We start from the raw sequence: 476,904 nt of genomic DNA on the forward strand, positions 1-476,904 counted from the left end.
GAGCTGAGAATGGCCAGTTTGAACAGTCCAGTGGAAGATCTTGCTCGAGCGAGGATTGATGCCAGAAGACTTGCCGCAGCTCTTACCCCAAGCCCAACCTGCATGCAGTACACCAGGACTGAAGTTGCTGGGGACCCTACCTACGGTGTTACAACTCCAGTGGATACAGAGCAAACTCTTGTTGCGGACACTTGGACTAACTCTCCAATTGTTGCTGATGATGTTTCAAAGCCTGTCCCTGAGACACCTGTCCCTGAGACACTATATGTTCCAGACAGAGTCTCCAGAGTGATTATTGAAAGCTTTCCAGGATATTTCCCAGAAGGGACCAGAATCAATCCTGACACCAGTGAAATAGAGCCACCGATTGAGGACGTTATCCGAGAGAATGCTGCATACATTGCTCCTCCACCCTACATTCCTAGACCTGCCTACACTACAACTCCATTCATAACTTCGGAAGAGTCTGTTGCTGAAGTACCAAGTCATGATATCAAACCAGTCCCAACTATTGGTAGTGGAATGACCATTCAAGAACGCTACAGCCAGGCGTCTACTTCAGTTCCAAGTTCAACCTACTCCCAGCTTCGAAGTGTTGATATCGCCAGGACTCCTGAAAAGGACCACCAAGCTTATCCTTCAGTTGCAAGTCCAGCCTACTCTTCAGTTCCGAGTGTTGGGAATGCATGGACCACTGGAAAAGACTACAGTGAAGCTTCCACTTCAAGTCCAGCCTACTCTTCAGTTCCAAGTGTTGGGAATGCATGGACCACTGGAAAAGACTACAGTGAAGCTTCCACTTCAAGTCCAGCCTACTCTTCAGTTCCGAGTGTTGGGAATGCATGGACCACTGGAAAAGACTACAGTGAAGCTTCCACTTCAAGTCCAGCCTACTCTTCAGTTCCAAGTGTTGGGAATGCATGGACCACTGGAAAAGACTACAGTGAAGCTTCCACTTCAAGTCCAGCCTACTCTTCAGTTCCGAGTGTTGGGAATGCATGGACCACTGGAAAAGACTACAGTGAAGCTTCCACTTCAAGTCCAGCCTACTCTTCAGTTCCGAGTCCAAGTACAGCCTGCTTCTCAGATCCAAGTGCAGACAATAGAAGCACCGCTGGAAAGGACCATGGCCATGAGTACCCATCAGTTCCATGTCCAGCATACTCTACTCTTCCAAGTCGTGATATTGTAGGGACAATTGGGAGAGACTATAGTCAAGCGTACTCTTCACTTCATAGTAAAGCCTTCTCTTTAGTCTCAAGCCCTGTTGACACTTCAGTTCCAACTGTCGATGGTGCATGGACCATTGAAAAAGACGTTGATCGAAAGTATGCTTCAAGTGAAGATGCATGTTTTTCCCCTCCAGTAAACATTAATACCTCTTCTGAAACCATGACTGAAGTGGCAACCGATGTGGCAGATACCCTCAGAGATACTTTCACTTTGTCAGCTTCCATCAAGATGCAAAGAAACCCTGAAGAAGTTCATCCAGTTTCCTGTTCAGTAGGAATCCAAGCAGATGCAGATGAAATTCTGAGGGAGACTGGTTCAAATTCTGTACATGCTGCGTCGCAGGTGGAGTCAAGTACGATTCTGGAGGAAACCAAGGCTTACCCTCGATCAGAAACTGTGGGGCCAAAGGTAACCTACAACTCTGTTGCTGTCCAGGTAGATTCAAAGTCTTTATTGGAAGAGACAATCGAATTGAGGTTCGGATCAAATGCTGAAAGGTTCCACAGCATGGATGAGAAAATCCAGAAAATGCAAGACTTGCTTGACATGAATAGCTTTGTTTTTGTTGACGTTATTCCATGCTCATGCAAGCTCCCAGTTAGTCATGATGAAGAGAGGATGACACGCAGCTCTGCAATCCCCTCACCATTTGATGTTGAACATGCATCAATTGAAGGTCTGGCTGATGAGGATTATCCAGATCCAGTCATGACTTCAGCAGATTCGGACAAGTCTGGAGGCATTTGGGAGGATTTGGAGGTGAAAAGTCCAAAAGAGGATGCAAAGCCGTCGGGCAAGTTCATTCCTGCAGACTCCAAAGCTGCTGCAGTTAAAGTTGCCCCTGCTGTTGAAGAGATGAGTACAGCCAAGTCTGAAAAGGATGATGACATTTGGGATGATTTTGGAGTTGAAAGTCCACCAGAGGATACAAGGCTTCTGGGTGAAGTTGGACTTGTTGACTCATCATTGCAGGTCAATGAGGATGCTCCAGCTATCTATATAATCAAGGATGATGAGTATTGTGATGATGTATCTCGAAGTTCTTTTCAAATCTCATGCTCTGAGACACACAGTTCCAGCTACTCACATAGTACTTCCAATGTTATCACGAACCAGACACCAGATGATGAAGAAGATAAGAGCGCCGAATCAATCATTGAGACTGAAAGCGACTTGAATGGTGAAAGTGAGCTCGAGGATGAGATGGATGTCTTGGACCTTGATGCTGGTCCAAAGGAAGATACAAGATCACTTGTTGAAATAGCACCATCAGAGACTCCAGTTACAGCCGATGAGGATGGTTCAATTGCTGAAATGCTCAGTACTGCAGATTCTGACAAGGACGATAACTGTTGGGATGATTCAGAACTTGATTGTCCCCAAGAACAAGATTTAACGCCTAAAGATATGGTTGACATTCCAGATGCAGCCAATAAGGATGATAGATCTGTTGAAGTCTTGAGTTCAACAAAATTGGACGAGGAAGATGATTTTTGGCATGACAGTAGTCTTACAAAAAAACCACGAGACAAGATTAGACCTGTATACTGTTCAGGAGCATCCATTGCTAATTGGCAACCTGTTGCAAGTACCAGTGCAGTTGTATGTGCCGAGTGTTTCAAGCCAAAGGATGAAAGTGAGAATACTTCATCTCCAGTGATGGAGTCAACGTCAACCAAGGATGAGGATGAGGACATGATGTCTGAATCAATCATTGAGACTGAAAATGACTTTTATAGTGATAGTGAGATTGAGGATGAACTGAATGTCTTGGATCTGGATGCTGATCAAAAGGATGATACAAAGGCCTTGGATGAAGTTTCTCACGTCGACTCTACAGTGACATTCGGCGAGGATACTCTACCGATTGAAATTGTGAGTACTGTCGAATCGAACAATAAAGGTGACCTTTGTGATGATAGACCTGATAGTCCCAAGGAAGATGCAAAGCTGTTGGACGATAGTGTGCCTGCAAAGTCTCTAGTTCCAGCCCACAAGGATACTGCAGCTGTTGAAGATGTGAGGGCGGTAGATTCTGACTTTTGGAATGACAGTAGTCACACAGATGAAGTAAAGTCTGTTGACGATGCTGTGAGTGTAGAACTTCCGCTCGCAGCAAATGAGAGTGCTGAACCTGATAACGGTTTGAGTGCAGCAGAAGCGGTTGAGTATGATTCCGTGTCCAGTGATTTCGGAGACAGAGGTTCCACGGAGAATGTAAATCTGATGGATGAGATCGAGTTAGAAAAGATGGATACAAAGCCTACTGAGGATGATGAAGAGAGTATTTCTGAGTCAATCATTGAGTCTGAAAATGAGTTTGATTGTGATAGTGAAATTGGAGGTGAGCTAAAGGTCCTGGTCCTTGATGCTAATCAAGATAATGTTACGAAGCCACTCAATGAGGTAACACCACTAGAATCTCCAGTTCCTGGTATGAAGAATGCAGCAGCTGCTGAAATCCGTTCAGGAAAGGTTTTTGAAACTGAAAATGAGGTTGTTAATGAGTCGAATATGTGCGACCTTAATGCTGGCTTAAAAGATGTGTTGGCACCAGGCAGAGGTAGTGATGAGGATGAGTTCCAGTGCAGCACACTTGAACCAACCAGGGTTTCCTCAGATGATCAAAGCTTCCTGCGGCCTCCCACTGAGGTAGTAGACGAGACTGACAAAGCTGGTACACAAAATCTCAATAACACAATTCGGTCACTGAAGGGAAAAGGTGTCCAATGGCGTTCAAGGAAAATACCAACCAAGGTAGAACTTGAAAGTGGAGAGGAGGAGAGCCAGATTTACATCTTTGCACCAAAAAGGGTAGCACCTCCACCGCCTTCCTCCAGTGAGTCAGAAGAATCTGGTACAGATGAAGACCAAGACAAAGTTGGCAATGAAGAGAAGGTTGACACCAAGGAGGTTGTCTGGTCAGATGATGAGGAAGAGGAACGGAAGAAAGTCTCAGATGATAGAGAAGTTAAAGACAAGTGGGCATGGTTAGATGAATTTAGCGATAAAGCTATTGAATATGTGGATTCCGATGCTGATATCACCCCGACTCCCCCCACTGAGGAGTACTCCATCCCTGAAGTCGAAAATGCTGGTGTTATCCTGAATGGAGGCATTCTTAGTAATACAAAGACTAAAAAGATTTTAAGTGGTCTAAATGGGGAGAAGAAGGCTACAAAGAAGAGTGTCAAGATTGGCAAACACAAGCTACGCGTTCAGTTCTTTGAAGAAAACGCATACGGTGAACAAAAGGATTTGCAGTGGGAGGAGCACGACTGGGACGAGATACCTGTCCGAAAGATGTTTATGGATCCAATGACAATACCAGAGGAAGATCGTTTCCCACACTACAAAATGGACTACAACATTATATCTGCTGAAGAGCAGGTCTTGAGAGACACTAAGTATGATCAGCTGAATGCAGATGAAGCTGATGATCATTACGAGGAGGACTTTGAAGAAGAAGTGTCTGCTGATATCATTGGGTCTTCTCTACCGCTTGAAGAAGAAACTAATGAAAACACAGAGGATGACATTGATTCTATTGCTTCAGATGTCCCAGAGTTAGAGTTAGATGAGTTTGAGGACTTTGACTGGGAACAAAATGGAACTAATCTGGTAAAAAACAAGGATCAGATGACGAAGGGTTCCAAGACTCAGTCTGAAACAGTAGCTACAAAACCTGCTGATTCTGAAGTCTACTCAAATCCTGATGAAGAGGCCAGTCTGGCTGAGTCAGACATAGAAACTGAGGATATCAGCATTGAAGAGGATGTGAACTACAGAAATACAGAAAATGTTGTTTGGTTTGACATTGAAAGGACTGAGACGACTCAGGCCAAGGACCCACCCAGGAGGTCTGCTGATTCTGAAGACAAGTCAGACCTTGATGAAGAGGCCAGTCTAGCAGAATCAGATGTCCAAACTGAGGATATCAGCATTGATCAGGATGTGGACTACAGAAATACAGAAAATGATGTTTGGTTTGACATTGAAAGGACTGAGACGACTCAGGCCAAGGACCCACCCAGGAGGTCTGCTGATTCTGAAGACAAGTCAGACCTTGATGAAGAGGCCAGTCTGGCAGAATCAGATGTCCAAACTGAGGATATCAGCATTGAAGAGGATGTGGACTACAGAAATACAGAAAATGATGTTTGGTTTGACATTGAAAGGACTGAGACGACTCAGGCCAAGGACCCACCCAGGAGGTCTGCTGATTCTGAAGACAAGTCAGACCTTGATGAACAGGCCAGTCTGGCAGAACCAGGTGTTCAAACTGAAACAGAGGCCAAGGCCAAAGCTGTGAATAAGCAGAGTGAAACAACTGAGGCCGAGGTCAAATGTGTCAATAAGCTGAGTGAGTCAGTGGCACAGGTAGAGGATGTGAATGAGTTGAGTGAAACAGAGGCCAAAGCAAAAGGGGCTGTAGCTGCAGCAGGCATTGAGCCTCTAGAATTGAAGCCAGCAGCTCTGCCATTTTTCCTGAAACCAGCCTTAGGAAAGAGTATTGGAGGTCTGGAATCAAGAGGAGTTCTACCTTCCTTAGCAGGAATAGGCAGCAACCAACAGTTACCTGGACTTCTTGGCATTGAGCCCATTGCTCAAGGAAAGAAAAAGAAAAAATCAAAAAAAGCGGGGAAAAAGAAGAAAAAGGCGCAGACTGAGTCGACCGAGTGTGATATTGAAAGGAAAGAAGTCAATGATATTGTCAGTGTGAAAAGGGGTGATTCCTTGTTGACTAGTGAAAGTGAACAAGGTTATGTTGATAGTGTGACTGGAGAGACAGTTGTCAACGAGGTCAGAGTGGAAGGTGTGAATGAGCTGAGTGAAGTTGAGGTTGAAGTTGATGTTGTGAAAGAGCCAAGTCAAGCACAGACACATATAGAAGTTGTGAGTGGTCTGAGTGAAACAAATAGCAGTTCAGACATTGTGAGTGAGCCGCATGAATCAGAGGTCAAAGCAGAAGCTTTCCATGACTTGAGAGAGACTGTCATTGGCGAGAATGTAAAAGAGGCTGAAGATGAGATAGACAGTGAGGTCAAAGTAGAAATGGAGGACATTGACAAATATTCCAAGGCCAATGTCAAAGTCAAAGAGGGAGAGATCAGACAAACTTTAGCTAATGTAAAAGAAACAGTAGCTGTGACATCGCCTGAGGTCAGAGTAAAGAGTAAGATGATAGAGGTCCGTAAATCACACAACGCATCAACATATAGTTGTGAGTGGCAGGTGGATGCTGATTCATCAGATGATGAAATTGAAGCGATGTTGGCAATGATCTCTCAGCAGTACGCATCGAACACAGTGACCCCTGTGTTGCCAAGCCAGGCAGTTGAAATAGCCGAACTGAAAGAGGAGATTGCAGAAGAAACGGTCCTACCTGATATCATGCAAGCAGAAAAAGATGATGTGAATGGCCAAAGTGAAATAGAGGTCAAAGCAGAGGTTGTGAATGGGCTGAGTGATACCAAGGCTGCTGTCAACATTAGAAATGCAACGAACGAAACAAAGACCAAAGTAGAAGATGCAAATGAGCTGATTGAAAAAGATGGCATTGAGGCCAATGTAGAGGTTGAACAGAATGATACAGGTGCAGAATTAGCAGATCCCAGTATCTTCCCATTGAGCAAGGAGATTGAAGACATCCAATCAGAGGTTGATGACATCCAATCAGAGGTTGATGACATCCAATCAGAGGTTGATGACATCCAATCAGAGGCTGAGGCAGAGGAGAAAGGTCTGGATGAACTGTATGATATATCTGATGCCACTAGCCTAGAGGATGTACCATCCTCCTACTCCCATAATTCCAGAAACAAGTCATATGATTCAGGTGATTCTTATAGCTTTGTTGGAAATGAGTTGAATGAAACTCTCGTGTCTCTTCCGACTGCTGAATATTCCATGGCAGAAGGTTCTCAACAGGCCCCAGCTTATGGACCAGCCAACCCGATATCAGATAAACCTGTTAGTGATGGTCAAGTCTCCAGAGGTGATAGACCACAAGAAAGTGATATCATGGAACAAAACTCAACATTGACAGTGTCCGCACCGCACGAGGTTCAGCTTTCAAGTGATGCTTTTGTTGAGGACTTCTTGAACTATACAGTGCAATATGTAGAGAAGATTGAGGCTGCTGAAGTTCAAGATGAAGAAAAAATTCAGACTCAGACATTTAACTTCAAGTGGCAGGCGTTGGAGGACAAAGACAAAACTGGAAATGCAGAAATAATAAATTGCGAGGAAGAGAAATGTAGTGAAATAGGCAATGAGAGTGGCACAGAGTCAGAGGACAGTGACGAAGAGTGGTCCAAGGCACTACAAGAGACAAAGCCTACAGAGGGCTTAGCAGATATAAGAGGTGGAAGTGTGAGTGAGAGTTGTCCTTCTATTGAAGAGGACATTGGTATTATCTCTTTGGAACTTGCTCAAAAAAGGGTAGTGGCATTTTGTGAAAAGCTTAGAGAGGACTTGCCAGAGCAGCTCCTAAACAAAGATATGAAATTACCTTCGATGTCACCAGAGCTGGTGGAGCAATTTGATGACATTGAACTTGTTGACAATTGGTCATTGGATTCATCGGATTCTTGGGCTGATGACTCACAGGATGAAATAATGGAGATCATGAAGCCACTCCAGGGTAGCTTCTTAGACTTGACAAATGAATTCAATCCCAATCAGAATGACGAGAAAATGAAAATTGAGGCCCAGTCTGAGCCAGCGGAGAGTTGTCCAGACAAGAAGGAGGATACCTTCATTAACTTTATGTGGCAAGCTCTGGAAGCGGGAAAGAAGAGGTCAGCTGTTGCTCCAGATAAAGCCGTAGATAACGCGGATAAAGAAATTGAATTCAGTAGAGGCAGAATTGTGCGCACAAGCTCACTCAGAAAGGCTATTGAAAGTGTTGCCAGTGGTCAACTGAGAGGATCAGCATCAAACGAGTTGTTGACACAAGAGTTGTCATTGGCCTACACTGAGCAGCTGTCAAGTGGTGCATTTATTGATGAATTTCTCAAGTATACAGTGAAATTCGAAGAAGAACAAAGGGCCACTGAGGCACACCACAGACAGAAGGCAACTGAGGAGCAAGACACACAACAAGAGACAACTGAGGACGAAGACAAATGCAAACAAAAAACTACTGAGGATGAAGATGGAAAACTCAGTCAGACGACAACATTCCGTTTCAAGTGGAAGGCACTAGAAAAGAAGGAAAAGGAAAAACCTAAAACTGAAAAATTAGGCGTACCAAGTGATACTGTATCTGATGAAGACAAAGTGTTGTCTGCTACTCCTGAAAATTTGAGTCCATGTGGCTTGAAAACAAAGGAAGCATTGACTGCAGAGGTCCAATTGCCATTAGAAAAGCTAAAGGCAGCCTTTGGAAGTACTGTCAGAAGAGTGCTTTCTGATGGAGAAGTTGTGGAGGGAAAATCCAGTACTGACAGCTCCATTCATGCTGCCTCAAAAGAACCAAAGCACTCATTGTCATCAACGTCTGTTAAAGGACAGGCTTTCATACCACATGACAAGTATGAGGAGGACCAATTGGGCCATTCTTTCAACATTGCGATGAAGCTACCAACAGTGTCCCCGGGAGTGATGAATATTGCAAAGCAGGTGAGAATGGCCGATGAAGGCGATCTTCTTCAGTATCAAATGCATGCGTCTGTTTCGTTGGATGATGAATCAGATGATGAGATCATTGCCATTGTCAACCCACTGCATGAAAACAGCCCTGAATTAAAGGACCATCAGTTGACTGAGGTCAGTGGGGAAAATGACATGCATGCTTTCAGTGTAGTAGAGCAAGAAATGCCAGAGAAGAGGCTGCCTACAAGAGAGGAGGCTGTTGGACCAGAAGACCTGGTAACGCAAGGGAAGGAAGTTCCCTTGTCAAGTGATGCATTTGTGGAAGAATTCCTCCATTACACAATTGATTATGAAGAGAAGAAACGGACTGCTGAAGATCAAAATGAGGAGAAAGTTCAGACAGAAACATTCAATTTCAAATGGCAGGCTTTGGAAGATATGCAAGCAACCAAGAGTGTTGACAGAGGCAAATGTGTGAAACCTGAAGAATATGATGATTCAGAGCAATGCCTGGAAAGAGATTTCAAGTTACCATCACGTGCTCCACGAGTGCAGAACATCGCAGAGCAGATCAGGAAAATGGATGAAGACATGCTGCCTGATTCCGAGCAGTTGGGTTCATCTGATTCTTGGGAAGATGTGTCAGAGTCAGATATTGATGAGGCGATCATTGAAATTGTCAATCTCAATGCAGTGAATGAAATCATCCCTGACTTGGTGAGTGAACCTGACCACGGGCAAAGTTGCAAGGAAAAAGATAATTACAACAACAACCTGAACACGACAAAGAGACCGACCAATATGGACAAGATCACAACAGTTCTCGAAGATGAAAAAGACCAAGTTGAGGATTCTGTCGAAAGAGTATTCAAGTTACCATCGAGGTCCAAAAGAGTGTGGAACATCGCAGAGCAGATCAGGAAAAAGGATGAAGACAAGCTGTCTGATTCCGAGCAGTTGGATTCATCTGATTCTTGGGAAGATGTGTCAGAGTCAGAGTCAGACCCTGCTGATGAGATCATTGAAATTGTGAATCCAGATTATGAAGACGGTCCTGAGCTGATGGCTGAAGCTGACCCCATGCAGCATGGTGAGGAAGAAGAGGATGCTGACATGGCAAACAACACGAAGGAAACACAAGACACACCTGCAGTTTCCATCGACGAGATGGAGAGAGCTACTACTCCTCTTATTGATGACGACTTTAGCTGCAGCTTAGTTTGTGTTAGTACTAGTACACTATCTGGTGAATCTTTTCCTGACCTTCCTGATGACGTCATGGAATATATCAATGAGGTTTACCCAGGCCCAGTCCCTAGTTGGGATGGTACAGGAGTTGTACAAGATATTCCCTCATTTCGAGAGTCATTTTACATGGAGGCAGAAGAGAATACCAAGACACGACGTGGGAATGCAGAGGAGAGCAGTAAAGCAGTGATCTGCAGGAGTGAGGAAAATGCTGATGTGGCAAACGTTGACAGATACAAAGGCAAACCAGTTGAAGTAAAAACTGCCAGAGACAGTTTAGAACCTAATAAAATTACCAAAGAGTATACCCAATATCCAGCTGCCAAAGACAGGTGTGAAGGCAATACTGCCAAAGACAAAACAATAGAAGTGAAAGCTGCCAAAGACAGTTCAGAATTTAATCCTATCAAACTAAGTACCCATGATCCAACTGCCAAAGACAGTTGTGAAGACAAAACTGCCAGAGACAGTCCTATTGGTCTCGCTGCCAAAGACAGTGATGACAAGAAGCCTGTATTTGTATCTGAAGGAAGGATGAATGTTTCACAGCAAGGAACTAATTCCTGTAGAATTGAGGTTGCAGTCACCAATGATACTAAGAAGGATGTATCCATTAGGATCATAGATGAAGTGGACTCTGTTAATGAATCAGCAGAGGCTCCTTGTGTTCAGAGGGAAAGCCATACTCCAGCTCCCAGTGAGCCAGCTGTTGAAAACGAGATTGACGATGATGAGAATAGCTGGGATGAGGACTCTGTGAGTGAATCAGCAGAGGCTCCTTGTGTTGGTAAGGAAAGCCATGCTCCAGCTCCCATGGAGTCAGATGTTGAAAACGAGATTGTCGATGATGAGAATAGCTGGGATGAGGACTCTCAGAATGAATCAGCAGAGGCTCCTTGTGTTGGTAAGGAAAGCCATGCTCCAGCTCCCAGTGAGCCAGCTGTTGAAAACGAGATTGTCGATGATGAGAATAGCTGGGATGAGGACTCTGAGAATGAATCAGCAGAGGCTCCTTGTGTTGGTAAGGAAAGCCATGCTCCAGCTCCCAGTGAGCCAGCCATTGAAAACGAGATTGACGATGATGAGAATAGCTGGGATGAGGACTCTGAGAATGAATCAGCAGAGGCTCCTTGTGTTGGTAAGGAAAGCCATACGAGAGCTACTACTCCTCTTATTGAAGACGATGTTAGCTGCAGCTTAGTTTGTGTTAGTACTAGTACACTATCTGGTGAATCTTTTCCTGACCTTCCTGATGACGTCATGGAATATATCAATGAGGTTTACCCAGGCCCAGTCCCTAGTTGGGATGGTACAGGAGTTGTACAAGATATTCCCTCATTTCGAGAGTCATTTTACATGGAGGCAGAAGAGAATACCAAGACACGACGTGGGAATGCAGAGGAGAGCAGTAAAGCAGTGATCTGCAGGAGTGAGGAAAATGCTGATGTGGCAAACGTTGACAGATACAAAGGCAAACCAGTTGAAGTAAAAACTGCCAGAGACAGTTTAGAACCTAATAAAATTACCAAAGATTATACCCAATATCCAGCTGCCAAAGACAGGTGTGAAGGCAATACTGCCAAAGACAAAACAATAGAAGTGAAAGCTGCCAAAGACAGTTCAGAATTTAATCCTATCAAACTAAGTACCCATGATCCAACTGCCAAAGACAGTTGTGAAGACAAAACTGCCAGAGACAGTCCTATTGGTCTCGCTGCCAAAGACAGTGATGACAAGAAGCCTGTATTTGTATCTGAAGGAAGGATGAATGTTTCACAGCAAGGAACTAATTCCTGTAGAATTGAGGTTGCAGTCACCAATGATACTAAGAAGGATGTATCCATTAGGATCATAGATGAAGTGGACTCTGTTAATGAATCAGCAGAGGCTCCTTGTGTTCAGAGGGAAAGCCATACTCCAGCTCCCAGTGAGCCAGCTGTTGAAAACGAGATTGACGATGATGAGAATAGCTGGGATGAGGACTCTGAGAATGAATCAGCAGAGGCTCCTTGTGTTGGTAAGGAAAGCCATGCTCCAGCTCCCATGGAGTCAGATGTTGAAAACGAAATTGTCGATGATGAGAATAGCTGGGATGAGGACTCTCAGAATGAATCAGCAGAGGCTCCTTGTGTTGGTAAGGAAAGCCATGCTCCAGCTCCCAGTGAGCCAGCTGTTGAAAACGAGATTGTCGATGATGAGAATAGCTGGGATGAGGACTCTGAGAATGAATCAGCAGAGGCTCCTTGTGTTGGTAAGGAAAGCCATGCTCCAGCTCCCAGTGAGCCAGCCATTGAAAACGAGATTGTCGATGATGAGAATAGCTGGGATGAGGACTCTGTGAGTGAATCAGCAGAGGCTCCTTGTGTTGGTAAGGAAAGCCATGCTCCAGCTCCCAGTGAGCCAGCCATTGAAAACGAGATTGACGATGATGAGAATAGCTGGGATGAGGACTCTGAGAATGAATCAGCAGAGGCTCCTTGTGTTGGTAAGGAAAGCCATACGAGAGCTACTACTCCTCTTATTGAAGACGATGTTAGCTGCAGCTTAGTTTGTGTTAGTACTAGTACACTATCTGGTGAATCTTTTCCTGACCTTCCTGATGACGTCATGGAATATATCAATGAGGTTTACCCAGGCCCAGTCCCTAGTTGGGATGGTACAGGAGTTGTACAAGATATTCCCTCATTTCGAGAGTCATTTTACATGGAGGCAGAAGAGAATACCAAGACACGACGTGGGAATGCAGAGGAGAGCAGTAAAGCAGTGATCTGCAGGAGTGAGGAAAATGCTGATGTGGCAAACGTTGACAGATACAAAGGCAAACCAGTTGAAGTAAAAACTGCCAGAGACAGTTTAGAACCTAATAAAATTACCAAAGATTATACCCAATATCCAGCTGCCAAAGACGGGTGTGAAGGCAATACTGCCAAAGACAAAACAATAGAAGTGAAAGCTGCCAAAGACAGTTCAGAATTTAATCCTATCAAACTAAGTACCCATGATCCAACTGCCAAAGACAGTTGTGAAGACAAAACTGCCAGAGACAGTCCTATTGGTCTCGCTGCCAAAGACAGTGATGACAAGAAGCCTGTATTTGTATCTGAAGGAAGGATGAATGTTTCACAGCAAGGAACTAATTCCTGTAGAATTGAGGTTGCAGTCACCAATGATACTAAGAAGGATGTATCCATTAGGATCATAGATGAAGTGGACTCTGTGAATGAATCAGCAGAGGCTCCTTGTGTTCAGAGGGAAAGCCATACTCCAGCTCCCAGTGAGCCAGCTGTTGAAAACGAGATTGACGATGATGAGAATAGCTGGGATGAGGACTCTGTGAATGAATCAGCAGAGGCTCCTTGTGTTCAGAGGGAAAGCCATACTCCAGCTCCCAGTGAGCCAGCTGTTGAAAACAAGATTGACGATGATGAGAATAGCTGGGATGAGGACTCTGTGAGTGAATCAGCAGAGGCTCCTTGTGTTGGTAAGGAAAGCCATACTCCAGCTCCCAGTGAGCCAGCCATTGAAAACGAGATTGTCGATGATGAGAATAGCTGGGATGAGAACTCTGTGAGTGAATCAGCAGAGGCTCCTTGTGTTGGTAAGGAAAGCCATACTCCAGCTCCCAGTGAGCCAGCTGTTGAAAACGAGATTGTCGATGATGAGAATAGCTGGGATGAGGACTCTGTGAGTGAATCAGCAGAGGCTCCTTGTGTTGGTAAGGAAAGCCATGCTCCAGCTCCCAGTGAGCCAGCTGTTGAAAATGAGATTGTTGATGATGAGAATAGCTGGGATGAGAACTCTGTGAGTGAATCAGCAGAGGCTCCTTGTGTTGGTAAGGAAAGCCATACTCCAGCTCCCAGTGAGCCAGCTGTTGAAAACGAGATTGTTGATGATGAGAATAGCTGGGATGAGGACTCTGTGAGTGAATCAGCAGAGGCTCCTTGTGTCGGTAAGGAAAGCCATACTCCAGCTCCCAGTGAACCAGCTGTTGAAAACGAGATTGTCGATGATGAGAATAGCTGGGATGAGGACTCTGTGAGTGAATCAGCAGAGGCTCCTTGTGTTGGTAAGGAAAGCCATACTCCAGCTCCCAGTGAGCCAGCTGTTGAAAACGAGATTGTCGATGATGAGAATAGCTGGGATGAGGACTCTGTGAGTGAATCAGCAGAGGCTCCTTGTGTTGGTAAGGAAAGCCATACTCCAGCTCCCAGTGAGCCAGCCATTGAAAACGAGATTGTCGATGATGAGAACAGCTGGGATGAGGACTCTGTGAATGAATCAGCAGAGGCTCCTTGTGTTGGTAAGGAAAGCCATACTCCAGCTCCCAGTGAGCCAGCCATTGAAAACGAGATTGTCGATGATGAGAATAGCTGGGATGAGGACTCTGTGAGTGAATCAGCAGAGGCTCCTTGTGTTGGTAAGGAAAGCCATACTCCAGCTCCCAGTGAGCCAGCCATTGAAAACGAGATTGTTGAAGATGAGAATAGCTGGGATGAGGACTCTGTGAGTGAATCAGCAGAGGCTCCTTGTGTTGGTAAGGAAAGCCATACTCCAGCTCCCAGTGAGCCAGCTGTTGAAAACGAGATTGTCGATGATGAGAATAGCTGGGATGAGGACTCTGTGAGTGAATCAGCAGAGGCTCCTTGTGTTGGTAAGGAAAGCCATACTCCAGCTCCCAGTGAGCCAGCTCTTGAAAATGAGATTGTTGATGATGAGAATAGCTGGGATGAGGACTCTGTGAGTGAATCAGCAGAGGCTCCTTGTGTTGGTAAGGAAAGCCATACTCCAGCTCCCAGTGAGCCAGCCATTGAAAACGAGATTGTCGATGATGAGAATAGCTGGGATGAGGACTCTGTGAATGAATCAGCAGAGGCTCCTTGTGTTGGTAAGGAAAGCCATGCTCCAGCTCCCAGTGAGCCAGCCATTGAAAACGAGATTGTCGATGATGAGAATAGCTGGGATGAGGACTCTGTGAATGAATCCGCAGAGGCTCCTTGTGTTGGTAAGGAAAGCCATGCTCCAGCTCCCAGTGAGCCAGCCATTGAAAATGAGATTGTCGATGATGAGAATAGCTGGGATGAGGACTCTATGAGTGAATCAGCAGAGGCTCCTTGTGTTGGTAAGGAAAGCCATACTCCAGCTCCCAGTGAGCCAGCCATTGAAAACGAGATTGTCGATGATGAGAATAGCTGGGATGAGGACTCTGTGAGTGAATCAGCAGAGGCTCCTTGTGTTGGTAAGGAAAGCCATACTCCAGCTCCCAGTGAGCCAGCCATTGAAAACGAGATTGTCGATGATGAGAATAGCTGGGATGAGGACTCTGTGAATGAATCAGCAGAGGCTCCTTGTGTTGGTAAGGAAAGCCATGCTCCAGCTCCCAGTGAGCCAGCCATTGAAAACGAGATTGTCGATGATGAGAATAGCTGGGATGAGGACTCTGTGAGTGAATCAGCAGAGGCTCCTTGTGTTGGTAAGGAAAGCCATACTCCAGCTCCCAGTGAGCCAGCCATTGAAAACGAGATTGTCGATGATGAGAATAGCTGGGATGAGGACTCTGTGAATGAATCAGCAGAGGCTCCTTGTGTTGGTAAGGAAAGCCATACTCCAGCTCCCAGTGAGCCAGCTGTTGAAAACGAGATTGTTGATGATGAGACAAGCTGGGATGAAGACTCAAACAATAGTGCAGCAGAGATAGATGAAGGAAATAGCTTGGATGAGGTGAATGACATTTCGACAGATAGCAGAGAAAATCATTCTTCTGTCTCTGTGATTGATAACGAGGAGAAGAGCTGGGATGAGGGCTCGATAAATGATGTGGCAGCAATTACCCTAGTCACCAAGGAAAATCAGGTCCCTTGTCCTTCAGACCCAGCGTTTGAAAACAGTTGCAAAATAGAGTTTGCAGTTGCACATTGCACTGATTTAAGAATGAAGGACGCACAAGAGACTACTTCATCTGTCACTGAAGATATCAGGTGTGATGAAGACCTAGAGATGTCTGTTGAAGTGATAAGTACAAGAGATGAGACTGGGAAGAAGATAACGGATTTAAGCCCATTGCTTGGAAAGAACAAAGCAGCATTGCCAGCTTTGGGAATCGGCAGAAGAGCAGATCCTTTTGGAAAGAAACCTCTTCCTGATCCCTTCCTTATGAGGACTGAAGAAAATATTCCTGAACTTGGACAGAAGGATGCAATCGAGGGTGCTGCCCTTGAACCTTCACAAGACGTGCTGAAACAGTTTGTACGGCAGATTGATCGCACTGAAGAAGAGAAATCAACAAACTGCAATTTAAGTTCAGATATTGAAGAGAGGGACCTCTCTCCAAAAACTATGACGGCTATTGATCGAATTTGCAGCATATTTCAGGAATTGAAAGAAGATAGAGCCAACCGGATTGATGACATGGACCAAGATCATACAGGTGAACATGATCAGGTGCATGTTCCCTCCTCACCTTCTGAGATGGCTGTTGAGCGCAGTTGCAAAAAAGAGTCAGAATCTGTAGAAGAACCAGAATTTCTACCTGGTCACCAGGAAATTTGCACTTCTGACGACAGTCAGTGCAGTATTCTTTGGGATAAGAAACGACGTTGTTATGTTCTTAACCCTGCTAAATGTGATGTTCTTGATGGTTTGGACAAAGGAACTGGTCTGAAATCTGCCTCGAATAAAGATTCAGAGAAGTTGAAGCCTGCGGTGCCTGAAATAGCTAATAGAGTAGATTCTTCTGGTAAGAAGTGGGATGAAGGATCAAACATTGGATCTGTCTCATATGAAACTTCTGATGAATTGAAGCCCCAGGCACCGGAAATTGCCCAGGAAGCAGATGATTTTGATGAGAAGAAGTGGGATGAATGTTCGTCATCAGATATGGATTCTGTCTCCTATGAAGCTTCGGAGGAGATGAAGTCCCCTCCACGAGAAATTGCCAGGGAAGAGGATGATTTTGTCAAATGCGAGTGGGATGAATGTTCGTCATCAGATATGGAGTCAGTCTCCTATGAGGCTTCAGAGGAGATGAAGCCCCCTGCACCAGAAATTCCAAAGGAAGCGAAGGATTTAGTGGAAAAGCAGTGGGATGAACGTTCATTATCAGATATGGATTCTCTCTCCTATGAAGATTCGGAGGAGATGAAGTCCCCTGCACCAGAAATTCCCAAGGAAGCGAAGGATTTAGTGGAAAAGCAGTGGGATGAACGTTCATTATCAGATATGGATTCTCTCTCCTATGAGGCTTCGGAGGAGATGAAGCCCCCTACACCAGAAATTGGCACAATGGCCGAATCCTCTGAGAGGAAGTTAGATGAAGGATCAAATATTCGATTCGTCTCATATGAAGATTCAGAGGGGATCAAACCACAGGCAACAAGTATTTTCAAGAAAGCAGATCTGTTTGCAGAAAAGCCCGCACCTGATCCCTTCTTTATGAAGCCTAAAGACACTGATGCTCAGCAGAGACTTACTGATCCAATCAGTGGTAATTCACCCAAGTTGAAACAAGGCATGCAGCAAAAGAAAAGACCAGATCCTTTTGGAGAGAAGCCAAAGCCTGATCCCTTCTTCTTGAAGCCTAAAGAAGTTGATGCCCAACAGACAAAAAAGGATCCAATCCGTCCAACTGGGCTGGCACAGGTCGGTGAAAAAGTGATATTATCAAAATATTCTGCTGCGCTGCCTAGCATACAAGTAGCTGAGCCTTCAAATAAGGCAACAAATGGGCTGGGCCTGTTACCAATTAGTAGACCTATTCTGAATTCATTGAATAACTCAGAAATTATCAATGATAGTGTTCATCAGAGAGGTTCAGGTGGCACGCCTGTGTTTTCAACTTACAAAGTCCTTGGAGCTAAAAGAACACAACCACCTCAAGTTGAACAAGATCCTGCTAAATTCTTGGAGCAGATTGGAATACAGAGAAGTTTTGATCAAAGAGAAAGCGATGGAATGCATTTGGACTCTCTGGATGAGCAACCGAGGAAAAGTTCAAAACATGGAAAGGCTAAGCGTATGGAGGATAAAAGCAAAGTCATTAAGCACGATCCATTAAACTTGAAGAATGGTGGAGAGCCAAAAGCTCACCATGATCCAACCGCACCTAGTCAGGTAGAAGATCAGAGATATTTAGTTGAAGATGCTACTGTCTTAGTTGAGCAGAGTCTTATCAAGCCACAATGGAATTTGGGTCTGGTTCATGATGAACAGCCAGCACCCTCTCCACCCAGGCAACCAAAAAAGAAATCGTATTTGCAGAAGTACTTGGAGAAGCAAAGAGCAGCAAAGCACTCTGACCCTGGTAATAAACCGATAGGGACGCCCCCAAGGGTGTATTCCCCACAAAGATATGGGCAAGGCAGTTGCAGTCCTAGACAGGTAAGAAGTCCAGCTGCTTCAGTAAAAGCCACAAGTTCCCTGGCAAGAGGTCCAGCTGCATTGGCAAAAGCTGAATATTGCCTCAAGAACAGTGCATATTCTAAAACGTCCAAGACAGGAATAGTTGCATCACCTTCTTCCAGAGAGAAGAAATTACATCATGATCAAGCAGATGCCAATGCAGAATTGGCAAAAGTCGATGCAGCGAAAGAAATAATGATGGCAGAGGATGATCCCAGAACAGAGGAGGAATCCAATGAAAATTTGCTGAAAGCAGCGGCTGAACGAGTCAAGGCTGATACTCGGCGCTTTTTGAAAAAGAGTGAGAAGACAGATGCTGTAGAAAAGTTTTCCTATGTTGATCAACTGAAGTTGTTCCAAGCTGAGGCAGAACAGGAATTGATTGATCTTGTGGAGGCTTCCGAACGTGAAGCTGCCTTACAAGAACTTAACAATCCAAGACGCTTCCTGAAAAAGAGTGAAAAACCAAAAGCTTCTACTCCAGAACCAATTGCAGAACAACAAGTAGGGTGGGAGGTTGATGGAAAGTTTGCCTCTATTGAAGAACTAGTGATTCAGATGATACCAGACCAAGCTAAAACATGGGAGGAATTGGGTCATTTTGTAGAGCCTGACAAAAGTGAAGTTCCCCTACAAGAACAACCTCCAGTCGTGAAAAATGATCCCAAACGCTTCCTGAAGAAGAGTGGAAAGGCTAAAACAGAAAGCATACCGAAGCCTTTTACTCCTGAACCAATTCAAGAACCACAAGAAGAGTGGGAAGACCATGGAAAGTTTGCCTCTGCAGAAGACTTGATGAAGTCAGACCATGCTAGTGCACAGCAGAAATTGGCTGATCTTGTAGAGTCTGCCCAAAGTAAAGTTCCACTGCAAGCACAACCTTCAGTCGGGAAAAATGATCCAAAACGCTTCCTGAAGAAGAGTGGAAAGGCTAAAACAGAAAGCATACCAAAGCCTTTTACTCCTGAACCAATTCAAGAACCACAAGAAGAGTGGGAAGACCATGGAAAGTTTGCCTCTGCAGAAGACTTGATGACGCCAGACCATGCTAGCGCACAGCAGAAATTGGCTGATCTTGTAGAGTCTGCCCAAAGTAAAGTTCCCCTGCAAGAACCTTCAGTAGCGAAGAATGATCCAAAACGCTTCCTGAAGAAGAGTGGAAAGGATAGGACAGAAAGCATACCGAAACCTTTTACTCCTGAACCAATTCAAGAACCACAAGAAGAGTGGGAAGACAATGGAAAGTTTGCCTCTGCAGAAGACTTGATGACGCCAGACCATGCTAGCGCACAGCAGGAATTGGCTGATCTTGTAGAGTCTGCCCAAAGCAAAGTTCCACTGCAAGCACAACCTTCAGTCGGGAAAAATGATCCAAAACGCTTCCTGAAGAAGAGTGGAAAGGCTATAAGAGGAAGCATGTCAAAGCCTTGTACTCCTGAGGCAAGGACACAAGACCGAGATCAACCATTTGAGTTGGAAGATGACGGGAGGTTTGCCTTTTCAGAAGAACTGATGATGTCAGGAAATGCTATAGCAGAGCGGGAATTGTCTGCTGAGTGGGAAGAGGATGAACGACTAGCTGTAGCAGATGACCTGGTGATGGTGCAGCATCCTTGTGCACAGCAGGGATTGGCTGCTCCGTGGCAAGATGATGAAAGGCTAGCAGAAGAGCTTATGAGGTACGAACATTTTAGAAATTGCGAAAATTCTGAAGATGATAAAAGACTGACCCTAGAAGAAGAAGTGGAGATGTTGCAACAAGTTTGTGAACAGCAGGGATTGAGTTTTGATTTGGAGGATGATGAAAGGCTAGCCTATGCAAAAGAACTGATGATGTTGCAATATGCTTGTGCACAGCAGGGATTGGCTGTTGAGTGGAGTGATGATGAAAGGCTAATTGTAGCAGAAGGAATGATGATGTTGGAACATAATAGAGCACAGCAGGAATTGGCTGACCAAAGGCAGAGTGCAGCATCTCAAAAGCATCTTCCATCACAAGAGTCCTCAATTGTGAAGAAAGATCCAAAGCAATTCCATAAGAAAAAGTCTAAAACTGATGACATGGCAAAGCCTTCTGCTCCTGAGACAGCACAAAATCCAGAACAACAAGTTTCCAGTGAAAATGATGGAAAGTTCTCCTTTGCGAATGACCTGATGTCTGTGGAACGTCCTACACCTCAGCAAGTTCTAGCCGACAGTGCCCAGTTAGTAATACCTCAAAGGAATGATTACCCAGAGGATCTATCATTACTGGGAAGAAATGATCCGCAGCGTTTCCTGAATAAGAGTAAAAAGCCTAAAACAGAAAGCATGATGAAGTCTTTTGCTTCAGAGGCAAGAAAACCAGATCAAGTACAGGAGAATTCATGTGAGGTTGCGAAAAAGTTCTCCTTGGCGAATGACCTGATGGCTGTAGAACGTCCTTCACCTCAGCAAGTTCTAGCTGACTGTGCCCAGTTAGTAATACCTCAGAGGAACGATTACCCACATGATCCATTTGCTCCTGAAGCAAGGATACAGAATCCCGACCAACCAGTGGAGTGGGAAGACGATGGGAGGTCGGCCTTTGCAGAGGAACTGATGATGTTGGATCATGCTAGGGCTGAGCAGGAATTGGCTGATCATAGGCGGAGAGCAGCTGCTCAAGGAAATGTACCACAGCAAGGAAAGGATCCAAATCGCTTCCTGAAGAAGAGTGGAAAGTCTAAGAAGCCTAGCACAGAAGATGTGGTAGTGCCAGATGCTCAATTTCCTGCTGAAGTTGAACCAATCTACGATGCAGAGGAAGCAATGTTGTTGGAGAATGCTCAGGCACAGCAGATGGGCAATATTCCACAACCACTTGACAGCAATATCGAGGAAATGCAACAAGACACAACTGATGATTCAGAAGTTGATGAATATATGAAAAAGGCGGGGTGGTCAGGACATTATTGCAGACCGGACAGAGCTATGGCCCCTCCATCACTGAGGAATATTGCTACTGATCCGCAGTGGGAGGAATTAGATGATCCAGACTTAGCAGATAAGCTTCCATCGGTTCCAAATCAATTTGAACATCTGCCTTCAACGGGTCCGTTTCTACCCATGCCTCCATCAGGCCAATTTGTGCCTATGCCTCCATTAGGAGCCACTCAATTCACACCTGTACCTCCATCAAGTCAGGCTCAGTTTACACCTATGCCTCCAACAGGTGCAGCTCAGTTCACACCTGTACCTCCATCAGGTGCAGCTCAGTTCACACCTATGCCTCCATCAGACGCAGCTCAGTTCACACCTATGCCTCCAACAGGTGCAGCTCAGTTCACACCTATGCCTCCATCAGGTGCAGCTCAGTTCACACCTATGCCTCCATCAGGCGCAGCTCAATTTGCACCTAAGCCTCCATCACTGCCTTCACCAGGTGAACATGTACCAAGAGAAAGGCTTAGGCCATCTCCCAGAAACATTGACCATGATTTCTATGGAGGTGAGATCAGTTTGGGTGCACTTCCTGATGATGTGGTACAATATCTGCAGGAAGATTTTCCTCATCAAATGATGCCGCATCACATTGAAATGAGAGGACACCAAGGATTAGAACAATTTGAGGATGAATATTATGAAGAAGTTCCAATGGGTGCCACCTCTATGCTTGCACCACCTATAAACATGATGCGAAACATTCACCCTCCACCCCAGCGCATAGAAATGATTCCGGATCGACCAGTTGTGAAGATGCAGAATCGTGAGAATGACCTCCCACCTCTTGGCAACAAAGGACAACGACCACATACAGCAGCATTAAATCGTAGAGAGATGCTGCAGCCGATCGGTGGGCCAAGCATACCAACAAATAAGAAGACCATGGCTTCACAGCAGAGCCCACTGGGGCCAATTTCTCCAAGAGGTCAAAGCCAAAATGCAATTTTGGCACCTGTACCTCCAAAGGGGGCACCACAAGGACACCGGAGAGGTAACCAGGGTGCGGTTAAGCGTTGGCCTGCTCAAGATTTTGCAGAAGATCGCACAATTTTTATGCAGCAAAATGGACCAGGTGGAATGTCCAGGCCAATACCACCTCCAAGGAACGTTGACAAATTCTCGGGAGGTAGGCAAGATACGGGTGGATTTCTTGATCCCATGGTCCAGAGGCGGCACCCTCATGCAGTGCCACCTATTGTTGAACTTGGTGGACACAAAAGAAAAGAACGCTTCCACGAGGAAAGTAACCGCCTTCCACCGTTTTCGGGAGCCTCCGTTCTGGCACCACCTACATGGCAAGACTCCTTGCCTTCTTTCAAGAACAATGAACAACGACCGCCTCCAATGGCAATGAGGAGACAAGAGATGTCATTGCAGCCGGTAAATAGTCCACAAAAACCATTGCAGTCAATCAAGCCAAGGACGGAGTCAAAGGCAATGAGGAGACAAGAGATGTCATTGCAGCCAGTGAATAGTCCACAAACACTATTGAAGCCAATCAAGCCTAGGAAGGAGACTGAGGCAATGAGGAGACAACAGATGTCATTGCAGCCAGTGAATAGTCCACAAACACTATTGAAGCCAATCAAGCCTAGGAAGGAGACTGAGGCAATGAGGAGACAACAGATGTCATTGCAGCCAGTGAATAGTCCACAAACACTATTGAAGCCAATCAAGCCTAGGAAGGAGACTGAGGCAATGAGGAGACAAGAGATGTCATTGCAGCCAGTGAATAGTCCACAAACACTATTGAAGCCAATCAAGCCTAGGAAGGAGACTGAGGCAATGAGGAGACAACAGATGTCATTGCAGCCAGTGAATAGTCCACAAACACTATTGAAGCCAATCAAGCCTAGGAAGGAGACCGAGGCAATGAGGAGACAAGAGATGTCATTGCAGCCGGTGAATAGTCCACAAACACTATTGAAGCCAATCAAGCCAAGGAAGGAGACTGAGGCAATGATGAGACAACAGATGTCATTGCAGCCAGTGAAAGGTCCATATAAACCGTTGCAGCCAATCAAGCCGAAGAAAGAGACAAAGCAGAAGATGAAAAAATGACAAGCCAAGCTGATACCAATCTAAAGACTTCTTGAGACAAATGTCTCAAATTGTATATAAGTTAAATGTTCGATTTGCAAAAACAAAATATGGTGCAAAACTACCAAAAAAATAAATATTTAAAAACCCATATAATCTTTTTGTTTGTTTATAAAAGTTTGATATACTAACCTAACAGGAAATTTCATGTGTTTAGATGTAGTACAATTAATGATGTTGTACAATGTCATGGTTGTATAACAATATTTGGCATCATTTTGGAACAATAGCAGAGTTATGATGTCAACTTCGGTGACTGGCATGTGATGTGACCGGATATTTTGGCCACTTTTGGTGAACAAAAAGGACACGCCGTCATAATGGAATAGGAAAAGTGCATTTTCGTCTCCTCCAAGAGAAACCCTGTCGTTTGTTCTCACTGAATGTGTGTCTGTTTCTATTCAGAGCAGCACTGATTGAGTTGGAACCGAGGACTTGGGTGCTTTCAGCAAGTCTAGCCTTCATGTACCATTTAGTAGTTATTACATTATTAATGGCATTATTTGCATCAGCCACTAGATTTTCTGGTGAATTTCCAATGGCAAAAATCAATGGTTGCATGCCAGATAATGTGCCTGTTCATTTGTTAGGCCTATATGAGCCAAAGGCCTCCGATCACTATGCTTTTACCACCGGTGCTCGGGAGAACCATCTTAGAGGAGGGTCTCTGGGGGTGTTTGTACAGCACAGAGTGGAAGTTAGGGATCACTATGCTGGCAGAGGAAGTGTTAAGGGTTGACCATGGGTACATTGACACGGAATAGTCTTGCCGAGGTCCACAGCCGAGGCTCTTTGTAGCTGAACTTAAATCAGCTTGAAGAGATGACACAAGGAAAATGTAAGTTCTTTTCACCTTTCCTGATCTGAATTGCCGACTTCAGACCATGTTCCTTGCATGCGCGGACATCCACATCCAACAATCACTTCTATAATTTCCGAATGGCTGGTTTCGGTCAAAGAGATTTTTCAATTTTGTATGTTGAAGTGTTAATAAAAGTGGCACACAAAGTCACTTTGTGAAACTTGCTCAGCATTCCGATATGATAATTGACGAGTCCAAGAACTTTCTGGTGCAGCTCCTTTCTCATTATCTCGACGACAAAATACACTTAACACCAACATTTTAGTTAACTGAATTTAATAAGTCCATGAACAATTAGATAAAAATTAGCTCAACAAAACAATTCTACAGATAACAAAAGACAACAAGGAGGATCAAGTCCTCTGAGAAAGTTACATAGACTGAAAGACTTAACTTTGACACAACAATACTTTTCTGCTGTATTGCAAGGCCAAAGAGTCGAGCAGTTTGTCACTCAGACCCGTCCCCCCTAAAGGCCTTATCGAGTCGGCAAATATTAAGATAAGCACGAATCTGATGTCACTCAACAGATCCTGTCATGGCTTATAACGTTCCCAAAGACAAATTGTTTTTCGTTTTCTGGCGTCACCCAAATTCTCAGATGGCCATAACTGTATATTTTTTATTGCCGATGGTTAATCGAGATCCATGCAAGGTCAACCCTTCCTACAAGTTCACTAAATAAAACAATATCACAGATGAAAATACAACATGACTGAGACAGTATCACAGAGACATTCATAAACCTGTAACAAAGTTGAAGGAAACATCTAGAACCGTTTTGGTACTTGTACATGTAAGTTCAAGCCTAATTTTGGCAGAAGAATTTTTGCCGATTTCAAAAACAAACTAAAAATCCTATTAGTGTTACGACAAACACAATGAAAACCACTCATATCACAGATCAAGACAGCTACAGTACAGAGCTGATCAAGTCAACACAAAACAACTTAACAAGTATACAACAAGTTTTTTTAAAGAGAGTCCAATAGTATCTAGTGTAAATAAGAATTAGAAGAGTATAAAAACATACAAGTTTTCAATGACAGGCCCCCTGGCTTGTCATTGCAGACTTCTAAACTACTCTGACAATAAAGGATATGTCATCAAATATGCAATTACAAACCTAAGTGTCAAGCAATAATAACAATGTGAAGAACAAAACATAGCAGCACTGGAGTATTACTATACACAATTATTAGAAAAACATAGAACACTGTAAACTGTGATATGTTCCCAAGCTAAAAGTTGGTCAATTACATCATTTCCAATAAGTAGACTAGATATACCAAAATTTGATATGTTAATGCATTAGAGTGCAAAAAACCCTTTCTCTCACAGAGAACAGGGGGTTAAAGCTGTTATTCAACAGGGTTCTTCTTTTTCTTTTAGTTGGACCCCTTCTGTTTTAAAGTCAACCTTGCACTGAGAGTTAATAATAATATGCCTCAAACTGATTCTGGCTTGGAGTTAAAAGGGTTAACATACCAAAACAAAGACAGACACAAACAAGCATTCTACACAGTTTGATTCAGAGATTCCTCCCCCTCTTTCTTTAATCCCTTCTTCCCGAACACATCAATGTAGAAACTACCGCCATTCCACGCAACCAACGTCGAGACGAGCACCAGGAATACACAATGCGCGATGAAATAGTCGTACCAGAGTCGTACAAAGAGAAAGCCCACGAGACAGTAGATCATCGTGAACAACGCGAACATCCAAAACTGAGCCCTGGAAAAGAGAAGAAGAACAAACTCTTCATTCTTCATTGAGGCGAGATATCATACCCGATCATCTTTCACGCATTTTGGTAGGCATTTGGTAATTTTACTCCATCTTTGCAGCCAACCAGCCATTTCACGCATTCCAATCGCTAAATCAGCATCACGACTCAAACTTGACAGGATATGAACACGAATGGCATCCTGCATGTGCCAATTTCAATGATCTCAATCTTTATAATACAGAGAGAATAAAGACAGCTATTAGCAATGAAACCTGCTTACTTCACTCCACAGCAACGTGTTAATCTTGCAATAAAACCATCGTCCTTGCCCACAAGATATGAGTAGGTGTCTATAAAGCCTTCCTTTGGTCGTATACACACCCTCACAAGCACGTGATAGAATATCTGCAAAATTAGAAGAGAAACCATTGAATTAAGAGTTGCTAGAAAAATGTTTAAAAAAATGACGAGCAACACAGTACGTTTCGCCATACTTACAAAATGAGCTAGGAAACCCCCAAGAGGTACAGCAACTAGCCAAATAAAAGAAGGGGTAGCTTGTACAATAAATGGACTATACCAGTGTGTGGAGGTTGCTACTGGATACCATCGTATGCTGAAATGGAATCAAAGAAAAGTACATTTTCAAATTTCATATTTCTACATTCTTGAAGCATCAACAATATCGTAAACATCTCCTCTTGCAGCTTTGGGTGGTACATTAAGAATAAAATGTTACTAGTACTTAAGTTCAAATACCTTTTGGCACACAAATAGCCAGTTTGGCCAGGTCAAAGTGTATATTGTGTGTTCCATCACTGATGCCTTGCAAGGCGAAATCTGGATCTTATGCGAATAACTTCAATAAGGCCAATGAAGCCAGTTATCCCAAGTGCCAACTTTTGCCAGAGGGGGTCAAATTGATTACAAGAAGATATCCAATCATGAAATAGCTTCGATAAGATGACACTAGTGGCAATCAAGCTTTAGTTAGCTGACAACAGGGGGCCATATTCTTGGCAAACTGGACTTGTGGCCTTGAACGAGTCATTTTACTTCTAATGTTACTCACCAGAATGATACAAATGCTGGTATGACATGAATATAGGCCGAGGTGAGTCGGTCGTAATCATGGAATACTAGGGAGTTTCTGTAGGGAAGTATTGCAGACATCAACGGACCATTGGCTATAGCAAACATCACCATGAAGACTTCATCATTACCAGGACACGCCCTGCAACAAAACACACCCACATGACACACACACTGACCCTTTTTTGCAGTTCAAAATGAATACAGAGACTTGTAGGCTTTTTCAGAAGTAAATGTCCATGTTTTTTTTGGCTGTAGACCCCCTTCCTTCAGTTTTCAAAACAAAATGATATTTTTTGATTTAATTCATTTCCACGAATCCTTGGCATTCCTTAGGACTCCTTGTTTCTTAGATTCCTTAAAATCTATATGGCCAGCCCTGATTGATAATTAAATTCAAAAAGATGATTTGTTTTCTTTACTTACCATATTGATATGTAGCAAAACAAATTACCAAAGTAGCAGAAATCCAGGAGGAAATATTGATACTCGAGTTTACTGAAAAAATAGAAGTTTATTTACACAGCATCTAATAGTTAGATAACAACTGATACAACTGATACAACCACAATTTGAATCCCTGAATGTCACCTCCATTTCTGCTGACAGATCAAAACAATTTCAGGAAGACATAAAAATGGCCAATCCTCCAAAAATCAGAATCCCTGAAATACAATTGTGCACCCATTTTGACAAAAGATACCCATTTACTTACAAAAAGAGAAAATATCTGAATACAATAAGTATTGGGAGTGAGACTGTGTAGTAGTAAGGGAGGAACCACTGGACCTCGAGGAGGCTGTAGACCAATGTGATGACTGTCACCAGGGCTATCACGTAAATCAACTTCTCCATGATGTGCTGATCCCTCAATGACTGAAATCAAAAATATATCATCACCAAAAACCTAGGCAGTTGGTATCACTTCATCTTTGCATGTGAGAATGATGAGATGAAATTTTAAACAGCAATATTTAATCTACGGCCAATTGAATATGAGCAAATTGGCCAAGTTCGAGCTTCATTTGTGAACATTTCATGGTTTACAGTGCTTGATAAGGTAAGGTAAAGTGGCACAATTATAGGCCCCTACCCAGCAGAGAATAGCTGGCAGTTAACAGTAATGCACGCAGAGGCTATAATTGTACAACTTAAAGAAATCATGATTGAGGACCCTCACAACTTATTGGAGTTGGTAGGGATCAAGCAGATGAAGGAGGACTTCCACAAAGATGTCTATACTTACTGCGATGCATTTTTCGCTGGAACCACAGGTACAATGAAATGCTGAATTGTTATCATCTCCTGTCTGCTTGCTACTCACAGTCACATGTTTAAGGGACACATCCCCATTTCTGTAAGTGAAATAAATGTTTTAATGTTTTCCATTACATTTCATATGATAACACAAGAACACAAACTGAGCAAAAGAAGGGAAAATGGGGATTAAATATAACCTGGTTCACAAATCTACAGCAAGGTAAGTTGAATGGGAAATGTCCCCAACATGTTTAATGGGAATAAGTTTTGGTACGAATGACAGAAGAAAGAGAAAATTCATACCTTACAATATCACCATTTATATCAATATTATCATTATGAGTAGCTCCATTTTTGGCGCTGGCAACCTGTGTGGATGATGCTTCATCAGCCATCTCTGTCTCTGTTTCAAGCCCTTCCACAACATGACTGTTTGTTATTTCCTCCCTGGTTTTAACGGATTTGACCTGCAAAATGGCAGCACCATTTTCATGGTTCGTCTGCGGATTGACTTTAGTCTGCTTTTTCAGCGGGGATTTTTGAGATCGGTGCCCTCTGCCAGTGTCCTCTTCAGTCATTTTTTTGATTGATATATAATCTCAATCTGAAAAGGCATAAAAAGCACAAACTTTACAATATATCGAGAGGGATACCCCCCCCCCTTTAGTTCATGTGCATTTAGAACCCCCTGCTGATTGGTCTTGGAATCCTCGCATCGAATATGGACATGAACCGGTGGCCTGAAGTCAAAGAGGGCCACAGTACTATAGATAGCATTCCAGTAAGGGGGGGGGGGGGATTTATTCAATTATTGGACGTGGTTCACAACATTCTTTTTCAATGACACTGACACTTGTAGTTGTACATAGTTGATCTAAAATCTAAGCCAATTTCGCAAGAACTGCTAGAAAAACAAGCATTTTCAACCCGAAACAATCGCCCAGTTAAGGCCATACCCTTCTAGCCTTCTTGATAAACAAATTCGTCTCTCAAGGTAAACATTCAAACTGATGCCTGATATGGACACAAGGTCCCACATGACCTGGATACTATAAATTCCACAAGGGTAGGCCTACTATTGCCTAAACTGGGGGATTTCTTGCATTTCTTGGCCTTGTGACAGTTGTGACAAGTTGGGTGGTTTTGACAGCAGTTACCAATGTCAGAATGTGTTGGTGACGTCCAAATTTAGAGGCAAGTTCTCGTTCATTTTTCACATACAAAACACACGAAATCGGAGTTAAAGTGAGGTTTACGTTATTCTATAACAGTATAAGATAAAATTTATCTACACATTTTCCTCCCAAACATTATCATAGGCCCGACAGCTATCAAACTCGCCCCAGTGCCGAAATCAAAAAATTTCAGAACGAAATCAGCGCCTCCAGTGTCAAGATTGAGAGGCTTGGCCAATCTTGACACTAATCTTACAACGCCTCTAGAACTAGTAGGTTGCCACCATCTTGAAAAGCAGTACCGTGGATTTAGATCAGGAAAGAATCTTTCTTATTGCTGCGATATAGGTCTCATTAGAATTTGATTAGGCCTCGTGTCGGTTGCCCGGGGCCTATTTGACGCTGCCCTTGACATTGTCCTCCGCACTGTGTAGTGCCACCAGTATCTGAATTTTGTTATTTCGGCACTGGGGCGAGTTTGGGGAGATTGTAGAAAGTGCTTGCGTCATCAAACCACGTGGTTCGTTCTTTCCTCCGCCATTTTTATGAGACGGCGCATTTTGCGTCTTGGAGCCCCAGTTATCTGTGGGTTTTCTGACCAGTAGAAAAAACTAAAAGACTCCCTTGTTGGGTCCAGTAATAAATAAATATGCCCACTTACTTCCAGCGCCCGGAAAATGCTCTGAAGCGAGCTAATGGTGAGAAATTCGGGTTATCTTCTGGCCATATGGTTTCCCGGTGTTTGCCCAATGAATGCGAGTACATCGCGCGTGTGTGCACGTGCACGACCATGCGGAAAATATTTTCCGATTTGACGATGTTTGGCAGTTGTGTTAGCTCATCTGACGTATCTTTGTTTAAGAATGAATACTTATGACACAGTGATAACTGATATATATCTATGATGTCTTAGACTTGGAGAGAACGATTAATAAAGTGCTGAAACTTCGTTGGCTCGACCACGGCACAGGCCCCTAGCTGAAGGCTAGTTAGCGGGATTATCGGGCTAAACAATAGGATAAGCCAGGAAAGTACTATGAGAAGAGTAAAAAAGAAAGGTAGGCAAGTGCTGGACCAGATTTGAAGCGAGAGACAGCTCCACTTCGGACCCCTCGTACGCGCGGTGAGCAACAAATTGTTTGTTTCTCGGCGTTATCTGGTCATACGAGGGGTCTGAAGTGGAGCTGTCTCTCGCTTCAAATCTGGTCCAGCGCTTGCCTACCTTTCTTTTTTACCCCTGTCATAGTACTTTCTTGGCTTATCCCATTGTTTAGCCCGATAATCCCGCTAACTAGGCTTCAGGGGCCTGTGGCTCGACTCTGGAAGGGTGAAATTTGAGCGACTTCAACATGCAGACCGTGCTTTGAAAAATTCCAAAAACTATTCTTTAGCGAGCTACTTACTCTCAAGTTACTCCTCATGTATCCATTGTTCTCCAAATCGGATCACAAATGGTCATTAAAAGTGCAAAAAAAACCCAACGAGCACAAGTGGTGTGACAAAATGGCGAAAAAGACAACACGGCCTGCTATGACGTCACAATCAACCTAATATAGATATTGCACATTCTCTTTCGGTATTTGTAGTAAACTCCACCCCGGTGGGATATATTGCTTATTCTTCTATTTTTTCCAGAATTTATTGATGTTGGAAAAAAGCAACGGGCTCTTGATGCTCTCTATGATGTCATCAAAAGCAAAAAGCATCGGACATGGCAGAAAATCCATGAGCCGATTATGCTCAAATACCTTGAGCTCTGCGTGGACCTGAAAAAGAGTCATGTTGCCAAAGAAGGTCTTTATCAGTACAAGAACATCTGTCAGCAGGTATGGTCTTTGTTTTCTGTAGACATTTCACAAATTGATTACAATCCATGTTTTGAATTGATGATAAAAAGGTTGGCTGAATTACTTAACTTGGAAAAACTGTTGTAAATTTTCTGGGATATATTGGATTTGAAAAAGAAAGATTGAAAAATCTTGATTGCTGCAGTATCTTTCCAACACAGTTTTGTTTCGTGAACAGGCTTTGTGATCACCTACCTACCTACCATTTTCGAGCCATTACGACTGGCATCGAAATTAATCCAGCGTCTGTGTCTGTGAAATCCAAACAGTTCCCTTCTGACTTTCACCGTTGGAAGTGGAAACTAAGTTAAACAATCAGCTTAAACAGGAATCCAGCATTAATCTTGACTTTGTTTCGATTGTTTTGGATTGTTTTTCAGGTGAACATCAAATCCCTGGAAGATGTTGTTCGGAAGTACCTGGCATTGGCAGAAGAAAAGACAGAGGAAGCCCGGCAGGAGTCCCACCAGGCAGTTGCTGACATTGCAAATATTGATGATCTGGATGTTATCACAACCCCTGAGAGGTGAGAGCTATCTTCCATCCTGCGGGGCTGATCATTCTAACAACTACAGGCTTCACTCCCATAGTTGGAAAAATATCTGGGCCAGCCTCTTTCATGGGCTGTGGTACTGGTATCATCTCGCCAAAGAATGATTTGAAGAGGGGAATAATTGGGCTCGATTGTGATCACTCTCCTTTTAAAATGGAAGTCCATGCAATTAAGTGAATGGTCCAAAGTCCAAATGGTGTGCAGTAAGTCCTTAAAAAACAGAAACAACAATTTTTCAAAATTGAGTGATGAATGAAAGTTTTCTACTGTTTTATCTTCAGCCTACTGCTGAGCGCTGTCAGTGGTGAAGATACACAAGACAGGACAGACCGTGCCATTCTTACACCTTGGGTCAAGTTCCTCTGGGAGTCCTATCGCCAGTGTCTTGAGTTGTTGAGGAATAACAACAGAGTGGAGAAACTCTACCAGGACATCGCGCAGCAAGCCTTCAAGTTCTGCTTGAAGTACTCTCGGAAGACCGAGTTTAGGAAATTGTGCGATAACGTGAGTGAATATCAATAGATTTTCTTCAATTTAAACATTTATGAAATAACTCCAGATTGCAACTTCTACTCTCAGTTATTTACAGCCACTCTTGTTCAATAACAAAAGTATGAACTTCTGGAGCTTGGATGCATGATATGTACCAATTCTAGTAAAGACAAGTCTAGACATTAAAAAACTGGCTCGTAGAAAAAAATCCTTCATCTTTTTTCATGATTATTTCAGTTGAGAACGCACTTGGGTCACATCCACAAGCATCAAGCTCAGCAGACGGCCATCAACCTCAACAACCCAGAGAGTCAGGCACTGCACCTGGAGACCAGGCTGGTACAGCTAGAGAGTGCTATTCAGATGGAGCTTTGGCAGGTTGGTATTGCAGACACGTGCACCCTCCTTTGGTTCTAGAAGATATAATGGAGATGGCTTTTAGTTCGGCCAAAACCACATGAAACTATATTTTGGCAATTTCGTTGTTAATATTAGCCTTGTTAAGATCCTAACACTCCATCATCAGAATGTAAAGTACACTTGATGAAGTGTTTGACTTGACACTACTTGGTTGGTGCATGTTTGCTACAGCTGTGCATGATGAACCTTGTCACGATGGTCTTCTGATTAAAACATGAAGACGCTAGTTGATATCTGACACAGATCGCCTTGAAGTAACAATACTAGGAAAAGTAGCCAGGTTTGAAATTTCTATTCTTGTAAACTGAAGCTAAGCCTGACTGATCTTGACAGTGGCCACTTTGTGAAAAACTTTATTGTGCACTTCAGTTTCTCTATCACAAAGCTTATATAATTTTAGGAAGCATTCAAAGCTGTTGAAGACATCTACGGCCTTGTCTCCATGTCGAAGAAGCCTCCCAAGCCCTCCCTGATGGCCAATTACTATCAGAAGTTGGGCATGGTATTCTGGAAGTCTGGCAACCACCTGTTCCATGCCTGTGCCTGGCACCGCCTCTTCCAACTCTGCCGTGAACAGAAGAAGAGTTTGTCTGCAGAGGAACTACAGAGGTGAGGCGAATATGAAATTATAAGTCCTGAAAACTAAAGTTTGGTGACTAATATTGAAATTTTTTTGACCAGTCGTAAACCGCCAAAAATGGGAACTGTTTGATGAATATTTGTGCATAACCCAGCTCCATAGTGTATCAACAGTGACACATGTGGCGTTTAGTTTGTGCTAGAGAAACGTTGAACTGCTATCTGGCAACTTTGACTTGTGGGTTGTTAGCCACCGTTCACCTACAATCCCAAACTCATTAAAATAACAATGATTCATCTTCTGCATAACCCAGCTCCAAAGTGTATCAACAGTGACACGTGTGGCGTTTAGTTTATGCTAGAGAAACGTTGAACTGCTATCTGGCAACTTTGACTTGTGGGTTGTTAGCCACCGTTCACCTACAATCCCAAACTCATTAAAATAACAATGATTCATCTTCTGCATAACCCAGCTCCATAGTGTATCAACAGTGACACGTGTGGCGTTTAGTTTATGCTAGAGAAACGTTGAACTGCTATCTGGCAACTTTGACTTGTGGGTTGTTAGCCACCGTTCACCTACAATCCCTAGACTAATGTGTTCGTGCAGCTCCATTTTGTTTGAAAAGTCACAATTGTGGTATTTAGTTTGTGCAAAAACAGCGTTAGACTGTTATATGGCAACTGTCTACCATTGACACTTTCATAATTATGACATTTCTTTTCCTCAAGGATGGCCTCGCGTGTTCTGTGTGCGACATTGGCCATCCCGATTCCGCCAAATCGTGACAAGCTCGATGCCCTTATTGACCAAGAGATCAGCACGCTCGACAAACAGAGGCGGTTGGCTACGTTGCTTGGGTTGCAGAATCCACCAACCAGGATCAGTCTCATCAAGGACTTGGTACGTAGCAGCGGGAAATCTTGGGGCTTAATCTGAGATGAGATTGGATGAACTTGAGTCATTTTATAGATTTAGATCAGGTGTGTCGTATGATTCCTTCAGTTCCTGCCAGCTTTTTGCCAACTCGGTCATTGTGCATAACCCAGCTCCATCGTGTACTGACATGGACACGTGTGGCGTTTAGTTTGTGCTAGAGAAACGTTGAACTGCTATCTGGCAACTTTGACTTGTGGGTTGTTAGCCACCGTTCACCTACAATCCCAAACTCATTAAATAACAATGATTCATCTTCTGCATAACCCAGCTCCATAGTGTATCAACAGTGACACATGTGGCGTTTAGTTTGTGCTAGAAAAACGTTGAACTGCTATCTGGCAACTTTGACTTGTGGGTTGTTAGCCACCGTTCACCTACAATCCCAAACTCATTAAACTAACAATGATTCATCTTCTGCATAACCCAGCTCCATCGTGTATCAACAGTGACACGTGTGGCGTTTAGTTTGTGCTAGAAAAACGTTGAACTGCTATCTGGCAACTTTGACTTGTGGGTTGTTAGCCACCGTTCACCTACAATCCCAAACTCATTAAAATAACAATGATTCATCTTCTGCATAACCCAGCTCCATAGTGTATCAACAGTGACACGTGTGGCGTTTAGTTTATGCTAGAGAAACGTTGAACTGCTATCTGGCAACTTTGAATAGTGATTTGTCAGCCACTGGTCACCTACAATCCTATTACAATAACATTATGTTCAACTGCTATCTGGCTACTTTGATAACATCCACCATAACTCTTGCCTTAGTTCTGCTGGTTAAGTTTTCTAACTTTCCTGGTGTCAAAATGGGCATACATAAATCAAGACATGCTTCATGCCAATACTTCCAATGGGTCTTCCAATGGGAGTAACCCTGTGGTGTTGTATGCCAATAGGGTGAAGTTGTGGCTTGACATCCCTTGACTATATTCATTGGCCAACAGCATATTGCGTTTTAATTGAACCACTTGAGTGGTGCAGGTCTTCTATTTCAATTTCTTTGCCTTAGTTCTGCTGGTTAAGTTTTCTAACTTTCCTGGTGTCAAAATGGGCATACATAAATCAAGACATGCTTCATGCCAATACTCCCAGTGGGTCTTCCAATGGGAGTAACCCTGTGGTGTTGTATGCCAATAGGGTGAAGTTGTGGCTTGACATCCTATTGCTAAAATATCATATAATCTTTATCAAGTCTTTTGATTACCCGGTATTCTTAGTCTTCAGCAAGACAGAGACAATTCAGACGAAGACCTATCTGTTACATGTAGATTTGAAAGTTTGTTTTCTTCTTCTAGGTGAAGTACAATGTTATCCAATTCGTCAATCCCGAGCTACATAACCTGTACAAGTGGCTTGAGGTCGAGTTTCACCCCCTGAAGCTCGCACAGAGGATATCATCGTCCCTGGAATACATTGAGAAGAATGAAGAATTGGTCCAGTTCATCCCACCTCTGCAGGACATTACCATCATGAGGATACTCAAGCAGGTAAGAAGCCTTGAAAAGGGCCATTGATTTGCCATATACAAAATTGCTCAGAACTCAAAGAGGATCAGAACTCCGTGTAGAATCTTGAAAATGACTTGGTGGTGGAATTCTAAATAATAGTTTCAATCAAACACTGTGCAGAATCATCTTGTCCTTCAGATTTTGGGTTTTAAGTCGAACTCAAACAGTGGCTAAAATAACCGCACGGATCAGAATGTGAAACACTGTGCAGAATCATCTTGCCCTTCAGATTTTGGGTTTTAAGTCGAACTCAAACAGTGGCTAAAATAACCGCACGGATCAGCTTCAGAAGTAAATAAAACAGTTTTACTTTTGGCGTTCCCTACTGTGCCATATCAAAATCTGTACTCGCTATGTTGCATTCTTGAATGGTGGAATGTGAAACACTGTGCAGAAACAAAATTACATCCACAAAGTTTTGTCCCGCCGAGTTGAAGTAATATTCTGGAATTGGCACGGACTAGCTCCAAGACTTGATTACTTGTTTAAGTTTTGGCGTTCCCTACTGTGCCATATCAAACTCTGTACTCGCTATGTTGCATTCTTGACTAGTGGAATGTGAAACACTGTGCAGAAACAGACTGATTTGTTAAGTCTGTTGTGACTGAGCTCCACCTGTCACTAATGGCAAACACAGGAAAATCTAGATGGAGAACATTCACCTCGTTGTGGAGTATCACTTCTTATCTCTTGAATCTAGGTCTCCCAAGTCTACCAAACCATCGAGTTCTCTCGTCTTGAAGAGCTGATTCCATTCAGCAGTAGTTTCCATTTGGAGAGGGTGGTCGTCGAAGCTGCCAGAACATTAGATTTACAGGTAAGCAATCATTGCAGGAAGATAAGAAACGAGGCAATTGTCTTAGATGCCTCTGATGATTTCCAGGCACGAGATGTCTAAGTCTTGCCCTTGTGTTACTGGTCAAGCCCATATATGGCTTTCTCAGCGTCAAGCAGGGCATAAAGTAACTGGAATGAGTCATCACTGGAGAAAGTCCGCGTGGATTTTCTCCGCTTTGATGATTCGTCCAAACACTTTCTGAAATTTTGCAATAAGGAATGTCGTTGAACTTTTTCATTATGTGAAGGAAGGATTGTCTAAGCCAATTATTGCTTTCTCGGCTTCAGGCAGGGCATAGATTAACTGGAAAGCGTCATCATTACTCAAAGCTGTCCTTATATGTAATCCTTTGACTCGGAAGGTTCTTCCTTGCATTCCTCACCTGAGGAGTCCAAAAAATTAGAATTTGCATGCCGATCTGTTTTGAACAAAACTTGTAAACAATATTCTATGTTGCAGGTTCGAATTGACCATCGTACTCGCTGTCTGACCTTTGGGACCGATCTTGCTGGCTCCCAGAAAGAGGATGTTCCTGAGGGTCCGTACCTGCAGGGCATGCCGAGTGAGCAGATAAGAAATCAGTTGATATTGATGGCAGAGGCACTACAGAAGGTCCAGAAGATGATGCAACCCAAGTCTTCATCGGTGAGTTGTGTTTCTGGAACAATGTTGAACTGTTATCTGGCAGCTTCGAAAAGTGACTTGCTGGACACCTTGCGTTATTGTAAAATATATTCAGTTATTATAAGAGTTATTACATGCATAACCCAGCTCCATCGTGTACTGACAGTGACACGTGTGGCGTTTAGTTTGTGCTAGAGTAATGTTGAACTGCTATCTGGCAACTTTGACTTGTGGGTTGTTAGCCACCGTTCACCTACAATCCCAAACTCATTAAATAACAATGATTCATCTTCTGCATAACCCAGCTCCATAGTGTATCAACAGTGACACATGTGGCGTTTAGTTTGTGCTAGAGAAACGTTGAACTGCTATCTGGCAACTTTGACTTGTGGGTTGTTAGCCACCGTTCACCTACAATCCCAAACTCATTAAACTAACAATGATTCATCTTCTGCATAACCCAGCTCCATAGTGTATCAACAGTGACACATGTGGCGTTTAGTTTGTGCTAGAGAAACGTTGAACTGCTATCTGGCAACTTTGACTTGTGGGTTGTTAGCCACCGTTCACCTACAATCCCAAACTCATTAAATAACAATGATTCATCTTCTGCATAACCCAGCTCCATAGTGTATCAACAGTGACACATGTGGCGTTTAGTTTGTGCTAGAGTAATGTTGAACTGCTATCTGGCAACTTTGACTTGTGGGTTGTTAGCCACCGTTCAGCAACACGCAATAAGTATTTCTTGGCCTTTTATCAATTATGATGAGCCACTAACTATTCAGTGTTGCCCTTGTGTTACTGATCAGGCTGGTTGTATGGCTTTCTCAGTGTCAAAGGGCAAAAAGCTGGTCTTGCCTCTGGCGTTGCTGGATTACCCATATGGTTCTTTCAGTGTCAACGGGGGCAGAAAAAAAATGCAGGGGATCCAATGATTGACACTGCTTGATAGTGTCATGATTGTATTCCCTAGGACATGCTTGTCTTGAATGTTGTATTCTTGTAACATCTGCACGATTAAAACAACTACTTAAATATGACATATTACAGCTGGTCTTGCCTCTGGCGTTGCTGGATTACCCATATGGTTCTTTCAGTGTCAACGGGGGCAGAAAAAAAATGCAGGGGATCCAATGATTGACACTTCTAATAGTGTCATGATTGTATTCCCTAGGACATGCATGTTTTGCATTGATTTGATGGTCACTTCAAAGTTTACTCAAGGCTCAGCAACTCTTGAGTATTAGCTTCTTGCAACAAAGTTTGGCTGAAAATGTCTTGATATCTACTTGCAGACTGTGCGTGAGGAATTGCGTGCCCACATCATTGAAACCTACCGCCACGTCTCCAAACGTGAACACCAGAGAATTCTCCTTCGTCGCCAAATCATTGAGGATAGGAAGGAACAGTTAGAGAACATCAATGTTCAAAGGGTATGTTTTTTTCGATGCCTGAAAAGGGATGGCTTAGGCATAGGCCTAAGTCGGCTGGTCCAGATTCATTGAAATTATCCAAAGAATATAGTGTGTGCCTACTTCTTTGTTAGCTGAATGTGTGTGTTGGGACCAATCAACTGAGGATTCCTTGAGCATGACCCAAGGTGTCTAATCTCAATCAGACCTTACAGCAATATATCAACTTTCACTTTACCGCTGCCAACGCACACTCAGTTTGGCAAGTTAGCAATATTCTGTGAAGCATGGATGAGAATCCTCTCGATCTTTTAATCCGGATCAAAAAAATAGGAAGGGGGGCTATTTTCCAACCTGAAAACAATTTCTCAACTCTTCTGTAGGAACATGAGGAAAACCAAAAGCTTGAGGATGAAAGGAAGAAGCAAATGGATGCTGAGAAAGAGCGCCTCGAGCGTGAAATGGAACAGCGAGCACGCCAGCGTCTCCTGGAGGAGAGGAAGGAGATCGCTAAACGTCACGCCAAGGAGAAACTTGAGCAACTCAAGAAGTCCGAGATCGGTGCCAAGGCGTTCAGGGATATTGATGAGGAGGTAAGAATCAGTGGTATTTCTGTTTGTCTGGAACTGTTCCTCATATATTTGATAAACGCATGTTTTTCTTGCGTCTTGATGCTCCTTTATCTCATGGAATTGTTTTCCTTTTAAGGATCTGGCCGGGTTGGATGCAGAAGAGATCATGGCAAAACAGGTCCAACAGATTGAGAAGGAGAAGAAGGAATTGCAGGACAGGCTCAAGTCCCAAGAGAAAAAGGTAAACAAGATTAAAACATGGAAATACTGGACTAGTGGGATAGTGGAAATGAAAGTAAAAATAGATAAAATGACAAATGAGCCCTGGTGGTTCTGTGCTGGTTCAGCACGGACTCCTTTGCAAGTCGTTGTTGGTTCAAACCCTGGTGTCGGCTTTCCTGAGTTTGTCATCTGACTTTGTTTGCCAATCAACGAATTCATTGGGTCTCACAAGTATGATGGAGCCTATTTTACGCCTTACAGTTAATGACAATGCACACTGTCTAGAACCCTGACCTCTCAAGTTCCATCATTCTTGCGGCACAGTGGAGAGGACCATGGTGGGTTTGACTTGCAAAAAGTGTGCTAAACTTCCTCTTACATAACTTTCCCTCGTGTTTGTAGCACGACTACATGATGAGGGCTCGTAGAGAAGAAGAGATCCCACTCCTCCTGAAGGATCGCGAGGAGGAAAAGGCCCAGGCAGAAGAATTCTGGAAGAAAGAGGAAGAGGAACGGGTAAGGATTGCTTTGTCGCATGACGCATTGAACCATCAAAATTATATTCTGGAATTGGCACGGACTAGCTCCAAGACTTGATTACTTGTTTAAGTTTTGGCGTTCCCTACTGTGCCATATCAAAATCTGTACTCGCTATGTTGCATTCTTGAATGGTGGAATGTGAAACACTGTCCAGAAACATGTTGTCAATTCGCCAATCAGTTGGAAACCTCTGTTGATTGTCATTAAATGCTGCTGCAGTGTCTTGTCAGGATTGATTACCCATGTTCCTGGCCTGCTGTCGTTTGTTCCTGAAATACACTGAACCTTCCCAAGAAGACACTGATGAAGGACACTTGTGTTGGCCCATACTGGTTGTTTCAACGGACTGCACTTATCAGTGCCAAGGGTCTCCTAAATAGAGGGGTCCTACAGTACTGTTGTATAGCTCATTATCTTCTGCATATCGATGTCTGAATCATTGTTGTCTACAAATACTTACGCTGGAGTCTTACATCTCCTAGATTGCCAAACTTATTGAGGAGCACGACATTGCGATTGAGCACCGTGATCGTCTGCTGCGGATGAGAGGAGACCGAGATATTTTCTTGAATGACCTCAAGGACAAGAGGAAGACTGTTCACAAGGTAAGACGCTTGCTAGTGGTCTTGTCTGTTAGAGGTCATTTGATATCGTCATCAGGGCTGTATTGTCTGAGAAGTCAAGAAAACCTGGGCACAGATTTGCTTCAAAACTGAATTACTTGTTTCTCTTTGGAGTAACCAACTGTGCCATATCAAAATCTGTACTCGCTATGTTGCATTCTTGAAAAAGTGGCATGTGAAACACTTTGCAGAAACAAAATTACATCCACAAGATTTTGTCCTGCCGAGTTGAAGTAATATTCTGGAATTGGCACGGACTAGCTCCAAGACTTGATTACTTGTTTAAGTTTTGGCGTTCCCTACTGTGCCATATCAAAATCTGTACTCGCTATGTTGCATTCTTGACAAGTGGAATGTAAAACACTGTGCAGAAACATTTGTGATGCGAATAGATGGAAAGTAAGTTCAGCAGCAGTACCAATTATAATATCTCTAATAACATAATGAAAACATTTAATCACGGTTCGGCCTATTTGACCTGTATACTTGTAGTCATCTCAGAAGTTGTTTATGTTTACAGGACAACTTGAAGAACTTCGAGATAAAACTAGCTGAGGAGCGTAAGCTACGTGTCGCTGAGCGCAAACAGCAGCGAAAGGATGAGCGTCAAATGAAACGCCAAAAGGAAAGGGAAGAGGCTGAACAGCGTGCCAAGGATGAGGCTCTCAAGAAAGGTAACTGTCTTTCCTCTTGAGAAAACATTTTCCTGCTGAGCATAGCCAAAGGCTGATATCTTTTCTTAACTGATTCCTTGAACAGCCACTATGATTGGCCTGTGTTCAGCTGGCTGCTTCAGCCTCAGTTCATCTAATATAATTCCCACATAGGCGAGTACCGTAAGCAAAGAATATCTTAATGTTGGCCTTGTGACTCCTTTCAGAACGTGAAGAGAAGGAACGTCTTGAGATTGAGCAGCGAGAGAAGGAAGAGGCTGAATACAGGGAGGTGAAAGAACGACTGGAAAGAGCTGCTGCCAAGCAGCGAGAGAAAGAGAGGGAGATCGAAGAGAGGCTGGCCAAGGAGAAGGCAGAAAGGGATCGGGAGCCCAAGGGGTAAGGTTGTGGCTACGCTTGGGGTCAAGAGGTAGACCATCATGGTTACTAGGGTCCTTCACATGCTCATGTTGGTTTGATAGGCTAAAAACCTGTACTGGTCCTCTGAGACATCAGAAAATGGTCTAGAAAGTCATATAGATGTCTGTAGCAGTGTGGTGGGCTGTTTTCGAAAGTGCTTTACTGTCGACGATGGGAAAGCATCAAGATGTCTGCCCCTTGAACAGCCAATTTAAGTTTTATGTTTGTTTTCTCAGATTCTGTCGTGTTGTTGGCACATTTCAACTGATCGATATTGTTTTTCAGTCGGGAGGATGATAAGTGGCGTCGTGACCGAGACATTGATAGTCGACGAAGTGATGACCGAAATCGAGGCCGGGACGAGGCTGATGACGCCCATGGCCCGAACGCATGGCGTCCAAAACCTAAAGAAGGTAGCGGATGGAGGGATAGGCTGAAAGAGAAAGAAGAAAGATGGTAAGTGGAAATGATCTTCATGCAGGGTTCTGATCCCATCTAAGGGATTCTGTCACAGATCATCCACAAAAGTAGGGCTCAAAATTCACCCAGGCAAAGCATCCATAGCATTTTATCTGATGCTGTGGAATATCGACTGCCAGTACTTGCTGAAATTTAAAAGAATGTGCTTGTTCTTCAGGGAAAAAGGACCAGTTGCGGATAGAGGTCGTGATACCTCACCTGGGAGAGATCGTAACCGTTCACCTCCCAGGCGATCACCACCAAGGGCAAGGTCACCACCACCAAGGGCAAGGTCACCTCCACCAAGGGCAAGGTCACCTCCCCCTAGGGCAAGGTCACCACCACCAGCCAGAGATGCATGGCGCCGTGATGACAGGGGTGGCGATCGTTGGCGTGATGAGCCACGGGGTGGTGATAAACGCGACGAGCGTGGAGGGGATAGAGATGGAGACCGGGGTGGTGATTCCTGGAGGAGGGGCGGCAGTGGTGGTGGTGGTTTTGACCGTGGAGGAAGACGGGATGAGCCACGTCGTGATGACCGGGATGAGTGGCGACGTGGTGGTGGTGGTGGCAGTGAAAGAGGTGGAACTGGTGGTGGGAGCTCTTGGCGTGATTCTAGAGATTCTAGGGGACCACCGCCAAGGGATCGTGATGGTGATTCAAGAGATTTTAGAGGTGATAGAGATCGTGATAGGGGCGGTGATCGTGATTTACGTGGAGATCGAGACCGGGGTGATCGGGACATACGGAGTGATCGCGATGGAGGTCGCGGGGGTGGCGCTTGGAGGCGTGGAGGAGATGACACGTCCAGCAGAGGAGATGATGCGCCCAGCAGAGGAGGTGGTGGAGGGGCTTGGAGACGTGGAGGTGGTAAGTGTCCCTACTGTTAAGAGCGAGATATCTGAGAGGGCAGGGCAGAAAGGGCTAGTTGCAGCACCCCGGTTTGAATAGAAATGCATTGGATTGTCCAGTAAGATGCTAACTCAAGTTGGTCCTTTTGACTTGTTAGGGTTGATTAAGCAATTGGTCTTGGTGATTCATACAGAAGGAATTTCAGCATATTTCACAATGCTATTGCAGCAAATTGTTGAAACCAATAAGTCGTTTGCTTAACGACTTCGACCTTTTCCATGTTGTCCCAAATTATGCCTTACCATTCATTCACAACCTGCTTTTTAGATGATGGTCGTCGTGGTGGTGAGCGTGATGTTGAACCAAGGGGGTCGCCCACAAAAGATGATCGGTGGAGGAAATCGGAGGATAGACCAAAAGGTGAGCCTTGGCTCTTTGCATTCGACATGAATAGGATAACTGGTTGTACCTCTGATTGGAAGGTTTCCATGCTGTATGGCTGTCTACGCTGTGCGCGTTTCTGGTATCCTCCATGGCAGTGCTAGAACACAACTTGTACACCGTAATCACCATGATTAGAATGAAGTTTCAGCAAAAACGTTGCTCTTAAATCTCGAGATATAAAATGATATCGTGATTATCTTTCAGATCGACCAGCAGGATCTGATGCCCCAGATGACGGTTGGGTGCAAGTCCGGCGTTGATGGGGAATACAGGATGTGACGTCTGCCCATTTGTGACATCACTAAGCACAACCTATTATAGACTATATAACCCATTTATCGTACTCTTCAAACCAATGTCTGCAGTCTACTGTTTTACAGATAAAGTGTCGGACACATTGCCTCATTGCCTATCTGAAACTTATCACTACCATGTACCATTCAAAACCTATATCTGCTGTGTATGCAATAGGCTCCATGCAAGTCGCCCAAAATCTTTATCAATTTCTGTTGATACTTTTTGTCAGCCATGTCAAAAGATAACTGAAACCAGGGACAGTGATGTGGAGTCCAGTCAGAACTCGGCAGATTTGGTTCAGCAAGTTTTGTCGGTTGAATATTTCTGTGGGACTTCATGTTTTGAGCTGAAATTATGCCTTTGTTGTATCCAAAGAAAATAGCATCAATCTGTGTGCAGTAGTCAAGCATTTGTCATTGTTGTCATGTTATATACTCCAGTCTTCTGACACACTTCTAACTACTGTACTTCACTTCCTTAGACATCCATATGATATGTGTAAGAACTTTGCTTTGCCTGAATGACAAATAGTGTCATAGTCTTGAAAATTATTTTGGAGGGTGAACATATCCTTTTGGTGGATTTGAATCAATTGCTACATGTGTTTGGGAGGGAAATGGGTTCAAGTTTCCAACAAGTAGCTGACTTAATTTATTTTGTATTTGCCTGTGCAGTGGGCTGATGAGCCGGTCGATCCTGTTTGTACAGTAATAAGCCTCGAGTTGCTGTAGACATGATTTTTGTCTAAATGGCGTGAATTGTATTCTCATTGAAATGTAATTATTGCATGTCGTCATCCTCATAAAAAAGTGCCCAAGTCATTTTTCCTTCTTTTGAGAAAAATAGAAAAAACTCATTAATTTCCTAACTATTTCAAATTAATTTTGCCGCTAACTAAGAAATTTGAAATAGTTAGGAAAATATGACTTGGGTAATTATTTCATGAGGATGACGACATGTTGTCTTGTTCTATCGTAAAAAATACATTATATCAAGTAAACATTTCTTCTGTTGAATTATTGTCTTCATCGGCGATGATGCATGCAGTGACAAATCAAGAGCATCAGAGGACATGGCCGTCACTTGATGGCGCTGACTGTCACTGGGTAGTGCATTGTGGTGACGGAGATGTGACATCAATTTTGAGTTGTGACGTCTTGATGCATATCCAAGTCAGTGCTGCATATTGGTCTGTCAATCACCTTGTTTGCAAACTAAAGATTGACTCGTCAACAGCCTTACCAGATGGGATGAATGGAGCTGATATAACTAAACAAAAGCTTTGGAGAGCTTTGGATCTGGAAAAATGACCTCTTTGTTGACTCAGAGCAGATTTGCCATGTAATCTGGTCTCGGCCGACCAATACTCTCTGTTCCTCTGGTGGCCAGTTTGTGTCATATTGTCACAGACTGAATGAGCACTATATCTACCCAGCAACACATGAGAATGTCAGCTGTTCCCGGGAAAACAAACTGTTGAGTATTGGAATAGTGAATTTTTGTCTGGTCCTGATTTCCTCTGCTTTATAGACCCCCATAGTAGTCCCTTGGTTGGTCCTTCAGGGGGGTCGAGACCAATACCACTGCATCTGGAATGTATTCCATTGTGTCTGATATTCAACTTATTGCTGTCCTGATGGGGACAATGTTGATAGCTGTTCCCAAAACCCTCATGTACAACTCGCACAAATCGGACACAGTTGTCCTTGATGACCATTTTGATATGGACACTGCTGTCTCTGATAACCTGCACAACCAGTTGTCCTTGATAACCATTTTGATATGGACACTGCTGTGTCCCTGATAACCATTTCGATTGGGACAACCAGCACATGAAACCCAATTGTTCTTGATTGCTATTTTGATATGTATACAGATTAAACTCGGAAAAGGACGAATTATGTGTATAATATAAGTCACATGGTCATAATTCTGGCATAACACCACTCAGGACGTTTAGTTCTATAGTACTCCTCAATACGCGGCGTTGTCGTCGAACTGGTAATCACTCGTTACTAGTACCTTACACGATACGAAAACGCTTGAGGATGGATTAACAAAAGTCGAATTTTTCTAGGGTACAAAGAAACGCCAAAATGACGCTGATAGTGAATGTGATCAGTGCTTCCAATCTCCCCAATATTGAGAAGTTTGGAAAGAGTGACCCGTTCTGTGTTGTGGAGTTTTTGAGTAAGTTTTTGTGAGTTTTCGTGTGATGTGGACAACACCCTTTCTCCGACCGGCAGTGCATTTACATAGGGCACTATGTATTGAGTAGAACCTCTCTACTAAGGTCACCCGTGGGACTCGCAAGTACTTTCCTTATTTGAGAAGTGGCCTGATTAGAGAGGTCAAATTGAATGGAAACAACCAATTTGGGACCACAACTAGTGTCCTTAATAGAGAGGTGTCTGCTAAGGGAGGTTCCACTGTAGGTATTTTCTCTGAAAATAACAAAACTTTCTGGACTAACCCGTCCCCCAAAACCAGAAAACCCACTGTTGTACAGTGGAGCCTCCCTTAATGGACACCTCTCTAATAAGGACAACCTCTCTATTAAGGACATTAGTTTTGGTCCCAAATTGGTTGTTTCCTTTCAGTTTGACCTCTCTAATCAGGACACCTCCCTACTAAGGACAGCATTTGTCAGTCCCGAGGGTGTCCTTAATAGAAAGGTTGTCCTTATTAGAGAGGTGTCCACTGAGGGAGGCTCCACTGTACTACAGTGGGTTTTCTGGTTTTGGGGGATGGGTTAGTCCAGAAAGTTTTGTTATTTTCAGAGAAAATGCGTGCCGTGGAACCTCCCTAAGCAGACACCTCTCTATTAAGGACACTAGTTGTGGTCCCAAATTGGCTGTTTCCATTCAATTTAACCTCTCTAATCAGGACACTTCCCTACTAAGGACAGCATTTGTCAGTCCTGAGGGTGTCCTTAATAGAGAGGTTTCACTGTGTATGCTTATAGACATGTTGCATTACATGCTGTCACATACTGGTTGGGCAGTTTACACTAAAGTAATGTGGCAGGTGACCCCCAATAGGAGGTGACCCCTAATAGGAGGTGACCCCTTATAGGAGGTGACCTCTAATAGCAGGGATATGGTACAATAGACGGTAGCCAATAGACGTCCCAGGTTTAATACAGTTAGGAGGAATTGTTGTCAGTATTTTCTGTGGCAAAAAATAAAGATTTGGGAATGACTTTTTGACGGGACTGTGGGTGAACGATATCGACCTTTAGAAAGAGGTTGTTTGGACGCTGACCAGTCGTGCGTTTCACCTGAACGGTCACAGTGGCTAATGACATTCACATCGGCCTTCTGATGTCACGATGGTGTTGCAGTGACTAAATCATGAAATGACCAGTTCTTGTTTCAAAATATATTTAACTCGGGATAAGTAATGGTGTACATACAACATATCAAATTTGCCGACCTTGCTTATTCAATCTGAAAAAATGAGTGTTAAAGTTTTTTTCTTTTAATCCTTGTAATGTTCGGGAAGCTCTCCACACATGCACGGAGCGTGGATGGTCGAACATGTTGTTAATTGTCACTTTCAACATTAAATGTGATAATTTATGTTTATGGGCAAATAATATGACATACCTTCTGTTACTGCAGCATTCCTATATAGGTGCAGTCACAGCTAGCAAAATAATTGTTCACATTCAGTTAGCGCCCAACTTCTGAAAAGGCTGGATGGATAAAGAATCGCGTTATACTTTGGTAAAAAAACACCAAGATGGCGTTGATAGTGAATGTGATAAGTGCGTCCAATCTCCCCAATGTGGGAGTTGGTTTATGCAAGAGTCACCCTTTTATGATTATAGACTTTATGGGTAAGTAAATTTTTTTGTGCCACACGACAGGCAACACCCTGAACTCTGACCACTGGCAAGTGTGTGTTTATATTGAAATATTGTATTCTCACTTTTGAAAATGTCTCCTAGGTCTGACGGGTCAGTCTGGGGTGTTATTTTCTTCACTGTTAATATATCAATGGGTTTTCTGGATTTGGGGGATGGGTTAGTCCAGAAAGTTTTGTTATTTTCAGAGAAAAAATGCATAGGACAAAGGCGGGGATCGATAGTGCAGTAAAGGGTCTGACAGGATTTACCTCTCTGCAGTGGAGACAGTAAATTTTTGTCTGTATTTAAGCCTGGATTTTTACACCAGAGTTAACTACATGTATAATAGGATGAGAAGTTTCATATTTTTGTTCATGATGGTGGAGTAGTGGCCAGATAAATTGATGCCTTTTGCACGACTGACTTTAGGTCCTGATCGGTACTAGCATTTCAAACTTGATCGAATAGAATTGTGGTGAGAAAAAATGCTAGCAGCAAATAGCTGTCATGTAATTTGTCACTTTCAATAATTCATAGACAATTACCAAAAAAACAGACGTGGCTGTTGCCAGAAAATGGTCCCACTCCGCTGCAGTTACATTAGCTGTATTTCAGTAAAAAGATCAGCAAAATAATACAGTTTCTCCCTGGCGTCTGCCACGGATGGATGGATTAACAAACTTTGCAACATTCCTGGTGATACAAGCAATTAAAACTCTATCAAAATGACGTTGATAGTCAATGTAATCAGTGGCTCCAATTTGCCAAATTTGGAGACGTTTGGGTTTAGCGACCCTTTCTGCATTGTGGATTTTATGAGTAAGTTCTTGATATGTTTAAGATTTTGAGGCATTAATCCCCTCAAGTAGAGGGGCCCAGGAGGTGTGACAAGGTTCATACGTTTTCTTGAATTCTGGACGAAAGCATTATTATCCATCTCAAGAACAATGTTTTGTTTCTTATTTTAGATGAGAAGAAAGAAACAAAAGTTATCGATGATGAGCTCAACCCAGTTTGGAATGAGGTAAGGATGAGTATTGTTTTATGGGACTTGATTCTCGTAAATTCCCTAGATATTTATAGCCCCGGACCTTTTGGTACCCCAGTGATAATGGTTTAGTGATATATTCAACTTTAGGCTGATGTCAAAAAGTTCTCCTCTTCTTTGCAAAAAAGTGTAAAATATTACCAAGTACGAATTAATCTATACTTGATATTACGTATATTACAGGGAAACACAATTTTGTCATTGTCCGTTGAACCTAGAAGTATTCGTATTAGTATGCCTGGATATATTCAAGTGCTTTTGTATAATCTTTCTTTTTGATCAATGGATATTTGTCCAATGTGTGTGTCATTGTAACGAAGCCCCACACAGTGTTGCGCTCTACGACGCCCCAAGAATTTAAACTAGCGTCAAGGAAGCTAGGGGAACTTCCCTGTGCCAGAGATTTCGGCTTTTGGGAAGGACGGAAGTCTAAACAGATAGTAGTCAATCCCTAAACTATTCGTCATCTTGTGCTATTATTCCAATCATCTGTTCTCTAGTTCCAGAAGTTTGTATAGTCCTCTTAAATTTAGAGTCCAGAGTAGAGTTTTGATATGCTGAATGAACGCCAAATAAAATGTTGATGCCATGCAGAAGACTGCCCTAATGTTTGTCTTTCTAGAGGGGGAGGGGGTCCATCAGAGAGATAAGCATGCAGTGTTCATTTGTTAGTCTGGAATCAATTTCGACATGCTCCCTCAACCATGCTTTGGAATGACAGTTACTTTTACCACGAAAAGTTTGCAGTTCATTGGATGAGTGCACTGTCCTATAATCCTGATACAATCTCATTCATTTTTAATTGCCCCTTTGTTTGCAGAATAACAATAAAAAAGTTACAAATTGAAATTAAAATTGCATTGTTTTGTCTCTATACTCTGCTTCCTGTGGCCAAACTGTGCATAGTGTTAGTTTCTTACCTATTTTATGTTCCTGATGTTGTTTTGTGTGCAAATAATGACTGCTAGCCACACCTGCATGAAAAAAGCTAATGAACTCATAAATTTCCAGTGGGTAATTTTCGACATGTATTTTTGATGAGTTTCCAATTATTTTCTCTCTGAATATCGCATAATTAATTTGTTGACATTTATTCCTGCTATATGCCAGTTGATGTTGTTGATGGTACCATTACTCTGAAAGAATTGACAGAACTTCATGGTTAATTTGTTAAGGAGGCTTTTGCCTATAAAATTGGTTCAAATATGCAAAAATGCTAATACACTGCTGCTTTGTTCCATCTCCATGGCCTTGTGTAAGGCACTTAACCACTCTCTTGAGGGTGAAAAGCTGCTTCTCATGGCGATGTTGAGTTTCCTCGACAAAACAAAATTTGTTGTCAGTTTTTCGAAATTCCCCAGAACTCGATAAGTCTTGCTGGGCTGTGTCTACACACATCGCCCATTGCCTTCTCACATGCCAGCTGTCACCATTTTAATTTCCTAAAGAATGAATAGCCTGTGTATCGAGAACAACATGCAGTCTTCTATAGCCGAGGCCTTATTTATAAAATATCGCAATATCAAATTAATTGTGTTTTATCGATTTTGAAGTTTTTCTACTGGGTATTGAAATTAACAAAGAATTCATAATTCTTATGGTATCAAATCTTGATAAGTTAGAAAAATGTAAGTTGGCGCGATAGAGGGGTCAAAAATCTTCCCTGAAAGTGGTGACTATCGATGACATTTAGTTCTCTTGTGCGACAGCTGAACTTGTTTCGATTGGCCACAGCTTTACAGTTAATAGTATACATTTGGCTCCTGCCTGTGGACTCCCTTTAAGAGCCCAGCATGATTATAGTCAGTCCCATTTCAGAGAACACTTGTAACAACAAATATCATGAATGATTTGATTGTATCGATTTATGACATTACACCATTTACCACAATCGGGTGGTGTCTGACATAGCAATATATTTTTACTCAATACAATGCAACTGGGTTTTAGTGTCGTTTGTTGGCTTTCAATAATACGGTTCATAAATGCAAGCTCAAGTAGTTGCATGCAACAAGTGCAGTTGTAGTAGCTCTGGAGATGTTTCCAAGTGTTAGCAATTTTAACCCGCGTTCATGTCATCTCCTAAGTTCTTGGAAGTTGGTTGTGAGATCAGTTGGTGCATACCGAGTTCTTCCACAGCTATGACAGCATAGGAGGAGACATACCCACCCCATACCCCACTATCAACACCAACTCATACCCACTATCAACACCAACTCATACCCCATACCCCACTATCAACACCAACTCATACCCCATACCCCACTATCAACACCAACTCATACCCCACTATCAACACCAACTCATACCCCATACCCCACTATCAACACCAACTCATACCCCATACCCCACTATCAACACCAACTCATACCCCACTATCAACACCAACTCATACCCCATACCCCACTATCAACACCAACTCATACCCCGCTATCAACACCAACTCATACCCCACTATCAACACCAACTCAGTGAAAATATAATTTGAAACACTACTCTTTCAGGTGTCGTCATTTTTAAGAGGGTGTTAGTCTCAAGCAGGTCGCTTTAATGGCGGCTAGTGTATGATTTCTAACATGTGCATTGTTTGTCCCCTGATGCAGATATGACATGGTCTCACTGCTGTTCGTAGTCGTATAAAGTGCAAAACAAGACTTTCTCATAGTCATACAGGCGTACATGTTACAGTCATACATACTATGATTATATAACATATGTGTCAGACCCTTATTGGACTCTTATGTATGTATAGACACCCAAATGTGTTGGAATGCACTGAGGTAATGACAGCTAAATGCCATTCAACTTTGCCTATAATTATATGTAACTATTTCTAGGCCTAAGTCATATAAGTAAGGATGAAGTAATAAGCACTTGATTGAGTGATCATACTGGCATTGATCATATGCTTGAGTATTTTTGTGGACAAATGGGAATTGTTGTAAACATGCCGGGTCTTATCATGAATGAATGAAAAGACATGTCTTTATCATTTGTCTTATTAACAAAGGTTCTTTGTGTAAGCTTGTATAGTCGCTTGGCGCTTGAAATGATATTGTATGACATATAAGTCCACATACTTCCCATTTTTAAGACCGGATACCTGGGTATTGAAACTATGAATCTTTCTCAAAATATCATTGAATTTTAAATGATAAGTAGAGATTATTTGCTAAGCTGTTACCTCGAGATATGTACATGATCTTCTATGCATACAGGAATGCGGAGATGGGTAAACACTTGAGTCTCAGTACAACCCACTCGGTGTCTCTCATCTCTGTGGGCACAGTCCTCCAAGTTCAATGGCGATGTCATATGCAAACTGCTGCATTGCTTTCAATCTGGTTCAATTATGCTGCATAAAATTAATCAAGAATCAAAGAAATATCTCATATTTGCAGAATGTATGAAATGTACATGCACTTACCACATAGTATCCTGATGATGTTGATTTTATGGATTTTCAGAAATGGAATTAGGAATTTTTCTGATTGAAATGTCAAAAAATAAAGCTTAACTTTTTTTGTGGGTTTTTTTCAAATTTGGTTAGTATTTTGGTGTGTTTTGTTATACATATGTACATGTACATGTGTGTCATTTTGAGGAGAAGGATTGAGCATTACAACTTGAGTAAGTTTTAAAGGTAAGGTGGTCCAGAAAATTGATCGACCTGCGGTCATCAAACCCATCGATTAGTTGTTTACCTATAGACGAGAGATGTTTTCTGTCACACACAATTGATATCATAGGTTGCATATATTTAAGCTTGTGGGTCCTTATTTTCCTTCAACTGCATTTTGAGCGTGCTTTCATACGATTAGAGATGTGGTGAAAATGCCACATTTCTCCCTCCTCCCTGCGTGATATTGTATTGAGATGGTTTACTCTGTCTTTCAGAAACTGGAATTCGATTTGAAGACTAAACCATTATCGCCGAGAGATAAATTAGTTGTCCATGTTAAAGACAAGGAGACTCTCGGACCAAACAAGTAAGTTGGAATTTCGACGGCTGATTGTAATTTTTCACTATCTTTTGTTCCAGAAACTTGAGTTTGATTTAAAGGGTAAAGCCCTCTCTGGTCGGGATAAGTTGGCCCTTTCGGTCAAGGATAAGGAGACTATCGGGAAGAATAGGTATGAGGTTCAGAGTGTTTGCAGTGCCTAACAAAATAACCGCTGAGTGCTTGAATGATTGTGGCCTACAGCATATGACAACTTACTTGAAAACTATAGTTAGGGGCCTGCCATTGTTGAGTAGTATCTCTGCACCTTGGCATGAAAGAAGATGGACAATCAGTGAAAATATGGCTGATTTGTTGTTTTTAGTCTCAACTTGTATTGGAATTAGCAACAACAGACATGCCTGGGCTCACAGAATGAAAAGTTTTTGAGCTTTTGAAAAACCGTTTAGGGTGTTTTAGCCAACACAATGTGCACCACGTGGAGGTTTTTCAGAGAAGTGAACAACACCTAAGGTAAAAAGGTTTTTCATTTACTGAAAAATGTACATTGTTGGTCGAAAAATCTTTTTCAAAACTCAAAAACCTATTACTTACCCAGAGTGCATCTTTTGGCTGAATTTTGGTGTTACAACTTGCATTGAAAAGGAAGAGTGTTCTATGGAAAACAATATTGTTTTCTAAGAGAAAATTTTCACTTGGAGAAGTTGTCATCTGCATAATATCCTAACTGTAAAAATTCCCATTGGCTACAACTCTCACACCCTACTATACTTAGCATAGCGTTGAGCTTGCCTAACACGCCTCACCCTCTGTAACATTTGCACTGCTACTAAAGATACTTGCCTTCATTGCAGCTGCCTTCATGAAAGCATCTTTTTTGCTCAGTTTTGACTAAATTGCCTTGCGGGATATGCAACTTCCTTTAATCAAGCTCAGTGTACAGATGGGAAATCTTGAGATCATCAAGAAACATATCTTGAAGATTTAATGGGATTAAAGTGCAATAAAAACATTAGTATTTATATCGCCGTGCAGCCTAAAGAGAATATGTCTTCAGGTCGGGAAGATCTCTTTAATTTCTTTTAAAATTCTTACTTCTCTCAACTGTCATCTTCTGGGGAAAATTTGTAAAGTTTTCAAATTCTTCTTTTTATTATTGTCCACTGATATTCTTATTCAAGTTCTTTAATTCAAGTTGATTTTCTTGCTAAGAAATAAGACCCAGGGCAATTTATCATAGTGGCAATTTCTAAATTCTCAAACAACATGGGGAATGAAGGCTTATGTATATACTGTAGAAAGCATCTGAATGAAGTCTGGCTTGTAAACCTCAGTGTAAATAGTCAACACAGTCTAATTGAACCCTAACAATGCACAGCCTGTGTAGATAGCATGAATGAACTAACAATTTCTTTTGCAGGGTATTATAACCTCTTTAAACTCGTCACGTCTGTGGATGTACTTTGGACTGCTACTACCCCATCAACCCTCCCCAACCCCATACCTATACATAACCCTTGTGTCCCTTAACCTAGTAACAATTTCAGATGAGCCATCGTCAAGTGTTTTGGGTGACTAAATCTCCAGTAGACTGAAAATGAGTCTCAGTTTAGGTGCCTGTCAGTTAAAGTACAAAATGTAGTTGTTATGATCCCTGCATGACTGTGAAGTGTTCATGGCCCCCTCCAAAACATCTTGACATCGTTTCAGCCACTCTGCTTTAAATTTTGCCCCAAATTCTGCATCAATTCATGTATAGAAAGGTCAAAGGTTGCTGATCAGTATTAATAAATAAAAGAGTTTTTGATCAATTTCATACACTATGCAATTAGTGTGCAATTGCTTCCTGCTCAGTTTATAGACTTGAAAGGTCACATTGTATTTGAAATGCTTTGTATTTACAGCGAATTTCATAATCATCTCTGACATAGAATAAAATGACATTTTGATGACAAATACATGGCCATAATGAATAGCTCTATAGTGTGTTACCTTTCCCACTTAGTCTTCCAATATCTGATGACTAGCTGTCTCATGCACCTGTTACAGCCTTTCAATAAATCCAATAGGCCTAAGGTGAATTTCAGGTGAGTTGGAAAACAACTCGAAATCGTGTGGATGGAGTTTGCCCGACGTCCTGAAATTGCATTTTCATCAGCTTCATGATAAACTGTGTGTGATACTGCTATATGAAGATATATCGTCTCGTCAGTTTGCATTCAGAATGCTTTTGGCGTGTTTGCTGGGTTTTTCAAGTGAGGCTGTCAAAGCTCTATTCAATAGTTTCGTGCAGTTTACCAACTTGTTGTGAGAGAGCTGAGTGGTACAGGTTGTCGAAGAAAGCAAATAGAATGTCTGGTGGAGTAGCAATATGGGCAGAATGTGTGAAGTGGAAGTGGTGTTGGGGGTCAATGTCTGTTTAACAGTAGAAAAAGATAAGGATATGAAAATACTGGAAGGAAAATACTTGTTGGAGCTGATGTTTTACCCATAAACAAGTAATCTTTTTATTGCTCATCGCATCAATAAGCGTTGTAGATTGCAGCGACAAAAAGCACTGGTTTGCGTGGTGCTTAGGGAACTGGTCCATCCTAACCACACAGCCCTTGTCTTCGTCCTCACAGTCACCATCATGCCGCGCTTACATTACTTGCATCTGCTGCTCTCAACCAATCAACAAGCTTTATGATATCCGATCGTGCCCATAATTTCAGTCCAATAACACGCCGGTCATTAAACATTTAATGCTCAATATATTATGATGGCGGTCGTCAAATGTGGTGCTTTTATAATTGGCATCAATGTGGCTCATTTTAACGAAGTTAGGATCTGGTTACACCAGCATATCGATTCAGAATATGCAAACATTTGTAATGATGGCACTAGCAGGATAGTTTGATCTATTGTTGGCATAGCATGTAACCCTATAGTCGGTATTGCATGAAAAGGTAATGCTGTACAGCAGTGCATTCATTCAGTTGAATCTGATATCATGTTGGCAAAAAAGGCTGGTAATCCTATAGTATAATGAGATAGTACATGCCACCAGCTTGTCCTACACCCAATATGGCAAACCAACCGTCAACCGAACTCTTGCTAGATATTAGTTGATAGATACTTGTATGGCTTTGAGTATAGCTCTTGACTCACTTTCCGCCGATGTTGACCCATTTTGTGCACATTCTCCCAGGGTTTTTGGTCCCATGGTGTGTTAATGGTTTCCCTTCAAGTTCCACTGTGGAGTGATATGGCTTCCTGTCAGATTTTGGGCAGTGATCCTACTTTGGCAGTTACCAGTTTAACTTAAAAGTCTTCATGATTAACCCCGTTCTCTCCAACTACTAACTTCAAATTCAACAAACATGTGATACTTTCAAGTCTCCTTGAATCGTTGAGCCTTTCTGTCTTATTCTAATTGGGGCGGACAATTCTGATGAAAAATAGTAAAATATATCTTGTATATTCCAGCCTCAGATCTAAATATTAGGTCAGGTAAGTTTGAATTGTGCCGCAAACATGGAAAACTGCGGTAACAGTCCAGCCTCAATGTCTGATAGTTTTGCAAGTTGGTAATATCGGTCAGAGGGATCCCTCTCTGTGTTCAGTTGTAGCGCAACAGAGAGCCATTATCATTAAAAAAAACACGTCATGAATATTCCAGTCTCTGATGTATATGATTGGCATTAATCATCAACAATAATGTCAATTATGTTTGGGTTTGTCAAGTAATTGGCATGGTTTGATCATATCATCTATTTTCAGCTTATTTTCCCAGTGCCTAGGAAAGACTTGACATGTATTTGGCATATTGTGAATGTTATTCCAGAGGAGTTCATATTGGCTCGTGCAGCTCCATGAATTAAACTGTTTTGCCCCATATTGCGATATTGTGTCTATAAGTATTGATGGTGGCCTTATTAAGTGTTTTGTGGTTGGTCCGTCTCGATGCAACAACAATCGGTTTCTGCATCATCCCTCAAGGTGACAAAACTGCTTACACAGATTGACTAACTGGAGCTTGACCTCGGTAAGGCACAACCAGGCTAGTGTTTGAACCAATGATCTTTTGGTTACTAAAGTGCCTTGAATCTTAGTTGTCTGATTGACTTTCGGAGCAAGGACTCTCTTGTAGTCGACCAGGGTGGACATGGTCTCAGTTGGGCTGTGTAGTTTGAACCTTAGGACGATTGGATTGCGCACATCCGAACCAATTAATACAACTGCTGTACACACTTCATACTGCACCATGTACAAATACATGTGCATAACATGTTATGGTATTGCTGAGACTGAGTTCACCATGGTAATAAACATGCTTGCTGTGGTTATGGTTATGGCTATGGCAATTGTTCGACTCCCTGTGGGAAAACCATGTCATTTTCAAACTAATTGAAATATTGTCATAAGTTCCTGCATGCATATTATTGTGTACTACTACTCTGTTCTACTTAGTGACTGGAAAGAGGTCTATGTTTATTCGAAAAGGGTTGTACAGATGTCTATCCCCGATTGGCCGGGGTACTGTACTTTCAGAACAGCCTCCAGTCCTCTTGGAAGCTTATGCCGAAGTTACATAGACCTCATTCGTTCATTTCCCACGAGTCACTTTCCAGGTTTTTCTTTCATTCCTCGGTGAATGCACGCCACAAGCCCGTGCATTCACCGAGGAATGAAAGCAAAAGGGGGAAAATGAATCATGGGAAATGAACGAATGAGGTCTATGTAACTTCGGCCTTATGGGTAACCTTGGGACATAAACTCGGTTAGTGGCGAGTGATGGCCCTGAAGTCCTACTATGATTGAATCAACCAACCTTTCATTTGAAAAACTCTGATCATAAATTGATGAATTTTGTCCAAGTTCGACATTTTTGATTGATGATGGTGTCCATGAGTGAATATTTGATTGTTTGGTCCACTTCGTCCGCTCTTCCTTTGAGACTTCATAACGTTTCAACTGTCTGTATAAATAATGTTCATCGGTGCTTCAAATTGATATCAAATTGCTATAAGTACATAATATCTTTGGAAAGATATTTCACATTTCAGGATTTTTTTCCCCCTTACGAGGTTTGTTATAGAAGGTAATGTCCCAAATGAACGTTTTGTCTTTATTAAAAAATGGCCAGGGCCATTGTGCTCACCTCATGTGGAGGAAAGATTGATAAAGAGCATGGTCTTGTGTCATGTAGTGTTAGGTTTGATGTAGGTCCAAGCAATTACAATTTCCCCAAAATGGCCAATTTACAGTACATTCGACCTCTGTGACCTTGAAAAGTAGGTCAAATCAAAGAAGACCCGGGTGACACATTGAATGGTTGTTAGAATTAGATGTACCTATGATATAAAATTGGTGCCAATCGGGCAAGTCATTACTAGGAATAATGGCATTTTGAAGAATTTAGGATTTGGCCCCCTCCCTGGAGGCCAAACGGCAAATCAGATCGCACCAAACTTCGGTACCTGAGATCACCTGACCAAGGGGTACATGTGTACTTAATTTGTGATCAATAGTCATTGCAGTTAAGAAACGTGCCATAGTTACGGCCTGACGGCCAATTTACGCCATTTGACCTCTGTGACCTTGACAAGAAGGTCAAATTAAAAACCTGTGTGACATATACTGTATGGTGGTTAGATGTACCCATGATATCAAATTGGTGGCAATCGGGCAAGAAGTTAAGGAATAATCACATTTTTAAGGTTTTTGGATTTTGCCCCCTGGTGGTCAAGTGGTGAATCATATTGGACCAAACTTTGGTCCCTGAGATCACCTGACTAAGGGGTAAATGTGTAACAAATTTGGTATCAATAGTCATTGCAGTTTAGAAACGTGCCATCGTTACATCCTAACGGCTAATTTACACCATTTGACCTCTGTGACCTTGAAAAGGAGGTCAAATCAAAAACCCGGAGGATATATGATGCACCTTTGCTAGAAGTACCTACCATATTTTTTTCAAAATTTCCCGACTACTATTAAGGGAGATATTGCATATTTTCACTTTTAACGTTTGGCCCCCTGGTGGCCAAACCATGAAATGAATCGGACCGAAACTTGGTCTCCCAGGTGTCATTACATAAGGGTACATGTGTACCAAGTTTCAACTCAATAGCTCTAACAGTTACGAAACGTGCCCTGCTAACGGACGACGGACGACGACGACGACGACGACGACGACGACGGACGACGGACGCCACGGTATGGGATAAGCTCACCTCTGCTAAGAGGTGAGCTAAAAAGTAACAATTATTTACACTGCCAGGTTGGAAACTCTTACATGCTGTAGTTGCACAGCACAGCAACTCGAGGCGGATTCTTTGCCTAAAGCTGCAAGACACCCTCAAGCACGCACCCAAAATCAAGTTGCCATGCCATCATGATTAAATTTAGTTTTTATTTTGTGATTAATTTTAGGTCGTCTTGCATGTTTGATTTGATGGAACTGAGCGGACTGTTTATAATGTGCTTGTTGTTGGAAAAATGTCATCCGGAAATAAATCCAATATCAATGCATTGTCCATAATTCATTAAATGGATCCGGAAGATCCACCTAACACAGGTTGGTGACATTACGAAATTTATGAGATTCAGTAAATTCAGATTTAACAGATGTCTGTTATCATGAATAGTTGTCAAATTGAATCATACAACTTGTAATAAGGTTTTAGTATTGCATGTTTGCTCTTGTTGTTCATGTGAAATACTCAATACGCTATAGTCATAAGGCTATTAGTCTATGTTGAATGTCATGTTGATCAGTGATACTTAAAGGATTATTCTCTATGAAATATACAACTTTTGCTAAATAAACTGGAACCAAATTCAAATATGGTTTCACTGAGTATTGATTAGAGACATGGTGTGTTTTATTCTTAACAGAATGATTAATGTAATGGCCATGTTTGGTTGCGAATATTTGTTCTATGGTGACTTAACAGATGTTGGGGGGGGGGGGGTGGGGAGGTCTCTGATGACCATTAGGATTCTGGTAATTGTGCAGTCTTAGTTTGTCTTTGTTTTTGGAGGCACAACATCGGAATTTATACACTAGCTGGGATGTTGACTGTGTCAAGTGGCTGTTTGTTCAGTTGACCTTTCCTAACCCATTTGTGTGAGACCTTTGGGAAGGTACTTCACTACAATTGCCAAACATAGTTCTCTGAATGACTTGACAGGACGAGACAAGTTGGTAATTATTGTAACCTTGAATGATCTGCGAGGTCCATGAACAGCATGACACTGATGAACGTTGGATATGGTAGAGTGATCGCCATCTGAAAGCCAGTGAATGATTGTTGGCTTCTACTCAATGGTGATCATGTTGGCCTGGTCAATTTGTATAATTGACTTGTTTTGACCGACACTAAGATTCACTCAGTCGGCCCTACCCACCCCTGTACCACCTTATTCATGCATTGAGACAATCCTGCTTGTTCAAAGCCATTCTGGAGTGTCTTTGGCATGATATGTCATGACCTAGACCTTTGGCTGGTCAGCTATTTGGATGACTTCACACATTGTTTAAACCGGTCGGCCCATTCTTACATGACCTCGTCTCTGAAGACCTGTGTTGTGGTTCGCCTAATTTCTATGGGTGCCCTTGCAAGCCATAAAATGTCTTGGTTTAAGCTGATCAGACATTATTATGTTATTCGAAATTGAATGACAAATTGCTAGAACAAAGATCAGTTCTGACTTTAGATGAGATCTGGATTCTCTTGTGGGGCTGATAGTTCATCTGAATTGTAGGTAAAAGCAAGCATGAATATTCGTGCAGATCAAGTGCCGATATAGGTACTCAAGGAGAATGCATCACCCCAGTCATGGTGTAGGTAGACTGAAATATCTGATCAATGCTTGGAGTAATGGATCTTAACACTTTCTTGTCTGTGACACGTACTGGCAGGAGCGTATGACTGGTCATACACTGCTGGTACCAGCAACAATCCAGTGGCAAATGCAGGTACACTTGCTGATGCTGATCAGCCACAGAGCGGTGTTCTAGTAGAAGGGTAAGAAGTGTATGAGCCAGTGCATAGCTGCCAACATTAGTCGGGCAGCATGCATCAAAGAACTCTCTCCTTACCAAACGTGTGGAGTAACTGGGTTCTGGTCGCACATCACAAACAACAGAGGATATCCGTGCGAATTTGTGGAGGTCAATTTGTGAGACCGGCTGTTCAGACCTCGCCTCTCAGTTGAGGGAGTTTTAGCAGAATAACCCACAACAAGACATGCCAGTTCCTCCTTGTTCTTGGGACACAATAGAAGTCACCTCATTTTTAGCCAGACACATCTAATGTTAGGACACTCCCTTAGCAGGAAACATTTCAATTCACAGTAACACTCCCTGCATTCAAATTGCCTGATTTCCCAGTTTTCTGTCATGAACTTTTGCTCTGCTCCATTTCTCATTCTGCCAACACAAACTTGCTTTACACCACGAGGTCCTGAATGTGTTATAGGAGCGTGACGATATCGAACCTTCATAAAACACCCATAATTCTCATTATAAAAGAGTAATGAGTTTTTTTACCAATATGTTGTCATGGTGTCAAGAAACTGTCTAGAGCCATTTTAGCCCAGTGACCAGTAAAGACGGGAAGACTTCTGTCGTCTTTTTGTACCCTTGACAACACCATCTTGGCTGGTTCTAACCCACACAGATCGCTCTCTTTCAAAAGAAAATACTTGCATGATGAGACTTTGTGTTTGTCTTCACTGAATTACAAATGATTCTATTAAACATTTAACCGACTCCTTCTAAGAAGCGATTTGCCACACTATGTTGAGTTGTCAGACTACCTACTAGACCAGAGATAATGGTAGATTTAGTTACATGAAGAAGATAAGTTTTGCATAATATTACTTAGGGGAATATCAGTGGTGTATGGCAAAGACAAAGTGAGTTATTTTGAAGTTTTCTTGTCTATTAGACTGTTAGTCCAGTCAATGAGGAAATAAATTCCCGGAGTGAATGTCTTCGTGTTTTACTGTTGTCAGCGTAAACCCGTCCCTTTGGTTACCGTTGGATTATTCCATTGGTTTACTCTGGTCGATGAAGCCTTGTTTTAACCCTTTCACTGCCGGTAGCTTCTAATTTTTAGCTACCTCACCTGCCGGTAGGTTTCTTTGTTTTAACATGATTTTGAGTATGGATATTTCTCCACCCTGTAGAGAGAAAGCCTCTGGAGATAGAGCAAAACAATGTATATAAAAGTTGTTCAGTATTGCCTACTCTTCAAAATGGGACCATAATTTGCCCTAATTTGCATACCGCCATCTTGAATTTATAATGAGGACGACAATTTTTTTGAAAAAACTATGTAATTTGGAAAACACAATATACACACTCTCATTATCGCTAATTTGTTCATCATTTACATCAAAGTCAGGATCTAAATCATCATCATCGACGAACTCCTCACCAGAGTCCGAATCGTTCACTATATCCAGCTCATCAAGGACCTCAGACACAGTCAGTTTCTTGGTCATTTTGGCTTCAAATTACTCGATAAACTTCCAAACATCGAAATATAAAACCATCCGCCATGTTTTGCTGAACCATCTATACTACCGCGCCATCTATCAAACTTTACGCTAACCATGCTCAATAACGAAATTTCAATGGTATTATAGTGTATGGATAATTGTCGCAGAAGTGCGCCTCCGGCAGTAAAGGGAATAATATTGATTGTCGCAGAAGTGCGCCTCCGGCAGTGAAAGGGTTAAGGACCTGAATTCCTGAGATTCAAGTCTATTTTTAGAGTGACGTGGAACACTTAGGCATTTACGTCAATAAGAGCCTATAAATATAAAAATTGGAAAATTGCAATAAAAATTGCAATAAAAATTGCAAAGCATGCTAAATTTCCAATTTTGTTAATTTATTGGAAAATTGTTCTCATTTAGATTTTAAAGAATTGTAAGTGGAACATCATTATATTCAGGCTATTTCATCAAGTATGGGACGATGTATTGGTGCTAAATGAATGAAAATCTAATGAGATCGAGATAATGACAAGAGCGCTGGAATTCAGACACCACTTTGAATAAGTGGGTCTATTGACTAGAACCTGAAGTATCATTGAACAGTTGATTCGGGACTGGTGATATTAGGTCATCATGTTATCAACCCAGGACAGCCATTTTAAGTGGAATCAATGGGCGATTAACGTGTCTGTCGTATGTGGTTATTGATGAGATGTCAAACTATCTAGGTTGATATCTGTTTATATTGAACCTGAAATCAAAAACATTCCTAACCAATTCCTTTATAATTATCTTTCAGGGGAAAGTCTTAAAAGACGGTTACCTGGAATGTTTTTGAACAACGCTTTATTTTGTGTATGTCATTCATGAAATTGTTGTCAACCTCATGATATTCACCATATCTATAGTTCAGCAACTACAGTATATTTTCGTAACATTACAGCTCTGGTGCAGTGCTAAAGCCAAGGTTAGTTTGGAAAGAAAATAAGGAATGCTCAAAAAATCACATGTCATGTATTAGGTGACACACACTGCTCCTTTTCAGATGCATGTATTTGACAATGTTTGTGGTTGTTAAGGCTCCTTGACAACTCCAGTTATTGTCAAGGCAACCCCGCTTGTTGTCAAGGCAACCCCGCTTGTTGTCAAGGCAACTAATTTTGTTGTCAAGGCAACTCTCTGGTTGTCAATGGAGACGGAGGAGAAAACTGGTTAGAGGATGATTCCCGGGGAATAGGCGGAGCATGATTGGGTTGATCACTGAAATAAATTCCTCTTCAGATGCATGACGTATGAGATGGTTGTCAAAGTGACTGGTCTGGACTGCGGCCATAAGAGAAACTATTTTGTTTGGAAAATGTATGTTAAAATCTAAAAAGTCTTAACAGGGAAGGAGAAGAGATTGCGAAATGATTCCACTTTGATATCAGAAATGTATTTGCAATACTGAAACCACCCTTGCTAATTCTGTGATACATTTCTGCCAAAAATGTTTCTCTTCATGGTACAAGGTGTCTGTCAGTCGTGTTGAACTTGTATGCAACAACAGGGTTATTTTCCACATTCCTTTTCAGTTGCATGATGTTGAATTGGGTCATCAAATGTTTGCGTTTGGCCATTAATGACAGTCTGGTCTGTCATCAATGGATTCTAAATGCTGGTTTGTTGCATGTATTTGGTGGATTTGCCATTAAGTCAGCGGCTCCACCTTAATCAGGTTTATCATATCAGAAGTAGGTTACTTTGCTTATCCGACTTATCAGTCAAATTGTCATTCAGCTCAAGAGTCCTGCTCAAGTGCGCCCTCCTATTGATACTTAGTAACTTTTAAAACTTTTTTTGAAAAGTTCTCTTTTATCTGTCTCCTGATGGATAATTATTAAAGTAATGCGCGTAAAGACCACGGAGGAGACAGTTATCAACGGAAACTGCTCTACGTCAATTGTGATATGAATAAACAGTTCAAATGCATGGCCACTGATTGTTTAATGAACAGATATAATCTCCTCTGATATTAAAATTTGAATCTTTGTTCAAGGAAAGGCAAGTTTCCATGACAGATACATTGTGCGATATTGGAGAAAGTGCGTCATAACCGTCGACAGCTGTGGGATCGATATATTTTCATTGGTCCAGCTGTCACTTCGGTCAACATTGATCACTGTCCTGTATTCAGTCGTGCGTTACAGTACATAACATACTGGCGCTATAGGCCTACTTCAAGCAGTCAATTCTGCCCCAAGCATGAGGTTACTTCCATCCTAAGTTTCAGGAGGTTACTTTCATCCTGCATGTATGTGTGCAGTTACTATATCATAAAGATATTACCACTTCTTGTGCATAAGCTGTAGTGTTAAAACCTTGTTGGTCAAGATGTTGTTACTTTTGTATAGGTTGGCAACAGAGTATCAGGTCTAATTATGTTGACATCAATCAAAAAAATTGTGATCGAAAAATGTTGGTAAGAACCTTTCGGTGGTTCAGCTGGCTAGCTATTCACATCACTACTTCAAAGAATCCCTTGGTAGTTTAAGAGGTAGTCATAGACAGCCATATAAAGTGGCATTCTACTGGACAACTGGGAGTCTGGAAGGGAAAATGGGAATAAGATGCGATATAGATGACTAATGTTTCATACGGTTGGCTTTGATGAAGAGGTATTGTCTGACCATCATGATACACTATCAGACTGACTAATGATTCTAGGTTTGGTGGCTGGAGACGGAAAGATGGGGATGTAGGGCTATAAACTATAAAGAGCTTGTTGGGGCACTATGGTAAACCAGGGGATACCAGGCAGCTGACCCCAGCAGCTAGCCGCCCAAAACATCACAAACACTTGGTAATGAGGGGAGACTCTTGAACTGTCTCCCCGAATGCTTGGACCAGTTAGTTGGGCAAGGGCTTTGCAAAAAACACTCTGAAGGCCCTGTCTTTGATTCATGCATGTACCAGGTGCAGAGATCCATATGAGATATAGTTTAACCATGCCATCAATAAAGACATAACCTTTTAACGACTTGAACTTTTTTAAATTTTAAACTGATAAACTTTTTGAACCATGCATCGATTTTCTGTTTGAAGTGAAGGAGTTTGTCCTAAAATGCTGAGCTCGAGTGTTATATCGAGATAGTGGGTGTCTCTAAAATAATTAAGGCAGGGAGAAGTTAATTTTCTTTAACTTCTCCCTGCCTTTAAAAAAAATTGGGGTAAGAAGAAAAAAAAATTAAAAAAGTCTCCTGCACCCACTGGCCATTCCTGGGTTTGAACCCTGGGGCTCCTGGCTCTGACTCCCTGTCTCTACCACTAGACCACAGGGACCTCACACTGGCATAGTGACTTTCTTTCACTATGAATGAACTATTGTTTTGATCTAAACTTGGATCAGCTGTTCAGAACAATAGTCATCACGAGAAAGCAATGAATGGCTTGCTAACCTGAACTAACCTAAGCATTTGGTATGGCAATCTGGGTTGCTTCCTGAAATCAGTTTCGGAGATTGCAATAATCTCTGCTCTTTCGTGTATAATTCTATCTCACCCATCAATCATGGTCAATTTGGCTATCAGATTGTAAGAAGTAGTGTCTATATTGCAAGCCAGATGATGCTGACAGTTTGTTGGGTGTGTCTGTAGTTGGTGCTGATGAGATGTTGGGTCCTCGTCATGCTCATAAAATAATTAAGACAGGGAGAAGTTAATTAACTTTAACTTCTCCGTGCCTAAATAAAAATTGGGGGTAAAAAGAAAAAAATGAAAAAAAGTTTCCTGCACACACTTCCTGGGTTTGAACCCTGGGTCTCCCAGCTCTAAATCCCTGACTCTACCACTAGACCACAGGGACCTCACACTTAGCTGAGGGCTTTCTTTGAGTATTAATGAAAAGCTATTGTTCTGGTCTGGACTTGGATTAGCTGTTGAGAACAAGAGTGATTACGAGAAAGTAATGAATGGCTTGCCAACCAAGCATTTTGTTATGTATGCCAATCTTAGTTGCTTTATGGCAATCTTAGTTGCTTTATGACAATCTTAGTTGCTTTATGGAAATCTCAGTTGCTTTATGGCAATCGTAGTTGCCTCCCAAAATTTGTTTTGAGGATTGGAGTAATCTTTGCTGCTTCATATGTTATATTGCTATCAGATCGTTAGAAGTACTTCTACATAGAGAACCAGACGACTAAACTCAGGAAATTTGGTGATGTGCGTTTGGATCTTCAACTGAATATACCCATAACCCCCAGTGGACAACTGCAAGCGAGCATTTCTCTGAAGACAGTGGACAACTGCAAGCAGGCATTTCTCTGAAGACACTTTATGGTACACTTGGAGGAAAAGCATCCAGGGACTGTGCAATCTGAAATCAGTATAGAGTAGCACCTCTCTATGAAGGATGCCCTTGGGACATAAATTCTGTCCTTAAGGTGCCCTGATAATGGAGGTGGATCATATACCCTATTCATCATATCTGTTGGATGCCATCTAAACTTGATAAAACATCCCCAGTTCGTGTCGTGCACAAAATCTGTGCCACATCCACAATCTGGATCGATATCACGCTCATGGATGTTTTATGCAACGATGTGATGAGCCTTGTATTCCTGCTAAATGAGGAACTTGTGTATCACAGAAACCCATAAATGTGCAGTATATTAGGAGCGTCAGGTTGCAGTGTGAAGAGGCGAAGTTTGATGGAAAAGTTAACACTTTTTTGACAAAAACAATTTTGGGGAACTCGTCAGAGGTAAATTTCTTCCATTGCCAGAAGCCTGGTCCCTAAATAAGATTGAGAGAACCCAATGCCATCTAAATCTCTAAGGACTGACAAATTTTTGGGGGGCTGATGATATTTCTTCATTTTGACCAGAAAAAGAAACAAGTGAAAAAAATATTTGGACTCAGAAATTTTTTCACCCTCCAGAGTTGAATTTTTTCAGAAGTTCAGAAATCTGAAACATTTTCGAAGCCAAACATTTTTTGGGAATGATAATGTTTTTTCATCGGTAGCATGACAAATTTGCAAGATCGTAGACTTCATCGCGGAGGGTTTTGTTTTTGTCGAGATTTATCTTGTTGCAACTCAGTGGCTTTTTGGACCCAATGGCTCCAGATACGAAATGGAGATTGCAACCAATTTGTCGGTTTTTGTAACTCAATTTGTCTGTTTTTGTAACTCATCTCAAGACTCTTGCCACTTGTTGCCACTTGTCTTTATCATTAAGACCGCAGCGTTTTTTCATCCCATTTATCTTCTTTTGGCTTGGTGGGTTTAGACCTTGATGGACAAATGCAGTTAATAGATGACATCCGTCTCCTTAGATTAAGGAAATTTATTGATGGAACTTCCAATAATTGCCTCTTCCCATGATGACGGCCGTAGTGATCTTCTGTGCTTAGGCAGTTCTAGAAGAACTTGTTAAAATGCTAGGCTATTGCCCAAGTCATGAACAGCTTATCAGGCCGAAACTTATGATGGATTCTGTTGCAAATGGTAATGGAAGTTATTTTTCACCACAACTGTATACAATTCAACATCACTTTTCCTTTATAACATTATGAGAATAGATTGCACTTGCACCACTATATCAAATTAATATAACTCTTGGAGCATATTTGCACAAGATCTCAAATAATACACTATGCTAACAAGAAAATTGATCATGTTTATTGTACATGTTGAATCAGCAGATCCTTTGAGACTTTCCTTTGAGCGGTTGTTGTACTTTAGAGGCCAAGTCTAACTAACTCTACTTTCTAGCTTGACGCAAAGGTCTTCCGAGTCCATCCTTTTGCACCATGAGACTTTCAGAAAATGTGTTAAGTGGCCTGCTGTCATATGTCTTTTGTAAATGCCCAGTATTAGTTTGATGACTAACCTTACTGGATGCTAGTGGACACTGTTAAAGATGACTCGAATGAATAAACTTGGATTAAGATGAGCAATGGACTTGTGATATTGTCATGTTCACAGAGTGGAATCAGCTTCAACCTCTCTGAGCATTCCTGCCTCTCTGTGTGATGGCCAACCACCTCTCTGAGCATTCCTGCCTCTCTGTGTAATGGCCAACCACCTCTCTGAGCATTCCTGCCTCTCTGTGTAACGGCCAACCACCTCTCTGAGCATTCCTGCCTCTCCGTGTAACGGCCAACCACCTCTCTGAGCATTCCTGCCTCTCTGTGTAACGGCCAACCACCTCTCTGAGCATTCCTGCCTCTCTGTGTGATGGCCAACCACCTCTCTGAGCAAAGTAAACATACCAAGGACTTGTTTAGAGGTGGTCTTCAGTTTGTGGCTGGATAGTGGCCAGAGAGGTGGTTGGCCATGACTTGGAGGGCTTGTGGCTGATTCTACAGGGTGATGTTGATGCTTGGCAATGATACAGCACCCACCAATAACACAATTGATATTTACCTTTGTACATGTGTCAAAATAATACACTGATTTAATAATAGAAACATTGATTCTCTTTATGAAATCCTAAGTATCATGATTTAATGAAAAGTGTAATTTATTCAACCACCTGTCTGCGATGTAGAGTGTAGTTACATTCTGTGCATTATGCATGGGCTTATTTGCACTATAACATATGTCTAGGCCTATAACAATATTGTGATTTTCCAATGTGGTGTTACTTTTCTCAGAGTCACAAGTATGGCACACACTAGCGCCTTAATTGTGAGAGACAGAACATTGTCTTTGCTGAAATGCTGCATCGGTCCAAACTTGCCAAAAGGCCGACGAAAAAACTAATACGTGCTTGTGACAAGTGACTCATTAACAACAACAAGTGAATTCTCTATAATCCCAGCCTTACGTTGTTCACTGCTTGAATATTTCAAGCAGGCCTGTGGGGCCTGTTGTGATGCAATTTAGATACATGTTTTCCTTGTTGTCTTCTAACACGTGTTATCCACCATGCAGCTGTTTTCAAACTTGTTGGTTTTACCAGATGGTAGGCCTATTATTATCCTGCTGGGCATCATAACCATGTTACCCAACAAACGTATGTCATATGAGAGTAGAATTGATTTGAGGTTATGTTCAGAGTCCGTAATATCATTGTGTTAGGGAGGGGGATGCATTGTAGATTTCAATCCCCTTGCCAATGTTCTGATACGCTTTTGATTCATTGGGTCTACGTGACTTGTCAACTATTTTCTCATCTCGCTGAAGATGCTTGCAATTCCACTCTAGTAATTATTTGAAACCATTTGTTTCTCCAATATCATTCTTGATTAATCGATCCCTTATTCAAATGGCCTCCACTGAAACAATCCAATTTATAGCTTGCAAGGATATCCCAGTCTCTGGGGATGCAGCTTGTCTGCAGTGAGTACATGTAGCACATCAAAGAGATGATATGCATGTTACTGTGGATGTTTGGGGAATATTCTGAGGATGTTTTCAGCAGAGATGCAATGCTAGCCTTCTTTTATACCTTGTCGCTGACTGAACAGTCTGTGTCTGTTGCTGGGGATCGTTCTTGATAAAGAGTCTCCTTACTGTGATGCTTGCAACTGGCACAGTCAAATTATAGCAGCTTTAAATGATTTGCTGAGCTGGAGCGTAATACAGAACAGTTACAAACACCACAATTAGTCATATCTTCAATGAAAACAAGACAATTATAATCAAATCACCAAACACCCGCTGAACAATCGAGACTCAATCATTCAAGTCAACATAAGGCCTAACGAGCAAGACATTGTTTGTCCCATTCATCGGTAACCATGGTTACGGTGCACATCTGCACACGCAATAAGTGTGGATCAAAGCAGCTGAATGAATACATTGTGCGGCAGCGTGATAAGCCACATAGGCCTTGGACAGTTATGGTTGGATTGCGGGGTCTCAACTGGGTTGTCAATTACATTAGTCATTGATTGATTGTGGTTTGTGGAGCCATATGGACCATGGCGACACTGGCGTGCTCAATTGATATTTCCATCACAAAATGTGTCAATTAATAATGAGCCTGAAAGGTACCTTTAAAAACCTTTTGATGGTACTTGACCTCATTTCAAAGTGTCAAATATGTGTTGACAATCTGTCCCCAATGTATCAAAAATCAATATGACATTGTTGTTCACCATGATTCAAGCTTTATAGTGGAACATTTCACCCCAGTTTGGGTAGAGGACATGAAATCGCTTAGCAACCAATGTCGCTTCTAGCAATTTCTGGTAGATGTTACAGTGATCATCCATCAAACCCGACTTGACATCAGCAACTATCTCGATTTCATCGCAAACATGCCGGCTGCCTGGGTGTATCATCTGCAAAATGACATTGTCTGATTTCGCCAGCAGCAAAGTGGTGAATTTAAATCCATTTAGAATGTCCGCACAGAATATTCCATGTTAAGTCGGCCTTGTTTATTTATTCTCTCAGACGTAATCTTTCAATGGTCGTTTTATTCATGAAGTGGCCAGGTCAACCAGCCGTTGCCCTGTAACATTGATTTTCCATAACGAGAATGTCACATTTTATTGAAACTTTCATTCTGAGTTCTACAGTGTGTTCAACAACAAAAAAGTCAAGTATGGTGTTTTTTGCTCACCTTATGAAGTATTTTAAGTTTAATTATCATTGTCACTATCATTTTCTATAATAAACGTAATTTTGCACTTTTCTCACAGTTTTTCTCATATCATTCCAGATTACTCGGTACAGCCAATGTCCCTCTCAAAGATCTACTCAAGGGCAGTAATACCATGCAGGTTAATGTCAACCTCATGGATGCCAGCGACAAGCCTAACACGGTACGTATTTCATCAACAAGTCTAGAATGACAACACTTGGTCAAAAGACCGAGACTCGCACAGACTTTGACCAAAGCAAAAACATACAAGGCAAGCTGGCGTAAATATTTTTGCTGAAAATTTGTGTGTGACAGTTTGACGCATTTTGGACACTGATGAAATCTTCACCAAAATATGTGAAAACTTTGCACATTACCATGGCAATGTGGAGCAGACAATGGTGGCAATATGATGTAATCAGCATGATCATAGCTCAGTGGACACACAGAAGGTGACTAACAGAACAGCCATGAAAAGGCACATTTGAGTTGGAAGCTGGAGTCATATTATTGATGGGGATACTCGATGCAGGAATGATGATGCTGAGTTGATCCATGGTCACATAACCACTCTGATCAATTAGTAACTAAGTGGCCATGACAGTCTCACTAAATGCAGGAATGATGCCCAGTGCGTTGACCTCTGATATCAAAACTGGTCACTATCCCCTCCACTGAATCAGTAACAGTGGCCGTGTTCCCCAGGCAAGGATTCAGGCAAACTGAAAACTCCTTTGAAAACTCCCTTTGCAGTCCTGTCTGTTGAGACATCCACCTGAATATCAGGCAAACTGAAAACTCTGCAGCCATCTCACTTTAGATGTATGATCTATGTAAGTGGTGATGACAGCTTATAGGGATTACTTGCCATGAAGTATCTTTGGCTCATCTCTTTCTCTCTGACCTGATCCAACCTGCAGCCACTCCTAATGCTGTTTGGCAGCATGGAAATAGTCACCAAGGGACTCAAGATTTATGAATCCTAATCAAATTGTGGATTTATAGGTGCATTCACAATTGTGATGGGAGTCGCAGTGGTGAAAGTATCATTGCATTGTTACATCATGATAGATTGTGCTGTAGCTATTCTTACGAGGATGATATTCCCGGTGGCCATGAAGTCAATTTTGATAGCGCATGCAAATCGTGGAAATTTCAGATTTCTGAAGAAACTTTTTTTTTTTTTTTAATTATCATTTTGACTTAGTGTGATTTCTTTCAGTTTTTCAATCAAAAAGTTTTGTTTGGAAATTTTCATTTGATTCGAACATTTGGTGATTACAGTATAAAAAACTTGAGCCTATTTTGTCTGTCATGGCGCTACGTACAGTCTTGCTCGGCAGCCCAACCGATGATCAGTAACATATTCTCAAACCAAGGCAGGCTGAAGCTTAGTTGTGTAAAGATCTCATCAATTATGTGGCTGATTATTCCCTTTTGGTTTGCTCAGTTGTTTTCAGAGATGCTGAAGAAATGTACTGTAAACTTTATGGATTGCGCCGTCCAATACTGCGATTCAGTCAGTCCTGATGGGAATATGAAGTAACAGGGATTGGAAGCTGCTGAAGAGAAAGATATTCTATGGATCGATGGGCTGGCGGATGAGTTCCTTTGGACTCACTGTCTACCTCCAGAACAAATTACTTGCACAGTAGTTCTTTCAAGTAGACAGTTGCAAAAACGACTGGTATTTTGTCCGTTTTTGTTTGAGATACTGAAAAACTTTAGACTTTAGGGATTGAGCTGCCCAACTAATCAATTGTCAGTTCCATTGGGAGATCAGGACATCACTTACACAGTGGTTCTTTGACTTTGATTGTTGAAACAGAACCAGTGTTTTCTACATTTTTGGCTGCCTGATGATACAAAAAACATGATGGTACTTAAAACCAGACTGCCGATTGTCTTAGGAACGACTTGGTCACTTTTCTGTTGAATGGCAACTGCCTTACAGACATGATGAGACTGCTTGAATTTGTATAACCAAGTCTTCACTCTGGGAACTTCTTGAACTGTTTAGTTTTTCATCAAAACATATAGTGATTACATTAGCAATTGTCGAGGGAGGATGTGGAGGAATATCGCAGCCGTACTGTTTGTTGGCAGACGATATTGTCTGTCTGGGTTGTTCGAAACCGTATTCAGTTTAACAGAGTCGTTAGGATGAGCAGTTCCTACAGATTCAGATCCTACAAAATGGATCCTCTAAAACGGTATTGCAACCCCGAAGGTCTCAGGGTATAAAAAAGTCTCTCCTTGTGTCAGATATAAGCAACATGTCCTCATCTCACCTTGGCTGTATCCATAAACATTCCGAGAGGATGGGTGAAATAAATTTCCCGTTTCCCCCAACACTGTGAACTTGTGATGACCTGATATAATACCAATGGTCTATGGTTATTAGGGCAACTAGGGAAGTCATCAGAATGTGTCCAATTTCGATGTTGATAACATAATAAATGGTGGGGATCGTACAAAATTGGCTGCGTACAGAATTGTATCCATTCAGTCAGCGCCAGCCAGCCCTTCGAAGTGTGCTCCATCTTGACTCATGGCAGGTCTTGCTTCGTGCCTGAATTTTCAGGTTCCCATTCCTTCTCCTGTTTCCCTTCCATCTGCTCTTAACTCAATGTCAAAATGGTTTGCCAAATATTGTTTATAAAGCCAATATCAGCAGACAATTCCACTTCAGAAACACCTAGGCAAGATACAGAAATAAAGTGGTCCTCCTGGACTAATACTGCTCTAGTTGCATGCCATCAGTAATCCTAAATTCTAAATGAGTGTCCACAAGTACAGGAATGAGTTTATTAGCAATAGCCACTCACTGAAAAAGTGCAAGCGACTTTCATTTGGAGTTGTAGCATTTCAGTTGATTGAGAATAGGATTGGTGTGGCATTTATCATCTGTTAACATATTCATCGAGTTAAGTTATTGTTGATTGTTAATTAGGGTCTAACACTGTCCTCAGGAGGTCGAAAACAATACACATACTCAAGTTACGAGTTTGTTCCCTCTGATATTTTTCCAGTAGCTACTATTTTACTAGTAGGTGAAAATGTGTTATGCTTGACACATTTGGTGTTTTCAGAAAGGCGTCATCACTGATATCAGGAGCTCATGACATGGCATGAAAACACCATTTTGATAGTTATTCATTGCGACACATCGAAGATTTTGCCATGGCATTCAGTGGATTCAGTGGAGGCACTGAATAACTGTGCTTATCTTTGGAAGTGACTCTAAATATTTGGAAATCAATCCTCCTCAGACTTTAAACTGCTGCTTTATTCTTGCAAAACTAATGGCCCTCTTCTTGCAAACTAATGGGCCAGAATAACAGCCTGGTGCACATCAGAGCACCACATTCTTGGCATGGAGTGCCAATGAGAGCTCATCGGGAATTGGGAATGATAATTGGGCTCACAGCGGTTTACCAGTGCTACCACCTGGTGTTAAATCAGTCTAATAAATAAATCATGGTTTCAGCTTGTCGAGAGAGAAATTTGCTACCACGACTTATACCTCCAGTCGGTATCAATTACAATCCTAAAACGCTTAAAACTAAATAAGACGTGATGACCCATGATTAGTATTGCCAATCATAACGACCAAAATCAGATGTTTGTTGGGGGCTTTAGAGAATATGAGGCCAACTTCACTCTGTCATACGATGTCTACCAATCAAGTGAACTAATATTAGACTTCCCATTTACAGATGGATGAAGCAGGGGAACCTGTATCCCTTATTAAGGTGTGCCAAATAATTCTGATAAATTGTCTGAATGACTTATTGGGGAAGGTGGTGTTTAAGGGGAATATAGGCAATCTCCATTACTGTCACAGAAAACCTAAATGGTGCAGATAGCGACTAACTCCGGGGTGTCAGTTTGAGCGACATATATTTTTCTTTGCAAGAGTTGTCGAATTGACCCTTCTTGACCAGTCAGAAGTGCTGATATATCTTTGTCAACCCATATCTGACTGTCATCCCAAATTTGTTGTTTGTGTGTGACAGGCCTAGGTGAAACAGCACCAGTGAGAAGGACTCCCAACCTGGTTTAGTATTCTTGAGATGAAATCGAATGCCTATATTCCCCCTGTATGTGTTCAGACATGGTGCCTGGCTATGGCCGGGGTAGCATGGGGCCCAAAGAATGTTTGTTTGTTGACTGATAGGGAACACCACTGCGCACCACATGATATCATATATGTTCTTGTTGAGAGTCGTTTATTTGGAGGTAGAGGAAATTTTAAGTAGAGTGATGGTTCCTGGCCGAGGTTGCTGACCAACTGCATGCTAAACATGTTTAGTCCAAAAGTATTCGGTGATTTGCAGCTTGTTGAGATCGCGGGAATCCACTCAATTTGGTTGGTAGCACAGTTGAGATTGCTTGCTCAACATGACTGGAATATATCAGTGGTTGAACCATGCACCGCACAATCGTTCCGTTATTGGTTGACTGCGTGCGAATGACTGCATTGGCCCCAACCTCTCCACCAAACCATCGCACACCATCGCAGTCAGGAATGACAGTGGTGGAATCCGTGGTAGGCTACTGGGTTCCACAGGGCACCATTCCTTGCCAGCTCTGACAAAATGTACTGATGCACTCCTGTCTTCACCCCTGTTCATGCTGCACTTGGCTCTGGTGTTTATTAGTGTTACTTTTGATTGTATTTGTTTTATTTCTTTTGTTAGGATTCCAAGGTACTGTACAATTTCAAATTATCGAACCTTAAACATAACAAACTAACCTCGTGTGTGATCATCTTGTACAGAGTTAACCCCTTGCTATCATCGACCGAAAGCTGATGAGTCAAATAGACTTGCAGCTCAACAACTTACATTTTCAGATGCATTCTAAGTTGAAATATTTGCTGCAATCTATCAATAACATGTCCCATAACAGACACTATCCTTTCTCCCCTTCTGCCACCTGCTGGTTGTGCTCAGCTTCCAGCTAATGCTAGTTGCACTTAATTGCAGCCAGTTGCAATGATAGCCACCAGTCACATGGTGGATGTGCTCACAACTGTCATCAGTCACGCCTCCCGAGATCCATTTTACAGATCATAACACTGTTTACCCACCACTCCACCCCCCCCCCCCCCCCCGCATAACCCTGTGAACACACCAGCTAACAATTCAACCCAAATATGGTCTCTTCTTCAAAAAAGATGTGTCAATTAAACATTGTATCATCATAAAGCAGTGAGATTGTACAAAGAGCTTCGATTGGTTGGCGTGCAATGTTGCTATATGGCCTGTCAGAGTGCTTATTGCGGTGTGGGCGTGCTTCCATGTAACCTTCCCTTTAACAGTGTCCCATTGCTAATACTTATGTCAACATAACCATCGTCATCCACAACAATTGTGAATGCTCTGGGCACAACAGTTGCACACTCAGTGCTCTATACAAATGACAGCTTCAGCTTTATCATGTCCTTCAGTAAGTTTCATTTACACTAGTAGCATTAGGACTTGTGCTTACACTAGTGAAGCAAACCACGCCCTAAAGGGTTAACTACAAAAGGATTTAAAACATGATGATATCCCATTCTACTACATGTTAACTTTTGATATCAATGAATGGGTCAGACAGTACAAATATGGACTGACACCATTTTATATCAGAATCTTTTCTTTGATTGATATATTATCAAAACAAACCTAAGGGTTAATTATGACCTGGTGTGGAATTCTAAATATTTGAACAATAGATTCGACAGTAAGATACAATAATACAGGCCTAAAGGTCGTTGCAAGCCACGGACAGTGACAATATCGTACGTTGTTGGAAATGCTAGTGTCCGCCCCAACACACAGATGGCATCAATTGTCAATTCATTCCACATTGAAATAAGTGTCTTTGAATGTTTGATAGAAGTTGTCCGCCACCAGAAGGAATTTCTGATTAGCTTCGCTAAATAAAACAAGCTGGACTTCCAAAGTCCTCATGTAAAGCGCCATTATCATTGCTGCAACCTACGATCATGATTGCTTGCAACAAGAATCACTTGTCTGCGGTGGTCACCACAGGTGGCTGCAACAGGAGTCACTCATCGCTACAACTTGTGATCAGGATCAAATCCAGCAATTATTGATGTTGCCTGTAAACGGGTTATCTGCAGCGACAAGAATCGTCACTTGTTTGCTGGGTGATCTAGTGGAGGGCACTGCTAAGCCATAAAACTGATCAGACAAGTCCAATTTGGTGATTGATAATTGTTTCACAATTCTCATCCGATGCTTCATTTCAGGGTACTGTCAACTTGCAAATTACGTACAATGCACCTTCCAACAGCAGCAGCGCGGCCGGAGGTGAGGGGCAGACAGTTTCAGCATCAGGTAAGAAGGACATGAGCTCCAATATTTGCTGGAACTTTTGCTATAAAGAACATTCTCTTCTTTAATTCAATTAAACTAACAGTTTAGGAGATGCTTCTTCATCTTTCACTCTGTCAGCTTAAATAACAAGTCTCTTGTGGAGAAAAAGTCTTTCTTTCATAACCACACCTTCCATAATTTGGCGAGTGGAGAATTTTAATAAACTATTTTATTCCCAACTTCTTTTTGGAGAAGGTAACTTTACCTGTCTCTTAAGTTGCCCGTCCACCGTTTCAAGCCCCAGGTTTTTTTGTCCGTTTACCAATTAACTGCAGTAACATTGAAATCGCTGGCTCCTGTTTCTTAAGGAGCTTGATGGGACTATATAGTCTAAACATGAAAAAAACTCTCAGCAATGATGTATTTCAAGCGCGATGATGTGTCAAGTAAAAGAGACCGTGAAAAAGGGCGATGTTTCCTTCAGTTTAGTACTCTCTTATTCCATGAGTGGTTGTAAATAATGACGTGATGTCAGGCGGCAACATCAGTTTAAGGGGTCAGATGTCCTCCTTAGGGGATCAGATCATGCCTTCTTGCAGCGTGATTGGTGTGTGATGGAATTGGTGTGAGTGTGTGACTTGTGTGATGCATCAGCAGATGTTGGAGAGAGTGGCATCTGGTTTGGATTGACAAAGTTCTGGGGAAAAAAGACACAACGAAGAATTGCTGAGAAATATAGAAATTTATTGAAAGGGCATATCTTGTTACAATGAATATTTATAGTATACATTAATATAAATAAGCGCATCAGTGTTCAAATAAGAATGCTGCCTGACTAACGGATCGGAGTCATCAGATTGCACATGATGATGTTCTCCGGCCTCCGAATGGTTTAGAGCTTTCTACCTTGAGGCTAAGTAAGTGACGTTGCCTCACAAATCCAACAATGCAGATATCCAATCAGTCTATGGAGATCGCATGGCTGGTTATCCTCCTGGCTTGTGCAAGAATTCCGAAAACATCTATTTTGGTAAGATTTTATTTGAGAGAAACTTCATCTCAATGCAAGCATTCCTTCAGGACACTTTCAACGATTTTGGAGGAGAGTGCACATTAAGTTAATAAATTAGCTATTAAGTTTTTTAAAATAAATTATATTGGTTCTGAGGTAAGAATTTGAATAGGATTACTGGTATGGCGAATCCCCTACAGGACAGGTTAAAATGCCAAAATTGTGACCTGACCTGCCGAAGATTTCTCTGTGACTGCGGTGAGTGCTACGATGGCTGTAGAATCTGCTACTCTGGGACCACAATGGCCATCATTCTTTCCCTGTTCTTCCTAAAATATTCAAGTCTTGATATACCCATTCTGAAATAAACCAAAGGGTACATTGAAACCACTGGTTGATGCATTTGATTGACATGTTGTCTGTTTCTTAATCATTACTCTCTAGTGTGTATCACTTTTTAGCTCAGCTGGTAAAATAACTATTCAGAATGGCGTCTGTCCCTCAATCCGTCAACATGGGTGCACATTTTATAACCGTAAGACCTGGGCACTTCAAATCTGACCATGAGGAAGAACTGCCAACGAATTGGCCCTGACAGAAAATTTAGCAAGTTTTCAACTTAAATTCTTCTCACCAGGGGGCTAAAGGCGAAAATTACAAAGAAAATTTTTTGTTGTCGCTTTATTCAAACAGATAGAGTCCTTTTTCTTCCCATGTGCCAATCGTAGTCAATTGATTCAGATGGGTTTTTTTTGGTATGCAAGCAAAAGGTAATTGACTTCTGAGCAGTATACTTACTTGAGAAAGAACTTGTTGTCATTTCCATGTCTGGCTGGAGCTATCGCCAACATCGGTGCAGATAAGTGCCAGAAGTAGTGCCAACTCTGGAAGGTGTAAAAACAAATTCAGTTAAATTTGGCCCGTTTCATTCCAAATACAAAAAACCAAAAAGGGAACTCATAGATGTGTGATTATAGGGTTTTGCTGTTGTAGATGAATTAATAATGCAGTTGATTCATATTGGAATATTTGAGGAAATGCCATGGCATTAACATTGGTTACATGTTAGTGAAAACAAATCCTGTGGGTTGCAAAACTGAAAAATAGACATATGAAAGTAACTTACAAGTTCCATTATATCCATTTGTGTCAAGTATTTTGTCAACAACATTTCATCGACTTCTTCAGGCTCTCCGTCAAGAATGTTCCTCTCCCGTAGATATTCATGTAGAAACTCACGCTTAAACTCGGGGCTGAATTCTGTGCCCTCTGGGTCGGGCATCATACCTGAAAATTGATCAGAACCACATCAAATAACCCTCAAATAGCTCATACCAGGTGTACTGACACTTCACATCTGATCTTGGTCAAGGTACTTTACTTCCATTACCTTATCCTCTGAATGAGATGTGAAACTGAGATCGTACATTGAGCCTTTGCCATGGCAACCAAATAACCAGTAAGAGTGAGGAACATCCTCCTTGTTGCTAGACTATTCCCGATTCACTTCATCCTCAACAGATATTGCTGGGCTATAGGTCACGGATGCCAGGTTTAGCAATGCGAGTCACTGTAATCAATGAGAGGGCATAATATGGTTTAACGTAAATCTCACCTGAGGCAGCTCCTCCTAGGAAGGAAACCAGATCACTTATTGGCTGATTAATGCCTGCACATTCAAAGTCACAGAGGAAGACTTTGTCTGAAAAAAGTGATTGGTTAAGTTTAAAGACAGGGACTAGAGACTTTTTAGGAGTGCGGACCGCCATATTGAACAGGTGAATTTATCCAAGTGTGTCTCCTGCACATGTGAAAGTCTGCAATCAAGGTAACCTCATCCAGAACCACGTTATAAACACTAAGAAATTTCATCAGTTGTCTTGAAAACTATGAATTCCCTTATACCTACCATTTTCTTCATCATATATCAGGTTGGTTGGGTTAGCATCTCCCTGACAATATGTTTTTGGAGTGATTGCAAGATTGAAGCGCTCCAGCAACATTTTAGCCTCTTTTTGGCGTTCTTCTAGAGTTGGGACCTGACTAGTGTACCTGGAAGATAAACTAAACTTAGAATCTATTTTTTTCACCATAGAACTTTTTGCAACACTTGAGTTTGTTCTATCCTTGTGTTGGAAACACAATTCATACTTAGCTCCACACTGGAATTTGGAATGCGGGATCCTTGACAACACATCTGCGTTGCCTATGCCAATTGATACGGTTTGCCAACTTTCAGCCAAGTAATCAGGCTTGATAACTCTCAGTCAGTGGAGAAGGCCTCCCAACTTTCACTCAAAGGATAAAGTTTGCCAACTTTCATCCAAGGGATAGGGCTTGCTGACTTTCAACCAAAGGATATGATCTGCCAACATCAAAGAATAACGTTTCCAAAGTTTCACCCAAGAGATAAAATGTCCTTGCTTCCAAATCAAAGGCAGCGGCTAATTCCTACCTGCCTGACTTCAGACAAAGGCAAAGGCTCATCTATTTTCAAACAAAGCTTGCGAACTTTCTCACCATTTTGTGGTCTCCTCATCAATGATGACCTCTGGAAAAGGCTTGCTAAACCACTCCTTTATCATGTCTTCCATATTTTTTGCTTTGTGGATGTCATATTTTTCTACGGCCAGCTTATGAGTCTCTTTGCAATGAACTTTGGCAAATGCCCGAGCTACTGCCCTGAAAGGAAAAGAATCCAAACAACTACAGCAGTGCATACTTGAGTCCTATGACCATGAATCTCAGCTCAGTACATTCAAATTGACTTGAATTATTCAAAGTCTTAATCATTCTTCTTGCTACTATAACTTATCACCAGAGTTTCTCCTGCGTTTTACTTTTGTGGATCTTGAAAACATGCATAAAAATCAAAAGAAAGTTTCATAATGTGCCGTAATAAAATACGTGCATTAAAGGATTACCAGTAATCAAAGGGAACTCACTTGCAAACTTTGATATCTCGAAACGCAGACAGATCAGTCCAGAAGAACGTCTTTCCCTTTATGAACTTGAATAAAAGCCCATTTTTGAAGGCTCCGTAGACAGGCGCACCAATCCCTATCTCAGCGAAAAGCTTTGAGTTTTTGATCTCAACATCCCTCTGCTGCCCAAAGTCTAAGTCTGTACCAAAGATTCTGGCAACGATCCAGTCATCTTTGTTGTCTTCATCGATGTAGCAAGCCAGCATGTGGTTCACGTATCCTTGGGTTAGGTACTGTGGTGAGAAAGTGATCAGTCATGATAATGTTGGTTAATGGAAAAAAGGGACATTATACAGTAAGCCCATTCTGAAGTTCCTTTCTTAGGGTCAACATGGTCAAAATGCAGTAAACCGTGACATTTTCGAGGTGCTATAATTGTTGGCAAATTCGTTCCTTTTCAGCACTTGCTACATGAATTTCATGGTTAATAAATTAGCATTGGAACTTTCGAGCATTTAAAGTTCCCATTTGACATTGCATTCTCAAAAATCGAAAGATTTGGGAATAGAGTCCTTTTGCATATACCAACCTTGAATTTGATGTCATCCCTTTTCCAAGCCGGGCGGAGAGTCTGCAAGACATCTCGAAGTCCTTCCTCATAATTCTTTGGGTCAACTGTTATGTCCAACACAGGAATGGCAGCCATTGCAGTAGTTGTTTAAAACACTTCTTCGACCGAAGTTCTTTTGGTTAGTGGGTGTCTTGAAATGTTTATCTTATCGACTAAGCCAAATGATATGTAGGCCTTGGCCAATAGGTCTAGGTAACGATAGCTTATATCACAGTGTGTAAATATTACACCGACAATCAATGACTTTGACCTAATAGACCATTGCTGCATGCTAACCTGGCAAATGAAGAATTTCATTGCAAAACCCGATAAGTGCCAAATCCAACATTTGATTGCCTATAAGATATCGGATCTGTTCTTCAAATTGACGAGCCTTTAGGCCAACAGGATAAAAATGTTATTGCTCTTAAGCGTGTGAGGCCTTGCACATGTTAATATTGTGACTGGAAGTGATCTGCTGCAGAATCTGCTACCCTGGGACCACAATGGCCATCATTCTGTTCTTCATTCTGTTCTTCCTATAATTTGCGAGTCTTGATATAGCCGTTCTGAAATAAGCCAAAGGGTATATTTAAACCAGCAGACATTAGATAGAAAACAATTACCAATGGTTATTGCACTCAAAACTTCTATCTTATCAAACAAACACAGGGTGGAGTCGATCTTCTGTTGCTGAAGCATGCATTTACACTTGTGTGTATCATTTCTTTTCTCTATGTGATCAGGCATCTGTAATCTTTTTTCAAAACACAAAGTTGGCCTAGGCAAATAGACCATTGTTGACTGTTCAAATAGTTTGTGGAAAATTACATAGCCCAAGCAAGAAGACTAGGGCATTTTTACTGGAATTTGAAAACTTTTGAATATTTTCCTTCAGCGCCAGCCCCGGCCAAGACAACTGGTAATCTGTTTGATATGTTAATATTAGCTTCAGTCACCTTGGCCTTGAAAATCTGGACGTCTGGTCATATTGGACTATAAGACTTTTTACCAGTACAAGATTTGCCATTTTCATGCAGGGTCATATTGCAGCATCACCCTGATAAACTATTGCTGAGGAATGATTAGAATTCTGACTCAGGAACACTTTCAGAACTCTTCTAAAGTTATGTTACATCTCGTCTTGAGGGATTGACATCTTGTCTTGATCCTTGGTTGTGCTTAGTGTGATGCTGTGGTGGAGCCTTGTATGAGAATGACAAGTCCTGTTTTGGATGAAATATTAGCTTATGTGGATATAGTACATGTTCTCCAACATGACCACAGAATCACCAGAGCATGCAGTAACGATGAGGATATCCACACGTACTTTTGCAGAGACAAGCATGCAGTAAATACTATGAAGATATCCACACATACATGATCAAACGAAACCCTTCTTAGTTATGTGGGCGGAGTGGGGCTCACTCTTGGAAGCACTTGCCTTGAAAAATGTGCATGTATGATGATTGTGACTCTTCCCCGAAAAAAGAAACAGTGTCATTTCTTCCTCTAAACCAAAAAAAGACTCTCCCTTCTTCCTCTAAACTAAAGAAACACCATCATTTCTTCCTGAATGCCAGAGAATGGGTGACCCTTCTGAGTGCGGTGTGATTGAGGTTGGGGCAGTGTGGATGAGGTTGATAAGTTTGTGTACATAAGTGTTGGTGTACCTTGAAATACAGCCAAAACACCTTGTCAGTATCAGTAATATTGGCCTAGCATATCGTCAACGCCATAAAATTGCGTTCCACGCACAAATTTTAAATAAATTGCCCTTCGTGACAGAAAAGTTGTCCTTCTAAAAATGCTGATATAGTTGATGATGTTGGCTAGACTTGTTGCAGGGTGTGGGATGACCTGAATGAAATAAGCAAAATTTTACCACAAATTTTTCATCCAGGTCGTTCAGCTTGTGAGTATTATGGCAGTGGCGAGTGGTGTAGTGGTATAGTCAGTTGGCAGTAGATTGGGTATCCATCGCAGGGTAGCACAGTCGAGATGAGCATCCTTAGCTATTTTTACACCGGTGCTACCAGAAAATGAAATAGCAATAATTTCTGGTGCCACTGGTGTTTCTTTCTGACAGTTTTAGATATTGTAGACGTTTCATACTGAAATGATTAGTTCCCTTGTGAGTGAAAGCTGAGATGGAAGTCAAGATCCTGGTGTGATGCTTGGCTGTGGTTGTTTTCGGTAGGAAGGGGGTTTCCTGGTGTGTTCTATTTGGCATAAGGAAGTAAAAAGTCACTGTTGTGAGCTCATTCCTAAATCCATCAAAATTCACATTTCAACTTTAATATCAGACTGACACATAGAGGACATCAGTCAACCCTTTCACCCGGTTTTTCCTTCAGTTGCCGAAAGCACCGAAGGCGGTAAGGATAATATCCCCAGTGTACATAAGAGTGTACAAAGCTTCCAAACAGCCATATTAACAAACGTCTGCCTCGCTGCTTGTCATATCATAACAATGATACTAGCAACTTTCAGCACCGTTTCCAAAGCCTAGTGATGCATTTTACTACGCGTATTTAGTAACTTGTTCACTAATAATGATATATTTTTTGCTTGCAAGCCTGCTGATATCATACTGGGTGTTTAAAATAGCCTTTCATGCAGTTTGTTCTTGACTAAATGTTTCATTTTCACACAAACTGTGCACAGCATCACCGCATCTGTAAATAGTCCATTCAAACAGACTTTACTGAAACTTGAGTTGAAATGCACCAATTGTAGACTTCAAATATGCTGGCACTGAAAATGTTAATTATGGTGTCAACTGTAGGTGGAATTAGATGAAGGCATTGATATCCTATCATTATAGAACCTGACTCAAATCTTCCTTCATATTTTCACCATCAAAAGAGAAGTATATCCTGTACGATAATGTACGCTGCCCTATTTGAAATGTGTACAAACAAACTTGTTAGGGTATCGATTTTGAATTGATTTATGAGGCAACAGCTGGGTCTATGAGATTTCATGAGCTTATATGCCAGCACTTCATTACATGGCTTCATAGGCTTTTTGTACCTTTGCAATATCAATTAATGGCCTGAAAACTTGACGTCACGATAGGTGAGAATCGATGAAGTCATTGTCATGGAGGCCAAGCCCCCCTATGATATCCATGACAACAAAATCTGGTTCCAGCGATGTAAACTGGTCGATTAATTACTGAGAAATTGAAACAAAGGCCAGACCAGGACAATCAGACAGCTTGATGTTGCCAACCCACGTCTATCCAAATTGACCATGTTGAATGGCGTCAAACGACCATATGTGTGTGGTATCATGCTTGAAATGATTATATATTTAGAACCGGTGTCAGATCGATGAAACAAGGTTATATGCTGATTTCAAGCATATGAGAATAGAGATTGAATTTAACAGAAATTAAGGTCAAAGCAATCAAATGTATTCCTAAACAACTCATAAGTACAATAAAACACATCAAAAATCAATTTAGATACATATTGTACTGGTATGCCAAGAAATTAGTTTTGGCCCATCGCACAAAATAAATCCAAATTCGGATGAGCGGGTCCCATATTTTAGAATTGTAAGCCCTGACAGATAGTAAGTCCTATCGTTTTGATGGACATAAAGACACGATGAATTTGCCTACATTTGCTTGGTGATGGCTTGAAGGCTGTATACAGCAGAACTGTTGTGGGAGCTAGTTGAATGTCCAATCTTGGAATTAAGGAGTTGAGATCTGGGGTTAGACAACCAATACCAAAAGTTCAGTAACAAATTCTCTTCAAAAACACCAAACATGGGAATGTGTCCATATTTCGTCTCAACCCAACTGGTTGAGATTGGGACCAGTCTGAGAGATCTAATCTGAGAGGTCTACCTGGGATGAGCTTGTGGGATGTTTAGTCCGTCTGATGCCATTTCTCATCTCCATTTTGAATCCTCCGCCAGTGTTCGGTTCCCATTCGATATCTGTCCATATTCAGGACATTTTACGAGCTTCCACGACAGAATTGGTCAAACCCCGCATGTGCCTCCCACACCCAGTGTTAACCCTCTCCGTACCATTAACCCTCTACCTTCCATTGACTTCTGATCCCATCTTTTCTTATCATTTGTAATTGTCTTCAGGAGAGATGGTTAGGCACAGTAAGTATGATTTGTAACAATGGCCATTGTTGTTGTTGTATGCGTCAGATCTGACTATTTCTGTATTACATTTCTGTATTGATTTTGTCCATGAATCTTTTCGTCTATAATTCAGTTTGTGAGTTTCAAAGTCTTAAATTCGGAATGTTAAAAGATATAAATTTATTTGAGAATGACAGAATTTGGTCTGTTGTCATTAATGATGCATGACTTTCTTTCTTCAAATGTGTTTATTTTTGATGATCTATAAATTGCATGTTACCTCGCCCAATATAGTAATTTGTTAATTTCCAGTTTTATGATAACTGAGACATTTTTTCTTTTTCAAACTTTGTTATTGTAAAGCTTGGTAGACTGTATACTTTTGTGGTGTTATACATTATCGTCCTTTTATTTTTCGTCAAATTCAGTTTGTGTGATCTTTGCTATAGCCTATGTAAGAACTGCAGTGATGTTATAGTATAGAGTTCATATTCATATATAGTATGAATTGTAACATCAATTTGACAATATTCGTTATGGTTCAATGTTGATGAACAAATTAAGTGATTATCTTTTTCTTTTAAAGTTTCTCAAAATAATTTCCTTTCAATGTTTTTCTTTGTGAACTCAGGTGTGGAAGAAGATGAAGAATATGAAGATGTTGGCGGTGAAGCTGAGGCTGGCGATGGTGGCATCGGCCCGTCGGGCAAAAAGCTGAGGAAAGCCAGGCGCAAGTCAAGGAAATCACTCTCGACAAAACCACAAGATTTCCAGGTAAATTTTCTCAGTGTCTGATATTTTCTGGTAAAATTTGTTGTTGTGCTTTTTTGTTCCATGCTGTATACAGAATCTAACCTCTGACCTTGTTGCATTGTATCTAAGGTTGAGTGGTGTCAGTATATCCTACAGTACTGAAAATGGCTGACAGTACACAGTGATATAAACAGAGGTTATAATTGTACCATCCTACCTTATACTGCATTGTATAAGTCTGTCTCAATTGGGAAGATTCAATTTTTTGGTAAAACACTGTATAAACAGACATCACACCACTTGGGCATATGTCATGCTGTATCGATTGGAAAGATTCCTGTTGGTTTCTTTTGTCTCACAGGACACCTCTGGTCTTGTTATATCAAGCTGAAGTTGTCTCACAGGACACCTCTGGTCTTGTTATATCAAGCTGAAGTTGTCTCACAGGACACCTCTGGTCTTGTTATATCAAGCTGAAGTTGTCTCACAGGACACCTCTGGTTTTGTTATATCAAGCTGAAGTTGTCTCACAGGACACCTCTGGTCTTGTTATATCAAGCTGAAGTTGTCTCACAGGACACCTCTGGTCTTGTTATATCAAGCTGAAGTTGTCTCACAGGACACCTCTGGTCTTGTTATATCAAGCTGAAGTTGTCTCACAGGACACCTCTGGCTTTGTTATATCAAGCTGAAGTTGACTCACAGGACACCTCTGGTCTTGTTATATCAAGCTGAAGTCGGGACATTTGGTGATATGAATAAACACTAGCAAATGCTTTTATCTAAATCTCCATGTACATTTACACTAGGCTGTTCTGTACAAAACTGAAGTAAAAGCATTTGCTAGTCTTTATTCATATCACCCAATGTCTTGTCAGTCCGACCATCCAATATGGTGGTGACATACTTTGATTGGTCCTTGGTCTTCTGGTCCTGCCATCCATAGTCTTGCTTTCATCACCGGAATAAGGTCAATCCAGTCTTGTGTATTTTGAGAGTTAGTCTGTCGACTATTCTGTCCATTACCGTGTTAACCGCAGTATATATTTTAAAGTTCCTTTGATAGGATAAATGCATCATGATTAAATTTCATCATATGTCACATTTTGTAAAGTTCTCGAGATACCATGTTCCTCCATGACCCAAATTGATAATGTAAGCTAAATATTTTGTCTAACAGTAAGTACTGTTTGTGCCACATAGACAAATTGCTAGAAAATTACAAAATACTGTGATGTTTATGTAGGTCTACATAAAGCCAGTGGGCCGACAGCTGTACCAGTGGACTTAATTTGCATAGCTAAGATTGTCCGATTGGCCATTGGTAATCACCGTGGTTGCCATTGATCCTCTCAGTTCATCAATCGGCCTGTGGGATGGACATGATCTATTGCAGTAATCTGGGATACATCTAGTGGGGACAGTTATTTCTTAAGAGGGTGATTTATGATGATAAGAGTTTAGAATCTTTAGGATGGAAGTTTGAGGATCAAATACGTTATTCTTTTATTTTGGATTTATTTGTTGGATGAAAGATTTCTCTATAATCACGGATACCAGTATCCGATCAATTTCTCTAGGATTTAAGGTTTTTACCATCAAATTTGTCAGTCTGTTCGTTGGTGGATTAGAGTGCTTTTTCAGAAGTTGTGGGTACAAAAGGAAAAGGGAATAAACCTCTAAATTTGGGAATATTCATCTAAGTATGGAATAAATGGAATAGACACTTTTATTATCCTTACTCGTCTCTGAATTTTCATGTGGATCACGAAATTGGATTTAAGTATTTTGACATTTTGAAAATGATGTGAAATAATTTGAAAAAATACAAGAGAATCTTTGGTGCACAAGTGTTGAAAAGCAATCATGTCTGATCCGGAGGAGCCAACCCCAAAGCAGGCACCGGTTGAGGAGAAAAGGGCGGAGCCAAAAAAAGTGGAGGAAAAGAAGGCCCAATCTTCTCCTCCACCCACGAGGGCCCCACCTCCCGAGGCTAAGCCTCAAAGGGCAAGAAGAGAGGAGCCGCCCCAAGACAATGGGCCTGATCCCAAGTCTGATTTTAAACCAAATAAGAAAACGCGCCGGGTTGGCTCAAAGAGGAACCGAGACCATATTGACATGGATAAACAAATAGATTGGCAGGTATGTCATTGACAGACTTGTTTCGGACGTCATTGATGTTGATGAACACCATTGGTGATCATCTGGTCCAAGTCTCAGTCCAAAAAAGGATGTGGCCAACGCCCATCTTTCATATGACCAAAAAAACTTCAGTGGTGCCAAACAGGTGATGGCTAATGGCTATCAACTGTTGCTCGATCAAAATTAGAATAAATAAAGTCTGCTGAATACAGTGTAGTACAAAAGGCTTGCTGGTGTGGAAATGGTTAATTGACTTGTCCTGCAACATATGGAATTATTGACCGGCCTGATCGATCGTTGTCTCATGTTAACACCTGTTGCTTAACTCATCAGACAGAAATCTACCCGTGTTAAATCAGCTGAAAATATGATAACTTGTTAACGGAAGGGTGCAGCTTTATTTGTGGTCTAACTCATGAATCATGAGTGTTGTTTGAAGCCTGATATGCTGAGATGGGAGATGAGTTTTGTTTTAGTCCAGCTTTCGACAACAGAAGCCATGATAGAGATCATCCATTCATGAGCTGACGAAATCCACCCTATTCATTGTATTTATCAGATTCTTGTCTAAATAGTTACTCATGTTATGTCATGAGATGCGTTAAAACGTATGGAGGAATATTCTCGTGACAGCGGCAAACTATAAAAAAATTGAATATGAAACCTTTTGAATTAAGAAAAGGTTTCTGAAATTACAGCAAAACAAGAATTATGAGACCAATGATTTGACATCCAATCCACATAGGTTTTTCCCAGGCATGTGGATCTATGAGGTTTCGCGTACTTCAGTTTTCATGCAATTCAATTCATGAATTGTCCAGAACTGCATTTGTCTAAAAGTACATGTGTGATTGATTTTAGTCTCAAAGGGAACACGAAATCCAGAATTAGATTGTGATATTTGGAGACATCTGTTGTGTATTGCTATTGAATTTAATGTAGAACGTTATAGAATATACTCAGGGATAAGTGCTGGTGTTAGGCCTGGCATGGGTATGTGATCTAGCTGCCGGGTTTCAGTCCCAATGGAAATTCTAGTGGTATTGATTGCTGGAGCTGATGTCAAGTTGAAGCACAGTGGTCTTCTAGTTTGTTACACTCCTGACAGCCCGGCATATGTCATAGCCCTATATTGAGAGTTATACTTATAGCAGAGTCTTTCTATACAAGTTGGTTTGGGTGTACCACGTGATCCGAGAGAGCGCTGTCCCACCGCACGTCGTTCGAGACGGGCGGTGTCTTTGATGTTGAAACCAGTGACCAGACCCTTGTATAGAAAGACTCTGCTTATAGTTTGGCTTTGCTTTTAACAAAAATCATCATCTCTGAAACTCCAATACAATGTACCATGAGAAAGTACAGACAAAGAGGTTTACTAAAAATTGCCTTGTCAATCTGACGATTCTGATGGAAGAGCTCTAAGTAAATGTGGTTCTTGGTCTGGTTTGAGTACTTGATGAAATAGTGTACAAGTTTGAACAGTTGGATGTTGATATTCTGCGCAGTAGTAGAGAAATCTTTTGGCGGCTTCATTTCACCAAATCTGGCCCACCTGCCTCCTGCCTATTGTCTCCATTTAAACCCTATGGCCACGATCCATTTCTAGGACTTGGCAAAAAGTGTCGCCAACTGTCAATTTCAACTTCAATATCTAATTCCAGATCCGTGTGAAGGTCGTCGAGGCTCGTCAACTTCAAGGAGGGAATATCTGCCCGGTTTCCCGCGTGACATGCTACAATCAGACAAAACAGACCAGAGTGAAGAAATCAACAAACTCCCCCTTCTGGAATGAAGTTTTCTTTTTCAATTTCTTTGCGTCACCGGCCGAACTTTTTGATGAGCTCATCAGCTTCCAGGTGAGACATAATAAAAGAATATGAAGAGTTGGGTTCCAAAACAAAGATGAAGTGCATGGCATCTTGTTTGCCATTTTGGACTACAGTCGGCTTCCGGCATTTTTTGTGCATACGAACACAAATCTAGCTGTAGTCGTTGTTGGCATATGTTTTAGATCATTATCCTTTACAAATAGGCGGACAGATCAATGAGCAATTGATCATGCCACAGGTTGGATTTTTGACAGACTCTGAAAAAAATCTTAATTGCTGGGTGTTATCTGTTATTTGTGGTTTAATTGGGTCAAACGTATCGAAAATATTGCAAATTTCGAAAAAGTGTCAAGTTTGTGTTCTGTATTCCAGGTGTACAACTCAAGGAAACTACGCTCGGACGCCCTTATTGGTTCCTTCAAGGTAAGTTTGATGTGATTGTTATTTTTTAAGTGAGACAAAATGCTGCTCTGCATGATTATTGTTGCTGCAATTACCCATAAAATGATTTTGGGTGCGGCGGGGCAGGTTTGCTTAATGGTTTTTGGCGATTTTTGGTGCGGCAGGCTTGCTCAATGACAAAAAAAGATTAAAAATTTTTTAATGTTTTTTCGTTTTTCGTCGATTTTTGGTGCGGCAGGCTTGCTCAATGACAAAAAAAGATTAAAAATTTTTTAATGTTTTTTCGTTTTTCGTTGATTTTTGGTGCGGCAGGCTTGCTAAATGACAAAAAAAGATCTAAAATTTTTTAATGTTTTTTCGTTTTTCGTCAATTTTTGGTGCGGCAGGCTTGCTCAATGACAAAAACAATTCTTTCCGACTTGAATCTTTTCAGTGCGATATCGGCCTGGTTTATGATGAAGCGAACCACACATTACTCAACAAATGGCTGCTGCTCAGCGATCCCGATGACACAATGGCCGGAGCCAAGGGCTACCTCAAGATATCCGTCACTGTCATGGGACCCGGCGATGAGGCACCAGTAAGTTTTTTTAGGAAACCAATTTAAGATGATAAAATGTGGCACCATTGTAGATAAGCAGTGTTTGTTTCATGCAAGTGATCAGGTTTCAGTAAATAGCGTTGGTATTTGTTTATTCCAGGGTAACGTTGATATCTATTTCATTCCAGAGTTTCAAGGCTGTTGAGGGGGGTGAAGATGAAGACATTGAAGCGTAAGATTTTTCTCTATCAGTGATCACCAATAGACAGTATATTCAAGTTCTCGAAGTTTGCTGAATCCAGGCCTCAACACACACAGCCTTCATCAGTTTTAAAACTTCAAACAGGCCGTCATTTGCAACCTTCAATAGTTAGACTTATGATGATTGATGTCAATTTCCTAGCATTGGTAGCCGGTAGTCAAGATGAATTAAACCACCACTGTGTCATTTTGGAAATGTTTTGTGGAATAACTTCAAAATATTGGAAAAATCTTCACTGCTCTTTAATGTGATGGATGAATTTTCTGATTTTGTGTTACAGAAATCTGCTGCGCCCAGCAGGAGTCCAGCTGCGTCCAGCATCATTCATACTACGAGTGTACAAGGCAGAGGATTTGCCCAGGAGTACGTGAATTTAAAAAAATATTCTCTAAAAACTTTTCATCGACCGAGCTGGTTAGCTGTCTGACCATTGACATCAGTTGGTGAATATGTACAATTCTACGAAATATAAGTCAATTGCAGATGGTTCAGTTTCAGTTTGTGAAATCACATTAAACTTAGTGTCTATGATTTGAGGGTAATATTAAAGGTTTTAGAATTAGCTGACATTTTATTTGTGATTTCAGTGGACTCTGACCTGCTGCAAGGCATGAAGAAAATGGTCGGCCTAGGAGATGAAAACAAAGAACTTGTGGATCCGTATTTGATATTCTCTTTTGCTGGGAAAGAGGTGAGTGTGTGACTTGATGCGAGTTTTGGTTCACTTTCCATTGCTTCAGTGGGCGTTTATGAATGAAGACCAGGAAATTCTATAACTGTAAGCTTGAAATGTGCATTTAATCCAGCCGAAAACAGAGTTGCAAGGCCAATTAGATACTCCCAATGAACCGTAGTGGCACGTAAAAGTTCTCATCCCACTTTGAAGGATGCCAGGATGATGGACATGTATCATTGATTGTACTGACATTGTATGTTTTCATTGCAGGTGCGAACAAAGATCATGTACTCATGTGATCACCCAGAATTTAACCAGGAGCTGAGATTAGGATTGAGGGTAAGTTAAAGATTGTGAAGTGCATCTTGGCAGGTTTTTTTAAGTTAATAAACGTTACTGAGCAATGATCTGTTATTTGAAGAAAATGACCTTGGAATGGACCAATGCACTCATCCTTTGACAGATGTGATGGGAGAGAATCGGGTCCACTGTTTACAACGGTTCATGCTGAAGGTAGAAGGGTGTATGTCACAAATCGGGGGTTGCTTGATTTCATTCTGTTGGTTTTCCAGTTTCCCTCGATGTGTGAACGCATAAAGCTTCAAATCAAGGATTGGTAAGTTGTGTGACGTCTGCCAGAACAATTTTTGGCGAAAATTTGAAGTATATTTAAATAATCTATACTTTGCTATTTGAAAAAGTAGATGCTCAAAACTGATGATGGCTTTTGTTGATAAGTCCCGCATGCCCTCTACTAGCTTAAGTTTGTGGAGGCAATGGGCTTTGAATATCACTCTATCAGTCAGAGAAGTTAAACGCTTTGATATTTGTTCTATATTTCTTATAAGTGTTTTGTAGACTTCTCTTAAGATTTGTATGTATTTTTGTAAAAGTAGTTTTTCAAAATCTTCAATACATTTTACTCAATGTCTTGTGAATTCTTACATGTAATGCTTATTTGTGGCCATTTTCTCAAATGAAAAATAAGGGTCGTCTGCATGAATTTCATCTATCTAGGTGGTTGCACATCTCTATCATTGAATGAGCCGGTGCATTTTGGAAGAATTGAATGAATCATAGATATTTCATTACCTTCAAATGTGATGAGTTTTTCTGAAAACCCTTCAAATGATATATGTACCAATTGAACCTTGTCAGACTTCATGTAGAAGTGATATTGCAGTAGTTTGGGTGTGGGCTATCTTGGAGCCTGTCCCAGGTGCTTGGTAGGTGGTGATGGCCCCAGTCTGTTGATCACTTCCACATGAAGTCATGATTGTTGAAAAGTGGTGTATTGGATACACAAGATGGTAAGGTATTTGCAAAATATCGAAAATTGTAGAGCTGTTGAAAGTGGATTATCTTTTAGAAAAGACTGCACAGTCCTCAGTCCTATTTCTTATCAAATTTAAATGTGTTCTCTTCCAGTGATAAGGTGTATAGAGAATGACAGTTTGTCAGTTCAATTCAAATTTGCCTGTTACCTCATTTCAAAGTGGACTTACGTAGTTTGACTGAATCCGAGGGCCATTTCCCTGAACTGCTCTAAAGCAAGTTAGAATAAAACTTCCTTGCTCTAAGTTAGTCTTTTCCTGAGTGTGGGGCTGCATGAGGATAACTGTATAGTACCCCCAGGTATATGGCACGGCTTAACCCGCCGGCCATGAGGGAATTCCTTTATGGCCCAGTGGTTGGCGCGTTGGCCCCAGAGTGGAAGTTAAGCAACGTTGAGCGTGGTCAACCTTTGGATCGGTGACCGGCGCGTACAATACAATAACCCCATGGAATGTCTGGCGTTGTTTCAAGAAGTTCGCCCTGTACAGAAATTGTTATGAGACTCGTCGTAAACATTGCATTGGTCAAAATCTGCATTGATCTTTTTGATGGATCAGTTATTCTCAGTACACCTGGTTCTCATCTTCTCTCTGCATGTTTTCATCCTCTTTTCCTCTCAGGGACAGAATCACCGGTGATGATGCCTTGGGGACCTATGTCTTGAAAGTGTCCGAAATCTCCTCATTCGCTGAAGATATCGGTTGGTGATGGCTCCAAATTTGTGCCGGGATTTGCTATGTTTTGTTAATGGATTGGGATGATGTATCGTATCTCTTAAGATGGTGTGCAGCACAGAGTTAAGAATTGTCAGTCACTTTATTGAGTGCTGTATATGAAAGATAATTCAGCTATCGAGCTTATCATCAGCAAAAAAAACGAGTTCCAATTCATCAATGAGACATAGCAAGTTGTGTGCACCCTACCCAAACCCAAGATCTTGTGGTTTTCAGTGCTGTGTTTGATGATGTCTGTGTTGTTGTATGTTTCCTCGAGACAAATGAGTGTGTAGCTGTGGTTTCGAGTTGGTGCCAATGATGGCCAGCTATCCTGTGATGTTGTGTCTGTGATGTCCTAGTGTGTGAATGGGTAACTCAGAGTATATCATCCTGTTGTTTGATTTGACCTTCTCCTCTTGAGTGTTAGCCTGTAGCTAAATGTGTGTTGATACTACAATAGGTTTGTCCAATATTCCTGTATGTTGGCATTTTCCATCCACAAACCCGTTCGTTGCCAACTGAACTGAATGTTGATGGTCTTAATTCTGGGTTTAAGAATCACCGCCAGCATGTCCAGGTGAAGTGCATTATGGGTATTGGTACTGTGATAGACTTTTGCATGGCTTGTTGGAAGGGTGTCGGATCCGTTGAATGTAACAAAGTAAGAGTTTTAACAAAATAGTGAGGTCATTGTTGGTAGTCAGGGTGTCTACAAAATGCACATCTTGAAAGTGTTGTTGATGAGGCTTGTTTTATAAGTTTATGGGAAGTTTTGAAGTTCACCAACCCTTGTGCTGTGAGCATTACCCTGACCACTACGATGACCTTACTAATTAACCTCCAATCAAACCTTACTAACGATAATCTGTTTGTGTTAATTAGGGATCGACTAACAGAAGATGACCCGATCGGAACAACGACCATTGCGCTGTCCCAGGTCTCGGCACAAGGAGATGGCGGTGAATGTCTAATTTTCTAACAAACTCTGCATGTTGTCAGTGTTGCTTTAGGAGTAGCCATTTTGATCAACATCTTCTCAAAGTACATCAGTGAAAGTGTTGATGAAGAGGACTTTCCCTTTGTGGTCAAGCTGCTAAGCGTGAAAGTGTGTGATTAATTTTCAGTAAACTTTCCAACAACTATGGAACGATATTGCTAATATTTACTGAAAATGTAATCCACAACTTTCATGCAGTGATCAGTTAGTTTTTAGGCCTATCACCAGGAAGATGTGCTCAGATGAGGTGACATTGTTATACTGGCTACATTTCAAATATCTTCAAACCTTATAACATGAATGTTGTTTAATTTTTAAATATGTCCTTTTTCATATCAAATTTTTACACGGTGAGAATTAATTACTCGAATCTATTTTTAGTGCACGTTTGTTTCTTATCAGGGCTGGTACACTTGAGGTACCTTTGTGATCCTCGTTGAAACATTGGGTCATCTTGGATTTATTATTTTAGTCGGTGTAACGACTTCATTATTTTAAATATCGGTGTACACCTTTGTGTATTCTCCATCCTACCTCTACACCAATTTTCTTTGAAATCCTCATACTTTAAATTTGCCATTGACTCCAGCATATAGACCTACCATAAACTTACTCAAGGGTGTTTAAAATCCTTTTAGACCTCGACACCTGTCTTTTGGGACAGAGCTGAACCTTTGTGCAAAGTCAAAACATTACTTGTATCACATACTTATATCAATCTGATTTGAAATTATTTAGGATTTTGTTGGGATTCTTGCACGACCCAGACTTTTTACATTTCACAGCCAAGCACACATATAACAGAACACAGATCTTTCTTTTCAATCATTTTATTCAAACTTAGGTGAAACTTTTTTTTTTCTGCTCAAAATGAACCAACATCATCAGTCCCAAAACTTTTTTGACTTAGAAAATTTTTCAAAATTTTGAACTGACTGAAAGTTGAAAAAAAAAGTTGAAAAGTCCAAATTAAAATTTTTTTTTTTCATTTAGCAAGCCCACCACACACAAAATCGCCAAAAACCGGAAAAAAAATTAAATTTGTTTTTTTCATTTAGCAAGCCCACCACACCCAAAATCGCCGAAAACTGGAAAAAAATCACAACTTTTTTTGTTTTCATTTACCAAGCCCACTGCACTCAAAAACGCCAAAAACAATCATCTACTTAAGAAAAGAAGTATCATATGCTTAGTGTGTACTTGGTTTATTTCTAGGAAAAGGGTTACTGATTCAGATATTTCAAATGCATGTTTACATCTGTTTCCTTCGATAGGGTATATCAACAGTACTGGTCACAATTAACATCCCCTATCTCATGGAACACAGTCTGGTAACAAGCTACGTAATTACAGATGATGCTTAGCTTGTGCGGAAGCCACTCTAATTCAAGTCTCTGGTAGGAGCCCGAATTAAGACAATCTGTGCAAAGCTTAAGGTGGTGTTAGTTGTGACCAGGACTGTATGACCATGATGCATGCCTGTAAGACATGCAGTTAATGTTATTCATCTAGGTTTCTACGTTACACATTAAAACTATGAAGCTATTTTACTTCCTGTGTTTTTAAGCTAAGGAATCAGATTGGCATTGCAGTAGCGGTATTCTACTCTGTTACTAATTCTGTTAATCAACTGATCGAGTAGATGGCCTTTATGACTACAGGTCTTGCCGCTTGCATTGCTCACAGTGGAGAAAACTGGCTTTGGGGCCAAAAAACTTCCAAGCACATGAGAAATCTCGTGTTGCATGACGTCACAAGCTACGTCAGACGTAACCCAAGACGTCATGCAACACTCGATTCATCACATGATCGAAAGTTTATTGGTCCTGAAAACATGATTTTTTTTGGCACTGGGAGTACTGTTGTTGGGCCTTGAACATAGTAACATTTCCTGTAAGTCCTGAAGATATTCGCTTTCTCAAACACAGGTGTGGCTAACAAAATAAACTGGTTTGTGCAAATTGTTGATTGATGGTAGATCGCTAACCATTGCTTGTTTACTAATTGATGCTAATCTTTTGTTCATGCTAATCTCGTATGGATTAACAACAGATAAAGGAGATGAGGGTAAAGTTTATTAACATAATATATGCATGTTGTGCCTGGTTTATGTGGTAATTCAAATGCCTTGTTCGAATTATGCCACCTCAAGCAGTCGATTGCCGAAGATATGATAAACCTGGTGATGGGTGGAGTAGGTGTTGGTGGTTCATGGGGCCATCGGACTGCTGGCCAAGTCACTCGGACCTATCTGGAGGCCTCTGGATTCTTCGTAGTGTAGTTGCTTTCAAACATGTATGAGTTGGGGGCGATCATTTGAAGAAAGTGGTGTGAGGTTCTGGTGAAGTATCGTCAGCCAAATTATCTTCCTGTCGGGGAGGAAAGTGACATTGGATCTTCTTGTTGATGGATGTGGTGGCCAGAGGTTTAGGGTACGACCTTTTGATCTTGGCCCTGATAGGTGCCTTGTCATACAGAGTGAGATAGAAGAGGTGGTGGATTGCATGTGTGCTTGACTGGCCCGGGATGTTCAGGCTCACGTCCTAATGTGGGTTGTCCAACGTGTCCCAGAATATCCAAATAGAGTGAGACTTGCTTGACATCATCTGACTTTGTGCAGGTGGTGAAGTGATGGAAGCTATCTGCTATAGAGGTCATGCAGTGACATCATTTGGAGGGGCATTTTGGAGATCAGTCCGTGTCCTTGATACCCTGCTGTCATAAGTGGCCAGGGTGTAAATGACATCATTGTTGAGGTTGCCACGCTTCACTCCTGCCATCGTTGTTTCGTCGCTAAAGTGTGCCACGTGGGTCGATAGGTAAATTTGATGTCCATGCTGGTGTTTTTAGTAATGATGACATCATGTGCATGGCCTCTAGATGCGAGCTGCTGATTGTGGAGATGGTTGTGAATGCTACCCATGCATGTGTGCTTATGTTTACCCTTTGATGAAGAAATATTCCAAAATATCCTATATTGTTTGGTTGTAAACTTTAAAATCTGTTGGAAACTGATCACAATTATCCTTGGAAGTAATAAGCGTACTTTCTCTCGTAGCTGAGCCGAGTATGAAATGTCTTCTTGACAGTAAACATGGGAAACTGTTTCATAACATGTGAGAGGAAGAAATTAATTGGTAAACTGTTTACTATTGTACCTAAAGTGAAGTCACCAATCCAATTTGTAAAGAGCAAGTACCTCATCTACTACATTGAAGCTCAAGAAGTCTTCAGTCATCCATTCGGGTTTCAGATCCATTCTTTGTACTGAGTGACTTTATTTTCCTTATTAAGGTTTCTTGCCATGCTTTGGACCCTGCTATGTGAACTTCTACGGTTCGCCAAGAGAGTATTCTGACCTCCCTGATGAGTATGAAGATCTTAATCTGGGAAAGGTAAGGTTAAAAATCATCATGGACAAATCATTTTATAGAGTTGTACGGATGCCATTAGATTCAGCTTACATTTAAGAGCAAGAAGCCAATACTAATGTGGTTAAAAAGCCTATTCCTTTAATTCAAAAAGTTGAAAATTGAATTCGACTTTCTGTAAATATGTACTTAATATAAATTGAGACAATCCCGTTGTGTACAAATACTGACAACATTTCTCAGCCATTTTAGGCTTGATTTGCGTCTAGTGGCGTTTTTTCATGAATTTGAGTAGAATCTCATGATGGCTCTTCCAGGGTGAGGGATGTGCGTATAGAGGGCGTGCGATTGTGGAACTCCAGACCAAACTTGGTGAGATGCCCGAGGTCGACGTCGAGGACTTGAACAATGACTTTGTCCTTCGAGCCGGCAAGTTCTTGCGTCGGAGGAAGTACCGCTTACATTGTGCCTTCCTGAATGCCACTATGATCCAAGCTATTGATGCGCCAGTCGAATTTGAAGTTAGCATAGGTAAGCTTTTGGTTGATGATAAACTCAGGTGAAATCTTTTTTTAATTGGTGGTTAATGGGTAAATGTTCTTGTAACTTGTCCCTGGCAAATGACTGAAAGTATCAAGTGTGAAAATGTCTTTTTGCCAATTTGCCAGAAGCAAGTTGTACTGAACAGTGTTTAGTTGGTGATGGGTTGTTCTTTGTAAATACTTGTGTAATGTGGAGAGGATTTTTCCTATATGATAATGTTTTGTTTTGGAGGAATATCCGTCTACTTAGCACTCTTGTCTTGCACTGCACTACTGAAGCTTTACTTGTGATAACTTTTGTACGACTTATCTTACACCTATTGAGAATTGAATAAAAAGAGGGCCGCCTAAGTGGAAAAGAGGGGCACCTAAGTGGACAAGAGGGCCACCTAAGTGGAAAAGAGGTCCACCTAAGTGGACAAGAGGGCCACCTAAGTGGAAAAGAGGGGCACCTAAGTGGACAAGAGGGCCACCTAAGTGGAAAAGAGGGCCACCTAAGTGGAAAAGAGGTCCACCTAAGTGGAAAAGAGGGGCACCTAAGTGGACAAGAGGGCCACCTAAGTGGAAAAGAGGGGCACCTAAGTGGACAAGAGGGCCGCCTAAGTGGAAAAGAGGGGCACCTAAGTGGACAAGAGGGCCGCCTAAGTGGAAAAGAGGGGCACCTAAGTGGACAAGAGGGCCACCTAAGTGGAAAAGAGGGGCACCTAAGTGGACAAGAGGGCCGCCTAAGTGGAAAAGAGGGGCACCTAAGTGGACAAGAGGGCCGCCTAAGTGGAAAAGAGGGGCACCTAAGTGGACAAGAGGGCCACCTAAGTGGAAAAGAGGGGCACCTAAGTGGAAAAGAGGGGAGACCTAATAGGATTACATGTCAAATGGCTGTTAGTAAAAGGAGGGACATCTGTATGGTTAAAAGGGGGAGACATGCTAGGATACCATATGAAACAGCTGTTACTGAAAAAGGACCTGTATGGAAAAAGGGACATCTGTTGAGATACCATGTGAAACGTCTGTTAGTAACTGGAGGAGAACCTGTGTGGAAAAAAGATAGAACTATTGGATTACCGTGGGTAAAATGACCTGTCTTTATACAGCACATTGATACAGAACCTGGTCAGGTAAAGTGCTATATAAAGCTGGCATACTTGTCAGCGTAAAATACCTTTGAAAGATCTTCTGATCATCTGTCTTTCACCTCTCCTCTCCTATTTGTGTTGACTGTCATGTTGTGTTACAGGATGTTATGGGAGTAAAACTGAGGCAGGTTTGTACGGAGCATTAAGCGTGCTGAGCTTCATGTGTTCTCAAAGTGTAGTTAAAAGTAGGCACAATATCTGTCGTGTGGTGAATTGATGTGAGAAAATGTGAGAGAAGTTTGGCAAATGTGTTCTAGAGGGACCAGTGTTGCAGTGAAATGAGACCAGGGCACTTTTTAATTTGGGTTTACATTGTTGAAGCTGCTTCCATACCGTGTTACAACTTGTCACAAATACCGAGCTGTAGGTCCGCTCCACCTTGCCTAAAGACAGCTGGGGTTTGATCCTTCAGATATTGTGTATACTTTCATGTTGTGATCTTTATTCTCTGTATTTCTTTTAACGGACGAGATCTGAATATTGGATGAAACTTCCAATGCACTTCCCCCTTACACACCAAACATGACTTTGTGTATCCTTAACATTTTGAGTGATATGAAAAAGTGACACTATTGTCTTGCTGGTGACTTTCGGGCTACATGTACAAACATGTACTCTATTTTACATGGTAGAATTCTCCTACTAGTAGAGTTAATTGCAGGTACTTGCAATATTTTGAGAGTTGCTTCTCACATGTGTAGAGTTAGGTGCTAAGCTTCTCAGGCTGTCTAACACATAAAGAACTAACCTAGAAAAGACCCATATCTGCACCCAGATTTCAAAGAAAACTTGCCAAAATTCTTGCATTATTTAAAGTATTTTAGTATAATCAATTATTTTGCTGTAAAATTTGTTGTAAATTTTCTAAAGATTCTGTGCATGCTAATAGAAATTTATATATATTTTCTCTTTGGCTTCCCGCAGTCTTTCATTTGTCGTCATACATGTGTAGTGTTATTGAGGAATCTCGGCTACTTCTTTTGATGATTGACCCTTGAGAAGCCCTCAGTGGCCTCAGCGACCCAGGCCAAGGTTCCCACTCTGGTCAGACGAAACTAGAACATCATGTCAACAAAACAACTTCATGATCTCGTCTCTTACAGGAAACTATGGTAACAAACTCGACGTCGGGGTTCCGCCAAGTTCGTCAACAACGCAGCCAACCAACGCTGTATTTGACGGGACGTTCTACTACTTCTTGCCGTGGGGCAACAGCAAGCCCTGCACGGTGGTCGAGTCCCATTGGGAGGACATCTCCTTCAGGCTGGAGGCACTGAATATGATCCAGAAAATCATTGATAGATTGGTGAGTCTGAGTCCTTCCTGAGAAGATGTGGAAGTCTGGAGCAAGAAATGCATAAAAATGGGAAATTGTCAAAAAAAATTGTTTTTAAATTTTATTGCCTCTCAGAAATTTTACCAGGATGGGTTCGTGAAATCAAAAAATCTCCGAAAAAAAAAAAAAATTTTTTAATTTTATTGCCTCTCAGAAATTTTACCAGGATGGGTTCGTGAAATCAAAAAATCTCCAAAAAAAAAAAAAAAATTTTTTTCCGACAGCCGCTCAAAAAGTTTAGAATAAAAGGTTTGCTGAACAAGGTATTTAAAAACTCTCCCCTGATGTCTTAAGTGCTGTCAATGAGGAACATTGATACTGCACCTTTAGTGTCCTGTCGCTCCGCTCGGAAAGGGGGACATGAAAATGCCCTTCCTCCGTCAGTCCGTCCGACCACTTGTTACCTTTATTACTTTATATAAGTCACTCATTTGCAGGTTACTTCACCATTTGATATCAAATGGCTCAAATGAGAGATGAAATTGCTGGCTAAAATCGTTCTCAATTTAACACTAACGCACAAATATATTCGGTTTTCAGCAAGACAACATTGACAAAGTCAAACTCGGCTTGAAGGCCAACTTGCCAACCCCTGAGCAAGCACAGCTGTTGATATCTGCTTTGGACCAACTGGTTATTGACTGCAAGTAAGTGAGCTTCAAAAGTTTGTTTACTTTCCAAATATATCTGTTCAAATGTTTTCTTCTCATTGAGTTTTGCACTTAGTAGACTTTTCACTCAGTTTTGTTGGAGTGCTGTAGATGAGGGCATAGAATTAGTCTTTTGATTTTATCAGCAATGATGTCAGTGGTGTATGAAATGAAAAACTGCTTCTAGAGGAGAGACCTAATGCTTTTAATGCTGTAGACAAAGTGCTTCTATAACAACCTACATGTATTTGATGTCCTAGTTAGTCTGTGTTGGCAGTATCAGCCAGTCCTTTCACACATTTTCTAAAATGAACCTGATCATTTCCCAGAGAACACTCACGCAAAGCAATTTGATCTTGATTTTTCATTTGTTTGTTTTGTGTATTTCTTCCAGTGCAATAAGGTAATTGGATACTGTCAGTTCAGGCAGATCAGTCTATCACCTGACCGTGCAAAGTTACGCTCGAATCTGTAGATTTAGCTTATCAGCTTCATTGTTCATGTACCTGATCCAAATTCTGTCCTTCCACTGACGTTATGTGGTCACACCATACAGTCATTGGTAAAGTCAAAAAGTTTTAAAGAATAGTCTTGTAAAATGAACCTTCCCCTTTTAGCCGGGTGATTTTAGCATCAAAATAATTGCCATGGAGTGTCATGATTGATCCATGAATTTGACATAAGATCTTGACTATCAGAGAATACCTGGTTGATGGGTGTTATAGAATGAATGAATTTGACTCTTAGGTGGGACAGTAATTACCAAAATGACTGTTTGGCAGTGTCACCATGACTCAATTGTCCTGGTCATAATTAAGTTTTTTCTTACAATGAAGTTATGTGCATCATTTTGACCTACTGCAATCATACATTTTCATAGCTAGGAGAGTTGGAGGTAACACTACTGCTAGTTTTTCACGAAAATTACATGAAATATTGTCCATGGTATGACGTTAATTATGACCAGGGCTGTATCAGTGTACATAATCATCTGTCCATTCCTGTCCATTTGACCCTTTTGCTGCTGATGACTTGCATAGCACGTACCAATGACGCGATTTACGGGATGTCAGTTGTGCTTTGGACTGTAAAGACAGCTGTATAAACTTGCTTCATAATCAGAATCTACTCTCTGCAAGTTATCACCTGAGGATGTGTAACCCTGAGCAGAAAGTTTGCCCGTAACATTCAGTTTGCAGGATCTCTCCCTATGCTTATGAGCCCCACAAGTGATATCCTCCTGAGCTTTTGAGCCATCGATTGAAGTCTGCCTCGTTCTGTCAGCAGAGATTTTGAGCACATTTATGGGGAGAAAATAGATCTTTGCTTTTCTTTGCCAAACTGCTTTCATAGTCGTTGTTTCGACTCTTATAGAGCAACTGTATTTGGAGTCACTGTTGACTTGATGGATATGTTTTCTTGATATCAATTCTGTAATATTTGAATTTTTTGACAATGGTGAGAGGTTTCCAATTTTTGTTTGAAATATGAGTATCTGACTTTGTTTTGTAGTGTATGGGAAGATACTTACCCACCCAGGTTTGTCCAAATAAACTGCTCTGGTGCTTAATTTCATAGAAGACACAGGCAAAATGCATGGGATTTGATTATTATTTAGTTAATTTTCCTTTTGCCCATTTTGCCAGAATTACGGTCTGCTCTTGTAAAGCCTGCTGAGGGTTATCCTGAGTAACTCATGCTGACAGCGGAAGCCGTTTAAAGGGAGACTATAGACATTATAGTCTCCCTTTAAAGGCAATGGACTTTGGCAAATTTAGGTGAAAAGAACAGTAGAATATGAGGGAGAAGATTTTTTTCACATTTAGCCAGACATTTGAGTTTTGGGCGAAGATTTTTGCTGCTGCAATTTTGTCTCGATTAATTTCAGGAAAAAATTTACATATTATTTTGAAAATTATTTGGCGTTGCATTGCAAGTGGTGAATTCCATTGATGATGTAACTGTTTTCATACATTCATCTCGGTGGGGAGAAAAAATGTTGGTCCGAGAATAACGCTTTGAGTTTAAACCAGTTGACAAATAATGAAAAATTTGAAGAGGAAAAATCTGCGGTAACCAAAAGTTCGTACGAAAGTCGAGTGTTTTGGCTGAAAAGGTCTGCACATTTTGTATAGACATGATAGATGAAATGTATGTGAACATTTTTATGCTTGTGTATAATTCTGGGTTGGTTCCTTATCCAAATTGATTTTTTCCCACTTCCCATGTGTGTACCCCATCTTTGACCCTGAATGCAGCCTCTCTTAGGTTGCATATCCCTAGACTGTTCATTTGTGGACCATGACCTTGTGAGCACCACTTGTTGTCAAGTGGTCAAACTTGGCAGAGTCTGTAGGTTGAAGGCTTTGTCGATTTGGATAACACGTCCAACATTGTATCGGAAACATGAAAGGCTGACTTCCTAAGTTGGCCATTTTGTTGTCCAACAGTTGTCCACCACTGGAGGGATTGATCAAGAAAGAGTTGAATCCTTTATCACGTAAATTATTTTGGAGTGAGAGCAGAATGGATATTGCATTTCTTATTCATCAGTGTCTAATCTCTTGACCCACCATCTACATTGGTTTTAAACATTGGGCAGGTTTGGGCGAGAACTTTAGTTTAGTAGTGTTGTAGGAAACAATTTGTTGGGCTAAAGAACAGAAGCTGAGGTTCCAGTGTCAACATTGCCATAGGTCCCGCTTGAATTAACGTCTCATGAATACCGTTCCTCACTGTTTCAACTCCTGATCTTTCAGCAAAAAGCTCCCGGATATCACACCAGGGCAGAGTGTCAAGAATGACCTTGACCGCATGGTGCAGACACTCCGTGAGAACGAGTTGCGGTTCATCAAGAAAGAGGCGTCGAAGCTGCGTGAGAATGCCACGGACGTGCAGGAGGCCATGCATGAGATGGAGGGCTACATGGAACAGTTGAAGAATGTTGCAACAGAGGTTTGTGAATCGTATTGGAATCGAAGGGCTGTTTCAGTGGCAAGACCAATGTTCAAAATTAACATCAGCAGATGTGATCTTAGGGGTCGTGTGTTTGACCTGAAGTCTGCCATGTCTTGAATTGATATGTCAGAGAGATTGACCCCGTTCCTGGACAGGAGGTTTACTCCCACTGCCCTGCTTCCCTCCTTCATCACGTTTCAGCCAAATATTGTCTAGGAGTCGGTTATGAGCGATGTCGAAGTAATTTTCCTCATTTCATCCAGCCCCAGAACAGCATGCCTGACGTTGTGATCTGGATGATCAGTGGCGACAAGAGAATTGCGTACTTCCGTATCCCGGCTTACGATGTCATCTACTCGGCCAACCCTGATAACTGCGGGAAAAACTGTGGCAAAGAACAGACGATTTACCTGAAGGTAGGTGTGATAAGTCTCGAGCAAGATTGTGAATCATGTGTTTTTAGACTTAGTAGTTTGCCGAATTATGTAGTGTCCTGGTAGTGTCTGGTTTGTAGCATCTTGACAATCAAGAGTTAACATTTACAGGATTCTGATCTGCTCAGGGTTCATCAGAATTGTGTGAATTTAACCCTTCAGATGCAAGATTGTAGTTGTTTATTCTTCAGTGGTATAGTCTCTCTGTTGTAACACAAGATTTTGCATTGTGATTGCGATTAAAATTGCGTAACATGATTTGATTTTTCTTCAACCAAGTGCATTGAACAAGCAGTTTTTGAGGGGCCTACCGGAAAAAAGAAAAAAAAACATCGTTCTCCGGTACCTGACTTTTCTTTGTCCCATTTTACAAGATTTGCTTTCTCCTTTGTACAGAGCCTTGGTTAAGCTTAGGTTTTTGGCCAGGAGAGTGAGATTTCCCTTGTTACATATGACCAGAGTCTGATATTGTAACTAATTCACTTTTGTGTAAGCTTACGTGTGTTGCTTCATTCTTTACCCTCAGCAGCTCCACTAGAGAAGCGAAAGAAGCTGTCACTCAGGTTTCAACTCATCTGTGAATAACAGCTTCTTTTCCTCAAATAGTGTGCAACTGCTGAATCCTTTTGCTACCAGACATTTTGTGCCAATCCTAATCCCCTCCACAGATTATACATAGCGCTCTGCACTCAGGCAAAAAAATGGCTCAGAAAGAGAGCGTTAAAGAGATGTTTAGACTCGAACAAACTTGTGTTTTTTTCGCACAATGAAGAATTTTGTCTGAGATACAGTCACCAGTGATTGTTTTGTCATGAGTGTGGAGCGCTGCTTAACCCATCCCTTTCATGTTACTTTATCACTGATTTTATATATGGATGTTCCTTTTCAGTGGCCTAGCACAGCGGTAAGGCCATGACAATAGGGTCGGCTTGCAATGCTTGTGTTTAACATTTCTATCAGAACTTGCCTTCTATTGACATGGGTGAAGTTTTATCAATGAGTACACTCATACTGTAAAACCCTTTATCTTTATGACCAGAATGTAGAGATCGATATTCAGTCATTTCATGTCATTTCTGTTATTTCTTCTGAGACAATTCACAAAAAACTCATGAAAAAGTATTTCTGGCAAATTTTTGGTTTCACAGTATTGAGTCACTGCTGATATAAAGTTTCAATGAAACACTTTTTTCGATGGTTTAAGTTTTTATCTTTAACTGAAAAGGTCGTACATATTTGCCATTTACATATTATAAAACAAATTTGTTGATTGCATGAAAGAAATGTATGGCCTTTTCCAAATAAGTTTATTTTCAATTGTCAATTTAAGTTTAATGGGAAGTAATTTTGTTCTATCTTTTTTAATTTTGAAATCTCAACTTTCTTGAAAAATGCATTTGATTTGCGATTAAGTGAGATGTAATTCATCATATTTTTTCAGGGAAAATGAGCATGCTCCCCGATGTTCAAAAATCAATCAAATGCATGAAACTTGTGAATGATAATGTTGGGGGTTTTCGATGTTGCACTCGACATGGTCGTGGTCAGTTGGTTGTGTCAGTGTTCTACCCGGTGGTTAGCAAGTCAGTTAAAAATTGAATTTAAAGTTTTTCAAAACATTTCAACATTTTCTTCAGAATGTCCATCACCGGTATGTCTATGTCAGGATAGCATGTTTTTGTTATTTTCAAGATTGGTGACAAGAAAAGTACTTTATTTCTACTTGATTTTTCTTGTTCAGTTATCAAACAATTACGATTAAAACTGATCTGTCAGCTGTGAAGCAAAAGGTGTTGACCCTTTCAGTTTCAGACACCCTCCGGATTGACAAATGTCCTTAATAGAGAGGCGTCCTCACAACAGAGATCAAATAGAACAGAAATTGACAATTTCAGAACAAAATAAGTGTCTATAGTAGAGAGGGGGTCCTCCTTACAAATCACAAAGTTTGGCATCCTATTCCAATCCAAAGAATCTGGCATATAGCTGGAATGTTACTTATTTATGACCAGAATTGTATATAGCAAACTACTCAGCAAAAAATAACTTTACTCTCTTAGTTACTGTCATCAAAAATCAATTCTGCCGACACTTACAAGTCAATTTATATTTGCTGTGTGCTCATTTTCAGACTCCTGGCAGTAAAGCAGAAAAAGAAGGCAAGGATGAGATCCCAGCGATGATTCGCTGCAAGATCTGGCTCGGACAGGAGAAGGAAGAACACGCCTGGACTGCCATGCAGTCAGAAGGAGAACTCGCTGTCTTTGCTGAAACGGTAAGTGGCTTATGACACCCACTTGGTACCTTACAGAATCAGGCAACCGGGTTGCTCTCTGTGTGCTGAAGCTTTTCCACCATGGACGTAAATGTACGTCATGGAAAGTCATCAGTTGACTGCCAGGGACGTGCATCTATGTAAGACTGACTTTGACTCAAAAGTATCAGATGTCTTCCCAAACTTGAGATGGGCAGAGCCAGGCCTATCAGCTTCTTAATTGTGAGCTTTACTTCTTTCACAGTATGAGAATCAAGTCAATGTACTTGGTCGCTGGACTGACATGGGGCCAACAATGACCCGACCAAAATGGTCCGACGCTGCTGGCAAGATTAAGCTGAAGAAGGAAGATTTTGAACCTCCACCAAGCTGGAGATGGGACACTGACTGGTTTGTCAGTCCAGAGCTGAGTATGTTGTTCGACAAGGACGCGGGACATCGCACGTATATGGAAGATGCCTTTGAATGTCAAGGTCGTATCCCCGGAGGAGAATGGGGAGCGTCTTCTGTCGCTTGGACTGATGTGGTGAGTTGAGCTTGATTCATACATCCATGCTGAGAAGTGTCATTAACATGCTCCTCCATTTTGCATAGTCACCAAATATGAATGACCCAAACTCTGAATGAATTCATACTAACTATTCATGGTCCCGACTCCTGCTATGGAGCTGGCCAAGCCAAGGAGTCAATTCCCACCAAAACATAGAAAGGTTGAAAACAGCTGTAATGCAGCGTTAGAAAGTGGTTTAACCTCAAAAGATAATATATTTTCCTGCAGTGCACATGAAATGAATGCTCACAGCACGATTTTTACACTCACAACAATGCACATAACCACTTTTGTAACTTCATATAGAAAGGGCATCAAGTAACGGACATTGATCTGACCGACACCGGTGAAAGACTTGATTATGATCCGTTCACTCGTGGACGACGGCTACGACGTAGCGTGTCTACCCGCAATAGTCGAAGACGTCAGTTTCGACGGTCATTGCGGACTAAAGGCAAAGCCATTGCCTTGACCAAGTCTTTAGCTCATCGTGATGATTCAGCTCCTGATATCAAAACTTCTGACGCCAATGACGAAGCTGTCACATCGACTACCCAGGGTGCATCTTTGCTTAAATCTAATTTGGCGACGCCCATGCGACGCCTGACTCCACAAGGCTCCCCTGCGCGCTCTCCTTCATCAACTCCTCCTCGTAACAAATCTCCTAAACTGCGCGGTTGGTTGGATCAGTTGATCAAATCAGATGATGACCTGCTTGATGATGGTAGTTCTAGTTCATCTGAAGATTTGTCCAAATTCACCGGCGTGTTGAATAAAAGTTCCTCCAAGATTGTTCAATCCAAGGTATTTTGCCACATTGTTCTTCTACAATGGATGCACCAGTCTAAAGGGATGGAGAAACCAGTCTAAATTGGTTGACGCACCAGTCTAAAGATATAGGTGCACCAGTCTAAAGGGATGGAGAAACCAGTCTAAATTGGTTGACGCACCAGTCTAAAGATATAGGTGCACCAGTCTATAGTTATGGAGAAATCAGTCTAAATAGGTGGATGCACTAGTCTAAGGTTATGGATGCACCAGTCTAAGGTTATGGATGCACCAGTCTAAGGTTATGGATGCACCAGTCTAAGGTTATGGATGCACCAGTCTGACATGTCTGAGGTGATATACAAACCTGTCTAAATAGGTTTGAGTGATGGAGGGTTTTATCTGTCTATTGGTGGATGTATCAGCCTCGAGAGGTGAAATGTACATGTCTAAAATGGTGGATGTTCTGTCTTCAATGTTGGATGTGCCAGTCTAAAAAGTTAGATGTGCCAGTCCTGAAAGGTGGAGGTGCCAGTCTAAAAAAGCAAATGTGCAAGTTCAAAAGGGTGAATTCACAGGTCTTGAACATCCAAGTCATATTGTATTGTAGAAGGAAGTGGTGCAGATCATCAGTACCATGTTGAGACATCTCTCAATTGTTAACATTTCTCTACTCTAATATGGTGAATTTCATCTTTCAGAAAGGAGATTCTGCCGTCAATCGTGACGAAATCCGCTGTCCGTCTGGCTGGGCATGGGACGATGACTGGCAAGTGGACTTCAACCGACCATGTGATGAGGAAGGTTGGGAGTTCACCGTTGAGGCCACCCTTGGTGGTTACATGCCCGTGGAGAAGACGTACCACATGTGTCGACGTCGCCGATGGGTGCGATCCCGTACGCTCGTCAAGGATGCTGTCCAGGAAGAGCAGCAGGTAAGTCGAGTGCCACAGCTCTCAGAATGCCAACATTTCAATATCATGTTTGTTCTTGATTTCTATTGTCGACCACTGATACCACGAGTGCCCCTCAACAATGTTTGCAATTACAAATGGAACCATTACTTTCTAGGAGGAGGCATCGAAGGAGGCTGCCGAGGGATGGGAGTACGCGCCACTCTTCAACATGAAGTTCCACGCTAAGGAGCGTAAGATGGATCTGGTGAGACGTCGGCGCTGGCATCGCAAGATGGTCGCAGAAGGCAGCGGTGCTGGTTGTTTCTTCAATGTGTCGATTGTAAGTTGGGAAATGTTCGTTTCTCGTGGGCATTTTGGAGCTTGTATCATGTCTACAGAAATGGTGTTTGGTCAACCATTTACTATCTGTTTAGAAGTTAGCTCAGACCTGTTAAATTGGTTGAACATTTAGTTTACTAGAGCTTCGATGAAATCTCCTGATGAAAAGCACCTTTTTTTCCCTTGGATATGATTATAATGCCTGCTACCTAGTTTCTATATATGATTTGCATAGTTGAGGTTTATGGTGGTTGAATTATTGATGGTGTCGTCAAAAAGTGTCTTTGGGTCATCGCCCTTAGGTTAGACTGTTAGACCCCCAATATGTTGTCCAACCCTTTTAACCCACATTAAACGTTGTAGCCACATGATAGAAAAAAACATCCTGGGGTAAATATTTCACAGTTACGAGTTTGCATGGTCGTGGACCTATTGAGTGGGTGGTTGGTTGGAGAGAGAAACATGAGTATGCGGCAGATGGGGGATCAGTGGCATGATGGTAAGAGCACCGAGCTCATGATCAGGAGGTTGTGGGTTCAACTTTTGGAAGGATCACTGCTGTTGAAACTTTGTGTCCTAGAAAAGTAGAAGTTTGGAATATTTTTGTTAATTTGATAAAAGGCTACGGCGTTCGACTCATTTGTTCAAAATCCACATTTCACCTAACATAGCCAGCTGAAAATCGAAGGCATGGGGTAATTATTTCAAGATTATGAGTTGACATGGTGGAGCCCCCTCCCCCCTCCGATGTTTGGTGGTCGGTCCGTCCTTTTAGGGAGGTTTGTGCCAATAGATGGCAATCAAAACTCCCTGTCACCAAAAGAAATCCAAAACACAAAGCCGAATTTGATGTGTCCGAGTCTTGTCCTTACGGAAAAAATCACAATGAAAGAAGTGTGAAATTGACTGCTAGGTACTTTTCCTTGGGACAGGATCATTCTCGACAATCAGTTCTCCAACTTGGTGAGAATCAGGTAGGTCTTTCAACAAACCAAGCTGCCTTGTTCTTGTTCTGTATCACCAGTTCGTTCTGCGGATGACAAACAATTTCAAAATGGGCATGAAGTGATTTTGTGCTGGTAACCCAGTGGTTAATTCACCTTGAATTTCAATGCATTTAAGCATTTTTAGTAAATTTACCATTGCATGTCCTTTTTGGATGCTTTCTTTGTGATGCACACATTCCCCAAGGGCAGGCCACTCGGTAAGTTGGAAGGCCCTTATTCAATGAACAAGGTTCCCTGCAAGTTGGAACACTGATTCTCCAGAATGAAGATGAGCTGAGACGTTGACAACTCATGTGACATTGGCATGCCGGTTTTGGTGGCTAGTTTTCATGAGTGTTTAGGGGTGTTTACGGTACATTTAGTGTCAAAAGTGATTAACCTCAAGAAGGGAATTTATTGATCAGGTTTCTTCGTTATAATTGTTTTGTTTGGAAGAGCAATGACCTTATTTGCATTTTCGAACTTTTTCTTAGCGATTGGTGCTTCGGTACTCCGATTGTTTGTCCCGCCATATTGAATAAGGTCTAAATTCTGTCTTATTGCATGTTTCATTTTATAATTGCCCCTCTTCTGCAATCAAAGGAAGACCCTCTCAATATTCCACTCAGACATGCTAAACGTCCCCTCAATAAGAAGGTACTGTCAGTGTCAGTTTCTCAATGGTTATCTGTGCATGCTGATGTTTTATACTGTAAGCTATGATGGGGAAAGATAGCCCTTCATTGTGTTCTATTCACAGTTCTTGTGTGTGTGAATAGTGAGCAATATCAGGGGCTAGCTATGCCCCATTTTACCTTATCGGTCTTTGCTCATGGTGACTTGACACGTTACTACTGGCAGTTGAGTTTCAACCATGGCAAGGGCCGATAGGAGTGAAGGAGTAAGAAGTAGAAGTGAAGAAAAACTTAGAATAGGGTATGGCCGTCCCAATTTTCATTTGGGTATGCCTCATAACGCAAATACCCTAGACAGTCAGTGCCACGTAGAAGCAGTTGTAGTTTTGCTGGTACCCTATAAGATTTCCAGATTTTCCCATTCTTGCAATGCATGTCATGGGAAATCGAATGCAAAAAATTCAAAATTTCCAAAAATTCAAAAATTTCAAAAATTTCAAAAAATTTCAAAAAATTTCAAAAAATTTCAAAAATTTCAAAAATTTCAAAAAACCTCAAAACATTTCAAAACATTTCAAAACATTTCAAAACATTTCAAAAAAATAAAAAAACTCAAAAAATTTCAAAAATTTCAAAATTTTCAAAAAAAGTTTAAAAACTCAAAAAACTCAAAAAACTCAAAACCTGTTGAACTTTATTTCTGACTCCCTTCCTCCAGTGTTTTATGTTGTCACTTTCTCATCCAGTCTTCTGTTTATTTTCTTGACTATTTTGTTCCAATTCTTGTACTCTATTTGTAAGGTTAAACGCAAACCTAGCAAGAAGAAGAAGGTAGGTACTTAGGTTGGGCAGGACGTCTGCTGCAGCCGAGTGTGAATATCTGTTTTGCCAACCCAGTGGCGCCATCAGTTATCAAGTTTTCAAAACGACTAAAGGAAATATTGAATCTTGGGCTAAATCCCCAGTCCATCCAGCTTGCCTGACTTGAAAAAGATGGATTTTTTCTAAATTTACGCCATCACCTCGGAGGTCACTGTTTTCATCTTAGGGGCAATCTCTCTGACTGTTAACATGCCTAGCGGTTAACATAGTCATGAATTAGAAAGATAAGAATATTCCCAAGTCTGAATGTGGAAGTCAGTCCTGGGCTCATTTGAGCCGCAAACTTGAAAACTTGATGATTTGAAGTTGTTCAAAAACGTGAGGATTGGATTGATAATTTCCTTACTGCGCTGCGATTTTGATCCAACCAGATTTGAACATGGGATCCTTGTAAACTCGTTTACAGGGAACCATCACGTGTTCATATTCCAATGTCTCAATCCCGTTTCCCATTTTGCCTTTTCCTCTTTGAAGATTCCAATTTTCTACATAGTCTATTTCCCATTTTACTATTTTACTATTTCCTTCTTGATGTTTACAGTTTCATACATAATCTGTTTCCCAATCAGATCTTAGCTTAACTTTCACAATCTCCTTCTTTATTTACCTCTTAACCCAAGAGCCATGATACTGAATGATTGTTATAAATACAATGTTTGTGCTAATCTCAACTTTTGAAGTAATTAAGCACTTTCACTGCTTGACATTTTGCTCTGTAGAGCTGGCACTTTATGTACTAGTCAAGGGAAGGGATAGGGTTGACAAGAGAGTGTTGCATCACTAAAGCCATCCACTTGTTGATAAAATATGAAAGAAACATGTCATTGGGAAAACAAACCATAAAACATCCAAAGTTATCTTTGAATGGCTGATGCCAATGCTCTTTTTGATAATTATAGTCTTCCACTAAAAAAAAAAATTGAGAAAGATAAAGTCAGCTTGATTGTACTCCATTTTTGGGGCCTTTGGCATTGATTTTGGTGAAGCCAGAGCTTGCTTTTGTGGCAATGAGCCAGGTACACTATGAGAAGGTTCATTCCCTTGGTTTGGCTGCTTCCATTGCAGGTACACCTTCACATTAAAAAGGTATTTGTTTGTAATCGTGATATACCTGGCTTGGGCACATTGCTCATAGGTTCCCTGGGAAAAGCTATGGCCTGCCCTTCCTCGAGGGGACCAGATGGCCCCTGGCGTGACATTATTGCTCTCCCTGTTTCCTCAGACCCTCCTGTCTTACATATGATAACTGTACTATATTGATGCTGATATCGAACTCCCTTTCCCCCATACCAATCCCTCTTCGATTCTGTAACTCTGATATCACACTTGACAACCTTTAGCGTCTAATTAACGTACAGTTATGCTCAGAAGTAACTTTCCGTAGCATGAATGACAGCGAAGAGCATTGTTCATGTGTGTGGAAATGTAATGTACAGTTGTGGTCAAAAAGTAACTTTCCTTATCATTCTCCACAATGAAACGCTATTGTACATATGCTGTGGAAATGTTCCAAGGAAATGTTGCACAGAAAGGATTGTTACTTCTGAACAGTTAAGTACTTTCAAACGGTCAAAAAGCAGTGGAAAGATCCAATCCTGATGTTTTAAAATCTTATCACTCGTAAAAAGAAACTAACCCAACCCCTCGCCGATCTGCACCGTGGCTTTTGCTGAGTAAAATATTAACTTGTCAAATTTACATGTGATGGTAGCACAGAATAGCGTTGGGAAATTACAAACCTTAAGCAGGGTTGTCCGATTTCTTACTAACATGATACCTGGTACTATAGCCATAAATCTTGTGCACTGACTCACTAACCTGATACTGATGCAAAATACCCGCTCAATCCCTCACTAACACGACTAACCTGTTAGCAAGACAATGAAACTTGCCCAATTCCTAACTATCTTGTTACCGTGGCAATGAAACTTGCTGAAATCCTCTATATCCTTTTACCGTGGCAATTGAACTTGCCCAATTTTTCAAAAACATGTAAAAACAGCAATGAAATACATTTTGAAACATGAAAAAACACTGTTCCTACCAAACCTGCCTTTTTGCACTCCAAACTCACCTCGTGTGTGGCTTTGCCTTAATAATGAAAGCATTTTGAAGTTGCAGGAGAGCATTGCTTGAATCAAGAACTTTCTGCTTTTCTCGGATCAGGACTGGCTGTGTTACATAGTCATAGTTACCATCTTGCAGAATCACTTACCATTTTAAAACTTGAAACAGAGAAGAGATAGACAAGTCCTCGCCCTATTGAAGCTTATAGTGTCTTCTCTTACTTGGCTGGTCTTCCATGCAATGCGGACCCTTTATACAATCTTTTTGTCGTTGTGAACTTTACTGAGGCCAATAATAAATTTGATCCCTATTGCTCCATTCCATGCAGTAATCAATCAAGTAATATTGACAGATTTCATTGGGTAGGTTTTCAATTAAATTAAAGTATCAGACCTTTCAGTTTGACCCTTGACCTTTTCTACCTAACCCTTGCCTCTACTTTACATTTGCCTTTATTCATCTTCCAGGATTCTGACAAGCAAACGATGGCTGCTCCAAGGATGTTCCTGACATTCGATAGTAAGTGTTTCACCCAGCAAGCAAGTCTTGTGAAAATCCCTTGGAAAGACTTCATTGAGACTATTTTCTGGGTTCTAGTTTTACAAAGCGTTATAAATTCAGATGCCAGTTCATTTGGCTCATCTGATGCATTAATCAAATTGGTGTCCTACTGACTTCACAGCCATACAAATCTCACAATGTCTACATCGCTGCACATTTCAGAGTCCCAGAAGTACCAGCTACGTTCGTACATCTACCAAGCGCGTGACATCCTGGCCGGGGACAGCACCGGTCTCTCTGACCCCTTCGCCAGGATCTCCTTCCTCAACCAGTCACAAGTCACGGAGAAAGTGGAGAAGACCCTCTGTCCTACTTGGGACCAGACGCTGATGTTTGAGCAGGTTGAAATCCACGGAGACCCGCGTGGCATCGCTGATAATCCGCCACAGATCGTGATTGAGATATTCGATCATGATACCTTTGTGAGTTATTGTTGATTGAAGAATACTTTAAAACTGATTTGTGAAAAATCTTCAATATATACTGTATCAAGTTTACTCTAAACCTTATCAGTATGTAGTTATTCGGTTTCTTGATAATGAAACTTTAATGCTTTAGGGCATTGCCCAATAACCCCCCCCCCCTCTTCCACCCAGTTATCTCGCTGTAATGCCTTCCTCAGACTCCATCTTTAGGGAGGTAGGAACATCAAAATAGGCCGTACCTGTCCAAGAATAGGTTGTACCAGTGCAAGACATGGAGACAATGTCACAACCATTCAGGCCCCACCGGCTTTGCCCATCTAAATGAAGGAAGATTACAAGACCTATGTAGACCTTGAAAGGGTTCCGATCCCCTGCCCCCACCTTGCTCGAGTTGGATGATAAACAAGCATATCCCTTTCCTTATTTTACAGAGAATGCAGGCTAGTAACGTTAAAATGCTGAACTGTGATATGCCAATGCTTAAGAATTTCAGTCCGCCTACATTCTCTCTCTATAGCTTTATCTCTTTGTAAATACATCACTGTGGACACACGTACAGGCTCCTGCGTCGTCTGGGAGAACATCACCTGTACGAGTGTTCGCAGTGTACCACTACTTTTGAAACGTTTGGTGGATTTGTTTAAAAACTCTTCAATCTTATCAAAGAATCATTATTACTCCTCTGAGGACTGTTGTAGCAAACTTTCCCAGATTTTTGTCCAGCTATGCTTGTGCAAGAATGAGGACCATAGCAGAATCCTGTTTGTCCATTTGTTACCAGGTGTGTCCCAATCATTGCACATACGTGTATAGCCATAAAATGAACTTGTAGAATGTTGTACAGCTTTTTTCTGAAGCAAAATGAATTCTTGTGCACCAAAGGAGCTTCACTGACAAATGAAATAGCTATTGGAACCATAGCCAGCATCTGTAAGGCCTGAAAACTTGGCCTGTAAACCAGATCACTCTGCTTGTTGTCCCTCAAGGCAAAAAAAGTTTACAGTGGTGTAGGTTTTTGACATTTTGCAAAATGCATCATTTTATTTCGAAATGCCATATTTCTCTTTCTTCATTTGACTGAATTCTCTACAGACTTTGTTTCATTTCTGTCATTTACCAAGTTTTCTTTCCCTTACAAATAAGCAGTTCAGACAGACAAGTCGATGATTTTCATTTAGTGTGCACATCACCAACATCATACCAGGTGTCTCTTTCTCTAGTGTGATTCTAACATGGTTTGGACTTTTGAATTGGCAAGTAACTTCTGTATGTAAACATCACTGTGTGTTCAGTTCAAAAGAGCTCAGATTTTACTTGAGGCATTGTTTCTTCTTTGAAACCTATAGAATCCTTCTTCAACTCTTCAGGGTGAAGATGAATTCCTTGGAAGGACCATTTGCACACCGCTTGTCAAGCTCGACCCCTCTGATGGCCGCACACCTGTCCTGCAGTGGCATGAGTTCAAGAAGAGCGGCAAATACGCAGGAGAGCTACTCGCTGCTTTTGAACTCTTCCTTGTAAGTAATGTTTTCTTGACCTGTAATGGATCTTAACCTTCATTGAATGAGTCTGACCTTTATTGAGTGTCTGTATATATGACTTCGCATTGGTCTTTGACCACTTTCCATGTACATTGCCTTTCCTTCCAGTCATTGTATTGTTGACAATAGGCTTACCATTATCACCCATTCTTCAAGCTCCACATCAAATTGTCAGTTGGTGTAATTCAGACAGCACTACTGTTTAACTGAATCTTGTTGTGGTGGATTGGCTTTTTTGCACTTCATTCATCATTTAATCAGGCCATTACTCCATAATCATTTGGTGTAGAGGTTATGGGGTTCTTTACTGAAGTTATTTGGGCTGCTCTGTGTGATTAAACCCTTTTGATTGGATTTTAATTTGGTAGGGTGGCATCATGTAGAATTGGGGTAGGGGAGGATTTTTTGAAAGTCTGCTTACCATGATTATCAAAAACAGTATCAGTTGATCAGGGCTGGATACAGCTTATTCCGCTTTGGCATCCCTCCACTAATAAACACCATGTAACTCGCCGAATCTTTCAGAACTTTGTTCTTATGCATGGTGTTCAGAACTATCATTTTCATCATCACCAATGAGAATCAGTTCCCTAACTTATCGAGCGTGCAGCCTACCCTTGATGGTGCCTGGTAGAAGCTTGGTAAAATGTGAATACAACATTATTTAGTAGGAAGACATTCTCCATTCCAAGGGCATGCCAGCTCTGCAAATTGGAAGGCCTGCCTGGTCTTGGGAAAGTTGAGGGAATTGATTCTCCAGGTTGATCATATGGTCACCCTGATGTGTTCATGTCATTCACATCTGCATGCCACCCTTATGTTCAATCTAAAAAATATTTTATAAAAGGTAAAACACTGCATTATGCTCCTCACTGCTGCAGAACTGAGACAAACACAAGTTTTGTGAAAGTGGTATGGAAAGGGATGTAGAAAAAGAAACAGTGACAGATGTTTCTGATAAAAGAATGTCACTGTTGTGGTACCAGAGCATGTGTTTTTGAAGAAATCTTAACTATTGTGGAGGATGGGGGAACCATGAGCTGTAATGTTAATGTTTTGCTTTAATCTAGGTTACGGACAAGATGTTACAAACTGGTCAGAATATTCAACAGCTGGTTGGTATTATGCATTGCATGGTTTCCTAACAATAACTGCCAATCAGCCATTTTGTGATAGAGATGACCTTGTGATAATCTTGCTTATGACCTAGAGTTCCTGTTATGACCTTGAACTTGTATGACCTTGAACTAAGTTGGCTGGGAATGACCCAGTGTTAACTGCAGTTTTAGTAGGATGAAAGATACGGCACTGAAAGATAAGAATACTGTAGGGACCTTATCATGTTGTTGGTGCCTCATACCTTGCTTGCCAGTTTCCACCGCATTCACTGTGTGGCTTTTGGTGTGACTATTTGGCTTTTCAAGACACAGTTGTTTTGGCCATTCTGTTTTTTTAATCAAGAATGTGCCTCAAGCCTAACACTGCGCTTGCTATAACACTATGTATGCATGATTTTTTTCTCCCAATTTCGGTGGAATTTTGAAAATTGTTTGGTCTGTAAGCAATTTTTTGCAATATAGTCAATTAGGGGACAGAGTTATTCACTTCATCAAAGTCCCCATAAGGCTCTGCTTGTAAGGCCACGTAGCAAAGAGGATGAGCTCTCTATGTTAATCAGTATACACTTTGCCTGCCAACATACAGCCTCTCCCAGACAAGCTCCTTCCTCTTGCTGTGGGGATGTTTCCACTATTTGTGGTGGTGTGACCACGAAGCTCTGAGAACATGGAGCTCATCAGCTGTAGTAGGCAGTTCATCTTGGAGATGGGAAAATCAAAACACCAGCGGGCATCAAATCGATTGCCACACACTGACATGACATATGACATGTGGCAGGACATCATCAAAGCCTATGGTGTAAGGCAAGGTGAACAGTTAAGTCCAGTCTTGTGTGCTATCTTTTGCTGGTGACAAAGTAAAACTATGTGCAAGAATTATTCTTACGTCAAGTAGGACTTGACGTAAATATGTTTTCCTACTTACTGAAGACGGATTCCTTACATCCATACATGTTAGTTATGATAAGATGAGTGTTTTGATAAGATGAGTGTTATCACTATGTCCTTTTCATCCCAAACTGGCTGAGTGGCTGTTTTCTTGTACAATTTGAACCTGTCGCTAATAATCATGAGGACATTTTCTCCGACTTATCTTCAGCAGAGAAGGTTGCCTCATATATACCCACAGCCATTTTCATTGTTATTTGAATGTCTTCACGCATGTATATAACAATCTGTGACTAACAACCATGAGGTCAGGCAACCAAGCAACAAGGATCCCGTGCTTGATCTGTTGTGAGAGAAAAAAACTTCAAGCACACAGCTACTAGTTTGCAACAACTTTCTCTAAGTAGGGAAATCTCACAGGCTGGCTGCATTATGAGAGTGTTTTGGCCCTCAACACTTTCTTCTGACGCCCAGAGAATAAATTATTAGTGTAATAGCATCTGCTGCAGATGATTCAGCAAACTGTTTGTTCTTGTAATGATCTTATGGTTGGGAATTTGTCAGTCTTTGTATCTCAAAACACTTTGTAAAATTGTAACTATTGTTTATGTCCACGGATAGAAGTTGAAGTGTTACCATTGGTCATGTTGGTGTTGAAAGCAGCCAAACCTGGCTGACTTGATAGTCACTCATATTTACGGAGATTCAGGAATTGGGTACTCGCACAGTATAGACAGTTCTTTTTCACTCAGATCTCAGTTGCTGGTGATAACATGTCAACAGGCCAACCAGTACTTTGAATATCGAAATGCTTCAATCTTTATCTTGTTCTCATCCTGTGTAAATGCAGTGTCATTAACTGAACCTTTTCAGCTTTCTCCTCTGCTGCCTTGCCATGACAAAAAACTTGCCTCTGAAAAATATGTTTGCATTGATTCAACCTGTGCCATAACTGACTTGCCAAATTGGGAGAAAAGTTAGGCTTCTGATGTGTTTGACATCCTGACTGAAGGATTTGTACCACCTCATACTTAATCGCCATCACGTGGTACACCCTCTGGAATCAGCATCCACCTCTTCGAGGGTCTAGCTCCCACCTCTCAGAGTTGAAGCCAGCCACCACTCCGAGCGAATCCATGCAACCTCGGACTGAAGGTAACCTGTGGAGAAGGCCCTCGCATGTTGTTCTTCAAGTTGATTCAGCTGACAACTTCCTCATTTTAGGGAGGCTATGCCAGGACACCCTAAGAGCCGTGTTCAGGTTTTCAAACTGATGTTGCAACTCTGAGAGGTGAGAGACACTCGGAGAGGTTGTTGCTGATGCCATGAGGTGTGGTACTGAGGGTGAAGCAGTATCAAATCATTGGTGACCAGGATGTACATGTTGTGCTGTTCTTATGACTGCATGTGTGTGAAGGGTCCAAATATGCTTTGCAGGCAGTACCACTCAAAAAACGCTTTTCTGCTCAATTTTATATATGATTGCAGTTCTTTTGTCATGCCATGGTTACGCGAATTAATAAAGTTCTATGTGTTGAATGTTTGATAACAGTCTTTTTAGCAGGTACTCATTGTGTATATTCCCCGTTCAAACTCACCTTACACTTCCACCTCCTGTTCTATCAGCAGATTCACAGTTTGATGTGCTGATTTGCTTCCACATCTTAGTTTTTTTTCCAGCACAAAGTTTGTTATCTTCTGTATCTTCTTGACCACTACCCACACATGTCGCCAACTTAGTTGGTTTATTAGCTCACCTCTTAGCAGAGGTGAGCTTATCCCATACCGTGGCGTCCGTCGTCCGTCGTCGTCGTCGTCGTCGTCGTCGTCGTCGTCGTCGTCGTCGTCGTCGTCCGTCGTCCGTTAGCAGGGCACGTTTCGTAACTGTTAGAGCTATTGAGTTGAAACTTGGTACACATGTACCCTTATGTAATGACACCTTGGAGACCAAGTTTTGGTCCGATTCGTTTCATGGTTTGGCCACCAGGGGGCCAAATGTTAAAAGTGAAAATATGCAATATCTCCCTTAATAGTAGTCGAGAAATTTTGAAAAAAATATGGTAGGTACTTCTAGCAAAGGTGCATCATATATCCTCCGGGTTTTTGATTTGACCTCCTTTTCAAGGTCACAGAGGTCAAATGGTGTAAATTGGCCGTTAGGATGAAACGATGGCACGTTTCTAAACTGCAATGACTATTGATACCAAATTTGGTACACATTTACCCCTTAGTCAGGTGATCTCAGGGACCGAAGTTTGGTCCAATATGATTCACCACTTGACCACCAGGGGGCAAAATCCAAAAACCTTAAAAATGTGATTATTCCTTAACTTCTTGCCAGATTGCCACCAATTTGATATCATGGGTACATCTAACCACCATACAGTATATGTCACACAGGTTTTTAATTTGACCTTCTTGTCAAGGTCACAGAGGTCAAATGGCGTAAATTGGCCGTCAGGCCGTAACTATGGCACGTTTCTTAACTGCAATGACTATTGATCACAAATTAAGTACACATGTACCCCTTGGTCAGGTGATCTCAGGTACTGAAGTTTGGTGCGATCTGATTTGCCGTTTGGCCTCCAGGGAGGGGGCCAAATCCTAAATTCTTCAAAATGCCATTATTCCTAGTAATGACTTGCCCGATTGGCACCAATTTTATATCATAGGTATATCTAATTCTAACAACCATTCAATGTGTCAACCGGGTCTTCTTTGATTTGACCTACTTTTCAAGGTCACAGAGGTCGAATGTACTGTAAATTGGCCATTTTGGGGAAATTGTAATTGCTTGGACCCACATCAAACCTAACACTACATGACACAATACCATGCTCTTTATCCATCTTTCCTCCACATGAGGTGAGCACAATGGCCCTGGCCATTTTTCATAGTCTTTATTAATACTAAACATGCTTTTCCTAGTATTATTTACAAAATGTTCTCCAAAATCTTTATGTATATATATAATCATCTTTATGTTAGGATTACCAAATTGTAACTCAAAATTTTCACCCCCCAAAATTTATTCTTCTTTCTCCGATCTAAGACTGGTCAATTGATTACTAATCAATCAAGTACCATTCCAAGTCTGAAAGACCCCCTCTCCTGACTTGGGATACAACTTCATTATTTGCACTTTTCATGTGCACTTCCAATTAAAGTCCAAGTAAAGGTGCTTCATCACTGCTGATGATTTTGATTGAAGATGTCTTGTAATTCAGTCAAAATGCGAAGTCAGAGTCTGAAATTCATCTTAACTTTTCTGTTATTCGACATCACTCACAAAGGAAGTGAGAAAAATAGATCAGAGACTTAGACATGATTAGAGAGTGGAGCTAACTCAGTGACCAGGCCTCTCGTTCATGTTAATCATAACGCCGTCTCTTTCAGATGAATGGAAAGGACCTGCCCTTCCACCCTCCGAAGAGAGGAAACTTGTACCTTGTCCCCAATGGCATCAGACCCGTCATGCAGCGTACCGGTATCGAAGTTTTATGCTGGGGCGTGAGAAACATGAGAAAATTCCAGTTGGCCAGTGTGACATCGCCAAGCGTGGAGCTCGAGGTCGGAGGTCATATGGTGACGTCACCAGTTATCAAGAGTACTAAGAGGAACCCCAACTTTGACAACCCCCTTCTATTCTTTGATGTGGTAGGTCTATAGTTGATCTTTAGTCAGGTCTATAGTTGAGCTGTAGTCTGGCCTATAGTTGAGCTGTAGTCAGGCCTATAGTTGAGCTGTAGTCAGGCCTATAGTTGATCTGTAGTCAGGCCTATAGTTGATCTGTAGTCAGGCCTATAGTTGATCTGTAGTCAGGTCTGTAGTTGATCTGTAGTCAGGCCTATAGTTGATCTGTAGTCAGGCCTATAGTTGATCTCTAGTCAGGTCTATAGTTGACCTGTAGTTAGATCTATAGTTTATGTGTTTTGGTGTGCCATCAGCGTACTAAACGAGCTGTGCAACGAATAACCCCTCTCTCCACATGATGGTCAGTGTTAGGCCATGGACACTGACACCCCTGCTTGGAGGGCAGTAGATCTTGCTGTCATTGGCTCAGGCCCTGACAAAACAGCTCTATGCTAACCTACTTGGCACAATATGCTATTGGAAAGCCCAGGTGGCCAAGGAATAACATGAAGGACTGATTGCTGCTGCGGGTGTCACTTTAACTACCACAGCTGAAGCATATTAATTGTTCACTTTTATCATCATTCTTGTCTGTTTCCTCAGATGTTGCCCAAGGAAGAACTGTACATGCCCCCCATGAACATCAGGGTGAGAGATCATCGCCAGTTCGGAAGGAAACCATTGGTGGGCAACCATTGTTTGAAATCAATGGAGAAATACCGCGTGGAGCCAAGGATCCAGGAGATAGTTGAGGAGCCGGGAGAAGGAGGTAAATTTTTCACTGTACCACCTTACATGACTTCATAGCATTTTGTTAGCCAGTGTTGTGCTCACTACGTGTGATAGAATGCTGTATGGTGTAAACTTGTGAAATTCCTACTTGGTCACCTTATTTTTGACCTGATTCATTTCAGATCCCAATGGCCCGATGACCCCTGCGGGCGAACATGTCATTGACATGCCTGATGATGGCGCTGCCGTTGACACTCCTGCTGGCTCACAGAAGAAGAAGGTAGGTTTGAAATTTGGCTTTGGTGTTTTTGAAACAACGTCCGTTTGTATAGATTTATAGATTGGACTTGTGTTTTTCTTGGCTCTTCCTGAGTGAAGTACTGACCTCTTCACAAGTGGCGCTGATCATCAATTTGGTTGTACTATCCAAGCTCCAGTGTTGAGTGGGTCCATCTTGAGAATGGTTTCAAAATGTCAGCATTCAAGATAGAGTGAGGTCACTGTGACTGTTCTGCCATTGCCTTGTTATCAACTGTCTCTAAGCACACTGTACACTGTATTTGATGTACTTTCGGCTTGAAGTATGAAAACCTTTCATTTTGACGTCACTCTCTGTCCCTACTGCAGATGGGGACAGGCCTGGCTGGTCTAGTTCTGTCCGATTTGATGATCAGTCTCACGCTGTGGTTGGCTCTGTGTTATCCTAGCCTAACCATGCCTAGCATTACCTAAACTAGCTTGGCTTTGATGTTCAAACAAAGAGAGGTACTTAGTAAAATAGTGAAGTAATGATGATAATCATATGATTATATCTGCCATGTTAGTCCGTACATCCAAGTAAAGTGTTGCTGTCCTGTAGTGTCATTGTCATGGATAAGAGTCCTCTGGATTTATCCGTATTACTGAGTGTTAAAATCCGGATCAAAATACTTTTTTCCCTAAAAATCTTTTGGGTTGAAAATGGCTCCGAAAGCGACTTCAAATATCCAACAGTCATCCAAGTTTATGACCCTTGGGTTGATCAAGGGAGATTTCTAAGTGATACTTTGCTTGGATGTCCTCGATGCTTGTGACAACCATTAATATCTTCTATTTCTTAACAGTATTCATATAATTCAGTTGATCAACATGTAATTTGTTTGTTTTCTCAGTAACTTATAATTATCACCTTTGTTAGCCGTCATTGGAGAGTCCATGTGCAGAGTGACTTGGCTGATTTTTGTTGACGAGTCCATCTGCACAATGACTTTTCACTGTGATGTTCACCTGCACATTGCTAATATTTATTGACTTCTGCACAGGATGATGAGGTATTGGCGTTGTCCTCAGCCCTCACGTCAGCAGTGGGTAAAATGCAGGTATGGAAACCAGACATTCGAGTGCTACTCACTAATAACTTAACTTGAATTTACTATGTGTAGATTTTTGGAAAAACATGTTATGTGGATCTGTTGCCATTCTTCTTGTGTGTGCTGTCTGTGGTGTGTTAACAAGAAGGGGCGCGCCGATGAGCTGATAACATGAATATGCATAAATGAGACACACAGACACGACAGACTTGCGGTTTCCTCCTTCTACACATACCATACTTACCTCGATGTGTCCAACCTCCGCACATTATAACATACAAGAAGTATTGTCACAAATTTGAAAAGCAACATTTTGAAAGCAGATGTGCATGTTCAGAGTTGTTGACTCAATCCCAAAGGCTTAATTTTGACTACAGTGTGTCAACTTGATATGATTAATGATGTGACAAATCTTATCTTTCTCATCCTGAAAGTGTTTGATTTGACAGCAGAAATGCAAACATCTATATCTCAGCTCTGTGTGGAACTTTGAATGTTGGAAGTCTGGCTAAAAACAAGCTTTTTAGAGACATTTTTTACTCTAAGCACCGGTCCATCTCTGTGTGATTCGGTTGCCAACTACCAACCCTCCAGGAGAGAAACTGTTCCTGTAATCTGTTGCACCCAGCTCTTCTGCTTGAGAATCTGACATTTCTTGCTGTCTGCGACCTCCTTACCCTATTACACCAACTACTGGACTGTAAGCAGTGAGGTACTAAAGCCGTCTTTGAAGAATTTTTGTCAGTCATAACACTCTGAATAGTAGCTTGGCATTTCAAAGTCACTCCTGGTACAGTGTCTGGTGCCTGAACTACTGAATGGCTGGGCCATAATTGGTTGCAACTAACCGATGCAGCATTATGCACAATCATCCAGAACATACACAATGAGCAAATGAACATAAATGACTGATATTTCCACATGGTTTGCTCAATTGGTGTCTCAATTTTATCAGACTTGGTTGCTATTGATGTTTGGGGGTTGATTATATCTATTCACATTTAACATATGCACTCTGGTTTCCAAACTGCAATTTCCAAACTGCATGATATTGTTTTTAAAGGATTTTGATGAACATCCTAATTTTTGAAAATTTCAGATAAAACTTTCCACCATACGTAATCATGGTATATTCTTCTGCCAAAAGTGACATGTGATGAACCTTGTCACAGTGAGGGGCCTACCCTGTGCCAGCAAAATTAAGAAAACACCATTCCAAACACAGTCATCTTTAATCCTGTCAAAATCCTTTAATTACTGGTACCTTTTAATCCTTTACAATTGTTAAAACAGCACCAATTTCTCCCAATAACAGCACAAAAAGCTCATTTCACCCGACATTGCTATGCTAATCTGCAATATTTCTCAAGCAAGTGTATAGAATCATTGTCCAACTTGAAGTGACACTTGCCTTGTCCCACAAGAAGTCCTGCCAGAATATTATATGTTTTGTACAAAATGAAGTCTTGATTCTGGTTACTTGGGTGAAATGAGCTGAAGTTTTCTTTGACTTTCAGATAAGACGACTTCTTCATCCGCTTAACAAGCATTTAACCCCTTTTGTGCCGATACAGTTAACACTGTAGTTCTGACTGATTTTTTTTCCGTTGAATGTTGTGCTAATAAATCTGTCCTTCTCACAGCTGGAGTCACATTCTGACTGTCGATATGCCATCTGATGAACTTTCATTTCACGCATATTATTGAGTTTCCTTTCTTTTGAGAAAAACAGGTCTCTCATCTTGAAATTCTACTATTCCTCTCTCTCTCTTGTCTCTAACATTTGTCTCTATTGACATCCCAGCACCTCTAACCTTGTTGTGATTTTTCTTGTTTTCCAAAGTCTTGTGAATTTTAGTGATCAGTGGTGACCTTGTGTGAATATGCTACCCCTTTGTTGTGACAAACTGATTCATTCAACAAACAAACAAACAGAAAACGTTTCCTTGTTGTTCTGGCATTGTGATGGAGGATTAGAGGTCTTTGTTATCACAATGATAAGTTGTGGAAACTCAGTTGACCACTGATCACAATAGTCGTTGTTGCTTGGCAAGTATTGTTATCAAGGATTCACTGGAATGTTTATACATTATAGTCTGAGCAACTAATAACAGTGGCTAAATAAATGGTTAAACTACAAGTAGTTGCTAGGTAACCAAACATTGTTGCTTGGCAACCTAACTAAGTAGCTAAACTACCCTTTTGCCATAGAGATAACAAATGTTGCTAGGCAACCTAATCTAGTTGCTTAGCAATAACCGTCACTACAGAACTCACTGTAGTTGCTAAGCAACTAGGTGTAAAACATGCTTTTTAGCTGCTGCTTCTTGTCTTTTATAGGATGGCAAGAAAAAATCGGACATTGAGGGACAGCCTCTCCTGGTAATAATGATTCAATAAACTTTTGAATGTGTACAGAATATATGTGCAGTATCAGCTAACTCCTGGCTTGAAATTTCTTCTCTTTTCCATTGTTGACAATGTAGAACTTGCGTTTTCGCTCAATAATTCACAAATTTGAAGAAGAGATGGAATGAAAGACAGTTTCTAGATTCGATCCCTGTTAATCTCCCTAAAGCTAATCTGTGATTTCTCTCAGTATTTCTCCTCATCGCATTCCTGATTATACATCTGCCAGTTTTCAAAACTATATTGTCTAAATGTTACGGTCCTTTGCCAATCTAGAATTGGAATATATTGATGTTGCCCCTCTGTCCTTTTCAATCTTATTGATGAAAACAGAATGTCTGCCTTACTATGAAGGCACTTTGCTTTAGCAAACTTCGCCATCATGAATTTGATATTGCAGTTCAATATTGAATTAATTTGCACCTGTCTACCTTCTGCAATCAAAATTGTGAATGTGTGATTCACATTACATGCATGCCGTGGCTTTGACAACCTTCGGACCCGTCCTTTCCCAAAAGCTGTAGGTTATGCTTCTCTTCCCTTCTGCTCAAGGAAAAATCTCAGAAATTTCAAACTCAAATTTTGATCTTGTATGGCTGTGAAAATTGATGAAACCCTTTTCATTGAAAACTTTATCCCTTTTGCTGCGGGCGACATGCACAACATGTCATGTGACATGTCCCTGTCACGCTGAATATGCGATTTCACAAAAGCTCAAATAATAAAAGCCAATTATATTTCTCGGTTTTCAGTTCAATGTTTGCACAGCAGTTGATTGCAGACCACAATTGACACTCTAACTCTGCCTGCCAAGCTTTGCTCACTAACTCCATAACAGATAATTTTAAACCATTAGAAGTCCTCTGTCAGCTGATGGCCGGTGAAACAGAAGAATTGTCAGGGCCACGATGAAAAAGGAATTGACTGACCATGCTTGGGAATTCTGTGTTTTGGACAAGCCTGTAGAATGTATGCACAAATGTAGTTGGCTCCGAGGTATGTCACTGACTACCATAACTGTAAGAATTTGTCTCACCAATCGTTCAACATTGTCAAATCCTAATTATTAATCAATTGAATTGTTATTGATTTGTTAAAGTTATCATTCCCTTCAAATAATTTATTTTATCCTTGGACAGGACGAGAGCATGTCAGCAGATGGACATTCTATCCGGGGTTCCAAGAGGAAAAAACCTCGCACCAAAAAATCGGATCCACCGATGACGGTACATGATTGCTTTGTTTTGTTTTGCTTGATGCCTAACATAGTTTGAGTGATTTTGTTTGAAAAGATGCAAGAGAGGCTTTCATTTGGTTCATAGTGTTGGTTACTAAAATTGTGAAATTTTTCTTTATTGGCCGTGTATATGTTCCAAAGAACCTCAGCTTCAGAATGTGGCTTCTAAAATTGGTCTGACATCATGGATTGACCAGAAAATGGTGACTTTTGGTGTCATTCTGATTCCGGTTCTGTCCATAAAACAACTTTTTATCAACTTTTTAGAGTCTTGTTAAAACCATTCTGACCAAATGTTTCTTCTCTTGCATTTCTACAACCTGTGTGACACATCACTTCTCAAAACGCTCCTTTCCTATGGTTACCTTTGATCAACAGTTGGAAAGTTGCCTAATGAGTAGTGACAGTTTGCCATAACCCTTGCATACTCACCTATCATGTATATAATGTTCTTCTATTCACAGGAATGTATGAAATAAAACTCTAGCTGTAGACATTAAACAAGGTCCAATTTGACTATCCCTGATAGTTAAGAGCATTACAAAAACATTCATTCATGAGTGTTGGCAGATGTGTTGCATTTCAATCATTTTGTAGTGGTGGATTATGTTACCTAAAAACATGAGGCAGAAACCGGCATCTGCCAAAGGGGGTTACCTTCAGGAGCAGACAGACAGGGATAACAAATTGGATCTTCTTTCTGCATGGAGATACAAAAACAATGTGCTTAAAGATATAAAAAGCCGATATAAATCGTATGGTTTATATGGCTTTTGGTGAATAAAGGTTTGCTATGTGGATGTCCTTCTAGGTACTATACCTTAGTTTGGGGTGCCTCGATGGTGAAGGTTGGACTCACAATTGCTTCATAGTTCAAAAGGAACTCATCATTTCAGAGTCTTTGATGAAAATGTTCATAAAATGTAAAAGTTTAGATTGAAAGCTATAATAAGAATGATTCTTTCAGCACATTGTTTTTTTGCTGCTGCACCATGCATCCTAGGTTTGCAGCTAGTTGCCTCTCCTCTGTCCCAATGTCCCTAACGCCCCCAAACTCTGGTTTCACTAATTTAACATAACAAATCTCCTGTATATATTCCAAAGAAATCGGATGGATTGTTTGCCAAAAAGATGCAGTTTCCGCAGTTTGACACGTCAAACCTTTTGCCGCTGCGAAAGAAATCGTTGCCCGAGGTTTGTGATAATAGTTAGTCCTGTGCATGCTAGGTGTCGTCAGGGTGGTTGTGCTAGTAGATTGCTTTCATCGACTGCCTTGACTGGGTGTTATCAGTGGTCTGACCAACCACCTCCGAAATTTTAGTCAATGTTGTGATGTCTTGATTTATTCAAAAGATAGTGTTGTGGGGTTTCCAATTCAATTCAATTCATTTTCTTGTCACTTAAATGAGTGCATGTTTATATTACATTTCTTGGTGTGTTTTTTTTTTAACTGTCTAGAGGGTCAACTGACCTGTACTCCTTTAACGAATGGGCAAGAAGACCGTTGCCATCTTGAATTTCTTCTTGCTCAGTTTTGGCATGTTGGATGTGGTTCTACAGGCATGTTAATGACATGTTATGTCTTCGGTTTGAAGAAAACTTACTGAGTTAAATCATGAAGTGTAATAGCCCAAATTGTGTTTTGATTTGTTAAAAAGACTGATTCCGGGCCATGCAGATTTTCACATAGGTCCTTGGCCAAAAAGCGAAAAAAGGAATCTTAGATTTGAACACTTCATAGAATTTGGCAGGTTTATATATTTATTATTTCACTATGAGCTCTTGGCAATAAATAAAGATTAGTCTTCATCTATTCTTGGTATCGGGTTTGTAGAAAGTAGTCGTTTGGTGGTGGTGGTAGTGGTGTATTATACTGCCATGTTGATACTTGCCTTTCAGGAATTGCTGAAATCGCTATAGATTGTGATCTTACGTGCCCCTTTATCCTTGAGTAATCAGCCTTGTCTGTGTGATAGAAATGGCTCATTTGTGGGGCACTTCACTTGTTACAATCTCCTGACTATCTCAAGATATTAGTTGAATTTGGAAAGAGATTAATATGCTATGACCTTTGTCGTCCTAAGCTTAAATGGAAGATATTGCAAGTGAAGGCAAAACCTATTGGTAAATTGTTAGTTGAGCAAAGGAAAGCTAAGCAGAGGTTGCTTGTAAGTTACCCGCTCTTCAAAATCTTGGAAATGGCTGCTCGTTTGAAATTGTGGTGATTGTAATATAATGAAATTTTGGTAGTCTGTTTAATCAAAACATGATTTGGAATGGATTAGGTTAAGAATGATTACATTTTCAGTTGGTTATAATGCGTTTTGTAATGGATGTTGTTTAGATCTTTAAAGCATTGGTGATTGATAAAGTTTATTGTTTAATTGGTGGAGTTTCTGACTGAACATGGTTTGCTGATTATGGTCAATTTGTGGGATCTACAAGACTTTGTTTGTGTTTGCGTATATTTTACACCATAATTTCTTTTTCTTCCAATGTGTATATATACAGGCAGAAGTAAGAATTTAGTTTAATTTTTTGGCTTGGGAATGATCATAACCCATCACTTTCTCATAACGCAACATGTTTGTTAAAAACAGAAGTACAGTACCTTGCACCATTCATGGTTGATTGACTCCAACAGAAAAATAAGGGAAGACTACAAATACCTACATGATGTTTGTTGAAGTTCTGACAGATATGGGCCTCTCCAATCCAGTGAAATACCGCTTGCATATTAAACAGGGTTCATGCACTTCCTCCTCCCCCCCATTTTGTCGGAGAGCAACAACATTTCGTGGGTGCCTCTCAAGACGCAAAAGAGTGTTTAAAATGTTGGTCAGTTGTCATGTTTTGTGCAAGGTTGAGAAATGTCAAGTCTATATCACCATCATACCATGCACTCTTATTCATCGGAAGCTTACATGTGGAGAGTTCTTGCCTCTTCCATGTAGAGAGTGTTGCTTATAGCGCTTGTCCTGTTACTGTAAACTTGGACCAGCAATACTGTTTGTATAACATGCAGAGACCAATTTTACAGGAACTTTCTAAATCCATCAAGAAATTTTGTTGTCTTCAAGTTTGGCTTTGTTTATAGCACTATGCAGGAGATCTTTGAACCAACATTTCGACATCCGAGAGTACAAGGGTTTTCATGCTGCATCTGCTTAATCTCTCACTTGTCTTCACCATATCTTGAAGAAATAAAGTGGCTTAGATTTAAGGGCAACCTATGACTTTTCCAGTCAGGTGTCAATTACTGATCATTTCAGCACCAAGTTCCCCCTAACACAAAACCACTGAACCTATCACGGCCTGGTGAAAGGGAACCATTTACAATGGCCAACAATTATCATTCTTAATCAATTACACACCATTTGGAAAGGCCATTGTTCACACACCAAATGCACAGTCTGATGTAATGGGTTAAAGGGAAGCATTAATCAGTCCTTTATTCTCATTCTTAATCAATTCTCATTCATCAAATGAGCAACAATTATCTTTATTTCAATTGTCCTATTTCATATTGGGGAGATTTGGAATATCCGTTTAGCTGCTCTTGAATATGCTTTGAAAAACTTTTGGCTGTAAATATTATTACTTCTGTAAATATGGAATATTGAAATTATAGAAGAGTATCTTCCAGCATGACTTTTCTTATCTCTACTGGTAGGTCATCAATTCATTTGTTTGAGTTGTCTTAGAACCTGTTGATGAGATCGGCATCAGTAACAAAAAATTTGGAGAAGGATTTTTGTGTAAAAAGTCAATAATTTTAACATAATTTTGGACAAATATTGAAATTGAATTTTGTAGATTTGGCCCAAAATTTTGCAGATGCACCAGTGTGCCAATAATCATCCTTTGTTTTGCCATTTTTAACGTATCACAGGAGTTGATTCCATTTGTAGTAATTCTTTTCCATGATTCCATTACAGGAATACAGTTTGTTGGACGAGGACATCGACTGGTGGTCCAAATTCTATGCCTCCATCGGTCAAGAGAAGAAGTGCAAGAAGTACCTCGATGTCGGCTATGACAAACTGGAGGTACAGTACTGGTCACAGTTATATACCTGTAACCATCACGATCTGGCTTAGTTAATCTTGGTTCTGGGCTATGCAGAGTGATGTCTGTCGACATTGGGCCTGATGCCACGGTGCTATGTGTGCTGAATTCCTAGAGCATTCAAGGGCAAATTATGATTTCAATGGGCTTGACTGAAAATGGACTGTTCTAAACTACCAATTTGGGGAAGGGTCATTCTTACTTCTGATGGTTCATGTTTTCGTCCCTTTCCAGGTCTACAAGTCTGAGCTGGAGAAAGTTGGCAACTTTGAAGACTTCGATGATTTCTGTTCAACCTTTGACCTCAACCGTGGCAAGAACTTGGATGAGGAAGAAAGCAACGTTGTGGGAGAATTCAAGGTAAAGAAGAAAATATTCAAAAAATTTTGAAAAAGATTGCAGTTGATTGCAAGGGAACTATAAACCTAGGAGATCGCTTGATTGGCAAAGGCTTGGGTTTGATTTCTTGTCAGACTTGGGGGGCCTGATCCCCTCCTCCCTAAAGAATCCATTGTAGGCCTACTCTTCAGTAAATCATGAAAATGTTGAATGGTCACCTAAGCCTCCCAAGTATTGATCTTATCATTCCAGTAATTGTCATGAATGATAATAAAGCTATTGTCCCGTTTCCACATACAGTAGAACCTCTCTTAGTGGACACCTCTCTATTAAGGACAACCTCTCTATTAAGGACATTAGTTGTGGTCCCAAATTGGTTGTTTCCATTCAATTTGACCTCTCTAATCAGGACACCTCTCTATTAAGGACAGCACTTGTCAGACCAGAGGGGGGTCCTTAATAGAGAGGTTCTACTGTATTACATTTGTATTACCAATGAACCTGGCTGCTTACTCTATTTTGCATTCATTTCCAGGGTTCCTTCCGTGTGTATCCACTCCCAGGTGACCCCAATTCACCGATGCCCGGCAAGCACTTCTCCAACCTGCCAGATTCTGCTCCAGTCGAGTGCCTGGTCAGAGTCTACATCATTGACGCCCTAGAGCTTCAGCCGAATGATCCGAGCGGTTTGGTAAGCAAGCTATCAGTGATTTGTACATTAATACCTTCGTGAAATTCTGATGCTTATCAATGTCAAACTCATTAGAAATAAATGGAGTTGAAAATTTGGCGGTTGACATGTTGCATTGTGTTGCTATTTCAGGCGGATCCCTACATTTCCTTGACTCTCGGCAAAAAGAAAGAAAACAACCGAGACGACTACATCCCAAACTCCCTCGACCCGTGCTTTGGCCGGTAAGTGGTTTTGACAGTTGTGGACCAATAATGGTGAACCATTTCCAAATGTTGACTTTCCTGAACTGACAGCTCCAGTCATACCCTGATGCCTCAGATGTGACAGACCCCAATGTTCTCTCTAGAAATTAGTCTGATCAGCTGCTTCAAGGTACATGAGTGACATCCTGAACTTAGAGAAAGTCTCAAAGAATGTGAGAGGAACACTCCTTGCATCAGTTGGGGAAAAGAAGGAATCCAGAAACGTTTCAGAACTATAACTTTTCCTGTACTGACGCCAATATTTACTTTCAGACTTTTTGAGATGAAGACGACGCTTCCCCTTGAGAAGGATCTGCACATCATGATCAAGGATTATGATTTGCTGAGCACGGATGATGTCATTGGCGAGACGACCATCGATCTAGAGAACCGCTACCTGTCCAAATACCGAGCAACTGTCGGATTGCAGAAGTCTTACCAGATGTAAGTGGATGCTTGGCGACACGAACTAGACCTATTTTGCCTCTTCCTATGACTCTTGAAGTGAGCCTTCAGTGATGTAAAGCATATTCATTTGTTTGGATCTTAATATTTGTGTTTCTTTTGTCATCTTCAGCGATGGGCCTAACAGATGGCGAGACGCACAGAAACCAAAGGAAATACTTGACAATTACTGTGAAATGAACCACCTGGCAGCGCCACAGTGGTTTGGTAACAACGGCGTCAAAGTTGGAGGCCGCGTCTACAATCTTGGAGACTTTGGTAAGTTATTTCATGTTTCTATGTAGCAGAGTTGACGAGGGATTTACATCTATAATCTTGTAACTACAGCTCTGTGCTTGAAAATATCTAGAGAACCGATATAGCTCAAAATAATCTAACCACATTTAGGATTAAAACGAGTACCATTACTTTCCAGAAACGAACAAACCGATGCACGACCACTTGGGTCCACCAGACGAGCGCCTGGCTCTCTTCGTCCTCCATACGTTCCCATTGGTGAAGGAGCACGTCGAGACGAGACCACTCTACAGTCCCATCCAGCCCGGTATCGAGCAGGGAAAACTGCACATGTGGATCGATCTGTTTGACTTAAACCTCAGCATGGGGGCGCCACCAGACCCTATTGATGTCTCACCAAGGACACCCAAGAAGTATGTATCTTAGGCATTGTTGGCAAATATATTTATATTGATTTGGACTAGTGAAATAAATTGGGAGAGGCAGAAGAGAGAACGTTGACCCCATTATCAGGCCACACCACCAAATACGATGTCAGATAACCAGGGATGGTAGAATGGTAGTTATCAGAACCATAGATCTGAAACTCAGCTAACATCACATTCATTTGCGGTACTATTTCTCTTAGGTATGTGTTGAGGATGGTCATCTGGAATACGGTAGATGTGATACTGGAAGAGGAGTCGATAACCGGTGAGAAGATGAGTGATATCTATGTCAAGGGATGGATGAGCGGCATTGAAGACAAGCAGGAGACAGATGTTCATTACAGGTAAGCTTGCTTCTGGCCGGAGGGGGGGAGGAATGGGTTTTTACCTTCCATTGTGAAGCTCTTTGACCTGCACTTAACCAGGAATATTCCATCCTCAAGGTCTAAACTGCATCACAGAAGGAAAGTTAATACTTGATAGTTCCCTGTTAAAAAAACTCCTGGATATACCCTTGAAAATGGTTAAAATAACATTCAATTTGCTGCTATTCCAGGTCAATGGACGGTGAGGGTAACTTCAACTGGCGTTTTGTCTTCCCCTTTGATTACCTGCCAGCAGAACAAGTGATGGTGATTAAGAAGAAGGAACACTTCTGGAATCTGGATGAAACCGAACTGAAACTACCTCCAACACTGATGCTACAGATTTGGGACAATGATCTATTTTCTGCTGATGACTATCTGGGTAAGTAGGTGGTGGTTTTGATAAAAAAGGTCTCTCACCTTGTGGAACACTTTTCAAAACTTTTCCTGCTTCATTGCACCCTTAACCTTGACTTCCTAAAAAACCTGTTTATTTCTATATCTTTATCTTTTAGGTAACCTTGAGATAGACTTGAATTCCATGCCTTCCCCTGCCAAGAAGGCAAGCCAATGTGACCTTCACATGCTCCCTGGCATGGGCAAGAGCAACCACAAGACAGTGTCCCTGTTTGACTCACGCAGGGTCCGAGGATTCTGGCCCTGCTTCAACGATGAGACCGGCACCAAGGAACTCACAGTATGTTGATGATAATTGCTTGAAATATTACTGTTGGTGAGCTAACCCCTCTGTCATCGTCGTAGTCCATCGTCTGTTTGGAGGGGCTGTTGTCTAACCAATATACTTTTCAAGTTATCGACTTGAAATTTTAGTGTACACAATACAGCTAAAACCTGACCTTGTGTACTATCTCTGTGTTTCTCTTCCAGGGCAAGATTGAGATGGAGTTGGAACTTGTGACTGAAGAGGAAGCTAATGAGAAACCAGCTGCTACTGGTCGCGAGGAACCAAATGATAACCCACATCTGGAGAAACCTAAGTAAGGCATTAATCAGTATTCGAAGTCTTGCACAGAATAATGGCCGACATGATGTACTCTGTCAATGCTAGCTGGTTTTGGGACGCTTGTACAAACTGGTTTGAACTAGGCTCTACTCTGGTCTTCTTTCAATGTCATATCCTGAAAGCAATGCCAAACAATGACAAGCTCAATTTTGATGCAATGATGGTTCTTTTAAACTTTGTCGCTTTCTCCCCACAGCCGACCCTCGACATCATTCATGTGGTTCACCTCCCCCTGGAAGACACTCAAACACATCATCTGGAAGCAATACAAGTGGTACTTCATCACAGCTCTCATCATCATCATCGTGGGTGCACTCGTGGTCCTCTTCGTCTACTCGATACCCGTAAGTAGAAGACATTGGGGAATGCTAACCTTCATGAGGCAGAATGCAGAATGTTGTGTACAGGGGCAATGGCATCGAGGGGGAGAGTCTGAGAGATTAATATTCTGCATTGCTGATTGGTTTGGGAGAGTAAATGCGGTTGTTAGTTCAGTCAGACAATGACTGTTTTCTGTTGATCTCAATATCATCACTATTATCGTTATATTTGTCAATCGCTTGTATTTTGTTCTTTTCCTCTCCTGCTATCTGTCTTTGGGTTTTTGAATTTCGATTAAGACCACTGAAACATTTCAGGGGGCTGCTACTAATGCCATGTTTGGTTTAAAGTAAATAGTTGGATGAAGTAAGTTCTTGAAAATGAAAGCATGATATTGAAAATTCTGCCATTTTGCTAAATTTTAAAACCAATTTTCAGGGTGCCTCTGCCAGTGCTTTGTTCAGCATAGGCTCATAACTTGTGAGTTTGCATGAGCTTCCTGTTAAAATACCTGTTATGAAAACTTTGGAAAATTACAACAAAAATTGTGACTGTTTCAAATCTGATCTTAAAAGGGCACTTTAGAAAGGTTCGAATATTGATGCCTATTTGGAAATCTTCTTGTACATGAAGTATTCATTGGACTGCTATATGTCTGCCTTTTTGACTTTTGAATGAATTCGTTTTAATTCTGTTCTGCTTGAAAGTCAAAGCCATTTCAAGTTTTGTTTATGAAAGTTTTAATTTTTTTTTATGTTCAACTAAACGCGCTGCCTGTATTTGATTTAAGTTTGTGACTGGTTTGAGGTGAAAATATCTCTTTTTCCTTTACTATACACAGCGCACACGTCATTTCTTGCAACGACCCGTAATAAAATCAATGTTTTGGATTTTTCCCCCCCAAAAGTGCTTGATTGAATGAGTGTTGCATTCTTGACCCCTCCATTGCCTATTACAGGGGGCACTCACTAGGAAAATGGTCGGGTCGTAACCAAGGTAACATCGATGTTCTGTGTTGTTTCTTCCAATGGTGTCGTCTGCTTTGTCTAATCTCTTTGTGTTCAAGATGTTAGGTGTAAACATCCCCAATGTGAAACAATAGCTTTAAAACAAAATGGTTGCTTCATTGGAGACATCACTGTTGGAAGATGTACACATCACTGTTGGAACTGTCAATACTTGTAGTTCTCACAACTCTTTTGAGAATTGACAATCTGCCGGTCTCTGAAGCATGGGTGTTATCTGTCCTGGTTCAATGGGAAGAAATCGATTCATGTTGGAAGGGAACTTTCCCAATAAATGTTTGGGGTGTTGGATGAAAATGCAAGGAGTGAGTTATTCATGCACACATGGTGTCCCCTATACAATGCACAGCCACATTCTTCATTGTTTAATCGATTTCGGGAGGGAAAATATTTCTACTTCAGGAAAAAGTTGCTTAAAATGTTATAAAAACTTGGAATCCAGTTCAGAATTATGTTGTGAGGCCAATCAAGTGCTTTTTTGTTGGGACACTCTGTCCACTGGTAAGTGATTTGAGATAGGAACCAAATGTGTTGCAATCATACTTCATCATGTGCCAAATATTTCAGGGGGCTGCTGTTGATAAGATGTTTGGTGCATTTTAAGGTAAACTATAAGACAACCGTAGATTTCTTGAGAATAAGCTATGTTCATGGCCGTGCTCACGCATTCTACATCATTTGACAAAAAACGCCATCCTCCCATGGCAGGTATAGACTTCTTAAAAATACATCATTTTAGAAGTGATTCAGAGACTTGTTGCTTGAGTGGCATTTTCGGAGGGGTTTTACAACTGGTTAAAGTTTCTGTTGATTGTGGAGAGAAGTGACCCTAGTCCACAAGTACATATGAATGTCCCACAAAAGAAGGGATTAGCAAATGACACCATACTAACAGATCAAGAGACATAAACCCATGTAAAACAGGGACAATGGCCTCTTTACTCCAACAGCCTATGACCAGTCTTGATAAACTATTAGCATGGTGTTGTTTGCTAACCTTCTTTGTGGGATATTCATGTGTACTTGTGGACTATGGTGACTTCTTACTTGAAACAGACAGGGGCATTGATGTCGTGAAAAGACACTATACAGAAGGAAAACCAAATGAAACTTTAACCAATTCAGAGACAGCTGCTATAGGAGGATGAAAAACCAAACTCATCTGCTATGTGCAACTTAATGTTTTGATTGGCAGTATAATAAAGCTTCCCACCTATGATGCTTCTCATAGCTTGGAGCGCACAGCGCAAGCTGTAACAATTTGCATAAGTGCATCCCCTACTGTTTCTGTTTTCTCCATTATGTGAGGTTGGGTTTTATAACATTTTAGATGGTACTGCCCAGAGTGTGTTTTCATGGTCAGTCATGTTGGAGGGCAGAACAATGATTTGTCATGCCTGACTTAACTGAATCAAATGCTTTCATGGTCATTTGTTGCTTTCTTTTGTCTGGCCCTCCAGTATGGCAGGTGATGACCTCATGTATAACCACTCTATAGCAAAAGTAGTAAAATTGTGACTCAGTGCTTCTAACATGATCAACTGAAATATTCCAGGGTGCCACAGTTAATGTAATGATGGGCATTAAATAAGTAAGGTAAAAGCTCTGATATTTCAATGGTGGAGTGTAAATTGTAACCCTGGCTATTTTTGCTATTGACACACTCTTCAATGTGATTACAAGTCAGACTAAATTGTGCTGGAAACTGAACTATACAAAGAGCAAGTACCTAGTCAAGAAAGAAATTTCTTCTGAAGAAAATTATTTTGTGAAAATATACAGGGTTACATAACATGGATAGACTATGTATAGGATATGGAGTAGAAAATCCCCTTCCCACAGTTTTTTTACCATGAAATTCCCATTTTTGGCTTGATCAATTCCGGTGTTGTGTCTGCTCTTGGAAGTTATAGTTTAGTGTTGACATTATACATGAGGACCAAAGAGTAAATTGTTTTGGAAAGGAGATTTAGTTTGCAGATATTGAATGTGAGATTTGGTTTCAACTCACAGTGTTCAGTGTCAGTGTAGTTTAGTGGTTGACTTTATCTGTTTATAGTTAGCATGTAGAAATCTTGTGAGCATGTTGTTGTTGTAGGGTCCTGGGGAAAATGTGTTTGGTGCATGTAAACATTTGAATGGTTGAAGACGAGATGATGTTTTTAACGAAAATTGCTTTTTAGGTTGAAATGAAGACATGATGAATCCACAACACAATTTTCAAGGGAAGTGTGCTGTAAACCTAAAGTCATTTCTTGCCAGAATATATCTATGATTGATCTGTAAGACAGGTCTTCACCTGAGTTAGATTGAGGTCTCAGAACTCTCACCAACAGGTTTACAGCATAACCTCCCTTGAATTGACAGATAAAAAGGAGCTGATATCCTTTTCCCTGCTGACAATTACCTTTTCCATTTTCTTTCCTTTTTTTTCACCCGGGCTTTTTGTGTGTGCTTTCAGGGTGCAGCTGTTGATAAGATGTTTGGGAATTGATAGTCAGAAGGTACTTTGTTTGTGTACAAAGTGTGATCTTTACTAACGTGGAGTTTATTAGTTAGGTTCTAACACAATAGGCATAGCCATACAGGTTCTGTGGGCGTGCAGTAGGTTCTCTCAATAATGGTGCTGTCACACTATGACGTATAGCAGTAATTTTTTCACCAACACTCTGGTTTACGTTGACATTAGTTAGGGGTAGGCTATGTTTTAGTTCTATACGTTAAAAGCACGTTGGTATAAGCTGGCATACATTGTTAAACACTTTTATACACGAGATAAAAGATTCTCTAAAATGTCATAGTGTGACACTACCATTAAAGACTGACTAAATTAGACATTAAAAATCTTCCATTACAGGTCTTAGATCATTAGTTTACTTCATTATAGATCACTAATCAAGTGTTCTCCTGCTAAACATCATAACGTTTCAGAGTCTTTTTTGTCACTTTTTGCAACGAGTGGAAACTGATAATTCTTTTCAGGGTGTTGCTGCCAAAAAAGTTTTTGACCTTGTTTTTAATTCTTTATGAGTAGTAAGTCTGTGGTGAAATAAAGACGAATGGAACTTATTCATTGTCAGATCTACATTTTCAGAAATATTGAATAAACAGTATAGTTGTACAATAGTAAAACACTGTCAAATTTATATATAGTCTGTATTTACAAATTTAAAATCATAAATTAAGTTTCAATTTTCGAACTGATGATGAATAAGTCCAGCTGCATGACACTAGAATAAGAAGCACAGATGTCCTGTCAATCCCCGAGTAGAATGCCACCTCATGTTGCATGGTACAATGCCTGATTACAGCATATTCCCAAATCTATGCACGTGATGCTACAAACCGTCAAATCCTTGCAAAAAAATTATGAATTCATTTATTAAATGTGTGAAAAAATGCCGGCTGAAATGTTGCGGTTTGCACTACCATCGACCCATTCACCAAATCTTCACAGCAAGGTATCAAAGCTGCATTCAGCTGTTTGAAATACAATCACAACATCCAGAGCCTCACATACCTTAACTTCCCTTGCCTTGTATCATGAATGAACGTTAATTGAATGTAGATTTCATAGATGACTTGGCAGATTTGAGTGCTTTTCTTGAGGGTATATATGTGAGCACGTCACATATTATTAAGTGTACATTGACACACTTATTGCCTGTGCATCGGTAGTGAAACAAGAACTATAGCAGGATGGTTCCATGTTCAAAAACACCATCTCATGCTCGAAGACTATGCTGCTATTCAAAAAAATTGGTGTCAAAAAGGTTGAACAGGTAGAGCTTAGATTGTAATGGTCTGCAGTGACGTCAACTGAGATGTTAACTTCATGTCTTCTCTTTCCAGGGAGCACTTTCTAACAAAATGGTCGGAAATTAACGCCAGATTCCATCGTCTTCAGGATTTCTACTCAACCGCTTATACAAGACTTCTGTTGCTTACTTTTTCTTATTTGGTGGATGGACATTATTGGTGGGAGCAGATGGGCATCCTCATGACGAATGTCAGATATGCACTTCTCTCTTTTCCAGGGTGCCATTGCTAACAAAATGGTCGGACGCTAACACAAGATTCCGTAGTTTTCAAAATTTTGACACTAACACAAGATTTCGTGGTCCTCGCAATTTGGACACTAACATGAGACTTCGTATCACTCAAATTTGGATGTCGACACTAAACTCTGTATTCTTCTGAATTTGGATGCTGTCTCAAGACTCCGTAGTCCTAAGAATTTGGACGCCAGCACACAACTCTGTTGTCGTCAGAATTAAGACCCGGAGAAGTATTCTGTAGTCACTTTCAATAGACTGATGTTGTTGCCTGGAAAAGATGGCCATTACAGCAAGTGTCGGACATTTGTACTTTAAGATAGTCTTTGTAATTAGCATGTCCAAACAATCCAAGTGAATTAGGCTGTGTTTTTATCCAAAAAGCAGTGAATGGTGTGTTCGCAGCATTGGGGCGACAGCAATGATACTGTATAGAAAATCATCAGCCTCGGGCAATCTTTCACCACTTTCTGGACCAATCTCAACTTAAGGATTAGGCAATGAACAAAATTATGTATAAATGCTTGGAAAACTAGTCACTATATAGGCTATCAATATTTGATGTGGAACATATTGGTGTTAAGTTATCAAGTTTTGGCCGGCCCATTTTGGTATTGATATTTCAACGGTTGGCCTTGAGATTTAAATAGTTGTAGCTATTGGAAAAACTGTACTATGGTTACCAACTGGGTTGCAATGGAAAACTGGCTGAAATTAGAAGCTCAGCTCAAGCTTGGGTTACATGCTAGGGTTGCCTTGTGGGCAGAACATGTCCAAATTCAAAATATGATTTCACTGTGTTTTTGAGTAGAGTGTAGTAGCAACCAGGTGGTCAGGAAAAGTGCATGGAATGGAAAACTAACGTAAAAATGTGTTTGTCAAATTTAGCCTATATTTGTGACTTGTTCATTTTGGAGAACATTATTCAATGTGATTTCAATAGGCTTGGTCAGTCAAAATGTTCTCTGGACAGATGTACTTAGTTTAACTGTGTAAGATAGGATAAAAGTGGGATAGTTTATAGAACACATTGAGACAAGAAATTTGTATTTAAAAAAATTGGTTGTAAAGGTAAACTTATATCTGTCGATAGCCAAGTGATTTGGTCAGAAGTTCCATTTCACTGTAAGTTTGGAGTATGTTGTGTCAGTGGACATACAACACAGGTGATTCTGTCAAGTTTATGGTGGCCTGGAGCAGACATCTGATGAAGTCAAATTATACAGGGTGTTATTTAGCTACTTTTCAGTTTGGGTATTTAATCAAAAAATATCAAAAGCAAAGAAGAATTTACCTTGTTGGACATACATGTACTTTCACGGGAAGTTGTTCACAAGATGTCCTTAAAATCTAGTCTTTTGATGAAAATTACCCAAACGATAAAAGCGACTTAAATATTTTAACACCCTGCTGTTTGCTGAAAATTTGATTTGAAATACAATAAACATGCATAAATACATTGAAATGTATGCAAATGTATGCAAATGTATGCAAATGTATGCAAATGTATGCAAATGTATGCAAATGTATGCAAATGTATTCAAGTCATTCATGTCATCAAGTTCGTTAGCACCACTTAGTATTTCATTGCGTTGACTATTATTCTCATTGTGCTTCATCATTACGTTGATCAAATACTATTAATTATTATTTCAGTATTTCAGTTTTTCACCAGACTTCACTATAGTTATGTTAACTATGATTGTTCAGGCTGAAAATATCACTAAACAATTGTATGCCAAGATGCTTATCCTATTTTTTCGTTAGCTGAAGTGAGATTTGAGGGTGATAATCTGGTAAGAACAAAATCTGTTAGATACTTTTTTTCTTTTGTTGTTAAACATCCAATTTCTTTGTCTTAATTTTCAGCCACAAATTAGTTTTGTTTCTTAGAGCGTGGCATGTTTTGCCTCTGTTAAGATCGTTAAGGCATGTATATTTCATTTACAAACATAATGTATAAATTTGCTTTGTAAATTGCTGAACTTCAATTCATCTCAAAATGGGAAGAGGAACCTGTACATTGACATGAAATTGTGTGCAAATGCACAGGTATTCTACTGAACAAGGATGAATTGATATGTAAGATATTTAGAGACAGTTTCATTTAGTGTATTCCCATTTATTGCACTTCACCCTGGTTTAGTGTTGCCAAAGATATATGACAATCTTGTAGGTTGTGATCAGTGAAGTACAGGGTGTCTGGGAAAAAATTCAGAATAGACTGAATTTTGGTTGGTTATGAAAATATACATTGACAATACATGTACTTATTTTGAAATTAGAATCTAACATTGCGCATGGTGAATACCACAGTATTTTACATCAAGATATTTTTTGAGTTTTTCTTGAGACATCCTGTACTATTGTTTTCTTTCTCGAGCTGAGAAGCCAATACAGTGAATTAACTAATTCTGTTTTAATTTTCTAGTCGAAATGAAACAAACTAACTTTGTATTTAATTTCCTTGTTCTTTATTGTATTCTGTTTCCATTCGAATGTATAATTCCTATCCAAAAAATATTTCCTTTGCAAATTGAAATTTGAGACTCTGTGATCTGGTGATGTCCGTTGTTGAGAAATACTGATATTTCTGCATTTTTTCAGATCTTTGATTAAAAGTCTTATAGTTTATACCTTAGCAGTATTTTCTTATTGTTTTTGGTTGAAATCACCACTTTACGTGTTTCTAGTGATCACGTGTAAAAAAATTGTTTCAAAAATATTTTGGAATTTTTTAGGTAAATTTACTAAAAACCTGAATATCCAAAAAACCAGTAATGTATTTTCTCTTCAATCTGGTTCACCTTATGTCGGACAATCTTTTTATGCATTTGGAGTACAAGTCTGGTTTGTCCATCCATACGGAATTTATCCCAAGTTAACCTAGTCCGAAATGTTGAGTTTGAATAGTGAGCTTTGTATATTTGGCTTAATTTGCCATCACTGGACTGAAATCTTGAAAAAATAGTCTGGAAATGCTTTTAAAAAGATTCTTGATAGATATGTGGCTTGTCATCTCTCAAAGATTGTGTTTTGGTCCATAATCTTCATTTCTAGCTTCTCCAATCATTGCAGTTTTGGTAGGATTTTCCCTGGAGAAGTGTGTCACATGACATCACAGCCATTTCTAATTGGGCCCAATCATATGACATACATTCTTCTGTGGAATTAGATTGGGTTTTCATATGCCCTGTTAAAGTGAGTTTTGCACAAGCATTACAATACCCTTCCACTTGCCATGCCCCAATCCGTACCAAAGCAATAATTGATGCATCGAGTCATTACTATGGAAGTCCAATGTGCAAATTTCTGAATCGATCCCTAATCTAGCTGTTCAAGCAAACTGACTATCTTGCGGTGATATGCTAAAATGCTGATCGTGCAGACTTCACTTTGAGCAATACCAAAATACCAAGTAACTTGGTAGATCATGGGAAGGGGAGGAAACTGCTTCCAAAACTGGTTTGATAAGAAAGTTTTTCTCTTGACCAGGCTTAAAAAATTGCATACCAATTTGAAAAGATTGTCAAAATTTGTTGTCCAATATCTCCCTGGAAATCAGTCCAATATCTGCCTCATATTTAATGCCTTCAGTTGATTTGCAGTTTTTGATTGGATTCCACATGAAGATTTTTTGCGACAGGAGTCATCTAGGTTAAACTTCCCCATGATCTATCTCACTTGAGTATGGGAGCATATTGTTAACCCTTTTAGAACTAGTTAGAGAAACGAATGTGAAATGCTGGGGCCCATGTGTTACATGTGATAAGATCATAATACTGCATTTATCCTGTAGAGGTGACGGCTTAGCGTTGTAGATGTCAGGGACTAAAATATGTCGTGTCCCAAGAGAATTGCATTTGAAGATTTTTGAAATGGCTTATGATAAGTTCTAAGAGTGAAGATCCCTTGTCAAGTTTTCAGGTTCTTAATGTTAGTTCTATTCATCAGTTAGATTAGACGGGAAAAGATTTGGTGTGGATCGAGTCTGAGAGTACCCCAGCTGCATGGTCGTACCCAAGGGTGAAATTGCTTCCCAAGTCTGTTACATCAGACTCGACTGACAATTCACATCACAACATTTGTTCATCCCTTTCTATATTTTAGTACAGAATCACCTATCCTCGATATAAATACCATGTTTATCTCACTTGACCAACTTTACTTTCCTGTTTAAGTACCAGCCTGTGATGCTTATTATCAAATTGTGAATGTAAAACGATGACCTTCTGTTAATGATAACAGTAGACTGTATTTGAATGCGGAGACGAAATGAACAGACTCTTGAAGCTTTAGTTTCTAGTAAAAAAACTTTTCCTCCATTATCCGGTATCTTTTCATCTAAAAAATATCAGCAATGGGAATTTTTGTACTATTTTTTCAAAATCATGTAATGGATAAATCTTATCTTTGCAACCAGTGTGGTGTAAATGTTGCTTTTGATCAATTTTTACGTAAATTGTTGTATTTTTCTTCTCAAGTATATGTCATTTTCCCTGGAGAACCTTGTATTTAATATGCATGTGATATTCATATATAAATCTTTGAAAACGAATACATTTTTGTACTCATTCAAATGATTTCATGGACTGATACTAAGTAAAATTTTCAAAACATGAACTTTTTGAAACTTTATGGATTACTACTATTCGAATAACAAACGAATGTAGTCTAATGCTAATTTCACGACCTGATTGAAAATCTGTGTCAATTTGAACTGGTCAATTTATGCATGAAAATCCTGGTAATTTTTCTAATTCGTGAATGTATCCATTTCCTATCATGATTGTATTTTCCCAACTTGAGGCTGAGGCTGTTTTTGTCACAAAAGTGCCTTTAAGCACACTGCATTCATGTTTTGCCTTTGAACACACTGCATGCATGTTTTGCCTTTGAACACACTGCATGTAGTTTTGCTACTTGAAAGTCGGAGATCCAGTTTGTGTTATTTTCAATTTAACACAGTGAACAAGCGTACAATGCTATACATGCTGGGAGAAGAGTCCGTTGAGCCCATTCTTTTGCTATGCTGGGTTTCTCAGTACCATTCGCGCATATTTTTGTCATAGCTATACACAGACAACATTAAATATGTCCATGCTAGATAACAAAGAGTGTGGTAGTGGACTGTTCTTTCTTTCTTTATAGCATTGTATGTTTGTGACATGCTTGTCCCCAGTGTTTATTGTAAGCAAAAGTTCATTGTTACTGAGCTTGTGACAGAAGCCTCACTTCTTAAAGTCTTACACTGTATGTCCTAAAAAATGTGACTTGAATTTCTTTTGGAAGAAAATATTCCGCTCTGTTGTGGATTTGTGTCTGAGCAACAGCTTGAAGATCAAGGTTCAGATAAACGACACACCCTAATCGATGGAGAGGGGCTCCTACCTTCACATTCATACAAAATCTTTTTCAAAAACGTTTTTGGGACATCCTTGTGCTGTTTATCAAGTTGTTAGGTTGTAACCTCCTATTTCATGTCATATTATCATGGATATATACTGGTATAAAGCAAAGAATATATTTTAATAAATAGTGCTAACGAGATATCCTAGTTAGTGTTGGTCTTCTTATATGTCTTCAGTCCAGAAATAAGATGAAGAGGAGCATATCAAGATTATGGATGGCATGAAGGCTGTGAACTGTCTTCTCTGTGGTCACGTCGAGGTGTCTCACCCTCAGGTAGCCAGGTTGTAACCTAATGTCACAATGATAGTCAGGCTACAACACAATATCGGGAAGGTGGGAGACAGTTGCCATTAAACACAAGAATCTTTCATCAAACACACAAGACTCAATCTGAATATCAAAGACATACATTGATTATAACTGTCTTCTCTGTAGCAGGGTCGAGCTGTTGTCTCAGATCTACATTGCACGATTCTAGGATGAGACGGAGAATTCAACGACCATGTTCTTATATTGAGTGTTGACTGGTTCAAGATATCAGATCCTACTTGCTGACTTTGAGCTGGTAATCTGTGGGTCAGTCTCCGGTGATGTAATGATGAAGCAAAATACAATTTGTAGTGTCTCCTCCAGGGTTGTGACTGTCTTCGGAGAGTGTGTGACTTACAGACATAAGTTGGTCAATTAGACACATAAAACTCTCCGATGTTCATGATCAAGACCCCAGCAGCGTTGCCCCCCCCCCCCCCCCGCTTGATGAGATGCAAACGTACTTAATTTATGACGCAATTCAGTATTAGTGTCTCATTGACAGAAGTCATTTCTGAAGGACACGCCGGTACGTCCTCCAAGCTGATAATATATCCGTACGACACTCATCTTCTCTGGTGCTGCCATCTGAGCTAAGAAAATGGAACTAGGCAATGACGAAAAATTAAAAATATCGCCCGTTTTTAGGGCGGGGGACGATTTACAGCTGGAACCCCTGAACCAGCTCCCTCAGATCCGTCATTCATTGAGTCAAAGCAAATATGAACCTGGTTTAATCTGTGGTTTATCTTATTAGTACACTACCCAGTGAGACTATTATATACTGTTCAAATTCTCAAGGCATTACATCCATGGTTTAACCCACTTACGTAGCAGGTGCGTTGCAGGTCAACTGTCTATGCTGCCACCTCTAATAGTGAGGACAAAGGACAATAATAGTAGTCCCGGCAGCGAGGTTTTTTTTACAGGTAGGTTCGTACCATTGTGTACATTTAATTTATTATTAAAATAATTAAGTTGATGAAAAAAAAGCAATAAAAACAAAAAAAAGCAATAAAAACAAAAAGTGCATAATTTTTTGGGTCCTTTCGAGATTCGAACTCGCACCAATTGTCAATGTGCAACGCTGATCTTGTTTACTGACTAACAACACGTGCGTTTCTTACTTGATGACGTCAGGCGAAGTTACTGAGCTCTGATTGGCGTTCAATGTACACAATCACAGGGAAACAAATTCACATACGAGATGGAGACTGGTCTTTAGGGCACAACAATTAAGCTTCTGAGACGCTCCCTATAATATCGATGTATCTTATTTCATTTTCAGGGTCATGGAACAACTCTTCCCTCCGTGAAAAGACTTACACGGAGACAGAAATAACTCTGGGCCAAGTCTCAGTAGAACCATACCTTAACCCGACGTCACCAACCAGGGAAGGACACTTTTTCCAGTGGTCATTCCATTCTGCTACAGACTCGTCCATACGGCTCCTACCAAACTAATTCTTACAGTGACCATTCTCCCATGTTGCTTACGCTACACAAAAATAAAAAAAAATCGAGGGTCAACCATTGAACTTTTGAGATATGTTGAATTTTGCACAACTCAGCGAAAAACGCACCAACTAACTGGCACTGGACGGCATTTCAACACGGGCCCGACGCACATCCCAAGTTCAGTGTACAAATACGTCGGCAACAACAGTAAAATGCGTAGTTTTCTTGTTAGCCGCCTATTGAGTAGCGCTCGAGGTTTCAGAAACTCCATAAAAGATGTCTTTGCCAAAACGACTGCTAAAAATCAACACTGGCATACCGTGAGGACCAAGATATCAATGATTTTTTAGGAACTACGGTTACGGGTTGGCCGCGCATGAATACAAAAAAACTCCCTAATGAGACCGAAGTGCGAAACGACTTCGATTTGGAGCGAAACGACTGGGGGCGAAAACCTCAGGGAGCGAAACAACTGAAGTCTTGTCAAAACGAGGCTGGTGACATCACCGGTTGAATTTTATAGTTTTGTTATTTTTACAGCGACAAAAACTCCACGTTGGAAGTTTTCTGAAGAGATAAACAACCTTTAGTCGTGTTGAATCGATAAGTATAGGTGTGTAGGGTATCTAGGATTATTCAATATGTGCATCAGTTTGATCTCTTTGGCGACAGATGGCGAAATATCTTGTCCGTCTGGTGCACTGCTGCATGACATGGTGCCTGTCACTGTGGCCGGTCACAGTGAGTGAGTTGATAGGCCTAGATATCAACTCGCTGTGCTGCTGTGGTTTCATCTCCCCTGGCCTGGCCAAGCATAAACTTGCGGAGCGAAAAAAAAGGGAAACGCAGGGAGGCCATGCATGAACTAGTCTAGAACTAGATAGAATGATTGCAATAACAATGCCACCCAATGGGTTGTGCGTTTTTTGATGATTTTCACTTACACTGTATATTTGCTTGAAATAATTGTATATTACCATTGACCCCTAGAGGGTATTTTAGTGTAATAAATCAATTTGAATTTGAATTTGAATCTACCCGAGATTTGACTTTTGACCTTTGTCTTTTGACTTGAGACAACAGATTTCTAATCCACAGTGATCATGAGCATTGGCGATTGCCATTAGGATGAGATGAGTACGACATGAGTCAATGATAATGACTGTGACCTGTCACATTCACAGTGTTTGACTGTGAGTGACAGTGACCACCACGAGCCAGGGCCAGGCCCTGGTCGGGTCAAATACTTCAAGACTTGACAGTGAAAGTCGGTGCTCGACCTACAAATCTGTCTGTGCCCAATGAATTCATTCAATTTACATGTGTCGATGTTTTCTGTAATTAGTCTGAAAGCATCAGTCAATATTCTAAGAATCCAAGAAAATCCAGACAGGAAGTTGTATGATTATGAATATGAATCACCTGAATGAAGTATTGACTTATATGTACAGTCATAGTCATTGGCCTAACATCTTATGTCTTCGACTTCTCTTGACTAATGACTCAACCCCACAGAAGTGGTAGTTATTCAAACGATGTTGAAACCTGACAGGCTGGCAGTTCTTCAGGACAATGATGTCATGCCAGCCTTAAATACTATAAAACTTTGGGCATTTCTGGCATAATGTGACTGACATAACACTGGCTAGGTTGATCTGATTATAGTACTAGTAGCACCTATTCTGGTTGGCTGGAGTGGAAGTGGAACTTGCTGCCAGGGTTTTTAGTTTGAGAATTATTCTGTTGTCCTCAATCCGTTGAATTTGATAATGGTGCTTCCAAATGTCAGGTTTGTATCGTTTTAGAGTGTTGTGCTGAATATTTTGTTTATTCGGGAATGGGTCTACTCGCCAAAACCTGCTGGATGGGTGAATGGGACACTGTCCTCTCACTCTCTGATGTTTTTTCTGACTACTCTATTCAGGATGTTGCCAGCTAGCTCTGTGGTCATTGCCTCAAGCCAGCAGTTTAGCAGTCAGTAGGAAATTGCCTAGCTCATAAAGGTCAAATACTGTTGTGCCAACCTGTTATCCAAATTATATAATTTGATTTTGATATCAATATGAGGTATCTTTCTCCTTCCAGACGTTCCACCAGAATGGTCAAGCTCTTCTGCTTAACCATACTTTACAAGAGGTATGATGGTAAGGTACAGAAATTTGCCTCCGGTTCCGAACTGGCTTCGTTTGGATATTTCCAAAGAAACAGGTAAGAGCTACTGGGGAAAGAACTGATGTAAATTCACTACTTTCCTTTTGTGTTTTGTTAGATCCTTGTTTCCTTCTGCTGTGAATTTGTTTGGTTTAGTTTTTTTTTCTTTTTCTCTAAAAAGAGAGATCTCTCTCTCTCTCAAGCAAGAGTGTTTGGAATTCCACTCAGTGTTGGCCTATGAAAAGCCCTGTAATGTGAGCTCCAGGCTGTCGGAGCTTGACAAGCATGACGGGGGTCTCTTGATTGGTCAATACCTCATCAGAAGTTTAGGAATTAAGCTGTGGATTATGCGTCTTAACAAACATTATGATATTAAAAAAGTACTTGTTAATTTCATGATAAACAATTTGATCATTGTTTTTCAGTGTACAAGAGTTCATGGACTTCACCAGTAAAATAATTGCAGAGAGAACTCAAACATGCTCAAGGGAAACAGTCAAAGAACAAGGTATTAAAGTCACTTTCAAACTTCGGATTCAAAACTCAATTCACAATACTTGATGACTTCATTCATTTATACTTGGGTTCAGAACTCAGTTTAGATTATGTAGCATATTTACTTGTTTTTATGCTGAAGATGGTTGACAGAACGGTTAATTTAGAATCAGTTCGAACATAGTCACCTGGCAACAAGAGACTAGAGTAAGAATTAGGTTAAATCATGATTATTTGTATACCTTGTTAATCGTAAATTACTTAAAATACCATCTGTTTCTCTTGCAGAATATCTGTGCCACGTGTATGTAAGAAGTGATAATCTGTGTGGTGTGCTCATATCGGACCACGATTACCCGACTCGTGTGGGGTTCACTCTCATCAACAAGGTCAGATTAAGTACTATTCATGACCAATCTGTGACTAATATCAGTGTGCTTAAAGATAGGGTGACCTGGTTACAGTAATACATTAGTGTCCCATGAAGATTCCACTGTTTATAGGTTTGCCAGACCTATTGTAACATTTCTAAATATCAGCCTTCATCACAACACTAAGCACTTGTTCATTCTTACAGGCGTTAGATGAATTTGCCAATAAATTCCCCTCAGAAACATGGACCAGTTTAACCGACAGGTAAGTGTGATTCTAGATAGAAATTACACCGATTGGCAATTTTGATAAGGCTGGTCTGTACTTGTATTGTATTGTATTGGTCTTGCTGTTCGTCTCTGAAAGGACAAACAAATGTCCTGCAAAAGGTTCATCCGTCTCAACCATTTAGAGGTGTGTATGAAGCATGTGTTGAGGCTTTTGCCTTATTACGTAAAGGGAATTGCTCCCTCCTGGTTAGGCGTGAGTTTTATAGTCATAAGACATCGAAAATAGCAACACTGACAGTTCTTAAGGAACACTGAATCCAATATCAGATATTCATACTTGTTGTTATTTCAGGAGTTCACAATTTCCTTACTGTTTAGAAGTGCTTCAGAAATACCAGGACCCCAAAAAAGCTGACCCAATGATGCGGCTTCAGGAAGACTTGGATGAAACAAAAATAATTCTTGTAAGTCAACCCTTGGAACGAAGCGTTATCAAAGTGATCTTGATCATATCAGTTGTCGTCATCTCCATGTGATCCAGAACTAAACAGTTCTTCACCTAACACAAGATGACATAGGAGTACATCTATTGATAATAACGCAATAGTTGTGGGTATTCGGCTTTGAAACAGATTACTTTCATCTTACTCATACTGGTTGAAATTTTGAATGGATATTTATGCCTAACAAGAAATTCTCTCTTGAAGAGAGCACAACTGACAAAAAAGTCAATGCTCTGGCACTGGATGAGTTAATTTTCCATTCTGCATGATTGATATGAGCGTTATTTGTTTACTCTTCCAGCACAACACTATAGAAGCTGTGTTAGAACGTGGAGAAAAGTTAGATGACTTGGTGGAAAAATCAGAAGGACTAAGTTTGCAGTCGAAAACGTTTTATAAAACTGTAAGTATTGAGTTGTTCATTATTTTCTCTTTTCAGTTCCGGCAAACCCCTTTATTTTTGTGAGCCCCATATTTTTGCGAGAGGAGGTGCAGTTGCAAACGTCAGGGGTGCTAAAATGTTTAACTTTGAATGGAAACTTTTGCATGGCGGTAGTATTTTAGTGAATTATGTGTCCAAAATGACTTACCTGTCAATGTCTTTTTTTCAGGCCAAGAAAACAAATTCCTGTTGTGTGATCCTGTAGTATATTGTCGTCACGCCCACCGGAGTATAGAAGACACACCTAGGTCTTCCCCATGATAATCTGACACTGCTTCTTGTGAGTTTTGTACCAAGATATTGTGATTGAACAATGTTATAGCAATGTTGCTGCCAGATGCCTCACGGCTTGCTGCTTCTCTGACCCAAGTGAGAGCCAGCGCTGCTGCCCTTTATTCAAAAGAAAAAGAGAATGGTGAAGTTTGATCTTGTGTCATGTTCAATTTGGCATCAGTACCCTCAGTTGGAGATATCAGAAGTATCATTGTAATGATTTTAGAGATATAGGCATATCCCAAATTATGAACTAAGAAGTTTCCAGCCCCTATCTTTTTGACATTCTTGGCCGCGGTTTGGACTGTGATGATGCACTGCACATCATTGCACTCTAGAGAGAGGTAACGAAATTGGCGATAATAATTTCGAAGTTGTGGTGAGGATGAGAGACATCTGGTGGTAAGATTGGATGTTATTGTAGATTGTCTGCATCCAGTGGTGCTATTTATAAAATAGATGATGGTCCTCACCAGCTTGAAGACTTAGCTAATGTCATGTCTACATTCAAAGGAAGTAACCATCTTAATATCACCACATGTCCTAATACTTGTGTAAATTACAGTCAAAAGTGTGATTGCATATTGTTTTAGGGACCGCTTTCCAAAACTTTGACGAAATCCAGATTGAAATAATATGTTGAAAAAAAAGAGAGCAATTATAAGTTGAAGGAAGATGGAGATATGGAGAACTGTATGTGCTTGGACGTATGTTCTAATTGAGCATGTTGACTGGTGGCAGAACATCAAATAAATTATTGTAAAAATATTTTTGGCTGTGGTCTAAGTTGGTGCATGTGGATGAGAAAAATAGGTTATTTTTACCAGCCCTTACATGTATGTTTTAAGTTGTGATGGTACCGGTACATGCCATAAATTGTATGGAACAATACTTTAGTAGTGATAAATTTATATTGATATAAAATATCTTGCCTGTTAATGTTATTTTCAATTCAAGGTGTTGTACTGGTCATAGATATTTCAGTTGAATATGTTGTCAATGTTATTTTTTGGTTGTCTGCGCTCTTCGAGGACCATGTACAGGGGAACCGAAATGTATAAAATTGTACTGGGTGTCAAAAAATGCATGTGGATGTGTGGAAAGAAAGGCTTGTCAATTTTGTTTAAAATCACTGAAGCCCCACCCACCTGTACCATTGCTGAGGGCAGTCTCTTTAGGTTGATGATAATGATTGATGCTGAAAACACGGATCGAAAAGTCGTATTTATATTTTGTGAATTCGTTATAGTATTGTCTTATTTTGAAAACATATGTTTGGTAAATATCATACTGGCATGGTGATCGGGTCTACTTACATACTCTTTTACATTGATATTAGTAATCAGTATAAAGGCCACACTTATACATGCAGCACATTAATGAGACCAGGGTGCCTTCTTTAAAACAGCTGTTAAATGTCTGCCTTTATGCATCTGGACTCACAAGGCTCAGAGATCGCAGAGTCCCTTTAACACGCTCCAATGAGCTCATTAACGAGACTTTGCAACCTCTGCCTGTTTAGAAAGATGGGAATAGGACTTGTTAGGGTAAGATGCCCAAGGTTTGCCATTTGGTTAAATGGAATTGCATGCGCAAATTAGGAGTAAAATTGTACGTTTTATTATTTTATGTTGGTGTATACTGTGTTTGTGTGTTCAAGTGAGCTGAGGAGCTTTGAAGTGCAGGGTTTCTGAGCCAGGCTTTTCCCCTACACACAGTATGTTTTGAATGCATAAGCAGATGAGTTTGAGAGATGGAGCTGAGGTCATTTTACAGTCCTCTTTTGAGTTGATGAATACATTTGACTGTTGCAGTCTTACACTCATCCGAATAATGATATGGACAGTCAGTATACATTGATTGGGGAGTTGTTGGATTTCAGCCTTGGCAATGAAGTCTGTTGTTCATGCTGTAAAACTTAACCATGTATTTCAATCATAAATATAATGGTCTATTAAAAGTCTGAGCAAAATATGTTGTTAATTTTTTCCATTAGTTTGGAGCTCTGATGAGCTTCATTGTTATAGAAACGAGTTACTCAGACATGGACATAGTTGCAGTATATATGCAAAAAGTGTCTCTGCTTTTTGGTCAATGTTGCATCTCTTGTATATATGTTGTGTTGTTAATAGTCAGGATAGAGATGCACCTTGGATATTCAGAATGAACATTTCAATGTCAGAATCAGAGAGTAGTTTTCCACCAATGGCAATATGTACAAATATGTGTTATATATTCATGCTTTTGTCTGCGATATAATAGTTTGCTAGTCAAACAAAATGGATTGGCAGTGACTGTAATATCTCACGGCCCAGAAGTCAGGCGAGGGCCTTTGACCGGTTTGTTCAAACAGCATTTGTGGAAACGGAGTCTACTTTGGGCAAATCAGATCACATGGTATTTGTGAAAAATAGTCGTTATCAACTTCTCAATGTTTGTCCATTACAAAGACCATATAACTGAACTGAGTCTTTAAGATTGGTACTAGGTGTGAAATAGTCTTGCTACTTCTCAAGTTCAAACATGTTATAAAAAAACATTTTGTTCGCAAGAGAAGTGAGATCATTATTTAACTTAAAAGTAGGAAGATTGTTTTTTCACACTCTGTATAAATAGTTTTCTTGTTTTATCACAAGTCTGGCCTTATTTTGTGTACCTGGTGAACACTAGAATTTCTTTATCTCTCAGAAACCTGACTGCTGATTCTGCATCCTCTTCTCAATGGAAAGGAGTATATTTTTCTTAGAATTCCTTCAGCTTCTGAACAAAGCTGTATGTTGTTGACCATGTTAGTTTGTTAATTTAGGAAATACCAAATATCTTTTCAAAGGAAGGGTTCCCACAAGAAAATACAAGGAGCATGAAATGACTGGTGTAGCCCTTTAAGTCCAAAAATGACTCATGTAGTCCTTTAAGAATTCTTGAGGCTTCAGTTTTCACAATAAGAGTAAGAGGTCATTATTGCTGTAAGGTAGCTGTAGAGAAAAGCAAAAGGTAGTAGCATGGTTTTGATACAATGACAATAGAGCTAGTTTCAATGTAATACTGGGTGTTACAAAATTACTTGACACTTTTCAAGTCTAATAGTTTTGAATGTTTAAGTGATGAAAATATATTGTTATGTATTACAGTACTAGATGTATTACCATTATTGTCAGTTACGTCTTAGGATAATATGTTGGTCCCTTAGTTATCATAAGGGTGATATTTGAAGTTAAAAGAATATATCACAAGTGTACAAAGTGTCAAGTGTTTTGTAACACCCAGTACTTTTCTTGTGTCCACCATATGTTGTGTAGACATTGGCAAAATTTGTGGATGGCAGCATCACAAGAAAATATATTGTGTCTGTATTATAGATCTCTATGTTGTCGTTTGTATTGGACATGGGTGTCAACTGGCCTAAATGAGACTTGAGATGATCGTGTGCCAGTCATTGTTGTACAGAACTACAGCCTTGTGTATGTATGTGTAAATAAACTGTGGTTAGATCAAACATGGCGTTCGTTATTTTTTGCCCCTCCCCTGACCCCCTCTGTATGTAAGGACCCAAGGAAAAGCAGGATCCTTTGTCATTGCCATCTGTTGATGCCAGATGGTAGTACTTAGCCGGGAAACTTCAAATTTGGTGTGCATGTGTATGTTCTGGTCCAGAGTTTAGTGCACATTGACCTCATTCTGGCTAATACTCTTTCTGAAAGCCTTCCTCTGATCAAACTGTGATTCGAAGCCAGGGTCACATTGATGGTAGGTGTACTATCTAATCAGTTCACTCAAATACAGGATTTCAGTAGGGCAAACTTAGCCAAGGTAATTAGTGAAGGGTGATGGGTGGGGATGCAGGTAAGAGATGGAGAGAACAAAACAACACTGAAACACATATTGTGAATAGATTTAATTCAAACACCAAAAGGGAAGACAATTCTCATGTTGATATGACTACATTCAGCAGAATTATAATATTCCATAAAGTAATTGACATGTTTTTTATCCTGTTTCCTTTCTCAAGCATTGACTGGAGTACACAGCAAATGTATCAAGCCATCCTGAGGAAATCAGGGGTTAATGTTCAGTGCAGGACCGGGGAAGCGAACATTAGCCCCCGATGTCCTCAGGAGGTATCAAGTGTGATCTCGAATCAATAATGTGGTGGCATAGTTGACATAGTAATATCAAGTAGCAGGAGAGTGAGTCAGTGATACCCTGATGAAATTACACACATGTTGCACAGAGCAATGCTTGTTTTAAAATTAGATGAGGCAAATGACTTGATCTAAGATTTAAACTGGTCACAAGAAAGGAATGTTATGCCAGAAGTAATGATACCAATCTGACCGGCCTACCAGTACATTTCTCGATAGAAACTTATTATAAGTATAGTAATAGTAGGACGGATATTACACTTTAAAAAAAACCTCCAGTTTTACAGTATATTCACAGTTTTACAGTATACCAACAGTATGTGGTGTTTAGAGTTACTGAAAGGCCTGTTCATCTACATGTATGTATAAATATGGCAGTCACAATCAAAACCCTTTTGGCCAATCATGGAAACACATTATTGGAATCAAAAAATACCTTCAGCGCTTAAGTTTGAGCAGTTGAAATAACAAAATAAAGTGACTAGTTTACCAACCAGCACAAGGCAAAGATATTATGAATACATTTACTATCTATGATATCCAATAACCACCATTATGTAAATGTTTTTCAAACAATAATAAAAAATATAGAAATAATATAAAATTCCCAACACCATCACAGCCCATATATATGGTACATACAATTATTGCAATCCAAAAAATTGAATATAGCCCCCAAAAAATATTTATAACCAAATACAATCATCAATAGATACATGTAGTCCAAGTACAGCAACAAAATATATATCTGATAGGGGGCTCTAGACAGAAGCTAGGGGGTCAAACTGGCTAAATTACTTCATTGATATTACATTGACTGTACCATTGTACAAGTGACAATGGATGTAACTACTATAACATCATGTAGGACAAGTAAAGTCAAACACCAAGATCAATAAATGCGTATCTTACAATCATTTACACAGTATAATCATGAATATCTGGCAACAAAGGTGAAACAACCTTCGCAGCCTGATCCTATATCAAACAGTTTAAGGACAGGATTTAACTTTAAAGAAGGTCTTTTGATGCAAAGACCGTTCTCAAAGTTAAAGCTTGTGCAATGACGTCCCTGTTGACTGTCATTCTGGCATGCTGACATCAACAAAAGAAGTAAGCAGACGTCAATCTGACCATCAAGATGGCAGATTTTTCTGCGATGACATCATTTAGACAGGCTCCGCAGAGCTGTCCATTTGACACATTATCAAAGGCGAACTTCAATAATCATTGAGCATACACAACAGGAAGACTAGAAGTATGAATCCTAATTTCAGCACCATCTTATCGATATTAGCCATAATCTGTCTGGACAGTCAGGACTCCATTGAAAGCTGGTTGGTCTCGCAGAGCCTGAAAAGAGGAATATGAGGAATGAACAGATTTGGGACTTCTTCAATTTTTTCAATGCAAACCCTATTTTTACCAAAGATGAATATGAAAGGAAGAATTTCAAAGGCACCATGAAGAGAGATAATGAATAGGTTGTCCCCCATGAAGAGAGATAATGAATAGGTTGTCCTCAATTCTCAAACATCCTTCGACTCCACTCGCATAACTCGCTAAACTTTGGCCACTCAACTCCAAATGATGCTCATCTGAAAAGAGGTGAATTGATTTGGAGTTGTCACCAATAGCATCATCCTAGTTCACCACATCAGGGTCACGGACACAAGAACACAGCATTTCATTGAATATATCGGCAGAAGTACAGACTCTACCTTGAATTTCTTGACGATCTGTTCGTACTGCTGAATATTCTCCGCTTTCCCTTTCTCATGAAAATAATCCGAGATACCGATATGGACAGAAATTGAGCGTAGACGTGAACAAGAACCTGAAAATATAGGAGTGAAGATTTCGTTAAAGGTTCCATCAAAAGCAATGGTATGATCATACGATAATTCTGTTTCAGATATCACTTCTAGTCTTGTTTCAAAAGAGCATTTTATGTCACAAAAATGACTCTCTTGTTTTAGAAGGATTATCATGTAAGTAAGGTCAACTCTCCATCATGACGTCATTAAGTCTTTGCTAACAGCGCCATCTCATGTCAGTTCCCATAACAAGTACAAGTGTGACTCATGGGAAATAACAATCACTTACTGTTGAATTGTGTTAAAGCCTCAGGGGTGACTCTGGTGAATGTAAAATCGAGGACCTCGAGCCCACGGAGTCCAGCCTTGCACATGGCTTGAGCAATGTGTTCAGTCATCTCTCCCATGTGGTCCAGCTCTAAGATCTGGAGACGGGCACACTGGCTCGCTGATTGGTACAAAGGGAAGAGACAGAAACAGAAAATAGAGATGTTATTATGCGTAATAATGGTTTTTTACACTTCAAAACTTCTTATTTATCAAATACTATTTCTTCTTCTGCGATTGAACTTTAGACAAGCAACACTCGACAGATTCTAGTTGGCACCCAGGATTGGCTAACGATTTTCCATCCAAAGAAAAACATGCTTACCAATTGCCACCAGGCCGTGGCCAGTGATAGCAGTGCCACCTATACACAGGATATGAAGCAGTGGCCACATCCGTCCAATGGTTTCACAGCAAGCATCGTTGAAAACAAGAGCTTTCTCACTGCAAAGTAAGATGTTACATGTAAGTCAGGAACAGTAACAAAGTATGTGACCAAGAGAAATGAAATTTAGTACAGAAGATAGTTTCTCTCCAGCAATTGTCAGGGGAACTCAATTAAGGAGCTTCTCAACATCGCTACACTTGACACTCTCTGACTGGTACCCCTTTAAAAAGATTAAGAGAAATAACTGCAGAGTTAAGTGTCTTGCTCAGACATGACAAGCTGATATAATCATTTAAAGCTCTGCACCCCTGGTACTTACTTCGGGTAGATAGGCGGCACAATTAGATCTTTGATTTCCTTACAACCACTGCCTAAACTCCACAGCACCTCGGCACAAGCAGGATCGGTCTCACTGATGTAAACAACCTGCTTGAGCTTGCGACAGTGACAGCTTGCCATCCATAGGGTTCTGGAACAACGTGGCAAGATGGTAAATATGTGATTGAAATCAATGCTGGGCATCTGAGATCATTGAAATACATCGGCAACTCTTTAGAACAGCTGGCTTTGTTACTGAAAACGGAAATCCCGTCTGGCGAGCATCTCGTCAATTCTGAACGCAGAAAAACCTCTCTTATCAATTTTTATCCCGATGGGGCCACCTACCTGTCAGTGAGGAGGTTCCTACAGTCGACCAACTTCAATGTGACTAAAGACGCAGCATTCGCTCGTAGTAATTGCTCAATACCACTTTCAAGGCTCCCTCTGGAAAGAATGGACAGTGTAAAGGTGAATTGGTGTCAATGTTTGGAATTTTTGGTACAAAACTGAAGATTTATTCCACGTGGAAAGGTCTCTTACGAAGACATACCTTATCTGTCTGATATAGTCCTCCATAGTTTCTTGTGGTTTCTTTGATCGTGGTTTAAGGCCTGAAATTTGATAATAGATTAAGAAGACTTGTGATAACCTGTATCTACATGCATATCTATCTTACTTAACAAGAGGCAAGATTTTCCTGTCTGTGATTGTGGAACACAACCTTGCTCGAACTAGCGCATGTCTATGACATCATCGTATCAACTGATCACGATTGGCTACAACATAAATGATGTCACCATGTTGCTGCCTCCTTTTCGTCAAGTAAGCTTGGTCGGTCCTGCTTTGGGTTAAATCCAATAATAATCAGGCACCTATACCAGTAACCACCTCGCCTATATTTCCCCCTTAGGTTTTAAATGATGAAAATAACCTCTCGACTTACCCATTAAAGTCAAGCACCGAACCTGGGTTGCCCATTTTGACAGGGTAACCAAATACTGAAACAGACAAACAATGAGTTAATACAAGCCTTGAGGCGACAGGTTCACAGAGCCTGACTGTTATTTTATTCAGTAAACTTTCGTCACGCCAATGTAATTTGCCGATTGGTGATGTTTCAGTTGGCTGTCTTATATGGTCAACATTGTCATGACACTTTTGTTGCAACTAGAGCAAGACTTACAATCCAACACTTTATGAAAATGCTGTAGTTCAGCACAGATTCCTTAATTAAGCCTTACATTACCTTAGCAGATATCTTTGATTTTCCAAGCCGGACATTTCGCCAGAGAGCAGGATGTCGACTGATGTTTCGCCATTCTTTGCAGACCAGTGCCACCTTGGAGAGATTGATTGTATCGAGAAACATGAAGACTCCAAACAGGACATCCCGTCGACGTTTATCAACCTCGGCCTGGGTGTAGACGGGCGTCGGCTGCTGTGGCCATTCTGAAGGGAAAAACAGATGATAATATGAGATAGGGTTATATCAAGTGTGCCAGTCTTGACAGAAGTATCAAACATAGATCACATGCTTGATAGAATCCATCCCATGACAATACAGATCAGTCAGTTTAAAGCACTAACAGATTTGTGTCGTCCGTAGCTAAACATTTTCAAGGGTTACAATCGTATACTTCAACAGTGACTCAGGATTGTCACATATTGTTGAATACTGAACAAACATGATGTCAGTCATTTTACTGGCTATCTCTTTGATAATCTCTTGTTAGCGCACACTAAGATAGTGATGTTAGTTGTGCCACCTAACCACACTGAAGCATAGCTATAGTAAGAGGAGCTAAATCATGCTAAGAGGGAAAAGATGTTAATGTTAAAATAAGCAACCCAGATTTACCAAGATGTCAACATCAAGAGCAGTACTTAACAGAATTGGTTATCATGAACGTTGGCTCAGTGGTGGGTTTCAATCAATACCACTTTAACGTTTATTTCCATTCAGCATTTCGAGCCTATCAGCCTCAAAAGCTTGGCCGCAGAGAAGTCCTGCTCTTCATGGACATTTGATAGTTTATGTTAAGATAAGTGCAACAAAGAGGCTGAGACATATTGTTGAAAATAAATCAGTCACCTGTACCTTCAAGTGTATTAGGATACCTTTGGGAAGGAGAGAAATGAAAATATAACAATCATGCAGGTTGACAGACCAACACCTTATAACAAAACATTTTCAAAAATGACATTGCATGATCTCACGATAGAAACAGCTGTCATGAAGACAGACATGAGACGACCGCCCTGACGACATATTGGAACACTTATACCCCGACAAGCCAACATATCCCACAGCCTATCATCGGCAAGGTAATTTATCACCATTGAGGGGTGTTCCATGTAAGAAGGTGGGCCCATGTTCTTGAAAGTCACATGCTAGTCCCGTAACGAGTAAGATGAAGACTCTCTCTTCATGTGACCCGTGTCCAGCTATCAGTCAGGTTACCCATTTCTACTCACTTGGTGACTTGCCTAAGGACCTAAACCCCTCTTCACGACTCTTCTGGCTCTTCTTTCTCGTTCCAGTCCTCGGCCGATCTGTCTCCATTTGCCGCTGCAGCGAACCCAGACTCTCCTCCAAGCTGTAATCAGGGTCTGTATCGTCTGTCACATTCGTCATGCTGTCAGAACTATAGTCAATAGAGGGCTCTGTCATCGTAGATGTGGCACTTCTCATCCGTTTTCGCCGACAGTTCCGCTGCATTTCACGCACTTTATTCAACTCCTCCTTTAACTGTTTTTCCTTCTCTTGTAGGGTGGCAAAATCAGTGGAAGAGATCTTTGGGCCTTTTTTTGGACTTTCAGCTGCAGAAAGATGGTCTGTCATAATATTTGGTCAAATAAAGATTGGTTTGAATACAAGGGATCTGTGGGCTACCCTGCTCTGTGTGTTGGTCTGGGGGTACCAGGCAAATCAACCATATGACCATGAATCCAGGTTTGTTCAAACAGAGAAGTAGGCCTACTAGCTCCCATCGCTTTCTGGAATGAGAATATTCGGAAATTCAACTATCTTTCTCAACCAGACCAACAACTGCAATTCCTTTCATGATTAGTTATCTTATCAAATGTTTCTTCAACAGGGGCCTGGTGAACTTGGTTGACACAAATTTAGATTGCCATCAACAAAGTCAGGGTTAATTCCAATGTGTGTACCTGGGTGCACCCACACATTGCAAAGTAAAGGGCGGAGTGTACCATACTCAATCTGCTTAAACCAGTTCTACCCAACATCTGGGCGTGCTATTTGATCCACTCATGAAATCACGATCAATAATGCCGAACGCATCATCGTCAATTATCAATATTCAAATCACGGGAATAATCAACAAGGGGCACTTTATTGTCGAGGTTCGGATGCAATTTATTAACACCTGTTCCGCATTTTTATAAAACCTCTCTAAAAGAGGCATCCCTGCAGTAAAGAACCCATTTATTAGAAGTATCCAGTGGTCATGTTGATGTAACATGAAATATTGAGTCAGGACTTAGAGCTGGCATAGGCTGTAGGAGGGGTAGGCCTACAGTGGAAACATAAGCATAAACATAAGGCCCCAAGTTCGACTCCGTGGGTATTACTTAAGTGATAGATACAATGACTCTCTTCAAACGCATGTTTTCTCTCAGCTGCTCCTGATTATTGGTCCCACGCACTGACCCAGTAAAATGCCAACGATAATCTTGGATGATGTTAAATGACTTGATGGAATTAAACCATCCCCCCATGTGGCTCTAGAACATCACATCCTAGACTAGCACACAGTCTCAGAGATCAATATCTCATATTATTGCAGAACTCTTCGTAGGTACTTGCATGACACAGCAGATGTTTGCGAGCATTCAATCTATACTTGTACATTTCGCCAATATTGACCAAAACTTTGGTCATTGTTGACAGTTCTCATATGAGTTGGGCCATTGAATGAGTAACACAGCTGCATATTGCACCACGTAATTAACAGCATTAATAAACCATAATCTAATTAATCAATCAATACATCATGGTATTGAGGTTGGCTCTATTTCTAATCTCTGGACATGAAGTGATTAGGAAAATCAACTTCTTTCAAGACATGAGGTGACAACCCTAACAATCAGAGTTTTAATACAATATTGACAAACACAATACATGAATGAATTCAGTGTGGGTTTTACTAATTTAGGACGAAAGCATTTCTTATGCATTGGGTATTGTAACAGACACAAAGAACATTTCCAAGAGACATCTGCCAACCAGATGACTCAAGTCATCTTCTTCTCCTTGTTAATCATCGAGTGGCCCCAGCATCGGTGATTACGACACAGGAACGTGAAAATAAGGGATCAATAGCCCATGCCCCCCCCCTCCCAATCGCAATGAAGGGTCATGTCATGGAAATTTGAGAAGTTTAGCACAGCATTTTCATGAAATTAAAAGCAGCAGAAATGGAATTACAATCAGTCCTGGTATTTACTACTTTCAAGAAAGGACAAGTGCAAGAGTGGAGAAGGATGCCTACTTGATAATTTTGATCAAGCTTTGAAATAAAAATCAAAGGAAATATGAACAATAAATAAAGGAGGCAGACTAAAATTATTCAGAAAGGAAGCACTAAAATAACACCGCTTTACTACCCGTTGATGTCAAGAGTAATACCAGGAGATATTAAAAGCAATTTTCTCAGCCACCTGAGTGATACAAGAAAATGTGTAACTTTTCAACTTCAAGGTAAAATCACCTCTGGACGTTTCACCCACCAAATTCCCATGACAATGACAATCGTTCTGAAGAATCAGATCTTGTGAAATGCATTTAGGACTCATTGGGATAGTCTGGTGAACTTTGATGAAGGGAATATAATGGTGACAAGTGAAAACCAATCATTCAGATAAAACTCACAACATTAAATAATTTCATTTTGAGTCAACGTCTGACAATGAGATCAGTTCTGTAAATTTCATAGTTAATTCAACGATTGTGTTTGACAAATTGTTCAGAACAATGTTTAGTTAGCTTAAATCATTTCTCAACCGAGTTGCTGCAACTTTTCTAGCCATTTTCTGGTATCAAACAGATGCCAATGAAAGCCTACTTGAAAGTTTCACTCACCATGAGTCTTGTAGCTTGGGATACTTGATCCGACACCGGAGTCACTGCAGCTGAATGGCTTCTCAAAATGAAAAGATAGACACGACATAATCATCCGAGGGGTAAAGATATATCTGACTGATATGATGTTCAAAAGGGGAAATTTCTTTGGGGGGGGGGGGGGGGGAGTACCTATAAAAGGGGTATCTGGACAAAGGATCAAGTTCTCATGAAAAACCTGATTAATCAAGACTTTATTGCACATTTTATAGAAAGAATGCAATATCGGTAGATTATATTGCCAAGATTTAACACCTTGCAGTTCAAGCGTGTGTGAGTGTAAAGTGGACAAAAGAAACTAATTGTTCAGTATTCATCAAATGACTTTGATTGATCCAATTGTAAACAGCATTAGAACCCGGATCAGGGTTGCCAAGCTAATTTGGCGTTTAATGTTACTTACATTTTTTCCTGGATATACAGGCTGTTGACTATCATCTCTGAAACTGGAGAGCAGAAATATTTGGTAATTTTATGGCATCACCTCAATTACCTTGCACAAGTCGTATTTGTAATCAAAACAGGGCATGTGAAGCAGAAATTCATTTGGGCTGTGGCTATATGGAGTTTCATCTGTTTGGAGTTGATCACAGCAGGTTGACCAGACCTGTATCAGTAGACCCCTTCCAAAACAGAACCCTCCCTTCCCGGAGTGGATTGAGAAATTTTGAAATGGGGTGCCGAGCCAGCTAGGCATCCATTGCCTGAAAATCCAAGGGCTCTCAAAATATTTTCTGCAAGTTTTCACCATTGGTCTGCGCACTGCTGAGTAAAGCATATACAACAATATTTTCCATCCAGCAAATACCCAACTTTCACAAAATTATAATTCATAACTTCACATTCGGAACAGCTGATTCCACCACTTCTCAGGAATTTTCATCAAATACCAATTACAAATGCAGCTGCCTGACACACAAACAAACATACCGCCCATATAAAAAACAATAGAGAAATACAAAAATGCATGTTGGATGATGCATTCATATTACAAACTAGTTGTGTTCAAAATACAATAGGAAATTCAATGGGTATAAAAGTTTAAAGTGCTCAACAAGGGCGCAGTTTTTGTTGCTGCGACAAAACTCTATCATAAAGAGAAAAAGATTACTTGTCTGCATGTAAAACTGGTACCGGTAACCTATTTCTTCAATGACCTCAAACTGTTCACCCCCCCCCCCCCCCCCCGTTTCATTCCAAACATGTCCATCACCAATTACTTGAAAAACATGCATTTATACGTCACTGAAACATGATTTCAAACAACATTCATGGAAAGATCAACCAGATTTCCTCGCCAACTGATTCTAACAACGTCAATAGGTAGTCACAGCTGTTGTTTTGTATGAAACTAACAAAACTCCTTTGATACTGCAGAGGTGATACAATGTGCTATCACATTTCACTATAGCTATTATTGGTTTCACAGTCATGAAATGTGATCAGCCAACTCTCCAAAGTTGATGGGAAACTGATAATTTTCATGGGCGTTTCACCACCACCAATGATGAATATTCATCACCGCTTACCTAGGTTCTAAGAAATCTGAACTTAGGTCATCCATAGAAGATCGAAGATGTTGAGGAGATGGAGACTGGAAGAAAAATAAAACAAATCATATTACTTTCCATCACATCTTCCTACGATGATTCTCTGCACATTATTTTTGAACCTGCAGAACTGAATTCAGCAGGTAACAAGATACTCGAAAGAATATCACTGGATTCACTCAGTCAGCTGCGGGTAACAACTCACTGACCTTTGGGCCTGTTGGTTAGTTAACCAAGGGGAGAGTCTGATGTCTTAAAGGGTGCAATCACCCACCTTAAAATTTCTCTGGAGGTTAACTGGAACAATCTGATCTTCTATCTGATGATTTCCATCAACTCGTCTGCCCGTCACGAGGCCGCGCTCAACGGGATGGAGGTTATTGCCCATCGTTTGAGAGGCATGTGAGGCACCCGGCGAAGTGTAATCCATTCCCATGGGACTGCCCGCCGACGGTTGGGGCTGTAATGAGCTGTAGTGTCCCTGTGGCCGCCGTAACGTGCTCAGTTCATTTTCTGCCCGCTCTGCCCGATTTATCAGGCCGTTGATGAATTCTTCAAGCTGTGCCCGAGCAGTGGCTTCCTTCTCTGCAGTGTTTCTTAAGAACTGCGTTAGATTTATGACCTCCCTGAAAATATAAACAAACAATAGTTAACCCCCTCGCTATCAAACGACCTGCTGAGGCGTGTTCCCGTTAAACCTCTTGAAAACTTTAATTTCACGATATCTCCCAAACTGGTCTGTGCCATCTTCAAAAGGCTTCGCAGTGTTCCCTTCAAATGTTCATGTTAGCGATGGTCACACTGGTTACCATGGACACTGATCTATTAGGGGCCTAGGCCAATATTCATAGCAGATTCATTGATTATACTCCGTAGCAACTGAGTCAACACAATACATGACCAGGCCTTGTGTGACACAGGTTTATGAGCACAGATGGTTAAATCACAATTGGATATGATTATGAAACCTGCTATTCGTTGTTAATATTAAACACAACAACATTTCTCCTGACCAGAAAATCCAAAGTCACACACCTGAAATACTTACTTCTCTTTCTCCCTAATAATGCTATCCTTCTCGTCCAAATCCTTCCTCATCTGATCCAGGGTTCCCTGATTCGTATCCTTCTCCTTCGACATGGCAATAATCTCATGCTGCGTCTTCCTACGCTCCATTGCAAGATCCTCCAACTCATTATTAGCCCGATGCAACCGTAATTCCTTCACATGCAAATCACCTTTTAATCTTTCCACCAATTCTAAGACCTCGTCATAATTTGGGCTACCCTGGGCTGTCGACAAGTTATTGTAAGATCCAGAGAGGTTTACGCGTTGATATTGAGGATTAGGTGAACCTGGAGGCGTGAAGACGTCATCATTGAACATTTCAGCATACACGTTGATATTGTCAGTCGAGTCGTGATGGTCTAATAAATCGTCGCTGCTACGCGTACGTGAATGTTGCGAGATATTGTTGCGTGAAACTGGGACATCTTTTAAAGAGTGCGTATCAAAGTTGTTTGCCCGAGGGCTGAATACTGACTTTGTGGGTGAACGGTAATCTAAACTACTGTACTTGTGATTTCGTTCCTTTTCCTTGGCTTCCACTAACTGACGATCTAATTCACGACCTTCACGACTTAATCGATTTAACCTTTTATCCGCCATTGGGTGACGGTGCATAAATTGAGCGGTTGGGCTACTTTGTTGCGTAGGTGTCCGCCCATTTTGTTCGCCAGATTTACACGCTTTTTGCGTGTCCAAGGTATCCAAATTATGTCCATGTTTCGGATGCTTGTTCTCCAAATGAGACCATAGTCCCACTAAAGTTAGGAATCGTTTGTTCTGCCCACATGTTGGACACTGGTATGGGAAATCCCGCGGATCCGCCATTCTGGTGGAAATCCTTTCCTTGGTCAGGGACACTGCTCACATAGAATCTTCATGACTTTTTATACTCCTGAAATTAAAAAAGAAACAATGTTAAAAATACACACTCAAATAGACCATCTAACCTATTTTGAATGTTGCGCCCAAAACAATTATGGAAATGAGTAGTGGACTGAGCGTAGGATGAAATGTGCAAACCACACTGAATCACCTGTTATAATAATCACCCCATGTACAATATATGGCGCTCATATGGATTGGTTGAGAAGAGAATGGTCGATGCCACCAACTATCCCAAGCTTGATTATTCATGTAAGCCTACAAACATGATTCATCTCTTTTGAAATCAGAAAACAACACCTACCTACATCACATGGAATCAATAAGTTGAAATCATATCCAAAACTGTAATCCAGAAAAGGAAATTTAAGTGAGAGCATGAATTCTTCCAATCCACCCTGTCCCTGAGCAACCTGACTCAAATTCTTGACTCCATCAAGTACATGAAACAGGTCTGGCAAATTCCACATCAGAGTTCGATTAATCATATGTAGAGTAAATGATCCCATACGTAGGGCCTACGCCACTGGTGATACAGCAAGAATGTACTCAACCAGCAGCTGTGACATAGGCCCGCAATACAGCATATGCACATCACTGACTTCTACCAGAACATGACCAGTAGGTTTATTGATTTTAGAGGCCTGCAACACTGAGTTTATACATTTTTTCTGTGATACCCAGTATCACCACCCCAACACAGGAAGCTACAGCTTCATATGATGATGATTTCATCTTGTGGTGAGAGAGGAACAACAAACAAGCACCCAATATCAGTAGGTTATCCAAAGTTGCCAAGAGAAGCCGAGATACTCATTCTCAGCCAGCCCAAGGGCGACAATGTGGAAATGATAAAGACAGCCTCCACCAACACTACTAGTAATACATGTACTAAACAATGTACAAAGATTGTGTTTTGGCCAATAAACCTCATTTCATTTCCTCCACAAACCATCACTCCATCAGTGGTATCATCATACCCCACCAGCCAGCACCATGCAGCATTCGTTGTTATGCCAGTAGCCTTTCCTATCATTTTCCCAACCTCATTAATGTGTGCGAGGGGAGGAGCATGCAACTGACTCTAAGGATGTTCTTTTGAGAGGCTCCCTTTTTTCTGGCACAAGTTGTCTTCTCAATATCAGAGGTCTGATCAATCTAAGAAGTTTTCTCTTTAACAATGTTTTTAATTGTTCACAATCCCTAAATAAGGCTAAAGCCTACACCAAAGCAATGAGATAGAAATTAGAAATTGATTTTTTAATAGTATTACCATATGAAATGGCATCCTTCCATATGTAAGAGATGAGCTGGCTCCATGGTGGCTGCTGGATATGGCGTCACATTACATAACGAGCAGGGCTATGGCAGTATGGGGTTTTGGAGCCCACAACCTTGACCCTTACGGCCTTCATGTCGCTATCCTCTGTCACATACGAGGCAAGCGTCTGCCGTGCACCTAGGATACTGATGCGATGGTTGTTTGTTCGTAGCTTGAAAGTGAGTTCATTGGGCCAAATGCAATTTCGCAAAGTTTTTCTAAATCTGACAATCCCTGTAAATCTAATGTATCAATGGATTTTAGGTAATCCGTGCGAGTTCTTGCATATTTTGTACATTGCATACAGAAATGGGTTTCATTTTCCACAACGCCACCCTCCAAGGCTAGGTATTGATTGGTTCGTTTGAATTGATTTGATTGGTTATTCTAAAATGTGAGTCCGAAAACATCCGGAATAGCGAACGTGTAGTTCCATTTTAGCCGCTTCACTGCCGCAAATCATGCAGCCTTGCGCAAATAGTGCAATCAAACTTGCTCAAAAAGGCATAATATTGCTCAAATTTGAAAATTTGTGAAGTTGAAATATTAGTAAAAATATTTTCAAATTTATCATGGAGGAAAAAAATGAAAAATATTTTGACTGAATAGGGTATTCCAAGTTTCTTGGTGCCAGCGCAAACCATTCTCCAAGCGTCGTCAATAGTGACTTTTGCCGCCAACTCTTACTCAAACTACTGACGATGTCAGACGGGTGTATGTAATTTTCGAAATTACGGACCGACGACCGGGAGATTGTATGGCGAGAGATAATATTCAAATTTGGTTATACACATATAGATTTATGACGAAAGCCTTTTAATTGTGTAATTTTTATTTTGTCGTTTATGAATAGTAAATTTAATTGCAAATTTAGAGAATATATTAGTTTTACTTTTAACCGATAGAGAGCAGCACGTAAAAATAATGGCCTGGTACAAAAATGCCAGCAAAGTCAAGGGCTTTCTTTGCGATATTTCAGGGGTCCTTTTCGATGCTGGCCCTGGTGGAGGAAGTGCAATAAAGGGATCAGTTGAGGCGATCAAAAGGTACATTGCATTTGGGATGTTAGGCATCTCGATCGCTACAAAATGCGATTGCGATTGAAAAGCACTCCACTTCGTGGGGCCATCTCAAGAGTCTCAGACTCAGAGAGACAGACAGCCAATGTCATTTTAATAAAAGCGGGCAGGGTATCCTGATTAAAAATAATACGCTTTGAAAACTGATTGCAGTTGGGGTGTTTAATCAAACTACTAGGGCTCCTGGACCTGGCGTCATGTGAGGACGCCTTCAGTTCCAATGGCTGCCTGATGCTTGTGAGTTTGATATTTTGAATAGTTTAGCAGGTCTGGTCTATCTTTCACAGATTAAAGGATGCAGGTGTACCAATTCGATTTCTCACCAATGAGACCACCTGTACTAGAGAGGCTCTAGTCACACAGCTTCGGGCACTCGGCTTTGAGATGGAAACTAGTCAAGTCATCACACCAATACCTGCTGCTGTCAAGGTTCTGAAGGAACGGAATTTACGACCATTTTATGTTGTCCATAAAGGTGTGTTTCATGGATAAGTTTTGCTGCATTTTAGAATTGATGCAGCAACAATCTTTTCAATTTGGTAGCTCTTGAGAAAAATTACTGATATAATTCACAAAAGAAAGCAAAAAGGATGTGTCCACAAATGTTCCCCAAAGAGGTCTGTACATCAGTACCCCAATTTATTTTTCAGATGCACTACCAGACTTCGCAGGAGTTGATACCTCAAATCCCAATTGTGTTGTGATGGGAGATGCACAGGAATATTTCACATATGAGAGGTTGAATGAAGCACTTGGAATCCTCATGAACTTAGAAAATCCAGTTCTGTTAGCTTTAGGAAAAGGGTGAGTGAATTTGAAACAGTATGTTGTACAGTTTTATTATTTTCCAAATGTCTTACGGTGCATGTCATGTTACACCTAACTTGGCTAAATCATGACCAACACACTAGATGTCACCAGACTTTCTTTCCCCCTTCAGACGATACTACAAAAGTCACGGGACATTGTTTCTGGATGTTGGTGCTTTTATGAAGGCGATGGAGGTAAGGTTATTACCCAGGCAGGTCTTGGCAAAAGAGGCCTCTTATTAGAGCACAAAGGAAAAAACGGTGCCAGTAACGGAATCCCAGAGGTCAAATGGCATAGATGACCTAAATCAATGTCCCAAATAGAGAGGGATTCTCTCTCCCTTTGTTGTTAACACCTTCAGCGCCGAACCACGTAGATCTACGTGACCCAAATCCCCCCTTGAGCTCGTGGACTTCATGAAAGAACTACGCCATCGCCATCTTCAGGGCAAAGTAGGAACTGAAGCGACCGTTTGGTCTTTTCAGTTCCTACTGTGCCCTGAAGATGGCGATGGCGTTGTTCAGAACTTCAAATGACTTCATGAAAGAACTACGCCATCGCCATCTTCAGGGCAAGGGAGGAACTGAGAGCGCTGAAAAGACCGTTTGGTCTTTTCAGTTCCTACCTTGCCCTGAAGATGGCGATGGCGTAGTTCTTCCGTGAAGGCCGTGAGTTTCCGATAACCAGCTCAAAGGGGAGGGGGAATTTGCGCCACTTAGATCTACGTGGTTCGGCGCTGAAGGTGTTAATTGGATATTATTGAAAAAATACTTCTTTTCCAGTATGCGACAGGAATAGAGGCTGAAGTTGTTGGCAAACCATCCAAGACGATGTTCTTGACAGCAGTGAAAGATCTTGGACTGGACCCTGACGATGCATTGATGATTGGTGACGATATCGTAAATGATGTAGGTGGTGCTCAGGCAGCAGGCCTTCGGGGACTACAAGTTAGGACAGGAAAGTTTAGGTAAGGAACACTGTGGTAGTGACTTGGTTGGAGTTGGCAAATTAGACAGCAGGATTCAGCATCAAGCATGGTTAGTCTTGGTGGACGTCATTGGGAAAAACATATCGAATCTTATTCAGATTGGCAGCTATGGATTTGGCAGCCACAGCCACTCATTGCTGTACTATGCTAAGAATCTAAAAAAATCTAAATCTTTTATTTCTACTTTTTGAGTTGCCAGTCCAAGGAATCGCATCACAATAACCGAGTTTTATTTAAAATCGCAGTGATTAACACTTTCATCAGAACTCTTTTTGACTTATATTTTATTAATTTCTTCAGGCCATCTGATGAGACCCATCCGCCAGTGAAACCTGATGGCTACGTGGACAACTTAGCAGAGGCTGTGGACCTTTACCTCAAACATCGCTAATATTGCCTGCTATATAATCTATGCTATATAATCGATTATTTCTTACTTAATAATAATAAATGGTAAATCATGAAATGGTACTACAGAAGTGTTTCATCAATTTCTTGTTTGAACAGAATTTCACCAATGGATACTAATGCCTGACTCTGTTACTATAAAACCTGCCAAGAGCTGTCACAACTTTCAGCACGCTTACTTTTGGGATGAATTCCATTACAAGATGTACTGTTGTGTGCAGTTGTGATGGCTTCTGTGAGTGGTTTGTCCATTGATTTGGGGATGGGATGGCCTAGCAACATGTATGAATCACCACCTCTCATGTAGGAAGTCCAGGACCAGGAGAGCTGGAGCTGCAGAGGCCCCCCCCCCCCCCGCTCCCATTTGCTTTTTGTTTTTCCAAATCCCTGGTGAAGACATTTCATGATCGTGAGACATTTCAAAAGGAGACTGCCTTCTTATGCACCAACCAGCCTGACGTTTAGTGTGCTCAAATGTTTGCAGATGGCAGCACTGTGTTTCTTCTATTGTCAATGAGTTGGGACAATTTTTAGTGTCATCAATAGTAGCCGAAGACACCTGGTGGTGTGACAGCAAACTATGAAGAGACCATAACTGTGGTGACCAATCATGGCTACAGAGTTATCTGTATCAAACTCTCATCGCATGCCTATGTCCAGCCCAATGAATCAATATACTTAGGGCTGATGAGACTAAGTCGGTAGTGAGACTATACCAGAGAAACATGGTGATCATCTCATATCTCTCAGGGAATAAACTGCATTCCTTAGTTACACTGCAGCAGTTAACAGAGTCAAAAGACATTACGTCCCATACCAGCATTTCAGCGCTCTTACATCCAATCACAAACACAAAGAATGAAGAAAACACAGATATTTTGAAGATTATATAATTTACTGGATGATGCCATGAAAATGTACAGGATGACATGTTTTTATGACAATTATGAGGAGACACGAAAACAGTTACAATACAACAGTCAGTAGCTTAGAAATGTACTGTTGGGTGGATCACGTCAACTCATCATGGACTGCCATCTCTCTCAAGGGGCGATGTATTTTGTGGTCTGAATATCTAAGAGAAGCTACACACCAGAATATCAACCAGGCACCAATTATCTTTTAGATGTGACGCACCAAAGAACTCATCATCATCATCATCATCCAGACATCTGCTAATGTCAACAGTGGCACCGAACATCAGATTTGGTGTGCCCAGACCACAACATTAAAACACTGAGAAGGCTGGCTCCATAGCCTTGAAGTGGGGTACCCTTGAGTCAGTCTGGCCAAGGTTATATTAGTTCATACAAGTTGGTTTGTGGTTATCACATCACTTTCACAGGCAACACCAAGGACTAGCACAGTGGCTAGCAAATGTCTGTGAAATTCTGTGCGGTCACCACCAACATGTTCAGTGAGACAGACCTTCAGAATCCAACAATCTTCAAGGGGCGAATACTCTTAAGAGAATTTTTATTGACACAGCCATTCTTGATACAATTTGTAGAACTGGTTTACAAATAGTGCAAGTTATTACGACTAGATGATGACTTAGGTGACACATACTAAAATGCATTTTGTGGAAGAAACCAGCCCAATCTGGTTGCAGTTGACGACGTACACTACAACTTCGTGCTGCAGCCATAATCTGTAACCATGACGACCACAAACAGCAGGTTGTGATGGAAGATGTTCATTCTGAGACCTGCAGAATTTCATACAAAATTCACGCCAAAGAAAAAGTAATAAAGTTAACAACAACTTCATGTAAATGTCAGTTAGCGATTGTGAGATGGCAGAAGAATTCTGCGTATCATAATCGTGAAATTTTCAAGTGCGTTTTATTTCCCAAACTTTGAACAAGACTTGGATAATAAATGAGATTTTAGTAAACTTGTCTTTGCTTTCATTAAGCACTGAAATAAGTTATTTTCTACCCTACTTTATTGTACACAGACAGAAAATACAGGCTAAACTGGTACCACTTTAAATATTATGATTACTTCAAACAAGACATACTGGGTACATGGCCACAGGAACCCCCAGGAAAAAATCTCTCAAACCATAAACCCACCATGGGGAAGTATGTGGCCATCCTGACCCTCACCCCATTATGCTGAAAGCCTAAGTACTCCACATGAAGTAGTTACACGTACAATGTAATTGACTCTGCGTGGCACCAATATTTGTACATAAAAATGTCCTACACATAAAATAACTCTTATTACAATTTGAGTTCTGACTGCCAGCGGACATGATTTAGACCGTGAAAACCACTAAGTACAAAGGTCAAGTTTTGTTTGTATCAGATGGCCACAAAAATGAGATGAAGTACATGATAAGTCTGCAGTCATATCTTATGTAACACAATGCCGAATATTTTCAAAACTTTATAGACACAAATCATTTACATTATCTTACAGTTTAAGTTACAAATGTTCCATCAAGATGACAAATTTTACACAAACCTGTCATGATTAGAATGGAAGCTGGACCCTCTAGATAATTTTGGTACCATTATATATTTCAACATTAAGTACAACTCGGGGTAACACCGAAATTCAACAACTGAATCCTAGGTAGTGAGTAGTAATATAACATCACATATAAATTTTGCTACACAGGGCGTTTCGAAAATAGACCATCAGCTCCACAAAAACCAGCACTTGGGCGAGAAAACAGACAATTTACACTTTGGCACTTTTTTGGTGTGAGGTTTGAACCCTTTTAGGCCTTTTTTGCTAGAAGTGACAACCCCCCATCAAATGGACTGTAGTGTAAAAATTTAGATCTGCAACTGATGAGCCAAGTTGACCCCCAGGACAATATCATTTTTTGATACACCCCCTATAGCAAATCCTCAAAAAAAAATGTAATCCCATTAAAGCAGTCTGTATATAAACTGACTCACAATGCTTCAATTCTTCCCCAGTTTTCACCGGGGAACAAACTACAGCATGATAAAAATACATCTTCTAAATTCTACCGACATGTACCCTTTAACAATATAGAGCTACACTTCTGTAAAAGTGCAAAATTGAATGAGGCAGTGGTAAGTCTGAATAAGTAAATCAACCCTCAGCACACAGACTTCTAATGGCAGAAAAGTCGCATAAAAAGATACGGCAACGGGACCAGTGAAGCATTGTGGTCTGGACATTAGGAAACAACTCACTGCAATTAAAAAGTCTAAAAGGTCTATCACTTCCTCACAAGGTCTCCTTTATAAACTCTAGAGGATTTCACCCAGGGAGGAAAATGACATAACTGATCCCAACTAGGCAATATTGGTGAGCAGATAGCCCGAGCAGATACCGGCTCTATGACATATCTGATCCCAACTAGGCAATATTGGTGAGCAGATAGCCCGGGCAGATACCGACCCTATGACATATCTGATCCCAACTAGGCAATATTGGTGAGCAGATAGCCCGAGCAGATACCGGCTCTATGACATATCTGATCCCAACTAGGCAATATTGGTGAGCAGACAGCCCGGGCAGATACCGGCTCTATGACATATCTGATCCCAACTAGGCAATATTGGTGAGCAGATAGCCCGAGCAGTACCGGCTCTATGACATATCTGATCCCAACCAGGCAATATTGGTGAGCAGATAGCCCGGGCAGATACCGGCTCTATGACATATCTGATCCCAACTAGGCAATATTGGTGAGCAGATAGCCCGGGCAGATACCGGCTCTATGACATATCTGATCCCAACAAGGCAATATTGGTGAGCAGATAGCCCGGGCAGATACCGGCTCTATGACATATCTGATCCCAACAAGGCAATATTGGTGAGCAGATAGCCCGGGCAGATACCGGCTCTATGACATATCTGATCCCAACAAGGCAATATTGGTGAGCAGATAGCCCGAGCAGATACCGGCTCTATGACATATCTGATCCCAACAAGGCAATATTGGTGAGCAGATAGCCCGGGCAGATACCGGCTCTATGACATATCTGATCCCAACAAGGCAATATTGGTGAGCAGATAGCCCGGGCAGATACCGGCTCTATGACATATCTGATCCCAACAAGGCAATATTGGTGAGCAGATAGCCCGGGCAGATACCGGCTCTATGACATATCTGATCCCAACAAGGCAATATTTGTGAGCAGATAGCCTGGGCAGATACCGGCTCTGCTGCATGCTTTAACGACCAAGCAATCTGTTGTTATCAATTGGTGGACATCAACATCAACACTACTTCCTTGTCAGTGTCTCATACCCATTTGCTGTCATAAAACCAGAGAACCACGGCACTGTTTCCACCACACAGCCGTGGTGCATGTTTGGCAAACATTTCATTTCCTTGTTTTTAAAAAAAATAGCAGGAGTAACTTTGATACATACATCGCACCACAAAGGCTAAAAAAATATCTCCTAAAAAGTAATAAAATACAACAATGCTACAACAATGGATCACAATAATTGACATCAACAATTCATTGATGATGCCTGGCAAAGCAAATAAACAACAGAAATGGAAGGAAAACAACTTTCTTTCTTGAAACTATCTTTTCTGGAGATATATGGAAACCAGTGCGGCGATTAAATTCACATCCTGGTTAGGAACTGCCAGAAATAAACAATAAACTCACTGAACTGCAAAGGATTCTAGTCTAATTTTTTCATTTCCGGCAGCCCATAACTGGTACCGGTACATGAATCACCACAACTGGAACCAAAGAAATACTGACGCCAAATCTTAGAAGTATAAACTTTAAAACATGTGAGGTATAGTTTAAGCCAATTTTTGTATTATATTCTATCGAGATTTAAAATGCTGAAGCATACTTTAGAAATATTCACACAAGCTAGTTTGATTTTTTTGCCAATTTCCTTATCAACTTTATAATATTCGTGTCTAAGGATTTCTAGAGAAAATGAATAGTCAGTCAGATATATCTTGAGAATTGAGAGTATTTTCAAAGAAGTGCAAAGAAAGGAAAATCACAAATTTGTCAATTAATTAATTCTGTTTCAACGCTCAGTCGACTTGAAACTTGGCAACGACAGTCATGTGAAGCACTTAAAGCCTTTTTCAATCAAAGTTGTAATGTCATTATTTTTCATGATGATGCAGATATAACAAGCCATTTATCATGAGTTAAGGGTTAAACTTATGCCACAGCCTTCGCCATCATGATACACAATAAAGCAGATTATTTTTCAATCGACAGTTCAAGATTTTCCTGAGCACTTGAGCAAGCATTTTGGATGGAAAGTGATATCATCAGGCCAAGGAAAGAGATGGAGAAATTGATATGACCAAATTTTATGCATTTACTATATGTCAGAGGAAAGTGTAAGGTTATAACCCAGTTCATCAGTAAGCCCTGTCATGATTTTATTCGCAATAGCTTCCGTTATGTTCTATCTTTATTCCAACTCAAGTCTCCTTTTGAGTTTTTCAAAATCAATTCAACACTGCAGCGACATGGGGACACACAAGACCAGCCAGAAGTGATTATGCATTGCTGTAACTCAAATCAAAGAATGCACAACTAAGATAAGAATAGACAGACTTTTCGTGATTTATATTTAAGTGTCTTTTGAAGAGGTAAGGGGGTGTTGAGTTACAGCACATGAGAAACACCAAGGTCAGCCTGACTAAGGAACACCCAATCATCAACCACCTTCCAGCTTATTCTGTAGCAAAATACACAAAGTGTACAAAATTCACACGAGTAGAAAAATGACATTTTTGATTTTTAAGATAACCAGCTTGAAATAGCAGAGACAACATCAGCACCTAACATTCAATAACAATGTTTCAAGGTTATCTCACAAGGTATTTTAACAGCAATGTCACACCCTACCAGGCGCCCAATAGATAAGTACCTAATTATAAGAGAATTTACAGTTACCTAAAATTCGTTTTTCCATTAAAACTGAAGTGGTCAGCCATACTGTGTTGACAGGTTTAGGCCAGTCAAGCGGTGCCTCAAACACAGGCCTATTACTTGTAAAAGTGGCCTGTTGTTCAGGCACCCACTGGCCCGTAAAAACTGGTCGACACAGTAGGGGAGAAGCAATCACAGGACTCCTATAGAATCTGATACGGTTGAATGTGGCACTGTCAAATTCTCCACACGTCAGACACAACATATAAGAGTGATTGCCAGTGATCTGTTTCAACTTGTTCGCAACTCAAAAAAGCTTTAAATATCAGGACAGCGTCATCTACAGCAAAAGGCCAAGCTTCCCAGAAGATGGCTTCGAGTATTTTTCATCGCACCTTCAATATGAAACAACTGTATACCGCACAGCTCTCAATCAAGCTGCCAAGATGATATGACATCCATACTGGGATTACACAAGTGGCCAACGCTGCCTCAGTCAGTTCTATAAAGGTGTCAACAAGTGCAGAGAACAGGGAGCCTTAAAAGCTCAACAGTAGACCATTGGACTGGCAATCCAAAGGACTGTTTGAATAATTGTCAGACAACGGAATTTTCTGTACTTATAACATCCTCACCAACATTCAACCACTTGATAGCTATGGTGAGATCATCATTGAACATACAACAGAGCGCACCTCCATCGACACAGCCCCCTCAGGTGCAACAGCCACAGCTAGAAACTTAAGTGTGAATATAATCCTGATAACTTGATGAATAACCTAAGTTAGTGCTTCACCAATATTTCCTGCGACTTTCGATGTACAGTTGCCAAAAAGTAGCCAAACTAACTGGAACACCAAACTGCATCCATCTTAGTTCCAGCACGATCGAGGGAGCCTATCAGTAAGTACATACACACTATGGTTGATGAAACGGCACAAACCACCTCTCACCTTATTCTTACAATGAACATTTTATACAAAGGGACTGGCGAGTTTGGGAAAAATAGACTTCCACAACAAATATGAATCAATTTAAACAGAGCCACCGACCAACCATATAGAAATTACTAACACACCATTTGGCTTTGATTTTCATTATAAACAGGGGCGTTTGACTAGATCTCATGGCAGCTTTGAGTGAATCAGACCAGTTTCTTGTCTTTTTAAAAACAAAACTGCTAGCGAGGTAAAATACGCTTTCCTCATTCTGCAAGTTACACCAAACTGATGTTAAAAATGCTGTCCAGACTTCATTGACCACATGCAAGGACCCTATGTGCAGTGACTCAACCTCTAAGAGTATCCATCAGCTATTGAATCAACACCTTGCAGGTAAAGATGCACAGGCCATGGCAGAACATGCAGACACTCTGCACAATGATAACTTTGACCAGGACGTTGTCTAAAAGTGTCGGCCAAATTGTACAAGTGTAAGAATCAGCTAACTAGGCACTTTCCACCAGTACCTACATACGTTTGGCCTGTCCCGCTGAAAGTCTTTTTGAAGTTGTATATTAGTGACAGCCTTGATGTATTATGGTACTCATAACAGCACTTAAGTATTATTACAGCAGTAATAGCACTTAAGTATTATTACAGAAGTAAGAGCACCTATTTATCATTCCAGTATGAGTGTAACTTGCAGCGAATGCATTTCCACTGGTCAAACACATCCATCAGAAAAAAGGTACCAGCCACAAAAAGGAACATTTAGAAATCTTTCTGTGCTCAGAATAACTGGATCTGAATAACTATCCATAGCACTGTACATACCATGTCAACAATTATAAACACTGACCAGCAGGGCTGGAGGCGAGTATGTTACAGGACACAGCCGTGTCAGTAAGTCTAGATTCAATACAACCGTTCTCTCATATTCCATGTTGATCCAACGTCTTGTCGCACCAAGAGGTGCATGTGATCCTCTGCATGTGTTCAACACCACAGCAATCTCGATATAAGTCTAGTTTCAATGGAACCGATTCCATGTTGATCGTCTGTCACACCACGAGGCAAATGTAATCCTCTGCTTTTCGTCCATTTGCAGCAAAATATATCGCCAGTCTTTGTTAGATACAGACTAGTAGCCACACACTCATTTACACAAGTTTTCTCAAACAGTGGACTGAGGCACATCCATAGCGTATCAACTTGCCAACTGATAATCCAAATCCGTTTTTCCTGTAGCTAATCCATACACATTTGTAACCACAATTCTTTATTCATCCATAGTACCACTTTGGGTAGTTCTATACCACACTGGGAACACCCCATAAAAACATTTATCCAAGTAAATCCCAGACAACTTCCAGAATGAGCGGGCGTCTGTCATGACTGTATTGCACATTATGTCGTAAAACGCATTGTCGGAACTAGTTTCAATCATGAACCAGTCAAGCGACCATTGAATGTTGGCCTCAGAACTGTCCGACTCCAATGATGAGACGTCCTGTCATGTCATCAACAGATGAAACCTCCATCATCGTTTAAAAGTAGCTCCATGTCCAGCTTCGGCCGACGTCAGGCATTTGCTATCAGTGACTATGGTCCTGGTTCTGCAACACATGAACACTAAAAATTATTTCATAATTATTGAGTTCACTCACAACATCAATGTTACAGGGAGTTCCCAAATCATCCTTTTAATGGACATTTCAAATGTGACACTCGACAAGATGGGGAACCAAGAGGTGACGGGAGCCCAGCAACCTCTTGATCATCAGTCTGATTCTCTTCAACTGAACTACTGGGAGCCCAGCAACCTCTTGATCATCAGTCTAATTCTCTTCAACTGAACTACTGGGGGCCCAGCAACCACTTGATCATCAGTCTGATTCTCTTCAACTGAACTACTGGGAGCCCAGCAACCTCTTGATCATCAGTCTGATTCTCTTCAACTGAACTACTGGGGGCCCAGCAACCACTTGATCATCGGTCTGATTCTCTTCAACTGAACTACTGGGAGCCCAGCAACCTCTTGATCATCAGTCTAATTCTCTTCAACTGAACTACTGGGAGCCCAGCAACCTCTTGATCATCAGTCTGATTCTCTTCAACTCAGCTACTGGGAGCCCAGCAACCTCTTGATCATCAGTCTGATTCTCTTCAACTCAACTACTGGGAGCCCAGCAACCTCTTGATCATCAGTCTGATTCTCTTCAACTGAACTACTGGGAGCCCAGCAACCTCTTGATCATCAGTCTGATTCTCTTCAACTGAACTACTGGGAGCCCAGCAACCTCTTGATCATCAGTCTGATTCTCTTCAACTGAACTACTGGGAGCCCAGCAACCTCTTGATCATCAGTCTGATTCTCTTCAACTGAACTACTGGGAGCCCAGCAACCTCTTGATCATCAGTCTGATTCTCTTCAACTCAGCTACTGGGAGCCCAGCAACCTCTTGATCATCAGTCTGATTCTCTTCAACTCAGCTACTGGGAGCCCAGCAACCTCTTGATCATCAGTCTGATTCTCTTCAACTCAGCTACTGGGAGCCCAGCAACCTCTTGATCATCAGTCTGATTCTCTTCAACTCAACTACTGCAGCCCAATGATTTAGAGATGGAGAAGAAGGCCCCACATGGTGATCATACGAACAACTTGACAATTGATCAATTTGTTCATCACATATATATGCTATATCAGGGCCTAGGACAGCAGGAAAGTTCAGGCAAGTTGAGAAGGCTTCAAGACAGAAGGCAAATTACAAAGCAGGTATATTATGGCTGTATATTATAGACTCGCATGATGCTTGCCCAGTACTAAAAGTTTAGGTTGTTGTACACTAAGTTCTGCCCTGCAGCAATGTTAGCAGATCAGGAAAAGCTGACGGATGTTCTCTGAATTGTCAACATGTGTTGAAAACCGATGCCCCAGTGACAGGAGGTGGAGTGAGTGATTTGGAGTTAGAAGTGAGGTTAGGTGGTGATGGTGGACTGGACGATAAATATGCTGCAAATCAGGTGAGGGTACTAGTTATATCATAAGAAATGAGTCCACTGACTGTCTCAATAATGTTATATCTCGGGTGCATAAGTCTGTGCACTTTACTCCCCCCACTAAAAACAAACTAACATAGTCAATGGACTCTTTCATCCTGCAATACAAGTAGTAGTAGTAGTACCCCATTGGCAACATTGGAAATGCACCAAAGTTTTCTTGAAGTAACTAATGTATTAAGTTCAAGGAGGCATTCTCCAGTGCAGAAAAAGTTCTCTGAGATATTCCTACCTATATTTTAAAAAGACATCCTAATTTTATCCCTTTTTCACTGAAAACACACAAAATCACCCTTAGAATGAGGCTTGTGATTCAAACGTGACCAAGATTTTCACTGTATTCGTCATAGCCAGTGGCTGTTCATTATCTTACTCACCACAAGTCACTTAACAGCAGTTCACTTTCAGACTCGATTGCTTATCAATAATGTTTTTTTTATCTCAGCCTCCAAAAGGAGAGGCTCTTCCAAACACAGAATGACTGGCTGCCATTATGGTTGCTTACACCGGTTCAAACCGATTCAAGGCTAAAAATAATGTTCTTATCAAGTTCAGAGCAGTTTCTTCAATAAACTTGATTGGAACCCAATCGTTTATCACTGATGTTCTGAAGGACCACAATGCCTTTTTTTCCAAATATCCAGTACTGGAAGCAACTCATTCTTTAGAAGTTAAATAACAGTGTTTTTCAATCTAATCTTTAAATTCATCGTTATTCCTCAGATATTTGATATTCTTGTCATCAATATGTGAAAGATTTGATAGTTACCCTTCGTCTCTTAAATAGTTTGGCAAAGAAGCCCCGGCGTGGGGGTGGGGGTGGCATGTCTTCAAGGTCAATAAGGTCATGACTCGGTTCACCGTTCAGTCCGAACACGTTGAGTTCTTTGTAGCATTCCGTCTCGAGCATCTAAAATGAGACGATTCGTTTAGTTTTACCAATAAACACCAATAGGAATCCACTCTTTGCCCCAAGGCATCTTACCTCCAAGTAAAAAAGTCCAGCGCGATAGGCAAATAATGCATATTTCTTCTGGATGTACTCGGTTCTACCCGGATTCAAACTCTATTAGTGCCAACTTTGTGATTTGGTTACAACACAAGACTCTATGCCTCGGGTTCAAGTCATTTAACAAATTCTGATCATGCTCACAACCAGACTGTACAGGTCGGTTGGTCCACAACATCAAAGCACTGCCCTTACCTCAGTCTGCCAAGGAATAGAAACACTGCCCGTACTGAATTTACTATAGAATGTATCGTCACTTGGGTCTAGATTGACGCCTTTCACTGTTGAAAACTGTTCAATGTCCAGGACATCCTTGCAGTAAACTGCTCGGGGCTGAAACGTCAAAAAGATATGAACAACCTGTCATGGCAGAGATATTTCATAACTTCTCGTCGAATTCATATTTAAAGAGATGCTGATAAAGTTGGGTCTGGTTGCTCACAACCAGTCACGTCACTACGGCGAGACTCCGCTACACTCAAAATCACTTGAGCCCATTAGACTTATCCCACTTTATATTTTTTTGATGTACGTAACTAGAGCAGTCATTGGAGCATGAGAAAACTTACATCTGGACAAAATGGAGGGTCCATCACGCCTGCTTCCAAACGTTTGAAGTTGATTGACTTGAAAAATATGTGAGCTTTGACATCCTTGGCCCCTTCTGTACCTAATCTTTGCTTGGGATCCTTTTGTAAAAGCTGGAAATAGAAAAAGTTCAGATGAAATTTTGAAGTTTGAGATGTGACATTTGGATATTCCAACTCAGAGCATTTTATTTTATTCTTTGTTGAAGAAACATCTTTTTTGTCGCCCCATTTCATCGTTATCCCCCGATGGTGAACGGGAAGCAGGGTGTTTTCTTGGAATATTGAGAACGTCTTGTAAACTTACCGCCATGCATATTGACTTGCAGTCCTCGCTGAATTTGTCAGAGTATGACTCAAGGTCCTCTTTTACCCGTCTGTCCACTTCCTCTCGCTTGACTTTCTCTTTACGAGCCCTGAACGGCGCCTAAAAGTAACCAAGATTATAAATGCTCGATTAAAATTCAAGAGTCTTCCATCAGAATTTGAAACCTGAAAATTTCCCCACCTATCTAATCAAATATCGCATGATGTAGGAGGATGATCTGCCTATCTTTTGCACGAAAAAACAAGTTTGTGTAACCTCATGCGATCCAGACATCTGATTGTTGACAGACCTTTACCCTTTTGGGTCATTTTCATTGTTACCCTTTGTTAAATGATACACAATACACTGTGCTCCTAGGTCATTGCCTTTGCTGTAGCACGGCATATGCTTCAAACATCAATAAACTTACCCGTCCTTCTATCATTTCATAAATGATACACCCGAGTCCCCACCAGTCAGGACTGAACGTGTATTTTTCATTCTTTACTACTTCAGGAGCTGAAAGAAGAAGTAAAGATGTGATTTGCCAAAAAGTTGATGAATAAAGTTAAAGTTTGCATTCATAAAGCGTTTTTCCAATCCTCCTTTATGCCTCAACATCTCTTGAAGATGTTCTTTCCAAAACTTTCACACATCGGAACAAAAAATGACATGAAAACTTTGCAATTCACAGTATTCTACGCCAAACTTACCCATGTAGCCCACTGTTCCCACTCGGCCCCTTATCGATTCTCCTTCAGCGATCTCGACCGCCAACCCAAGGTCTGATATCCTGACATGGCCAAAGTCATCTAACAGAATATTCTCTGGTTTCAAGTCCCTGCAAAACAATGATTAACAGAACAATAAAGAGAAAGGCAGTGGCATAGTTGGAGAGCGTCCGACGAGTGATCAGAAGGTCGTGGGTTCAGACTCCGGAACCATAAACTGACCTATAATGGTCAAGTAGTTACTTAGACAATCAAATCATTCGCCACCCTCCGGTCAGCAGTCATGTTTGTGTAATGAACAAGTTTCCTGAAATATATTGAAAAGAGCTCTTGATACGAGCTTGAGTCACCCACCTGTAGACGATCCTCTCTGCATGGAGATGTGCTAAGCCTAATGCAATTTCAGCTGCATAAAACGCTGCTCTCGTCTCTTCGAATCCTGGGTTGCCCATGTTGTGAATGTGAAACTTGAGGTCACCGCCATTCATGATTGTCAGCACCAGGCACAGGGCTTCTTTCGTCTCAAATGCATAGGCCAAACTCACCTACGAGTACAACAGACCGTCGATTGAGACATACTTATATTCACAGAAGAATACAGTTTGGAGGGTTAAACATAGCACCAGACTTGGACAGTTTCCATAATGAATATAGAAAGTGGCATGTGGGCTCTGATCCAACATGACAACGCTCATTCATCCAGTACACATCGACATGATGTCACTGTTTCTACATACAGGTAGACAGAGAGGCCACCTGACAGCTTCCCATCAACCACAAGAAGCCACTCCCGGCAAAAAACGCTAATCCGCCATACAGTGATGTATTCAAGCAGAAAGAGAATGACACGTGCCAATAGTAAATGATTTAGCAAGAAAAGGAACATCAGTTTAGATAAGAAGTGTCTAGTATGTTGTCTGATAGTATGGTGGCGGTGTCTTACTCATCTTGACCACCAAGGTTTTGGCATCTCGTCAAGATTGACGATATAACCCGGCTTTGTTAAAGGAAGTCAATATTCAACCACAAGAGGCAACAATAACCATCCTCAAGATACATAATCAGGACGTCGTCGGTTCAACTCTCAGAAGGATCACTGCAGTTTTGTTCAGTGTCCTTGGACAAGACACTTGACCACAGATGAACAGATCACACTTACCACGAATCTTGAGTTCACCTTTTGTAGTATTTGTTTCTCATTCAGTGCCATGGCCTCACCCTTGCGTTTCTTTATCCGCTTCTTTTCTAACTTTTTACATGCATACATTTTGCCCGTCGCCCTGACTTGGCAGGCGCACACCTCGCCAAATCCTCCTTTCCCAAGCACCCTGTACATTCTGAATGTGTTCTTTGTGACTGGTTGACTGCAGAGGAAAGGAAATTGTGCCATTAACCTTTATGGTAGAGTTAGGGAAAGGAGATTGTACCATTAACCTTTATGGTAGAATTAGGGAAAGGAGATTGTGCCATTAACCTTTATGGTAGAGTAAGGGAAAGGAGATTGTGCCATTAACCTTTATGGTAGAGTTAATTTCAATGTTCTTTTAACCGAAAACTGATTCCATACTTGTTTGCGATTAGACCCAAGGAAATTGCTTCAGAAGAACATCAACTGTGAGCTTGAATCAGCCTCCAAATAACACAGAATAATTTGGTGACTTTGTGATTCAGTTTTAAGTATTACTTTCTATTCAGACTCAGCGATCCCATTATCAAGGGTGTTACACACATAAAGCCTCTACCACATCAATATCGTGAAAATTATACCAAAAATTTCCAACCAGAAGATAATGACACACTCCATGGAACATTTTAAATTAACACCATCGAAAGCCATCAGTCATACCACCAGACCTCAGCTACTATAAATTCACGAGTGATTCTTAAGATTAACTCGATAATTTGATATTGCCATAGCAACGCAATATTCAGATGCTGCTTATGGTCATATGGGAAGAATTTCAAAGGGCGTTCCGTAGGGTTGTGCTTAGATGTTTTAAATTGCGTGTTTAAACATTGAAGATATTTGTCGGAGTTGAATTGGCTTTTGGTAAGATATATTTAAACCTCCGCAAAAAAACTTTTCATGTATAATCTGCAATCCACAGGCCCTAGTAATGGCGGTATATCATTATAATGTTGTATCATTTTGTAAACAAAGTTAGATATTGACCTTTTTTGCCCTATAAAACCCAAAGTAATGCAGTATTAAAACTGGGTGTAGAAGCCACACAACCTATCATAAATCAGCCAACCGTAACCCGGATGACCCAATCCCAAGATGCATTGTAATACGACCGTTGCAAGGGTAATCTGGCGTAGGATTAGAGCTGCGCCGGAGAAATGTCTGTTCAATTTTCTGGATGATTTTGTGATCCGATAATGGTTCAATCTGTGAGTAATAACGGTACGACAAGGTGACAGGTGGAGAGAGAGTCTTTTTCTAAGAGCGGTGCGAGCTACTACCTGATGTCAATTATAAGAAGTTCTTGTGCGGAGGGCATACAAATTGCACCTAAAGTGGCCAATTAAATGAGTTTATGCACTACACTGCACTTTTATGAACAATTCCCCCAAAAAACTGCCATCTGGATGGTAAAATCTTAACAACGTACCAACACCTGGTAGCTACCCACACTTCCCCTCACTAAATCAATCCAACTCACCTTTCTAACCATTTCCACTGTAAATACCTTTTGAAATACATACTTTCTAAAAATTCGTTAAATGGGTCCTTACATAAATAATCTTTTACTAACCTGGAAAGACAATGAAAGAGAACACAGCGTCAGTAGATTGTCAAGAACCTCTGAACTCCTATAATACCAAGCAGCAGCCAAGAAGGTGGGTTGTACCCTATATTCAACTGACTAGCAGCTAACAAACCAACTACTTTGGCTAGAGCTACCAACGGGGCTTCAACCTTCAACCTTTCATTCGTTCACAGATGAGATCTGAGATGTAGACAACTCCCCCAAGCCCTTTACAATAACAACCAGGTACAATAAAAAATTCAAGGGCACACGAAAGTGTACAGATACATCCGAACTGCTTTTATATAAGATTAGACAACAGGTTTCCATGGCAATCATCTGATGCTTACAGTGACTGAAGCTGGAAGAGGGTGGCGCATTTGTCATTAACGAAGGTTTTTGGACCGCGCTTACTTTTTACAAGTGAGGAAGGTTGTATACCGTTCAAAAGCCCTCAGCTGCTGGGAACAGGTCAGGTGTAAGGGCTGTTGTACACTGATGATGTTACTTATACTTACTCTCCACATTCATTAAATAATTCTTTATTGGCGTGATCCCCTGCTATTGCATCTTTACATGTGGCTGCATGATTGCTATTAATTTGTTCCACTAACTCTGGGGCCTGAAAACAAACACACAAATAAGCACTTTAAAACAAAGCGCCGATAAGCTACAAAACTGCAGACAGGCCTCTCTATTCAAGGACAATGATGTCAGTCAAAGTTTTGTCCAATTCCAATTTGAGCTTCGCAATCAAGTCATTCAAGACACTTCTCTCTCAAAGACAGCATTTGTCCTAAGGACATCCTAACTAAAGAGGTGACAGAACATGTCCTTTGACAGACATCATTAAGAAGCATAAAAAAGATGACACTTGACATCGATGATGTACCTTGATACTGAAAATATCACAGTCATTGTTAAGTCAATATGACATTGTTCAGCTAGTACCACGTATGATATGAGTTACAGAACTGACGGGCCACACCCTAGCAGAAAGCATCAATAAAATCACAAATTGCTGTGCCGTTGATTGCTCAATCGATATGGAGAGTGTCTCTTGGTGGTGCTGGAGGGAACATCAACAACTACCCAGCAGCGAAAAGATTCTCCTGCCTCGGCGGAGGCAGCCACGAACCAATGGACGAACACTTATCATGATTATTTCTTTTCTGATCGCTTCTTGATGAAGCTCGTAATGAGATATCTGCTTTCTGACAAACAGCAATACAAGCCAATACTTTATTACTTTGGCAAGTCTTATCGTTTGGTCTCATTTAGTGAGGAATGCAAGAAAACACTGCATCGCATCATGTCCTTGTACTTTGCACCTCCCTGCGTGAAGCTCAAGAGACTATATCATGATATCGTTGTGTCGTTCTCGATTACCCTGATACCACGATTGCACTGGCAATGACGTTGACGCCATGCTATGCTATTGGGGGTGACGTCGAGTCCAACCAGGATGCACTCCAGCGGCTCAAAGACGTTTTCCGCATCATGATCATAGCACAGGCCAAAATAACAAGTAATACTTCTTACTACTATCTAAGACTAAGAGCTGAATAAACAAAATTGGAAAGACGTCAAACAGTATTAGAGAATAGTTTTGGATTGATCCAGTTGGCCATTTACGCATCACTTATAACTCGGCTAGGAGACATCCAGATACTCCCACACGGATGATAAAAACAACCACCTGTTCAAATCAATCAATCCTTATTCAACCTAACAGGAATTGATTTGTCGAAGGCAGGTGCTGTGAAGAAGTACGAACTCTTATGCGCAGACGGTATTGACAAGTTAGCTGCATCGACCAACTTAGACGGCTTTTCTTAACCGGTTTTCGGGAATGAAATCGACTGCCCTAGCGAGTTCTGTCACAGAGCCTCAAAGGTTTCTGGTCAGGGTGGTGTTCTAAGGCCAGAATCTCTCTCTTTTCTTCTTTAGTGAGCAGGTCTAAAGAGGGTTAGTAAAGGAGTTCTGTCTTGATCTCAGCTGAAAGGGTGAGCACGGAAGATGAGACAATCTGTATTCACCACACCTCATCAATAATTAGCAGTTACCCACCACCGAGGCAGAATCGTCAACAGCGCCAGTCATGGCAATTGAGTTATCATGGTAGGAGGGGTGATGTCAAATCAGACATCTCGTAGAGAACGTATGTGCAAGTAAAAGCCTCAAGTTTCATTTACAAGGGCGCAATTAGCGATAAGAGTCACGTCTAACAGAGCTGCAGTTGAAGTTGTTTGCTCAACATGTTCAAGTACAAAACCCATTTCTAGACGATGGACAACTGTCAAGGAGGAAATAGCGATTTCAGCCCAGACCAATTATAGTCTTGCTTCAAAGGACCAATGACAGGGAGCCACATGACTTATACAATCATGATTGAATCTCTTTAGTCCTTCAAAATCCTTGACAGACAAAACTGCAATCTTTCAGTGAACAACCCTTGACAAGGCTCACCACTTACTGGTTTTGCAATAATCTTACTGATGCCCCTGTGAAAGGGCTGAGATGGTCAACATCGTTCTCCATCAATCACAGTCGGCCAGTATTTTCCATGTCGCTTGCTTCTAATCATGAACTTGTGGATGTTTGACACATCAGCTGCAGCTGTGAGTTGATACTGCTTGCCGCGTGAATAACCCTCGGGACAGACCACTATTCTTGTGTCAATGTATCCTGGAGGGATTAGTCGAGTTATTTGGCGCACGGCTCTACGACTATAAGGCAAGCAGATCCATAATCTTTGTAATCTTTGTTCTCATCAAAAGCATAATATTCAAGCCAATTCCTTGGTGAGTCACAAGCAGTTTTTGTCATTTCAAACTCAACCTTCATAACTGCTGGTTTGACCTTTAGATTTAGAAGCAATATTTGGAACCCTCACTAGGCAAATCGCAGCGGCGAGAATGTTTTTGAAACATGGCAACATCTTGGATTTGACTTGAGGTAACACCTTACTAAGCCTTACTTCTAACTTGAAGTCTGTCCTTCAAATCTAACCAGTTCGAGGCAACCTTTGAACATCAACATCAACATAAGTGCCTGAACATCAAACAAATTCTAAATCGATGAGAGTCCTCATTATCAGCAGAATATAGACTCAAAGTGAAGAGACGAGCATCAAAGCAACAAAGAAAACTGCTGGGAGCAGATCTATTTGGAGGATAGAGCCAGATAATCACTGGCCCTCTTACAGTGAAGGGATTATTCTGATCAAGAATTAACCGCTGATGGACCACTGGGAGTCAATTCAGTGTCTACCAACTATTGCAATAAAAGCTGAACATAAGACAGGGTTTGATCCAGTATCATGACTCCACATATCTGAAACGGTTAAAGCAAGCTTCATTCATAACAAGACATGTGACAGCTCCCCAAGACATGTAAGCCACTGGAACACGAGCAATATTCATGAAAGAACACCCGTTGAAATCGGGTATATCTTGCCGACTGCCACAGCATACATCGTGGCAAGATGCCGTTGCCATGGGCAGCCGAGCCACCACATGCTTTACAACGATTAGAGTGGCCATAGAGATGGGCTACGGAGCTATCATTACCACTGACATCCAATAAAGGCTGGTTGGCGCAGTAGTGTTCTCCCTTGAGGGTAAGAGGCAGACACTTTCTCATGAAGGGGAAATCACTACTAGGTCCATTCGTACAAATTGGTCGCACCAACCTACATAACAGATAATGAGATACATGATCTGTTCTTAATGAAAACACCATCATTCGACTCCGAGAGCTTTAATCAAGAGACACCTGTAATTATCATACACACTGACCAGGACTAATGAGAGCTTCGACTCTCCTCTATCGGAGAGATTTGAACACCAAGACAGAGACACGTCCATTTCAAGGGGAGATCACTCCTGGGTGATACAGCACATTTTGATAGTTATGTCAATTTGCAAAATGGTAATATCATCCTAGAGCTAGACTTTCGGAGACTTGTAATCATAGTTTACATTGACAACTGATGACAGTTTCTCCTCTACTTGAGAGATGGAGACACGCCAATTTGAAGGAGAAATCAACACGGCGATGTAGTATATTTTGACATTTATGTCAAATAATCGAAAGACAACCCTAGTACATTTTACTACCAGCAGACACTTTAGTACTATCATTCACATTGGAAACAACTCAATAACGCCTTATTAGTTCGCCTCCTCTTTCTATCTGACATTAACACTCAGACAGAGATGCAGCGGAGGGGAAATCAATCTTGGGTGATCCAGTGCATTCAAATTCAAACAAGATGGTATCGTGCAGCTTCTATCTCAGGAGACTTGTATTGAAATCATCATTCACATTGGAAACAACTGAGGACAGGTTCTACCCTCCTTAATCTGAGAGATTTTAACACGACGACACCACACATCCATTTGGAGGGGTAATGCCATCCTCCTGGTGCGTTCATCTCCGACACCTGTAATTATCATTCACATTGGTAACAGTCAACTAACATGACTAATGACAGCTCATTTTATCTCCTCGGATATCAAGACATCTTCACACTTAGTAATCAGGCACGAGTTACCAAATCCAATATGAGTGAAGAGGATTGGGAGCATTCTCCAAAGCAGACGGAATTCTGTACCAGTTGTATTGTATTAGTCACTGTACATTTCAGACTGCAATTGACTGAAAATGGTCATGGTCACAGTTCGTGCTGACTGATGTTAAAGGGACTATACTCACTTCTGAATGCAAATACTTGTCATATATCTCAGTGGCTATTGCCGCCCGGTCTTCATCGGCAGCAACTTCATAGCTATCCTGAAAAGAGAATCACGCAAATGAAGATTTTTTGCTAATAAGATGATATGTGCTTGTGTCTCGCTAAAAGAACAGCTAAACAAACCAAAGGCAGATGTACACAAGCCTTGTACATTTACTGGCCTGAAAACTAAACCACGTTTGCCAGATCGCAGATACACGATGTGGCCAAATATATTTGAAAACCAAAATGGACGATGACTGCATTCCTGAAGGAAAAGCTATCAATTCTGTAGCGGGCAGCGACCACTTTGATGATATCACCCGCGTGGCTGCACTCCAGGAGTACCAAACGACGTCTCTGTTCTTCGGCAGTTGCGAGGGAATATCACCGTCAGAAAGATTCATGTTGACACATGTATGCGGGCAAAGTCTTTGATGACGCCAATATCCAGAAGCAGACAATCAGCCAGGATTTTACGGCTCGAGTTTGACCAACGAAAAAAATGGACGTAACCAATTTAGGCCGAGGCAAAATACGGCTCACCATAGTAACGAGATAGCCTGTAGATTTTTTCTGGGCTTTCGCTCGAGGCAATTTGCCTGCTCATACTGCAGTTAATAATCTGCAGGGCGAAATCACTGAGCTGCGCATATTACTCTGGCTAATCATTCCAAGGGCATTGAAAAGAACTTTTCAAATCATAGAGACATTTTTCTTGTCATTTAAATCAATTATGACTTCACGTTAAGCGAGAAGACGTCATGACATGGTATGTGTTTAGAACCCTATAAGCCTTTCACGACTGTGAAATTTTACTTTATAATCATTCATAAATTTTGACAAAATCACCTTACAATCCCTTTTTGATGTTAGTTAATCACTGCTATCAGTGTATTATGAAAATAGGTATGCATGAGGACTTACTGAGTCTGTTTCTTCAAAAAAACGCCTGAAAATGTTGCTCCCATGACGAAGTTTTATGAGCAAATAATTCGACGCGAGAATTAGATTCATGTACGCGAGCAACCACTTTGATCTTTTTCGTGTCAAGCAGCAGATAATCAGGAAATATTTCTCCAAGGGGATTTTGACGAGAAAAAAATGACGGCTTACACTTGTGCAGATGGAGAAATTGCAATAGGAAAGAGTCAGCTCAGACAAGATAAAGAGCTTTGGGAGTGTAGAAGGTTCGTGCGAAAAGTTAAGTACGGAACTTATCATTTTTCGAGTACATATCAAACTCAAAACCTCAGATTGAAAAGCATATTATCAGTGACATCCCTGTATCTGGCCAATATTAACCCCATTCACCAAGCTCTAGTTCTAGTTCCCTATACTTACCACTGCATCTAAAAAATGTGTGGCTCTTTCTAATTCAGGCTTTGTTCTACAAAACTCTCGAAAAAGCTGCCGTCCTATGGGCTGTTGCTCCAATATAAACTTATATGATAAATCTGAAAAGACACCAAGGAAAGGAACATCAGTATACAGTGGGATATACATGTGTACATCTACTGTAAGGTGACTTAAGTCATTAATCACAATGAAAATGCCTTTTCTGAAAACATCTATACCATTTACATAAGAAACACAACGATTATTTTTCCGCAAAGGTGCCCCAAATCTCGTCCCCAGTAGCTTCTCCAATGGGTTTTGCAGCAGAAAGGTTTAAAAAGACAACTTCTATTAACGCTCAACGGTAAGTGACAATCAATTGCTCGAACACAAGCAGATGTCTCTGCCACTAACAATATATCCTCAGTCTCGGTAGGTGCACCGGGAGTAATACCACCAGAGAAAACGACCGATACTCGAAGCTATTTCTTTACCTGGATTTTTTTTAAAGCTACAACAAACACTGCTCTGCTCACATAGAGCCAATAAGAACAAAACCTAACTTCTAAATTTCTGTTTTTTCTGCTCAAACACCTGAAGACAAGCTGATAAATCAACAGCTTACAAGCACACCAATAGAAAAGTTATGAAGTCGAACAAGCTGATGAGTTACAGAAGGTAAGACCCAAACTCCTTTAACAAGCACAGGCCAAGGTCAGCTTCTCTCAGCGTAGGATAGAAATTACACACCACAAAGGTTCAAGGTAACTGAGTTTGTGTCCAATCTGATCATTCAATACTAATGCCTCGGTGCCTCTAAATGTGGCTTTTATCTGGTTTCTGTCACTTGCCAGTCCTACTATAGGTAGTGCACTTGATTATATGAGAAGCAACAATTGATGCCAACTGATCATCTGAAAAAAACAACTAATATCAGGCCTACTGGCTTTCACTCCTTGCCTTTTGTCAGAGCTGCATTACTGCCTAATGTTTTCAAGTACCCTGTTGTATAGGCAGCCACACTCTCACTTCAGGGGAATATCCTGCAGTGATCACAGCCAATTTGAAAGGTACCAACACCCTGTAGCACGTTCACTGCGGAGTAGTAGTAAAAAACGCCCATTGCCCGAGATATCGATCCTGATAAAATAACCACCTCCTGATTATAACGTAGATGCTTCCCACATCTTGAAATAGTAAGAAAGCTACACAGTATAGGGTGAATCAACCATACCGACTTCAAGGGAAGGCAAACTAAGACATTTTATTCAGACATATTACGCATAGAGCAGGAAAAGTTGTAGATCTTTTCAATACCACCTCGGACAATGCATCATTCAGATCCCACACACCATCTCAACTCTTTGCCATAAGTTCCTTTGATCTGAAATGTACAGTTACGTTCGTTCAACAGATCTTTCTTTGGCTCAACAACACTAGAAGGCGTCTTGATCATTTCCCATGCATTCATATGCACTTCTCCCAGAGCGCACAGCAGACTGACCAAAGCTTTTCTCAATTTCGCATGAAGCTACCCTTTCACCCTAATCTTTTTCTTTCAAATCCTTTAAAAGATCTGGATTAAAGAATGAAAGACTCCAAAAATCATGGCAAACACCAACAGACAGACATTTTTAAAGCCCATACTATGCAGATGCTCCATGCATACAATTACTCTCTTGAGCAAGAATATTTGACAGATAATCGTTAGCAGTCCTTCACGCAACTGTCCAGACTGTCATGAGGGAACTGCCACACAAATCTTGGTGGACTTGTGGATATAAATCTTGGTGGACTTGTGGATATAAATCTTGCATATTCATACTGCATTCAGTGATAATGCAGTGCAACCTCCAAGACCCAACAAGGAGTGGTGGAACTAAGAGAGTCTGACGACTGGAATGGGTTGTTGGTTTGAGGCCATTCAGTTCATTCAACTGGCCTGAAATGGATTGCAGTATGTGTGCACTCCTTGATTAGGGAGGGAGTGGAAAGCACTTTGAGACAAGCGCCATTATAACAATTACACATTTTTATTTCTGAGACATGAAAGGGGGAGTTAATCTAGATTAGATTGGTCTGTTCTCCTGCCCACTCAGTACTTCTTGCAGCGATGAGACGTCCTCTCCCCTGAAGAGCGCACGCATCTACTATACAGTACTGTGCCTCAACTCAACAGGGTGTGCAGAGGGTCTCCTAGTTGACTGATAGGGTATGTCTATCAAAGCAAAGCACCCTTCCACTAATGGATCCTGATGTACAGCATACAAAGCTTGTCAATACCAGCTCAGGCAGTCCCCAGACAAGACCTGCGTTTCCATGGATACTGAAGTCATTTATTCACCATGCTGAAATTCCCGTACAAGATCTACGTCCATGTGGGTTGAAGAGCCATTTTCCTTGGTGAATGCTGTATGGGTGTGGGTACAATTAGGGTTTTATTTTCAACAATATTAACGGAACTGAACAGCAGGGTTTCTTGAACAGATGGGGAAAGGGGGAGGGAGTGACATGGAGACTTTATTCATATTGGTAAAGATATCGTTCTTCGTCAAAAGTGTTCATTTCAGAATGCTCGCCCATTATCCCCATCACCAGCTTTGAATTGAAAGAGGATACACTAGCGTTGTCAATGATAATTACTACTGGGTATAAAACAACTGCGTAGGATGCTGTAAAACGGTGCCAGGTGACAAAATCCACCACACAATGACAGCCTTACTGCAAATAAAAGCAACAGCTCTAAGCCAACTTATAAAAGCAAATGAAATAACCATCGAACTGATTATCAGATTAACACCCATCACTGTTATTAGGTTCTACAATGGTAACAAGTGGCCGAAACACATGAGTTGATAGTCCATTATCATTAGGGCTGAGAGTGTACCAATGGAAGAGCATCCAACTCATGGAATGTAATTAGAAGGTTGTGGGGTCAGGCACAGCCAGTGCCACCCTCCACTAACCAGAAACCACCAAGTGTAGTCAGGCACAGCCAGTGCCACCCTGTACTATCCACTAACCAGAAACCACCAAGTGTAGTCAGGTGCAGCCAGTGCCACCCTGTACTATCCACTAACCAGAAACCACCAAGTGTAGTCAGGCACAGCCAGTGCCACCCTGTACTATCCACTAACCAGAAACCACCAAGTGTAGTCAGGCACAGCCAGTGCCACCCTGTACTATCCACTAACCAGAAACCACCAAGTGTAGTCAGGCACAGCCAGTGCCACCCTGTACTATCCACTAACCAGAAACCACCAAGTGTAGTCAGGCACAGCCAGTGCCACCCTGTACTATCCACTAACCAGAAACCACCAAGTGTAGTCAGGCACAGCCAGTGCCACCCTGTACTATCCACTAACCAGAAACCACCAAGTGTAGTCAGGCACAGCCAGTGCCACCCTGTACTATCCACTAACCAGAAACCACCAAGTGTAGTCAGGCACAGCCAGTGCCACCCTGTACTATCCACTAACCAGAAACCACCAAGTGTAGTCAGGCACAGCCAGTGCCACCCTGTACTATCCACTAACCAGAAACCACCAAGTGTAGTCAGGCACAGCCAGTGCCACCCTGTACTATCCACTAACCAGAAACCACCAAGTGTAGTCAGGCACAGCCAGTGCCACCCTGTACTATCCACTAACCAGAAACCACCAAGTGTAGTCAGGCACAGCCAGTGCCACCCTGTACTATCCACTAACCAGAAACCACCAAGTGTAGTCAGGCACAGCCAGTGCCACCCTGTACTATCCACTAACCAGAAACCACCAAGTGTAGTCAGGCGCAGCCTGTGCCACCCTGTACTATCCACTAACCAGAAACCACCAAGTGTAGTCAGGCACAGCCAGTGCCACCCTGTACTATCCACTAACCAGAAACCACCAAGTGTAGTCAGGCGCAGCCTGTGCCACCCTGTACTATCCACTAACCAGAAACCAGCAAGTGTAGTCAGGCACAGCCAGTGCCACCCTGTACTATCCACTAACCAGAAACCACCAAGTGTAGTCAGACACAGCCAGTGCCACCCTGTACTATCCACTAACCTAGAAACCACCAAGTGTAGTCAGACACAGCCAGTGCCACCCTGTACTATCCACTAACCAGAAACCACCAAGTGTAGTCAGGCACAGCCAGTGCCACCCTGTACTATCCACTAACCAGAAACCACCAAGTGTAGTCAGACACAGCCAGTGCCACCCTGTACTATCCACTAACCAGAAACCACCAAGTGTAGTCAGGCACAGCCAGTAACACCCTGTACTATCCACTAACCAGAAACCACCAAGTGTAGTCAGACACAGCCAGTGCCACCCTGTACTATCCACTAACCAGAAACCACCAAGTGTAGTCAGGCACAGCCAGTAACACCCTGTACTATCCACTAACCAGAAACCACCAAGTGTAGTCAGACACAGCCAGTGCCACCCTGTACTATCCACTAACCAGAAACCACCAAGTGCAGTCAGGCACAGCCAGTGCCACCCTGTACTATCCACTAACCAGAAACCACCAAGTGTAGTCAGGCGCAGGCAGTGCCACATCCACTAACCAGAAACCACCAAGTGTAGTCAGGCGCAGCCTGTGCCACCCTGTACTATCCACTAACCTAGAAACCACCAAGTGTAGTCAGGCACAGCCAGTGCCACCCTGTACTATCCACTAACCAGAAACCACCAAGTGTAGTCAGACACAGCCAGTGCCACCCTGTACTATCCACTAACCTAGAAACCACCAAGTGTAGTCAGACACAGCCAGTGCCACCCTGTACTATCCACTAACCAGAAACCACCAAGTGTAGTCAGGCACAGCCAGTGCCACCCTGTACTATCCACTAACCAGAAACCACCAAGTGTAGTGAAGTATATTTCTGGTATTCGACAGAAAGTTACTGTATTTAGGCTGGGGAATAAATGTTAAGTGCTTTGACTTTGAGACTACATCTTCACATGTTGAAGTGCTACCCAATATAGATTAAGCAAGGCGTTTTATATAAGGAATGTATTTTCAGCGCAGATCGACTCGAGTTTCAGTGACGCTGGTTGACTGTTGCCCCTTGATGATACACACTGTGTGATTGGTTTTAAAGGCTTGCTGAGGAGTGCCTACAGACACCTCTTCATTCGCTTTCATCGACTCAAAACTCTGATGCCAAAGCAAAGAAGAAAGCCCTGGGGTAGCAGGCTTTAGATCTTCTTCCCCTGACTTTGGGCTGCCGGATTAACACTCACAAGTCGACAGCCCCTTTTGAATTTTGACCCAGCAGCACTCAACACAGAAGAGGACGACCAAAATTCCTTCAAACCAGTCCCTCCTGGCTCATGATTAGCATTTTTTAAAGAAATTCTAGCAGAGGAAAGCATCAACAGCTGTTGCCCATGCAAATCGTTTATAAATTTCAATGTCAAAGCTCCTCATTAGTTGAGGCTTATTGGTTGGGGATAAAAGGATGGAAAAAATCAATAAAACTAACTCACTGAAGATTGAACGTGCAGATTGACAATCCGAGGAATACTTCTGAGAGGATTTTTATTTGCCTTGATGCTCAAGATCGTCTTTTTTGTCTCATTCAAGGACAGGGCAATGTACACAAAGTGGCCCGCCCAAGGTTACAACCTAGGCAGTTTGTGTTGCACACAGAACTTTATGCTTCGAACACAAGCCTGACATCACAAATGCATGAAACTCAAATGACATTTGACTGACAAAATAACAAGGATAATTACACCACACTGGCATCCCTGTAGCCATAACCAAAGCTCTACGAAGAACTCCACCCATATCACAACAAGAGGCCCAAGGGCCTGGCGCTCAGCTGAAATGGATAGGTGAAGGCAAGGGTCAAGTGTGTGTCGGTACCGTTATTATGAGGCAACGAAGAAGATAAAGAGTTGGTTAACAAAATGAACTTTATTGGTGCGGCAGATATTTGATGCCTTTCGGCAGATATTGAAGCGCCTTGCGGCAGATATTTGTTGCCTTGCGGCAGATATTTGATAACGCTCTCCAGGAATGGAAAGCAGTAAAACGAGTAAGCACACCTTACTCTGAATGTGGGAACAGCAAGTGCTTTCCTGGACTTGAAATGTGCCAACGACTCCTCTTGCAATAACCAACAACAGTTAATCTGTAAAAAAAGAGAAGAGAAATTAACACTGACTGAATAAAAAAGGGTGACATAGACGGGGAAATGTACACCACCGGATACAGTCTGTGCTTGATCAGGCATCGGTCAGATGATATCCTGAACAAGGCATCTATGGAAGCAAATCCAGAAAGAGACTTAACCTTCGAAGGGCACACTTATCACTCAGTGAAAAGTCAGTCCTGGGGGTTGTTTTCCAATTCAAAATAAAAGTGTAACCTCTTTGAATTAGTCTCACAGATTGAACCATAACACTCAACAGCCAACCGTGCCCACATGATGTGAGCCGTGAGCGAGTGGTGTACTACATTTTGAAAATTGTCTATCATGTAACAGAACAGGATCTAGTGGACGTAATGATGAGGTACTATCAAATAAGGTGTCCATCAAATGAATCATGAGGGCCTGTTGAGTTATACTCTAAGCCTGCACAGCGCAGTGTACAGACAGTACAGGATTGCCAACCAAAAACATGAGCATTGCTGCGTAAGGAAACTGCAGTGGAATTCATACTACGATGTCATAGGCCTAATGTGACTTTCAAAATAATTGTAAACAAACGTAAATGGCGAGATTTGTTGACCGTCCCAAAATGGCCGACGGCGAATTCTCCGGTCGCTAGCGCAGTCCATAAACAAGCATCAATTTTACCAACTTTGGGTGCAAGCTTGGTCATAAAAGTTACAGAACTGTTAGAAATACATCTAAACAACATATATATACAGTTAAAAGTGCATAAAAATCCCGTTTCAACCTCCGGGCGCTACCTTTTTTTCTCCGCCACACGCCGGGCCCTACCGGTCGTTATTTAGTGCGACCGCCACCAGAGTGTTTATCACGATCTTTCGCCGTTTTAATTGCGCGTTTTAGGTAGATTAATCAATTATTACATGCATGCATTATATATCACCGAAATGATAATTGCGTAGGCTATTTGAAACTAAGTTCAGATGTCATTTTCGATCTTTTGAATTGAATTTAGGCGAGTGATTTTTGACACCCGGTCGACATATCAGGACTTGCAAAATTCACCCGAGATCGCTTGCATCATCGGCACGTTTGAAAACCGAATTTCACAAATTCCACAAATATTTATCACATACCATATGTATCACCACAAAGGTAACTCTCTAGACTATTTGAAACCAAGTTCAGATACTTATTTTTCACAAAAATTCGAAGCTATGCAAGCGATTTTTCAGTGGTAGAGATCGACGGAAACAAATTTTTCGCTCTAAAATGACATGAAACGAGCACCAACTTCCGCTGATTTGTGCACAAAATTTCCGGAATATTATAAAAAACTATTGATAAATCTGAATTATATAGACTCTTTTCAGTACCTAAACAAATTTCAGGTACATGGTCATGTTGATTAAAAGAGTATCAACCGATTGAACATGAGAAAGTTCACTCACCTTCATTGAAGCAGCGACTACCGCCATTTTTAAATGGTGGCATCTCTTCTATCGATCGGCCAATCAGCGGCACTGCTTGCAAAAAAGTTAAGCCACCGCCAAATTTGAAATCGCCAAAATTCAGGCAATGTGCCTGCAGCGCCAACTGGCGGTGAAAACTATATTAATTCCATTAAAAGTAAAAAATGAAAAAATATTTAAAAATATTCAGCCACATTTGAAAACAATATTTGCTCTGTGGACCGAGGTAAAAAGGGAAAGAAATCTAAACGCGAAATGACCTCATTCTCTTAATACAGGTCGGATCGCGCCGATTTTTCGTTTTTTGAGTTCACCTTGGGCAACTCCTAATTTAGCATCGTCAACGAAGTGGCTAGGCCTTCCCGGTCAGAAATGTCCAATTTTGTCCACAGATGGGTCCCTAGATGGATGGATTGCAGGACGGACACCATTTGAACAGCTATACTACTAGCTCCGCTGACTTTGTCAGCTGAGCTAAAAACTACTATCTGAATACGATACATTACATCCTGGTGGATGGACAATGGCCCACAGCAGTCACGCGGAATCAAAATCAGCGATACCCAACACTGCTGTAGAACTCAGCCATGCGTGTACGACTGATAGGTCCAGAGGGGCAGGAAGCGGCTCACACTAGGCAACTTGGCAACACAAATGTTTTTCGATAAAAAGAACTGCTTACGGTAGTTGCAATGAAATTGGAAATTGAAAGGTTTCTTAATATTTAGAGGCTGTGGTGCATCAGGCACACCATACACAACACAATTTTTGCTTGTGAATGTTACGAACTCAAATAAGACTTCAGGTTGTCAAGTCGCTTTTTTGATCAAGGAGGCAGCAAAAACGTGACCAGCTGGTCGTATATGATGTACCAGGGGATTTGATGTTTTGAAATACATGTGTCAATCGTCATGGTTGTTTTTCTTTTGTTAAGGGTTCAGGGCCATCTTGCGGACAAACAGACTTGTCTGTGCAACGCGGCATGAATCTCATCTGTGGAGATGGGCCGCGAAGGTGCAATGTACAAGACTGTGTCATTATTACACCATGAATCATTGGATATCGAACTACAAAACGTGTGGGATTATAAATCATTACTTATTGCAGAGGGACTATATGTGAGACGAAGGAACACGACACTGCTGCTGAAGGAGACGACGTCTGCGACCACGATTGATGTGCTTGGTGACATGATTTCACAGGCATTTACCTCTGCGTGCTCCTAGCTTTAGTGGTAATCTTGAGGTGCCAGCAACCGGTCGCCATATTAAAAGGTGATTATTCGCCGCTGCTTAGTTAAGCAAATGCTTAGTTAAGCAGAAAACTGGATAGTGTGCTTGCTTGGTTGGTGATGTAGAAATGCTTGCTTGATTGGTGATGAAGGAGAACACACAATGGGCTGTTGAGGATGGTCCAGAGCAGTATCACTGGTGGCAAGACAATCTAGCAATGATCAGACGTGCTCATGTGGAAAATAGTTGAGTGTTTCATCTTGATTAAACAAAGGACATTTCTGGGGATAATGGTGACTATTATAGCACCAATGGTTTATCAACAGTGCATGTCCTCCCTTATGCGACCTAGGGGGAGAAGACACACACTTTTTCTGCCTTCTCCGAATAACTCAATGGTCTACCGGAACCATCAGCATCCTTTCATCTCCCCAACGCCAAAAGTCGATCAGTATAGCCTACCATTTTAATATGGGATGGCATAAATTACCTTAAATCTAGCCAGCCCCTACTCTCTCAACAGAAAGAAAAGGAACTACATCAGTATATATAGTATCAATTATGTATTTACATTACACAAGCAAGGTACTGTCATGATCGATAGTATTTCTTGTTTGATAGGTGGTGCTGGTATATGTCAGGCACACTTTCTTTACAACTTGGTATCCTTACACCAACTTTCATTTGATGCAGGGAGGGCTCACATAGAACACTGAATGGCTCATGCCGTATCGGTATCATATGAGTTGAAAAGAAGTTTTATTGACCTGAGTTTCCGATGTTCATGTCATTACCAGTACCAGTACCAGCTAGAATAGAAATGGGAAAAAAGGCAGGATTAACTCAATGAACTCAAAGAGCATGTAAGAATACTGACTGTGACTGGTCGGTGGTAACGTTTGCAGGGAGGCGTACTGCACTCAGCAGCAGATCATTGAAGGAATGCTTCTCACTCAGGTAAAGATAGACAACAAGGATCAACTTGTGCCAGCAGTTTACGAATACTTTGCTTTACAAGTGAATTTCTCAAGTATGATCCGCTGCAACTTATCGGTAGTAATGTTTCCTAGACTTCTAGTATCAACATGGTCAATGATGCCTCATTTTATAAATACACCCAGTTTTTGTTTTACATGGTACAGTTTCTCTCCACAAATAACATTGAATGGAGATATGAAGAGTGGCTGACTGACATTGTGTGCAGTGTAATGGGATTTAGAACAGAGTCCCTCGGGAAATATCCAACAGTATCCGATGGCATCGATTCAAAATGGATTTTGAGCAGGAGGTGCTATTTCCAATCAAATGCTTGATTCAATAAATTCTCTGTGATGAATACCATGGCACAGAGAAGATGAGGCAAAGCCGGCCTGTCAGTGGAATAATGAGGAAGGCAGTATCACTACAGTTCTACAGCACACAGTTACGTCTCCAAGACAGCTACGTCTCAAAATCTGTTTCAAAAGGGCACATCAGCTTTTACTGAAAAACGGGCACCTAATGACAGTTTGTGACAAAAAGTTGCCTTCGTGAATGAAGAAATGTCGTATTCTTCTTCAATTATACTTAAATAGCTCTTTTTGAAAAACGAATTTCTTGAGAAATGTACCAGTCAGAGATTCAATGTACGGTATAATAGGGCCCATGCACTTTCTCATCATCCATGAACTAGTGTGGCCCGAAATATAGACAACCCAAGGCGGCCATTAATTCATCAGTAGGTAGTATCAACAGAGGTCCTAAGCTCCTCCATTTGCCTCTTGATCAGGTACACAGTTGCGATGAAAGTTGCTAAAAATATGCCCACTTTACGTCACGTTTAAACCATGGCGAGTTGTTTTGCATCGGTCGGCTACGGTAACTGATCAACATGTTTCCAGGGGCCACTCGAAGATAAGGTAAATGAATGAATGTGCATCCACCATAAAAACACATTGATTGAAACCATGGGATATATAATGAAAGACGCCATTCTGTCCAATTACTAGGAAGAAACGCCAGCTTTTATTAAACCTTGATATGCTGAGGGGGGTATTTAAAAAAATCACTGACTCCCCAGCACAGCTTTGTTAACATCAACTCAAATCTTCATAACAGTGCTTGCTTGCTACCCTCTGTGCAGAGACGGAGGGAGGGAGCACTTGCATGACTTGTAAAGTTCCACTGATCGGTGAGCTGCAGGAGTGGAGAGATCAATACTGCTAATGATGCAGAGGTGAAAGATTCCATGGACACGCCAAACCCACTGCTCTCCTTTGGTACTCAGTCATGCCAGTCATAGCCAAAATGTTGATGAATGAAATTGGAGTGGGCAAGATCTGATAGATGCCTGCCATAGAAAAACAATGCAGTATGGCACACAATTCAGTCAGACTAATTGATTGCCAACGATTGATCTTGCTAAATATTTGAGAACAAATATGATAGCTCCAACCTATTTTCCTGCAAAAGTAGGCCTATGCAAATCTATTCAAGACCAGCAGGTCAGGCTGTGTGCCAAGATTTGTTGGACAGGGTAAGAAATGTAAAGACACCTGTAAGTAGTGGTTTGCATAGCTATTTTTTTAGTTTTTGTTTTGTCAATTCTTAACGTTTACCGGTTGGCCCCAAGCTCCTCTGACAGATGGTTAAAATACCCCCCCCCCCTTCTCATAAATGGATATCAGCCCCAGTCCATGACATGAACATCCACTTTCAGAGTTTATTTCATGTGTATAACTTAAGATACCCAAGGGCAAGAGATACCCAATAACCGCACTGAAAACAAGTTTATAATCTACAAGTATGGTTGTCAGCAGTAACCAGCAAAAATAAACTGTGAAAAAAAGTTTAATTGAAATTTCTGTGTTCCCCAAATAACAAATGTAAAAGCATGCCAAAGAAGATACAATTTTACAAAATCGCAAGCTATAATAACCACAAGATATTTCCTGGTTTACAGTAGCCTACTCTCCAATCCATTTCAAACACATACATTTTGTTATACTCAACACAAAAATGAGTTCTGTTGCAAGTCTTGAAAATGAATACTAGGAATGTCGCATTTGGAAAATTTTAAAAGACTTCCAAGATTCACTTCATACAGTCTCTTAAATTATTCTTTAGTATTTTACCTGATCTTTTCAATTATCCACTGGAGCACACAACACTCCCAAGAGAATTGCCCACCATCATTGTGCTCTTTGAGAGTCAAGAACAGCATTCTGATGTTTTATTTCCCAGAGAATGCATCGCCTAACAAGGCCGGTTACCATGGAAACAGCTGAAGCTTCCATTACAGGCACAGTTGACATTGACTGGTGAGGGTATGCATGGTATTGGTTCAAACTATATGCCTAATACATAGTGTCAGTGAGGGGAAGGGATAGGGTGACTGCTTAACCAGTGAAAGTGTAATATATAGGCATGGCTTTGCATAACTTGACTGATCACCATCATTTTCGGTTTTGGAGAACACTACTCTCCACTACATGTGTGGTAGTCCCGTGGTAATGAGTTTGGGTGTGCGATAGTAAGTTTCCCCGAGTTCATACTTACTAGCAGTTAATCCTGGCAATTGATACAAAATCAACAGTTCTCTCCTTCCCGTCAGGTCAACGAGAACTGGAGTGATGTTCATACTTGCCTTGGGTTCTGCCAAATAGCTATGTGTAACAGAGGACCAGCGTAAAAGTTGGCTTTAAAAATGCACTCTTCGGGAGGGGAACAATCAGAATGAAATAGTTATTAAACATTGATGAGTTCATTGAAGTGTACATCAGCCTTACTATATAACTTTTCTGGAGTCTGTTCTTTCTTTTCCAGAGAACAGCCTCCAGGGTTTTTGAATGAGCATTCAATTAGTTTGGAAAGAGTTTTAATTGCTTTAGGATTTTGAGGTCTAGCCCAAATGGCTGTACCTATGGTCAACCCTTAAGACTTCACAACACAAGACAACAAACACTTACAACATACGATTATTTCCCAAAAAATGGGTCCACAATGTCCACAGCCACTGGCAGTGTCACAAAGTTAGTAGACGGATGTATTTACGGTGGTAGTACCAGCGGTTCCAGCACTGTTTGAGTAGGCCCTACTGACTTTTGAATGTCTAACATAAACATAATGTGCTCATACATATCTACAAGTAGGTTTGTTTTGGCTGTGAAAGACCACCTTCGACTAGTGTGATGATCTCTCTATTCTTGAAGACTCACCTACCAAAGGCTGATGCTCACTGTACGTGAAGACGGGAAATGCTGCAGTTCTGATTGCCCGTCTTCACGTACAGTGAGCATCAGCCTTTCCCGTCTTCACGTACAGTGAGCATCAGCCTTTGGTAGGCGAGTCTTCAAGAATAGAGAGATCATCACACTAGTCGAAGGTGGTCGTTCCAAGCCAAAACAAACCTGCATGTAGATATGTATGAGCACATATGTTTTTGTTAGACATTCAAAAGTCAGAAGGGCCTACTCAAACAGCACTGGAACCGCTGGTACTACCACCGTAAATACATCGGTCTACTAACTTTGTGACACTGCCAGTGGCTGTGGATATTGTGGACCCATTTTTTTTTTTGGGAAACAATCGTATGTTGTAAGTGTTCGTTGTCTTGTGTTTAAATTAGATTAAATAAGTCATTTCTCATCTTATTGTCATCAAATAGTGACAATGTTATTGATTCAATGTAACATAGATTTGATAATGGTCAAATCAAATGCAGAGGCCAACGGATCAATCATTCATGAAGTATCCATCCCTTCCATCCATTCCATGATTCCATCTGCATGAACCAGCCCTTGCAACGATATCATGATGATGCAGATCATAACGATGCATGATGCATCCTTAGAGAGTAACCACACTAAACTCTTAAGATGCATCCATTCCCAGGGACAGGCGAGGCAAAAATGACAGTTGTCAAATACTTACGTATTTTATTCTTTATGTCCATGCAATTTGATATATGCGGGAATCGCAGGATCTGTTTCCATTTCTTGCTTTTACCCTTCCGTTTACCACCATCGCCTACGAAAAAAAACAATATGAAAATCAAAAGTCCAGTAAGCAGTAGCATGTATTGTATGACATGATAAATGACAGGCATACGTTTGTATACATTTTGTAGTGTATTATAATGGATTCGTGTACATTTGTACGTGCATCGGCGAACTGTCAACACGGCCAGACAGACGGGTCTTCGGCCTGAAAAGGGACCTACCTTGTCGGGCTTTGAGGTAAACGGTATTTGCAACTATATTTTCTAACTCCATAGATCCAGGAACGGATTATAAAGTCGCGATTACGGGTCAGAACCCGACCCAAAACACGATTTTAATCCAAAACACAGGGTGTGGTGTTCGGGAAAAGCAATATGGCGGCTCGTGAGCTGAGGTCAGAAGAGGAGACCGTCTGATTGGTTGGATGTGCTCATGACGTCAGCGGGCACTTTGCACTAAAATGTGAATCTTCCTTAAGTGTCTTCACATCACTTTTTTGCCTTTCTTGCCAATTATCACAATTTTTGGAAAATGCTGGATTAACGAGAACATCATAATGAAGGATTAGTTGTTTTGGTTTTAATATCTAACTGACAAAGTAGTTCAGAAGATGCTGATGAAGCAATAAAACAAAGTCACAATCAAGACACGCCGGTACGCCTCGAAACAGTTTTCTCAATAGTGTAGAACCTCTCTATTAAGGACACCCTCGGGACTGACCTTGTACTGTCTTTAATAGAGAGGTACCGTGACAAGAGCGGTCAAATTGAATGGAAACAACCAATTTGGTACCAAAACTAGTATCCTTGATATAGAGGTGTATGCAAAGGCAGGTTCCACTGTCCATATGCTTTTCCAATACTGGGATTGTGGTCTTCATTTTTCAACAACGACCATTTAGATTTTCTTCATCAATCAGATGCCGTTACATGTCGCTGACTCTCACTGAAGTGTCGCATTGTTGTAACAGACGTGATGTGAATTTTAGTGGAAATCAGCACCGCCAGTTGGTATGCCCAATCTGGCCCTATTATTGACCGAAAAGATAATCTTGTCTTTGAGAAGTGAGGATTATTGTAGGTTTTGTATTTAGACTTTTATAGGAACTGCTTACACATCTGTCGGTCCAATTGCTACGGGAGTGACCAGTCACAATCGGGATGGTCAGACGTTTGCTCCAGTGGACAGGGTTCCCCGTTACACCGGGACAGATGACCTGCCAATGCAGTCACAATCGGGACAACCAGGCGCTTGCTCCAGTGGACAGGGTTCCCCGTTACACCGGGACAGATGACCTGCCAATGCAGTCACAATCGGGACAACCAGGCGCTTGGTCCAGTGGACAGGGTTCCCCGTTACACCGGGACAGATGACCTGCCAATGCAGTCACAATCAGGACAACCAGGCGCTTGCTCCAGTGGACAGGGTTCCCCGTTACACCGGGACAGATGACCTGCCAATGCAGTCACAATCGGGACAACCAGGCGCTTGCTCCAGTGGACAGGGTTCCCCGTTACACCGGGACAGATGACCTGCCAATGCAGTCACAATCAGGACAACCAGGCGCTTGCTCCAGTGGACAGGGTTCCCCGTTACACCGGGACAGATGACCTGCCAATGCAGTCACAATCAGGACAACCAGGCGCTTGCTCCAGTGGACAGGGTTCCCCGTTACACCGGGACAGATGACCTGCCAATGCAGTCACAATCGGGACAACTCGACGTTCGCTAAAGGGGATAATATACCTTGTCACACCGGTGTACAGACGGCGCGCAAATGCTGTCACAATCAGGACAACTCGACGTTCGCCAAGTAACTACGGTGTACAGCGAGTTTTTTTTTTACAGGTAGGTTCGTACCATTGAGTGCATTGACCACCAATTTCGCCTGACGTCATCAAGTAAGAAACGCACGTGTTGTTGGTCAGTAAACAAGATCAGCGATGCACATTGACAATTGGTGCGAGTTCGAATCTCGGAAGGACCTAAACCATTATGCACTTTTTGTTTTTATTGCTTGTTTTTCATTTAGTTAATTATTTTAATGATAAATTAAATGTACACAATGGTACGAACCTACCTGTAAAAACTCGCTGCTGGTGTGCAAGGGATAGTAGTCCTAGGGCTGATAGTCCGTGTAACAATAGCCCGAATTGCTAAATGTTTTGGTTAGGGTTAGCGGTACAATAGATCATGCTGCTTAATTGGTCAAATACAATGCTACCGGACTATGACTCCAGGGGGACTATATCCGCTGTCACACCGGGACTACTAGTTATTGTCCTCTGTCCTCACTAAGAGGTGGCAGCATAGACAATTGACCTGCAACGCACCTTCTACGTTAGTGGGGTTAACGCCATGGATGTAATGCCTTGAGAATTTGCACAGTATATAAGGGTCTTGCTAGGTAGTGTATTAATAAGATAAACCACAGATTAAACCTGGTTCATACTTGCTTTGACTTGATGAATGACGGATCTGAGGGAGCTTGTTCAGGGGTTCCAGCTGTAAATCGTCCCCCGCCCTACAAACGGGCGATATTTTCTAATTTTTAGTAATTGCCTTGTTCCATTTTCTTAGCTCAGATGGCAGCACCAGAGAAGATGCGTGTCGCACGGGTATATCAGCTTGGAGGACGTACCGGCGGCGAGGGGTTTTTTTTACAGGTAGGTTCGTACCATATATCTCACAAGGACGGACAATGGGACAACCAACCTCTGTCAGCTGGTTATCTGATCTCACGAGACTGGCATTACCCAATATCTTCCTGACAACTCTTTAAGTACAACTTGAGTACTACTTGGTATCACAGTCATCCTTGAAGACTGGTGAATCCTCCCAAAGTCCTTTCTCTTTTGCAGAACGTGCCACCAAAAAGACATCAATATATACATAAAAATCAATCAATCTGTCTACAGTGTAATTTTGGAAAGAAGCCCTCAAATTCGTTTCCATTCCTCGTTTGATTTTCAGCCGTAGCAGCCAATAGCTGGTCTCAAATCATCCACAACAATCAACAGAACATTGGGTTTCTGGGAATGTGCGAGACCTGAAACAAATGCCAACACAACCGAGATGAAAGTGGATACAGAATTGTGACGAAGATACTGATGATAACATCCCACATGCCAATGTCCAGAGTATTTACATGTAATTGTGCCGGCTCCTCAATTAGAAATTACTCGAAGAGAAATTTGTCCAACAGTAATCATATGGACAGTCTCATCAGTCAGTCTGTCCTAAAGACATTTCTAATAAACATGGGGACAATCTCTTCCGAGTGGTAGTCTGTCCTATTGACCAGGACCAAGTACATTGTATCTGATTTATAGTAGGGGCCTATATGTAGACTAGGCCTGTGGTCTGCTGGTATGACCCATATTTTGGGTATTGTAAAATTGTTATGACAAATACATTAAAAAAACTCTTACATTAGAATATCGATTAGTGTAAGAGGTATCTATCGATAAAATCAAGATTACTTTCAGGTTTATATTTCTTGAGATGAAAACGAAAGAACATATTAGTGAAGGCACATTAACAAAACCAAAATATTGATCTTTCAGAAATTAGTTAGGTATCAAACTTTCGTTTCTCTGCTCAACGTATGTGAAGTAGTCGTGATCGCGTAATAGACGAACGCCTGCTGACCTAATACTCGTAGCACAGTGACATGTGCATATCTTTGCTAATTTTGACTCTTTAGCTGTACAGTCATGTATATGCAACATAGTTAATTAATTCTAAGATATTCATGCATGCCATGGTGACCAAATTGAGAATCACCGATTGTTGATGTATGGGACATGACCTATCCTCCCATGCAGCCATTGCAGGCCCCAACACCCCCTATACTGGTACCGGTACTGTTTACATTGACAGTCAATGAGACACATATTGATGGATACCATCGGTATGTGGTCTCGAGAAGCCGGTTCCAATGACCACTCGTACTCTGGAAAGAAGCTGAGATTGCTCTGGGACTCGCTAGCCCCCACGGGCCCGGCTATAAAACACCGGCATCCCGACATGCTCGGCGTCTTCGATGAGAAGGAAAAGGAGGTCCTAATCATCGAGATAGCTGTCAGCTCCGACAGACACGTCCTAGCACGTGCGGAGGAGAAACGATCGAAGTACTGCGGCTGTGACTATCTCATCTCTCTCATCATGCTGTCAACACAGTGGGGCAGCCAGGACTGATTCGGCGTGGTTGTGACTTCCTCATCTCTCTCACCATGTTGACAACTTGGCAGAGCAGCCAAGACTGATTTGGCCTGGCTGTGACTATCTCATCTCTCTCATGTTGTCAACACGGTGGAGCAGCCAGGACTATTTCGGTCTGGCTATGACCGTTTCATCTCTCTTATCATGCTGTCAACACAGTGGGGCAGCCAGGACTGATTCGGCGTGGTTGTGACTTCCTCGTCTCTCTCACCATGTTGACAACTTGGCAGAGCAGCCAAGACTGATTTGACCTGGCTGTGACTTCCTCATCTCTCTCTGTGACTGCGTCATCTCTCTAGCCATGTTGACAACTTGGCAGAGCAGCCAGGACTGACTCGCCTGGCTGTGACTGTCTCATCTCTCTCACCATATTAACAACTAGGCAGTGCGGCAAAGACTGATATGGCCTGGCTGTGACCGTCTCATCTCACTCATCATGTTGTCCACACGGTGGAGCAGCCAGGTCAGATTCGGTCTGGCTGTGACTGCCTCATCTCTCTCACCATGTTGACAAATTGGCAGAGCAGCCAAGACTGATTTGGCCTGGCTGTGACTGTCTCATCTCTCTCATCATGTTGTCAACACGGTGGAGCAGCCAGGACTGATTCGGCCTGTCTGTGACTTCCTCATCTCTCTCACCATGTTGACAACTAAGCAGAGCAGCCAAGACTGATTTGGCCTGGCTGTGACTGTCTCATCTCTCTCACCATAATTATGGTCAACACGGTGGAGCAGCCAGAACTGATTCGACCTGGCTGTGACTGTCTCATCTCTCTCGCCATATTAACAACTAGGCAGTGCGGCGAAGATTGATGCGGCCTGGCTGTGACTGTCTCATCACTCGCATCATGTTGTCAGCACGGTGGAGCAGCCAGGATTGATTCGGCCTGGCTGTGACTTCCTCACCTCTCTCATCATGTCGTCAGCACAGTGGAGCAGCCAGGATTGATTCGGCCTGGCTGTGACTTCCTCATCTCTCTCATCATGTTGTCAACACGGTGGAGCAGCCAGGACTGATTCGGCCTGGCTGTGACTGCCTCATCTCTCTCACCATGTTGACAACTTGGCAGAGCAGCCAAGACTGATTTGGCCTGGCTGTGACTGTCTCATCTCTCTCACCATAATTATTGTCAACACGGTGGAGCAGCCAGAACTGATTCGGCCTGGCTCTGACTGTCTCATCTCTCTCGCCTTATTAACAACTAGGCAGTGCGGCGAAGATTGATGCGGCCTGGCTGTGACTGTCTCATCACTCGCATCATGTTGTCAACGCGGTGGAGCAGCCAGGACTGATTCGGCCTGGTTGTGACTTCCTCATCTCTCTCATCATGTTGTCAACACGGTGGAGCAGCCAGGACTGATTCGGCCTGGCTGTGACTTCCTCATCTCTCTCACCATGTTGACAACTTGGCAGAGCAGCCAAGACGTTTTTTGCCTGGCTGTGACTGTCTCATCTCTCTCATCATGTTGTCAGCACGATGGAGGAGCCAGGACTGTCAAACAGTTGTGTGAGCTCACTAGAGCTTGCACTTACATAATAGTGTAAAACTAAAATTTATATAATATTATATATATATATGTATATAAAACCGTCTTCGGATGCGCATCCGATATGCCACGAGATCCTTCACCGTCAATTCCCTTACCGTCTTCGGATGCGCATCCGATATGCCACGAGATCCTTTACCGTCAATTTCTTTACCGTCATCGGATGTGCATCCGATATGCCACGAGATCCTTCACCGTCAATTCCCTTACCGTCTTCGGATGCGCATCCGATATGCCACGAGATCCTTTACCGTCAATTTCTTTACCGTCATCGGATGCGCATCCGATATGCCATGAGATCCTTTACCGTCAATTTCTTTACCGTTATCGGATGCGCATCCGATATGCCACGAGATTTTTTGTAACTTCACCGTCAATTCCTATACCGTCATGGATGCCACCAGCTTTGTTCGCGTTGTAAAGGTTTCGGGGATACGACCAATGCATGCGAGCACCGTCGGCGGAACCCCAAACCGCCCTCTCGATCTATCCGTAAGGACAAGCCACTCTCGTGACCGTCACAGTTACGGACTCCGGACCTCCAGACTTTAGAGACCGAGCTTTTCTTTACCTTACAATTACTGTATACTCGGCGCCTCACTTATATGTGTTGTTTTTTTCACATACATTGTTCTCGTGGTTTACGGAAAAGTAGGCCTAAAATGTTATAGTGTCTAAAAACAATATTCAGTTAATGGAATTACACTTTTTTCCATTACTGCTTGCTTGATATTGCCCTAACAGCTTTTTCATGAATCAATTTTGAGCATTATGTTTACAACGTAGTTATTATAGCACGAATTATGAGTCTAAAATGCCAAATACTTGCAACTATTATGTTAATCACTGAAATCTTGGTGTACAAATTGCTCGCTATAAGCTAGGTTATTGCGCCCCTTAACCAACGTACTGACAGCGCTACCTCCCCGGAACTCAAACTTTAACGCGAGTTAATTGTAATCTTACTCTCTATATACCAAAGTGATTTACCTAGGAATACAGTTGCACTTCACTGAAAACTAATGATGTGTTAATGAGTTCAATGAATCCTTCGATTCCTTTGGTTTTCTTGGCGAACTGACGTCCGACAATCAATGACCCGTTGACGTGTACCTGCAATACGCCATTGCCGTAGTGTGTAAACAGATATATTTTTGGACGAAACTCAGCCCCTCACAAACTTTGGTCCATTTCGCCAATGATGACACCACAGCACTTTAAGCTGTAGCAGCGCTAAGCAAGAGTCAAGACAAATGTCCGCTGCAAGCCGCTGCTGGACCAACCCCCTCGCCCGCCCCCCATCATGATATCAGAGGCCTGGCTGAGCCCTGTGATTTAGCCAAATTCAATATGATTCTTTTCTACTGTGATGTTAAGGCCCTTGTGTCATGCAGCGTATTCGGTAGCACCGGTACACAACTTATGTTAAACCGCGACGTCTGCTGCAATTCAAATTGCATATGACGCCAACGGAATTGTGACGACTTGTTTCTCAAATCTTTTAGTGAACAGTGATCACGGGCTGTGGGAATTGCGAAGGGATGGTGTAGAGTATCGCCACAACAATGTTGATATGATCACTCGTCGTTTCAGCGGGCATGACTTGGTACATCCAGTAACCCAGCAAAAAGTAGCCTCGGTACAGCCAGTCAAGTAGCAACAAATCGCAAAAGGGGATCCTTGTCTGACTGGTGGCTGGACCACATGGTAGGTCACCATCAAATAAGGGAGTGGATCCAGCACAGCTGGATAGAGGGGGCCCCGTTGAGGGCGAAGCCTGAATATGGTGAGGGTTCGCCCTCACAATCACATGAAAGCGCAGTAGGCGCTCACCCACGAAGGGAGGTCTGGGGGTCTCCAGCAGGAAAATTTTGAAACTGAGATGCTCTCAGATGCGTTTCCCAAGTGTCTGAGAGACGATGTTTACTCGTTAATTCACTGCAAAGAAATGAATAACGAATAAGCCCCCTAGGTTTTCTTCTTTGGGTTGTGAGGAGAATATTTCAAATCTTTTGAACAGCAGTGTCTAACCTACAACGCCATCAATGATTTTCACTGTGCTCATGTTTGTTTTGTATTATTTTAACTGGAAATGGAAGGGTAGGGAATTTTTCTATCAAAACCCATTTACTTCTTATTTCAAGTGTTTTTGTTTTCACTGTTTCAGACACTTGTTGGCCTTCCCCCAGCGCACTGGCTAAAACATGTTAATAGAAGGACGGGGGGTTTAAGTGACTTCAATTTGGACCGAAACGACTGGGGCGTAAAGGTCAGGGAGCGAAACGACCGAATACCCAGCGATTGGGAAATCGATTCCATATTCACAACGAGGCCAACGGCAAGCGTGTCGACGTAGAAAAGAAAAGATGGCGGAAGATCGTGAAAACCGAGAACATGATGAAGAAGCTTCAAGATCACGATATGACGGTCCTAGAGGCCCACCACCTCCTCCTTATAGGGGACCAAGAGGACCAGGACCTCGAGGACCTCGGTAACTATTGCAATTCAACTTGGACCTTTAGGTTTTGCCGTATTTCTTGGTAGACTTGGGCATATTTCTCTCGATTTTCGCCGACCGCGGACCGGCTTCTTTGACTTTTGCATGCATGCATTGGATGGAGAAAGCAGTGCATTCACTGGGATGTTTGCCTGCACTTCATAAATGCTGAATGCATTACGCTTACCATTAAAAGATCGAACTGAAGGAATCAGTTTAGGAGGTGCATTTTTGTTGCATTTTTCAGGTTAGATTTGTCGATTTGTCTGTACCGACCAATTGATATAAATGAAATACAGGTGTGGTCGCACGAGTCGCAGTATTTTTGCATAGGGCCTATAATTGACACCCTGCGAAAGTAAATGTCGGCCATTTTGAAACGACCCTTTTCACAGGCAACGTTTGTTTACCATGGCATAAAAGTAAAAATATACAAGCTTATTCAAGCAATTTACTTGAAGTTGTCCATGCCTTTTAATGGGTGGCGCTTACTCCCAATGCTAACACTCCCGCCAAGGCCCAAATACACTATAATACTAGTTTGTACATGGGGGATGTTTCACTGTTAAAATGCTGCCCAATTACTTCCAATTAATAAAATAGCGGTCTTCAGGAATCTCTGTTGAATCACGTGGACTTGTCGCCTGCTGAAATAGTCTCGGGCTAGTAGCTTTTGCTTGTGGCTAGTGCACTCTGCATTGAGGCACAGGCCCCTGAAGCCTTGTTAGCGGGAATATCGGGCTAAACAATGGGATAAGCCAGCCTTTTCAAAGCCATCATTCGCATATCAACTACATAGGCGAATGATGACTTTGAAATGGCCTGGGATTGATAATTGGAGTCTTATAGATGGCGTGGTGAGCAACAAATTGTTTGTTTCTCGGCGTTTTCCGGTCGTACGAGGGGTCCGAAGTGGAGCTGTCTCTCGCTTCAAATCTGGTCCAGCGCTTGCCTACCTTTATTTTTTACTCTTCTCATAGTACTTTCCTGGCTTATCCCATTGTTTAGCCCAATAATCCCGCTAACTAGGCTTCAGGGGCCTGTGATTGAGGCTAGTCCTGGGCTAGTAGGGCAAATTTGGATTTTTCGACCCCTGATTTAAAGTTACAATAGGCCCTTCGTTGTAGGTGAAACCCATGACTGCTCAGCGCCAAAACATACACCTACAAAAAGTGCAATATCTTTTTTTAGCGGTCTAAGACGCCAGGCAATGCCTCTCGAGCAGAAAGGCCTATTTCATCTTCCCAACAGGCCAACCCTCAGTTGTACAGAGCCTATAAGAGAACCTACCCCATCCATTAACATTGACCTTCATTATTTCTTTCTCTTCTAGTCCTCCTTATGGTGGTCCACCAAGAGGTCCTCCTAGATTTAGGGGCCCACCTCCACGTGGTCCTCCTCCTGGTCCCCCAGGCATGAGAGGACCACCCCCAGGCATGAGAGGACCCCCACCAGGTTAGTTGGCTGTTTATATTGACTCAATAGAATCATTTAGCAATCTGATATTAGAGACTGAAGACCAATCTTATCATAATCATAGATAAAAAGTTTCTTTTGTTTCAGTTTCAGTTTGAGCTTGAAGAAATTTCCATGGCACAAATGTTCATTTTAAAAAAGTGTAGTGATATGGGGTCCTGAAATTCTGAATTCATCACACTGTTTCTGTAGTTTCTATTTCTTAAATTTCATCATTCAGGTATGAGGGGACCTCCACCAAGGCCATTTGGACGTCCACCCTTTGATCCTGCCTATGGGCCACCACCAGGCATGCCCCCACCAGGAATGCCACCACCAGGCATGCCCCCACCACCTGGTATGCCACCACCACCTGGAATGCCACCACCACCAGGCATGCCCCCACCGGGTGGAGTAAGTACCAATGATATCTTAAAGCAACAACTAACCAGAATTTGTGGGCCTAAGTAATAGAAATGTGGTCTTTGGTATGAAGGAAAAGGTCTTATTTTGAGAATGTCAGGCAGTCGATAAAAGCTCAAATTGCTGATTTTATTTAAGATTAAGAAATAGAATCTTCATTCTGCCAGATCTCGATCGGTCAAAGGTAACCTTTTCATTTCTAGTTTAACATTGATTAGCCCACAGACTGTTGAACAGAGGAAACTTATCTCTTGTAAACTTTCTACTTTCTTCCAGCGTCCTCCAATGGGTATGCCCCCACCAGGTATCCCACCTCCCAACTTTAATGTGCCGCCACCAGGCTACCAAGCAGGACCTAGTTCAGGTGCTCCAGCATCTGGATCGGGCCTCTCCCTGGATGGTGAAATATGGGTTGAGAACAAGTCGGCAGATGGCAAGGTGAGAGTCCATATTCGGGGTGATAGCTTTGTTTCGATGTAAGCTGTTAATGGGCGGTTGCCACATGTTTAGATGTTTTATTGTTATTTCTATTTTCCAGTGCTACTATTACCATTTGAAAACGAGGGAATCAAAGTGGACCAAGCCGGAGAATGTTAAGATCATCACACAGGAAGAGGTGGATAATCTTGCCAAGGCCCAGGCCCAGGGAGGACCGGCAGCCACAAGTGCTTCACCATCAACTGCTGCTCAGGCAGCTGTAGCTCATGGTGAGTAAATTAGTAGTGTTGGCTTTGACTTGTTTCTTGAAGTGTCTCTCAATCTGTGTGTCAATACTTGAATATTATTTGGAAAGATCTCACAAGATCTGGCTGATTGCGGGGAAGAAAGTATCAAAACATTTGTTCTTATTTGCCTGATGCAGTGCCTCCTTCCTTCAGATTTGTACCATTGAGAGAATCATCTTTGACTTGGCCTGCTTTCCCTGCTGTTGACCTGTCATGAATATAGTTTATTTGAGATGTCTACCTTGCTCCTTGCAACAGACCTGCTCCAAGTTAGGATAATTTCTGTATCTTTGCAGCCCAAGCCGCCAGCCAGGCCATACAGAACCAGGGGCAGCCAGCAGAGGGCACACAAGCACAGACAAATGCTGCTGAGCCAGGCTCAGAGTCTCCACAGCAACAGCAGCAGATGCCTCCCCAGAACAACGCACAAAAACCTCCATTCCCATTCGCGGGATTTCCTCCTGGTAAGATGAATGAAAATATGAATGTGTAATAAATTTGCAATACTGTCTGAAAAGTTAATCTGTTTGTTAATTTTGAAGATTACCTGTTTGATTATCGACTCATGATTACATTTGGTGCATCATGTCTAAAACTACACTGCTTTAGTGAAAGTATTTTATTTCTATGTTGATTCAACCGCTCGATGATGATGAACATTCGCAATTCATGAAAAAGTCATGTTTACAACAAATTGTGCTGTGGTTCTGAATAATAGCGGTTATGTCATGTTGAGTGTTGAGACGGTCAAATCACAACTGTATCCGATCAAAACTTGAAATCTTCTGATACAAAACTGGTCGCTGAACAAAATGAATTTGTTCTCAACCTGTAAAACCTGGGTCTAGTTTGTAAGGGGTGTACAAAATGGTGATAAACTTTCAGGTATGATGCCACCAGGTTTCAATCCTAACATGATGCCACCGCCAGGCTTCAACCCAAACATGCCACCACCAATGGGTATGGGAGGCCCCCCGGACAAGATGCCAAATCAAGCTGGAGACGACTCACAGGCAGCGCAGCCGACGGAGAACGCTGCTTCTAGTCCCAAGCAGAATGAGCCACCAGTTGCTGTCTTCCAGTCAGCAGCCAAACCTCAGGCGCCTGTTAAACCAGCAGAGGTGGCAGAGTGGTTCGAGTATAAGACGGGTGATGGGCGGCCGTACTATTACAATGTGAAGTCGCTTGAGACGACGTGGGAAAAGCCAAAATGTCTGTCAGACTGGGAAGGTAAGAATTGTCTGATACTTACCAGTACCGGTAATGATATTGATTAACAGTAAACACAATGCACCTATGCAAACTCTCTTTATAAAGAGCATTGTGACAAAAGTACCGCTCTTATAATGATGAACATTCGCAATTCATGAAAAAGTCATGTTTACAACAAATTGTGCTGTGGTTCTGAATAAGGAGCTGTTCTGTGAAAGCCTTTTAAGAATCTTACTCTTTCTTTCCCATAGAGAGAATCTTAAGACGGATTTCTATTGAAATTAGAACCGAATTTAGAAGATTTTTGCGTCACAGTTCACAATTTCCGTTGCAGAGACAATGGCCAAGTTCAACCAGACGCAGAATCAGACGACAGCGCCATCACCCACGCCAGTTCAGCAGATCCAAGCCAAGGTCCAAGCCCAGGCTGCAGCCATACACGCACAGCAACAACAACAAATACAACAACAACAACAACAACAACAGATACAACAACAACAGCAGATGCAACAACAGATGCAGCCAGTGATGCATAAAGAGGAAGGGAACAGGATGAACGGGGATGTGATGGCAGAGGAACCGATGGAGGCAGAGGAGGCCCCTGAAGAAAAGAGAGAAGAGGTACGCATTGAAAATGACGGAACTATTACTCATTTGACATGAGAACTGAACGTTATGTTAGGAGTGTCTTCAGTCATTTTTGACATGTTTGGATATCGAACAAGTTGATGAGTGAAGTGAGGCTCTTATGATGATAAACATTCGCAATTCATGAATAAATCATGTTTACAACTAATTGTGCTGTGGTTAGCTCACCTCTTAGCAGAGGTGAGCTTATCCCATACCGTGGCGTCTGTCGTCCGTCGTCGTCGTCGTCGTCGTCGTCGTCGTCGTCGTCGTCGTCGTCGTCGTCGTCCGTCGTCCGTTAGCAGGGCACGTTTCGTAACTGTTAGAGCTATTGAGTTGAAACTTGGTACACATGTACCCTTATGTAATGACACCTGGGAGACCAAGTTTCGGTCCGATTCGTTTCATGGTTTGGCCACCAGGGGGCCAAACGTTAAAAGTGAAAATATGCAATATCTCCCTTAATAGTAGTCGGGAAATTTTGAAAAAAATATGGTAGGTACTTCTAGCAAAGGTGCATCATATATCCTCCGGGTTTTTGATTTGACCTCCTTTTCAAGGTCACAGAGGTCAAATGGTGTAAATTAGCCGTTAGGATGTAATGATGGCACGTTTCTAAACTGCAATGACTATTGATACCAAATTTGGTACACATTTACCCCTTAGTCAGGTGATCTCAGGGACCGAAGTTTGGTCCAATATGATTCACCACTTGACCACCAGGGGGCAAAATCCAAAAACCTTAAAAATGTGATTATTCCTTAACTTCTTGCTCGATTGCCACCAATTTGATATCATGGGTACATCTAACCACCATACAGTATATGTCACACAGGTTTTTAATTTGACCTTCTTGTCAAGGTCACAGAGGTCAAATGGCGTAAATTGGCCGTCAGGCCGTAACTATGGCACGTTTCTTAACTGCAATGACTATTGATCACAAATTAAGTACACATGTACCCCTTGGTCAGGTGATCTCAGGTACCGAAGTTTGGTGCGATCTGATTTGCCGTTTGGCCTCCAGGGAGGGGGCCAAATCCTAAATTCTTCAAAATGCCATTATTCCTGACTTGCCCGATTGGCACCAATTTTATATCATAGGTAGATCTAATTCTAACAACCATTCAATGTGTCACCCGGGTCTTCTTTGATTTGACCTACTTTTTAGCTCACCTCTTAGCAGAGGTGAGCTTACCCCATACCGTGGCGTCCGTCGTCCGTCGTCGTCGTCGTCGTCGTCGTCGTCGTCGTCGTCGTCGTCGTCGTCGTCGTCGTCGTCGTCGTCGTCGTCCGTCGTCCGTTAGCAGGGCACGTTTCGTAACTGTTAGAGCTATTGAGCTGAAACTTGGTACACATGTACCCTTATGTAATGACACCTTGGAGACCAAGTTTCGGTCCGATTCGTTTCATGGTTTGGCCACCAGGGGGCCAAACGTTAAAAGTGAAAATATGCAATATCTCCCTTAATAGTAGTCGGGAAATTTTGAAAAAAATATGGTAGGTACTTCTAGCAAAGGTGCATCATATATCCTCCGGGTTTTTGATTTGACCTCCTTTTCAAGGTCACAGAGGTCAAATGGTGTAAATTGGCCGTTAGGATGTAACGATGGCACGTTTCTAAACTGCAATGACTATTGATACCAAATTTGGTACACATTTACCCCTTAGTCAGGTGATCTCAGGGACCGAAGTTTGGTCCAATATGATTCACCACTTGACCACCAGGGGGCAAAATCCAAAAACCTTAAAAATGTGATTATTCCTTAACTTCTTGCCCGATTGCCACCAATTTGATATCATGGGTACATCTAACCACCATACAGTATATGTCACACAGGTTTTTAATTTGACCTTCTTGTCAAGGTCACAGAGGTCAAATGGCAAAAATTTGCCGTCAGGCCGTAACTATGGCACGTTTCTGAACTGCAATGACTATTGATCACAAATTAAGTACACATGTACCCCTTGGTGAGGTGATCTCAGGTACCGAAGTTTGGTGCGATCTGATTTGCCGTTTGGCCTCCAGGGAGGGGGCCAAATCCTAAATTCTTCAAAATGCCATTATTCCTAGTAATGACTTGCCCGATTGGCACCAATTTTATATCATAGGTACATCTAATTCTAACAACCATTCAATGTGTCACCAGGGTCTTCTTTGATTTGACCTACTTTTCAAGGTCACAGAGGTCGAATGTACTGTAAATTGGCCATTTTGGGGAAATTGTAATTGCTTGGACCTACATCAAACCTAACACTACATGACACAATACCATGCTCTTTATCCATCTTTCCTCCACATGAGGTGAGCACAATGGCCCTGGCCATTTTCAAGGTCACAGAGGTCGAATGTACTGTAAATTGGCCATTTTGGGAAAATTGTAATTGCTTGGACCTACATCAAACCTAACACTACATGACACAATACCATGCTCTTTATCCATCTTTCCTCCACATGAGGTGAGCACAATGGCCCTGGCCATTTCATTCTGAATAAGGAGTGGTAATGTCCAGACTCCTCTGCAACCTTGCTGTATTGGGGCAGCTAACTTGTCTACAGTGATTGTTCAGTCTCCCCTCTGAGTCTAATGGCTCTCAAGTATTCACTGTTCTCTCTTCCAGGAGAAAGAAGAAGAAGAGGAAGAGATGACAGAGGAACAGAAGGCAGCTGAGAGAGCCAAGCCAGTCTCCAGTACCCCTGTGCCAGGCACACCCTGGTAGGTAGCAACACCACTTCATTAATCAGTCTGCAGAATAAATAAATATCATCTACTGGACCCTAGATTTCTTAGGAGTTCTCAATCTGCTGAAGTTCTCCAGCTTGATAGTTGAACCTGATCATATCACATAATCTTTGTTTGGTTTTAACACCCGTGTCAACATTAAATTCGAGAAGGTTCTTTGAATAAATACGCTGCATGTTGTATGGAAAACAGTACTGCACTTATAATGATGAACATTCGCAATTCATGAATAACTCATGTTTACAACTAATTGTGCTGTGGTTCTGAATAAGGTGCGTATTGTCCCAGTGTATGGTATAAGGACTAGATCACGTCTCTATCCTTGATATAATTTTCTCATTTTAAGGTGTGTTGTTTGGACTGGTGATGGCCGCGTGTTCTTCTTCAACCCTAGTCAGCAGAAGTCAGTGTGGGAAAGACCCGAGGATCTCGTGGGACGTTCAGATGTTACCAAGATGGTCGAGACGGTTCCAGATGTTCTGGAAAACAAAGGTGAGTTATAATACTAAGCCTCTTCAGCAGGAAGTGACTGAGTGTAAGCATCACAGCTGTCTCATCATGAGACAGGATGCCGTGAATCTGGGGTATCCACAGAATGCATCTAACTGCTGTATTTCAAAAGGACATACTGGTTTCTGTATGTTGATTCATAGAAAAGACAACCGCTCGATGATGATGAACATTCGCAATTCATGAATAAGTCATGTTTACAACAAATTGTGCTGTGGTTCTGAATAAGTAGCGGTTCAGTCACACTAGGGAAGGTGGCGCCCTGAGCCGGGTTTCCTCGAATGTTTGCGCTCTCTAAGACAATATTGGTGCTAGTGTCGCTCCCTGGATGGAATGTTTCTCCTTTCATCAAGCACCCATGGTGACAACTCTTTTTATTTTTTTGCAGGTCTGAAGAAAAAAGCCGAAGAAGAGGTGCTAGAAGATGAGCCAAAACCCAAAAAGAAGAAGTAAGTCCACTAATATTTCCCAATTTTTTCCTAAACATGCATTGACTGGCAGAATAGACTCAACATCATCAAATTGAATGTTTGATGGCCACTGTGATTGTTTTTTATCTGAATATACAAAATACACAGTCGGGCTATGCTACATTGGAAGCTAGTGACTTGAAGTTGACTAAAAGTATCAATTTTCATGCTCTAGGATTGAAGAAGAAGTGAAGAAAGAAGAACCAGTGGTACAAAAGAAAGATCAGCGAACGATGATCGACGCTGGCAAGGAGGCGGCCATTGAGGCTGAGGTGAAGGCGGCGAGGGAAAGGGCGGTCGTCCCACTCGAGATCAGGATGAAGCAATTTAGAGATATGCTGGCTGAGAAAGAGGTACGTTTCAAATTGAGGAGTGAATTGTTTTCGATTCCATTGTATGTTTTGGCTGTCTTTGTTTCCATTGTTGGCCTTGTACAGGATATAGGTTTCCGTGGAGGGGATGGGGGCACAAGATGTTGCACAGACTGGAACTTTTATGTGAGTGTTTTAGGTCAGTATATTATTGGTACATTGGGTCGTGTCGTAAAGAAGGATTTCAGCAATGGAAAGCAGAATTCTGAGAAGGGACATTTTATGTATTTGTGAGTATACAGTAAGTTTTCAGCTATCTTTGTTGCATTTCTTTCTTCTTTGATCATTTTCTTCCCAATGGGTAATGAAAGGATTCTCAGTTTAAACCAGCACAGCTGGAAAAGGAAAACCTCTGAAATGGTATGTACAGTGTGATACTGGTGTCCAGGACTATGTGCCGGTTTCTGGATCTACATGGTTCAGCTTGAAGCTCAACACCTGATGAACTGAGGGGACTTTCAGAAGAACTTGGCCCGGTCGTTCAGCACAAGTGTTGTCACTAATGCTGGTGTTAACGTGGCTATAAGTCTATCTAAAATTTGTTTTGAATAACCTGAAGTGTAGTTTGTGATTATGGTGATCTGGAATAGTCTGATATGGTGGTAGGTTTGACGTTCTAACTTGAGATTTTGAGCGAGTCATCAATCGTTGACATGCAGAAGCCTGATGAGCTTGACAGGAGGACAAAAGTATGGCTTGATCCGGCATTCTTGTTGAGTGATCCCTTTCAAGGTCTGGTAAGTTTCACATGGTAGGAATGCTTCTCTGAATACCTTCTTCTACCTGTACTGCTTGTCAAGCCCAACTAACTTTGCATTATATCTTGTAAATAGAGTGTTTCTAAAGTGGTAGCATTCTGATATTAGAGTAAAAAGTTTCCTGGGGAGATGTTCGTAATGAATTCTACCCTTGGAATCATCCATGTCGGCTGTGATTTGCTCTTTGATACATCCCAAGATAATAACATGCACACTTTGATTAATTTGGTGTGATATGTGAATTAATTCATTTGCTCATTGCCATTTCTGATTCCTTGACTAATCAGTATTTTTATGATGATAATGATGTTGCTTTGTTCCTTGCGCGATGAAATTATTGTTATAAAATTGTGATCTCTCGATTGAATTGATCAGAGACTTTGGAAGATGTTGATTTTGAGTCGTTGGATTCCTCTTGGAAGCTGAGATCAGAATTATTTGATATGATATAGGATTACTGCATACCATACTCTTGATGCTTGCCAAATAGAATGAATCTAATTCATGTTCCGTGTTTGGAATGAAAAGTAGAATTTCTGGTCTGGACAGACCTTGATGTTGATGTACTTATGTTGATTTCTAATGCGTTGGTTGGAGTCCCACAGGGTGACATATCGAGGCCAGGTTTATCTAGAATGTTCTTGTGTTCTACTTATTCATCTGATTTTGTTGGTGTTAGCTGCTTAGGTATGCTGGAGAAATTACAGAGTGCCATGCGGACTTTTGGAGCGGAATTGGTAATCTTCTGTCGAACATTTTACTTAACTGGAGATTTTGATGGATTTTGAAAAGAACAGTCTTTCTCAAGATGATGGATGTAGGTTTCGTGAATTGGAGTTCGTGACACAAGGAAGTTGTCCTCGACTGCACGTTGCTGTTGCAAAGTTTTGAACAAGGAAATATGAGTTACATTTAGTTGACTGCTAATTTAATTGCTTATGTCTACACTTACCTCTCGCCAAAACCAAGGTTCGTGGTGTAGGTGACTGAAATATGCATTCAAAGATGAAGTTGGTGGAAAATCAGACGAGTTTGCACTGGTAAGGCATGGCAGCCTCCTTTGAATACCATGGTGTTGCAAAGTGGCAGGAATGCTCCTTTTCCTTTTCTGGCACAAAAACATAGTTTGGCATCGAAGTTTCTGTTATAATCGTCATATTTTTCCAAAACCTCTCCCCTCATCTTACTTGATCGTCTTTTCCAGGTGTCGGCATTCTCTACCTGGGAAAAAGAGCTGCACAAGATCGTGTTTGATCCGCGTTACCTTCTGCTGACGTCGAAGGAACGCAAGCAGGTGTTTGAGCACTACGTGAAGGAGCGAGCTGAGGAGGAGAGGCGAGAGCGCAAGAATAAGCTGAGGGAGAAGAAGGACCAGTTCAGGGCGCTGATGGAAGAGGTCAAACTTCATGGGAAGTAAGTCGCATGCTTTGTGAGTCGTTGTTGGAGAATCATTCGGCAGCAGAAGGCCAGATGTTCTGACAGGCTATAACACTCATCTCTGGATGAACTGGCTTGGATACTTCACTCTTGGAATGGCATTCCTCTGCCATGGTCAAGATTCACTTGGCCTATATGTCAAGATGACCTGCTGTGAGATCATTGGATGACACCCAATTTGAGATAAAAGTTGCCTTCGTTGGAGAAAACAGAGCTCATGTTGGAATTCTTTTCTTTCCAGGTCATCGTTCAGCGACTTTGCCTCCAAATATGGTAAGGATGAACGGTTCAAGGGTATCGAGAAGATGCGTGAACGGGAAAATCTGTTTGCTGACTACTGCTCGGAGCTGAGGCGACGGGAAAAAGAGGAGAAGGCCAACCAGAAAGAAAAGGTAAACATCGATTCAGTAATGCAACTATTTAAACGCGACCATGAACCCAGTTGGAAAACTCACACGCGTTGGTTGATACCTTTTGCTTCATTTCATGTTTTTGAAGAAAGCTGGTGATCTAAGGATCTTATCTCTGTGGTTCTGTGAAAGTCGAACACGGATGATCTGGATACTAGTTCAGAAATCATCCTGAGAACATGAGATGTGGAGGAATCTTGTGAGTGACTTCTGCTCCACCTGGAGTAACCAGGTTTATGACAATTTTGAGAAAGTATTATCAAAACAGCAACTGTTGTACGCTCCTACATCTTCCTTAGTGCAAGGTTGATATTGCTAGACAAAAAACGAAAAAGTTGTTGAAAATGGGCTCTCGAAAAAACTCGAATATTTGTTGACTGCACGAGTTGTGAGTTTTCCATCCAGGAGTTATCCATAGTTTCAAGTTCAAGGATCAAATAAAGTTTGAAAGCAGCAAGGAATCAGTACCTTACTTCAGTTCCGAATTGACAAGGCTGCATACGGAATTCGAATTACTTCACAAAATTTTCCAATATTGTTAGCTAGCTATGATAGCTTGTGCAAGATTGATGTAATTTCGTTGTTAGCATCATTGTTTAAACTAGCGTAACTGCTCATCAGCGTCAAATACTTTTGAGCTGACATCCCACAATGATTTGTATCTCCTCATCTTCCTGTTTATCTTTCACATTATTAATGGAAGATGTAACAATTTTGTTCTATGAATTTTCAACATAATGGCCTGTCGCTTCAGATTATTACCCGCAATTACGATTAAACGTAATATTGTGCCTTTTTGTCATGCTGGTCCCAAGTGCAGGTACTTTTGCCAACCTCTCAGTTCCAAGCCAGGGCGACTGTTCCTGGTGGCTTAGAATGATTGCCTTGTGTGGTCTCACATACCTACATAAAGAGACCTGGCAAATTGTTTCAGTGCACCTGGGACCAATGTGCTCATCGTGTACACCATGACATTTCTGTTTCATTTATCAAATCTTTTTCAGCATTATGTCTGTCCAGTGCATACACTTGTATTCTAGTGCGTTATTTCTCATTGTGAATTGTTGGCATTTCCTTGTGATACTAGCATCCATGCTAAATCATCCTCATCAACCACTTCTTTAACCATTGGAAGAAAATATCAAGAAATACTTTTTGGAAGGACTGTTTGGATTGATGTAATTTGGCTGCTTGGAGTAAAGAGTTCAAAATTTAGTTTTTGAGAGCTAATTCTTTCATAAATCAAGTACAATCAATAGAATCTATGATCTTGATCTTTGAATAAGTCTTAATGATCTATTTGTTTGATTGACAGCATTGATGATTTACCAATTAAATTGTTAATTGATTTGATAATACATGTAATGGATGTGTGTAATATATTCTGACAACTAGACGAGCTGTTTGTCATTTTGACTGTTGACTCACCCTGTATATGTATCTATAGGATTGCATGCTTTTTGTCATATCATGAAAATGGTAATTCCTATTTTGCCCCCTCGGTCATAATTCATGACAGTATTTCAGCTTTTTTTCAGCTCTAACCCAATTATTTTCAGCATGAAAATTTGTATTTATGAAACCTTGATGGACATACTTGACATCAGAATGAAATGATATGTGCTACAGTTTAGTTTGCCTACAAAGAAGAATTCATTAATTTGCTTACATGCTAATTTGAGGATCATTCATTGTTTGCTTTTAAATATATTCCTTTGATAAGACTGCGTACCAAAACTTGACTGAAAAATGGAGGAATCGACTTTTGACAAGTTGCAAACTGTTAATATTACTTAGTTTGGAGTCACTAATTGTTTAGTTTCTAGTATCTGCTTTTAAATCAGTTTTGTCGTAAAAATGACTTGACGAGTCAAAGAATTGAATAAGATCATAAGGCTTTATAGCACGAGCAGTTGGATCATGACCGATGAAAAATTGATACATTTGTGATTTGGAATCCGTAGATATTCGTTCCGAAAATCTTGACCGAAAATTGTTTCATGTTATTTTCATGCGAGACGCTCGCAATGTTCTCTTTTGATTTTCATACTAATCTTCTGTAATTCCTTTCCTGAAGACACCGATGCCACCTCTCATCGTTCACTGCAGAGCGGGGTGAATCACCGTGCGCTAGCCAGTCACTCACACCCTAACAATGCGATGAATAATAGCGTAAAGGTTGTTCTCTCGTAGAATACGCTTTGTAAGTTTGATGCCTTCAGTATGTTCATTTTTTTCTTGTCGGGAGTAAATTCGAATTGACAAATTATTCAAGTACTTGCAGAGTTGAACACATGAAGAACTATCTGGGACAATTGATCTTTAGCTAGGCCAGTTCATAACAAGTCTATTAGAGATGTGTATGGGTAGCCAAGTCCACAAAAATGAATTGAGGTTTTTCATGGTTTTGGTAATGAGTATGTTGGCTTCTCCCTATAGTCTTATAGAAACAGGCTTGGTGTTCCTGTTGTTCTGTGGGTTGGCGGATTTGGCAGCCGTACTATTCTCACCATCATCTAGGCCAAGTATCGTTCATAGGCCTGTTGAAGTCAAGTCAAGCAATAAGACACAAAGAAGTATTTCACGGATACCCTCACTTCAGTCAAAGCTTTGTGGGCTTGGTTACAATGAAACTATAACAACAGTAGTCTTATGATCAAATCAGAGTTTGCATTTTCTGATCAGATGTCATTACAAGTATTTTCCCTTTTTGGAGTTCTGATAGTTTCAGCGATAATGAATTTTGATAGTTTCAGCGATAATGAATTTTGAAGTTGGATAGCATCAGTCGTTGTTTAGATTTTGGTGTTGAATTAGGCCTCATTTTAAAGCAGACAAATGTTCAAATAGTGACGAAGTGAGATTGTGTTCAGTGAGCGTGTCAAGTTTGTCAGGTCCGGAGCGTCGTCATTTCCTACTTTCAACAATATAAAAGATTTGTAATTTTGTTTGCAGGAAATGCAAACTTTGATACGAATTGTGTGATTTTAATCAATCATTCGAGCGGGGTTCATGAATTTGTCGTCAGATTATCAAGTTGCCTTGACTGGGTTAATGGCTACGTTTCAAAGAAAGTAAATGTTGGTTTATCTGTAGATTCATTAACCCCTGGTCGGACGGTTTTTGCATTTTGGTATTCAAAGCATTGGTGTGGTAGCAGCTGACTTTGAAAACATTTGTAATGCGTCCAGTGGCAACTGATTCTTTCAAACATTTAGTAGGCCACTCTTGATTTCTCATTACAAAGACACTGGTGGTATCTTGCACCAATGATTTGACTGACATTGTGAATGTTCTGATATCGTTTTATTATTTGAAATCATGCTGGTTTTTGCATGATATTCTTTTGAAACGAGACAGGAATGGGAATTGAACCATCACAGTTGTGGTTATTCAGGCATAGACTACCAGGGTGAAATTTTCATCTCTCATGATTGCGTGTTTGTAGCATTTGATGGTCACAAAAAATACAAAATACATTTTCTGAAAGAAGTGATTGATACCATGCAAGTTCCAGCATGTTCTCAAATTCAGTGGTGAAGAAATATTTCAGCTGGAGCCAGGGTGGGGTGTGTTGATTCTTCCAGAAATCAACATTGGGCAAAATGGAAATTTCATACCTTTTTGCCGTGGGAAACAGGATGGACAAGCGTGCTGTACACTTTACACTGTCATTAGTGCTTATCCTGATTGAGATGCAAACTTCCTCTCGTGTGTTTGACAGCTTTGATCAGTATCGTATGGCTTGGACGCCAGGTTGGAATATTTCTTAAACGACTGAATTGCTAATGATGCTTGAGTTTCAGGATTATGGCTCATCAACACAAACATGGGGAAAGTATCAAGGTTGTCATCTTTATCAGACAAAGTCAGAACCATAGCTTCTTGCAGTGTTGCCAAAATGTGAGAGGTGTTTCAGACCAAAAATCCATTTTTCCATGACTTGCAAATCCTTCACTTTTCCCTTGTTTTTGTTGAGCGACCAGGGAAAGACTTTCAACCAGATGATGTCTGGTCATTATATATGATGCATGTTGGTTCTTATGTGATATTACTAGGAGTGAATCAAATGCAATCATCATCATCAAACCTAGGCCTATAAAGTTATCTAAATCTTCATATGTTTTCAAAATACATCATCTCTGCAGTCGACCCCAAGGATGATCAACTCCAAGAAAAAAATCTAGAAATTCAGTTAAATGATAGACCACTAACGACAACTTTCTTGATAATTATCAAACTCCTCAACAGTGTAAATGAATAGATGGACTTGTTTGTCGTATTCAACTCGATAAGGATGGCCCGCATTCATCTGTTGTATAGCCTGTTACTGCCCGTTTATAACCGTTTGGATGTACTGGTGGGTGTATAACATGATGTTTCTCTATCATGCAGATAATTCATCTCCCCTGGGCCCAGATATTATTTTGGAGATCTGAACTCATTTCTGTGTCCTCTGAAGGCACCATCAGGCAGCAGACTGGTATATGCCTTTTAAAACGCGGAACTAACTTTTCTGAAATAATGAAAAATGGCCTAAAGAAATCGGCAATATTTTACCCCTTGTCTCTGTGAGCCTGAGATATCAGTGAGTCGTATATCTGTTAGATTCTATGTGACATAACAGAATGGCAGAGTCAGTAATCAGCCATTAGCTCGGTTCAGCTAAATTCTCGGGTGACTTTCAAGGGGGACTCTCTTGAAATGTAGCCCTATGGTGCCTTCAGTGCATTAATCACATCTTCTTTTCAGCTTGAATGCTCTTGCATGTTAAATATCTAATGAGGAAGCACAAAAATGGGGTGATACGTCATAAATGCTTCTGAAGATCTTACTTGTGTGAAGTTGATTCTTGGAACATTTTGCTTACTTTTAATACCTCATCATGTCTGATGAAATTGAGGTGAAATTTCAAGACCCCATTGTTTGAAAATAGAATGTTAAGTACGCAAATATCCTACATTTTGATATTGTATTCTTTCACGTTGACTTTCACATTTTCTGTCAATTAGCAATAACGCATATTTCTTCCCCCATTTTCCTGTTTCCCGAATTACATTCCAGGTTTTAAGTTATTTTTGATGTCATTTTGTCAATTGAGCACATTAAGTTTGCATTTTCCTGACTCTCGTTTTCGTATTTTCAGCTTAAAACGGAGTACATACAAATGCTGAAGGAGCTAGGCGATCTTGAACGTCATTCTAGTTGGAGCGCGACGAAACGACGCATTGACTCTGACCCACGTTACAAAGCTATCGAAAGCAGCTCTCGTCGTGAAGACTGGTTCAGAGATTATGTCAAGAACCTTGATGATGTAAGTCTTCGCATTCAATTTTACAGAGCTTTCCAAAGAGACAAAATCTATTAACCCTTAAAGCGCCGAATTAACAAAATCATATTACCCCTGAGCGCCGAATTAACCGAGCATTTTTGAAAATGATTAATAACAACGTTATTTTTGTTACAAACACTATGGAATGTACTGATGATTTTATACAAATGGTAATTCCCGTCGATTTTTGTGACATTTCCCGCCAAAATTTACTAATTAGGGGTTAATTAGTGCAAATACCCATAATCAACAAAAATATGGCCAGAACATACCTCCATCAGCTTTTTATACCTCCCTTGGTATTTTAATATGAAGTCTGGGTCTAAATACATCGTTTCCATCCGATTCCTGGTCGAAGCATCCGTCTAATTAGTCGTAGCAGCGCTAATTACTCCTGATGACGTCATTCCCGCGAAAATGGGGCTTCAAGTTTTTGATAAAATACTCAAAAGCTTGTATAGAAACTTGAAATTTGTTCGATGCCATTTTGTGCTAAGCATCACTGTCGAAGTACCAAATAGCGTACATGCACACTCACTGCCATCTCTTAGCAGACAGGTGGAACTAAACGTCTGCTGTCGACGATCGTCGCCTCTGGCGCTTTCCCCCTTATGTCGACGATCGTCGCCTCTGGCGGTTTAAGGGTTAAACTTCAATTCCTGTTATCAAAAACATGAGCTAACCTCCCTTAGCGGACACCTCTCTATTAAGGACAACCTCTCCATTAAGGACACTAGTTTTGGTCCCAAATTGGTTGTTTCCATTCAGTTCGACCTCTCTAATCAGGACACCTCTCTATTAAGGACAGCACTTCTGTCCCAAGGGTGTCCTTAATAGAGCGGCTCTACTGTAGTTGTTCTTTCAAGTTAAATACTAGCGTGCTCCACTTGTCTTTGAGTTGATTTTGTATTTCCATAACACTTGATCGCCCTTCTAGGAATCGGACGATGCTGATGAACGCCGGGATCGTGAGCGGCAAGAACGAATCGAAGTCAGTTTACGCGAACGCGAGAAAGAAGTTCAGAGGTCATTGTCGTCATCGTTGAAGGATCGCGATCGTGAACGTGAGCAGCATAAGAAGGATGAGGCGATACAGCACTTCAAAGCTTTGTTGGCCGATATGGTGAGTATGGGAGACCTTGAATTGGAGTGGTGGCAACGAGGTTTTTGGAGTCCCCTCCCTGCACTTCATTATGGGCTGCACAACCAAGTATGCACAGTTACAGGAATGAAAGGCCACATTATCTTACAATTTCCATACACACCTTGTGTTAAAAGCCCATCCTCCGGATTTCCGAACTTATTTTTTTTCACTTTGAACACAGGACTCCTTAAGATCAAAAAGAACTTGAAGAGAACAAAATATGATTTTCTGTCATTGTAGGTTCGTATTGCCGACTCGTCATGGAGAGACACAAGAAAAACACTGCGTAAAGATCATCGCTGGGAACTCGTCGAATCACTTGACCGAGATGAGAAAGAGAAGCTGTTTGATCAACACATTGACGCACTCGTTAAGAAAAATAAAGAAATGTTCCACAAGCTTTTAGATGAAACGTCAGAAGTGACCTTGACATCAACTTGGAAGGAAGTCAAGAAGCACATAAAGGATGATCCGAGATATTCGAAGTTCACATCAAGTGACAGGGTGAGAAATCTGGCCTGATGTTCGGTGGCATCTCACTAACTCATTAGACATCATTTCATGGTGACACTAGCAGACAAGAGGATAATATCATTGGGTAGAACAAGACCATTTAACCTCAGATTCTTCTCTTAAATGGGCACAAGTTGATTAACGGAAGAATCTCCTGTTCAAACATGAATAACCTTGCACGCTGCCCAATGTGTTGACTAACATAGTTCCAAGTGATTTAGAAGTTCAGAGTTGTTTCAGTCATAGTGAGAAAGGAGAAATCTGTGGCCAAATGAAGATGCACGAGAATTTGTTTGTGATGATGACAACTTTATAAATAGGCTCGTTTTCTTTATGGCAGAAAAGAGAGCGTGAATTCAACGACTACATTCACGAGAAGTTCATCGTGGCCAAAGCTGACTTCAGAGAGTTACTCAAGGAGACAAGACTGATCACGTACAAGTGAGTATAATCCTTATGGCTGCTTTACTATGTGAAGAGAGCCTACCTGCGAGTCCAGTGATGGTTTGCTATTGTAAGATATCGATGTCTGCGGCATTTTTTCAGTGTTTACTATAACTGGCCTCTCTCTTAATTGTTACGCCCTAAAATGTCTTCGAACGTTGTGCTTTAGAATGTAGGCCATAGTTGATTGTGCGATGTTCTGAAACACTACATGTAGTTAGATAAGAGGTCATACTTAGCCTGGAAGTTATATCAGATTGGTACTTTTATATTTCAGGTCTTACAAGATGACTCAAGATGCCGATCAGCATTTAAAAGATGTGGAGAAGATACTTCAGGTGGGTTAATTTGTGCTTTTAACTCTTGAAGTTCGTCACCAGATAAATATGGAAAGATGTAAAAACATCAAATGCCGAGGGAGCTTTTTCTCTTGTCGTCCAGCATATTTCTAATGAGAAAGTTATTGACAAAAGCTGTAGGGATCTTGGCATTCAAAAGTGATGACCCCTGGCATTTAAAATCATAGGAACAAGGAGATCAGTGCTAACATTTTCTTATTCTTATATTTGTTTGTTTCCTTTCATTGCAGAATGATAGACGTTACCTTGTGTTGGACTGCGTTGGTGAAGAAAGGAAAAAAATCTTACTGGGTTATATGGAAGATCTTGATCGAAAGGGTGTACCTCCCCCACCCACGGCATCGGAACCGAGCAGACGAAAATAAAGGAAGTGAATGACGTGGATCGTATCGAGATCTGTAAAGTTCCTGCTGTATCATAACATAATTGAATGAACGATGGATGCTTAAGGCGATGAGTTGGATGGTCTCAGAGCAGTTTGAAGTCGGCCTGTATTCATCTGTTTGAGTTTGTTTTGAGAAGTTGTTCTGGGGCGAGTTGAATGGTGGGTTTTGAGAGTTCTCATGGTTTTAAACCAGGCGTTGTCTTCATCAATGGCAAGAGCATTGAGATCTTTAGGCTGAACCTGAGGAGAATGTTGACACTCAGTTTGACTGAGAAAACGGGCTTGACAGGCATTAGACTTGTGTTTGTGCTTCTAAGCTTAGCGTGACTGCTTTTACTGTGAAGTATTCAAAATTGGTGTGTGAAGACCTGTGCATAGTGTATCTGAAAAAAATTGGCAAGCACCCATGGTAGGACAGGATTCTCAGCATGAAATGTAGCAGTTTGCACTTACATCTAGTAGGCCTATGAGCAAGCAAAGACACAGATGTTGCATGTTGAACTTGGGAGAAATGAAGGAACGCATTTGTAAAATTGTGTAAGATTATTGTTGTTTTGAACCAGGTACCACAGTGAACTCGAGACAGGCTTAGAGTAAATAATGTGAGTTTGGTCATTGGATTAAAAATCAAGAGTCTGATCATTTTTAATTTGAACTTGGAATCTAACTTATGGGACAATTCAGTGTTGTGTTGGCGAAATAAAAACAAATGGAAGAGCTTGTTTCCGTCAGTCTCGTTCAGCTAGCTATCGTTGATAAGATAGGCACTTGAAGTTTTATCGACGAGAGCCTCTGTAATGTCTTTATGGTGAATACTGTGAAAAAGGAAATCATGAGCAACTTAAAGTCTACGGGAGGTGACCTGTACCTCATGATGGCTTCATTACCTTTACACGGAGAGTGCTTTGACTACTGGTAGTGCAGAAACTGTCATGGAGTGCATTTATGATATTCATGAACCAGATTTCGTTCTTGGTATTAACTGGGATTTGAGCATGGTTACATTCTACTGTGATCTCTGATTGCCAGGGGTAGCGAGGCCATGATGTTGTAACAGTTCACATAAAGCAATGATTTTATCAAAAATGTTTTTACATCTTAGTCCACAGGTTATCATGACTGTAACTTGATAATTTTATTCAACACTGCTTTAATGCATATCAGGTATCTTCAATCTAAGATGTGCGGTCAGTTTTATACTTTGATGCATTGGCGTGATTGACCAATATTGGATTGGCCTTTATGACACTTGATGATGACTTTGTGGCGATACAGGGCAAAAGTTGAATCCAGAAAATAATGAGGCTTCAATCAGTAAAGAGCATAAAAACTTCAAAGAATAATGATGAAAGTTCTGTTAGTGTTGGTTGTGTATCTTATTTTGGAAAACTTGCATGTAACATAAAAGTCAATAGTCCGGTATTCGTTGCCTGGTACGTACATGTACAAGCTGTTGAGAAAATAAAGAGGTCATGATAACTATAACGTTTTTGTGTGTGTTCCTGACGTCGAACCCGGTCTCCCCTGAACAGAAGAGGGGGGGGGGTACGGGGTTTGCATTGACCCCTGCATTGTGCGACTGAGACGGCGTCCTCGATGACCACAATGAACCAGACATCTGTTCAGCTGGTGCGGCATTCTATGGATTTCAATGCCATGTTTCTAGCAATCTAGCGGTATCGGTTGGAATAAAAAGGATCAAAGAGAGAGCTGTCGTCTTAAGGTGGTATCTTCTCTCAGTTGTATGGGATGATGGCTTTTGTCTGTGCTTGGGCTGTTTTCACAGCTAAAACCAGGCACTATTATATCAATTCTGTTTGTTTTTGATACAAGATAATGTTCCCGAGGCATGAAAACCAATTATTCGAGCACCCACTGTACAAGGTCTCATTAGGGAGTTTTTTTGTATTCATGCGCGGCCAAGCCCTAACCGTAGTTCTTGAAAAATCATTGATTTCTTGTTCTCACGGTATGCCAGTGTTGATTCAGCAGTCGTTTTGGCAAAGACATGTTTTTTTGGAGTTTCTGAAACCTAGAGCGCTACTCCATAGGCGGCTAACAAGAAACTACGCATTTACTGTTGTTGCCGACGTATGTGTACACTGAACTTGGGATGTGCGTCGGCCCCGTTAATGGGGCACGTCATCATCGCGTACATTTGGGAAAAACTCCCTCACGAGACCTAAGTAGCGCCGTCTCGTGGAAAAAATAGAACTGAAATCTTCGACAAAACACTTAGTTCTACATTTTACCGCTAGACGGCACTTCTGCCGCCGAAGCCAATTTTCTATTCAAAATTCAAAAATTCATTAATTTTACAATGAAATTGAGTGTATACTTTTGTGGCATTTAATGATACTGAAAGGGGGAAGAGTGGGACGTTGTATCGCTTTGAAATTTGGCACGGATGTTGGTGACATGTTATCAGTACATTCTCTCTAGATCCTGCATTAACAGTCATTGAAACAAGGCGTTTTTTGCATGGATTGAGAACACTTGGAAGCCTACTATACTGACAGCACTTCACCATGGTGAATTGGGTCGGTGAAATATTTTACCATGGTGAGCATGGTAAATTCAACATCCAACATGGCGAGCATGGTAAACTCTGATTTGGTAAACTCTGAGTGCTTGGCAGATTTGCGATGATTGAAACAATACAACTACATCATAGTTCATGTATTCTCATAATGACAAACCCAGTGGCCTGAACATAGCCTAAACTAACATGAGTCTCGACTGGCGTTAGAAGTAGGAACTAGATATAATTGGACCAACAGTAAATATACGTGAACGAACGACGTCCTCCTTTTAACCATCCTGGCACCAGTCGTTTTCAATATACACCGCCTCTCGATATGACGAAGGAGTGTAAGAGGCCTGAATCTCAGCAGGGTGCCCTTTAACTAAATCTGATTGAAGACGTCTCGATTTGACATGAATACTTTTTTGCCCCAACGTTTTCTCGAGGATACCAACTGCCCATTCGAACCATCCTCGGAAGTACTCGAACGCCCGGAATCAGTAGCTGCAATTTGAAAAGTTTGGGTTCGGGGGTTTTCTTGAAGATTTAATAATGATAATGATAATAATGAAACTATTAACATGTGCATGAATGGTTTGAAAATAAGGAGATAGTGAAGAAAAAAAAGAAGACAGATTCGCCGGGAGTCGAACCCGTGACCAGCCGAACCACAGTCAAACACTCCAAGCGATGACCCGTCAAGGCTTTTACGTCAAGTGCATATTTTATTCGCCTCTTATATGCAATGTGCAATCGAGCCAGGTGACGCATGACGAAATGACATCCCTCTAATACCATTCAGGTCGTCGCCATATTGAAAACGCGCCGCAATTGTGATTAGGTCGCGCAGGTGGCAGAGTGATTGGCCGAAATAGTTCCAAGTAATCTTATATTTCGATAGTTGTACAGGTATTTCTCAATATGTCGTATTTATATACCTCACTGATATAAAAGATTATGTTCGCAGTTGATTTGATATTCAAAATGCCCTTTTAAAAGTTTTTATAATCGAGGTCAACAGGGTCAAAAGAAATAGTTTTTGGCGCCAATGATGTCAGCAATATGGCGGATTTGTCCTAAAGTTCGAGTTGATTCGCGGGTTGATTCTCTTGAAATCGCGTCATCGTAGTCGATTTAAAGGGACAAATTGGGTTTATGATTAAGGAAACGTATTGCTGTTGTTTTACCTTGGCTCCGTAATCTGCTGTATCGTTACTATCATTGTCGCGTGGAGGATGTCCCGGCGGCAACGACAACCTCCGCTAGATAGACCTACGCATAGATTGAGGAGCCAGGTGACACATGTCCAGTCACCGGGATTATAAGAGAGTCCGGTTTATCATGATTGAAAGACCGGATAAATCTGGTCCAGCAAGCTACAAAATTTTACTCGAATGACAGTTCCTAGCCAAGGGGTTTGACGTCCCGTCATACTCGCATGGACTTGGCGGGTTCAATCGTCCAGGGTCCTTGCGTCCCCTGGCGTCCTAGTGATACGGACTATACACCCATTTTGACTGGACTCTCCTCTCCAGGGAATATAGTCATTTTCATTTCAAGAAACACAGAGGAAGAAATCACCAGTGCCCAAGTAGAACAAGAAAAACCAGAACTTTGACCGCCTGACTTGTTTTTATGTTGATATCATATCCCAATATTTTAAAGTTAAAAGTATAATTCTGAAATATGGCACTGGTAAAAGGGCAGGCACTGCTTATAGCTGACTTTTGAGATGGGCCCATGAGCTCAGTGTGGGTCACATATGGGTCACGTGGTTTTATTTGCCCATGACTAGGATGCTAGAATAATGCCATCGGTCCTTTAATTCATCGAAAGTGCATCAGTGCAGTGTCCCTTTAAGTTTGATTGTTATTTGATAGATGGCGCAGCGGAAAAGGCTTTATTCTCTATTCCAGGTCCATATTCAACACACGTCATGCACGCACCTGCTGTACATTGTTAGCTCTGTAGGAACGGGACTCAAAGACACCGCCGTGTTCAACTTTGCATGACAGCGGAGAAGGATTTATCGTTAAAAATTCTGGTAATTATGTTTTTTACGATTTAAAAAGCGACCTTATATTTAAAGGAGGACGTAGGTACTGATTGGTAAGCAGGTAAGCGGTCCAAGATTAAAAAAAACGTGGTGGGCCACGCCCAAACTTGATTGAATCCGATTTTTATCCTCTCCATCCATCCACGCATCCTTCATTTTCATCATCATTCATATTGTGTGTGTATGATGATGTGCATTGGCGTTCGATTATGCATTACACTCAACCGTGATATCATGATATGACAATATTGTAACTTTACTGAGTGTTGTCATCGAATATCACAGTTCATAAATATCACTGCAATATTTTTCTGACATTTATCATGACTGCAGGAGCGAAATACTAATCTGATTCTGAGACTGACATGGGGGTCTGGCAATGGGCCAATGGGGATGATGTGAAATGTGATGTAAAAGACAAGCAAGCCAGTACGTTCAGGTCATGGATAGGCCTATCGAGGGTATCATTCAATCGATAAGCGGATCGGGCTTATCATTAGGCCAGTAGGCCAGGCCTACTGGTATTTTTATGTGCCTTATGTGCTTTTTTATGTGTCTTTCTTCATTGACGTACTCTGTTGATCAGTCATTTGCTTGTTTACAATTCGTCACTAGTATAAGATAACGAATGGCTTATCTTCATTCTTTTCAGAAAGGACATGAGTTGATGACATCTAACCACATCTAACCACACTGGGAAGAAGTTTTGAAAATCTAGAAGAGCATTTATAAAAGAGTTGATTGGTGATGATGGATCGTGCAGTCTTTCTTCTCGTTTGTCTTGTGACTCTTGTCAGCGCCTCATCTTCCGGAATCCCCCCACAGATCATTCATGATGATGATGGAAATATAGCAGATAAAGAGAGCAACATAACATGGGCACCACTGCCAACTGGCAGTAACTATTCATCAGATATTACAGCTAATGATGGTGGCCTTCGACCACTTTATGAAATGGCCAAAAAGTTTTTGGCTGTCGTCCAGCCAAATCCATTCCCCTATGGTAAGTGCAAGCAACTTTCTATGAGTTTTCCTCTTTTCTAAATGTCCGCTTTCATAATCTCTACACTACAGCATAACTCACATAAACATGTTTGCCACATGACATAATTTGACAATAACTTAAATGTACTATAACTTTTTCATTTGGGTACCAAAGCCCTGACTACACCAGCTGCTGGTGCAACTGGCTGCAACAGTAAGATCTACATTTTGTAGTCCTTCGTCTGTGAAAAATTATGAAGAACGAAAAAGCTAATAGTAATACCAGGACACTAGCACAGTTTTAGAATGAGTATTATTATTATCATTAGCTTTGTAACTTGCATTCTGACTATGCTTTTATTGATGATTAATTGAATAAGACAGCTAATCTATTATTCAAAATAATACGAAAGTCTCTTTTATAATTAAAGCATTGTTAAATTGATCAGTCGGGCAACAATTGATGTTTTTGTTTGGTTGCCAGTAGCAGTGCCAGTGAGCTGAGTTCTTGGTGTTGACTGTTGTTGATAAGCTGAACTGGAGATCTAGTTAGAATTAAAAAAGGATGTTGGCCGACTTTTAAAATTGATGACATTTTGTGAATGGAATCGTCTTAACCTAAGCACTGACAGCCAAGAACAATGATTGCTGAGTACACTTGCTCCTTGGGCTGTTGGAGGTGTACAGTGGAAACATGAGCACAAGTCACCTACATGTTGTAGATGACCCCTTAGGTCCTGGGTTACCTGGTCAGCCCCGGTGTGGTGGTGAAGTGAGGGTAACTAGCAGCATCAGTTGTGCGTCATGGCTGATGACAAGTTGACATTTGTTGGTTTGTTGAGAGACTGCATTGTTGTAACAGAATCAGACACATTGATGCATCATCCACAATAAAGCAGCAGCTGTATGCTGCATTTTTATAGTTCAATCAAAATATCAATAAACTCCAGGCAGTTCATCTGTCTGTACATATACTGCATTGACTGGGATATTGGTTTGGAACCATCCATTTGTGAGATTTTTTATTACGATAATAAGGTTTCTATCCATTGGTAAAACTGATTCACAAATACCTGCCCATTCAAGGTGCAGTCGATGGAAAATATTCTTGCTTCGGATAGCTTGAGGCAAGATTTCATTCCAATGACCAATAAAAGAATGTGTGATCAGCCGTTAATATAAGCATGATTGTAGGTTTGGCCTGGGTTTGGTGTGATTAATGCCGGCAATGCGCTTAAAAATTCTTTTGTGGGTCATTGATGCCATGGGTATGACATGTATCATGATCAATGAATCCTGATAAAAAAATCATCGATAGATTAAAATCTATTGTTGTCTGGACTGTCTGCACTGAATATCTCATCTGTGTTTGGTTTAGGATCAGCAAAATATTATTTCAGAACAATTTTATTCAACATCTTCCTGCTGCCATAGGGAGAGATGTCTCATCTTCCCCTTTGGCTCCACGGCCTTACTGATTGAAGCATGAAGTTATAAAAATGGTTTGCCAGTAGTGGCCTAAAAGCTGACTAAAAGTTGCTGTCGGATGTCTGACCGAATGATTCTTGATGGCGAGCAGCATTCAAATTAATGAAAATAGCTGTTGAATTATGTTACCCTGTTTGTAATGACTTTGGATTTTGTTTCTTCTTGTTTCAGACTTGATCAACCAAGTGTTGGCTGGTGATATGAGTGCTGTTTTGAATGATCCAATGACTGTAAGTTCTACTTTGCCCAACTTCCAGGATCAATTTGGGTTCATGCTGTCTTGGCGGCTTGTGATGCTATTAGCTGCAGCCCTGCTGTCCAGTCTTCATTCAGAAAAACGTCCAATTATATGTGAAGTAAAATATAAAGCAAAGCTCTGTGGGCATTTTCACTGTCATTGTATCAGGGCTGACGGACCCTAGCATGACATAGGTTTGAGGGTGATGGTTTCTTTTTGATAATAGGTCATGTAAGTCTGTGATATTTTGGTCTTCTCAATTCTGTCTTCTAACCTTGGTCAGACAAATCTTGTGGGCCAACCTGGTAGTGGACTAGAACTGTTAACCTCTCACCCTTCCGCTGACACAGACGACTCAGGACCTCGTGCCTGGAGGGATGTGGTGGCACAATTGATATAGAGTTACAGGAGTGATTGTGACTGTGACCGACTCAGTCTCACCTATTGTAGAAAACATTTCTTCTCCATGGAGCTACTTCAAGAAAACATTTTGGTCGGGGCGATGAATGTCCTCTTAATCGCCCCTGAAAGGAACGACCTGCGAGTATCAGGACCAGATAATAGACCAGCGATTACCTGTTTTACCCCCAGATGAGAGATCCTTCAGTAACACATCGATTATCTCAGTTTAAGTCGCTGGTCTGCACAGCGCTTTGTCCCTAACTCTCCTGCTCTCCTTATATCTAGGTATCATTTTAACAACCCCAAGTAGTGTAAATTTGACTGTTGATTTGTTCCAGGTTGTAACCTATGCCATGGGGTTTGCCATCTGTTTTGCTATTGGTATACTCTTCGTCATCATCATGCCGATCGTCGGTTGCTGTTTCTGCTGCTGTCGCATCTGCGGGAATTGTGGCGGGAAGAAAATACAGAGATCTTCTGATGTCAACAACTGTCATCGCATCGCATTCACTGTTCTTGTGTTTGTGATGGCCACTTTTATTATGTAAGTATTGCTGCACAATTAGAAATCACTTTTAAAGTGACGAGTTTCGGGCCTTTACTGTTTCACTGTTTAGTGCCTCAGCCAGGATTTTAAATGCTCGGATAGCAAACACAAAAAATTGAAATGCCTGCAAAGATTTTCCAAGTTACAGTACTGGGTAATACCAGTGTGGACAGCAACTTGCCTCATTTTACCAGTATTCCTTGTGATACACTTGGTATTGGTTTCTTTTAAACACCAAGAGAGATTTTTGTATCAAGATGATTAAAGCAATTCGCTACCATCAGTTTGCGTTATTGTCATGCAGAGTTTGCCATCGCATTAGTGCTTACTTCCTCCTTTGCTTCCATGGCAACAGGTAAACAACCTAGCCATGGTATTAGAGTTATGATCAGTGTAAGCCGCACTGTATGACCGGTCATACACTGCTGGTATCTCCGTAGGGGGTTGACTAATGTGCTACTAATTTATTGATGTGATAGTCATGGCCAATGGCTCAAAATCATCTGAGACCTCTTACAATCAGCCAACACTACCCAAATACACAAGATGAAAGCTCTTTTCCCAAATTTGTAAGATCTATTCTTCCAAAGCCATTTAATGGGAAATCCTAGAACAATGAGCGATAAATTGAGTTTCTGTGTACAATATACATCGCTTGATGAAAGAATAAATTGGATAAAGACTAGTGTTTATTTTGCTTATCGCTATTCATTATTTTTGTAAAGGTCCATGATGAACTACTGCCATGTCCTGTTGCTATAGTAATTTTACAAGGTATTGACTGAAGCCAGCTCAGGTTTCTCTTCAAGGCCAATAAGCTGTCCGTGCTGGGCCATATATCATGAGCCAGACCATCTGCTGTCTGTGGTTTTCTTTGAGGGTGAAGACAACATACCCCAGGTTCTTTTGGGAGGGTAGTGTTGTTGTTGATGTTGGTTTCATGTACGATGTGACAGTGGTTTGTTTGCATTGCTCAGCTGTAAGATCCAAGGGTAGATAGAGCAAGGGGCAGCTTTCCGGCCAGCTGGCTTAGATAGAGCAAGGGGACAGCTTTCAAGCCAGCTGGCTTAGATAGAGCAAGGGGCAGCTTTCAAGCCAGCTGGCTTAGATAGAGCAAGGGGCAGCTTTCAAGCCAGCTGGCTTAGATAGAGCAAGGGGGCAGCTTTCAAGCCAGCTGGCTCTGTCCATGGGCACACTCCTTGCCTTGTGCTTGAGCTGACATTTTACCGTTCAAAGTTTACATGTTGAAAAAGAAGATTTGCCCTCAAGTAAATAGAAAGTTATATCTTGACAGGATCCCTGCAGCCTGCTCCTTATATGCCAATGAAACCACGTCGAAGACGATGAACAATGTTGGCCCTCTGATTGTCAATAACATCAATGATTTGGAGACTTTCCTTAACAATACCATCTTAGTAAGTATCATGGACTCGCAGAGGAACTTGGCCAGCACTTAAGTTTATACAGTGATTATGTTACTGTAATTCTGTACTTGTTGTATTATACTGTTGTGTGAACTTCCTCTTAGATATCTTCTCTTTTATCGAATGCTATTGGACGAATTCTGGGTGTTGGCTTGAATGGTATGATTACTATGAAAATAGGAATGTTGAAATATTTTTTGGCACAAATCAACAAACCACTTAGCCTCCTCATGAAAATTGGCACAAATCAACAAACTACGTAAATTCTTTTTTTTCCTGTTGACTTGCACTGGTCATTTTAGTGTTGGGTGACACTAAATTGTTTTGACCTGCAGGTGCTTTTGATAAATTGCTATGACCTTGTTGGTCTATTACCTTGTATGAGGTTATCCAAACTACACCTCAGGCCTAAGCATATCCCAATTTCTGTAACACTATCAACTGAGCAACTGGAGTATCACTCCCCTAACAAGAATGCTTTAACTTGCTAGGCCAACTTGATACCTATTTTACTGGGTGGAGTGAAGTAATGGTGGGTTAGGTGTCTTGCTCAAGGAAATAAGACAGCAGTGATCCTTCAGAGTCGCGCCGACAATAGCCTGGCCATAGGTCTTATGTTCACACTCGTGCTGATACTAGGGGAGAAGAAATGATATGTTTCAGATCTCGTCACGATCTATCAACAGATTTAAATTGCTTTTACAGTTCTTCTATTGGCTGCTAGATATAGTGGTCAAAATAATTGTTCCACCGATTATTGGCTGGAACAGTTATTTCTCAAACACATTTGATCACATTTTCAGCAACTTAACCATATTGCCCTCACCAATTACAACTTCACTGGAAAAGTTATGTCAAGAGATTTGGACAGTAAGTACACAAGCCTATCACTTCATTTGCACTTCCAATGAGACCTTTCAGAGGTTCCTTGTACCTGGTGTAAACTGAGGTTCCTTGTACCTGGTGTAAACTGAGGTTCCTTGTACCTGATGTAAACTGAGGTTCCTTGTACCTGGTGTAAACTGAGGTTCCTTGTACCTGGTGTAAACTGAGGTTCCTTGTACCTGATGTAAACTGAGGTTCCTTGTACCTGGTGTAAACTGAGGTTCCTTGTACCTGGTGTAAACTGAGGTTCCTTGTACCTGGTGTAAACTGAGGTTCCTTGTACCTGATGTAAACTGAGGTTCCTTGTTCCTGGTGTCTGTGCCAGCCAAGCACATGAAGCAAAAAGCCCCCCAGTGAGAAAAATGAGTACTTGTGATGGTCACTTCTTCTTGCCAGTACCCCCTGGCCATTGCTAAAGTCCGAGTCACTTGGTCAGTATCCCCCATTGGCTCATAATGCAGTGGTAGGCATAATCACTCATCTGACCTTGGAGGAAGAACACTCTGTGGTGACTGACTTCTACGACCAAATATTATTCTATTTCAGACATAGGAGTTTTGCTTGGTGAAGAGATACGCGATTCAATGAAAACACAAATGAACTTGGATGCTGCATTTAACAAGATAAAGGCCCTGGATGTTTGTGAGTAGTCACCATTCATACAACTTGGGCTTCTGATGCTTTGATAGTGTTTCAGCTTGTAATCTGAAAGGCAGGGCAGAAGAGGGCACTACAGTGTAAAAAAGGCAGGATGCAGCAGCCTACTTTGAAAGGGAATTCATTGGCCTTGGATGAAGAATGGCAGGGCAATAAGAGAAAGTTATGAAATGGTTAAACCTTGTTGTAGTAGATCATAAACTGAATGTGTTACAAGCAAGGCCTGTGACAACTATTAAGTATTCAATTATCTTCTAATATATTTCAGCGCTGCAGGCCCTTGCAACCACCTTGAATAGTGCGGACACCAATAAGGGCACCTTTGAGACAGAAGCCAACACGCTAAAGACGCAGTTAGGTGTTCAGGAAACTAACATCATTAACACAAAAACTAAGGCTAATTGCCCTAGCGAATCCCAGTGTTCTAATCTTGACACCAGTGTGCTTGCCATTGATGCCAACCCAACTAATGTAAGTCATTTACCGGTTTTTATATTCAACTTGCACAGATTTGAGTCTCTCTAGAAAAGCTTTACAACTACAACTGTAATCGGTCTCTACAGAAGTGGCAGTGTCCTGAAAGATGACTCTGCTCTCTTTCCGATCAGAATGGTGGATAGAATCACTTCAAAGCATTTCTCGGATTCATTTGAGAACCTTTTGAGGGCATCCGTGTATAATAGTAAAGCTTACATTCTTGTTGCATCTTGCTCCTGGTCTTGCCAGTGTGTCTGCTATTTCACTGCCTGGGAATTGGCAATTTTTCATACACAAAACAAACAAGATTCTCATTCTGTCCATTTTCAAATTTCAGCTGGCCTCCATAACTGCTCAGGTCAATAAGATCAATAGTGCAAAATCTAAGAACCTTACATCGGAATGGAATACGGTATGTAAAGGAATTTAAGTGACTTTTTTGTTACCTTATTGAATGGCAAATATAACTTTTACAGCCATATATCTGGACTTGTTTTCATTAAAATATCACCAAACTTTAATGAAGTGTTCTGCAATGTCACTTAGTGTTTATCTTTTCATGCAGGCCATGAAAGATTTTGAAGAAATCCCAACGAAAGTGACAGCAGATTCTGAAACGATGAGGGCAGACGTCAAGAAAATGATTGATGACTTCTACACAACAATCTCTGACAGTCTCAAATCGATTGAGGGTCTCACAAGTAATGTAAGTGATGGAATCATTGACCATTGCAGTCATTTGGATATCAGCTTAAAGGGGGAAGACAGGTAGGAGCTTGGGGGTCATCCCCAGGTGCTAACATGGACAGTTGTGTTTATAGTTTTGTTGTACTGTCGAATGGGAGAGACCCCTGTTGGCAATGTTATGTAACTTAATCTGTGTGTCGACTGCCTTTTGATACAAATGCAGAAGAGGAAGAAGAATATAAAGTTTTTAGATTCAAATTGTATTTTGATTTTTTTTCTCAGCTGGGGATGTTGACTAACACAAAGAATACAATTCAATCTACTGCTGGTGAGGTGAAGACATATGACAAGTACAGGTAAGGTATCTGTTGAGTATACCGGGGGGGGGGGGGGTCTATACAAGTGCTAACCCCATGTGCATTGGAGCCTAAAATAATATGCTCCTTTTTCAAATGGCATCTGTTCACAAAAGCTTTTGGACTGTGTAAATTGAGTCTAGCGCTGATTAAATTCACCAGTTAACTTTTCAGTTTTCTCAAAGCAGTTGTTGTACAAGGCAGTTGAACAAACTTGTTTAACCTCTGTGCTCCATTCTGTTTCAGATGGTATGGTGGGGTAGCCCTTGCTTCAGTTCTCTTCCTCATTGGTGGCTTGCAGTATCTTGGTTGTATCATTGGTGCCTGCTCGTACAGCTCCAGGACCGCACCCACAGACCGCGGCTGCCTCAGTAATAGTAGTGGAGCGATGCTAATGGCGTAAGTAGACTTTCAGGGAAGGGCACATTTTAGCTTTTTCCAAGTTTGACATCCATCATTTTTATTGTTTACTTCCACTTTGTAACATCAAGCAGATCTCTGTCACTATCTGTAAGGATATGACACAATCATATGACCTGTGTGGCCTGCTATGACCTAGTGTGTCACCTGTTTGTATCTGTGAGATATTTCAATACCTAGTTCATTAAGTTTCTATTTGTTCCAGATCTGTCGGCTTCTGCTTCATATTCTCCTGGTTGTTGATGCTACTGACCAGCATCACTTTCTTGATTGGTGGAAACATGGAGAAGCTAGCCTGTGAACCCTTGATGGACCCTTCCTATAAAATCTTCAAGGAGGTGAGATGAAAGAATTTTAGAAACATGCTGTGTTTAGCAGTCATGATCATGCTTCAGAGAACAGGGCCAGAAACTTGAAATCATGTCCATGGGCCGAGTGCTCTCATTAAAACTAAAATGACAGCCATTCTCTAATCTTCTTCTTTTGCGTTCTCAAGATATGAGTTTGAATGTGTAGCACCCCAGTTATGCACCAAACTATGCTTCTGTCTTCAGCTCTCTGTGTCCATTGTTGGGGATTAGGTAGGAGGGAGTCAGGGAGTTTTCAGACGTAGATGGGCCTGCACACTGCACTTAGGGTTCCAATCTACTCCAAGGTTTTAAATCAGAGCTTTCCTTCTCCTAGACAAGTTGCCTGTCAAGGTGAAGGCCAGTCTACACCAGATACCTTGAATATTTATAACTTTCATCTGCAGCTGATCGATAAGCCAGACGGCCCTTTGGGAGAAGGATATTTTCTTGGCGACATGCTACTTCAAGATAAAACAGCAAACTTGACAATGCATGGAATTCTCGAGTGAGTATCGGGACTTTCCACATGTTCCGTCATCGCCGAGTTGATGAAAACAACGTAGTTCCTGACTTGATGTTATTTTTCACTTGTTGTTCAGTTGAAAGAACTGAAGGTGATAATGCCAAGTTGTACACATCATTACTCCACAATGCCGTTTACCCCCAAGGGCGAGCGGTCATAGTCCATCAAATCAGATTCTAGTTTTGTCTCTGTTGTTTTCAGTGGTTGCAAGAATGCAGGATCTGCTTATAACGTCCTCATGCTAAGCCACATGTTCAACCTGACTGAACTCACCGACTACAAGAGTGTAAGTTTGCTAACTATTCCATCCTTACTTTGTCTAGTGTTGCAAGCAAACGTCAAAATGGAAAACTAAGTACTTCACAGACATTAGCATGATATTCTAACTGTCAGAAGCTAAGAGTGGGAATTGCTTTGTGACAAGAATTGATTAAGTTCTGATGGACTTGGCTTGGTCTTGCGTGAGAGACATGCTTTGTCTATTTGGTGTCTGTCTTGGTCTTACGGTGCGGGAAAGGTTTGAACGTAGCAAAAGTGATAAGGACAGAGGGGGAAGTGTTGGCCGTGACGCTGCTCATATGATGATAAGCAGTTACAAGATTCAAATTAACCGTTACTTGAATCTTTTTTCAGAAAATGGATATTGAGAAGCAGATGAAAGATTCTAACAACATCGACCTGTCGTCTGTGAAAGTGATGACGCCATCACTAAAACAAACCCTGGAGGACTTCCAAGCTGCTCTCAATATCGACTTCGCCACAATGATAACTGAGGTTTGTGAAAGATATAGTCTGACACACCTTGATTGTAATGTAGCCTTGATTTACAGCGATTTTATTGACAGTCTGCTACTCTGTGTCACACAGCAGCATCAACTTCATTAAACAGGTTTCACATTTACGTGTATGTGCCTTGCTAACTGATTTCATATCTTATTAAGCCGAGCACGAGGTGTTGTTTAGGTCACAAGGATTCAGTGCTGTCAGGCTTTACCTCCATCATGACTTTCTTCAGCTCTCCAAAGATGCCGCCAAGACCGGACTCACAGCCTATGCTGATGGCCTCATAGCGATTGCTAACTTGCCTTCCATGGCGAGCTCTCCTGCGGTAAATGAACTGATTACAGAGGCCGCTGCTTTGAAGAACATTGACAATAACCAGGTTCCAAAAGTGAACACAGCAAAGGTAAGACCCAATACTGTGAACAGCTTTATAGTCATGGGCATTTTATGTTTGAACATTTTGTGAATAACTCCTAAATAAATACTGTGTGTGGACATTTTATGGTCTACTGTGCTGATTTGAGGAATTTTTTCTGCGGTTTTACTGATTTTGGTCGTCTTGAAATTTACCTCTTCAATTCATGCTAAGATATAACCCAAATGGCTATGAAAATGAAATATCGGTTGTTTTGTGCCAGAAGACTTTGCGTCTGCTGTGATTACTCTACAGGAGGGTGCCTAAGTTTCTTTATGCGTTTGAAAAAAGGGGATCAAGAACACTGAGATAAAGACTCAGGTGGATTGTGAGAAGCAACTGATGGGCCAAGGGATTCCAATTACTGGTCATGAATAATTATGATCAAATCTTTGTTTTCAGGCTGCGTTGATTGTTGATCTACAAGCGTTACAAACTCAAGCTCCAAACGTCCAGGTAATCCCTCAGACTCATCACTTGCCTGATCAATGATGCTGAGAAAACACTTTCTGAGTTTCCGTTGGCACATTGAAAGTGAACAATGAGTTGTGTTTCTTCTATTCAGTGAAATAAGACTACTGCTCGAGTGTGTGATCTGAGTAACCAGCGTCGCCATAAATTTCCATGCTGTGTTTTGCATACTTTTACTGTTTTCAGGCCGATATCACGGCTGTAACGACAGCACTGAATGATCTCGATACGTACATCACAAATTCAGCACCGGACCTCATCAACACTGTAAGTCAACTAATAGGAGTCCCTTATAAGACTACTCTTTACCAGAGGGTCAATATTAACATACGACTTGTCACTTGTCTCATTCACAACAAATGAGGAGTGATCTGGAAGTAATAGTCATTCAATGGCACTTGCTTTCGTGGCCATAAAGACATCTTTGATGTTAGGCAAGTGTTTTTTATACGTTGTTTCGGTTATCCGCCGCTTACGAAAATTACAAAAAAAAAAAAATTTTTTTTTATTGCCTCTCAGAAATTTTACCAGGATATAGGTTCATGAAATCAAAAAATTTCTGAAAAAAAATTTTTTTCAATTTTTTTTCCCTCAGCCATTCAAAAGGTTTGCTTAGCAAACGTTTTATTCCAAAGAATTAAAAAACTCTTGCCTTAGGTAAATTTCTATTTCGTTACCCTTTTCATTCTTTCCAAATGTTTCACATTAATCTCTATTCAGGAATAGGCCAATACACTATTGATAAAGATTTTTTCTCAACTTCAGAAAATGTTGACTTATGTGACAAGACTTCTTGGAATAATCGATTCCTTTGTGGCTAGAACTCTCGATTCGGTAGGTTTCAATGTTATACAATGGCATTAGTCAGTGCATACTCATGAAGAGCCACATGAAGATTGTTTTCAAATGATAACAGTCATATTACTCTTGGTGAGGGACATTCATGGTGTAGTGGTTAGAGCGCTGGGCTCATAATCAGGAGGTAGTGGGTTTGACTCCAACTCTTCGCTGTTTCGTCTTAGTGTCTTTGTTGAGAACACCTACCCCAACATTGCTTGGAGGTTCCTTGTAATTGGTGCCTATGTCCTTGCAAGTTAAGACCCCACAGAGTGAGATGCCTATGTCTTCTGATGATAGCCTGCGATGGACTCTATACCTCCATGGCTGAGGCCCTGAGTTGGCAAAATGGTCAATATAGTGAGTGACAGCATCTGTTTACCTGATCATTTGATTGTTATCGATGGACATTTTTGATGGATATCTTTTTACCTCTGCAGGTAAAAAATGATGTTGGAATTTGCACTCCTCTATGGAATCTGTACAATTCGATCTTGGGAACCATAGTGTGCAAGTCGGTGATCGATACCTTGGTAAGAAGCTATTGTTTGTTTATCAGTTTGTTGACAATCGATGACATTCCATTCCATTATCACCACATTGTGTTATTCAAGATCAACTGGCTCGAAGCAAGTTTTGGTTGGCCTTAACAGGGCTGGGAATTACCCTGTCTAGAAAACATGTCCCAGGACACAGTCACAGCATTCTTGGTCATGTGAAGGAGTCGTGGATCAGTAAAATTAGACTATTCCGGTTACTTGACGGAAATATCTCATCCAACAGAATCTTCCAAATATCAATCGGTCCCATCTTCTTTCAGAATGGTTTCTGGTTCAGTTTTGGCTGGGCGACCGTCTTCTTTATACCGGCCATGATATTCTCCGTCAAGTTGAACAAATACCTCAGAAGGTGTGATTATTGTGGACCAGATGAGTAAGTTATATCTTTAATCCCCCAATAGCTCTCAAGGATGTCCATTTCTGCCAAATTGGTAAATCTCCTTCCCCAGTCAGTTGTACATGCCACCTTGGCAAGTCAAGTATATACATGTATAGCTTTCTTCAGAAGTAAATGTCCTCATCCTTTTGAGCCTTGAATGAAGGTTTCAAGTCCCGAATGCAAGTCTTGTTCATGAATGAGGAAGTTAGTTTTCCAAGAAAATTTGCATTTATTTTTATGGTTTCAGTGGCAGACGGGGAAAGAAAGGAAAACCAGGAAGAAAGTAAGTAACAACAAAAAGTTTTTTTTTTATATTGTTGTACCGGTACTGTTCCAAATTATGTTCAAAACAGACACTGAATGATTTGATGTGAATTGTAGTGAAAGTGTCTCTGGCAAGTTCTTCAATGAGTTTTGCTCTCAAGAATTCATTCGTTAGATTGGGAATTGAATACATTAATAATGTCCGTTGTGGACAGTTTGAACGTGGTGAAAACCACTGTAGAAACATTTGACTATGTCCCAACATACAATCGTTGGACCCTCAGGTCCACTCATCCCCCGCAGACAAGATGTTCATCGGTTGGTCAAGGTGGATGGTATTTGCATGATGGTAAAACATGGGTTACTGGTATGATAACCTTACTCTCATGATTCAGACATGTCCTATTTGCATGTTGGCTTTTGGGGTGACAATGTTGTCAATATCAGGAAATAAACACGGACACAAGTTCAGAATCAGAGCTGGGAAACAAAATTGATTCATACTTTTACAAAGTTTTATGCCGTTTTTCAAGTTAGACCAGAGCTTGGTAAAATTAAGACTTCCAAATATCATAGACAAAGATTGACATTTTCAGGCACAGTCAGAGATTTTCAGGCTGGAATATAAATTATGCCAATAAGTATGTTTATTCATTGTTTTTCTTTCGTACTCGGTACTTTTTGTTTTGATGCATTTTGAGCGTTGTGCCAATCTTTGATTTCAATGCAGTTATTGCGATGGCATTTTTGATTTGCTGGGCTGCTTTGTGTTGCTTTGAGTGGATTGGGAGAAGAAGGGAAACAAATGCATGGGGATGGTTTGGAGGAAGCAGCATGCGTTTACATAATGAGAGATCAGGTGTTTGTTTCAGTCTGAACTTTTGGTTTTACTGTAAATTTGTGTGGTTCTTGTATTTTGTGTGTTTGATTTCAGGAATAAAGATGCTGAAAACTATTTAAAAGCAGATAGCCCAATTTATAGGTATACCTTTCTGATCTGTATCAAAATAACTGAAGTAGTTTTAGCCCATGTACTGGAGTCAATAACTATATGTTTAGAAAGGTTGGATACTGTCTTTGTTGATGGTATTATGACTTCTCTTAGCTTTATAGCAAGCTTTGAAGTACGTGTAGAATTTGTAACTGTGAACAAATTGTAAAAATGTATATCAAATATCTTATATCATTTACAACATAATATTGCTGAGAAAAACTAACCATTTATAGATTAGTCATTCTGCATGGATTACTAACAATTTAATTCTTACTTATTTGTAATAGCATGAAAACACTTATGATTGTTCGTGTTGCTAGCTAACTTGATCAAAATCGCCAAAAAACGAGAAAATTTTTTTTTAGCAAGCCTGCCGCACCCAAAATCGCCGAAAACTGGAAGAAAATGATTTTTTTTTTATTTAGCAAGCCCACTGGACCCAAAATCGCCAAAAACTGAAAAAAATTTTTTTGTCAGTCAGCAAGCTCACCACACCCAAAATCACCAAAAACCAAAAAGAAAAGAAATTTTTTTATTCCACCCTCCTCAGCTTTTCCTTTGATGAAAAAGCACGCCAACCAAGGTATTTCAATTGATGTCAACTGAGGTCTAATTTTTCAATTTTCTTAACTTTGCAGTAATAAAGTTGCTCCTGGGGACGATCAGGAAAAGTGGTAAGTGATGAAAGGGGACTCAACTTGTGCTCTTTTATGATATTGAGATGTTCACTTTGGTTTCATAGTTCAAGGCTCGGTCGCTCAATAATCAGCGCCGGATGTCATTTTGGTTTTTATTCTGATTTTAGCTTAGATAAGAATGATCTTTCACAAAATACTTTTGTAGTGGTGTAGTTCTTGGTAGGTACTCATTTATAGCATGATAAAGATGTTTTAGTAGGAGTAGAATGATGTAAATGGTAGGTTTATTCAGTTTTGTTTGAGATAGTTTATATTAGATAGTTTGCTTTTATTCCTCAGGTAACCCATCCATCCTCCAAGCCTTGTAGTCAACTGTGGTAAGGACAATATTGTATACATCATAGTTTAACCGCCAAGAAGGGCATTTTGTGACATTGCCTCGGACAACTGAGTGCAACAGTGAGCTTGCCTCCTATATTTTGGCTGAGAATCAGTATAGATATTGCTAAGTCAGTATAAATTTATTAGTAAAGGCTAAATTCAGTTGTTAATTGCAAGAAAGGGCTGTGCTAACCCAAACCATAACTGTCCAAGGTTCGGGAATCAGAAGAATTGGGAATAGGAAATTAAAGGGTTTTACAGTATCTATCCTTCAAATGGTGCTCAGGCTGTGGACATTTTTTGTCTTGATCACTTCTTGAATTGTTTTTGTTCTTCTGTTTCAGATACTTACACTGATGTATAGATAATTCGTCCACCTACGAGGAAGATAATCAAACACTCTTCGAGTGTACCAATCGCACAGGATCCGTCCAACTTACACCACAGTGATACTCGCTTCTATGTGATATGAATTTAAAGCTACTCCTGGATAAAGACTCCTGTTTAAATCTGTACAAATCCTGAGGAACTGTTTAGAATTTGTTGTTTTCCTGAAATGACTTGTGAGTGATATTTTTCTACTATGCATGACTGCTGCAACTGTCCTTATTCAAGTTAGATTGTAAACTTATATTGTTATAAATTGAAAGGTTTTTAGCTCAGCTGACAAAGTCAGCGGAGCTAGTAGTATAGCTGTTCAAATGGTGTCCGTCCTGCAATCCATCCATCTAGGGACCCATCTGTGGACAAAATTGGACATTTCTGACCGGGAAGGCCTAGCCACTTCGTTGACGGTGCTAAATTAGGAGTTGCCCAAGGTGAACTCAAAAAACGAAAAATCGGCGCGATCCGACCTGTATTAAGAGAATGAGGTCATTTCGCGTTTAGATTTCTTTCCCTTTTTACCTCGGTCCACAGAGCAAATATTGTTTTCAAATGTGGCTGAATATTTTTAAATATTTTTTCATTTTTTACTTTTAATGGAATTAATTTAGTTTTCACCGCCAGTTGGCGCTGCAGGCACATTGCCTGAATTTTGGCGATTTCAAATTTGGCGGTGGCTTAACTTTTTTGCAAGCAGTGCCGCTGATTGGCCGATCGATAGAAGAGATGCCACCATTTAAAAATGGCGGTAGTCGCTGCTTCAATGAAGGTGAGTGAACTTTCTCATGTTCAATCGGTTGATTCTCTTTTAATCAACATGACCATGTACCTGAAATTTGTTTAGGTACTGAAAAGAGTCTATATAATTCAGATTTATCAATAGTTTTTTATAATATTCCGGAAATTTTGTGCACAAATCAGCGGAAGTTGGTGCTCGTCTCATGTCATTTTAGAGTGAGAAATTTGTTTCCGTCGATCTCTACCACTGAAAAATCGCTTGCATAGCTTCGAATTTTTGTGAAAATAAGTATCTGAACTTGGTTTCAAATAGTCTAGAGAGTTACCTTTGTGGTGATACATATGGTATGTGATAAATATTTGTGGAATTTGTGAAATTCGGTTTTCAAACGTGCCGATGATGCAAGCGATCTCGCGTGAATTTTGCAAGTCCTGATATGTCGACCGGGTGTCAAAAATCACTCGCCTAAATTCAATTCAAAGATCGAAAATGACATCTGAACTTAGTTTCAAATAGCCTACGCAATTATCATTTCGGTGATATATAATGCATGCATGTAATAATTGATTAATCTACCTAAAACGCGCAATTAAAACGGCGAAAGATCGTGATAAACACTCTGGTGGCGGTCGCACTAAATAACGACCGGTAGGGCCCGGCGTGTGGCAGAGAAAAAAAGGTAGCGCCCGGAGGTTGAAACAGGATTTTTATGCACTTTTAACTGTATATATATGTTGTTTAGATGTATTTCTAACAGTTCTGTAACTTTTATGACCAAGCTTGCACCCAAAGTTGGTAAAATTGATGCTTGTTTATGGACTGCGCTAGCGACCGGAGAATTCGCCGTCGGCCATTTTGGGACGGTCAACAAATCTCGCCATTTACGTTTGTTTACAATTATTTTGAAAGTCACATTAGGCCTATGACATCGTAGTATGAATTCCACTGCAGTTTCCTTACGCAGCAATGCTCATGTTTTTGGATGGCAATCCTGTACTGTCTGTACACTGCGCTGTGCAGGCTTAGAGTATAACTTAACAGGCCCTCATGATTCATTTGATGGACACCTTATTTGATAGTACCTCATCATTAAGTCCACTAGATCCTGTTCTGTCACATGTCGTAGACGATAGACAATTTTCAAATGTAGTACACCACTCGCTCACGGCTCACATCATGTGGGCACGGTTGGCTGTTGAGTGTTATGGTTCAGTCTGTGAGACTAATTTAAAGAGGTTACACTTTTATTTTGAATTGGAAAACAACCCCCAGGACTGACTTTTCACTGAGTGATAAGTGTGCCCTTCGAAGGTTAATTCTCTTTCTGGATTTGCTTCCATAGATGCCTTGTTCAGGATATCATCTGACCGATGCCTGATCAAGCACAGACTGTATCCGGTGGTGTACATTTCCCCGTCTATGTCACCCTTTTTTTTCAGTCCGTGTTAATTTCTCTTCTCTTTTTTTACAGATTAACTGTTGTCGGTTATTGCAAGAGGAGTCGTTGGCACATTTCAAGTCCAGGAAAGCACTTGCTGTTCCCACATTCAGAGTAAGGTGTGCTTACTCGTTTTACTGCTTTCCATTCCTGGAGAGCGTTATCAAATATCTGCCGCAAGGCAACAAATATCTGCCGAAAGGCATCAAATATCTGCCGCACCAATAAAGTTCATTTTGTTAACCAACTCTTTATCTTCTTCGTTGCCTCATAATAACGGTACCGACACACACTTGACCCTTGCCTTCACCTATCCATTTCAGCTGAGCGCCAGGCCCTTGGGCCTCTTGTTCATCTTCCATACGACTTGAGCTGCTGTACAGAATCTAGAGCCGAGATATCCGGTATCAACTCTCGTTTGCAGGGATGGACGTCCATCAGTTTTTACATGAAACTTCTACTGAAAAATGGTTTATAAGGCCGGGTCTTGTCACTTGTCACGAGCATGTCCATTTTAATTGACTCAGGTTTGAGAACATGACACAAATTGATAAGGTGAAATCCTGTATCTAAAGCCAACTCTTTGGAAATCACCAGGTATAAACCGGTACAACTCAATATGGAAGTTCCATGAAGTGAATGTGTTTTTTTTTAACCAAGGCAACTTTCATCCTTGCATTTGATGGTTCAAATCTTATTTGTAACTGCTGTTTTCTATCAGACGACTTAGGGAGACTTTTTCGCATAACTCAAGGGAGTTAATCTCTGAGTCATGGGTAGCTTTAGTTTATGAAATTGTGTACAAAGAATTGATTTTTTGACAATATTATGTTAGCTTTTGGCTTCCTCGTGCAATACTGCACGGTACTCTTTGTCATGACTCTTTTTGATGCTTATTTTTAGGGTACTATGTAATGACCAGAATCATTATCAGTCCAGTGTGCGTGAGCTTCAGCCAACTTGAATAAATGGATTGATTGGGATGTGTGCCCACATATTTTGTTTAGAATCTTCCATGACGATTGTCGACTTTTTGCTTCCTTTCTACATTTATAAACTGTTATTTGTTCATGAATCAAAAAAGTTAATGTCTCACTCTCTTAATTAAGTTGTTCAATAGCCTATGTACTTATAGACATGGCAATTAGATCAAAATATGTCTTTGCTTAGAATATTTCATGTGCAGCAAAATGGGGGTACAATTTACCATATGGGAAAGAATGATTTGAACCCCTGGAAGGTTTTGCTGGCTATTTATGATTTGGCTGGCTGACACTAGATGATTCCATAACATGTACAGCAGGAAACCGTTTCACAGGCTTTCAGGTCAGTTACGGATGCTGACCTGATCACCTAAATCACCCTGCACGGTTTCAAGTGTTTGCCGGCAGATCATGCAGTGTGAATAATAAGCTTAACCATGACGCCTTCGCTTCCAGCTGGCCATCTAAAGCATTTCTTTGATCACCATTGAGTCCAGATAGTTAAAACTTGGTGCATGGAGGTCATGTGACAATATAACTAGCATCGACTTACAAAAGTCATTGTGATTTGACCTACTTTCTGGCCTTCCCGCGCCACAGTCGGTATCAGAGGAATTGATGCATCATCAAGTCATACCGAGTTTCTGAATGGAACACTGTTGCGGGCTCTGTTGTCCACGTGTCCACCGAGTCTGATTGGTGCCAGACCTTGAAACAGGAATAAGAAGATGCATTTTCACCGCCCAAGAAAATGTAAGAAGTAGGCTGAATGGCTGGTTGTGCGAAATGGCCTTTAACTCCCATCTAGTGTTGCCCAATGTGAGTTACAGTTTGTATTGACTTATGTACCAATATTTTCCATTGTTTTTGAATGTTGGTGTCTTATGATGTGTTGTTGTTAAAAGAATAGAAACATTGGAAAACATGATCGAGAGATTTGTTCATTTATTTGATACAGTCCCAGTCACAAATGACATATGTCCTGCTTCAGTGATGCGCAAGGTATGGGCGCCAGTGATGCCAATCGGTAGCCATCTCTTCATGGAAATTACCAGACTTCTTAAGGCCATATCTGATATCATCTCTGAATACTATAGCATTCAATTCGACTGGTGAACTCCGATTTCGTGTTCTACCTGATAACAGTTTGACTAAATAGCACCCTTTCAAATGCCCGAGCGCAGAGCATTTGATGACTATGACATGGCCTCAACCTGGCACACATCTCTAAAATGTTTTTAGTGGCCAAAAACTAGGCCTTTGGTGACTCATCATGCATGAAAGTCAACACTTGAAGCACGCTTCGATGCTTTTCTTTGAAAGCTTCGACTCAAACATGATATTCTGGAAGCCTGTGTTTGAGGACACCAGAGGAGCTTCGACGAGCAGTGAGTGAGGAGTGATATTTTCCGTCATCTGAGCTAAAATACCATTCCTAGTGGAAAAAGGGAACTTTTTAGATCTTTAATTTTTAGGACTGACACCAAGCCATAGCCTTGAACGAGGTTGGATTTGGTGATTATCCGTTTCAACAACTGGATTTCTGAAATTCAGGGAGCGGATTGTGTCAAAAATGGAACATTTTTACCCGCTAGTGTTCATCCTGACATTTATTGCTGTTGCATATGGCGGGACAGTGACACCAGCGATCGTCGAAGATCAAAAGGGAAATGTTGCTGACAGTTCAAGCAACATCACCTGGGGGCCGTTGCCCCAGGGTAAGCCATATGCATCAAACGACCCCGTTGATTATGGTGGACTGGCGCCGCTTTATAAAATGATGAAGACGTTCCTAGATGTCGTGCAGCCTAATGAGTTCCCCTATGGTAAGTTGGGTTGTTTTAAAGAGTGAGTAGATTACTTATGAAATTGTTTGAAATACTGTTTGCCTGTGAGACACTAGCAAGATAAATGACACCTGATGATTTTTCTCTGTTGAAATATCACTTTATGAAATACTTGGGGCATTTAAGAACATCCGACGTGTTCAAGGGGCCAGCGTATTGGCACCGAAATAGAAAATAGAACGTCATTGTCTAGGCAAGATTCAGGCAGTTAGAAAACGCTGAACCAGATGTTGCTGGGATGAAATAAGATGTAAACAGTTGATTTTACCATTTGTGTTATGAACAGCTTGTTGAGTGTAAATTACGATCAGGAGCATGAGTTTGGACACGCAAGTGTGTCAAAGCCAAATATGTCTTCTATTGAACCTACCTTTCTCCTATAAATGCATTTCTAAGATATGATTGTATTATATCTGTCTTTTAAATATGGTTGATAGATCACCATAAAGAAGACCCATTCAATTGTGTACAGCATATGTAAACTGTTTGGTGTTACCCGGGAGAAGGGCCTACATAATTAGAAATTTAAGACGATAAAATGACCTTGTTCAATTGAATATCAGAAAGTACTCCCAAAGTTCTCATACAGGATCATTGTTTCATTGATATATTCATAGAAAGCTGACTAGTTTTCGAAAGGAATCATTCACTGGCTGAATAATGGCCACAGTTCTATACCTTTATTTTGTCAATTTGAAAAGCCAGCCAGCCTATTCTGGTTCACAAGGCACTTTTTCTTTTCATATCTTGTATGCCTTCACTAGCCGGTTTGGCAACTTCCTTCAAGCAATCATGATGGCGCAAAATTATTTATTTAAAAGATTTGGAAGCCTATTGAAACTGTTCTGTTCAGGACGGTTACAACACTCATCAATGGATGAAAAAATATGTTATTTTTTTATTCCCAAATGACCAGTTGGGTCCAGCTTAGTTCTCCCTTGGTACCAGGGCGACGCCCAATTCCATGAAAAGAATCCTCCTGCTGTGCGATCTACAGTTCATTTTTATTTGTATATTTAACTTCTTTTCAGATATGATAGCAAAAGTGATTGGCGGGGACATGTCTGCCCTCAATGACCCGATGTCGGTGAGTTGATATGATTTGAGCAAATTGGTAAAACAAAACTCAGCTGAGTCCTCCAAGGCCATGCAATCGATAACTAGGATGTGAGATGTCTGTTTTTAGATGCATTTACTTCTTTTCCTCATGTAAAAAGTAGATGTAGCCCAGTGGCAGTGGTAAGCGCGATGAGGTGGCCCAGTGGCAGTGTGGTAAGCGTGATGAGGTGGCCCAGTGGCAGTGTGGTAAGCGTGATGAGGTGGCCCAGTGGCAGTGTGGTAAGCGTGATGAAGTGGCCCAGTGGCAGTGTGGTAAGCGTGACGAGGTGGCCCAGTGGCAGTGTGGTAAGCGTGATGAGGTGGCCCAGTGGCAGTGTGGTAAGCGTGATGAGGTGGCCCAGTGGCAGTGTGGTAAGCGTGATGAGGTGACCCAGTGGCAGTGTGGTAAGCGTGATGAGGTGGCCCAGTGGCAGTGTGGTAAGCATGATGAGGTGGCCCAGTGGCAGTGTGGTAAGCGTGATGAGGTGGCCCAGTGGCAGTGTGGTAAGCATGATGATGTGGCCCAGTGGCAGTGTGGTAAGCGTGATGAGGTGGCCCAGTGGCAGTGTGGTAAGCGTGATGAGGTGACCCAGTGGCAGTGTGGTAAGCGTGATGAGGTGGCCCAGTGGCAGTGTGGTAAGCATGATGAGGTGGCCCAGTGGCAGTGTGGTAAGCGTGATGAGGTGGCCCAGTGGCAGTGTGGTAAGCGTGATGAAGTGGCCCAGTGGCAGTGTGGTAAGCGTGATGAGGTGGCCCAGTGGCAGTGTGGTAAGCGTGATGAGGTGGTCCAGTGGCAGTGTGGTAAGCGTGATGAGGTGGCCCAGTGGCAGTGTGGTAAGCGTGATGACGTGTTTTTTGGATCTGCAGAAAAGAAGTGGATGTTACCTTAAAATGTGAGTTATCATACGTCATGCGCTAACCCATCAACTTTTCATTTTTACAGCTGGTGATGTACGGTATCGGTTTCGGAATCTGTTTTGCTATTGGTATACTCTTCGTCATCATCATGCCGATCGTCGGATGCTGTTTCTGCTGCTGTCGTCTCTGCGGTAATTGTGGCGGGAAGAAAATACACAAGCCAGAAAATATCAGCAATTGTCATCGAATTGCGTTTACAGTTCTTGGGTTTGTGATGGCGACTTTCATCATGTGAGTAGTACTATCATGGCACGGTTTCACCCCAGATAAACTCTCAAAGGATTTGAGAAGACAGATATGTACCTTCAAAAAAGTCAAGCAAATCGCAATATTTACGAGTTTTTAGACCTTATGGTTTAGATTTGTGATGAAAATCAGCTTTGCATATGATCCAATAAAAATTAGGTGGCTATATAGATAACTTAATCTTCTCCATTTTGCCAGGATTCCTGCTGCCTGCTCATTAGTGGCCAACAATCAAACCACAAAGACTCTGAATAATGTGGGAACAGTGGCTGTGAACAATATCAACGATTTGGAGACTTTCCTGGGCAATGTGATCTTGGTAGGTACCTGGACGCTCCCCAAAGAGTAATGCTTTTTCATATTGTACTAACCCGAGTGGACTGCCTAAAGGTTTTAAGTTTTATGTTGTGTCAAAAAAATTATAAATCATTCGAGGTTTTGAAAGGAGCCTTGTTGAGGCCGAGACAGTCATCTAAAATGTATAGTGAATACATAATGGATGACTGTCTTGCCTTGCCTTGGGCTGTAAAGCTCATTATTAGACACATGACCTAATTCATCAGTTGGGTGTAAACCTTTTCTGATTCAATCACAAATGAGATATTGGCACCCTGTGGTGTCTTTTCATTACCCGCTAATTTGATCTCAGTGTGGAGAAGGCCCCAAGATCAATATTTTTTTTATCATGACAACCGGGAAGTTCGTCTTGCAATGGTGATTCCAATTGAGACTAAAACGAATATCATTTTAGTGAGACATGATTATAAAGAGGGCTTTGACATGGATGGCTCCATGTAGGGGAATTGATCATGAAATTTTTCATCACAATGTGTTACATTTTAATAGGATGATTCATTTGAAATGTCTGAGGCGAATCCAGGACTCGGCAAGTTTTAGTGGGTCAGCCCTCACTCGACCTTGTTGGAAGCACAGGGAGGTGTTCCAGGTATCCTGGATACCGCCAGAGCTCAGATAGGGTTGGATTGTGATTTTTGTGTATGCGTATTCATGCTTATCTATTTGGCTTTCAAAATATGTATGGTCTTTAGGATATATCTCAAAAAGTTTTGCCATAAAAGGAAAAAAGGAAATCTCCTGAAGGGAAAATTTATCATAAAGGCTAACTTATATTGGCTTAGCCTTAGATTCTGAAACCTTTGGTATACCTTGTAGAAATTATTAAATGATTGCCAGGTTGATAATATTTCCATAATGCAGTATTATATTATTTTACTCTGGAATTCTATTATACTATGGTCTTGATATGATTTCAGGAAGTCAATCATGCCTCTCTGACAAACTACAACTTCACTGCAAGCGTCCTCAAGCGAGACTTGGACAGTAAGTGCAAATGCATGATTTCATGTACAGTGGAACCCCGGTAACACGACCACTCATGGGACCGAGGTTGAATGGTTGCGTTACCATGGTGGTCGCGTTAGTGACGTTGAAAATCCGGGGACAAAATGCATGATTAGGTTTTCCCGCCAAAATTGTTGAACTTATTCAAAATTCTGAAAAATTTTCAAAGTTTATAAGTCGGCGCAGATCAGTCAGCGAGATTCGGCCTGATGAACATACTTCCAGTAGGACCTGCTATAGGGTTCCAATCAGAAACTCGTGTATCACTTGATGATGTATCAACAGCTTTGATACCAACTCAGGCATTTCAGTTCCAAGAATGTTCTTCATTGAAACAAGAAGTTTTAAGATTGCCCTACATTGATATTCCTCGAATCCTTTCAGATATCGGCGTGATTCTCGGCGAGAAACTTCGAGATGAAATGATAAAGAAGTTTAAGATTGATGTCATGTTCCAGAAGATTATTGCCCTCGATACCTGTAAGTAGTCATAATGTTACAATGCAGCATCCGCTCATCACCGCTGCTATAACTTTCTATATTACCGTGTCTTCTAGTCATGGTATTCTAACCATAAAGCTAACAATGTAACTTCAAGTTCTTTTATACCAACAAGTATATACTTGATACCAAGTATAAAGCCATGACAATTTAAATTTTATTTATCATTTATTATAACTTTTATCAAGTAAAGGTGTAATACAATCCATCGTGTTTCTTCCAGCAATGCAAAAGCTGAATGGCGCCTTCAATTCGGCTGCTACCCAACAAACAGCATTCAAAACTGCATCGGATGACTTGAAGGCAAAGTTAGATACTGAGCGAGGCAAAGTCGTTGCCACACAGGGTGTAACGGGTTGTTCAGGCGTAGTATCATGCAATACCTATCCGACAGCTACATTGGATATTGACTCGAACCCTGCTTTGGTAGGTATAACTATTCCTCTATCATGAGGTTAAAGATGTTTGGAAATGTTTTCGCATGGCTCTCATTTCTCAAGTTTCTCTTCAAATTTGGTGAAAGGAAACCTCCCTCAAATGAATATTGACATTTAAATCATTCCAATCTTCAATCAACTGCGACAGTTCCTGAAAATGAGGACTTTTGCAGGATAGGTTTCCCATGCCAAAGTCAACTATCAGTAGCCTTATTTCCTCTGGTAGCTTCTATCCTGGTATAAATGTAAAATGTGAGGCCCCACATATTGGGAGAGGATCATCGATGTCTCAAATCATGGACTCTGTATATTGATTTTCATCCAGCGAATGTATAGGATATGATCAGGCATCATATTGTTTTAATTGTGTTGATTCTCTTTTGAAGATACCAAACATAGATACCACAGATATAAACGCTGCTGCATCAAAGAATCTCACAGATGAGTTTGAAAAAGTAGGTATCATGAGCATGTTCTCTTTTTGCTATGAAAGATTTCCTTTCAATTCTGGCTTGAGCACAGGATTATAGATCCGACTTAGTTCCTCTAGCTTTGTCTTACCTTGGCTGATCTCTCACAGTCTCACAGTGACATTGACCCGGCCTCCAGGGATTGTGACCCGGGCTTGAAATAACCCTTGAAAATTGTCTTTTGAAGCATGAAATTTTCAACTAACTGTTAACTTAAAAACTATTACAACACTAATAGACTCCCTATCCAGAAAGTTGAAATCTCAAGAAGTGACAAGACCGTGATGTGAATGGTGCAAGCAAGGTGTTTTATTTTCATGATGTTGGCAAATAACCTTTATTCGATGAACATTCCTTACCACCTTACCACCTTACCACCTTACCACCTTACCACGTTACCACCTTTCCACCTTACCACCTTGCCACGTTACCACCTTACCACCTTACCACCTTGCCACCTTACCACCTTACCACCTTACCACCTTACCACCTTACCACCTTACCACCTTTCCACCTTTCCACCTTACCACCTTACCACCTTACCACCTTACCCCGTTACCACCTTACCACATTACCACGTTACCACCTTACCACCTTACCACCTTACCACCTTACCACCTTACCACCTTTCCACCTTTCCACCTTACCACCTTACCACCTTACCCCGTTACCACCTTACCACGTTACCACCTTACCACGTTACCACCTTACCACGTTACCACCTTACCACGTTACCACCTTACCACGTTACCACCTTACCACGTTACCACCTTCCCACCTTGCCACCTTACCACCTTAACACCTTACCGCATTACCACCTTACCACCTTACCACCTTACCACGTTACCACCTCACCACGTTACCATGTTACCACCTTACCACCTTACCACCTTACCCCCTTACCACATTACCACGTTACCACATTACCGCCTTACCACCTGCTCTATTTGCAGTCAACAAAGAGTTTCTATGATATCCCAACAACGATTCAGACTGATACAGCTACAGTGAGAGCGGGTGAGCTGCTTAATTTATGCTATAACTTTCTTTCAAACATTTTGTGTTTCTGTTAGTGTGTTGTCATGATTTGTTATGCATGAAGTGCAGATGACGTCATCATCGACATGATACTGGATAGCGAACACATGGTGATGAGCCAAGCACTGCCCTCTTTGGCATTGTATAGGAAGTAACCCCGATTTGCAAACATAAAAATCACCCAAAAATATTGAGAAAACACACCGTCACATGTTTTTGATATAGTGATGCTTTTCCTGTCATCAGGAGTGACCATGGGTTGGCTGCAAGTGATGTCAAGTGCTTTTTGTTTCTTTAAAAATATCTTCATATTCCAGACGCAATCCAAAAAATTGATTCCTTTTACTCGACCATCAACAATGCGATGAAGCAGGTCAGCGGACTCACAAACAACGTAAGTCATTTACACTTTCAAAAACGTTTACATCAAACCATAAGTTGTCTTTATGATATTCAAAGCATTGGAATGATGCACCTGATAACGAGGGAAGTCTCCAGTCAAGAACTACATGTACTTCAAACATGGCCTGCAAAATATCTGAATTTTAAATTGAAATAGTAAAATGTCCAGGTTTACCCATCTTGACCCTCAAGCCTTGAATCCCCTCCCCTGACCCAGACTCTGTTACACCAACTAACTCTGATGGTTCAGAATGAGGTTTACCATACATGTCCATGAAATGAAATGAAATGTTTTTTTGATATTCTCCAGTTGGGTGTGCTGACTGACGCAAAGAAAATGATTACGGAATACACTGGTCAGATTGGGCCATATGACAAGTACCGGTAAGTACTGCTCACTTATCAAATCATGCACAATTGGTTATGTCAAGTTCACCTTGCCCTCAACTGAAGGAAGAAGGGCATTTCACAGTCTCTAAAATTTGCCTTTGACGTATTCATGGAGTTACATGTTGGGAAAAGAAACATTGTTGAAAACTGTAGGAGGCTATGAGCCTTCTGTCACAGTCTGGCAGTCATCGCCTGGCAATAAGATATAGTTGGACCAACAGTAAATACGTCTGAACGAATGGTGTAGTGCTTAATGATTGATGTCTATTCATTTCAGATGGTATGGTGGCATAGGCCTTGGTTGCCTTCTCATCATGATTGCGGGGTTCCAGTACATCGGATGCATAATTGGGGCTGTCACGTACAGACCAAAGGTGGATCCAACTGAGAGAAGCTGCTGTAATCAGACTGGTGCAAACTTTCTTATGGCGTGAGTTTCTTGTCAGTCTTATTTCTCTTACACTCTTGCATCATATACCGTCATCATCCAGCGTGTGTTTTGATCATTAGTTCAACCATTTATAAGAAGCTGCGGTGGTGTAGAGGCTCGGGTCTCTGACTCAGGAGGTGAAACTTTGGCGGTCCTGTTCCGTCTGCTAAGTCACAGTTTGATTCGTTATTTTCTTTCAGATCTGTTGGATTCGCTTTCATCTTCTCCTGGCTGCTAATGCTGCTCACCAGTCTGACCTTCATCGTAGGAGGAAACCTACAGAAGCTGATGTGCGAGCCCCTCCTTGATCCAAATTTTAAAATTTTTAAGACAGTAAGCTTCAGGAATTTTAGACTCTTTTGCTAGCAAACAAAATGACTATGGCCGCGTTAAACATGTAACTCTCAAATGATTATATCATGGCTCACTGCGTTATGATGAACATCACAATTTACTCCATTGCAAAGTCATGACACTGTCATTTCCTTATTATTCGAATATTTATGTTGACGACATATCTTTACCAAGATAAGCCACCAAAACTTAATTTAATGTAGATTACACGAATACCTTTCCCTCATTAGGTTACATGACCTTGGCCTGATTATTCGTTTGCGTTTAGCATAACGTAAAGCTGGAAATGTTTGTTACCCTTTTATCATCGCCGTTTTAGCAATACCGAGATAATCGTGAAATAACTGACCTAACAAATGAAAATCTGATTGAAATTACTATCACAGGGTTGTCAAAATGCTAAATTCAATGCAGGCCAAAGTTGCAACTTCACAAAATAACGAAACAAAAAATGGCCACAAGTAATTCTAGGTTTACAGTAAAGCCATCATTATACTCTCAATTCTGCAGCAGTCACAAAGATGTTATAATCATTTATCTTCAATTCCAGCTGATTGATAAACCAAACGGCATACTTGGTGACGGATATTTCCTCTCTGGCATGATCCTTGGAGACAATAAAATCAATTTGACAATTTCTGGAGTTTTAAGGTTAGTAAATATTATTTGATACGTTGCTCTAAAATACCTGGATTTAGAATGAACCACACTTTACAGTGTAAATGCACTGTGCGCAAACGAAGCCTTCAGCGGTTATGGTCTGAGGCAACCTCGGTTTTGGTCAACATTTTAACTCCACCCTCACGTTTTGGTGAGACAACCATTACCTCCAGTGAGGTATCAATGCCTTAAACATACACATGCCCTACAACAGGTAAGGAGAGGGCACCTTTTCCAGGGGGAGTAAGACTGCTACAACAGAATCCTCTGTAAATTGTTGAGAAGGTTGAATTATGGGCCTTGGGTTCCTCATCTCTTTTATAAACTTGGAATGTGCTGGACAGCAACACACTAGGCCTGTGCTGTTGGATGGACGTGCCTATGCTCATACACCCTGTTTTGTCTGAGGACAACTGATTTGATGACATGTCTCCTCGATACTGCCTTCAGTACAACCCATCAGCCCTTGTGATTCAACGTGTAGCCTTATTCAGCCCTCACCTCGGGTAATTTGCTTGTGTACATGAATGCTGACAGAATGAAGCAGCCTCTCACTTGTGAGGAATAGGTCCAAAAGGAAACCTGTTGAATCTGAGCTAAAAATGAATTCAACCAGCTCTTCTTTGTCTAATCAGAAAAAAATTGTTTTTTGCAGTGATTGCAAGAACCATAAATCGGCTTGGAAAGCTCTGAAGCTAAATAACTTGATTGACCTCAGTTCGGCCACTGATTACAAAAGTGTAGGTTTTGATTATTTTGTCATTTGATTAGTTCATATTGATGCATTTTTTTGGTGAGGATGTTGTTTTTTTCATAGAAGTTTTTTGGAATTCATGTTTACCCTTTTCTTGTTACGACTTAAAAATGTGAAATTCATTCAAGCGATCGTTTCTAAGGCATTACGTTGATTAAGTTCATAAAGCTGATCCCCTAAGAATGTTGACTAAAGACAGAATATTTTGATAAGATAAGAAAAGATTAGGTCTGCATCCCTTCAAATGGTGGCAGTCTTTTTTAATTTGTTTATTTTTTCAGCAATTTAATATCGAAGATGATCTTAAAAATAACAACAATATTGATCTGTCGGGCGTAACAACAGTGACAGGTGATCTCATGACAACCTTGGACAAATTAAAACAATCTCTGAATGCTGACTTCACTTTGATGATTGCAGAGGTAGGTGGTTGTGGGCAATTTCTGAGATTGGCTCCATGATATTGATACCAACTTTGGAGCAGCTAAGGTCACTTGACCTAGCGATGATCTGGATCAACCAGACAACAATGTGGGTAGAACAGTGGGGAATGCCAGTTAGCAATATTGGATGTAAAGCCATAGATATATTGAGACAGAAGTGGGAAAACTCATTTGAGAGGATGCTAAGCTGGTGGTGAAAAAGTGGATAAGGGAGGAGAGGATTGCTAAGTTTGTATGAGATTCTACAATAAAGTATTGTTTATCAATGAATGGACCAGCCAGCTAATGGCTTCGGAGACACGCTGTACGTCCAAACTCCTGTCTCTAATGCCAGGCGCCTAACGAGAAGGTTTTTTGTACCCTATAATTAACTAGCTGTGGTGGCTAACCAACTGGCCGCATCGGAAAGAGGTTAGCAGTGAGCCTTGAACCTATAACCTTCTATCAACAAGGCGGACGTCTTGACCACGAGGCGATCACGGTATATGGTACTTATTTATACAATTACAATGTAAGGTTGATTTACATTTTAGCTTTCCAAGGATTCGGTCAAGACACCCCTCACTCCTTATGCTGATGGCTTGATTAGTGAGGCGGGGAAAGCAGGAGTAACAGGAACTACTGCTGAGGGAGAACTGAGAGCAGAAGCAGCAACTATTAAAGCCCTTGATGGAACAGAGGTCCAAACTACAGACACAGCAAGAGTAAGATCATCTTAAAAATCTAACTATAAAAATTCTGATTTTGATCTTTTAGCAGTTTCTTGTGCAGTGACAGACACATTTGCATCACCTTTTTGAAGTCGTCCTTGAGTTAGAACATGTAACATTTAAGCAGCGGAGACTTCTTTTCAATGCAAAATCGATTCTTGCTGACACTTTCCATGATTGCAGAAGAGTTTGCGCGTTGTTTTTGTGGTCAATTTTGATGGTTTTCATAGCATGTCTTACGGATCAGTGCATTTAGTGTACATGATAAAGGACTTCACTGTTTCCACTGACGTAAAGTTGGCAAATGCTACATGTACTGGTGATATATTGTTATACTGTTTAATTGACCAAGTGAGACGGAGTCGGTCAATCACCGAACGTGATGAATGTGTAGCAGTTGACCTTCTCATCCATTGTTTACTTTCAGGTAGCCTTCAATGCTTCTCTCACCACAATTCAAACAGATAAGTTGCAGGTTCAGGTAAGTTTTATCCAGGACTGGCCCTCGAGATTCTTCCTATGTCATGTTACGACATTTACGACTCTGTCCTCATAAGAGCAAAAGCGGACCTGACGACCTCTAATCTGTCTTTTCTGTTTTGTTTTCAGCTTGATATCGATGCTGTTAACACTTCACTGATTGATCTACAATCCTACCTACAGAACAATGCAAGTACGCTTGTCACCACGGTGAGTAACTTTATTATTATAAGTTCTTAAAAGATGGGTAACGGTACAAATGGCTAGAGATGAATCCCTGGACTGAGTTCAAATAGTCGTTTTTACAGGGGTGGTCGCGTTGATTGCTGATATCATGTAAAATAGTGATTTCTGACTGTAAATAAAGACATTATTCTCCTTTTTTGCTTTCAATGGCAATTTCACTTTTTTTTAATACATTAAAGAGGATTTCACACACCAACGTTTCAGTCTTGTTTTTACGTTTTCTCGGGCAGTGAAAATGAACCTTCTCTTTTCCTGTTTAGAAGCCCCGCACAGATCAGTAAGCCAGACTTGGCCTGATGAACAATAGGGCTTGCAATAGGGTTCCATTCCGAAACTTGCGTTTGACTTGATGATGCATTGTATTGCTTGTACGAAGTTGGCTTTAAGTATAGACTGTTCATTATTGCAGGAAGTCGTTGTTTACGCACAGAGGTTACTTGGCATCCTGGAATCGTTTGTGAACGAGACATTGTCGGCGGTAAGTTTTTGAAGTTCCATTCTTATGTCTTTAAAGAAACACTACTGTAAGTCACCAACATTTCTTGCCTCTTTTTATTGTGTTTTTGGCGAAAATTTCTAAAAAAGTAAATTTCATGACTTTTATTCATTTGGTTATTTAAAAAAAATAATTTTCTTGATAATACTGAGAAATATTTGAAGAAAATAGCTCGGACATGTTAATTTTCTAAATGCTATTTCCTTACTTTGCTTAACCAAAAATATTGCAAGCAGATGCTCTTGGTTTATTTAAAACTCAACCAGACAACAGTCAATGGGTGATATGAATAAAGACTAGCAAATGCTTTTACTCCGGTTTTGTACAGGAAGGCCTAGTGTAAATGTACATGGAGTTTTAGATAAAAGCATTTGCTAGTCTTTATTCATATCACCCATTATTATACATCTTTTCTCTGAAACTATTAAGTTGCAAGTGGGAAAATGTTTGAAGAAGTTATTTTCATATTTACCAACTGAACACTATTTCTTCATTTTCAAATTGTTTCATTTTGTACAATTCAGCAGACAGCACGGCCAAAGATGTCGAATTGACGCCGGGGTTGAATGAATACTATTTTCTCTTTCTAGGTGGAGAACAAAGTTGGTATTTGTACTCCTCTCTGGAATTTTTATGACTCGATCGTCGGCACTTTAGTGTGCGGGTCGATTGTCGATACGGTGGTAAGTAAAGAAACCGCCAACCGCTGCTCGGAGTGGGCTTGGTTTGATGCCCAGGTGACCTGGCCCTGGTGACATGGAGGTTGACCCTATGCCCTGGTGACATGGAGGTTGACTCAATGCCCTGGTGACATGGAGGTTGACCCAATGCCCTGGTGACATGGAGGTTGACCCAATGCCCTGGTGACATGGAGGTTGACCCAATGCCCTGGTGACATGGAGGTTGACCCAATGCCCTGGCGACATGGAGGTTGACCCAATGCCCTGGCGACATGGAGGTTGCCCAATGCCCTGGTGACATGGAGGTTGACCCAATGCCCTGGTGACATGGAGGTTGACCCAATGCCCTGGTGACATGGAGGTTGACCCAATGCCCTGGTGACATGGAGGTTGACCCAATGCCCTGGTGACATGGAGGTTGACCCAATGCCGTGGTGACATGGAGGTTGATCCAATGCCCTGGTGACATGGAGGTTGACCCAATGCCCTGGTGACATGGAGGTTGACCCAATGCCCTGGTGACGTGGAGGTTGACCCAATGCCCTGGTGACATGGAGGTTGACCCAATGCCCTGGTGACATGGAGGTTGACCCAGTGCCGTGGTGACATGGAGGTTGATCCAATGCCCTGGTGACATGGAGGTTGACCCAATGCCCTGGCGACATGGAGGTTGCCCAATGCCCTGGTGACATGGAGGTTGACCCAATGCCCTGGTGACATGGATGTTGACCCAGTGCCCTGGTGACGTGGAGGTTGACCCAATGCCCTGGTGACATGGAGGTTGACCAAATGCCCTGGTGACGTGGAGGTTGACCCAATGCCCTGGTGACATGGAGGTTGACCCAATGCCCTGGTGACATGGAGGTTGACCCAATGCCCTGGTGACATGGAGGTTGACCCAATGCCCTGATGACGTGGAGGTTGACCCAATGCCCTGGTGACATGGAGGTTGACCCAATGCCCTGGTGACATGGAGGTTGACCCAATGCGCCACAGTCGAATGCTCAACATCAATAGAACTAATCTAAGAGTTTTGTAGAATTTGTAGAATTCTTTCTAGATAGAATTTTCTGGTTCTTATTTTCAGAACGGCCTCTGGTTTTGTCTTGGGTGGGCGACCATTTTTTTCATCCCCAGCATTATTATCTCTGTGAAGCTGTACAAGTACCTGAGGGTATGCAGACCAATCGACCCAGATCTGTAAGTATTCCATCCCACTCCCATGAAGAAAAGTCCCTGAAATGGTTTTGCCAAGTGCAACAAATAATGAACCCAGATAGTGTGAGCCCTTGAAAGAAGCCAGAGTCTGGACAGGCTCCACCCTAGTGGGTGACCTGAAAACAAGCTGCTCTTTGAAGAGAAGGGGCATGCATCTCATGTGCCACCCCCTAAATCCACCTCTCCTCTTATGAGGACACTCTATACTGTAATCTTAGAAGTAGCCCTGAATTAGTGACTGTGTTCATCCAGGTAGCTTTCTAATGCATAGTACCGTAATGCATTGACTGATGCACTATGAGGCCCTACCTGTGATGCTCGAGGTGCAATGATGGGGGTGTTCAGTGACCTCTTTATTTCTGAGTCTTTAAATTCTTCTATTTCTTTCTTTCAGTGATAAAAAGGGGAAGAAAGGAAAGAAGTAAGTGATGCAGTTGTTCATTCAAACCAGGGTCTCTGCCAGAGGATACATTTTACCTCCCCTCAGAGAATGTTTTGCCCTTCAAAATGAATCCTGGCAGAAACCTTGTCACTGGTTCAAAGCCATGCTACTGGTTGAGCTTGTTTATCAGTCATTCAAATGGAGAGTGTAAGAACTCTCGTGAATGCCAGGAACGGCCTATCAACGTGCTGAGGCCTGATGCTGAGAATGCTTTGCTTTTGCTTTGATCAACTGAAGGCTCAATTCCTAAAACATGGTCTTTTGCATGAAGCGTTTACTGAGTGAAGTTGTGAGTTCACTAACTCAATAATCCTTAATATTTTTCCAACTGCCATGAGCTGCAGAGTTGCTGTTTATGAAATTTCATATTGTTTCATTCACTGAACAATCACCAAACTTATCCTGAAGGTGTGAAGTGCATGATGAAGTTAATACATTAAATTTCAGGAAGAAAGGCATGGCTAAGTACATACGTGGTGATAGTCCTGTTTCGCCATCACTCAATAGGTATGGGTTTGGCCTAAAACTAGGAAAATACAGCCTTTTATAGGTTTTTGTTTGGGTCTTCACTGCAGTGAAGCCAGAACACCTGTCAAAGGGATAACTTGGGTGTAGGGTTGACCTGGCCAGAAGGATAAAGACACTACTTACAACCACACGCCGCTGCTTTTAGCATCACACTATTACTCATCTTTAATAACAATCTGTTTGTATCCAAGCTAAATCACTTGACGCATTTGCTGCGTGCTGTTACAAAGATAATAACATCTTGGTTGGTTTTCTTTCAGAAACCGGGTTGCACCGCAGGAAAGATACTGGTAAGTGTGAGAAGCTGTTGTTTGGGATGGTTTCATGATGCTGGCTACGTGTTATAAGATGGTGTAAGCAGTGTCCGCTCTTGAAGCAAAAAATATGTGCAAATATTTGTAGTGAGGAAGGGGACTTGGAGCCATCCCTGTAGACGATGCAGCGAGTGAACCTTTTCAAGGCCTGTGTAAACATCATAACACCTGTTAGTTTTGTGAACTACCACAACACAAGGAAAACTGAATGGTCAGTAATTTAAACAAAACAATAAAAGCACTTTTCAGCCTCTAATATGTCTTCATTTCAGATAATTGCAAACACTCCGCTGACGCACTTCGACGGACCATCTGAACTTAATCACCATGATGACAGAACAAATCCTGAAGATGTGTCGTATCGCGATGATGATCTGTCCACTTTAGTCCATCCACTTTAGAAGTTTTCCAAGGAATAGGGATTTTCCTTGGAATAGCATACTGTAAAATGTTAGATTTTCCTTTACATCTGTAAATTCAGTACCGGTTATCTTTGTCCATATTTGCGTCAGTACAACAATCTTGTTATAGTGCAATAAACTGCTGATGTAATCAGTATTTACTAGCTCTGTCAGTTGTTAAATGAAAAGGATAGAATACTCCATCATTTTATGATGTACTTTGTAATGATCACATGTATTATCGCTACTTTCTGCTAGAAAGCCTTATGTGATATTGTTAAATGCTTCAAATTTTTAAGGCCAAACTCATATAATAATAGGGCTTCTCAGCTTGTAACTGTAAAGTGTCTTTCTGCTTGAAACTGTGATCTGGTAAATGTTTCAAATTTCTAAGGCCAAACTCGTATTTAATCTAAGACTTAGCGACTCAAGAATCTTCACTTGGAAGAGTTGAAAACATGGTAAGCACCAAATCCTAGATTTGAGTAAACCATACCATTGCTTTGCCCTCGACTTATGCATCCTACAAATTTCTTAACATTCAGGTCATCAGTAACAATTTTATGATAAAAAACAACCATAAATTTACTGATGCCTTTTCAAAATGATTCCCAACAAATGGATAGAATTTTGTAACTGTGTTTAGACCATAGTAATGTTGCCCCCCCCCCGGGTCTCAAAATATGTAGACTAGTATGTACATGTAGTTTTGTAATGAAACTCTTCACTTTCACATATCTTTCTCTCAATTAGTAATGTTTTCTGCTCACATGATTTAAGGTAGGATCACTTGGAATATGTTTACTCGAGATTTGCTAACCTGGTGATCAAGTCATTAAAGTATTCGACAGCCAAACCAACCTATGTAATGTATTTTTTGCTATTTTCTCATAACAAGGAAACTTCAGATAAGTCATTTTGGCTCTGGCCCCTTCAACTATAATGGACCTGTTTGGGGTTTATGGACTGTAGAGATCTGATGTAAACCTGGTTCAGTCTGTAGACGATGCCCATGATGATACTGACAAATGTCCGTTGTTTGTAACAGTGGTGTCCGAATCTCGTGTGGGTACTAAAAGGACTATTATTTCATTTGCATAAATTTGATGCCATCTTTTGAAACTGCTCCGATGTGTTCAGAAATTTGAACGCACATATTTTTCTATAGATACGAGTCTATACATAATTATGTACTATACAAATATTTAAAATGATTATCATTTCCCTTGCATAAAATTGTTGCCCAATCTTGAAACCGGTTGCAGATGTGTTCAGAATTATTTTCTACACCCAGTATGTGATGTACACGTTTTTTGTTGCTAAACGACTAAAAATAATCATGCTTTTGATCAAAAGTCATTCAGCCTTTGTCTTCAATTTCTCACCACCTGCATCCCACCACCCCATCCACCACCCCACCCTAAATATGACGCCATCTAGTTTCTGTCGAGCAATTGGTTAACAGGGACCAGGGAAGTGATCTACATGTACATCATGAATCGTGGAGGATCGAGAGGAGTCACTAAACGATGTAGTTACGAGAGTGTCCAGGAGTCTACACGCTACATGCTCCACGTTACATGCTACCCGTTGTGATGACCAAGGCCGAATGACTCTAGCCCCTTATCCTCCCTCCATGATAGAAGGAAAGTCCATTTACCATTGTCTTTTGTTATGCATGTCATGTCAATAACACTCGGGCAAGTTTTTAGCTCACCTCTGGGGAGCTTATACGATACCGTGGCGTCCGTCATTAGTCGCCGTCGTCAATTCTCACGAGACTGGTAGTACCCATATCTACCTGACAACTCTTTAAGTACAACTTGAGTACTACTTGGGACCACAGCCATCTTAGAAGACTGGTGAATCCTCCCAAAGTCCTTTCTCTTTTGCAGAACGTGCCACCAAAAAGACATCAATATATACATAAAAATACTTTGTCCACAGCATAATTTTGGAAAGAAGCCCTCAAATTCGTTGTCAATCCTCATTTGATTTTGATTCACATCGTCACAAAGTCCTTCTCAAAGTATCTGATGACCATCTCCGCTGTTTTTGTGTCGAGGCTGCACTCTGTCAAAGACTTGTTATCAGCTGTTGTTATGGCACTGATGCTTCCTAAACCATCGAGGACGGCTCACTCTGGCAAGATTGTATTAAGGATCACTCATTTTTCTCACCAAGTTTTACCCAGGAGACAACTGTACAAAGACGCCACAGGCAAGGAGAGACAATGGAACAACCACCCTCTGCCAGCTGGTTATCTGATCAGGTTGGGAAGACCTTTACACAACCTTAAAAGGCCAAGTTTTTCTGACAATTTAACACTATTAGGCTAATGGAGACGACAGGACTGATGATGGAACAACCACCCTCTGCCAGCTGGTTACCTTGTCAGGTTGGAAGTCCTTCACACCACCAAAAAAAGACCAAGTTTTTCTGACACGTTAACACTATTAGGCTAATAGAGGACAGACGATGGAACAACCACCCTCTGCCTGCTGGTTATCTGATCAAATAAGGAAATCCATTGACACACTGAAGTTGGTTCACTGCACGAAATGGGTTGAAATCATATACATGTACATTTTTATTCGAAATACATGTATATACCATCTCAGTATATCCCAGTATATTCTAATTATAATACATATCATAGCTAGAATACTGATCTCAGTATAACAAAATTAACTCAGTCCAACCCATTTCGTGCAGTGATCGTTGGCAGTGTCTGTCCTGCAGCCTCCAAAGGACAGAAGACTCAGCCTAAACAGTCTTTTCAAGAGACTTGGAGACGACATTATGACGAGTGTGATTTAACTGAAAAGGCTAGGATACGGTGGGATGTTAACCCTACTTGAGCGAGAGCATGAAGAATGGCATTCTCTTCGTTAACTTGCTGGGAGAGGACAGATGAGGTTAATCCTTTACAGAAGATTGTTGTCCAAAGGATACCTCTCTATAAAGAATAGACCAGTGCATGACAGAGGACAGTCTATAGAGGTTCTTCACGTGACGTCACGACATGACCTTTTGACGGCCAATGCATTTCCTTTACGTCGTGACCACGTGTGACAGCCAATATCAGCCAGGCCAAATCAGTCTTGGCTGCTCTGCCAAGTTGTCAACATGGTGAGAGAGATGAGGCAGTCAAAGCCAGGCCGAATCAGTCCTGGCTGCTCCACCGTGTTGGCAACATGATGAGAGAGATGAGACGGTCACAGCCAGGCCGTATCAGTCCTGGCTGCTCCACCGTGTTGTCAACATGGTGAGAGAGATGAGACAGTCACAGACAGGCCGAATCAGTCCTGGCTGCTCCACCGTGTTGTCAACATGGTGAGAGAGATGAGACAGTCACAGACAGGCCGAATCAGTCCAGGCTGCTCCACCGTGTTGGCACCATGATGAGAGAGATGAGATAGTCACAGCCAAGCCACATCAGTCTTGTTTGCTGCTCTGCCAAGTTGTCAACATGGTGAGAGAGATGAGACAGTCACAGCCAGGCCGAATCAGTCCAGGCTGCTCCACCGTGTTGACAACATGATTAGAGAGATGAGACAGTCACAGCCAGTCCAAATCAGTCCAGGCTGCTCCACCGTGTTGGCACCATGATGAGAGAGATGAGACAGTCACAGCCAAGCCACATAATTAGTCTTGTTGGCTGCTCTGCCAAGTTGTCAACATGGTGAGAGAGATGAGACAGTCACAACCAGGCCGAATTAGTCCTGGCTGCTCCACCGTGTTCACAGCATGATGAGAGAGATGGGACGGTCACAGCCAGGACGGATCAGTCCAGGCTACTCCACCGTGTTGACAACATGATGAGAGAGATGAGACAGTCACAGCCAGTCCCGGTGGTCGAACACAGGGCAGGCCAGAAGAGACCCCACATCAGATGGGGTTTCGAAAGTAATTCATGGTGAGCCGGATATTTTATCCGACACCAGTACTCTGACCGGGGTCAAGTGTCTCCTAAGACTTCCACCAAGGTGCAGTGGTGGCCGTCTCCAGAGACAGTACTCGTACCAAATATGAAAAATACCCGTTTTGAATACTTGAGAGAAACAAACACTGGTGTGGTGCCGAAAATTAAACTAAGATAATCTGCCTGCATCTTAAACACGTAGGTTATACAAAATATGACGCAGTTTTCTACATTGACTTGCTGTATGGCATGTATATGTATTTCTTATACAAACAAAATGGTGAATTCCCAGTGCTTTTAAAAAAAAAGACGTTCATGCAAATATAGGTCAAGACGCCAAGCCAGGTCTGGGCCAACCCTAAGATAGCTATTATTTCAGCTTCTGTATGAACAAGACCTATTTGTCCTGATCCTTTTTAGAGTCAAAAACAGACCACTTCAGCACCCGAGCCTTTTGTTGTTTTCGGAAAAAACCCAGAGCCTTGGGCCAGACTTGGCCCAGGTACACCTGGCTTCCCAGGGTCAGTGAGCCACCCCTGGGCCAAGCCTGGTCCTGACTTGACCTGGCCATGCGAGCCAGTGCCAGCCGGCTGTGGGACACCTTGGGTACAACATGTCCCGTGAGATCAGATATACCAGCTGGCAGATGTTGGTTGTTCCATTGTCCGTCCTTGTGAGATGATTACCATGGTACAACCAAATCAGTTGTCTTGTATCACCCATGTACAACGCAAGTGCAATGTTCAGGCCGAATCAGTCCTGGCTGCTCCACCGTGTTGACAACATGATGAGAGAGATGAGGAAGTCACAACTGTCGTGTACACCACCGTGCACCTGCTCCGCCGTGTTGACAATATGGTGAGGTAGCGTTGTCAGTACGTTGGTCTCGGGGCGCAATTACCTAGCTTATAGCAAGCCATTAGTACACTAAGATTTCAGTGATTAACATAATAGTTGCAAGTATTTGGCATTTTAGACTCATATTTCGTGCTATAATAACTACGTTGTAAACATAATGCTCAAAATTGATTCATGAAAAAGGTGATAGTGCAATATTAAGCAAGCAGAAATGGAAAAAAGTGTAATTCCATTAACTGAATATTGTTTTTAGACACTATAACATTTTAGGCCTACATTTCCGTAAACCACGAGAACAATGTATGTGAAAAAAAACAACACATATAAGTGAGGCGCCGAGTATATAGTATTTGTAAGGTAAAGAAAAGCTCGGTCTCTAAAGTCTGGAGGTCCGGATTCCGTAAGCGTGACCATGTGTCCTTACGGATAGATCGAGAGGGCGGTTTGGGGTTCCGCCGACGGTGCTCGCATGCATTGGTCGTATCCCCGAAACCTTTTCAAAGACAACAAATCTGGTGGCATCTAATGACGGTAAAGGAATTGAGGGTGAAGTTACAAAAAATCTGGTGGCATCCAATGACGGTAAAGGAATTGACGGTGAAGTTACAAAAAATCTGGTGGCATCGATCCAATGACGGTAAAGGAATTGACGGTGAAGGATCTCGTGGCATATCGGATGCGCATCCGATGACGGTTATATATATATATATATTATATATTTATTTTAGTTTTATACTATTATGTAAGTGCAAGCTCTAGTGAGCTCACACAACTGTTTGACAGTCCTGGCTGCTCCACCGTGCTGACAACATGATGAGAGAGATGAGACAGTCACAGACAGGCCAAATCAGTATTGGCTGCTCTGCCAAGTTGTCAACATGGTGAGAGAGATGAGGCAGTCACAGCCAGGCCAGATCAGTTCTGGCTGCTCCACCGTGTTCATAATAATTATGGTGAGAGAGATGAGACAGTCACAGCCAGGCCAAATCAGTCTTGGCTGCTCTGCCAAGTTGTCAACATGGTGAGAGAGATGAGGAAGTCACAGACAGGCCGAATCAGTCCTGGCTGCTCCACCGTGTTGACAACATGATTAGAGAGATGAGACAGTCACAGCCAGTCCAAATCAGTCTTTGCTGCTCCACCGTGTTGGCACCATGATGAGAGAAATGAGACAGTCACAGCCAGGCCACACCAGTCTTGTTGGCTGCTCTGCCAAGTTGTCAACATGGTGAGAGAGATGAGACAGTCACAGCCAGGGCGAATCAGTCCTGGCTGCTCCACCGTGTTCACAGCATGATGAGAGAGATGGGACGGTCACAGCCAGGCCGTATCAGTCCTGGCTGCTCCACCGTGTTGACAACACGATGAGAGAGATGAGACAGTCACAGTCAGGCCGAATCAGTCCTGGCTGCTCGATCGTGTTGACAAGGTGAGAAAGATGAGACGGTCACAGCCAGGCCAAATCAGTCTTTGCTGCTCTGCCAAGTTGTCAACATGGTGAGAGAGATGAGACGGTCACAGCCAGGCCGAATCAGTCCTGGCTGCTCCACTGTGTTGACAGCATGGTGAGAGAGATGAGACGGTCACAACCAGGCCAGGTTTAAAGCACAAACATCAGGAATATCACATCAAAAGAATCATTTAATTTATTAAGAGAATGTAACTTTTCAAATCTAGATACATGAGAAATTTCTTTGATATATCTACTATGACATCTTCTCTGATATACTTCTATATATCAGACCATGGAAGAGGTATCATTACAAGAAAATATCGAAATTTCCAAAATGTAAACCATGGGAAATTTTAAACTTTTAAAAAATATATCCTGACCACAACTATCTTGGACCATAACACACGTTCACCCGAAGTGGTGTCTCACTGCTTGAAGGGAGTCATATTTTCTCTAAATAGCTTCTCTTATTGGGTTGCTGCTCTAAGGGTACTGCAACTCTTTACACTGGGCTAGGAAATTCTTCCAGGCCTAACCCTGGTCCCCGAAGTTGCTGGTAGGGGGATTTCTGCTCAGGCATCATGCTGGAGCATTTTTAACCCCCCTCAATAAGTCCTTCTGAGACGCTTTAAAGGACCATAATTACAATATTGGTTCTAGTTTTTCGATTTGCCGCTAGGGCTCCGTCGTCGGGTCATGGATGTGTACATCGAGGATGGAACAAGTCGCTGCCAATTCACTTCCGGGAAAATAAAACTTGCTATTTTCACATTTTTGTCATTAAATAACTTCAAATAAATCGATATTACAGCCACGGACACGAATGAGCCGTGACAGGCCTTTGAACTCTGTTCTAGAGGAGTCCGTTGGACCTCCTCCAGACGTAACATTTGCCCCAATTTTGGCAGAGACAGCATCTGGGTCCAGTGGCAGTGTTCATCATCACGGTCATGCTCATGGTTCGGCTTATCATCATGGTGGACATGATGGGCAGTGGTCCCCAACCCGAGGAAACAAAGAAAACACACCACTTCTTAGTCGGATAGACTCGGTTGATCACGGCATTTACTTCGAAAATGTCTTCCCAGAGGATCCAGATTTTACCGAGGTTATGCGCGAGTCCGAATCTGCCATTGAAAATGGCGTCTATCCGGAACGAATTTATCAAGGATCGAGTGGTAGCTACTTTGTCAAAGATAGTGATGGGGTCAGTACTGTTTTACTTTCAGCACTCAAGTCTCTGAATATGCTCCTTCTGTAGGGCTTTAATATTAGTTTATTGAAGCCACCAGGACGAACATTTTATGATGTATACTCTTACATTGCAGTTCGGCAAATGTCAAAATTCGGCAGCGATGCCGTCTGAGACAACTGTTGCCGTAAAGTGACACTTCCGGTGAAAATTGACACCACAGAATTGAACCTCCATCAGTTGGTCTGACGCCACATTTCAGTGGAGGCCATTCTGAAAATTGAGAATTTTCAAAAATGCATGGATAGACCTACATTTCCTTGGGTAAATATTTAGATCAATACCAGCTGCCCCCTATTAATCTATAATGGAACCCCCGATCGGCAGCGCTCGGCCCCAAAGTTATCCCGAAGCTGAGGGATGCCGCGTGAGGCATCCAAGGGATGCCGTATAAAGCAACCGTTGCCGTTAACAGCAACGGGGGATTCCTCGAACGCCATCGCTGCCGAATTTTGACGTTTGCCGAACTGATTGTATTGTTTCACAGTGCTCAAGAACTGTTTGAGATACAGGTAAAAGAAGTCTTACTGATTTACATGTAGGAATGGTGTTTTAAATAGGATGAAAGGTTTTTAAAAAGTTTTGTCGTAATTCTAGTCTCACAGTTCTTAATTTCAATTTTTATTTTAGATTGGAAGAGGAAGCTAGCTCGGGTAGATTTTAAAATCTATCCTATTTGCTACATTTTCTTTGCACCTTCATACATGCCTTATAACTTAATGAATGTTTAGTTATAGTGAGATGGTACGATATATCTGTTCACCATAACCATTAAGGTGGAAGAAATGACTTCATGATGGAAATTGATTTAAAGCTCACATTAATGTGCTCAGTCATTTGTGACACCATTGAATATCTGGCATTACATTGTGACATTATGCATTTGAATCTCAGCAGTCACTTTGAACAATTCAAAGAGGAAAACTTCCATCGTATGTTCGATGAATAAATCTTACTTTTGAGTTGAAAATTTAAAGCGCATGCAGGTCGGCTTTATTTCATGTCATCAGTGATGGGTCAGAAGTTCCTTTTTTAGGTTTGAGAGGATGCAGGACAGTTCTGTTGTACTTGTCCGCTTTAAAAAGTGCTGATTGTTGAGAATGAACTACTGTGACCTACCTAAGCCTAGATCTTCTATTGGCCATCAAAGTGTGTTAGAATGAGTGGGGGGGGGGGGATTTCATTCTTATAAATGGAAATCATGTCAGCATAAGGTGGCAGTGGAGTGGGTGGATGTGCAAATGTCTTCAAATGAAGTAACATAATGACATCGGGTGATATGATATGAATAGAGTAGCAAATGATTTTATCTAAAACTCTACGTACATTTACACTAGGCCTTTCTGTTCAAAATTGAAGTAAAAGCATTTACTAGTCTTTATTCATATCACCCACTGGGTAAAAACACCATTCTTATGGTCTGCACTCTGCTACCATCTGTGAGGAAATGAACCAACTAGCGGTTTATTGACCTGTTTCACCCACGCGTATAGATTGTACCGATTAATTGTGTACAATCATAGTCACAAGATGTACATGTAAGCTGGAACAAGCACAGTCATATTTCCGCAGTTGACCATGTGTTTTGATAACGACAGGATTAAGAGATGGGCACAGGGTGATTGTAATTAGGGATTTGTGTAACGAATGGGGTAATTAGGCATTGTGTAGGAGGACAAGGAAATTACATCAGCCAAGGATCCATACGACTTCCTGTTGTTGCTAGTTGTCAGTTCTGTCTAGTTGTGTCAGTCTTCGAGTTTGGTCTCTAGAGTTTTGTCATGGCAAGGGATGGGAAGGAGGTGTTGTAATTGTCGTAATTTTGTACTACTTGTGCAAGATTGTGGGTTTAATACTGTTGGGTGAGAATTCTTAGTTGTTTCCAACGATTAATGGAAATGTGGTGGTTCCACTTCAAGTTCATTGAGGATTTTGACAAGTGATTTACTGTGAGGCAGGTGTAGCTGACTTTGTGAGCTGTCTCCCCATGGAATAAGTTAGACTTGGAATTGGTATTCTCAGAAAAATCTTGGTTGAATATGGTGTGTTTGAACTCATCCTATTGCTACATTAGTCATTACAATACATGTCGGATCTGTTTTCTAATAAGGAATTGTCATTGTGGTTTGTGACAAATTTTGTTGATTGAATGTGTACTTATGTGGATAGGATAAACTTGCCACCAGGCCATACAAAGGGGCCCTTCTGTTTGGTAATTGCAATGCAGATTGACATGGACATATTACCATTCTGCTGTTATTACATAAGTTATGAAGCTCTCTGACAATGTCCAGGTGAATGTAAACCAGCTGTGGTATTTTTCTATAGTTAATTAAAACTGAGGTTCCTTGTCTCTGGTGTGTACATGTAGGCCAGGACAACTAAAAGGGAGAAAAATCAAAGTGCTTGTTGCAGAAATGCTTGGAACATATCATCCTAAAAACGGAACGAGTTTGCAATCCCCGATCACACCCCAAAAAAGGTCATCGGTTGACTAACGAAGCACCACTGTTCAATGGATTTATAGTTGAATGCGATCAAACTACGTCATTTCCGATTGGGGATTGGAAATTTTAACCCTAAAAACTCCTAGGACCATCCAAAATGTGCACAGTGAGGATTTGAATATGGGTGTACATGTGATCTTAGGTGGATGTGATAATAGACCGTGTGCTGGTGTTTTTGTTTCAACCACATGTTTATTCATATTCAATGTACATATTGTATGAGTGTTTGGCTTCCGTCCTTGCTTGTGTATTGTTGTCTGTTGGCCCAGCTGGCCTGTCCCATGCAGGTGCACATGATTTCTATTCCACTATCAGGCATATGGACTAGTAGACTCTGTACGCCAATATAGAATGCAAGGTGCATTGATTTTTGGCGGGTTGTCAATGACAATATTCTGGGAGCTCATCCTATCGGCTGTTAACAAATATGTGATGTCAGAGCCGTCTCCACTTTCTTGAAGGCAAGTTGTCCTAAGTACAGGAGGGTACCTGTTGGTTTGTTTTTAAGTACAGATTTGGCTGTCTTATCTTGGAGGACTGTCTCAATCAGTTCCTGGGCATTTCTATTGCGTGAAGAAGACGAATCCACAGAAGATTTGCCCGCAGATGGTTCTGGTTAGTGTACTCTAGCCTGAGGCTTCCAGGATTTCTGTGGGATGTATCTCAGATGTGTCTGGAGTACATCATTTCAGAAATGTCGCTGCTGATACATTTTCGTAAGGTCGTGACATGAGTCTCCACTGATTTTGCAGAAGGGATCGTACAGTAAAAAGTTCCTCATGTTTGGAAGGCTTTCTTGGAAAATGTTGGTGTTGTTCAGTATTCTTCTGGTTGCGTCAGGATTTCTGAGCATTGGACCTATAAGTGTCAGTTCATTTCAGATAGACATTTAAAAGATCCAACATGTGCTACATTAAAACATACATAGACTAAGAACACAACTTAAAAAGAGCGAGCTTAATCAAAATATACTCGCTAAGGCACAAACAATGGAGTCTGAGGCAGAGAAATTATCAAAAGAAATGAAATTTGACCAATCATGCACTTCTTCTCTTGGCGATTACGTATATGAACACTTGGAAGGCTCTAATGGGCACCCGTATGTGGTCTACCCAAAGAACGACTTTACTCTTGATCCAGAATTCGGGAAGCTCATCTTGGATTCACAGGAGGCTATTTGTGAGGGCGTACCGCCGGAACTCATCGTCCAGGGCAGCAGCGGATCGTACTTTATCAGAAACAAGGAGAAAGTAAGTCATAGCAGCCAAATTGTAGCCCTCCAGCTCTGCATATTTTGATATGTTTGAACTGCTGGTCAGATTTTCATAGGCCTTCCCCAGAAGGAGGTGCTGGCCCATTTCAAGAAGTTTGTATCTTTTAGCTTCATTCTCAAGAAACGTTGATACATATTACCAACCTGTGGATCACTGTGATTTCAGAGCTCTCCTCATAAGCCAATGACAGCGAGGAATAGCCTTTTTGAGTGGTTTCTAATGGCATCATGCCCAAACTTCTGGGACGTCAAATATAATTTACGTGCATGGTTTATTACAGGATTGAATTGTGTGATCGAATGAGGGAGATAATCGAATGAGGAAGATAAATTACTGAACCAGTATAGTATGCAAGACTGCCAATCGATTTGAATTGAAAGGCTGCTGTTGGCAAGTTGATCTTTCTGTCTGGCCATTTCTTTTTCCAAGTCTTCTTTAACATATCCTTGACACTTGGAGAGGTAATACTCCTGCTATATTCATCCTCCAATGCGGGATTTGTCTGCCAGTTAGGGTTTTTTGCTTTCGACTGACCCTGGTTTAGAGGATGTGGTGTTATTTTGGTACCAACACTGCTTTGTGCAGTGGATCCATTTAGGATACCTGTAAGGCTGACCAGTGGTGTCCTCAGAGAGGTGTCCAGAATAGAGAGGTCATAGTTAACGGGAACAACCAAAGGAACTCAGTCTATTGATTGTCAGTCTCATGTCGTTTTCTTCAGCACTTTGAGAAATTTGGAAATACTTATGCAGCCTTTGATCTCTTCTCCGCCTTGGAGTATCGATAAATCAAACTTATATGTTTTCCAATTACTTATATGTTTTCCAATGATGTGCGTTACAAAGTCTGTAGCAGCATCTCAACACATTCAAGAACCATAAATGGAAAGCAAAGCCATCCGATTTCTTGGGGACAGGGATAAAAACCGATCAGGGCAGCAGACAGGAGTGGGTTATTGCTGGTAGATGTGGCCTTCTATACTGGCTGACCATCTGTAAGCCTCTCATGATGTTGGTCAGTGTAGCCAGTACATAATGCTGATGGTCACTAAAACTGTCATGGGACTTGCCCATCACCGGTATCAAACTTTAATCGTTGTGATATACCAATATCCATTACTCAAGTCAACATTGCTTTTCATTCCATTCTATTGAATTAGGGTAGGAGACAAACATGAGTATCGATAATCCTTATGTTTCCAATATCACATGATATGAGGGGCTCGCTAAGTGGTGAACATGGTGGATCAATGGCCATTGTAGGCACAATCTGATAAAGTATTCACTTTCTTGTTTTCACAGTCCAATAGAGTGTTTGAGGCTCATGCTCTCAGTTGATCTGAGCTGACCTTTTCACTACAATCGCTGTGTGAAAGTAAAACGTTAGCAGAAGACTATTTCTGAACAAAATGAGATTGCAGCCCAATTCATGGCTGACTGCATCATCTGAAGCGGGTTATCTTTAAGACCTGCTGTACAAGTGCAGTGATTACTGCTCATTTGTGTGTACATAAAGCTGTGTGTGCGTAACCATGGAAATAGGCCATTAACTTCACCGACTGCTGTGGTCTCCCAGTGTCTCCCAGTGTCTCCCAGTCTTCCACATCAACAGCCGGTAGGTGGCGCTAGCTGTCATAATAGTTATCCCAGGAGACATACTATCAAGACTGCTCTAATTACTGTCTACATGTAGCTGTGTCTGCGTAACCATGGAAACGGACACTTATTGTTGTCTAAGTCAATTACACCGCACCGAAACTGTGGTGATGACATTGTCACCTTCCCTTGGTCAAGCAGCATTTGTCCCTGTCACCTTTTATGTCGAATAAAACGCCTAAAAAGCCGGGGAAATTTTATCAGCGTTTCACTTCTTTTTACAGCATCTTTTTTAAAGCCTATCTCCAAAACTTTTCTCCTTTAGCAAAATGGTTCTCATCGAGAGAGAGTCGGTATTTGACCTGTAAGAGCCATATTGGTTCCAAATGCATCAACAATGTTTTCATTATTGGTGCTAATGAACTCAGCAATGCAACATAACGTATTTTAACATTTTCTACTTTCAGAAAAAAATCGGCGTATTCAAACCAAAAGATGAAGAGCCGTATGGAAAACTGAACCCCAAATGGACCAAGTGGATGCAGAAATTATGTTGTCCCTGCTGTTTTGGTCGAAGTTGCCTCGTCCTCAATCAGGGATATCTATCAGAAGCTGGTGCTAGTCTAGTGGATCAAAAGTTGCAGTTAAATGTGGTTCCGAAAACAAAGGTAAGCAGTCATGTTAGGAGAGCTTTTCCTTCCGTTTAGGTGACCGAAATACTGATTTTTGTGGAGCTATAGTTGACCCTTTTGTGGCCATATATGTTCATCATACAAAATCTAGAAATCTAGAAATGCTTCATGTGTGCCAGGGTTGTGATGGGGAGGGGAGATGACACAGTTGGCATAGAATTGTTTAGTTGCATGAGTGAATGAGATAACGGATACCAAAACCTGCATCAAACGGGATGTTATGACACGTCAGGCTTGGGATGACAATGTGTTTTTATCAGTGTCAATTTTAGCTCTACAATGCTGAACAGAAGGAGTGCTATATCCACCTCTGCAAAAGGTCTCCTTTCGTTGGTGATGACTCTAGATTGAATACACTTGACTTCTGGTGTCAGGTGTGAATCTCATTCTCCAACGTTGATCATCGATGGTATTAATAAATGCCATGTTTTCCTTTGATTATTTGCAGGTGGTCAGGTTAGCAAGTGAGACATTCAATTATAGTGCAATAGACAGGGCCAAGTCCAGAACCAAGAAAAACCTGTCTGAAAGATTTCCTGAATTAGGCCGCAAGTTTCATCGGTTGGGATTACCTCCAAAAGTAAGTTATGACAATTTTGTTATTGTGATTAAAAAAGACCATGTCATCATCTCCAAGTTCCCTTAGGCCGAAGTTACATAGACCTCATTCGGTCATTTACCACGAGTCACTTTCCGGGTTTTTCTTTCATTCCTCGGTGAATGCACGCCACAAGGCCGTGCTTTTACAGGGGAACGAAAGCAAAAGGGGAAAATGAGTCCTGGGAAATGAACGAATGAGGTCTATGTAACTTCGGCCTTAAATGCATTCCCTTATGGTGAATTGCCAATCTGCAAGGGTGTACTGTACACACAAACCTTGTGAATGGGTTAAATGAATAAAGAAAAGGAAATGCCTTTACTGATTGTGTATCCATTGTGTGAGGAAAAAGTTTTCTGGACCACCCTGTAGCGTACTCGTGACAGTGAAGTTAGTGCCAGTTACATTCTAACATCTTCTTAGGTCAAGAGCATCCACTCGACACTTGTAGTCTTATTAGGGCATGTGTGACCCCAGTCTTTAACAAGGCTCAGCCTGTCTAACAAGTCACATGTTTATGTTAGTTAAAAAGACCAATTAGGGCATTTGTCTGTAGACTATTGGGTGCTAGAAGTATTGTCATAAGGTGACCAGTCATCGAATGTTTTGTAATGGAAGTTTACTGAATGATGATTTTATTGGAAGAAAAAAAGGTCATGCCAGACATCAGCTGCTCTCTACTTTGCCATGCACTTTTTAAATACCACTTGTGTCTTGATCACAGAATTTATGTAATTGTGATGTTACTTGCATTATTTTCAGACTGGCTCCTTCCAACAATTTGTAAATAGTTATCGTGATGCTGATTTTTGGTTACGACGATTTGATTCGGAGTCGCTGCCCGAATCCACTGCTACACAGTTCCAGCACCTATTTGAACGATTAGTAGTCTTAGATTATATCATTAGAAATACAGGTAAGAGTCAGTTTGATCTGGTTCCAGGGCTTCCTTCCCTAGTCTAGCTTCTAACGGCCGACAGTGGCTTTCTATGTGATCAGCACAACAAAGTTGAATCAGAAGATCACATGTGGCTGTGATCACTGATTCTTGCTGCATGCATTTGCGATGACTGTTGGGAATTGCTCATTTTAGGGGCGCATTAGGACAGTCTCAAATTGAACTTTCTTGTTCTATCATTCTTTCAGATAGAGGAAATGACAACTGGTTAATAAAATACGACAAGTCTGAGGTCCAGGACCATGAAGAAGATGATGATGAGGAATGGAGTTTAGTGAAACCGCCGGAAATTTCCATCGCTGCTATCGACAATGGCTTAGCATTCCCGTTCAAACACCCAGATGAGTGGAGGGCCTGTAAGTTGCTACTACAGACTTTATTCAAGATATCGGTATTGGGTTGACATTCATCGATATATGCAACACGTTAGGAAACTTTCAACTTTTCAACTAATTGTGACCCGCTCTACCAAAACTAGGCGCTTGTCGCATCTGAACTTGACAGGTTGATACGGACTTGTTGTTCATTTCCCTATTGTAGACCTTTTGTGAAATGTGACCAAATCAGTTTGTAATAGATTTCACAAAAGGTCTACAATAGGGAAATGAACAACAAGTCCGTATCAACCTGTCAAGGTCAGATGCGACAAGCGCCTAGTTTTGGTGGAGCGAGTCACAATTGTGAAAAGAACCTTGTCAAACATTTTCGTCTTTCTTAATGATTGTTTTCTTTTCAGACCCGTATCACTGGGCATGGCTACCGATGGCGAAGAAACCATTTTCTGAGGAAATCAAAGCTCTCGTCCTCCCTCAGCTCTCTGATATGAACTTTGTACAAGATTTATGTGATGAACTCTATGAATTATTCAAGGTGAGCTTGCACCAACCGAGTGATATGAATTGATGTCACCAGATCGCTGCTGTTTGTGCCATAAAATCTCCCGTCTCTGGGTGAAACTAGTAATCGCTTGGTTTCATATTAATTACCTGTCGCAGCGATCGCCAATTCTTGTCGCAGGCACCTGCGATTACCACGGCAACAGAGCGTTTCCTGTTGCATGCGACCACGAGTGCAGATGATGCATGTTTATCCATTCATTCATAAGAATTCTATAAATTTCTGTTCAATCATAATGGCTTTTCTTTCAGACTGACAAAGGTTTTGACAAGAGAACGTTTGAGAAACAGATGTCAGTTGTAAGGGGCCAGGTAAGATGGTTATTGAAGTCATTGAGTTCATGTTTGAAGTCCTCTTGCTGTGGTTTAAGCTGTGTGATACTGAACTGGCTGTTTTGTATGTGCCACCTAACACGTTGAGCGTGGAGGTAATGAGCAGGCCTAAACTGAGCCGGCAGCCAAGTAGCATTCTTTCATTTCTTTCTGATCATGTACTTTCAGATCTTGAATCTGACCCAAGCGCTCAAAGATGGCAAGTCCCCTGTCCAGCTCGTCCAGATGCCAGTTGTGACAATCGAAAGAACCAAGAGCGTCTACGGGGTGGGACGCCCGAGATCAACCAGCAGCGGAGACTTCACTCAGAGCTTTGCCAAGAGGGCACCGTTCTTTTCCTGGTGCTGATGTAAAAGGGATGAAATCAGCCTCTCCACGTGTCGTCACTTTGCTTGATGCTTCCCTGCTTCTTCCACTAAAACGTTTTCCGCTCGTGGTGATGTTCAATTGAATGTTTCCTCCATTGCGTGTTTCATTGCGAGTTTGGCTTTATTCAACTCAGTTATAACTGGACCCGAGCTCTCTGTGCACAGATGGGGCACAAGAGTTGGCATTTAGAAACAAGCTGGGCAGAGTTTCTTGAAATAGTCACTCAAGTAGATTGAATGAATGCAACTTGCAATGATTCACAAACATAAGATTCTTGCTCTAACCCAATATCGAGCATTTTGGCAAAGTTTGCAAAACTATAAGGCTGTGAACTCTTAACATTCAATAATGGTTTAATTAACTTTTCATCGAACGGAAACAAATTATGTGGAAGATTTTCAAAGGCATTGAGTTAAAATGGAGTCGATTATAATCATATTAATGATATATCAATACTTGGTGAAAAGAAATTGCATTTCTGAATTTGTGCTATCTTGTCAATTTGAACTTGGAACATGGTTTGAAACCTGTCTGTTTATGTGTGGATTTCATTTAGGCTGTACAATCTGTGATTATTACTTTCATGAATGTGAATGATCCACCTCTTTGCCTTTCTCAGGTTGGAATTATATAGCCGGATTTGAAACAAGTATTTTCCAGATTTTGCAAACATTTCATTTTTTGCGGTTTTCACGAATAACCTCCATTCACAAAAATCTAAATTGCAAAAATTGTTTTTTGGTTAGAAAAACTGAAAGAAACATGTTATTCACCAACTCAAAAATCGTGAAAGTTCAAAAAAAGGTTTTCGTTAACTGCAGAAATATAGAGATGTTGGACGTAACACAACCTGTACTTAGTTTTCATGGGCAAATTTGCCTGGTATTGATTGGTACTTGCTATTGCTGAGTTCAACTGTACATTTTATGAAGACAGTGAAATGCTACGAAAGAAGTTCTCGGAGTCAGTTTTGGTGATTGAGGAGGTTCAGGTCATACAGGACACGTGAGCTCACCTCCGGAGAATGAAGTGTAACTCGACAGCCTGACAGGGCTTGCATCCCATTGAATTTCTATCTTCATTAGAACATGTCTCAACTAAAACCTAGAAGATGTAGAAGTCCGTCGATTTTGAAAGCCTAGCCAGTGCCAGAATATCATCTAAATCAAGTGTAATCCATACTTGTATGCATGTACCAAAGCAATGACAAGCTGGTTATATTGTTTGTACATGTAGATCGTAAAGAACATATCCAAAAATGCTTTGTCATAAAATCATGGTACATGTAGGTTTGAATGACTTTTTGTTGGGAGATCAGCTCTGAATGGAATCAGATGATTCACATAGCTGAGGTTACAGTGTCCTGTGATTGCAAATTTATTACTCTTGGATGCATTTATGTGAAATAATTGATTTTGAGGGACTCTTTCCTTGGGTTATGCTGGTAAAAATATAGACTCTTTTTCCAGTATTAGAAGTCAGTGAGCCACACCCCTGTTTGAGATAGGAATACATAACTTATCCAGCTGGTGTACAGTCTGACTCAAAGCCTGAGTTCCTCTGTTTGTGATCTCTCTCGTGACTTGGGCTCAGTCAGGTAAAGGAGAAGGTAGAATCGATTTGTGAATGCTGTAATGAAATAGTGTAAATAATATCATTCTCTCTTCGAAGAGTGAAGACTGATTATTTAAAGTAAAGAAAATAATGTCAATTTTGTACTTTTCTTCAGTTATTTCTTCGAAGAATTGAAGCTTCGTGTGTACCAGTAGTGATGTGATTGTCTCCCTGGGGATGAGAGCCAATATCCCTGCAAAGGAGTTATGCCCTGATCCCATTCCCAAACCTCGAGGTCAACCTTATCTTTTCCTCCCCAGTCACAAGAAGGATGCCCTTGTCTCAACATTGAAAAGCTACAATACCATCACTAGCAAATGTGTGGAAAAAAGGTGTCTGTAGCAGTGTCTCCGATTGGATGTGACATGGCAATTCTGTTTGGCTGTGTCTCAGGCTGGATGTGACATGGCTATTCCGTGTGGCTGTGTCTCAGGTTGGATGTGACATGGCAATTCTGTGTGGCTGTGTCTCAGGTTGGATGTGACATGGCAATTCTGTTTGGCTGTGTCTCAGGTTGGATGTGACATGGCAATTCTGTTTGGCTGTGTCTCAGGTTGGATGTGACATGGCTATTCTGTGTGGCTGTGTCTCAGGCTGGATGTGACATGGCTATTCTGTGTGGCTGTGTCTCAGGCTGGATGTGACATGGCAATTCTGTTTGGCTGTGTCTCAGGTTGGATGTGACATGGCAATTCTGTTTGGCTGTGTCTCAGGTTGGATGTGACATGGCTATTCTGTGTGGCTGTGTCTCAGGCTGGATGTGACATGGCTATTCTGTGTGGCTGTGTCTCAGGCTGGATGTGACACGGCTATTCCGTGTGGCTGTGTCTCAGGCTGGATGTGACATGGCTATTACGTGTGGCTGTGTCTCAGGCTGGATGTGACATGGCTATTCCGTGTGGTTGTGTCTCGGGCTGGATGTGACATGGCTATTCCATGTGGCTGTGTCTCAGGCTGGATGTGACATGGCTATTCCGTGTGGCTGTGTCTCAGGCTGGATGTGACATGGCTATTCTGTGTGGCTGTGTCTCAGGCTGGATGTGACATGGTCTGCACGTAAAGGTAAATTGGGCATGTTGTCTCTGCTAGTCTTTCTGACTGGATGTGACATGATCATTCTGTGTGGAAAAGTGCCTTGGATTCGTACTTTAGGGGTAAGGATGTGTTGTTTTTTCATTACTTGTGGCAGTGTCCCTGACCAGGGAGATGTAACAAACCTCTCTGCTCTGAAGCAACCTCATGTGGATGTTGGTGAAACAAAATGGAACCAAACACAGGAGAAGGGGAAGAAAATGAAGACCGCGTCCTTCTATAGACATTATGCTTGAGTTTATTAAAAGGTGAATATTGATTTGTTGTAGACCGTAAAGATAAAACGGTGAAACAAAGTTTACTAAAAACTTGTAAAATGTGTAACAATCACCAAACTTCTGAATAAGATTTATCACAGTTGCTTCCTTCCCGACTATTCCTCGCAGTTGAAGCTCCCCTCACAGTTGGCTCCCGTCTCGTTCTTCTGGCATTCACTGTCGTCTGCTGCGCAGCACTCGCAAATCGTGGCGCCCTTCTCCTCAGGGACGTAGAACATGTGGCCATTCTTGTTGAAGGAGTGTTCCAGGGAGTTGGGTTTGTTGATATCCGCGACCGGACATGGTGTGTTGCTTTCACCCGTGTACTGGACCCTGTACGTTGTCTCGAATGACATAGGCTTGCGGTCCTTGTCTGTGGACCGAATCTTCGGACGACAGATCTCGGACCTGCTGGCGCATTCACCTGGAAATGGATGAGATATCCCGGATAGGTGCAGGGCTGAGGAACTACTTCCAAATTATTGAGAGATTTGCTGGGGGCATTTGCAATGCAAGCGGAATTCGCAGCTCCTAACTGGTGCCAGGAAGACTGGAAGGGACAGGTAAAACATGTGTTCGTCTGATCCTTCAATCTTACCTGTGTAGTGAGATTTCATGATAGATTCCCCCAGTAACATTTGCTTCGGTTTCTCCCAGACGACGCGCTTCTTGAACGATTTGGATCTCTCTGCTCCAGGATAGCTGATGAAGTTCTCCGCATATGTGGACACGCCTTGGAAGGCATCCTTTTTGGCTGGGAGGTTTTTGGTGTCTTCGCTGTGAGGCCTGATGAGAAGCGTCCGTGGGCAGTTCGAGAATTTCTTGTAGTCATCCTTAAGATAATACGCGGGATTCAGGTTCAAATGTTTTCACAGATATGTGTCTTTGGTCGCAAAATTGAATTTTAAAAACTTCATCTGAAGTGAACTTGGGCATGAGGTCTCGAATCAGTGAAACGATTAGTGCAATTCACCCTCTTATCATGCCGCAAAGCCAGGCTATTTTTCAATCATTACTCAGGGATTTACAGTTACAGCTAGAGACATAGCTGGGCTTAAGTTCTCGCGGCCTACCACAACCCTGCAACACTGACTGACCGGCGTATCGGGAGAAGAAAACATGGATTGCAAACGTCATTGCAGTGTACCAGTCATAGGTAACATCCCAGCCGGAGAGGTACAACCGCGCGTAATGTATTGCAATACCGTAATATCCTCATAACAAAAAAGAGATTGAATCTTATCTCTGGCGCCTCATATTACCATGTAAGAGCTGGTCTTAGCGAATCCAACTGTGGGAGGGACGAACTTGGCTTGCTTGCATGCAGGCGTCCGTGGCTTGACCGCGGGCCATGCGCGGTGAACTATAGACTTGACAGTGCGCCCGTCAAACGGGGTCGATGACCTGACGTAGCTCTGTGGCGGTTTGAAGCTACGTGCCCGCGTGACATTCTTGTGGGCCTTGAAATCCGCCATGGCGGTTGTCACAGCACTGAACTTCTCAGGATTCGGTTTGTATTCGTCCCTTGGTCGGACTTGAATGAAATAAGAAAATACAATGTATGCAGGGTTTAATGCTAAATTTTTTTTCGTTATTCAAGAATTTAGCACGTTATATAGCACGGCATGAAAGTCAATGACACTGACGATGCTTATATACAACGTAATTATTGGACGTAAGGCCGCAAACTGACACCTATTATTTCATCACAGACGGGTATATGATTGTACGTGTACATGTTCTCACCGTAAGCAAATCCATGGTTTTCCTTGGGAGTATACTCATGCCTATAGGTAGTGGAGTCGTTAAAATCGCCCGAAACCCTCTCCCGCACATCAGGCTTAATGGGTTGTCGACGCTCAGCTCCCAAATGTTCAACAAAATCAGCCTGCAAAGAAGTGAGTTTTACCAGTTACTACAGTACTTCGGACACTAAACTATAGCATCGGCCAAAATACTTCTTTGAGATTTCTTTCCGAATTTCTTTCCGCGAGATTGATTAATGATTCCCGCGCGGCCTCCTCCTTTTCCATACATGTCCCCTTTTTTCAATATCTCGGTGCATTCGCCGAGCGCGAGGACTTGCGATGGGTAAAGTTAAGAACCTAGTTCGGGAGGTGACTGAACTGCATGACGTAGAATAAAGGAGCCACGTGTTCGTTTATAATCAATGTAGACGTTTGCGAGCATAATTTGTCCGCCAACTTACCTGGACCGTAGATATCGCGTTGAACGGCTTTTTAGGCCAAACCATGTTGTCTTTCTTGCGGACCGCTGCTGGCCGACAATTCTTCAGACTCTCTTCATCATACTTGAGAAAGGTCAGCTGGTGGACCGTCTTGCAAGCCTTTTTAGAAGTCCAGCTATTGTTCTGACGGATGTCCGATTTTGGCTTGATAGGCTTCAAACGCTCTCCCTTCTAAAATTAGGGCCGAAGAACGTTTGTTCGTTATGATTTTATAATAAAAAGAGAAACAGCGCTGTTGGGTTTACCAACAACACTAACGAGATTTTACTGCCCATTTTTACTTATGCTGTATATCTGGATCGGCGGTTATGTGAACAAGCATGCTCTGGGTAACATTATAACGCTTTGAAATCAAAAAAATTGAAAATTGAAGAAAAAAAATGCTTGTACCTTTTCAGAGAAGTCCGTTCCGTAAGTTGTGGTCATGTCCATCGGGGGAACGACCTTTGGCTTATGCTTCATCTTTGGAGGGTTACAACGGGGTTTTACCTGAAACATATTTACAACGTTGAACCACAAGACTATTTTCCTCATCAAGCCAGCAGGCGTGCCCGAGACCATAAACCGTGCTGTCCATGCTCAAGATATATAGAGAGGTGACGATTTTCAACGAAAACACATTCTAGAAAAGTGCGTACATGTATAATGTATCAAAGGACATCGACATTTCAAAACTTTAAACGTTTACGGATACGTTAAATGTATTCATCTCAAACTCCCTTTTGAAGCAAAGTCGATTCGATTCGCAAGCGCGCTCCCATGGGGATGAACGTAGCCTGGTAACACGCGTCATCCTCGGGCTTGAGTTTGAGACCCGGGGTTTGGGAGTGTGATCCCGCGCAACATTATTCTTGTCACTTCGTCGGTCTGGTGGAAGGGAGCTCACCTTGTAGGTTACAAAATCTATGGCATATGTCGTTGCCATGTCCATGTCCTTCCTATCCGAGCAAGGCTCTTTCTGTATGCGGGGACGGATGGACTTGCGTGGCGGTTGGAACGGACCACCCCGGTAAGCCTGGGGTAAAATTGATAATTACGATAACTGGTGAGAGACTTGAAGACATAGACAGATTTTGAGTAAACAAGCTTCGGGAGAAATGTAAGCTTGCCCCTATACCACCACCATTGTCTGCCTGCCTGAGCTGATTGACTGACTGATAACGATGACCTCTTGGTAGAACTCTAACCAACCATTTTTTATTCTGTTGCAAAAAACCGAGATAACCTGTCCCCAGCAACGGTCCATCGTGTTTGCCACATGACAATTATACCTCTGCAGTCTATACGGCAGCGAGCCATCGGCGGACATTGCGGACAATCTGCGGCACTGCATGGTTGTGACCGGGTGTTGTGACGGTCCCAGAGAGATGCTTCAGTTGATTACTTTCATATTCACTTGATGCATTGTATACCTTGGATAATATTTACATGATCGCAATTATTACTAATGAATTTCACTTACGTGTTTGTATTCTGTAATCTTACATTCCGGCTTCCCCTGCTCGGCCTTACTCCTGATCCCGATGGAGCCATTATTGTGGGGACAACGATGACGTCTGAACATAAACAATAACGGGGCCGGAATAAGTAAAACAAAACACGTGTTGGAAGAAAGAGTGTTGGACATGGATATATATAACCACTGGAAATGGTAGCGACATATTAAGATGTTTCATTGTATGCATGACGAAGACGATAGATGATCATCAATATGGGAAAAAGAACAAGCATTCCTCCTCCAAACAACCATGCCTACATGAAAAACACCTTCTCTCCGAGAAAAAACGAGGGAGTGGAACTTCCTCCACAAGAGGTCGTCTGCCAGTAGCTTCTTATCTTTCTCAGGGAACTATGGCGATTATGTCGATAACTGAAGATAATTAATTTTCGACATTGATTATGCGCACTCTCGCGTCACAAACATAGTGTTCCTCATCGAGTTTTATTGGTGCACTCCGAAGATAGGGACTCGTGGAGCAAGCTACACATGGAGCGTCGCGCGCGAGGAACGACTCCTGAGCGGGATTTCTTAGCCGCCGAACCTTCTTACAAACAGATGTGAAAGATGCATCAGTGGATTTGGTTTCTCAGCTCGGCGGGTTTATCCACAAAGATGGAACAAGTTTGCTTACCCGCAAGTGCATATCTGACAGATGCACAGAGCAACAAATCCCATGATGTGAAGATGTATGTTCTTCCGAAGACACGTCCCGATCTTGCTATCCCTGGCGACGTCCCAGTAACTAAGCACAGGTTGCGACGTCATGACGTCATAGGCAATTGATGACGTAAATGTTCGTAAGTGACGATCAAATTAAAGCCCCAAATGATGTTTGCAAACCAAATAACTAACGTTCCAGGGGAGCGACTTGAATATTCAATTCTAAAGTTATAACGTTTAAAACTGCATCGGCTCTGCATGCTGCCACTAGACTCGCAGGGCAGTCCATTGCGTCATCTTAATTGGATCCCCTTATGTACCGGGAGACAGGATGAGGGCATGCAACTGGTTTTTAAACAGCAATGTCACTGTCACAACCAACAGCATGCTAAGGAAGACACCATCTAAACTATCTGTAACAAGGAAGTCACTGTCACAACCAATATGCGATTCTAATGACACTACCTGTAATATCAATTTCAGTCCGTAAGTTTAAATGGGGCTATTGACAACTTCTTTGTCAAGGACACCCTTGGGACTGACCAATGCTATCCTAAACTGAGAGGTGTCCTGATGACTGAGGTCAAATTTCAGACAGAGTTGGGTACCCAGATAAGGTAGGTTTTAGGTATCTGGGTTAGGCTCGAGAGTACAAGTGGTACCTGGGTTAGGCTGGGAGTACAAGTGGACATGTGAACTCCATACTCGGCGTTTCATTTGGGTCTTACTCTTCCTAAGTCTAAATGTGTGGGCTATGAAAATTCTACATTCCACTACTTTCTGTTCCTCAGACAATAGGCAAATTGTGACCCAGTGTTTTGCCATGATAACAAATCACCCTGTTCATTGTCGGGTTGCATGGAGAGATTCTGTAATGTCCTATTATTAATTCCATTCATCATAAACTGGTCTTATGAGGACAACATCCAAACCATGAGAGGATCACTTGATGCCAAAATAATCCATGCAACAGCCACGTCGTGTTCCAGTACCTGTATTTGTTAAATTGGCTGTGGACAATGTCGATAGTCGTCAGGCCGAACAAGAAGAAATACACAGAATCAGAATAAATGACCTTTCATTTATTATCACGTCTATTTACAAATCTCATAATTTTATAATAAAATCAAATTATATGGAGCCCTGCAAGGATGTCAAGTGTAATGTGTGAGGACATCTACAATTTTCCTGGAATGATGAATTAAAATTAGGAAATGGCCAATTAGGAAATGAAGTGTTGGAAACAAACTGGATTTATAACCAATTTCAATGGTAATACATTGGCCAGCTAATACAGAATTTAGTCTACTCTCGAAAATGAGCAAATAAGTAACTTTCAGCTTTGGAAATATATTTCACCGTTACAGTAACTATATCTTTGAGAACAAAGACAATGCACAATCGCGAATGGATCGAGTTGAGAGATCTCCAAGTTCACCAATGTTGCAATGATGACATACGAATCCATACACACCCTTCAAAAACAGAACACATGGTGCTAATCTTTTAGAATGTTCAAACTGGCAGCTTTTTCAAGCCACTGGCAGTGGTAATGATGAGATGCCATCCTTGATCTCATCGTATATGTCCTTGTAATCGCTGTGCTCTTTGATCATCACCATACAGGTGGGCCTCTTGGATCCACAGGCCGCTCCAAGATCCTGCAACGATAAATCAACATTCGTCATTTATTATTAAGTCTTCAAGAATGGTAGACTGCTAATGCATCAAAGAAGATGGTTCAAGACCATCTATAATTGATTTGTACAGTTTTCTCAAAATTTAAGGTTTAAGTGAAACCCCGTTAGGAAACCACATCATCTTTCTTGAATTATTTAATACACTAATTTCAACATCAATGAAAAACTGGTGATGATTCCTACCTCCTTAGATGGTGTGTAACAGTATGGTATGTTTTTCTCCTCACAAACTAGCGGCATATGGCAGATAACATCAATGGGATTTGTGTCTCCGGCAATGACAACAATGCTGAAAAACAAAGATCACAGAATTTTCAATCCTGGTTTTCAATAAGGATTTTCATCCAACAATGATACACTCGAAGAAAATCAGAAAGCATTCAATAGTGACATGTGATGTTTTAGCACCAAAATATCTCACATTCCAAGGCTCATCGATATTTTCTTTAGATAATTATCACCATATTCCAAGTTTGCTCACCCCGATTCGCCTTTCCTGATGAACTTCTGCACTTCACGTACTCCCTTCCTTAGCATTTTTTCCTTCTGGGCTGAAAAAGGGAACAAGGAATTGTTAGCATGCTGCTAAATCACCTGTGAGTGACCTAGCTAGCCTAAGGCTAGGCCTACAGTACATGATTTGGCTTGAGACCCATGCCGATGCGCCATGGCCGATCACATTATCATGATTATCATGGCCATGCCATGGGCTGGGGATGGAGGGTCCCCATTGGCATTGGACCCGACGGTCCCTGTTGGCATTGTCAGCAGGTAAGAAAGATGAAGATCATATCAGGTGCGAGATGTTATATTCCCCACCCCCCGGCCGCAGTTTGCATGCAGGTGCCCACGCCATCGACATATGTGCCCATGTCATGCATGTGGTGTATACCATAGCCAGGCTTACTCTACTGTATTTACCTTTTCGGGTACATTTGTACAGCCGTTTTGCGAGTTTTTTTCCAGCAAGCGGTGAAGCAATTGGGCTGATGAACTGCACTAGGTCTTTGTAACTACTCGATTCAACTTTAGAAAGATCGGCCTCGTTTTCTGATGCTGTTCTTTCTCGTTTTACTTTGCCCATTTTGATGTTTTGTTCAAAAATATGAAAACACGTGCAAAATTCAACCGGAAGTTATGTTTTTTCTAAATTCACGACAGGAAAATGAAATAATATTTTGATATGACTACATTACAAAAGTATGAACAATAGTAATTAAGGCAGAGAAAAAGTACCTTACTGAAAATAATAATAAATAAATTATTTAAGTCTCATGAAAACGATAGGAAACGAGGAATGCGATTTGGACAAAACCGCTTGAAACCTTTCAAATCTAAAAATAGCTTTGGGAATAAAAATCGATTTCTGGAATGTTTTAAGAGTTTCTAGGGAAGATGTTATGATTTATTTGCAAGAGAATATTTTCCATCGACATTGACAACTTTCTGCCCATTTTGGCCAAATATCTTTGCTGATGCAGATTGATGACGTCATTAAAATGTTCAATTACCCCACGTCACGGATTGGAACATAGACCAACACGCAAGATGGACATGATGGATATGACTAATTTATTGAACCCTACTTCCCAACAAAATGGGGCCCTTGCACAGGTAAATCAGGCATATTTACCATATATTTAGAGAAGAAAAGAATCAATAATAATTCAAGATTTGAAATATTTAGCAAAATTTACGATTTGCTTGGTCTGTGTGCCCGATAGCAGGTGTGAAAAATCCCAAAAAATATCGTCTCGTCGCTCGAACGTCGAACATGGCGGCGATGACTTTGTATCCTCGTTTTCATATGTCGGACGTTATAGTTGCAACAGAAAAAAACACCTTTTCCAAATCTAAGGCTTCCAGTCTGATTATCTGATGTTTTACAGTTTCTCTACACGATGAGTCCTGGGATATGCTTTCATTTGTTTTTAACTGGCGCAGACAGCTGTCCGAAAATAGGTATTTCGCATCGACGGTAAATTTTTGTATCTATATGGCATGCTTACAATCATCTCATCTTTCTCTTGCAGGCAATGGCGTCTTTAGGCGGAATGAATGGGGATTCATCCAGCAAGATGATGAAGCTATTAATGGATGGTATGTTGTGACGGATCGTTAACAGCACATTCGCTGAGGGATGGACGTTAAGAAATGGGAAGATCTCTTAACTTCCATCTTGTAGCGATTGAAGTGCATATTCTCTTGCATCGCGGCTTGTATGGTGTATTCATATTGTTACAACTGTGTAAACTTGAGGTCAATTTTTAAGTGGATGGTGATATATTTTTGTTATTTCCATAACATGTCATTGTGTGGGCTCCTGGACTTGTTATTAACCCTCCATCTATTAACCAAGTTATGCTTCTATTATGGACAATTTTAGAGAATGTGTAATATGTGAGACCTACTCTGGCAAAAATAGGCGCTTGCATGTGGAGAAAATAGGAAAAAGCAAAAAAGAATGAAATTTAGTTTTCTGGCAAATGTCATGTAAAACAACATACAATATATGGTGATGAGTAGATGCGGTAACAAAAACCTGAATTAGTAATGTGTTTTGAAGTCCTATCTTTAAGCGATTATCAAGCAACTGACGATTGTTTAAAGGTAATTTTGTGTACAATCGGCCTATACTAATAACTTCTAATCTGTCTTTAAGCCAAATTGTCCGCTTTTGCCAGAGCGGTTCACATGTAAGGTACAATATACAGTTCTGAAGAGAATCATTCCTCATTGTGATGAAGAGGGTCTTTTTCCTTCTCGTATTAAATAAGTTGGTCTTTTTGTTAGTGGTAAGTATGTCTTGAGAGTGGCAGACGATTGCTCATAATATGGATGCGGTGCAGGACAAGTATAGCGATGATGATGAACTGATTTGTCTCTGTTTGGATGACCAATGAAACGATATACAAAGATTGAAGTCAAAATTGAACCTCTTCCTCTTACAAGTATAATCAGACTATCTTGGGAACAAAGTGCATTTTTCTCAAAGAATGACAGGGCTTTGAGAGAAATTGTTTGAATCCCTTTTTAAAACACACAGTTCATCAATGCCTGATATGGTGATTTGACCATTTCAGTCACAGACTTCTCTGAGTTTGATACTTTTGCTCTTAGCTGTCTATTGGGGCCGGATTTCCTAACACCAGTCATGTTGACATGGAAAATGCTCTTTTTCTGGCAGAGCTTGTTGGGATGAATCAGAATCACTTCTTTATGATTACTGGTGACTGTGGAGAATGCTTGGTAATCAAACTGTGTGCCGTTGGTTCTTTCCTGGCTTGTAATTCCAATCTCCAAGAGAGTGTCTTTCCATGTTTGATTTCACCATCAGAAATTTGTATTGTATAATATTTTTTTATCAATCAATGTCGTGTCAGTGTGCGTCTGCGTAGGCTTTGCAAGTTTTTGCCGGCTGACTCATGCTCAAGGAGTGTCACTTCAAACAAGTTCATGCTGCAAAGCCTGTAAAAGTATATATGAATTTATGAAATTGCCTTTTGTTACGTGTGATTCCTCAATCCTGGGGCTTTTGGGATATTCTACAAATGAGTGAAATGAGCTTTAATTTTGAATTGTGCACTTCTAGAGTTGACTTGTAGTCTTTACACATGTGATATTAATTTAAAATATTTACCCTGCTGAGATAAATTGGGAGGAGGATTGAAAAGTTCCCTCTATGGGTACTGAAATGAACCAAAAAAATATAATTTTGTTAATTTTTCTTGCCAGCAAAATCTTGCAGAGGTAGCATGGACTGTGAGTTGTCTAAACAAGAGGTGATATTCTGGGACTAATGCTGTGTCTCTCTTTCTGTTTGATTCTGAGTTTTCAGGATGAAGACGTTGGTTGCCATGGCGCACCATTTCACAAGCGAGATTTCGAACAAATGAGCGTGCAACTCTGCCGCAATAGTAAGGGATCAGTGCATGCAAAACATGGTATCAAACATAGCTCCTTTGACTGTTCTTCATCTGGGTGTGATGGTTACTGTTTGTTCACCCTATATTTGGGTGACAGGGTGGACTAACATGAACCTTATGTGTGGACAATTGGAACAACGTTGGTGCAGTCTGTTCTAGAATTTGTTAGACCACGCGAAGATGTAGGTTATGATAAGAACAATATGTGGACACAAGATGTTCAAGATTCAATGTGTATTTTCAATCGAGTTGTAACAATCCAAAACAAACAAAAACAGTCATTTTGAATCGTCTCTGTCACAAAAAGAGATCAACATTTTGGCATGTTTACATTTTTTTCCTCAGTCGTCAGAACGTGTGCTAATGTCAAACTTCCCTCAGACGCTACATTCTAACATGGGCTGCTTTCTTTTTGTCTCTGTCTTTCAGAAGAGTATGCTTGGCTTACGGACGCAACCAAGCCGCCTGGCAAACTGTGGTTACCGTTGGTTCAGTCAGAGATATAGAAATATCGAGTACAGGCTGAGTGTCATGCGGGAATAGGGTGGCCAGGTTTGGACGAGGACTGTTAACCCTGTTTAATCCAAACCAATATAGATGCTCTCTGTTCTTTTGTCTTTTGCAGATTCAACTTTGCAGACTTTCCAAATCCTGGCCACCAATGTTTTTGTTCTCATTTTCTCGCGTTCTCTAACCCGGCATTGTTGTTCTGCTCTTATATTTTGCAGATGAAGTCCACACACTAAAAAAACAACTTGTTTTTACACATTTTTTCTTCTATTTCAATATTTTTAATCAAAACGGAGTGGACTTTGGCGACTTGGCCCAAGGGTTCGGATGAGGGTAGTCAGGGTTTATGATTACAGACATGACAGAGTAGGCCCATGCTGATATCAATCTCTTGATGCGCTTCCCTCTGAGCTTGTGTTGCAAAAGAATCACAATTCGTTGAAATTTGAAATCATCCCTGAACCTATCATCTGAAAAAGAGACGCTTCGCATACTTTGACCAAACACTGATCAGTCGATCAAAACTTGCAGCTTGACTATTTTTTTCTCATGTTCAAGTTTTTCCCCACCATGATGATGTGAGTTCTGCCATTCTGAAAATACCCAGCTAATTGGCTCAGTGCCAGTGGTCCTGAGTAAAAACCAAACATGTGTACAATAAATTTCTTTTCAGCCAGAACTAACAAGTGCTAATCCCAAAGTTTCTCTTTTCAGAAAACTTTGTCAGTTTTGGTTGAATTCTAGATGTGTGACATTTAAAAGAGACTCTACTCTAGCCAGCATTGTTGAACTAGACTGGTAGTGCTTGGACTGATAAATATGGATTTGGGAACATCTGCTCCCTGTTCATTGAAATTGAAAAATCTGTTCAAAACTTTGCAAAGTTACACTATATAGAGCAACCATTTGTTTTCATTTGACTTGCCAGAGCTTACTGAAATGGTGCCAGTCTTGGTTCGTGCAGCTTTCAATTGAAGTGAAGTACTCTTTGTAAAGCCAGGAACATCTGAAAATGTCTGTCCCACATTTGTAAATTCAATAAAACGTTAAGCCTCTTTGGTTGAAAAATAAGACATCAATATCAGCAATGCTTGATATCGGATTGAGAGAGCAAAAAATATTGATAGAATGATTGAAGGCGTTTCTTTAGGGCTCATAATTGACTTTTCAAAAGGGTCTTCATCGATACACATTTTCACCTGTTGCTGGTTATTGTCACATGCTGTGTAGAGAGGAGTGTTCTAGTCTCTCTCCGTCGGCAACACTTTGTACATTTCTGGTAAGATTGGCCCCAGGCTGGTATCTTGTTATTTCCCTGTCGGCCTTGGATTTACAAATTGCTGAAATGATACCAATCTGGGGTGATCTTTGCTTGGCGTTGTGTTTTAGTGTTTGATATTTTTGGGCCAAAAAGTAGCTCGATTCGATCACCTATAGAATAATGTATCGATAGTGCTTTATTCTCCCAATAATGTTTTGTTTTTCTTTCTTTCTCTGTTCTTGCATATTCCAATACTAGACGGTGCGATAAATAATTCCAAAATGACGCATGCCAGTTATGGATCTAGTACAACCACGTCATGTCAGCCTGGTTACATTCTGGCATGCCGACGATCAAAAGTCGTGCTCAACCCGGTAAAGGTTTGATTTATGAAGTCACGGAGAGATCTTTCATGTAATTTGCGATAGTTTTCTCAGACTTTGTTCCGTAGCCTGTTTGTCAATTTCAGCGTCTATTTCAGTACTTGATTGCCTTGGGAAACAGACACCAAGGGTTTGGGGTCAATGGTGTCCTCCTTGTTTCAAATGTGCTGCCTTATCTGCCCAAATAATTCAATCCCCCCAGTCCACTCCGCTCTCCTATAGCTCCTCTTGCCTGCAAGTCCTAAAGTACAGGATGACAGGAAAGCTCTGACAAGCATGACTTTCTGCGGGGAATTCTTTTTGCATGATCCCTAAATCACCATGTGCTTTAGAAATGGCATATCCGCATCCCTGGTCCTCTGGTGAACTACTCTGTATCGCTTACATACTCAAGTCTTATCTTGATGAGGCAGTGCAACCAACATGACCAGTTTCTAATTCTATGCTTTGCCTTTTAGATGCGAGTTGTACCGTGGATCAGTTGGGGCCAGTTATCGAGGGGCCCGGTGCCAAGAAACAGGTCAAGCCTTACCAGTTGCCGAAGTTATCATCGACACAGCAGGAAACGATCGCACGGGCGAGGAAGTATGCAATGGAACAAAGTATCAAGAGTGTGTTGGTGAAGCAGACGATTGCACACCAGCAGCAGGTGAGAATTGACTTCATGTCGTCTGGTAAACAGTAGCTGACCTTCCTCTTACCATGGAATGAAGGTCAAAATGGTGTTGGAAAGAATGACGTGCTGTTAAAGTTAGAGAGGTTGAAACTGAAAACTATGTTACTCTGTAATTATTTTCGATTTGAAACCAACTTCTGTTTTATTTTTCAGCAAATGTTGAACTTCCAAAACACGGTTCAGAGACAACAAGCTTTGGCACTCATGTGCAGGTGAGTGTTCCACCCAAGGCTATGCTCCATGTTCTGTTTAGACTGCTTTGATACAGGATGTTCCACAGCGTAAAATGGTTGGCTGTGGTGTCACGTACGACATTTTGTGATGTTGTACATTGTGTCATGATGTCATGGGACAGGTATTTCGGTTCATCACAACTCTCACAACAGTCTTATGGTTAAACCAAACCTGAATGACGTCACATGAATATATTGTAATACTTGAATCGTGTGTTACTAAAAATAATTCTCTGGTGATATGATTTCAGGATTTATGTTGGAAGCATCAACTTTGAGATTAAGGAGGACACGATCAAACAAGCATTCATCCCGTTCGGCCCGATAAAGAGTGTCAACTTATCGTGGGATCCTAACACAAACAAACATAAAGGATTTGCATTTATTGAGTACGAGCTTCCCGAGGCTGCCCAACTTGCTCTTGACCAGATGAACGGCGTCATGATAGGAGGGAGGAATATTAAGGTAGAAACATTCTTAAGATAGCTGCTCTTCTAATCAGGGGGTGTGATGTTTCTATTTTGAGGGGAAGTTATCTCGGTTAGGTAGCAAGGTGACCTGATTAATCCAATTACAAATAATCTGTACGTCATATTCTTCAATCTCGTCTAGGTTGGCCGTCCAAGCAATATGCCCCAAGCTCAGCCCATCATTGAACAGCTAGCGGTGGAAGCAAAGAACTTTAACAGGATCTATGTGTCATCGATTCATCATGATCTCACAGAAACGGACATACAGAGGTAAGTTTAGACGTCGAGAGTCAAGTATGTGACCGGCTCTGGCAAGAGAGAACACGTTTTTTCCCAAATGTGACTACCTGCTGGGCAGTCGCGGCAACATGGTGGAAGTCTTTGTTTGGTTGTGGATCATGTGATGAGTTCTCTGGCTACAGTTGCTTGATGATACCTGTGTTCTGTATTTCAGTGTTTTCGAAGCGTTTGGAAAAATCACATCGTGTGGTCTGGCGCAAGATGCATCAAAGCCTGGTAAACACAAGTAAGTAATAATCCATGTTATGTCAAGTGCCACTGAGACTGATGGTGACTTTCATTTCTTTCTTGAACGCCTTGTAAACTTTCAAATATTTGGATGCTAACTGTATTCTGCATCAACCAATTATCTCTTGCTTTCAGGGGGTATGGCTTCATTGAGTACGACACTCCACAAGCTTCTCTTGACGCTGTCTCCTCCATGAACTTGTTTGATCTTGGTGGCCAGTACCTACGAGTTGGAAAGGTAAGCCTAACATTGTAAACACTCAAATCTTCGTGAGCGGGTTTCGTGGATTTTTTGCAAAAAAAAATTTTTTTTCTGTTTTTTTCTGTTTCTTCTTTTTTTTCCTTTTTGCAGATCGAGGTGATCGGCAAAAATAAAAATAACGAAAAAAAAAAAAAAATTTTTTGATTGGAAAAGTTGAAAGTAACTTGAGTCAGCCAAAATGAAAATCAGAATTATAAAAAGAGAATTTCACAAATCAAAAAATGAATGGGCACAAATATTTTCAGGTTGACGGTATTGTGCCCCCTGTAGGCCTCAGCTCAGTGTGTGAAGAGCTGGAAGGCCCTGTGACAGATAATGCTATGCACAGACCGGTTTTCTCTGAATGAATCTGCCTAAGTGTTATCTGCATTGTTGTTAAGTCTTCTGTTTTTCTGTTTCAGTGTATCACGCCTCCAAATGCTGGCCAGGCTCCTTCCGGCCCAGGTAGTATGCCCACTGCTGCTGCAGTGGCTGCGGCAGCCGTCACCGCCAAGATAACAGCAATGGATGCTGTGGCAAATGTTGGTTCATCCAACGAAACTGTCAAAATGCCAAGTAAATCTTCTTCAGTAAGTTTTCAAGAACTTTTCAACTTACTTGATCCTAACATCTTATTCTGCGTTCGCTGTTTTTGCAGCATTTGACTCGATAGCTTTACGTAACTTTTGACTCTGAAAAATTGATTCATTATTGCCAGATATGAAACTAATTTGTGCTTTCAAGACTTGTGAGGTTGATGTGAATTGTTCCTTCTTTCAGCCTGTGATACCCCCACCACCCCCACCTGTGCCGGTGGCCACCAAATCGGCAACAAGCAGCCCGAAGCTGGGTGCCATACCTCCTCCAGGTGTTGTAGATATCAAGTCGCTGGGTCCACCTGGAGTGGCCACACCGAGCACCATCGGTGCGCCAGGAGTTGTTGTGCCTACAGTGTTAGGAGCACCAGGGGTCGTTACGCCCCAATTAGGAGCCATATCGCAGCCAATTCCAGGTTTGTTGTCTTGCCTCTTCTACATCCAAATAGATTCATCACTTTGGTCTGATGAAGTCCATAGGTTCGCTTTTCAAAGGGAAAATAAATGTTCTTAGAATGTTCATCCGTAGACTGATGTAATCAGGAAACTACTCGATCAACGTTGATCATCAATGTTTTTGACATCATCATGTGGCACAATCGTTGAATCAGCTGGAAAAACAAAAATCCATGCACCGCTTCCAAAATGAGGATATTTTGTGTTGTTGCAGTGTCTGCCATTCCCCCGCCCCCCACGCCTGAACCTACCAAGGCCGAGAAACGTAAGAAAGAGCGAGAAGAGGATGCTGCCCAATCACTCGATCAGCAGGAGAATATGAAGATCAGTGGAAGTAATGCTCGCCATATGGTCATGCAGAAACTCATGAGAAAGTCGATGACGGTAAGCCAGACATTAGCATAATCCTCAAGGCTCATGCCAATTCAGTTGATTGGGTCACTCTGACACCTATTCTTCTGGTACACAGATCAGATGATAGGTAAATTTGTAACTGATTTGTATCATGATTTGCTTGTTAATTCAGTTGTTTGTCTCTTCTTTTTAAGAATCGGGTCATGGTGCTAAGAAATATGGTTGGACCTGAAGATCTAGATGATGAATTAGAAACTGAAGTGACAGAGGAGTGTGGCAAGTTTGGAAACGTTGAACGGGTCATCATTTATCAAGAAAAACAAGGAGAAGAAGAAGATGCAGAAATTATCGTTAAAATATTTGTGGAATTCACCGTCGAAAGATGTAAGTCATTTTGTGCACGAGGTTGTATTTCCCTCAGGACCAACACCCTTAGAATCAAGAGAACACAGCTAACTTGGCTTGTTATTGGCTCTTTTGATGAGACATTTCTAAGAGAGTTGACCTCTGTCATATACTGGGCGACCGACCAGGAATCGGGCCAGGAACCTCAGCGGTGATGAGCACTGATGTTTCCATTCACCACTCCGATGGCCTGTTCTTAGTTGATTTGTTGGCTGTGAAGAGTTTCACTGTAAGAGGCCTAATGCCGGTGGCTATGGCAAAGTATTAAAACCTGTTTTTCTCTCTATTTTCAGCTGTTCAACTGGCCTGCAATGCTCTAAACGGGCGGTTTTTTGGTGGAAGAATTGTTCGGGCGGAGACATATGACGTGGACATGTATGAAGCAAACGACCTATCAGGATGAGCCAGTGTCATCAAGCTGTAAAAAACTGTGAAATCTTGTTAAAAACTGCCAATATGTACAAATATGAATTGTTGTGCTTGGCTGGAGTTGTCCTCAATGCATCCCTTCCTGCAGTGTATGTATTGTGTTGTAGGGGGAACTCGGTGGCCTGGTGCAGTCAGTGTTCTCAGATTTATGTCATCTCTATGGTGGAATCAGTGACTATGAAAGTAGCTCGCACCACTTCCACAGATGAACCACTTCCTAACGTTTGAGGCAGGCCATGCTGTACATAATTGAATAGTCTTACATGACCGACATTGTCCAAGTATAACAACCATCCCTTTTTGAGATGTGTATACTATGTTGTTGAAAGGCCCAGCACCCATGGGTGAGAGATTGTTTCTCTGAGTATCTTCTCTGCCAGTCGAGGGCTTTGTCCACAGAGCTTGGTATCGTCACTGGTTTGGCTGATGCACTGCAATGTTTGACGCTGGCCATACTGTACATAATGCATACTTTGTCATCGTTGTCTTGATATACAACCCATTCGTTTCGGTGGCTGCTCGAATCTCCTCTGTCACAGGTAGATTTGGGACTGGGTCCTTGCTGAAGTTCAGTTTGAACTGCCCTCTCTACAGGGTAATTTCATGTCAATTTTATATTGTATTCTAGTAGTGGTCACAAACCTTTACCAAGTGAGGTTGGTGAGCTGGTGACAGATGTTGCAGTGGGAGGTGTCCAGCAGTCAGTGGTTGTTTTCTTGGACAAGTGAAAGTTGGCTTGTTTGAACAACGAGACTGCTGTGACGACGCTCCCTCATTTTGGGTCCATCATTCTGTTCTGGGAGTAGGATCCTTTCTTTATGGTATTGGATCTTCTGGTCTCTGCTGATTGCAGCCTCCTCACTTGTTCATGAATTGATGTCTGTGACCTCCAACATGACTGGCACTGATTTTGAAATACCATGAAATTGTGTTGCATGTTATTTCCTTGAAAAATGGTTTTTTTCTCAACCTTGGAGGATTTTACCGGATACTGGTTTTCAGATATTTATTGGATCTTGTGATGTTGTCACTTCATGTACATACTTGGTAATAAGCAATACATTTTAATGCAATTTTCATTTTAAATTTGAATGGTCAGTGATTTTAGTGCTTAAATTTGTCAAATTTTAAAAATAGTATTGGAATTAATCAAAATATTTCTTCAATACTTGTAATCCATTTGGACTAATGAAGGGCACTTGCAAATGAACTGAAAAGTACTAATATTACTATTATCAATAGAGAGGAGGTTTCTGGACCTGGTGTTTCTGTAGTTCTAATGGTTTAATCATATTGTCAGGACTAATATCTCCGTGGTTGATGCTATCTGTAACACAGTGTTGTAAATCTGGATATGAGAACTCCATGATGACAAAGTCGAGGATTTGTGGTTTCACCTTACACAGGTTATCTCCTGTCCCCATTCCCCATTAATGTTGTGAATTCTAAAACACCTTTATTACAATGTTAAGTACATGAGGCCTCGTTCTGACCGCAGTGGTTTTTGGTGTCACAGCCAGTACAGCTTGGGTTGTTCTAGAATCTTAACCTGTTTATGAATTGAATACAAATGACTTCACATCTCAAGGTGTTTTTGAATGAAAATTGCTAGCAAACTGGAGGTTTTTAGTTGTCTCACCAAATGCTGTGCGAGAAGAGCTGTCATTGGCTGAAACCCTCACCAAAATGTCTTGGGTTTGGCTCACATTATGACTGCACATCTGTGGTGTTCGGTGAGACAATATATAATGCCATTTTGGTATAAAAAAAATCATGTTCGTGGATATGATTTGATTGACATTGAATGTTATGAAACTTGTATGATGTGTGTAGATAAACGCTATTTTGTATTTATACAACTTTGTTGTTTTCTATGTATAATGGTGACTACATCCCATGAAAGCGAGCTTGACTGAGTTAACAGAAACAATAACAACAATAGGAGAAGTCAATTGGTTGCATCTGTTGGTATATTGTGACTATTCAGCTCAAATATGTTCAGGTGGTGATTATCTCTTCCAAGCTCTTCACTAAAAGGCTATTGATGATCTCATCCTTGATGATACTGGTGTTGGGCAGTCCCAGTGCATCTCGGATGACGTGTCCAATACTAATGGCACCCTGCTCGTATGCACCAACTTCAAATGCATTGATGGCAGCCCGGATGTCCCAGTATATTTCATACCTGAAAGATAAATCTGCATGGTGAGATCCATGTCCGCAAGTGATTTTCATGTTTTGTTAAGAAAAAATATAAAGGTTTGTTGTCAATGCTGTCACATTTCAATCTAACACTCCCGTGGACAAACACTCCCGTGGACAAACACTCCCGTGGACAAACACTCCCGTGGACAAACACTCCCGTGGACAAACACTCCCGTGGACAAACACTCCCGTGGACAAACACTCCCGTGGAAAAACACTCCCCTGGACAAACACTCCCGTGGACAAACACTCCCCTGGACAAACACTCCCCTGGACAAACACTCCCCTGGACAAACACTCCCCTGGACAAACACTCCCGTGGACAAACACTCCCGTGGACAAACACTCCCGTGGACAAACACTCCCCTGGAAAAACACTCCCGTGGACAAACACTGATCCTGTATTATTTGACAGCCAACCACAACCTCCACAACATGTGGACCTCCAAGGCAGTTTATATCCTAAACGGCATGGGGAGGGAGGAAGCCGATCCATTGTGTCTGGAGTGGACCTGCATGTACGTAGTCATGGTGTCATTCTTTGAGAAATGTGTGTAGAGATGTGATCCTACCTTGCCTTGTAAAGGATGAAAACGTCCTTTGTCAAATTGAGGATTAATGCAATACAGAGGTCCATCGTGCATTCAACCAGATCCTTGGCAAATGCTAAAATTTTATAAGCCAGCTTGACCTCTCCACAGGTTATCAGAGCGGTGTACATTTCGTGGATGGCTTTGCCAAGGAGGTGTAGGCCAAGGTGGAACTGCAACAAAAATGAATATGAAAATGATTATGCTGTCTGTGATATTTTGATTTGTTGCCTACCATTTCACTGGCACGATTGTTGACATATCAAGGAGAGACACGTCTGACACAGGCAGAGACACTTTCACAACCATGCCTAAAGCATAAAGGACTGCACAGATTTCATCAACCTGACTAGTCGAGGACACTAAACAGAACCTACAAACATCAAATACACTACTTCAGTCTTCCCTACAATGATGGCAATCCCAGTACAACTGTTCTTTACAGATAAGCCACACTAAAGGGATAACGTCGTTGTGATGGCTCCGCCCGGACTCGACATTAAGCGTACTCACATCCTTTTTGATAAAAGCAGTGAATGCCAACTCGAACTTGGCCACCATCATTTCTCCGTCATCCACACAGTCTGGTCCTGTTATGGAATCTTGACCAAGACCTCTGTTGAAACCCTGGAAGACCTGAGTCCATCTGGAGGACTGCGCTGAGGAATTGCTCACAATACCTGGAAAATAACAACACTACAGCTTAACATCAGCTTCCAATGCTTCATCCTGTCGCCCGTCGTCTGCTATGAGATTCTGCTGTAGACGCACTCCCATCCCCGCATACCATGGCCAGTTGCATGATCCTCCCTTCGCACTCATTTCATTGTGAAGGTAATACCGAGTGAGAGGTCTTGAAGCTCATGCCACGCTCAAGTCAAAGTTGGTTAGTGCAAACTCGGCCCTGTCCTCTCCATGAAGCTGTCCATGGGGATGAGGTGAAGTGAATGAAGAGTAGAGGAAGTGTGGTGCTAAAGGGACAGGTTCAGCTTTCCTTCCTCATTGCCTCCATCGTCTCGGCGACGCGCGTTGTCTCTAAGCTGAGCAATGTCAATACATTGAATGTCAAGATGGCCCAACCCCAGACTTTTTCAGACCTACCTCTCTGCAACACACTGACGTGGCTTCCTACAAGGTATCGGACCTCATACTTCCCTTTCGGCAGAAATAGCTTGAGCCCAGCCTTACCCTCGGGGACAGGGCGACCTCCAGGATTCAGCGCTCCGTTCACATACCTACAGTAATGGGAAAGCGTCCCTTAGAGCAGACGCAACAATATGTCCCGTTATGAAGAAGAGCCCCCGTGGCAGACATGTCAGAATTTCATTAACCCATCCCTCAAAAGAAAAAGATTTTTCCTCTGATAAAAGCTAAACCATCCACCAGTGACTTCTAATGTGTCCTTCCCTGTTGTAGTGTGACAGATTAGTGATGGTTATTTAGAGGCTCGTGATCTGTCCCCCATCCGGGACACTCTCGAGACAAGGACATTCCAAAACGGTTACACTTGGACATGCGTTGACTCTTTCGCTCTGAAGAGGGTATGTAACTGCACTGAGTGTAACTGTGTTTATCTTCGATGCCCGCCCAAGTTGACCTCATCTTTCATTGATTGTCGGATGACCTGAATGGTCTTCCACATCATTTTGCAAAGACAACCAAAAACGGCATGAAGACGCGATAAAACTACTATCAAAGGATTAACTTTTCATCGAATCATCCCCCTGATATTCTACAATCACCTGTAGTCAAGGTATTCATCATTGCCAGCTCCAGCTCTGAAGATTCCGATCCAGTCTTTCCCGACGCTCTCATCGCGAGGGACATCCCAGGAGGTCACAAGGATTCCTCCAAACGCCACGCTTGGAGGATAGACAACCATGGAGCGGCTCTGCTTGACTGCTATAATCTGGAAATTGATTGGGAGATGTGGAGATATATAGGGCGTAACTGCCTCTCGAACTCGGAATCCTGAATTGTGACAGAAGCGAAAAGATGGACAAAGCAGTAAACTTAACTGATGTTTGGTGACGCATCCTGAGAGCAGGATTTTTTACTCCTACGTCTCAATACAGTTTAAAATATGGACAGGCGGAGTATATTGAAAACCACTGGTTATGCCAGGATGTTGGCGGCGCAGCCTCTGACCGATGGTCTCCTTGTAACTTAAAATGGATCGAAATCGTCTGCTGTGTTCTTGGTTGACCGTACGAGGCAAGCCGTCAAACACATTGCCAAAAACCGTCGTCCTCTTGCCGTACCTTATTGTTTTGGTTGTCTTCAAAGTGCACACCCCACCAAAGGTCTTCATCAACGAGAGGAAGAGAGGCAACATTTGAAACAGGTTGTCCAATTGTCTCCCAGTGCTCATAGCTCGCTCCCCTTTCCATTTGCCACATGTGCCATACCCTGTGAGAAGGAAGACGAAACCACACAACCTAAGAAAATACCACAAAGAACAACCAAACCTTCGCGATAATTACGATTAGTTTGCTACATTCGGAAATCATAAATGTGTCACTATCTCAGTATTTGCTGCCCGCATCATTCATTTATTATTCTTTTCACCTTGGCATACAACCGCTCGCTTTACATCAAACATGACCCATGATAGATTTCTGTTGCGAGCTAAGACATTTGCTTGCAATACCTGTGGTCCTTTCCAAGCATAAATATCTCATTCCCACCATGGATGTTTCGACCCACACTGATGCCATTGATCTCTGAAAGAAGCCGTGGTGTCTTCTCCTTCAGCTTATACCACCATGACCACGTGCATAGTCCCCAAAAATTGTTGACCATGTCACAGGTCGTCTGGTAGCAGTGGTGAATCATACCGTCCTTCCCCAGGGCAAAGACATCGATGCCTCCGTTGAAGGTGTTTGAGCTCATGGCCTCGGCGACTGGACGAGTGGTCGTAACCAAGGCAGGTTGTCCATAGCCTGTAAGATAGTGATAAATGACTATTTAGAGTAAACCAATAGTACGACTGTGAAGGTGTCTTGGCCTGTTGCATTGGTTGGTGGACAGTTGGTTGTGACAAGACCAGTTTTCCAGTCCACTGAAAGACGTATGTAAAAGCTTACGAGGATTGCGTTTGTCCGTGTATACCTCAGTTGACGATATCTGACCTCCTCTTGGTCAGGAGTCAATCTGTCAGGTTTAAAGGCCAACTGTAACGGGATATTTATCAATGGTCACCCAGAGTTCAGGCAAATCACATGTCATAGGACGTAGGGACATTAAACACTTTTTTCACAGGTTAGAATTGGCAATGTTGTTATCATTCTACGATTAGGAGAAACGTCAGTGAGCTCGGGTTTATCTTCATATCTCTATTTGGGGTATCATGTGTAAATAATGGGTTATCATGTGTAAATTGACGAATAACTATTACTGGATTCTGGTGGTGACTGAGGTTGAGTTGCGGACATGTCTCGCATCATTCGCCATACCTTTAATCAATCCATGTCCCAAACCTCAGGCCAATATGACACTCAAGACGCAGTTGCTTGCCTCGTCCACCCCCCAACATAGGACCATAGGACGTCTACATTAGGATGACGTGAATCGACTAGAAGTTGTTCGAATTTTCGGAGGTGTAGTCTTGATCGCTGTTACTTGGGGATGATGCTGCGTGGCGGAGCATTGGGAGATACGTGGGGAGTTTTACCAACAACATGGGAAGGATAGTCACTTACTCATACTTCTCCACGAAGACCAGCTCTTATCCTTCCATTGCCAAATCCGATGGATTTTACCGTCTGCGAAAATACCATAAGCTTCGAGGTAGTGGGTGTAGACATTGTCAACGACACTAACATCTGAGATGAGGTCCCCTCCAAGAGATTTCCAAGGAGTAAATACCTTGCCATTAAACACTGTAAAAAATAGTCCAGACGGCTTATTGTACGATCTGCTGAAGACGTAGATGTCGTTATCCCTTTGCGTCCGGATGGAAGTGATGGAGTCTCTTCCAATTATACCTTTGAAAGCTTTTGCATCAAATGGTAATTTCTTGTTCCCATCAATTTTGTGAGTCAATTGCTTCGAAAAGCTGACACAGCCTGTCTTCCCGGGTTCCTGCGTCAAGGTGTAGACTTGTCCGTCGTTTCCTTGGGCGAAGACATGCGTAAGGTTGTGCTCGTCATGGACTGTTGCGGGGTTGGAGACGAGCGGAGTCGGCGAATTGAGATTTGACCAGGAACTCCAAGATTCCTCGTGAGCTGCGCTGCCCAACCACGCAGCGCAGCGCAGGTGCCCGTTCGCAGTTGAAAAAGCGAGACGCGCATGCTTGTGACCCTGTTTGTCCCTGATAATGCTAAGTCTAGTATCCAAATTCGCTTTGGCCGACCTGAGTAGAAATAGACAGACGAAAAGTGTCCCCACTAGCATTATGCTGCCGCGCTTTATCTATGACAGAGTCTCGTGTCTATGATCGCGTGACGGGGCACGAGCGCTTCGCTTTATTAGCCCAGGTTCAGTCGGGAACGGCCCATCTGGTTCAATATATCACTATCTTTTCCGGTAAAAACAAAATTGATTAGGATCGGAGATACCGGGGAATACGTAGTTCGGCATCCTAATTTGTGACAGAAGCGAAAGATAGAGCAGTAAATCAACTGATGTTAATACGATCATAGTGTGGTTATATCGTCGGCGGCGCATCCTGAGATCAGGCTTTTTTACTCCTACGTCTTCAAACAGTTTGAAATATCGTTTCTTCCTCCAAAGCAAAGAAAGGAAGTCGTTTCTTCCTATAAATGAAAGAAAGCTTAACCATTTCACCAAACGATGTTCAATAGTTGAAACGTCCCTGTTATGTACTAGTTAATAATCCTAGTCCCTGCTCTTCAAGTTCGTGGCTGGCGCAACTACTTGTGCAACTTGAACCGAGTCAGCTTCACGGAGCCATCATGCCTTGTCACAACAATGGGGCGACTCCAAATATCGACGACAAGCACGAAAGACAATGTCACAATCTCCGCCTGATAGAGCCACAATTAAACGACTTCCAAAAAGTTAGTGCGAAGATTTGATATTGATAAGTATATGTTTTATTGATATAAACTTAGTTCAAATAATGACATGCAACTATTTACAGTATTTACATCATCATGCATAGGTGGAGCGTCATAACCTCGTCCATTAAGACACCTCTCGATCCATCACAGAATCCCCCGGATATCAAACTGAGAGAGAGAGGATATTAACAGATCAGCATGTAGTACTATTTGAACTGTCTTGTGCAGTCAGTACATTCTCGTCATTTCTGTTTGCGTTAGTTAGGAGGGTTAAAGAAAGTTGTTAGGTAAAAAAAAGTAAAGATTTTGTCTAACCCGTGCCTGCTCTTCGTGCATCGGACAATGCATTTGATATACACTGTTTACAGCGCGAACTTTGTCCCAGAGGCACCGCATGGCATAAAGCGTTAACGTGTTTTTCATTATGGCCGGGTCTATTTGGCAAGCCGCTCGCCGAACAGGCATCTTCTTTTGTCCTGTTTGGAGAGCCGCTTGCCAAACAGCACTAAAAAACCACCCTGTTCGGCCAGCCGGGCTTGCCAAACAGGTCGTAAAAAATCTACCCTGTTTGGCGAGCTGGAGACTGTACTTTAATATTAATGAGTTCGGCTCTCCATTCAGGACAAGAAAAGGTCGCTGTTTGGTAAGCCGGGCTTGCCAAGTAGTCACTTCCTTTTCATTATCGATCTTGCGAAAGGTTTTAAGGTCAACTACGACACCGGTTGCCCAGGGTTGTGTAACATTACTATTTGTGATCACACTATTACAGTTTAGTGACAAGAGGTCAGCAAATCTATCTGAAAAACAGTTGGTTGAAACAGAAGACCTTTATTCCTACAATCGTGTCTCCACTGCCGTGGGTGGTTCAGTGGTGGTAAAACAACTGTCCTTCCGTTCTCCACTTGCGCCCAACGTGACAGTGCCGTCCATATCCGTGAGGGGAATTGGAGGAGGAGAGTTTGAACTGCTTGTCGACTCCCCCTGCTTCGTTCCGGGCATTTGAAACCGGCGAAAAACATGCCTGATACCGCGACGGATTTCTTGATTAAATAAACCATAGATTATTGGATTAATGCAAGCATTAGCAAAAGCAATACAGACAGCTAGAAGGAACGCCCATGAACTCGTTCTCATTGCTTCGGTAATGCCATCTTTCAGGACCAGGAGGAACAGAAGAGCCATTGGCAACCACATGATGGCAAATGCAACCACGGTTGAAACCAGCATTTTCACAACACGGAATTCTCGTTGGTTTCTTGCGCCTGATAATTCGTTTGCCTGTTTTGCCTTGCTGTCGGGGTGGCGCGGTCTTTTCTCTTCAGACAGTCTGCGTTTCATTTTCTCCCTCTGTTTCCATAGCGTTTTGAATAAGCTGACATAATTATATGTTATTATAACGAATGGAGTGATGAAAAAAACAACCACTAAAATTGTCACATAAACGGCTGAAACACGCACCAATGGACCTTTCGGCCACATTAAAGTGCAAATTTTAACCTTGTCGGCACCAAAGTCAAACTCTTCAACGCTAAAGTAGATGTAGATCGGGATAGCGAAACCAAAGGATGAAACCCAACAAACAGTTATGGCGATTTTTGCGGTAAGCTCGTTTAAGTGTTTATACAGTGTTTTCACAATGCAGCTATGTCTGTCCATGCTAATAAGAGCCATACTCCAGATCAACACCACACCACAGACCACTTGGTTATATTGTAAAATTCCACAGGAAGCACCGAGTTTCCACGCCCCCTGGTAGCGAACAATGGCAATCACTGGATTCGGCAACGTAAACAAGATGTCTGCCACACACATGTTGGCTATGAACAGATTGGTGTTCGTCTTGTATTTCTTTTTCTTGTTTTGGTTTGAGAGCACCACATATGCAATCAAGAGATTTCCGACTGTCGACACGAGAGCCAGTAGTAACAGGAAGAAGATTTCTACGTAGACGATCCCACGAGAACTTCGGTTTAATTCGGAATAGTACGTAAAGTACGAACGGTTCCGGTCTTCTCCGATGCGGACTAACCACGAACGGTTGAACTCGGCTGTGTATTCTAACATTAATGGCGCGCCTGAAAAAAAACAATGAAATAATGAATTTCGACATTGGGGAAGAGGGTTATTACTACCATCAATAAACAAAATCCTTCTTTGTTAACATTTATATAGGACACTGACAAATCAGTCGGTCAGTAGGTATGGTAGGAAGTTATCACTTCGCTTTTATATGATGGGATATGTGATATAATGTCAATAGCAATTTATACATTGAGAATAACGTTGTTACGCAGGCAGAAAATTCGATGACACATCGAAATCCTAAAAGGTAACTACCAAGTCGTCGTCATAGAAATTGCTATTAGAAATTTCCTACGCCAACCCTGAAACACAATTTTAAGAGAGATCTCTCCTAAAAATCGTTGACATGGATCATTTGTGGTGAAAGACGAACCTGTCACTAAACCTGTACACCTGGTTTTGCGGGGTGTCAAGCCCAATTATTCACATCTTTAGAGTTCCTGTTTTGGTCTCATAAAAACGTTCATGGTCATCCTAACTCTCAACAGAACATCAAATCTACATGTATTACACACAGAGGAACACTTCGATATTGCGTTATCGTCGGACACGTACCTTTGCCTATGACTGCATCCGCCACAACTCCCGATGTCTCCAGCATCTTCCCGCGGTATCCAACGGTATCCATATCTGTATAGTCCCCTTTCCAGACTCAGTAGATATGATAAATTGTCAACAAATTTTCTCTTTATATTTTTTTTCATGCTGATGTCGTCATCGCCGGGCTGACCAGCACAAGACAATAAGTGCTGACATGACGTCAATTTCAACTTTACGAACAATGCTGTACATTTTACACGTGGCCTGTATGTCATGAAATGCTGACGATAATTTATTTTAGTACTGACCGTCTTAACACGATGGCACAATGTCAATTACGAGTGATCGGAAATATGAACCAGCCGATATTTCCGAAACGACTGGTGATGTTGACACATGTCTCATTGGCGCTGTCGATCGTTTTTTTGTTTGGGTTGTTCCCCAATACACCATCGCCAAGTGCTAGCACTGATCTGTCTTCAAGATGGGTTGTTCCCCCGAATGCACTATACGCCCAAAGCTTCAAGACAGGCTATTCCGCTAGCACTCCATGTATGTCACCCAGAGCTGGCCGTCTCCAGATAGGCTGTTTCCCCAGTGCGCCTACCATCGACATCGAAGAAAGACTATAAGATGCTGGTAGCCGATATCGGCCCAATGTCGTTTTGCTCATCGGCGCGATATCTGCCAAATTGTGCCAAGAGTTGGATGGGCCTGAAGACTATTGAGCTGCTCCGGAATTTGGTTTATGATCATGATCATCATTGGGACTTCGTTCCTTTCTTGGCTAATTCTGAACGCAAACTACGGGGCTTCTCATGATGCTGTCACCCATCCCGGTGTAGAAGTTTAAAATGTCCTAGGATAAAATGTCCGGGAACAAAGGATTCTATTATGCGCTTTAATCTCTGAGCTATTGACGGTCAGGGTCTCTATAGAACCATATTGCAGAATACAATAGGGCCGGACACTTTTTCCAGGGGGGACACTTTTTACTTTTACACCGGCCCACGGAATTGAAAAGGCACGCAACATAAAATATCGAAAAATAACAGCAAGATTGTAATCTATGATAATTTATCTCGTTTATTACAAATAGACGTACTTCATCACAACTGCATGCGTCAAATTCGTCTCTATAACAGAAATAAACCCGAATCAAACAATTATTTTCAAATTAACAAAAAAATAACGGAATACCAGTTTGATGAATACGAATTAATTGGGACGCCCAGTAGAAAACTATTTACAGAATACCACGCTGCATAAACAATATTGGCTCTTTGCCTGATACGCCTGGACGACCTAGGTGCGGGAAAACAAACCATCTTTACAACATTATGCCTCTCTTAAAGATGGTTTCTTCTCCTGACCCGAGGTGGTACATGCGTATCTGGCAAAGAAGCTGTCCACAAATGAATCTCAGCACTCGCTTTATGCTTGATGCGTTTCGTGAAACGTTCGTGTGGAATGGACCTCTATTCCTGTAGTTCGGTCTCTGTAGTCTTGATTGTCTCAGGGATGCTAATGCAACTGTCCTTCCATTGCTCACTTGAGTTGGACGGAGTGATAGTTGCGTCAATATCCGCTAGGGCGCTAACGGACTGAATGTTTGACCTGCTTGCCGACTCCTTTCGTTTCGTTCCGGGGAATCGGAATCGGCGAAACAATTTTCGGATCTCAAGACGGAATTTTTCATTGAATAAACCATATATTATTGGATTGACACAAGCATTAGCGAAGGCAATGCAGGTAGCGAGAAGGAACGCCCATGAACTTGTTTTCATTGATTCGGTGATACCGTCTTTAAGAATAAGAAGAAACACAATACACATTGGCAACCACATCAAGGTAAATATCCCCACAGTCGAAACCAACATTTTCACTACACGGAAATCTCGCCGGTTTCTTGCCTCCATGATAGTTTGTCTTTTCGCCTTGCCGTCGGGTTGGTGCGATTTTTTCGGTATATAGCTGGACAGTTGGCGTATCATTGTGTTCCGCGTCTTCCATAGTGTTTTAAATATGCTAATATAGTTAAATAATATGATAACGAATGGAATGAAGAACGCAAAAACAACCAAAATTGTCACAAAGACGGTTGAAATACGCACTAATGCTCCTGTTGGCCACATTAAAGTGCAAATCTTAACTGTGGTAGTCCCAAAGTCAAATTCTTCAACGTTGAAATAAATGATCACCGGGACTGCTAAACCTAGTGTGAGAATCCAACAAACAGCTATGGCAATCTTTGCGGCAAGCTCCGTCAAGCGTTTGTACAGTGTTTTCACAATGCAGCGATGTCTGTCCATGCTTATGAGAGTCATGCTCCAAAGCAGCACCACGGCACAGACGACTTGGTTATAGAGTAAGAATCCGCACGACGTCTCTCCGAGCTCCCACGACTCCTGATACCGAACAACCCCGATCACAGGATTCGTCAACGTGAACAAGATGTCTGCCACGCACATGTTGGCTATAAATAGATTTGTGTTAGTCCGCAGTTTTTTGTTTGAAAGCACCACATACATTATCAAACCGTTTCCGACTGTCGACACTATAGTCAGAAGTACAAGGAAGAAGATTTCTACGTGGACGATCCCAGGAGAACTTCGGTTGAATTCGGAATAGTACGTAAAGTACGAACGGTTCCGGTCTTCTCCGATGCGGACTAACCACGAACGGTTGAACTCGGCGGTGTATTCTATCACTATCGGGGCAGCTGTAAGAAGACAATCATGAAGGGTCACAAAATAGTATAAAACGTATTTAAAATATGCTTCTATATCATACATTCACTCTCTACTTAGCTGACACAAAAACGATTTGGACTTGTTATTACCCTAATTTGCCACACGAAGCTTAAACTAATATTTTCTTTTCCGACTTGTTGGATCTTATCATTCGGTGTTTTTTTTCGTAATTTGTCGATACCCCATCATACGGTGTTTCTTCGTTATATCATTTAGATATCACGTACTAAGGTGGTGTTTTCGTCGTTTGAAACCTACCGTTGTCTATGATTTCATCCGCCACGACTACTATGGTTGAGTCTATCATCTCCCCAGGATTATATCCTACCGTGGCCATCTCTGTATGTGCTAGTGTCACCCTTCCTGAAACAGTAATACAGGTTTCACATCAGACCCCAATGTTTATATAGAAGTGAACGCCCACAAATCATCAAATCAGGCTGCAAAGTTTAAGAGATCAGCACGAGATTTTGACCTTATGATGCCACACTCGTCTGTCGATTTCTATTTTAGGATCGAACAGCACTAAAGTTTCTACTTATAGAACGTGACCCTGTCACGTTCTCTCTAATTCCAAGCAATTCAATGTATTTTCATCTCATGGTTGATACTGTACTATCGCCAGTAGTCAGAAATGTTACAATAAGTGACATATTTTTCTTATTTATAGAAAGTGACGTCATAAAAATGAAATGTTATTACTTACACCAGTTGGGTGTATTTTTCTCGTGACCAGCCCGATTGGCCTGCCTCATACTATGCTACAGCGAGTTGTAAAGAAATGATACTTCCTCAAACATGTCAAGTCAAATAGGCCAACTTATTCCAAGAAGATCTAAAGCAATCGGATTGCTCTTGGATCGTATTATATTTGGTATCCATAAATGTCTAAAATATTTAGCATATTCTAATACGTCATAGGATAGCCTAGCTTAGCACAATGACCTTGGATGACAAAACAAAACATCCTCAGCGTAGCTGTCTTGCACGAAAAGGGATTTTGCGGCCACTTTGATCATAATAGTATAGATTTGTCCAAATTTAATCTTTTGATGACCCAGTCACAACCATGTATGGATAAGTTTATGGATAAGTCTTCACATGCTTGTTGTAACAATTGATAAGAATGCCTTAAAATACTTCGAAAATGATCTCAAATCAAAAAGAAGCTTATTAGCTGCGAACGACGTTTCCTAGCAGCAATCTAAATATGAATAGTCTTGCGTCAACGATGATCATGTGATCGAGGACTGGAACTAACATAGGAAAATACCAGTCTACGGCACCAGTTCATGAGTCATGATGTGACGAACTGGATACATGTACAATGTGAAGGCCATTTCCCTGAGATTCAAATAATCCCTCCAAAAGTGTTTTGGTTGATGTCTATTCATGTTCCACTTCCTGTGCTTCTTTATGTGAATATGCCTTCTGGGTTTCCTTTCCTCTAAGCAAGGGTATGAGCTATCTTGTCTTGTCTCGCCAGGTAATCAAGTATCATCTCCATTGATAAATGGCCGAACTGGCTCAAGCTCGAGCGCGGGAATCAGCAATGATTATCGACCAGGTCAAATTTATCTTGGAAGTAAAACGCTTTTTGTACTTCCTATAAACTGTGGGAATCAACATGTGTTGACTATGATTGACTATTTTTACATGCATTTATGCACAAAATGCACTACGACTTCGATATGGTGTATTTACCTTCCATGATTGAATGTTCATTTTAACCCGTATTACCATTATCCGATCTTGTCCATTTAGTTATGCTTTGTTGATTTTAGGAATTAATACCGAGCTGGCGGTCATTGGTTGTATAATCAAGACCGCTCGGGTAGACCGAAAATGCAGTCCAAAACCCGAGGCGCTTCGCCGAGGGTTTTGGACGTAATTTGAGGTCTACCCGAGCGGTCTTGATTATACAACCAATGACCGACAGCGAGGTATTAATTTCTATTCTAAAAGGTTTCAAAATTAAACAAATTAAATACGATTTGAAAGGTATATATGTTCCGTTTTCGTCAAAGAATGATCCAGCCTGGTGTCCGGAACTCCGCCATATTGTTGCTTGTGAAGATGACGTCACGCAGCAAGGGAATTCCCAGTCTGCTAGCTCGATTTCTACCATTTCCTCGTCTTTGACCTCTTCTGAATCCTGACTGACGACCTCGAAAGAGTCCTCGGGTATCCTCCCTACTTCACAAATCCCAATATATCGGGGAATACTTCAAAATCTCGTGTTCTTGACATTGTTGTGTGGGGCTGAGTCGTTGCTTCTTGGTGAAAATAATTCGTCTGCTAAAATTCAGAATTTTATACCTACCCAGGCGGTCATTGGTTACGATACCAAGACCGCTCCGATCAAAACGAGGCGTAATGTATTTTGTATTAGAAACAATGATATACTGTGACTAAGGCCTTTTAGAATTCATAATTACTGCTCTATTGAATGTTTTGGTGAATCTACATGTATTATCGTTCGTTTTGAGTTCAGTATACTATCTCGCATTAAGCCTGGGACTATGATTATGGAATATTTGCTAAAGTCATGAAGTAAAGCTGTATCTTTGGCCGAGTTCGGCTGGAACTCAGTCGAGGGGAGTGAGAGTAGCACGTGACATTAATACGTCATGTCAAAAGTGCGCATGTCGTGTAAGAGTCGCACCCGAACGCATTCGAGCCCGGACTAATCACGTGAATGATTTCAGACTATCCTAAGTCTGACATCATTGCACGTAGCCTCATCGAGTCACCGAAACTCCACCCTAGAGGAACTCCCTTATCACACATTGATGACCCAGTCTAGTGTACACAGGCCTTAAGTCATTTCTGATGATGGATGATTTGACCTTCGCTATCCAGGACAATGTTGACAACTTAACATATTTCGGCCTGAAGTGTTATCACCTCTAATGGCCTATTGGCCTGCTAAGGAAAATATTCACCTAGAATAATGTTGATATGTTTCCTTTCTCGAAGATTGATATAGGATATCGCAGTGAAACAATAGGTCAGATAACTATGGGGAACAGGTGGTCGTACCATAAATGGGCACACAGAGCACAGCGGGGTGGTGTTCAAACCGAAAACCAAAACCAAGGTGCCTCGCCCATATTTCAGTGAGGCATTCTTATGAGGTGTTTTTTCATATCATTCTGACCAAAGGTACTCAGTCGAACTCATGAACGTGACCAGATCCCATTTACCAAAAATAGTGCTGTTGCACAACGCTAGATTACCCTCAGAGTAGGCCTGACCAATGATCTTTCATAGTGTCAACTAAAGCGGGTCAACTATGACACCGGCTGCCCCTGGGCTGTGTAACATTACTATTTGTGATCACAGTATTACAGTTCAGTAACAAGATGTCAGCCAAGTAGGAAATCAGTTCTAAGGTCTTGGCATAAACCAGGATCAGCGAACAACACGCTCCTGGGACTCCCGGTATCGTCCAGAGAACAGACCTTGAACAGGTCTACACTCCGTTCCATGATCTATCGGAGTATCACACTCATAGAGTGCACTGCATGTGCAACAGAAAATGTACATTCTATCAGGCCAACTTAGATTGGAAACATCACATCAGTAGATTGATAACAATACGATAATTGATTCCCGAGGAATCAACAAACCATGTTTGAAGAGTTCAGAATATGTACATTGAATACACAAGATAGAGCACGTTCTGTTGCTGATTGTATCAAAACATTGGCGCGCGGTGAGAAAGAAAGCACGTAACAACAGTGGCAATGTTTTGAAGGTGTCAACTGCTAATCTCTAAGTATTGCCGGTGTACAGAAGTTTAAAATGTCCTAGGACAGAATGCCCGGGAAACAAAGGATTCTATTATGCGCTTCAATCTCTGAGCTATTGACGGCCAGGGTCTCTATAGAACCATATTGCAGAATACAATAGGGCCGGACACATTTTCCAGGGGGGCATTTGTTACTGTTACACCGGGATGGCCTTTATAGAATAATTTTATACCCCCCCCCCATCATCATTCAATTATTTAACAGATTTGCACTTTTATGGGCTGTGGAAATGTACAAGGTTCCTTCCGGTGTGACAGCGGATATAGTCCCCCTGGAGTCATAGTCCGGTAGCATTGTATTTGATCAATTAAGCAGCATGATCTATTGTACCGCTAACCCTAACCAAAACATTTAGCAATGCGGGCTATTGTTACACGGACTATCAGCCCTAGGACTACTATCCTTTGCACACCGGTTCTGTAAAAATTGATATTGCATTTTGAAATTGTATACCTCCTCTTCCTGGAGAAATTAGGCCTCACGTTAAGAACACCGACCGTCACAGTGTGGATTATCAAGTCCTTTTGGAAGCCGCTAGCCGCTAGCTGTCCCGTGCAAGAAATGAATGTGAGTTTGCTAAATCCCCCACTTCGACTTCTGAGCGAGGATAAATTGAGAAATATTGGCAACATTTCAAATTCACGCCCATTACATGTGTTAAGAGGGAGAGACACCTCGAGTAAGAATCACTTGATGATGACAACTAATGAGCGGAAAATGTTACACTAGGCCAAAGAAATTCCTCTTTCACCGTGTTACATCGCAATCCATTGTCTAAGACTACATAATATCCCTGTATTATGTAATACTCATGGTCACAGTATACCACTAATTGCTAGTTTAGACACCGGATTAAACCACGATGTAATAAACATCATTATTATATTAATTGCTGTTATGAGTTAACCAAAGTGTTACTTCATATTTATGCAACAATGATGCTTATTTACAAAATGAAGTCCAGATGACTGAAAAGGGAATATCGTCTGCTCGATTTTCCCGGTCTTCACCCCCCCTCGGTGAACTTTCCAGGTACATCTGGTGCCCATTTGGTCACCAGGTCGGGGAGAGCAATGTACAGTTAGGTGTCTTGCTGAGGATATCAAACACTGTGATCCTTCCGTGAATCGAACCCGCCACCTCTTGATGATGAGCCTTGCACTCCAACCACCAAGGTCACGGATTTCCTTTTAGTTCAGCGTGTAGTTTTTTTACCCTTGAGAATTCCCGTTGCAAGTGACATATAAAGAGAACTGAGCTGCGTTGAAAGGGTCTTTATGAAGATACTGTCAATACAGACCACGTGGGATAGACAAAACATTTCGCGCAGGTTGTGACGAGACAAGGGGTGATATGAATAAAGAGTAGTAAATGCTTTTATCTAAAACTCCATGTACATTTACACTAGGCCTTTCTGTACAAAATTGAAGTAAAAGCATTTGATAGCCTTTATTCATATCACCCGAGACATCAATGACCATGGGCCAATTTTGGTTTACACCGATCTAAACGGTCGATATTGTACATGGTACCACAATACATATGTAAACAGTTGAATTGGTTTTCCGTGGCCAAGTGGATTAGTATGTTAACTAGCGACCTAATTATGTTGACAATAAAAAAACACGGGTGAAATGATGGTATAGATGAGACGATTGCTCATGGGTCAGCATCGGCCTGGTACAAACAATCATAACAGACTTATAGTATACATTTGCAGAGAGAAATGAACATGATGAAGGTCTTCCCCTGTATGTCGGAGGAGTGTGAGTGTGTTATCACAAATAGAAATGTTACATAGCCCTGGGCAGCCGGTGTCATAGTTGACCCGACAAGCGGACAAGACCCGACAAGCGGACATTGGAACCAATGCAAGGTAGGATGCCTAGAAACAAATAGACTTATTGTTTCACCTCATTATATTACAAAAGTATAGCTTTACCTGAAACAACCGAAATCGTAGTGATCAATGTACATGTACATGTACCCATGTACATACATCGACGCTGAATAAGATATGAATTAAGGAAATCGTAAATAGAATATGGCAATGATCTTATCGGCATTTTCAATCCAGATATTCAAGGGGATCAGCAAAGCAAGTTGCAGTTCATGGCGCGGGCGCGTGAACTATGTCGGAGTGCTTTGAGTTTCGTTCTACAACTGAAACGTTTCTATTCACAGCCGGTGTAGAAGATTGAAATGTCCTAGGATAGAATGCCCGGGAAACAAAGGATTCTATTATGAACTTCAATCTGTGAGCTATTGGGTCTCTATAGAACCATATTACAGAATACAATAGGGCCGAACACTTTTTCCAAGGGGGCGTTTGTTACTGTTACACCGACTTTAGTTTACACCGTGAAAGAGCCTTGGTTAGGGGCCTAACACTAACGCTGATCGAGTGTTGTGCAACACCACTGGCTTTTGACTCAGAAACTGCTGATGTCTGTAGAGATGACGACATGAAGAATTATAAAGTTGCGCGAGTTTGTTCGTATCGGCTGACCCAGATGCCACTCGTGCCAGGCGTTCTTGACCGACCAGACGGAAATGACTGTCTCTCCGGGAAATGAAGACTTTAAATAGTTAAGAACGTTTAGTTTGTGAAGGTCATCCCTAACCCTCTCTTAGTCTTGTCAGTTGTACAGTGGAACCCCGGTAACACGACCACTCATGGGACCGAGGATGAATGGTCGCGTTACCGGGGTGGTCGCAATAGTGAAGTTGAAACTCCGGGGACAAAATGCATGATTAAGTTTTCCCGCCAAAATTGTTGAACTTTTTCATAAGTTCAAAATTCTGAAAAATTTTCAAGGCCAACATTTTTTTGGGCTGATGATGTTTCTTCATTTTGAGCCGAAAAAAAGTGAAAAAAATATTTGGACTCAGAATTTTTTTCACCCTTCAGAGTTGAATTTTTTCATCAGTTCCAAATTCTGAACATTTTTCAAAGCCAAACAATTTTTGGGACTGATGATGTTTCTTCACTTTGAGCAGAAAAAAACAAGTGAAAAAAATATTTGGACTTGAATTTTTTTTCATCTGTAGCATCACAAATTTGCCACAATCAGTTTCTTCACAGAACTCATGGCAGCATTCGTCTTTTCACGGCATCAGGCCCTTTGGTCGGATTAGAGGGGTGAATTTGGTCATTGGGACCGCCCAATCCAGTGGTCGTGGTCTGGGTACCGGGTCGTCGTGTTACAAAAAGGGCAACTAACAGAATGATATGGATTTTTCACATAGGAAGAAAAAAGTCACAGCCTGTGTTGTTTTTTAACGTGAGTTAAGATACCGAGAGCCCGCATCCACATTTTTTATTTTCAATTTAAATTGCCGACATCAATGTTGTTTGTGACCGCTGTTCGCCAAAACTAACATACACGACACAGAATAACAAACAAACATGAACAAACTTCAAAAAACAAATATGCAAGTAAACTCCCCCAGTGTTTTCACAACACAATTAGCTAAGAAGGACATTCCATTTGTAAAAAAAGCGCAATGTTTTCCTCAACATGTAAACTTTCTGATGAACGTAGATACGTCGATGCCATGAAAACAAGGCCGGCACTGTCGTCTGTTTGTCTCTAATTGACAGTAATATGACGCGAACAACAACAACTGTCAAGCACCAGAGACCCGTTTATTTACATCCGTTTTTTTCAACTCCGGTTTCTCGGCGACCCATGAGATTATTCGGAACCCGGACATGGGAAGTGAATCTTAAGGAATTGAGGAAACTTCAAGTGCAAGACCACTCGGATATTACACTAAAACCGTCCTCTCAAAGACTTTTCACAGTTTTCTGAAGAATCAGGATGGCACTGTATTGTTGGTTTTAGTAGTATAGTGATATCTTGATTCTAAAGCGCCCAGTAAACAAGCGATTTATAAAGCTGCGACCTTCATGTCGTTCTTCATGGCCAAGGGTGCCGAGTTGAACTCAGGATGAGGAATGTGACCAGATCACATTTACCAAAAGACAGTGGTGTGGCACAACACTAATCCTAATGATATGCATGCCTGACCAATGCCTTTTCACGGTGTCAACTAATGCCGGTCAACTATGACACCGGCTGCCAAGGGCTTTTTTAGGGGCCAGAATAACGTAATGTGAAAGAGGCAGTCGGATAGGGTCTACACGGATAGGGCCTACACGGATAGGGCCTACACGGATAGGGCCTACGTACCTTAGAATCAAATATATTCCGTTGAGTTGTGTCCATCACATACGCCAATCTGCAGGTCATTTACGATAGAACACACTGTTCGCACAGACTTACAGACACACCTTAAATCACACTTGTAAGAATCCCTGATAATCACAAAATGTGTTTTTCGTATGACATGTCAGTATTTCCCGACGCTTCGTGAACAAACCACACTCAGGTCCCACACACAACTGGTGATAACAAGCCCGGAAATGTGTACAAACCTAGTGATGAGATACTCGCTCGATAAGCCACAAATTGGAAATAAGCGGTGAAAACTGAATTTCCTGTTAATCTAGGTTGCTGTGGCGCCTTATAACACTGCAGTGGGGGCTTCCCGGATGAGATTCTTCCCGCAATATTTCTAGTAGTGACTACAGGCTATCGAGGCTATCGGGAAAGAAAAATTGCATGGCCTGACCCAAACGAAAGCTTGACAGTCCGAGGTCAGGTTATCAAGCTTTGTCCTAAAAGTTTTGATTGTGTACCTAATTTGAATTCTTTCAATAAACATTGCTTCGGACAATGTATCATGAGTTGTTTGCAGAAGAAGTCATCTTATATTCTTTCACATCGACACGTCTTTCATGCAATTTGCTGCAAAACACGTGATATAGGCTGTTTTGGCAACGGCAATTCCTTGTGAAGGAAGAACAACAGCAGAACACGTATTGTACATGGACTGTTAACCGGCGGGTTGTGCTCCTCGGCGGCGCAAGATGTTGCGTCTTCACCTTCCTATAATTGCTTTGACTGCCCCCGTGTCCTATTATACATAGCTTTTATTTCATTACTGAAGGCGCATCTGAAAATATTGCTTTCAGTGTTATTTATAAAACGAGCAATATTGATTTTACATCCAGTACTTTATTTAGTACATGTCGTTTTGTATCTAGCCAATCGTGCACCTTTGATATGCCTGATGAATGACTCTTGAAAACAGATACCAAACTATAATTTTAGCAAACTATCTGTAGGCCCCTAATGATATTAATTTTAATAGCATGTACTTTGTTCAGCGGGAAAGATGCCAGGTGTTGCCATTGTTTTTGTTGACAACAACTTTGTGTTTGTTGAAGAGTTTATTGACATGGTTGAAATGAGGTGCTTTGAAAGCATTAATCCTATTGTGTTTGCCGTGCTTGACATTTGACGTTATTTTCGCCTATTTTCGGCAATGTTCGGGAATTTCCGGAAGTTTGGCTGTACATAGGATCTAGGAGACTGCGAAATACACATACTTTGAACTGCATCTTGGTTTTGATTCTGTCCCGAAAAGCAAATTCGTCGAACGTTCATACCCCGATGTTGGCCTTCATCAACACACAACGCTTGTAGGGGCCTTCCAAAAACGAAATCCTCGGAATGATATAAATAAATGGGCCATGTCGATTTAGCGGAATCGACGGAATCAATGGAATCAACGGAAACTCTACGGAAACAATGCTAAAACTGCATATAATCGCTTGACAATTAAAGAATGTTAATATGCCCCCCTTTAGGACGGGGCGCGTAAGCTATACACGTGGGGATTTTTTTCCTTATTTGGTCAATCCAATCCATATAGCAAGAAAGATTTTTTCCTGTCGATTTTGCGGGGCAGAACTAATCTCGTCACCAACCATCTCACACACTCGTCACCAGCGCGATGCTAATGCTATGCTAATGCTAATGCTAATGCAAATATTATGGTAATGCTAATGCTATGCTAATCCTAATGCTAATGCTAATGCTAATGCTAATGCTATTGCTAGATTAGCATAGCATAGCATAGCATAGCATAAAATAGCCTAGCATAGCATAGCAATGGCACCTGGTGTGAAAGTGTCACCTGGTGTGAAATTAAAGAACTAAAAAGTGTTCGAGAACTAAAAAATGTCACCTGGTGTGAAATTCGAGAACTACATCGTTGTGACAATGTCTTCTGGATGTGACAATGTCTTCTTGATGTGTCATTGTCGTCAATGTCTTCAGGATCGTCTACCAATTGTCCTGGGATTACTCCAACAGCTGCGTCATTCCATGCGCCCCCGCCCCCCCCTGCGCCCCCGCCGTCCATCACGAACAGTCAATGACTCATTGTTCAAAACACAAAAGAACAGTTCAGAAATCTGTACAGATCGGAAGTGACGTTCGGTAACCTGCGCCTGCGCCCTACGAATAGACAATAACTCATTTTCACTGGTAGGTAAGAAATGTCTCGATTGTGACGTAGGCTTCAAACACAAACGACCAGTTCAAAGTGACGGAAAATCCCAAAAATATGCGCAGTTAAAATCCCTTCCAAGAGGAAATTTCAGCGGGGTTTTTTCAACAGTAAAACTTGAAGCCAATATAATCCTTCCATTAAATAGTCACGAATCAACATCGTTCACTGGTAGAAAAGAATGTTCTGGATTGTGACGTCACAAGCTTGTTTCACGTGGTTGGAGAAAGGACATGTATAGCATAAAAACGCCCATTCCAGGGGCAATGACCGAATGAACTTTAAAAGGCCGGGTCTATTTGGTAAGCCGCTCGCCGCACAGGCATCTTTTTTTGTCCTGTTTGGAGAGCCACTTGCCAAACAGCACTAAAAAGCCACCCTGTTCGGCCAGCCGGGCTTGCCAAACAGGTAAAAAATCTACCCTGTTTGGCGAGCTGGAGACTTTACTTTAATATTAATGAGTTCGGCTCTCCATCCAGAAGTATTAAGGTAGCAGGAAGGGTTGGGCGTTTGTGGTTTCTGAGTCTGAGGGGGTTGGTGCCTGTTGACTGTGCTTTAAGAGAGACTAGGCATGGCGCCAGTCTCTCTTAAAGCACAGTCAACAGGCATTTGGTCTCAGTATTTGGGTAAGTACAGAATCAAGGCAGCTCAGAGAGCAATGATTGAACGATGCTGTGGACAAGTCCAAGGATACTGCATCAGTCACGACCAACTTCTCATCAGAAAGCGTCACCACCAGCATATTCAATGTTCAGTTCCAACCTGTACCAGTCCAATGCACGCCTGTCATGGTCAGCAGTCATGGCAGTGGTCAGCTTAGCGCGATATGGAACCTTCCGAAACTCAAGCGAGGGAAGTCTGCTCATTAGCATATCTCGCGCACTGCTCCTTCTTGTCAAACATCGTAGTGAAATCGAAATGGAAAACGTCTGGCTTTGGGCCAGACATTGAGACTAATAAGTGAAGAACTAATAGGTAAAGAACTTCTACTTGCGCGAGACTGCTGTGATAAAATTATCATTGCAGAGACTCCGGTGACGGACACATATAATTTTTACAATCAAAAATGCCCTCAAAAGACGACATGGAATGATTATTATATTGATATTTCCTACTATATTCCTTCCAATTATCACTTTATACAAATAGATCGGCGTTAGGTCGCATGCTTTTCTTTCCTGGTGACACTATAAAGCAAAATAGTTGCAACCCCGTAAATGCGCTATGATAAGTCCAATAATAAGTGACGGTGACCCGTTATAAATGTTTCGCCAGCTTTGCTTTGCGTCCAGGACAAGAAAAAGTCGCTGTTTGGTAAGCTGTCACATCCATTTTTAAAATAGCTTGTGTGTGCACAATGTTCGAACATGTATTGGCAGCCTCTCTCGAAATCTAGGCCACGTCAATTCTTCCCTGTTTTATTATTTTATTATTCCTGCCATTCATGGATAGCGTCATTGTATTACCTCACCAGCTGTCATTTGGTTGTATAAACAAAATGAATCATAAAATGCCTATTGGGATCTGCATGACATCGACGCATACCGGACTGGATGCATTCAACAGCGGGTGGAAGGATGAGTTCATGTCTTTTTCTCTGATAATTCGCGAAGGCAGCAGTAGAAAATGGATCAAAATCTACGGAGTTTTCATGCTAACATCACCTTTTCTTGACCATTGCAAAGCATTTATATTGGGGACGATATCAGGACATTAACTATACAGATCACGGATCGAAGCTATGTCATATATATCCAGTTAGAGTGGTGATATAAGTGGTTCTTTCACTTTTCTTCTGAAGGATAGAGTTAAAAATCCTCGGGTAAAATCTTGCCAAATAGCCCTTTCACGACTATATTGGGATTACGTACTGGTGATTGACTCAATTCTATTGACCTATTTGGTTGCCGCAGTTAGTTGACAGCACGATTTGAAATATAAGGAAAGAATTTCGTGTTTCGGAACTATCCACGATATGAAGATGCGGCTGTGCAGTAAGGGATTCTTTCAGTTAGCTCTGACCATTCTGGCCATTACTGTACTGTTGTACATCATGAAGAATTTATTTTTTCACTCCAGGCGACTTCGCAAGGCAGGCGATGAAACAAATATGTCCCTGGATAGAACGGCAGGTTTTGATGAGGACACATCGGAGATGTTGTACCGAGCATCACTCTTGGAAAACGATCGGGTTTTGTCGCCTCCTTCCTGCGATGATGATGTGTATTTGCTTGTTATTGTGGTGAGTGAGCCAGGGCATTTCAGTCACCGAGTTCAACTAAGGGAGACGGTAAAGGTCCTGCCATATCGCGGGAAGAGGTTTCGAATCGTATTTATAACATCCCGACCGAAAGATCCAAATACAGATGCTATTCTGCACAGTGAAAGTTTCATATACAATGATATCATTCAGGCCAGTCATTGGAACGCGTACCGTAACATGACCTATACAGCTCTCGAAAGCTTGAAATGGACGATGACGGAATGTGGACATGTTAAGTTTTTGCTGAAAATTGATGACGATGTGTTGGTGATCTATGAACACATCTTAGACTACGCAATGGGTCTGGAAAAGGAAAATGTCAGGTTCGTATACGCTGGTCTTCATAATGAGAACCCATTGCCTAGCAGGAATGTTGATGGAAAGTGGTACTTGTCTTACGCAGATTATAAATACAAAACCCTCCCACCCTTTGTGTGTGGTTTCGCTGTTCTATTCTCACAGGACACGGTTCGCGAGATTTATCGCGCATCGTTCCATGTCTCGCGCGTCTACAACATCCAGAGACAAACGTTCCCGCTAGATGACGCTTTCGTCGGAATCTGCGCAAAATACGCGAAAATACAATTGAGGAAAGTACTCTGGCTGTGCTACGAATGGCCTCATGTTAAAGCAGCGGTAAAGGTGGACAGGTGTGTCCTGGTGAAATTAAAAGCAGTTCACGGGATACCAGGTCATAAAAGAATCAAAGTTTATATTGATCAGCTTAAGAAGATGACTGCAGGGGAAAGGAAAGCTTGTCAGATGAAGAATATACCACTTCCTAACCGTTGTTTCAAATAATATTCCAAGACGATACAATACTCAATATGATCGTATTTTGCAAACCACACTGCACAGGGACGGGGAGATCTAGATTGGAATTGACTATCTGGCGAGCCCGGATTACCAAACAACCGCGTATTTCTGCATCAGATGGAGAGCCGAACTCAGTCATACTTAGCTTTCCATGAGCTCATAGTCAGCTCATAGTTATTCATGACTACTGGAGGTCATACGTAGGACCTTTAGCAATCCCCGGAAAGTCTAGATGCAGACGGGAATTTGTGGTTCATGAAACAAAAAATTACCAATGTATATTGTGCAATGCTTGATGCCTCTAAGGCCTTTGATAAGGTACATTTTATCAAACTATTTCGACTTCTCCTACGTAAGGGGCTATGCCCCCTGGTCGCTAGGTTCTTGGCTATGTATTTTATACAAATTAGGGGATAAGAGTTAGGTGGGGGACTCACATGTCAGGCGAGTTTACGGCTAAAAACGGGGTAAAACAGGGTGGAGTGTTGTCTCCGGTTTTATTCAATATCTACTTCGATGAGATTTTGTTTGCTCTTGAAAAGTCGGGTGTGGGGTGTTATATCGGTTTACTTTTTGTTGGCGCCTTCGCCTATGCCGATGACATGGTTCTGTTAGCTCCGACTGTATGTGCTTTAAACAAAATGTTACATGCAGCTTCTACGTTTTCAGTTGATTTTATGATATCTTTCAATGCGTCCAAAAGTAAGCTAATTATTTTTGGTGTAACCGTGGGTTTCGAAATTGTCATTTGGTTTCAGGGAGTGGCACTTCGACCATCTCCCTATGAGGTACATTTGGGTATGATTTTTGGGCCGGACATTATGAAGAGAAAGTTTCAGGCGGCGATTAATGACTTGTACAAAAGAACAATCATTCTATTATCTCAATTTCGGTTTGCTAATCACGAAGTAAAATACAGGCTTTTCAAATCTTATTGCATGTCTCTTTACGGGTTCCAGGGGTGGGATATATCATTTCAAGGAATTGAGAATGTATACGTGGCATGGAGGATATGTATTAGAAAACTTCTTAGTTTACCGTCTCGCAGTCATAAGTTTTTACTTCCATTAATCATACATGATTCTCCGATTCAGGCTCAAATAGAGAAGAGTTTTGTTAACTTTTTTAAAACTCTTGGGAAATCTAAAAATGTATATCTCAAACTATGCAAACGTATCATTGAGGGTGGGAGTCGATCGTCTCTTGGGAAAAGTTTTAATTTTTTGTTAGCAAAGTATGGTTGGGATAGGGGCAATTTGCCAAATGTATTTTTTATGACACGGGACATTGGGAGGTCAAATGTAACAGAGGGGCAGAAAAGATTGGCGGGACAGATTAGGGAATTATTATGTGGCCGGGATAAAGGGATGTGTATACTTACGATGGGGGAAATTGATGACATATTATTTGTACTGTGCGTTTCTTAATTGCTTATATCTTTGAACGTAGTTTTTGCATGTCTTACATGATGTCGGTTTCTCTTCCTCTTTAATTTCCATTTGCAATATCGCGTTGTAATGCACTAGTATTTGTAATGCACCCCTTGCACTGTATTGTACGAGTACGAAATAAACATAGCTGCCATGCTTATTATAACTTGTTTTGTAAAGTAAAGTGGTTGAGACCATTTTGACAACTTGGCATCCACCCTGTTTTACCTTTTTTCAAGTTTGCAGCCGAGCATTCTCAAAACCTCCCGACGATAGAAAGGCAGGGTACAGCCATATATGATGAAGTTAATGCAATAGTTTAATGTGCCGAACTGTGTCAAGATCCTTCCTAGGTTGTAGAGAACCGTGGTATTGTCCTCAGGGCGGCTGTTAAACATGTATGTGGCCACAAGAGAAAAGGGCAACAGAAGAGTGATATAGAGACTCGAGACTAGCATAAGGGAGACCAGCACTCTACCCTCACTGTGTTTATTGTGGCCAGCTCGCCCCAAGTTCTTGTTCCCTGATCTCAACAGTGTCGCAGTAATAATAAAGTTAGCAAGAAAGATAAGAATACTAGGTACATAGATGTAGAGAGACACGTCAAATTGGTATAGTATCTTCGCCGCTTCAGGTCCTATTGACAGATAGAAGCACAACTTGGAGAGTGTACGTGTGACGTCTACAAGAAATAGGCGATGTATTGACAGAAACAACATCACCGAGCTGACTGAACAGATGACCATAGTTCGCCTAATTCCTGTGATATTGCTGCGCTGCAGAGGAAATACAACAACGTAAGCTCTTTCGACGGAAAATGAAACGATTAGCCATGCTGAAACCGTCATGAATAACTGCTGAAAGAAACCGACTAGCTTGCATGAAATGGAGCTGTACAGCATCAGGTCTACTGAAACTGACCCATCTGTGATGTAGCCCAGTCCGGAGGCAAGCCACTCAACCACTCCTCGTGCTAGTATAACTCCAGTATCGGAGAGTGCCAGACAGCTCAGATATTGCACACACGCATCTTCACGTTTCTGTGTCCGGAAAAAGATGATGAAGGATCCGACATTTCCCAATATGCCAGTTGTGATAACCACTGACATGACGTAACTGTTGATGAAGCCAATAGCTTTCTCTATCAAGGGGAGATCGGAGGCAGGAAATTCCGTGAATGGGTGCATTTTAATCTGTCAAACTTTTTGTTGATACAAGAATTTAACAAGAGAAACCCTGATCAAAATTTTCCATTTATGAGCTGACGAATTCCAATTCATTTCAATAATGCGTATTTACCAGATCCTCGTGTATTTACATGATTACTCGTATGCTGCGAATGGATAAATCTCGATTATTTAAATTAACAAAATGATAGATCAATACTCGGTCAACTGAAATATGATGCTATATTTTAAGCAGATATATCATGCATGATTCGTAGTGTTTACCAGCTCAGGCTATTTCCACCATCCGATCTATTTTGAAAAACTGTTAAACTCGGAATACATGGCATTTATAGACATCGCATGTATATATGCGCTAGAACTAGTATCCATATTTAAAGGTGATGGATATGCATGATTACGTCCAGTTCTGCCCTTGTTGAAAAATACACACGCTGCAATGATATGAACGAATTCGTAACGACTCGGCCAGTTCTTCCGCGATCACGCGTTGAAATCAAATAAATCAATGTCAGCAGTCCCAAAACAGTACATGTCATTTTTTTGTAGATGTAACATATTTTTTACGGCAGTCTCGACGATAACGTAACATGGACACCATTCTTCGGCACAAGAGTCCCCTGTTCGAACACTTCTAACACTGCTTCAGTTTCATCACATCGCTGGAGAGTGTATTTCTGTAACACAGCAATCAGCGCAAGCTTCCCTTCCATCAAAGCCAAACGCATACCGATGCAGTTCCTGGGGCCGGTCCCGAAGGCTTGGAATGCCAGGGGGTGGCGGGTGGCCTTATTCTCGGGAGAAAACCTTAAATATAGCAAGAATTAAGGAGAACTTTAACACGTGTTCGTCACCAAACGTCCAAGTTATATTTAACGAATGTGGGGTAACCATATTGTTTGATTGCTTCCGTTTCTGTAACAAGGGTTTGTGTTACGGAATGAAGTCGCTAGCCTCACTCCCTAGCCTCCTCTTCTTGTCCAAGACCGGGACAGGTAATGGCAGAGGAGTTAGCACGGGAATTGTCTGCACGTGCCACCAAAAAAACATCACATTAGGATTTAAATAGGCCTACTGAATCATAAACAACATAAACATATATTTGATGTTCGAAAGGAAACACTCTATCAGGTCATTCTATATCATTCTAGAATTTCAACATTTTAAGAATGCGTGTACATGTGTCATCATTTCAAGAATACACGCAGATGTATCTGGAATGACTACAATCGTACCTCTCGGGATCAAATTCCTTTGGGTCGGTTGGCCCCCACAGGTCAGGATCAGCGTGGATAGCCAGAGAGTGGACCTGCACGGTCATCCCTTTAGGGATAGCTATGTCGCCAACCTGGACCGCCTCCTGGCACTGCCGGGTGATGAACCTAAAAACGAAAATTGTTTTAATATGTCATGAACGGGGGGCAAGTAGTCTATAGTGCCTTTCCAGTGGTTTTGTACTGAGTGACCCCCCTGATGACACAATAGTCCTAAAGTGCACTGTTATGACGTCATCACGAGTCGATGGTCTTCTCATAGTTTGTTGATGAAGGCAGACAAGCAAACCAAAGCGCACTTTAGTATTGCTAGGGACATTTACTCAAAATAGTGACAATCACACCATTTCATAGGGACGCCATATGTTTTGGAAAATTTCCTCCGTATTGACGCGAACCAGGATGACGAGGTTACAAATGGTTCTATTAAGACCGAGAGCAAATCTCAGATGGCCGCAGAGGCCGAGTTGTTGCCATCGTATTGGGTGAAGCTGATCGGCAGTATCTGCTCAGCATGGAAGGAATGGTTTGAACTTACGTTGGGACAATGGTATTCTTTCGTAGCACTTCGTTGAAAACCATGTCTAAGTAAGGCATTTGTGCCAGGTGTTTATGGTCAGGTAGCTCCTAAAACCGTTAAATAAAAAAAGTTTTAACATCGACAACATAAAGGACATTTTTCAAATATTTCCAGGCTGTGGGGATCGCCCCTTTTGACCGTCAATAGCTTATAGCAAAGTGCGTGATCGAATCATTTGCTCTCGGACGAACTACTCTCGGACATTGTTAAACTTCTACACTGGCTAATGCGGAGAACAATATGCGGTTTTGGATCGCAGGAAACCGCCACTGTTAGAGGAATATGTCAAAGAACCTACCTGTCCGACTACTTTGTCAATTTCTTCCTGTAACTTCCCTTGTATCCGCGGATTTGAGGCCAGCTCCTGAGCGGCATAACTCAAGGCGGTGCTCGTTGTCTCGTAGCCCGCGAGAAGAAACCCGATCGAATTACTGACAATTTCCTGAACAAAAAAAGAATGTAATAAGATCCCAATAGAACCATCGATAGAACAGCCCATGTCGAAAATCCCGAGAATATACGAACCTCAGTGAAGTTCTCAATCAGTTTGGTATCCATGGTCTTGGACAATCGCTAAAAGATTCTAGACGAGTAAGATTTTTGATCTTAATTAAGAATCATATTGAGATTTTGAGCTGAGTAGATCTTGTCGAATGTTCCCAAACCTTGGAAACGAAGGTGTGATGAGCTGGAAATATTATTTTCGCGAATCAGTGTTTTATTTTCGCATATTTCTTTGATAACTGATTTTGAGGGGGAAAAAATCGCGCTCATTTTCTTTCATTAGGAAAACTGAAAGATATCAATTTATTTGCAGAGTTTGTTTGCTTTTTTTCAAAAACAAAGAAAAAATAATGTGGTTTCAAGTTTTAGATGTCATTACCTCCTGGGTTATCTTCTTTGCGAGTCTCACGCCTTTTGTGTTATCCTTAGTCCGAGCCCCGCTCTCCATAGCATCGCCATCCTCGTCCGTCATTGTGAGAGCATTGTCGTTGATCATATCATCAACAGCCTCTGCATCCAAGAGCATCTGGAGGAAATCACGCCGGTCTGTCTTGCCCTGAAAAATGGAGACATGCAGTTATAACAAAGCCATTTTACTGTCTTAAATAGTTGTGTGTTAGATAAAGTTTATCTGCCCTTGTTGGCTTCGCCCTAAGGATCCTATCTCAACCTTTCGAGACTTACCGATTCTCTCCGTTCCTTTATGACCTGCCTAAGCGTATGGCCGAGCCAGAATGGACTGCTGCGTATGACGCCAAGATCATTAATTCTACGCCATAAGCCAAAGAAAACTTGGTTTAATCTCGGGAAGATGACTGAAATAAGAAAATGTCGGTTAATAATGAGCGACAGAGGTTCGTTATCATTACCAAGCTCTTGGCTGACCTGATCTTTTAATGTGAACTGGCACCTTAACAGCTGACGTGCCATTCTGGCTCGATTGGTTTTCAGAGCGGGGTGGCGAAAACTCTTTAGTGTGACGGACTTACGAGAAAGAGTGAGGAAAATCTTCCTGACCAGTGGCATGTTGTATGTGTTCTGTTGGGCGAAGACGGCCCGGCAGGCCTTTATCATCTGCCCGTCCTGGTTCCTCTGGGCGTCAATGTCCAGACCAAAGGCGGTAGAGCTAATCACATCGAGAGTCATCGCTTGGAATATACTGAAAGGAAGGTGTAAAAGCATCAGTACACGGGCCAAAGGCATTCGACCTGATCATATCTAGAGTAATCTGTGAGAGTCTTGTCAAGACACGATAATAACTTACGTCATTATGTTGAAGCCCTTGCCCTCCTTTGCCTTCTCTTCAAGCACTTCCATCATATTCTTGATTCCCAATAGTATCAGGGGCTGTGTCTGTAAAACGAATTGGTGATATACTTATGATTCCTCTTCTGCATTCGCCCTGTACCTGAAAAACCTATTGTCAAGACGAATTGTCAGGAATCGGGAATCAGGAACCAGAGACTAAGTCCATTTGTGACCCGCTCTACCAAAACTAGGTGCTTGTCGCATCTGAACTTGACAGGTTGATACGGACTTGTTGTTCATTTCCCTATTGTAGACCTTTTGTGAAATGTGACCAAATCAGTTTGTAATAGATTTCACAAAAGGTCTACAATAGGGAAATGAACAACAAGTCCGTATCAACCTGTCGAGTTCAGATGCGACAAGCGCCTAGTTTTGGTAGAGCGAGTCACATTTTTTCTTCACTGAACATGGGTTGCCGTAAGACTAGCTTTGGCGAATAGCTTACGGTCACTCGAGAATAGCCGCAGCTTAATCATAAATGATTGAACCTACCTGTTTTAACTTTCCCGTGCTGAATGTCGGACTTAACATGGCTCGTTGTCTTTTCCAGCGATGTCCATGCGCAAAGAGGACACTGACATTCTTCGAGCTCTTTGGGTCAGGGCCTATTGGAAATGGCTGGAACGAGGAAAAAAGGTGGTTATCTGGCAATTAAAAGGATAGAAATATTGAAAGGGAAAATCATGCATGCATCTCTATTCTGTAAACACTTTTAATTCACGTCACGTATCTGTTCATCGCAGCGATTCCGTGATGTTGTATCATGTTTTGTAACAGGAGAGAAGAAGAACACTCGATTCGATAGGTAACAATATATGAGGTGATGGTCGCCTATCTGCTGAAATAGTTCTCGCCGAAGGTACTTGGCTGACCATTTGTCACTCAACTTAATAGTGTGATCGCAAGTAGTCATGTTAACAGCCATGTGCAGCTTGTGTCGCAATTGACACGCTTTAGTTGACACCGTGAAATAGCATCGGTTAGGCCTACCCAAAAGCAAATCTAGTGAGGTGCAACACCGCTATCTTTTGGTAAATGTGACCTGGTCACCATGGCATGGCAGACGGCGCTGTCAACTTTTGAGCAGAGATGTATTCATGGCGCCCAAGCGTCCTTAAGTATGCCTCTCACCTTTCTTGCTGTAAACTTGCTGAACTCCTTTATATAGACCTGTTTGATGATGTCCAAGTCTTTGGTCACCAGCACCGCGACAGTTCCTTCAAAGTAACTGAAGTCAGAATCAGAACATTTTGAAAACCAATGAGGTCGTCTGAATTTATAGTTTTCCCGCCAGAACAATTCGATCAAAGCGTAGGGGAAGTATTTATTGTACAAACACGTGGGCCCATATGATCATGCACAAGTATATACATGTACTGAATATGCGTTTTATGTACATGTACCTCTATCTCGGGGAGTGTCTTATATCATACATACAAGACAGCACGGAGATCTAACGGGGCACAAGCTATACCAATACCACTGCTACGAGAAAATAATCGACGTACTTTAATACGAGCAATCGTTTATTATGATGATCTAGTTAATATAATATACAAAATGCTTGACTGTTATTAGTGAATTAGATGATTACATTGTATACACCGTATCTCAGCATCAAATAAAAAACTTAACTCACCCAAACGTGTCTCCATATTGTTGATGCCACTTTGCAATCGCGCGGGAAGGTCCCTGAAAAAGTAAGAAATGTGACATTTTATATATGACTTTTTACCTACTGGTGTAACAGTTTTAGAAGTCCTATGATATAGCGTCCTGGAGACAGAAGATCATACTGTCTTTTCAATACGTGCGATAATGACGGCCATGTGTCTTCATAGACCTACACCTTAACCTGTCACTCTACAATAGAACTACAGTTTTTTTCAGGGGGAGGGGGTATATAAGACTGCCACTACTCATTGAGCCTTAATACTTTGCTGATATAATGGGTCAACAAGTTTGCTCTCTTAACTTAAAGTGGTTTATGGACTCTAGTTCAAAACACTCGTATAGGCCCCGGCTGGCATCTTAGATGAATGTTGCTCTGGCCTTAACTGGTGTAGTTGTGGAAGCACTACCCCAACCTGTGGCGTACACCAATTAGCAATCAAGAGTATGTATGGAGAAACTATGAAAAAAAGCATGCTTGCCCGTTATTTTTGGGCGTCCCTGTATATGAAGAGCAGTAGAAAGTGCATAAGCAAGCTTACCCCAGCAAGGTCGAGCTGGTTCCCAAGTAGAATATTTGGCGATGGTCCCGGGATGCCCAATCGTTCAAATACTTTCATTCGCCGCCTTCTTTCCCTGCAGATAAAAAGCCTACAGTTATTACGATGGTAAATTAAAGAAGATTAATGCCTTTTAAGCTTGGCTTCCTGGAAACCTTCGGGGTGTACAGGCCGCCTGCCTCATGGTTGTGAGAAAAAAACTACAGGCATGCCTCATGGTTGTTAGCAGGAAACTACAGGCCTGCCTCACGGTTGTGAGCAGGAAACTACAGGCCTGCCTCATGGTTGTCAGCAAGAAACTACAGGCCTGCCCAATGGTTGTGAGCAGGAAACTACAGGCCTGCCTCATGGTTGTGAGCAAGAAACTACATGCCTGCCTAATGGTTGTGAGCAAGAAACTACAGGCCTGCCTAATGGTTGTGAGCAAGAAACTACAGGCCTGCCTAATGGTTGTGAGCAGGAAACTACAGGCCTGCCTCATGGTTGTGAGCAAGAAACTACAGGCCTGCCTAATGGTTGTCAGCAGGAAACTACAGGCCTGCCTCATGGTTGTGAGCAGGAAACTACAGGCCTGCCTAATGGTTGTGAGCAGGAAACTACAGGCCTGCCTAATGGTTGTGAGCAAGAAACTACAGGTCTGCCTAATGGTTGTGAGCAAGAAACTACAGGCCTGCCTAATGGTTGTCAGCAGGAAACTACAGGCCTGCCTCATGGTTGTCAGCAGGAAACTACAGGCCTGCCTCATGGTTGTCAGCAAGAAACTACAGGCCTGCCCAATGGTTGTGAGCAGGAAACTACAGGCCTGCCTAATGGTTGTGAGCAAGAAACTACAGGTCTGCCTAATGGTTGTGAGCAAGAAACTACAGGCCTGCCTGATGGTTGTCAGCAGGAAACAACAGGCATGCCTCATGGTTGAGAGCAAAAAACTTCAGGTCTGCCTAATGGTTGTGAGCAAGAAACTACAGGCCTGCCTAATGTATGACAATGCCTTATATTAGTATCAAGGAAATCAGTTCCAAAGTAAACATAACTTACCAGAAATAGTGCAGAAGAAGCCCAACGGCTATCGAACACAGTATTGCTGTGATCATGGTGTCCCTGAATGTTCACTGAACTGACCACGTTCCTGTAAATCCGCTCAGGAGCAAGACTTTCTAGAAGTATCGAGCCCAACTCGGTACTCACCGTCTAACCGTCTAGTGATCATGTAGGGCAGTAATGCCAATATATATGTCTAATTTTTTTTGATGAAGGTCAATCATGTTTACCCGGTACGATCGTGCACGAGATCGTTCATTTTGATGGCGTTGACTCTTTCTATAGTTGGCCTCATTTCAAAATCATGGTTGTTACCAGATTTTGACCATTTGACGTTCTGAGTCTGCTCTACTTGCTCACAAAAACAGGTCAAGTGTATTGATGTACATTGTATATTCATTATAGATTGCCGGCGGAGTTGTAAACAATTTTTGTCAGACCCTGCCTTCCAGTGGTTGAGAAAAATTAAAATTCAGTTCAACGCAATACCGTATTCATCAGTTTTCTCCAAAATATCACTTCGCAAAATCATATTTTCAGCTGCTGGTCATTGTAAGGGGGCTTTGAGAAGATTCAGGGATTAGGTCTTAAGGTGCACTGGACATTCACATACCGACACGAACGCTTTGGCTGCCAGAGGATAAGTGATTTATTTGTTTCATAATACAAACCTATACTCCCACAATAAATACACATGACAAACAACTATTACAATCAACCCTATGTCAATTTCATGAAGTAAAGTCAATTGATCATATCAATTTCCACATGTTTCATTACGAACAGATAGAGCTGTTCAAAAAGGAGTTTCCCTGCTTATGATTGCAAGACCTGCGCAGATCCTCAATGGCTGGGACCTACTTTGACGCGGCCCTTCACGCTGCCCTCCACACTGTGTAGTGACACCCATGTGGTCCATGTCTTCGAATTCGAGGTCCTCTCCTTTGCCATCGGCGGATGAGGTCGATTTGAATAATATGTATAACTCAAATGACTTGCAGGGAGAGGAGTTACTGCACGGAAGAAAACGTACAAGTTTTAGCGCTACGCTTTAGAAACTAGCGTCGAGGTTTGCAGGGTGTTGACCAATTGATATTCAGCGACACGATCCAATCAGAATTGAAGAAGGCTGTATAGCCTTAAGTTCACGGTGACGCCTGTGTGTCATGCTTCTTCATCAACATTTTGTCAAACATTTCCAGAAAAGGCAGAAAACTAGCAATGAGTCCCAATGACATATCCGTGCCCATTGCCGTCACGATAGGTTGGTAACTCGTATCACTCTGATAGATACTAACCGCGGGTCGAAGCAAAACCTGCCAGAGGACGTTTATAAACAGTAAGGCAAGAAGTGGCGAGAGTATGTTCTCGTAAGTGCATGGCATGTGACATTTGTCTCTTATGTGCAGCCCTGTCTGAGCTGGAAGTGGCGCAAAGCATTTTTCCGAGTGGTTATCCTTGCTCGCGAGAATTAAATCACGTTCTTGTACTTCCTCGGGATCACTGGCAATTCGTCCATACTCGACATCTAATTCTGAAATAAAAAGGATTAAAAATTAGAAGTACTGCATATAACTCTCTGATAAGCCTAATGTTATCAGTGGTTTGCAGTGAGGTTGTTTTTACTGGAATATGCGTCAAAATGACGTTGAAGCCCAGGCAAAATGTACGTGACATGATTCGGATATATTAATCCAATCTTATCGGGATTTCTGATCATCATTCGATACCGAACAAACAGTCTTTAAAGAAGAAAGAAGAATAACGATAGAATGTCTAAGGAACAAATGATTCTATCTAAGCCATATTATCCAAACCATCTAACATGACGGTCACAACCCATTGAACCATATCATGAAAGAATACAATAGCGGCAGACACTTTTAAAGGGGAATACTTTTCATTATACACCGGCTGTGAATAGAAACGTTTCAGTTGTAGAGCGAAACTCAAAGCACTCCGACATAGTTCACGCGCCTTTGTTCAGATATGGGTTGGACATTATAATGTGTAATAAAGACATTTGGTAGACAGCATTGTATCATTGTACAGGCTTACACATGAACTGCAACTTGCTTTGCTGATCCCCTTGAATATCTAGGTTGAAAATGCCGATAAAATCATTGCCATATTCTATTTACGATTTCCTTAATTCATATCTTATTCAGCGTCGATATATGTACATCATTACAGCCTTCTTGTTAAATTCTTGATCACTACGATTTCGGTTGTAATTGTTTCAGGTAAAGCTACTTTTGTAATCTAATGAGGTGAAACAATAAGTCTATTTGTTTCTAGGCATCCTACCTTGCATTGGTTCCAAAGTCCGCTTGTCGGGTCTGTAACATATGTAGAAGTGAGCAACAAGGGCAATCATGATAACAACGAGAGAAAAGCCTATAAGCAGCTGGTGCAGAAATAAGATGTTCCTCGAAACTTTGGGTTCCACCCGGCAAATCACCATGTCAATGTCCATATCAGAAACTGTCAGCACTTGGATGGAGTTTCTTTTATTTAACCAGTCCATTCGAATGAAGACGCAAGCAATGCCGTAGGACAGAGTCGACACGAGCCATATTGGTTTCAGCGACAAACATTTGAAAGCTGATATCGTTGCTAGTAACCCGCGATTGCCGCACTTGATTTGTACAGCCTTTTGAAAAAGAAATGCGAAGTTCACAAGTTGCATGAATGATAGTAAAAGTGTTATGTAGAGTTGTCTTGAACATGTGATTGTTTCTGAGGAGATGAATGGAAGATTGAGGATGTTGTCTAACGCCAGTCCATCAACCATGCTCAGAGCGGAGTGGATTATGTTTACCGCCGTTATACTGGTGATGATGCCACAACAATGACAATTGGTTGCGTTCCCTTGCCTCCGCAGGCGTCTGAGGAAGATAATATTAGCCAGAAGTAACGCCGATAGAAAGCCCACTTTAGCCACAATCAGTGTCCACTTGAATATATCTTGAACGTGGCTGCCGGTGATGAGAGTCATGCTTGATCCAGAGGTCATACGAGAGAGTCCGGATTGAAAATCACGCTAATGCTGTGTCTGTCCATATATCGTGACAAACCAGATAAAAGTAAATATGCTTTTATGATCCCTCGGCATGGATGGTCGGGCCAGCTGTGTACTACGTACATTGTTCAATTGTATACCAACAGGCAAGATAGGCCTGCCTATTAAAGGCCTGTACTATTGATATCGATTCGGTCGTTCAGTCAATTCATAATCGCCAGCTTTAAGTTTCATCCCGGACTAAGTACAAAGACCAGCTGAAAAAAACCCGAAGCTTTAGAATTTGATTAAAAAAATGAGTGCTATTCAGCGTCATGGCCTAGCTGTGGCTGCGACATATAAAAACGAAGCTACAGAACTTGCTATGGAAACAAGTTACCTCGTGATTTGCTGTTGTACAGTTGACATGCTATCGTTTGAATAAACATTATGAAAATTGCACTTTGCTTTATTTTGAAAACCACACTGTGGAGTCGCCATGCTGGCCCATGATAGTTCCATGCACATAACAAGGCTCGTTCCACCTCTATGTAAATACTATTAAAAGCATTTGATAACTCAAACAATAGATAAAGTATAATGATTGTCCAACACCATGGTGACTACTCAACACAAGCGTGACAACCTTTTTAAATCACGGACTTTCTTGGCACAATTATGTTCCCATATCTAGGGAGAATCTAGAGCACAATTGTCTGTACACCTGTCGGCCGTCTATGGAACTAAACGTCTGTCTCGTCCTCACCAGTGTTATGCCATTTAGAGTGTCTACCGAACTGAATCCATGAAGAAAGATTATGAAAAAAAGAAAATTATCAACTAGGTCTCACAGAGCACAACCAGAGGCGGCACTTGAGATGGGAGGGAACCTAGGCACCTGCCAACACATAGCATTTAATGGTTTTCGAAGCCATTAAAACGTTAAAAGGGCTTTTTGAAGACAGGGAAAAAAATCCGGTTTGGCGTTTGAAACCCTCATTGGTTTTCTTTTTACAAGTATTTCTCATATTGCACAGTAAGTGTACTGCCAGCGACAAGAAAAGTTTTGCGTATCATATAATAATAACATCACACCGCCTTATAACAAGAACATTTTATGAATTTCTCACAAACAAGTTTATAATTTGACGAATGGTAACGACAGTTTTGATAAATGTTTATGAATGAAGCAAATCGATGTCAACAGAATGTCAGTAAGAATATCCTCAAGATGAAAAGGGACGAGGAGGTCGAAATATTTATATTACAAAATCTTATTTACATTGACGACGGAAACTTCCAGTTAACCTAACGCCGAGGTAATGTTGTCATTTAAGGGGTACACCTTTCGATTTGAATCAAACAAATGAATTTAAAAGTACAAATGCAGTAACACAAAGCTGCAGTGCAGCTACATGTATTATGCTTCGAACTTGGCATCTAGAGTAATGACATGTCTGCATTAAAAAAACCTAACGGCCAAGTTGGAAAACACAAACGCCCGTCCGCCATGTTTTGAATGTTTTAAACGCCGTCAGATATGATAGTGTACCAGCGGACCGCAGTGGCGCTACCGTATTCACCGACAGAGCACTGATGTAGGAATCGGTTCATGGCCATTGCGACCTCGCGCGATCGTTGATTGAAGTCGAATGCCAACTCATCTGACAGTTCCCCAATACACGCATGGTTTTAATACTAGCAAAGCGGGAAATTGTTCTGCATCTTTAAAACTCGAAATATAGCTGCGTGCTCCTATAATCATCAAAGGGTGTCATGTTCATCTCCTGATTATGTTTCTTATGAATTCACTTTACAAATATTGTAAAAGGGAAATTTTTAAAGGCCACTTTGAAACTGAAGGCCACTTTGAAACTGAATATGGTAGAGATGGCACAAAAGACCCCATTCTGTCAAGCTTGAACGTGAAATGAAAACTGAAAAATATGTTCATTTACAACAACGGCTTCATGGCATAGTGGGTAAGACGGTAAGGATCAGGTGTCGGGGTTCCGAGTTCGTACCCGCTCGAGGATTTTTTTCTTTTTTTTTCTTTTACACGCCAACGTCTCTGTGACCTGTCTCATCGATGAACCTGTTGTGTCTATCATGATTCAAGTGCAGTTGGTCGTTTGGTGGTCGGGCGATTGTGTTTTCTAACTTGGCCGTTAGGGTTTTTATGCATAGGCCTACATGTAAGCTGTAAACAGCGAGGAAAGAGTGACAATGTGACGTTGACGGTATAGTGTTTTTCCTTTCGTTCTGGTCAAAGGTGCTCATTGTTGAACTCAGGAATGTGACCAGATCACATTTCCCAAAAGATAGTGGTGTTGCACAACACTAGATTATCCTCAGAGTAGGCCTGACCAATACTCTTTCACGGTGTCAACTAAAGCTGGTCTACTGTGACACCGGTGTAACATCTGTGGTTGTTTCCCATGTGTCAGTGTTTCCAAGCAATAGGCAGCTAGAGAGACCACGACTTTTCAATAGGGGGGGATACACAGAAAAACTTGTCAATCTATTTTTGAGCGTTCCCAAACAATGAGGGGAAACACTCAAAAACAGAAACACTCAAAAACATTACACCGGGTGCCCAGGGCTGTGTAACACTACTGTTTGTTGTTCAGTGGACAGGTCAGCCAAGTACCTTTGACCAGATCTATCTGAAAAGCACTTCAGCAGCCGACTATCAATGAAGACTGAGATGCAAAACGCCCCGTATGCCACGTTTACCAAGGAGCATTACGTGTTGTTTGTTTGTTTTTGGTGTTGTGCTTGTTTGGGGGCTTTTAATCTAATATCTGCATGGCAAAATGAACATCATGACTAAAACATATATGAAGTCTCTATAAGCACAGCGCAATCTTTCCTTGCTCTTCATTTTTTGTACATCAAAATCAAAACATCTTTTCTTTTTCTAAATTCGGCCAGTAAACAATTTCTTCACTGGTTAACTAAGATTAATTTTCAGCACCAAAATGCATCCAGTCCGCTATTTTACTGATCGTGATGAACGGCTCATTTCCTTTCTGGTGCCAGCTCATATTTTTCAAAAATGTGACTTCGTGCACTGAGGACTTCAATTACACTCGCTATTTCCTAGATCGTTGTCACGATAATGTTCGGTTTCTTGACATTGTGATTGCGGGCATCGTCCCCGCGGCCTTCCGAAGATCCGTCAGAGGACGACCAGCGATACACGAGTCTCCTCGGCTGTTTCCGCGGCTGCTGCTTGTCCATGTTGAATGGCTCCTGTTGGGCAACCTTAGGCGGATTATTGTCCTTGTTAAAACTCTCGTAGCGAACGTATCCGTTGGGTTTTGTGAAAACCGTTGTGGCGGTCTCCCGACAATTCAGATGGCGCCGCTGCCTGAGGAACAGAACGTTCCTAAAAGCATTACGGAAGTTGGTGGACATGATGTTGTACACTATAGGATTAACAGCGCTGTTGAGATAAAACATCACCCGTGCCATGTATATGACGTTATAGTAACCCTCAAAGCCTAAATCTGCCAATACCTTTGATCGGAAGATGAGAATGAGGCTAAGGCATCGGAGAGGCAAGTGGCAGATGAAGAACAAGGCACATACTGTCATAAGCATCATCGCCACTTGGCGGCGCGCGCGTAGTGTCTGAGGAGATACGAAATTGTCACCGGGGAAGTCTCCTTTCGCGACTAGGTGCTTACTTATGAATAAATAGACAGTGAGTAATATCATCAAAGGCAAGATGTAGAATAAAGCAGTGACACCAACGGCATAGGTTCTCTTCCATGGGTGGAGCATGTACTGTCTACACACCTTGATAGGCGTACCGTCTAACCACTCACTGTCCTTGTATAGGGCAATCCACATGAACGGCACAGCAGAACTGAACGCTACAACCCAAATAACTGTCATGAATTTCAAAGTCCGCTTGAAGGTCCCCATGTATTGTGCTCTCAGCGGCCGACAGATGGCGTAGAATCGCTCCAAGCTGATGGCGAGGATGGTCAATACCGAGGCGCTCGTCAGACCATTTTCGATGAATGCGTTGGCTTTGCCTGTAACGAGAACGATGGATAAGAAATTAGAATTTTGAAAGCGTCACTCGCACAGGATCATGGTGTGACGTATCCAAAAAGTGTTCAGTATTAGGCGCATGCAAGCCTCATATGGTTATCAAGGCTGCAACAAGAATCAAAGCGTGAATATGAAATACATGTAGTTCCTACGTTAATTGATTGATATGCTGGTACACGTTTGTGCGATGTGATAGGATGGTCTTCTTATGTTCATATCCTACATGATTCAGAGAAATCTTCAACCAACTAACTTGATGATTTCGTTTCCCGTTCAAGACATTTTGAACCTGCACCGAATATGACTGAGGGCGCATACGATACGGCGCTCAGTGTGTCACCTGCTATATGGATACTACTCATGCTTTATTGATATCCACTGCACAATTGCATTTACTACGGACAGATTGGCATAATTCGACTCCAAGACGTGGCGTGATTCAAAGCAAAACCAATGTCGGCTGCCATTGACGACCGCCATTGACATGGACTAGAGTGTTATTCCATATGACACGAGCGAGCTGATCAACAATGCACTCCATATGCTCCGCTACGGCTGAATTGTTTTCCCAGCATCTAGTGATTAATGTTCCCATTGGAAAGCAATTGCATTCCTTCCTCGCTATAAAAGAACTACAATTGAAAACTCGCAGATTTTACATGGCTGAAAGCAATGGAGTATCAGTTTTTATCGAAAATACTCGGAAATCGTGCAGCATGATTGTATGAAAAAGAGCGAGTTTTTTATAATATGGCGATCGACCATCCAAATATCACGAGATCTCGCGAGAAAGCGCGTAGTTTCACCAGGCTGAGTGGTTGGCATTGTGAATGAACTGATCACTTTTGACCTAACCAATATAATTATTTCTGTTAGTGGTTACGGTGCGGTGCAATTTTCCGGTTTTTTTGCCTGGGTCTGAACGGCAACGAATCTTCAATAAAAGAAATCGCATTGATAAACTCTCTCATTTAACATCAGCCTAGGGTCATCGTCGCAGTGGCAACGACATGTACGTGCTTATACATACCTCCGGCCTGCATTACTATTCATGATGACACTAAGTTTAGTGAGGTAGCTTTGGACAGATCTGTTCGCAAATGTTTGGTCAAAATCATTCCAACTGGTCTAATTATCATTCATTTGACTATATCATATCATTTATTTGAATATTGTATGTAAATTTGTATTCTTTTGATGTCGTTACTCTGTTTATATACTGTTAGCTCTGCTAGGAGCCGTCCGGTTTATATACTGTTAGCTCTGCTAGGAGCCGTCCTGTTTATATACTATTAGCTCTGCTAGGAGCCGTCCTGTTTATATACTGTTAGCTCTGCTAGGAGCCGTCCTGTTTATATACTGTTAGCTCTGCTAGGAGCCGTCCTGTTTATATACTGTTAGCTCTGCTAGGAGCCGTCCTGTTTATATACTGTTAGCGCTGCTAGGAGCCGTCGTTTCCAAAATCCATCTCATGTAAATTTGAAATTTGTATAGTATAGTTTCTGTGCTCTATGCAATGTATTATTTTGTTGAGCAATAAATCATCCGTCTGATTTATAACCTTCTAATATAACCTATCGAAGATAAAGAGAGAACTTTCAGAGATTACATTCGCGCTGCAGTGACAATTAGTGATTATCATGTCAACAGAATCGACCAATCGAAAAAGCCTATTACGTTCTTAGAAAGGTGGCATGAAAATGATATTTTTGAAGTGGCTTGCTCATTCGTATGTCACTGGATGATAGATGAATGACGACTGTCGCGTGAATGACGCGACCAACGTTTGTAGTTCGTACCTCATCGTTCGTATAGGGCTTCCGGATCTCGGAGTTTGATAGTTCCGTCCTATACCCCGTGGAAAACCTGATAGATGCAGGATGCAGCTTCCGATGATGACATATTACAATGTGTTTCTTTGACATCTCTTTCCGTTCTGCCGTAAGATACGGAACCAGGAAACTTGATATTCTCCACGTAAATTATAAATTAGCATGTGTGTCTAATTGGTCGTAAGTGGTTAGTTCAGGAGTAGTGATGCCGTATAATACTAGAAAACGTTGATTTGCCTTTGCCCGTTAGGCCTATAGATCCCCATGAAAGCAGTTTTGTTGGCCCGACCGATGTTATCAAATTGGCCAGGAAAACCCTTTGATAAGACAAGAAAGACCGTAGAATAGTGGAAAGTTAGGCCGGAGTGCGAGCGGGCTTCGTTTAAAGACGCTACAAGGCTTGTGTTCTAGGCTGGACCTGAGGTGCGAGCGGGCTTCGTTTAAAGACGATACAACGCTTGTGTTCTAGGCTGGACCTGAGGTGCGAGCGGGCTTCGTTTAAAGACGCTACAAGGCTTGTGTTCTAGGCTGGACCTGAGGTGCGAGCGGGCTTCGTTTAAAGACGATACAAGGCTTGTGTTCTAGGCTGGACCTGAGGTGCGAGCGGGCTTCGTTTAAAGACGCTACAAGGCTTGTGTTCTAGGCTGGACCTGAGGTGCGAGCGGGCTTCGTTTAAAGACGATACAAGGCTTGTGTTCTAGGCTGGACCTGAGGTGCGAGCGGGCTTCGTTTAAAGACGATACAAGGCTTGTGTTCTAGGCTGGACCTGAGGTGCGAGCGGGCTTCGTTTAAAGACGCTACAAGGCTTGTGTTCTAGGCTGGACCTGAGGTGCGAGCGGGCTTCGTTTAAAGACGATACAACGCTTGTGTTCTAGGCTGGACCTGAGGTGCGAGCGGGCTTCGTTTAAAGACGATACAAGGCTGGTATTCTAGGCTGGACCTGAATTGCTTTAACGGCGAGGAGAGGGGGAAAATGACGTCATGCTGCACCATCTTAAGTTCCATTTCCAACTTTAATGACCCGTTCTTTACAAGTAATCCACACTTCTTATTCTGTATCTATGTGTTATAGCCTTATCTAATATATTCATGAAGTAATATCTTTTTTATTGATTGACGAAGTTTTTGGAACTTCTGAGTGAAACTCATTATTATCTGACCATCGGGTCATAAAACGTGTATGTAAGTACCTAGGGAACTTAACTTAATTTGCAGTCAACTGCCAGGCACATTTGCGGGAAATAATATTGATTACCACAGCTGCTGGAGCTCGGTCAATTACGTTGTTGAGTGGTGCCCAAGGGAAAAACATAGCCGTCCAACAAATAAATAAATCAGCTAACAATTATCTTTCTATTCTCCGCAATTGTTTTCGGTAAAGATCCACAACAGGCTGGTGAATATCGCCAATACTGCGCCCCATATTGCACTAGGCATGACGCAATAATCATTACAGAATTCGGGCCGTGCCCAATACACGGTCTATTGTCTTCAAACAAAGCCCGGTTGCACCAGGCCTAAATTCCCAACATTTAGAGAATTAAGATAAAACGAAGGGATTTACACAACAAGCCAAGAAGACAAGGGCCATTCTGAGTGTTTGGCTCACACCTCATTAACCCATTCAACATAAGCCTCTGATCCTTAATGTCCTATTTTGGGTTTTCTAGAAATCCGACCTTTCGGGGAAAAGTCAGACAATGTCGGACTTTTGTCGGATAAATCAGGAAAAAGTTAGCGAAACCGTCAAGAAGTCGGTTAAAGCCTCCTACTAGTGACCCGAGTGGTGTTAAGTGAGACAACCATAACCGACAATGAGTTACCATGTTCTATTCTGTCACTCTAATCATAAATTACGCTCATTTTCTCTTGCCCTACCGACGCAAGGAAAGCAGTTTCGTCGGGGTCGATATTTTTAGCCGGTTTTGATGGGTTTGTTTTACACATGCCTGTTACACATAAAACTTTTTAGGCCTTTTGTGCTGGCACCCCACAACCGGATAAACAGCGTCTACACAGTGTATCCGTTGACACTAGACCATTTTAACTCAATCAACTCTTGTCACAAGCAGCCCATCTTTCTCATTAACCTGTCGCAATGTTTCTTATTCTCATTTACCTCGCTCAGACAGCTGTTACCAGTGCGATGAAATCTGCCGGAGATTAAACAAGCTTGAAGGCTGCCATCTTTTTCGTTCTCTGAACAATTACGAGTTGATCAACTCGACATATAAACCGCCGCTAAACACGGATGCTTCAAGATCAACAAAAAGGAATGCCTGGATAATCGGACAAACTTCCACGTTGTGTCAACTGTGGCATTTTTGAGGAGGGGGTGTCGACTTAATGATTTAGGCTATCGTTGTAATTGAGTTGTCTTATCTTAAACTGTTTCAATTATTTCATTAAAGGCTTATATAATTCGCTAAAAATTTGAAATTCGTAATTGTAGAACTTCAAATTGCGTAATAACGGACAGAATATATGGCCGTTGTGTAGACAGACATACACGTACTAGGTACCAAGTTTCAGCAGATTTGCATGCATGATTACTCACACTACGGCATTGTGTACAACTACATTTCTATTTTGCTGACCCACGATTTAACATGAACTGCGTCCTCCTTTAACACGCAACAAGTAATTGTCTTTCTGATCTTCATTTTCTTGTACGAATCAACTCACCACCACCTGACACAGATCATTCAATCCCCTGATTAACCAACAATTGTTAGATAACGTGTTAGACGCCGGCTACCGGAAATCAATGAAGAGAGAATAGTTAGCCAAACTACTTATTTATGAACTATCTGATGTACTATTGAAAGGTGAGCGACCCCGGAAACATAGATCAGCTCCTATTGGCTGCTGATTTCTCATCAACGTGTCAGTCTGACGGTGACAATACGGGTAGATATAAGTGACATTCAGCATCGTCACATCCGTATTGAAAACACGTATGACAAAATATGTGACTCGCTCTACCAAAACTAGGCGCTTGTCGCATCTGAACTTGACAGGTTGATACGGACTTGTTGTTCATTTCCCTATTGTAGACCTTTTGTGAAATCTATTACAAACTGATTTGGTCACATTTCACAAAAGGTCTACAATAGGGGAAATGAACAACAAGTCCGTATCAACCTTGCAAGTTCAGATGCGACAAGCGCCTAGTTTTGGTAGAGTGGGTCACATATGGATAATCTCTAGGCCTTGTTATGGCGCTTAAGGTTAAGTCATACGCGCGTACGTCGGACGTGAAATAAGCTTCATCATCGATAACTTGTCCGTGAGCAATTCGTGAACAGCTCAAGAGAAAGCCGACTATGAAAACTCCTCCTCAACCCTACCAATAAAACGACTTCACACAAACTTGAGAATCTTCAAAGTACACATGTAATCTACAATATTTCTCAAACCACGATATGGATGTGGCAAGATGACAGGAGTCTCAATTTAGTTGCAAATTATTCGGTTTTACGCATGAAATAAAGTTTTTGGGTTGGTCCGTATACTAATGCAGTCCCACTTGTCGTCCAGACTCCACAAACTGATGACGTCGTACGCAACATCAATGTGGGTGCCTTTTACGGGCAGGAGAGTAGATGGTGCTGAAAGTCTTCGTTAACAGGCTACACAGCAATCCAGCCGGTCATTCACTCTAAACATTCGTATTATCAACTAAGTAGTAACTATTTACTGGTGATGTCGAAACTTGTTGACGTACTCACAGTGATGTGCAGATATCGATTAAGAACAAGCTGTCAGACTGTTGGATTTTGTGAATGATTAAGGATCGATTCATCACTGTCGGTATTGATTGTCTCACCAAATACCGTGGGGGTGGAGCTGAAATGAAGTTTCTGAGTGAAATGACAGCTCTCTCCGGGCGGTGTTTGATGACGGCCATTATCTTACTGTTCTCTCGCCAATATAAAAACATTGAACTAACAGACGAGGAGTGTTTGATTCAGGCTAACCAGCGCGGAATCTCCTGGGTTGACAGCGCCAAACTGAGTCGACATAACAGATCAGAGGTAAACATAATGTCAATTATAAGGTTAGATGTTCATTTGTAAAGGAACCAGAAGATGGTATTACAAGTCCACAGGCAAAGCTGCTTTTGATAACGTTATCCGATTGATATTGATGACTTATTTGTCGGGTTTCATGACCTTATTAAATTGATAGAGCTTTCATCTGATATGCATGTCGCCATTCTGTCGTGCTCCGCCATGATGTGAACGTGGAAATTAAGATATAACATCTTGTCTATAACACGATGATATCAGCTCCGATAATGATGCTCATCTAATTGGTGGTTAAGGATTAGACTCAATGACTTCTTATAATACGGTCGCCTCATCAAAATGCTATTTGAAGGCACCGTGTCAGTGATTGCCCAAGTCGAAATGTCAGCAGTTCACCGTGGAATTAGAGCAGGAGTTGCTACTGAAATGACATCGTCAGCTTCTAATGCTATGGAATGAGCTTCCAAATAGTGTTCGTGGCCAGAGTACCCTGGGTCGTTTTAAAACTGCACTAAAAACACGTATTTTTAAGAAATTCTTTTGAATCCTTTGCACGTTTTCTTTAGTAATGACTTTTATTCTATCATGTATTAATGTTATGTTTTAAATTATAAATTGTAAAGCGCTTAGAAGTTTTAACAACGTTAAGTGCTATAAAAATGTTTTTAATAATAATTTTAATAATAATAATAATGTAACAGAGCGCCATTCAACCTTAAAATTTAAGCGGATTTATTCACAATTAGTGTGATATGGTAATGGAGGTTCTGCTTCGTTTAGACCTCAGTTATAAGCCACCATTGGTCAATGGTCGCCTTTGACATGGACTACTTATCAGCTGATGTAAGATATTAGTTACATCACAGGTTTCCCAGTGCTTGGCAAAAGGGTTTTGTGATTAGTTCCGAAGCACTGAGGTTCGGACTATCCGACAGGAAAGCTTGGTTAGACCGGCCTCATTCGGTATTTCCTCTATTTGCCAATGAACGAACACTTCGATGATTCGTCGTACACAGGCAAAAGTGTCCGTCTACGGATAGCTGATGGCCCATGAACGTTCCATCCATGGAGCCCATGGATGGATAGTTCATGATTAATCACCATCAGCTATCCGTGGACGGAGACATTTGCCTGCGTAGTAGGACTTCGAGCAGATAACAGCACCAACCAGTTTTGCAGTAACTGATTCAATGTTCTTGCAGTGATTTTTGTGGCTAGCTTACTTTTTTTTCTGAACTTTTGTCATTAACCAGTTTTGCGCTCAGCCTGCCAAGTCACAACTGCGTGAATCCTTCATAAGCCCGGCCTAATATCAGGGCACAGTTGGTGCGATCACAACCGGATTTACCGCCGTGTAACTGTTCATGTAACTGCCAACTTGCGCGGTGCACGACTTACCATCCTCGCTCTGAGGTTGCTGATGGTTGTTGCTAGCAGTTACCATAAATTGGTTTTCGACGATTTACTGATGGTTGTGTTGTTATTGTTGGTCTATGTCCTCTGCGACTTATTTCTGTGGGTTTGCTTCTTGGTTGTTTACTCTCACACAAACGATATGATTAGAAAATGGACAAGAGCAAGAGAACCAGACGTAGTCATGTATAACACAAAAATGATAGTCGGGAAGTTAATTAGCTCCCACGAGTATTTGCTATTCAGGAGCAATATAATGCTAGAACAAATACATTTGTTATCTTGTCATTTTGGCTTAACGCCGAAGGACATCAACGACCCAGTGTAGGTAAATAGCCATCGGCAAATAACGCACGCCTTGCAACGGAAAGTGGTTCAGAACAATGTTGTTTTTGGGTGGAAATCAAACCCCCATTTGTGTACAGTTGCAAGCGAAGGAACTTCCCGCGGCTATTCGTGCTCGCTTCTATGAAAACACGCACGACATCCCTGTAAAGCTTAGGTCTTCTCAACAACGCCTTGATTCTTCAACAACTAGAGGCAAAGGGAAGGCCTACTTATCGGTAATCTTGACCTTGGTATGCAGGTAAATATTGTCAAGCTATCCAAAGCATATACATGTAATAATATTGCCTGTTTCCGCTCCGTTCCACTTGCGGATACAGCACAATGTAGTATGATAACTCATAATCCTATAAGTTAATAAGCCATTGGCTCTGGTCTCGATGCTGACCTCGCTCGGACGCCTGCCGATGGGCGCATATTTGATATCGGCGGTCAGGATCTACTCGGCTTGAAGACTTCAACGCATTGGCAGTAGGATGTCACCAGTGATTACTTGATGCTGACCGCAGGCAACCAAGTAAGATCAATGAGATCAATCAATGCAGAACCTTAGACCGAAGCTAAGGATGTCACTCAGCTTGTATTGGAAACCTGAAGACAAGTTGGGTTGACCCTTTGATACTCGTTAACAGGATCTGCACGGCGTGTGTACCAGAGAGAACGAATCACTTCGGATCATATTCCATTGTGGCTGGCAATAATACACTTAGCCATCGTAAGCATTGACTGATGATATAACCTTGTCGACTTATATGAGCCACTGTCACCATAAATCACGACCAGGTTCTCTCTCAACTCAACTGTGTCAATATTGCCAAAATAATTCCCTCAAAAACCTGCTTATTCGCGAAGCTAGGATAAAGAAACCAAACCTAAAAACAAAAGAGACGTTTGTGCTCCAAAGACACAAATCATACGGAAAGAAATAATTATGAAATGGACACATACCGGTGAGTGTTAGCACCCATTAGCTTGAAGAATACCGGTTAATGGATCATGCTTATCTGGTCTTCGCTGGCGGCATTGACACTGTATGGCTTTTATCGTATTTTGATCCCGTGCTCGCCCGAGGATGTGGCTGCATTGTATTTCTGGTCCTTATGAGATCGCAGTCAGACCATATTTCCTGAGGTACATTTGGCCAGCTACTATTAAGAAATTGTTAGTAAAAGATAACATCCAGGCACACTGTGCATCCATTACGGTTACCGGATTCGTTGATGGGTCAGATTTTTCCTGTCACTTGCTGATTGAGTGATCATGATATGACATCGTACGGCTTTGATAACCCTTGTGTCATAAACAAGGATTCGATGCAAACCACTTTATTCTTAAACGGACTTTCATACACTTGATCTATTGATCTCAGATCCCATGTTGAACATCCCGATACAATTCCTAAGTATGAATCTTAGTTATGATATAGTATTTTTAGTTGCGTACACACATCCATATGCATCGAAGATTCTTGTAAAATTCCCGGCTACGACCGCGATATGTAATCAATCTTACTAAAGCCTTGTTAAAAAATGTGCAAAACGTGCATTGTATAAGAAAGTAAAATAAATGTTATAAAAATGTTACCAGGATTTTCGAACTGAGCTCTAACAGCCAATTATATCATTTGATTAACATCAACATACTTTTTAATAGCTAAAGTTCAACAACCCCCGATTAACATCTGCACCGAATTTTTGTCATATATCAGCGCGTAATTAAGTATGGGGATAACAGTGGTACAAACGAGCTGGCTTGGCGTTATGCATTAATCTCGTGCGTTCTTTTCTTAAACCTTTAAGTGGCAATATCGTGAAGCAGGCAAAGGATGACGAACACAGCTGCGCTCTGAATAACATGTTATGTTACAGATGGCATCCGATTTCTCCCCGATAAACATTAGTACGGTTGAGTGTCTGATTTTGAAGGAAGCCAATGATAATGCTACTCATGGAATACTATGCCCTTGTTTGGTGTCCTTGAAACTGCTGACATTTATAAATGAACACGTGTCCCTGTCTTCTATTTTTTAGGTGCCATCCTAAACTCCCCTTGTCCATAAGCGTAAAACTGACATGCATGCATAAAAACCCTAACGGCCAAGTTAGAAAACACTAACGCCCGTCCGCCATGTTTTGATCGACCGGTCAGCCATGTTTCAATCGCCCTCAGATATGATAGACTACCAGCACGCCGCAGTGGCGCTACCGTATTCACCAACAGAGCACTGGATGTGGAGCACAGATATGACCATCAGTTCATATCTATCTTACTATAAGTGGCCATTTCGGCGTTTGAAATCGAATGCCACCTCATCAGACAGTTCCTCAATACACGCAGTACTAGCAAAGCGGGTAGTTGTTTTGCATCATTAAAACTCGAAAAATAGCTGCGTGCTTCTATAATTATCACAGGGTGTCATGTTCATCTCCTGATTATGTATCTTATGAATTCACTTTGCCAATATTGTAAAAGGGCAAATTTTAAAGGCCAATTTGAAATATGGTACAGATGGCACAAAAGACGCCATTCTGTCAAGCTTGTACGTGAAATGAAAAACTGATAAATATGGTTGTCTACAACAACGGCTTCATGGCATAGTGGATAAGACGGCAAGGATTAAGTGGCGAGAGTTTCGAGTTCGAACCCGCTCGAGGAATATTTTCAATTCTTTCTTTACACGAGAACGTCTCTGAATGAACGTTTTTTTTGTGCAGTCCAGTGAGACCAGTCGCTGGGTGTCTATCATGTTTCAAGTGCAGTTCGTCGTTTGGCGTCGGACGTTAATGTTTTCTAACTTGGTTGTTCGGGTTTTTATTCATGCATGTCAGCTTTAAAATGTAATATTCTTTCAGACGAGCCGGTGGGAATTGGGTGATAACAAACCTGTCTTGCTCGCGGAATTGATAGTCTGACAGGATAATTTTCTGGGAACCAATCAAGAGTATAGATTATATGGCCACTCGATCATCAAACCGCCCTCACGAGGGTTGAAGTTCGAAGTCTCCAAACGAAATTATATATATTTGCAATTTGATAGCGTGACAAAGCCCCTCGGCTTTTGCTTTGCGCTGTCAAATTCGCTCTGCGAATCATTGAAAATCGTAGGTTCATGCCCAATACAATGTACTTTTAATCATACATCGCAATAGTCAGAAACAGACAGCGTGCACGAGCGACTATTGCCATAACTCATCATCATGAGATATCACATTCCATCCGCCAACGGCAACGAGGAGTTGGTGATCCAATCCACTATAGCTGTCCGACCATTGCCAAGCCCATGTCAGCATCAGTCATGCCAAATTTCCCATAATCACCAACCAATCAAAGGCCAATTACGCGGGAGTTTTCAACCAAGACTCTTGCCACATTGTGTCAGTCTAACTTGCACGTCACAATACACTAGTAGGTCGCTTTATCCGACTTCTTAACGATTTCTCTAACTTTTCCCTGATTTATCCGACAAAAGTCCGACATTGTCTGACGTTTTCCTGAAAGGTCGGATTTGTAAAAACCTCTGCAAAATACCAGGGCTTCCCAAAAAGGGCACTAAACTTCAAAGGCCTTTGTTAGAGCGACACTAAGTGTGAATACTACCTCAGTAACCCCATTCAACATAGGCCTTTCATCTTTAATGTCCTATTTTGGGAAGCCCCAGTATTTTTCAGTTTTTTTTAGAAATCCGACCTTTTAGGGAAAAGATGTCGGACTCTTGTCGGATAAATCAGGAAAAGGTTAGAAAAATCGTTAAGCCTCCTACTTGTGATACATGAACTTGAGTGTTGAGGTCGAAAATCAAGTGGAGATTCTTAAAAGGTTCTTATAGTTAAGATCTGAAGCTTGGAACGAATGTCGTGTAAATGTACACGAACCTGCAGAAAATAATAATTCAGAATCTTATAAGAATGCTATCAGAAGTTTCGGCCTGGGTGCACAGTTGGCCTAGGTTTGTGATCGGTCGACATCGATATAGAAGTTATCAAATATCGGCCTGTTAGATTCCGGCGTCACTGAGCAGATGTATTGTCTGTAAGGGAATTATTATGGACCAGTTGTCAATTCCTTAGCTGGATGTCGAGCGTGACAAATTTCATACGAGTGCTTTTGATGTGGAGGAGTGAATTGCCAAGGCTAGCGCATTCAGGTGTTAATAAGAAACGCCGACAGAGTATTGTATCCTCAGAAGAAGGTTTGCATTACTTAGTATTCATTCATCATTTGATAGAGTCTAAAACATTCATTATTCAACAGATTCGTCTCCGAGATCTCACCAAGCAATGTTATCTACTGACTGCTGACGGTGATAAGCTATTACTACAATTAGTATATTGATCACGTTCACTGCACACAGCATACGTTGGTCCGTAATGCTAAAATGCGCATCACGTTTACTTGCCTTTGCCGGTTCACGCACATCGACCCCCATAAATGAATTCCGTGGGGGTTGATATTATCATGATCAACCCGGATAACCCTTTGATAAGACAGCAGAACAATGGGATATATGGGCCTAAAGGTGCGAGCGGGCTTTGTTTGAAGACAATAGACTGTGTATTGGGCTCGGCATTCATTCCTTTAACTGTGAGGCAAGGTCTAACGTGTTGTATCCTTTGATTTGGAACACAATCTTAACAGTTCGGCAACGCCTTTTCCTATCAAGACGTGCCCTTGATTGCAGATTGAGTGAAATTGCAATACTGCTGTGGTTTATAACCTGCTCTCAGTCAAAGAAATCGCTTACATAACAAGCATAGCCCCCGGAGGAACGTAATCACTACGTGAAAGAGATTGCTAGAAACAATACAATGGTCTTTTGGTCAAATAATCCGACAACCGAACCAAGGAATGATATCGAAATAGATATCAATTTACTTGTTGGATGAGGCCAAGTTACGAGCATTCAGAGACTCTAAGCTTTTTCCTATAATGCTCTGTGAAGCTTAGTCTGCGTACGCGGAAGTCGATAATTGGCGGTTTCAAATGACAGCACTTTCGCAGAACAAAGACCCGACAGAATATAATCGTTATGTGGCAGAGTTTGTGATCGTGAACAATGCATAGATGATGTTATCTCGTCTCTTGACTTAATTCTTTTATCGCCCAAGGAGAACTGTAACCTTAGGCTAACGTAGTCCATAGAAACCTGTACTGAGGTCGACAATATGGAGATTATTATATTGGTTTACTTTCTTATATACACATTATTTGGTAACTTTAGCCTAGAGACGCCACTTAAGCCATAATCTGATTAAAAATACTGTAAATTTTGTGAATTCACATGTATTCTTGAGTTACGACAGCTTCTGGTTTCGATTTCTCACCCAACATGTCTAAACGAGAGGATTGGCTTTTGAAGAACACCCGTAGCCATATTCGCAGCAGTTACAGTGGAGAGAAGAGTGATTAACATGTTTAACAATTTGTATAAAGAAAAATTGTTGAAACTCATCAGTGTTCATGATCAATCTCATAGAAAAAAATCAAAATATATGCGCAGTTTGATTAACAAAATACTAGAAAGAATGGTCCTGTTTAGGATCGATTCCCGCTGCTTCGATGGCACATCGCTGGCACATCGCAATCATTATGAGGATTTTTCTTTTCTTTCTGAAGCATGCAATGCAATGAATTATCGATCAGGTGGGGAAGTTGTCTTAAAGCAAAAACGTTCTCTGCTTGATCGTTCAGCCTGCCCCTACTTACCGTAGACGTCATCTAGCAGCTAAAATAAATCAGGCATAGCCCAATAATACCCGGTCAGTTGTCTTTGAGCAAAGCGCGCCTAGGCCTTAGTTCTCATTGACATTGTTCTACTGTCTTATCACAGGGTTTGGAGGACAAATTTTGACAACATCGACCCGTAAGAAGCAGTTTGAATGGGGGTTGATTGGTCTCAAACAGCAAGGCAGATAAACATAATGATCAGCTCTGACAATGTCGCATGGACTTTATCAGCACTTCATCCCATCAAACACTAAAACTCGTCGTCTGATTTGTTCTCACCCAATCAAGCGAACACCGAATCTCTTGGCCACAACCTCATCGAATGACGATGGCACTCTGCTCTCCATGGACATGGAAATTCAATTTTGAGTGAAATTAGTTTTTGCCGCTTCATGATCCGGATTCCACTCTCGCGTTTCTGTATTTTTAGCGACAGGGTAATTACGGGTGAAGAAGCCCAATCGGGTGATTGACTAGATTACTAATCATGACTTGATCTAGAAAAGCTTGAATAACAAATTTGATTACTGCTTCGAAATAAAGAGAAAACTTAGCCGATATTATCACTTCGTCGGCTTCTCATTCTAAATATACATTGTAGCTTGAATTGCATTTCGAAATTGGTGTTGTTTTTTATCATCGAGCCGGAAAGAAGACATCGTACAATCACGCCAGTCGGTGCACTTTCCCCTTGTCGACTTCTATTGATTCGTGCAAGATGATGAGAAATGTTGCACACCGAAACTGCCAACTGCCAGATACCCTTCTAAGACATTGTAAAAGGCACAATGATGTTGAAGGCCCTTTTAAACTTTTCCCTTGAATCGTTTTTCCGTTGTCTGTCTTTCCCCTTGCAAATGAGAACATGGTTTGGGCGGGGAAAGCCAAGGTGCGTGGACACTTTAAAATTTTTCTGCACCAATCGGCCCCCTAATTCGCTCTGTCCCGTCGTAGATTCATTCGCACCCATACCTTTTAAGGTCTTTCACTCTCAAGTCCCTCATCCAAAGGGACACATCTCGCGTCACCCATTTCTACTTTTACTTCAAGGAACTGTTTGCTAACCTCCGGCCGTATGGAAAAGACATGAAAAAGGCATTGCATTCTGTCATCATCGGACGCTACATCCTTTTCTTTGGCTCGTCAGGCCATTTGGCTAATTTGAAAGAACACTAGTAAAAGCTTCGGTCTCCATACATGAAGACGGATAATTTCCTGTGGCATATAGCAACTGTATTGTTTGCCCTTTTTCAAATGGCTTTCATTGCCATTGATTCCAGCCAGTATGTCATATTTCCATCAGGTTAAAAATAGATGACTGTTTTCAAGAGATGATATCATACACTGTTTACCTTTTCGCATTCACTTCGCTGTTTTCTACTTTTTTCGGTCAAGCGGCGAACATAGACCTCGGTTATTGAATATTGTAGGAGTTAAGTTAGTTTAATTAACGCCAGCGTTACTGTCACACCTTCTAACTCGCTTTCCTGCTTCATCCGATAAAAGTCCGACATTGTCCGACGTTTCTCTGAAAGGTTGGATTTCTAGAAAACCCGTGAAAAATATCAGGGCTTCACAAAATAGGGCATTGAGGTGACCTGATTGTGTGAGGTTATTTGTACTCACATAATCTGAGTGTTTGGCTCACACCTTATCAACCCCATTCAACATTGGCCATTGATCTTTAATGCCCTATTTTGGGAAGCCCTGGTATTTTACACAGGTTTCTAGAAATCAGACCTTTCAGTGAAAAGTCGGACAATGTCGGACTTTTTTTGTCGGATAAATCAGGAAAAATTACAGAAACCGCTCTGAAGTCGGAAAAATCCATTTACTATTGTACGATATTCACCGCTCCAGGCGGCGACTGGTTGCCGTGATTGTCGTCTGTATTAGTCAGCAGAAAATAAGCATCGCAGCAGCGTCGTAAATCAGACGAAACCGGTATCTACTTTGCCCCGAGGAATCTAGTTACGAAGGATTCTTTAAAACGCTAGCCTTTCATTAAGTTTTGCTTGGACCTGGTATCTATATTGGTGCCTGAGGTGTATTATGAAGACGATTTCAGGACGCCTTTGTCAAGATATTATCTCTTAGTGAAATTTTGTTAGAAGAATGATAAATGAAGCAAACGGTCTAACTGATGATATTTTAACTATGTAGATGTTTTCTTATGTCCTCGGTGATAATTGCAAAAGAAACATTATTTGCAGGCAAGAAAAAATGATATGCATGCGGCATTGAACTGAAGATAAGAGGTTGAGTCCACTTTGCCGTAGGATCGTGATTGAACGAGTTGGTGTGTATCAACTGGTTTTATAACCTGTAAGATCCAATAACAATTGATGAATATGAAAATAGAAAAGGCACAGGCATGAAAAAAGAAACGAGAGAAAGAAATGTGTACTTGTTAATTAGGAAGTCTTATCCTATTGTTGGTCTTGTTGCTTCAAAGTTTATTTCACTTCATCAACTGGGGCCCATTAAATCGTCGAACTGCCACCAAAAGAGAAAATGAATAAAGACTGTAATTTAGGGCCGACATTAGTGTTTCTAATTAAGCCAATTCGGGAGAACTTTCCAATAAATTTCTTCTAATTTCTAATTTGAACTCTGATAAAATTGCACTGGTTTTTGTTCATGAAAATGTTCTTCACTGAACCAAGGAGAATGGCTTTCTTGATATTGGATGTTGATTTTTTCGATCGAGAAAATCTGCAAAACACCTCATTGAACCATATTGCGGGTCATGTTGTCCACAAGTTCATCGGTCGAAATCGAGCTTACTGTGCGCCGGACTTGAGAGGAAATGAGAGGGCATATTTTTAGGGCGTTGAAAATGTGAAAAGTCGGCTAAAGTGCTGGTCGTGAGAAGATCTTAAGATACTAAGAATCTTCTCTCGACCTGAATGGTGGGCACGCCACTCGAGGTTAATGCACCTGAAACCCCAGGAGTCTCATTCCACGAACTTTGCCAGTCGAGTGTCACCCTTCCTGCTTTGACTGATCTCTGCAATCATGGTCGGGTGATGAACGGCTTTGATGTTTGGCGTAACATATTGAGGCATAGAAACTTTAAACTCAGACATTTCTTATACATTTACACCTTTGCTAACTCAGGCATCTCATATATATCTTTCACACTTTTTGCTCCAGCCGAGAGTACCAAAGTGGGTAATACGATAACTCCCTGACTGATGTCTTTAAAGTCGCCTCGAGCAATCTTCTGTGATATAGTATCTCGAAGAAACTTTTAAAAAGCCGTATGAGGTGACCTTATTGGTCACATTTATTGATAATCAGTTTGCTTCCGCTTGCATTACATCATTTCCTAGGTACCCAACTCCCAGGTTAAAACGTTGACCCTGTTTCAATCCAGCTACTTCACATAATGGAGACGATCACCTGACACTTTCTTCTTTCAAAAACGTCGCGATCACAATTAGCTCTGAATGTTCGAATCCAGATTTCATTTAGCAGTGTGTCAGTTCGTCCATAGTGATTTTCAAACATTCTAAATGGCTCATTCAAACTCCCATGTCGCTAAAAACTTTCACCTCGTATTGTAATAGCTGTCAAGGGTTGAGATATTGAGTTGTATAATGATCCCATTCGTGTTCCACTTTGACTGTAACGCTATCTACTTGCGGAAGCATCCGTCAACGGTTCATATAAAAACTAATCAAAATGACACGTTATGGCAAGGAAACGCACTGAAATGAATCGTACCATGCAGCAATTCAGGAAACGCCGATGGCATAGCGTCTATGCTGGACAATAACACTTAATTCATGCTTTTTCCGTCCGTCAACCTCATCTATTGATTGATGTTTAGAAATCGTGTCTTGTATTGTCTGACGTGTTATTTGCGCTTAAGTTAATAAGATTTCTGTCGTCCGAAAACTGAATGGTTTCTACACGAACAAATAGCCAGCTGTAAAATGTCAGGCTATTCCGATTTTAAATCCGACTGGACCGTGTGGCCAGTTACTCGTATCGACAAAATAGTCCCTGCTAGACTTCAAAGGGATCAAGACATCATTTTAGCATTTATAACTAAGCATCGCCTACTGATTGAATATATTACGGGCCCAACTCAACTCGTTATGGCCGTATGACTACGTGATTGCAATAATAGTACGCGATCACTAGTTATAGCAACACTATATAAGCGCGTTCGCCTTTTATATTGTTGGTTTCAGTGGCCAGGAGCTACTCAAGGATTAAATCAAATCTAATTAGCTCATTAAATCACTTCCTGATTGTAAGATCCCAATTAAGATCTTGATGTTCGATTCATTTGGCAGTTGATCAAAATAGAGTATGAGTTACTTGCTGAACTTTAAGACAAAATACCCTGTAATAGCCGAGGCCAAAGCTTCTTTAACAGCGAGTTGAGAAGCAAAATGACGTTAACGTAATGTTAAAAGTCTTTATCCGTATTGACAACATCCATATAGCATAATTTCCATCCACTGGCTTATGTCCGGATGGGCGCCGCTCTGTCGACTAATGAAATAAAGGCCTTGTCAAATACAGATCGATTGGCATTTCATTAGGAGGAGAAAATCTCAGTAAAATCACGGTAAATGACAAAGCGCGTATTCAGACTTGGCGGAGAGAGCGAAGGGTTATTTTCAACGGTTGATGGGTGATTATGATGAAGGTTAAGCTGGAGCAATTACCCCATCAATAATAAAAAGTGAGGTGATAATATTCGAGTTCAGGTTTTACAGATGTTAATGTAGGATAATTTCACTTGGCAGCTTGCTTTTTCTTCGCCGTAAAAGCATCCTAACCACGAACCAACAGATAAACAGATAAACAGAATAAGAAATAAAATACAAAGCAACGTCAAACGATAAATATACCATAATGCATTGATATTAATTAGGTTTTAGTATGTTACTTAATACATATACCTCTTTCAGAGGTTTAAAACCTACACCCACTACATCTAGCCAACTTCGTCGGATATCGATAAAGCTTCACCATTCATGAAAGAAAACAGCCAGCAGGTAGGCCTATTGACGCGTAGGGCCTAATAAAACGTCTTCAGCTGATTATATCGACTGTCAAGAAAGGCATAAATGTCAGGTCAAACTGAAAAATGAAACGCCATTCCCACCACAATGAAACCGAGAAAGCGATGACGGATAAACTGAAGCATGATTCAATATATTCTACTTCTTGGAGACCTTGGTATTTTGATACGGTGATGTTCTAGGGTAGTCTTCTTCAACGGAACGAGTTTGAGGCCAAAAAACGCTAATAAAAAATTAAAAATATTCCGCGAGCGGGTTCGAACTCGGAACTCACGCCACTTGATCATTGCCGTCTTACCAACTATGCCATGAAGCTGTTGTTGTGAATGGACATATTTTTCAGTATTTCTTTTCACGTACAAGCTTGGCAGAATGGCGTCTTTTGTGCCATCTGTACCATATTTCAAATTGGCCTTTAAAATTTGCCCTTTTACAATATTGTAAAAGAGAATTCATAAGATACATAATCAGGAGATGAACATGACACCCTGTGATGATTATAGGAGCACGCAGCTATTTTTCGAGTTTTAAAGATGCAAAACAATTTCCCGCTTTGCTAGTATTAAAACCATGCGTGTATTGACGAATTGTCTGATGAGGTGGCAATATTCGCGCGAGTTATAGTAAGACGTATGAACTGATGCTCATATCTGTGCTAGTAGTCTTGATTGTTTCTAGATAATCTGGTTTAGGTCATTAATCCATATGATGATACGCCCAATGGTTTAATAGATCATGAATAATTCTACCTTACCCCTCTAGGGGAATACAACATAAAGTTAATTTCAGCAAAGTGATTCCTTGAACGTAACAGCTTTATGAATATTTCAAAACAAAGGTAATCAAATTGTCCAACTAATAGCTGTAATTTACTCAACGAAGTCAATAAAGTGGAGAACATAGAGAGTATACAGTTTTTCAATCTTTGCCCAGGAGAATGTTATGGTAAAGTTTGTTGTCAATGAAACCTCATAGCAGCCAGATGGTCCCAATAATGACTCTCATATACTAAATGAAGTTAATAAAATACACAACTTTACAAACGGTGCCAATATTCCCCAATATTTACCCTATTGGAGAGCGTGATGAGAAAGTTTGTACTTTTAAGAAATCCGACCTTTCAGGGAAAAGTCGGATTATGTACTTCTGTCCGATAATTAGGAAAATGTTAGAGAATCTGTTGAGATTCTCCTTGTACTGGTGTACGTTGCTCCCATTTATCAATTTGCGATGACCTTGACCTCATGTGCGGCTGTAATAAATCAGAATTGCAAACATCGGCGGTGCATGAATTTGTCGCGGATTCTGTCAGTGGCAATTCGCTTGACACATCCTCATGTAATCAGCTTATTTCTTTAGCATTTTCGAAGAGCCCTAAACATGATAATGTAACATAAACATCAATGAGATAAACCTGGTACTCTCCTTTGATAGCCTGTACTGATAACAAAGCTTTTTGTTTTGCTGTTTGTGTTATTCTATCTGTTTCTCTAACATTTGTCGAACAGGCTGCACAATCATGGCCGTTCCGGGTTTTAAGTCAACTGATCCCAAAGCTATTGGTTGCATGTCTAATCAATTGTCGAAGCATCTGGCGTACGGCTTCCATTTTATTGTTTGGCTGATCGTGTTTTCAACCTTGCGAGTAACAACAGCCTTATCCAATCCGAAACGAATAAAGATGAAACGATTTTATGGCATCGAGCTCAGAATAGCTAAGTTTCAGCCATTCACGAATGGTTCAAACGTAAAACTAGTTCAATATCTTTTTTTAAATAGTGCGGGAAAAATTGACATCCGTTCAACTCAACGTTATAAGAAACGTCAAAATGCATTATCTACTTGGGAAACGATCTATGGTCAATGGCCCGAGACCAGGAAGAAACCCTTAGTAATACCCATTGAGAGTTCGAAAGGTAAAAAATAAACTGGGCAGGTGTAGTGCAGAAGTGGCACCTGCAATCAAAGCAGAGAAAAACATTCTATTGGACTTGCACTAGTTTATGGCCATCTGGGAAATAACCCAATTGGTCATGCGTCCGATAAATCTCGATTCATCTTTTTGCTGCTTTCTTTCATTTGCTTCATCAACCAACGACAAGGCAACGATGATTGACTGTGCGGAGGGGACACCAAAAGTAGCTGCTGGTCGGCGATGGTAATTAATTATCGGGTAGGAGGAACATGACTTGAAGTCACATCGTCTACGGTCCTATACAGCTCTGTGATTTAGATTCGTCATTTTCTTTTAATACCAAGCTCTAGGTAGCAATATCCGTTTCGTACTACGTCAAGGGCTACTAGGTACTCTGGAAATCCGGTAGACAATGGGTAATATAGATGAGCAAGTGTGTTTCAGACAGATCTGGCCAAAGGAACTTGGCTAACCTCTTGTCACTAAATTGTCATAGCGTGATCACAAAGAGTAATGTTACACAGCCCAGGGCAGTCGGTCTTGACCGGTGTGACAGCGGATATAGTCCCCCTGGAGTCATAGTCCGGTAGCATTGTATTTGACCAATTAAGCAGCATGATCTATTGTACCGCTAACCCTAACCAAAACATTTAGCAATGCGGGTTATTGTTACACGGACTATCAGCCCTAGGACTACTATCCCTGCCACACCGGCGTTTAGTTGACACGTTGAAAGAGCATTGGTTAGGCTACCCTAAGGATAATTTAGTGTTGTGAAACACCACTACCTTTCGTAATGTGATCTAGTCTCATTTACCAGTTTAACTATGAAAGTACACGGCAATCACCATGAAATCTTTCACTTGGGGCGCAGGTCTAGTACAACTTACCCTCTAGGGTAACATGAATCCGATTTAAAACCCACAGTTACTCAGTGGTTCGCGAAAGTCGGCCATAAAATCGCAACTTTATGAATATTTTACTACCAAAGGCAATAGATCAGCTTACAAATGGTTGCATCATACTATTTCAACTCGTCGAGAATCTGAGGTGAGGGTATAGTGTCAGTCTGTTAATGTCACTTCGAAACTCCCGAGAGACATTCGATATCATGAAGCGCTGATGGGAAATGCGTCACTGGCACACATTGACCCCTGAATACAAGTATATATCAATAAAAGCGAAGTTGTAACGGTCTGGTGATCATAAACGAGTACCCGGGACGACCCTTCCCTGTCCTGGCTTCTGCCAACGATGCGGCCAAAGTCAGTCTCGCGGACAAAGAGCTTAAAATACGGGCTACACCCTGTGATGGAGTCAGTGATCCACTGAGAATCCTTTTACATGATGAAAATGACAGCAATATGGACTCACTGCAGTACGACGAGCTGGTTAGGCTCCTTAGGAATTCATTTAAATGACAAGAGTATCTCTCCTTACACGAAAAGACACGATTTTTCAGATCTGATCTGTCAGCCCTCAGCCCTAATTCGGCATGAGCCTTTAGGCGTGTTCCTGACATAGGTCCTTCGTATAATAGTCCTTCAAAGTCAGAAAAACATATATATATAAGTCTTCTGTGGGTACAAAGGGTAGAAACGCCTTATCTAGCGAATAGTCACTCGATGGCATAAATCAAGTTTGCCATTGTCAACTCCAGAATGAAGAAAGGCCAAATGGGTATTATCTTCCCCTGCCTTCGACAGCAGAGGATTAACGCTTGCTAAAAAATTGATTTCTCCAAGCTAATACCTCAATCGATACATGTTACAAGATACCACGAACATGACTTTTTAGCCCCGACATTTTTAAAATTTCTCTTGGGAAATCAAAGGGCTCATGTCAAACAGGTTTCTTTACCAAACAGCTAGCTGGGTCTTAAAGACTGCCAACTCATCCCCAAGATTCAGTCCCATGAAAGTGATGTGGTCTGCCGATGACAAGTGTTAGACATTTCATCAATTAGCAAAGGTTGCCTGGGCGATTGGTCTGGAATAATAGGTGCGATCATCGCCGATAAATCAACATTTCCCAATGGTTTTCGATATCGTCCATCATTGGTACCATTAGACATGTTAGAGTAGCAGTTGCCACTATGACCTGCTCGGCGTGATATTTCCTCCATTGCGTGATCCCAAGTACGCCTCTTCGATTATCCTGATGACCACACATGGACAAGCATGATGTATGGTAACTTTGTCTTGCAATTACGGTTATCGAAGACAATCTCAAGTGTTTGGCCACCTGGCTTTGTCACGATATTCCTTGTAGGCTCGTACAATTATGGCTTTGTCCTCACATAGGACATGAACTCCGAAGAGACGGGTTCGTTGTACGTTTATGGATATCTATAGTGTTTTTTTCATATCGTTCTGGCCAGAGGTATCGAGTTGAACTCGAATGTGACCAGATCACATTTACCAAAAGACAGTGGTGTTGCACAACACTAGATTATCCTCAGAGTAGGCCTGACCAATGCTCTTCACGGTGTCAACTAAAGCCGGTCAACTATGACACCGTGAAGTTATCACAGATAACATACAACGAAATTGTAATGGTTTGACAGGCTTCAATTGATCAAGTTGGCTTTGAAAGCCTTCAACGCTGATTAAGTTTGGAAAAAGGTTACGCGCGTGAATGGCTTCTGCCAATTTAACTGAAAATGGCTTCGAATTTTATTACTGCTGCGTGATTTGCAATTTGGCGATTGAGCTTTGCATACAGAATGAAATCAGATCAAATGAGAGATCAGGTTTTAATCATGTGATCAACGCGACCTGTGATACCATGATACGATGGCCTTGCCTCGACTCTGCATTATTGAATTAACCATTTTGCTCATCGACGGGGCTACATGGTCCATTTCATTGCTTTGACGCTGTCTAAGCATGTTCAATGATGCTATAGGTACCGTCATTAAATATTTAACAGCACTTTCGATCAGACGACCCTAGTGAAAGCCAATAACTGAGCTAATAACAGCCACGGAACACTCGTAGTAGGCTATATTCGATGCATTCGTGTAGAACAAGGTAGTTAGTTATCATCTGAATTATAAGAATCATACAAAACTCGTGCAAAGGCTTTGCACGTGCATAACAATACTTCATACCCCAGCGATCTGTAAAGCCGGGAAACAATAGCACATCACTTGAGCCCGAATGAACAGCCAGCTTAGCATTCTAAGCCATGGTTCCAAAATGTCTCGTTATTTATTGCAATTAGATTGCGTGATCCCATATTTACATGTACGTAAGCCGGTATTGTTTTCGTTTTTTGCGGGTGACGTTTCTGTCGCCACGGTGTGGAATGTCCCGCGGCTCGTCCTATCCGATATCTAAACACAATGACAGCTACTCGCAGTGGGGAGGCCATTAAGGTCGCTAGCTATCGAAAGTTGACCCTATGACATTTCCGCCTTCTCGGTCACTCGGACACTCGTATCATCAGTACTAATGCTGCGGCTAACACGATAGATCAGACGAACTGTCTGCAAAATAATGACAACAGGAAATTCTGCCGCTGGGCGGTGTTTGGTCATCCGCTGATCGACATTATCCTTCAAGTTAATATACCAGATATAGGCTCACCGGAAATGGAAAATAGACGCGCCGTAATGAGCGGACATCACAGTACTCTATGAGAATGTTAAGTAAAGTCGGAAAAAGCCTCCTATACTAGTCCGAGTTCCTGACTCAATGCAACTGTTTCGACGATGAAGATTGGCAATACACCTAAGGAAGGTTTGCATTGAAGTCCAACGCCGAAGTAAGAGTACATCTTTCGTACTTCTTATGAATAACGTCGTTGGCTGTTTTCGCGACCCTGGCGAAGAGCTACGAACTACCAACTACGATGTATGTAAATGTATTTTTCCGACGACTATTTTTCAGGAGTTTCTGGTATTTGTGCTACTTAATATGAAATATAGATAGGGGTTTCGACAAGTGAGTTACCAATGCGATTTCTCCCACGATATTTGAAAATTGACAAGTCCAGGAAATCGATGGAGATAAAGAAACCATTTGATTATTCTCAAACAAATTTCGCTTCATGGCAATCCCGAGCGAAAAAAAATTAATTAAAGCATCCTCGCTTTATTTTCTCCAATTGATTGACCTGTCAGTGAAATCGACCGATGAAAATCCTCTATTTCATTTGAGATGCCGCTCGTCATTGTTTGGAGAAAGCAAATGCGCTTTGATATCTTGTTTCCTTTCAGCTCATTGAGACGAAAACCGAGATTACAAAAAAAACAGATAAAACAGATAAAAGGCCCAATAATTATGAAGTTTTTATTGATGTTCTGTGGAATGTACAGATTAAACAAAAACTCGAATAGATCAAAAAACGAGGTACCCAAGAAAACAAATTAAAAAAACCCATATTTATCGCTGGTCATTTATGATCTGTGAAGTGTAGGATACACAAAACCTCGAAAAAGGCAACAGTTTGCAAATGGGTTAGAATTTTTCAACGAAGTCGTTTCTTGTACGTGTAGTTATGCTACAGTGCTACCCATGTCCTGACTGCTTTATATCTTAAAATATATTATGCTGTTGTTAAAACTGTGACTTGGCTGGGTTACCTTCTCAACTGACGTGGCAGAGATATTTCTTATACACATTTAGTTGGCATCCTCTACCACCTACGCAGAGAAATAAATGCCGTCGTTAACTTTTCACAATCTTTATTTCTTACCTCATAGAAACCAGCGAGCGAACCACACCACTAAAAGACCAGACTGAGTACAAAGTACCCAGGTCGAAAAAACGTTCCAAATTGGACCTTCCTTTGCAGAAACGAAGAAAGAAAAATATAGCAGATTGATGACAAATCGCAAAGAGCTCCTGGCCAATCTTTTCTACGTTTCTTATCAAGGTTTATTCTCTCCAAAACTGGCGTGTTTTTCACAGCCTCGATTCGCGGTGGATAAGATGACTCCGATTATAGGAGCAAGTTATCTGCGGTTGTTGAAGGGGTCCGATGCCGCTAGGGCCCCGTGTGATCAGCCGTTTTCTGATGTTTAAGCAATAGTTCCAAGCAAGCATCATTAAAAGTCTTACTTCAATTGTCTGATTGACCTGATCAGTTATTTTCTTAGGTAAAAGCAGTATTATCCTAATGGTCTATTGCTTTAGATGTTGACCCCCTTGTTCCCGTCTATGTAAATGTTTTCTTTTGTCAAACCGAAGAACAACCAAAATGAATTTTACAATCAGTTATCCTTAAACAACATGTCTAATTTTGTTTGCGTCTCAAGCTCTCAAGAGTATACTTCGGTCTGTATCATGATTGCAGAATCTTCAAATTAACGTATTTTTACCAGCAAAATTACTCGTACTAAAAATAACTCGCTGTAACTGAATTTTTGTCTGTAGGGAGATATTGAGGTAATGAACTGTAAAAAAGTCCTGATTTTATTACAATCTCGGAAAGTGCTCCTGTCTTCCCATGGGATAGTGTACTAATGTGATGAAGACAAAAAGTGCTATTAAACAAAACCATTAGTTATATTGTTTTCTGTCGTCTTTTATACTTAATCATTAGAATAGTTCAAAACAACGCCAATTAATGTTACTGGTATTTCGACATGGGTTGGCACACTTTGGTACGTTCTAGGCCCTTTTGCATTGCTTGAGCATGACTTACAGAACGTTTTCCCCTTCCCTCCCAGTTGAAAGCATTTGGTCAAGCCCATACAATGTCTGTTGTCTTCAAACAAAGCCCGCTCGTACCTTGGCATGAATTCCCTTTGTCCCACTGTCTTACTTATGAAAGGGATATCTTAATAACATCGACCCCTATGAAACAACTCTGACAACAGAGAAATCCCATGAAACAATCAGTGTCTTTAGTGTCTGGTCTAGAATCAATCATACTTGATGATGATGATGATCACGTCAACCAGAACAAAAAGGTCTTCACCTTCGTCTCGTTCTCGGTCAAAACCTGAATCTCTCTACCCGTCTGAAACACCTTGCGAGTCATTCACGCATCGAGTAGTCTTGATTGAAGAAAAAAAAATGTCCATAAAATCATCATGCCTGTCCGTGCGTGATATAATTCTTCTATCAAGAACTCAGCGTTAAAAACTGAAACATGTAGCTTGAAGAAACCCGTTAAACATCCATATTAAATATCACTCACAGGGGGATGAAGATTTAATAGTGATTTTTCTTTCTCTGAAGCAGAAAATAACGGAATGTAAATCACTGAGTAACAGGAACAGCGGTGATCAATTGTGTGTTTATCATTCGCTACCGCCAGAATCCTAATTAATTTTCATACCCCATAGAATTTCATTGCTGGGAAATTTGACACACTCGAGTGAAAAATGTCACCGCCTTTATCGAAGTTATTCCACAGGCAACGTCTATAAAACAACTGTTTAATGAATATTGATGATTACGCGCCGACAATGGTTTACTAATGTTTGCAAGATATAATATAAATTTAATCATATTGAGAACTTAGAGTGGTTGTGGTGTCGTTTATGATCTCACAGGGCCACGTATTGTGATTGAGGAGGTTATGAAACGTTTATAAAGCAACAGTCGCATCTCAGGAGATCAAGTGGCGAATCTAGCAAAGCCACAAGAATACCTCCCAAGTAGTCATTTACATTTCACATGTGATACAATTTTAACTTACGATGATGGTAATGTTTGTCCAATTAAGATGCATTTGCCTACAAGAGGCGAATTTCTTGTCAAAAATTACTTTGAAAAATCTACTTTTTTGAATCGATCGAATCTTGATAGTATACAAACCGATTGAACATGAAGAAAAGTAACTAAGAAATAGCTTAAAAGTAGTCACTTTTATGTCAGTTAAGATGATTTATGATAGAGGTAAGTTTTTGTCAGAATTCAAAATTGGTATAATTTAGCCTTCAAGAGGTTGATATTTTTTTCTTCGAGATTACTTAAAAATCATCTTTTTCAAATTGAAGAGAATAACAGAAAGAAAAGCAACTAAAAAACCTACTGAGTAGTCATGTGTCAGATCGGATCTCATATTATATGATGATGATTTTTTGTCAAAATTCAAAATCGGGTGTAATTTAAGCTAAACGAGCGGATTACTTGTAAACGTGCTTTCCCACCGAGTTATGGAGATTAAACCGTGTTGTCTTGGCAGGCAATTCCTCCGGCTTGTCTGACAAGACTTCATTGCCAGTCAAATTTACGATGCAAATTATGTCAGATATTGAAGTCAAGTGTCTACATCATATCATGAATAATTTATAAAGCTAATCTATTTAATTAATGGTCCCGATAGTTGTTATGTCAAGAGTGTCAGGATTGATGTGCTTGTAAAAAAGGGATTTCGTGTTAATTAGCTACGAAACGAATTGATATCCAGTTGGCGGGAAGACGAAAAATACAGAAGCCTCAACAAATTCAGGCCGCCGATTAAATCATCTTCCTGAGTGGCCCACCTTCCCTACATCGAGTTAGTATGTACTTAAGTTTGTAAAGTTCCTGGTCAGAGGAATTTTCTCCCAGACAATAATTGACTTTAAAAATATAATGATATTACTGTACATGAGTGAACAAATAAAAATAAATAAAAAAATCCAAAGTCCAAAAAACGAAAAAATGAAGAAAAAATCGGATTCACCGGTGTACAAGGGATAGTAGTCCTAGGGCTGATAGTCCGTGTAACAATAGCCCGCATTGCTAAATGTTTTGGTTAGGGTTAGCGGTACAATAGGTCATGCTGCTTAATTGATCAAATACAATGCTACCGGACTATGACTCCAGGGGGACTATATCCGCTGTCACACCGGTATTCGAACTTGTAACTACCCGTTCCAAATTCCAATGCTCTAACAACTGAATCATTTGGACACGCTGGGTGCTAGTATTCTTTGATTCTGATATGCATGAAAGAATCTAGTATTCTAGACAATAAAATCACGTCAAATTTCGACAATCAAAAAAGCTAATGGTCAGTTCATCGACTATCCCCGACTTGTTACATTCAGATACAATTGCCACTGCTTGAAAGTCGATCATTACTTCGCGAACCCGGAAATCGGCTGAGAAGGTGCCAGTTGTAGATCGCTTACTTTATCAATATCCGGCAGAGGATTATCTCAACCATTATTCATGTCTTCATCGGTGCACTCTAAGGAAGACGAAAATAAACACGCTGTAACGCGAGGATAAACCTTTTTAGGCAGGTGTTCAGGTTTCTCTCATTTTGATTCTTTATGGATTGTTTTTCAATATTGTTCATTTTGTAGTCGACTTCTGATATCATATATCCTGAGTTAGCAGCATTCTTTGCAGCAATTGTCGCCTGTCACACGCGTCTGGAGTGTATAATGTTGCAGGCCAAAGCATTACATTATTCGTCAAGTCATTGTTGGTATAAACTTCCGCGAAGCAAAAGGGGGCTTACCTGAAACATTGCAAGGTTAAATCCCAGGTGCTCGTTCCTGCACAATATTCTTTAGTTCGAACCGAACTATGAATCTAACACGGTTTTTTATGGGGTGTCAATGCGCATGCACGATGTATACGAGATAATACTACTGGATGCTGACGCAACGAAGAACTACATGTTGTATTCATTGAAATGTACATCAGATGCACTATACAGTTCCATATAAGCCAAACATTTCCCTCACGCTGATTACCCACGGCGATTCAGGGAAGGGTCCGAGGAGATACTAAGGATGGATGAGTGTAAGATTGGAACAACTTTTCCCGCTGTACCTGATGGCATTTAACTTCTACTATAGTGCCTGAGTAATGCGTAGTGTAAATATACTTTCGTTCCTTAGTGACTCTCTCATCTCCTTTCCTCTGTGGCGAGAGGCCCTGTGAGGCGGCCTTGCACTTGCGTACGTGAACAGGCTCTAAATTTTCTCAAACCCCGAGACGGAACGGAATGTACATGTACATGTACTTTCTACTTCTCTAATGAGGTTATTTAACCTTAAATGCATCCCACGTAACGCATTAACTAAGCATTTGCTTCGCCAATAAATTTCAAATCACGCACCTACTGCTCTCAAGCGAAGTTTTTATAAAATTAAGTTGATAACGTATTATCTTCGAAGAACGAACAGCGAAGAACACTTTAACACTTTAACACTTTAACACTTTAACACCGTACAAAGTGGGCGCTTTCACGCGAGAATAGATTAGATAGCGGTTTTGGATTTACTTTATTCTTGTGAAGACTAACGATACAAATGTACGTGGTAAATGAATGAATAAATTAATACAAGAAGATAAAAAAATTTAACAGACCAAGGAAGAAAGAACGAAATTCAGGACCCACCGAGACTGGTGATCCCAGGGCCACCCAGGGCCACCCAGGGCCACCCAGGGATCAGCTCAGAACAAGAACTGAAGTATATGATACATGTTTATCCTGATGACATTATTACAATCAGAATTTGCATTTTCCTTTGAGACTCGTTTAATGGTTTTCAGGTTCAAGGCAGCTATTTTTCAGAGAAACAATCCACTTTTTCTCGGAATGGTTCGGGACTCAATTATTTAGTTGGCTCTCTTTGAGACTGGTTGTTTACGGTGATAGCCCTCTCGGACGCCCGCCTCATTATTATAACACAATTTGGAATCAAAACACGTTGTTTAGTTTCTCGGAGATTCGCGTTATTAAAGGGACACGTAATAGGTGTTGGCATTCAAATCCTCTCGGAGCACGGCGAGAGTGTGACGCGAATAATGGCCCAGTGACAAATGACTCAATGCCCACAAGAATTTCTAAACCATCACTTTCAAAGACGTGGTGTTACTGGTAATATCCTAAACATGTAGCGTTTCTGCTGGTCTCAAGATTAGACTGCCGGAATTAACATTGGGGTGCAAAAAACCTGTTAGAGCGGGCGTGTGTTTAGAGGCAGGGTTTCTCTGGAGAGAGAAATTACACCTCGTATTAGTGTAAATTTGAATGAAGAAAAGTCGAACTCTGAAGAAATCACCCCAGTAGTTTTCGCCTAGCGGCCCAAGAAGACTGACATTTACTAATGAAAGTACTAGGTGTACTGCACAAATCAGTCTAAGGCGACTAGAGTTGATGTTAATTTGTCTTCACCAACTGCTTCGAAAAAACTGAAATTGGTAGTTTTAAAACTGGAAAGAGTGTTCGATAAATCTCGTCAACTCATGTAGATAATGGTATACTTGATTGATCTCCAGGCCTCAGAGCAAAACAAACTCGCGGTCATCATCGGCAAATAGCCATTTGACGCTTTTTCTCTCTTCTGCATAGGATTTGCAAGATTCTTCGCTCAACCTTTCAAATGAATCAAATTGTCATTTCTATGGTTCAACTTTCCAGGAATAGTATAATGTTTAAGTGTCCCCTCCCATAGAAGTACTCTCTGCTCTGTTTTTTATCTGTCTCAAATGTGTTATATAAGCTGTTTCAAATGTCAGTGCTAGGGCTATTAAGATTCTTTTTGACGCTTTTAATTTGTACCAAAAAAGTTTCAAACTTGACTTACATGCAGCCTCTCCGAGATACCAAGCTTCCTTTGTGTAAATCTCCATCAGCGCCGGTGGCATACACACAAGTATTACCAACAAATCAGCAATGCTCAAATTCGTCAAGAAATAGTTCGTCGGATTTTTTAATTCCTTGTCCCGCGACACTACAACAATGACGAGCGCGTTTCCTAACACTCCTGCCACGAATGTGAAGACATAAAACCCAGTGGTCATGATAAGGAGGTACATGGGGACTTCAGGATTGGACCTACTGGTCCCCTCGATGGACCCATTCGTGCTGTTGTTCGAAAGAAAACCATCGTGACTATTGTTACATCTTATTTCCATTGTAGACTCTTCGTGCAAAGAACATCAACCAACTCCAGATATCTCTTATCGAGAATTGTCGTCGTGTTGTGTATATCTGAATCCTATCACGTAATCACTATCAGTAATCCTTTAAGTATCCCAATTTTTTAGAAAGTAAGATCGAGCGGTAATCCCTTAAGTGCACCAATCGTCAAAATGGGCAATTTCAATAAACTTTGACGGCGACCTTTTGCCAGCACTTCCAAAATGTCATTTCTCTCTGCAAAACTTTTCAAACACTTTAACACCAACAGCAAACTAATTCGACTTTAGGAAACCAGGCGGATTTTTTATAAACCTCTGAAATCACTCGGCGCCGAAGTTATGATGGTGTGAACATCAATAAACCGGTTTTGGGTAGCAATGAAATAGAGTTGATCCTTACGATAAGATTTTAATTTCACGCTCAAGGTTGCTTTCTTGTCCCCTGCTGACAACGCCAAGTGATCAAATGTCACTAAAGATCTGAAATGATCGAAAACGACGATAGTGATAAACTTCCTGCGCTTTTCAGGTTTTGAGAATTTCCCCCGAAGTGTCAGCCAATAACCCTGACATCCGTAGAACTCACTCCGTGCGCGTGGTGTCAACGTGGAGTAAGCGACAGGTTTCTTGGTCGTGCCGGCTACGACTCGGGAGCCAGGCGGTGTGGTAGTGTCAATGGCATCCTATCGTTCAGAGAACATGTATGGCTGTACTGGTTCCCTTATAGCTCGCCAGGGTAACTATTGGTAACCTGGTGAATTGTGGGTGGAGTCCGGGCATCCTGCCACAAGTCCCCCCCCCCTTATAGGGCCTATGTGTATATAAACATATCGCTTTTCATATAAATGTTATCTTTGACATTATATATAAATAGTTTTATAGAGATCAGTGACTTTGAAGCATGCGTTTGTTTTGGGGTGTTTGTCCCAACGCGTGTCTTTCGGAATGGTCCGTGGCTTTGATGTTGAAACCATATGTTCCCTAGTTGCCTGACTCTTTATTTTAAAGACTCTGATATAAACCAGACCGTGGGGCATCCATCGGAGAGAGAGAGAGAGGCAGCGAGCCAGCAACGGGCAACCCTACTATCATTTAGAAGACCTGTTATTATTTTAGAAGATCTACAATCACTTAGATGACCTTCTGAACTATTGTAATTTACCGAATAAAAGCATAGGGATAAGTCCATATCTTGCGTTATCATCTTTGTGTTGCCGACGATCTTATATATACTAACTTATATTGGGGGAAAGATCTCTGCAGACAGTCAGTCGAACATCTGATCATGACCTCTGGGAGGCCGTGGTTTGTAATTCCCCCTCCAATAGTGACGACTGGTGGCGTTAGGCACAGTATGTTACAATGGTAAACTGAATCATTAGTGATTGGCAAAAACTTGTCTAAATTTTCGGTGGTTGGTAGTTTCACTGACATCACATCGATCGTGGAGCTGTCTTCGTTCGTCATTTGTGAAAGTAACGTTCAGATAACAATTACTAGTATTGCAGAACCGATTCGTCAATTGGCAAACACTTGTCTGAAGTGTTAGAGTGGTTCTTTTGGATAGTCATTTGTTATGAATAATCGAGTCAGCACTTTTTGGACCAACTAGAGCTGCTCGAGTTTCCAGTAGCGTATTACCAATTACTGTATTGTTCGATTCTCCCGCTAACACTGGCTTACCCAGGCAATACATTCCACTAATGAGTTAGCCCATTCATTGATGGGCCACTGGATGGGTGTATGATGAGTATCGCAAACCACGTTTTCACTCGAGCAGTATCTGTGATGGCTCATGGTATTGCATTCAAGCAAACGATCATCACACGGGTGTAGTCTGTTCCGCCCAGTGCTCTTATCGGCGTGAGACTTCCCGCTACCAGGAATAGGAACAGATACATCCTGAGTAGCATGGGCGTGTCATCATCTCACTATGGGTAATACGGTTAATAATGACCAGCAGATGTTATTCGACGAAACCAAAATATCAGCATTTGTGCTCTTGTATTGATGTCGAAGAAGGAGAGCGGTGGTAGGACACGGTCCTGAGGCGGAGTTCCATTTGCATTTTTAGATACACAGTTAATCACTACACCGTAGGCCCTACTGGAAAATGACTCAATTAGCATCGTGGCACTTTGAATACTTGCACAGTACAGCATTAGATATTCATGGTTTGTACTTACAAAATACTGCTGATGCAACCAAATTGTATAAAACAAATTGTTGGATGTAGCTGTTACTCTACATTTCGTTATTTCACCCCATGTTACCTTGCAGTTAAAATAATCTAGGCCTTGCCAAATACACGGTCTATTGTCTTCAAACAAAACATCGCCCAAAGGCCTAAATCCTAATTGTTCTATACTGCGTTATCAAAGATCCTGATAACATCGACTGCCCCCCCCCCCCTACAGCTTTAGTGAAGATCGATAAGCATGAACTGACAACGGGCAAATCAAAGTAATTAATATAGCTTTATAGCTATTTGAAACCCCAGATTGAATTCTGTTGAGAGTGGACTAATGATATTGTGTCCCAAAAGCGCTTTAGATTCATTATGAAATCGGGGTCAGTTAGCTCGTGTTGGTGGTTTCCTCGTGTTATTGAGCCTGGACCTGGGGGAAAGAATCTCTCAGGCAGGCGGTCGAGAACCAGGCCTGTGTGGGACTGTGGAATCCCTCCTCCTTCTCCCTGATCCTCAGACATGTCAGAAGTGACAAGCTGCCGGGCTGACCAACGTCTCCAGCTGCATTCCATGGTAGCACAGCGCTACAAAGTTCATTACCCGACCCGTTGGAAACACTTATAGGGTACAATCCTTCAATTACTGGGGTGAGAACTGTCAGAGAAATAGAAACCGAGGAACGTGAACAATTACTATCACTATCACGGAACTACAGCAATCGCTTTGAGACACCTACATGTCTTCTCGGGGCGAATACGATGACAACATGATGGCGCCGATTAGTTGTTACTGTTGTTATATTGATTCAGCAGTCAGGGACACCCCGTATCGCCCTGTTCAGGGACCTAGGTTTCATTGACGCGCCGAATTGACGGCGATCTCTGATGGGGAGTTCCATTTTTCTGTTCCCCACACTTGATTGTTTACCGGGAAATAGAGAATAGTCCTGGCATGCTGTGTGCGACATAATACCTTGTCAATAAGGTCCTTCCCAAGAGAACCAGGACGAATAAACACAAAACCACACGAGGTTGGGGTATCAGACTTCACTTAATTGTCATTGGCTTGGAACCCCCCCCGAGACCACAAGATGTATCCCCCACTCCTGCCACGATCAATATATAATGTTGGAACACGGGTACAAACACCTTCTGGTTAATTTCGCCAGTCCCTCCTAACCTCGATGTAATCCGACAATATAACCGGCGACACTATTCACGGAAAGGTTTCAATATTGTAATTAGCCATTTTATGCCTCAGGCCAAATCCATACAGCTGCCATTCGTGACAACATTCAGGGGCAAAGGAGAAATAGCACTAAATCATGATGAATTGGCGGTTACATCACAAAATAAAAAGTTTCCACAAAATGTAGTTGACGGATATACTGACTTTAATCATGAGAATATCAATTGCGAGGTGTAATCTATTAGTCCATCTTTTGATTCCTAGGTGGCCAGACCTGGTTCCCTTAGTCTGCCATCCAGGAGACTACTGATAAACAAATTGATCCTTTCAGCAACAAGCAGTTGAAAGGGTTTTCGGGTTAAAAAGTTCATGTGAATGATTGAATGACTGAACATGATTAACCATGGAAATGGATCTTTAGTCGAGCCCCAACGATTGGAAAGAATTGGAAAGTAACTAGATGTCTGAGACCCAAATAAAACGCGTTTCATGGGGGTCAGTCGGCTTAAGCTACCAAGGGCAAATAAAAGCAAAGCTCATGCAAAAGCAGGGTGTACCGAGCTAAGATTTTCCTGGCGCCTCACCGAAGCAAAATATCGCCAGTAACAGTACTAGTAAGGCAATAACGGAGCCATTACCGCATCCAAGAAGTGAAGATAAGCAAATGATATAATTCAATGGTAATTCAGTCGCTCTGAATAGATCGCTGAACATTCTCCACAAGATACAACACGATATCAGTAGCTGTACTCCCAGCTACGCGAACTGTAGCCAAACAGCCAATGCCATTATTCAGATGTAATCAAGTAACGGCCGTGGTATCCACATTGGTAAATCAGGTCAACTTAACCGAAAGACAGTGGGGTTGCACAATTATACTAGATTATCCTCACTGACCAAGAAACAGAGTACAGTTCTTTCACGGTGTCGACTAAAGGCGGTCAACTATGACATTGGCCAAGGTTGCTCAAGGTTTAGTGACACTGCTACTCTAGTGACGAGAGGTCTGCCAAGTAACTTTGGCCATATCTATCTGAAAAACACTTTTAGGGGCACTGCGCTTATATCTACCATATCTGCCTAAGATGTGATTATCATTGCACGTGCTGTGTTGTGTAGCATGTACACTACATTAGGAAGATGTGATAACAAGCACTTGGCTCAAAGTGTTTCGTAAGGTGACTTAATATGAAATTTTAGGGGGCAGACTGTCCGCTATGGTTACATGTGGACACAGTCATGACTGTCCGCTATGTTTATGGTGTAACCATAGCGGACAGTCACACCAGGTGCACAGAGGTAACCATAGCGGACAGTCTGCCGTATATTTTTTCATTTTAAGTCACTTTATAGAATAAGCGCTTGTTATCACATCTTCCTATTCTGGTGTACATGCCACACAACACAGCCCGTGCAATAATCTCCACAACTCAGGCAATTATGTATGGTAGAAATCAGGGCAAATAGTGTCATTAATTTGGCATAGAGCTACAAATCTACTTATTCAGGACAGCTTCATCTATATAAACCAATTGACAGGTGTATAGCTATCATCCAGAAGTATTAAGGTAGCAGGAAGGGTTGGGCGTTTGTGTTTTCTGAGTCTGAGGGGGTTGGTGTCTGTTGACTGTGCTTTAAGAGAGACTAGGCATGGCGCCAGTCTCTCTTAAAGCACAGTCAACAGGCATTTGGTCTCAGTATTTGGGTTTTGATTGCCATGACTGTACCCCTGTAAAAGTCAGAGGAGGAGAAGTTTGGAATGATGAAAGCATTGAAGAAGAAGAAATGTTATTATTGAGGAAAGCAAAATTTATTATGAGACTAGAAGGCAGTGTCCTGACTTGATTATTTTGAAAATGGCGGTCTGAACACATTAAAAGGTGGAACATGGCATTTTATCGACTTTGAAGTGTTCCGCAGTTAAAGGGAGACTATAGGCAGCAGCTAGGTAGGCAAGATAAAGTCATACAAATTTGCCAATAGGGGTCAGTCATATCTCTAGGCATGGCGCCAGTCTCTCTTAAAGCACAGTCAACAGGCATTTGGTCTTAGTATTTGGGTAAGTACAGAATCAAGGCAGCTCAGAGAGCAATGATTGAACGATGCTGTGGACAAGTCCAAGGATACTGCATCAGTCACGACCAACTTCTCATCAGAAAGCGTCACCACCAGCATATTCAATGTTCAGTTCCAACCTGTACCAGTCCAATGCACGCCTGTCATGGTCAGCAGTGGTCAGCTTAGCGCGATATGGAACATTCTTCCGAAACTCAAGCGAGGGAAGTCTGCTCATTAGCCTATCTCGCGCACTGCTCCTTCTTGTCAAACATCGTAGTGAAATCGTGGTACAGTGGGGCGTCCTCGAGGATTGCAGCTGGTCGGACAGACGTGAGGTGGAATGTGGGCGGCTGCACTTCTTCGTTGATGTGCGATGGCAGATAGCACAGTTGTTGCGTTGCATGACAGCTGAAAGTGAATGTGATATCATAGAACTGAGGCGTTTGCAATGAGACTATAGGTGAAGTAGAAGCAAGGAGTGAAATGGGCCATCTTCCAGTGACTAATATACAGAGTAAGGGCACTGGGTGTTGTTAGATTCAGCATTGAATGTATTCCTCGTACAATTGTGAATAGTGTGGACATACAGTGAGAGGTGAGAGACCCCTATTGACTACTTCTTGTAACTTTATCTTGGATATTATATTAGTATTGAACTTCTAGCCATGGAATATGAAGAAATTGAAGTTGTAGGCATGGAATATGAAAAATTATTCAACGGTGAAAGACATTATTCCATGAGGCTTTGCCGTGATCGCAAAGGACGCGACACGATTGGTTCACATGCTAATGACGTATGATAATGATAATTACCTCTATAATGCTACTTGGATAGCGACTGTGTCGTTGATTGCAACAATGGTCTATGTCAATGTGTGCCTGTAATGTCAATGAAGTATGACGAGGTGATGACGATAGTGCAATTATTAAATATTGGCAAGAGATCATACTACAACATAGGTCTTGCTTTTGACAGATGACTGTGCGACATTCCCATTGGGTCTTGTTAGAGTCAGCGCTGCATGTATTCCTTGTACAAACTTGAATAGTTGTGACGGACTTTGAGGGGTGAGAGACCCCTATCGGCTACTTCGGCTAACTTTATCTTGCCTACCTAGCTGCTAGCAATAGTGCCCCTTTATCAAGACTGAAACCCACTGTGCGGGGCTAAGAAATTACCTTTATAATCCTAGTTGGATAACCACTGTGTAGATGATTTGAAGAGTGCTCTGTGGATGTGTGCCTGTAATGTCAATGAAAGTATGATGAGGTGATGACGATAGTGGAATGACGAAATATTGGAAAGAGATCTAGTATTCCTAGAAGAACATATGTCCTGTTTTGACTAGGTGGCGCATTTTAGAATCAGCAGTGAGCACTGTGTGTAACATGGTGGAGGCAGCGGAGATAATAACTGTGTCGAAAGTATTGTTATAGGGCCTTCCCTAGGCCCATGGGGTTAAATTTACAATCCACGATTGAAAAGACGTAGTTTGATCGCATTCAACTATAAATCCATTGAACAGTTGTGTTCCTTTAGTCAACCGATGACCTTTTGTTGGGCCATGATCGGGGATTGTAAACTGTAAATGTATTTATGGACTGGGAGACGGGGGAAACACAAGTGAAATAGACCAAAACAAGTGATTTTGGGGCTTTGGTTTAGACGCATGCCCCACATGCGCCATGCGGGATTATACGGTTCATGTGAACTTGTTGACATCTACATGATCTGGTGCTGTTATTGGTCATGGTACATGGTAGGCCTAATCATCATGGCTATATGTTTCAGGAAAAGCTCGGAGTAAAATGAACTGCCGATGAATAATGATGTTGTTCATGTTTACCATGTTTACTAGTACATAGCCATAGGGTATGCACTGGCCAGTGCACTTTCTGCACGTCGTCATGGTCATGTACGTGATACCTTGCATATTTTGTTTTTTGAATGCGCATGCTTTTTGGGCAAAATCACTTGTATCAACACTAATGAATAATGTCTTCTTATCCCTATGACTCCATAAACAGTGAGGGCATTGTCCCATTCCCATCATGGTAACTTATTGTACCGTATTAGGGTGGAAGTTGGGGAGCAGATACCTACCGTTGCACGCCTGTCATAATCAGCAGTGATGAGCTTAGCGCGATATGGAACATTCTTCAGAAACTCAAGCGAGGGAAGTCTGCTCATTAGCATATCTCGCGCACTGCTCCTTCTTGTCAAACATCGTAGTGAAATCGTAATGGAAAACGTCTGGCTTTGCGCCAGACGTTGAGACTAATAAGTGAAGAACTAATAGGTAAAGAACTTCTACTTGCGCGAGACTGCTCTGATAAAATTATCATTGCAGAGACTACGGTGACGTACACATATATTTTTTACAATCAAAAATGCCCTCAAAAGACGACATGGAATGATTTTTTTATTGATATTTCCTACTATATACCTTCCAATTATCACTTTATACAAATAGATCGGCGTTAGGTCGCATGCTTTTCTTTCCTGGTGACACTATAAAGCAAAATAGTTGCAACCCCGTAAATGCGCTATAAGTCCAATAATAAGTGACGGTGACCCGTTATAAATGTTTCGCCAGCTTCGCTTTTTTGCCGCTACGCGGCGCGTTGGGCCCTTGCGTCTAGAAATACCAACCAGCAAATCCACGTCGAGTACCGCAGAACAGGAAATATTCGCGGTTGAATCTGCCAATGCTTTCAATTTATTTGCTGTCGCCTGCTAGCCGCTTTGGTAACCATAGCGGACAGTGATTTGCTGACACTGTCCGAATCCCCACACTGTGTACGGCCGCGTCGACGGTTACCCTCTACTGTGCCCTGCAAGATGGTATTTGCTGGCCTTCCCTTGGCTCGCGTGACATGTTTTCATATGACTTGAATGAAAAATTTGTGTCCATTTTGAAATTAGAGAAGATGTTTGTTTTTTTACATATATGTTCTACCCCCGACAGTTTTTGTAGAGTTCCCTAATTCCTCTGGCCATTACGAATGAAAGCCTAGTGTCACTTTTTTAAAATGAATTCGCGCAGGAGTTGACCGGCACCACGATCTTCAAGTACTTCAAGTTCAAAGCCAATGCATCACCACCAGCTTATCTTACTAAGTAACTCTATTGATAGCGAAATCCAGCCCTCTTAGTACGGGAAGTACATCAGATCATTTAACAGCTCTCCGCGGAAGGAAGCCGCCAAAGATCGATTGGATAGCGACCAGCCTCTAATTCATCACGCCGGTTGAGAATCACTGCGTTGAATTACTGCGATAAAAAAACACATTCTTAAAATATTGAGTTGAGACTTGCGTGTCAAATAGGACATAATGAACTCTGTAAACGATATTGGGCGATTGTAATCTAACTGGCTGTCGGAGTTGAAACAACAGCACCTGTTCCCTCTGATATCTGGGTTCGATTCAGGTCGATGCCGATACATTACCGTGATAGAGCAGGCGACTCTCTTGGACAGCGAAGGTTTCCTCCGGGGTCTCCAGTTTCCTCCTACTTACATTAAACTCGACAATTATATTGTTTATAGAGCTAATAATGCCCTTGTTGATGGGCAGCTCCCAATCAAATATTTAATAACCTATAATAACTTGAAAAAGATGAAGGCAAGCCTAAAATGTTATCACAAAATACGGTGGCTTTCATAGACTGGAAATACTCATTCACATTAATAAAGCATATTACCGATTACATTTGTTAGCCTTACAGTACTTTAATATGTGCATTGATGAGAGGCTCCGTCTCTTCCTATTGTAAGTGGTAATTTTCCTTTGGATCTCAAAGCAACCAGTTATACTGTAGAAAGAACAGCAATATACCTCAGTCAAATTATTTACCATTTTGGAATTTAATCAAAGGAGTCTGGGGCCCCTTATCATACTATAAACTGCATTATTATTTCAATGTTCTTTTGTCTTTTTATACTTGTGTTCTTTTCAAAGTGTCTTGAAGAGAATCAACTCGAACTTCAGTGCAATTCCGCCATTGGCGCCAAAAACTATTTCTTTTTGAGCTCGATTCGAAAAAATTCTTCAAAAAGACTATTCAAACATTAAAATCTGCTATAAACATCCTTTATTAACTGACTGACCTATATGAATAAGATTTAAAGAGAGAAAAACACCGCACAAATATCGAAGTGTACGATTATTTTGAGGAGAACTATTCAGGCCTATTTACGCCTCTGCCTTCCTCGTTCCCGGTAGCCCATCTAATATTAGAACGAGAGGATAGGGTATCAAGTGAATCTATTCCTAATGTCCGGTCGTTGGTAGATTGTACACTTATGGCACTATCATTTCAAAAGGGTATAATTAGGTTCGAATGCATTGTCAAATTCTGTAAAGTCCCTCCCTCCAAAGAGAATAGTTTTAAGCGCGGGCTTGTTCAGCCAGTTGGTCAGTTTATTCTGCGTGAAATTGTGTTCGATTTTGAAGTACTTTTTAATGGCCGCATAGTCCACTACGTAGCTTCTATCCTTTTTTAGTTTAGGCTGACCGGGTAAGAATGGTGGCTGGTTCGCCGAGATACTTTTAAAGAATGGATTTGGTTTTCCGTCGACATCTGGCTGAAAGGCCGAAAGCAGGTACTGCAATTTTTCAACTCGGTTGTTATCGATTTTATATTTTGGATGATGATAGGACCTCGTATTGGTAGTTAGAAGGAAATTGCACTGATACCTGCTTCTACTATACAACACATTGGTCAGGGCATTATTAAGAGTAATAGAAGCCCACCAAGACTTATACTCGAAGACAGTAATGTATGGCAGAAGGAAAGACAATGTGTCGCGGTGGTAAGCTATTGCGCACGAATCGAAGTAGTAGTTCAAATTAACGAGTAACATCTCGTTGATGTGATGATACCTGTAAGACGGATAGCTCACTGCTGGCTCGTGAGCGAGCAGGAACTCTTCGAAGCAGATCCAAACGTCGTCACCGTCACATCCACCTTTTCCCTTCCAACGTCGATTCTTATACCTGAACGATACCGTGACGTCGTCGTCGAGAAAGATAAAATACTGATAACCCTTCTTCGACATCCGACTCCCACGTTCAACGGCATGCTCCAGCTGAAGATTCCTCCCAGTGGTCCATGTGCTATCCGGTCGGTAAAGGTCGCCGGAGTCCGTCTTGTATGTCAGCCAAAGAACATCTCGGTTTGAGTTAGATACCAGGCCAGGGTGTATTGAGATGATTGGACCTTGTATCAAGTACACGAAGTCTTTAGCAACTCTCACTGGCGGAAAAGTATAGCCGAAACATTCCAGATCACGTATCCAAGCCATGGCTAAATCGATATCTGCCCGCCCGATGATGTCGATCTGGTAGAGTTCTATGTAAAGGTCGATCATGTTCTGCGCCAACGAAACTGTTTTCGGGATCCAGTTGACCAGGAATTTGATCAGTCGACTTGTTTTGTGGTAGATATCCAATTCGTTGTGAAAATCGACCGTATACGAATGCACGTTACGGATTTTATTGACGTATGGCGGACCAAAAGCGATGTGACCGTCAGTGTCCCAGACCAACCGTTGAGTGAAATACGCCCGCCATATATCCGTGACGCGCATGTCTACGCTTGCCGGGAGCAGCAGACCCCAGAAGGCGAACTGAGCATGCATCGTTGCCTGGGCGTTGTAGGGCGACATGACGTAATGCGGTAGTGCGTGATATTTCTCTACCCTCTCAAACTGAAATGGAGTCTTGTGTGTTAGCCTATAGATGGCGTCCACATCTGGGTTGGTTTGGGCTAGGAAGTTGATCACTGCCACCTTCTCCGGCTTGACGGCACCGATCACTTTCACGTTTTTCGTGTTGGAATCTATGATTTTGTCCAGCGGCAACCCTCTCGGCCAGAAAGTGGTGTTCGGTTTGATATATGGAACGTAGGGATTACACACGTGTCCAGCGACCTGTATTAGATTGAATTTAATGGAAGCATCCAAGAGCGGTTCAGATTTAGGAAATTTGGGGAAGTTACCGTCGTCGGTGTCGTAGATCCACTTGGCCCCGTTAGCCACGGCGTACATGAAGCCGATGTTCTTCCGGGAGAAGTGATTCCAGGGCAGATGTCGGCAGATGTGGTACGGACACCGCTCCTGCCAGGCCGCGTCGAGAAAGACAAGATTGGGCATTGGCGGAACCTCTTTTGGGCCCTTCTTGTCACCGACCAGCACCAGGCACCACTTTGGCATCTTCAGCATGTCCTTGACAGCGTCGGTTAACTTAAAAATCGTCGTGACTACCACCCATTTGTCGCAGGTCAGTCGCCCCTGTTGCTGAGTCTGAAAAAGTAAACAGTTAGTTATCAACAGAGTCGTTCTTCTGAGAAGGGAAAGTCGGGTAAACAAACAATGAACATTATATACCACATATTCAAGATTAAAGAAACCCTTCGGCATAAGGAATTCGCCGCACTCGGGGCACTTGTGAATTGATCCGGGTGTGTGGAAAGAGGATACCTGACAGAGATTTGCATCATTTTTCTAAACTATATAAAGCCACTACTTATTTGCTGCCCTGCAATCCAGTATGCAGTATATACAATCATGTAGTTCTCATCATTGAATTGCCAAAAAAAGTAAAATTCAAAATCTGACTAAATTATCACGCTTCTCCGATTTCTATTCCTCTGGACCCCGTGCAGCAACCATCTTTGAGAGGGTCGATGCGTGATTGAGGCTATGATATATATTATACCAAGGGTGCAATCGGGCAATCGGAAGACGTTTCCCGCAATAGGCCGCGTACGCGCTACAAATAAGGATCAAAGAGTGGGCAAAAACGTCGAACACAGTCGAACTTAGTCTAGCAATAAAACAGGCGAAGAACAAACACACCGAATTAAAAAACTACTACCGGTATACAGGTATACTATTCTGAAAGTTTTGGACGATTTTTAAGTTTTTTTCTTACTCTCAGGTATAGTAAAAAGTATGGGGGGGGGGGGGGGCTGAAGCCTTGCAAATTACTTTTCTTTTCACATTTTCCTATTTTTCGAAGCCACGTTAGAAAAGGGTGACGAATTTGCACTTTTACAATATAAAGTAGTCACCCGCCACCAAGGTTGATACGGGCTATCCCCGATTCGCAAAGTAACAAGGAAAACGCGATATATACGAATGACGTCAATGTTTAGAGACAGAGCTCCAGGTAGCGCCTTACTTGTGGATGAGTCCACGTGGAAAGGATCGATGCAAGGAGTGCTAACTTAGGTCAAATCGGCGTCAACATCAGAATAGCGTGAGAATTCAGTATGACCTTGATTTTGTTGTTAGTTTTTTTAGCAATTTGTTGATTAAAACCACTTTTAATATGTAAAATACGATTCGGAGGTGACTAGGCACAACCGACAGCTGGGTAATATTGCCATTAATAATACCAATAATCCTTTAACCGCTGTATTAGTTGGACAGCGTACGTGCTGAGGCCAGCATGGCTGGACTTAGTAAACGAAAAATGCGACAAGTCCACAACGTAAACGTGCTCAATACATGACGAGGAGGCATTTAACGAAAGTTCATGACTTACTGCAGACGTGGGTTTCTCCCACTGCCACACTACTGTAATCCTGTTTAGGGCCTACCTTATCACAGCTAGCTGTTGACTTCATCTTGCCGGTATAACTGCGCACAGCCGATTTCAATGGTGACTGGTTGCCATTGGTAAGATGATGGTTAGCTCTGTCGTTGCCAAAGCGCCTTGTCACGACGTTCGGCAAAAATCGGCTGACGTAAGCGCGTAGCAGCAGACTGATCAGAATAACGCCACTGACCCACAAGACAGCTTTCCTGCATTTTAGGAAACCCCCAGAGAAGTCATGCAACATACTTCAGACGGTCGCAGAACGAAGTACACCACGAACAAGCCTATAGAATGGTTCTGGCACATTAATAATGCTGTATTTTATTTTTATGCTGCTTTGTTGTTGTTGGTAACAGCTGGAACAAAATCTTACATCTGGTGCTTTTCGTGACGGCTAGAACACAATCCGCAATTCAAATAACGCTACCCAGGCTGGATTTCGTACAATGGCCCCCGCCCTGAATGGACAATATAAAAAATGTCAGAGATTGTATTGATTTATCATCATGTATACGGATAACACTCTATGAAACATGGAAGAATTGTTTTTACATCATTTCTATCCGTACACGTATACGGATTCCAAATAAGTAATTGTTCTTTGGATCTCAAAGCAAGCAGGTATATTGTAGAAATATCAGCAAGTCAAATTATTTACCATTTTGGAATTTAATCAAAGGAGTCTGGGGACCCTTATCATACTATAAACTGCATTATTATTTCAATTTCTGTTCTTTTGTCTTTTTATACTTGTGTTCTGTGCCTGTAGTGCCTGAAGAGAATCAACTCGAACTTCAGTGCAATTCCGCCATTGGCGCCAAAAACTATTTCTTTTTGAGCTCGATTCGAAAAAATTCTTCAAAAAGACGATTCAAACATTAAAATCTGCTATAAACATCCTTTATTAACTGACTGAGCTATATGAATAAGATTTAAAGAGAGAAAAACACCGCACAAATATCGAAGTGTACGATTATTTTGAGGAGAACTATTCAGGCCTATTTACGCCTCTGCCTTCCTCGTTCCCGGTAGCCCATCTAATATTAGAACGAGAGGATAGGGTATCAAGTGAATCTATTCCTAATGTCCGGTCGTTGGTAGATTGTACACTTATGGCACTATCATTTCAAAAGGGTATAATTAGGTTTGAATGCATTGTCAAATTCTGTAAAGTCCCTTCCCCCAAAGAGAATAGTTTTAAGCGCGGGCTTGTTCAGCCAGTTGGTCAGTTTATTCTGCGTGAAATTGTGTTCGACTTTGAAGTACTTTTTAATGGCCGCATAGTCCACTACGTAGCTTCTATCCTTTTTTAGTTTAGGCTGACCGGTTGACACTCTTGGCTTGTTCGCCGAGATACTTTTAAAGAATGGATTTGGTTTTCCGTCGACATCTGGCTGAAAGGCCGAAAGCAGGTACTGCAATTTTTCAACTCGGTTGTAATCAAATTTATATTTTGGATGATGATAGGACCTCGTATTGGTAGTTAGAAGGAAATTGCACTGATACCTGCTTGAACTATACAACACATTGGTCAGGGCATTATTAAGAGTAATAGAAGCCCACCAAGACTTATACTCGAAGACAGTAATGTATGGCAGAAGGAAAGACAATGTGTCGCGGTGGTAAGCTACTGTGCACGCATCGTAGTCGTAGTTCAGATTAACGAGTAACGTCTCGTTGATGTGATGTAACCTGTAAGACGGAAAGCTCACTGCTGGCTCGTGAGCGAGCAGGAACTCTTCGAAGCAGATCCAAACGTCGTCACCGTCACATCCACCTTTTCCCTTCCAACGTCGATTCTTATACCTGAACGATACCGTGACGTCGTCGTCGAGAAAGATAAAATACTGATAACCCTTCTTCGACATTCGACTCCCACGTTCAACGGCATGCTCCAGCTGAAGATTCCTCCCAGTGGTCCATGTGCTATCCGGTCGGTAAAGGTCGCCGGAGTCCGTCTTGTATGTCAGCCAAAGAACATCTCGGTTTGAGTTAGATACCAGGCCAGGGTGTATTGAGATGATTGGACCTTGTATCAAGTACACGAAGTCTTTAGCAACTCTCACTGGCGGAAAAGTATAGCCGAAACATTCCAGATCACGTATCCAAGCCATGGCTAAATCGATATCTGCCCGCCCGATGATGTCGATCTGGTAGAGTTCTATGTAAAGGTCGATCATGTTCAGCGCCAACGAAACTGTTTTCGGGATCCAGTTGACCAGGAATTTGATCAGGCGACTTGTTTTGTGGTAGATATCCAATTCGTTGTGAAAATCGACCGTATACGAATGCACGTTACGGATTTTATTGACGTATGGCGGACCAAAAGCGATGTGACCGTCAGTGTCCCAGACCAACCGTTGAGTGAAATACGCCCGCCATATATCCGTGACGCGCATGTCTACGCTTGCCGGGAGCAGCAGACCCCAGAAGGCGAACTGAGCATGCATCGTTGCCTGGGCGTTGTAGGGCGACATGACGTAATGCGGTAGTGCGTGATATTTCTCTACCCTCTCAAACTGAAATGGAGTCTTCTGTGTTAGCCTATAGATGGCGTCCACATCTGGGTCGGTTTGGGCTAGGAAGTTGATCACTGCCACCTTCTCCGGCTTGACGGCACCGATCACTTTCACGTTTTTCGTGTTGGAATCTATGATTTTGTCCAGCGGCAACCCTCTCGGCCAGAAAGTGGTGTTCGGTTTGATATATGGAACGTAGGGATTACACACGTGTCCAGCGACCTGTATTAGATGGAATTTAATGGAAGCATCCAGGAGCGGTTCAGATTTAGGAAATATGGGGAAGTTACCGTCGTCGGTGTCGTAGATCCACTTGGCCCCGTTGGCCACGGCGTACATGAAGCCGATGTTCTTCCGGGAGAAGTGATTCCAGGGCAGATGTCGGCAGATGTGGTACGGACACCGCTCCTGCCAGGCCGCGTCGAGAAAGACAAGATTGGGCATTGGCGGAACCTCTTTTGGGCCCTTCTTGTCACCGACCAGCACCAGGCACCACTTTGGCATCTTCAGCAAGTCCTTGATAGCGTCGGTTAACTTAAAAATTGTCGTGACTACCACCCATTTGTCGCAGGTCAGTCGCCCCTGTTGCTGAGTCTGAAAAAGTAAACAGTTAGTTATCAACAGAGTCGTTCTTCTGAGAAGGGAAAGTCGGGTGCAGTGAATAACAAGTAAACAAACAATGAACATTATACATTGTATACCACATATTCAAGATTAAAGAAACCCTTCGGCATAAGGAATTCGCCGCATTCAGGGCACTTGTGAATTGATCCGGGTGTGTGGAAAGAGGATACCTGACAGAGATTTGCATCATTTTTCTAAACTATATAAAGCCACTACTTATTTGCTGCCCTGCAATCCAGTTTGCAGTATATACATGTACATGTAGTTCTCATCATTGAATTGCCAAAAAAAGTAAAATTCAAAATCTGACTAAATTATCAAGCTTCTCCGATTTCTATTCCTCTGGACCCCGTGCAGCAACCATCTTTGAGAGGGTCGATGCGTGATTGAGGCTATGATATATATTCTTCACCTTAGACAATAGAAATAACGTTGCTTTGTAAAAGGCCTACCAAGGGTGCACTCGGGCAGTCGGAAGACGTTTCCCGCAATAGGCCGCGTACGCGCTACAAATAAGGATCAAAGAGTGGGCAAAAACGTCGAACACAGTCGAACTTAGTCTAGCAATAAAACAGGCGAAGAACAAACACATCGAATTAAAAAACTGCTACCGGTATACAGGTATACTATTCTGAAAGTTTTGGACGATTTTTAAGTTTTTTTCTTACTCTCAGGAATAATAAAAAGTATGGGGGGGGGGGCTGAAGCCTTGCAAATTACTTTTCTTTTCAAATTTTCCTATTTTTCGAAGCCACGTTAGAAAAGGGTGACGAATTTGCACTTTTACAATATCAAGTAGTCACCCGCCACCAAGGTTGATACGGGCTATCCCTGATTCGCAAAGTAACAAGGAAAACGCGATATATACGAATGACGTCAATGTTTAGAGACAGAGCTCCAGGTAGCGCCTTACTTGTGGATGAGTCCACGTGGAAAGGATCGATGCAAGGAGGTCAATGTTTAGAGACAGAGCTCCAGGTAGCGCCTTACTTGTGGATGAGTCCACGTGGAAAGGATCGATGCAAGGAGGTCAATGTTTAGAGACAGAGCTCCAGGTAGCGCCTTACTTGTGGATGAGTCCACGTGGAAAGGATCGATGCAAGGAGGTCAATGTTTAGAGACAGAGCTCCAGGTAGCGCCTTACTTGTGGATGAGTCCACGTGGAAAGGATCGATGCAAGGAGGTCAATGTTTAGAGACAGAGCTCCAGGTAGCGCCTTACTTGTGGATGAGTCCACGTGGAAAGGATCGATGCAAGGAGGTCAATGTTTAGAGACAGAGCTCCAGGTAGTGCCTTACTTGTGGATGAGTCCACGTGGAAAGGATCGATGCAAGGAGGTCAATGTTTAGAGACAGAGCTCCAGGTAGCGCCTTACTTGTGGATGAGTCCACGTGGAAAGGATCGATGCAAGGAGGTCAATGTTTAGAGACAGAGCTCCAGGTAGCGCCTTACTTGTGGATGAGTCCACGTGGAAAGGATCGATGCAAGGAGGTCAATGTTTAGAGACAGAGCTCCAGGTAGTGCCTTACTTGTGGATGAGTCCACGTGGAAAGGATCGATGCAAGGAGGTCAATGTTTAGAGACAGAGCTCCAGGTAGCGCCTTACTTGTGGATGAGTCCACGTGGAAAGGATCGATGCAAGGAGGTCAATGTTTAGAGACAGAGCTCCAGGTAGTGCCTTACTTGTGGATGAGTCCACGTGGAAAGGATCGATGCAAGGAGGTCAATGTTTAGAGACAGAGCTCCAGGTAGCGCCTTACTTGTGGATGAGTCCACGTGGAAAGGATCGATGCAAGGAGGTCAATGTTTAGAGACAGAGCTCCAGGTAGCGCCTTACTTGTGGATGAGTCCACGTGGAAAGGATCGATGCAAGGAGGTCAATGTTTAGAGACAGAGCTCCAGGTAGTGCCTTACTTGTGGATGAGTCCACGTGGAAAGGATCGATGCAAGGAGGTCAATGTTTAGAGACAGAGCTCCAGGTAGTGCCTTACTTGTGGATGAGTCCACGTGGAAAGGATCGATGCAAGGAGTGCTAACTTAGGTCAAATCGGCGTCAACATCAGAATAGCGTGAGAATTCAGTCTGACATTGATTTTGTTGTTTATTTTTTTAGCAATTTGTTGATTAAAACCACTTTTAATATGTAGAATACGATTCGGAGGTGACTAGGCACAACCGACAGCTGGGTAATATTGCCATTAATAATACCAATAATCCTTTAACCGCTGTATTAGTTGGACAGCGTACGTGCTGAGGCCAGCATGGCTGGACTTAGTGCACGAAAAATGTGACAAGTCCACAACGGAAACGTGCTCAAGACATAACGAGGAGGCATTTAACGAAAGTTCATGACTTACTGCAGACGTGGGTTTCTCCCACTGCCACACTACTGTAATCCTGTTTAGGGCCTACCTTATCACAGCTGGCTGTTGACTTTATCTTGCCGGTATAACTGCGCACAGCCGATTTCAATGGTGACTGGTTGCCATTGGTAAGATGGTGGTTAGCTCTGTCGTTGCCAAAGCGCCTTGTCCCGACGTTCAACAAAAATCTGCTGACGTAAGCGCGTAGCAGCAGACTGATCAGAATAACGCCACTGACCCACAAGACAGCTTTCCTGCATTTTAGGAAACCCCCAGAGAAGTCATGCAACATACTTCAGACGGTGCAGAACGAAGTACACCACGAACAAGCCTATATGTTCTGGCACATTAATAATGCTGCTTTGTTGTTGTTGGTAACAACTGGAAATAATCTTACATCTGGTGCTTTTCGTGACGGCTAGAACACAATCCGCAATTCAAATAACGCTACCCAGGCTGGATTTCGTACAATGGCCCCTGAATGTCAGAGATTGAATTGATTTATCATCATGTTTACGACTGTCGGATAACACTCGACAAAACAAATACGAATTATTTTTACATATCTATCCGTACACGCATGCGGATTCCGAATAATAGGCCATGGGACGAGTGCCAAAAATGTGTCTAGAAAAAGGATTCCGTTTGACAAATTAGCGGGCAAATTGAAAACAGTCGTTTTTGGGTAATATGGGGGTGCTGATTTCAAAAATCAATTTTTCTCCCGCGTAAAGTTGCACATTAAGTCAGAAATGAGACCCTTAATAGGGCCTAATGGTCCCAAAGTAGGGGTCAAAAAGTTGATGTCATCGAAACATGTCAACATGGGTATCAAAATGAAGGTCTATGGGGGTACTTTAACATTGCATAGTTTTTGGCCCCTTAACGAACCGTGGGACCCCCCAGGGAGGGTCAAAAAGGGCAAAAGTGGTAACTTTGACCCTGTCCCACGATCTTCATAGGGACTATAAATGGATAAAAACTGTTTTATTTGACATTAATCGTATAGACCTTCAAAATGATACCCATGACAACACTCTCGGGGCAAGGGTTGCCGAGATAGTAATTTTGACCCCTTTTTAGGCTCCAAATTTAAGATCTCGAAAACCTTTTGCCCAAGGGTGTCGTCATGGGTATCTATGAAAAGGTCTATGTGAGTACTGTCGAATAAATCAGTTTTTATCCACATGCGGTGCCCATGAAGCTCATGGGAGGCGGTCAAAGTTTCCACTTTTGCCCTTTTTGACCCTCCCTGGGGATCCCACGGTTCGTTAAGGGGGCCAAAAACTATGCAATGTTAAAGTACCCCCATAGACCTTCATTTTGATACCCATGTTGACATGTTTCGATGACATCAACTTTTTGACCCCTACTTTGGGACCATTAGGCCCTATTAAGGGTCTCATTTCTGACTTAATGTGCAACTTTACGCGGGAGAAAAATTGATTTTTGAAATCAGCACCCCCATATTACCCAAAAACGACTGTTTTCAATTTGCCCGCTAATTTGTCAAACGGAACTTCACATTTTTCACACTCGTCCCATGGCCTATAAGTAATTGTTCTTTGGATCCCAAAGAAAGCAGGTACATATTGTAGAAATATCAGCAAGTCAAATTATTTACCATTTTGGTCGATCATGTTCTGCGCCAACGAAACTGTTTTCGGGATCCAGTTGACCAGGTATTTGATCAGTCGACTTGTTTTGTGGTAGATATCCAATTCGTTGTGAAAATCGACCGTATACGAATGCACGTTACGGATTTTATTGACGTATGGCGGACCAAAAGCGATGTGACGGTCAGTGTCCCAGACCAACCGTTGAGTGAAATACGCCCGCCATATATCCGTGACGCGCATGTCTACGCTTGCCGGGAGCAGCAGACCCCAGAAGGCGAACTGAGCATGCATCGTTGCCTGGGCGTTGTAGGGCGACATGACGTAATGCGGTAGTGCGTGATATTTCTCTACCCTCTCAAACTGAAATGGAGTCGTCTGTGGTGGCCTATAGATGGCGTCCACATCTGGGTCGGTTTGGCCTAGGACCTGTATTAGATCGAATTTAATGGAAGCATCCAGGAGCGGTTCAGATTTAGGAAACTTGGGGAAGTTGCCGTCGTCGGCAAGATCAATGAAGACTCACCCATATGGGCAGTGTTTAATAAAAACCACTGGCAGTTTTTGACACGTCTCCTCTACCACTCAAAATTTCTGAAGAAAAAAATTATAATCTCGACTTTTAATGGACACGGATCGAACGTTATCACCTGGCAGCTATTCCCTGCTTTGATGAATTATTAGATTTATTTGATTCAGACCTGATCTTCAGAAATTCAAGACAAATTACTGCAATAATTTGTTTGGAAGGAAATGCCTGCGCGTGTTAATCAGGCCTATGACACCACAACGTGACATCCATTTACAGAATAAGTTGTTTAAAGGTGCTTTCTCATAATTCTTTCTTCACGAAACATCCCTTCTTCATGAATTGAGTAATTGCTTTTGCACGAATTCCAAATGTGCCGCACGATCATTCCGACACATCCAAGGACAAACTTCGCGTGTTTCCAAAATTACGGATTATAGACTTCGCTGTCGGTGGGCCACGGTTTTTTGGAGGAATCGAATTGACAAGTCTGTGAATCTGTGGAAGAAAGTCACGAGATACCACACAGTCATCATGATATCATTCAATCACCTCTTCATGGTTATTGGTAAGCTTAGATCTACATAGGGCCTAGCTGGATGCAATACCTGTGAAGACATGACAACAGTAACAATTATTGCTGATTTTTCGCGGAAGAATATTTTCGTGTGCTTGACCTACTCTAGGAATTCGCGAAAATATCCTGGACGCGATTTTTTTCCGATCTACAATACTTTTAGGCAGTGCGGAGTGGCCAGATTTTACCGCTTCAGTGACCTCGATGGAATTAATCTTTTACCTGGAAGTGGTTCTTAAACAATGCCTGTGGAGACAATATCCGAGTCACCCCACCCTCCCTCTCCGCCCTTCATTGCCTACGCCAGGCAACTTCGGGTACCCTAATTGAAGACGTCATTCAGAACGGGTTGGTTTATTTCAAGACTTGTCACATCCACCCAAAATAGACACCTGCCCTGTGTGAAATCTCTTCGAAGTCGTACAGTTTGCTCAAGACTTACCACATTCAACCAGAATACCAACTATCCTGGTTGGTGTAATTGTAATACCATCTGTGAATACTTTATAGATTGTTGTTTAATATACTTAAAGACAATGTCACATCCACCTAGAACAATTAACACCTGCCCTGTTTGGAATACCCCTTTTGACGATGTCATTCAAAACGGTTTGATTTACTTGAGACAAAATCACATCCAACCAGAAGACACCTGCCCCAAATGTACAGTTTGGTTGAAGACTTGTCACATCCAACCAGAATAACCACTATCCTGATTTGTGTTGTAAAACCGTATTTGAAGACTTTAGAGAAAGTGGTTTATATACTTGAAGACAATGTCACATCCACCTAGAAAAAACACCTGCGCTGTCCTGTTCGGAATACCCTTTTTGAAGATGTCATGCCATATACGTTTCATATCAGATCAGGCTTTTGTTTTTAGCATGCTTTTATAATCGATTAATCGTTCGATTTGTATCGTTTTTACTACTGAACTTACAGCGAGTTACAAAGTCGTAGCATTGGTGTTTAAAGGCGCGTTTATCCAATCAGCAACATCGTTTATACGCGGCGATCGATGCTAGCTTTATTCTTTCTCATGCACTGTTCATTTTTTGGGTACTGATTCCACAACACTAGCTAACGCTTGCTTCGTTCATCATGTATGCAAACACCGTGATAAACGGAACAATCAACAGCGAGAAAGTGCCCTCACATGGATGATTCGTTTGTTGACGAGGACAAGCAAAGTTGGAGAAAGGCGGCCAAGAATTTGGTTGTTTGACTATTCCGTAACGAGAACCAATTAACCGAGAAGGACAAGTTGTTGTATATGACATCGTCAGTTTTAGGGCAGGTCTTCCCGTTCTCGAAAGCGGACACCGTGAATCAGACCGTGGAACTCGGTGGCTCAATCGCGAACAAATGATGACAAATTTGTGGCACATTTCGGCGAGAAATAAACCGTTTTTTTCACATTGAATTGGACAGATACGTTATAGAGTACTTTGACAAGTCGAAACACGCACGCCACTAAACAGTCGATCGAAACACTGAAATGCGTGAAACCGCGTCAGTTATACGGCTGTGCATGCATCTCGGTCGGGAGAAACCCGATAGAGCGAAAGTGACAGTGAAACCTTACTTTTATTTTTTTCGTGTTATGTTGCGCCACGGATGTTTTAACCAACAATTTTGAGGTGAAAGGGTCTCTGGTCTCAACCCCAGAGGTTTGTCGCACAATACACTCTCGAATGCGCAATTCCTACATACGTTACCAATTGAACGACGTCAATTGAATTCGTAAAGCAATTAGAACTATTGCCAATTTCAAGTGTGTGAGTCTGTTCTTTGTTTTCCCATGTTGTAAATGGGCATTCACATAATTTCGAAGGAGTTCTACTTGCTTTGGGATTTCATGTTCAGACCTCAATAGCGTTGTAGCGTGCCGATGGTCAATCCTTTCTATACCGGCCGTACAGGCCACAAGATTCGCTGGAACCCCTTGTAGCTGTAGCAAAGGAACTGAAACGAGTACCTTTGACCCCCTTTAGTCTTTTGACAAAATAATCCGGCGAATCTACAGTGCCCCTAAATGTGTTTTTCAGGTAGATCTCACCAAAGGTACATGGCTGACTCCTTGGGTGATATGAATAATGACTAGCAAATGCTTTTATCTAAAACTCCATGTACATTTACACTACACCTTTCTGTACAAAATTGAAGTAAAAGCATTTGCTAGACTTTATTCATATCAGCCCTTGTCTCTAACTTGTAATGTTTATTCGTACTATAAGTACAGAAATATTGTGAACGTGCATGGACATTTTGTGCGGGTGCCAACAAAAGAACAACCAATTTCTCGTCATAACTTTCTACACAATGACATCCTCTCCTAGTATTACAAGTCTTATAGAGAAAAATCAATCAAAGTATTCACACTTCAACTACAAGTACCTTCGCCAGAACAACAATACATTATGAAAATGAAAAATACATTTTTAACTGAGTTGTCACAACATGTTCGCATGCGCAGTGGTGTTTGTAAATTTCAACTTCGGAGAACAAGGAGGAATATTCTGGTCCTTCATGGGCATAATCAAGTATCAGAGCTCGGAAGACCATTGTTGTTATGTGTTGCTGTTGTGCTGTAGTGGCTCGGACCTATAGGCCAGTTGTCAATAGGTCCCTGGTTCGAATCACATGGCTTGTCATGTATCGTGATTGCGAGAGATTAGCAGAATGTGGCACTCTGTGGTGAGTTTCAAAACAGGGCTGAAGACCCAGCTCCTAGAAGAGTAGCCTACTTTATGGGAAATCGCTTCTGAGCGGGACAATTGGAATGGACGCTTTACAAGACAATGTTGAATTTTTGCTTACTAACTTACCCACTGTGCCCACTTACTTACTATCAAGTATGGATTAAAGAATCTTTACTTGTTATCATAGAGATTTGAACAGGGCAATTTGTCGGGTCAACCTTTGGGGACACACGCAGATAGCATTAGTTGTCACATACAACCCGGGGTGGCCAACACCTGTCATCGTGCATGCTACATTGTCAACAGTGATATAATGTAACGAATTTGTTTATACCTATACTCTGTTCATTCAAATATTTGAAATTTCCAATGTTGGTAAATACGTACTGCTTCATAAAATAATGGCCTATAACGCCTATCTCTTAAAAAAAACACTGCACTGCACTCATCTGCAAATAGTGCATCAGGTGGACTCGAGGTAGGCAGTTGAACGCAACGCAGTGTTTTAGAAGGAGATAGGCTTTAGAGGTCTATCCGTTACACACGAGACTTCTCAACCCGTACTATCGTCATATCTACGACCGAAGTTCCGCAGTGAGGTGTTTGAGAATGACGTATATAAGAAGAGTAGCCCTGATGCCACTGCTGTTGACAGCGGTGTGACGATTTGGTGTAACACTGTTGTCACACTTCGGTCATCGCGGTGTTACAATCCATCTTCATCGTGTTTTGACGATAATTTCTTAACCTTAGTACCGAATAAAAATTGAATCTGGATTGATTCGGATAGTCCGCTGCCAGCCAAAAGGTGGCGCATTTAAAGGAGTGACGTCACCAACACTTAACCTGTCGTAAATTGTGACGTCACCATCATGTTGTCTCGTCCGGTGTTGTAATGAAGTTCGGACCTGCGAAAGCGCAGTGATCAAATTATGTGGCAAAAACTCCCGTATTGATCCCGGATTGGAGCTGGTTGCGTTAACACGACGCAAACAACGTTCCCTCATCCCCATCGGATCCGAATTGAATCCAACTACTTTGATGGGTAAAAAAATGATCCAGATTGAAAATGATACACGCGATCTGTTCCTGTTGTAGTCCCGTTCCCTCCAGCTGCCGCATTCCGTAGACCCCCAGTCTAACTCACGCGGTCTTTACAGTGAAACTGTCAAAATGATGTCATTATTGTATAAAACAGCATGAATGAGCCTGATATTTGATGAATGATTATAAAGACAAGTGCATGTCTTCCCGAAAAATCTCAATTTCAGAAATTGTACGTCTAGCCTTCGTCTAGCATTTCTAGTCTATGTCTAGCGACATACAGTCTACTGGATTGGAGTCATCGTATGTAGTCTATACTGGATTGGAGTCATCGTATGCAGTCTACTGAAATGAAGTCATCGTATGCAAAAATCGTGAAATGACTAAAAACAATGGAAACACTGTCCGTTTCGAAATAGTCGTGCATCACTTTGTAATTGCTTTACCAGACTTGGGTAGTTTGAATGCTGATTCTGTGTTAGGTTGTGCTATCTTGTGCATACGTCTGAACTGTTTGACTTTAAATGCTCTGCGTTTGACGACGTGTTTGGTGTGTCAGCTCAGTAAGAAGAAGGGAACGTGTCTTGAGAAGGAGGATGTACAAAGCAAGCGAGGCTACAGGATGTATCAGAAAAAGGTAGAGAAAATCATCTGATTGTGTTTCATCGCGATTAATGCTGATTTCTAATAATCATTTCACAAGTTTTGTGAGGTGATTTCGGAGTCGGCTTGCAAACTTCAGATGAGCCAATGCTTACATTCTGTTTTGGTGAAGTATTTGTTGCGGTTTTAAGATCTTGTAAGAATACAGTTGTATAGGTAGGATTGTTTACTGAAAGGTATCCTGAGACTCTTACGAATATCAACCGGATTTTCAACCTTGGATGACTAGATGTTGGCCATTTGAATGCTCTTGAGAGATAGTGTGTGTTTGTGTACTGTGTGAAGTTGAACGGTGTTAGTGAGGACCTGTATGTGTTGATGTTTGCTGATCATAGCGTAGATGAGAGCTGTGTGATACTGGCCTAGAATAGAAAGTCCGAGGTTTAAAGGATTCTATGCGCTCAAGGAGGATTCCGCGGTGACGTCACGGCTTTCCAAGATGGCGCTGCATATTGTAAACAAACTCGATCCACGGCCAAGGGAAAATCAAGTCATCAAATAAAGTTAGATTTTTCGCATCAAATCAGAGTTATTAACCGCGGAATCCTCCTTGCTATGCGCTTTAATCTCCAAGGAAATGGCGGTCATGGCCTCGTAGAAAAATCTCCCATAATCCGTCAGAATACAATTGGCCGGACACATTTTCCTGGGGAGACATTTTCATCTACTTCCACGCCGTAACCCAGCAGCATTTCTTTCCCTCACTAGGAGAATCCAGTTGATAAGTACATGTACCACTTCTTTCGAACGCTAAAACTCGTACCCCCGATTTGGATAAGAAGGGCAAACCACGTCGTATCGTTTCATCCGTCGCGTCCTTTGATTCTGATGCGATATGCTGAAGAATCTTCATCTATGTGGCGATTCAAGGCCTATAGTGTCCAACATAACGTCTACAGAGTTATTTACAACTTCTCCTATTACCGATATGACCCTTCTGGCAGGTCGTACATGATTTTCATTTCGAAATTCATGTTAACTATACCTGTCAGGAGGTCATTCGGTTCAAATTACGTCATAGATGACGCAAAAGTATTAGATTATTCGTCAGGAAAGTATACAGGGCGCTTATTGATTCCAAAAGATGAGCATTGCATTAATGCTGACTCATCATTACGCATTAAGTCGGTTGAAATGGACATGGTCGCTTTTTATTGTAAGTTACGAAACTCACTCGAGACATCCCTGACACTATACAGTGTCGCACCAACATATGCTCATAACGAATTCGTCTTCAGTTTGGTACAAAACTGCACTGCGGTAATGCTAGTCCCGCGAGGTATCTGTATTGAAGTTGTTATTGATTTCTTTCTAGAATCTGATATTGCGGTAATATTTGTCATGAGGGACGCTTTTAAATTGGTCATTTTCCGCCGCATACGCAAAGGCCTGGCAGTGAAACAACGACTAACGCTCTCGTATGCAGGCCGGTATCATTATCTTACATCGAATCGTGGACTCGGCCTGCTAATCGTGTTAACTCACGCTCCCAGGTCACATTTCTTCATGAATGGCTTCAAAGTAATTTGTTTTCCGAGTGAAGCGTTCAGTATAAACATAAAACGTGCTGCAGCAAGACGAATATATGTGGTGCTAAACGGGTTGGGTCCAGTTGGCAAGAACGAGTTTAGAGAAGGCTTTGTTGCTGTTGATCAAGATGAAAATATACTATTACTTCGTCGGAAAAACTGGAGAATCCGTAACTCTTGTGATGAGGTCTTTCAGTACAAACTGGCCGGAATTTTGGCTGGAAATTCTTAAACAATCAAAGTGAGCTCATAATTCGACCAAAATAGCCCCGTCATGAAATACAGTGGAACCCCGGTAACTCGACCTCCCCGCTATGACGACCAAGAATCGCCGGTCCCGAATGGTTTCCTCTCTAACTACCATTACGACACCCCCGGCAACACGACCACCCCGATACCCAGACCGCGACCCCTGGATTGGGTGGTACCAATGACCAAATTCGCCCCTCCAACCCGACCTAAGGGCCTAATTGCCGTGAAAAGACGAATGCTGACATGATTTTGTTAAGAAATTGTTATCGGCAAATTTGTCATGCTACGGATGAAAAAAATTTCAAGTCCAAATATTTTTTTAATTGTTTTTTTCGGCTCAAAATGAAGAACCATCATCAGTCCCAAAACATTTTTGACTTTGAAAATTTTTCAGAATTCTGAACTTATGAAAAAGTTCAACAATTTTGGTAACGCGACCATTCAACCTCGGTCCCATGAGTGGTCGTGTTACCGGGGTCCCACTGTAACAGGCTTTATAATGGACAAATGATTTCAAATATTTCATGGCTTCATGGTGAAATATTAACACAACTCTATGAAGTGATAGATGTTAATTGTGTCGTAGCAATCCAATCACGCGGGTCGTTTCCATCTGCCGCTCGATAAAGACAACTGTGAAATCGGATGATTATTTATTCATCTATTATTGATTACATTCTTCCGTACGTTATTGCATTGGGTTATTCTACCAGACGGACTGAATGTGCTTATTGTCCAAGCATTGACATTGGTAACAGCTGCTTGCGTTGACTTGCGTACTTTTGCTACGGAGCAAATGCTAACTATCCTCTCATTGGGAGATTATCGTCCGAGACATCAGGCTTAGCAGGGCGAACTATTCTCTCGCGAGATATAGCTGGTTTCGTAATGTCACTGTCGTAACTGAAATAGTCCTTCACTCAGACTATCTTTGGCCACTATGTTATAAGCTGTGGCACCAAAGCTGGTCGGATTTCTTTGAAGTTGGCTTTTTATTGATATGTGCTTCGTGACCAAACAGGATGTTAAGGTACTGCCAGTACACCATTTTAAAAAAGTCTTCGGCGAGGTTAACAGATCATTTGGGTGCCTTTTCGGATTAACATTTTTTTTGTTTCGGTATGTTTTCAATCTTCCTGACAAGTACATCGACACAAACAAATAAACTAATAACCTGAACACTTTATCCTCATTGGTTGAAAATAAATCGTACGCCGCAGAGCGGAAGATGTCAAATTTCAATGAAAAGCGTCAATGAATTAACAACATTATTTCGTTACGATCGCTATCAAAATATAAGACGAATAAAGACTCTTTTGGCACAAAAATCTTATCAATAAAACCAAACATCAAAGAAATCTGCCCAGAAGTTTGTGCCCCAGCCCGAATCTGAGCAGACAGATGATAAATAAAACGATAGGGAATAGTTTTGTGCACCGGTACACTCATCTGCGTGGCATTGATCGATGTGATATATGCGTCTAGGTAATGTCTTCCAGTGAGAAATGATATTGGAGGATCATAAACAACCCCTCTGGCCGTGGACCAATACTACAGTCGTTTATAACATTCCCTTGAGTCTGCAGCGGACAACCACATCCATGACATGACAACTTGGAAAACATGATAGATTAGGCAAAATAAACGCTCTCCCAATGTATATATTTCTCTTGGCAGTTCGTGTGTTACTCCTTGTTGAAAAAGGCACTGCCGTTGCCAAAATTGTATTCCTTCCATTATTTGTTAGCATGAGATCACAAAACAAGTGTTGAGGTAATAGATGATTTCAAAGTGTTCCTCATTTTTTTGGCCAAAGGTACACAGTCATGTTAGTTGAACTCAGGAATGTGACCAGATCACATTTCCCAAAAGACAGTGGTGTTGCACAACACTAGATTATCCTCAGAGTAGGCCTGACCAATGCTCTTCACGGTGTCAACTAAAGCCGGTCATCTATGACACCGGCTGCCCAGGGCTAAGTAACATTACTATTTTTGATCGCACTTTTACAGTTTAGTGACCAGAGGTCAGCCAAGTACCTCTGGCTAGATCTGGATAAAAATACATGTACCTTATTACACATTCCGGCGATGTCTGCGGCCGAACGGCAATCAATTGGGCACAAAAAAAATCAATCTCTGGCCCATCTATTTTATGGCGGTTGTTAACGCAGTTACTTTCTATTTTACGAGGTTCTATCGCAATCAAAAATGCATTTATTACTTTTTATTTGTTTGAAAATTTCACAGAAGAATTGTTAGGTGATAGATTATTTTCTTTGCAAGCCAAATATAGCGGTTCTTAAGCAGGCTTATACCATACACCTTTGGCGAATATGTTGACGCTGCACGAGAGCAGTAGGTTGGATTCTGCCAACTGACAAAAGAACCCGAACTATCCATTCGTAATGTTATACGCGCATCGCTTGGGGCTCTTGGGGGCGAACTGCTGGTCGAATTTCTTTGAAGTTTGTTGTTTGATGGTCGCCACCCTTTAAGCAATGAATGAATTAACGGTAATAATCTGAAATTTATTTGAAGTTGAGACATCATAACGTGTCAACATTTTAATTAGTGTCGAGGTAATCTCTAACCCAACGCGATCAACTCAATTTAATTACAGCCAACATGTTAGAGATGTGTGGAATTAATTAATTAGCAGAAAACAGTTTGAAATTTCTTCTTTTTTTTTTATTTTGAAATATTTATTCAACTAATAAACGAATTTTAGGTTGATTTTGAAATAGGAACTCCTTTTCTCGATTTTACCAGGGGTGGAAAAACATTCAGTAAACGCGACGTATTGTCTCAAATTCTGACATGTCTCAGAAAAACGCTTGTTTAAAAGAATGTAGAATCATCAGAATTCTTTCACTCTCTAAATATCATATTGTTGTGAAGAATACACTTGAAGGGTTTGATAAAATAAGAAAACCAAACGAGGATCGCTATCACATGAGTGGTTGTCTTGGCCCGGAAACCCACGAGACCGCCGGCGTATGGTGTTATCCACTTCACGACGAGGCCGCAACACGCTCCTTTCACACAGAACAATACGAACTGGGTCGCTGTGTCCATTAGTGAAAGAGGGTACCTATTGTAATCTCCCCATATCCAGCTGCACACAATCTATCAATGTACATTGTATAGTATAATGCAGCTTACAATCAGCAGACATCCTGTGAAATAATCATAGCATGCACAAACTCTGTGCATGGTTTTGGCCTGACTGAAGTGCTCGCTGCACCTTTTTTGCTCTCATGACAAATGTCTGTTATCTCGTCAACAAAACCAAAGTCGAGGACCCTTTTTGGTGAAAGGAAGTGAATAGTCAAGTCGCTCCCTTATTTATCATCCGCATCTCAGTTTTCGGGGTAAGTAAACCTGCTTGCTTTTGGATTTTCCCCCCATTCCGTTTGATGACATTTCCATTGGTACCTCTTCCACGTCTCGTATCATCAACATCATAAAGCCGTAATCGCCACGATCACCGATCCTTGTCGCAGGTTATACTACGATGACCAATGGAGAGCTTATCGTCGCATGCGATTTAAATCGCTCGTTTGCCGCGGCTTAATTGAGCGTCAAAGAGTCTGATTGATGGTGCATCTTTAAAATCAAAGTCAGTGTTCAACGCTGATATAACGCTTTTTAACGAGTTCATCTTTTCCATTTACGACAGATCTATTCAACCAGAATTATGAGATGACCTCATCAGTCGCGACGATCGCCAGTTGGTAGTGGCACGAAAAAAACCCGTCGAATCTCGAAGACACCCTACTTCAAACTTTTGCAACGACCGTCGTCTCTACACGGGTGGATATGAAGTAAAATTCGAATATTTTTCATTTGAAAGAACTTGCATAACACGTATTTCTTCAGCATGTTGTCCCTTCTTTCCATCCTGGTGAACAATATTCGCGCCAGACGACGTATTCTTATCACGTTCTCACTCATCTACATCATAACATTTACCATGATCTTACCAATGTCATTGCGAAAGATCAAACACTCCATTTTTTATTCACGTGACCTTGACACGGATGCTATAAAACATGACATCAGGACGGAACGAGATTTGAATATCGACAGGGCGCAGGTGGCCCTTGACTTCCTCGAAATGAAACGAATGAATTCAGTGACTAATGATGGTGGATTAGGCTCATTACATGTGTTAATATCTGTGATATCCCTCCGGCGGAACCTGGAAGGTGATGGATACGACCCATTTTATCTGTCGCAGACTGTAACGAGGGCATATCAGCTGATCCGAGAATTTGAAGGACAGTCTGGGATCAAAAGTGAGAGGCGGTTTGGGTTGGCGTTGTGTAACGTCGATGCTTCGCCCGAAGAACACACCGAGTTGACTGAGCTGTCGGAATCATTAAATATTGCAGTGTTCAACCGTTTTGAAAACAGGTCTGTCTCGGAACAGGAGCGGAATGACGTGTATGAAAAGGAAAAGGGGGATTACGCCTATTGTTTGAAAGAGTCTCTGAAATCGAAGCCGAAGTATGTACTCTTATTGGAGGATGATACAGTTCCTGTCGACAATGCATTGTGGGTCATAGATCACATGATCACAACATATCTTTCAAAAGATTTTAGAAACGAAATTGCCTACGTGAAATTTTACCACCCGCCCCGGTTCCTGCCGCTGGTGGTATGGCCCGAGGTTGTCGGATTGGGACTCATATGCAGCACTGTTGCGCTCTTCTCTCACTACCTCGTCTCCAGGCCGAGGAGATCAGAACTTTGGTTGAGATGGATTTTATGGACCTTCTACTTTATTTTAATTTTTATCACTATTGGGCATGTCAATACTAGTCAGCTGAGGCACTTTTCGAAACATTTCTATATTATTGACGATGCATTGGAATGCTGTACACCATCAGTGCTCTACCCGTACGAATCTGCCAGTACAGTTGCAAATTATCTTGACGCTCATTTATCTAACTCGAGCTATGCAAAGGACCTGGTCCTACTTTCGTACCTGAAGGAAAGCGGTGCAAAGGCCCTGATGGTCACTCCAAATGTATTCAAACACATAGGGATGTACTCTGTTGTAAAAGCGGGCATCAAGGATCCGTATATTGTCGATTAAGCTAGCCTTGAAATCCCAGCCGCATATTTGAACCATCCCCCGGCGTGCCTGATGACCCTGTCGTCACCAGGGTGCGATACAGTTTCAGGGCTAAGATTCAACTTGCATCCTTTTGAATCAGCGCCGCCTCCTCCCCACGGATTGACTCACTCGTTGTCCGCGAAGACAACGATGTCATTCAGTGAAATAATTGAAGGTCATAGTGTTAAAATGCGTGTACTTTAGAGGCATCTAAATGTGATGTTTATTGCAAACCAGAGCACTTTCCATCATGAAATGGGGTTTTCAGTCCCCTGGGGTTGATGATTATAGAGATAACAGCAGTCTCTGTAAGTTATTGGCATCTGGAGTTAATCAGGAGCAAAGTTCTCGAGAAACAATGAATGTGCATCCGATAGGGAAACAGTAAGAATCTGGAATAGCGAGCTGAGGAAGTGGCTTTGTTATGATAAATGGCTACGAGTCTAAACGTTGAGAAAAAAAACTGCTTTCAAACCTGCCACAGCCTAAAAACTAAAACTTGTCATCTGAAAAACATATACCCGGAGGTAAGGGCTACCTGCTTCGAGGCTGTTGATGATCGCTTGCCCTGAGCTTTGTCTAGAACAACTGCTTCAGTGTATTAGGCCATGGCGATTTAGCGGAATAGGCGGAGAGTATCGACTCATCAATCTGGCTAAGGCTTATGAGCTTATTTAATGATTTAAGCATTATTCCCTGGTAATTAGACCCAGTCACCCACCGTGATGCACAAATAAGGCGATAAAACAAGGACTAATTGCAATCATTAAAACATGGATTAAAATGTTGATGATTGCACTGCGACCCACCCAGCACATGCATAACAACGTTTGAATTGCGGCTATACTGTAAACCATAAATACTACTTATTTTTCGCGATTTGCGAAAAAATGTTTAATTGAGTTTTACCAATAACATTCTCACACGATTTCAAATGCTTTGTTGCTTCACAAATTTCCTGCGCTGTGTACAAAGATTAGTGATGTCATCATGTCCTCTGCTAATTTATTCAGGGGACACTCGCAAATCATCATGTATAGCTTCGTTGTAGAGGAATAGGGGATATTGTTCTTAAATAGGGAGGTTGAGAACAGACTTTGTTTGTAGCGCTACAGAAGGCTTCGATTCTCTTTCATGAATCGAGTCGAAGTTGCGAGTGCGCGTTACGATTGTCATCACGATATCAAAGGGCTTAGAGTGCAGTTCAATCCATCATTTGTCACAACTTCAATGATGTTGGACCGTGCTTTGTAATCAAATGTCTAAATTTTCATCAATATGCCACCATAAAGTAGTCATGAATCAATAAGCGTTCACAGTGATTGTTTACTCCTTGATGAGATGGTTGTTCATTGTTCCGGGTATTGCCAGCAATTTATCACCAAACATCGTCAGTTATTTATATATTCGGGGACCTTCGGTTGTCGTAATTTATGCTCGGAGAGGGTCGGGACAACTGCTCCAACTGCACGGAGGTCTCTTACATGTGGCTGGCGGATGGGTATTTTCCAGTGTAATCGATTGACTGAAACATTTCAAACGGTGTGAAGCGGTTTCATAACCGATTCTCTAAAACCTTGAGAAGAACTGAAATTAGTGTTCTAAAGATTCCTCCAATGGTTGTCTCTGCCATAACCTCTGGGTAGGTGTAAATCTGAAAGAGTGCACAATGCGCATGATTTCACTTAACTGAGATTACGAAATTGACTATTTCAAGGAGACCGCGAATATGGATACAATTCCTCAAGCAGAGTCAACAAAGGAAGACCATTGTAGTAGCAGAATTTTAATTGAAGAAACGGAGAGCAGGTTTCCATTCGTACAGGAAGTTACCACGTAAAGAAACGTCCTTATGCAAACATTACGTGTTTCCCTTTACCTAACAGTCCGAGGAATTCAGGTCTAGCCCAGTACACGGTCTATTGTCTTTGAACAAAGCCCGCTCGCACCTTGGACTAAATTCTCATTGTTCAATAGTCTTAACAAAGGGTTATCAGGGCAAATCTTAATAACATCGACCCTTACGAAATGGCCTGATGGTTTCGATAGGTCTCAACCACTCAGGGCAAGTATACGTAATGTACATACTATAGCCCGCACACGGAACTCATAATATGGATTCCCTGTGTGGATGGTGGTCCTGGCTCGCCCCTCAGATCCGATCCACCTATCCACCATTCACCACTCCATCATTCCACCTCAACATCATACATCCCCCAATGCAATGAATGCGACTAAACTTAAACTTAAATAAGCTTGTTAATCCTTCTTTTAGGGTGGAAGTTCGTAGAGAGACGAAATATGTTAAAGGTTAAACAGGGTCCGAATGTCCTTGGTTGTTTTGGCACTCCTTATTTACATTGGCGGAGCCGTTTGGCTTGGGAATGTGTTCCAACGTCCCTTAGACGCTTTCTGTAAATGAAATGTTGGCCTGGTTCCATTCCTGTTTTCAATATCTAAAAATAGTCTCCAAAAGACAGCGAGAGTGTGATCAGGACGCCAGAGTAATGCTGAAGTGTACAGTTAAATCACGTGTTGATAACCAACCAATCACTCGCTAGTATTTCAATCACGTAACAACTGGCCAATCGCCTTTTAGTATTTCACTCCCAGGTTAGATGTCCGCCATCCAACTTTAACATTATGTTTGGCGATGTATTCGTCGATCCATTCCATCAATGGTGCGAAGTACTCGACCATTGGCGTGGAGTCGAGGCGATCATGACCCGTGAGCACCGCCAGAGCCTCGGGCCAAGACTTGCTATTCCCCAGGCTCAGGAACTCCCTGAAAACGAAGGGAAACACTTGTAAGCAATTCGTCCATTCTTTAGGCAGATATAATGGTGTTCTCTCTGCCAATACTGATTCATTTAACAGTGTGTTGTCATAGGCGCTTGAAGATAACAGAATCAGTGGCCTCAAACATAAACCAATTAGTTGGCCTCTGATCAGACAGCATTCAGACACATACCAGGGGAGACACCTAGGGAACCCAGCCACTAGTCATTCTCAAAGCAGATCATTGGATATGCTCTCTGCAAAAAAAGATCCCCATCAAGAGAGGTACCGGATGCGTAACAGACGTGTAACGATATCAGCCCCAACAGATTATAATCTATCGATCAGTCACAACAAAACCTACTGAAATATTTGACATTAAAGAGGTAAACTGTATTAATTTTGAAATCTACGCATTCTTTCATGCTTTTTTACACGTACCTAAATTTCCTTCCTGCAGCTTTCGATCCCGCTATATTACACTTGTACAAGGGTCCCGTGTGTCCCGCCGTGTCGCACAGGGACTTGTGAAATTGGAATTGACTCACAAAGGCCACGAAATATCTGTGGTAAAAGAAGATTGTGACCAATTAGGCGGTGCGGGGGGCGTAACTTGAAACGACAGCATTGGTGCACGTTTTTATTTAACCTCCTATAGCAGGTCCTTAAATCGCTTTTGGATCGCTTCTAAAGCCTCGCGCTATCAACTTGTGAAGCATCACCGTAGTAGTATCAGTAGAAGTATTGCCACTTCTTCGTCATGACCTGTTCATAGCATCATTTAAAACCAAGAATCGATAAAGACTAGTTTCTATTAATTCTTGTTATTATACTGATTGAATGTATAGTTTACCTTACCTTATATACGGCACATTGTATGATATGTGAGCCTTGGAAGCCGCATCGAAATCACTCTCACCTCGGTCGACAGGTGGCATCACACCTTGCAGTTTAATCCTGAAATCACAGAATGTTTTCAAATAGACTAAATTAGGTTCACAAGTTTTCCAATAAATGAAGATAAAAGTGGTATTTTTCAATGGAACTCTACTTGTCATGCCATACTGATTTTTTTTTTATTTCGAGCATTTTTTCATACGACGCCCTGATGGCGCAACATTCTTCTAGCTCAACATTCGGTCTTGTCGTTCTTGGATGGCAATCCCGCGCCGTCTAACTGCAAGCTAAATAACTACAGACTCAGGGTCTCCTAAATAGTCGGTACCCTACCAAAATGACCAATGTGTCTCAAATTGAGGTTGTTTCGGCTCTGACCCCATAGCTTACCTCAGCTCCCACCACTTTCTGTTGTAGTTCTCAGGCGTGATAGACTTGTTGAACACCCCCCAGCGCCACTCATCAATGAGCAGGCCAAACGGCAAGAAGGCCACCTTACTCAGAGCCATCTGCATTAGGAAGTTCATGTACGATTCTACAAAAGATACAAATTAACTTGACCTATAGAATCTGCTTGGACATGGACATGCAGCAACACCAATATTGGGTGGCCCAACATTGCAAGCCATGAACATCTCGATAAATTTCGTTATCAACAGGATTTCAACTCTGGATTTGGTGCGTTTTATCTAAGCCTATGCATGAGTTTCATACAAATTTCAAACCTCGCGATCAAATGTTTTATGTGGTTTGCCCGTTGAAGAATACGGGAAAACGCCATTTTCTTGTATTGTTTTGGAGGCGTTCACTCTATACGTTAATTTGCCCTTTTCGTCTCAGATCTATCGATGCCCATGAAAGCTGTTTCCCGAAGTTTGCCCTGATCACCCTTTGATTAGAAAGCAACATAGGCTGAGCGAGCGGGCTTTGTATAAAGACAATTGACCGTGTAGTTGGCTAAGACTGCGTTCTTTTAACTGCGAGGTGAGGAGCAAAATAATGCAATGATTATTTCTTGTAGGAACAAATTGTCGAAGTTACTCACTCTCATCTCCTGAGCCGGAGCCAAGGCCAACCTCCTGCAGGTAACTCGGCGTGAGAACTGACAGTGAACTGATGTCTGCTACCCCCTCGTGGAACCCTGCGTTGGGGGGACCCCGGTAGACGGACGGCTGGTACCGGTATTGCATGAAATACTCAATGTGACCCATTTCGTGGTGAACCGAGACGAAATCATCCATGCTTGGCGTGGTACACTTTCTGATTCTGTAACATGAATTGGCAATGTATAAATGGATTCCAGTGTTTGACATGCTCCAGTGTTTTTTTGGCCACGCCTTGTCCAGCAAACGGAATTCAACTCTGTTTAAAGGGTTAGATCGTGACACAGTGTGCCGCATTGTCAAACCAATTCTGATGTCAGCACCTCAAGCATGCGTAGTCTCTGGTTGTAAGCGGAGCATTTTTGCGACGCATTATCAGTACTTTGGGATGTAATTTCGGTAAGACGGGCATGACCGAACTACAGGTAAAAACATTTTTTGTATGATATAAAACACTGCAGATAAATATCTACCTAAAATCTTTCATTGAAAAGAGGTCAAAAGCGGCACCGTGACACTGCACCCTCCGGCCATCATTGGGCTTCTCAATCAGCGAGTTCCTCCAGAATTCATCGGTCATTTCTTCCAGTCCGAGTGACTTGTAGAAGTTTTCCGCCACCTTGAACATCTGTAGGGGCGTCCAGCCCTGCTCTTGGAGTTTCTCGGTGATGTCGGGGAGAGGCACATCGCCGTACGGCGCTAACAGGTCCAACCGGTTGTTCCATTGCTGCGCCCACATGTTACCTTGAGAGAAAAGAGAAACTTTGTGACGAATTCGTCCCTTCTTTCCCAATTGTTGAGTAGATCGTGACATGTACTTTCCATCTCGTTGTTTAGCAAGCACCACTGGTCTTCGAGTTCGTCACAACCAGCTGTGCTGTGTTTTACTGTAAACTCATCATTTTATATCATCCAATCAAAGTTGTAATTCTTCCACAACTTACATTATTTTGTTCAAATAAATTCATTGACCGTCAACTTTGATTTTATTTTTGTTCAATATATTTGTTGAGTTTGATATTTTCTGTCTTTATATAAGGGAGGTTTCCCAATGTTTTATAAAGGAAAACCTGGTATGAAATTCGTAATTCCTAAATTTCTGCTTGAGGGACACAAATTATGTTCATGTGTTGGAGAGTTGAGATCAGGATTGGGGAACTATGTAAATTTTAGGAAATACTTCACTGGGCATTGTAACGATACATAGAATGTGTAAGTTTCCTGGAGAGTGCTTATACCTAAAAGATGAGCTGGTATGGGGCTGTCTTCCTCCATGTAGTCTCCATAGAGCTCCAGAAGTTTGTGTCTGACGTATGCGTGGAGTTTGACGTACATTGGTCGGAGTTGGTCGTACATTTGACGGGCAATCACCTCGAAGTTTGGATCATCCATTTCACTTAGGCGCCAGAAGTAGCCGAGGTCTGGGTAACCTGGAATTGAATAAACCCAATATAAACGTTACATAAATTGATATCCAGACCTGCCCGAGGGTGGTTCATGCCTTTGTGTTCAGTCATAACTGTCGACCAAATCATCACATCGAAAACAACCCAACGAATGTGAAAACCGCCTTTTCCGCGTTTGCCTCAGTAGTAGAACAAGCCACTATGCCCGTACTTACCATTGTCCTTGGCGCCTTCATCTAAATACCGCACGAACTCAGTATAGCTATCCTTCATGGGTGGCCCGACCGCGTCTCGGTATCCCTTCCAGGCCAGCACAAGGTTGTCGTGGTCCTTATCCATGGCCATGATCCGCTGAAGCTGCTTGGAGCCCAGACATATACCGTCCTCCGTACAGACCTCCGCTCTGTGATAGTAACCCACCATCTTGCCCTGGACAGCCTTCATCAATCTGAAGAACACAAATAATATATTCCGTTATTTTGCCATTAGCTCGCAGTTGAAATAATTCAGGCCTGGCCTGCAAGGTCTATTATCAAAACCCACTCGCACCTAGGCGACCTAAATTTGCGTTTAACTGTTTCATCGACCCCCACGAAACAGCCTTCATGATGGTTCTAGGCCTAGACCGGCAAAGGCAAATGTAATGAGTGGCTGAAGCATGGCCGAGGGTGACTGTCGCAAGCAATCAACGGCTTTTGGCGATGGCTCAAGCAGGTCGCGTGCTCTCCGATTGACAATGAGCAATGATTGCAAACACGAGGGAGGAATATGCAAATACGAAAGTGTCACGTTCTCAGTTTGTGATGTATGCCACGAACTCGTCAAATCGAATGCGGCAAACTTTGACACATCAATTACTGCTAATACCTCTAGTTAGCAGTCGAAAATGTCTCCCTGGGAAAAGTGTAATGATAGATTCATTTTATAAACAGTAGAGTATATTGAAGTAGCTTTTGCCTCACATGGCGTCATCATCGGCCTTGCTGCTTGACGGTTGTCTAACATTTGGCAGAACGGATCACACTATAACAGAACATACTTGACGGTCTCCTGGTCGCGCGGGGTGGCGTCTCTCGACGCCATATCCAGCTGCCGCCTTACGTCCGTACCGAACAACTCGGACCAGAACTTCCTCGCTTCCTTCGCCTTCCCTCGCTTCCAAGCCGCATTGTCTGCTTCTATTCCTTCAAGCTGGAAGTAATACCGGGAAATTACTCTCGAAAAGTGTTTAAGTCACTGTGACTAATTTCCACGTGCGGACAATATAATTATTACTCAGCCTCTTCATCAAGGGACTTCTTGATTAGTAATTCAAAATGGCCGCTTCGCGTAGGCTTCAATCTATAAGCGGACATTGATAAGTTTTCATGCATCCCACCAATTTCAGTGACGTCTTACCTTTTCTTTGTTATATTCAGTATAATTGGTACTAGCTATAAAGTCCATTAAGGTCATATCATGCTCCCGCCGCTCCAACTCCTCATTGTAGCCGAAAAGCCAACTCCTCGCGCCCATCTCGCTCCTGTAGCCCCGGGTCGTGTAGGCTGAAATCAAAAGACGTTTGCCAGAAGTGGTCAGGGGCAATGTGGGCGAAAATAGAGTCAGTAACATCAAGAATTATAATCTCAGCCCTTTGAGCAGTCTTTTGTAAAACACAAAAAAACGTTCATATATCCAAATTAGTCGTGTACGGATGAAACATCGTCATTAATTAGACGAAACAAGATTACTTGAAGTGTAGGAGGTTGTTAAACTCGTAACGGAGCTGATTCTTGTAATATCGAAATGCCAATCACGGCCTGCCGTTGCCGTGCAACAAACTGCGCCGTTTTTCTTCTCACCAATTAAGTAGATCACAAAAAACTAATAAAAAATCTCCGCTTTAAGTAACGAGTGATTGCCGTGGCAAAAGTGGTGTTTCTTTTCAATATTTTCTCAACTGTCAAGAAACAAGTTTGACCTTTGATAATATGAGAGAAAATACCCCAAGAAAATATCTTTCATTTGAAAAGTCATGATCGAAAAAGTCGGCCGGATGTTGTTGAGTATCATCAGTGCATTTGAAATACGTTACCCTCAAGCCCATACCAAGGCGCGCTAGTCTGACATTTGCACTATCACTTTCGGGCTTGAAATGGCTGAGGGTATTTCAAATGCTTTTATTGCATGCATCGAGCTCATCAAACACATTCTGTTCAGCTGAGATGGACGATGAAGCAGTCTTAAGGTCCACACTCTTCTTTTGGTCTGTTCAAAACAGCTCAACCTCCACTCTATACTTAACCGGCGAAGGTTACGTACGACAGACGTCAGATGATAGACTTACAAGCGATGTATCCCAGCGCAGATGGCAGGGCGTAAACCAAGGTGAGCAAGGTAATGCTGAGGGCTGGCGCCGTCCGAATCATCCCGACTCGTCTCTGCAAAGAAAAATCATAGTCGTGTTTCTTTCAGTTATTGTGTAGGCTTTAGACAACAAATTGGGGCTCACATAGGATTCACGTTGTCACTTGTCAAGTGTGACAGAGGAAAGCACCCAGGCTAGTAGGAATGGTGCCACCAATACTATGTGTGCTCTCTTAAAAATATACCAATAGGTTTTTGAGGGGTATTATCCTCCTGGCCAGGTAAACCTAACGTAACGCCAAGGTTGTCCCTTTAAAGGCCTCTGCGACATGATCTTACAGACATCAACCTATGTGTGCTTCCAGCTTTAGTATTATACTATATTAGTATTACCCTCTGAGATACCCTAGCTGCATCGTTCCACTATCTCATATAGCACCAGTTTGTATCGTATGAGAAACAATCAAATATTACTTGTCACAGCATAGTGTAAGAGAAAGGCAATATTCCTCTCGAAAAAACTTGCCAGCTCAGGTTGAAATTGCAAGCATTCTGTGAACAAATGGTGCGTTCCCACACCGAGCAGTAGTTATCTCCGCGTCGACTATCTTGTTTGCGACACTTCTTGGGTTTAAAGTTCCAGGGTCGTTGATAATGTTGAGGGGAAGTGGAGCACAGAAGGGATTGCACATTCCTGATAATTCTCATTACGTGGGTTTGCCCCTCAGCTCACAGTCAAACGAATTCAGGCCGAGCCCAATACACGGTCTATTGTCTTTGAGCAAAGCCTGCTCGCACCTAGGCCTAAATGCCCATTGTTAGACTGTCCTATCGAAGGGTTATCAAGGCGAATCTTGCTAACATCAACCCCGCGTAACAGCCTCCATGAGGGTCGTTAGGCCAAATTACGGAAAGGGCAAATAACCGTAATGTCAATGGTGGTCGACAATGCACCAACTCTTTGGGCTCATGTCGGTTTCGTGACCAAGTCGGTTATTTGAACATAAGTGGCCGCGGTCAGGTTATTATCTCTTTAGCGCCAAGATAAATACTTGATCGTCACATTTACTGTGTAGAATGAGCTGAGTTGGAGCCACTTGGGACCAATCAGGCCGTTATCTAAGGCAAGCATGTCACGGAGCGGGCAGCACGAACACTGAGATGATGAGGGCAATTGTACACCATGGAACAAGAAATAACGAAATATATGGACAGCTTGCAACTCTGGCACCCTCAACATCGCGAGCTACCACAGCCGTCCAGCGTGACCGGTATCGTCCCTTCGCCGTATGCCTCCAATAATCCCCGGTTGCCAATTAAGCCGTAAGTATCCTCAGAAGCCTTTCTTGTAGAAGACAGATTACACAAAGCCACTGAGGCCAACAAAACAAAAGAATCACTTTTCTCTCGGTATAGGATTTCAAAGTCTTCTGCGCTGTGATCCAATTACGTTTAGATGCTATTGCCACTTTAGGCCTATCAAGTCATTTCCAGTGATAGACGTAATCAACATTTGCCCTGATTACCTTTTGTTAAGACTCTCGAACAGTGGGAATTTAGGCCTGGTGCGAGTGGGATTTTTTTTGGTTTGAAGACAACAGACCGTGTAGGGGCTGAGCGTGAATTCTTTGTAGGGGAAGAAATCGTATTGCCCGAATATATTTCTCCATGTGTGCGCCTAGCTTTAGCTGTGAAACGCTGACATTCGGCACAATATCTCGCTAGTCTTTCACCGCCTTCAGTCTAGCATGCTCTCAAATTCTCATTGGCATCATACATTTTCTGCTCCAGCGCAGAAACCAATAGTCGTGGGTGGATTTTTCCCGCTCTTGGTGCGAACCATACGTTCTACATCTTTTGTGCTCGTGCTTCTACTGACATAGCCATTATCAGGAGAGTTGAACTTGATTAATCCTCAACCCACTCAGACTGGACAAGAGCAACCAAAACTAAATAATTTCAGATAAAAAATGCGGTGCTTTTAGCAAATTAATCAGACGCGTGTGGTTTTGTGGTTTATCCCGACTGAGCTCAATTATGAAATAAAATATTGTGGTATCATGATGTGGCGAGGTCAGAAAAGTACTGCAATATCAATATGCAGGTTAGATCCAGCGACATCCCACTCAGAAGGTGAAATATAAAGATGTAAGGTAGGGCACTGATGACGACATTCTTTAACTTTTGTGGACTTGGTGCACGTACGATATCGCTGTCGGAGTACAAAGGAGCGACATAGCTGCTGAAACTAACGTTGCTGTTGGACAAAATGTTTACGAAGGAAATAAGTCTCACTATATTGTTTGAAGTCTGAGAGAACCTGTGAGCCCTCTTTAACAGAAACATACATATGTATACCCATCCTCCTGGCGGTTATATCAGAACCTTCATCGATGTTCTCCTCAGTTCTTAAGCCGACCGGTAGGCGGCGTCAGGGATATGAGCCATCCGCCTCGAGGACCGACGAGGAGAGATTCCGCTCTTTCTCTTGGCTGAGTACCCCGGTGATGTCTGATCGAAAAGACAATAATTTACCCCTTGATATTCTTCCTGGGCGAACCATTTCAACTCTTTAGTTTGACTCTAACATCAAATCACAAATTTGTCAATTTCTTAAGGCAAGGAAGTTGTAGAAGGTCGATGCAATTGACAATGTCAACATTCAACATTTTCACCAGCACCAGCTTTCAGATCGCAGTAAAAACCATCGATTGTTGTTTCTAAGTTCTGTTGGTGGTGTACCATGGAGGTCTTGGGCATGGTTAGTGAGCCCTTTTATTTCGTTAGCCAACCTCAGAACATAAACAATAGTACTTGGATTTAACCAAAACAATGAACATTATACACAAGCTGGCATCCAGGTGGAAGGTAAATGAAATGCAACACTGGTTGGTATATGCCATCGGCCTGTGTATGAGATTATTTGTTGATGTGGCCTTGGTGCCACGTCTACACCAAGCGCTGAACATTTCATTTAGCTTTCACCTGAATGCGAGCTTGTCAGTAATGTTGATTCTTATGGTAAAGTCCGCGTATTGGTGGAGGGATGATGCTGTCTTGGTGACCAATCAAGATGATTTTACAAGCGATATACGAACGAGAGGGCTTGGAAATTCATATTCCCAGTGCTTTCTGGGTGCGATCCTTCACGTCATGTTTAAGCCATTACAAATTATTGATATAACCTTGGAGATTAGGCTAACCAAGATGCATGAATCTCCTACCCGATATTACCCATTAAGGCTAACCTAACAGTCTTAGGATGGGTCCCGGAAGGGGTTTTCCTCGCTGGAACGGGCTTTCGGTGGTATTTCTAGAAGACATAATGTGTGTATACGCAGTCGCCTCACAAGGTTAAACGGTCCCGAAGCGAACCAAGCTATCATGTTCAGAACCATTTTTCTGTTCGGTTGGTGTAAATGGAAGTTTCAAAATAGGCTACATGTAATTTTCCTCTTTCCAGTTGAGTGCCTCTTGTGTTGGACTGACTCTAACTTCACAGGCTCTGTTGATTTCCACGCCATGTCATAAACGGCGATTTTGTTTCCCCCACAATAGACTTTGGAACGAGTTTACAATTCCCCATTAAGAACCAAAAACGGTTGACGAAATTGACGAAATAAGTGGCATTGTTCACTGGATTTATAGTTGAATGCGATCAAACTACGTCATTTCCGATCGGGATTGTGAATTCTAACTTAGACGTTCACCACCAGGGGCGCTAATCAGGGAAGCGGGATAGTTTGTTTGCCTTTTTGAGTATACATGTATAGCTGTAGCTAGAGGGGCCCAAGGATGCAAATGTCAAACGATGTTTCCCCCTTCCCTAATACTAGCTCCGAGCCTGCAGTACAAAACAACATGGCACAAAACCGCGCCAAGTCTATCTGAATCCTTTAGGGTGAAGAAGTATGGAAACAAAAGAAACACTCAAGAAGGTATTGCCTTCGTAACAGTTGTAACATTTACTCTTCTATGTCTCATATCACCAGACTGAGAGTATATACAATAGTCAGGTTCTTCACTTTCCCACTATATACCGCCGGGTATCATTTAAGACGGCCCAACACCGCCTCTCCTACTATTTAATAATATCAGAGTCTAGTAATATGCTTGCAGGGTAAAATATTACTTTGTAGTAGGTATCCGGTCTCCTCTTAAATAGCAAGGCCTATTTTAAAAAACCAAACGTAATTTTTGTTTTGCTTGGGGAGACGTTTTTTTCGTTTGCAATGACAAGATTTCGCTCTTGTAAAGCTTTTGGGTTCACTGTTGTTTGCATCGCTAAAGGTCTTCATAATACATTTAAATCAAAACAATAATACACAGGCAAAAGTTTCCATCATAATATCGATGACGGAGATTAACCATCGTGAATTCTATCATGGGCCATAGGTTCTATCATCCTATCATAGAATCGCTAGTAGCAACACACGGCCGTATATCTACAATGGGCCCTTTATCGATTCTATGATAGACTATGATAGCCTCCATCATAAGATTTTTGACGGGCCAGCATGAAATATCATTTGAACTGGTCGTGAGCTATTATAATTTTCCAGAATTTACTCCAAAGGTTTTTTTCCCTCACCTCGCAGTTAAAAGAATTCAGGCCTAGCCCAATACACGGCCAATTGTCTTTAAACAAAGCCCGCTCGCACCTAGGCCTAAATTCCCAATTTTATATCGATGAAACAGGACGACAATTACATATGCACATCAAGGAACATAAACTTTCAGTCTCAAAAACACATTCAAAATCGGAAAAGCCATCAAAGAGATAATGAGTCTAAAATCCCCAATAATGCTTTGTTTTATATTACTCAGTCAAAGAAATGTTCCTCTTTATTCCCGTCTTAATTCGAAACGAACGGATATACTGCTCTGTAAAAGTGTCACACCCCGGGGAGTTAGAGTTTAACTTTTATCTAAGTAGTAAAATCCTCCAATCACAGTTACAACTATCGTAGTAAATATCTAAAAGCATCCATGAGGCCCAGACAAAATGATTGTAATCCAAGAGCCCTTGGTACAGATACAAATGTATTTTATTTTGATCAATTGTTTTATTTCCATTAGAAAATATTTGCCCGTGCTCAGACCCCCCCCCCCCCCAAAAAATAACGTAAAAAAATGACAGGGCTTCAAGGAAGAAAAAATTCCAGCTCGCACCTGGGCCTAAATTCCAATGTTCTACTGTCTTTTCAAAGGGTTACCAGTGCAACTTTTGATAATATCGACCCCCACGGAACAGCTTGCATGGGTGTCGATAGGCCTAAATCATCAAGAGGTAACAAACGTTATGATTTGCTGAGACGTAATTAGCTGACCTTGGAGACGTAATTAGCTGACCTAAGAAGACCAGTTCCGATCGATACCTCCGTGGTTTTAGCCTGGTTGGTGGAATGAGGCAGGGCACATCCGGCGCTGGTGGTGCTTGAGACAAATGAGATTTTACAGTGATCATACCTGCACGAATTTCTTTGATGTGACTTCTGAAACCTCATTGGAGTAGACTGCAATTATAGATCGTCGCTGATAGCCATTAGTGACCTTTCGCAAGCACGACAGAGTTAAGCCAAGATGCATCTATTGTACGCGCATACTTACACAATAGAATGATATTTACCAATTGCACTCGCTGGCCTAACCAGTGATTGCCAAAGCTCAATTAGGCAGGTTTCGCTGCGCTTACGAAGAGCTATGATGTAGGTTTCCTGTTTGGTGGAAACTTACAGTCACTGTTAGGTTTCGCGACGGCCCACGCAATACGATAGTTATATCACACGTCGCTGCAAGAGAAATCTCTTAAAACACTTCATATTTTTCTTTACCCGACGGGAAAGTTTCATGAACGTCAATCATCCTGATAGAATCATCCTTATTCTTAGTAAGGATACTAAGTTGTCAGACGGCAGCCTTAACTACTGTTTCATACGTGGTTGCCATGCGGACAAGGCCAGGGAAAGGATAAGGCCAATCTCGAGGATGCACGAAGCGCAGGCATGACAGGCCTAGCTAATTATTACGCAAAATAACAAGCCATTATGGAAGAATTGAGCGAATTTGAGAAATCGACGGATGCCATTACATGTTACTAAGTTACTTATTGTCACTTTAGTTGCAGCATTGGGTATTCCGACATCCGGGGCTGTCGCTGGTAATGTCATCCTAAACACTATACACGGTAATTATGTAGTTTTATGTTATATCGCACTGTATCATCGCATTCTTAGCGTCTCGGTATGTTTACCGATTATACTCCGTTCGCGTTTGATAAACATTTAGTTATATGTAAGGTAAAGTGTTTTCAGATAGATCTGGACAAAGGTTCTTGGCTGACCTCTTGTCACTAGTCTGTAATAGTGCACGTGATCACAAATAGTCATGCTACACAGCCGGTGTGATATGTATATAGTTGCCAGGCTCTTGTTGACACCGTGAAATAGCATTAATTAGGCTTACCAATGATAATCTAGTGTTGTGCAATACCAATTTCTGTGGGTAAATGTGATCTGGTCACATTCCTGAGTTTAGCTAGTACCTTTGGCCAGTACGATATGAAAAACACTATACACCTTTCCAGAAATGGGGCGCTGAGTGTCCGAAATAGTGATGTCATAAGGGGAAACTAGGCCTTATGGTGGAGGGACAAAGGAGATAGTCATGGTTGACCAACACACTCGAATGCCTTTAATGACGGACAAGGGGGAAAAAGATTATAGTTCCAATGTAAGCCACCAATTTCGGGAAGCATGTATAAGTTGGTACAATTACAGACCTCGTGAAATTATAGCCTCAATGTGTACTGCCAGCTGGAATGTTATGGGAGTTATCCACATCCAAGTGGGTAATATTTCTTATTGCACCTGGTATATGAAATATCTTTAGAAACGGCCTCCGCTCGCATTCTACTTAATAATACTTCGTGCTTATTCTTGTCAAATAAGAGTTCGTTTACTTTGAGTATGTGATATTAAATTGTAACTTGGCAAGAGGAGATTTAAAGCGGTTTGGGTAGCCCAGCGGATGGCTTCACCGTATAGGATGAAATCATCGAAACGGAACGACATTGTCGAAAAGAAACCAAAACGATAACATGAGAAGTTCTATGGATTTCAAGAAGAAGCAAACTCAGCCATGTTTCAACAAATCGATATTGCCGTCAGAAATATGGGCAAAGATATTCCATTATGTTTTTTCCCTTTACCTCGTAGAGAAAAGAATTCAGGGCGAGTTCAATACCATGAATACACGGTCCATTGTCTTTAAACAAAGCCCGCTCGCACCTAGGCCTAAATTCCCATTGTTCTGCTGTCTTATCAAAGGGTTACCAGGACAAATCTCGACCCCCTTGAAACAGCTTCAAAGGGGTCGATACGTCAAAATCAGCAAAGCCAATTTACCGTAATGTCATTTTCCGGTTCGCTCGTCTGTTTTTGATAAAGCGAACTTGATATCGAAACACTACTGTCAAAAAGCTCCCATTGGTTGGAGACCCATTGATTCGTAACGAGATACTAACTCAATAGAAACCAATCTTCTTCGACCTTTGGAAAAACTTTGGTGAGTTCAAAGGCGGATGATTATCATGACAAAGAAGATTAAACTAACCGGAAATATCGTCCAGCAAATAACTTCCTGAAGGCATGTTGCGAGATGACCTCTATTTTTCAATACATTTACCCTGTAGTCGGAGGAGTTAAAAACACATTGCTCATTTGACGTACTAAATACAGGCAGATGACGCTCAATCAGCGCCCACGTTGTCAGAAGGAGGAGCCTCGTAGCCTGGTGGTTAGCACTGCGGGCTACCCGGCAATAAGGCTGATGTTCCGATCCCGGCGAGATCACAGAATTTTTATCATGGATAAACCGGCGTGGAATCGATAATCTAAAATTTCCCTCGGTCAGACAGCCCTCCAAGGTTCCTCATTTATATCTAGTGTCTATGCCATGGCAAGTAACTTACTCCACCAAGTGGAGAGACCTGTGGGTAGCTCACGTGGACTCTCTGCCACACTCTGATCGGCCTTTAATCAGGGCTACATGTTATATGTCATTCATAGCTCTTCGTAAGGGTTGCGAAACCTGGCTACTGTTTATTTACTTAAACTTCACGTAGTATTCTGAAGTGGAACGTGCCATGACAATGTCTCTGTGATGATGTGACAGTGATGATGATATTCCCATTGCCTTTATCAGTCATGTCAACAATCCAATAATTGCCGTTCTAACCAGGTACACCCTTTGATTAAGTTCAGAGGGTTCGTGACACTCTGGTCCCAACGAGAAAGTAGATCTGACGAAAGGTCATCCGAAACCTTCTTTACACACGTATACAATCTGGCACGGGTCCCCATTTTGCGAGTTGTTGCCATTTCGGGCGACAACCCCCTCGAAACTCCCCGATTCGACTATGTAGATCGGCGTATGCACGTAAATACACTGGAATATGGGGGACCACCTCAGACGTTACACCGGCAGTTTTGTGTTTTCAGACTGTCACTGAGCTCTCTTTCCTCCTTTCGCAAGATGTACGTTATAATTAATTCAATCAGCATATTCCTTGATGTTTATTTGTTTAAGCTGAACATGAATGCATCTTAATTAAAATGACCTGTCTATCAAATTACCTTTATTTGCCCCGCTTACGTGCGAGTTACATGGCCAGGTTTCGGCAAGGTTGATGAGCTACGGGAACAACGAAGTGATGTCGTGATATGAGATTGGCTTCGTCGTGCAAGACAGAGAATAGGCAGATTTCGCAAGGCTTATGAAGAGCTACTGTTAAACCGGCTAGTTTGTATGCCGTAGATCATGGAGGAGAGACGAACGAGTCGTAAACACGTTTATTCGAAAAGAAAGAAACTTACCCGTTTGGGGTTGGCGGGATCGGTGTCGTCTAGGCTGGTGGAGATGAAAACAAGACCCAGGATAGAATTGGTCCCCGGCTTATAAAGGATCTCCAACGGAAACAATATGACACCCGTGAGACCAGGACAGATGCACCCAGCCCGCATCCAACAATTCTTAAAATGTGACAGCCGGGTACCGATACCCGACAACTGTCCATTACTCTTTTTCTGTGCACCCTCCGCTTCATCGGAAATGATGACTTTAATGACTGATTCGCTGAGAATGTCTATTCGTTACACTGCTTTGTCGCAAGTCGAGTTCCATCTCAAATGCATGACATCACGTAGTCGTATCCAAATGTCCTGAGAGGTTAATTTCGTATTTCGTTGTGGCGGTCGCCGAACTATGTAGATTACGTTTCTGTACCTCGATCCTGAAGACCCCTGCATGGGTGTATGTTGATCGCGCTCCGCTTTTCCGGAAAGAGCAATTATGTGGCGAAGGACAGGAGGTACCAACATGAGAGCGAGACCATACAAAGCTTGTATGCCGACCGACAGGGCATGTCGATTTGAAAGGAATTTAGTCTAGGCAGGCTCTCCCGTGGTTTCACCCGAGTCGTCGGATGATAAGTGGTGGCCATCTTGGAACTGGTACAAAACTGTCTTGCGGAGGTCACCAAAACAAATTCTAACGGTCAAACTGGTATTTGGGAGACTCATCCGTGTGGGGTTGCCGGGACCGGTGTCGTCTAGGCTGGTGGAGAAAAAACTAGACCCAGGATAGAATTGGTCCCCGGCTTATAAAGGATCTCCAACGGAAACAATATGACACCCGTGAGACCAGGACAGATGCACCCAGCCCACATCCAACAATCCTTAAAATGTGACAGCCGGGTACCGATACCCGACAACTGTCCATTTCTCATTAGACTTGAAAAGAATATTGAGCGTACACAACGAACGACGAAGAGAAAGTTTGTAAATAAATTTTGTAGAGAATTTTCTTTAATGAATGTGCTGTAATTCGGTACAAACGGCATAAAAGAACATTTCTGATATTCGTCAAACTTCCAGAAAGATACTTTTTACTAAAATTGAGTAGGCGAAGGACAAACATGTTGACGGATTCGATTCATCCCATGATAATTCCGTTAAGCGTCCCGCGGAGAGAGTATGCTAAAGATAGCATGTCAGCGGGATTCAACAGCCGTCAACGCTGAATCCGATCGATTTTCTCAGAAGTACGTGGACGTAGTTTTTTATCACCTCAATCGATACTCTAATACCTTGAAATTCGATGCTTACCAAATAAGAAAACAAACAAAAAAAGTTTTTGTTGCACGTTACCGATAAGGCCGAAGTTACATAGACCTCATTCGTTCATTTACCACGAGTCACTTTCCGGGTTTTTCTTTCATTCCTCGGTGAATGCACGCCACAAGGCCGTGCATTCACAGGGGAAAGAAAGCAAAAGGGGAAAATGAGTCCTGGGAAATGAACGAATGAGGTCTATGTAACTTCGGCCTAAGGCCTCGATTATATTGAGTTCACGTTGTCACGTGTAACGTGTCACTGTTCACTTTTCATGCGTGACATGAAGAATGAACAAGTCATTTCCAAAGAGCGGGCTACATACGATTCACGATGTCACTTTTCATCCTCACGCCGTGTATTCAAACCCAAGTCGGTCAACTCGTGACAAGTGAAACATGACAAGTGACAACGTGACGCACTATATAACTTCGGCCTTTGTTGTCGGTGGCAGTTCATTCTCCGAAGAAGAAGTTTCGATGAAGTTTATGTCTTTTTACCGCTTCACGCGCCGCATGTACACAACCACTTTGCACCTCCAGTATCCGATCAAGCATTGTCCGTATAACCCTTTGATAAGACAGTAGAACAATGGGAATTTAGGCCTGGTGCGAGCGGGCTTTGTTAAAGACAATGGACCATGCACTCGGTGAGGCATGACTTCTTTTACCTGTGAAGTAAGGGGGAAATTAACGTACTGATCTTACGATTTGCAACTTCGTCAAAACATGTTTCAGCAATAGTCGGATACTGTGAACATTCGTCCATTCCACCTCGTTGCTGTTTTCCTTGACCCTCCCCCCACCCTCTCGTTTGTTTCTTTAACTTATCACATCGTTTGGCATATTAAGCGAGCCCTGATGACTACTTCATTATTTCCGCTTGTCAGTTGCCTCGCTAATCACGGTCGGTTCAGAGTCGCTTCCTATCAATTACCGGCCGTGATGACAATCGATTCATCGACGCAGACTTCTGATTTGGTGCACTTTATCACGTCTTAATAATTATTTACAAAGAAACAGGTCCATTCAAGAGGCAATGTATTATCCATCTCTGCAGAAAAGGTTTACTGTACTTCTGCAGGCGCTCTCGTGAAAGGAAAAACATTTAAAAACTCCTCGAGCGGATTCGAACTACGAACCCTAGCACACGATCCTTACCGTCTTACCCACTATGCCATGAGGCGTTGGTGTCAATGAACATATTTTTTGGTTTTTAATTTCAAGTACGAGCACGTGAAACATATCGGACGGGCGGTCGTGTTATCTAACTTGGCCGTAAGGGTTTTTATACATGCCTGTCAGCTTTAAGTTAACGGCAGCGTTAGTTACAAAGGTTGTTTTGAACAACCGGTGTGCAAGGGATAGTAGTCCTAGGGCTGATAGTCCTTGTAACAATAGCCCGCATTGCTAAATGTTTTGGTTAGGGTTAGCGGTACAATAGATCATGCTGCTTATTTGGTCAAATACAATGCTACCGGACTATGACTCCAGGGGGACTATATCCGCTGTCACACCGGGCATGTTTAAGTCTCGTCATCCTCGGTTGAATGGCGCAAGGTTCCCGGATGCGAGCGGCGAAAAACATTTGTGTGACGTCAGAATGATGTCATTTTGTAAGGAAATATAGCCATCTAAAAATAAATAAATGCAAGTTTATACAGAGACATCCCTGGATGTTTTGGCTCACAAATGAAGACAATTTTTTTTTGGAATCCATGGAATACTTCTGATGGGTAATCCTTTATCGATAGAAAAATCTCCAATAACGGAATAGGAATCATGCGGTGGCCAACCAATCGGAATGAAATGACCCAAAAGAAACGAAATGGGCGATACCAAACGAAACGATACGAAATGAACTAGCTACCAATACATAGATCTTTCGAATTGAATTAGAAATAGCAAATAGTAACTAAGGAAATTCTGAACCATGACTCTTGCTAAAGATTAATTTCTATCGCGAATACAATGTGGAATATAATGTAACATACGGTTGGTCGGAGACGATTTTTCGATATTTCAAAATTCATGATAACAAAGTGAAAGACGATTACTGTAAAACACAAAGCTGCGGACTTGAGCATGACTCCTACTGAACAAATGGTTCTACGTATAATCAATATAAAGTACGAGGCGCCATCGTCAACTACGAACCTCCATTCGGACAACGGGAATGCTGATGTCATTTCGACAAGTTCGTTTTCATTTCGTTTCGTTAGTTTCATATCGGGTTTCATCATAACCTCCAAATCGATATGCAGGAAGACAATTCTGGTCATGGGTTTCAAAGTCATCTTGTTTGATAGAGTCGAAATGATGGCCACAGCATGATGGCCACGATTTCATTTATTTTTATGTTCTTCTTTTTATTTAAGGTTTCGTTCTGCCAAGAGACGTAGAATGGACAGATGTATCCAGTCGTAGTCGATATATTGTTGTCAACACGATATTTCAAACTTACAGTCCATTTCACAAAGAATGGCACTCTTATTTTTAGGGAATTTCATATAGAAAATTCAGCAGTTGAACAAAATGTTTTTTTATTTCATTTGAAACTCCGGACTCGAATCGGACAATATATCAGAACGACCCATACCGAAACATTACCCCAACAAATATTGGCGTATATCTGGGTCGGCACAAGAGGCTGCATCTAGGTTCCATACAATTTTAGCTAATGCATCCAGGAGAATCAAATTTCGAGCCTAGCATGAGCCGAATGAGGCAGACCTCCGAATTTACCAGGTGTGACTTGTCCCGAGATGCGTGATTTTTTAAAATTGCCGAAAAACATCGTGTTGCGTGACGGAAACTCTTGTTCATCTGATAGTGAGCTTCGTTAAGCACGATTTGCATCACGTAGAGAAAAAAATGCACCAATTTATTCTGTGGGTAAAAAAATTGCAAAAATGTGCATGGACTGATTTCCTTTGTGCGTTACTAAGCTACCGGGGGGTTAATCTACCTCGGAATTTAGTGCGTTTGATGCCGGTGTAATGTTTTTGAGTGTTTCTGTTTTTGAGTGTTTCCCCTCATTGTTTGGGAACGCTCAAAAATAGATTGACGAGTTTTTCTGTGTATCCCCCCTATTGAAAAGTCGTGGTCTCTCTAGCTGCCTATTGTTTGGAAACACTGACACATGGGGAACAACCACAGATGTTACACCGGTCGTTTCTATTCAACCGATATTTCACGCATATGCGACGAAACTTGGTATTCAAATCATTTATATATCGACCTACACAACGGTATTGTTGAAATAAGCACGAAGTACGTATCATCTGTTCAAAATTATGAAGTCTCTTTAATATATCCAAGCTCAAATTACAAATTTTGAACGGATGAACATGATTTAAAACTAATGAAGAAAACCAAAACTACATAGATAGAGTAATATAAGTGCGTTGGATTAAAGTACGAATCCAGTGTAGTATTTCGAATCTAATTGGCTTTTTGCCGGGTGTGCGCGTCATATTAGTATAAATCACTGTTAACTGAATGTATTTGATAGCCGAGGATTCTATTTCACCAGTTCCATATAAAGGACTTGGATCAAATAACGGTTTGTTTCTAAATGCCGTTTGCATATCTAGTATGCCTTTTAGGCTCAGTAATGATAGTCTGGGAAGCCGTCCTTACAATTCCAAAAATAAAAAAGTCTCTATTTTCATGACAAATTGTTCATTTTAGCAGAGCCTCGGAAATTGTGCGAATACGTAAGGCTGAGCCGCTTAACGTAACGCTCAATCAGGTCTTAAAGCTGACATGCATGCATAAAAACCCGAACGGGCCAAGTCAGAAAACACAAACGCCCGACCACAAAACGGCCAACTGCACTTGAAACAGGATAGACACACAGAGTGTAGGGCAACTCAACCACTGTCTTGATCACATTACAGAGAATGGCCCGGAACTGGCCAATAGTGGTTACACACTGGCCACCTGGCGGGAGCTTATACGTAAGAATAACGTATATGACGGAAGTTGGTCATAGATTCTCAAACATGGAATATTTTATTGAATTAAATCTGCTTGTCCATACTAACAAATTTGTGTATTTTATGACTGAAAAGAGACAACTCATATGAAATACCAACTGTTAGATTTTTGCGTCGTTAAAACACTAAAACTTATTCCAAGCTGAAGATCCTGCCATTCCAAAATGCCGGTCAAGAATTACTAAAATAAAAAAGTTTAGAATTAGGCCCCCAGCAGCGGCTGCCTCAGCGCCACCACGCGCGGCCTAATGGTATTAGACTACCAGAGACGGGTCTCGCTTGACTGCACAAACAACAAGTTCATTGACGAGACAGGTCACTGAGACGCTCTCGTGTAAGGAAAAAATGAAAAAATATTCCTCGCGCGGATTCGACCTCGGAACCCTCGACACTTGATCTTTGCCGTCTTACCCACTATGCCATGAAGCCGTTGTTGTATATGAAAATATTTTTCAGTATGTCTTTTCACGTACAAGCTTGAAAGAATGGCGTCTTTTGTGCCATCTGTACCATTTTCAGGTTCAAAGTGGCCTTTAAAATTTGCCCTTTTACAATATTGGCTAAGTGAATTCATAAGATACATAATCAGGAGATGAACATGACACCCTCTGATGATTATAGAAGCACACAGCTATTTCTCGAGTTTTAAAGATGCAAAACAATTTCCCGCTTTGCTAGTATTAAAACCATGCGTGTATTGAGGAACTGTCAGATGAGGTGGCATTCGATTTCGATTATCACGCGAGGTCGCAATGGCTACGTGAACTGATTCTGTTGGTGAATACGGTGGCGCCACTGTGGCCTGCTGGTTGTCTATCATATCTAACATGGCGGACGGGCGTTAGTGTTTTCTAACTTGGCCGTTAGGGTTTTTATGCATGTGTGTCAGCTCAAAGGTGTTCAAATGTGTCTGCTTATTCCTAGCGGTTTCAAGAACGCTCATTTTTCAGCACAGGAACCGTAATTACTACGCCGATCTTAATGTAATTAAAAAGTAAAGAATTAAGCGCCCGTGCGGACTTCCTCGCAGCGACATTATCTTAATTTTGACGGATTGTCAGATGCCATCAGGCCACTTAACTAATTTATTCCAGATTAAAGTACAGCGTGATCACTCGCCACTATTTAAAATTGCAGTTTGAAGGTCGGTTCTAGTAAACAATTCATCTTTGCTTTTGATTTATTTTATAGATTTTTAGCTTTAATTAAAACGCGGCCCAAACATTATATCATTTATACTGGTTCTGTAGTGACACATTTTATTGAAAAGTATGTTATTTTGTTAGAAAGAAATGTATGATGTTATTTCAGGCATTTGGATCGTTCAAACTCAAATTGTATTGTAAAATATTCTACGGTAGTGGATATGTGGTTTTAATTGTATATCCGAAAATACAAAAAATTCAACCGTACTTGTGAAGTTTGCAATCAATGGGGGTGGACAACCCTGGTATTCGAGGATGAGACAAATACCATTAGACAGTTTTCGCAAAGCCCCCGCAACGCCAACTCAGACACCGATCCCATTGTTCAACGTCCTAATCACGATATCGAACAATGGGTTAGGTGTTCGAGTTGGCGTTGGAGAGGATTTACGAAAATCCCTCCACGCATCAGTCGGTATCAAAGCAATTGGTGGATCATAAATTCATACGGGAGTTTCTAAATGGAACCCCATGGCGGACCCTATTGTCCACAATGTTCCCTGCATGTTAAGAACGGGGTGAAACTTGAAGCTTAGGAACCTTATCTGTATACAACGTGAGGAGTTTGTTAAAATGTGTAGGTTTTGACGGTAGAGGTGGAGGTTGTTGTCATCCGACTTCACCAATTTATCTAAAACCTTCCTGGAGACGAGTTCGGATGAGCTGCTCAATCAGCACTTTGATTTGTTCAACCCTTGATATCGGATATATTGTGGAGAAAATGTCGCTTGAGCGCAATGTGCTAACTCGACATCAAACAGCAATAACGAAAATGACTTCGAAAAATAAATGTTTGTTGTTGTAATTTTGTTCGCGCCAATTTAGAAATCACTTTGCTTCCCATTTGAATCAATCAATCAACCAGCAGGTTAACACCGTGTTTGTCATTAAGAAAAGCTAAGTGAAATAAGCGGTATTTGTTCACCAGGATTTCAAATTAAACCAGTCTGGAGTTCAACTCGATTTCCTAAATCTTTTTTACTATACTTCTTGTAACTAGACGCCACATGTGCTCAGTTAATGGACAGAAAGTTGACGCCAACGGGAAGAGAATTGATTCAGGCATGTAAACAAGTCATGGTGCGACATCAGAAGAAAAGTGACATCGTGAATCGTATGTAGCCCGCTCTATAGGGAAATGGCGTGTTTGTTCTCAATGTGACACGTCACAAGTGACAACGTTAACTCCATGTAAACAAAATCCAAGACCGCGATTATGTTTTTTCACGTTTTCACATTGTAACGTTTCATTCTTTACTTTTCATGAGTGACTTGAAGAACAAACCCGCCTTTTCCAAAGAGCGGGCTACATATGATTCACGAGGTCACTTTTCACCCCCACGTCGTAATTTCAAACCCAAGTCGGTTAACTCGTGGCAAGTGAAACATGACAAGTGACAACGTGAATCCTATATAACTCCGATCCTGTGGTATAAAACCATGTATAAAGTCAGGACGAAATATCTCTGCAAACGAATTAACGATAACACCCATAACACATACCACGAGATAAATATATTTTCATATCTCATTTACAAATGATACTTCACACTCAATGAGTCATTTCTGAAGGCTGCTGACAGAGAAGGAGAACGATCAAATATGTTACTGTCCATGTTGATATCGAGAGTAGGACAAATTTACTGTTTTGTGGCGTTCGTTGAACAAGTTTAATGTACATGTTCTACATAAGGATACAAAATGTATTTTAGTGCTTTTCATATCATTCTGGTCAAAGGTATTATAGTTGAACTCAGGAATGTGACCAGATCATCTTTACCAAAAGATAGTGGTGTTGCACAACGCAAGATTATCCTTAAGGTAGGACCAGCGAATGCTCTTTCACGGTGTCAACCGGCTGTCTAGGGCTGTGGAACATTACTACTTTTGATCACACTATTACAGTTTGATGCCATGAGCGAAGTCAACCAAGTGGCCAGATACGGCAGAAAAACACTTTACCAAACCTTTGATGATAAACGCGTAAGGTAGCGATTATATAGAGTGCACGTTTTCACACGAAACGTGTCATCACTGTTCATTTTTATAGCGTGACATGAAGAATGAACAAGTCATTTCCAAAGAGCGGGCTACATACGATTCACGAGGTCACCTTTCACCCTCACGTAGTGATTTCAAGCCAGTTAACTCGGGAGAAGTAGAACGTGATAAGTGACAACGTGGATCCTACATAACTCCGGCCTTGGCGACATTTCAGAAGAAGGTCTTCATATTTCTTCTGTACGGTTTTGAATTAAATTGTCATCGTGATGTCAGTGTTTATCAAAGCCATTCATGATAGTGTGTGTCTATGTCTAATTTCGCAATTCATTTTGCTCAAACATTAACCACTCATTTGAGATTGATAGAGCGAAGGGAACACTTCGCGAAACCTTGCTTCAACCAGAAAAAAAGCGATCAAGCCATATAAAAAAGATCATAACACTGAAATATTCTCGTCCTACCTTAATCCTCAAGTTAAAACGTGTGTCTTCAAGCTTTATAAAAATATCCTTTTCGAAAGTTGAGACCGAGTTAGTTTCTCCCGTTCGATGCTACGTCCTTATGTATCGCTAACTATTTGAAGAAAGGCGGTAGAATCGCTCGCTCATAGGCAGTTCGCGATATCGGGTACTGGAGACAATATCCTCGCTTGTTTCGTACGCACTAAAGTCACTCAAATCTTCATGATTATAGGCTGTTTCCAATACGGGGAGATCAACGACCGGGTTTATGTATAAGATTGATTGTGCCACAAGGGGGCAGCACCACGTGGTAGAGTACTTAATTTGGGTGGTGTTTTGGAGTTCAATATAGCATTGTGGCTTCAGGTCCGCCCGTCACGTGACTTATATTCGGACACACTTGAGACCTTTACTCATTTTTCAAAGTACACGTGCGCATCTCCCTACACGCGCGTATTGATACTTGAAGTAGATCCTAAAAACATCGTGCTCACAAATTATATTGATGCAAGCTTTTTAATTAAAAGCGTCTAATTACATGTGTTTTAAAAATCACTCGAACTTCACGAAGAAGAAATTGTGTTATATTTAGAATGATGTTAACTTTGTATCAAACATAACTACTCAGAGATGATGGGTTGTCGCGACACGCTGCGAGAGATTGTGACCGACATTGTCTCAGTTTATACGAAGGCTTTGAGATTGATCTATAATAGTGTATTTTTTAATGACATTATCATATGATTTCTGTTCGGTTCGCGCGCGAAAATGATGACTCTCTAACTTTGATGTCTTCTGCAAAGCAATATGGTAAACTACGAGTGCACTGAGAGCGAATTATTGGACGAGACTTTTTAAGATTAAAGGTAAAGTAAAGTGTTAAATTTCTTATCGAGATCCGGCGAAGACCTCCATATAATATCGGTAAACTAACGCGCCTTTTTCACTTGGACACCTTCGGATATTTTCAAAATATCTATTGACTAAACACCCACACAGAAGCTTGTGTAGCACTGCCCACACTGAATGTCGGATGTAAGTTTATTCGTCCATGATCCCTTCCCCGGATCTTAGGGAGTCGAACTCAATGTACCGTCCGTGGCGTAGTGAAAGATCGTCCGATATCTGGTCGGAAGGTCGTGGGTTCGAGGCTTGGCTAGTGCCACTATTGACATGTCAACTGGCCTGAAATAGCCAGGTGTAGTCCAGTCTAAGATGCCCCCCCCCGGAAAAAGTGTCCGGTCCTCTTGTTTAAGACTTTAACAGATCTTTTGTTTGAACAACATTCGTGATCTTGATTTTCCCGCCATACACCTTGGCCATACACCTTCATTCCGCTGATTCCGTCAACCTGTATGCACACTTTGTGGGGAAAACAAGCTCGCATGAGATTCAAGATAAGAGTATATACTTCACCAGCAGCGTTCTTCAGCGATTTCACAAAATGTTCCGCATGAAATCAGCCCCCTTTATTTCCTCTGCCGCCGGGACGGGTGAATCTTTCCCACTGAAGGAGCAATGCAGGCAGGTGTTGTACGGCATTTCGCCTCATTTCTCACGTCAGCCGCGAATCAACATACTGGGTGACACAAAAAAGACGACATACATGATCGCAAACATCTGCAGCTGCTTATCCCGCCTTGAAAAAGGGAAACTCCATGGGGAATAACACATCTCAGTGAAGAGCAAACACTTAAGATGAAGAAGGAGGAGAAGGAATGAGATTGAATTAACAAAAAGCAAACTGAAGTATTGATCTGCTCCGTACACGTAGCACAAAATTGGTAAATTATCAAAAAGTTTGCGTATTCGTGGAGTCATTTAAAATCAAAAGTGTACTTCAATTTTTGTGACACCTAGTATGTTTTATTGTTAAATCCTCAACTCCCCGTCGCCTCGATGCGCACATTTGCAAGATTCGTTCAAACAAACACGGCAGTTGTCAATAACACTCACACACTTGTGATCAAAGATCGGAGAAAACATCCCTCGCTGTAAAGCTTGGTGACTGATTGTCAGCCGCAGTAAACTGTTGCTCATGATAAGGCGTCTCAGTCGAAATGATACCAATGCTTTTTAATTCCGGCGCGCATCAGTTTATACCGGTGTAGAAGCAGAAAATGTCCCTTTCGAAAAAGAGTCCGACCCTATTGTATTTTGGTTTTGGTATTCAGTTTTATAGACCTAAAGACCGTCAATACAGTTCAGAGGTTATAGCACATAATAGAATCCCGTGTTCTCCGGACATTCTATCCTAGGACATTTCAAACTTCTGCACCGCGGGTTCCATGCGTCCCGGTGTGACATTTTTGAGTGTTTCTACTTCTGAGTGTTTCCCCTCATTGTTTGGGAACACCGAAATATAGATTAACACGTTTGAGGACTTTGAATCAGCGTGATATCACGGTCGGCAGAAATCGGACCAAAATGTCAAAATTTGCCTCGTTGTTACCCCAAGGCCGTGGATCGAGTTTGTTTACAATATGCAGCGCCATCTTGGAAAAGCCGTGACGTCACCGCGGTATCCTCCTTGTTGTTACCCTACGCATTGATGTGTCACCAAGCCATAACGAAGGTATACTTGAGCATGCATATCCCTCATTCACAAGCCTCTGCATTGTACGATAAGGAAATTAAGTACAAGTTATGATTGTGAAACTCTATGCCAGTTCTATGGCTGAAGATTTATGAAGTCAATATTATGTCATTCTTATGCCAGGTAATACACAAATCACAATCCGCCTGATCAATTAAACTCTCGGCAGTTAATTAAAATTAATTAAGCCGGTGGTGGGTGAATCGACAAAGGCTTCGAGGCAGATTCCGACAGTCAATTTTGCAATTAGAAATCATGAAGCCAGGAGCTAATTCATCAATCAACTGGAGTGGCCTCTCCATAACACCCGCCTGTGAGCAGCAGCACAACTTACGGGCGATATCAGAAATTGGCGAAGTGTGTCGAACATCGAATTCGAGGGGGAAATTGACAGATTGTCAGAAAGGAAGAGATGGATTAGACGGACCGATACTTCTGCCAAGACAGTGCTCTTCCATGTAGCCTTATGTTTTGATAGTGGTCCTACCGGATGACAGTGCATGGTCAGCTAAGCGGAGCAGCCTCGTTTCTATTATCGCACCTAGACATATCATTATTTGGAATAGCTATACGTCAGCTGGGCGACTGACCAACTAAATATCACGAGATCTCGCGGTGAGGTGCGTGGTTTATTAGGCTATTTTATTCCTCAATCCGATCGCATCAGGTTGTGACCGTCACGGAAAATGGTCCAAATCGACCCCAATACACGGAAAATGGTCTGAATGTACTTCAGTCACAACGAGAATTCTGAACTTTATATTTAGTACGTATTTAGTGCGTAAGCCTTTAAGCTAGTTCAAATCGACCGAATGATAATGCTGCAACATGTACAACTCGATCATCGTCTTGCATTTTCATGTTATTCAACTTAATTTATTTTTAGAAGAATAATGGCAAAACATGCCCCTCGATGGAGGCACGTTCGTGTCTCCACAAATAGGAGAAGTCAGGATGCTAAATGCACGTGACATGAACACGTGATGGCAATTAAACTTGGTTATTTTAGAATAATTCAAGAAAAGGAGAATTTGGATTGAACGCGGAGAGGTTTCTTCCTAATCTGCTCGCAGTGGGGAAGTTTCATCCAGTCAGCTATTGTGATCGTGCGTAACTACTACGGCAAGAGGAGAGAAAAGGCGTCTTCTTCATCATCTTCTTATGAGTTATCTTAGACGGTCTAGTTGTGAACGCTGTTATTTGTCCTTATTCGTCGTGGTCCGTAAAGCTCGTCTTTGATGCAAATTCCGGTGTAACAGTTTAAAATGTCCAAGCTTAGAATGTCATGGGTGGAAGCCCCTTCTCCTGCAGAAATGGAAACGATCCGGGAAAGAAACTGCTATGTCCCTCGATAGGCCGCTCTCCCTTACAACAACTCACTGCATTCGGTGAGGCCTAGTTGAAGGAACGGGAAGACCATGAGGGTGCTCTTCTGTTGCATGTTTGAATTGGCGGAGGGGAGGGGAAAAGACTCTTTAAGGATAGGACAATTCAATTGCGCACGGAAGGCCTGTTTTCTTCTTGTCTTGCCCAGATACCTGCTCAGGACAAGTTGCAAGGACAAGTTGATTTTAAGATATCTTAAGATTACCGAATCAATTGCCATCACGTGTTCATGTCACGTGCAGTTAACATCCTGACTTCTTCTATTTGTGGAGAAACTAACGTGCCTCCATCGCACGGTGCATTTTGGTCGTTTCACCAATCACCGCACGGAGCTGTCACTTTGCCAAAACCCTCGGTGACTTTTTCATTTTAGCTCCACTCTCGCGCTGTTAGGCGAGACCACCAAGACCTCCAGTTCGGTATCAATTCCTTTACGAGGAATAACGCTGTTGATAAATATCACTGAAAAAGCTAAGAAAGATGTATCTAGTGCTTCTATAGTTTATTTGTGATAGCAAGATTCATTTTTGTCAAGAAAGATGCCATCCGCAGCAAACTCTTGAGACGCTCTAGGCTGCTGTTGCGTTGGAGGAGGGTCTATGCTGCACGGGCCGCGGGGTTCCGGCGGGTCCTGGACCATGTCCTGGACGTTGTCCTGGCATGGATGCGCACATGTTCGTTAGGCAATTTATATCTGGAAAAAGGGAAAAGAGTAACTTTAGCGAGTCTCAGCAAATCAACAACAAAATATCCGACGTATCCGCATGGATTTCACGTATGGCCGCGTAACAAATTGCCTCACCATCATACGTAAAATCGATGCAAAAGGATCATACGGGAGAGACTTTTTTGGATTTGCTGAAACTTGCTAATATTAGGAATGCTTGCAAACAAGATCGACGTTCAAAGTAAAAATGGTTTTACTTAGTTTGTACTTTGTCGTTCGTAGCTCTTGGGCTTGCAAAACCTGACTATTGTCATATATATAGTGTTTTTCAGATAGATCTGGCAAAAGGTTCTTGGCTGGCCTCTTGTCACTAATCTGTAATCGTGTGATCACAAATAATGTAAGCCATAGTTGGCCGGCGTTAGTTGACACCACGAAAGACCTATACTCGTTTTCTTCAGCATTGGTTAGGCCTACCCTAGTATAATGTAAGATAAAGTGCAACACCACTATCATATTTTAGTGTTCAACTTAGTTCCTTTGGCCAGAAAGATATGAAAAACACTATAAGGAGATGTATTTTGTGCATTTTATGCGATAGGATTTCTGCTGAATATCGAATACTGGTCTCTAACTGAACCTACAGTATCATTACGATTATCGATCAAGATGTTGCGCAAAGTCGACGCTCTTCCTGGCGTGATTGTGTAGAAATTTGAAGCCGCGTCGAAATGTTATTTCTACTGATGTTTGAGAAAGAAGGATACGTACTTTTGGTCAAAGCTTCAATAAGTGAGATTGCCGCGTTGCCCCCGCGCACTTAAAAAGAAAAAGAGAGTTTTTAAATTTTTAAGTAAATCATGGCAAAAGACCATGCCGATCTATCGACGTTCTGCGTCTGACCCCCCCCCCCCCCGCCTTCCCCTTAAAGGAGGAGACGCCTGGTCAGGTTTGACGAATGTTAGATTTGTCAGTTTCCTCCGAGACACACCGCATGTTTTACATTGAGACGTACCATATACCGAAGTCCAATTCGAACAGTCACTATACGTGAAAAGCGAAATATAAATTATTCCTTATAATTACTGGGCAGATTTTAATAAAGTTATTTCAGCACATAAGATGCATCCCAGGTATTCAATTTTTACCTTTTTCAATATCGGAGGTCAAATGGCGTAAACTGGCCGTTTTATGTTCTATTTATGGAACATAGAACCAACGTTCAGCCGGAGAGCACAATGACGACCTTGCCGTTTCATTATATAACTGGGACAAGTAGGGCGCAAGATATGTCGATTTTTCATGCGAAGAGCCTTGACTTCTCCGAACAGGACAAACAATCGAAAATCATTTAATTGCAATCAACAGTGCATCCCAAGAGCGGAATGATACCGTACATGTAAGCCAAACTGAAATTGGCAAGCCACGTCCAAAACCGCCCTGCACGAAGAGCAAAGTCATTTATAAGAGGCCAGCTTTAGTGCGCTAAACAGGTGGTGGCTCGTTGTGGCGAGCATGAGTGTAATTTCTCAGCCACCTAAATCCCAAACCCAAATGTCCTTGTTAAGTCAGAACTACTTACGAGCCATTTCCGTGAAAGCATCCGCTTTTTCTTTTTGACCATTTGCACCCAACATCCCAACAACCACGAGAAATAGGACAATGGCGACCTTCATTTTGACTGGAAAAGTAAGGGCATTATTATCAGTCAGGAAAAGGTTCTTGATCGACGAGTGGTAAGGCGATCAAGCTATTTCATAAATTTAGCCCAAATCGCAGGTCGATCGTTCAGTGCCGCTCGGTTCGAAACGGTGTCTTCCCATTTCGCCAATATTATATTTTGCTTCAACCCCCTGCACGAAAAGTCGGACAATGTCGGACTTTTGTCGGATAAATCAGGAAAAGTTAGCCAGAGGGAAACCGTTAAGAAGTCGGAAAAAGCCTCCTATTAGTGATAGATTCTATGCTGTAACTATTGCCTGTGTATATACGTAGGTCTTTGAGAGTTTCAAATTCAAAAAGGAAAACTTAGTAACTCACCTTATCTGGTTAACTTTCGATCCGAGTGATGAGTGATTATGTGCAGTTCTAGTTGATATGATAAGCTGGACGCGCGATTTTGATTATAAAGGCCCGAGAAAATTATGCATGAATACTACTTTGATCACCTGTGCAGATGGATGCGCGTTGATTATAGAAGTCACGCTAGAAACAATTGATCTCGGGATGGTTCCCGGCTTCAGTCGGGAGAATAGGAGGCTGGATAGATAGATAGAAAGATAGATAGATAGATAGATAGATAGATCAATATGGTGGTGAACAAAAATCATTGTTCAGGCCTGTTTACATGTCGGCGTGTTATCTGTCAATCTACGGTGGTGGAAATCACAGTATTGTGCGATGGGCCTCTAGACAATCTATAGGCAATTCAGCTGGTCAAGATGAACTATTGTTAATTATCACTTGTTCAACTCGTTGTGCGCCACTCAATTGATTTCTGATGGTAAATAACAGTTATCGTCCTGGTTTGTGTATTCATTATTTTACTTAATGTTTGCAAGTTCAACGAGGGCGATTCCATGCTTCTAAAGTCATAAATGTTATGTCCGCGTCGTCTGGGGCTCTGGAGGGCGAACTACTGGTCGGATTTCTTAGAAGTTTGGTTTTTACTGTTCTTCACCTCAACCCAAACAAGATAATTTCATTTTAGTAACCATGGTAACGAAATAAATATTGTTGTATGCAATATGTGTACATTGACGGAGTGCATTGAATTGTGACATTTTCCGCTCTGTACGGTTTATTTCTCGACCAATCTGGATTAGATATTCAGACATCAAGAAAAACCAAACTTCAAAGAAATCCGACCAGTAGTTTGCCCTCTAGAGCCCCAAACGATGCGGACACAATATTTCAGAATGGACTATAATAGCACGAACTACTTCTGGCGCTTAAAACTTTTCGCGCCTTCCGAATGCACCCAGTTTGGACTTTACGGAAACCAAGTTCCTCTGGCCAGAATGATATGAAAAACACCATACTGAAAGCAAATCAACTCAATGGTGTCATGATGTACAGTAGAGTGCGTTGACAATGCATGGATCCGCACAAAGGTGATCGCTGCCCGGAGGACTCACTCGGGTCCAGTCGGGATTAAAAACGGAAAATATTGAAAATTCTGTCAGATTTTGAATTTCCCGTTTTATATGCAATTTGTTGATGGAAACTACTACTGTAGTATGGTAGGTTACTGCGCAGTTAGCGGCTTGGTAAAAATGCACTCTTCGCGATAACTCCATTGATCCCTTAAAAGATTCAAAAATCGGGGGGAGGGGATCGGGGACTTAAATCGTCGATGAAATATATATACTGACAAACTTTGTATTTCTTCGTAAGGCATGCGCGCGAAACCTGGGTAATAACGGACATCTATGGCATGATCTCGCACTCTCGCTGTGCTCCAACATATCAACAGCGTTCTTGAAAAGCATTCCATTATAGAGTGATAGGACATTCCTTGGAAGCATTCGCCGCCTACTAATCACCTCATTAATTACCCTGCCTAATTATTGTCTCTGCCTCAGTCTCATTTCTTGCCGCTTACGAAATTCCACAACTTGTTTCCGGTACATAAAGGGGTAGGCCGTTCGTAACTAATGATGGTTCATGGAAATAGAAACGCAGTTCTTCACAGTGCCTTATAGCGCAGTTACTATACGAATTTGCTGAAACTAGGTATTCATAGTATTTGTAAATCAGTCCACACAGCAGCAATACTAAAATCTACGTATTTACACAATTGGACATTTCTACAACTTTCATTTTTAGCGAACTCGGGATTGATATGCAAACGTTGTCCTTAATGGAGAGGAGTCCTGATAAGAGAGGTCAAACTAAATGGAAACAACCAAAATGGGACCAAAGCTAGTGTCCTTAATTGAGATGGTGTCCTTGATAGAGAGGTGTCCGCTAAGGGAGGTTCCACTGTATATTCATTGATCACTGACACGACACAGACCTACATATTACAATGAGTATAGAAATAAAAAGGAATGCATTGTCGTTTTGACAAAAGGAATTTATTGTCAATGAAGTGATTATGAAAAGCATATTATTCATATCGGGACGTCAAGCCGGGTTCCGTTATACATGTACTTGAATAGTACAGGCACAATAAGGGCTTATTGTCATGTTTGTTGCTCGAGTTTGAATATCCCCTGGCCTTTCAAAGACGGGGACAGACTTAATGCTCTTAAAGGAGGTCCATTCAAGATAAGCCTACGGTTTTTCACAGGCATAGTCATTTAAAGGCCTGCGCCGTTTGTAAGAAATTAAAATTTGAAAATTGAAATAGAAATTTAGAAATTACATGTATGTTAATACACATTAGATATAAATTTTAACATTGTTGTTGTTTACACGGATTGGTACATACTCTTTATGTCTAGTGTTGACATTCTTGGTAGAGTATAGCGTCACGTGTGAACAGACTGATGAAGACGTGCAGGTACGGCAGAGGCCTTTAATGTTAATCACTTCACAACGGGCCAAGAATCATATATGTCGTACAAGTTTAAGCGGTATATATACAGGCTTTATACAGCCGAATGTTTGTGTATCCAAGTCTTTGAGATCGGACACTATTTGGATAAGAGATTTTCAAATAAACTTAGTATTTATGGTGCAGGCTGATAAATAAGGAATATATTCGCTTCAGTGGAGTTATCATTTGCCGATATTTCGGGAGAGCCGTGTAAATATCATAAAATATGAGATTTTGATCTAGTTTTTGGGAAAGGTGTGGATTTTCATCACAAAATGTCGCGGCGAGTGAAGGTATGTATGTTCGATATGGAGATCATTGTTGCATGATGTGGCTCTATGCTGCATTCAATGATAATCAATTTTATGATGGCAATAATTATAAAAGGTTCTCACGCATTATTTCGAAGTAGAAAACCCATGTAAGATTATAAGCTTATGGTATTAAAGACAGTAAAATGCTCAGCGCTATTGTTATCATAACCCTCCCAAATGTTTTGACAGTTAGGCTAACCTTTTAATTCGTAGGAACAAATTCTTGCAATAACATTGCTACGGGCGTGAAGTCAATTTAGGCTGTAGGTGTTTTATTCGGCTTCGGTTAGTTTGTTATTGAGCGATATGGAGGATTGGTGAGACTTGGAGTGTGAGAATTCTCTGGAATAGAATATGGATCATTCTACTCATGCGGGGGTGCATCCGCTGCACCATAATCATGCTGACGTGCACCACCGGTTACATGCTGACACGCACCACCATCATGCTGAGGTTAGGATTAACACAACACTTCTTTTGGATTACATAAGGTTCACGCTTTCACTTTTAATATGTCCCTTTAGGAACGAACAATTCATTTCCAAAGAGTGGGATACATAGGATTCTCGAGTAACCTTTCACCCACGTATCGTGTCATGTCATGCTTTCAGTCTTAAAGCTATATTAGGCTGGGCTAACATAGAGTTCACGCCGCCACATGTAACGTATCCCTTTAGGAACAAACAAGTCATTTACAAAGAGCGGCCTACATAGGATTCTCGATGTCACCTTTCACCCAGAAGTCGCGTTATGTCATGCTTTCAAACCACAGTCTCTTTTGGGCAGGGCTTACATAGAGTTGATGTTGTCATTTGTAACGTCCAATTCAAAGACCGAACAAGTCATTTCCAAAGAGCGGGCTACAAAGGATTCTCGATAACACCTTTTACCCACATATCATGTCATGTTTTCAAGCATACGTCTACTTTAGACTTGGCTTACACAGTGTTCACGCTGTCACTTGTAACGTGTTCCTTCAAAAAAGGAACAAGTCATTTAAAAGTGGGCTACATACGATTCTCGATGTCATTTTTCGTCCGCGTGTATGCCATGTTTTGATCCTACTTCTTTACTTTTAAATCTATTAACGAAGTTACATGTGACAATTGACGACGTGACAGATATCTGAACCTGGCCTTGTGTGAAACTTATTTTCACGACGCTTGTTCATTGGTCGTCCTCGGGTGGATGTTTACTAACTTCGTGACATCGTCACAACAATAGAGAGGTTCAGATTTTGATCTGAGAACGAGAACAAGGTGATCTGTTTCTCCGGTTGACGTCAACAAGTTAAGTTGATTACGTTATATCATTGTTTCAAGGCACTCCAGACATAAAGACGCTCTATTTCATTGCATTACTGACAACAAGCAACGCGATGGCCATCTTGTAAATGTCACCTCCTTCTCTTTCGCGGATCAAAATGCGCGCAACTAATTGGCAAAAAGAAATTTATCGTTATAAGCAGTGCACTGTCCTCTTTCCTTGAACTACATTACATCATGCAGCCGCTGGACAATTTACAAATAGGTAGCTGTTAAAAATACAAAAATGTTCCGATGTGAAAAAGCGGCTTATGGCCCACAAAGCTGGACTTTGATCTCGAGAATGTACTTAATTAATGAGATGGGTGTCTTTCAGTTCGATATATAGCGCCCGTAACTCTCTTGATCTCCGATCAAATCTAGTCGCATTATTTCTGCGATGGAAACGCGGCGGTTTTTTGGTAGTTCATACCATAAGTTAAGTTCGAAGTGCCCGATATAATATAGCATAATCTGCCTTCCTTGCAGTGAGCAAACGACGGGTCAACTGACAACATTGTCAACAAGAGCAGACAGTGTCGCCCCCATCAGAAAAACCGTGAATTATTTGTACCGTATATATGTCCTCTTCGTACAGACCTGATAGCTGGCGACACTGTGTCTATATTCGCTTTTTCATCAGCTGAAATTCCTCTATGTTTTCTTTCGTTTCAGCGCAAGCAAACAAAAGTTCAGGTGAGTGTTTTATCTGCAAAGTATTCGAGTGGTCGGGGTGGACTAACCAATAAAATGCTTTGAAAACATTCCCATCTTGCTGATAGATTGGCTAGTAACTCAGAGTGTCAGCCATGGGTACTTAGCCATCCTGAATGTGAACCCCTCTTAAACGTCACGTAGTCGGGGTATGTCTGGATAAGATGCAAAAACCTTAGAGGTCAAGATGTGGGTATATCGCCCGCGACAGCTAAAAAGGCCTCATGACCCTGATTATCCCGTTGGTCCTTTAATTAAGCGAATTTTCAAAAGGGGAGGGGATAGGCCTACAGTGAAGTTTAAAAAAGGTGGGGATCCAAATTCAAAATTTGGCTTTCTCGGTCTTCTAGTAGCTCCAGTGTACCTATTATCAGCTGTATTGACCATTATTTCGCCCGCAAATGACTTCGGGTAGGGGGGAGGGGAGGGAGAGTTGTTGTCTATCCCCATGCATGTAAGTAAGTGACCGAGATGAGAAGTTCGGCGAATTGATGTCTACCTCACTCTGAGTACTGTTTGAGACGGCCCTGCTAATAATTGGAGCCGCCCAACAACTTTGAATTTCCCGCCAAACCTTTCTAGACTCTTTCACCAGTCTCCTCCATTCACTCATTACAGAGACAGGTACTTGACGGCAATTCACTCGTCATGATCTCGATTTGGGGGCGTAAGCTTCCGGTGACCGGTCATGTGTTTATCTGTAGGGTGGGTAACCTCGATCCAAGTGAATAATCTGCAGTACCAAGGCGGTCGGTATATTAACAGTTCATCCAGTGTATGCACTGAAATGCATGGCTCGCCTCGGGTAAATCAACGAGGCTCCTCCGCTGTGCGGCGGATATAGGGTCGAGGTTACCTGGACTAAACTTTTCCCGCCACCCGGCGTTAGTTTTTCAAATTATTCAAAGGCGGCGCTTCAGGACTCTCCTCTTTCAGGAGAATCGTAAAAACATAGCAACCTGCTGCGTCAAAATGGCGACCAAAAGTTCCAGATCGAGAAAAATTTCCCAAATAAATCAAACTGGCCTGTCACAAACTGATAGATCAGCGTCAAGTTCAAACCTAAAAAGCCCTAAGTTTAGAGGGAACGTAAATAACAGCAATAATAGTTCGTCCTTTGTGAGTATATTCGAACTCAACGCAAAAAAGGGTGCTCTCTTCCCTAGGCCTATAAATGCTCTAGCCTCTATAGGGCCCTAAGGCCTACCTAAAATACCCCAACCCTACACTTGCCCTAGGCCTACCAGCTTTGCTTTGGTTATGCCCTGCCCCTGCAATCTAACTGGTCATTACTATCCCGGTTTCAAATGCATCAGCCAGCTGTAGTGTATACCGTACTTAATTTGGGGTGAAAGATCCTTATTCCTAGGCAGCTGTTGGTTCATTGCTGTTGTGCTTGTGACCATGTCTCTGAGCCATATGGCGGCTTCATAAGAACATTGTGCGGAGAATACTTGACCAAGATTTCTTCAGAAACCTGTATGGCCCATCTTTCAAACCCTTTCGTACTAACTATGGGTCTCTGGAATAATCATGGTCACGACTGTAATTCTGTTTTTCAGGATGATGGTGAGAAAGGGGCGTTTGCATACAAAGTGTTGTCTGAGGCACAGACAAAAGACCTCCTGGAGCTGACGGTGGAGGAAGTAGAGGGGTAAGTTGTGATAACATGACTGACTAAACTCGCACAGATTTGATACAAATCAAAGTGTCAGGGGCCAAAACAACCAAGGTGTTTGAGTTGACGCCAATGGTAAGGAAGGGTGCCGGTTTGAAAGATGGCAATTGTTAATGTTGCAGAAATGTTCCTGGAATCTTTCCAGTGGCATAACTAGCGGGTGAAAGTTGGGGGTAGGGGGCAAATGCCTCCCAGAAGTTACCAAAAAAAGAGTTTTTCGACCACGATTTTGGTTGAAATATTTTAAAAATGCGTCATTTGCCCCGGGCCCCCCACAATCCAGATACCTAAACGCTAGCTACACCCTGCTCTCTGTACATGTCGGCCTTGACTCATCTACTCCTTGCCTCCTTTTGGTATTCATCATGTGAGAATAATATTTCAGGAAACTTGGGGGAATTCTCAACATAACAGATCAGGGAACGGACTTGAAAAATGCAGCGACGTTAGATTTCTTCACGGGCGGATTCTGGTGGGCGAAGGAACAGGGTTACAACATACAGCAGGCCTCCGGATTCTTCACACTCATTCATACCCTGTTAGAGAACGTAAAAGGTAGGATCATTTCAAAGCAGTCAGTATAGTGCTTTTCATATCATTCTGGCCAAAGGTACACGTACTTAGTTGAACTCAGGAATGTGACCAGATCACATTAAAAGAGAAACTGACTCATGTTTTAGTGGACTTTTGACAATACACAGTATCATGTATCCTCTCCTTTTTCCAGACAAACAAATGACCATGGTCGACAATCTAAAACAGTTCAAGAAGTCACTGGCGGGAATTGGTCAAGACGCCCCGGAAGTCTATGGCGGAATGGAATTCTTCGACATCAACCAAGCAAAAGCTGTGTCTGATTTTGTTTACATGAGGTAAAGCGCCCCGCAAACAAGTGATTTAAATTGCTGTGGCTAGCGTTTTGAATCGCATGCAACGATAATTGCTCGCTTGGTCATCGCAAGTGGCAGCGACCTCGGGGCCAATATCAAACCCACCAATAACCTGTTTTACCAGTAACAGCCGAGAGACTCTTCTGTTGCACATAACGCAGTGATCCCTGAGCGTCTGTCATCGGCAAAACAATATGTGACCCGTCACAGCAAAAGCAGGCGCATGTCGCTCTGAGCTTGGCAGGTTGAGACGGACTGTTTGTTCATTTCTCTATTGTCTGCCTTTTGTGAAATATGAGCTCATCAATTTCTTCCATTATCTCCTGGTGTCATTTAGGCTCATCTTCTGTGCGACATGCGCCTGGTTTTGCTGTGACGGGTCACATATATTGTTAGGCCCAGCACCACCTAAAGATGTTCTCCAGTATCCATTCATTATACCATGTTCTACTTGTCTCGTTGCAGCTTCTTCCAGCATTATCATCTCTATGAGTTTGTCTATGGACACTCACAAGCTGAAGAAATCATTGGAACAGATGTAAGGCGACACACTTTATCAATCTGATATAGATTTCAGCAATGCCATTGTGTACACAGCTCTAATACAGTAGAACCTCTCTATTAAGGACACCCTTTTGCTGACTAGTGGTAGTGCTGTCCTTAACTGAGAGGTTTCCTGATTAGAGAGGTCAAAATGAATGGAAATGACCAATTTGGGACCAAGTGCTGTGTCCTTAGTAGAGAGGTGTCCGCTGAGGAAGGTTCCACTGAAATTCCAATTTACATGGATAATAACTGCGCTAATGGTATTGCCCATTTATATTTTTAGCCAACTGTAAATACGTATTGAACACAACAGGGTTACCCCTTTAAACACTCACTCTTCCTTTGAGTTATTAGTTATCAGTTCAATAACGGCAATATCATCTTTTTCCAGCTTGAAATTGAAGTTCCCAAAGCAGCTGACATGCCATGGCCTCCACCGTTAGATGAGGGAGTCTCTGAGGAGGTCTACAACACATTCATTGCCACACCCCCACCCACACCTGTACCAGAGGTAAGAATTACTTTTAACTCGCATATACTTGATGATGCTTCAATTGCCCTGCTACAGACAGAGATGCCGGAAGGACATTGTATTGCTAGTACCAGATTTACTTTAATCAGATCATATCATATCATTACCGGTGTTGTAACCCTATTGGCGTTTTGCCAGAGGTATGGAGTCCAATATAGGTTACTGTCCACCTATGCGGGATCTTTTATTTGCCCTGGCATAGACACTCGGGTATACATGTAAAAGGCACCACGGCTTTTTGTCTCCCTCGACAGATTCTCGAATTTTTATATGCCAGGAATTTTAGTTTCTTGGAAGCCACGCCGGTTCATCCAGAAATACAATCCTGGGTTCTCCCCAGGATCGACTCGAGCCCTATTGCCTGGTAGCCAGCAGTGTCAACCACTAGGCTATAAGGCTCCTACACAATCCTGGGTTCTCCCCGGGACCGACCCAAGCCCTATTGCCTGGTAGCCAGCAGTGTCAACCACTAGGCTATATTAAGGCTCCTACACAATCCTGGGTTCTCCCCGGGATTGACCCGAGCCCTATTACCTGGTAGCCAGCAGAGTCAACCACTGGGCTATAAGGCTCCTACACAATCCTGGGTTCTCCCCGGGATTGACCCAAGCCCTATTGCCTGGTAGCCAGCAGTGTCAACCACTAGGCTATAAGGCTCCTACACAATCCTGGGTTCTCCCGGGATCGACCCAAGCCCTATTGCCTGGTAGCCAGCAGTGTCAACCACTAGGCTATAAGGCTCCTGAACAATCCTGGGTTCTCCCCGGGACCGACCCAAGCCCTATTGCATGGTAGCCAGCAGTGTCAACCACTAGGCTACACAATCCTGGGTTCTCCCCGGGACCGACCCAAGCCCTATAGCCTGGTAGCCAGAAAAACGAAATTGTGTTTATGTTTCAGCCAACAGAGGAGGAGAGTGAAGAGGTGTGTGTGGACCAGGGCGAGACGGATGCTGATAGAGAGGCGGCATTGTTCTCTAATTTGTCGCCAGAGGAAGTCAAGAGAGTCCTGGAGAGCGTCTGTAAGGAGGTGTTGGCAGGAGTTGAGGTGGGCATAGATTGGAACGAGAGGCCGAGGGGAGCTTCTCTTTAATACATAAGGCATCCGAGGCGGAGGGGGATTCAAAAGTTTTGGTGTCACAGTAGAATTACCTTTTCATCTTCAGTACCATTTCAGGGGTAACAATCTGACGTTTATGCCTGCTTACTGAATGGATGGACCTTTAGGGGAACGGTTCATTGGTGCGCTTTTCAATTCTTTCATGGAAAGAATTAGTTATGTGTATAGGGCTAGGCCTGACTTCTTTTTAACTGCAAGGTAAGGGGCAAAAGAAATGTTATCTTTGTTCCCTCTCCTTTTGAGATGAATACACCCCCCCCCCCCCCGTCCCCCAGGCAGAATTGCTCAACTAGAATTCTACTTGCAGGGGTATTTGCCCTGCCTTTTCTACTTTGCTCTTGACTTTAAAATTCTTTTCTTCAGGCTGATGTTGCCAGTAAACTTCGAGACAAAGAAATCGCATTTGTGACTCGGATCAACAAAATTCACAAAGTGGCGGATTAAAGGTGCAATACACAATGCCAGTTCAATCTGTGATGAGACAATGAAATATTCTGTTGAAAGTGGTTACGAACTGAAAAAACAATCTCTAGGCTTCTGCTCAGTCTCAAATTAAATCTACAGACCATTTTGTTTTTTGTGACTTGAGCCTTTATAAGGAGGAGTGGCGTGAAATAATGCCGAAACAACCTTTTTTCAAAATCCGTCCATCCAAGTTTTTATTTTGGTCATCGTGTACTTGTATTCTAACAGTTTCTTAAATTGTTTGTAAATTGTAAATAGATAATATGTGAATAGGTATTGTGTACACCAGGCTTTTGATAAAGGACCTCATGAGACAATGTACAGTCGAACTCGGTATAAGAAGGAAACACTGTCTTGAACAGACGGAAGATTTTGCAATGCCTGATTAATTGCCATTCTTTCCTCATTTCTATTTATTCTTTAATCCCGTCCCCTAACAAGCATTGTTACTTGAACTGGCTTCGTCTGTATACAGCTCTTCAGAGTCGCCTGGTCTCTGGGTGAATGTCCATTTATTAAACAAAACCATGATAAAGAAACCCTTTTGAGTTGTGTTGAGTTTTTTTGTGGCCTTTCATAACTAAGTCCACTTCAAAACCTCAAGCTGTAAGACTCCCTCTCCTAAAAGATAGCCACCATGTACAGGCTTGATGTGGTGTGTACATAATTGCCCATGCGTCCCTCATGGGTGTGTACATACATGTTCTTGATGGAAGGCCCTTTTGTTGCTGTGGTTCAGGCTGTGCAGTACACTCCAGGCAGAGAGGGACGTGTCCTTCACATCTTAATTCAGACATCTGTTGTCATCACAAAATGTGTTTGATGCGGAGAATCCACTTAAACACCCTTGGGAATGGATAGTGCTGTCCATGTTAGAGAGGGGTCCTGATTCAGTAGATATGCCCAGGTCAGATTCACAAACCAAAAGCCTTCAGGATGAAGGACATGTATTGACGTCCAAAGACGTCACAGCATCGCCACTATCATGTGTTTCAAACTGAATAAAGAAAAGTCCTACGTTACAATTTAATCACTATTTATTGTGAAACTCAAATAAATGCAAACATATTAACTGACATTCTTAGGTACAAACATAAGAATTCAGTACATATATTCTGAGTGAGTAAAGAGGGAGACAAATGACCCAAGAAGTCATGCAGATGATGTTTTTCTGATAGACATCATTCTGGAAGTCAAATTGTGGTCGCAGACCCACGTGGCATTCTTTACTATCAGTGCAACAGTGTAAGCGATCAGTGGTGACGTCAAGCAGCGTGATCAGCGCATGCTACACTCTGTAGGCGACCCAAGCAGTGTCAAGAACACAGATTCAAGTCCAAAATGGCTGACCAATGACATCACCGCAGAACCTCCATATCACAATGTCTCCAAATTGAATAAATAAGAAATGTGACACGTTATGTGACGTTCAAATAAATGCAACTTAATACTTGATAGACATGATTCATGGTCAGGCATAATTCATAAAAGCTTGGTACAGATATGTTGAGTGAAGGGTAAGGGAAGTTTCCCAAGTTGGAGCCATCAAATTTGTTAACAACGGTCGTGGAGCACTGTTGACAAGTGGGTCGCACTCTCGACTGGCAATCACATGATCCCTGGTTCAATCCCCACAGCCACCCCACTACATGTATATTTTAAAAATGACTAGACAAAACTAAACATACTAGTAGACTAACAATACATTAGAAATAAAACAGAGAACAGATCAACAACAGATCATCGATGGGCCAGTTAGTACCTTGTCCGGGAGTCTAACTCAATACTCCATCTTATTGATGCAACAAAAAACCAGCACAAGCACTGGCCTGGTGAATATCTCGCACTTGGAGAAGTCTGTTGGCTGTTGAGCTACTCTAGGCAAAAAGCTTTCAGAAATCGCATTTCATTGTTTAATTTGAGGTGTTTTAATATAGCAATTGAACGCTGACTGTCAGTATTAGTAGTCTCAGAACACTCATTTCATCTTCAAATTTCTAATATTTTGAGCAAAACGCGATGCAATAACTATAGAAGTGGCTGATGAAATGCGACCTTCCCATTCAGACACCCGGACACAAACATACAATGAATCGGCGAGAACTTGGTCGTCACGACAACATGTCTGTGACTCATACAACTCGCGACCTCGACTAACTGCTGCGGCTGCTGTGGAACCGCGTCACATAATTCATGACATTCTTTATCAAATGCCAGAAGACGAGTTCCGTAAGCAAACGGCGAACAGACAAGACGACCGTCACTACTAAAACACAACTCTTTTATGAATCCACGCCCGACGTTGGGCTCTTCGATATGGTGGAGGAGACGAGGTCTATTTTCATGAATCTGCGGCTTCGAACCGCAAATCAATTCACGCTGACCAAGAAGAAGAAGAGTGCGCTCTGCAACGCGCGAATCTGAACGGATTATGAACGTCATATTGTCGGCAAGCCTTTCACTGCTTCGGGCGCTGCGATCGTCATTAGAGGTACCAGGAGAAGGTTCGTGGTTTGTACCACTTGGTTCAACCTCTGTGATAATATCCTCGTCACTATCCCGAGATCTTCCACGAGTACGACCTACCCTCTGGCGGACATTGTTAGAACCGGTACTACTTTCACTGGAATCACTCGCAGTCCTCCGCCGCCGCGTCACACTGTAATAAGTTTCGTGTTCATACCCTGCCTGGGAACTGGGAGACCTCGTCCCCAACCGCGGCGACGGAGATTGTGAATGTGACGACGAGGAATCGTCTTCGACCAAGACTGATAAGAAACGAGATGGGCTTGGCGATCGGGAATGTTCGCCTGACTCTGGTGATATCGTCTCGGGATGTTTGCACATCAGATTATCTGATTCGTCAGATTTGATGGAATGTTCCTCATCGTCATCGTCATCGCTCGGGACGGCCTGTATGTCATGGACACATGTCCACTGCAAACAAAAATGAAGAAAATAAGTTGTTTTTTTTCATGTACAGATGCTACATTTTTGTAATGACCAAGATTTGTAATACGTATCACAGGACAAGAATGTAGCTTCATCATGCAACCTCAAGGATACAGCAAAATCTTCTGCAAAAGGAGCAAAACTACTCCAACTCACCTCTGAATTTTCATCTGAACTTGTGTTCCTCGAGAGCACACACCAGCCAAATGGATGAACCTTTAAATAAAGTCAATGATTTGAAATATAAGTTTACAGCAAGTTTACAGATTTGTCCTGAGGATTAAACCCTTTTACCACCAGAGATGTGCAAATCATGTCACGTACCAGGCCCCATGATCCCATCGCCAGTGACGAGTAAAATCGACCAAAAGTAAGTTCTACTATTCAGTATTGGTATCCACTGTCAGCACAAGATGGTGCCGGTAGTAAAATGACTTGTCACTCGTTGGGGCTGCATAGCAGTTTCCTGGTGCCCCCGGGTTAAACTTGGTCCTGAACAACATGTTTTTAGAAGTTCTGCCACTCTTCTTGGCCACGCAGTAATTCCAATATGAACCCTACCTGCAGTGAAGCTACAACCTCCGCATCATTCTGCTCAGGAAAGTCGCTGATAAACTCCACGCGATTCCTCTGCCGCTCGAACACGTGATTATAGGTATAGCCCTGACGGACCGGCGATCGACTCATCTGCATCAAGCGGTACATGTTGGGTTTGAAGCCATGGAGATCTTGGTCGAGAGTGTGCAGGTCGAGATTATGAACAACGAGGAGATAACCACCGGCTGTCGACAGAATCAGCTTGGAGGCATCGGGAGTGAGCTTGGACCGCATCAGACCGCTGGTGTGAAAGACGCTCTTGGAGCAGGACTCATTTGAGGAATAGCTGAAAGTGAATGGCAGACAATCAGATATGGAGGTTAGGAGTACTTTAAAGGCTTACTTGAGTACTTTGACTTGAGGAACATGATAAGTTATATCTTTACATGAATATAGTCGGACTGTTTGAAAGTTCTGTAGCATCGATTCCTCAGCAACCAGAAATGTAATGAGCACAGCCATGCTGCTGTCTGTACGATGGAATTTCTTGCTAGCAAGAGGCCACCCACCTATTTATATCCCAGGTGTAAATGCTCCCGTCAAAACCAGATGTCACTAGCAGGCCATTGTTAGCATCATATTCGATGTTTTTCACCCAGTTGGAATGTCCTCGTAAAACCCGGATATTTTTCTTGAGGAATCGCACGTCCCAGAGACAAACTGTGGTGTCATCTGAACAGGTTGCAAACACCCGCGTGTCGAGGAATCTGAAAAACATGTATGATAAGAAATGTTATGGTAAGAATATTTGATCATGAGGTGGTGAAACAGCAAGGGCCACTGTGCTCATCTCCAGCCAGAAACATGGCTAGTTTAGGATTTAAGATACAAGGGTTAAAAATTAAGTTTGGATGAATAATTGTAATGATATCGCACCTACGGTATTCAACTTACCTGTACATGCATTCAGTTGACATTGTATTCAGCTTACCTGAACATGCATTCAGTTGACATTGTATTCAGCTTACCTGTACATGCATTCAGTTGACATTGTATTCAGCTTACCTGTACATGCATTCAGTTGACATTGTATTCAGCTTACCTGAACATGCATTCAGTTGACATCGTATTCAGCTTACCTGAACATGCATTCAGTTGACATTGTATTCAGCTTACCTGACATAGTTAACACAGTCTTCATGAGCCTGTTCTTTATGTGCAATCAATTTTCCATTGAATGGATCGAATAATAGAATATTCCGGCGTTCACAGGCAGCAGCTAAGACAGAGCTGGAAAATAACATATTGACACTCTTAGCATGAGCATCACTCGCCATCAGTTAATTTAAAACTGCAGAGATTGCTCCGCCAAGTTTCAACCGACATCTGCCGGGCTGTTTTGAATATCCACGCAGACCAATTGTTCACCGCGTTCATGTTGTGACATCATCAACTTAGACAAAGAGTGGCATGTTACATCAGCAGACTATTACATAGGCTAGCATCTCGCCATGCGTATTATTTTCACCATTTATAATTATATCATAAAGTTTTTATTTGCCAGATACGCCGGTACCACCTAGGGTCGGGCAAACAAACCATCTTTACAAAAGGTTTTCACAGTCAAAGACGCCAGACAATGGGTGATATGAATAAAGACTAGCAAATGCTTTTATCTAAATCTCAATGTACATTTACACTAGGCCTTCCTGTACAAAACCGGAGTAAAAGCATTTGCTAGTCTTTATTCATATCACCCAATGTCTGGCAAAGGGACCACCGGTATGGGGATGACATTTCATTGACAATACACAACGACATGATGCAAGAGACGCATGGTCCCATGGCCAGGCACTTCTAGGCACTGGACGAATGGGGACGTCGATGTCGACTGACGATGACTGACTGTCGCCAATTCTAGTCATCATGTCAAGCAGTGTCGGCGAGGCCGAGGGTTACATGACGGCACACGACATTGTCTTTAAAACAATAGACTGTCGATACTAACCCATCAGTAGAGAAATCAAAGTTGAATATGCCTCCATGGTGTGTGTGCTTGACAGTTTGCTGCGGATTCCACGAGTGAACCTCCCGAACAGAGCCATACAATCCAGGCAAAAGCTCACTTTTACAAGGAAATCTATTTTTACCTCCACCAACTTCACGCGAAGCAAGCCATTCGTGGGGCCTGAATTTAACTCTTGGCATGGCGTATCGTTGCTTTAACGATCAGATAATATGTCTGCTCAAAATAAAGAGACTACGGCAGCAAAGTAGAGAGAAAACCGGTGAGAAATGGGCATGATTTTTAAGGATTTTGTTCACTTTATTGATTGTTTTCGTTTGAGGTCAAGGTCATTATCAGTCGGGATCTCCACAAATGAAGAGTTTGTTATTATCGTGGCCACCGCGGCAGCACTATACAGTTACTTAAAGGGACAACTTGGGCATGAGATGTGTTCAGGCGGGGCCGATTGGGTCTGGTTGTGACTGGTCTCATCTTCTCTCTGTCTTTGCAAGACGGTGCAGAAGGCAGGGCCGATCGGGTCTGGTTGTGACTGTCTCATCTTCTCCCTGTCTTTGCAAGGCGGTGGGGCAGTCAGTGCCGATTGGGTCTGGTTGTGACTGTCTCATCTTCTCCCTGTCTTTGCAAGGCGGTGGGGCAGTGCCGATTGGGTCTGGCTGTGACTGTTGTCATGTTCTCATCTCTCACCAAGACGGAAGGACACGGGGTTGTCAGGCCCGATTAAATCTGGTTGTGGCAGTCTACTATCGTTCACCGTGACAGCAAGATGGTGGAATACGTCTGGTTGTGACTATCTCATCTCTCTCACCATGTCGGCAAGACAAGAGAGAGACCAGGCCCAATGTGCATGCTAGTTTGCTCAATTCCGAACAATGCGTGCTGTATAACCGATCTAAGGACTGACAAATTTTGTCCTCAGTAAGGAGGTGTTCTTTACGGAGGCTGAAGCTGGGGGTATACAACATGATTCCATTTTGTTTAGTTCAATATTGAACATGAACCTGAGCTTAACCCTTGAGCTGCTACAGACTTTTGATCCCATGTGGCCGATTTGCTGCCCCCTTCCTCCCCAGTTGTGTCGACACCATGAAAGAGAGGAAAAAGTCACAACCATAGCAAATCATGCCTGCTGGGATGCTCGATTGTCTAGGAGATCAAACAGTCACAACCCGACAGAATCGAGCCTGTTAACTCCACTGTCGTCCAAACACAAGTTGTGTAAAACGAGCGTGTCAAAGCCAGACCGAATTGGACCTGGCAGCTCCTCCGTCTTGCCGATACCATGAGAGGCAAGATAGCGAGGACAACCAGACCGAATGAAGCCTGGTAGCTCCTCCGTCTTGCTGAAACCGTGAGAGATGAGACAGCCACGACAACAAGACCGAATGGAGCCTGGCAGCTCCTCCGTCTTGCCGAAACCGTGAGAGATGAGACAGCCACGACAACCAGACCGAATGGAGCCTGGTAGCTCCTCCGTCTTGCCGAAATCGTGAGAGATGAGACAGCCACGACAACCAGACCGAATGGAGCCTGGCAGCTCCTCCGTCTTGCTGAAACCGTGAGAGATGAGACAGCCACGACAACCAGACCGAAAGGAGCCTGGCAGCTCCTCCGTCTTGCTGAAACCGTGAGAGATGAGACAGCCACGACAACCAGACCGAAAGGAGCCTGGCAGCTCCTCCGTCTTGCCGAAACCGTGAGAGATGAGACAGCCACGACAACCAGACCGAAAGGAGCCTGGCAGCTCCTCCGTCTTGCCGAAACCGTGAGAGATGAGACAGCCACGACAACCAGACCGAAAGGAGCCTGGCAGCTCCTCCGTCTTGCCGAAACCGTGAGAGATGAGACAGCCACGACAATCAGACCGAATGGAGCCTGGCAGCTCCTCCGTCTTGCTGAAACCGTGAGAGATGAGACAGCCACGACAACCAGACCGAATGGAGCCTGGCAGCTCCTCCGTCTTGCCGAAACCGTGAGAGATGAGACAGCCACGACAACCAGACCGAAAGGAGCCTGGCAGCTCCTCCGTCTTGCCGAAACCGTGAGAGATGAGACAGCCACGACAACCAGACCGAAAGGAGCCTGGCAGCTCCTCCGTCTTGCTGAAACCGTGAGAGATGAGACAGCCGCGACAACCAGCCCGAAAGGAGCCTGGCAGCTCCTCCGTCTTGCCGAAACCGTGAGAGATGAGACAGCCGCGACAACCAGACCGAAAGGAGCCTGGCAGCTCCTCCGTCTTGCCGAAACCGTGAGAGATGAGACAGCCACGACAACCAGACCGAAAGGAGCCTGGCAGCTCCTCCGTCTTGCCGAAACCGTGAGAGATGAGACAGCCACGACAACCAGACCGAAAGGAGCCTGGCAGCTCCTCCGTCTTGCTGAAACCGTGAGAGATGAGACAGCCACGACAACCAGCCCGAAAGGAGCCTGGCAGCTCCTCCGTCTTGCCGAAACCGTGAGAGATGAGACAGCCACGACAACCAGACCGAATGGAGCCTGGCAGTTCCTCCATCTTGCCGAAACCGTGAGAGATGAGACAGCCACGACAACCAGACCGAATGGAGCCTGGCAGCTCCTCCGTCTTGCCGAAACCGTGAGAGATGAGACAGCCGCGACAACCAGACCGAATGGAGCCTGGCAGCTCCTCCGTCTTGCCGAAACCGTGAGAGATGAGACAGCCGCGACAACCAGACCGAATGGAGCCTGGCAGCTCCTCCGTCTTGTCGAAACCGTGAGAGATGAGACAGCCGCGACAACCAGACCGAATGGAGCCTGGCAGCTCCTCCGTCTTGTCGAAACCGTGAGAGATGAGACAGCCGCGACAACCAGACCGAATGGAGCCTGGCAGCTCCTCCGTCTTGCTGAAATCGTGAGAGATGGGACAGCCGCGACAACCAGACCGAATGGAGCCTGGCAGTTCCTCCATCTTGCCAAAACCTTGGGAGATGAGACAGCCGCGACAACCAGCCCGAATTGGACCTCGCAGCATTCCGTCTTGCCAAAACCTTGGGAGATGAGACAGCCAGGACAACCAGACTGAATCGGGCCTAGCAGTTCCTCCGACTTGCCGAAACCATGAGAGATGAGACAGCCACGACAGCCAGACCGAATCGGGCCTGGCTTCTCCACCGTCTTGCCACACAGCGAGTAAATCGATACTGTCCGAAACATACCAGTTGTGACTTGTATTTGAACACCGGGATCTGCAGTTTCGGTTGGGACGTTGTGCCCGATGTCGCAATGATGAGATTATACAAATATTGGAAACTGAATCTGGATTATGTGGGCTGCGAGGTCTCTCGAAATATAATGAAATTAACAATTCAATTTGGTTTAGTTTGTTTTATTCACTGACAACATGTCATAGATAGTCACAAGCTAGTTGGGAACCTATATGACGAGGGGACTTAATAAAGCCTGGTGTCCTCAGACGAACCAAACCGAAGCCTAATCAATATTTCTGTTCACATCTACTGTGATCAGACTAACATCAACATAAGGGGCCAAATTCATAAAGGGAGTTTAGCTAAAACAGCGTTTAACTACTCAATAGACAGATTCAGGTCCTTCATGTAAATCTTCACAGAATATGAATAGGCCCTGAAACTGATTAGAGAGAAGTTGTACACGTCTAACCCTTAAACGCCCTTTATGAATTTGGCCGAAGGTGTCCTGTGTGAGTAGACAAACTAAACCACAGCCGAAATAAATTCCACCGAGTTTCTCTCAACTTCTTACTTCCCTGCCGGCCTCTACAACGCCGTCGAATTGTGACTGAAAGATATAAGAGGGGCCTGTTTGAGATTCATGAATTCTTGGGCTTTGTCTTAAGATTCAGAATATATTCTGTTACATTGTACCGCGAATCCGACAACTGTCTTCGTCACAACGTCACAGACCATTGAACCCGTGCGACGTTTTATGGTGTTTCCATATGAGTGAGTCCCTTGTTGTTCGGGATCGCCGAAAGTAGATAGACGCGTTTTTCTGTGTCCCTATTGAAAAGTCACAGTTTCTCCAGGTGGTGTTCGTGTATTGCAAGGAAACACTGAAATCTGGGGACAACCGCAAATGTGACACCGTTTTGGAAGGACAATTTGTCCGAAATGTGTTGAAAGCTTTCGATGAATGTCTTTGGTTTCCATATTACCACACACCTTCATACGTCACCGTGAAAATAGGGTAGGACACTCTTCCCAACGTGACATTGGTTACCGTTACATCGGAATTCTCCTCAATGGACCCATGTGGCATCTGCACACATGGAGTCCTTAGCCGACATGTTGTGATGTTCACTGAAAATATGATGAGACAGATTTACCCTCAATGCCATAGCATTAAAGACATTTAGATATGCTATGTGAAATCTTTAACGTTTTTGTGAGCTGAATTTGTACCTTAGTAACAAAGAATGTACAGATTAACTTATGTCAATCAATTACCACGTTATGCCTTAAATTCAGAGAAGGGCACTGTGTGGTAAACCTGCTTTCATTTTGCAGTCTAATTATTGAAATACCACTATTGCCTTTGTCTTAAGATCAGAGGAGGCAGAATGGTATTGATCAGACAAGAAGTTTCTCCAACTGCCACAAAGAATATTGGATCAACGGCACACAGGGCCTCCCAGAGATACTGTCAATGACGAGATATGACTGGGCCTTCTGTAAGATTAGTTTCTCCGCCAAACTCGCGACTGAAGGATTAAAATCTTGTGTTTATAGGCTAACAAATGCAAACACTTCCACTGAACCCCCTACAAGAGACGAGTGGCTCTTCGTCTCCCCGACTTTGACACCATACTACGAACATATCAATAGATCAGCCAGCGGTCCTTGGTGTCGCCGCGTGGGTTACGTCCAGTGAAACTTGTTTGCAAGTGCCAAGGAACCACTATCTGACATCCATAACAGCTTATTCCCTGTTCAGCTTGTTATAGTCGGGTGCTACACCACAGTCGGGATAGTGGAGCCAAGTAAATTATCACGTTCTCAACAATTATCTAAACGAGGATCTTGGTTGTTGATGGCTTATGTGCCGCAAAGTAAGTAAGTTAGTATAACTATAACGGAAATGACGTAGTTTGATCGCATTCAACTACTCGTAAACTCGTTCCACCTAAATGATAGAGGTGTAGATCTTATCAACGCAGTTTTGACCTCATTAATCCGATAGCAAGACATTCAAAATGATATGGCATATTCTATAGTTGTTATGCAAAACATTCTAAACGGCAGATCACTCTTTACCTGATTTGTAAGAAGCAAAATCGAGAAATTTGGGAACAGACGGCGAACACTGTCTTCCATGTTGCTTGACGCTCGAGCAGCTTATGGCCGCCTGTTTCAAACCAACCGCTCAATTGTGTAGGTCTCGGCCAATCAAAGCTCATGGTTCTGGTCATGTGACCCGCAAACATTTGAACCTTCGTTCACGAGAGACCCTTTAGGATGTTATGTCATGACCAAGGTGTATTGAGGACAATGGTGCGTGCTAACACTTACTGGCGGGGACAAACAAACAGCAGTTAGCAGACGAACTATATTCAATCCTACAAAATTGTACAGAGTGGTACGTGTTCAATAATTTGTAGCAGTAGAGCAAATTTAACTTATCACTTGCCTCAACTTAGTCCCATCTTGACCCTCAATGCATTTACATTGCTCCACTTCCTGACTACGCGCGTCGAGGCTGCGGAGGCAATACCGCTGGAAGTTTAGTATGCTTGTCTTTGCCCGAGGGGTATCAAGTGCGACGAAGCACAGCCTTTTTCAGTGTTCCTTCATAACGCATGTAGAATCCTTCAACTAAACAATCAATATAAAACTACGAACATCTCGTGTAACCGTGTAAAGTGACAAATCCCACAAAATATGTGCCCGGATTATGTTACGCGTAATTACAAGGCTGATATAATTCCACTTAAAAGGACACTTTTCTTGGACGTCGGTGACACATGCGCGATCTTTGCTGTAAGCGAGTGTCTTGGAGCATATGGCACCAGCATCACGCACCCATCATCAACATCTCAGATCGTTTGACGATACGGGGCGTGGATGAAACAGTCGACCACTCCATTTATACATTGATGACAATGTTAACTTAAATTTTCTTTTCCTCGGACGAATCCAACGTTGGTAGATGGAAAAATCGTCCTCTCTATCATGTGCCTCCATTACGTTATTTTGCCCCTCACCTCACAGTTAACAGAATTTAGGCCTAGCCAAATACACGGTCTATCGTCTTTAAACAGAGCCCGCTCGCACTCAGGCCTTAATTCCCAGTTGTTCTGCTGTCTTATCAATGGGTTATCAGGGCTGTTGGCATAACCACCCCACCCCCCGCGATTACCCCACCCCTCCAACGATGACGCGTCTAGATGCATGCCGGAAATATATTGAGATACCAATGCTGTGATGCTCTTATAATCACGTTTACTTGTGTCGCTTTACCCGCGTCTGTCGTGTCTCACAAGTGATCAGCACCCGGCGGAAGAATAGATACGCGATCCTTGCATTATGATGAGAAAGTATCACTTAACTTACCTTTTATACGTGACGGCTAAAGGTGAAATGCTTTCAACAAAACCTGGGGCCATGGGTTAAGTTTCACTGTGCCACGTGACAGGTCGCGTAAGTCAAGCCGGGAAACAATGGCAGCTCTTGTCACGGGCGTCTCGAGGGAGGCGTATTCTGTATGGGGCCGAGGTGCTCCTGGATCGAAAGAGTTTTCCCGGGAAGCGATTCCCCGGACCGCGGGTCCATTGTAACTATAGTTCGTTCAGAAAGTAGCGGCCGCGCCCGTTGTCAAGAAATTCAAATGAGGGATACGCCAGAGTTTTAATCACCCAAATCTGGAGTGATGAGCTTCTGTTTTGTCAAGGGCAAAACGGATGTTTCTAACCCAATGAATATGATATCGCCCAGGAACGTAAGCCGAGGGTGATCCACATGCCAAGGAACAGACTATCTGGCAAGCACCTCATTTTGACAAACGACGTCATGTGACCGATTGAAAAATGGTTGCTCAGTGGCGTCACGTCCACGGGCAACATCCATAGGGTCTTGTCGCAATTCCCCCGAAACGCCAACGTGAACGCCTCTCACATCGTTCGACACCCTGTACATGATGCCCAACAATGGAATAGGCGTTGGCGTTGGCTTTCGAAAACTCTCTAATATACGTTACCCTCTTGTCCAGCACTCCGGTCCTGCTCCAATATGAATGGAGTATAGTTTAGGGACAGCGTGTAATCTAGCTCGTCCTGCGAGCTTAATTAAGAAACCAAACAATTGGGAGTGAAGGGGATCGCGAGGATGGCCGGAGTCAATCGCTCTATTATCTTGCTAAATGATGTTCGACAAAGATTTTGATTGGCAATAGCGATAAGGTGAGGGTAATTATATGGTCACCCTTTCGACAGATGTTAGGAGGAGGGCGGGAGGGACGAGAGGAGAGAATGGTAAGGAGGTAGGTTTTGAGAGGCGCCTCTTGCGCCTGAAGAACGAGGCCGTCAATTCGGACTCTGCCACAACCCTCGGGAAAGACAGGACAGTGTTCGTGCACTGCCTAGTGGTTAACAGAGCAGGTTATCACGCACCTGCAGGAAGAAGAAGGATGAGAAGAAGAAGAAGAAGCAAACAACAACTTTAGCATGGAGCAACAACAAGAGACACTCAACAACAGTTGCTCCGGCCGCTTGTTCAACCACCAGAAATAACTCATAAACGTCATTCATAAATTTAGACCAAGAAGCAAAATATGATGACACATGGAATGGTCTCTCCAAATACCATCCAGGATTCAATTTTTGTCGTGAGAATTCGAAACGCCAGCTATTGCCAGGAAAGAGATGTCCATCAACCGGAAATCTGGACTGCCAAATTGCACCCCGCGACGCCAGTTCCAC

At 41.8% G+C, this 476,904-nt stretch overlaps 26 protein-coding genes and 2 long non-coding RNA genes across 66 annotated transcripts; 11 read left to right on the plus strand and 17 right to left on the minus strand.

The window, feature by feature from the left end:
* Positions 1 to 24,688: 24,688 nt before the first annotated feature.
* LOC135489186 (uncharacterized) lies at positions 24,689 to 29,855 on the minus strand. 2 transcript variants are annotated; one of them, XM_064774410.1, is made up of 9 exons: positions 29,639 to 29,855; positions 28,785 to 29,085; positions 28,468 to 28,576; positions 27,937 to 28,097; positions 27,648 to 27,719; positions 27,202 to 27,363; positions 26,628 to 26,745; positions 26,410 to 26,534; positions 24,689 to 26,134 (listed from the first exon to the last, which is right to left on the minus strand). In XM_064774410.1, the coding sequence occupies exons 2-9, from the start codon at positions 29,057 to 29,059 to the stop codon at positions 25,918 to 25,920; spliced, it is 1,239 nt and encodes a 412-aa protein (XP_064630480.1). In that variant the 5' UTR covers positions 29,060 to 29,085; positions 29,639 to 29,855; the 3' UTR covers positions 24,689 to 25,917. The 2 variants fall into 2 exon arrangements, with proteins under 2 accessions (XP_064630480.1, XP_064630481.1); XM_064774411.1 differs by having other exon boundaries at positions 29,774 to 29,838.
* Positions 29,856 to 30,194: 339 nt separating this feature from the next.
* Positions 30,195 to 44,957, plus strand: LOC135488979 (eukaryotic translation initiation factor 3 subunit A-like). Its single transcript, XM_064774018.1, has 21 exons — positions 30,195 to 30,354; positions 31,292 to 31,482; positions 31,884 to 32,029; positions 32,338 to 32,560; positions 32,786 to 32,926; positions 33,369 to 33,577; positions 34,280 to 34,451; positions 35,786 to 35,977; positions 36,699 to 36,815; positions 37,296 to 37,481; positions 38,759 to 38,896; positions 39,259 to 39,468; positions 39,584 to 39,688; positions 40,072 to 40,185; positions 40,692 to 40,814; positions 41,353 to 41,506; positions 41,713 to 41,884; positions 42,191 to 42,361; positions 42,543 to 43,234; positions 43,544 to 43,636; positions 43,865 to 44,957. The coding sequence occupies exons 1-21, from the start codon at positions 30,306 to 30,308 to the stop codon at positions 43,918 to 43,920; spliced, it is 3,654 nt and encodes a 1,217-aa protein (XP_064630088.1). The 5' UTR covers positions 30,195 to 30,305; the 3' UTR covers positions 43,921 to 44,957.
* A 1,028-nt stretch (positions 44,958 to 45,985) lies between these two features.
* On the plus strand, positions 45,986 to 148,062 carry LOC135489072 (myoferlin-like). Of its 12 annotated transcripts, none has more exons than XM_064774213.1 (55): positions 45,986 to 46,147; positions 48,776 to 48,831; positions 52,898 to 52,989; positions 70,969 to 71,071; positions 77,156 to 77,243; positions 84,126 to 84,146; positions 86,513 to 86,655; positions 90,438 to 90,632; positions 90,978 to 91,028; positions 91,441 to 91,587; positions 91,737 to 91,780; positions 92,091 to 92,173; positions 92,398 to 92,501; positions 92,757 to 92,825; positions 93,059 to 93,102; positions 95,420 to 95,496; positions 97,587 to 97,601; positions 98,829 to 98,929; positions 99,223 to 99,436; positions 100,682 to 100,708; positions 101,684 to 101,886; positions 102,457 to 102,563; positions 104,079 to 104,105; positions 105,326 to 105,521; positions 105,788 to 105,940; positions 106,238 to 106,300; positions 108,090 to 108,233; positions 108,478 to 108,759; positions 110,253 to 110,486; positions 110,623 to 110,787; positions 112,376 to 112,429; positions 115,824 to 115,875; positions 116,080 to 116,339; positions 117,710 to 117,859; positions 118,954 to 118,998; positions 123,286 to 123,546; positions 124,126 to 124,291; positions 124,437 to 124,534; positions 127,944 to 127,985; positions 129,152 to 129,238; positions 133,188 to 133,298; positions 133,552 to 133,677; positions 134,192 to 134,347; positions 134,480 to 134,571; positions 134,866 to 135,036; positions 135,170 to 135,315; positions 135,473 to 135,707; positions 135,923 to 136,066; positions 136,279 to 136,469; positions 136,603 to 136,784; positions 136,976 to 137,085; positions 137,308 to 137,455; positions 139,025 to 139,061; positions 140,919 to 140,961; positions 142,310 to 148,062. In XM_064774213.1, exons 1-53 carry the CDS (start codon positions 46,054 to 46,056, stop codon positions 139,058 to 139,060), a joined length of 6,405 nt encoding a protein of 2,134 aa, XP_064630283.1. In that variant the 5' UTR covers positions 45,986 to 46,053; the 3' UTR covers position 139,061; positions 140,919 to 140,961; positions 142,310 to 148,062. The 12 variants fall into 12 exon arrangements, with proteins under 12 accessions (XP_064630283.1, XP_064630284.1, XP_064630288.1 ...); XM_064774214.1 differs by lacking the exons at positions 112,376 to 112,429; positions 139,025 to 139,061; positions 140,919 to 140,961 and adding exons at positions 113,209 to 113,238; positions 114,355 to 114,375; positions 137,871 to 137,912; XM_064774218.1 differs by lacking the exons at positions 139,025 to 139,061; positions 140,919 to 140,961 and adding an exon at positions 137,750 to 137,798 and having other exon boundaries at positions 142,495 to 148,062.
* On the minus strand, positions 77,950 to 81,912 carry LOC135489073 (ethanolamine kinase 1-like). The gene is made up of 8 exons (XM_064774225.1): positions 81,748 to 81,912; positions 81,180 to 81,451; positions 80,755 to 80,916; positions 80,144 to 80,286; positions 79,850 to 79,936; positions 79,361 to 79,521; positions 79,033 to 79,118; positions 77,950 to 78,593 (listed from the first exon to the last, which is right to left on the minus strand). The coding sequence occupies exons 1-8, from the start codon at positions 81,862 to 81,864 to the stop codon at positions 78,521 to 78,523; spliced, it is 1,101 nt and encodes a 366-aa protein (XP_064630295.1). The 5' UTR covers positions 81,865 to 81,912; the 3' UTR covers positions 77,950 to 78,520.
* Positions 148,063 to 150,177: 2,115 nt separating the features above from the next.
* Positions 150,178 to 157,653, plus strand: LOC135489231 (synaptobrevin homolog YKT6-like). 2 transcript variants are annotated; one of them, XM_064774490.1, is made up of 8 exons: positions 150,178 to 150,304; positions 151,777 to 151,899; positions 152,268 to 152,350; positions 152,626 to 152,726; positions 152,915 to 152,973; positions 153,292 to 153,403; positions 153,744 to 153,845; positions 154,054 to 157,653. In XM_064774490.1, the coding sequence occupies exons 2-8, from the start codon at positions 151,790 to 151,792 to the stop codon at positions 154,087 to 154,089; spliced, it is 603 nt and encodes a 200-aa protein (XP_064630560.1). In that variant the 5' UTR covers positions 150,178 to 150,304; positions 151,777 to 151,789; the 3' UTR covers positions 154,090 to 157,653. The 2 variants fall into 2 exon arrangements, with proteins under 2 accessions (XP_064630560.1, XP_064630559.1); XM_064774489.1 differs by lacking the exon at positions 150,178 to 150,304 and adding an exon at positions 151,264 to 151,480.
* Positions 157,654 to 158,039: 386 nt separating this feature from the next.
* LOC135489066 (F-box only protein 41-like) lies at positions 158,040 to 171,293 on the minus strand. Of its 6 annotated transcripts, none has more exons than XM_064774186.1 (17): positions 171,069 to 171,293; positions 170,100 to 170,140; positions 168,894 to 169,805; positions 168,120 to 168,471; positions 167,825 to 167,889; positions 166,699 to 166,741; positions 166,257 to 166,314; positions 163,628 to 163,972; positions 162,399 to 162,601; positions 162,096 to 162,150; positions 161,703 to 161,763; positions 161,498 to 161,596; positions 161,151 to 161,300; positions 160,769 to 160,887; positions 160,406 to 160,564; positions 160,021 to 160,136; positions 158,040 to 159,652 (listed from the first exon to the last, which is right to left on the minus strand). In XM_064774186.1, exons 3-17 carry the CDS (start codon positions 169,736 to 169,738, stop codon positions 159,593 to 159,595), a joined length of 2,730 nt encoding a protein of 909 aa, XP_064630256.1. In that variant the 5' UTR covers positions 169,739 to 169,805; positions 170,100 to 170,140; positions 171,069 to 171,293; the 3' UTR covers positions 158,040 to 159,592. The 6 variants fall into 6 exon arrangements, with proteins under 6 accessions (XP_064630256.1, XP_064630252.1, XP_064630253.1 ...); XM_064774182.1 differs by having other exon boundaries at positions 166,257 to 166,317; XM_064774183.1 differs by lacking the exon at positions 170,100 to 170,140 and having other exon boundaries at positions 166,257 to 166,317.
* Positions 171,294 to 172,028: 735 nt separating this feature from the next.
* LOC135489067 (phospholysine phosphohistidine inorganic pyrophosphate phosphatase-like) lies at positions 172,029 to 174,437 on the plus strand. Its single transcript, XM_064774189.1, has 6 exons — positions 172,029 to 172,162; positions 172,483 to 172,670; positions 172,846 to 172,999; positions 173,136 to 173,199; positions 173,788 to 173,972; positions 174,294 to 174,437. Exons 1-6 carry the CDS (start codon positions 172,041 to 172,043, stop codon positions 174,382 to 174,384), a joined length of 804 nt encoding a protein of 267 aa, XP_064630259.1. The 5' UTR covers positions 172,029 to 172,040; the 3' UTR covers positions 174,385 to 174,437.
* An 846-nt stretch (positions 174,438 to 175,283) lies between these two features.
* LOC135488925 (G protein-coupled receptor kinase 5-like) lies at positions 175,284 to 209,898 on the minus strand. 4 transcript variants are annotated; one of them, XM_064773884.1, is made up of 17 exons: positions 209,745 to 209,898; positions 209,456 to 209,551; positions 205,312 to 205,353; positions 195,732 to 195,844; positions 194,369 to 194,446; positions 190,168 to 190,271; positions 189,563 to 189,655; positions 188,056 to 188,260; positions 187,251 to 187,441; positions 186,879 to 187,006; positions 186,596 to 186,684; positions 186,166 to 186,285; positions 185,841 to 185,972; positions 185,467 to 185,604; positions 185,032 to 185,172; positions 184,495 to 184,534; positions 175,284 to 182,818 (listed from the first exon to the last, which is right to left on the minus strand). In XM_064773884.1, exons 1-16 carry the CDS (start codon positions 209,794 to 209,796, stop codon positions 184,532 to 184,534), a joined length of 1,725 nt encoding a protein of 574 aa, XP_064629954.1. In that variant the 5' UTR covers positions 209,797 to 209,898; the 3' UTR covers positions 175,284 to 182,818; positions 184,495 to 184,531. The 4 variants fall into 4 exon arrangements, with proteins under 4 accessions (XP_064629954.1, XP_064629953.1, XP_064629952.1 ...); XM_064773883.1 differs by lacking the exon at positions 184,495 to 184,534; XM_064773882.1 differs by lacking the exon at positions 184,495 to 184,534 and having other exon boundaries at positions 175,284 to 182,834.
* Positions 209,899 to 217,542: 7,644 nt separating this feature from the next.
* LOC135489029 (transcription elongation regulator 1-like) lies at positions 217,543 to 238,593 on the plus strand. Its single transcript, XM_064774098.1, has 20 exons — positions 217,543 to 217,786; positions 219,126 to 219,247; positions 219,489 to 219,661; positions 219,947 to 220,108; positions 220,209 to 220,377; positions 220,692 to 220,859; positions 221,281 to 221,625; positions 221,942 to 222,228; positions 224,854 to 224,948; positions 225,322 to 225,467; positions 225,874 to 225,934; positions 226,131 to 226,308; positions 228,289 to 228,497; positions 228,763 to 228,913; positions 234,078 to 234,245; positions 235,201 to 235,386; positions 235,648 to 235,911; positions 236,261 to 236,361; positions 236,642 to 236,702; positions 236,954 to 238,593. Exons 1-20 carry the CDS (start codon positions 217,662 to 217,664, stop codon positions 237,086 to 237,088), a joined length of 3,306 nt encoding a protein of 1,101 aa, XP_064630168.1. The 5' UTR covers positions 217,543 to 217,661; the 3' UTR covers positions 237,089 to 238,593.
* A 3,018-nt stretch (positions 238,594 to 241,611) lies between these two features.
* On the plus strand, positions 241,612 to 261,320 carry LOC135489030 (prominin-1-A-like). 8 transcript variants are annotated; one of them, XM_064774099.1, is made up of 28 exons: positions 241,612 to 241,676; positions 242,341 to 242,691; positions 244,332 to 244,390; positions 245,139 to 245,344; positions 246,642 to 246,762; positions 247,575 to 247,641; positions 248,203 to 248,298; positions 248,582 to 248,784; positions 249,128 to 249,202; positions 249,356 to 249,496; positions 249,760 to 249,833; positions 250,080 to 250,232; positions 250,459 to 250,591; positions 251,008 to 251,108; positions 251,328 to 251,412; positions 251,760 to 251,900; positions 252,142 to 252,312; positions 252,727 to 252,780; positions 252,982 to 253,062; positions 253,561 to 253,629; positions 254,073 to 254,165; positions 254,453 to 254,565; positions 254,819 to 254,854; positions 255,432 to 255,476; positions 255,770 to 255,817; positions 256,468 to 256,503; positions 256,807 to 256,844; positions 257,193 to 261,320. In XM_064774099.1, exons 2-27 carry the CDS (start codon positions 242,436 to 242,438, stop codon positions 256,808 to 256,810), a joined length of 2,661 nt encoding a protein of 886 aa, XP_064630169.1. In that variant the 5' UTR covers positions 241,612 to 241,676; positions 242,341 to 242,435; the 3' UTR covers positions 256,811 to 256,844; positions 257,193 to 261,320. The 8 variants fall into 8 exon arrangements, with proteins under 8 accessions (XP_064630169.1, XP_064630171.1, XP_064630173.1 ...); XM_064774100.1 differs by having other exon boundaries at positions 241,670 to 241,749; XM_064774101.1 differs by lacking the exon at positions 256,807 to 256,844.
* A 425-nt stretch (positions 261,321 to 261,745) lies between these two features.
* On the plus strand, positions 261,746 to 278,616 carry LOC135489119 (prominin-1-like). 2 transcript variants are annotated; one of them, XM_064774302.1, is made up of 26 exons: positions 261,746 to 262,218; positions 263,271 to 263,326; positions 264,281 to 264,486; positions 264,700 to 264,820; positions 265,776 to 265,842; positions 266,248 to 266,343; positions 266,588 to 266,790; positions 267,188 to 267,256; positions 268,225 to 268,288; positions 268,627 to 268,703; positions 269,022 to 269,095; positions 269,379 to 269,531; positions 269,732 to 269,864; positions 270,436 to 270,536; positions 271,201 to 271,285; positions 271,581 to 271,721; positions 272,276 to 272,446; positions 272,880 to 272,933; positions 273,062 to 273,142; positions 273,588 to 273,656; positions 274,265 to 274,357; positions 275,442 to 275,554; positions 275,967 to 275,993; positions 276,462 to 276,521; positions 276,803 to 276,832; positions 277,129 to 278,616. In XM_064774302.1, coding segments are annotated over exons 1-26 (2,598 nt in total). In that variant the 5' UTR covers positions 261,746 to 261,965; the 3' UTR covers positions 277,130 to 278,616. The 2 variants fall into 2 exon arrangements, with proteins under 2 accessions (XP_064630372.1, XP_064630373.1); XM_064774303.1 differs by lacking the exon at positions 276,462 to 276,521.
* A 5,628-nt stretch (positions 278,617 to 284,244) lies between these two features.
* Positions 284,245 to 295,678, plus strand: LOC135489473 (phosphatidylinositol 4-kinase type 2-alpha-like). 5 transcript variants are annotated; one of them, XM_064774845.1, is made up of 9 exons: positions 286,289 to 286,363; positions 288,134 to 288,502; positions 290,589 to 290,789; positions 291,262 to 291,393; positions 292,174 to 292,327; positions 292,558 to 292,725; positions 293,106 to 293,239; positions 293,518 to 293,577; positions 293,767 to 295,678. In XM_064774845.1, the coding sequence occupies exons 2-9, from the start codon at positions 288,242 to 288,244 to the stop codon at positions 293,944 to 293,946; spliced, it is 1,290 nt and encodes a 429-aa protein (XP_064630915.1). In that variant the 5' UTR covers positions 286,289 to 286,363; positions 288,134 to 288,241; the 3' UTR covers positions 293,947 to 295,678. The 5 variants fall into 5 exon arrangements, with proteins under 5 accessions (XP_064630912.1, XP_064630915.1, XP_064630916.1 ...); XM_064774846.1 differs by having other exon boundaries at positions 286,311 to 286,363; positions 288,138 to 288,502; XM_064774844.1 differs by having other exon boundaries at positions 286,314 to 286,397.
* Positions 295,679 to 296,908: 1,230 nt separating this feature from the next.
* LOC135489688 (stabilizer of axonemal microtubules 2-like) lies at positions 296,909 to 299,667 on the minus strand. The gene is made up of 5 exons (XM_064775169.1): positions 299,569 to 299,667; positions 299,140 to 299,349; positions 298,677 to 298,818; positions 297,529 to 298,464; positions 296,909 to 297,354 (listed from the first exon to the last, which is right to left on the minus strand). The coding sequence occupies exons 1-4, from the start codon at positions 299,638 to 299,640 to the stop codon at positions 298,184 to 298,186; spliced, it is 705 nt and encodes a 234-aa protein (XP_064631239.1). The 5' UTR covers positions 299,641 to 299,667; the 3' UTR covers positions 296,909 to 297,354; positions 297,529 to 298,183.
* A 2,733-nt stretch (positions 299,668 to 302,400) lies between these two features.
* On the minus strand, positions 302,401 to 304,180 carry LOC135489336 (H/ACA ribonucleoprotein complex subunit 2-like protein). The gene is made up of 4 exons (XM_064774647.1): positions 303,961 to 304,180; positions 303,521 to 303,590; positions 303,223 to 303,328; positions 302,401 to 303,000 (listed from the first exon to the last, which is right to left on the minus strand). Exons 1-4 carry the CDS (start codon positions 304,121 to 304,123, stop codon positions 302,872 to 302,874), a joined length of 468 nt encoding a protein of 155 aa, XP_064630717.1. The 5' UTR covers positions 304,124 to 304,180; the 3' UTR covers positions 302,401 to 302,871.
* Positions 304,181 to 304,577: 397 nt separating this feature from the next.
* On the plus strand, positions 304,578 to 315,384 carry LOC135489875 (poly(U)-binding-splicing factor PUF60-like). 3 transcript variants are annotated; one of them, XM_064775483.1, is made up of 15 exons: positions 304,580 to 304,653; positions 305,073 to 305,139; positions 306,878 to 306,956; positions 308,995 to 309,110; positions 309,578 to 309,768; positions 309,949 to 310,007; positions 310,280 to 310,493; positions 310,641 to 310,768; positions 310,953 to 311,024; positions 311,162 to 311,264; positions 311,690 to 311,857; positions 312,048 to 312,279; positions 312,534 to 312,703; positions 312,868 to 313,057; positions 313,372 to 315,384. In XM_064775483.1, exons 4-15 carry the CDS (start codon positions 309,056 to 309,058, stop codon positions 313,479 to 313,481), a joined length of 1,692 nt encoding a protein of 563 aa, XP_064631553.1. In that variant the 5' UTR covers positions 304,580 to 304,653; positions 305,073 to 305,139; positions 306,878 to 306,956; positions 308,995 to 309,055; the 3' UTR covers positions 313,482 to 315,384. The 3 variants fall into 3 exon arrangements, with proteins under 3 accessions (XP_064631552.1, XP_064631553.1, XP_064631554.1); XM_064775482.1 differs by lacking the exons at positions 306,878 to 306,956; positions 308,995 to 309,110 and having other exon boundaries at positions 304,578 to 304,653; XM_064775484.1 differs by lacking the exons at positions 304,580 to 304,653; positions 306,878 to 306,956 and having other exon boundaries at positions 305,122 to 305,139.
* A 105-nt stretch (positions 315,385 to 315,489) lies between these two features.
* LOC135489874 (uncharacterized) lies at positions 315,490 to 320,759 on the minus strand. The gene is made up of 8 exons (XM_064775481.1): positions 320,004 to 320,759; positions 318,953 to 319,244; positions 318,564 to 318,711; positions 318,045 to 318,211; positions 317,404 to 317,537; positions 316,816 to 316,982; positions 316,285 to 316,475; positions 315,490 to 315,692 (listed from the first exon to the last, which is right to left on the minus strand). The coding sequence occupies exons 1-8, from the start codon at positions 320,695 to 320,697 to the stop codon at positions 315,506 to 315,508; spliced, it is 1,980 nt and encodes a 659-aa protein (XP_064631551.1). The 5' UTR covers positions 320,698 to 320,759; the 3' UTR covers positions 315,490 to 315,505.
* A 603-nt stretch (positions 320,760 to 321,362) lies between these two features.
* LOC135489295 (free fatty acid receptor 4-like) lies at positions 321,363 to 324,050 on the minus strand. The gene is made up of 2 exons (XM_064774585.1): positions 323,964 to 324,050; positions 321,363 to 323,401 (listed from the first exon to the last, which is right to left on the minus strand). The coding sequence occupies exons 1-2, from the start codon at positions 324,034 to 324,036 to the stop codon at positions 322,161 to 322,163; spliced, it is 1,314 nt and encodes a 437-aa protein (XP_064630655.1). The 5' UTR covers positions 324,037 to 324,050; the 3' UTR covers positions 321,363 to 322,160.
* Positions 324,051 to 325,018: 968 nt separating this feature from the next.
* Positions 325,019 to 335,121, minus strand: LOC135488916 (somatostatin receptor type 5-like). 2 transcript variants are annotated; one of them, XM_064773852.1, is made up of 3 exons: positions 334,958 to 335,121; positions 326,960 to 327,064; positions 325,019 to 326,670 (listed from the first exon to the last, which is right to left on the minus strand). In XM_064773852.1, the coding sequence occupies exons 2-3, from the start codon at positions 327,036 to 327,038 to the stop codon at positions 325,427 to 325,429; spliced, it is 1,323 nt and encodes a 440-aa protein (XP_064629922.1). In that variant the 5' UTR covers positions 327,039 to 327,064; positions 334,958 to 335,121; the 3' UTR covers positions 325,019 to 325,426. The 2 variants fall into 2 exon arrangements, with proteins under 2 accessions (XP_064629922.1, XP_064629921.1); XM_064773851.1 differs by having other exon boundaries at positions 334,713 to 335,121.
* A 7,496-nt stretch (positions 335,122 to 342,617) lies between these two features.
* On the minus strand, positions 342,618 to 349,841 carry LOC135488915 (cytochrome P450 3A4-like). The gene is made up of 13 exons (XM_064773850.1): positions 349,568 to 349,841; positions 348,515 to 348,608; positions 347,941 to 347,993; positions 347,433 to 347,529; positions 346,794 to 346,919; positions 346,258 to 346,346; positions 345,983 to 346,152; positions 345,678 to 345,808; positions 345,373 to 345,549; positions 344,788 to 344,931; positions 344,448 to 344,536; positions 343,871 to 344,017; positions 342,618 to 343,442 (listed from the first exon to the last, which is right to left on the minus strand). The coding sequence occupies exons 1-13, from the start codon at positions 349,621 to 349,623 to the stop codon at positions 343,199 to 343,201; spliced, it is 1,617 nt and encodes a 538-aa protein (XP_064629920.1). The 5' UTR covers positions 349,624 to 349,841; the 3' UTR covers positions 342,618 to 343,198.
* Positions 349,842 to 355,162: 5,321 nt separating this feature from the next.
* LOC135489343 (growth hormone secretagogue receptor type 1-like) lies at positions 355,163 to 388,370 on the minus strand. Its single transcript, XM_064774657.1, has 2 exons — positions 387,434 to 388,370; positions 355,163 to 356,617 (listed from the first exon to the last, which is right to left on the minus strand). The coding sequence occupies exons 1-2, from the start codon at positions 387,762 to 387,764 to the stop codon at positions 355,674 to 355,676; spliced, it is 1,275 nt and encodes a 424-aa protein (XP_064630727.1). The 5' UTR covers positions 387,765 to 388,370; the 3' UTR covers positions 355,163 to 355,673.
* A 5,096-nt stretch (positions 388,371 to 393,466) lies between these two features.
* LOC135489773 (uncharacterized) lies at positions 393,467 to 394,684 on the minus strand. The gene is made up of 3 exons (XR_010447221.1): positions 394,384 to 394,684; positions 394,018 to 394,083; positions 393,467 to 393,612 (listed from the first exon to the last, which is right to left on the minus strand). It is a non-coding gene; the product is annotated as an uncharacterized LOC135489773 (long non-coding RNA).
* A 2,089-nt stretch (positions 394,685 to 396,773) lies between these two features.
* On the minus strand, positions 396,774 to 401,096 carry LOC135489132 (uncharacterized). The gene is made up of 2 exons (XM_064774330.1): positions 400,814 to 401,096; positions 396,774 to 399,512 (listed from the first exon to the last, which is right to left on the minus strand). The coding sequence occupies exons 1-2, from the start codon at positions 401,054 to 401,056 to the stop codon at positions 397,521 to 397,523; spliced, it is 2,235 nt and encodes a 744-aa protein (XP_064630400.1). The 5' UTR covers positions 401,057 to 401,096; the 3' UTR covers positions 396,774 to 397,520.
* A 600-nt stretch (positions 401,097 to 401,696) lies between these two features.
* Positions 401,697 to 408,126, minus strand: LOC135489766 (uncharacterized). Of its 2 annotated transcripts, none has more exons than XM_064775283.1 (2): positions 407,943 to 408,126; positions 401,697 to 403,925 (listed from the first exon to the last, which is right to left on the minus strand). In XM_064775283.1, exons 1-2 carry the CDS (start codon positions 407,943 to 407,945, stop codon positions 401,934 to 401,936), a joined length of 1,995 nt encoding a protein of 664 aa, XP_064631353.1. In that variant the 5' UTR covers positions 407,946 to 408,126; the 3' UTR covers positions 401,697 to 401,933. The 2 variants fall into 2 exon arrangements, with proteins under 2 accessions (XP_064631353.1, XP_064631352.1); XM_064775282.1 differs by lacking the exon at positions 407,943 to 408,126 and adding an exon at positions 406,368 to 406,612.
* A 10,332-nt stretch (positions 408,127 to 418,458) lies between these two features.
* Positions 418,459 to 421,778, plus strand: LOC135489345 (post-GPI attachment to proteins factor 4-like). The gene is made up of 2 exons (XM_064774658.1): positions 418,459 to 418,603; positions 418,912 to 421,778. Exon 2 carries the CDS (start codon positions 419,113 to 419,115, stop codon positions 420,331 to 420,333), a length of 1,221 nt encoding a protein of 406 aa, XP_064630728.1. The 5' UTR covers positions 418,459 to 418,603; positions 418,912 to 419,112; the 3' UTR covers positions 420,334 to 421,778.
* Positions 421,779 to 422,082: 304 nt separating this feature from the next.
* Positions 422,083 to 446,925, minus strand: LOC135489395 (angiotensin-converting enzyme-like). The gene is made up of 12 exons (XM_064774738.1): positions 446,727 to 446,925; positions 428,865 to 428,958; positions 427,937 to 428,082; positions 427,578 to 427,729; positions 426,754 to 426,986; positions 426,371 to 426,562; positions 425,606 to 425,876; positions 425,075 to 425,295; positions 424,420 to 424,564; positions 423,991 to 424,089; positions 423,574 to 423,696; positions 422,083 to 423,139 (listed from the first exon to the last, which is right to left on the minus strand). Exons 2-12 carry the CDS (start codon positions 428,944 to 428,946, stop codon positions 422,950 to 422,952), a joined length of 1,854 nt encoding a protein of 617 aa, XP_064630808.1. The 5' UTR covers positions 428,947 to 428,958; positions 446,727 to 446,925; the 3' UTR covers positions 422,083 to 422,949.
* A 4,270-nt stretch (positions 446,926 to 451,195) lies between these two features.
* LOC135489202 (uncharacterized) lies at positions 451,196 to 453,547 on the minus strand. Its single transcript, XR_010447109.1, has 4 exons — positions 453,416 to 453,547; positions 452,958 to 453,056; positions 452,147 to 452,194; positions 451,196 to 451,402 (listed from the first exon to the last, which is right to left on the minus strand). It is a non-coding gene; the product is annotated as an uncharacterized LOC135489202 (long non-coding RNA).
* Positions 453,548 to 455,981: 2,434 nt separating this feature from the next.
* Positions 455,982 to 464,020, plus strand: LOC135489114 (ciliary-associated calcium-binding coiled-coil protein 1-like). Of its 2 annotated transcripts, XM_064774299.1 has the most exons (9): positions 455,982 to 456,211; positions 458,212 to 458,232; positions 459,813 to 459,904; positions 460,314 to 460,483; positions 460,656 to 460,800; positions 461,284 to 461,356; positions 461,756 to 461,875; positions 462,797 to 462,943; positions 463,379 to 464,020. In XM_064774299.1, the coding sequence occupies exons 1-9, from the start codon at positions 456,194 to 456,196 to the stop codon at positions 463,457 to 463,459; spliced, it is 867 nt and encodes a 288-aa protein (XP_064630369.1). In that variant the 5' UTR covers positions 455,982 to 456,193; the 3' UTR covers positions 463,460 to 464,020. The 2 variants fall into 2 exon arrangements, with proteins under 2 accessions (XP_064630369.1, XP_064630368.1); XM_064774298.1 differs by lacking the exons at positions 455,982 to 456,211; positions 458,212 to 458,232 and adding an exon at positions 459,197 to 459,369.
* A 514-nt stretch (positions 464,021 to 464,534) lies between these two features.
* Positions 464,535 to 469,303, minus strand: LOC135489088 (DDB1- and CUL4-associated factor 10-like). The gene is made up of 6 exons (XM_064774248.1): positions 468,978 to 469,303; positions 468,146 to 468,259; positions 467,539 to 467,736; positions 466,994 to 467,315; positions 466,589 to 466,648; positions 464,535 to 466,417 (listed from the first exon to the last, which is right to left on the minus strand). Exons 1-6 carry the CDS (start codon positions 469,175 to 469,177, stop codon positions 465,509 to 465,511), a joined length of 1,803 nt encoding a protein of 600 aa, XP_064630318.1. The 5' UTR covers positions 469,178 to 469,303; the 3' UTR covers positions 464,535 to 465,508.
* Positions 469,304 to 476,904: the final 7,601 nt, after the last annotated feature.

Source organism: Lineus longissimus, chromosome 6 (assembly GCF_910592395.1).
Source record: "Lineus longissimus chromosome 6, tnLinLong1.2, whole genome shotgun sequence".
NCBI lineage: Eukaryota > Metazoa > Nemertea > Pilidiophora > Heteronemertea > Lineidae > Lineus > Lineus longissimus.

Bases quoted from the DNA above. Each gene is read 5' to 3' on its own strand.
- LOC135488915 (XM_064773850.1), bottom strand. From the start codon at position 349,623: ATGATCACAGCAATACTGTGTTCGATAGCCGTTGGGCTTCTTCTGCAC. The intron at 346,153-346,257 runs GTAAGTTATTAT...CCTTCCTTTCAG, and splicing joins AAGGGCTTCAACATAATGAC to TATATTCCAAGCGATGACTC. The intron at 344,537-344,787 runs GTAGGTTCTTTG...TAACGGTTTTAG, and splicing joins TTGACAAAGTAGTCGGACAG to GAGCTACCTGACCATAAACA.
- LOC135489030 (XM_064774099.1), top strand. From the start codon at position 242,436: ATGATGGATCGTGCAGTCTTTCTTCTCGTTTGTCTTGTGACTCTTGTC. The intron at 249,497-249,759 runs GTAAGTGATGGA...TTTTTTTCTCAG, and splicing joins TTGAGGGTCTCACAAGTAAT to CTGGGGATGTTGACTAACAC. The intron at 251,413-251,759 runs GTAAGTTTGCTA...ATCTTTTTTCAG, and splicing joins AACTCACCGACTACAAGAGT to AAAATGGATATTGAGAAGCA.
- LOC135489473 (XM_064774842.1), top strand. From the start codon at position 284,317: ATGAGCCGTGACAGGCCTTTGAACTCTGTTCTAGAGGAGTCCGTTGGA. The intron at 290,790-291,261 runs GTAAGCAGTCAT...GATTATTTGCAG, and splicing joins ATGTGGTTCCGAAAACAAAG to GTGGTCAGGTTAGCAAGTGA. The intron at 292,726-293,105 runs GTAAGTTGCTAC...TTTTCTTTTCAG, and splicing joins CCCAGATGAGTGGAGGGCCT to ACCCGTATCACTGGGCATGG.
- LOC135489119 (XM_064774302.1), top strand. From the start codon at position 261,966: ATGGAACATTTTTACCCGCTAGTGTTCATCCTGACATTTATTGCTGTT. The intron at 269,096-269,378 runs GTAAGTACTGCT...TATTCATTTCAG, and splicing joins GGGCCATATGACAAGTACCG to ATGGTATGGTGGCATAGGCC. The intron at 272,934-273,061 runs GTAAGTTTTATC...TTTTGTTTTCAG, and splicing joins CAGATAAGTTGCAGGTTCAG to CTTGATATCGATGCTGTTAA.
- LOC135489395 (XM_064774738.1), bottom strand. From the start codon at position 428,946: ATGATTCGGACGGCGCCAGCCCTCAGCATTACCTTGCTCACCTTGGTT. The intron at 425,877-426,370 runs GTATAAGCACTC...TTTTCTCTCAAG, and splicing joins CATACCAGCTCATCTTTTAG to GTAACATGTGGGCGCAGCAA. The intron at 424,565-425,074 runs GTGAGTAACTTC...TATCTTTTGTAG, and splicing joins CTCCGGCTCAGGAGATGAGA to AATCGTACATGAACTTCCTA.
- LOC135489343 (XM_064774657.1), bottom strand. From the start codon at position 387,764: ATGGAAATAAGATGTAACAATAGTCACGATGGTTTTCTTTCGAACAAC. The intron at 356,618-387,433 runs GTAAGTCAAGTT...TTCTCGTTACAG, and splicing joins GTATCTCGGAGAGGCTGCAT to GCAAAGCCAACGCATTCATC.
- LOC135489066 (XM_064774183.1), bottom strand. From the start codon at position 169,738: ATGGCGGATCCGCGGGATTTCCCATACCAGTGTCCAACATGTGGGCAG. The intron at 161,597-161,702 runs GTATGTCTTCGT...CATTCTTTCCAG, and splicing joins GACTATATCAGACAGATAAG to AGGGAGCCTTGAAAGTGGTA. The intron at 159,653-160,020 runs GTAGAGTCTGTA...TCCTCTTTTCAG, and splicing joins AGATCGTCAAGAAATTCAAG to GCTCTGCGAGACCAACCAGC.
- LOC135488916 (XM_064773852.1), bottom strand. From the start codon at position 327,038: ATGGCCACGGTAGGATATAATCCTGGGGAGATGATAGACTCAACCATA. The intron at 326,671-326,959 runs GTAGGTTTCAAA...GTCTTCTTACAG, and splicing joins GGATGAAATCATAGACAACG to CTGCCCCGATAGTGATAGAA.
- LOC135489688 (XM_064775169.1), bottom strand. From the start codon at position 299,640: ATGAAGCATAAGCCAAAGGTCGTTCCCCCGATGGACATGACCACAACT. The intron at 299,350-299,568 runs GTACAAGCATTT...CCCTAATTTTAG, and splicing joins GAACGGACTTCTCTGAAAAG to AAGGGAGAGCGTTTGAAGCC. The intron at 298,819-299,139 runs GTAAGTTGGCGG...ACTTCTTTGCAG, and splicing joins ACGCGATATCTACGGTCCAG to GCTGATTTTGTTGAACATTT.
- LOC135489088 (XM_064774248.1), bottom strand. From the start codon at position 469,177: ATGCCAAGAGTTAAATTCAGGCCCCACGAATGGCTTGCTTCGCGTGAA. The intron at 467,737-468,145 runs GTAAGCTGAATA...CATGTTTTTCAG, and splicing joins GACTGTGTTAACTATGTCAG to ATTCCTCGACACGCGGGTGT. The intron at 467,316-467,538 runs GTGGGTGGCCTC...ATTCACTTTCAG, and splicing joins TACACCTGGGATATAAATAG to CTATTCCTCAAATGAGTCCT.
- LOC135489073 (XM_064774225.1), bottom strand. From the start codon at position 81,864: ATGGCTGCCATTCCTGTGTTGGACATAACAGTTGACCCAAAGAATTAT. The intron at 81,452-81,747 runs GTTGGTATATGC...TTCTCACCACAG, and splicing joins GGGATGACATCAAATTCAAG to TACCTAACCCAAGGATACGT. The intron at 80,917-81,179 runs GTGAGTTCCCTT...TTTTCCTTTCAG, and splicing joins CGAGATATCAAAGTTTGCAA to GGCAGTAGCTCGGGCATTTG.
- LOC135488925 (XM_064773882.1), bottom strand. From the start codon at position 209,796: ATGGAGTTAGAAAATATAGTTGCAAATACCGTTTACCTCAAAGCCCGA. The intron at 209,552-209,744 runs GTAGGTCCCTTT...TTTTTTTCGTAG, and splicing joins TTACCTCAAAGCCCGACAAG to GCGATGGTGGTAAACGGAAG. The intron at 185,973-186,165 runs GTAAGTTTACAA...TTCTATTTCCAG, and splicing joins GCAAGTCAATATGCATGGCG to CTTTTACAAAAGGATCCCAA.
- LOC135488979 (XM_064774018.1), top strand. From the start codon at position 30,306: ATGCCCACTTACTTCCAGCGCCCGGAAAATGCTCTGAAGCGAGCTAAT. The intron at 38,897-39,258 runs GTATGTTTTTTT...ACTCTTCTGTAG, and splicing joins AGAACATCAATGTTCAAAGG to GAACATGAGGAAAACCAAAA. The intron at 41,885-42,190 runs GTAAGGTTGTGG...ATTGTTTTTCAG, and splicing joins AGGGATCGGGAGCCCAAGGG to TCGGGAGGATGATAAGTGGC.
- LOC135489766 (XM_064775282.1), bottom strand. From the start codon at position 406,610: ATGTTGCATGACTTCTCTGGGGGTTTCCTAAAATGCAGGAAAGCTGTC. The intron at 403,926-406,367 runs GTAGGCCCTAAA...TTACTTTTTCAG, and splicing joins CAACAGCCAGCTGTGATAAG to ACTCAGCAACAGGGGCGACT.
- LOC135489186 (XM_064774410.1), bottom strand. From the start codon at position 29,059: ATGACTGAAGAGGACACTGGCAGAGGGCACCGATCTCAAAAATCCCCG. The intron at 28,577-28,784 runs GTATGAATTTTC...TTTCACTTACAG, and splicing joins ATAAATGGTGATATTGTAAG to AAATGGGGATGTGTCCCTTA. The intron at 26,746-27,201 runs GTGAGTAACATT...ATTCCATTTCAG, and splicing joins CCAGCATTTGTATCATTCTG to CATACGATGGTATCCAGTAG.
- LOC135489114 (XM_064774298.1), top strand. From the start codon at position 459,223: ATGGCGACCAAAAGTTCCAGATCGAGAAAAATTTCCCAAATAAATCAA. The intron at 460,484-460,655 runs GTAGGATCATTT...TCCTTTTTCCAG, and splicing joins CCTGTTAGAGAACGTAAAAG to ACAAACAAATGACCATGGTC. The intron at 461,876-462,796 runs GTAAGAATTACT...TTTATGTTTCAG, and splicing joins CACCCACACCTGTACCAGAG to CCAACAGAGGAGGAGAGTGA.
- LOC135489295 (XM_064774585.1), bottom strand. From the start codon at position 324,036: ATGGATACCGTTGGATACCGCGGGAAGATGCTGGAGACATCGGGAGTT. The intron at 323,402-323,963 runs GTACGTGTCCGA...GTTTTTTTTCAG, and splicing joins GGATGCAGTCATAGGCAAAG to GCGCGCCATTAATGTTAGAA.
- LOC135489336 (XM_064774647.1), bottom strand. From the start codon at position 304,123: ATGGGCAAAGTAAAACGAGAAAGAACAGCATCAGAAAACGAGGCCGAT. The intron at 303,329-303,520 runs GTGAGCAAACTT...TTTGTTTTTCAG, and splicing joins ATCAGGAAAGGCGAATCGGG to CATTGTTGTCATTGCCGGAG. The intron at 303,001-303,222 runs GTAGGAATCATC...TTATCGTTGCAG, and splicing joins GTTACACACCATCTAAGGAG to GATCTTGGAGCGGCCTGTGG.
- LOC135489067 (XM_064774189.1), top strand. From the start codon at position 172,041: ATGGCCTGGTACAAAAATGCCAGCAAAGTCAAGGGCTTTCTTTGCGAT. The intron at 172,163-172,482 runs GTACATTGCATT...TATCTTTCACAG, and splicing joins TCAGTTGAGGCGATCAAAAG to ATTAAAGGATGCAGGTGTAC. The intron at 173,200-173,787 runs GTAAGGTTATTA...CTTCTTTTCCAG, and splicing joins CTTTTATGAAGGCGATGGAG to TATGCGACAGGAATAGAGGC.
- LOC135489072 (XM_064774218.1), top strand. From the start codon at position 46,054: ATGACGCTGATAGTGAATGTGATCAGTGCTTCCAATCTCCCCAATATT. The intron at 91,029-91,440 runs GTAAGTTTGATG...GAATCTTTTCAG, and splicing joins CCCTTATTGGTTCCTTCAAG to TGCGATATCGGCCTGGTTTA. The intron at 91,781-92,090 runs GTAAGATTTTTC...TTTGTGTTACAG, and splicing joins GAAGATGAAGACATTGAAGC to AAATCTGCTGCGCCCAGCAG.
- LOC135489029 (XM_064774098.1), top strand. From the start codon at position 217,662: ATGGCGGAAGATCGTGAAAACCGAGAACATGATGAAGAAGCTTCAAGA. The intron at 225,935-226,130 runs GTAAGTCCACTA...TTCATGCTCTAG, and splicing joins CCAAAACCCAAAAAGAAGAA to GATTGAAGAAGAAGTGAAGA. The intron at 236,703-236,953 runs GTGGGTTAATTT...CTTTCATTGCAG, and splicing joins ATGTGGAGAAGATACTTCAG to AATGATAGACGTTACCTTGT.
- LOC135489132 (XM_064774330.1), bottom strand. From the start codon at position 401,056: ATGTTGCATGACTTCTCTGGGGGTTTCCTAAAATGCAGGAAAGCTGTC. The intron at 399,513-400,813 runs GTAGGCCCTAAA...TTACTTTTTCAG, and splicing joins CAACAGCTAGCTGTGATAAG to ACTCAGCAACAGGGGCGACT.
- LOC135489345 (XM_064774658.1), top strand. From the start codon at position 419,113: ATGTTGTCCCTTCTTTCCATCCTGGTGAACAATATTCGCGCCAGACGA.
- LOC135489231 (XM_064774489.1), top strand. From the start codon at position 151,461: ATGGTGCTTCCAAATGTCAG. The intron at 151,900-152,267 runs GTAAGAGCTACT...ATTGTTTTTCAG, and splicing joins GGATATTTCCAAAGAAACAG to TGTACAAGAGTTCATGGACT. The intron at 152,351-152,625 runs GTATTAAAGTCA...TTTCTCTTGCAG, and splicing joins GGAAACAGTCAAAGAACAAG to AATATCTGTGCCACGTGTAT.
- LOC135489874 (XM_064775481.1), bottom strand. From the start codon at position 320,697: ATGCTAGTGGGGACACTTTTCGTCTGTCTATTTCTACTCAGGTCGGCC. The intron at 318,712-318,952 runs GTATTGCAAGCA...TCCTTCTCACAG, and splicing joins ATGCTTGGAAAGGACCACAG to GGTATGGCACATGTGGCAAA. The intron at 316,983-317,403 runs GTAGGTCTGAAA...GTTATTTTCCAG, and splicing joins CGTCAGTGTGTTGCAGAGAG to GTATTGTGAGCAATTCCTCA.
- LOC135489875 (XM_064775482.1), top strand. From the start codon at position 304,588: ATGGACATGATGGATATGACTAATTTATTGAACCCTACTTCCCAACAA. The intron at 305,140-309,577 runs GTATGTTGTGAC...TTTGCCTTTTAG, and splicing joins GATGAAGCTATTAATGGATG to ATGCGAGTTGTACCGTGGAT. The intron at 311,265-311,689 runs GTAAGCCTAACA...TTTCTGTTTCAG, and splicing joins AGTACCTACGAGTTGGAAAG to TGTATCACGCCTCCAAATGC.